Here is a 576,716-nt window from a genome sequence, read left to right as displayed (position 1 = left end):
CTTCTGCTCTCCCTCTTCAATTCTTTGGAGTCATGTCACTAAATTTCAAATGATAAGTTTGCTTTATTACTTTAGCTTTGAGTGGAGGTTAGGGACAAGTTGGTAGCAAGACTTAGACTTCATATTGCAACGCATGAGAGAACAGCCCTGGAGCCAAGGTAAAGCCCTGCTTCCTTCCAACCTTAAAGTTGTTTAACTAGTAAAATTAATTTGCCTCTTTAAATTTTAAAATAAAGACAAGATGTTTTCATTTTTTTTTGATAGCCTGGGCTGGCAAAAGTAAAGGGATATTATTTGTATGCTGATTTGTCTGGTGAAGAGCCAAGCTGCAGATCATTTGGACTGGTGCCACTTTGGGTTGCTTCATTTCTTTCTTTCCCCAAGCTCAACACAGCCAAAATAGTTAACGTGCACCAGTGGCTGGCCATAAATTTAAGCAATGGAAGAATAAGTGAGAAGGTCAAGAAGTGGTAGACAGCAAAAGAACTGTCTTGCCAGAGTTGACATACTAAGCCACAAATTAAATTACATTATTCCTTTGCTGTTGCACCAGTAATTACTATGATTTCTATATATTTATATATATATTTACTATATTCATATATTTATACTATATTTAAATATTTATGTATTTAAATATATACGTTTACTATAATAGCTATAGATTTATGAATCTTGCTTTTAAAATTTAAGAACAGTTTGCATTTATGCCTACTACCATTTTTTCCAGGTCCTTATCAGCAAAAAAAAAAAAAAAAAATGTTCAGACTCGGTAAATTACATGTCCACCAAAGAGTAAACATACAACAGATTAATCCTGTAACACACCATCAATTCTCAGCTTTACAAATCAATAAATTAACTGCAAAACAACATCTACAGCAAAAAAAACGACGCCGTATCTGTAAAGTGCTAATCTACCTTTCTAATAGTCTGTACTAAGGTCTCTTCAGACCTTCAAGGCAGATAATGCCTAGCCACACTCCTAAGTGAGCTTCTCAAGAGGCCAAAGGACTTCAAGGCCAAAAGAAACAATGATGCACTTGAATAAAAACCAGAAATTTAATTTTATGAGAAAGGTTACAAGAGACAGAAAATTCTAACAGTCGCAATTTTGTAGCTCTGTTATTTCAAATTGAGCAAAATCACATGTCAACACAGAGGTGTGGCCTACCTCTCCTCCAATTTGACTAGATTCTCTCTGATGTACAGGCTCCCAGCTTCTGATGAACCTTCCTCATTTCTTTTTTCCTGCTACTTCCAGTGTTCCCCAAAACCTTCTATTCCTGAACAGTTTAAATAATTTTTCATGGGAAGAATATATCTTCTTCTTTCATGACCCAGTCTTATTAAAGGAATATAACATACAAACACACACACATAAAATAAATGCACTCATTATTCATCCCAAAATTTGAACCTCAAAGGAGACATGTAAGGTTTAACAGTTTTAGATAAAATTTTTACCCTTTTCCCATGGATATGTCTACACCATTGACCAGCATACAGCACAAAGAAAGATCTGTATGTTTTGCTATGCAACATTTCCAGGATTTCATGTCCACATTGGTTCTTAACTAGCAGTCAAGTTTGCATCAGTAACCAGTCCTCTGTACGTACTATACAGTACTGTATACTACAGTATACAGGCTAACTGCTCAGTGACTTTACTTCCACATTGCTGTGGGGGAAGATGTAACTGTGAGCAACTCACCAAAGAGCTTAACAGACTCCTTGATAAACTTTATAACTGTGAAGCCTTGGGAGACTGGAATGTAAGACAAAGAGCTAACAGAGTCAAAGGGTAAACAGAAGGTTCTTTTGTATGCACCGTTAATCTTGTCACAATTGAGAAAACTTACATCCTTTGTCATTGTTGTTTGGGAGAAGTTAGGGCCAATTAACTGTTACAGGAACTTACTGTTTATAAGTGGATGGTATATAAAATGTATGTTGAACACAATAAAGATATCTATCCTGATGCTACAAGAAACTCTGAGAGCTCTCTAACTCTACTGAGTGCGGGCACATTGCAAACAGAGTGATCTAGGCAGCTCTTTGTTTTCAGTCCTCATTATGCCAAGAGATAAACCATTCGGAGATCTCCAGCAGTGCTCTTAGTTATATGCCACAGTATAGACAAAAGACAAAATTTTCACTTAAAAAAAAAAAAAAAAAAACAAAAAACCAAAGCACAAAGAAAAAAAAAACCAAAGCACAAATTCTCTGGACACACTATAAGCAAAGAGATAAAACTCATCAGAAAATGAAGGAGAAATGAAGAGAATTGAAGGAGTCTGTCATAAGCTTGCCTGTGTCCCAGATACCTGGTATCAAGATGAAGAAGGTGACAAAGCAGATCATGGTCATATTTTCAGGTAGTACTGAATGCAAGAGTGTAAACAAGCAAATGATTACTTTGCAAATCTAAAGGTAGATAATTTGCTTTTCTTTGCAGTGACAGTTAAAATGGATCAGTCCCATCCCCCGGTCTCGTAGCTTAAAATTACAAAATAAAACTCTCCCTGGTGATTCACTCAGGCATTTGGATAAAGGTCACTCATTCTTTCTCCTTCAGAGGACAATTTGATCTAAGGCACTCAGACCGGTCACCTGAGTTCTTATGACAGTTTCATAGCAGGATCTCATCCTCAGAATTTCTCAAGCAGAATCCGATTTCCTAGGGACTGGAATCTTTTGCTGCATAAAACAGAAGTTCACTCTCTGGAAAGTGGTCAGGCAAGATACATTTATCAAACTGCCTTGTTTTAGAGAATCTTAGTGAAGACTTATAAGAGAAGATTGGTTCAGCACCCCATGAAGAGCAGCAGCTGCTCCCCAATGCAACCTCATAAGGCAGCAAGGGGATTCTGAGCAGCCGCTGATGGAAGTCTATGGTGGACAAAATGAAATATCTCAAATAGTAATTATGACACTTATCTCTCAAGCAGAACTAGGTTCTTTAATGACTACAAGTTGCTAAGATACTAGGTCTGGACATGAACTATAATCCGAAAGACAACATTTGCAAAAACAGATGCCTTGTAAAGCCCTGCTGGGTTGGGTGCAATGTTACAGAGACAGAAGTGGCACAATTAAATCACAGACACTAATCATCTTTTGGAAGCTTTAATACCTAAGCAGTTATTAATTTTGACCTGACACACTATATACCTAATAATGTGTTTGGTACTACATAACATAAATCACATCTGTTTCCTTATGTTTCCTAAGAATTACTTATAATTTACAAAGTAACTGCCCCCATATTTATTAATTTTAATTACAGAACCAACATATTTCCAGCAAAAGATTTCTTCCACAATTATAAAACTAAATATATTGCTGAGTAGAGGAAATGAAGTAGTATTTAATTACAAGCAATTGCTATAAGTAACTGTCAAGTGCTAACCATTGCAACTACAAATCTTATGTAAAATGGAAAAATGTATGTGTTACTGCTAATTTAATTTACTAAACTTATTCCTTTGCTCTCTGCTTAGAAGAGAGGATCAGATAACTATAGCAATTCCTTTACACACCAGAGGCTAGATGAGCACAACACCCCCAGCTTGCAGACCCAGAATTAATAGCACTGTAGCTGAGAATAATAATTCATACAAAGAAGAAATATGTGCAGATGAAATCAATATAGATCTTTGATTAGTTTCACCAATCACTTGAACAATGAAACTCATCTTACAGAAAGTATAAGCTACTATCTGTGATAAAAGTAATTACATGCTATTTCAGCATCAAAAATGGTAACAGCAAAAATAAAATCAGCAGCAGAAGCTTTTGATTGCTTTACCTTGATATTTAATTTCAGGTAGGGTAGCAGACATTTGTGATTCTATAAGGACAACTTCCTGATATTTCCCCTGGATTTTGAGAGAATACCCCTTAAGCTCTGTAAGTTTCCCTCTGGCTCATTACCAGAAATACTAAACACGTAAGAAAGGAAATGAGTAACAACAACATTTCAGTCAATTTCAGAAGTTCAATAGTACATGTGTTCCAAGTCCTGGCAGTCAATCACTCAGTCACATAATGCATAATAATGTTACAGGAAAGCCTGTGTTTGGTTTTTGTGTATCCATTGTATGATGGACAAGAGAAACTAAGTGGAAATGAAGATACAAAGGGGATGCTGATCATATTATCTTAAATATTGTAACACAGAGGATGTCATCTGGAATTTAAGAGAGTGTGAAAAACAGGAACCAGATGGAAAGCGTTGATAGATGTGACGTATTTCTACCTCTATGTCACTGATTCAAAGGCAGACTACTGAAGTGTGACTTCAGAGTGACTACTGAAGGCAGAAGCAATAATTCGTCTTCACTTACACCATCTCAGGAATGCCTATGAAATTGTCTCACATTCTGGATGTCATGACTGGGTCCCTTTTGCAAATATCCTACCTTAATAGGAAGCAAGAACCGTAGGAAACAGAATTCTTTTCTCCAACAGGTGTAGCACTTCCAAGCCATTATCACAGGCAATAATCCTCAGGTATACAAGCAAGTACATCATAATACATGGCATTTTATACAGATTTTTACTCCATGATGTTACTTACATAATGTCTTAAAGACAGTTAAGAAGATTTTTTTCTAGTTATACATCTGTCTTGGGTTTACTTAGCAAGGCTTTGACAGCTGTAGGGCTGCCTGATTGGCCTCCATGAGCAAAGCCCAGAATGGCCCAACATCAGATCAGATCAGCAGGGACACACCACTGCCAGAGATGAGCTATGAGCAGTGTTGGATGTGCTCAGATTTAAGAAAGGAGAGCAAGAGAACAAGAGAAACAGTCCTGCAGCCACCAAGGTCAGTGCTGCAGGAGGGCAGCAGATGCTCCAGGCAAAAAGCAGTTCTTTGCAGCCTAGGAGAGGCCCATGGTGGAGCGGACTGTACCCCTGCAGCACACTGGCACCACACAGAGCAGATCTCCACATGCAAACATAGAGAAGCCCACAGTGCAGCAGTGAATGAGGCCTGAAAGATGCATAGCCCATGGAGAGCTCCAGCAGAAGTAGTCCCAGGCTGGAGGTGCTGCCCATGGGGAGCAGCCTGTAATAGGGCAGCATGGCTGGGGATGTGCCACCCATGGGGACCCATGTGGAGCAGTGTGCTCTTGAAAGATAGGCCCAGCAATATGGAGCCATGCTTGGAGAACTGCAGCTTGTGGAAAGCCCACACAGTCACCCAATGTTACCTGGTCTCCAATGTATGTTATGGCAGACTGATGATTATGATCATCATTGGAAAAAACTGTGCAAGAGCTCTGTTCATTAGCCAAAGCAGGATAAACAGCAGAGAATACCACTGGGTCTTCCTTGATTGTGGCAAAAATAGCAAGTTTATGAAACTTATCATACATCAGAGAATATGACCTCATGCTGTAAACATTCTTGTTGTAGAGACTCTAGAGTCTAATAAAGAATCAGTGCAAACTGAAGGTCATATTCTTCAAAGTATTCATAACTCCTCCCTTTCACTCTAACAAAATTTCCTTTACTTTCAGATGGGGTATCAGATTCAATAAAATGAGCTCATCTTGCAATTGTAGCATACTTGAATTAAGTTTATCCTTGTACTAGGAAGAAAATTATCTGAAAATTTTGCCTATTACAGTTGCTTTCTTAGGAAGGAATGGAGCTGGGCATTGAAAATGTTTCAAAATCATTATGCATTAAATTTGTAAGATCTTAACATTGATCAAGATTGATATGTTACATTAAATAACCAGGAAGATCTGTGTATAAAGTTCTATTGAATTCTAGGCAGATACATACACAAAACTCAACACCTGGAATCTTGTGAAGCTGTGAATGGCAGCCAGTAGAAAATTTTCCTGATATTTTCACAGCTGCCATTCTGAAGAATTTTAAAGCTGATTTACCTTTACACAAGGTAAATTAATTAAAGAGCTCTTTTTACATGATATAGATATATTTCTTCCAATTGATTTTTGGACTGTTACAGACAGGGGTATCAATTTTACATATTCTGATTCCTGACCTCAAACTCACTGCTTCTATTATATTTCTTGTTATGATCAATAGCATAATGAAAACATCATTTTCTTTAATATTCCTCTCTGTGAAAGCTGTAAAGAAAGGAAAGATGTATCTTCTCTTTTTATCAAATATAGTAAACACCTTTCTGAATGAAGTCCACAAAATTTTTCAGAGAAGTTCCTGCTAAAGCTACAAGCTGCCGAAAACAAACAAACAAACAAACAAGTAAACAAACAAACAAACAAATAAAAGGGGGGGAGAGGGAGAGAGGGTATAAGGAAAGCTCTAAGGACTGTTTCCCAACAGATCACATCCAGTAATTTTCTAAACAATTGGAACTTTATTGTCCTGATTTTAGGGTTATGATTTTGCTTTTTGCAAGGTCCTGGTTCCTTCCTCATTATCACAGTCTCTAACAGAACACGGTCACTACAGCCCAGACTGCCTCCAATCTTAGCTTTTTAAATAAACTCCTCTTTGTTACTGAGGACCAGGTCCATTAGTGCTTGTCCTCTGGTCAGTCTGTCTAATATCTTGATCAGGAAGCTATCTTCAGTGAACCTCAAGATTCTGCCAGACTGCTTGTAGCCCACCACGTTGCTTTCATAGTGGACATATCCAAGTGGTTGAAATCCACTATCAAGATGAGAGCCTGCAAGTGCAACACTCCTGCTATTGGAGTAAGAAGGTGTCATCCACAGGCTCCCCCAGTCAGGCAGCCTGTAGCAGACCCCAACAAACTGATGTCCTTTATTGGTCCTGTTCCTGATTTTCACACGTACTCTCAACCTGACTGCTGTTTCTCAGCAATCACTCTACCTACTTCAGCACAAAGGGCAACTCCTGCGTCTTTCTTTCTCTGCCTGAAAACCTTCTAGACCTCAATCATCATTCTCCAGTCATGGGAATCATTGTGCTGTGTTTCTGTGATAGCAATTAGTTCATAGTTTTCTAATTGCACCGTGGTTTCCCGTTTCTGCTAATTTCTTAGGCTGCATTCATTGGTGTAGAGGCATTTCAGATGAGCTATTAACAATATTACCTTCTCAGAAAAGCCCTCTCAAGATTCTTTTGGACAATTCAGAGATTTTCCCTGCTGTTTCCTAAACTGACAGAGTTCCCTGGCCTTTCTCTGTCATGTAGAACTGTATCCCCTTCCCCCACTGAATTTACTTACTGTTCTGGTAATTGCTCCAGCCACCTTCCTTCCCTGAATACTTGTTCCAACTGCTCAGTTGTGTTTCATCTGATGCCTACATGCCCAACCTCTCCAAGGCCCATCTAAAGTCACAGAACCCGAAGCCTTGATCATGACAAAATCCACACAGCCAATCATTCACCTGACCCATTCTCCTCCTTCTTCCTGGGCTCCAGCTTCCAACTAGGAGGATGGAGGAGAGCAATGCTTGTGCTCTGATCTCTTCAGTGTCCTTCCAAGGGATGTAAAGTCTTTCATAGAACTTTTGGTTTCCTTGTTACAGCCTCCTGAGACCCAACTTGAATGAGAGGGAGTGGACAGTTATAATCCTGCTCTGTCAGACACAGTCATCTCTTCTTATTGCTACTAATATGTGCCTCTGGCAGACAGCAAACATATCTGGAGAAATTATCTGCATGACAAATGGGAACCTCAGTGCCTCTTAGCAAGGAGTCTCCAATTACTAAGGTTCTTTGAATTTTTTTCATGGTGCTAGTTCTAATGTGTTTCCTCAGCTGGACCTACTTAATGTGGTTGGTTTTTTTTCCTGTTTTTTTTTTTTTTTTCTTTTTAATTATTATTATTTTTATTTTTTTTATTGTTACTTTCACCTTCTCATTTTCTCAGCCCTAGAGCCTTGTATCTGTTGCTCGCTCCTTAAGGGGACAATGGAGATAGGGGAGAGATAACTTCTTTCTGATCCAAGCAGAGATGAGAGCTCAGTTCCCCTCACCTTGTGTGTTATTATGGCCTATCTCTTCAAAATGAGAAGCTGACACTGTTTCTTCCCTTTACAGAGACTTAGGACAGTGCTGTCAGTTCAGAATGCCACCTATCAATCTCTGTTTCTGGTTTCTGAATACTTCTCTGAATACTGAATACTTCTGAATACTACTGGACACTCTATTCTCCTACTGGACATGACAACATGAAATCCAATGAGTGGGAAAAAAAAAAAAAAAAGAGAGGGAGAGAAAAACCTACAAAGCATTAGGAGGCTATACTTGTAAATAGTCCAAAACAGAAAAAAAAAAAAAAAAAAAAAAAAAAAAAAATCAGAGAAATTCAGGGCACAGGGCACACGTCTGTGTATCACAATGAATCAAGGTCAGTAGTTTGTCTGACCCATGCCCTGACCTACTTACGTGGTAGTACTTCTGTGATATTACACAGAAGTGGCTGTGACTGCTTTAGGCTGCAGTAAAGCCCCACTTTTTGGGAGCTCCTGTTCCCTATAAGAGTAGGGTCACACCAAGGAAAAGAAAGCATAGGGTATCCAGCATAGTACAAGAATCAGCTTAATCAGCTGACTGGATGAAAGAGAAGCCACACTATCAAACCATGTCAATGAGTTATCTGGATACAATAGGTTGATTGCATAACTGGAATAATCACAAATGTATGATGCGATGTGTGTATGATCTGCCTGTTCTGAACTAGACTTTTCACTTTCAGATATACTGTTCAATTTTTGAACGGGCCTGTGTGAACACAAGAATTAGCCTCAATGATATTGTGAGTTCATTCCATCTCAGGATATCATATGAATCTGTGAATTTATAGATCCATGAATCTATGAAAATGAACAGGATTTCTGGTTACCAACAGCATTCAAATAGACACACTGCAATGTGTACTGATACCTGAGTGCATCTGCCAGGCTGCCTGACTGCAAAACATCATGAGGTGAAATCTTCTGTTTCCTTTAAAGAAAGTAGAGTTCCATAGACAGATTTGTATGGTGCAGAACTGGCCAGGAAGAATGTGGCAGGATTATCATATGCTGTGATTTTGAAATCAATAGATGAATAAGCAGTGATTAATTATTTAGGGAAATCACTAGCACATTCTTAATTTCAGGCAAGGTTGAAACTTCAGATAAAACAGGGAATAGGCAAACCCTAAATATCAGAATTGCTGTATGACTTTATGAAACCAGCATAAGCTTCAACTAACAAGCTTCCTTACATATCATTTGATGACGTATTATAACCAACAAGTGAAAAATACAGAACTCAGGAATAAACACCTTAATCTTTTCCATGGGCTTAATGACTCTTTCCAGATTAGCTGCAAGAGAAAATGATATATTTTTATAGGCTATTTAAAAAATATGTAGAAAATAAATTATAATCATTCAAACTCATCAACGGTTTTCATACTGTTAAAAAAAGTGCTTGGCGTACCTCCTGGATGTTCATAATCAATCCTATACAATGCATGGGCTTTTTTCCCTTGTTTTGTGTATCACTAATTCAAATAGGTAAGTTTTTTAGTGGCACAAAACCACAAAATTTTTACTTGAACAGTCAAGAAGGATGACACTACGATCAAAGTTTAATTGGAAAAAAAAAAAACCAATAACTTCTGTTTCTTTGTGTGTTTCTTTTCTTTTCTTTTAAGTTGATATTTGTTGAGCTCATTTTTGCAGAAAATATTTGATACTGTTAAAACTCTTTTCACTTGTGATGTTCCCCTTGATGGAAACCTCCAGTTTTCTTTTTCTCCGAATAGGAAATCTCAGTGCATTCTTTTGCTTTCCTAATCTTGCCTTCTTCCCCAAGTATTCTAATCCTTGGAATACATTTTCCAGCGAATAGTTTACATCAGCAGAAATCAAATTGAACTTCAAATTCTGTATGGATTTTAAAATCTGTATGATTTTTGTAGTTTTGAAAGATAGATTCATTCTATTCTGATAAAAGAACTGGTTTGAGAGATCTTGAAAGGAACAACCATAGTAATTTGTAAAAGTTTTGCTCAGTCTCAAGGAATAAAATGTTAGCTACAGCTCTTATATTTTATAGTCTCAAGATAGCTTTTGCATTTTGTTATTAAATTTCCTCTTACTTATGTTGTAGTAATTATAGCAGTGCCATAATTTACTGTCTTACCATTCTTACAGATTGTAACACAGTGCAAGTAGTTATTATAAAACAACAGCTTTAGAATAGTCTTGAAGTCGTTCTGATTTAGCTTATGCTATAGCGAGCCCTGATTATTTGTCCCTGCATCATCCACTTTTTCCAATCTCGATTACCCATATGTGCTCTGGGCTCGAAAGTGAAGGAATACTGCACTGGAAAATGCACTAGTGCAGTACTTTAACACATTCCTAGATCTCTTAGCATATGCCAATACCACTCTGAGTAACTGCTTATAGAAAGGTGGGCAGACACACATTTTACAGTTACTGGTAAAGACAAGGCTGGCATATTTCACAAAGACTTCATTTTTAGTGAGCTATTCAGTTTCTGTACTCGTTTTATCAAACAGCTTAGCCACCTAACTCTCTACACTCTGGTAGTGAATTACTTTCCAGAAATAATAGGGAATTTCAAGTACCATCATGTTGCTAGTATTATCACTTGAAAATGTGGGTCACCATCACCTCATCAAACCATCCTGGCTTGCTCATTAGTGGCACTCTGTATGGAAAACCACTAAAGATCATTACCACTGTAGTCTAAAGCCAATGTGCCAGCATAATGAAAAACAATTCAGCAGTTCCCTATGCTCTGTTAGTTGTGTTTGTCATAAATGAGTTGTGGAGATTTGGAGTGAATGATCCATATCATATTGAACCGTCCTTTTTATCGCTGACAATTGAAGGTGACTGAAAAACTGGGTCAGTGTCAGACTGTATCTAATTGGAAACCTTTCCTCATTAACGTTCAATGTTGACTTGTATTAGTTGATGAAATTAGGACCACAGTGGAATGGATTTTATTACACAGGATGAGCTGGTTGAGCTCTCTTCCATTTCAGTGTTATTTTAACCCCATCCATGGCTGCTGAGAAAGGAATCCAGAATCAAGGGAGTTGTGAGTGATGCAGAATTAAGAGGAAATTGAGTAAAAATGTTAGTGTTGCTCCAGAAATTGAAACCATGTGCATATTTATGCTGCATTTATTTCAGCAAATCTTTTGAGGAAACACTTCTTTATAGATCATCAGGGGTTATTCTGTGGTTTTGATTCAAAGTAAGAGAGAAAATTTTCCCAGGTAAAAGGGAAATGACAAACTGGAAAGATGACTGCGGGATGTAGAATGTTTTCTGAAAAGCAGTAATATGGAAATAATTTTTCATGTTTTAGATACTCAGTTTTACAATAAGGGAAATGTAACCTCAGCCCATTTTCTTGCTTACCAAGTCTTGCAAAATGCTATTAATTGAAAGAAACAAAGAAAATGTGTTACACTAAAAATGTTAAATGTAATTGCTTAAGTGTACAGAAAATATTCTATAGTCATGATACAGACACAGACAAGATTCAGAGTACTGTAATTTAAACTTTCCACAGATATCTGAAAACTTTATAAAATGCAGTGATATGTTCATTTTCAAAGCAGTTGCAGCTTTATTTATCACACGGCCATCTGATATAAGAACATGATGCCTCTAAACTTTCACATTAAGGTAAATTCTGTCATTATGGAGGAATAGATTTGCAAAGGATGTTTTACATGCAGCTTCTTTCTATTACAAGAATTCTATTAAATGATTTTTTTCCCAAACTCACCGTTTCTCTTAAATATATTTTTTTCTTGATGTTTTGTTATTTGTTTTTCTGTTGTTGTTTTTTGTTCGTTTGTTTGTTTTTTGCCTTCTTGCTTGCTTTGTTGGTGAGATTCTGTTTTTTTGTGGAGTTTTTTTATACCTTATTGAAACATATGGGATAGTTTCATGTCAGGTCTTCATAAAATATCCTGAATTCTGTAAGTCACTGCTAATTATGGACGGAATCTCAAAAGAATCTGGACTTGAGAACTTCAGATCAAACCTAACAAGAGCTCAGGCCTTCATTTCCAGACCACTGGTATGAATGTCTCAGAGATTCTTCCTTCCATCACATTCATGAATCGTCTTTTTTTTCCTCACAAATCTTTTCATAAATCAAAAATATATAAGTGGACCCAAAAATTCCACTTACTTCTGTAGCTCTTCAAGCCAAAATCACTGTGCAAATATCCTCAAGCCTGTGATCTCAGAAATTCTCCTTCTGAGAACAACCAGTTCCTTAGACTTCTTACAACTCTCAAAATTTGTTCAGCCTAAATCAGGCAGGAGTCTCAGTTGTTTTGTTAATGTCTCCTCTTTGTGGAGGAGATATTAACAAATGTGATATACTGTAACTATGCTAATTTATAATAATAAGCACGATGTTGTAATCATAAATGCCATACTATAAAAGGATAGAGAAAACTGAAAGCTAAAAGGTGGGGAAGAAATTAAAAAAATAACAGAGCGGTGTTTGGTGCTGATTTTTGAAAAATATCTCAGTAACAATTTCTCTCAAGTTGTAGTTGAAATGTTTATCTTGGACACATTTTCCTTTGTTTTCATTATAAAATGAATTTAAACAGGTTTTCTGCATCTTTCTGTACACGTGTATATTTGCATTTCATAAATGCATTTTTGGAATATATGGAATTTTAGAATGAAATTGTATTTTTCTAGATATTACTGAAGAAAAAGTAATAAGCATTTTCTGTGAATCTAGGGAAAAAGAAAGTTCAGAAACATGACCATTGTTATGAGGAACCCACACTAGAACACAGAAATTTTTTTATGAATTGGACTGTCATTTTCAGATGTTCCCAGCAACCAGTGGACAGAATCTTTTCTATTTGTCTTCAGTCAGATATATATTCATTTACGTACAATCTCTTGAAAATTTCCTGCTTGTGCATCCTAAGCGTAGATTTGGTACTTACTTCTGCTTGATTTCTAATTGTGCTGCTGTACTTGAAATATTGTTATACTCAGATTTGATTTCTTAACCTTTTCCTCTTACCTTATTAAAAGCTTTGGGTGCTGCCTATAGAGAAATTGCAAGGCTAAACATAAAAAGACAAAGTGAAGAATCATACAATTTTCATCTATTCCAAACTCCAGCCAATCTCTGAAGTATCACAGAATCACTGAATCATATAATCATAGAATGGCTTGAGTTGGAAGGGAACTCAAGGACATTAGGTAGGGCCACCAACCTCCAGATCTGGTACTAGACCAGGCTGCCTAGGGCCCCATCCAACCTGGCTTTGAACACCTCCAGGGATGGGGTATCCACAACCTCTTTGGACAGCCTGGTCCAGCACCCCACATGGTAAAGAACTTGCCCCTGACATCCAACCTAAACCTTCCCTCCCTCAACTTTGCACCACTTCCCCTTGTCCTGCCATTATCTGCCTTTCTAAAGAGTTTACTTCCCTTTTGTTTATAGGCTCTCTTTAGGATCTGGAATGCTGCAACGAGGTCACCCTGTAGCCACCTTTTCTGTAGGCTGAACAAGCCCAGATCCCTCAGCTCCCTCCTTGTCTTCATAGGAGAGTCTGATTGTCTCTGTGGCCCTCCTTTGGACCCTCTACAACAGCTCCATGTCTTTCTTGTGCTCGGGACCCCAGACCTGGATGCACTACTCCGGATGGGTCCTCACAAGGGCATAGAGGGACAACTCCCTCTCCCTGCTGGTCACATGATGAGTAATTTTCAATATCAAGGTAGTGCTTAGAAATGGAAACTTGTTACAAAGAAATTGGCGAATTTCCACAAGATATTTAAAATAGTGACAGTGTCATGTATGTACTGAAATTTACAAGGGAAAAGAGAAGCAAGAGAAAATAAAGTTTAAAATGAAAAAAAAAAAAACCAAAAAAAACAAGGATAGCAAGGATACATGACAGAAAGATTACTCTGCAAAAAAAGTCTGAAGGATCCAGAAACAAAAATAAACAACTAGTATGTGATCAGCAACAAGGATTCCATACTTGGAATTGGAAAATTGACTACAGTACAAAACAGAAACATTGACTTTACTAAGAATGCCAGTGTTTAATTAAGTTACTTGAAGACATTGTTTTGGGAAATGCAGGTGCAGACACATCTGCTTTGGTTCTTTCTGCTTTTCAGACAATTCAAGCCTTCATTTGGATATGAACATATCTTAAGTTTTCACTCACAAACAGGGCCAACTTGCTTGGCTTGCTCATATCCACAATTATTTTTTCCATATTTTACCTCCACTGTATTTACAGATTCTCATTACTGGGAAAACATCAGATGTTGAGAGAGAAATCTAGCAACAACCAAGCATGGTAAGTTATGGCTAAATTCACATGGTTTTTTTCTAATCTGTCTCCTTCCTTCTGTGACCTTCCTTCTGTGGTTTCAAGCAATGGTTAAGAGGAATTACAGATATTTTGTTGTCATCAGACTTGAAATTCATAATGGCCACAGAATAAAATAGCATCATCCATTTAACAAATGACAAAATTTTAATGGGTGCACTCTTAATTATAATAATTTGGATGACAAAAAAATCAGCTGAAACTGATGTGAGAAGGTCATTCAATGAGATTTGAGACTTCAGAGTTCCTTTTCACATTAATATTGATATTTCATGTATTTAATTCCTATTAAGCTGGGAGTCTGTGGCAGATTTTCCCTTTTTTGGTACATAGGCAAAAGAAAAAACATGACTACTTGATGCCACTGTATGTGGAGTATGGGCCAAGCATGTCCTGCTGAAGAAGGGAAGAGGTCATGCAAGACTGGACAATGGGACAAGGCAAGGTCCAGTAGCCGTCATCTGGTCAGTAACAAGAACTGCTCCTAGCCATGCAAGTCAGATAAGGCTATAGATGAACCTCCATCACTCCACTCACCTTATCTATGCCTAACTACATGTGGCCTAGTATTCAAGGGGCTGAGCTATGACCACTTGTTGTCAGGGAAGAGAGAAAATGCCACCTTTGGCGAAAATAGACTATGAAAAGACTATAAAACCATGTGACAATTAACAGTCCCTCATGTTTTGGCAACTGAAAATGAGGTCTTAAGGAACCAATGGAAGTTTCTCTGTTTTTTGGTAAAGCTGTATGTTTTTCATACTCCTACTTAAATTTTAGTTTGTATACCTTGTAACAGCTTACCCTGCCCCTCCTTGCCTATCATGACAAGCCACGTGTAAAAGCTGTATAAAGCCAGAACACTGGAGGACAGGTTTTGGAGCTCTCCTCATTCAGTCTGAAACCCTTCAGTTTGCAAGCCCCCCACCTTTGACTCCGTCTTAGAACAGGCACATTGATGAGAAATGTCACATAACCTTTCCTACCCTAATTTACCCTTACCTAGCCTAATTTATCTCCTCTCTGCCCCTAAATACAGATTAGTCATAGGTTAATACATCGTTTGCTTAGAACACATGTGATTATAGATCATATGTGCAACATCTTGCTCAGAGTACATTTAATAAATTGTTTTGTTGCATCTGGTCAGTCTGTAGTCGTTCTCTTCTCACTGAGTGAAACAATCCAGAGAATGGGGAAGGACAGCCACACTCTAGATTAGGTTGCCCAGCTCCCATTCAAGGCCAGGTGAAGTGATCTCTGGGCAACCTGATCTAGTGCATGGAAACCCCACCCATAGCAGAAGGATTAAAACTAGATCACCTTTGTTCTAACTTGAAATATTCTATGATCCTGTGACTATATGCTTTGGCAGAGATCACATATTGATAGTTTCTAATAGTTTACACTTCAGAGTGCATCGTCTGTGGATCATTAAAGGTCAGAAAAGAAGACATGCACAGGCCAAAGCCCCATCAACGTATGTTTGCAATCAAGCAGATGGAAGACAGAAAGGATATGGAGTAGGAGGAGAAATTGAAATAGTTCCTTCTAATCTCAAAATATCTGCAAGATGGAAAAAACACTTCTCATGCAGCTTTACCAAGCTGTTACATTCATAACTCTCGGTTGAACATATTCCAGTAACGTTCACAGTGAATGTGTATTGAACTGACTTGTTGATATTTTCAGCACAAAGTACACCATTTGTGAGCTTTTATTCATTTCTTGTTGGAGTTATTCTTCCTTTTCAAGAAAAGAAGTTTGCAGCCTCATTTCTTTGAACCTGTTCTCACCCAGGGACAGTTATTATCCTAGCTGCTGTGCCTCTCCTGGGCACATAGGGTCAAAACTTTACAGAATCTGTAAGTGGTAAGGCAGGAATTAGAAAAGTACATATAATAGATATAATACATCTGTGTCACACATGTAGGTGCCACAGATGAAATAGTTACCATGGTGTTTTATCAACCCCTTCCTTGATTCATTAAGTTTTTTGTACCTTATGCACATTCAATAGGCCAGACTTTAGAAAAATTCATACAAATGCAACTATTACAGGGAACATCTTTATGTTAAATTCATTACTTTTTGTGTATAATGTTGATTGAAGTCAAAGAGAATCTGACCAGCTGATTATTATATAAAAAGCAAGATATATAAATAAATATTCTCTTCCTCATAAAAGATAAATTTGTAAGAAAGTAGTCCATTATTATGTGTGTGATCAAACAAAACAAAGTGTACATAGAGCAGACCCTTGACAGCCAAGAACACCAAAGGAAAAGTTGCAATGGATAAGGATGTGAGAACAAAATGTAATGACTGTGATTGAGAATGAGATACTGTTTGCTCAATAACATTAGCCACCATTTAAATACTAAAGAAAGCACTCTCATTTTCAGCTTTAAGGCTAACACTGAGCATTTTGAAAGCAATTTACTATCTAACCTCCTTCTTTATGCAACCTACTTACTTGGAGCATCTTATTGACAAGTCTGATGTAGTTCTATTGTTGTTACAGTAATCCACAGTTAAGAGAAGGATAAAAAATAATATTCTTGCTCCTGGGTTGTAAAATTAATAAAAGAATTGCTGGCATTTATTTATTTATACTGAAATATTTATTGTTCAAAGATTCTCTTTTTCAATGGAATTGTAATGGAGTGTGTCTTTTTGCTATTTTACTCAGAAATATGTATTATCTCCTTATGCAATTGCTTTAATTTTACAGGGAAGAGGACTATATTACCTACTATATGATCCTTCTGTGGCTCATAAAGATTCAGCTGCTGTAAATCAAAGAAATTATGATGTTACTGAAGAGAGAGGGAGCTGCATGTAGCTTTTTTTTTTTTTTTTTTTTTTTTTTTTTTTGACCTCTTCACAAGAATGTCAAGACTAGAACTTAATGAAATAAAAACTGTTTTGAGTGAATCCAAATGGGCCTGCCTCTGGAGCACTGTTCTGGGGGAAACAATTTCAGCTTGCCTCTGAGAAGATTCACACCTAGGTCTCCAGTGTCAGAAGCCAATGCAGACTGTATTCACTAACTGGAGACCTTCTTATCACTTCTTATCTTAAAGCCAACTTCTGTGTCTGGCATTGCTTGAAGTGAAAATGTTTTAGAGACAGAAAGAGATCACTACGATTTTCCAATAAAAAATGTTAACCTACCTAGGATCTTCCTGACCATAACTGAGACGGAGATTAACATTATTATTCACTCAAAACTGATCAAAAGATGCAGTTGATTATTTTCTTACTGTTATTTCTAATTATTGCTGTTTACATTACTACATTCCTATATGTTGTATAAGATCTTTAATTAGAATATTGTCTATCTTATTGTCAACTGAGATACAAATTGAGATTTACTTTTCTGATAACATTTTCCTGACAATTGTGTGCATTTTTTCTACCAACTAGTTCTAACTCAGCTGATAAGAGAACAAATTTACATAAATGATATGATTACTGCTTAACATCAGTTAGAACAAAAATTGTACAATAGTGATTTTCTTAGTCATTCGAAGAACTGAACTACTGAAACAGGACTTAAAAGGAACTTTGTGTAAGGAGAAAAATACCCTTTCACCAAAACAAATGAACAAGATACTTTGTCAGACTTTATGGGTTCTTGGTAACTGTGTGGTAATTGTACTCCTAAATTAATTATCTTAATGTATATACCAATCTTCTTAATATTGAAGAAATGCAATAACCTGCAACTGTGTAAATATTTTTTAGTCTTTAAAGTATCTCCTCACATTTTAACAATTAAATTGAAATTAAAGAATGTTTGTTATTACATTGAGAGTATTTAAGCTTTTAAACACAGTTAAAAGCTTCTGAAAACTCCTGATCTCACTTAAAGTGGGAATTACCTATTCTACAGTACTGTAAATTGTCTGAACTCCTCACCAGAGAAAATAGGCAGAGTACATGTGACAATGGGCTTAGAACCATCTCCACATCCAGCTGCAGCAAAGTGTTCTCAAAGTCAGCCAGCCAGGTGACACTGTTTTCCCTATTGGTATGATCCAGCCCTTCCAGAAAACAGTGCTGTAAACAATATTGCTGTATATGTGCAGAAAATACCTACCAACATGTTTGAAAACCTAAGGGCTGTAAGATAGAGATAACTAGAAAGATGTTTATTTATTTTAACAGGTCTATTTTATTAACAGTTTTTTTAATGTGTTTTTATGAATAGTACAACAATAATGTAAGCAAATTTATCAATTTTTTTTATATCTTTTTTTTAATTGGCAAGCTCACAGTTTGTCCTCATTTGCTTTAGCTATTCAAATGCTCATTTATTACTACTATTTGCAGGAAGTGAGTTGTATAGTTATAAGCACATGTATTTAGAGAACTAAATTGCCATCACATTAGAAATGCTATTAGCCTGTTTCAAAGGACAGAATCAGTATCTTGTGACTTATGTGCTCAATTTCTCTGTATTCTGAATGATCACTTACACAGAGAGCTCTTCATAGTGCATCTGCTGCTCTTAGAATTTGCCAGAAATATTCATCAGATACTTTTGTGTAACAATATATCCAAAAGAGTGGTACAACTAGGAATTCATATAAGCAGATTTTGCCAAGGCTATTGTGAAACCTTGTTCTTATCATTTCTCTACAGAAACAGAACAAACCTAGAATCTGGATGTACTGTCCCTTCCTAGATCCTGCCTGCCTTAATAGTCCTTCTGTTCCTTGTTGCATTTTTTTACCTTTCTGTATTCAGAAAACTAAGGCAGCATAGGCAGAGCCTAACATATGGTATATGGAACTCTGCCAGTGCTTTTCTTTTCTAATTCAAAATATCCTTCCTGCTCTCTAAATTTTTGGTCAGCCTTAACGGTCATTAGCAATCCTTAAGAATCCTTAACAATCAGTACATTAGATGATGAGTCTTCAAGTACAATCAAAAGCTATGTAGAGATTCAACAGCCACATTGTTATTTATACTTACTTTTCTATATCAAGAATTGAAATGAAGGAAATATATTAAAAAAAAAAAAAAAAGCATTTTAAGGTGATTCTTGAATCAGCTGTTATACTGTCGACAACACTCAGGGTGCATAGAACTATAATAGTAGGTTTAAATAGGATGTTTTTTTTTCCTTCTGAGATTGCCAAGCATTACAGGAAATGGGAGATGAAACTACAGCAGTGAGGATGACTATAAAATGATTTCCTGATGTTTCATGGCCTCTGCTCTCACTGGCTGTAAGAAGTGGAATGGATGAAGGATCAGTAGGAAGCCAAACCCGTGTATTCTGTTTGGCTGGAAATTCAACTCTCTTTGAAATTACAGAGCTAAAATCTCATGGGGAAAAAGAAGGAAGCTGTATTAAGGATGAAGTAATGGTGGACCCAGATACTGAAAAGCCCTAGTATCAAACTATTACTTAAGGGAGGAAAAAAAAATGAAGGAAAGAAAAACAGTCTTAGATGTGGATCTAGGGTTTGTGTTTTATCACCACAAAAATAAAAATATTGTAAACATTAAAAAATAAAAATATGTAAGAGTATTCCCTAGGCTAGTCTGTCCTAGACTTCACAAGGTAGGAATCACTGGATCAGATTTAGTGGTGCTGAAAAACTGTAACAAATTCCCGACATGATTCCTCTGCTTGTTAGCTACCTCTGCATTAATCTGTAGCACTTATTTGTGGACAAAACTCACAGTCACAGCCACTCAGAATATTAATATGTAGGATTTCCAAGAACAGGGTGGAATAGGCACAGCATATTCCTGAGAAAGAAGACTAATCAAGGGTAACCCTGGCCTCTTCCCTTTCAGAGTCAAAGGACAATAAAATGAGACCTAAAAATATGCCAAAAAATAAAGCTCTCAGATGGTATTTTGGCTGTGTCACTTTCCCCTGGCTTCTCAATGATGAGAACAAGCTTAAATGCAGCCAGGTCTATTTTTTTCCTAGCCAGAAAATAAAGGTCTCTAAGCTAAAATGTCACAATGCTTCTTATTTTCAATTTTCAGGTTATAGTCAAAAGCTGAGGCTGACATTTTACCTTGAACTCTCTCAGTGTCAAGAAAACAAAGGAAAATCACAATAGTGTGAAGCATTAAGGACAAAGCATCCCTCAGTCCCACTCTGCAGCTCCTAGGCTTTGGTTGCTCTCAACAGGGACTGGGCCGAGTGCCACCAAGAGCGAACCTTTGGAGGATGCACCACCGTGCTTCCGCAGAGCTGTGTGGGTGAAGAACTGTGAGCTCCTGGCCTTTGACCACATGAACAGATGCTTCTCACTGCTGTGTCAGCTTCTTACACTGTCAAATGTTAATTTTCTTCCCATTGGAAATCACTGAAATTCCTCTCAATGTGTCCCCAGGTTATATACTGGACATTTCATTGAATTAATTTAAATGAAATCTCAGAATTGAATACAATCATTTTCTCCATCAGTTTTAGAGCATTATACACGATAAAGATCCTGATAAAGACACTATTTTTTGTCTATGCGGTAAACAATAAATGTATGTTAAGATTTCTTGAAGTTCTGACTTGTACCCATAGAGAACCATACTGGGTCCAATTTTTTTTTTTTTTTTTTTTTTTTGCAATTACATTTCTGTAGGTATTACTAGCCTTTTTCATCCTCAGTAGGTTGAATCTTGCTCAAGTCTTTCACAGTTCTGTCATTTTCTGATAGTGGAAATGAAGGAGAGAGTTAACTCATGCATTCAAGCCTCCAGAAGAAGCACAGTTGTAAGTGCCACATTCATGCTGATAATCCAGGAAGTAAGCACAAGCAATTTAGAAAGGGTCAGAGGCATTATTTCTTAAAGTTAACAGCCTTCACTCTAAGACTGGTATGAGACATTGTGACAACTGTTCTTACTGCTGACTTATGCATCTTTGGGAAAGGATTTTAGAAAGTAAAAAGATTGCAATAATGAATGTTTACATTCTTGTGAATTATTTGCACTTGTGTCACATGTTACTTGTGCCACTGTAATAGACAATAGCTGTTTATTTCACATTCTTTTTTATGAGACTTCTGTCTTTTGTAAACTATTTAAGCTTCTCCTCTTTACCTCATAGGAAAATCCCATGTACTTTTTATTTCCATTATCTTCCTCTCCTCTCCTCTCCTCTCCTCTCCTCTCCTCTCCTCTCCTCTCCTCTCCTCTCCTCTCTTCTTTTTTCTCTTTTCTTTTTTTCCCAAAGTGTATTTACATTACACATCAGGACCATGATGTAAGTCAGATTATGTAATTGTAGAAAAACACCCAACACAGAACTGAATGCTATAAAGTAAAGCCCACCACAACACAGCCTTCTATCATTTCCTTTTGCTATTGTGCTTTGTTATGGGGGGAAAAGATAGAAAGAAGAATTGGAAAAGTGTTTTCAAGGTCACCAATACTTTTCTGATGTAGAATTTCCCCAGGTGAAATTATTTTAATTTACAAATTTGTAGAGATAAAAAAGGCCCTGCTGTGAAAACCACAATATTCACTGTAGCATGTGGTGCTGATGAGCTATGCTAGATGATAAAGCAAATTGAAATCTCACATTTCTAAGACCTTTCATTAGTGGGGGGAAAAATCATGTGAAGAGTTATAATGTAGTTAATGGTATTGCAGGGCTGATCTCACTAATTTTACCATTTTGTTATGTGTCTAGGTTATCATACTAATTAGTTTCATCTGGAATATTAGTCATCATAACAGAGGGGCTTCATGAATCTTTTTACTTGAGTTCTGAAGCTTCCAACTTGATGGCTTCATATTCAGTAAAACTCATCTTACAAAACAGATTAAAAATTGACAATTGGATTTTAAACTAGCCACTTTGCTATAGGCATGCCACCAAAGGAAAAATAGCACAGCAGTACTATTCAGTAGTCCTCAAATCCAAGTAAAAGGAGGTACATCCCAAAGGTAAAAAGAAAATCTAGACTGTACCAAATACCAAATTTCTTTCTTTCTTTCTTTCTTTCTTTCTTTCTTTCTTTCTTTCTTTCTTTCTTTCTTTCTTTCTTTCTTTCTTTCTTTCTTTCTTTCTTTCTTTCTTTCTTTCTTTCTTTCTTTCTTTCTTTCTTTCTTTCTTTCTTTCTTTCTTTCTTTCTTTCCTTTTCTTTCCTTTTCTTTCCTTTTCTTTCCTTTTCTTTCCTTTTCTTTCCTTTTCTTTCCTTTTCTTTCCTTTTCTTTCCTTTTCTTTCCTTTTCCTTTCTTTTCCTTTCTTTTCCTTTCTTTTCCTTTCTTTTTCTTTCTTTCTTTCTATTGAGCTTCATTTTACAGAACACTGTGATAGCTAATATCTCGTAACACATAACCAGACTTAAGTATAGATTCATGTTTTACCAAGTTGTGTCATCAGCAGTGGGTGGCTGTGGTAGTTGAAGGCATAGATTTCTGTTTTTCTTTGATATAAAGGCTAATGAAAGCATGTAACACTTTTATAGAAAAAGAAAAAAAAAATCTAAAATAAGAATGTAAATAGAAACTCTTACTTTTTTTTTTTTTTTTTTCCTTGTAATGAGTTTAATTATGTTCCCAAAAATATTTCAACAGACATTCATGGTAGCAAGTAATTCGAAGAAATCTCACCACTTTAAGAAAATACTATAGATTTTACTCTGAAATTTAGAGAGATTTAATGGTTTAAAATTAATTCAGAAATTTCAAATTTTGGAAACTCTCTTTTTCATAGTCTTCTCATTTTCTCTGTCCAGGGTTTAAAAGCTCAAAAGCAGAAAAGCAACATTATACAATAAACATAATATGAGTTATAATCTTAATATTATGTAGTCTTTACTGGCAGGGAGAAACATTTTTTAAATATGTTATCTACATATACAAGATATGTAGGACTATTTGGTAAATTCTGTTTATAGTGACTCCGTGTATCTAAAAAATACATGTATATTTATGGGGCAATGAAAAAGAAAATGAAAAATGTTTAGTGGTTTCAACAATCTGGAAAATTCCACTTTATTGCTACATCTTTACTGAGGCCATCATAATATATGTTCGAGGACAAAGTATCCCCAGATAATGTAAACCTGAATTAGAGTTGTTACTGCAAATATGTTCTCTTAACTACTTTTCAGAGGCAGAAGATGATGATTTTTCAAATCCCATTTTTAAACTTTCCTTCAGAACACTCACTTTCTTGAAAAGGTTGAAGAAACCCTTAGTTTGTTCATTGCAGTTTTTGTAATCAATGTAATTTTATATAAGAATATTCTCAGGACGAAAAAGAATGCAATGAGGAAGGCTAAGGCCGACTTGAAATTAGATCTGGTGAGAGATGCTAAGGACAACAAGAAAGGCTTATTTGAGTATTTCAGAATATTAACTGCAAAAGGAAGAAGAAAGAAAAAGTGCAGAATGAGGTGAGTTCCTTGTAAACAAAGGACTGAGAAGGAATACTGAATGCCTACTTTGCTTCAGTCTTTACTGCTTAGACTCCCCCTCAGGAATCCCAGACCCTGAAGATAAGAGAGAGTCTGAGGAGTGGCAGACCTTGGTGGAGGAGGATCTGATCATAGATCACATAGGCAAATACGACACATACAAATCTTTGAGTCTCAAGGCAAGTGATGAGGAGGCAGACAGAAGTGATTGCTAAGCCAGTATCTCCATCATCTTTGAAAAGTTGCAGAGAACAGGAGAGTTGCCTGAAGACTGGAAGTAAGCCAATGTCACTACCCCTTGCCTTCCAACACCCTAGCCCATGAGATAGCTCCACGTAGAGAACGGTAGCACTGGTTGTGCAGGTCTGAAGGTTTTAGTAAAACACTCAGTATTTCACCTATCACATAGACATAATTACATTAAAGAAAAAGCTGATTGTTGTGTTCTGTATAACTGTTCTTCCCATCACAGCAGGAAGGCCCTTATTAAAATAAATAAATAAATAAGTAAATAAATAACATCACTGTTTATTTATCAGTGTTTAAATCACTAATGATTTAAGCTTCTTCAGGCTTGGGAGATCATAAGATTAGTATTCTCTTTGGGCTAACATGTTTGGTTGTACTTATGCAACAAAGTAGGAAGTCATTCCTTAAAGCAAGTATTCCAAGATGTGGATTTCCAAAGCTAACAATTTTGTTCTGAATATATTGTAGGCCATGTAAATGGATGGTATTTGTCCACCCATCTGTGCAACTAAAACTGTAGTCTTCATTCTCTAGAACTGGCTTGGAACCAAGTCAGTGAAAACAGGAATAAGGGAGCTGGAAGTAATAACAAATCAACAGCGGTTCTCTGCCTAAATGACTTCTGGGTTTTCAGCTATCTATCAGTCCTTACTTTGGAGGTTTTGCAGTTTCCTGTGAATAAATTGCACTGAAGAAAAATGTATATCTTTGCCCTTTGGAAGTTAAAATCTTTATCTGTTTAGAGCTGTGAATGCTAACTTCAGAACTGCTCTTCAAATAAGTGTTTCAGTACATTAATGTATCTGTTACTGTCAAGGTTTGTGAAACTGGGGACGTGGGAGGTTAATAATCCAAATATTTTTATATAAGGTGGAAAAAATTAAAAGAATTTATGCAAGTTGGACAGTTCGTCTTATTTCTCAACTCTGTGGAAGAATATTCTGTTTGGATGGTTAGTAGGATATGCAGTACTTAAACCCAAGTCAACATAGATATATTTCTATTTTACAAAAGAAGAGAAGGGAACTGAAAAGTTAGTTTGCTTTTTCTTAAGAAGGACTAAACTCAAAAGCTACTCAGTGTCCCTTTCCCTCAGGAGACTGACTTAGCACACTGCTGAACCAGCCCCTAATTGCTTTGTTAGATTATTTAATTAACCCTGAACAAACACTCTTAGGAAATGCAGGAAAGGATATTTAACCAATCTCCCTCAAAGTGAAAACCTTGACTGGTGAAAGCTGAGGAGACAAAAATGGCCCCATATGAAATTACACTGAAAATACTTTGCAGTGTAAGATATAACATAATATTTAATTAGCAAAAATGTTATTTCACCCCTCTATTTCTAGAGCACTTTTCTAAATGTATGTGTAAAATCTGTTTTCCTTGGGACCCACCAGAGTCAGTGGCATTGTTTTTCTGCTTTTTATTACTCCATCTGTTTACTACAAGTTGCTTTCAGCAACAGGTGTAGCTGCTGAAGAAGAGATTATACTACAGATATTAGTAAGATTCAGGTCTTTGTTTGTTTGTTTGTTTGTTTTTTTCCAAGGAACTTCTTAGTATAGCAATAGCTTTTCAAATAGCAGAAATGAATTCAAAAATATCTGAAAACATGATACAGAATGAGGTGGTTCATTTAAGGTGGTCATAACATTTAAGGTGATTCCAGTTATGACACAAAGAAAAGAGGAGTAACGTACAATCGAATTCTATCATGCAAAAGCTTCTTTTCAGACTGTGCTAAACACCAGCTTAATCTGTGAACTTCAGCAAACAGAATATCCTTTAGCACTGTTCAGTTCTGAGTCTTATTGCAAACTCCACAGAAAGGCTGTTTCAAATTCAAGGCTGGGAGAAAAAGAGACAAAAATCCAGGCTAAGAAATGGAGTGGTATAATTTACCACATCTGAGCAGGCTCATATTTCATTAAGGAAAGTGTTTAAGATTTTCAATCCAGTCTTTGATGGTTTTGGCAAAGACCTTGGAAACTGCTTTTTAATTTAGGAATGAATAAGATAAATATGATATCATACTACCAATGAAAGCTACTGTAGGATATTTTATTGGACATGGCTGGTCCAGCTGACGTAGTTACCAAGTACTGGTGTCCATGCAGGAATGAAGCCCTATGTAATCTCAAAGTTTGTACAGCTGCATCTTTTTGGTAGTTAATGACATAAAATGCCTGGTAAATTGTAATATCCAGCATATGAATCTTGTTAGAATGTTTTGATTTAGGTATTAGTAATACTCACAAATGGCTAATGCAATCATGCAGAGCACACTTCGAAACACAAAATCCAAAATAGTTTTACTGCTCCTTTCTTCTGGATTCTCTTTGCCTTCACGTGCAGAAGCCAAAAATGTCAGCATTCCGCATACATGAGATTTGCTCATTGTCACATGATTTTGAGAGATGTGTTTTCATTGTAGTATTTTTTATGTATTTTATAGAAACGTGGATAATATCCTCAATTTGGGATTGTCTAAAAACATTAGGAAATCAAGGGAAAAAACTTGTGTTATTGAGAACTACCCTTCCTCAACTGATTGTACAGGCATAAAAAAAAATTCATGAAGTTTTATTTCCACAGGTTCTGTTTCCAGACAATGGCATTACAAAAAGGCAAGTATATTAGGAAATTCTGAAGTTTTATATCAAGGGCTCCTGACTTCACCATCATTTTCTGTTTCACTGGAAATGTTGATAGTTCAAGTACCTCAGATAACCTAATTTCTTATGAAATTCCTCAGATAAATCTGTTATTCTTAAAACATAACCACTTTTTTACAGTTTCTGTGTTGAAACCACTGTCTTAGCTATCAGCCAAAAATCTGTTAGAATCCGATCTCAGTAACTAGACAGAATCCAGTGAAAGTGATCACAACATTCATTGTGAAATACGTTTATCCTCGCATGAAGATTCTCTTTCTATTGAATTCAGATGCTGTAGATGCCAACAATTACAGAAGCAGTTGAGTTGTGCTTATGTTAATCAGTCGGTGGCCAGGCATTGTGGTGAATGTCGCTCGTTTGTACAATCAAAAACAAGTAGAAAAATAGCAAATATGTTGGTGGAAGTTTCTTGATGACCAGTCATGGTTACAGGCTCAATTAGGCCACCACGAGAAGTCTTTGTGAGGAAATCAATATGGCAGTTCAGCATCGAGACTATTGGTATTTTTGCCAAGGAGTACAAATTAAAGCAGTATTACCTAAGTATATACTAAGTATTACCTTAATTGCTGACGGATCATCTATGGACTTGTAATTTCCAGGAATTTCTAGCTTTCTACTTACTAAGCCTGGAAATGCTGAAAGGTAATGGAAATTTTTTTGAAGTTTGCAATGACAATTGATAACCTGTTTACTCATGAAAAGTTTTTTGACACATTGCAGTTTACAAGAAAAGCTTACATTATAAAGTAAAATGCTGCTGTAGTAATTGACTGTAGTGTAAATACAATTTCCTAATGTGTTCCATGTTTCTGCCAACCTTTTTTTTCTAGCTGGCCTTATACTTTATTGGCTATTAGAACAAAATATGGAGAGTGTCCTTTATTACTTCATGCAGAAAGGTATTTCAAGTTTTACTGTATAAATCTGTGATATCTTAGTGGTTCTTCTCTGCTGCAGCTCAGTCATCTGAATAAGAAATAAGCTTATGCCCATGTAAGAGCTCAACTAGCAATGAATTTCACTTTATTGTGATATTTATGAAAGCTTTTAAAACTGTGGTTAAGCAGAAACCTTCTATGTGGGTTCAGCCACCAGTTCTTGAGGAGATCTTTAAAAGCTGCAGAGTTTTACATTCTTTTCTGACATCTCATCTTCTTCTGTCTTTCTTCTCTTCAGCCATTTTACTGAGTCCTTTGTATCACAATGTCCATGGAAGATATTTTTCATTTATTCATTTGCTTTTTAAGAAAGTGTCTCCATGTTGTGTGTAAGATTAGCAAGATTAGCAGCCAGAAGCAAAAAGCCCCAGGCACAATTTCCATTGCCATTGCAAGCATAGCAATTATTACTGGTGATACAGTAGCTGCGAGGGTTGTTATTTGACCTTATCCAGTTCTAGCCAGACTTGTTAAGGAATAGTTTGTAAACAGTTCCCTTGCTGAGGACTGTTTTTTGGGAGCGACAGGAAACTGTGGACTTTGAGCAGTTTTCCAGTGCTGCCTTCCTCAACCTCAGCTCCTTTTACAGGAAGAAATTAAATTTGAGACAGAGATAGAAGTCCTTAGTACAGTGGAAAAACTGTGTTTGGTTAATAACATGTAAGTGCAGCAGAGGCTTCTGCATTTTCTTAAACTTGATGAGATGTTCTGAACAGGCAGTAAGAGTCAAAAGTGTCTTCCAGGACAAGATATTCCGGGTTATAATTTGCATTTGGAGAGAAAAAGTTCTGGAAATCTAATGTCTGAGAAAAGAAATAAATAAACCTGGATTACATAATGATTTCCTCCTAATAGCTCTCTTATTTGTAACACATACAGACAGTCCTGAAAAATCTCTTTTCCTGATCTCCATCTTTTAGTGTATTTGTCTTCATTACTGGGTTGCATCCTGCTTATTCTTACATGATCTCTCTGTTCCTCACATATTCTGTATACCTGCCTGCAGCAGAGTAGCGCTAGAATGCACGAGTCTAGTCCTCCCAGGAGCCATGTGATTAGAAAAATTTCCAGTGAGCTCTGAGCTTCAAATGAGAATCTCTGTGTTTTGAAGAGTGTATACAGAATCCCAGCATTCTGTATTTTAATTGTCTGAATTTAATGCATTTCTTACATCTTTTCCTGTTTTGATATGAAAATACAGTCATCTGTTGTGTTTTGTGCATAACTTAGCCATGTTTGGTTTATGAATGATGCAGCAGGACTTCTAGTTGAGCTCAATTTAGAAACACCTAATGTGCAAACAGACTTTGCTGTAAAATGTTGATTTAACTTCTGAACTTCTGTCATAACAGTACTTTAGGTGCCACAGAGCTCCTAAGAACTACCCAGAGTGCCAGACAGACTTCAGACTGTCATATCCAGAGGACAGTGTACCCTACGAAATGCATTAATGCAGTTCCCCTTTAAAGGAACAAGTTTCAATTACATTTTCAAGGACTGAGGACTTGTCATTGCATGGCCCTGTGCCTTGTAGAATGAACGTGCTAGTCAGATCAGTTTCTACTCGCTGAGTACCTGCACCACATCTTCCATCACACAATATATATCTTAGATTAATAGAGAAAATGTGGCTTTATTTTGGAAGCCTGCCTCTTGTAAATAGAAGTTCAGCTATCTCAGTTTCACTCTTGCTCTTACATCACCAGCATACAATCAAAAATCTAGAAAATAGCCATATTCTGCTAACATGCATCAAGTATAAATCACAGAACTCACAGGTTGGAAGGGACCTTCAGAGATCATACAGATCAACATCCTACTCCAAGCAAATATGATGAAATCAGCTTTCTCAGATTAGACATCAGCCTGGACTACTGGTCGTCACTTGAGACAAACTATGCGCCACAGTAGCATTTATTCATGGCCTTCTGGATGGTGAGGGAAAAAAATCAAAGAAATTAGAGTTCACACTCTTTTAGCTTTGTTGTATTTGTAATGCTAATAAAGGTAGAATTCATGTGTTTGTAAGTCAAAGATGTGGATATAATTTTGAATGAATACAAATCCAACAGTTTCACAGTGCTTTAGCAAAATATAATACTTTTTCAGGAGTAAACATATAAAGTGATATAACCCTAACCGATAACTACAGAATACAAAATAGTTAAGAATAGCGTGAAAAGTTCTGCAACAACCAGTAATTCCCTTCTTGGAGAAGACAGAAGTTCAAAATGGCAGTGATCAAAACAACTGTAAAATATGGAAACAGCAAGAACAACAGCAAAATATTTTAATTGTGTTAGAGAGGTGGGGTGTCAAGGCTGATAATCCCAGAGGAACAACTTGTTGTCTTTTGAGTGGTGTCTTCTGAGTTCAGTCTTCACCATAAATATAGTTTGTTGAGTCATGACAACTGACATCTCCATATCAAAGGATGTCACTGCAGGGAGTCAGTAATGTCAAAGAAATCTTTTGCAATCTCATGAAAAAAATAGCTGAGCATGCAAAGTAAGTAATTTTCTGGGCTATAAAACAGCATGAAACAAACAGCAAAAGAGTGGCTTCCACTAGCTGATTACTGGGAGCAGACACAGAGACTAAAATTTTGCATACATACTTTTCTCGCCCAAATCCTGTTGGATGAATTGCAGAAAAATGGAAAATGTTTGCTTCTTGCAAAAATATTTTCCCAACAGTGAAAATCCCATGTGTATCAAGCCTGTTTTATTCCCAAGCATTTAAATGCAGTCCAGTTTTTTCCTGTTTTAAGGAGGTAAATAAAATATCTCTAACACTTAAAAATAAATGCATCCAAAGGTTCACCTTTCTTCCATGGAGCTTATTCATTTTCCAGTTGTTACCAACAGATTTCAGATTCTAAGTGATCCTAGGTGAGAAACTCACCTGAAACACATTTTTAATTTTGTGTGTTTTTTAAAACGTTTGGAAAACAGAAACTGAAACCTCGAACAGCGATAAAAAGGAAACAGCAGAAATACAGATCCATAATAATGAGCAGTATAAATATTCATAATGCTAGTGATAGTGCAAGCATTACTGATAGCAGTAAGGAATGAGATATTACATAGCTGAAAAGACAGTTGTTATCTTATATCATGAGGATATTTTAAAGGGATATTTCTCTCTCTCCTTCCTACAAGAACATGCACAGAAAGAGGAACTTCTCATGTTAAGGGCCAAATGAAAGTAGTCAGGGGCCCTGCCTTTCATTTACAACATGTTCCTCTTGCACTAATTAATAGTGACTTCACTTCCTTATCCAGAGGGCAATTACCATTAAGGTGGAATATCACATACTTTAAACAAAATGGTTCAAGCGATTTCAGTTTAATTCCATTAATGATAACTAGCTATACCCTTGGATCCACCCATTTGTAGATGTGCTCTTTTCCAAATGTGGCTCCAAAGTAGCTGCAATTGTTATTCTCTGGTCTCCTTAGTGTGTTTTTCCTTTCATGATTTGCATAATTAGTTCATTTCAAAAAAGGCAGGTGGTAGGGCAGTGCAGGTAAAATCACATTATTTGTTATTTAAACTTTTCAGAAATCTCTTCCTGCAGATACTTGCTGTAGCATTACAGTACACCAGAGTCTAACTGAAGAGCACCATCTGAAGCCACAAGTCTTTTAAAATAATTTATATTCCTTACAGAAATATGGTCAGAAATACACGAAGATGCTACCTCCCATTTAACCATCTTATAAAGAAATGTGTATTCTGGAAGCAAAAAAACGCAATGCATCTGAAGCTGTAACGGCATGAAAATCTTCCGAACCAATAATTATTTATGATTGAATATTTGTGTGACGGATAAATAGATGAAAAATAACTAAAGGAAAAGATCTGCCATCATAGATCAAGTGATCAAGTGCTCCTCTTACTCTTAAGAAAGTCTGCAAAAATACAATTCTGAAGCATATAGTGGATTTCTTCATGTCTGTTGCAAATTATAATACTGTATTGTATTTAAATTCTGAAACAAAAAAATTGATTTATTACTTTAAGACTGTAATGGAGAGACAGCAAAAATAATATTTCTTAAAGTTTCTTCTTATGAAATGGTGGAGGGGGTTAAGTAATTGTAAAAAGTGTTGGAAGCAGCATTTGAAGCAGCTCCCAAAGCTGCATTTTGTCCCTAGGTGTATGTGCTTGCAACAAACACAAAAATAGCAGAGTGAAGATAATGAGAAGCACATATGATAACAGGACTAGAACGTGAGATGGGAGCACAATTACCATTTGCTGGGAACAGAGGTTCTTAGGTTTTAAAGTGTCTAGCATATACATTCTGTAGCAGCTGAGAGGTCATTGTGAATGTCCACAGGGCTTTTTTCACTGTATTGTTCATTTGCAAAATACTTTTATCTAGCAAATTCAATAAAGAAACAGGGGAAACAATTTTCCCTTGAGGTCTGGATTAGTTCTTCCTACAGCTCAAGGATTGTCTTCTATATTTTCTTTGTTTTGGACCTGGAAGAACAGTGCCAATACTGAGAACTTCACTGAAAAAAATATTTATACAGTAGAACAAATTACAAAAAAACCCAAACAGCTCATTTTAAAAAATAGTAGGATTGTATTCAAAAACTCTCTACCCATTTTATCCTCTGTGAATCAAAAAAAAGTAAGAATCCTCTTTCCTGTGGGCTAGGCCCCTGATTTTTCTCCAAGTGCAAGTATTGTTGGGTTCTAATGGAAAAGAGAATCTGGTCATAATGTCTTCATGGCTTTTCAAATTAGACATACTCTGTGAAAGGTAATATAAAGAGGGAGAAATATAAAGAGGGAGTCTTCACTTCAAGACTTCAAGAGAATCAGGTCTGTAGCATTATCACCTCCTCTCCATCACTGATTAACTCACATGCATGTCCCAGATATGTCACTTCTGCTACCAACGTCTGGGGACACTGAAAAGACAGTTACCTTTGTCAGATATGCATCCTAAGAGCATATCCTCAGAGAAAAATACTCTACCTTGCCTAATTAAAGCATGAGTTATAACCCTTAATAACTCAGAAAAATTATCTTAAGCAAGTGGAAGAACATCTCCCTAAAACATTTGTGTATTTGTGGTAGAGGACAGCTGTTCTTCTCTTGAAAGCAGATAAATAAAAGGTTTTTACGCAGTCTGTTTGGTGGTACAAGCCTCATTTTTTTGCTTTTCAGTTCCTAAAGTTCCTGCTGTTCGTGTAATTATTCACATGTGAAGAAAGTATATTTGTGCCCACTCACAAAATATTTCTAAGCAATAATTTCTAAACATTAATAATTCTCATGATACTCTCTCTATTCAAGTAGTACTTATTGTACCTTCAGCTTCCACTTCTAAATACACTTCCAGAGAGATGGATTGGTGGGATTCCAGTTTCATCTTTGCTCCCATCTAATTCCCTTTTCCAACTCCTACACTTTAACAGAAAGTTGGAGGTAGCCCTCAACAGTTGTCTTTAGTTTTGTTCTAGAAGGATTTGTCACACAGGTGGAGTAGACATGAAAATACACACAGAGGAGAGGGAAACAACATTTCAGCACCCTCATGCACAAAGACAAGACAGCATTTCTGTACGTTCTTGCCTCAGCATTTAGTAATTCATGTGCAGCAGAAACCCAAAATATCTAGCAATGTTTAAACATTTGCTAGGAATGCAGAAGCAAGTCAGCAGAAAAATTTCTTGTTTGGGCAGTGTTTCTTGTGTCATGTAATCCAGTTATTTTTATGTTTTTTTAATTATTAGGGTTGGTAAGTAAATGGTATTATTTATTATTTTGACAATTACTTGATTTTCTCTTTACTGCTGTTTCTGTTTTGCTGCTAAAATGGGGGGGGAATCAACTTAACATTAAATAGTCATTTAGTTTGCGCAATAAAGAATGACTAAAAAAAAAGGCATGATCTAATTGACTGGAGTGTAAAACACCAGGATTCAACACTCAGAGCTTATTAGCCTGTTCTTTTAATTAGCATGATGTTTTGTGTTTTTTTTAACAAAAAGTACTATTTTTTTATATAAAATTGCATTCTCCTATTCAGACTTAGCATGGTTTGAACTGCAACAGAAGATGTTCATTTAGAACAAGCAGCTTTGATCACAAATATGCACTTATTCAGTGCCATGTCTTATTGATTAAACAGGATATTTTCCCTCTTGTTAGAATGAAGTTGCAGTTCAAAGGTTTTGCAAAAACATCCACCATAAGAAATTGAAAAAGCAAATGTGTTGTGCACTACAACCTCCTGAGCATTACACGGTATTCTTTCTTTCCAAGCTTCTGTGAGGCTTATTGTTGAAAAAAAAATAGTGTGCAGTATGTGCTGTAGTTGAAATTTAAGAAAAGTTCAAAAAAAGATCTGTTAGAAGACAAATATGCAGCTTGACAAATGTCAATAAATCTGTGGACAGGTCACCATTTGTTTATTTATTTAAACACATCATGATTATTTTCATCCAGAATCTGCAACTCAAAAGTGAAATATTTGTCTTATATCTTCTAACAAAACCAAAAACCTTTGTACTATATTAAATAAAAACAATCACAAAATGCTGTAGAAATGAGTCCCACAGACCTGTTAGATGAAGTAGGGATCTCTCATAGTCTTTGTGTATGAGTTTCAGTAAAGGTGCACATGGATTTTTGCAGAAGGACAAAATACAGTATTTTTCTCCATTTTGATGGAATGTTTGGGTTCTTGGACTTTTTCTTTTTTTCTTTTCTTTTTTTATTTTTTCCTGAAGCTTTTGTGATTTAATAGTTCTCCAAAGCTCTCGGTGAGAATTCCTCCTATGGCAAGTTCCAAAAATGGAATCCAAATGTCTATTGAGCCTCTGATAGAAAACACAGAACAAGAAAATAAAACAAAGGTTTGCACTCAGAACAGTCAAAGAGACTAAAAGCATTTCAAAAACAAATGAATTCTCACAACATCTTAGCAAGCTGAGTAAGAATCAAGGATGATAATAAGATTATTGTCCTCATTTTGCTAGCACGTATACGAAAATAGGAAAGTTGAACAGTCCGCCTTGCTTATGGCACAGATTTAAGAGAAACCAGATCTCCTGACTCCTCTTTCTAACTATTAACGTAAAGCATTGCTAGTTGGTTAGCCAAATTTTGCTAACCTCTAAACATTACAAAATCTCTCCTGAGATATCATATAGCAACTGGAAGGCTAGGGCAGGGTCCAAAATCCATTAAAGTTAATGAGAATTCTTTTACTAGAATAAACACACTGAAGGCTGAAGAATTTCCCAAGCCTTAATCTACCCTAACACTATAAAACTGGACTCGATTTTGCCACTTCCTGCAACGGTGCCAGAAAGTAGTCTAATATTGTCTCTCTTGCAGCATTTTGAAACCACTTTTCTAAGCTTTGGCCAGAGCAAAATAAGAGTTCTCAGAAGCATTCATGTCCTCCAGTCTGGCAAGCCAGGTCCTTTGGCAGTGCTGTGGGTGTGCAGCTGTTGCTCGGAGAGCCTGCAGGCCATAAGAGAACCCTTTTTATGCATTTTTTTTTTTTTTTTTTTTTGAAAAAGAAGAAAAAATGTGTATAGTTGCTTATATGTAGCTTATGTATTCATATATTTTATGCCAGCTTCTCACTTCCAGAACAGACACTGAATAATGCCCTTTAAGAGAGCTAAGAGGGTGTCACAATAAAGGAGAAAAAAAATCAGCTAATTTCAGAATCCAATCAGCTCTGTTCTACACTGTTCACTTTCTAATATCTACCTCTTGTTTGTTTGGGATTTTCTTGTATTCTATCTCTCTCCGTGTAACAGTTACATGAACCCAGCTCAGAGGTAAGAGTGCCACCTATTGAGTCCATGCTAACACTTGTAATCCTCTGCAAGGAAAACAAAAGCTTACACGCAATTTCTTATGACACATCTTCACAGTAAAAAAAAAAAAAAAAAAAAAAAATGACAAGCAGTATCTTCCTGACTGAACCCAAACTTAAGTATTTAGAGAAAAAATATTTATGAGGAAGAAACAGGGTCTCCTTAACAAATATCATCATTAAATTTGAGAAAGGAAAAGGGAAAAGGGAAAAAGAGGAAATGGGAAATGGAAGAGAGAGAAGGAGAAGGAGAAGGAGAAGGAGAAGGAGAAGGAGAAGGAGAAGGAGAAGGAGAAGGAGAAGGGGCAGATGGAGGGGGAGGGGGAGGGGGGGAGTGCAGGGGAATGGAGAAGAATGGAGAGGAGAGGAGAGAAGGGGGGGAGATCAGGGAGGATTGGCAGGGTAGGGGGAAGGGAAAAGGGTAGGGAAAGGGGAAGGGGAAAGGGAGAGGGAAGCGGAAGGGGAAAATCATGATACAGAAAAGGGTCATGTGCTTACATGAAAAACAGTGGCTTCATGAAAGGAGCAGTTTGCTTAGAACATTTTAGTTCTAGTTCAGGGTAAGTTTCTCTCCTGACATGACCCAGAAAGGATTTTTTCCTCTCATCATGTTGGTTAGTCATTATACTAATTAAATACTTTACTAAGCCAGGGTGTGCTAGATGGCACTTTGGAAACACTTCAAACAGTATTGAGTAATATGTGGCTGCCTTATATTCAGCTTTCATTATAGGGTTGTATTACAGAATGAACCAGCTTTTCATTTTTTGGCAGTGAAATTGTGAAGACAGTGCATATTTTTAAAAATTGCTATAATCTCTAAAAAGTGAAGAAAAACAAAAGAACTTATAAGAACACTGATGATTTTTCCACTATGTTACACTTGCCTATGAGTTGCAATTTCCTGGCATCTCAAGCAATGATGACATATGAGAAACATGTATATTTTTAGAAGAGTTGTATTATGCTTGAATTGGGTGTATATACTGAATTTAATCAGAAGAAATACTACCCGTATTATATGCTTCACATAATGGGCATTAGCTAAACAAACGAACCATTTCCTGAAATATGCAGAAAAATAATCAGGCAAGAAAATTATCAGAATTTCCATCAGTGCATGAATACTTATCTCCTCAGACCAGGGAATAAATATATGTACTTCAATATGACTTTCCCTTAAATGCTTCTTTGTCTCCTTTACTTTTCTGAACCATGGTGCAATATTGTTTACTGTTGGTTCAAGGCAAAGTTTATGAAAAAAAAGGAGAAAAAAGCCTCAAGCCCAATCCTGACCATCCTTTAGGATCAGTCTCTCTCTCAGAGCAATAGTGTGCAAGAAATGACTATGGGGGCAATTCTGGTAATGTTATTCTAGTTCCAGTGTGAACATATATTCAGTGAAATAAATAAATGCGGGGTGCGGAGGGGGGCAGAAGAGCTGGGAGAAAACATGCAAGTGATTATTGCACCCAAATGACTGCAGTGATGATTTGATAGCCCCATAGTGAGCAGACAAACATGAACGGCTGTCACAAACTACAACATCTGGAATTTCCTGGCAGAAGGCTGAGTTCTCCTCAGTATGCAAAAATGTGTGAGTGGCAGCTATATTTCTCCAATCCAGAAATGTCTTTTTTCTCAATGTTGCTTAAACTAGTCTGCTAGCATTTCTAGGAGAACAGTGGATTCGGCCAGCAAGCCATGCAGACAAAAATCCCGAAAGCCTAATCAGTAAGCCTTGTCTACATATGCTTATTTTATTCACCCGTCAGGAATGAGACTTCTCTGACTCCCCAGCCAGGAGAACACCTTTTCATGTGCTCTTTTGATGCCAATACAGTAATCTATTCTATGAATTGAAGACCTAACCAGAAAGATTAATTCCCATAGCCTTATTTACTTCTCAGCCAAGGTCTGAGACTCCTATACACAGGCATGAAAATCTGACTTCATGGGAATTCCTGAAATAGCTCAGAGTATGTGCCTGAGGCACAATGACTCTCCAAAGTTCTCACTGGAATGAGGTATCCAAATGCATGAACTCACAGTACATCCAGAAATGGCCAGATCATGCCTTCCTAAGCATTTATATGCTCCCAATATCTATCAGTAGTTTAGGTCTCGATAGGAGTTAAATTTTTCACTCTGCACATAATAGCAAGAGATTATTCCTAATGATCCTCACTTCCTGGACTTCATGCAATTTGTGAACTGGACATTGACATGAACAGAATGGATTGAAAAGAGGTGGGGAATATTTGTTTCACAGAAGCATCAGCTGCCTGTAATACAGCTGAATACTTCCCTTTCCCTTGAATGAGTTTTGATCTTGCATTTTGGCAGTAATCACACAAGGTAAAAATCACTCTGAGTGAGGATATGAGAGGGGAATAAAAGGAAATAAATGTGTCTAACAAAACATGCTGTTTTATTTAAAAGGAAAGTTATTTCGAGGGCTCATGGCCTGGGCCTCACTTAATGTTGCTACACAAGCTGGACGACTGCCAATGTATCAGGTTGCAATAGGCCATTAGAAAGGGCTGAGTATGGATAATCTTCCCTAAGGGTTGAACAGAGTCATACTGCCTTGATTACTTTTTTTAATTTAGATTAAAAATCCCTATAACAGTTACAGACTAATTGGAAAAAGACTTTAAAGGAGCTTTAGGAAATTAGGTAAGAATAGTTTTTATTATTGTAGTGTGCAGCAATTGCTGCAAAACTCTTCTTTCTGAGAGATGAGGAGTCAATCACATGAAACTTACCATAACAGGAAACTAAACCTTGTCCCTCAAGGGTTTTCATCTTTTGAAAGCTTATTTTACTGTGACCATTTTATTTCCAGTCAATAATGGAAACCAAAACAGCTGTTGGAAAGGCTGGTCTCTCAGTACTCTGTGCACTTGCACAGCACTATTAACAGAAATGAGCTTCCCACGTAGGTGACTAGCCACTGGAAGCATAGGCCCCATGTTATGATTTGCTGAACTTCAATAAAAATATTAGTGTCAGTATTTCATTTAAAATAGAGAATGTTTCTGATTCTGTTTGAGCATTTTCCCACAGTGCTATGATAAGAACCCTCGCATTCTCACCTCTTTATCACTCCTGATTAGTAAACCATGAACCATAGAAATTGTAAAGATGATTTGAGCTCTGGAATTCAAAGGTCAAGTACAGTGTTAAAAAGGCTTTAACCATCATTTAATTTCAAGGAAGAAACATAAATATGACAATCCGGTGCAACAGCACCAACATGCTAATGCATAGAAGTTGGGGCATGAGACAAGAAATAAGAAGAAATCTCATCAATGGTTGAAGACTCAAGTATAATCAAAATTCATAGATACAACAAATAAATCAAAAAATGATACAGATTTCAAGCTAGCAGAGGCTTGTGGTGATTTCACACAGATGGGCTACTGAACTTCACCACAACATTTTTTCACTCTGCCTCCTCAAAGGAAGAGGGATGAGAAAAGGCTCAACTACTACCAACTACTGTAATGGGCAGATTAACTTGGTTTGGGGAAAATTAATATAATTGATTGCCAACTAATAGCTTTAGAACTTTAGTGAGAAATAAAAACAAACTAAAAATCCTCTCCCTTCATCCACATCCTTCTTGCCACAGGCTGCAGCTCTCTCAGCACAGCATCATACACAGCACATGGCATCATACTGCAGGACCCACCCTTCAGCACTGCTTCACATAGGTCCTCATGGGCAGAAGCTCCCTCAGACCTCTTGCCCTACTTGAGCTGCTCCTGCAGGGGTATCCATGGGCTGTACATCCTTCAGACCTTCTCCATTGCAGCAGTGTGGATGCACTTGGAGATTTGCTCCATGTGGTGCTCATGGGCCACAGGGGGACAGCCTGTATCTCTGCTCTCAGAGGCATACTCAGAGTCACTTATGGCTCAGCTCTGGCAGCAGTATGTCCCAGTTGGAGCAGCTGGAACTGGCTCTGATCTGACATGGGGCAGTGCTGGGCTCTGCTCATAGAAGTCACCTCTCCATCCTTCACCACTGCTACTAAAACCTTGCTGACTAACCTCTACACTAGTCTCCCACTTACCTCTTTCTAAGTAAATTTTCACCGAAGTTTCAAGATACCAGTGCCTCTGTAATCACTGTCAGTCTCAAGGAATTACAGAATTTGGCTCCTACTTACATTGCTATCATTAATCTTAATGACAGCTTTACAGAGGTAGCCATAGTATCACTGTGATTCATTCAGATAGGCAATCAGATATTTTAGTTGGAGAAAAAGAGCAGTTAGAGATGCTCAGTAGTTTGTATATTCTTGACTTCTTCAAGGCAGTTTTTCAAGTGCTAGGATTATGTTTCAATATATGCTGGGTGTTCATTGGCTCCACTGACATTTCTTTGATCAGATTTTACATATATATCTAAAAATAAATGATACATTCTGAATAGCACTTTTTTAAAAACCTGTACATTTACTCTGTTGACACAGAGTTTCACTCCTAACTGGTGTCTAAAATTCTTCAGAATTTCCTTTCAACCCAGTATACTCCTCCAGTCTTTATTTTTATTGTGTAGTACAGAAAGACAAAATCTAACACCCTTGTATTTCTAAAGAACATCTAAAGCACCCGGAGCCACATTCCAAGAAGAAAGGCTAAGAGCACTACATGGATGTTTTGAGATTTAATCTGAAATAATATATAGGCAGTAGAGAAATTTACAGAATGAATCAAACAGAGCAGGCAAATTCTTTAGGCTTGGTAGAATTTCAGAGCAACTTGGTCCCTGACCCAAGATAGCTATTTACAATTCTTGGCCCTTGCTGGAGGTGAATGTGTCTCAGCAAATGTTGCTCAGAGTGTCCCCTATAGCTAAGCATCTGGCTCCACTGTAGATGCATCTACTAACAAATGAGCAACTGTTCACAAATCTGGAGCATGTATTCAAACAGATTCCAGCAAGTTTTAAGATTAAGCAAGCTTCTCTTAACGTACACTGAATATATCTGGGAGAATGTTGTGTTATGTGACAAGTATTGACTATGTCATTTGACTCAGTTAAGCAATATAGCCCCTTTTTATGTTTTAGGCCACTTTTATATCACAGTCTCTCACACTTTATATAAACAAAAATAAGTTCACCTATTTGAAAAGTAAAATTACATCCAATGTATAGGGTTTGTGGCTCCTCATATGCTAGCTAAATTGTTTTCATTACAAACTAACTTCAAAATCATTGTTACTGAATAGACATAGACAGACAGAAAGAAAACATCCTTTTTAATATTGAGTCTCAATATCAGATATGATTTCTAAATAAACTTTTCACTTCCTGTTTCAGTCATGCAGTTTGATCATATAACAAGAAAAAGACTAAGGCTGGGGAAAAGCATCAGCATGTCTTCAGTTTGTAACATCATTATAATAATGTAGTGGGAGAGGGTGTATAGAGGGATTCGTTTATAAAGTGAAACATTCAGGAATGTTTCCGTTAAGTAAAAATAATTTCTGCCTCTCAGAACTCTTCACAAGCCATAAAACTAATTCTCATTGTTATAACTCTTTGAAACTTTAAAGGATTCTCGGAAAAGATGTAATTTGAATTGAAATAGAACCCTAGGTATTTCTCACCTTTCATAGTAGCAAACAGATTTTAAACACAAAGAGAAGAAAAATGGCTAAAAATGTAAAAATGAGGTGATTATTTTAGAAGTATAAATAATACAGAGCTACAAATTATGGAGCTGCATTCTTGAAAATTCACTCCCACTGACTAGTCTCCTGGAGAAGGAAGGATTAATGCATGAAAAGTACTCCTCAAAAGCCATACCAATGTTCTTCCATGTCGTTCTCCAATAAACATTCCCTCTAAGAGAAGAATTCACACAAGCATCGAAATAGGCAGAATGAAAATCTTCCACTAGCATTTTTTAACTCCACTTTTGTCTATGCACAGATACAAATTATTCCAGCCAGAGGAATACAGAAATTTCAGCAGACTTTCTTATGCTTATTTGGCCACTCTGCTCTTTAGCAGGAATGGTGTCCCAGCTTCTAATAGTCAAAGGCATTTCCTAGAAAATAGCCTCCAAAGTTGATTAACATTTCTGACCAGAGTCTGATTTATTATGCTAACATTTATCTCTCCTTCTGTAGACCATTAACATTAACATGGGCCTTATCTTCTCTTCAGGGGTAAAACTGCTTTCAATATTTTTACCCTCCTAGTTCCCTCATGGAATAGAAGTCTGGTTCCCTGAATAACGGAAACATAAAATCAGACATAAAGACATAAAATCAGATTCTATTAGGATACCCCTAGTCAAGTTGTTGAAGAATAAGAAATGCTTTCCACAAGCAGATCTCTTCATGAAAGTCAAGAATACAGGTATGAAATGTATGCAGATAACCACAAATGTAAACACAGAAAGCAGAAGAAAACACACAGCCATGCAGGAACAAAACCATAGGATATGTTCATGTGTCATAGGATAATCCAGGCTTCCAGGGTCCTTTCCAAGCTCAGCTTGTTGCACACAGGGCCCAGAAGCTCTGCCCTGGGATGCTCCCCATCTTCACCAGACCCAGCCTCTATCTCCACAGGCCTTTGTCTCCCTGGGGCAGGGGTCAACCTCGTTCTCTCTGAATTTCATGATGTCTCTGCAAGCCTCTGCCTGGCCCCTGCCCAGCTCCTCCTGAATGGTAGATCAGCCCTTGAGTATATCTGGTAGTCCAGCTGATGTCATCTGCAAACTCAGTGTCCTCTGTCTTCTCCTCTGGGTCACTGATAGAGATGTTAAATGGGACAAATCCTAGGACAGATGCTGAGGGACCCTGGTTACCAAACTCCAAGCAGGACACAGTGCATTAATTAGCGCCCTCCATCTAAATGGCCCAGCCATCTAAATGTGCGTGTGTATGTGTGTTTGTGTACAGTACCCCCTATCCAGCCAGTGCTAGTTTGAAGATGCTGCTTATGGAAAATTTTTATACTCCCACTAGCATATTTCCTCAGCTTCTAGCAACCAGAAACCAAGCTGTTTCCATACTTGAGTGTAAAACTACTTCGTGGATTGTTATTGTTTGAAAACTTACTTTCTGAATACATTTCTCACTGCAATAAATCCTATAGTGTCATTATGTACCATGTGGGAAAGAAAAAACTCATTTGTTGTAAACATACTGCCAAATAATGTCATTTTCTCCATCTTCATTCTGTTGTGGGAAAGTGTGACTAATCAGTCCCTGTTCAGTTTCCACTCATCATTCTTGGATTTATCTAGTACTTCCAGCCATTTTTCCTCCCGGAGTAAAGATGCCTGGTTTGTTTAATCAATCCTCACGAGAAAACGAATGGAACATTATTGTCATCCTTCTCCCTTTTTAGTTCTATTGTGTCCATTTTGAGATGCTATAATGAGAGTTGCGCTCAGTATTAATGATATAAGCACATCTTGGAATTGGGGCATAATAATGTTTTCTGATTTGCTCTAATTTTCTTTCATTTCTAACAGTTTATTTTCCTTTTTAATTTTCTCTGGGTATTAAGCTGATGCTTTTATAGAAATAGCCACAATGACTCAACAGTCTTCCTTCTGAACAGTAACAGTTCATTTTGAGCCCATCAATGAATATATATACACAATGTGAATATACAGATAGTGTTTTTTTCCCAGATGCAGTACTAAATTTATCTTTCATTTTATTCCCAAGTCACTCTGTATAGTGACATCCTCCTGCAGCATTTTGCAGTCGCTTTCCTTTTACTGCTCTGAGTAACTTTATATCACCAGCAAACATTTTACCTCACTGTCTATCTATTCATTTTCCTACAATTTTGGTGATGGGTGAATATGCATCTCAACACAGACACATCTTGAAGTCACCTAGTGAACACTGCATCACCAGACAGTTATACTTCTTTATTTTTTTCTTCTTTTTTTACTAGCCAATAACAGCAATGCTTCATCCTTGGCCCTATGTCAGCTTAGGATTTCTGAGATTCTTTTTGTGAGAGGTAAACAAGGCTTTTTAAAAACCCAAGCATTAAACAGGCACAAGATCTTGTTGATTCACATTTCCACTTGAACTTATAATGAAGTCTAAACCATGCAAGTCACGACTTCATTCTACAGAAGCCAAATTTGATCTTTTCTTTTATGTCATATGTATTCATATACATTGTTGTCTTTTTATTACAGCTTCTCCTGTTTGTCCAGGAAGCCAAGCATACCTACTGTACCCAGACTTGTTGCAAAACTATTTCTAAAAACCAGTTTACTTAGCCTCTCTGCATGCTTCTGGTCTCACAGTGGTTTTAACTATAAATTGTACACCACAGTTAATAGACCAGAACTTTTTTACTAAATGGGTTTATAACTCTTTGTTCAATATAATCGTGTTGTGGTAATTTACTGCTTTTCAATTCTCTATATAGAGAAACTTCAACATGAACGCTATGCTTCTGAAATTTTCCTTCACAGTGCTTGAAACTTCGCCCAACTTAGTACCACCATATGTTTTGAGTAAGTACTATCTTTTCTACCATCCAATTCCCAGTGAAACTACTGATGAAGTGAACAGACCTGCAACCACAACAGATCCCTGATGTACCTGTTCTGAAAGCATTTTCCAAATTCATGGGAAGATATCACTGAGAATTTTCTAGATTCTAAGAAATCATTAGGAATATTCCTATTATAATTGTAACTATGTGTCTGTATTTACTTGCTCCAGAAACACATCCAGTCACTTTCTTCATTTTTTAATCTCTTAAAATTTGACAATATAAATAAAATCTACTACTATCTACTATCCAGAAGGATATCATACATTTTGTTTGGTCTTCTTTGTTGTGGATCCTAGACTCTTGTTACTGAAGGGGACATCTGGAGGAGCATAGAGCTGTATGTTTGACTGCACTCAAAGGCAGTTGCTGCGTATATACAATTAAGAGAATATTCAGACGCAAATTCAGTGCTCCAAATTTCTGCCTCTCCTGGTTAGCTCTTCTTCCAGTCTCTGTGGTACTCCTGATGCTCAGTAAACGATTACCTTCAAATGCCTGCCTTGACAGCTGAGCTTCATAAACCATCACAGCAAAACTTGAATTGAATCAAGCCACTTGAATAATTTATATGAAAACTACTTTTACAACTTCAACACATTTAGAAAGAAATCCAGTACACATGACCTACTTGTGTAAGAGTCTATTCATGGCAAATTGGGGCAGAGAGGATGCTCCTGAGATGGGGGAGGGAGACAGAGTAAGAAATGGCAGCTCCACTAGACTGATTGTACAATTTATACCAATATACAGTTTTCAACAATAACTACTACAAAGATCCTGTATATATATATATATAGGATACAGCATATATATATATGTATATACATATATATATACATATATATATATATACGCTTATCAGAACACAGCAGCACAAGTTTGTTGAAGTGCAAGCCTTCAGTCTGCCTCCATCCAGATTTTTTTCCTGAAATAGAGTCTATGCTCAGAAATAATCAGTTTAAGAATGTTTTTACTGAATATCTATTAGGTCTGGCCTTTTCTTATGTGGTATTACAAAATATTATACTCAAACAAGCAAACAAGCAACAGCATCAGCAGGGTCCAGTTAAACCACTGTCACCTAAGAGGAGTAAGATGCGCTATTAGTTCACATGTGATTTTTGAGTTTGTGCATTCATTTTATAACACTATAATCATAAATAAAGGAAAGAAAGAAAACAATTAGAGTAAATTATTACTTTTTAATAAAGTTTCCCAGTGAGAATCTAACTCTGATCCAACTGGTGGAGTTTCAGAAACATCATAATGAAAATATAAGTATTTATGCATCTTACAGTGTTTAACATAATAAAAAAAAAAAGAGGGAAGGGCAAAGGAAAGAGGAAGGTAAAGAGGAAGGAGAAAGTGATGTGGAAGGGAAAGAAAAAGGCAATATAAAGGAAGATAGCAGTAAGTGGACTGAACTAGAAGGAAGACACTGAAAGAAATTAACTGGAAAGAAAGAAAATTTCCTATTTTGATAAACAAAAACATTCTGAAAGAAGACAAGATGGGCATATGCACAGGTATGTCTTGCTCTACCCCTCTGTGTCACCTTGAACAATTTTCTGAGTTTCATTACAGAGGTTATTGATATGCAATTGAACAGGACAAACTAGATTTGTTATCCAGTGGGTTATGTTTTCATTAATGTGGCTGAAACATAAATGTGTGTGAGTGAGAGCTGTGCTTCTAAATCATAATTTAAGATGTTAGGAGCTGTGTAAGCATCTAGCTATTTGGTGATAAACTATGTCTAAAGCTGAACCATAATGCATAACTCCAAAACTAGAAGACAACCTACCAGCTTTACTGTTTAAGTCTTTAAAAAACTGTCAAAAGTTTGTCTCATATTACATTTTCTTTTTCTGGATAAAACATTGTTATTAATAACCATGATATACATCTTACATTTCTAATTTAATCATTAATATTATTGTTAAACTATGGACCATTTGGGGTTGGTGGGTTTTTTTGTTGTTGTTGTTCATTTGTTTGTTTTGGTGAAATTCACTGTGACAAAGTCTTTCCAGTTGGAAACAAAAACTCTGCAGTATTTATTGACTAGTCACTACTTTGTCACCTTAGCTCCAACTATGGGAGCAATTGAGCAGTACACAGTCAAGCTGTTCAGTGAATATGGACATGAGCTGGAACTGCTTAGGAGCACATTCCAAGTTAGGCCTGATGATTTACAGACTTTCAGAACTCAAGTGTTCATGGTTGCTAGCATCTGAACAGTAAAAAATCAATGATGATCAAATTCAGGTAGTTTCACTGCATGTCCTCACTCAGTGAATGTGGTTTTCAAAGAAGGAGCTGGATCAGAAATTCTTTACTATCAGTTTGGGCAACATTTTGTTGTTCTCACCTTTTCAAAGGTTAACTAGAAGCATGCAAAAATATCTTGCAATCAAGAGGCAAGGAAAAGATTTTGAAATAGTGGCTTTATTAGTGATATATTTGTAGTCCAGGAAATGTCATAAGATATTCACAGATCCACAATTCACAGATATTTTTCCAAGATTTCACGATTATCAATGAAAATAAACACTACATGTAATAGTGCCACCTGGTGACTGAATCATATTAAAAAAAATAACAGACCTATAACCTATGAACTCTACTATCTATTACTAAACATGTTCCCAGGATTCCTGTAGAGAGCGACAAAAGTGCAAACAAAATTGCAGGCTATTGCAATGTGGTTTGGAGTTAAATATGAGATCCAAGTTCTTAAATACAGAAATACATGTAATAATAACACTGTGAAGTAGGGGATATTTAGCATGATCAAGCTTTATCACCTAAGTAAATAAGAAAGATTTTAAATTGACATTATTAATTAATGGTTGAACTGTAAATTTGGAGTGCAAGTGTTAATATTTTCTCTAGAGTAAATACAGGTTAACTCTTTAGATTATAAAGATTGATTCGGTTGTGTCTGTACTACAAACACCAGTTCCTCTTGTCCACCATCAAAACAACCAGAATTTGCTTGAAAGTCCTCAGTGAAATCATTAACTTCTTTCAACACTCTACTCTCATTTGAGTATTGTATTTTCAGTTAAGGAGCTTGGAAGCAACCATCCACCAAAGTCTTACTAATAATTGTTTCTGATTAACACAAGAGCATCAATAAAGAAAAAGAATTGAACACCTTTTTTAATTAAAATAATCAAGTCAAGAAAAACAGTCCACGTGACACATAGCTTGTGTAAAAATAATTGACTCATTAATCTCAACCATATGAACATGTTCACATTAGTGAGTCAGCTGCTAGAAAGGATGCAATAGTAGTTACATGTTCACAGAGGTGTGAAGTTGAAGTTAGCCTAATTGCACAACAACTTTCCTTAGGATCTGTGTGAAAGCTTCAGAGTAAATAGTTATTCAGTGTCAAAAGCAGAGTAAGTTTCAGTGGGAAACAAATCATATCATATGGATTATGAATTATTAATGTTAAGAAGTGTCTTTCCATCACACTAAAGAAGGCTAGAACTGGGGGCTCCAGCTGTATACAAAAGCACATCCTTAACCTCAGTGCACAGGTATTTGATATAAGCTTTTGTTGGTGGAAAGGTAACTGAATCTTTTAAGCTAAATACCTTCAGAATTGATTTGAATTAATACTAAAGGCTTTGTGCTCATGCGAAACTTATGCTTAGATTATGTGGATATTGAAGAACAATTTCCAGCAAAATGGGTACTGTTGCTGAATTAAAACTGTCAGAAATTTATCACCAGTTAGCTATACATATACTGGTTAAATCTTTGTAGGTCTGCAATGATGGTGTTGCCCTTGCTTGTAACAGGCCATGGGCTTTGCCTTAAGCTGACAGCTTAGGGTTGGTGCCTGCCAATCTCTGAATGCCACTTGGCCTCCCTCAAGATTTGTTTTAGCTTAATGATAACTTTGATTCTCCAGAGACCAGGTAACTATCACCTCTTTTCTTTTATGTTTTGGCTGGCTTTTGAAAATAACTATTTTAAAGAAGTGATCACTATGCAGACATATGAATTTAGTAATTTAGTAAAGTTGTGATTTCAGAAGAAATGCAGCAAAAAGGAGTATGGAAATAATTGTAATAATGAAATGGAAACGGAAGAAGCCTTCAAAGCCCAAGCACAAAGTACTACCAGAGGCACTGGTCTATAGACATCTAGGCAGTTATTCCTGGACTTTAAAATACTGCAGCACTGGGAGCTGAATAGAACCTGTATTAGAGGTAACTAAGAGAACAAAGAGCAAGTATTCAGCAAATACAAAACAAAACACACCTTATGCAGCGCAAAGTGGACAAGCAGGCCAGTGAAGGAAGACAAAAGTGCAGACTATGTTACATTGCATATCAACCTGGCCACCAGGGATGGCCTATGGAAAACAAAGAAACCATGGACGTCAACTTTAGCCTTCTCCAAGAAAATGGCTCAGGATTTTGGTGACATGCCATGTTACAGTGTCTTTGGAGAGAAGCTACCATCAACTTTATGGCCCAGAGAGTACAGGCAAGATTGAACTATGCCCACCAGAAAAAGAGATAGACTGTAGGAAGATTGTGTATATACTATTTTAACTACATGCTGCTTAAACTACAAGCATTAGCATCATGTTAGTATCTTTACAACTGAGCTACTAAAATTCTTGCATTAAACTACTAAGATTTTAATAAGACTAACAATAGACTAGTGTGCTTGCATGTGAGGTGTGCAAATTTTTTCCATAAAAGAATATTGAATGTAAAAAGCTGGCAGGAGTATAAACAATCTGTTTCGCAACTTAGGTACAGATTGGTAGCTCTTTACATTATATATGTTATTTAGGGCATAGGCTGCCAAAAGAGGACTGCATGCCTGTCAAGAGATGGGGCTGCACATAGCACTTATCATTCTGAAGCATGATTCTTTCACTCCAGATATTTCAGACAAGAGCACAAAAAGCTGCAGCCACGCAGTTCCAGGTTGTGACTCACTGTACTTCTATGGGGCATATTTGGTTGTCTATTGTATTACATGAACAGGAGATTTCTACACATGAAACTCAGTTGTTGTGATTGCATTGTCTATTACAATATACTATAATAAAATGCGATGCAAATAAGTGCTTGGAGCTCAGCCAGCTGCTGTAAATCTCATCTAAGCCATGAGGACAGCTCCTAGAAACTATCCAGGCAAAAACAATTGATGGCAGTTGAGGATCTGGGTCAGCATGTGGCAGGACAAGGAAATGTCTGCACTTTGATTATTTTGAGAATAATTGTTGAGATAAGCTGATTACATCTGATCTTCTCAAACATCTGCCTTTTCAGTGTCCATGATTGCCATCTCCTAATTCTCTTTCAATTTTTCAGTACAGAGAGCATGTCAGCTCATTAAAGCCTACATTATTTTCTTAATATATTGCAGGGTTTCTCTCAGAATCAATATAGGCTATCAGGTAGCATGTCTTTCATTAAGGACAGTGAGTCAAAAGGCTAACATTAGCTATACAAGCAAACGTCCTCCAGAGCAATATAAACAGCTACTCTTCTTTTTACTGAAGCACAAACACAATTACGTTGCATTTATGTCTAAATCAATGCAAGGTATCAAGTATTTTTATGCCTCTACACTTAAAAATGAATGCTTGAATTACATAAATATAACAATTTCAGAGCAGTATTAAATGTATTTCTTATTTCTTGCTCAGGTGGAGCCTTTATAAAAATCCTTCAGAGGTGAGTTTTGAGATAGGGCCTTTTTAAATACTCACTGGTATAGAATCCATGCCCCTGAACCAGTGCAGAAACTGCTAGTGTCCAAGCCTGGACAGTTCAGAAAACAATGAAACTAATGCTGGATTACAAAACTGGGTTCTTTTCTTCACTACTCTAAATTAAGAAAAGCAATAATATTAAACTATTTACAGTCATTAGGCAGACTAGTCAATCATCCACAACTTTTATATGGAAATAAATAGAATTAGCTTTTGAGAAAGGCTGAAGGAAAAGCAAGCACAGAAAACTAATTTGTGGGGATGATGGAACAGACACATTTCAAACACAACCTTCAAACACAACAAAAAAGGGAAAAAAAGAAAAAAAGAAAAAAAAAGAAAAAAAAAAGGAAATTCACTTTCAACTTATATTCAGAAGAAAAAAAAGGTTTCCAGCTGAGCTTAGACCAAATAGCAGCACATTTGCTACTGACAGGGAGATCTGTGGAATGAAGACATTTTATCTGATCCAGAGAAAGGCTTGTAAGGGTTTTTCACTGTGTTAGGCAATAACTTAGTGGCACAGATTTTAACCACAACAATTCTGCAAGAGACACTAGAAGTATGTATTGAAGGACATAGTTGGTGTTTGTCTTGAAGGAAGCTGTTAAGCAAAGCAAACAAAAAGAAAATCCACATTGTCATATGATTTGCTAAAAGCATATTTTATGTAGAATGAAGCATTTCTGTAACATACACTTTCTTCAGTTCCTCTCATACAATGCTTAAAGGAAATTCAGAACTGTGGAGTATGTTGCAATAGTGTTTATTTTGTTCTTTTGGGGATTTTAAGGAGAAAACAGTTAAGAGAGTTAGACAGCTGAGAAAGAACTTTGAGATTGACAGGTGCATTAAGCAAACCTATGAGGAGCTTCTGGGAGATGAAGATTTATCTTGAAAGCTAAATAGAAGGTTAAAACAGTTATTCAATATAATGTTTACTATGAAGATTCGGTTGTATCACTGATAAGAGTAAGGAGAACTGAAGTCTACTGCAGAAGGTTCAAAAAGGAGAATATGGGTTATATTTCAATGTATTATGGCAACAGTGACTAGGCAGGTGTTTAAACTTGTTTCTGAGAAGTCCCCCTAGGGCTGAGTTAACACTTACCAACATTTCCAAATGCATAGCTCTTTTTTTTGTTTCTGTGGCTGTTTACAAGTTGCATTGTCCTTTTAAAACTCTTGCTGACTCCTAAAAACTGTGCTGTCCTCTGTAATAGTTATTTCTGAAGTCTGTAGAGATGAAGTAAAAAGGAAGAGGGCAATGCTCCATCTCTCGTAACGTATTAGAAGGCAGAAGCCTTCTAACTTCTCATGCCACTGTAACATGTCATTACAAATAGTAGCACAAAAATTCAATTCTACCATTTTTTTTCTTAACAATTCCAAATTATCAACAGTGATAACAGAAACTGTTAAGACGGCTTCACAACCAAAGAGACTTGGTGAATTACAAATAAACCAGGTATTATTTGTATGTGTATGTAAATAAATCTGATGATGAAGAAATTGCATCCACTAGGAAAAAAACTGGAAATTTCTAAAAATTTGTAAGAAATTAGTTTCCATATAAAATCGCTCAGAAATAAAACGTGAGAGATTCTTTGTGAAACCGTCAGATACTTCATGAAACTGTCAGAAGAGCAGTTTAACAATGAGGGAAAAAAAGGCTTTCCACTATAGACAGCAAACCTCTGCAACCAGAAGCAGAACTGGGCAGAGACAGGCAAAGCAGTCAGTTCAGAAGGATGCCAAACTCACTTATGGGCAACAGATATTGTAACAGAGCAAAGGCAGTAATTAAGGAGATGTCCTGTTGCCATCAGTGCAGGTGATAGGATGAAAGCATCATTGAGAGTAGCCTGACCAGTGCTTTTCCCAAAGCATGCATTTGTGGCCCCAATGAGACTTTGGTTCTTAATATGTATGCTCTGCCATTAGAAAGCCAAAAACTTCCCAGTCAAGAGTACACAGTAGCCAGGCATAAAAGCCCTAAAGCAGTTTACTGAACCTGTGAAAGACTAGATTGTTTCATTTAAAGCCTTTATTAGATGTTTCCAGACTCCTAGGCCTTCAAAAGGCAGAGAGTAGCAGAACTGAATTTTGAATAACAGGGTAATTCAAACAATAGCAGATCAGGGAGAGCAGAAAAATCAGATTGTGTTTTGAATTAGATTTCTAGCCATGAGAGGCACATACTGTAGAACAGCCTTCCAAAGTACTGGCAAAAAAGCTTAGCTACCTTGAAATGATTATTGATGATTTTATGAACAGAGTTCAGTAGCAGTCTTTCCTATAATGTCAGAGGCCTGGACCTGACGGCCCAGAAAGACCTCTGTAGGCTTCTGCTGATTGAAATGTGCTTTTCAGCAGGGAAAGCAACACTTCTGATAGCAACCTTCCAATGAACAAATTATTATCAGCTCTCCTGACAAGAGGAACAAATGTTAAGAATAACCTCTCTCCCACAGCAGAGAAATACTAATTGCAACAGTATAGAAAAAATACATTTTTTTTATTTATTTGTACAGACAAGACTCCATTGTCTTCTCAGTATCAGACAGACTGGAACTGATTCTCTCTTCTGATGCAATAACAGACATCTGTTTGAAATTGATATGAAATGTTGCAAGGTCAAAATAGTTGATTTCCCTGCCTTCCTTCTCACTCTCGCCCTGCTGCTTTGGGGATCCTCTAGCTCTTTTATGAAGGAAACAGAGTACTGTTTTGTAACATTTGTGCAAGGCATTCAACGCTGAATAAGTATTTAGATGCATTGAAGTCACAATAAATAATCAAATGGACATATAAGGCCACAATTTTGATTATTTTTTTTTTCTGGTATGCAGTTATGCAAATTTCTCATTCTATTTGTGATACAGGTCTTGAATTACCATCTGAATAAAACTGCTTTAGTAAAAGCAAACTAACAGTTTAGTCTGAAAGTCAACACTCCCACACTGTTCTGCAACTACTTTAAACCTCTGACTTGCAACAGATCGTAACAAAGGCAAATGAGAGAACCTTGTTCTTGCAAGGGGTTGCCAGCAAAACTTTAGCAAGAGGTCCTTGCTGTCAGCACTGCTGGCAAAGAAAACTTCCTCAGAAAACACTTGTCCTAATGGAATAAATCTTAAAATAAGGGAAGATTACTTTACAGAGTTAGCAATATTGGGGCTACAACATGATACTATGGGCTAATTTGAAAGCAGTATTAATGCATGTAACATGCAGAGCAAATAGAGAAATTATTCATAACATATTTTCTACACCTGGAGCACATACAGCCTTACTAACTGGGCAAACAAAATCCTGACCATTTTGTTCCCATTCTGGGAAAGTGAAAACATACAGGCATTTAGCAAACACATTTTCTATTGTGATTCCCAGTTTTGTGTATTCCCAGTATTGTGACTCCCACCCATGGAGTTAGTTGCGATAATAACTAAGAAAAAAATAAACACTGTCATTAACAAGCACAGTCAGTAGCCAAACAGCCTGATTTTTTCAAGTAAACAGTCATTTCAATGGGGCGGCCAGAATCTGTGGTATGGCTGAACTCTGATAGGAGGGGAAAATTCAAGCTGCCAGGCTGCATCCATGTCACAGATGCTGAAGCTGTGGTGGACAAACTGGAACCTGTTCTTCAGCAGAGGGTTTAGGTATGCCTGCAGGGAGCAGGGACCACCAAGATGCTGCAGAACTTACCTGAGAAACTGCCAAAATGTATGTACAAGCCAAACACATCAAGCTGCTCAGAACATTCTGCTGGTGACAAGCTCCCAGGAACTGTAATCAATAAGATTGCTGTCCTTAAACCTGAAGGCAGAACAGCAGTCTTTATGTCTGCCTCCCTGTGGAGTGCAGCAGGGAGCACCAGTGCAGAGAACCACCAGCATGACATAAAGCAGTGTGCATCTGCTGCTCCCCATGCAGGGGCCAGTCCAGGAGCATCCAGCAAAGTGTAGCATCTTAACTTTGTCATCAGAAGTAAACAGCTCCTGGGTGAAAATACTGGGGATTTTGTAAAACACCTTAAATGAAAACCCTGATTTCAATCTTTCAGACCCACACCCGCTGGCTTGAGGAGATGAATGAAGCCTTAAGACTCACATTTATCATCCCCTAACATATCAAATTCAAGGAATACTTTTTGCTTCCAGTTTTTTATAGTGTACGGAGTAAATTGTACCTAGGAGGTTTGTAAGTCCTTTTAATTCCAGCAACTTCTTAGCTATGGGCAAATGAGGAAACACTAGTGGAGAAAGCTCTTGACATTGGTCTGACAGCAGCTTCTCAAATTACTTGAAAAGCTATAAGTTAAATAACACTGCTTACAATGCCTCACATGCATTTAACTTTATGGGTTAGGATGTGCAAGATTAAACCAAAGGAATTCTTATCTTCATTTACATTTATCATTATAACCTCAAACATAAAAAGCAGTCTTCTTTTAAATTACGTTGCAATGTTTAATCTTAATCTAATGGATGAAACTGAAGTGGAAGATGGGCTCCGTGATCTCATCTTACCTTAATTTAAAAATTTATTGTCAAAGCAGCTTCATTCTAGCTTCATTTTTGCCCATAGCTTCATTTTACAGATTTCACTTTAAATATGCATTTTATTTACTAACACAATCAGTGTTGCAAACATATTTTTTCCACTAAAAGTCAGGGCACTAAAACCTCCAAATTCTGAGGAGGCAGAAAATCTGCTTCAAATTCATGCAGTAAACTGGAAAGCTCTCAGATAATATATATCCAGGCAAGGTCACTTAGTGTCTTCAGGAAAGATAACTAATACAGTTTTCAAATGCTCCTACGGTATCTGAAGGCCTGGGCAGGAGAGCGCACATCAACCTAAAACTGACCAGGACTTCATAACATACCTGTATTTAGTGCTGTTACTGTCTAATCACAGATACCTGAGCATTAATACTGTGAAAACATTCCTGTGGTGACTACATGCCTTATCCTTACTCTAAGATGGATAAGAAGAATGTCTTGAATACCCTCAGTTTGCTAATGTTGAGTAAAGTTTTGCTGGCAACTTCTCCTTCTCAATGCATTTCTCTACTGCATCCATTCCTCTACAGCTGCTGCTCTTTTCTCACTCTCTTGAAGTACTTTAAAGGATGCTTGAAGCCCCAAATCCTTTCTTACTGAGACAGCTATGGTTTGATTATTGTTATTAACTGAAGGATTGCAGCTATTGGACTTTTGAGGTAAGATCTCAAAAGCCCAGAGACATCCTAGCCACAAATCTACTTAGGGTGGGCTGACTTTGCTGGGTTTAAACACTGGGTAAATCACAACGTAGAGGTGATTCCAGCCAATTCCACTGACGCAGGAAATCCAGAGAGAATTTTGTAAGGTTTAACACAGAGCACAGTCCTACCTGCAGCCTAATTTATCTGCTTTTTACTTCTTCCTCTCACTTCGCTCTGTGCCTCAGTACTTGTTAGATGTACTGCAGAACATGGTTCTGTGCCCAAATCCTCTAATCTGATGTCCTCAGAAGCCCCAGCACCACATGAGTCTCTGGCGACCTTGTGTGCAATCGTTTCTGCAAGAGCCACAGCCGTGAGCCTGCTTCTGACGTGCTAAGGAGCAGTGTGACCACCTGAGCCATCAGCAAGGCTGGAGGTGCAGCTGCAGCAGCAGAGCATGTGAAGGGAGCAGCTGCTTATTCAGCAGCAGCTGCAGGAGCAATAGATACGGAAGGAGCCAGTCAAGCTGCAAAAGAAGCTTCTGTTGTTTTAGCAAAAATCTGCAAGCTGATCTTTTCATATTTAGTGACATATATATGTACTGATAAGTAAAGAGAATATAGAGGGCATAGGAAAGAAATCACTTGGAAACCTCAATAGGTATTTCATGTTCTGTATGTGTATGTGGTCTAAAAAGCCCATCTTTTTAAAGAGTACTCCTAAACTTAGCCTGTAGACTATGTTTCCATTTCTGAGCTCAGTACATATAACGATGTTCTGTGAAAATTTTGAGCACAGCACCTTCAGACCCATTCTTGATCTTTCTGAAGTAAAATTAAGAACAATAAATCCAGAAATATAAGCAGGTAGTCTGGAGGGTTAACAACTGTCTCTGTAGGATAGCTTCAGTACTGTTATGTTTCCTAAAGATTAAATAATTTTATTTTCTTTAAATAAAGCAGTTTGGGGTTACAAGAAAATTTGTCATTGCAAATTCTTCTGAAGCTTTGTTTCCAGTTAAGTTTTTCAGGTCTGTTTTTTCAGGAAACAAAGCCAAATACCTTCTTTAGCATGAGATTTCCTATCATTTAACTTACTGATTAGTAATAATAAGAAGATAGCTTATAACACATTTTCAGATATTGATTTCACAGTAATTCTTCTGCCCATTGAGACAGACTAATGCATAAACTTGGCTTAGGGATATTTGTAGACTACACTGTTGCAGGATTAAACTACCAATGAATAATTCAAATTATTAATTTGACCAAAAATGAAGTCAAATCAAAATCCACAAACACATTTTCTTCATTCCCTCAGCAGCCTGTTTATTTTTTTCTCTACTTCTCATGATGACTTTTTTTTTAAAAGCCAAAAGGCTTTCATGTATCGGGCATATTACTGTGTGTTCAAGTTAACCAAAAGCACAACCACACATCAGAAAATCAGGAGAAAATGAAATCTATTGTATACCCAGTGGCAATTTAGAGTATTAGGCTCTCATCCAAATTTATCACTATGGCAGGAGAAAAAGCAGATGACCAAACACATCCAGGATACACCAAGGGTGATACTTTTATGTGTGGAAGGGCAATTTAATTTGTCTTTGGTTTTTATGAATTGCAAGCATAGATATATTTGCACAGAAATACATGATCAATTTAAAGCAATTAATTAAGCATGCAATTCATATGAAAACAATTTATTGTTGGACATTATCTAGGCATCCAAAATGCACATGCAATTTCCGTGCCTTCTAATTTGTGGGCATCATTTATTTTGATTGTGCAATTAGGAAAGTAGATTAATTAATTTTGGTCTTTCTACAAGAAGCGAGGCAAATTCTGCAGCCAAGATGTCAATGCTATCAGAGAAAAAAAAAAAGAAAAAAAAAAAAAAGAAGAATTAAAAAAAGAAGAAGCCAACAGAATGAATTGCACACAACACTGAAAAGAAATGCTCCAGGCAAACAAAGCTACGTACCAAAATAGAGAAAATAAAAATCCTGATTTTAGGGAGCAAAAGCTAAGCTAAAACATGTCACTTAAAATCTCACTATGGGAGAAAAAATATAGTCAATGCCAAATCTTAGAAACATAATGTAACAAATAAAGAAGAAAAGATCATCTAGCTCAGAGCTACCTAATGGACTCACTGGTTCAGAAATGTTTTATGTGGTTCTCATTAGAGCTCATTGGAACATTTTCATTGAAATAAGTATTTCACAGAAGCTGGAACATTTCATAGAGTTATATTGATTTCAAAGCAGTTTCCAGCTAGAGAAAAAAGGAGTAGGAGTCTACCAAGACAAAAACCACAGCCTTTGCTGTCAAAATGTGGACTTCTCAGCACAACAGTACACAGGATAAAACATACAAACTTCTCATCTTAGACCCAGTGCATAAACTGGAACTAACTGCTGGAAGGTCGCCAAAAAGAAAATTATCATCCTTCACCCCATTTGGATCCTGCCCCTTGATTCCTTTCTGTGTCATGAAAAACATCTTCATTCTAGCTCAGCTGAGGAAGCACACACCTGTACCTATGATATTGCTGACAGTCTCTCTAGCTATTATAAAAATATCCTGTAAGAGCTCGATTCCGCCTTCCCCTTTGTCTCCTAATGTCCTTTTGCCAAAGCAGTTTAGTTTCTTTGCTTTTCTGTTAACACTTCTATCCTTTGCATAGTAATCCCACACCATCTCTGGAGGCCGAATAACATCCTGCATTAAACATAAGAATGATAATTTGTGTGTATCAACCCTTGTACATAAGGCTGCCCAAGTTGTGCCTCATTTCACTGTAGTGTATGTTGCAGAAATTATAACATTCTGACATTTTAAGTTGTTTTTATTAATGACATATTTACTAATGTGAACATTCTGTTGCACGTCCCTTTGAGCAGCATACGCAGAGCATATTTACAGTGTTTTTAAATAGGATGGTCTGTTCAGGTACTTGTTTACTCATGTCAAGAAATTGCAGCATTTTCTCATTTAAAATTCTGCTAAATTATCTAAAGAGGACCTAGCTTGCTGTCTTGTGAAAAAAGTGCCCAAGACTACAGTTGTAATAATTGACTTATTTTAAAAAATAGATGTGGAATATATAACCTAGGGCAAGAAGTCCTCTAGTTCAGTCTCTTGCTCCTGTTCATACAGCAGAAGAGGAAAAGAATCAGGTGCCTCTGTTGTCATTCAATAGCAGATCTCTGAAAAAATGGCTCATACTTTTTGACTTTGACCATAGGGAAAGAGAATGTAAACTACTTATTTCATTAGATTCCTGAATAGAGTTCCTCTTGTAAACCTCATTTCTGTATGCTCCGACAGAGTTAAGCTATAGAAGAATCTGTGTTTCTGTGTTTTGTGGTTTTATTGTGTTTGGAACAGATGGGAGGGGGGTGTTTATCTTGGAAAAGAGAAGGCTCCAGGGAGGTCTCATTGTGGCCTTCCAGTACTTAAAGGGAGTATATAAACAGGAGGGGGAACAGCTGTTTACAAGGGTGGATAGTGATAGGACAAGGGGGAATGGTTTTAAATGGAGACAGGAAGGTTTAGGTTAGATATTAGGAGGAAGTTTTTCACTCAAAGGTGCTGACACACTGGAATGGGTTGCCCAGGGAGGTTGTGGATGCCCCATCCCTGGAAGCATTCAAGGCCAGGCTGGATGTGGGTCTGGGCAGCCTGGTCTGGTGGTTGGTGACCCTGCACATAGCAGGGTGGTTGAAACTCAAGGATAATTGTGGTCCTTTTCAACCCAGGCCATTCTATGATTCTATGATGAATAGGACAGGGCTGTCTTTATTGGATACATACAACATGAAAGCTTCCGGAAAAGAAAGTAGATTTCAAAGCAATTTTTCAGCAGAGTTTCAGAGGAGAGTTTTGCATTTTTTCAAATGAATAGGTCAGAGATACATATCTTTAAAAGTAGTTACAACAAAATTCTGTGTATTTAATGTTAAATCGAGTTTACTTATATGAGTATAAAAAATAATTTGAAAATTCACAACTAACCAAACAGCATGTCCTCTTGAGGACTAACAGATATAAAAAGATTTCAGGAGAGGAAGAGATTTCAGTCTGTGAAAAACTTTTCTATTCAATGCCTTGGTGATTCCATACAGATTTATGAAATTTATGAATACCTAAGGAAATAAAGGTGACATAAAACTCCTATTCCTGCCCCATCTGGGCTTCTTCAAACATAAAACCTGAGCTCAAAAGCTGTGCCTCTGCCCAATGTTTGTGTTGAAAATAGACCAGTTAATCCTGTTCTGAATAGACTAATTAGCGATGTAGAAAGGAACTTCTCCAATAAAACAATGGGATTTCCAGATCAGAACTGCCTAAGGTAACATATAGTTCAGATTAAAGAGAAATGGATAACATATCTGTCTACATCTACCCATATGAGTATTGTATTCAGTACACTGTTTCACACATGTACATGCATTTCAAGTCAGAACACAGACCTACTTTCCAGCTCAAATCTGGTTATATTCATGAGGAATATAACTGACATGCAAATAATCCTGTCAATGTGGACACTTCAGAAAGCAAAAAGAACACAAATTCTTTTCGGTATGTTTTGAACAAATCCTTCGTCAGTCTCACTCTATATACTGCCTGATGGCTAAAAACCACATTGCTAGGAAAATTTGATCTTCACAGGAAAATACAATACCTAAACCAGGATATTCCATCTGAAAACCTTAACATTTGACAAGAGATAGGCATTTGAAGAATTGCTTTGCAGCAATCTGTGGATCAGATCTTGACAGGTGTTAAAGAGCACACAGTATTTCATAGAATCACAGAAGTTGAAAAAGCCACAAGGATCATCTAGGCCAACCATTGACCCATCACCATCATGCCACTAAGCCATATCCCAAAGTGCCATATCTACACATTTCTTGAAAATCTCCACAGACAGTGAATCCACCACCACCACCACTTTCCTGTTCCAACACCTTACCACTCTTTATTAGAAGAAAATTTTCCTAACGTCTAGCCTGAATGTCCACTGGAACAACTTAAGGTCATTACTTCTCATCCTGAGAGGTATTTAATATATACCCAGTATTTGTATAAATTAAAGGAGTAACTGATACAGGCAGAAGAGAGTGATTCCAACTGGCATATGCCCATGGTAGTGGTTTTGGGATTCCCTACATTTAATGCCAGGGAATCTTTACTGACTAATAGGAGTAAGATACAGGTCTTATGGCTAGTGTGACACAGCTCAGAATTCACTCATGCCCAACACAACAAGGTGAGTTCAGGGAAAGTAAACTATTACCAAATCAAACTCTGAAGTGCTTTGGAAGAAAGTGAACTCACATTAGCCTTTTAGGTCCAGGGCATATGTTAATCATCTAACTGGGAGCATTTGTGACTCACAGATTTAAACTCTTTTTCTTGAAGTAATTGGTCCTATGAACTGCTTCCATTTCAGCAGAAAACCATAAACTCAGCTACTCAGCTTTCTTCTGTCCTTTTCCTCTTCATTTATCAGTATAAGGAAGGTGTGCCTCTGCAAGACAAGCACAGGAATAACACTCAGTGCTTTTTTCTTCTGTTTCTTTTGCATCCTTCTTCAGGGATTTTTTCTTCTGCATTTTTTTCAGTCCTCCAGGCATTCAGATTAAATACGTACAATCACTACATTTTCAAGTGATGTAAGTTACTTCCAGCTCCACCTACTCTACCTTTGTGCTGCAGTTCGACTTCAGCTGAAGACATCTATTCATGCCATTCTTGTGTATCCTGTTGGTGCTCTACTACAGTTCTTCAGCTCAATTTTTTTTTTAACTGATCCTCTTTTTTTTTTTTTAACTGATGCTAGAAATAGGAAGCACATCATTCTTTTTTAACTTGTGGAACATGAGATTGGCTCCTGGAAGAGCTCTAATATTTTCTGGGACAAGCATTGCCTGGCTTCAATAAACTTGGAGTTTGTCCTCCAACATGCTTACAGGAACTGATATTCAGAGTTTGGGACAGCTGGCAAAATCCAAACTGAAATGGGGCAAGGAGAGGAACACTTGAGAATTTGAATTTCAAAACTGCAATCCAATGTATGTCCTCAAAGGATCAAGCGTTCATATTTCACCTCATGCGTACAGTGAGATAAAAAGATACCTTAGAAGAGTTTATTAAGAAATAAAAAAAAAAAAAAAGACATGCTCATATTTAACAGAGATAAGTCTGTCAACATGGAATGCAAATTTTATTGCAGAGTAAAAATGGCCATTTCTTTCCGCTGAAGAGAGAAAGGAGGAGGAGTGAAGGTGAATATATATAAGAAGCAGAAAATTTAGCATAGCACAACCATGAAAATTAATGCTGGAAGCAAAGAGAGGGACAAAAAGGATCTGAAGAAGTACTGATAAGGCTCAAGAGGAAGAGTTATAATAATGTACACGGAGGAGGAGAAAATGAGAAGAGAACTATAACACAGAAAGAGCTAAGTTGGTAAAACCCACAAATGCTGAATGCCACAGGATCCTGGAACAGATCACTGAGGATTCCCCTGTAGCCTTAGCAAAGCAATGTCAAATGATAATCATTACATTTCACTAAAAGAACATTGACTTTAAAAGACACGGGGAGAAAAGCAACGCATAGGAAATTACTTGGATTCTCAACATGAAAGGAATTCTCTGTACAGGTCTTTGTACATAACATGGAGTAATTTCACTAAAAGAAAAAATAAAAAGAAAGAAAGTGTGAAAGTAGTACTTCTAATTACTCATTTGCTATGGTTCTAAATTTCATGTAGAAAAAGAATGATTACGGTCTTGTTCCTACACCATGCATCATCTGAAATCCAAATAATGTGACAATTCAAGGGTAACAAAAATAAGGTATCTGTTCCAAGACTGCAGTCTAACCAAATAATCAGAAAAAAGTGGGTTCAGGAACTCTAGGAAATGGAGGGTGAGATCTAGTTACTGTACCTGCATGAGATCAACTTGTCTAGCTAAAATAATGTGGTTCTGACCATCAGTGGTAAATAAGAAAGATTAAATACTAAGATTAGTCTCCACATTTCCCAAAACAAAAAAGTTTCCCTAGTCACCCAGCTCTTTCATATGTATTATGTATATTGTATAATATATATAGATATTATAGATATTATATATTATATTATATATATATATTATTATATATAATATATAATATATATTATATACATATATTTTAATATATATAATATATATTAATATTGTATATAATGTATATATTATATATATATTATATATTATATATATTATTATATATAATATATATTATATATTATATACAATATATAATTGTATTATATATTGTATATAATAATATATATATATTATATATAATAATATATATAATATATAATATATATAATATATACAATATATATATATTGTATAGCCTATACAGAGAATTTATACTATGAAATAAATCATAGAATTTGCATTGTTGTTATTTCTTTCTGTGTAGGATGGGAGGAGTTTATATTCTACAGTGTCCACAAGAAGTAAGCCAGTAATAAGCTATACTTATTATTAAGTATAAGGCTGTTTCCTTTAGTTATGCTTATAAAGACTAGCTTCTTGTTTATGAATTAACAGTGCACAGCTGTGATGAAAGCCAAGACCATTCTGCAGCTCTGGAGGTGAGTGGAAGAATTTATAAATCATAGGCAACTGACAGGTGACACTGCTCCTTTTTGTAGGTTGAGAGTGAAAAGAAGAAAGAACCATCTGTAGTACTAGAATTTCAGATGTAGAAAATCTCAAAAAATCCATTTCTCTTGTAACACAGAATTGTCGTCTTCTGAACTGTGAAGACATGGAGTTGAACATCTACCTCATTAAGCTGTAAGGAAGAGCACAAGTTCAGCAAGGCATTTTGCATGTCAAGTATTAGAGAACTAAAAAACAGAAAAAATGAAGATGTTCAACAGGAGCATTTTATGCCTTTTCTACACTTTAAAAGGAAAATAATACATGAATGCAGTGAGACCAGAGATGGAAGACATGAAGAGAGGCTGCTGGCTTCAGAAAATATAGCTTCTTAAACTTTTAAAATAGTTAGGATAGGAACAAAGTCCAGTTTCCTCAGAGAGGCACAGATCCATTCAATTCTTTAAATTCATTTGCACTAGAGGAAAAAAATTGTTATATTACATTTTGACCAACATGGAGTAATGAAAACATTAATAGTATACTCAAAAAAAATTATTTTCCTAAAAGAAAGAATATAGTTCATCTCAGGTCATTTAATATATTTATTTATAATATATTATTATTAGAACTTAGGCATGGAAATTATACCTCATGATCAATAACTAGTTAATGTACATTTCTGTGTTTAAAATTGATACTGCTAGGCACGTATTTCCAGCTCATAATTGATGCTGCCCCCAAACAGCTTTCTATACAGCCTTTCTTGCCAATTTTTCATCACTCTGCTATTCAATTTCTTGCATATATTACCATTTGCATGCACAGAAATAAGTTGAGCTTCTCAGGGAGGCTCCTAAGCATGAACATTTTCAAACTACCTCAAAAAGATGATGGTTTAAAATTTTAACAATATGCTTGAAGAAGTATCATTTATGTCGTTCTGTATTAAATATTTTTCTGCTACATTTTATGTTATGGTAACTTAGAATAATAATGGAAGGCTGTCATGATGGGCTACTGTAACTTAGAATTTAAGAAAGACTTGATGAAATTCTGTAGTTCTTAAAAGGAGCTAATAGTGGGTTCAGTTGTTCCACTGTAGCTTCATTTTAGAGATGGGAATATAAAGCAGAGATAGAATAACTAACTCATCAAAAACCAGCTCAAAAACTGTGTAGTAAAACCAAGAACTTAATCCAGAGATTGTTTATTGCTCTGTCGCAGTGTTTTACTGTCCTTCTCTACACTAACATCTCTGTTTGAACAAACAAGCCTGGAAATCAGCTGGAAAGATTCCTTCTATGTGGACTATATTTTTCTTTATTTCCTCCATCTAGAATCTTAATTACTCAGTTATTGCATTGGGTATTTGCTAAAGAAGGCTGGTAACTTAGACCAATTCCTTTCTAAAAGATATCCAAGGATATCCAAGGAACTTTTTTGTACTCAGCAATATTTGAATTTTCTTTCTCTGCTAATAAGCTATGATGTTCAGGGCTTATATTCATTGAAAGAAGAGGAGAGGAGAGGAGAGGAGAGGAGAGGAGAGGAGAGGAGAGGAGAGGAGAGGAGAGGAGAGGAGAGGAGAGGAGAGGAGAGGAATCTGTAAATCTTTTAAAGATAAATTTAAAAGAATATAACTAATATTTGTTCTTTTTTTTTTGTTTGTTTCAGAGGGGGGTTAATGGTGGGGGGAGAGTCATATCTTTCATACTTTACGTATGCATAAAATTCCCAGCGTTTTGACGGCATCAGCTTCTAAGCAAAGGAGTAAGCCCAAAGGAAGCCATTTTCTTGCTTACTCCCTTGAGAAATCATTACTACTCTCTTCCATAGTAATATTAACTAGAAATTGCAAGAAGGAGACGTTAGTAGAGTGTCTTAACAGTGAAGCAAACAAGAGATACTTGAAGCATAATTCTGTGCTGAATGAGAAGATGAATCTTTGAAAGCACATTCATTGAGTTGAACATTGTGAGTATACATTGTCCTGAAGTACAGGTGATGTAAATGAGTTACAGGAATTCCCTTGGCTTCAGTCCTCATAAGAGAGTTGTTTAAATGTTTTTTGGGGATGCATGAAAATTTCCATTCTGACTTCAGAGGTAATTTACACTGGGAAGTATGGTGCAGAGCTGGGATCATCAAAGAAGGTTGCAAGCCTTTAGTTCTGCAGTTCTGCCTTCTTTTTTTGGAGGGGTAGAAAGGGGGGAAGGGGATTGTTTTATTGTTTTTGCTGTGTTTGTTGTTTTGGGTTATTTGTGTTTTGTTTTGTAATTTACAAGGAACGCAGAAATACTGAGTATATATTGGGGTGATTATGGTACTAGATATTATCATTTGCTGACCACACACACACAATTGGAAGCATTTATTGCTTTTACCTGAGGCCAGACAGCAAAGGGGATTTTGGTGTGGTCTTTGCCTGCATGTTAATGTTGTTATAGCATCAGGTAGCAGTAGTACCATTATATTGAATTTGTAAGGGTCTTTTTTATCTTTTCTTGGTAAGCGAGACATTGATGAGTCTCTTCGTGACATTTTGCTCTGATGTAATTTCTCTGCAGGTAAGAACCTCTACACTTAGTTTGTTTTCTTCCTTCTTTTCTTTGGCTAGTCATTTTGAGCACACTGGCATCCTTGGAGGCAATCACAAACACTTTGAACACTTTGGAAAATGCATAATGTCTGTAAAATGTTCTCAACCACTGCTAATAGTGGACAGGGTGTATACTGCTAAACAAACAAGGTACTCTAAAAAAATTATCTGCAAAACCAGTATTTCTCCTTTCCTTCAATCTTTTTTTGAGTCCATTTATTCTTCTGTAAAACAAGACAATTTGTCAGTACAGCTTGTTAAATAAAAGATTTCATTTTATTCTATAAAACAACCTTTTACCAGGAACTCAGTTTTGCTGATCTTAAAACATACTTGTAACCATCTCCATACAGTTAGCAAGTGAGATAAAGGTGAGAAGGCACCATTCTTCCAGCATATGTCTGGCCCACAGCAGTAACTAACTAGTTTCAGCCCCTGCTTGGTAGCAGTTGTAGTCTTTGAGATTCACCATAAAATATTTCTAGAAGATGGTTTCCAATTTCCTTTTATTTGACTCCGTATATCAAAGGTCACACCTGAGTGATTTTTATAATTAAGATCTCCAAAACTCTGATTCATGTTGATCTTTCAGCCTCAGACCTTTCACGCTCCATAATTTCTTTCCTAAAATATGGCTCCCAGAATTGAACATACAGGTTCCAGTTATGTTCCTACTAATGCCCAGCATTAACCAATTTATAATCTTAAGTCCTCTGAGTCTGTCTTTTTACTCCATCCAAAGATTGCTCAAATAGCTTTGGTGTATTATTTATGATTAACCCTGTTTCCCAAGGTGCTTTTTTTTTTTATCTCACCACAATTCATTTGTTAGGCTGTTCTGTGTTGTTTTTTTAAAGCCTACTGGTATATCTTTTTACCTTCAGCCAAGTGGATGACCTAAATAAGTTCAAATCTATATTTTATGCTGATTTTTCCTCTCTTTTTGCAACCTATATATATATATATATATATATATATATATATATATATATATTTTATTTTTTTTTTTTAAGTAAAAAGAGTTTCTCTTATTTGCTAAGCTATTAGTAAGATTAATTTCCATATTTTATATGTTGGACACTTATAATGGCAATGAAACCAGACAGCAAAAAGTATTGTTGCCAAAATGCAGTTTGGTAAACCTAAAATAATATATATATGATTTAAAGAGGAATGCTTTAAAGGAGTGGATGTTTATATAAGTTGATGTTCACACTTGGACAAAAAGCGGCCAATCATGTGAAAACTGATACTCAGAAGCTATAAGACTAATGAAAACTTAAAGGGACATAGATAGCAGTGAAGTTAGAAGACATTGGCTCCACAGAACTCTTAAACAAAGCACAAGAATGACGTGCTTTTCAGCAAGATCATAAAATGGAACAGCAGAAAATTCCCCCTGGTATATTTTTTTCAATAGGAGCTCAGACAAAGCAATGACTACATTTTTTCCAGGCCACTATTGTACATTTCATACTCTGTCACTAAATGTTAAAAATATTGCTTTGACATGAAATACTTAGTCTCATAATGGTAAATTGGCCTCAAAATGAATCAGACACACACAAATACATTAATTAAAGAGGTTGACGTTGGAAGGAAACTCTGGAAGTAATCTTGTTCAAATCTGCTGATCCAGCAGGAATACCTATAGCCAGTTGCCCACCCCACGTCCAAATAGCTTTTAGGAATTTCCAAGGAGACAGAGACTCCACAATCTCTCTGGTATAGGCAACCTACTCAGGCACTAACACAGTACAGAAGTGCCTCCTGATGTTATGTTCCTAATGCTCTGATCAAAACTCATGTTCCAATTTTTGCCGCTGCCTCTTGTCCTGGATATGGGCAACACTGAAAAGAGCCTTTACACCCTCCTTTCAGTTAAACATTAAAGTAATATAATAATCATTGAATGGCTTGCATTGTAAGGAACACCATTTTCAATTTTTTTCCACGTTCCACTAACCACATTGCTCAGAGCCTCACTGAACCTCGCCCTGAGCACTTCCAGGAATAAGAAACCCATCATTTCCTTAGCCAACCTGTTCCAGTGCCTGGGTATCAATGCAAATCAATGTCTGAGTAAAGAATTTCTTCCTAATTTCTAATCTAAATCTACCTCTGATAATTTAAAGCCCTCATCAATACAGCCCTTCTTAGAGCTGCTAATAAACTACTCACCTCCCAGCCTCTGTGCAGGGGACTGCCCCAGCCCATGTGCAGGGCCTTGTATTTGTCTTTTTTGAACTACGTGACGATTTAACAGGCTCACTTCTCAAGCCTGCCAAAGTCCTTTTAAATGGCATCCTTACCTTCCAGAGTGCTCACTACACAGCATAGCTTGGCGTCATCCACGAACTTGCTGAGAGAGCACTCAGTAAAAATGTCCATGTAAATGACAAAGATTTTAAACTGTGTCAGCTCCAATACTGAAACCCAAGGATCGTCACTGCCACTCATCACCGATCTTCACTGAACCTCTAAAACAACTCTTTGAGTGCAACCATACAGCCAGTTCCTCACACAGGGAATGGTCCATCTGTCAAGTCCATATCTATTCAATTCAGAGACGAGGATGCCGTGCAGGACAGTATCAAACGTTTTGTACAACCCCAGGTCAATGATGTCAGTTGCTTTTCCCATATCCACTAACACTGTAATCCTGTCAAAGATAAGTAACAAAATATTATTCCCCAAAACTTTCCTCCAGGCTGAATAGTCTGGGCTCAGCCTTTCCTTGCCTGAGAGATAAGCCCCTTCATCATCCTCGAGGCGTGTTGCTGGATTCTCTCTGATATGTCTGCGTCTCCTCTACTGGACAGCCCAGAACTCAACACAGTACTCCAGTTGTGGGATGGAGTATTCAAGAGGGTTCAGGAACCATCTTTTCTGAGCACTTAAGCCAGGTGTGCCCCACTTTAGTTATTCCTGCCACCCATTTCTATCGTGATCTTTGGCTCTCTTATATCTCTCACAGGCTCACTGATGCTGATTTAAATTATCTTGACGGCAAACTACACAGCTCACTGCAGTAGATAGATCAAAAGAGCATATGCTGTGTAATCTTTATCTCAAAATGATTTAGAAGAGAAAATATCATCCTTAATTAAAATCATTAACATGGTCTCTTTTGCTTTATCTCACAGCTGTGAGATAAAGACCAGATGAGATGTACATTACGGATACAAAGTTAGGAAAAAAGTTCAAGAGTATTTGGTTAAAGAGTCAACATGAAATCAATCTTCAAAGAATGTACTCTAGGGAGAACTGAGTAGCTATCTTTCAACATTTATTCAAGATCCTTTTTTTTTTTTTTCCTCGTAAAGAGATTAAATTATTTTAATAAATTAAAATATAAATGCATTTTATAATTTCTCAGACTTAGTCTGAAACTGTTTAATTACAGGAAATACAAGTACAGTTTCATCACAATAAGACCAAAATCTTTAATTATAGCACAGCATTTCAGGCCCTTTCAAGATTTAGCTACCTGTCTTAAGACAGATAAAAGGAAGCTAAAGTGCCACTTATGCATGAGATCTTGGTAATGGTAGGGAAAATAACAGCTGAAAGATGCCCAGATTCCCAGTTACCATAGCTTTTGTCATAACAGGAGAAAACAAACATTCGTTTGTTACCTTGACCGAGGAAAATCTTTCCTTGTTTCTACATCTAGCAATTTTTAACATCTCTAGTGCATATGTCAGACCTGCCTCATGAGGCAGAAATTCTTCTGAAATTCTTCTGGAGAAGAATTTTCTCTTTCACAGTCAACAGAGATAAGACAAGTGCAACAGGCCATCTGGGATAGAAGTGACACAGAGAAAACTCTAGTGTCATCACAGGCAGATAATTCAACATAAAGACTCCATACAGCGCTTTACAAAACACTGAAAACACATCTGCACTGGAAAGAAAGAGGCATCAAGGAGAGGCATGACAACATTGCCACCCTGGAAATCACCTATTATATAATAGTAAGATCGCTATTTGAGCATGATAGTACTAAGTGCAGTTTTCAGCTGTAAGAATGATGTAGAAACATTTGAGAAAGAACTGTGAGAGAAGCTGAATAAGCACAAATAAGCTTTGGAATGAAAACTGTTTTTTTGTGCTGTAAGCCATCATTTTATTAGTGAGCGTTTACATGAAAGGAGTAAATGGGTATATAACAACTTCAGTAAAATGTCATGAAAACATGACAGCCAGGCACAAAAATGTACAAAACTGTAGTCTCCCTTGGCAGTGACTATAATCAGATTGAGTCACTCTGAATAACATCAAAGTTTCTTCCAGCCTAGAATTCTGTCTCTAACAATGTCGTTACGAAATGTTTTCAGAAAGACTAGAATAATAAGAATATGTTGTACTTCCCCAGAGTACTTTTCCAGATGCCAGTGGCTCAGAACTACACATCTTCAAATATATAACAGTGCTTTTCACATGCGAGGATGGATAGGCATCATCTTCTACAGTTCCATAACAATATGTCAAATAATTTAAAACCTAGAGGTGTAGAGTATGCTGATGCATAATCAAAGAGAAATCTGTGGTTGGAGTAAGCATAGACATATTTCTGCAGGGTTTGTTTTAGAAAAAAAAAATGGAGTTTTCCTCCTAATTCTAACTTTGAACACCTGAGAGAATAAGTAATTTTTTGTACACATAATTTAAGTTTTAAAGTTTAGATAGAAGTTTCTTCTTGTTTTTTCCCATCAGAACAAATTTAGGGAGAGTATTACGTGCATCATTTTCTAAAACATATTAGCATTCATGTTAACACTTTTTCAGCAGCCCGTTTAGAAAACAATACCTCCTTCTCATAAAATGGAGGGTAATGCTTAATTTGTAATACAGTCCTGTATAGATTTGAGTCAAACCTCATCATACATAATCATATCCTATCATGCATATCCAGTACCCTGCCATAACCTAAGGCAAGATATTATATTTACTATGGTGCAGCATACATTTGGGAAGAGAAAGAAAGAGACGGTGTTTTTGATTGAACAATGTAATTTGTTTATAAAGGAAAGCACAGGCTTGCATGATTCACAAAAGTACAGTTATTAGATGATCAGATAATTTTTCTTTTGCTCTGGACTTTTCTGAAAATTCCCTCAGATCATCCAACTCCAGTCACTTGTAAATTAGGAGAAATACATTACAAAATTTTGAAAGCTTTACCTTGAAGTCCATTATCTTCATGGTATTCGTTATAAATCGAAACAGTCTGGTAGTACATTTGAAGGACAGTCCAGAAAAACAAGTTTTATTGTAAATACAGAAATCTTTTTTTGTCCCCAAATTATTCAAACAGTTATACATTAAATATAAGGTACAGCAGTGTATAAATAAGCTTGTGCCCCTAGTGAGCAAATTCCCAAAGGAACAACACATCCTTCATTTGATTCTGGCATTTTCTTGGAGTCATACCATCACAGAATCACCAAGGCTGGAAAAGAACTCCAAGACCATCTAGACCAACAACCCACCTATACCAGTATTTTCCCTTAATACAACATCTGAACATTTATTGAACATCTCCAGGGATGGTGACTCAACAGCCTCCATTGGCAGCCCATTTCAGTTCCTGACCACTCTCCCACAGAAGAAATATTTTTAATATCCAACCTGAACCTCCCCTGGCACAACTGACCTCAGAGTCTTTGTGCTGGTGTCATAAGAGAGGAATTCAGCCTTTGGGATTTGTGTTTCTTTTCTGAGTAAGAGGCAGAAAATCTTAATAAATCTGAATAAGTGGAAAAAATCTTAAGTAGAATAGTTTAAATGTACTTTCCTGTCCTAAACATAGCATATTAACTTTCAGAGATGTCCAAGTACACAAACTTCCCATTGAAGAAAATTAGCTTGATTTTATGCACAACTTTTTTTTTGCCAGTATAATACAACTGGAATTATTTTGTGCACCACCAGTGAACAGAGAGGGAAGCCATGTCCATATTTTTCAACACTAACTCACTTTAAAAAATATCTTTCGCTTAGGAACCTCAGCTGATAAAAAGCAGATTCTTATTTCCACTTATTCATAACCAGTTATCAGTACACAGAGGGACAACTAATTCTATCTGCACTGTTCAACCTTGTAAGACAGCTACACAGTGCAGTTTTCATTTGCATGTGACCAAGACAAAAGGAGATAACAAGCACACCAGACTTTATTTAATCATGGATTCAAAGAAAAAAAAAAAAAAAAAAAAAAAAAAAACGAAAGAGAATGGCAGTAAAGAGAAACTCAATATTAAAATGACTTCAGAGACTTAATTTGTGCTTCTGGCTAAGAGAAAATATCATCTGACCTATTGTGTACTGCTGTTCACACTGTAACAAACTCCCACTGTAAGCGTTTATCACAGTGAAGGATATTTGGTATTTTAAATTTTACTCACATAATGAATGATCTCTATTGGAAATACTTTTCAAAAATGCTCATCAATATATCTACATAGATATGAAACTGAAATAAAGCAATAATTATTGCAGTCTGAAGCACACTTAAGCACTGATAAGTTCGTAATGCACTTATATGGAACTGTTAAATTAATCAAAAGGTTTATGTTACAACATCTACTGCCCCATTCCACCCCTGTACGCATTTATATATATATATATGCAACAAATAAGGATTATAAGTACAGCTGCATTTCCATCTATAACTGCAAATCATGTATACAGATATTCATTCTGTGAATTTTTCAGATAATTAAGTTACTTCTTCCATAAAATGTTGTGAGTAAAGAGTCCCTTGCTGATGCTTCAGAATTATCACCTGAAATTCTGTATTTTGCTATAAATCTAAGGACTTCTGAATACTGTATTTTGTGAATCTTTCAAACAAATACTTTTCGCAAAGTCTCGCTTTTTAATGAGGTGCAGGTCTTCAGAATAGGAGACTTTAATTTGAATAAGTAACGTTGGAGATAACAGGAAAAAATCATCACAAATTAATTAAAATGTCTTCCTTTGTTTGGAGTGATTAATAATACATAAGGAAACCAAGTTTTACATAATTCATCAATCTGACGTAAACTGGCACTCTCCAGTTCGACCAAGTGGAAACCAAGCTACTCTGTGACATCTGAAAAACAGCTCTGAATTGATGCAGTACATCCTTCTGCCACTAGACTTAAAATCATATTTGTCATATAATAATCAATATAATCATATAAAATCAATTTGTCATATAATAATGAATTTCTGAGGAGGGAAAGGGCAATAAAGTAAAAAAGTGATGTCGAGTTTAAAACTTTACTGTTGTTTTAAATGCAAAACCTAGAAACCTAGAAAATATAAAAGTAATGTGCTAGAAATTTAAAATAGAGAAGGACATAAATAATTTATCCTGTGGCCATATAGCTAAGGAATTATTTCCTAAAGAGCCTTAAATTTCTACATCTATTCTCACAAGCAGTTCTTCAGAAGTCGTACCTTTGTTCATGATTTTCCTCCTTTTTCATATTGCAACAGAGCACAAGGGAAAATCTACCTCCTTATCCTGGTGCATAATAATAATCATTCATTTCTACTGGTGCATAGCAGTGCCCATATCAGCTGAAGACATCCACATTAGTCAGGTATATTGATCACAGCTGAGGTTGCATCTGAGCTGTGAGCAGGGTTGCCAGCACCTCCTGCTACCACCAACATGCTCAGGTGACTGTCCTCAACAGTTGGGTCCCTCTCTGTCCAGGACATCATCTTCTTTGACACCAAACACATTTTCTAATATTCACAGTAACCTGACTTATGCAAGCCAAATTTAAAATTCTGGCAAGATTTAAACTAACTAGCATTACTTTTTGAAACAGATATTTTCAAATAAGCATTAGCAAATGTTTTAATCACAATTCTTTACTTAAAATGTACTTGAAAAACACAGAGCATCGCTTTTGTTTGATTAGCTATCTGAAAACTCACAAATCTCTTCCACTGAGAGTTGTTCTTTATAAGCACTTGTAACAGAGTGCAATTTAGCTATTCTGTTTTGTGATTAATGCAGTACCTGCATTTGAATGCTTTGATTGACATTTTTGGATGAAATAATATTTTTTTTCCTAGTTTCAACCATCCGTGCTTTGAGTAAAGACATGCTAAAGAGAAAAACGTGGCAGTTAGTTCTCTTAATATCTTGAATGTTCAGAACTATTGCAATGGTCTTCCTTTCAAGACAGAGACTTTTTATTATTAATATTTTTCATATTATTATTATTATTCATGCTAAAGCATTACATCAAAAATCAAATGCAGATTCTGCTTCAGTGTGGTCCAAAATCCCATCTTAGAAAAAGAAGCTTGCTTCTATAAGCATTTATTCTTCTCTCTTTATTTAATGATTGAGATCACTGAGTTGTCAGTGATAGATACATGACTGATAATACTTTTTTTATATATTTGCTTAAAACAGTGACATACGCACCAAATTCCTGTAGTCAGTTTTGTCTCACAATATGATTCTCTTGTTTCCTCCCACTCAATAAAATAATGGTTCCATAAACTGGATCACCTTGAAGAAGTCTATTGTTGTCTGTAGGTCTGTGAAATGATTCAAAACATGTGGATCACAGTAATTAAATCACAAACAGATTATTTTTTCAATGTAAAAACCTACCTTTGTTCTTCACAACTATCACAGTCTTTGCACCCACTGAAACTGTACTGAAAACAGAAAATAGTATTCAAGTAGATAAGACAGGTTTTTTTTCTTTTCTGTAAGATAGCAGTGCTTTTTGTTCTATTGCTTTAATTCTAGTACTTCACACAGAGCCTTCAGTTTCAGTATTAAATATTGACGTCTGAAGGCATGTCATCGGCTTTATTGAAGACTTTTTACAATAAATAATCAGTATTTGCTTTAAGCACACTGCATAAACGAGTCTCCTGCCTCAGAAAGCTGAATGAGAAAACAATCTCGCTGCCCCTTAAATAGATAAACATTTCTAATTTTCCTAGTGAAAACAGAAAATGCTGTATTTATCTCAACTTACAGCAGAGGATGGGTTCATTCATGGAATCAAGGCATTCACTTTTTATTTCTAAAACAATTATTAAAATGTCCCCATTTTCTTTCTCATATCTCCCTTCATCCTGGAATAGCTCAAGTCAAGCAATATACATGTTAGCCTCAAAGTCCTCTGAGGCATAAAAGACATTTAAGATAAAAGGTTAAAAATAATTCAAAATTTCCTAACAACTTATCTCTTTAATTTTCGTTGGTTAAGTTCCATACAGACAAAAATTATTCTTTTCTGTAAATCAAAGATAGTAAAGTAGAAATACCCTTTAGGGTGTGACTGTATATATATTTATATTTAGGTCAGGTTGGAAGGGACTGTGAGCAACCTGTTCTAGCTGTAGGTGTCTCTGTTCATTGCAGGGGTACTGGACTAGATGACCTTCAAAGGTCCCTTCCAACTCAAATGATTCCATGATTCTGCACAGATAGCTTCAGAAACTACAGCTGACACCAAAACTGAGCACTTTTCTCCCTTTTCTTTAATTTTACTTTCCACAGACAGACTCAGAATACAAAATATCAAGTTTATTGTACTTCTCAGATTAGAGTGGCAGAAACTCCTTCTAATCCTCCGTCATCCTCAAATTGACTACTGTCTGACATTGTCAGTTCTGAGCAATGAACATACCTACAAACTCAGAAGACTGAAAAACTATTTCATTCTAATCTGAAAAAATGTAACTGGACTGGCACAGACATCAACAGAGTCTTCTCAGAGAAGTGGAAATTATCTAAAGATCTATATTTGATTGAAAAAGAGGAAAAACTTGGAGTATATTTTGCTCTGCTATACATTCCTGAGGCTGTATTTTATGTGACAAGAGTAGTATATGTATTTTATGCTACTGTGCACCAGAGATTCATCTTTGTTAAACAGGCAGCATCTGCATATTCAAAGCAATAATGATGGGTCCAAGCCAGGACTCTGGATCCAAACAGATGGCAGGTAACAAAGGCTAGTTGAGACAAGAGTGTTGATGGCAAAAAACAAAGGCTTTACTGACAGGATTATACATAAAAATTTCTCCAAGCTTATGCTGAGAATGTTTTACAAACTGAGAGATTCTGCCTATCAGCCTCCACTTAAGCTGCCAAATCTTGCCCCAAGGATCTATCCATTGCAGTACATTATTTTCTCAACCCTGAGTTCTTTTAATTTAGAAAAGAACAAAGCACCCAAACATCTCTGAAAATACCACATATCTGGAAAGCATTTTTAAGCACACATCCCCCATCTGTTCCACCAGAAAATAACCATCTACCTTCCCAGGGTTCAGTACAATCATATTCAACAAAGTTTCTAGAAAACTGGTGGTAAGTTTGATCCAGGACTTCTTGGATTTAAACTATGCCCTTTCTGATTAACAAATTGTTGTATACAATTGGTACTCCTCTTTTTTTGAAAAGGTCAAAATATTCATCAGAAAAGAAGCTTTCACATCCTACTTCAACTACTCGGTAATCCAGGAAACAGGAACACTGGTACTAGGAAATGTAGCTTCACGACACCAGGCCCAACCAAAAGAAAGGCTGAAAATGTACTTCCAGAAGATATATGCATATAAAGCATGTGTATACACTGCACATAAAAATATATACGCATACATATGACCGGTTACATAGATGACAGACACATTCAGAGCATTCCAGCACCAATAGCCTCAGTCTTCTAACGTCTTTGACTGAACACAAGGGAGGTCCTCCAGCAAAACTTATGTTTTTATACATATAAGATGGATTTCTCAGCAGTGTGGCTTAGACAGATTGCCAAGTATGTGATTCCAGATCTCAGACTCCCCAGTCATTGGCACCTGGACACATAAGAGATATTTTCCCAAACGTTTTCCTTCCCAAATCACATAAGAGCCTCCATATTCATGTTTTTGGTTATAGAATGATATGGGTTGGAAGGGACATTTAAGATCATCTAGTTCCCCTAATATTGTCAGGGACATCTCTCTTGTTCTAGGCCAGATTGCTCAAAGCACCATTCAGCCTGGGCTGCAAGCACAGATTGCCAGCTGATGTTGAATCCTTCATCAACCAGCAGTCCAAAACACTTTACTCAGGTCTGTTCTCAAGCCATTCTTCACCCTATATCTGTGCTTGGGTTTGTACCGACCCAAATGCAGGACGTTGTACTTGGCCTTGCTGAACTTCATGAGATTGGCTAGGGCCCACCTCTCAAGCCTGTTCAGCTTGTTTTCCTTATATCCAGTCTAAATCTTCCCTCTTTTAGTTTGAAACCATTTCTCCTTGTCCTGTCACAACAGATGCTAAAGAGTCTGTCCCCTTCTTTCTGATCATCCCCCTTTTGACCTACTGCACTAGTTTTAATCTATATGCATAATAATAATATGTGTATTGGTTAAACACACCAAAATAAGACTCTGCATTCCAACCAATTTTGCACTTGAGAGCAAAGAATTACCACATGTAACCAACACCTACCATATTTTCCTCTGTGTTTCCTGAAGTTCTTCATCCACTAAAGGGAGGAATTTAGTAACAGATGCTAATAAGTAGCATTTATAAGAAGTATATTTTTACTTTACTTCCAGAAGCATTAGGTTCTCTGACAATTTCTAATGCAATGTCCCCTTAGGGCATTGAATATCGCAATGACAAATTTTAACTTCGGAAATAAGTATCAGGTGCTTCCCTGTGCCCGAGACAGAGAGTTATCACAACTAAACCTTCTAAGCAGCAGATCCATAGTTGTTATTTTTTTTCCCATCTCTTTTGAAAAAAAAAACTACTATACTGAATGGGATAAAACAAGAATAAGTGAAGAGTTGTTCTACAGAACAGCTTCAGCAGTGACAGATGCATTCATCTCTGTGAGATCATATCCATGATTCAGATTAATTACGGACTAATCAAAGTTTTCCTGGAAGTGACCAATGTTTGAAGAAAGAACATGATGCTCTAGAAAATATATAATTGATAGGTAATCAGAGCTCACCACACATTTGGTGTCTCAGAACTGCAAAATAGTTTTAAGGAAGAAAAGAAGCAGAAAATATGAAACAACTTCCTAGTTTTGTAGAATTAGGCCCGTAGAAAAAAAAACTTTTAAGTCCTTGATATTTATAGCACGATTGCATTTTCAAGAATTTTTTTGCAAATCTGAACTCTTGAAACTAATGTACAAAATTGAAATTTCTACTTAGCAACAAGACGTCCCATTGCCATGGGAGAATTTTAGAGTGAGGTAGTTACAAAAACAGGAAACTCAACTGAAACTCAAAAACTCAAAAAAAAACTCAACTTCAAAAACTCAACTGAAATGTAGTTTTTAATAATAAAATAGTCCAGGCAATAACAGAAAATAAACAGTTGTATCTTTACATTGGGAATTACAAGAGGGGGTTAAATTATCAGTTGTGCTTATTTACACTGATATTCACAAAACATGTTTCATGTGGGTCTTCAAGGGTCTTCACACATTTCAGACATGGAAACAAATTAGGCTGTGGAACAGTCTAGTAATGTTATAATCTGCTTTGTTTAATGAGATGAGAGGAAAGGGAGTAACAATAAGAATATATAAAGAAAAGATGATCTCATCAGTTCTTGCCTGAAAAAAAATCCTAGCTAGGCTGTAGCATACTGACTGTTGACATTAGCTTTCTAGCTCACTAGATAATTAGCCTATAGATGCTTATTGCTGACTTTATATTTGACTTCTAAAAGAGAAGATTCTATAGCATGACAGAAGAAGACAATTCACATATTAATTGGCAGAGGCCACTCCTGCATTTCAGCATGTTGGGGACATATACAGCACTAGAGCAGAGGCAAGCTCTGATCTAAATCTTGATCACTTTCTTAACCTTTCACTGCTGGACAGTCTTTCTGCAAGCTTTGGAAGAGAAAGCAAAGGGGATTCATGGTGGATTTCAGGTCTCAGGGATAAGTTACAAAATGGAATTTTCATAAGATTCTGTCATCTCTGAACTCTACTTAAGATGGACGATGGCCAGTGATGATCCACAAAGTTATTTGAAATTAGCTGATGAGTTAATTCCCCAGTAGTTACTTGCAGAAATCATGCCACAAACTACATCCTAAAAATAGTTCTACAGGGATCTGAAACCTAAAAGAAAAAAAGTATTGTGCCAGCTCTGAGTGGAGAATCCAAATTCCTATTTCATTTTACCTTCATAATTCTGAAGTTCCTTTAAGGAAAGAAATGATATGGGTTTTCCTTAGTTTGGGGTTTGGGTACAAAATAAATCTTAGTGATTAGAGAGTCTGCTTCAATCCAAATACACTGCAACACAGAATCACGTTCTGCATAAACCCAGTGGGACAGACTTAAGAATATGGGAGCTAATTTATGGAGATTGTAACTTCACTGGAGTCACTAAGTGATTTTCATTAGGTAGCAAAACAACTAATGAAACATGCATACATAAATTGCAAAATGAATCAATAAACAAACAAAAATCAGGAGGTTTTTTAGCAGCTACTTCTGTTAGCAAAAATCAAGTGATTACTGTTCTCCTAAAGTATTCATCCTCTCTGAAAATAATATGCACTTCTGTTCAGCTCTAGGTTCTAACGACAACACATATTATTGATGCATTAGCATTTTATGCTTGGAACAAAGTATTTGCTTAGGGAAAAAAACAAAAAAAACAAAAAAAAAACAAAAAAAAAAAACAAAAAACAAAAAACAGAAAGGTTGATAGTAATGATGATGATAAATAAAGCAAAAAGCAGCTTTGTGCTAAATCCATCCCTGGTGTCACCTCAAACAGCTATATTTTGGCAGATTCTCTTACCAAATCTCTTTTCTACCTAAAAAGAAAATAATTTACATTGAGTAGTTTTCAAGATATCTGTGTAGTTTGCTTTGGAAATTGCTTCACCTATTTACTCAAATTTGGAGATTTCTCACTAACAAAACTTGTAACGTAGAACACAAAATTGGCACATGAAAGAAAATTAGTAATGATAAAATCTGTATCATATGCACTGAGTAAATCAAATAATAATCCCCAAATCCACATTCCATATAAGAGTAGAAAACCTGCAGAGAGTGCATAAAAACATGGTATTAAGCAATCATATAAGCATGCTTGAGACTAAGCAGATAGGAAAAAGAAATATTAGCAACATATTCTTTTCCTCTATAAAAATTATGTTTAAAAGGTATGTGGAAAGATCTCAGGAACACTGCAGCACAGATACATGTGCAAGGGCATTAGACATATAATCAACAAAATGTCCACTGCAAAAGTGGCAGTGCTGCTAGTAAGCAAAGTCAAAGCTTTGTACCATGGCACAAAGGTATATATTCTCAGATTACAATTGGCAAGGAGAAAAAATAAATGATTACATTTCTAATCAGAACTAACATATTGATGTAAGGTTCCCAGTCATCTCCCATTCATCTTATGTAAAAAATTAAAGAGAAAAAAGCTTTCACTAGTAGCATCAGCAAGCTGGTGCTGATGGCAGGCTCTGAACTTTCTGAGTGCCGACTGATACCTCAGCAATTTTAGAGCCTGGGCCTCCATGTGTAGCTACAACTTCTGGGTTGCCTATGAGTTTCTCAAGCACAGGTTTCATTTCATCAGTCCCATGAGTTTTAACAGCAGAACACCTTGAGGCAAAGCAAGGGATTTCCCAGCTATCTTCTTATGGGGACTGAGTAGAAAGTGAAGGCAGTTTTCTTTTGCAATAAAAATAAAAAAGAAGTTTGCTGAGCTTTTCCACTTCCCCTTAAGTATTTATCTTCTTGTTTTCCTCCAAGAAGAAACTGCACACACACAAAAATACATCTGTGGATATTGCAGCAAGTGAACTAAGCTGACACAGTTATTCATAAAACCATACCTCGGAATATAACAGCATCAGAAGATAATTTTTAATCATATAGGAGCAGTACTATGTCCCCTAGAAGATAAGAACTTCATAGACTTCAAAGAATTACAAACATCTGACTTCCCACATAGGAGAACCTATAAATGTAATACAGCATTTCCTGCACCAATTTCTGCCTCAGTTGCAATATTTGTTTTACAGATATATCTAAGTCTTGATTTAGAGAACTCTTGAGCAAGCTCAGAATGTCTAACAATAGAGATTCAGTCAAGACTGAATAATCATTGAATATTCATTACTGGATTAGGAAGAGCCAAAATAAAATGTTTACAATCTCAAGCAGTATGTCTCACCATAGCCAAAGTAGGAGATACTACCCAGTACAGTGACATCTGTTATCCAATTGCCATCGCAGGACAGTATACGTGGAAAAGCCTTTAATATTCAATATAGAAAGCCTTTATTTTTGGCAGGGAATAGAGAGTATCAAGATGTTTTGAATATCTGCCTGTTTTTAGAATAAACACAATAGGTCTTGGTCTTCCACTGTATCTTGGATTTTATTCAACAATTTATTTTAAAAAATTATTAGCCATTCCATCATAGCCTCCATTTTAACAGCTCACATATCTTCCATGCTAGCACTTAGCAGTGGGGGAAAAGGCATGCAAATGTTTAATAAAGAGTGTGTGTATTCTAAGCAGGTCTAACGATACTTTTCAATGAAGGTCAATAAATTGTTAGTGTGAGAAAAAATAAAAAATAAAAAAGCAAAAACAAACAAACAAAAAAACCTCATAATTATAGTGAGGCACATAAAATGTCTACATCTATTTTGGTACTCTTTAACCTTTAAACACTAAGGTTCCTTCAAAATAGAACGTAGTTCAAGGTCTAATGAATATTTCCAAAAAGTCAAAACTCTAATAGATTTAAATACGTCATATACCAAATGCTGCTCCACTGCATGTGATATTTTCACATTTGCTTTGGATGTAAGCTAGCGGAGAGGAGGTTCATGGAAAGGATAGTTAAACCAGTGCTTCAGCATCTATAAGGCTGATTGAAAACAGGAAGGACAAATAACTTCTAGGAAGAATTACCTTGTAAAAATCCAAGTTTTTACTGAAGTGCTGCGTGACTCACAGCGCAATATAGCTGAAGTGGCACTACCATTTCATGACCCTACTTTCATATACTTTAATTTTCGTGGAAGGATGTAGAAAATGCAGCTGAAAATTGTATATATCTTTTCAGTCTGCATGCAATTCTTTAAGACTTCTCTATTTTTTGGTAAAGAAACACCTATTAGAAATAGGTGAAATGGAGTAGTACCCTTATTCTTCCTGCAAACTGGGATTGTACTGTAGGGAGTTGGTTATGAGTAATTATCACACTAAAAATCCCTGCCTTTTGCAATTTACTCAGTACAAAGTTCTGTAAGGGGGATTTAAGCATCTATGCAACGACTTGGTCTTTGTTTTCCAGCCAAATACCATCAAGCTTCAGTGTATGCTGAGCAACACAACTGTTGCTGCACCCACAACTGTGGGTGAAGGAATGGTATTAGAGACATTTCATCCATCCGAATTATGTGTATACAGCAAAAGTGAAGCTGATTGCTTCAGGCTGTTTAAGAGGAGATAAGCACAAGTCTCCATTCTCTGCATTTGTTCTAGCAGGGTAACATCACTTGGAATTTCACTTCTTTTCTCATGAATTCATCTATTAGATGAATCTATTATGATAGATTATGATATTCATATCTAGATATGAATATATCTATTATTATCTCATAAATTTCATCTAGTCGATCTTAATAAATGCTTTAAGTGACAAGCCCTGAAGTAAAGGATTCAAACAGAAATTCACTGAAGAAAATAGCATGCAAGATACATGTATGTATAACAGCACATTCATGAGTAGCTCAAAGTAGGTCACCCACCTTTTTGCATGGCAGTCTAAAAAATGCATGTACTCACAAACCTGAGTAAATAAGGACACATTTAAGGTTATTGCTTCTTCCTTTACCCAAACACTTGTAAACACAGCAGTCTACAAACCCTGACCATGCCAAATGCAGTCCCAAATTTCACTGATATCTCTCTCTAGCAATAAAACAAAGATTTATGTATTAAAACCTACAAAAGAGAAAGAAATAAAATCATCCCAGATGACTAAATCACACTGTTTCTGGTGGGTAGCTTAGTAACTGAACTCTTTATCCCCTGAAGGACCACTCAAACCATTTGTTTTCATTTTCTTGACATCCTGTCAGTGTAACATGACTAGATGTGCTGCTCTGCTTGTTATTTTCTGGGATGAAGATGACTGGCTTTACTGAGGAATCTTAAGAGGCTATGAATAATATGTTAGAGGAATAGACTCAGTCGTGTGATCTCTCAGGAAAGAACATTTGCTTATAAGCCCATTAACAAACCACCAAGTGAGTGAAGATTTCAGGAACTAGGCCATTCACATGGAAGGAACTATGACATGCTTTCTTTATAATCCCTGAAAACAGCTTCACTTGATGAAATTGTAGGGTTTTTTTTCTGACTGGTCATTTCAGAAAAGACGCCTTTTTCTTTTACAGAATAGCTGTTCAACTGCATAATTCTTTGTAAATTTTTTTTTTTTTTTTTTTTTTTTTTTTTTTTGCTTTCATTCTCAGTGCATTGCCAAAGAGCTGGCAATCATTGTGATGGTACTAGAGACTTCAGGAGAAAGCAATAATACGTGGGATATTGGCAGTATATTGAGTAAAAACATTATGTCACCCAGACTTTTTGCTTCTAGTACAGTGATGTAAAATTTTTGGCTTAGGGAACAAGTAAACACAAGTTCAGTGATCTCATCCTAGCCTCCAGTGGACATTAATCCACATCACAAAAACAGCAGGCAGTTTTTGAAAGTAGTTATACACTCTGTTCAAGGCAGAATTGAGACTAGTGAGTTCTGAGAACAGTACTGTGCAGGAACTGCTGTTTCTTTCCACACAGGATGAGCATTGTATTTAATGTCAACGCGACTTTCTCCAGGCATTGTTACCAGACAATAATTTTCATTCTCACACCTGCCTGTAGAAGTGATACGAGAATTTTTAAAGGAGGAATATAATGAAACTCATGTGCACCGAGTACCAGGACTGACTGTAACAAGGGCAGAGATGCAGCCTTGTAGCAGAGTAATATCAGAGCTACAGTCTCCCAGAGATACTGTGCACCTGAGAATACTGCTGTGAATAAATCTGTCCTCTGTTTCATCCTTTCTCCCAGAGGATGATAAGCTAGTGGATGCCTAAGAGAGCTCAAGGTCATCCTTATATCTCCAACAATATGTATACTGCAAGGATCAGAAGAAAAGAGGCAGTATAGAGAACACGGTCCATTCCTTGTCCTCCTCTGGTGAAAAAGGACTGGAAGAAAATAACCTTCTCTATTCTGATCATTTCTATAAACAATCCTTTTAAAAAGAGTACTAATAGAGAGAAAATCAAGCAAAACAAAACACAGATATTTGGGGTAATCCATGTATTACTACTTGGCAGTCTCATTACTAACTCAGAATTACTTCTACCTCACAGGAATAATGTTGAAACCCCCACAATCACAGAATCACAGAATATCAGAGATTGAAAGGTCTTGAAAGACCACCAAAATCAATCCCCCTGCTAGAGCAGGAAAACCTAGATTAGAACACACAGGAGCGGTCCTGGCTGGTTTTGAATGTCTCCAGAGAAGGAGACCCCACAGCCTCTGTGGGCAGTCTATTTCAGTGTTCTGTTACCTTCACTGTGAAAAAGCTTTTTTCCCATATCCATGTGGAGCCTTCTATGTTCCAGCTTGTGTGCATTGCCCTTAGACCTATCATTGGATGTCACTGAGAAGAGCCTGGCTCCATCCTCATGACACTCACCCTTTACATATTTATAAACATTAATGAGATCACCCCTCAGTCTCCCACTTCTCCAAACTAAAGAGACCCAGCTCCCTCAGCCTCTCCTTGTAATGGAGGTGCTCCACTCCCTTAATCATCATTGTGGAGAAAGAATGGAATGGAATGGAATGGAATGGAATGGAATGGAATGGAATGGAATGGAATGGAATAGAGTAGAATAGAATAGAATAGAATAGAATAGAATAGAATAGAATAGAATAGAATAGAATAGAATAGAATAGAATAGAATAGAATAGAATAGAATAGAATAGAATAGAATAGAATAGAATAGAATAGAATAGAATAGAATAGAAGTAGTTCTTTTGGAAGGGACATAGAAAGACCACCAAGTTGAACTACCTAAACAGTTCAGGGCTAACCAAAAGCTACAATATATTTATGTGGTCATTGGCCAAATGCTTCTTGAACACTGGCAGGTATGGGGCAAAAAGCAACAATCCAGGAAGCCTGTTCCAGATTTTTTATATTCAAAATGTTAATCTTTTCCATAACTTCCCCAGGCACTGAGGTTAGATAATAGGTTTATAGTTAAATGAGTCTTCTCACACATCTATTTGTAGATAAGTATAACAACACTGGCATGCTTTCAGTTACAAAGGATCTCTCCAGACTCCTAGGATTTTTGGCAAACTGTTGAGAGAGGTCTAGCTGTAACATCCTCTAACTTCTCCAACACCCTAGGGTGAATCTAGTCAGGTGCTATGAGTTATGAAAATTTTGCTGATACTTTAAAAAATTTATTCAGCAGTTTTGCAAAGTTTTAAAGCAAGAAACAGCATTCTGTATCATATTCTTGTATTTTTTTTATCGTGCTGCAAAATAATTCTGGCTTTTGTGATGCTCAGTAATGCCTACCAGAACATCACAAGAAGCATAAAAGCAACACTGAGATAGCAGTTATGCTGATGTATATACATCTCAATCAACAGGAACACCCTAACCATCACATCACTTGTCCTACAACGTATGCCTCACTTTAGATCTAGCATTTTCTTCCAGGTATACACAAATACATTGTACCACACCATTTTTTTTTGATACCATGTTGTACCATAGCACGTCTCCCTCACCACACTCAAAGCTCTTCTGTATGTCCTCTGTGCTTCACACATCAGCTTCTGTAAATATTACTGAAAAATGCTGTATCCACATCCTCCTGGAAATTTACACTTCTTTCTTTTTATGTGACACTGTGAATTTACAAATGCCCACTATCATCCTTTTTTCCTTTTTTCATAACGTTAGCAGTTTTTGCCTTCATATAACATTAACTATCCTTAACTTCCTTTGTTTGTAAGGTACACAAACTATTGGCTGAAGCTTCCAACCTGAGAATGACGTCAGCTAGATCATGTATCTGTCAGATTTTCCAGTTCCTCTTTCTCATCAATATCTTAATGTCTCAGCACAGAGAACATTATTATATATACCCATTTTAAAACCTACCACCTCCATGGTTTTCGTAATTTCTTCTATCACAACTAAATAGGAGCTTGTTTTAACAGATGTTTTTTACTCTATCCATATGTTTTTAATTACCATGTTTTACTTATCCTGTCTATTTCATTTACTTCTTGTCCTTCATTTTATCTGATGCATGGTCTTTTTATCACATAGATTCTTCTAATACTGCCTTTGCAGGCCCTCTTTGAACACAAATATGAAATAAGCAGTGTTTAGTCTGGGTTTACACTGAGAATTCCTTACACAGTTGCTCTAAGAGTACTTCACCTTCTCGTCTTGAATTAAAGCAACAAATACAGATGTTGCACATGATGATATAACCTGGAAGAAATACAGCTGTGACTGGATTACTTCCAACATCAGTTACAAAAGCATATGTGTACCTGTATGAGTAAGAACATCCATAGACATTTTTAAGCCTGAGTTCCCATTAATGTGAGAACAATACTGCCTATAACACTGACCTGTCAGAGGCACTTTCAGAGCCCCTGAGAACAAAGGCTGGCAGAGTTTGCATAGCTGAGGAATGGGGTGGCTCTAAGAGTCCCAGCACTGGTCACACAAATGACCAGCTGCTGACAAAATCTGTGGAAAAACCTACGGAAGCAGCCCATAATGATATCTCGGGTAGAGCTGTCTTAAAAGTGTGCAGACTACAAGAAAAATAACCCATTTTTCTACAGCTATACATAAAAAATATCTCTGCAGAACCACCCTAGCATGCTGTACTGCATGTCCAATTCAGTAAGTGTTGTCTTTTCATCACTCGAGAAAAATATACTTCAGTATTTGGTTTAATATTTTGCTGGTTCTGCTTAGCAGGTCTGTCTATCCACCTTTTTGGACTAGCTATTAAATCTAAATGCTTGAGTTCCTCCATAAGGTCACATAAACCAAGGAAAGTACTACTTTTCCAGAAGAATTGCATACATAGTGTAGCAAATACTTGCTACTGGCAGCACTGAAGCTTAATGCATGTACAATTTATTATACCATGTACAATATATTATAATCTGAAGTTTAATTCAATCACTTAATGCAATTGATGTTATCCATAGGAAAGATGTTTGCAGTTTCTGTACTGGACACCATGAGGTCTGCTGGGAAAGTCTCTAATGCCCACTGTTACTAAAAGAGTGAAAGTGGGAGCAACTCCCAGAAAGGCTCTCAGATGTCATCCTTGAAACTATGAAGACAAACCACAATGCAGCAATTACTAACAAACCAAAAAATACCTGTACAGAATAAATATTTCAGTGAAAGCTGAATTGGCCAGAGAAGAACAATAGGTGAAAGAATAGGTCATATGACTAGTTACTGTACGGCATCTTGTATAGTATTGGTTTTCAAAGATTCCAGAATACATTTTATATCTTCACCAAAAAAACTCCCTTATTGAATCTGCAGGTTGATAGTCAATTAAACAGTGAAAATCAAAGCAGCACAATTAACTCAAGCATTGAAGAGTCTGCCAACATGCTAAAAATAATGAAAAGCAGAGGCTGTCTCCAAACTGAATTTGATTGCTACTGGAATTTCTAAGTACTTTTGTTAAAAAAAAAAAAGTCTATGGGTAGTGGAAAAGCATGGAAGCTTAAGTCAGAATCCACCAAGAAATACAAACAGATATTTCAGTTTAAAAGTCTATTTCCATTACATAGGGAAAAGAACCAGCATGGACTGAAACACAGCAAATCAGATTCTTTTAAGCTTTATATAAGGTAACCCTTCTGCTTTGCCCAGTGCTTGCACAAAGCTGTTAAGTGTTAATGCATATAATCTATCTAGCCAGCTAACTAGTTTAATCCATCACACAGTGTGTGAAAACATAAAAGCAACCCAACTGTGACAAGTTAATAGTAGGGTTAGGCACTAAAACAGTAACAAAAACACACTTTGATTAATGATCTTGAATTGTTCAGTTCTAGTATAGATGGCTTTTGTCTAGGTTTATTTAGTGGCCAATCAATGCAAAATAGATCTTATAATTTAAAGCATTACACCAGACCAGAAGCATTGCCCCACACTGATAATAGATGGAGAAAATACCAGCTTTTCTTAAGGAATAAAAGTAACAATTTATATAACTAGAGCTGCTTCAGAGGAAGAGAGAAATAAAATATACCTTACTCAGGGGTCATTCTAGTTGCAGTGGAAGGAATGTTATAATTTCAGCAAAATAAAAACCGTGCCAAACTATTATTCAAAGGATGAAGCAAAACCTTATTTGACAACTAAAACATATGATTTGTTTTCTGTTCATCCTATCTTAGTTTGTATTTCCATGAGTCTTCACTAGCCACTCTGAAATAGAGTCAGGAAACAAATTTAATGAAATTTCAGAAGAAAATTTGCTTTCTTGGAATCTCTCAAGGTATTCTATACGTTCTCTTTAAGCATCAAATAAGCAGACTCACTTTGGGACACATCTATGTACTAAACACTAGTACTATTCTACTTTTATGCATAAAGCTGCTCCTGTTAAAAACATCACTGGATAAATACACACTCCACAATCACTCCAAACTCCAAATGTGTGAAGCTTGAAACAGAACCTCCCAAACAGAGAAATCCAGGCATTTGTTTAAAACCAAAGAAATGATGCAAGTATCAAGCTGTAGAGCTTAATTACCTCCTCTTGACATTTTTCATTCAAAGTAGGAGTTCTACTATTCTGCAAAATACATGTAATAGAGCATAGGATATTCCTAAGCATGCCTCTTCTAGCGATTGTACTTGTAACAGTGCAAAGAGTCATGAAGACAATGAACTATCTGTAAGACCTTCCATTATTTATCTGTGAGACCTTTCATTTTTGCTGAGAAACAAAGGCTAGAATGACCCAAGTAAAAGGCTTTTATGTACTGTATAAGGTATAAAAAGCACTAGAACAAGTCTGGAGAAATTTCTTTTGCTGCACAGCAAACTGCACAAATTCTACTGCTGCATGACAATCCGGGGCATGACTTGAGCAAAACACTGGAAGATCAGATTAACAATCAAGTCCGTCTGTCATGCTTTTGCACAATACATGATATAGTGAGCTTTCAATTTGAGATGATTAATAATACAAAACCTTTTGACCCATATAGCTGGTCAGCATGAAATTTTGTGAGTAGGTTGCAGTGGAAAGAGAAAATGATAAATGAATCTTGTCACCGAACAGCTATCACAGTTATCTTCGACAACTATGACATCGCATTGCAATTAATACAGAAGGAATCAGAGAACTGGAGATGATTATTTCAATCTGAACCTTGAAGCATTCTACCAGTCAACACACAGGACAAGACGCACTCTCTTTGCAGTAATGCTGTTTGTAGATTTTCAGGTTGTTTAGTATTAAATGTTCATTTTCTCACCATGAATTTCCTTCTTCTTTCTGTCATATAGGCCACTATCCAAACAAAGCTAGACAGGGCACATTTGATTCTCCATTCAAGTTCTAAACTACCTTTAGTACTGCCTTTGGTGCAAGTTGTGTTGAAGTGTACAAACACTTCATAGAAATTCACATTTTATAACCAGTTTATGCTGGCTAACATCAAAACAAGTCTGTAACAAAGGAAAATGCAGTGTTATTGTTCACTTCTAACATTGCAGAATCTAAATCAAATGCACCTTACTGGTACTTCTTCAGTGGCCTGAAACAGGTTTTGCAGGCATAAATTTGAAACCATAATCTGTTTCTTAGACAGTTGTAGATTAATGGATTTTTGTTGTGGTCATTTTGATGATGGCTTTTAGGCTAACTAAGAAATGGGAAAAGTGTATGCACAAAAAGAGTTATATTAAGCTTGGAATACATAGTAAACTTTTAGAAGAATATCTAAAAATCACTTAATTGTAAATTTAGCAACTAGAAACATGGAAAGGCTTTCATGTAAAATGCCAAAATGTCTTGCCTGTAAGCAGCACAATTCTAAAGAGAACCAAACTGACCTGCCTGTTTGTAGTTATCCACTAGAATCTGCTTACTATAGCATTTTATATGCAGCAGCTGATAGCATGGTGTTTTCATCTACTGCTATTAAATGGAAAACATATCCGCCACCTCATCTAACACATGTATTTTCTATGTCTATAAATGAAAAAGAGACTAACTGTGTTAGTAACTGATAGTAAGTTGAAGCCAGTGTTTTCAGAAAAAAGAAGAATGTGATCAGTGAAGCACTAGATTTGCAGAAAAGAAAAGTAATAATTCATTTGTGACTATTTCTGATAGTTGGCAGTTCAAGATTATTGACATACAGTAATGTATTCTGAATGGCCACATTCGAAGATACATACTAAGTCATGCCTGATGCTGAAAAAATAACAGTATCCTATAGCTGCTGCTAATCCTTCAAACACATGTTAGAATTAAAAAATTAAAAAATCAAGTTAAGCTAGCCAGCTGTCAAAAAAAAAAACATTTGCAAAGTCCATTGAGTTGAGTTTACAGATTATACAGAGTGATTTGAAGAATCTGCTGCCTTGAGTAAACTGTAAGTGCTACTGGTAAAGTCCAATTACACACTGACAAAAACTCACATAACACTGCAACCTTGACATGATAAACCAGCTTGCTAACTTGTACCTCCTAGAAGAACACTGTTGAGTATGCTTACAAATTAGGATGAGCTCAATTTTCACAACCAAATGGATTGGACATCCAGAGCCTGGATGCTTCTTTTTCTCTTTTTTGACAGCTGTTTTCTATTTTAGCTGCTACTTGGACTGCCTAGGCCTCATGTGAATGGCATTGTTTCAGTGCCATTCCAAAAGGTACTCAAAGTAAAAACAAGAACTAAGAAGAGGATGCTGTAGGAGGATTTCAATCTATTGGTAGGATATGTCAGCATATTTCTGAGTATGAAATAATTTATGGCAGTTCTGCAGAGAACAACACAATGATTATAGAAAAGGAAATACTATGTTTGTCTTGCTACCACAGTACTCAAGATTTACCTACCAAATAGGAGTGACCACCTAATGAATACAGCAAAGTAAGGGTGAGGCCACCAATCAAACCACTAAGTCTGTTTTGAAGGTAAAATTACTACACTGAGTGCTATAGAATGCAATTTTAATCTGATTGAGGCCAGCTGAGACTTCACTTTCCTTTCTTTTGAACTCAGACAGGGACGGTTTAGATTAGATGTCAGGGAGAAGTTCTTCACAGAGGGAGTGGTGAGGTGTTGGAACAGGCTGCCCAGACAGGTTGTGAATGCCTCATCCCTGGAGGTGTTCAAGGCCAGGTTGAATAGGCCCTGGGCATCCTGGTCTAGTACCAGATCTGGAAGTTGTCAGCCCTGCCTGTGGCAGGGGGATGGAAATTCATGATTCTTGGATTCCCTTCCTACCCAATCCATTCTATGATTCTATGATTAAATCTTTACAGAAATGAATCATAAGGGACATATGTCCAAGGAAATTTCAGTGACGTTAAAAAACACCTACAATATTTTCAGAACATAGTTGTGTCTTTAAAACAGGAATGTAGTTCAGAAAATATTTGTCTTTGTTACTAATTTATGTATAAATTTGTCATTTAAAATGGGAATCGAAAGAGAGAAAGAGCACTAGAAGAAAAAACACTGTTTCTAATTTTCCATCTAAAAAGGGGGAATGCGTAGGAAATATGCTAGGAAGTTTTCTTCCACTGCAAACATTAGCACTAAAGCTTTAAGAGAATGCTTGCCTACAAAAAAAAAAAAAAAAAAAAAAAAAAAAAAAAAAAAAAAAAGTCAGGCTGGGATTTTCTGAGAACATTTTCATTACCAGCTTTTGTCCTTTACTTGTTAGTATAACATCATAGTTTGGTAGAATAATAAACTTTCTTTTCAGAGAAAGGGAAGATTTGCTGTAGAATAAGGATGTGCCTTCTTAATGGAAAGGAACCTGCAATTTCATTTTACTATATTATTCCAAGTAACAAATAATCAGCTTTATTAAATTCATTGTTTTTTGACAAACAACACTTACAACTAAATATTCTTGTGAAATTCACAAATCACTTAAAGACATTAGGCATATGAAAAATTATCAGAGAACATTTCTGAAAGTGTCTGTAAGTCTTTTCTTAAAGAAAGAGAACAAGGATTATTGAAGTGAGAAAACTGGCAATGAAAGCACAGAAGTGCTTTCAAAAAAAATCCTCGTATTCTCGTATTTGATCAAGGAATGGAAAAGGAGAAAGGGAAGGGGAAAGAGAGAAGGCTGAGATTGTCACTGTGCTGTGATGTATAATTTTGCATACTGAATTTGCAACAAACAAAGGCAAAATAAATGACAAATTCCAGTCTGCCAGAAATTAAGAACCCTGCTAAGGAAAACTGGGGAGCAGCAGCAATGTTTGCAAAAATAGAATATTTGTATTATGCTAAAGGAAGAAGATTTCTATATTGTACTTTCCACTGATTGGGACTGCTGGAAAACTTCAATCACTATGTTTCTTGTCCATGGATTCATGGTCAAAGAACACATACCAGCCGTGGACAGGACTGTAATGGACCAAGAGAAGCACAGATTTTCCAGTTATGGAAAAAGCTGTTAACATTCATGTGCCAGTGAGACCTGTGTTGTACTGTCTGTTGTAAGCTTTCATTCACATTGTCCTGAATGATCCTCAGTTATAGGCCTTGGTCAAGGATACAGAAGCAAGTAAAAGCAAAGATTCAAAACAAGCTTGAGATCAAAACAATGGTCTCATTCTTTTCACTGATGGCAAGATAGATTAAAAGCTGAAAACATTGCTTTTGTTCTCTTGTCAAGGAGGAAGAAGATATATTGTTGAGACAGAAGGGGAGAGCAGGCTGATTCTGATTGGTGCCTTGTTTTGGCTCATCTAGCAACATAAGAAGTGTATGCAGAGCCAAGTAGTTCAGTATACACGTCAGTTTTCCCAGGAACAGCTTGGGTTTGGGGGCTGGAATGGACAGAGAGAAATTTCCAAATTCAAAATTGACCAATCTCAGGGCTGTTTACTACACCTAAATTACTATATGCTGCTGTCATACAATATAATAGCTTGCTGAGCAACTCCTGCAGTGTACATGTGCAATTATTTCTAATGAACTCCCTAGCCCCTTAGGTATAAATAATAGTTCTTTTGAATTGATTCTACCTGTTGACTGCATTATATTTGGAAAAAAAGTCATACAAGAAGGCTCAGAGCATGATTGGCATGTTTGCTGCCAGAAAACCTCCCAGAGCATTTTAGGCATGGCCAAACTAATACATCTCTTCTTGACAGTTGCAGAACTTTTATTTCCTTAGCTAGAGTGTAACAGATTGCTTGCAGTTTAAGTCTCGATGTTTGGGTTCAGCTGCAAAATCTGGCTGCCTGCTGGGGTTGTAAAGAGGTCCCATGCAGAGAGGCGAATTCTGGGAACATCTGCCCACATAAACATTATGCAACCAAGGAGTCAAGGAAAGGAACAGCAATCTGTGGGAAGGTGAGAGAAAATACTTATTTTTCCCTCACATATCAGTAGACTTTCTGTGGATACACTAGGCTTCCAAAAATCTATCTGTTCTTGAAATTCTTAGCAATTTAGATGGCAGAACAATTAAAATTAAAAAGTAGGAGCCCATCTCAATACAGATGCTGATTTTCGTTTTGAGAATTCCCCCTATTCATGTATGTTTTCAGGTTCAGTTTTTTAACTTTCCTTTACATAACAGTGTAATTGGAAAAATATAGCTTCACAGGAGACTATATATTCATTTTCATGGCAGATTTACATGAGATTGCCTTTATCTGGGAGATTCTTGATCACCAGTCAAAGCAACAGCTGGTGCACTCTTCTTCAGCTGTATTTGGACATTGGGGAATGTCATGTTATCAAAATGTTTTAAGTGCATCCATCAAAGTTGATATAAACTGGAACCTGCTACATCAGCCAAGCAGACTGCAGGTTTATTGCATGGCTTCACATCACTCTGCAGAAAGCAATTTGTGCACAGGAAGTGAAACACAAATTATGCCAATACTAAACTTGCTTTATTTTCAACTATCTGAGACAATATAAGTCAATTTAATCCCAGAACTACAGCCTTCTCATGATGCTTCTGGGGTTTAAAATGTTTACTGTTCAACTGCCTGTGAATATCTTTCCAAGATGAGCTTTTGAAAAGTTATGAGGGCCTAAACCACTTGTTTTACTGGTATTTCTTTCACACTCATGAACTTAGATAAACAAAGAAAGTGCATGGATTCTGCAAGTGTTAAATGGTGCATTTTACTGAATTTGCCTAAGACTGCTTTTGTCTGTGAATTGCATTGAAACCTACATAAAATTCTTTATGCGGTGTCAGCACAGAAACCATTACCAAAGCAGAGATGCAGTCAAATCATAGCAGTGATCTTTGATACTAAAGCATGTTTTTTTCATTCATCAGCTCTGAATTACACACAGAGTATTCTAGATATTTGCAATATATTAGCAGTTTTAATAATTTTCAATTCCTCTAGCCAATGCTAGATATACGTATTGACACTATATTTTTTTATGGCACATTATTATGTTCTAGAAGAATAAACAACAGACATCTCCTCACGGCCTACAGTGTGTATGTTGTGTGCACACTAAGTATTCTTCTCACTGTGAATTTTCAAAATGCTTTATATCATCCAATTTTGGCACAAAATTAGACCATAAATTGACTAAATGTAGCTCTCTTTGACTGAGTTAGTCTTCTGCAGACAGTTTCTTGTTTTCACGTGTAAACAGCTCAGGTGTGGAGAATTAGATCATATGCACCAGATAGAAAATGATGAACGAATTTAGAGGAATTTGCAATAATGCTCCTGTGCATCTACCAACTTATTCCCAAAGAGGACATAACTGAGCATTTCAGCATCTCAAAACTCATATGCATGTGCTTTTTCATTTAATGACTATGGATTGCTCCAAGTATGCTCTCCTTTATTCTTGGAGACAAGAATGCATACTTGCAAAATGTGTTGAAATGTACAATACTCAGGCCCAAAAAGTAGTCTTAATTTTTATGTTCTCAAGTGTGGCTCATGCACAGGTTTGTAATATTGAAAGAATCACAGTCTGAGGAATAAACAGAGAAGGCTGAATTTCCTGCTGAGTCTTGCGACCTTTTCAAGTACCCCAGAATAGTAATCATTTAGAGCTTGTAAATAGAGATCCCAGATGATGTTTGCTCTGAGTAACTCTATTGCATCCTCCACTACGAAACTCAGTAGGTGTCAAAACCAAAATTCAGTCAAACTCACATGGATACAGCAGAAGTTTGGAATCTCACTCTAGCTAACAGTATGTTACCCTCAGTGAGTCAACTAAAATTGCTTACAGTAAACCTTGGTTTACCTCTATTACAAAATAAGTTTGTGATATGCAGGCATCTAATGCTACTGTTGTTTTTCAAGTTAGAAATAAACATATTAAAATCTGTGATCTCTGTTCAGGTGTTTCTGAAAAGCACATCCTAGTTATATTAAGAGGGAAAAGAATGTACATATTCTTGCACTTACAACACAAAGGTCTCTAATATTATATGTACACTCTTTGGAAGAACTCAGAGTCCCTGTATTTTCAGCCCTCTCACAACTAATTTCATCGATTTTAGGAAGCATATCAGTATCAGAGCTGAATCTCAGCCTGCACCTCAGGCTGACTCAACAACCTTGTTGTGCCTAATTCCAGACTGCTCAGTGAAGGGCATTTACATGTTTCAAGAGTTTTAAATACATGTTTTTAAGTGCTAAATTTGATTTACTTTTTTTAGAGAGAGAAATCTACCTCTCAGAAATCATGTTGCTGATATTTATAGTCCATGCTGAATAAGAATTGCTGAGAGATCCTCCTGGTATCTGTACAAGCTTTCAAATCTAAGCACTTTTCTTGCTTTTGTGATATGTTGAAAATATTCATTCATTACTATTTGACTATTGCCATTAAGAATATTTAATATTTTTGTTAAATGTTGGGTTTTTTTTCTCTAAATGATTGAAGTTACTCCAGCGTACTTAGTAAAAACGTATAAAATTGATGTGTAAAATAATATCAAATTGTACTTGAAAAACATTGGTCTATTCTTTTCCATTCTAAATCTACTATTCCACTAGGTCTGTAGCTACCTAACATAATGCAACAAGAATCTTTTTTATTTTTTAAATTTTTTTTTTAAAAAAGCATTAACAGAATTTCCCTGGGACATTTTGGGGTGGACTTTATTTAGGGATACTGATTCCACTATACATGAATGTGAAATATTCATTCCCTGTCTGAAATATCAACTGTTCATTCTCTCAAAAATAACTCGAAAGAGAAGCACAGTGTTGAACAACAAATAAATGTGTATATGAGCACCAAAACCATACTCACTGAGAGGATTTCTATGGGCACATTTCACAGCTTATCCTGTGCTTTATCTGCCCTTTCTGAGAACAAGGAAGGAGCAGCAATTTGGTTCTCAGCAATATGCTTTGAATTTTTGGTGGGTTTGGTTGCCAGAATTTGGAGTCCATGATTCTTGTGAGTCTCTTCCAGATCAGAATATTCTATGAAATATTATATCAAAGGAACATTCCCACTTCCAAAGGCCATGCTTTGTATACTGAGTTTCTACTTTTGTAGCATTGACAGTTTTTCAGTATCACCTCACCTGTTATAATCAGTCTCATTTTCTCAGTCTTACGCAAAAAAAGTCATAAGAAGCTTAACCCTCCTTCTTGCTGAAGGAACCTCACTCAGACTCCCTTGTGGACCAATACGAATTAAGTCAAAGAGGGCATACCTATGAAAAAACAGTTTGATTCTTTAATGAGACCTACAGCCTTGGATAATTGAGAACTCTTCTCCAAAAAGCCAGGAAGCTCTGCAATATGTGTGCCAAGGCTCTCCAATTCCTTTCTGGTACAGAACTAATGTGTGACTTTGGTGGTGCTTATGACAACACAGTTGCCTAATTATCCCTTTGCCTCATCCAAGGACAATAGCTCTGTCTGATTTACAGTGTCAAGTGGATCTGCTGAAACCAGCTAAATTCATGCCACAGAGCACAGAGATAAAAAAGGCAGCTAAACCTTCATTCCAGATTCACTTCAATGTTATTTATTTTCTTACCCTGGGAGATTGACCTAAAGTAGAAAAACACAAAATGTTCCCATGCTTTTCAGGTAGGATTTCAGCCAAAGGGAAATTCTTTCTGAAACTACTGTGTTTCCTCACCCACTCCCACAACTTTTGACATGCGCTCTGCCATCTTTACCAAATCTAATCCAACAGATGGACTGAAAGCCAAGCCCAGAGGCTGACGCAAGCAGTACCGAACATCTGGGACCTATAATCGGCTGGCTTCTACGTAGTTTGCTCCAAAATTAATGCTGCCTATTATTTTCCATGGAAACTACAACATATACATAGTACAATGACACTACTTGATAGGACAAATTCTCAGCTGCAAAACACTATTTTTTCAACAATCACCACCACTAGCTACACATTTTCACCAGTGATAAACAAGAGCCTTCATGTTGCACTCATAAAAATCTACACCAGCAGAGATGTCCCACTGCTTCACAGTTGCTGTGACTGTGGGTGTGATAGAAATATCCATCCAAGTCTGGCAGTGTGCTCCAGCTTCTTCAAACTAATGTGGGGCCTGGCATTATCTTGCTATAAAAGAAAGTTTGTCTTTTTTTCTGGCCTGTTTCTGGAAGTTTGAGACTTCAGCTTAGGAAGCATTGCAGTATAGAGGTCAGAGTGAACGGTTTGTATGGACTCCAGGAAATGCAGAAGGATCACCTCTTTCCTAGCCCAAAAGACAGTGCATGCCACTTTACCCACTAACAGCTCTGTCTTGAACTTATTTGATGGGGAATTCACATGTTTCCACTCCATAGACTGTCATTTTGACTCCAGCTCACAGTGGTGATATTACATATCATCACCGGTAATAAGGCAGTCAGGGAACTGTCACCTTCAGCCTCATGTTGGTTAAACAGACGCTGAAAAAAATATGGTTTTCTTTCTGTTCCTGTGTGAGCATTCATGAGACCCAACTAGCACAAACTTTGTGATATTCCAAAGTTGCCACCATTGTTTGCAGCACACTGAAGCCAATATTTAACTCTGTACACAGTTCCTTGGTTGTAATTCACCAATTTGTATGGATGAGCAGATCAAGATAGTCTTCATCTCCTGCTGGAACAACTATACATAGTCATCCAGAATGTGATTTGTCTTTAACACTGCTGTTGTCACTACTGAAATGCACCACACACCACCTCGTTGTGCTCACATCCATTGTTAGCTTCAGTAAATGTCAATGAATGTCAATGAGTGCAATTTTTTCTGCATGGAGGAATTCAGTGACATGTCTTTTCTTCATCCACATGTCCACATCAGGTATCATTTTGTCAGACTGCCCCTCTGCTGCCTTCTCTTGCATTGCAACAAAAATGTAATGGAATATTGGTGAGAAGGTTCAATCTCCACTGCCATACCACCAATATCTACCTCAGATGTCATAAGCCAGCATAATAAAACAGGAGTCATTACTTTCAGAGCAGCCCTTGTACCTTTGCACTTCAGGGTAATTTTATTAAAAATCTTCTAGAACCTGATTTGAAAAAGGAAAAAAAGAAAGGGGAAAAAAAAAAAAAAAAAAAAAAAAAAAAAAAAAAAAAAAAAACAACCTTACAAATTCTGACTTCTTAAACTGAGCACTGATATGTGAATGAATATTCACCTCTAAAAATGTAATGGCAGTACAAAATATTGTATTCATGAGGGGAAGGACTTTAGGGCACAGAACACCAGAGGCAACATGAAATGTCAAGGGTGAAGCAAAGTCAGTTATTACTCTGGCTTCAAACTGTTAAAACTGCCAGAGCATACATTTTAAACTCAAGAGCTCCATTAGATTGTAATCTGACTGCTATCTCCCAGTCACCATGGTGCTATTAATGATATTGCTGTTTCTCAAGTAAAACCTAAACTTTTTAGTTTGGGAAGAAGCAAGTAATTATTAAAGTCTTTGCTCGTAATCAGAGTGTTTGTGCTTAATGCAGGCAGTCCTACTTAGAAGGGAAAAAAAGCGTATCCTTTTTCATTCATCAGAATCACTGTCTTTTGTATCACTTTCCTCAATAGCGTACACACTCAGGTCAACCTTCATTAACATTTTTTGTCACAGTCTGAAAACACAGGGATTATTTTTTTCGCAATTGCCAAGTTTAGGTATGGCCAATTGAAAATTATTTCTGAAGACACAAAATGCACCGAGACCAAAATTGCCACAAAAAAGTTCTCTGTAAAGAAATAGGGAGCATCCTACAATTAACTGATGCCATGGACATTTGAGATTCTTATTCCACACAAATGGAGAAAGGGATATGCTATGAGGATACAAAATTGCCAAGGATACAAAAATAATAGTTTCAGGATAGTATTGGGAAACCTTCATGTCCTTCGGTTCATACACAACCCCATCCTGCCATTACTGTACTGTTAGGTAGACTAAATTCCAGATTAACATATTTCCATACCACAAACCACAGCATATTATGGTGAAAAGAACATTATGCTTGTAAAAAATTGAAACTACCAAAGTGAATGAATTGACTGCACTCACTGCTATGACCACTTACCTCCATAGCATTTTTGGCAAAAGTAACCAGAGGTCACAGAAACTCAAGCCAAAAGATTCTGCAATCCAGGCAACCACAAAAACAGATTGGACTACCATTTTGTTACATACTTCCTGTTCAGTTCCTTCAGTACTCAAAAAAGCAGATTGTTTTTTCACAATATAGATTTATCAGAAAAAGATTAACACTGTAGGAGTACGATCATGATATGAGACACATAATCTTATCCTCACTATGAGAGGCTAGGGTAATTAAATGACAGTGGCAGCTATGCAGCATGGCTGTTTGAAGGTGCAATGAATAAGGAGTTTGGGTTGTGTGAGAACTTGAATGAAATGGAACGAATCTGTAATCCACACTGGAATTATAAAGTGACAGTGGCTTAAAAGGAGAAAAATATGTAGATGGCTCCAGCTTTTTTTCTTACTTCTTTCTTGAATAATTGCGTGGCAAGGTTTCTTTATCCTAATCTGTTTACAGAAATATTGAGCATGCATTACGCATCAAAATAAATAATTTCCCCATATCTTTGTACTCCAAAATTTGCAGTTAATTAAACTAATTTGTCAGTTTTTGTACATTGGAAACTCTTCCTGTCATCCTCACCAATCACTACTTATTTAAATTTCATCCTTGGCCAGTTTCATGATAATGTTTATCTGCTCCAGAGGATTGGAAATGAGAGTAATACACTGCCTTACCATTTAATTTCTTTCTTAAAGCTGGAAAAAGCAAAGCATCAACTGGCCAGTTAGATAACACAATTTCCCACGTAGGTTATTTGCTTACGGTAGCTGGGGGCTAATTTAATTCCTGAGCTGCTTATTTACTGGTTCTGAGAGGGATTCCCTACAGTTAAGAATGAAGTGTGCATAAAGTTTCTATAAAAATTGTATAAAATTTTTCTCACATCAGAGCAAGTTATATATATGACAGCAACATATATGTAATATATTCCATCATTTGAATGAAATAATGACTCTCTACTACTTGTATGATTTGTTCTTATAACATTTCCCTTGCAGAATGTTGATCCAAAAAAGAGATGCTTACTACATATTTTTTTTAAATGTGCACATTTTTTTAGTAGAATGCTTGCTCTAGTTCTACTTCTGATTTCTCACCTAACTGCTTCTTTAAAGTCTGGCAAGAAATGAAGACAGGCTAACGTAAGTCTCATAAATAAATTGTTATGTTTGATTTCATATTCACTGTGCTTTCTAAACATTCAGTTAATTCCAACATCACTTTGGGAAGAGTGTGCTTCTGAGTTTTGGACTTAAGGAATGGATCATCTTGTATATGAAAAACAATTTTAAAGCTTCTTCTACTGATACGAGGGTTCCAGATTCTCCCTAACAGTGAAAATCCTAGGCAGACTTTGTTCCTAGATAGAGCAATGATATTTGCATGTAGCCTACACCTGCTTTATCAAGCATGTATACAGTCAAAAGACAGTATCAGACCTGCTGTTATATAAAACCTGCAATTCCATTCAGCAGTATTTAACTGCGCTGTTTCTTTTGCTACCATGTTCCCTTTTGTGCATCAAATATATTTTAAATACAGATGAAAATGATTAAGATGTTCTACCTGCCTCCTGTTTGTGAGTAATCCCACCAGCTTTGCTGCCAACAGCAAACATGCCAGGCATTTCTGTCATTCCCACTTCCTTACTTATATTTTTACTAATACTGTATCAGTCTGGCAAAGCAAAGAAAGAAGACTACGCTTGAGATAACTGGATAGCAAGACAAGTCCCTCAGTGTGTGGCACAAATGCAACAAAATCTCTCCCATTTGTGATTATGTGAAAATAGCAGAATGTGAATGATTTCACATACCTATTGCAGGTAAGGCTCATAGAAGCAGCTGCTGATATGCAGTAGTAATTCTATTGTTTTAAAACTGGAAAAGACGAATTTCCTACACTGTAATGGTAGAAGCAGGTTTTAAACCTCTCTGGAAGTGTCTTTAGGCCCTTCTTTGGAAGCATCTTTAGGCCATTGTTGTCCCTTTGCCTGTCCCTTTACTCTGACACTTTGTGATTTCCCTCATTCTCTATTTTACCCTGTGCATTTGGTCTGGCTGGGACATCGAAAGATCAAAAGTAAACTGCATAGTTGTAACACAAGAAAATTTGAGTTGCTTTCTCTCTGGGCATTCATCTGACCATTTCCATATTAACCTTGTTTTCATCAAAAGGTTCCTTGGTAATGAACAAGAGTAGACATTGTTTTTTATTAGGAGGCCATTTCGCCCTATTATCACAGCACTTTTCCTTGGATCTAAGCAAAACTTACACTGCAATGAAATTGTTCTTTCTGAAATTCATGCACGCACCTTTGCTACCAGCCTTCTTGAACTCTTCTTACTACAGTCCCAGTATGTCCCCCCCATGGAAGGAGGGTGGAAACTAGATGATCTTTGTGGTCCTTTTCAACCCAGGTCATTCTATGATTCTGTGATTCTATGATATACCATTTCACATTTGTATTTTCTATGTGTCTTCTGCTTCGGTGGTTTCACTCTGCAGCTAAACTCCGCTGCATCACTCACTCTCTCTCCTCAAAGGAAGAAGGAGACAAATGCTGACAAAAAATGGCTCCAGCACTGAGATAAGGACAGAGAGATTGAGAGATTGCTCACATATTATTGCCATAGGCAAAACAGTTAGGGAAGCATGGGGAGATTAATATAATTTATTGCCTGTTACTAACTCCATAAAATAGCGAGAAAGTAAAAGCAAACTAAAAACAACTTCCCTCCTGTCTCCATCAATCCATGTGGGCTTCCCACAGGCTGCAGCTCTCCCAGCACAGCTCCATTACAGCTCCGTACCACCAGGCCCACCCTTCAGGCACTGCTCCACGCAGGTCCCCACAGACAGCAGCTCCCCCAGCCCTCCTGCTCCGCTACAGGCCGTTCCCAACAAACTGCAGCCAACCATCTGAAAGTGCTCCATGGGCTGTGCCTCCTCCAGGCCTCATCCACTGCTGCACCACGGGCTCCTCCGTGGCTGCATGTGGAGATCTGTTTCACGTGGTGCCCATGGGCTGCAGGGAGACAGTCTCTCCCTTCTATAAATTGGAGCGAGACAGCCTGTTCCACCATGAGCCACTCTCAGAGGCACACCCAGCTGGTCATGGCTCAGTGTTGGTAGCACTGTGTCTCTTTGGAACAGCTGGAGCTGGCTCTGATCTGACATCAAGGAGAGTCCTTTGGGATTCAGTCCTGTGGTCCAGGAAGGCTGGTCACTCCTCAAGAAAAAAAGTCTTAAAGGTACAGGAGTCCTTATTTGCTTTGTTTGCATGTCAAAGTAAAGCTACCCAACTATTTCAAACCAAAGATATTTTTGCTTTTGCTCTTCTTTTTCTGTTCTTTATCCCCCCCCCCTGGGTAAGGGGAGTGAGCTATGAGCTGTGTGGTGTTTAAATGCTGCCTAGAGTCAAGTCACCAAAAGAATAGAAAGGTTTCAGAGAGCTGTAAAAAGGAGCACATTATCTGCTGGACCATAATTTGCATTACTATTCTGCCAGCGAGATCTGCAGTACTTTGTAGGAAGGTGTTGACTTTTGTCAAACTGCTCATTGAAGTTATTTCTTTGTCACTGACCTGTCTCAACACCACAGTTGACAGAGTTCAGAGATGACAATCAAGAAGAAGTAGATACTGTTTACTTTACAGCTAACTTTAAACAGCGTTTTTCAATGAAGACACCTCTGTCATGACCTTAACACTCAACAACACTGAGTAACCACCACATGTGGTTTCTTTATGAAAAACATGAACATCTTAGCTTCATTGTTCAAATGGCAGAATTCCAGTGCTTGTTTTTGGACAACTTGCAATGGATTCTAAGAAAAATTAGAATATATAACTGAGTGGCAAGACACTGAAATATATCTGACAAGAATTTGGAATGACTTGTTTGGTTGTCATGAAAAGTATGACTAAATCAAACCTTAATATTTGGCTAGTTCTGGAGTGAAAATTTGATTGTCATAAAATAACATTTGTCATAAGTAGACAACTGTAGGAGATATAACCAGTCATGAAATCAATGTGTTTGTTGACGAAGTCATCTTTAGAGATATTACATAGTCTTAGTCCTGAAGAATTTAAAAGATGGATAGGTGTGAGGGAATTTTTTTCTTTTATGTAAATATACATACATTATGCCTCTATATTACACTAAGATTTTCCAGTATGTATTCACCTAGTCCTAAAGAATGCAAACTGTACACAGCTTCATAGCTGTCTGTTTTAAGGATTAAATCCCACTGTACCAAGAAGTCATCTAAATAACAGCACAGGATTTGTTTCTGTCTTTGCAGAGTAAATAGAGAAGGGACTTAAAATAAGTAAATTTGCATTTGCAGTTAACAAAAGTACAATACTTTTTTTTTTTCTTCATAGCATATCACAAGCTCAAAAGCTCTCTATTTTCCTTACTGTTATGCAGAAAACTTATGCATCTGTAATTTGAGTAAACTATCATCTAATTAAACAATTTAGATTGAATATGCTAATGTAAAGGATCATAAAAAAGAATAATTACAAAGGGACTTCAAGAGGATAATTACAAATAGGGAAAGTAGAATCCAAATAAAATTCTTATGTTCTTTAATTACTGAAAACACATCTAAACCAAGGATTGACAATATCTTTATTTAAGCATTGTGCACAATGAATGTCTCTTCAGACCTTTGAAAAATATTAATTTGATCATGTATTTGTTAGATATCATCTAACAAATTTCAAAGCCTATGAGCTCTAGGCAAAAAAAAAAAAAAAAAAAAAAAAAAAAGGAAACACCCTCAGAAAATACCAATAGTGCTTCTTCTCTAAAGATCTGATTGTATGGTGTCAACAGTGTTTCACAAAATCACAGAACTGTAGGGGTTGGAAGGGACCTCCAGAGATCATCGAGTCCAACCCCCCTGCCAAAGCAGGTTCCCTACAGTAGGTCGCACAAGTCAGCATCCAGGCAGGTCTTGAACATCTCCAGAGAAGGAGACTCCACCACCTCCCTGGGCAGCCTGTTCCAGTGCTCCATCACCTCACTGTAAAGAAGTTCCTTTGCACATTTGTGCAGAACTTCCTATGCAGTTTCCAGCCATTTCCCCTTGTCCTGTCTCCATTCACCACTGAAAACAGTCCTGCCTCGCCATTCTGCCCCCACACCTCAGATATTTATAGACCTGGATTAGATCCCCTCTCAGTCTTCTTTTCTCACGGCTAAATAGACCCAGTTCACTCAGCCTTTCTTCATAGGAGAGATGCTCCAGGCCCTTCACCATCTTTGTGACCCTCCGCTGGACTCTTTCCAAGAGATCCCTGTCTTTTTTGTACTGGGGAGCCCAGAACTGGATGCAGTACTCCAGATGAGGCCTTACCAGGGCAGAGTAGAGGGGGAGGATCACCTCCCTCGACCTGCTGGCCACGCTCTTTTTAATGCACCCCAGTAAGCCATTGGCCTTATTGGCCACAAGGGCACACTGCTGGCTCATGGCCAACCTGTCATCAAACAGGACACCCAGATCACTCTTTTTCTCAACTGTAAGTAGCTCACACCTCAGCTGGCCTCATGCTGTTGAAGCTGTCAGAGAGTTCAGCTTCCTTAAAGAGTCTCAACATAGCAATACTGAAAAGATGCAAGGCTGCTTAGAAAGAAGAAACACAATCAAAACCCCTTACTCTTGCAAATAGCTGCATGCACTAATATACGGAGTATTCCTCTAATATCCCTTTATACAACAAGTGGCTTTGGTTAGCTCTCATCCCAAATGTGTGCTTTCCTAGACAAGACATGCAAAGATTCTAGCTTGTTTTTTCACTATACTTTAATGTCTAGAATTTAGGAGGTTCCATAAGTTAGTTGCACATTTTAAAAGGAAAGAGAAATAATATTTATTTTTAATTTTAGGTTGTTTCTATTCATCACTGCAAAGGAGGGGAAAAAAAAAAAAGACATTTCACCTTTCCTTTTTATTTTTTTTCTTTCTATTTTAGATCATCCTGAAGTATAGCTGAACTAGAGGTACATTTCTGAGCAAATTCAGCCTAAAAGAAACACAATGATCCAATGATCTGAGAAAGAAAACCTGAAAAATATCTGTTCAGCACAGCATCAGAATATTCAACCAAATACACACAGACAGCAACACATCCAGGTTAAGGCCTACAGAAGCTGAACAAAATCTAGTCATAGATTAGCTTAGACTGAAAAATTATTTGAAAATTTAAAATTTGGAATTTCAATCACATTTTGTACCCCTGTGTGATTTCATGATAGTAAGAAATAAACTTTTTCTTTTTTTTTTTTTTTTTTTTATAGAAACTAAAGCGAAATGAAAATGTCACTAGGGAAATTTTGAGTATCAGCAGAAGACCTACTTTATTTTAAGATAAATTATCATGATTGAGGACAGTTTTATTTTAAATTTCCTTTTACTGTTTCCTTAAATAGACGTCATGCTTCAACATGTATATTTCAGTATAAAATAAAATATGACAATCTGCAAAACTGCACATAACCTAACTACAGAAAAAGAAGGTAGAAAATTGTTTTCTCAATTATTTCTCAGTTGTCATAACTTGCAGGACCTGAGATAAAAGAGAATCCAGAACTATGACTAAGGAGACAATCTTAATCTTCAGGAAATATACAATTTCATTCAGTAACCTTAAAGTCTCTAGTTACCTTATTTATTTCAGTTCGGTAGATGTAGGATGCAGCATCTTCCCCAACAGAGATTCTTTTCCCCATCAACAAATGTAGGATTACTGAAAATTGAGCCAATCTTTAAGGCAGTTGTGTTATGACACAATCCTGTGCGAGCTGGTGAACAAAAGCTCAGGATGACTCAGATGTGCCTTCATTTGATGGCACCATACTGTTTTCACCTGTCCAATTATCCAGCACTCAAGGGGAAGGCACTGCAGTTCTCTAATTGGTAGAATTTATGGCAACTTTTTCCCTTTGAGGAAAGTTCCCCTCTGAGGCATTAACTGAAGCAGTCTCTTTTAGAAGCAGCAGCAATACAACTCTATATAGCCACGTCTTATCCTAATTTTGCAAGCCATAGATGCAATTTGTGTCCTGAATAGATTAGACAAACCTTTCTAGGAGTTTCAATAGCTTATTAGAAAAAATATTTTTACTAGACAGTAACTCTAGTTATCAACCTGTTCTCTATTCTGGGCACACAGCTTCCTCGTGAATCTGCCTTGCTGTAACTGATGCAGCTGGACCTGAAAAGTTCTGTTTGCACTTTGTGAATTAAGATATTCTACTAAATTTTTCACAGGAAACTTTATAGAAACTGTTTCTGAGATATCAGAAAAAAGGTGAAGTTCGTTCTTGCAAATTCAAGAAGCATTCAGTGCTGAGAGGGGGAAAGCCTAACAGGATTGTAAATTGTTGGAGTGCAATGTCTTCCACCAGGGTTAATCCTGACCATTTATATGTAGGCAAAATATAAGATTAAAGTGCTCTTCAGGAGTTCTTGAGACAAGAGCCTCCTGACCATAGCTGGATGAAGAATCAAGAGTCAAAGGCACAGAAGTTCAGTCAACTGAGAATGTCAAGTTTGTTTGAAACACTGTCCAGCCAAATAAGTTCACTGACACTGAAATGTACAGTAATACTGATTTTATATATAATATAAAATGAATATGCTTGATTTTCAATGCGTAATTGCAGAATGTCTTTTTTTTCTCAGGGAAATACCAATGTATATTGGACCATTTCTGTAGGCTGTGTTTGTCAAAAGCAAATATGAATCAAAGATGTATTTTCATCTTTTTCAAGGTCAACAAATCACAGCCAAATTTTCTTTCTTTCTTTCATAACTCTCTTTCAGGAGTTATGCTTTAGTTATGGTTCAAAATATCTGGCTTGTACTGTATCTACCTGGATCCCAAATGAACCTTAACTTGTTATGAAACCAAATAATTTCACTTCCTGAGAAGGACTTACACTTTGTTGATTCTGTCAACTGTAACCAGGCTGGTCTTTGCAGGAAAAGTCTTTCCAAGTCTGATGTCACTGACAGTGAGCATAAGGTAACACGTTCCCTATGTGTGTCTTTCTCTGCTATTTCATTCAACTGGTTTTTATTCATGTCTTCTGATTGGAATACAAGTAGGGTTCATTCAGTTTCTCTGAAGTTGCTGGCATTCAGCATCAGACACATGCATCTCAACTTTGTATAGTCTGCTCCTCAGAACCTGTCTGCTGGTCAGCAAAGGCCATTAACATCAATAGCAAGACATAAATCACGTAACCCATGAAAACAGCCTTCAAAGCTTTGTTACACTATAAGCAAAAAGTGCAGAGAAGGAGTTAAAGTCAGTAATGTGTGCTGTCTTAAGCTGGAGAACCTCCTGTTATCAAGGTCTCCTGTTATCTGATCGCTGGTGGGGGTGGCTCCTGACTGAGCAGGCGGTATAATAGAGCTGTACCTCCTGTTCCATTGCAGGAATCCACAGCCTGCTTCGACTCGGATCAGCTGTTGTTTAGTAATTTCTTCAGGCCACCTGCTGCCTGTACTAATTTTGTAGAAAACAAAGCACTCAGAGGAGTGGTGGGACGCAAATACTGTACTTCATTCAGAGCAGGATAGGATCTGAAACTAATACAATTATTAGAATGTGTGCGCTACTCTTTTCTAGGCATTAAGTGCAATAAATGCAGTTTACAAACCATCAAGCTGAATTGACTACAAGCAATTAGTAAATATGATCTTCCAGGGAAGATTCCCTAAGAGTCCTTTCCTTCCAAATACCAAATATTCCTTCTGCTTAGTGGAAAATCTGAGTATCTCTCACCTCATGCTATTCTTCTACTTTCTTAGTAATGCGTGGATGGTTGATAATGACACTGGAGGAAATCTTGCTCCTAGATTAGCACTGCAGGAGTGCCTATCTGCAATGCAGATCCCTGCTGCTTTCAGTATATAATATCCACAAATGTCAGTAATCTTAGAAAAGGAAAAAAAAAACCAACAACACCCTTTGCCAATCATGTATCCTTTTTTTTTTTATCTTAACTATCTAATCATGTGAATATAAGCAAACAATTTTTTCATCTCATGCAGTGAGTGGTAAGTACATTGCATAGAGCTACTGTAGTTCACTTGATGACTGGTAATTCATTAAACCATGATAACACCTATACTTCTAAACATTTGCCCATGCCCAGAGTCCAGAGACTCTCCTAGTTTTGCTCTTAGTTCTACAAGTTCTGCCATTTAATTTGAGGCATAGTACTTCATCTCCTTGGCTGTCTTTACCATTACCCGAGTTCCAAGGCTTTAGTGACCATACCTCTTTCAACTGCAAACATACCATGGTAGAACCAGAGCTAAGACTGTAGGCTGTCTTTTAAAAACAGCACAGTGGCCTAAATTCGTTTGGAGCTTTCATTATAAAAACTATAATTTATTTTTTCTCTTTCTCTAGGAAAAGGGACAGAAAGATTAAAGGAAAATGAAGCTGAAATAATCCTAGCAGTAAAATCAATGACTCCTGAACTCCAGCTTTATGTGCTGTCCCTTCAGTAATATGTCATTATTTATTTCAGTTCTAAAGCATGGAAATAAAAGCAATAAATTTGTGCTGACTTTAAACTCTTCTTCTTTTCCTAGCATTGTCTTCTCCATTCATGAAGTCAAGCCAGAAAGAGCACTGGGGTGTTTATATGCTTCCTAGCCGCCAGGAAGGTCACCCACAGTATCACAACTGCATGGCAATACTGGGAGAAACATGCTTTCTGACTGCCTTTCTCCATGATGAAAAGCAACAATTAGTGCATTTCTGAGTGCTGCTGAGTTTCTCCTGCAGTTTCATAAAATATGGCCAGAAGGCACACCATGGCCCTTTTTTTTATATATAACAAAGTGTGCAGAATTAATTACTGTATGAGCTGGAGCATGTCTGTCACAACAACCAACTCTTGCCACAGTTAGGAAATTCACTGCCACCGTTAGTAAGCTGTCTCAATAGCTAATTGTGTTTGCTTAATACTTGTGTCCCAGAATGATAAAGTGGTAAATTTAAAAAGAAATACGAGAGTGTTGCTTACTTGATTAGCATGCTTAGAGCACGCCAGTTTTGAGACCCAGAATGCCAGAAGCTATTTCTTTTAATTTGTGTAAGCTCTGTCTTAAGGAAAGCTGTTCACATAGTGGAAATACCTTTCTAATGTGGGAAAGCACAATGCAGTAATGTTGTCCCAAACAACAGCGTCTGTTACTGGTCAATTTTACATGCAGGACCACATTTACTTCAGGTTTGCACAACCTGGTGCCAAGTGGTAGTTCCAGAAAACTAGCAGACCTTGCTACATTCAGTTTCTGTTTTCATACTATCTCCCACAGGGTTATCCAACATTTCATACTACTATACATGCTCTGTGAGTGAAGGTCTTCAAGGGCAGGAGGCTTCCCTGATTCACGAGGTGTGTTTTTTGTATTGTAAGAGCTAAGTGCATCTAAAGGATTCTTCTTTGAGAAATTTGCTGAGCTTTCATTAACAAATGTGGTTAATCAGTGATTATCTGTTTTTAAGGATGGTGCTTAATCTTTTGTTTCTGCTGAAATTTTTCTGCTGTTCATTGTTTTCATAAATAATATCATCCTACCTGTACATGCTTATTTGCAATTAGGCAACATAAGAAAACTTCTTTCTGATGGTATCAGTTATAATTTTGGAACAAACTGGCAAACAAGTTAAATTTATCCTCCATTACTAAAAGCCATACTTAAAGAACCATTTCCAGTCTGTGAAGACTGTGATGGGCCACATGGGTGACACCGTGTTTGTCAGCTGTCTGGTGAGATGCTTCAGGCCTCTATGGGTGTGAGTGCTGGGCTTGCCCTGTGGCCCTAGTTCCAATTGGCTTCATTGGCCCCAGGGTGCAGCCAAGATAGCAGCACACTGGGGAAGTTAGAGAATCACAGAATGGCCAAGGGGTTGGAAGGAGCCTTAAAGCTCACCCAGTTCCAACCTGCTGCCATGGGGAGGTTTTAAGCTTCCCACTGAATCAGGGCACCCATCCAACCTGGCCTTGAACCACTCCAAGGGAGGAGCATCCACTGCTTCTCTGGGCAACCTGTGCCAAAGCCTCACCTCCCACACAGAAGAATGGTCAGGAAAAGCTGAATAGACAGAAGGAGGGATGGGGGGAGAAATAGTAGAGTGAACAGCAAGAACAAAGAAAAGAGGAAGGAAGTGCTCCTTGGAAGAGCAGGTAATTCCTTGCAGCTTCTGAGCTTTGCCCACACTGGATTATGTTTATTCTGAATGACTGAAGCCCATGCATCTAAATCCTTCCCAGTTACTGAAAGGACAAAGTTAGCTGTCTTTAACCATTTCTAAGCTGATTTTAGTTTTTCACTTTCAACTGTGCAGTTATCTTTGCAGATAGGAGTTGAACATCATCACTGACTATCCTTTTTCTGGTATTTCCTTAGCAGCGTTACCAAAGCCAGCACTCTTCCAGGTGTAGCTTCAAGAGAATGATCCAAGGTTTGTCACAAACAGACATTTGAGCAGAGAAGCAACATGCAGCAGCCTAGCCAGAGGCCACTGGGGTGCACAGGGAAGTGGCTCAGCTCCTCCTAGCAGGATCCAAGGCAGTGGGACACTGGCTGGAAGCAGGTTAATTTACTGCGAGGCAGAGATGTGTCCTACTGAATACTAGGCCCCATTAACTTAATATGCTGTGAAGTTCACACCCTTTGCACTAAAATATAGGAAACACATTATCTGGCCAGTTAATTCACCTAAGGAGCTGCAAGAAGTAGAGACAGGTATTTTCAACACAAAATAAGTTTGGTGTGAATTAACCCTTGATCCCTGCTTACATACTTATTTACATGTACTGGGGAGCTCATTTTGAAATAGTTGGAAAAATATGTTAAGAACCTCTTTTTCCCCCAGACACTGTGTTTTGAAATTCTGTTAAACATAATAATTAGATTGCAAACTGACATCAGCAGAACAATGTAGTGAAAAAGAATTTTTATGTTTTTCCCAGATATTTTTCACCTTTCTTCTTCTTTACAATCAGTTTCTGAGATAATTGTGCCTCCCTTCACTGAAAATGATGACTGTACTTATGTATTGCCCTGTAGAAAGTGAAACTGCATGCCTCAGTGAATTCTATCATCATTTCACCCCCTAATGAGAGAGATTGTTTGCAGGCAGATGAAATTAAATTGTAAGCTCTATTGACTTCAACAACAGGTGCCATTTGTGCAAACCCAAAGGGAACCATTGAATTGTCAAAAAGATTTAACTCTTCCTCGAACGTGTGCATCAGATAACATCTTCTAGGTACCTGTACCACACATAGTTCTTAGCACCCACAGTATATAATCTCTTCTGTAACAACACAGTCAAAATGGCTGAAAAGAGCAGATTTAACTGCAAATGGAGCAACTACACTTTCTAATGGCTGGGTTGTAACAGATCTGCCTAAGCTAAAATGAGGAAGGAAGAGAGAAACTGAGCTGGAAAAAAAACTGCTTCTAGAAAGCTGTAAGGATTCCAGAAACTTTGCAGATTCTATAAAAATTCTCAATGGTTAAAATAAACTCATATCCATACCTGGTAAATTTTAGTAGCGAGAATTTCATTTACAAATGCTTCACACTTCCCCCATGCCCCCAGGCTGTGAAAGGTTGCTAATTGCTTGATCTGCATTTGCAATTAAATCAAGATTATCGCTGATAAGCTGTGCAAAAGAAATCCATGCAGAAGCAAGTCTTCACCGTTTTTTTTTTTTTTTTTTTTTAAAGTACAGCACAGTTGTGATTTTACAGATTAAGTTTAAATTATCTCAACGACTGCTTTTGGTTTTTTCTTTGTTGCTTGCTTTTATTTTTGTGTGTGAAACATTGTCATGCTTAAATCCAAACATAAAGAATGCCCAAATCGCAGTAATGAACAAAGTAAGAGCTGGAACTCTTTGAGTTACTTCCTTAATGCTGTTTCTTTTCCTAACATAAGAATTCTCTTCTTGTCAGATAGAGAGTCAATCACTGCTATCTAGCAAGAGAATCCTCTCTGTTTCTGGATATAATTTGATGTTTCAATGATGTGAAGAACAATTAAATACTTAAGCATTACATAACTTCAAAAGTCTCTTTTGAGATGAAAAATATGCAAATGATAATGTCTAATATGGTTATGGTAAAATTCTTTAATTTTGACTTGAAAGCATAGAGATTTCAAGACAGCATGATATATTTGATCCAATGAAATAATCAAACCAACTTTGTATCATTTTGGTGGCAATTTATCTTCCCTGCCTGAAGCAGAAAGATATTCCTGCTGCAATAATGGATTTATGTAGTTTCTCCCATATCTGTTTCTTTCAGTTTAAGTATTCAAAAATGTGAAGTCCTTTAGTGGGTAATAGCTCTGGGCATGTAACAGATAGGCGACTTCCAGGAGATGAAGGTTAGAACATTCCCTTCTTGAGTATGGTTACAGAGCTACAAGTCAGCACAACCACTTTGCTAACAGGGCATCACACACTTGCCCCTATTATATGGATGGAGAAAGGGAAAGTAAGGCCTAGGGAACTAATGGCCTGCAATCGCACCAGCTACACAACTGGTGACTTCCTAACAAAGGTTTAAAAAGCCAGTCAGCTGGATTTCTGCATCACAGTCCCGGTGCCGGGTTTGCAGCAGGAGCAGTAGCAGCAGTAACCTGTACATGCACGCTGCAGCTCTGTGTGAGCACAGAACGCAGGGCTGAGCCCTGCACATCGTCCCCACCACCTCCAGTCAGAGAAAGTTCTGCAAGCACCTGGAGAGATAATGCCTGTTTCATTCCGCTAAGAAGTAAAATGTGCTAATAACATCTTTGATATTTAATAACGTTGCTTCCATTTTGAACACATCATTGAACAGATATTGAATCCATTCATTCTGGTAATAGACTCAGAGATGTGGCGCTTCCTGTTTTAATAAATAAATAAATAAATGAATAAATGAATAAATGCAAACACCTTTGTGTGTTGGATGGGAAGTGGGAACCATCATAACTCTCGGTATTATATCTGCTAGCATTTCCTGAATTTCTTTTATGTTGGTTGCTTTGAATGTAATGCTTCCTATTTATTTCAGTGGAAACAACAGCAGACAGAAAGAGCACAATTTGATAAAGGAAATTCTCAGCTACTAACACAGTTTTTGTTAGCATAGTCACCACCATTATCTATGCCTTTTTACACAACTATGTACGAATGAAGGTGACCCACTGTTGCTGTCACCACTGCCAAATCACACCATCACAGCCTCACTGTGATCATATCCAGTCTTTGGTTCCTATAAACATTCAGCAAGCCACAATGGATGTCAACAAGTGCCATTTTTTCTGCATGGAGGAATTCAATTACACCTTTGCTTCATCCACACTTTCATCAGACACGATTTTGTCAGCCTGCCCCTCTGTTGCCAACTGTTGTGCAGCAACAGCATGTAGCAGGAAGGTTCAGCTCTCTACTGCCATGCTGACATCCCCCTCTGCTGACATGAGGCACCATAATAAATGAGAGGCATTATTTTTGGAGCAGTCCTCATATATGTGTCTCCATGTCTCTCTGAAAAACCAACTGTCTGCAGCCTTTTCAATTTTGAGATCAATTTGTGTATCACTCTTTGTCAGACTGGCTATTTAAAAATTAATGCTAAACCCTAAACATACCGCTTACGATTTCTAATTTGAGCAGAGTAGTCTTAGTTTATGTATTCTTTTTCAGAAAATTGTAGCACTTTTTTTCTTATCACACTAATTGTATTTTGCAATTATGTTTCTCCAGCTTGTAGCAAAAAGGAGAGACTGAAATTAAATCTAATTCCTTGTAAAAGCAGCATGAATTTCTTCAGGTTTTGCCATGGCTTTTTATAACGTGCAGAGCACTACTGTGACCACTACAACATTGATTTCCAAAAATTTAATTCCTTGTGCTGCTATGCAGAGCAGCTCAATAGCAGCATTTGAGAAAAAACTGGTCACAACACATTCAAAGCTGATCATTACTAGGCTAAACATGCTGAAGATGTATACCAAAATTCAACTCTGGATACTTAGGTGAATTGTTTAGTTGTGCATCTCAATATCTGAAAGAGCATATTTATTCCACACCTGACATAAAAATCTTCCTGTTATAAGTTGTAGACTCGTTTGCAAAAAGATGTGTAGCTAAAAATGACTATCCAAACATGAAAATAATTATAGATACCTGAACCACACTCTGACTTGCAAAACTTGCAAAAAATCTACAATGTTATTGGAAACTTCGGACCCTCTTCATATAGAAATGGCAAAAACAATTGAAAAGAGATCAATCCCATATACTTTTGACTCATATCCAGAATTACCATCTCCAAAACCATAGAGAATCACATCTTAGCTCTGCATATTTCTTTATCCAATGCCAAACATCTACCAATGTTTTCTCAATGTTATCCATCTTACCACATTCCTGTTTCCAAGTCAGGTTGGTGTTTTGTGTTTTGCTTCACTGCCCCAGACTGCTCAGAATTAACAGAGAAACAGGAATGATAGACATTAGAATAGAAATCGTATCATATCTGCTCAACAATCTTTAGAAATGTGCCAGCCACATGGCGGGGGGAAGGGAGGAGTGACATTTTAGATTTGTTTTTGAATTGGTCATAACAGGAAGTCCATGTGATTTCCTATAGAAACATAGCTCTTAATGAAAGAAAAAGAGATTGTTCCAGCTCCTTCTGTGGCTATGACCACTTGCAGTATGTTCCGATATTTATCTGTGAAGTTACTGGTTTCCTTCATTTTATCCTGTCAATATCCAGCTTCTTTCCTGTCTCATTGCCCTTCCCTTTGCTGAACTCTCTGCCCCAGTGGAGGAAACCAGACTCTATCTCATAAAGGAGCTGTAATAAAACAGCAAAATGGGTATTGCCATTGCCATGCTGGTCTTTTGCCAAATTCTGCCCGTGTCTATCCTTTTTTTTTTTTTTTTTTTTTTTTTTTTTTTTTTTTGAGTATGCAATAAGAGTATGCAGTGTATGGTTCAATAATTTCTTCTTTGGTCATAGGGTAAATGTTAAAGAGTAAAACATTTCAGCAGGAAGATAATAAGCTATTAATGAAGATATTTGAAGCAAAGCACTCTCATAAGATGAATAAAAGGAGTTTACTGAGTGATAGAGATGAAAAGATAGGATAGAGGTCAACCATTTAATGCCACCAGGTTGACAATTCTGTGTCCCATAAGTTGTTTATGACTCCAGCTAACTTCACATATTGAGATGAAGGACTGCACGGCTGTGATATGCTATTTCAAATACAGAAAAAGAAAACACTGCAGACAGCTCTCTGCCTCTGTTCTCAAGTCTGTACAATGTGAGCTGTGAGGCAGAATATTCCTTACTTGTTGTACGTGCAGCCATCCTGTCTACTCTCTGCTGCTAATTCTTCCAGTGGATCCCAGGAGTGAGTATTTCTATAGTCTGCTTTTTCTACTCAAGAAACTTCTGCACACAATAGTGTAGGCAATAACCTAACTTAAGTCATTAGCTACGCACCAATGTGGCTCTTTATATATGCAAATCTCTCTCATTAAGTCCTACAAAACTTGCCTGGTGATTTAAGAATTACATACTCACATACTTTTAAGAAGCTTCAGGGCTAAGCAGCAGCTACATATTGCACTTTTGGATCCAGACAGCCAAATTGGCAGATAACTGTCTAAACCCTTTATGATCTCCCTTCCTTTCAGTCTCTCCATTTATCAGTTTCCTAATCTCTACTGTCAAAATGGGGTTTTCTACATGTGTTTTTTGTTGGTTTCTTTTCTTGTGAAAATAGATAGGTTAGAAATAATAAACTGCTCAGATAGTTCATTAGCACATGAATGCCACTGACATGTCAGAAAAAAAATGTTAATTTATTTTGATCACGGCATTTAAATCTCCTATCACACAGGACCAAATATTCACAGAGCTGATGAACCACCTGGTAACAAACAATAGGAATGAATTTCTTATTTCATTTCTCTATAGATGAAGGCAGTTTTGTGCCTCCTGTCACTTGATATCAATGAGCAGGTTTCCAGCACAGCTGAAACAACACTAGATTTGAAAGATGTACAAACACTGATATCATCAAACATATTAGCAGCTATGAAAGCCAAACCAAGCTTTTGCTAACAGCTGCAGTTAGTTTCCCCAGTTCAGTAGAAAGGCTGCAAGTAAAGAACAGCTCACATTAAAGCCTGGATGTGACAGGAGGCAAATGATGAGACAAGATCTCCTTCTAATGCAAACTGCCATCCTTTACGGTAGCTGCCATATGGAATATAACTTGAATTTGAGTTCCAGTCATTTTTTTCTCTGCTTGTACAATGATTACTCTGTGAACTTCTGTAATCTGATGCATTGTTCACATTATTAATCTTTTTCTACACGCCACCAGTGTTGTTGTTCTTTTCTTTTCCTGGTGCCAGCTCCCAACTGAAAAGCAAGGGAGAGGTCCACCTAGGAAGATAAAATTAGTACAAGGACTCAATTCAAGATATTTGTCTCCCCATACACACTTGCCTGGAAAATTAGCCAACATCATTAACTGTTTTGTAACCTGATGCTCTAGCTCTATAAGAGATTACTATGGAATTCTCGCTATTCATAGAATCATAGAATCACAGTATCATAGAATCATAGAATCAATGGCTTGGGTTGAGAAGGACCGCAGTGATCATCTAGTTTTAACCCCCCTGCTATGTGCAGGGTTGCCAACCACCAGACCAGGCTGCCCAGAGTCACATCCAGCCAGGCCTTGAATGCCTCTAGAGATGGGGCATCCACAGCCTCCTTGGGCAACCTGCTCCAGTGCGTCACCACCCTCTGTGAGAAGAACTCCCTCCTAATATCTAACCTAAACCTCCTCTGTCTCAGTTTAAAACTATTCCCCCTTGTCCTATCACTATCCACCCATGTATACAGTCATTAGGAATTAGAGCACAGTGGTAAGAACACATTTTCTGACACCTAGCTCACCATCGGAAGAAAACATTTCTAACATTGGTGAAAATAAAAGATACTGTCTTAGTACACTATCTGTAGTTCAAGGAGTACCATCTCTTTTGGTACACGGAAAATACTGAAATATATTGTAAATGGGATTAATTTCAGGCAATTCAGGTAGCTTTTTAAGTGAATTTCTGTCTGACTCAGAAAGATAAAACTTTTTTTCCTCACTCATTACATAAAAGAGCTAGCACAATAAAAATGAGCTTCATGTCTAAACCAAACCATTTGCACAGCATGCCACCCTCCAATATTTCTAGGTAGCTTCTTTAAAGAACTGTCATACTATTCATGGATTTTCTCTGAGATGGGGTGAATAAGCTAGACTTTCTTTAAATAAGTTACAGGATCCTGTAGTTCCTTTCTTACAGGATTTAACCTACCTAACTCATTATACACAGACACTCTCCTTCACATTACATTGAGCTGAATCATACTGTGGCTCTACATGAACTTTAATGATGTGGTTTTATCAAAGCCACAAAACATTCAGCATTCAGACCTTTTGGAATATCTAGCTTCATGTACATGTACAAAAAAGATAACACCAGACCTTCTTGCCCAAGTCTGTGGTGACAAGCTGCCAGCATAATGAAAATGAATACTTCTGATTTCATGAAACCGCCTTTCTGATAACTGGTCTTCTGCAAAACAGTGAATCTCTTTTCCTGACATGAATGGCAGGCTGTGGCAGACAGGTTAACAGACTCATAGATGTATTGGTAGATGGCAGAGTTAAACATTTCAAGCAGGAATTTTACTTACCACAGATAAGCATTACCATAAAATGGCAAGTGTGCTATTTCTACAAATAAAGAGATGCAACTGATCTGTCTTGGGAAAAAAGGAAAATCCTCTTTAATTTTAGAACAAAGTATACTTCGAGGTTTAATCTTAATGGGAGAGATCCAAAGCCAAAGGAAATCAGTGGAAAGATTTCAAGGCACTTTTGATCAGGCCCATAAATAGAATTGTTCTGTGAATCATTGTATCTACCATAGCAGTTCAATACAGATTGCTTCAGAGGACATTCTGATGTTCCAGAGTGGAGATGCTGGAATTTTGTGGAAAAGCTTAGATACACCTCAAACTCTTGCAGTGTCCCATTCAGAATGCAAGAGGACAAAAATTGTGCTTGGAATTGTCATAGGAATTAATTACCTTGGTTCTCCCTGTTAGTAATAGTGCTTACCTACTCTCTCAAGAGCTATTGGTAAGGGGTTTATTTTTCCTAAGATGTGCTCTGTCTGCTGGACTGAAAGCTCAGATGAAAGCTAGCTGAAGCTGCTAGCTGCACTTACAGACACCTTGGAACTCAGATGTCCATGGGGGAAAATTATTTACCTGGGTTTTCAGAACCTGCCTGATAGGTGCTGAACCAAATGGTAGTTTACCTTTGGAGCTGAGCTGGCAGATCCCAGTTGTAAAGTCCCTCTTCTGCTTTTCGTATCACACACTCTTTCTGTGATTGCATTAGAGAGCAAGAAATCAATCCTAATGTCAGAATGGACTTAGACATGCATATACCTATAGTCAGAATGCCTCATCTTCTCCCTGGAAACTCTTCCTAATCTCTCCAAAGTCTGAGGGTGGACAGCAGAGACAGGAGGCATATCTAGGTGCTGGGACCTACAATTTTTTCTGCTCTCTCAGCTGTGTAACTGTTACTTATTTTAGTGCAGACCTCACCCTCAGCTTTGTGCATACAGAATAGATCTGCCTAAGGAAAGTTCGGCTACGTAGTATTTCTTTTTCATTTGCATGCATATTCTATTTATGTATACGTATAGTAGAAAACAGATGCTTTAAAATCAATTAAAACAGTCAGTTTTTCCATTTTCTTAAGTTTTATTCTTCCTACATCTCAGTATTTTTTGAGAATTCCTTTCACATAAGGTCCCTCAGTTCTGTGCAACATCTCTAAGATCTGGGAAATCAGCAGCAGCATGGAGTTCAACAAGGAAAATACCAGGGGCAGCATCAGGGCATCAGGACACAGACTGGGAGATGAGTGGCCAGAACAGAGTCAGGCTGGGTATTAGGAAGCATTTCTGTACCATGAGAGTGATCAAACACCACAACAGTTTTCCTAGAGCGGTGGTTGTTGTTCTGTGCCTGCCAGTGCTCAAGAGGCATTTGGACAAGACCTGCAGTAATATGCTGTAACTTTTGGCTAGCTCTGAAGCTGACAGGCAGTTGGACAAAATGGTCTTTGCAGGTCCTCTCCAACTGAGCTATTCTAGCTCTAATCAGAAAGCAGCCATGAACCTTTCTTCCTTTTTGGCAGTATTTGCTGCTTAGGTTTGATGGACTCTTGTGTAATATTAGCTGGTTGTTCTACAGATCCTGGCCCCCATGCTGCATTGTGTCAACAGCACTGACATGGGACAAGGAAACGTGTTCTCTTTTGTTTATGTTGCAGTCCAGGCAGGCTGAGGAATCTCAGCTGATTTGCTTCATCTTCCCCATTCACATTTCGTATATCAGACGAAAAAGCAAATGGTCTCTCTAACTGAAGCCAACACACGGCAGTCCTTGATTTGAGCTAGAGAAAAAATCACATGGGAAGAAAAGCACAGTTATATAAAAACAGATATGCATTAAAAAAAAAAAATTATATTCATATATAAGCAGATATTTATATTGGCTCACTATCCAACTCCCAGAACATAGAGTTATTCTTAAAACCAGCTGGCAACCTACTATCATGCAAGCTTATTTTTTGAATAGTTCCTATAATAACTGGTTCCAGAAGCATAGCCAAGAGTGCACAGGATATGGTATTGTTGTATCTTCTGAGAGAGTGAGATGCTGCAGGCAGGGGAAAGCATGTGCAGATGTACCAGGGTTAAAAGGAAATTCATGCTGCTATATGAAAAGGAATATTTTTCTTTGTGTGTTCATTTTACTAGTGCTGACTGTGCATGTGTCTTCTACTCATCTATAGATGAGTTTACAGAATATTAAAGAGCAAATGAGGCTCTTTTATTCTTTTTGTTTCTCTGCCCATAGTGATAAGCATATCTAATGAGGTAAAATGCAGATAATCTACAAACCACATGTGCATCTCCTAAGACTTTTGATGCAGACTTAAACCAAAGTTAAAATGTGGCAAACAGTTCATGGAATTGTGGGTATACCTAAGTTTGACTCATCATATCTGCTAGTATTCTACAAAATCTTGTCCTGTACATCCATTCAAGTATGTTTTCGTACATATGTACACCAGGAAATTCAGCTGTGAAGGAGAAGTGGCTCACAAGCTAATGGCATGTCTCTCAGATGTGAACAGAAACCATAGACGTTACACAATTGGAAAATTTCTGTATTACTTCTCCGAGGCATGTCCAGTGATGCTGTATGTGCAACAAAACAACATTACTTCATTTTCCTTGTCTACTCCTGACAGTCAGTGTATTTTCAGGAATTTCGTATTGCCTTTCTCCAGTCTCCTCATATCCAACTTTCAGACATCCAACTTTCTCAAGATTGAAATTGTAAAACTTTCTAACTGTTCTCATACAGCCCCACATTTAGTGCAACTCTCTGATGAATCAGTAAGGAGGGCTAATGAAGTGCTCTCACTTCGTTCACAACAATGGAATAAAGCTCTCTGGTTGCCAGCAAATCAAAGATCAGAACAGTCTGAGGCAGGACAAGCTGCATAGCTCTGTTATTGGTTTAGAAAAAGGATCTGATAAGTAAGGAAAAAGACACAGAGGGTGCATGATGTGCAGAAATAGAAAGGGGCAAAGAATAGGAGACATAAAGTTAAAAGCATTTTTCCCTTTACATTTTTCTCTAGATAGTTCTATGTATTTCTCAGAGTTTCAGGCAGAGGATGGGGGTATGGTAGGGTGGTGACTTTTCCTTCATTTGATAGCTGTCATTATTAAATCATGAGAAAGTAACAATTGAACAACTTGTAAATCATCTGATATCAAAAATACATTGATATTTCAAACACTCATTGTTATTAAATGGGGTCAGGCTGCTGTCCTTAAATAGGAATGAGGAAAGGAAATGTAACATTTATACATTTAAGCTGGGAAATCCAAATCATCTGAAGACTAAATCAGAAAAATATCTCCATAGATATTATGAGGTCTGCTCTCTGAGCTCATACTTCTATTTCATAACAAATGTTTTGAAGGTTCATTTCTCGAAGTATCAAACAGATCAGCTTGCCACTACTTTTATTTGTAGTGTGAAGACATATCCAGCATTATGCAATTACAAGCACTGGCTTTTCTTTTCCAGCTTGTCTCCAGTAACTGGCTAGTTTCTTCAGTCTTTCATTTCACTAACCTTGCAAATTTGTCCTGCAGTAAGACCGCTTCGATAAGCAGCATTAAAGAGCCTCTGCAGATCTCATCCTCTGGGGTCACTGCATATGTTTTACATGGGGAGAAGAAAAGAGACAGAGAAAAGCAACTGAGAAACTCAGGCTGCAGAAACATCATCAACCACTATTACTATTGTATTCATTTGCTAAACCATTCAAATGAGGTTCTAATTAGACTAGAACAACTAATTTTGTTCATTAGAGCTCAATTAAATTCATCTGAAATTCAAGATAGTAGCATTGTAGCCATACGTCTGTATCAAAGATGAAACACAATCTCTCCTGTTTTCCTGTGACAAAATATTTTTTTCTTCACTGGGAATTAAGATACAGACAGCTTTTTTAGTAGGACAATGTGATTTTACAAAGAAAAGACTGATTATTTTTTATTAGTCTTTTCATAAACAGGTTTACTGACAAAATGGAAGTCTACATGTTTTTGAAGGTATTATCTGGCAGTACATGGAGTACATTATCTTCGCTGATCTCAAAAATCTTTCAGGCTACCTATCCTGTAATCAGATGCTTGCTTTCAGTTAACCTTAGTTCATTCACTTTAAGGTCATCAAAGAGCTTGTCTTTTTTACATTACAAAATTAGGCCTGAAGGAACATCTCCTCCTTCAGGACAAGTCTTGCTATCCTGGATCTATTTCTGACAGATGTTAATGTAGGCTGCTCATACAGACCTTCAGTAATGGAGATTTCACAATATTCTCTGATTACTTGTTGCAGCAGTTTTCTTAACAGAGCTGCTCTACAATCAGCACAAAAAAACAAGGGACTAAAATTATGCTTTCCCGGTAGGTCATTAATTGCCAGCTTGTCTTGGTAACCTATGCTGATTTCACCTAAAATCATATCCTCCCCCATTGAACTCTCCATTTAGGAGTGTACTGTGCATTTTATAAGCCTTCATGTCATTGCTGTTATTAGCACATGAGCTGCCAGCTACACCAAGACTGATGGTCCGTGCAGTCTGGCTTAGGCAGGATTCTTTGTTGGAAAATGGTATTCTGCTGACACTATTCATGATTAACTGCACAGCCTTTTTGTTTGCCAGGAACAAGGCCTTCTTCATGCTAAGTTTGGGAGAAAAATTCCAAAACTGCCAATAAACAAAACAGTTTTTAAAAAAGTAACAACAGTAATTGGGGAATTAACAATTGAGCAGGGTTAGGTAGTTTCCTACCAAATGCAAAAAGAAAATTCCCCCTGAAAGACTTTGGAAACAGGGAGCAATTACTGCCTCAGTGTGAGTGTTGAAGCAAAAGTCAGCTTAAGAATTAAGTTTTTGAAGACTATTTTTTTTCCTAATGATGAAAAGACTTCATTAAGGCTATCTTTCTTTGTACTTAATTGAAGAAAACATCCAATATGATTAATCCCAGTGAGATTAAGAGGATATCTTGTTCACGTCAGTTTGCTATCAGCAATCAGCTCAGAAGAAAGAACAGGGTAATAACAGGGCACTGGAGAGATGGCATCTTCCAATTCACCGCTAATATCAGCCACCAGAACTTAAGCTCATTGCAAGGAGAACAGGTTTAACTTGTATAAATTTTAATGGAATATGTTGTTCTATTTTAATTAAAGATATTGTCAACATTTCATTAGAAGCAACAAATTGTTCATCTATTGTATCTGGAAAAAGAAAACAGAAGAGAGTTTTCATTCAAAACTGCGGATTTAGATGCACACGGATCTATCCGCCTGTCAAAATCAAACTGTTTCTTTTAAGTAGATGATCGAAACAGTGATATTGCTCTCATTTTCTCATTTGTAAATATTTGGATTTTATTTCTGTAACTGAAAAGGTGAGGATCGTATCTGTCAGCTAGTTGAAAATGAGAGAACCAAACAGAATTTTCTTATCCTTTCTTTTCTAGAATGTGCATTTTCAGTCATTTAAGATAAAATTACTTTGCCTTTATGCAATTGAAATGACCCGTTCTGCCCCACAAAAGCAAGATTAGAAGAGACAGGCTTAAGAAGTACATGTATTCCCCTATTCTGCTTAGTTTTTAAGGCAGATAATCAGGATTCATTTTGCTGCAGAGCAGAGAGGTTTCTAGGACTCCATGAGTTCTCGGTAAATCCAGGGAACACTCATTCTGAATACTTGTGTTCCTTTTGCTGATATAGGTATTGTATTCCTCCAAGACTGTACACCTGAGTACAACCTGTGCTGTGCTATTGACTCATCTTCTGCCTTATCTATTTGAAATGCTATTAGAGCTTGAGAGCAAAAGGAAATGTTCTGTTGTGCAGGATTGCATCATAGTACTTTATTTTTTTATAGCATCCTTGGTTCCTGCAGCAGCCAGGCCCTTTCTTATTAAAAACAAACAAAACTAATAAAACTAACAAACAAAATCAACAACAGAAAAAAACCACAGCACTCAGTTGCCTTACCATTTTAGTGCGTAAGAAACAGGTTATAGCTGGAGGACGAGTTACATTACATGAATATAACAACACAAATGTCTTATAGTAATCTACCGCATTTCACATGTGAAGGCAAAGTAAAAATCAGAATTCGTGTTTAAATTACTCCTCTATTTCTGAAAACGTGACCATTCCCAGCTAAGCATAATTACTTATCTCCAAGGAAAATGCTAATTACATAATTGCTATCAAATGGAACACCTTCTTAGCTTTTCATTAGCTCTCTGGGGGAACTGCTAAAAGACATCCAGTTCAAAGACTGCACTACTGATGAGTTACTGTAGTCTGACATTGACCTGAAAATACACACTTAGAAATATATGTAACATTTCAATCTGCTGCTTCAAATATCAGTGAGAGAAATAATTAGGACTTTTTCACTTTGACACTTGTTTCTTACTAAAATTATTTTACTGAATGTAAAGCTTTTAGTTGGCAATGCGGAAATTAATTTGGTAAGACTGATTTCATGAAGTACATTGCAAAGTAGCAGGGAAAAACTTGATTTTTGTGGGGGATATATATTCATAACAAGCTGGAGAAACCCATAAAGAAAAATATTTTTTTTTACATTTAAACATGTTAAAACCAAATATTTGAGCAACATGCTTTTTTTATTATTAACAATGATCAATTAGTTCTAATGCAGCTGAGAATGGCTTTTTCACTATACACCATCACTTTCTCTACTAATTTAGCAAGGGTTCCTGAGATATTTCTACTCTGGGCTGATCTTGAAGCCCACATCTGCTCTACAACTAATTATAAAATATTTAAAGCAACAATTACAAATGCAAAAAATGTATGAACTTGCTGTGCAACAAGACAAGAGAAATTCAAGCTCATGCTGGAAATTGAGTCACTGACAGTACACTAGTATATTCATGTGGAGAGGGAATGGAAGGGAAGGGAAGGGAAGGGAAGGGAAGGGAAGGGAAGGGAAGGGAAGGGAAGGGAAGGGAAGGGAAGGGAAGGGAAGGGAAGGGAAGGGAAGGGAAGGGAAGGGAAGGGAAGGGAAGGGAAGGGAAGGGAAGGGAAGGGAAGGGAAGGGAAGGGAAGGGAAGGGAAGGGAAGGGAAGGGAAGGGAAGGGAAGGGAAGGGAAGGGAAGGGAAGGGAAGGGAAGGGAAGGGAAGGGAAGGGAAGGGAAGGGAAGGGAAGGGAAGGGAAGGGAAGGGAAGGGAAGGGAAGGGAAGGGAAGGGAAGGGAAGGGAAGGGAAGGGAAGGGAAGGGAAGGGAAGGGAAGGGAAGGGAAGGGAAGGGAAGGGAAGGGAAGGGAAGGGAAGGGAAGGGAAGGGAAGGGAAGGGAAGGGAAGGGAAGGGAAGGGAAGGGAAGGGAATAGTAATGCAGTTCAGATGGCAGAAACCTTTAAGGAGCATCTAGTCCTGACTTCCAACTACTGACTACTTCAGGGCTAACCAAAAGCCAAATCATGTTATTGGGGGCATCAGCTCTCCCTCTAGGACACCTATTTTGATCACTCTCACAGTAAAGCAATCTTTCCCAGTTCCCAATGTGACCTTCCTCTAGCAGCTCTGTGCCATTCCCGTTCTGTCATCAATTCCCAGGAACAAACCCAGCACCTCCCTCTGCTTCCCCTCCACCGGGAGCTGCAAGGAACACTGAGGTACTTCTCACCCTCCTCCAGGCTAGGCAGCCAGAGTACCCTTAGCCTCTCTCACAGAGTGTGCTTTCCTGCTCTGTTACCAGCTGTGTTGCCCTCTTCTGGATGCTTTCAATTACCTCAACAATTTTTCTATGTTGTGGAGAACTGAACTGCACACGGTATTCAAGGTGATGCTGCACCAGCACTAAATACAGCAGAACAGTCACCTTTGGACCATCTGGCTGTGCTGTGCTTAAAGCAACCCAGAATACAATTTGCCTTCTTGATGCCAGGACATACTGCTGGCTGAAACGAAGCCTGCTGTCACCAGCAGCCCCAGGTCCATTCCTGCTGAGCTGCTCTCCAGTCACTCATCTTCCAGTCAGTGCTGGGCACTGTTGCACCCTGGTGCAGTATCCAGCATTTTCCTCTGTTGAACTTTACATCATTGCAGATTGCTCAGCAGTCCAGTCTATACAGATTCCTCTTGCAAGGCCTACTGTCCCTCCAGGCAGCCAGCACCTCCCAGTTTAGTAACATTGGCAAATTTGCTAAGGTTGCATTCAACTCCTGCATCCAGAACATTGATGAACGTGATTTACAGGACTGCCCCTAGAACTGAGCCTTAGGGAACACCACTGGTAAACAGCCACCACCCAGATGTAGTTCCATTCAGTACTACCCTTTGAGCTTTGCTGTTCAGCCAGTTCATCAACAAGCATAATGTGAACTTGTTCACTTCACAGCTGGACAGTTTGTCCAGAAGGATGCCATGAGGTATAGAGCTGTACAGAAGATAAGAATGTTTTCATCTTACCACCTAGCCCATCACATGTTAAACTCAACTGGGAAAGGGAGCACCAGACAGAAGGAGAAAGATTCTAGTAAGGAAATTATGCTGGCTGAGGGCTATATGCAAAGCATAAAACAGAAAATCCAGATAAAAAGAAATGTAGCAAAATGCAAAGCAGTATTTCTGCCATAGGGAATACCACATAATTCACTAGAGAAAATGGATTACATGGCCTGACAACAGTAAAGGGATGCCAGAGTGTGTTCTTTTAGCAGAACTAAGCTATAATTGCTGTATTATTATAATTTTCATTGGGCCAAAACTTGCAGTTTTCACACAAGCAGTTGTCGTGTTAGTGCTATGCAGACTTTAGCAAGGGATGTATGCCCCATCTTACACTGAACAAGCTGGTTGTGCTCTATGTAGGAAAAAGCAAATTCTTGTGCTTCCTCATGTAAAGTATCACCAAAAACATCCAACAAACAGCTGAAGTAAAACTTGCAATGAAGTCAAACCTCCTTTTTTTACACCACATCTTCACTGCCGAAGTAGAGATGTGTGTGTTTCAGGCCTTAGTTTTAATTTAATCCTTGTCTGCTTTGTTGGAAGAGTGGTTTAGGCAAAGAGGGAAGGCAGGCCAGAGAAGTAGGTAGGTGACTCTTCCTGTGTCATAACACAGTGCATCTCATGAGGTATACAAGCCCTGTTTTTCTCATCATGTTTCCATGCAGGATTCTCCACTGTCACAGAAGTAACATCTGGTGTGAGACTGATCATTGGGAAATGTAGTAATAGGGTAGTGGTTTTAAACCAAAATAAGGGTGATCTAGGCTAGATACTGAGAAGAAATTCTTCACTATGGGGGCAGGGAGCTCTGGAACCGCCTGCCCATATAGTTGTGGATGCCCCATCCCTGGAGTTGCTCAAGCCCACACTGGATGGGCTCTGGGCAACCTGAGCTGGTGGAAGGCGGCCCTGCCAATGGCTAGGGAGTTGGAACTGGATCTGCTGTAAGGTCCCTTCTAACCCTTGCCATTCTGTCATTCTACAGTCTCCTTTCCACTAGTAGTCTGTCACTAAGATCAGTCACTTTTAATCACTCAGAAATCACTTGTGCTGACATACAAGTAGTGTTATCCTCCAGTGCTTTTGTCAGTGGCTACTGTGTCCTTCCTTTTAAAACACACCATAAAATTAATAATTCTGATGGAAAGTGATTAACCTCTTGGAGCTTCTCAGCTGCCTTCTCTGTCCTTTTAGAACACTACTAATTGACATAAATTTACACAGTGCTGTTCTAGTAGTTAATTTGATGGATACTTTACAATAAAAGTGTTTACATAGTGACATTGTTCTGAGGAAATGCCATTGGACAAAGTACTAAAACTTGAGTGTGATGCACACTGTTTATGTGCTTATGGGTGGAGGTTTCACTCTGTGTGCCCACCTACTGCACTTTTTAGTATCCCCAGCTGTGCAAGAACAGTCAAATACCAGCTGAGTTTTCTAGAAACACAGACTTCGACTATTCTAAAATCTTCTAGTGCTGTATTCAGGCATCAGTCCTCTTTTAAGGACAAAGACCTTGGAGGGTTCAGCAGTAGATTTAAATCACTGTCTTTCCCTAGTGTTTTCAAAGGCTGAGAAAGAACTCTGCACACAGACGTGTCATTCTGTCTGCTGCCTGTTCTGAAAGGGTATGGGAATGTCTGAGTGGCATGCTATAACCAGTTCTTTCTGAAAAGGTTTACTGTTAATTACAGGAACTCTCTCATGTAGCCTCAGCTTCCCTTTACCACGCATAAAGAAGCTATTGAAGAGTTTTATTCATGCAACGATTTATCTGACAACATCTACCAGTTCTTCCATTTTTAAGATTTATTTAACCTGCTCATGTAATGTCACATTCATTAATCTTTCTAAGCAGAGAAAAAGGAGTGTATCTGGCAACTTCCCTAAAATCACACAGGAATGTGGTGTCAAAGTTGTGACAAAGCTCTTGCCACGGTGTTACTAGGCCATACTATCATCTTTTAGCTGCTGGCGACAATGTCACAAAATTCAGCTTAACTTTTAGCTTAAAGCTGTACTTACCACTGTTATCTGTAGCCACGTCATAATTTAGTAGTGCTGAAATACACATTACAGCCAACATCCCCTTCATGGTCTGGGACAGCACTACTCCCCGACTCCTGACCACAAAGGCACTGCATGTGAACAAGTGAAGCAGAACGTTCTCAACCTGCCAGCCAGGTCTTAAGCAGACAGGTAAATAAAAACCCACAGATGGAGCATGGAGACACAAGAGTGACAAGGCGTCCTTCAGATAACAGTAGGGCATGCTTGGAACAGACTACATCTGCTGCTTGGCACTACGCCTAGTCAGTCCATCCAGAGCTACAGAAATTGAACAAATTCAGGGAGGAAGCTCTCTGGGGCAAAACAACAATTTGCCTGGGAAATGGGATCTTGAAATCCCATGTACCACCTATAAGAGGCCCTACTCAGCTGCTTATAAATACTCAATTTCCAGTGTTGTTTCAGGTATCCCCTTAGCTTTCAGAACTGAAATCCTCTCCCACTTAGGAATGCCTATTCTCAGTTACAAAGACATCCTGTCAAATAGCTCTAATCACTACAGAAACTGTAGGAAAGAGCCATTATATGATCCTCTACAGTACATGATACAGCAGGGACAAGAAAGGGGCAGCACTGCATTCCCAAGGAGCATTGAAGTCTACCCATTGCTTGCAGGGACTGAGGTAACAGTTATATCAAAATAAACCTAAGCAGCTCATGTACAGCTAGAGCTTTGTATGTAGCATATGTCCCACTAATAATTTCCATTAAAATCTAATGTCTCCTGGCATTCTCAAGGCAGGTGTTTGGGTTTTGGTTTTTAGTTTTCTTTGGGTTTTGGGTGTTTTTGGTTTTTTTTGTATTTTTTGGGGGAGGGGGGTGGGGGGGTTGTTTTGTTGTTTTTTTTTTTTTGTTGTTTGTTTTGTTTTGTTTTTCTTCTTTGAAGGAAATATATTTTGTGCATAAATGCACCTTACAAATGTTTAACTATGAAGAATCCTACAGTTCTGGTGCTCGTATTTCAACAAAATGGGAAAGCCAAGTATGTTGCTGTCTAGAGCCTGCTGGTTATTTGCAAATTTCTGGTGGGTATTATTTTCCATTCAGGACCATGCTGATATCCTTAAATTAAAATAGAAAAATGGAAATCTGTCATCAAGAGGTAACATATCATTTTTTTCAGTGGATCATGGATTTTACTCCAGACAGTATTGACAAGGATGCCTCATTTTTGCAGAGATATGGGGCACTTGAATTACCAGCTACTTGGACAAACTGCTTAGCCAGAAACTTCCTGTCAGCACGTGGCCACTAATGCAGCCAGACACTTATATTAAACTAACACACATTAGACAAAGTCATCTTTGCATAACAAAGTCATATATAGAACTAGAGACACTGAGATGGCTTCCTTAGAAGACTACTTCCCATCAGACAAAGAATGACAGAAAAACTCTTTTCAGTTCTATGCATGAAGTGAGAGGAAGAAGCTTAATTGTCTTTCCTCTGCCTTCTGGCAAGGAGGGAATTGTCAGGAAAGAGAACTTGGTGTGGGAGCTACAAGAGTGGATTGGCAATAAACAGAATAGTCCCAGCCATTTTGAGAGGATTTACTGCTCAAAATAACAAAGGCATTTAGGACAGAAATCTATTACTGCTGTTTCCTCCTACACATCATGGCCAGTTGGAAAATGAAAAAATAATCCTTTTTTTCCTACATATTTTTATGTAATAAGTAATTCTCCTGTCCTGCCTTCACTCACTTAATAGACTCCAAGGGAAACAACAGGGCCATGCAAGTCACCCTGGGTTGCTCTCTCAGCACTGGACAGAACGAACAGCTTTGTTGATCATCCCACTGCCCAGGCACACAGAGGAGCAGCGAGGCATATGGATTGCAGAGGACTACTTTTAGACACAGAAACTTTTTGAAGATAATTTTGTTCCATTACATTGTTCCTTGAGCCTTTTCTCCTCAATAATGCAGCATGACATTGCCATCAACCGTTAGTACTGTGTCAAGAAATGCCCTTTGGGAATGCAGTGCATCTCCATTCTTACTTGCTTTAACTCCTGTGCATCCCAGAGAGTCACTATGGTGATTCTTCCCCACGGTTGCTCTAGTGACTAGATCTGTAAGAAACAGATAAGGAGGCTTCAAACATGATGTTCCTTCTCTTGGGAAAATTCTGGCATTTGCTGTATACCTCATTTTGCAACCTTACTCTGGCTCAGAAATTGAAATGCATACAAATGCACATTGTTGTGTTGCTTTTTTTTTCTTTTTTTTTTTTTTCTGATGATCAATCTGAAATAAATAAAGACATAAGCGTATTTTAAAACTTGTAACATGTAGCTACCTTTCCCTCTATGCACAGGAGGATCAAGTCCTTGGGAGAATAAAGATGATTGCTCCTTCAGTTGATGCAGTAATTGGCATCAGGAACAGCTATTCCTATAGGCAACCTGCCAGTAATTTGCTGGTACATTTCACAGCCATTTGCTTATACCAGAAGAAATTTGAGCCTCGGGCATCCTGGGTTCTGCAGAGGACTATGACCCAATCTCTTTTTTGGAATCTCATCCCACTCTTTCTTCCCCTTCCAGCTCCATGAATGCTCCCTATCTGCCTCAATTCTTTCTTTATTTTTTCTTTCCTTTTTTTTCCTTTTTTCCTCTGAAGGCAGGTTTATCTGTTTTCTTTCTCCTGCTTTCTTGTTCTACTGCAGTAACACCCAGCAAGGCACCGACAACAACAGAGAGCACATCTCTGCCCTCCACTTAAGTAACTCCAGAGGACAGGAAAAGGCCTTCCCAGTTTGCAGCCCTGGCAAGGTGAGTCCCAGTGTGATGGCAGTGGCACTGTGCATGCAGTGTGCTCTGTCACAGCAGAAGGGCACTGGGGCTGGATATGCATGGTGGTGCAGCAAATGGCTGCTCCAATCTTAAAGCCCCTCCACATGGAGCACTCAAGCGTAACACTCAGTCAAATGGCCCCATTCCAGAGAGAAGGACCAAAGGTTATCTTCCCCAGTATCGTTTTTCCAAATTAACAAACAGCTTTGAGTTCTCTGATGTTTTTCAGCTATTGACAAACGAAAGTTTCAGCTGTAGGCTACCGACACTGCCAAAGTTATTAGCAACTGAACAAAAGCTTACTTACAGAAGAAAGATTTGGCAGATACCAGCCCTCCCTACAAATCTAGATATAGGAAACACATTAAATTGTTGAGAATAATGTTTCAGCAGCATGGCTGTGGAACAGTTTGGTCTGGTAGCAAACTGTGAAACCATAACCAAGCAGGCAGTATATACAACACCTTGGATTAACTCCATTGTAACCTTTATACTCCACCATATCATCACTCATTTTATTTTCACTAGATATATCACAGAAGACTCCTATCTGAGGTATTCAGGATTCAAGATGATCCCTCAGAGATGGTTTCTGAAGTTCAAAGGCATGCAGTAAACTTTTCAGATGGCTCTGGTATTTTTTTAAAAGATGAATATGACTTTTCTGCATATGGGTAGGAAAGATTCATCTCACACACCATACATAAGCCGTCCCTCCTGCTAATATGCTATTGGGCACTGGCATGAAATACTTCCGTTGTTTAAGGGGAAATAAAAATGCTGCTACAATGTTTACACGCTGAAAAGAATTATTTCATGCATCCAAGAAAAATTATCATTTTGCCATCACATGTTATCAAAGTTAACAGTTGGGGTTGTGCCGCTACACAGAGATGCCTAACTCAAGCAGAACAGGTAGCAAATAAAACTATTTGCTATTTAGCCAGATGATCATTTAAGCAGTACTTACCTCATCTGCATTTTTTTCTCTTGCCGTCGGTATGCCGGAGAACATCTCACAAAATAAGAAAGGGTGGAGCTATGTAAATAGGGGCAGCTTTTATCTTGCTGCATTTTAAGTGTCAGGGTATAATACTATATGTTGCAAAAGCCTGCTGTTCACTTACAGCTGCAGAATGTAAACAAGCTTCAAAGCAAAAAGATTTTGCAGGAATTTATCAATTTCTCCTTTTAATTGAAATTTTTTAAGCACTGTAGCACAGCACAATGCATTTTGTAGCTCCTATTAAGCACCAACAAAATAGCTTTTCTATAGTAATACAAGAGCAAATAGGATTCAAGAGAAGTAATCTAATTTTTATCTAATTCCAGTAATGCGATTTTATCAAACCTTAGCTATAGCTGAGGAAATCATAGTGCTAAAATATTCTGCTTCACAAGCCAGCATAAATTCAAGTATTCAAGACTCTTCCTTGGTATTTTTGAGATGAATGAGAATATGGTGAAAAAAATAAAATGCACCCTGGCCTGTCAAGCTAGTACTTTGTGTACTCTGCACTCACACACACATAGCCTTCAGGATTTTTGAATGTGCAAAACAATTTACTTTGTTACTGTGGGACTAAGGTAATAGAAAGAGAGTGGTTTCTCTTGGAGGTATGCAGCTCTCTTCTAGGAAAAGCACCACGATTCAGTCAGCCTGACTTTAAAGGTAACACTGCACTTTTCCTACTGGACCTCCCTGTAAGCCAACTGGTGATGGCCTGATGCTATTTCATCAGGAAAGACATTTCTGGACATAGAAACAGGACAAAAATATCAATGGAATGTTTTATGGGAGTGAGAACTTGGCTACATTGGCAATATAATGACCTATTTCAAATTCATTCAGATAGTGGCAAGCTTCCTGTTCCTGGCAGTTGGCATACCAGCTATTATATGCACATCACTTACCATCATGCCTTCACACATACTAATAAGGTCCACATCAGCACCACTTACATGGGACTGAAAAATACATTAAATTTGAAGAGCTGCAAAGGATAGGAAAGCTTTTTCTTGGCTGGATGCCTAGTAAATATTGTTTAGCAAGTGCTATAAGATCTTGCGACAGGAGGCATGAAACTGCGATAGTAGTAACTATGTTCTTCCCTTCTTTACATGGCACTCTGCATCTGGCACTTACCGAACTACAAAGCCTCCCAACACCTCATGAGATCATTCTCTCAGCTCCATAGATAAGGAGACAAAAACAGGAAAATCAAGGTCAATGTTTCTGCACTTAATAGCAAATACAGTCCCACATTTCATACTTCAGGAAACAAGAAATCCAATTATACAGAGGACCTCAAGAGACAAAGCTCAGTGGCTTAAAAACTAAAACAAAATTTCTTTTATATTCTGTTGATTAAATCTAATATTTCTCCGTACTTAAAGCAAAGGATTATCAGTACAAGGCACCATGGAAAATAAACTGTATTTTTAAAACGTAGGAGTTACACTACTAAAAACTGGGGACATTTACTTATTTTCATATTCAAGAACTTATTTATTTAAAATCAAGAAAAGTACATTTCAGACTTACTTTTTCCAGAGCTGGAAAAGAAGGACAGCTATTTTATACCACCTTATAACATTCGGAAATTATTCCTATTAGCAGATCTCAAGAAACCTGAAGAGAAAAATTCTACATCCATTTTGTACAGACAGGGTATTTATTTATTCAGTTTTGACTAATAGGTCATATTAGATGCAGTCAAAGAACATGCACTTAACATTTAGCCTGTGTAATATCTCACAGCGTCATTTATTTATTTACAAAGTGTGTTTACATGTACTTAACTGAAGAATAATGTAATACTTCTTATCACCTTTATGATGGATGGATCACACTCTCATTCTTATCCTTGAACAGTGTTATGGAACTTAATATCAAAAAGTTATTACTGGTGTTTACATTGTATGTAATAACTTACCAGCCACCAGCTGTATTTATATCATGAGGGCAGCAATCTTGCATTTTGGTACAGTACCCCTGGTAATTTTTCTTTTACAACTCTGGAAAAAGCTCTGGTATTCTGAAATACGCCAGACAGTACTCACTGAAACCCACTACCTCTAAAGAAATATGCCAGTAAGAAATACATTATGATTGTCACAGCTAAGCAATTTCTAAGACTAAAGGGATTCTGACTGATTTCATTGCAAAATAATAAATAGTTAATGTAACACAGAAAAATTAAATTTATAGTGGAGATGCCACACAGTAGATGAGAAGACTTTGCTCTCCACTCAAAATAAAGAAACAAATAAAAATCATGCAAAGGGCAACAGTGAGACAACAACGTTGCAAAGGGCAACAGCACACCTCGGCAAACAAAGCACTGGGTTTGTCATGAAAAACTCATTGGGTTCATATATTGATATATATGGCTTTTTGGTTCTTTATTAGATGCAGAGCCTGAGAAACAGCAGTGCTCATATTGTACTTTGAGAGAGGTGGTTTTTTTTCCCCCGTGGCAGGAAGTCAGAAATCCTGCTGATGGACCAGTTTATAAGAAACAGATGATGTAACTTTGATAAAGCTCTCTTCTGGTTTCACAAACCAAAGTGTTTCAGACAAATAGGCAGGAAATGCATTCAGACATGCTGTTTTCTGCGAAATATGCAAAAAGATCAAGATCCCAAAGAGTGAAGAGAAATAGACAAGGAATTAAAGCATTTATCAAGTTACTGTTTGAATACTAAGTCATGTGTTTGTGTTGTGTTCAGGAAACTACATGTCTACTGCAAATAGTGAAGTTTCTCCTTCCTTTAAGTACCAGAGGTGCTGGAATTGATAATCATGTCAAGAGACAAAATGATGCAAGTAAAAGGAAATCATTTATTTATATATTTGTTTAAAATATTATTACAGTGATAGACCATTATTTTAAAAGGAAGACCATTTGTATTCATTCAAAACTAGCCTGTTAAGCATATATTTTTAAACTCTAATTTTCAATACAGAAAATGAAAGAAAATTATATTTTACAAATAGCTATTTTTATAGATCTTATGAAAAACGTGTTCAAAAATAATTGCAGAAATCTGCCTCTTTAAAAGTACAAAAAATCATTACTGTGCTGAAGATATCTTTCTGAAAAGCCAAAAATATTTAAGTCAACAGTTGAGTCCACATCAAACCCTACTGAGAGCAGTAGTGACATAAAAAGGAAGAGCACTGTACGAATCAAAACTGATTTTGTTTGTCTTAATCCCGTACATATTTGTATTTGCTTAAAAAATGTTTTACAAAAACTGCTATTATTAAACCTAACATCCTTCCCTATTGGCAGAAAAAAAATGAGCTAGTGCAATTGTCTCTGTTTATTAAAGTGTCTCCTCTTCTGACTGTGAATCTTCTATTACTCAAAGAGAATTTTTCCACTAACTTCAAACAAAAATTTTCTTCAGTCTATCGCTGTGTAATCCGTTTTACTCTCACTTGGTTTTCCCTCCTAGTTTCAAAATGAAAAGTATTACAAAATCTTTATTACTTAACTGAAGAAGTAATAACTCAAGTACTTTATCTGACGAGGCTTACGTATAAACTGCCTCACTGTAAAACCAACTGCTTAATTAACTCAAAACCAATCGCAACTAATGCTGCTTGACTTTTTAGTCAGCTATAACCAGTCTAAAACAGTGTGTGTGTGTGTCTTTCTGTCTGTCTTCGTCTCTTCATTACTTCCTTTATTGCCCCTTCTGGCACTTCTTCTGGAACGAGCTTTTTAAGAAGGTGCGGTATCCTGGATCATCCACATACTCATTCTTAAAACGGGAACTCAGTACTCTCTGTCTCTTCTTTTCTCCCAGGATAATATCCGCTCCATAAAACGTGTCTTCAAATCTCATGTCAGACGCTGTAGACTAAAACCAGACATTAAATACACATTAGACTTGGTGCACACTACCACGTTCTGATATATTTTAGTGGAGTTACATGGAAGTACAGGTACATTCCACTAGATCACCATGGCATCATCACTAACTGTATGATGGATTATTCAGATACGACACAGTTTGTAGAAAAATGTATAAATACTAAATGTATAGTTTAAACACACATTTTAAAGTACAATTCTTACTTTACCATGTTTTGCATGTTCATAAATTAAGCTTTTAGATCTTTAGTGTTCCTTAGAATTGTGATTAATACCAGCTAGGTATGGTTTTATCCAGAACTCAGAAAATCACACTCTTTCAGGATGCAAAACAGCAACACAGAAATAACACAACTGTTGGGCAGCTTCACTCCCAGCAGTATCAAGTATTATCCACATCTGTGTTTTATTCAGATATGTTTTAAGTGCAATGTACCTCAAGGACTTCTGTTAACAAACCTGTATGCTAGTTGATTTACTAAGAGCTGAAATCAACAGCTGGTTCTCAGTAAACTTAAAGGATCAACTGTGACAAAGAAGCAGGATGGCAAACAGCCATCCATTTGGGGAAAAACAGTGGCAGAGAGGTTGGAACCAACTTCTATTACTTGAGTCATGGTAAAATTTCCACACTTAGGAAAAACTCTGGTTAGAAGAAATTAGTGTCATATATTTCAAGAAGGGGAAACAATTCAGCATGAGGAGGTGAAGGAAGTGTTAAACATACCTTGAGGAATAAATCCTTTTTTTATAGAATCTGAGGGAACTGTGGAGAATCATGGAAAGGCCTGTGTATAGACTGGATATTGTAGCTGACCAAATTCAGTGTTTTTTAACCTATATCTAATGTCCATATAAATTGAATGGTGACAGATGCAAAAATAAAATACTGAACTATAAAAATATCGTTTTTAAAAGAGCATGAACTCAGTTATGGCCATAATGATATTCTTACTGAAATGCAACAGTTTTTGTTCTACAGGACATGCAATTAATTATGAAAGTTTTATGTAAGTCATCTCCTTAAAAAGAAAAAAAAATAACCAATTGAGTTCTGAATATAATTAAAAAACACTGAAGAACATATTGAATATATCCAGATGGTTTGTTCAACATTTTCCATGACATCTTTCCTAACCCTAGATAATTAGGACACTGAAAGATGTTTGCATTTACCACAAATAACTGGCCAAAAGTTGTCTCAGTCAGGAACATCTGATTATTGCACCTCCAACTGGAAAGAGCTGTCCTAATCTCATTCTATTCCTTCAGTAAATCCTGCCAGTGGGCACTCACTGACAACCTCAGTTTTCTCTGTCTTTCTTCTACCTCTCACTTTCCTGCCCCATTCACACATTACGAAAACCATTGCCCCTGACACAGCCCAAAAATGTGCAGCCTCCACAAAGGGGATAGCTGCTGAGGACTGACTGAAAGGAGGCACTGATGGAAGAAGCAAGCAGGCAAGAAGCAAAAAAAAAGGGAAGTCAAAGTTACTTATCTATACATATGTGTGATGCTGTTAGTTAGGCCATCGAACTAATCCAAGCTGAATATGCCTGAAGAATCCAGTCTACACATTACTCCCCTACCATGCCACATACCCAGCTCTCAAAAATCAAATTAATGTCACATAACAGATATGTAAGCAGGTTTTGTGTATGAGACCGCCACCTTGCAGCAATGAAAACTACACTGTGCACTGTTCTCCCTTTCAAAGCTTCATTTTTCTAATAAGAGAGTTATCCTTTTTTCACACAATACTGAATTATTTCTCTTATTTATGAGAACAACTTAGCATCTTTATGCTTTGTTGTTAGATTAAGTAAGGTAATTCAACTTACTAGGCACAGTTTTGAACAAAGAATGCTAAATGAGAACACGGACTTGAGATGAGCACAATGCATTTCTGAGTAGAATTAGTATTGAATTGAACTGCACAAACATCTAGCATTAGTGACAAAGACAGATCTGTTTCCTCCAATATCTGTATGGCAGAACTTTCCCTTTTCAAACTTCTGCTCCTCAGGAACCTCAGCTGTTTTCTGAATGGCATATAGTTAACCAGCGGATGTTGTCTGGAACCACAAGAAACTGCAAAAATATGAGGCTCTGGTTTTAAACTAAAGAACAGCGAAATGCTCTAAGTCCTGTTAGTGATATTAATGAGTTTTCATGAAACATGGTGTTCTGTTTCTGAGGACGAGTTAATTGCATTTTTATTAAATTAAAAGCATTTAAAATCTCAAAGCTCTGATAATTTGGAAAGTTTTTCAAAAGCTGTGGACATCATAAAAACATTCTGAAAGAACATAACATTTATCTATTTTAAAATTTAAAATATTACTCATGATCTGACAGATATTCTACCACAATGACTCCTTTGGGAGACAAGAATTAGGCAGCATTTGCCTGTATTAGCAATACAACAAATCCTTCTCACTAGCAAACGTGAACTTGTGCTAATTGCTGTGCAAAATCTGTACAAATTAAAATAAAAAGTAAGAATAAAGCCAGGGATAGCATTGTTGGCATTTTGAGCATGTAAATACCATGAAGTTATCAGAAAATACTCACAAAACGGGCTTTCACTCTTTTAGGAAGCTCTTCATCTAGAGTATAGATCTCTTCTCTCTTCATTAATATTTGAGAACCATCCTCAAACTCAACCTAATTGGAAAAAAAAAAAAAAAAAAAAAGATTATTAAAAAAAAAATCATGATTTAACTCTGGGAAGTTTCTGGGAATGTCTGAATAAAAATGCATCTGCAAGCAGAGATTTGAACATAAATAATTTCTATTTTAGTGAAATTAAGATAAAACAGAAAAAAAATGTTATTTCTTAGAATGTTCATTAGAGCAAAAAAAACATCTGAGCAAAGAGACTTCAAAATCAACACTGACACACACACACAATAAAATAAAGTTTATTAGGAATGCAGAGCAGAAACAACACAGACAAAATAATTTTGTAGGACCGATGTATTAAAACGTCTTCATGTCATTTTAATTTGCCTCATTTTAATTCCTTGCTTCTAATAAATAAATAAATAAATTTAATTTTAACATCCTGTGCTTCAAGGTTGAGGAAGACGATGTCAAAAGAAACTAAGTATGAGTGACAACTAGGGAAATAGCAGTTAACAGAATTTTATTGAATCTGATGGAATTTCTTTAAAATGCTCTGTTCAGAAGATGAAAAGCTTTATCATGCTTAGGTTTAGATTTAATCCAACATGAACCCCGTTAGCAGAAAATGAGAAAGGAAATGTAACTAGGTGTGGGGAATGTTAAAATGCTGAGGCTTTGAAGCATTTATGCCTTTTCAGTAGCTGCTGATTTTTTTTTTCATACTTCATCTAACAATTGTGACTTTCAGCTATTATCTAGGACTGCAGTTCTAGTTCCTATAGAAACTGTACTTAAAAGTTTGGCAAGAACTTAAAAGAAGCCCCATTCCGTTTATGATACCACTTGAATGACAACAGACATATTGGAATAATAAGTCCAAATGCAAACATATAAAAACATTACTAAAGTGTTATCGTAGATAAATCTGAAAAATCATGTATTTGAACTTGTAGATGGAGTGGGTTTTGTAGGTCCAAATTAAAACCTTGCCTTGACTGAGAGTGTCAGATTAATTTTAACAACTGAAGAATCCAACAGAGTATATCCACTGTCAAAAGTAAGGGTACAGGTGTATGCACTATTAACTTCTTTAAGAGCAAGATCTCTTTAAAAACAATTTAAAAGGGATGCATAAATCCAGAGCACATTTAAAATCCAAAGAAAACTCCACAGAGCAAGATATGTAAAAAAATCACAGAAGTCATCTTTGCCCCTCTGTTCCTGTTACTAACCCTACAGGCCAAGTCAGCGAGTGGTACTCTAGTGGAACATAAAGTTCCCTTTGGTTTAAACTTGTTTAAACGATGGCCATTTTATTATTTTTCACCATTATCTGTGAGCAGACTTTCTGTTTTTCCTCCTCTTTACTGCACAGTACATTTCATAGTATGTTTTTGCTTCGTATCTGCAGTAATGCTTGTTATGCATCACCAGTGAAAGAATCAGGCAGGAAATAAAATCCCTTGGTTCCATGCAATGAGAAAATTAATGGGCAAAGACTTTTGTTTTAATAGCAGGGTAAAGAGGGAGGAGACTGCTTCATACCACAGAATTTTACAAGTTTGCTGTGTGAAATATGTTCAACTTTGCAACTGGAAAGTTTTCAGCTATAATTCAGCATGAAACTGCACTGGAAATGTATTTGCCATAATGTTAAAGGCAAACATAAGCACTTCTCTAAGACTTCCAGTTGTTTTGTGATTCATGCAAAATACAAAACCATTGTCTCTAATAACTCAAACTTATTCCAGACTGCATATACTACATCATCAATCATCTGTTTTATCCAGCAATTTATTTTATTTGCACTTCTGCAGTTGCACTGGGTCTGTGTACCACTTTACTCTCTCCATGAGATTTTCTTTCATCACGACAACAAGATTAAAGGATCAGTGGAAAATGTAGAAAACAACAGGGTGAATAATTTAATCATCTCAAATGAAAATCTAAAATAAACACTGAAAACAATCATACCTACATTAAAAATGACATCACACAGATAGACATCATTAACAGTTTCATTTGAAATGAACACTTACTCCATTTGCAGGTATAACTCTGCTTGGGGATTGTGTGGGGTAACTGGATGGCAAATGTTAAGCTAGATGACACAAATTCTAGCACATTTTGTCATAGCTCCTGCATGCATAAGCATTGTCAAATTCTGTACAAATGTCTCAAGAACATGAGAACAATTCACAGATTTATCTGTATTTGGATATTTGAACAGATTTGTTGTATCAGATGACAGTTGTTTCAGAGATTCGTTTTCAGTTTCTCCTTTTGTGGTACAATATAACAGAACACGAAAGAGTAAGAGATTCTTTTGGTATGAGAATCTCAAGTGTCCAACAGAGATCAGAAAACAGTGTGCGTATGTGCATGTGTCCTGGAGGCTGTGTTGGAAACCACATAAGATAAATAAGAAGCACTACTCATTTGTCTTGGAGTTAATCTTGCACCTTGCATGTCACAGACTTTCTGTAATCTGTGGTCATGTTTGGCAGTCCTGTCATACAGATTAAAATGCTTGCAAAATTTCAGAAATCCTGTATAGTACAACTTGGACACCCTTTAATCTTTGCTGTTTCCCCAGTTTGTTTAAAAAGTTTGTTTTATTAAAAGCAGTTCACAGTAGTCTCTCATACTTATTATCCACTTCTGGTAGTTCAGGTTGGCAATGAGGTCAGAGAAGCCTGAGGCTATTAAAGGAACTTCAGGGTTTTGGGGCAGTCAGTTGAAGGATTGGAAGTGCTTTATTATCTTCATCAATGACACTGATGGGGTTGGGTGCAGCCTCAGCAAGTCTGTAGATGACATCAAGCTGTGGGGTGCAGTCAACACATTCAACACATCAGAAGGACAGGATGCCTGCCAGAGGGACCTAGACAGGCTAGGGCACTGGGCCTCAGTGAACCTCATGAGGTTCAACAAATCCAAATACAAGATCATGCACCTGTGTTGAGGTAACACCCACTACCTCTCCTATGAAAACAGGTTGAAAGAGCTGGGGCTGCTCAGCTTGGAAAAGAGAAGGCTGCAAGGTGGCCTGATTACAGCCTTTCAGTATCTAAAGGGGAGCTACAGAAAAGAAGGGGACAGACTTTTTAGCACGGTCTGTGGTGACAGAACAAGAGGAAATGGTTTCAAATTTAAAGTGGGTAAATTTAGGTTGGATATAAGGAAAAAATCTTTTACAGCAAGGGTGGTGAGGAGCTGGAACAGGTTGCCCAGAGATGTAATTGATGCCCTTCCTGGGAAACTTTCAAGGCCAGGCTGGATCATGCCCTGGGCAATGTGATCTAGCTGCGCATGTCCCATTCACTGAAGGGGAGCTGGGACCAGATGACCTTTAAAGATCCTTTCTAACTCTAAAAATTCTGTGATTCTATCATAAATGCACAGGAACAGGCTGACTCCAGTGCCAGAAAATGAGCTGGTGGGGAAGAGGTCACACCTCAAGTACTGCGTTCAGTTTTGGCCCCCAAAACTAAAAGCAGATATTGAGGCCCTGGAGTGGGCAATGAAGGGCAACAAAGTTAGTGAGGGGTTTTGACCACAAGCTTTTTGAGTAGTGGGTGAGGGAACTGGGACTGTTTAGTCTGGAGGAGAGGAATCTAAGAGGAGATCTCATCTTTCGGTACAACTACCTAAAGGAGGTTGTGGTGAGGTGGGATTAGTGTCTTCTCCTAGGTAACAACAATTGGACGATAGTGATCTGAAGTTGCACCACGGGACGTTCAGGTTGGATATTCGGAAAAATTTCTTCTCAAATGGTGTGGGTGCACACTGAAAGAGGCTACCCAAGGAAGGGATAGAGGCACGTTCATGAAATGTACAGATGTGGCATTTAGAGACATGGTTTTGTGGCTTGGGCACTGGGCCTCGGTGAAATTCATGAGGAAACTCATGAGGTGATGGATCGATGATTTGATGACCTTACTGGTCTTCTCCAAACTTAATAATCCTATAACTGCTATGCTGAGGAACTGCAAAAACTGCAGACCCTACTAACATCCTTATGCTAGTCTATTTTCTATTATACTACTTTTATCATGTTGTCTCAGAGGTCCTAAATGAGACAAAAATCTCTTTTTTTTTTTTACTATTTTGGTTTTAAACAACCATATTAATCTAATCTCACAGTATTCCTTAGAAGACCAACTGTTTAGAAGATTAAATGATTAGAAGATTACTGTTACTGTAGAACAATCTTTGTATTTCATTAAAAAAAAACAAACACAACTTTTCACTTTCACAAAATAATACATCTTCTAAATATAAGCAAAAGGGTAACATTTAGAGACTAACTCAAGGGATCAGGCATTTGAAGACCTGAGTTTGATTGCAAGTCATTGGCAAACTGAGAAGGTCAATGCAGCATATCATTTAGCCTCCCTGTGCCTTAATTTATCTGCAGATATAATAGCAAATTTACCATTTTTGTACAGTAATGTGAAGCCTTCAGATGAAAAGAGTTACATAAGTGAAAATGATTATATATATATAAAAGAAATGTACCTAGATTCTCATTCTTCAAGAAGTAGTATTATTATTGTGATTGTTTTATTGCAGTTTCTACCATTCACTTCAGTACTCAAAGCTGCTGACTGATTTTTTCTCAAAGGCAAGTACAAAAAAAACCAACGATTATTGTGTCTCTGAAATCAGAAGTCAGCTTTTTAGCCTTAAAAGGCTTTTAAAGCTGCAGTGTTCAGTTTCATTTTGGCTTTGCTAAGGATAAAATGCTCCTTAGATTATGTGTTAATTAATTCAAAAGTACCTTGCACAAATGGAAGTGGAGCTATTTTCACTCTTCTTTTTACTGTTTTTCCTTCCATCCTTTCACAAAATGCCTGGGGCACATTGTGGTCACAAAGTATTAATAGATTTTATCTCATTAATAGTGTAATTACCTGAAATCAAATAAATAAATGACCAATTTGGAGATAGTAAGTAAATGACTTGGAAAAAAATAACTATTTCTCTTAATATTCTACCTGTTCACCTTACAAAATGAAAAATGTTGTCACATGCTGGATGGATGGGGGGAGAGCGGTAGATGTAGTCTATCTTGATTTTAGAAAGGCATTTGATACCGTCTCCCATGACATCCTTATAACAAATCTGAGGAAGTGTGGGATAGACGAGTGGACAGTGAGGTGGGTTGAGAACTGGCTGACTGGCAGAGCACAGAGGGTCGTCGTTGGTGGTACAGAGTCTGGCTGGAGACCTGTAACCAGTGGTGTCCCCCAGGGGTCGGTGCTGGGTCCGGTCTTGTTCAACATCTTCATCAATGACCTTGATGAGGGGACAGTGGCCACCCTCAGCAAGTTTGCTGATGATACGAAGTTGGGAGGATTGGCTGACACGCCTGAAGGCCGTGCTGCCATTCAGCGAGACCTGGACAGGCTGGAGAGCTGGGCAGAAAAAAACCAGATGAGGTTCAACAAAAGCAAGTGTAGAGTCTTGCATCTGGGGAGGAATAATTGCATGCACCAGTACAGGGGGATGAGCTGCTGGAGAGGAGCTCTGCAGAGAGGGACCTGGGTGTCCTGGTGGACGACAGGTTGGCCATGAGCCAGCAGTGTGCCCTTGTGGCCAAGAGGGCCAATGGCATCCTGGGGTACATTAAAAAGAGCGTGGCCAGCAGGTCGAGGGAGGTGATCCTCTCCCTCTACTCTGCCTGGTAAGGCCTCATCTGGAGTACTGCATCCAGTTCTGGGCTCCCCAGTACAAAAAGGACAGGGATCTCTTGGAAAGAGTCCAGCGGAGGGCCACGAAGATGGTGAAGGGCCTGGAGCATCTCTCCTATGAAGAAAGGCTGAGTGAACTGGGTCTATTTAGCCGTGAGAAAAGACGACTGAGAGGGGACCTGATCCAGGTCTATAAATATCTAAGGTGTGGGGGCAGAATGGCGAGGCTGGACTCTTTTCAGTGGTGAATGGAGACAGGACAAGGGGAAACGGCTGGAAACTGCAGCATAGGAAGTTCCACACAAATGTGCGCAAGAACTTCTTTACAGTGAGGTGACGGAGCACTGGAACAGGCTGCCCAGGGAGGTGGTGGAGTCTCCTTCTCTGGAGATGTTCAAGACCTGCCTGGATGCCTACCTGTGCTACCTGGTGTAGGGAACCTGCTTTGGCAGGGGGGTTGGACTCGATGATCTCTGGAGGTCCCTTCCAACCCCTGCAATTCTGTGATTCTGTGATTCTGTGAAGACTACTGATTGAGTTCTATTAAAAAATCATTCTTTTTAATTTCATGGGATCAAGCAAAACATCAGCTCGGAACAAATGCACAGTACTAGTTAATGTTTTAGACAGCATTATGTGCTGGTTTAAAGGCATCAGCAGTTTACAATTTAGTCCATACTCCTGCAGCTCTGAACTTGTGGTCTGCCACTCCAATGCTAGAGCTGAATAAGCAATAAAGACATCTCAAAAATAGGCATCTGGTAATAAATATAGACACTCACCTGATACATGTGAGCTGTGTTTGGTCCCAGATACTTTGCACCATACAGCTTTCCATCAGGCCACTTCACTTGAACAACCTCTCCCTCTGCAGGTGGGCCCAGCTTTAGGCAATCTCTGCTCTATTTACAAAGAAGGATGGATTCTCACGTCAGGGAGTGAGCTAATACACTTTGAATATACTTTGAAATTACCAATAAGCTGCTTCTTACAACTTGATAATTGGAGAAGATTTATTACTATGTGTGTTTCAAGTTTTATAATCCTGCTAATGGGCTAACAGAAGATACTGTTAGCCTTTATGAAAATGAAATACTGACCACAGAAACTCTCTTAACAGCTTGATGCTGCATTGGCAAGGCAACATATGCATAAATCAGATAGCTATCAGCAACTGTGATACATTTCCCCAAATTAATTTCTGTCACACACTGAAAATAAAGATCACTAAAGAGCAATTGAATATGCGCAACAATTTCCTTTCCATATTCAAATAACTCATGTTTTGTTAATTGCAGCACAATTTTCCTAGATGCTAACTTCGCTGACTGAAAAATGCAGTTATAGATCAAACTATAAATGGTGAGAATGTCAATGAGTTCTTTGCATAGCTGATGGAGAAACACTGAAATAGTCTAAATACATATGATGAAGAACAGGTGAGGCTTTCTGTTTGGCTTGTTATTTTTCATGAGTTACAAAACACGTTTTTTTCCTGCGTTTTGGCAAATTTTGTGCCTGATTTGTTGAGAATGTCAGAGCAGCACAGTTTGTACTTGCTATGGCTTCTTTTGCCTCACATGGTTCAGGTCAGACCCGAGTAACTTATGTGCGGAACACACTGTTCATATCAGAAACAGTACGATGGACATGGGAAAGACCATGCCAGCTCTGTGCTCAGTGATTCCTTTGAAACCACGTGTGACAAATATTCACTCCCCCAAAAGCATTTGTACTTTGTAGAGACTACCTCAAAACACTTGTGATGCAGATTAGAGCTAGTTTAGTGGTTTTCTCCTACAGGTGAGAGGAACTACTCAGTTCATGCTATCTGAGCTCACTGCTAAGAGGCAAAACAGGAAGGGAGAAGAAAGAGCCAAGGGGTCAGATGCAAGGACTCAGGGATAAGGTTCTCTGGGATCTGGTGTTATCTCAAGTTGCTGTGGTACTTTCACTGTTTTCAGTCTCACATTTAAATAGAATAATTACCAAAATGTATTGTTGGCTTCACCTGCCTCTTCTAACTGAAGCCAGGGATTATGACAAAGAACTTAAAATGTGGGAGCAAAAATACACTACAGCAATCCTTACTGGAGTGTGATCTTGTTACAATACTGCATTAGCCCAATTCAAGCCTGGTAAATTGTCTTTAATCACATATATCCATGAAATTGATTCATCTCATGAGAAAAACAGAATAATGCTGGGCTTTTGCAGGAACACACATTCTTAAAAAACAGATGACAGCACTGTCTGTCTCTATTGTCTCTCAGGCGCTCTCCAAGGGGACAGCTCTAAGACATGTCATCTGTGTTTGCCCGAGAAGGGCTTTTATGACAGACACAGAATGATACATCCTTTTAGTATCACCAAATATCCAATGGGTCCGCCCACTTATGGGGTTGGAAACGGCATTCCAGTATACTCTTCTCAGTATTTCCACAGGAAAGAGAGAGGAAGTTTTTTTCCTTGGTGATGACTACAAAGATGTTCAGCAACATTATTATACTTATTATACTTTTCCCCTATCAATTCCTAAAGCATAAGAAATAATTTTTAAAAAGTCTTGACAAAGTGTCTTCAAACAAACTTTTAAAAAGCATCATGGAATTTTGTAAATTTCCTTAAAACAAACAATCTATCAAGAATATCAAGCCAAACATTAATTTTCCAAGAAAAAAAGCCTTTCGTGAATTGTCCCTCTGTATCTTGCAGAAGAAAAAAGTCTCACAGCTTCTCTCGGTCAGCTAATGGAATTGCTCATATGGAAAATTAACAGTTCCCATGCAAATAACTAAGAAGAACTGGAATTATGACACAAACTCATCCCTCATATATATAACCAAGTTACCTTACTTTATGGAACAACATTTGGGAAACATTCTAAAAATGCTGATTATTGCTGACAGTTCCTAACTTTTCTTGTATTGCGCAGACTATTTAAAGGTTCTACCTTTTTACTGTAAAAATATTCTCATTATTTTCTTCTGAAGGCATGATGAGACCTATTTTTTAGGCTGTCAAGACTAGCAAAACACAATCTCACTCTGCTCAGTTGTATCATGAAAAGTTGGGCATAAGATATAACAATCCCTGAACATTCTCATAAGCCAGATGTAAGTAACATACACTTTAGACACAGTCTCACAGATATTCAAAGAATTTCATTATAAGCAAAAACTTGTAAAGAATAACAATTCTTAAACTTTTTTTTTAAAAACAGGCTGTATTTTCTGACTTCAGAAACATATGTTTTGATGTTCATGACATACATTGAGCTAAAACTGTAATCAATCCATTAGTAATAAATCTTGGAATGATAAATAATGTTTTTTTATGCCTACCACTGTCACGAAGAATTTTTCCTACATTTTTGTTTCCCTTTTTGTTTTTATCACAGTGACAGAAGAATACTTTGGTTCATAAAATCTGAACAGAATATCTGTAAGCACTAGCTGTAGTTGCACCATCGTGCTGGTGATACTTGATACCAACTGAGTAGAAGAACAAACATGGACCCACACTGAGAAATAAGGAAAAAAGAAGAGAACTGAAACCATAAGCTGAGAAATGTTGTGAGATTCCAATAATCTGAATTGCAGCCAATGACACCTGGAGAAAATATCTTAATTTAAAAATGAATAAGTATACTCAGAGATGGACATAAATCAATTTAGAAATATGTACTTTCTAAATCAAGGTTAGAAAGTACATATGTAAGATGAATTTAAGAACTATTGAGATTTCTCCAAAACTGTCAGAAGCATATATCCTCTGGATAACTACAATTTTATTTTGATAATGGTTTTCTTTACAATTATCGTACAAATTCAGGTATTTAAAAATCAGCAATTATTTTGGAAATTATAAAAATGAAAGCGACTTGGATTTCTCCTATATTTTATTCAAAGCAACCGTACTGAAAACAACTAAATTTATTGAATTCAAAGAAAGCACAAAATTAAATCCTGTGATTCCTGAAGTCAACAAGGCTAAATTTCAGTGCTGCTGAGCAAGTCATCTTCAGCAGGTGTGGCTCATATCTTCAGGCACTGACAGGCTTAGAGAAGCTGGAAAGTAAAATTGATAGTAGAAAGGATACTGAAGTCTTTCATGTAAAGATTGTAGTAGGAAATGATGAAATTATTCTGTGACTACAGATATCAGCCGAAGTTAATTTACTGAGTCTCTGGTCTGACAGAAAGCTAGATAGAGAAAAAAATCTTAGAAAGGAAAATAGAGCATAGCTGACATAGAATATATTAGCACTTAATGGGAGAAAAAAAGTTTGAGGAATGCAGCAGTTGAATGAAAAAGACCTAAAAACTGCAATGCATCATTTAGTAACACTTTCAAAATCTTTCTTTTTTGTTTAAAAATGTGATTTTTTTTTAGGTTTAAAAACCTGAAAAGACACTCTAAAAAATATTTCTGATCTTCAGAATTGCTCCAGAATCCAGCATCAATTTTTCATAAGCTTGTACAACATTCTGCCTTTTCAACTGTCAGCTTAAAGCACGCCTGATCTTTCAAGAGCTTAACTGGAATCAAATCCTTCCAAACTTGATTTAGTCTTAGGTGAATGTGGCATGTGGTTAGTAGAAAAGGGTCAATTAACTCCCTTCACTTAAAACAGTAAGATCACGGCCAAAAAGTAAGCATTGTATTTGAAATCATAGCAATAACATTGGTGATTTTATCTCTAGAACTTATTTGGAAGAAGGGAAAATGCCCACATGGCATCTTTTAGAGGAGGTATAAATCTAGCAATAGTCTAATATCAAAAAATGTTCCTGGAAAACAATCATGACAAAATGCCAATATTTGATCAAATCACAAGACAACTTCATCAGATCACCTGGAGTTTGTTATTTATTTTGATTATGTGATCCTGCTCTGATTCAAGGGAAGATACAGTGATGAAGGTCTCTGATTTGAAGCCCCAGCTGACAAGCTCTATCAGTACATCTTGTTTTAAGAACTGCAGACTACCTCCCACTCATACTTCCGCATAAGCATTCTGTGGAACTTCTATCAGGATGAAGGAAATCAATTTCCATGTTGATCAGATCAGAACACTGTCTGAAGGAGACTACTAAACTCACAGCTGTGCTCCTACAGTGAGCTTAGTAGGGAAGAGCAGAATTAAATATAAAATACATTTCGAATCAGTAAGTGACAACCTCTTCAGCTGATTAATATTACTGGAGACATTTTCTGTGAATGTAGTCCTAAAAATTCATATATACATAACTAGAAAAGGAAGATTAAGATTTTCCATTGTTTACAAAAGTAAGCCCAAACATTTGTAAAGACATTGAAGAAAAAAAAATTGATCTGTTTTATACAGTATAAAGTGGAAATATCATCTGTGAGAAGTTCACTCTCACAGTTTATTTAAGTTTATACATATTCACCACCAACTTGTATGAATAAATATCAATTGTTTTCAGCTTTGCTGTTTCACAAAACCAGGGTTTACATTTATGAACAGGTATAACTTAGTGTTTTTTATTAGTTATGTCCTTTCACATACAGAATAGCCTCTTCCTGCTCTGAACCATTCATTCTTCTGCATCTTGCTAAAGTGTTTCAAAGCCTACCATACACATAACTTTCTTCTGTGCACTTCCCATTAGGCATTTCTACAAAATCCACACAGTGTGGAGCATCAAATTGTAAACAAGCATTAACCATGACAGCAAACATAATCAGGTGGACACCTCTTTATTTCCTAACTGAGTCATTCCCATGACATGAATCTCAGTAACTCCAAATTTATTTTCCTCAACTCTAATAGAATTGCTTATCTGTTTAACTAGCAGGCACAGTGCTGAACTCCGGTATTTTTTAAATCTCCAAGCTTTCGACTGTATTCTAAATAAAATATTTTTGTTTGTTTAAACTGTATTTTAATCACCGCATTTTTCTCTATGTCACTCAGCAAAATTTTCTCCATCTTTTTGACATTTCTGTGCTTTGTTTGTTGATTTGCTTTGTTTTGAAAACAAAGCAGAAAATGCCTCATTGTTTAGTAAAATCCTGGTGGAGTACCAGTGGCAGTATAATTGATACGAACAATGCAGGGCTAAAGTGGGTACACGTGGCTCTTCTTGCAACAGGTTTTTGAGTTATCACATACTTATAATACTGTTCTTGCTGTATGATTCTGTAATGCAGCAAAAGAATAAAATATATGTAAGTTGTATAAATAATTTTGATTACTGATAAAGAAATAGTATGGAATTTAAAAAAATATACACAGAATCTAACTGGCATTATTCTTCCCAGATGCCATCCGTTTGAAGACTATTTGACTGTTAGCTCAAAGCTTGACAATGCAAAATATTTGTATCAATTAGTTTAGATGAATATATTTTTGTACTTTGAAGTAACTCATTATTTCTATACCAGAAGACATCAAAACCCTCCAGGAAGACACTCTTCAGTCAGTCAACTGCAGTCTTACATGAAGGTTGCATGAGAATCAATTCTGTTGTGCTGCTGCCTTCTGTATCAGAAGGCTCTTGAACCCCACTATGCTGCTGTCATGACACTTGTTCTGAAGAAATGGCTGAAGGCAGAAGTAGCAAACTGACTTCAGCCTCTACTGTGCCTGATGATACATATCCTTTACATATTGTTCCATCCCTCATTCATAGGGGTTAAGGTACAATATTCTAATCCTCCTGAAGAGTGAAAGCACATAATCTACCCTGAGGTTTCAAAGATCAAAGAGAAACAGATACTGAAGAGATGAATTATAGCTAAATCAGGCTCTCTAATTGCAATAAACCTGGCCTTCCTATCCTGCTTATCTCACTTTTATTTTACATACCAATACTTAATTTGTGTTTGCAAATCCATATACACAGTTAAAATCAAACTTGAAATAGAAACTGTCCATCTCTTATCACCTCCTTCATTCTTAAATTCACAAGAATGTTTCAGACTTACCAATCTCTCTGTCAACTATTTGTATGGAGAAAGCCAAAATACTATCTCATTTGAGCTTTTACATTAAAAATTACTTGGTTTCTAAAAAATAACTTGAAATTTATAAATAGTCTCCAGAACTTGATAACCATTACTTCTGCACTCTTATTCTGGAGGAACTGAAATTTATTTCATAGCAAAATGGGCATTAATTGTAGGATTTTGGAAACTTCAATGGAAACTGTTACTTCTCACAATACAGACAAAACATGCTCTCTACATTCATTCCAATTGACAGGACTTCAGCTGGATTTCTCATTCCCAGAATCACAACATGAAAAAAGTATGAACAACCTTAGCCTAACCTTAGGGTGACTGCATAGAAATAATGTTGCCACTGACTTCAGTTAGTCCTATCCAAATTCTCCACTTTCAAATTATGAACTGAATTTAATTTACTAACCCTATTCATTGCTACTAGGATACCTGCCATGAGATATAGTGCTCTCTGCACTAATATGTAAAGACTGTTTGAACAGGAAAGAATGCAAAGGAACTAACATGTGGTGAACAAGCTGTCATTAAGAGTTAGCTACTGCTGTACAAACCCTTGAGAGAACAAGGTTTCTGGGGGAGAGCAGGAAAGGTACCTTCCCTGTACCTCTGCTCAGTCCTGACGTCAGAGCTGAAATGCCCCCAAGGCCATTCTGCAAAGGCACTTAATACAAGTTGTCTCCTCTGCTTATCTTATTTCAGCTAACATTAACTTTCAACTTTAGCACTAGTGATTAAGCTCCCACAGACATACTTGCCAGTAATTGTTTTATAAGGAGCACGACCAATGTGATTACAACAGCACCTCTGATTTAGAAAAGCTTGTCATACAGACAAATAACATACTGCAGCTGAAAACAGTGAATATATCTACCAACACTATTAAAGCAGAAGTGAAGACAAAGTACTGTAGAAACTCTCTGAAATCAACTGCTGATGTCAAAAGACTGTCAAACTGTTTTTCTTTGAGAAACTGATAGTATACAGTACTCATGCAAATTTTTAGAAACACAAAATTAGGTTTCCTACGTTCCAAGACAATTTGAATGAAAAGGATAGTGGTAGCTAATTTGCCACAGTCAGAATTTTATCTAAACAGGAACAGTAATTTACACAGTGCATTAGCATTTGAAAGAGCAGGCCTGATTCCCAGGAGTGCAATTCTGGTTTTGAATTGGTATAAATTCAATGAAATCACCAGATTAACAGAATAGTTTCTGTAATTCAACAAATTTAGCATTGGATCACAGACCGCATAATATAAAAATACTTTGAACTCATGCATATTATGTTGTCCTTAAAATGTTGCTGATTCTTCTCTTACAAAGTGAATGTATTTTTTCACTAAAGGGAAAATAGAAGACAAATTGAATCATGCATTGCTTAATACACCAAGAATTTTTTACTTTATACATTTCTGTCGATACCTAGTCTTTCAGCAATAACACAAATTCACAAATAATGCTAACTGAGAGTTGCAGAATTGTCCAAAAGACTGTAATTCTAGCCCCTGATGTAGAACACAGCTTAGGATGTCCACAGTGGTACTTGGCATCACAATAAAGTGAAAAACAAAGGACAGCAAGGAAGTTTTACTGTGGGGTACAAGATGCTCTATGAAGCAAAACTCACCATCTCGTAAGAGCAGCGTGAAGGTGAAATTGGCAAGAGCATTGGAGCATCTGACTCACTGTGCCTGACTGAAGTACATGGTCTCTTTCGTGCAGCCGAGAAACCTTGCAACAGTTACATGAATCCTACCATATCCACAAAATGGTCCAACCCCTTTGCTCAAGCAAGGAAACCAAGAGAAGGGTGCCCAGGATCATGTCCAGGCAATTTTGAAGATCTCTAAGGCGAGACGCTTCATAACCTTTCAGTACAGCCTCTGGCATTGCTCAGTCAACCCCACATAGAAAAAGAAAAATTAAAGTATAGCACTTCCGGATGTTCAGGAGAGACCTCTTACACTTCACTGTGTGACCACTGCCTCTTATCTGGTTACTAGGCACCACTGCATAGTCTGGGTCTCTCTGAACACTTGAGGTGTTTAAAAACATCAACAAAATTAGCCTGAGCCTTCTACTCTCTAGGTTGAATAGTCCCAGATTTCCCAATCTTCCGTAATGGAAAAGATGCTTATCATCCTGGTGACCTTTGGTTGTACTCTCTCCAGTATGTTTATGTCTCTCTTTCCCTGGGGAGCACACAGCTGAAGACAAGTAAGGATCTAAAGGCTTAAACTTCCTAGTAAATCTACTGAACTCAGAGGACGATGAGGATTTTATATTCTGTTCCAGCCATTATTTTCTCCCTCCAGTATAACACACATGGGAAGGTGGAAAATAATCTACTTCTGAAATATACAATGAATAGTGTAAATTGCCAGATATGAAAATCCTACAATTATTGGTTACCTCAGAAAAAAGTTGGGAAGGCAAATAATGCTGCTCCCTCATCCTAAATTTCCACTTTATCTGTGATTCCTATCTGATTCCAGGTATTTTATTGTGCCCCACATGCTCAGCATGGTGGTATCCATCATGGTGCTGGATATGGACAGACACTCATTTTTGCGAACACAATAAACATTTCAATTCATTTCAGTGTCTTAGCTACTTCACTGCAAAGTCAGCCATTTAATCTTAAACCACAAAGTAACAGATTATCTTCCATTTTGTCTCTTCTGCTCAGCTGTGACATTACCATCAATTCATGTAAGTTCTATATTGATAAGGTTCTGTAAAGCATTGTGTTAGAAAATGGAATAGGCATTATACACAGGAAAATGTATAAAGATAATACTTACACTTTGAGGTTTAATTTGCTCTTAATCCATAGTGTATTCAATTCTTACAGTTATCTATTATCTTTCTAATGTAACAGGAAACTAAGAAAAAGCAAAAACCGCAGAAAAAACACTTCTGTTTTCTAATATAAAGTGAAAATATCTCAGTTCAATCAATACAGTTATAGTACTGTACAACAAATTTCACGTTAGAAATAAGCTACTGCATGTTTTAACGCTCTGCAGCCTCAAGAGTTACAAGACGGAATGAAAGCCTCCGGTAGGAAGGTACCTCTTTTCTACTTTTCAAAGAGTTTGATTTCAACTTACTAAGACCAGAAATTCATTACTGTTAGTATTCAGATGAGATACATAATGTCTTGTATGTAGAGCACAGGATAATCTGTATCAGCACTTGCAAATCAAGTGCAGAAGTTCACAATAAAAATTTTAAAAAAAGTGAAAAAAGTGACATCAGTTTTTCAGAACATACATATATATTTTAAACAGATTAAAAAAAAAAAAAATTCAAAAGAGAAACCCAAATTTTCTCCTCAGAGATGGTTCACGTGACTTTGAAACGTTCTTTCTAGAATTTTTCAGATGTGTCTGCCAAAGTTCATATTGTAAAAATTGCCGAGTAGTAAGTTCAGCTACATAGCAGATATGTTTACAATGCTGAAACAAAATATGGCAGCTGAACATGAGTAGTGCAGCATTTAGCTCAATATCATCTCAATTTTTTTAAAGTTGTTAAACCTATCATAATTAATTGCATCTCTTTTCCTACATCATTCACCTAGTTCTGAGAAATTTTTTACTGCATTTATACCAAATCTGATCTATCCTCTTGTTCTCTATCCTTTATGTTTTCAGAAATGCTGGTGCTGGTGATACTGGAGCACATCCGAAGTATCTGAAGATTGCCTGGAATGAGTATCAATTCAAATGTTTTAATTTCCTTAGCCATTGTACAGTTAAATGTCAGTATATTAAAAGTGAACAATATTCTATTATTGTCTATCAGAAATCAAGTGGATCTTTCACAGATGAAAAGAAGGTATGCACTACTATTTAAGGTTTTCATTTGAAGAGGTAGGCAAGAGAGTTAAAAAGAGAAAAGAAACCCAGAAAAGAAACTACCTTAAACCAGTCAGGAGTTCTGTCATTTATAATGCCAGACAAGGTTTATGGGAAAAAAGTTACACAAGTCTGATCTGTAAGATACAGCACCCTTATGAGATCACCAAGCCCTCTATTTTTCTGTCTGCATGGACATCAACACACTGTCAACACACTATTTCCAAATGTCAGCTGTTCAAGCAGTCCATTGTTTCAAAATCAATAGCCATACATGTACTAACATACAGAAACTGAGAAGCTTATTAAGTGTCCGCACTTCATCAGTCCACACTCCTGTGGACATAATTTTGAGCTCTGAATCTCTATGTCTGATCTTCATAAATTTCTTCCCAATTGTTCTTTCTTTCCACAGGCCTCAATTTCTAACAAATTCAGAACTAAAGGAAAAAACCCTTTTTCTCTGAACTATCCCAGCATTTATTGCACCACTGAAAGCCACTTGTCACAGGACAGATAATGTCAGTAGTAAAGAAGTAAGACTTTTCTTGAAGCTGTATGCCAACCACTGACATTCAAAGGCCCCAAAGCACTACCTTTTTTTCCCTACACGTGCAAAAAATCTCTCCAACATTACCACATTTTAAATTGATGTTCCCTTCAGCCTGCCTGTAGAGGAAATAATTTCTGAGGAGCTGCCCAGCTAAATCCCATTGGTTCTGTATCTCAAAGGAGGATGAAGCAAATTTGTTCTGTCTCTCAGCAGCCTTACAATAATACCCTCAGGACAATTTGTATTCTTACCCCTACACCTATGCTGCAATCAGTTCACTTCGTATTGGACAACTTCCAAGATAATAGATGCCTATGTGGCTTCTGATCTCGGGAAGACATATAAGCTAGAAAGGATCATTCAGAATATCAGTAAGTCTGTATTCAGCAAGAAAGAAGGGATAATTGGCAAGCCTATGCTCTCCGTATATGTATACACCAGAGTGTGAGTCATGAGTTACTGAAGTTTTCTTAATTTCGTAGAGGTATAAACTGAGCATTTGTCAGCAGGGACTGAGGTAGAGAATTGCAAAGACTGAGAAAAGGCTTTTCTTAAATTACACTGATATGATTCTGGTAGCTCTGCCTACAAATACTAGTAACTAAAATGAGCTCAAATTAATTACAAAGAAAGGAGAAGATAATAATTTGGGGTTCTGTGAAATTTAGGTGCACACTGTGAAATGTCGTATCCTTCTTGATAATTTCAGTGATGTATTTCAGCTGTCAGAGTTCCAAATAGTCCTATTCCTCCCTTTTCTGATAATAGTGATTTTACAGTATTGACAGACACAAAAAGATAGAGAGTAATCTACACTTTCCTGATGGCAAAGGCTCTCTTGGGTGCAGTACTGAAAGATACTTCAATTAGCATCAGCGCAATTCTGCTGATTAAGGTTAAGGTTGCCACGTATCATTGTGGGTGTATCAGAAAACAGTGTCAGACCCAAAACACACAAATCAAGCTACTTGTTATGCAAAACTTCCTTGTTCCTGCTTTTAACAGGTGCAGTATAGATGCTGTTTTAATCTACATGTCAACAATGTTTTATAAGTAAAGTTATGGCATTCTATCAAGACCCGAGGAAACCATCATAACATGGTCTGAAAAACAAACGCATGGACTCCTGAATATCTATCTCCTAACACCTAATCATACACACTTCTCTTCCACATCCCTCAAGATGCTGTTGCATGATAATAAACATTTACAGCAACATTCCATCAGCTGAAAGAGCATTTAGGATGTGTCGGGCTTTTGGCTGGCAGAGATCATTTTTGTCACAGAGGCTCATATGATGTTCTCCTTTGGATTTTTTATGGAAACAGTGCTGATCACACAGCCACGTAAGAGCTGCTTCCATAGGAGCCAAGCTTCCATAGACTCAAGGAAGTTTCCACTTCTTATGCTCTTCTTCATGCCAGAATGCTGGAGCTGCACAAGAAGTTGGGAGGAGACACAGCCAGGACAGCTAGCCCAAACTGACCAAGTGGATACACCATACCACCCAATGCCAAGCTCTGCAACAAAAGCTGAGCTGCAGAGGGAAGAATGAGGGCATATTGCTTGTGACAGTGTTTGCCTTCACAAGAAATTTACGTGTGATGAGCCGTGCTTCCCTAGAAGTGCCTGAGTATCTATCTGCCTGCCTGTGGGTAGCAGTGAATTAATTTCTTGGCTTGTATAGCTTGTGCACACAGCTTTTGCTTTACTTTGTAAACTATCTCATCCCATGACTTCTCACAGTTCTGCCCTTCCAATTCTCTTCCCAGTCCCCTGTGGGGACAGTGAGTGAGTGGCTGTTCAGTGCTTAGCTGCCTCCCAGAATTAAACCACAACTGGAAGGTATTCAATTTATTGCTTTTAATCAGTAAAGTCCATTTTGGGTTGTAGGCATGACAACCCACAGATCAGCTTACAATCTGTGTGGAGACTCCCTAGATTTATAAACTTGATGGTAAACTAAAACACAGTGTAGATACGTCACCAGACAGGATGAATAAGTACTCTTATTTTTATTCACCTAGTTTGCCTGACAGCCACAAGGTGAAACCATGACAGCAAACAATTCTGTTTAAAATGGCAATTGGAGAACCACAGTAATTAGTTGGGCAAGTGGCTGGAAACAACGTTTGGCATTTCATTAGAGATCTGCTCACCTCTCCTGTAATCAGACATACTCACATAGTCACCATTAGGCAAAGCATGTTCATCTGTAACCTCTTTTTGTTTTTCTCTTCCTTGGAATAAATATAATTTGGCGAAACCTTTCTTTCCCCAGTTACATATGCTGCAAGGCCTCCTTGTTTAGCTGAGATTTCAATTGCATAAAAAACATAGGAATAACTGCATCTTTAGCTCTAATTTCAAGTTACATATATGCACACACGTGTGTGTACAGTTATATTTGCTAGTAAGCGATACTGACAGCTACAATGTATAGAAAAGCAAATAAATAAATAAACAGCTAAATAAATCTGACTGAGAATATTAATTTACAGCAAATTGCCACACTGTACCACTGAAGATATGGCCATCAGGCATGAAAAAGAATTGAGCAGGCCAAAGACCTGAGGTACTTCCTGATGCGGAATTGGTATACTGACATCTGTCCTGTCGAGCTGGAGAATCCCTCCTGTTGCTGAACTAGCAGCTGTGTGACAAGCTAGAGTACATCAGTCCTTCAAGAAGTAGCACATGGCATGCTCATTGTTTCTTGGAAGGAGTTACTCAGGACTGAAGCATATGCACTCCACCCCTTGCATGTTGGCATGGTTAAGGTAACTGCTGCAGCTGCCATCTCACATCCTTTAAGATATCACACACTATTCCTCCACGGCAGTCTTTCTGTCATTTAAAGAAGAAGCTGTCCCTCTGTTTCTGACAGAAAATATGTACCTATAGACGCTTCTTTGCACCCTCTAACAGTTACCAGATAGAGAGAAAGCTGGCTTCTTAGCACACCAAAATGCTGCTAACAGAAATTTTGACAAGGCAGAAATCAAACACAGTACAATATTTCAAGCAATAGCTTGAAATAAAAGGAATCTATATTGCTACACCTATATATCTGACACCTGCAGCTAATAAATCCTGATCTATGTAGTGAATGTCAATGCAAACAGTAAAAAATACATATGAGAACAGAACAAAGTACACCCTGATTTGGAAGTTATTGAATGCTTACATGCAAACAGTTTCAAGAAGCTTTGAGACTGAAATTTCCCTGCTCCCTGTTTTCCTTCTTAAAAATAAATCACTGTGTCTGAACACTGGAATTGTGGTCTATTGTGAGCTGAGCTGAAATTATGTAGAGGATTCAGCATATACTGGGAAAGCAGAAAGCTGCTGCTATCTTTGTGAGCTAGTTGAAAAGTGAAAACAGATTAGAAAAATAAGTTCTTCAATAGGCAGCAACATTGCTTTCACACCAGATTTGATGAATAAGTCCTCCCGGCGGCACTAACACCTGATACGCACATTGCATGGATTAGCAAGTTTTAGTCCAGGCAGAAGAAAAAACATTTTTTTCCTCCCTTCCAGTAACGGCTGCAGGTGTATTATCTAATGAAAACACAACAAGATTTCTCTAAGGAATGTGAAATTCGTTTGGTGTTTCCATCAAACAATTATATGTTGTTCATCCACTATCTAGGAAGCACTGAGGCATATCCAGACCTGATTACATTTATTCTTAGCTCAAGATCAGAATACCCCACTAGGGTGGCAAGCAGTTTCTCATCTCTGCCATACCATGATGCAGACATATACAAAAGAGGGGTTTCTAATAACAATACAGCCACATTTGCTTAATATCTTGATCATCCTAAATCAAAGTTTGATCATTAATGGAGCCTTTCAGAGTGTTTCAAATTAAAGGATAAATTTTCGAAGACATGTAGCGAGGAATTGCTAACTGTTTTCTATTAACAGCAGTGGGAGGTAAACAGCTCCATCCCCATATACTGCTCTGAAATGTACCCTCTCAAAATGCTGTATTTTCAAAAGGCAGACAACTTTTCAGTAACTGTGAAGCTTCTAACAACAACAGTATCATTTCCGCTGATGCTATCTGTCAGCTAATTCTACCTCCAGGAAAACATCAGGCCTGCAAAAAACAGAATAGCTCAAAGACATCTTTGCAGTAAAGGAACACAGAGGAACCCCTGCTAAGGGTTGTATCTCTGGAAAATATATTAATAAAGTATATATTCTTATGCACTGGTGTGTATGCCAGACTCTCCACCTCTGCACAGGGCAAAGTAAAACCAGTTTGGCAACACAAAGCACTTCTGCAAGCCAGTGTACCCTGGAGGCTCTAACTTCCAGAGATTTATCTGGAGATATACCAGAAAATAAGCTCAGCATAGAGAAGTCTCAGACATGCTTGAAGGTTAAAAGAGGATCAGTCATACTGCAGTGCAATCATCATGAAGCACCTGATGAACAGAACAAATGTTATCATCCAATCTACTCATTATAAATGAGGAAGGAAAAGGAGTATTTTCACAATTGTTTGCAAATTCTGTTAAGATCCACTAAGTTCACAATGTAGTCCTTTACAGTTCTGAAAAACATGGCAGCTTATATAAGTGCACTAGGGAAATAAAAATCTCAACTGCTTTTTAGAAATGCAGTAAACTACACATTCTCCTCCCTGATGATTTTTATCATTAATAATGTAATCTCACAAGCTAAACATCAGAAGGTGTAAACAAGTTGTTAGAACTGATTCATGAGAGCTATTCTTCCCATTACAGCAGGATTTTTCTATTCAGCAAGGAATTTTTACAAGTTATCTCTGAGAGACAGATAAGGATACATGGAATTCCCTCTCTCATCTCCTTTATTAAATACATATTTCTCATTTAATTAAAAGGCTTTGTAAGATTACTTCTGATACATTTGGTCAAATGGCAAAGACTAATTAGAACAACCACTATTTGGAAGCCCATTAGAAAAGAATCAATCTCAGCAGCAAAAGTAACAAACACAAACCAAACATTAGAACATTATCTCCTCAAAGTCAAAAGAAGTAGTTCAAGAGGTTCCATCTCGCTAATCTTCAAAAACAAAAGGTGAATAGCAAAACAAACCAACCCCTGTGTAAGAAAGTACTTACCACGATGTCTTCAGGAAAAGTATCCCGACTAAAAGAGCCATCATCAAACATGACTTCATAGAAAAGCTGCGATGTCACTCCAATGACTCTGCAGCTGTAGTATCTTGTATTCCGATGTTTTGCGATGACTGTCTGCCCAACTGTAATGGTCTTCTCACATGCTTTAGTTCTCTTGAAAAAAAAATATAGAAGCAATTTTAAAATACCAGCTTACTCATCAGAATTGTACCAATGTTAAAACTGAATGAAAAATAACACTCAATAAAAAAAACTTCAAATGCAAAATTGCTCCTTACCGTCATGATCATACAAATTTAACAAAGGTTTTCATTTCTCAAGAACAACAAATTATAGTGCTCAAAAATATCTTTACAGTTTATACCTTCTCACCATTTCACAGTAGAGAAAGAATATTAATTAATTAATTGAAGTTCTTGAAGCATGGCAAAGATAGACTGTGGTCTTGCATTGTTTTAGAAGGTTTTTTTAAGTCTTGTACTGTGACATGATTTCTCATAATTACTTTGCTATTTTCTGAATGGGATAAAAGAAAGTGTAATGCATCTTCAGCTCATGTCAGAGCTGTCTACAGGAGTAGAACATTTGCTTGAAGACTTTAGACAGCACTGATCACTCTTCATTTACTCATTTAGTACATCAGTACCAATAATTTTTTCTCATTTTTCACTTTGCATTCAATAGAACTAATTATGTCAATCAGATCTGTGTTAGGGCTGATAAATTATGCAAAAATTCTACAGCAATAACTGTTTTTAATGGTTTTTATAAATAAAAGAATAGAACCTTGTAAATCAGCAAATGCTTAGAAGCTCACATGATGCTGACAGTTGTTAAGCATCTACTTCCAACTGAAGTATACCCAGGAACTTTAAAAAGCAATGTTCTTCACCAGGAAAAAAATATGCAGGTTGCCTCTTATTTATTTCCGTGGAAAATACGACACAAAGAGCACAATAACACTGTTTAGTAGAGCTTCTCATTCTGGTCAAACACAGAAAGAGCTTCTTCCCTGCAATTTTGACTGTTTATTCATTACTTACAAAGCTCCAATTCTTCAACCAAGACAAACTAATTGTGACCTTAGCTGTATATGACCAGTTGAACTTTTCTTACAGTAGAAGATACAAAGGGGACAGATGCAACAGCATACAGAAAACACTTATCATTTTACTAGAAATACTTACATAAGGAGATTGAAAAAATCTTATGACATATGCTACAATAACTACTGATTTACCTAAAACTGCTTTTCAAACCTTCAGTGGCAATGGATTCTTCAGTAAATATAGAAATCTAAAAGGGTCTCTGGAGAATCTGGAAAACTCTTTTTAGCATTAATATCAAAGGGAGAACAAAACACATCAGCAGTTCTTTCTGTTAGACTCCAAACATTAATAGTAGTGTCAATGCATTTGGAGAAAAAAAAATAATAACTGACATCTTCCACTTCTGTGGAGATTGTAGTCACTATCATGCCTCTTTCTTGCACAAGTTTCTATGATCTAAAAATTTTAAATTTCTCTGCTTCTACAAACCAAATAGGAGTATTCTGTGCCATTTCTGGAGACAGCACACTAAATCTTTGTGTGTCAGAATTCTGCCTGACATAAGCATTTGGAGGATTTAGCTGAGCTCCCCTCAGAGAAAAAAATCCAATACTGTTTCTAAAGTTTACTTCAAAATAGTATTTTGATCATATATATAAAGTATTCAACAATTTACCTGGATTTTCCATTTTACATAGCTACTTATGTAGTTAATTCTGTTACTTAGTTTAACTGCAGAGGAGCAGAAGAAGGAATAAACCATTTACTGCTGTTACCACAGGAGTGCTAACATGTCAGTTAGCATTTCTTATCCAACCTTGAAACATAAGTAAACATAAATGTTCATTTACCAAGCAATTCTTGACTCCAGTCTATTCAGTTACTTGAAAAAAATCAGAAATTTCAGAGAGTATTAATTCTATCACTCATATGAAACAACTGAAAGTAGAACTTTAAGATTACACCACAATAATCTGAGGAAAATATTACAAGGTTTAAATGTATTAAACTTTGAAAATGGAATTATTTTGAGAAGATGGACTGGAAAAATATAGTATGTCAAGAGACAATACAGGCTTATATGTGAAAAAATATTCGGAGGAGGAATGTCAAAGCTTATTAGAACAAATAAAAATGAAAAAGAAATGCATCCTAGCTCAAAGAGATAATTTTTTTAGTTTATTGTTTAGTTATCTTGTTAGAATTCTTGATTTATTTTCCAGAAAAAATATTGACAAGCATACTCCAACAACATATTGCATGTCCCAGGAAACATTTCCTGTCAGAAAATCCTAAGAATTTATTGATGTTAAGAATGTTATTTTTTATCAGAAAGGACAGTTGTTATGTAAGTCTATCAGATTAAAGGAACAGCTGTGGTAGTTACCAGATTATTGAGAAAGCTGGTTTAAAAAGCATGATTTTAACAGTACCTAAGCCAAGGATGAACTAAGATAGGAGCAGATATACAGAAAACAATGAGATGCAATGTAAAAAAAGTTAACCTCTCCTTTCTGCAGAACTCAAAAAAGATAAGAGGGAAAATGACTTTCTCCTGAATTTTCTGTTTCAGGACTGAAAAATCTTGTAAAATAAAATGAGTATGTATACAGATGTATATTGAATACTAATGGGTAGCTAGCCAGAAATAGTTAGTTAGTGGATATCCACATATCTAGATACCCTCCCTGACTGCAGTTTGTGGTGGAAGATCCCTGCAATTCTTATTCAAATACAATGAAGATTTATTTAATTAGGAAACATGAACATGAGAAACATAACCCTCCCATCATCATTTTCTGCTCATTCCTCAGAACTGCAATTTGGGCACAGAAATGATGCATGACATTTCAAAAAACATGCCAGTTCATGATTTTTGACTCATTTGTCTTTTCTATGGCATGCCTCTAGACTCCTGAAAATGTTGAAGCTGGCAGCAATTAGCAGACAGTAGCATTGTATTCACATGTATTCAACAGAAAAAGCATCTACAGTTTCCCCTTTACAGTGTCCTTTCATTCACTGTATGCTACAGAGATAAAAACTGTTCAATAATAGCAAATGATAATTTAAAGCAGATCAGAAGCAAGCGTGTAACTGAGGCTTCCTATATACTTCTTCTGATTGCACTTTCAAAATGAAATATCACAGATGGACACATTTCCTTCCAGCAGACTTTCTCAGACCTTCAGTGCTGCTTTTGCTAATCCTGTATGAATTTTTTAGTGTTTTTTTTTCCCAACAGTATTGCCACATATAACGTCTTTTTCTCATTGTCTTGTGCATAATAGAGATTTAATCAAAATAAGTCCATGTGGAGCACCTATTCTCAACTGTAGTTCCAAGTGTTCTGGTATTCTGATGACAAAAGATGTGAAGGATACATTTCATGCCCAGAAATAAACATGGTTTGACCGTGGAAAATTCAAAAAACATGACCTACTGTCTTTTGGCAGCAAATCACAGATCCTACTTTGTAATTTGCATACTTGCACTCTGATTTACAAGAACAAATTAATATAGAGTGCAACAGGAATAATTCAAACCATTCAGCACTAAACAGCTTTTCTGCTAGCAAACCTTTGTATCATTTCTAAAGCTGTACCTTCAACAAATACAAGACATATACTTAGTTTTGAGTTTGCATATATAAAAAATGTATTTTTGAAACTTCATCTCAATATTAAAAAAATCAAAGTCTTAACGTGTGTATTTACTTCATTTGACATCACTATCTGGATATAAGAGTAAGGCTTTTCCTTTTGATTGCCTTTATGATGATTTTTCACCAGAAGACTTGCAAGTATGTTCCATGGCTGACATTAAAAGAGCAGTCTAGGAAAAAAAACCTGTAGATACCTCAAAAGGAAAATGTGAAAAAGAGTTGTGAAAATGTATCAAAGAATGATTTCAACACAATTGTATGAGATTGCAATAACAAATTATCTTGATAAAAATTTCACTTTATCATTGCAATAAGTGCTTGCCTGAGGTGAAAAGATATATTAATATCTGTAACAATAAATTTTTATCTCACATAGTAAGTTTGTGAGTTTCCTGTTGAGCAACTTCCTTGATTTACATTAAATACTGCTATAGATATAAGCCACAATTTTTCCTGCTCCTCTTGGTTGCTGAGTTTTGTGTTGTTTGTTCTTTTTTAAACTTGAAGGAAAACAGCAATCAAAGATATTCCCTGAGCATTTAGGCACATATTCACATCTAGAGGCTTTGTTAGTGGAACATTGGACAACTGTAATTTTGTTTCCTTGAAATGGGGAGAAATAGCATCCTTGCTTTATGTGGAGTGCTTTGAACTACTAAATAGAAGGAGAAATTTATCCTTGCTGAAAAGAAGATGTATTTGACTCCTGCAAAAATTTGCAGAGTGAATCTGCATGTCCTTTGTTCTGTTTGTAAACAAAGAAATAAAAATAGACAAAAATCTGACACTAGAATAAAGATGCATAGTTGTACTTAATAGTGAAGAGCAATATAACGTCTGCACAGAAGACCAGCTAATAGTAAAGAAAGGTATAACATGAAAAACAATGATAATGAAAATCCCAAACCTTAAAGGCATGACTAGGTAATTTAAAAGGTAGAAATTAAAAACCGATCATAAATAAATCCTTGACACTTTTGCCACAGTCTATTGGCAATTCAGCTTACTTAAAACATTAATACTGGGGGCTGCTGGGGTGGGCTCTGTGAGATGAGCCCAGCAGCTGCCCCACAGCAGATCACAGCTGCTGCCTGTGGGAAGCCCACGTAGATGGATTGGTGCAGGAAGGGTGGCACCCCATTAGAGGGATCTCACGTGGAGCTGCAGCAGAGTGTGACCATGGAGGAACAGCAGAGAAAAAATGCTATGGACTGACCACAGCTTCCACTACTAATTCCCTTGCACTGCTCGGGGAAGGGGGTGTAAGGAAGAAGAGTGTGGATGGAGGGAAAATGCTTTTAGTTTGCTTTTAGTTCTCACTGCTTTGCTGTCAGTAATTGGCAGTAACTTAAATTAATCTTCCCCAAGCTAAGCCTGTTTTGCCTGTGTCAGTAACTGGTGAGCAATCTCCCTGCCCTTATCTCAACCCATGAGCTGTTTCGTCCTATTTTCTCTCCTTGCCCTGCTGTGGAAGTGAAGTGAGAGCGGTTTGGTGAGCAACAAGCAGCCAGCCAGGCTCAATCCACTGCATTCATGGCTAACTGAAGATTACCACAGAAAAATTCTCTTTAGCAAAATGTTTGGTCCTCCCAAACTCAGGTCCAAGGAGTTTGAAAAACTGAGGGGCTAGAGCAGTAGCCATAACATATACATGAAGTGGATACAAAAGAAAGCATACTGTAGAAAAACTTATTTGATCAAGTAATGACTTCCCAGCTATTGATGAATATCTCACTACCTGGAGTAATTGTTCAGTGTCTGAAAAGAAATACAATTAAACATTTAGGAAGAACAGCTGTATTTTCATTGGCCATGCTTTGGTCCAGTAATTTTCAACTAGTGAGTAACATTTTCTAAACAAGCCAAGGGCTTTAAGTTACGAGTACAGATAAAGGTTGCAGTTTGCTTGTGTTTTAAACCAAACTCATTTTTATAAAAAATGTATGAAGACATAATAACAATGCAAAGTGTACTGGCTTTATATGCTTACTTTTTTTTTTTTTGGAAAACAAAAATCTTTATAACACATAACATTTCTGGGGAGATTTTAAACAGGGACATACGATTCATTTGCCTTTTTATGAACTATCAGCAGACTGAAACTCAGGACTGGCTCATCACTGTAGTTGGGAGGCATTTCATTATACTTAAAAGGAGATCTTATGTTCCAGTAGTCTTCTTGTTAGGATCAAAGGTTCACTGACAGTCTCTTGAAAGAAAGATATACATTATACATACATAACTGGGTTTATTTCAATTTTAGTGTATAGAGGAGATTAAGTACATATTAAAATAAAGAGTTTGAAACTTGAGAATTTTCAACTTCACCAGTGTATCAAGTTATTTCTTCAATGATATCACAGTAAGTTCTTCTAGTTTGCTAGGAAAGAAAATACACTCTTAAAAGCCCAAGACACATTGCAATATTTCTCTGAAATAAGTAACAATTCATTAAGAATTCATCTTTTAGATAATAAACCTACGAGACTGTGGTAACTAATTCTTCTTGTTTCTCATCTAAAATCAAAAGTGCTTCCTCAGCATCAGCTAGAAATAAAAAGATATGGAAATAATATGAATTTCCATGACATATCACTGCTGCTTTTCCAGATGAAATAATGATTATAACTGGATATTTGCGTGGCATTGCTTGGCTGTGGTACAAAGAACTTACATATACACCACATCACTCAATATCTGAGAGTATTTGAAAGATACTATGATCTGGGTATTTTCAATACATTCCACACTAACAACACAGAGAACTCAGACACTTACGCTGCTGTCAAAACAACATATTCAACAATGAGTCTAATGCAAAAACGTTCTCAGCATATTGAGTATTACTTCTACCAGATAACATAATGAGAAAAAAACCTTCCAGATGAAATACTTTTTTATGCCCGGAAATATATCAGACGAAGCCATTACACATTATGTGGATCCCTTCTTTCATTTTCTCTGAAAACATATTTTAATTCTGCAACATATCATTAAACAAATTCCTTACCACATTTTGGTTGATCTTATGCCTGAAACAAGTGATGTAGACAACATACGGCCAGTCATCAGGCTCCATCAGCACTCCTGCAGCATGGGCACAGGTCACATGGAAGGAGGCTGGACAGCGTCCGTATGAACATTGAATGCAGGCACCAGAGGTTTTCTTAACTCTCTGTCTGCAGAAAATACATTTCTGTAGAAAATAAAGAGAATATTTACCATACTACCACAATTCCACTGGTATCTGCAAGCATCTCTAGGACTGAAGAATTATTTATGCTTCACTGCTTACGTTTTATACCTCATAATGAGCATAGCGAAAGAATAAACTTTTATGAACTGCAAGGTAACTTCATAATATGAGAATTGATATATAGTGCTTTTGTTTCTTTTTATGTAAACTCAATCTGTTTTGGTTCTACAGTAAGAAAACTGATAAATAGCCTTATAGAAGTTTAATTTCAAATTCCATACACTGCTCTGAAATTAACCTACACCTCTTAAGGTAGGTGAACTGAAAAGCCTTTATATAATTTTGCACAAAGTGAGTGCAAGATTCAAAAATAAAGAGAGTATTCCCACAGAAAAGCAGGGCTAGAGAGGACTTTCCAATATCATTTAACTTAGCTCCCTACTTTGAAGTTGGAATAAGTACATGTATCGATAGACTTTGGAAGACTGCTAATCCAAAATGGTCATGCAATGGTTTCTACCATACCCTCAGATAATGTGTTACAATTAGAAATGCTTTATTTATCTCATGCCTTCACATAACTCCACAGCTGAAGGCTGTTCCCATGTCCCTTTTCATTTTTTCCAGTCTGGTTTTTACTGGTTGTATATTTTAATATGCAGGTAATTATGTAGGCCGTAATTCTCCACTTCATTTATAAAAACATTATATCAAAAGCCTTACTAGTGCCAAGACATACCATATTTATTCCTTCTCCCAGAATGGAGGCTACATCAAAATATTGTCATTATTGCTGTGATTCGGATTTCTTACTGGCTCTGCCTCAAGCTTTTTGTTAGTAAGCCACCCATATGAAACAAATGAATGGCTGCATGCAAGGTAAAGTAAATTTCAAAAAACAGCCCACCATGCCAGTATCTTGCCACCAGAAGATACTAGCAAACATGCTAAATCAAATAATTACTTCATAATGTCTGTGGTAACTGTGTTATACTGCATATGCGAATTACCTTCCAACAACTCTCATCGTGGCTAACTAAACAATGTTTACAATTGAAGATCGTAAAATTAGTGCAGCTGTTATAGACTACAGAAAAAAAACCTACTATAATTTGAAAGCATACTGTTAGTGTAGGGATTCCTTCCATGATTTTGTCTGCCTACTCTGGGAACAGGATTAAAAATAATTTTGATTTATTTTCTACTGTATAATTAATAATTTAAAGCATTCCATATTAATCTACACCAAATTCTTCTTTCCAAGTTACTAGATAGAGTCATGGAGTCACAATTTTGTTTTATTGGTTATCAATTTCTATATTCTTAAGAAACCTGCAGAAGTTTTACTGCATGAGTTAGCACTTCTTTATTTCAATGGCTTCTGGCACTCGGTGATTGATATTATGATTTCTGTAAGCTCTAGACCTGTCAAGTTCATCAGTCATGCAACGTTCTAGTTCATGCATCACTCTGAACTTTCAATACTTTCCAATTCTGCCCTTACAGTCAACCCCTGAAAGACAAGAGTCTGAATGGCTTTGCAAAGCAGAAACAAGAGCAGCATCTGACATCTAGTTAAAAGTTTTGTCCGTTGTTCGCTGAATGGTCCTGATTAGCATGCTATAACAGCATTAGGTCTGAAAGACTAGTAAGATGACTTCACCATCCACATAAATGTCCCAGGGCCTAACTGATTATGCTGACAACACATTGAGTGTTTGTATTCATGTGCATGAAGACATTTTCAGATACATAAAGCAACTGTTTCCTGAAGGAGCTTGAGGAAATTTTTGTACGTACAAATTCAGAACTCAGCAAATTGGAATTCCAGAATGAAAACAGAACCGAAATCTATCATACTTTAATATCCAGACACTGAAGTCATAAAAATACATGGCTCATTTTACTTTTTTTACACAAATTCACAAGTCAGCTTAACCAAAATAAGAATGAAAGAGTAAAGAAATGAATAAAATAAACTAATTTTTTCTTAATTTTATCTACAAAAATGGCTACATGTATTGACTAGAAAAAAAGATGCAGATCAAACAAAATACAAAGAACGGGGAAATGATAACAAACCAGCACTGAGAAGGTAAATGAGCAGTAACTTAGGGAAGTACGTTATTGCAGGAAGTGACTCCTTAAATCACTGGCTGCATGAGTAAGGGACCAAATACACAAATGTTATGATGTAGCTGAAAGTTTATTCTGCATATCAGAAAAATTCTGAATGTCTTCTTTCAGTAAGTACAAGAACAATCAAGTTTGCTAAATAGTGAACCATTTCTCATTATTTTTATATGCTCTGTCCACTGTGCAGCAGTGAAAGTAATGATGTGGATGTACATTAGCTTTACATTGTGTCTCCAACCTACACATGAATTTGGAAAAGTACATACATGTGTAAATAAAAGGCACGTGTGCCAGCAATTTCACAGCTTGCATAACTGTATCAGGCAATGTTTCCCCACTCGAAGTTATGAAATAAAGTTTCTTCATCTTCTAGAATGAAAGCCAATTAATCTACAGTATTTGATTAATTAAAAAAAAAATAAACAACAAAATTAATTATAGAAATCTGCTTTGCACAGACTTTTGGAAACTCAGCTGAGCTACATACCAAACTCTATATATTAACAGCCATGTCTGACCATATTGGCATGTCTTTCCCTCTGTAGCTTCTAAATGAGAATGTGTTTCTTACCCTATCACTTGGGGCTTGACTGTATATGAATTCAAACAGACTTTTTCATCTTTTGTTCCCATGCTGACACATTTTTATATTTGTTATAGTCTTTCATGACCAAAGAAAGTGATACAAATGTTTTGTTCCGCTTTGTTTAAGAAAAATATAATCAAGAAAAAAGAAGAGATATCATGCAACCACTGGAAAAGACATCAAAATTCTGAGAGAAGAGAAGGAATCAACAGTTGTAAAGAGGGAAGTTTCACCCTCATTCTCTGCCCTTGTCTGAAGTCTGATGTTTCTAAATTTCGAAGTATTACTTAGAATGGAGCTGATCTTTAATCAATCTTGCAGAAGATAGAATCTTAATACTTTTCTGTCTGAGTTAACCTTATATTTAGATACGTAAGCTTCCTATTTGTGAAAATAAAAAGCTTGACATGTACACATTTGCTAAAATAAACCTGTGTTGAACATATCCAACTGATAGTTCTCCACTAGCCTAAAACTTGTCCCTATTAGATCAAGTAAATTCAACATTCTAGATAACTAAGAAAAATGTAATTTTGAGTTAATGCTTCCTAAATACTACTGAGAAGCAGAAACAGTCAGGAAGTGGCTCAAGAGAATCTTAATCAGAGATCCAGATGCAAAATGAATTGGGAATAAATATTTTTTTTTATATAACTGGAGATTAAGAATATAGGACAGAAAAATGTATTGCAATTTTCTAGATGGTGAAATGACCTCTTTTTGCTCCCAAAGTGAAAAATATTCAGTCATAAATGGATTTCATAATCATGGAACAGCTCTTTAATATTAACAGGCTGCAAATACATAAACAGAATGGATTTTAAAGAACTCATTCTGAGAAAACTGGATGACAGTATTTTGCTGAAGAAAGACTGCTGATAGCTTTCATAATGATTTTTATGCATTCTTACATAAACAATCTGATATTACTTCACTTGAATAGAGTAATATTTACAAAAAAAATCTCTATATATCCAGTCTCTAACAGGATCATGAGTTAAGCACAGTAACACTGCTTTCTGAAGCAAGGATTTATGAAAGTAAGTACAGTCTGATGGTTGTGGCAAAAGGGTGGGACTGGATTTTAGGAAAGAATCTGGAGTACTGATTTCTACGTGAAGTACTTCTATACTTTTGCAAGAAGAATGATTTATGTAAGGAAACTATGATTCTATGATCAGCGAATAAGTTTTCTTCAAAACCATCTTTCAGAATACAAGGTCAGCACTTAGTTTTGGCTAAGAGCATAATGTGTTTCTGTGGAAACACGCTCACTGCTCTTTCCTTTTTATCATTCCTTTTATTCCAGATAAATTAAAACAACGCTGAATACTACAGCTATGAATCTGACAGAGTTTAGAATCAGAATCTGTAAAGAAAAACAGTTTTTCAGATCATTCATCATCTACTCCACTTCTTTGTTCAACACTTTCACAATTATATAACACCAACAAAGTTGGTAGACAAAGAGTCGAGAGACTATTTTGCATCCTTCTGGTATTTCAAACATAAAAACCAGTATGTTATGGGAAAGAATAAAACAATGATTGAAGGAAATGGTTTGTAGTTTCCTACTGCTCAGCATGCCTAAAGTGTGGGATATTCCAAAATATTGATAAACAATATTTAAATATAGGTGAAATTGTTTTACTTATACTTTCCAGAGAGAAGTAAACATGACATCATGTAGCATCAATAAGAATCAATTATTTTCTAATACCTTTGAAATAATGTAGATTTAAGACCACTCTGAATGTCTGAAGTTGCTAGTCATGACTTTGAAATTATGTTGTTTAGTTTTGAATGAAGCAGGAAGAGATCATAAAATTACAGCAAATACACATACTGCTTTAATATAAAGTGTTAAGAACTGGTAAGGGAGTTAATCATAGAATTACAGAATCATTGTTTTGGGTGGGAAGGGACCTCAAGGATCATCAACGTCCAACCCCCCTGGCACAGGGAGGGCTGTCAACCTCCACATCTGGTAGTAGGCCAGGTTGCCCAGGGTCCCATCCAACCTTGAACATCTCCATGGACAGAGCATCCACAGCCTCTCTGTTCCACCACCTCACCACTTTCTCTGTGAAAAATTTCCCCTTGATATCTAATCTAAACATTCCCTCCTTAAGCTTGATTTACCAAAAGCAATGAATAGATACATATACATCTACTGTTTCAATGAAACTGCTGAAATTCCAACAGATCACACTTCATAGGAAACAAAGGACAAACTTACATTGTAGAATTTTTAAAACATTAAACAAATCAGCAAAAACTTAGATCTTCTGAAACACAAATTGTGTGACTGCAATAGAAAAATCCGCACTCCGTAGGTTAAAAGACAATCAAAGAAAACAGAATACTTGATGAACAGGTTCATATTTTACAAAGTACCTGATAAGGTCCATGTAGTCTTCTTAACTAGTAGAAGATAAACTTTTGAGGCAAAAAGGAAGAAATAAAAGACCTTGTTAGAGCTTGAACTGTTGTCCACGTAGCATTACTCACCACAATAGCCATGAGTATGCTATATTTAATATTTAAGGAAGTGATTTATTTGTATTTATTTCCAGGATGCTATTTCACCATTAAGATATCTGCAAAAAGGCAGCTCCTCCTCAGGCTGAACAGACTGTTTCTTCAGCCTTGTATGTCCCGTGCTCTAGCCTGGGCCACCTCAGTGAACTTCCACTGGACTTACTCTAGGATGTTAGTATCTTTCTTGTAAAGTGCAGCCATCGAACAAAAGGAAAGACTGGACCAACCACTGGAGCCTGATGGCCCAGGATGGCATTTAGCCATCTCTGCTGCAAAGGCATCTATTTTCAAAATCTCATCCACCATGATCCACAAGCCTTTTTCTGCAAATGCGATTCCAGTTTTTCCAGTTTCTAGTGACAGACTTTGTCAGGCTTAGAAAGAGACAAAGAATGACTACCCAAAATAAAGAGTTATAGAAGACACGCAGAACTTGCTAACTCAGAAGATTCTTGAACAGACAATGAGTAAATTATTTTAAGAAATTGCATGGCCATTTCAGGCTCCACCTCTTCATGAATTGTCATTTAATGCAAAGTACTGTGCTAAAAAGTGGTATCATTATTTACAGACTGTGCACAAGAGACCACTCTCTCTGCATGGTTTATTTTATAGTGCTTTATGTGAATACATACAAACACACATAGAGAATTCAACATTTTAATAAGAGAGCAGTTAAAATTAGAACACTGTGATGTGGCACTGAAAGGATTATATTCTTTGCAGTATCCTGCAAGCGATTTACTGAAATGAAAAAAAGAAAGTCATTATCAAAATAAAGGTACTACCATCTCTTATATAATGGATTCTCCATCTCCTTAGGATAGCTAGTCTACATGCTGATGTCGATAAACTAAAAAGATACACTCTTTGTTTAGAATAAACCAAAATAAACTAAAAAAGCAATTCTGTAGAATTGAAGACATGTATGTTCAAACGTTCAGAAATGAGAATCTTGTCAAGCTCAAACAGAAACCTCTAATGACAATACAAGTACACATATCAAAGCTTCATCTACCTACTAGCATGACAGTAACATGCTGTCTTGTGTCTTAAAAGATTAGAAAATGGGAATGGACTTCAGTACGTGTCCTCTGGGCAAAAAGGGGTCATGGCCAATTATGTAGGTGAATGCACTTTGCCTCTGGGAAGGAAAATATTACGCTTGTGAAGCTCATTGAATGAGGACACAGCTGCTTGTCAAGTTATTCTCTGTTGAAGAGAAGCTATTGTGGACAAAATATGCTATTAGAGAAGAGGGATAAGTACAGCAGTTTACTGAGGTTATGCCACTGGGTTGGAAGGACCTGGCACCCCTATAGTAACTTGAGCAAGTATGCCATGCTATTTCCATACAAAAACAAAAACAAATAAAAACCCAACAAACAAACAAACAAAAACAGGGGAGAAAGGATTATTCCAGGGTGGAGTAGCTGTGGGCTTTTGAGTTGAGTTGTTTGCTTTTCAATTTTGGGAACAGTTCAAGGCACATAAAATTTAAACATGCATCACGGTCTCAGAGGAAGATGTATTTTTTTTCAGTTCTGAAAACCTTGGGGGACTGCTCAGCTTATGAAGAAAAGATTATTCATTAAGCCTTCAGCCAAAAGCCAGTCTATTTTTCAGCAAAACTGAAGTCAACATTATACCTCACTGGTAAATAGTGTCATCTGTGAACAGCCAGAATGATAAGGCAGTACAGAAAAGTTATGATATTCTTTGAAGACAAACTGAAATGTATTATGTATAAGAAGTTTAAAAAATTCCACAATCTAAAATGAATCAGCTTTTAGTATCTCGGAAACGTAAGTTTTTTCTGTGTTTCCCTTTTTTCTGGCTCTTGCATTAACATCACTTAATAAATATTTAGACTTGTTTGGCCCCACTGCAAACAGGGTGAGCAACATCTTGCATTTTTCAGTCATTACAAAAATTTGTCAAACTATAACTCTCTCTTAAAACTAAACATATTAACTATTCATATAATTGATGGTTAAAACATTCTCAGCAAAAATGCAGAAGCAAAAATTGAAATTGTGTTCTAAACATGTTATTTTTTCCCCATCTCTTGTTTCCTCCCATTGCTTTTCCATAGCAGATATAAAACAAAAGAACAGTATGATGGTTTTAACTTATCAGGTAGACAAATGACCTTCTGCGTCAAAAAATCTCACCAAGTATCATCTTTCTTGCATAAACTCAGAAGTATGTGGATGTCAGCACAGTCCAAGAGTTCCAAGTTTGCCATGGAAACAACATTCTTATTTCAAAATAATACAACTGCTCGATGTGGACTATTGGCATGAAAGCTTCCAATCCATGCTCATTGACAGCTTGTGGAGTGGACAGATGAGGCATGGAAAATGTTTTAAATTAGTTCATTTATCTTGCTGAGACATGGGAAGAGACTGAGATTTTTTCATGCTTATAGGAAAAAAGAAGCAAAGAAATAGAGAAAGTAAAGGAGGAAAAGGAGAGAGTAGAAGGCACACAAAAAAAAAAGTGGAGTGGAAAGAAAGGAAAAAATGGAAATAGAACGAAAACGGGGAGAAGAATAAAGAGGAAAAAAGCAAATAGAGGAAAAATAAGGTGAGGAAAGGAGAAATAAACTGTTAAACTAAATAAATCTAAATTTCACACATACGCATTCTGCGTTCATTAGAAAACATCCTTTTTTCATGGAGGCTCTTAAGAAAGAAAAAGGCTAATGTTAGCTAAATTAACTAACATTTATTTTAAATGTTTTTGTTTTTAGCTTCACAGTTTTCAGAAAGTAAGCCTTTTTTCTTTTTTCTTTTTTTAAATTTACTGCATTAAATGCACACAAATTTAAACTCTTTTGTCCTAAGAACTTTGATTACAGGTATTTTTCATATGTGAAGGATAATTTCCATCAGATGTCTCATAAATTACATTATTGGCATCCAAGATGAACAATACAATAGATCAAATACATAGTTATTGTAGGGTTTCTTCTTTGCTATAGATGTTGCTGCAGCTCAAGACAAAGCAAGGAGATGGATGAAGGACAGATTAATGTCCTGCAAGTCAGAACATTAATTTTGTTCCTGTATTTCTCTCTGGTTCTAATAATAGTTTGACAAACTTATGCAGTGATAGGCATCCTTCACTTTCACAATAATTTGCTGTGAGTTAGATCACTCTGTGGCTCTCTCTAAAAGGACTGTTCAGTACTGAAAAAAAACACCACATGTGGACCTAACATGCCTTACATGTAACATCAAATTTGTAGAAGTTCACACTGGAAGCTTTAACTATGGCATGAACAGAAATTTACACAAGAACGCAGGCTGGAATGGAAAGCTTTCACATTAGAATCATGAGCTAGCATTACAATGGTCTAACTACTACATTATCAGCCCTAACTTGAAGTAAGTGGAAGCTTAGAATCTTGTTTACTTACTGCAATATGAAATATACTATAAAAGCACATGAAAAACTGAAAAAAAATGCAATTCAAACATAATCTGAATAATGATAGAATCATAGAATCACCAAGGTTGGAAAATACCTCTAAGATCATTGAGTTTAACCATTCATCTACCACTAATATTTCCCAACTAGATTATGTCCCTCAGTATAACATCTAAATGTTCCTTGGATATCTCCAGGGCCAGTGACTCAACCACCTCCCTGGGCAGCCCATTCCAGTGCCCGATCACTCTGTCATGAAAGCTTTTCCTAATATCCAACCTGGTTATAATACACATAATCATCCTAATAATGTCTTAGTTACTTGCAACATACCAACACAACACAGATGATACAACACTCAACCCTCACCAAAAAGGCCAAGAAGCGAACCACCTCACATACAACATATACATATGAGCTATGTCATATATAATGCTTCCTATTTTATTATCTTGCTCCATCCAGAGGCGAATGTTGGTGGTTTGGCGTCGTGAGACAGATGGCAGCAGAGGGGCAATCTGAAAAAATGCTATCTGACATGAACGTGTGTAAGGAACAAAAATGTGTCACTGAATTCCTCCATGCAGAAAAAACAGCACCCACTGAAATTCATCACTGTTTACTGAGTGATTCTGGAGATCAAATAATGGATATGAGCACAGTGTGGCAGAGTTGGTGCATTTCAGCACTGGAAACAGCAACAGTGGGTCACCTCTGCTGGTGCAGATTTTTAGGAGCACAAGCATGCAGGCTCTTGCTCATTGCTGGTGAAAATGAACATCTACTGGTGGGGACTGTGTTGAAAAATAGTGTTTTGTAGCTGAGAATTTGCTCTATTATACAGTATTACTGGATTCCTTGTTGTCATTTCCACGGAAATAAATAGGAGGCCTTACTTTTAGAACAAGCTACGTATGCCTCGTACAGCTATTTTCAATATTTAACTCAGATTTTGATAAATAACAAAACGTATACATTTACATTTTACATATTTAATTTATTCAGTATCTTCTTTACCCAGATTTTCGGGCACAATGATTAGGACTACAAAGAGTTGGATTTTCTGGATTTATCTTCGACATTTCTCATTTTGTGCTTTCCCACACTGGGAACCATTTCACATCCTGGTGGACATGTAATTGATTTGCTTAGTGTTACTATTTAGCAACGACTGCTACAAAGGGTCAAGATATACTCTCTCCCACTGCAACACTTAAGACTAGTGAAAATATTTTAAACAAAGAAAAAGCAAGGAAGTCTATTTCTCTTAGATTGTGGTCTTCTATTTATTTTAAGGGAGTTCTTTTCAGATCATTTTCAATATAGAATGTTTGCCATTTGGTTGTAAAGTGTTTTGTTTTTGTTTTTGTTGTTGTTGTTGTTTTTGTTTTCCCAGAAAGTAACATTTCTCACTGTGAAAGCAATTCATTAAATTGCAAAGCCTTGATTATGAGTCTCATTCCTGTATGATAGCTATGCAAGATTCTTTTTTTTTTTTTTTTTTTTTTAATATATGGAACTCATTCACTGGAAGTAAACTGCTAAGTGGCACTTCAAAAATTTTCCTACCAAATGTCATAGCAGAAACAAAAGTACAAAGGTCCAATAGTTACAAGTTACAGGGAAAACTGGCTGCACAGCCAGTCCCAGAGAGAGATAATGAATGCAGTTAAATACAGCTCGTGAACGGTCACTAGTGGTGTGTCTCAGGAGTTAGCACTGGAGCTGGTCCTGGAGCTGGCCCTTTCTTATGTCTTTGTTAATGACTTGTATGAGAGGATCGAGTGCACCATCAGTAAGTCTTTCAATGACACCAAATGTTGATCTGCCCGGGGACAGGAAAGCCCTATAGAGGAATGTGGATAAGCTGGATTGATGGGCTGAGGTCAATCGATCAACAAGACCATGTGCTAGGTCCTGCACTTTGGCCACAACAATGCCATGCAATGCCACAGGCTTGAGGAAGGGTGACTGGAAAGCTATGTGGAAAAAAACATTGTTAGCTGACAATCAGCTGAACATGAGCCACCAAGTGTGCTCAGGCAGTCAAGAAAGCATTCTGGCTTGTAGTGAAAACAGTGTAGCCAAAAAGACGAAATGACTGCCCCTCTCAGCTCTGAGCTCAGAGCTGTTCTCAGCTCTGGTGAGGCCGCACCTTGAGTCCTGTGTACAGTTAATGGCCCCTCAGGACTAGAAGACATCAAGGCCCTGCACACGTTCAGAGAAGGGCAACACAGCTGGTGAAGGGTCTGGAGCACAATTCTTATGAAGTGCAGCTGAGGGAACTAGGATTGTTCAGTCTGGAAAAAAGAAGGTCCAGGGGAGACCTTACCACTCTCCACAGCTGCCGGAAAGGGGGTTGTATCAAGTGGGGGGTTCATGGCCTAACACTGTGCCAGGAGTGATTCAAGTCAGATATCAGGCAAAAATTTATTCTCTGAAAGTGGTAATATAACAGTCTGCCCAGGGAAGTGGTAAAGTCACTGTCCCTAGAAGTATTCAAGAAATGGGTAGCTACGCCATTTAGGGACACGGTTTAGAGAGCATGGCGATGACAGGTCTGTGATTGAACTGGATAATCTTAGCTGTCTCTTCCAACCTTAATAATTCTATGTTTCTATGGTAATAACACTAGCATACAGTTTGACTTTTTATACCAATTTTCAAAACTTGACTTCTGGAAGACATTCTTTCTCCTCACACACTGCATTCAACTCTTGCATTAATGGACCATTAAAAGTGCTTCATTGTTCCTTAATGGCATAATATATTATAGAAGTCTGGTCAAGGAAGGAATTACATCTCTCATACAAAAGGCCATAGCTAATAATTTCAGAAAGAAATAAAACAAAAATTTACTAATATAGCCCTTCCTATTCAGTGAATTTCTGAACATTTCTCTTTCATCAAAAAAGGTATTTTAAAAATTGTCCAGAATTAAATCGTTTCTTAAAAAAAAAAAGTCTAATCTGAACTTTGAACATTGACTTGAACATGTCATTCATACGCCTAAGCATTTGAGAAATTACTAGAATGGAATAATATTTTAAAGCAAAAACTAGCATTTGCTCTAGCTCCTGAATATAATTTTTAATGAACAAGTGATTCCATACCTGATTTCTAAAAAATTCTCAATACTAATGCAGGTAGTGAGGCAGCAAACAAAAGACCCCTTTACCAATACATTCTTCGCTTTCTTTACACAGTAAAGGGCTTCAGTACAAAGAAAGCATTACATAGAACATTTGAATATCTGAAGTATCACAGTACAGTTTAGCTAATAAAGTGATACGGAGGCACTCACATAACCATTTAGAATAGTAAGCCTCTGTGATTTCTGCCTGACAGGGGCACAAATGGTACAAATATTCCCACACAGTTCAGCATCACTGCTACAAAATCTGTTTCCTTCTGAGAGTTCTCCACAGCCTGAGATCAGAAATAATGATATGTATCTGTAGTCCAGAGGGAAAAACAAACAAACAAAAAAAAAACCAATAACAAAAAACAACACTGGAAGCAAACATTTTAAAGGAAGTCCTCTGACTCTGCAAATTAGTCAAGTCTGTAGATTACATAACTGTCATTTCCTCATTCCATACAAATGAGGCGGTAATAAATCTCCAGAAGCATGGCTCACCTTTCATCTATAACCCCATTTCAAACAACCTCTTCAGCTATGAGGAGGCCACATCAGGAAATGACACATGAAAGTCATTCCTGCTCATTGGTTAACTTCTTATAGAACTATCTGTAACAGAACACAAGAAAAAGACGAGCACAGAATCTTTGTAATATTTAGAATTCGAAGTGCATGTTCTCCTGCTTTCACTTACATTCAAATCATCATTTTTGTTTCATTCATTTTACTTTATTATTTCACCTTTCTTAAATTACTATTATTTTTAATTCTGTTTTTAATTTGTGGTTAGCAAGAAGTTTCTAAGCCTTCAGGAAGGTTGTGCAGAGAAACCGTTGTTGGAAGATCACGTTAAGCTTCCCGATACACACATTTGTCATTAAGTACGAGAAAGGCTAAGGCCAAAAACAATTCAGAATGAAAAGGAAAGCTCTGCCCTCCCATAATGTTAAGTTTTTAAAACTGTATGCTTTTACATTCATTCTTTAAAATACTACTAGTAATCCTGTTTTCTTTCTACACAATTTTGCCCTGGAGGTATTGGATCTAAAGCACTGTGTGATCTAGAGCTGAAAATGAATGACAACCAAGTAGTGACAGTTTTAGCTATCAGCAATCAGGCAAACATTTGGTTTGAACAAAATTACTTTACTGAAATTTTTAGTGGAGTGATAAAGGGTGCGTTATGGGATCATGCTAATGCCCTGCACAAAAACAGCTGAGACTTCTGGGACAGTTAATACAGGATGGAAATATCTACTGCTATTGCTGCCACTGCATTTCTACTGCCAGAAGACATGACTGTCTGAAGTATTCCACGAGAATTTTTTGAGAATGGGCTGCATCAGTTTGATTAACTCTTGCACTGAAAATGGACAAAAGAAATGGGTGCTTTCTCATCAGCTCACATCATAATGTCTCATCTACAGGAAGTGAAGCAAATGGCAGCGTTCAATTACACACAGTTGCTGCTAAGAAAGATGAATTTATTTTATATTTGCAATTTAAAAAAAAAAATATTTTAGGCCACCTTTGCTGTACAGATTGTTAATTGCCATTGTTTTTTAATTTATAACTATCCTATAAGCACTTGTTTTAGCTTAACTTATACAAGTAACAATGATTTACAATCAAACACTTCACACAATAGACTGATGAAGTTAACAAAGTGGTTTGCAAATGAGTTCCAGAGACTCATTAGCATGTTTCATTTTGTTTAACATGTTTCTAAAAGGACACATTTAAGGTCACAGTGCTTGATGTGAGCATTTTCAGAGATGTTCCCTGGTTAATTTTTATCTCTAATGTACTGTTTTCATTAGCTGAGGTCATCTAAACCTGAATCTTTTTCATTCTGTCTATGAGCCGATGCCTAATATCTTTTAACCTTAACAGGATCTTTGCTATCATTGAAGATTCCTCTTTTGACCATTACTTTTCCATCAGCTATCAACAGCAATGTAAGGAAAGCTAGTAATCCTTTTCTTCCAACTTAATGATCTCCATAATTTGTCAGATACAAAATCTTCTCAGTTATGAATTACAGAAAAAGAGAAGAACTAAATAAAGCATTTCTAGGAACATTTTAATTAAAATATACATATTATTTTGCAATATCACGTGATCATCGTTCCAAATAAGCAACATAGTCCTATCACTTATTAGTGCAAAATATGCCTTTGTGCAGAAACCTTTTATCTACTGCTTATGTAAAAGTTTGAGCAATTTTTTTGCCCTTAGATGCATTTTTCCTGACTGAATTTCTAATATTCTCTTCAAATATACTTACTGAAACCCCAAAGAGAAGCTAGAAGGCATGATACAATGCATAAAAGCTTAAATTATTGAAGCTGTTTACTCATGGACTAAAGCCAAGGCTACTAAAGTAGTTGTAAATATCCAATCAAATATTATCATTTAAACATGCAAATCCTATGGTAAGCAGAGGCAAACAAGAAATTCTTCTCCCAAGAACGTATAAGAAACAGCCATTATTTAAAAAAGAAGCAGTGGTGTGAAAGGAATGTTTTCTTTGTACTTGTTCAGTACTATTTAATAAAGTCCTTCCTCAATGTTAGGGTAATTTCTATGCATTTCTACGCCACTCCGTTCCTAAGCCTAATAGTCCTCCCATGCTGCGTGGATTTTGCATTATTAATGATCAGTGGACAGTGAATAGAGCTGCAAAAGGTGTAATCAAGAGATTATTGTGGCTCCTATTAGTGAAAAAAAACCCACAAAAAAACAAACCACAGAATGTATTTAAGTGTTCTCACTAATGCCATTTAAATTTAAATAGCTTAGAAATTTTGGGTTTAGAATAAGCACGCTTCATTGCACACTGGCTGGGCATTATATTTGTATGTGGCAGTATTCTGGAGACAAATCATGCTTTTCTGTGATGATATAATTTCTCCATATAAATTTTCACTGATTTCTCAATTCAAGAATCGTGGCTGAAAATATAAACATAACAAGTAGCAAATAAATCCAGTACAACAGTGTATCATTTTAAAAGAAGAAATCAAGAAAGAAGGCTTCCTCACTGGGAAAAGCCAACCACAAAAACAAACAAAAAAAAGACAGACAAACAAACATAAGACAAAAATGCAAATATCAAGTAATAAACACTACTGATTTTAAATACATTTTGGGATGATTATCCTCTCATTTTTTTAAAGCTGCATGAGAGGAAGAAAGTGCACTGAATTACACATCAGTAAGTTTCCACTAAATATAAACAAATACTTCATATTTAGTTTGGCATTCATACACATTTACTGCAGTGGAATTAGAGTAGCCTCTTCCCATTCTACCAGTGTAGTTCCATATGTAATAGTTCCACATTTTTACAAGTCCAAGGCAGAACCCTACTTGCCCATCTTAAACCTAGTGAACCAATATAACTGCTAAAATGTATAAAACTGTTTCATGCCACAGTGAATTTTTATCAAGACTTCTTAGGGTGTGAAAACCAAATTGTTTGACCAGAATATTGAAGGGAAGTGCTACTTTTGCTTTAACCAGACTATTTCAAGTAACTGTACGTAGATTTCATAGTCATTTCTTTTCAAAATACAAAACTACGGTCAAACTTTGAATAATGAAATGTCCCTAAAAATATCAGATTCAAATAGTGATTGAAAGTGAAACAAAGGATTACAATCATCTTCCACATGGTAAACCAGTTGGTTTTTTATATACATAACCTCAGTACATTTTTATTCAAGAGCAACTGATTGATTTTACTGATTGATAGTTTACTCAAAAAATGCAATATCATTGAATTGATATAACTATATTTTCAAAGGATAATCCGTTTCTGAAAAAACATACATGTCAAATCACTCTAAACTTTGCTTTCCCAATGATTTAGCATATGGGTATTGACAGAGAATGTTGCAAGCACCCTTAGTCCATACTTATTGTGTTCTTTCCAATACAAGCAAATGAAGCAGGGAGGCATTACACATCCAGTCTGGCACCACACAAGTGGCTGCAAAGTACACTTGGACATGGGATTTTGTATTTTTGGGTTTATATAAAATCTGTGTCAGTTTAAGGCTCATTTGATTTATGGAAGCTTTAACACATTTTTTTCTTTGTAATCATATTTACTTTTATAAGAAAAAGAAACTGCTTTTGATCTTGCCAAAGATTTAAAAAATCAGACTTTCAGATATCCAAGTAACAAACTTCTGGCACTAACAAATGAGTGAATAGGTAAGATCTGCCATGTTCTATCTTGGCACAACCTATTTGTTGATAAGCCTTTCTGTAGCATGCACTAGTGGAGTAGTAACTTCTGATTCAAGGCAGCCATGCACCTTTTTACATATTCAAGAAAAGACAAAAAGGCAAAATACAGAAGTTACAAGAAAAAATGAAGTTTGTGTTAGGTTGTACTGAATCTATGCAACTACATCATACATGCAGTTGCTGTGAGTTGGGCTTTGGGACATACCTATTGGGGACACTTCATGTACTATTACTGTTTTAAAATAATTGCTCTATCTATATTGTATTTAGGAGTATATCAAGATTGTTAGTTATTGAATAGAAGATTCTGTTGTTCTTTAACCCAGAAATTAAGATAATTCACCTCCACAGTCCATTTAAAAGGGTATTCAATAAGCACAGTGTGTATTTGTGAAAAACATGCTCATTTTTCCAGCTAAAGTAATTAACCACTAAAGCAACTGTGAGTAGTAATCCAGAAAACCTTCAACAATGCTTTTTCAAAGATAAAAAACTTAGCATTCAGTGGTAAACAAAGACTCCACTCACACACCTAACAGATACACATTCACATAGGTATAATGAATTGTGTCAATAGAAGGGTGAGTGTTGGAAAAGAAAGGGCTTTTTATTTATTTATTTTTTATATTTTTTTCCCCAGGTCTGCTCATGTGATCTGTCCTTTAGGAGAAGACATCTAATTGCTCCCAACTGTTGAGCTGGCATAGAATTTAGGTTGGTCAGGCAAAAATGGGGAAGAAAAGAGACACAAGATGAGAACCTAGCTGCTACAATAGAGGGAGATTCAACTGTTTATGGACAAGCTAGCTCTGTTTTAAGATGCTTTCTGCCAATTGAAAGTAATTTCCTAGCTTTTTAACAAAGTTAGGGTTCAATCTGCTGCTTCTGTTCTTGCTGTTTTTACTAGAGTTATTACTGTTATCTTTATTCTTATTGTAACACCCACCCCAGGGAAAGGAGATTTGCTTTCAATAATCCATCTCAATACTGCTGTGGAAAAGTCCACATAAAACTCAAAGCAGAAGTATCTGAGAATGTGGCAGCTGGACCCTACTTATAAATAATGCCAACATCTAAGCCTTAGTATATAGACTACTATAGTTGGTTTATTGGCCTGAAACCAAATGAATTTAACATGCATTCCCTTGTCAGGAATAGATGCTGCTGTTTCTGACTCTGTTTTCAAATTAGATCTAGGACATTCTTATTGCAGTCATCCTTGGTAGAATATAGGTCTTATTTCCCACCTTAAAACAAACTATTCCAGTAGAATTATTTTCCAGCTTTCATACCGACTCCTCTCTCTTTTTCCCCCACAGAAGATGAAAGAGAGTATTTACTTAATGAAGGTACAGTTTGCAAGAGGTACCAACTATTATGCAATATAAGATGCAATACTGACATAACAGATCCCTAATCAAATGCAACTTATTCCTCTGTTTGAATGTGCTTCAGTTCAAGAAGCAGCGTCATTCAAAACTAGTTCTTCAATAGCTTACATCTACATTCTTCACCTGAAATGTGAATTTGAGGAAAGCGGAGTTATACCATCAACTTGGGTTTATTTTTCATGTTTGGATGGCCAGATACGAGCAAAGCCATTCCTAAGTATCTGTACAATAGGTTAAACCAGGAAATTATTCTGCCTTAGCATTATAAGATGTATGAAAAATACACAGACATCCAGTTCTCAGAGAAATCCAGAGATATTACCTCACAAACCTTTCCAAACAATATTTTAATTACAGTCTAAAATCATGTTAATATCCTTAGAGGACATGAAACCCATGTAGCTTAAAAGATGTCAGAAGAATTATTAAATGAGGAAGTTTTTATTCTTAATAATTCTGACTTCATGCTTAAGTATCTAGTTAATGCACTGTAATAGAGCTAAAAAGAGAGCTTTATTTTCAAAAATATAGTGACACTGAATAAAAGCAAAAAATTGCCAGTATTTATAAACTCTTTCAAAAGACTGCTGTTTTTGAAAAAGCAGTTGGAAAAATCAATCCAGCTTTTTGTTTTCTTACAGCAACTATGAAATTCAAGAGCTCCTTAAAATAAAGGACGCATTTTACCACTTACAGATTTGGAAGAAAGCTGAATGGCAACAGTTAGGAATAGGGTAAAAAAGATTCACTGCGTGTATGAATACAATATGAACCACACATACAGAGGTTCATGAACCTCTGAGGAACTAAATACCACTGCTTCAAAGACAAGGATTCCTACAAAGTTTTGATTAGTGCATCTGTACCATCTGTATAAAGGAAATAGGAACCAAGAGTTTGAAAGAAGAAAAGATAGGGTGAATACAAGACATCAACCAATAAACAAACAGAATAGATGGAAAAAAAAAGCAAGAAAATTAAAATGTTCCATAGATAAAACACAGAAGGTATCCAAACTAATGCTTTTGAACATGAATTTGGAAGAAATACTGCAATCAAGTAACTGAGAGATTCAATAGAGATTTGTCTTCAAAACTTTACAGAAAAAGGTCTCATTAACAGATGGCATCTAAGCGTGACTATTATGCAATATATTCAGGAATTGACTAATATCTTGTACTCTCCAAGATCCTGATCCGAATGTCTGCACTGCGGTACACAGGACATTATAACCTGGTTCCGCAAGACTTGTCTGGCTCCAGAGCATGAAGTCTCCTACTCCCCTTGTGTCACTTTGGCTTTAGTCCTTGTTTCCATTGTAATGACAAAAGTAGAAGAAATCCAAAGAACTTTAAATGAAGCTTAATTTGCACTTTAAATCATTTAAAACATTTAAAACATTTCTCCCTCCCTCTCTCCACCACAAGCCTAAACCCTCCCATCACAGAAGACATCCAGACTCTAGACTCTTTGACATCTGGAATTTCTAATCACGGACTATGAAAGGGCTCATCCATCTTTTTAAAATCCTAGAATCATAATCATAGAATCACAGAATGGCCTGGGTTGAGAAGGACCATAATGATCATCTGGTTTCAATCCCCCTGCTATTTGCAGGGTCACCAACCACCAGACCAGGCTGCCCAGAGCCACATCCAGCCTGGCCTTGAATGCCTCCAGGGATGGGGCACCCATAACTTCCCTGGGCAACTCATTCCAGTGTGTCACCACCCTCTGTGTGAAAAACTTCCTCCTAATATCTAACCTAAACCTCCCCTGCCTCAGTTTAAAACCATTCCCCCTTGTCTTATCACAATCCATCCATGTAAACAATTGTTCCCCCTCCTGTTTATAAGCCCCCTTCAAGTACAGGAAGGCCACAGTGAGGTCTCCCAAGAACCTTCTGTTTCCCAAGCTGAACAAGCCCAGTTCCCTCAACCTTTCTTCACAGGAGTGGTGCTTCAGCCCTCTGATCATCTTAGTGGCCCTCCTCTGGACTTGTTCTAAGAGCTCTGCAACTGAGGACCCCAGGCTTGGACACAGTCCTCCAGATGTGGCCTCACAAGAGCTGACTACAGGGGGAAAATCACCTCCGTCTCTCTGCTGGCCACCCCTTTTTTAATGCAGTCCAGGATACAGTTGGCCTTCTGGACTGCAAACACACACTGCTGGCTCATGTCCAGCATCTCTTCTACCAGGACCCCCAACTCAATAGAAGCAACATGAATCTGACAAAGGCCTTCCGGAATTTTGCGAACCTCATATCCACCCAGTTTCTTGGCGTTCTGAGCATCCAGGGTGAACATGTCAGGCGTACTTTCCAAGAGGTCTGCAAACTAAGAATCTAATCTCTTCTGAGGTGAAAGTTTAAGGTTACTCCCAGCAGAAGTGATGTCAAATTGTTAGTTAAAATAAATATTGTTTCAACTGCCTTTTTCAAAATCTTTTGGAAATTTTCAAAGGGTGGAATGTTATGAAGTATAATTTGCATTGCGTTTTGAAGGTGAATACTCTTTTAGTGACATTATTGTTTTCAGTAATACCTCTCTCTCGCGTTTTATTCAAGATATGTTCTTCCTTTGTTGTTTGCTACTTTTGTTCTCCTGCTTCTTTTCCCTCCATTCTATTTGCGAACATTGCAAATGTGAACAAGAGATGTTGGACATGAACAACCATGCAAAAAAGTATTGCTGTACAAATAAAGAAATTCCAAGGACTACATTGTAATGATGACGTTTAAAACACAAGTAAAATGTTGGTTACTGTCAGAAATACACTCCACTATAACCTTAAATTTTTATATATAAAAAAAGAATAAACAGCATATCTTATCCTTAACAAGTCTAAAAGCATATGAAAAAGTGGAAAAAACATATTCTGCAAACCTATCACCAAAGCCTCATGAAAGTCAGAAGTCAGAAACCGCAGCTGTACAGAGGTCAATTATGCCTTTTGTCCTGCTCTGCTAATTGAAACTTCATGACATGACAGTTCTCTTGGGGAATTAAGAACTGTGAAGTACAAAAACTATCTACAGAGATAGTACCCTTTCCTCATCATTCAGTGAGAAAGGCTGTACAGACTGTTAAAGCTGAAAGATTTTTTCATGTTCTATCTGCAGACTGTATATTAAGTCACATGGCAGAAATAAAAAATCTGAGGGATGCTCAAATTTAGGATTTTATGCAAAGAAAGAACACTGCAGAACTGTGGAAAGAACATTATTAAAGTTATTATGCAGACCATCTAAAAATACAATAAAAACACAGAAAAGTGCTTTAGAATCATTAAGTAACAGTTCTTGTAAAACCAAAACAACCATGCCAGTTATCACATCCCACCTCCTGGTTGACTACAAGACATGGTCAACTTTGTATCCATGAGAATTCCAACTGAATTCAGCATTGATTTAGAATCACAGAATTATAGAATCACCAAGGTTGGAAAAGACCTAAAAGATCATCCAGTCCAACCGTTCACCTATTCCCAATAGCTCCCACTAAACCATGTCCCTCAACACAACATCCAGTCTTTCCTTGAACTCCCCCAGGCTCGGTGATTCCACCACCTCCCTGGGCAGTCCATTCCACTGCCTGACCACCCTTTCTGAAAAGTAATACTTCCTAATTTACATATTTATTTATTATATATATATTATAATTTATTTTATATATATATATATATATATATATATATATATATATAATTTATATATTTACATCAGTAAGGAAAGTTTATTTTTCTAGACAAAAGGTATGCAAATCCTAAGAACTGCTGCCCTGAATTCTAGTGAAGGCAACACAGCTATTACTCTACTGATTTATAGATGTTGAGTATTATAAAGTTATTGAAAATTTTTGAGTTGCAGAGACATCACAAAGATGGGCTAGATACTTCACAAATTACTGTAAGTTTGACTTTTCCAGAATCTGGGAAAACTTTACTGTGTAAAACTGAAATACATGCAAACAACAATCTCCATTTACTACTGTAATAACAATGTATACATGTGTGGATAAATAATGAATTGTAATGACACTTTAGCTTTGTCTGCAGTCTGAAAATATAAAAATTATATACTAGCTTTCAAGGGAGTGGAAGAAATTTAAGAAAAAAAGAAAATCAAGTATCTCTCCACAGTCAGAGAAGCAAATAAGGAAGCCAGGAACCTGTGCTTCTGATTTCAAAACATTGACCAAAACAATCAAATTACTGCTGAATTTATGTTTTGTAAACACCCTTTTCATTAAATGCAGATGGTACTTCGTTGCTGCCTTAAATAATTCATTTTTACTGCTGGAGTGATATTGTACTGTGGAGGGCAGACCTTGGCTATCTGTCAAGATTCCCACCCAGCCACTCTCTTACTCCTCCTTAACAGGACAAAGGGAGAAAATATGATAGACAAGCACATAGGTGAAGACTATTTACCAAGCACAAGGAGATCATTTGCCAGTTACTGTTTCGAGAAAAACAGGGTTTTTTTTCTTCCACTTTTAAATAGAGAAGGATGATAAGATATAAGGACAACCATCCTCCCTAGTGACCCTCTCACTCCCATACTCAAACTCCTCATTCCGAACTCTTCCACCTCCTCCCACCTGCAGGCAGCACAGGAGCAATGGGTTGCTGAAGTCAGTCCTCTCTGCTGCTCCTTCCTTACCTCTCATACTTCTCTCCTGATTCACCCCCAGATTACAGCCCTTTACAACTATTCTAGCACAGGTTTCTTCTCCACAAGGTGCAGTCCTTCAGCAGACTGCTCCCGCATGGGTCCTCAATACCCGGCTCTCAAACCCTCCTGCCCAACTGTGGGCAGATCCCCGTGGGATGCAGCTCTAGCCCAAGGCTACTCCTGTGGGAGTTTTCCATAGGCTGTGTCCTCCAGCCAACATCCACTGCTGAACTGTGAGCTCCTCCACAGCTGCACACAGAGAACTGCTCTGATGCAGTTCTGATCCCTACGGTGTAAAGGGACAACTTGCTTCACCATGCACAAAGAATGATGAAGCACCTCTACTTCAGTGCCAGGAGCACCTCCTCCCTCTCCTTCTCTGACCTTGGTGTCTGCGGCATTGCTTCTCACGCTTTTTCTCTGTCCTCTTTCTCCCAGTTGCTTTGCAGCATTCTTTACTCTGTCTTAAGCACATTTTCCACACAGCACCTCACCTTGGCTGCTGGGCCCAGCAGTATCCTGCAGGGCCATGGGACCCAGCTGGCCCACACAGATCCTGCCACAGTCCCTGCACCATGTACAGCCTGGGCTGTCTAAGGGCATAAACAACATTCTAAAATCTGTAAGAGCTTCTCTGACTTAGTGAAGTCACCTTTACTCTAACAAAGCAACACGTTTATGCGATTTTGAATACTACACAGTACTTACAATTGTTTTCTAACATTGTGCTACAGTGTTAGCTGAACTACAGAAGTAGTTTTTTCAATGACATCTTTAAATTGTTTTATTCTGAGTGCTAGATCAAAAAACACATGTTGAAATGAACAAAAGATTGTTTATATATGTCACTTGTAATATTTCCAGTTATTTTTCTTTTTTAATCATTGGTCTAAAAGATCCCATTCATAATATGAATAAAACCAAACTGCTTTAACTGCTTTCTTAGAAAGCCCCTAAACGCACTCTGTTATTAAATGAAATCTTGCTTAACTGAAAGTACAGATTGCACATCTTCTACAGCTACCTTAATTGCAAGCAGGCTGTGCTGTATCCCTCAGTCCCAATTAAGTATGAGTTGACTGCAGTTTCTTCCAGAACTAGCAGTTTCATGCATTCTACAGAAAGCTATTCAAACAAGGAGAATTTTAAATTATTTGCATTTGTTTTTATTACATATGAGGTCTTTCAAGAAAAGATTTAACAAAAAGCAGGGGGAAACTCTTGCCCAATCATATCTAAAAACTAGCACTGCAGCTTTTGAGATGAAATACAACTGCAAATGTGTTATGTGTTGATTTGAGAAACAATAATAATGGCCGACTCATTACATTTCAGAACACTTAGAGGTTCTGGCATTAAATATGGGTCAAAACCCACTAAACACATCAGTGAGTGACATTCATTAAAATAAATCACACAAAATGGCACTTGTATGATAACATGTTGTGACAGTACTACTGCTTTCATAAATAAAGAGTGAAAATTAAACTTTCATAGCAAAATATTTCACTAGGCTAGATTGCAAAGTTTTGACATGGTCAATTCATCACTGCAGAAACCAGACAAAGCTCAGTCTGCTGTAGCTGGGAAGCTCATTATTTCATTAAAATTGAACTATATCTACAACTTCAACATTTCTTTTATTAAAAAAAATGACCAAGAAGTTGAATGGTAATTATCAGCCTTCGACACCACAATGTAGTTTCCCATTTAAATGAAGGAAGAAATGTAAGAAATAGTCATTGCAGATAAAACTGCACTGGATTCAAAACGTACAGAATGTAGACGGATAGATTCCAGGAGCTATTATTTGTTCAGTAATTCAGAGCTAGCTGAAATCATCCAGAAAAACCTAAACAACATTTTTTCAACAGATTTTTACCATAGTAGAATGTTTGGAAGGGACTCTGGATGTCATCTGGTTGAACGCCTCACACAAACTGGGACACCTGGAGCACATCTGAAAGGACCACGTCCAGACAGTTTCTGAAAATCTCCAAGGAGGGCCATTCCTCTACTGCTGTAAGAAATCTATTCCAGTGCTCCATTACCCACACAGTAAAGTACCCCCTGGTATTTAGACAGAACTTGCTCTTTTCCTACTGTCCAGAGAACTGTGCACTACTGAAAAGAGCTCAGCTCTGCCTTCTTTGAACTCTTCTTTTGGATATAATACATATCGACAACACCCCCTGAACTTCACTTCTACAACCTGAACAGTCACAGGTTTCCAACTTCTCCACACAGGAGAGATGCTCCAGTTCCTTCATCATCATCAATCAAACTGAAAACTACAGGAAGGGTCAGTTTTAATCTCTGAACAGCATGGAAAGCAATTTCCCAGGTTTTTAGCCCCGTTTTTCAGTCCGAGAAGTACAAAGTTTAACAGGATCACTTTCACAAACCATATGAGCTCTGTTGTAACACCAATGGCCTTGTGTGCATACTTCATCCCCTTGGAAGATTGCTCATTAAATGTAAATACCTCTTTCTCCATTAAAGTCTAAATTTGCTCCCTCTCTTTCTACTGCCACAGTTTTTGTATTGTTCTTTAGTTCTGCAGTTAGCATACAGATAAAATTTGTCTTTTACTATTTTGTAAACTTTTCCTTTGTACTGTACTTTTTATGCTGAAACACTTCCTCATCTTTAAAAAAATTACAAAGTAAAAGATTTTAAGCTAAAATAAACATATGTGAAGCCAAAAAACAAATAAGCGTTTCAAAAATGACTAAGATTAAAATTTTATTCTTGTTGAAAGGAAATGAGTTTCAAATTATGAGCTAATCCTTAAGGGTTTCAACTTGTGCCAATTTCAGACAAGAAATTTTTGGAAATCTTATTTATTTATTATTTATTATTGCAAGTAAAAAAAAATTGCTTCCCACATTCTCTTAATGGTAATACCTTTAAAATACTACATCACATACCACTAAAATAAAAACAGAAGTACAGAAGAACAGAAACATAAAGAAAAAAATAGAAGCATGGAAAGAATCCTTTCCTGGTAGTAATTTTTTCTAGGTACTGTCTGCTATATTCAATCCAGTCTATAGTCCACTGCAGATCTGAATCTGGTGTTTACTCATCACAAATTGAAGCCTTCTGCAGATGCTAAATCATGAGGCTCTGAGAGATTGAAGAGCCTATAAAAGCAATGCTCAGAGAATCAGCAATAGGCTTTGAGATTCTTATGGACTTCATGTCACTAGTAACATGCCAAAGTTCTAAGTTAGAAGCTTTTGTTTCCTGAAAACTAAACACAGAGGTATAGCTATAACAGAATATTGGCATTAAAAACCTAACAGAGATTATATGAATACTTCCTTTCAGGCATTTTTTTGACAGACATATTCCTAACCCTGCAAATAATTCTACTAACAGATAGTTGCAATCACTTCTGTAGGTACAGCAGCCATGCTTCTTTTGTTTTTCAAGGAACAACTTAGGCTAAACTCTACATCAAGCAAAGAATCTAGAATCCTTCTTCAGTCACTGCACTGAGGTTACTTTTATCATAAAATATTTGATGTGAAAGTTTTATGCACTGTATCAGCTTTAGTCAGTAGCTTTGGAACCTCATTTAATAAACAAGCAATATTAAATTGTTATTAAACACTTTAATGAGACTTTTTATCAAAAACTACACACTACCACTTTGCTTATATAGCCTATTCCTTTTCACTTAGCATTTGTCATTTAGGAGATACTTTAAAAATGTGAATCTGTGTGTTTAGACATAAAGCAATTTAATTTCAAAGTAAGAAACACAGAATTCACGTAACCTTCCAAATGCTGTAGGTGCTGCATTCTAAACCATTCCTAAGCTGTAAACTTGCTATGAAGACTTATATGCTCATTACTAATTAGTTTACAGAAAACACCTACCAAGTGACTGTGATATAGAAAATGATGTGATTTTGAACGTTTCCAAAATAAATACTACTGTTCAAATCTAAAACACAGCATCAGCACCTACTGTAGAAGTGGAATTTGAACAATCATACACTACTTACTGTCATTTTAAAATTACTGATGCAGAACATGCTTCTTCACTGGTGAAGTTAGTCTTAATACACTTTAATTTATGCATTTTTAAGCCTTCTCCAATCTTCTCTTTCTTAAAATTGCACTGTATTAGAATGTTTTGTTCACACACATGACTTTCTTCAATACAGTGAAACGTGAACCTATAAATTATATTTGCCCCATTTAATAATATCATCTTTTTAAACTTTGTCAGGATGCTGGGATTATTCAAAGCACTGATCTCATTTTCCAATTAAATCCCAAATAGGGAAATTAAAAATCTGTAACAGAAGTTATACTTAAGAAATCTAAATGACGTCAAAAAACATTCTGCGAAACAGAAACCACCAACAAATAACTCCACATCTCCATACCTCCATATCTGCATAACTCCAACTCAGAAGAGAATTTCTGAGATTTCTCTTCTTTGGTGCACTATCTTGATCTTTTCTAAGTGAAACATACAAGCTTTTGCTCAAATAAATACAAACAAACAAACAAAAATAATTTTAAAAATACCCCACACATACACAAAGAAAACCAAAAACTTTCTAACTTTCCAACATCTTAAAAGCTTGAAAAGTAAACAAAATCGACTTTCAATTAAAAATAAACATTCTGTTTTGCTTTAAGGCTCTGTGTAACTTTTATATACATATTTGCATGACTTACTGAAATTTTTCAGAACATGAAGCATCCATATAGCTCTAAAGAAAATTGAAGAAGCTTAGTAGGCTCACTATTCTCACTAAAAACATTAATCAAAACCCACTAAGTAAGCTGTTGGTAAGTTCTCAAAGATGTCTAAAACAATTATCAGTATTCTTTCTTTAGACTTGCTGTCTACAGAGTAAATATAAAATTTTAATACTTTACAACTGGGGATCAGCAGAGGAAAATGTCAGTTCAGTTCAGATGCATGGAGCAAAATTCCACAATAAATTTGATAGCACAGAAGACACGAACAGCTTAAAACAAGCTGTTTTCTCACTAAGGATCACCTACACTGTTTTTACCACTTTACATTCCCAGGGCACAGCAGGTACTACTACCAGCATTTCTGCCCTACTTCCAGTGATTTGACATAAACAAGTTACAATGCTTACATGTAAGAAGAAAAAAAAAAAAGTAGAAGGAAAAAAAAGAAACAAGGAAAAAAAAAGACATTAGGAAAAAAAAAAAGAATGAAGAAATAAAAAAAAAAAAAAAAAAAAAAAGGGGGGAAAATGGAGAATGAAAGAGAAAAAAGAAAAAAGTAGAAAAAAATTCTCTGCAAAAAAACCTGCCATATTTTCAGAAAATGCACCTCTTGGTATGAAGATAAGACTACATGAACACTCTGGATAATATTCACATTGTTTCATAAACACTTCAAAGACTTTCTGATGCCATGATGAGGCCTGACAAAAGATCCACACCAAAATAAAATAGCCATACAAGAGATTACTCCAGTATATTACCAAATAACTTCACTGATTTGAAAGAACCTTTGAAAAACCTATCACATAAAAGGTAACATATTTACACTAATTTTAATTCCAGCTCATTAAAATTTTAGAGCAATGCCTACCATTTATGCCATGCTGGTAGTATTGTACAGAACTCAACAACAGCACAGTCACAAAATACAAAGCAAAGAATGTGAGTAGTTTCCTTCATAGATTTTCAATTGACAGCCAAAAACGTACCAGCAATTTTAAGCAAGAAACTCTTCAGGAAACTGTAACTGTGTCTTACAAAGTTCAATTGTGTTAAACAGGTAATCACATATCCTAGGTAAAGGATATGTGATACCAAGAGGAAGAGGAAAAGTGGGTATTGGGGAATTCAGGTGTGATCAGTGCACAGTATGCTTCAAGTGTGAATTTCAATCAGCTGGACAAACAAAGAGCTGAGAAGGAAACAAATTTCCTTCCAAATTTCACTGTCACCTTTTTACAACTTCTCACAGTGACAGCGGAAAGCCCAATTTATTGCACATACGTAGATACTATCTACGAATATGCAAGCAAATTCAGCTCAATTATCAAAATTATACAATATTTTAAGCTTTTAAATGTTGATATGTTGACTTAAAAATTCAAGTTTTTGGCTCAGGCATTTTCTTCTCAGATTTTGCTCCACTGCAAGAATCTAGAAATTAAAATCACATAGTTTGCCACCTACACAAATGGCTTGGAAATTAATAATTTCTTTTCAAAGCTGTAAGTTATGCAAGTTTTCCCCCTTTGCTTAGAAATAACATTTATTTATCTTTCAAAGTTTTCTCTCTTTCAGACAATAACAATTAAAGTCAAAAATATTTAGCCAACAACTGTTTTGCATTACAAATGCAATTGCATTTTAAGATTATGTATTGAGAGACTGCTCAACCCGTGCTTTCTGATCTTTCTGATTAAAAAAAAAAAAGAAGAAGAAAAAAAAAGGAATCAGTCTGCAATACCTATTCTCCTTTAACATGGGTAAGACAAATAAGAATTCACCAAATCTCATTCATGCTAACAATGACTGCTCACAAATCATTTTATCACACTCAACGTTTAACAAGAATCTTGATATTAACTTTGTTCTTTTAAAATTGGTGAAAGGTAGATTCCTAGCATACATTCCTTATTTCTCATTTGCTTACCTCCCCTCATGATTTCTACAATTTTTGTAGCAATCAAACAATTTTTGTAGAATAAAACAATTGTATTTTTTATTCTGTTCATTTTAAAAACCCGTATGAAACTGGGCTGAGTCACACACATATGCTATATATGTGACTTCAATGAATGTTTATCATTTACTAGGCACAGTCTAGAAAGCCATGCAGCTCTGTATTGTCCAAATGTTTAGTCAATAAGTATTCTGTTTATGAGCAAAACAGTCATGTACGCTCTATGCTCTCAAACAGCTCTTTGTGCATTTTTCTCATCAACAAGAAATAGAGGACAAATAACCGAAGAAATTCTATCTTTTACACGTGGAGAATCTCTGAAAACAAGCAAAGAACTAGAAATTGCAAATGTAAATTGTGAAGTATATTTGTAAAATTGACTTTGTGAGAATAGATTATGGTGAATTAAAGCATAATGGAAAATCTGAAGGACACCTCAAATCACTATTCATGTCAGAGAAAAAAAATATTGAAATTAAATGGCAGAAAGAAGTGAAATTAGACACTAATCAACATAAACAAGCTAGAGCAAAATTTTGTATTTTCACAGCAGAAACAAGAAGTCCTTGACAAAAATATTTCCCAGGATCACTCAGACATCAAATCTTTGCACAAAAATAACAGGATGAGTCAAACCTTCCTGTTCCTAGCTTCAGATATTCAAATAAGTACCGAAAAGAAATAAAAAGCATAATATAAATATATATTAAGTGGTTTCTTCCACCTACATGAGTTTGAATAGAGCATGTGTCAAAAGAATTTATTGCAGACAACTTCTAAAAGTAAAAGAGACCTGTGTGATAGCTATCACTAAGGCACTTTTCACTGTGACAACAGTACTCTACAGTTTAAAAACGAAACTGAGTACTATAGGCTTTCACTAGGATAAGTCTAAACTGCATGTTGTGCTATAGCAGCGAAGTGAGTTGGCCAGCAAACAGCTTTCAGTTATAAAAGACCTCTTACAAGGATAAAAATACTTCTTTTTATGATGGTCCAAGAGAAAAGTCTTCCCAGCAAAAGGACATTTGCCATATATGTCAAGCCTTATTCCTCTGTAAAGAGATTTGGAAGTTCTCCAGGATCACAGAAGTGTTGTCTAACTAAAAGAGTCTAGTTCCTCCGTTATTAGGAAACTGATATTTAATATTACAGAGGAAAACCAGTGAGCTACAGAGCAGATGGTTAGCCGAGTATCATGCAGAACCAGGATGCATGAATAAGCCTTCTACTTGTTCCATTCCCTCTGGCCATATTCTGTGGCCAACATGTTGGCTTAATATTAAAAAGTAGACAGCTACAATTCCGTTAAAGCAAGTACATTAATGAGACACCTCGCAGAACACCACAGAATCATGTGTGTTAACCTTTCCCCAAAATAAAAAGGTCTTTAAAGTATACTATTTGTAGTATCTTGTTTATTTGCATCCCTTCTGAATTACAATTGCAGAAGAACGTATCTACTATCATTGATCTGATGTTCAAAAATCAAGTGGATACATAATTTTTCAAATCCAATTCAGGATATTTTCTGCAGCTGCTAATTTTGTTCACACCCTACTTTTATCTGCCCAATTTTACAAATAAGTTAAATTTTATGCAACTTGAAGTTATCAAATTAATTACTCATTTTATAAACTTTGCATGAATTTACGTATGATTTTGCTGTGTCACTTTTGGACATTCCATCCCCTCTGCAATAAAAAAGAAAGACAGTAGCACAAACTGTCCACCAAGAGTAATTCTGTCTACAGAGTGTTTCTCTCTAACATTTAGGCCACAGGAGAAATTGGAAGATGAAGCAGGCTGCAGTGCCATCATTACGATGTTGACACATAGCTTTATGACTCGTATTTGTCAGACTTGGACAGTGTAGTCTCTCAGCTTGCCAAGTGCCCTGCTGTGATAAGGTGCAAGGAATAAGTAAGCTGCTTAAGTTCAAAGCTGACAAGACAGATGTAATGCTTTCTGGTAATGAAAACAACATACAGACATTCCTGAAGACCACACAGTTAAATGAACTAAATGTGCCTAGCAAATGATCTCACACTACTGGGTGTATGGTGGAAAATATGCCATTCCTCTAGGGAGGAAATGTTTTTCCCTAATGTTTGGCAGTTACTTAAGACACGTGGATACAGTTTAGTCTGTGGCTACCTAAAAGAACATACCTTCTTCTATTAAGAACAGCACGCAAAACAGAAAGATAAACAACTGTTAGAAGAGCCACACTGTAAACCAGGGGAGGACAAAACACTGGTTACTAGAACTGCATGCTGATTTTCTTCTTAAAAAAATGTCAAAAACAGAGATCTCTCATTCCTCAAAGAAAGGTACTTTCATTCATGGAAAAAGGTAATCTCAGGCAGCAGTCCAGCAGAGCTTCCTTGCTCTTTGAAATGAAGATTATCCTGAGTTCCTTCAAATTCCTAGAATTTGCTGCTCAGCTCAACCTTCTGCTTTCTTGAACAGGTCCTTTTGATTAATATTTCAACTAGCAGTCAGCTTCCAAAAGTGAAACTAATATCTGCTCATAACCTGAACCACACCTTTTGACATTAATGTTCCAGAAATTAGAGCAATACCTTCTGGCACAAAGATTTGAAAGTGAAAATGGCACAGGGGGGGGGGGGGGAGAAAAAAAAAAAAAAAAAAAAAAAGGCCTCCTTTACTGAAAATGCAAACTTATCCTCTGAAAAGTAAACACTGACTTTATGTTTAGTTTCTAACTATGTGGGCTGTTCCAAAAGTAATTCCTTCTATTCTATTACCTTGGCCCACAGTGTCACAAGTGGATGTCGGTGGCATGGCTGTAGAGGTTCAGTCTTCCCACTTCCTGCACGGTTTCATAGCTGAGAATCTGCTCTATCAAACAGTGTTGTTTTGCTCTTTGTATCCTTTGTAGACTCCGTGGAAATTATCAGGAGGCATTACTTTCAAAACAACTGATGTATTTTCAATGATATCCAAACAATTAACTCAGCATTTACTCATCATTCTATCTTTAAAACAAATGAAGTACATAAACCAGTGGGGTATAAAGGATGCCAAGTATGATGGAGGAATAAATCAGTGATCAATAGATCACTGATACTGATAAGAAGTGTTGGTTTATAGTAAGTATTACAGTAAAATTTATTTAAAACAGCCTACTACTCACTGAATAAAAAGGAAAGTATCTAGAAAATTAAAAAAATATCTTTTAGCATTTCAAAGCCAAATTGGAAATAATGATATCCCAGATTAAAATAGGTGACCCTGGGTGCTGAAATTATACATGGTTCTGCAAGAAAAATTATCTATTAAATTTACACTTTAAAAATATCTTGTTTTGGTCCATATTCAATCACCACAAAAACAAGACATGAAAACACAAAAATTCAAAGACAAAAGTGCCTCTATGCTTTGTTACTGCAGTGACTGTTCAGGTCACAGGTTTTCATGATGCCTAAAAATAATATACAGTGTCATGGTGTTAGTTTTTCTCTGTTTTGTAAAATGTTATTTATATTCTGCATAGTCTAAATACATTCAAACTTTGCTAGTGGCTATATCTATATCAGCAGGCACATGCATCTCTTTTCCTTTTCTGGCTCACACTTTTTCTTTTCCCTACAATATATAAAAGCAACGATGCCTTGTTACACAAAATTTTCATATATAATTGCCAGAAAAAAATCACATTAAAAAATACAATTAAAAAGTTTTAACTCATAAAAATAATACCAAATCTGACACAGACATTAGGTATCATCAGCCATGACAAAAATGGAAGGTAAATTATAGAATAAATATGGCTTATGAAAGTACACTGTGTGCAAAGCCTGCACGAATAACCACAGAAGGAGACCTCAATTCAGTAAGTTCATCTCCTCCTTATTCAGATCTGACCTGCAACTTTATTGGTTCAATTAGAAGATCCTGCAAATGCATTCCAGTAAAAAATTAATCTTTGATATGAAATACAATCACAAGTCCTTTTGCTCTTCTGGACAAAAAGTACTATTGTCCTTAAATACTCAAATCATATTCGAAAGTGGTCTCTGACCTTTAAAGCATGTAAGCACTTCTGAAAGCTTTATTATAAGGTTTAAATAAATTTAAGCCAAAATGGAAGTAAGTTCAGCATTTCTATATATTCTTTTTAATACAAATGTTATGAAAATCTCATCAAATTACTAGAGGTCAGAGAGTTATTCCATGCCTGACAATGTAGAATATTATCTATGAGATGAAATGATTCTTCACCACAGACATTAATATTCAATTCAAAACTCAGTATTTAATTTAGCTCTTCAATCACATCCACCTCTGGACATAATCATACTTAACTCATGATTTACCTTTCTCAAACAGATTACACAACTGTCGTTTTGTGTTTGGACACAACACATGAGGCCCACTATACACAAATACAGGCTGCATCAACAGAGGTGAACTTAAAACATAAGCCTGACTCTATCAGACTTACACAGCTTATTACAGACTATCAATCATCAGAGCTTAAAATTCCAAGACTTTTTACAAGGAAAGTCTATTATACATAAAGTTCTCTGTTCACTAGTAAAAAGAAATTCAGCGGGCTAGTTAACATTTTAAACCCTCTACTGTCCTGCTTAAAGACATGTTCAAATATTATTTGTAGTAAGAGACAATTAACATTTTCCATGTTTTTCTACAGGCTTTATAGTTGGGTAATACAAATACTGATAGTTTGCAGTAGGACCTGCTCATTGTAGCAGATCATTTTGACAGCAAGCATTATGCAGCCAGCAGTGTAGATTCATTAGATTAAAAATCTAAAGAACAAAGCAATTGAAACAAATGGACTAAATAGTATTTTGTACGTGATTGTATGCAAAAATGTCACTATATTTTTAACCAATTACACAGTTTGGTTGCATAATCAACTAATGCATCATTTTCTACTTCAATATTCTTAATTGAAAAATTGTGCTAATGTTATTTCACTGATAGGTTTGGGGTTTTTTTAATATATAAATATTTTGAAATCCATCACAAAATTTCTACTTTCTTGCTGTTTCCTGTGACAGAGTGCAAAGGAATAGTTTTATGTACATTACCAGAAATGCATGGTAGTACCAATATTCTCATTACACATATTTTTTATTTACTCTTTCATAAAATAACTACAACAGATCTACAATCATACTACAGTTTAACAAATGAATTTTTATTACAAATTAGAACATGAGAAATTAGAAGATGAGGAGTCTCTTAAATGCCTTTAATCCTTGAAGTAGGATGACAGGCAGAAGACTATTTGTTCATTCTTTTAAAAGGTCATTCACATTTTCCATTTGAATCCATTCTTCAGTGGCAAACCACAGAGAAACCTCTGTATTTTCAGAATTGATGTACCTTTCAAAACTATAATCTTTGGCTTTCAAGCTCACTATTATTTGCCTTCAGGTGCAAATTTTAAAGTGTATAGGCTTCTAAAAAGAACTTTATGGCTTCAGCCAGATACTGAAAGGCTTGTAGATAAGTCATCATCACAGTGTAAATTTCTTTTCAAAATAATGTTCCTCACTCAGAGTACACTTGTGCTTATACTCGGTTCACTTGTCAAATACAAATTTGAGGTCATCAAAAGCTTCAGGGCAACTTGAGCTATTCCAAAACTCATTTTCTACCTCTATTTTGCTGGAGAAATAGGATTTCAAATGTAAAAATAACAGGAAGCTCTAAAGATAAAGAAACAAAAGCATATCAGGTGCATGCTTCAGTACAGCATTGCAGTGACTGCCTGTAAAAACAAAGTCAATTCAATACCTAAGTATCATAAAATACTGACAATATCAAAAGCAGACAATGCATCCCACTAAACAGTTTATTCTATTCAATGTGTAATTTTAGAATTGATAAATACATAGGTTGAGGAGCAGATGCTAATGATCTTATTTAAATGTTTCTTTTATAGCAGATGAAAATTAAATCATTCTCATTTACAATGTCTACTGTTGATGGTAAGTCATATGTCTGACGAAGGTAAATGAAACCAGGCTCAGTATTCCTGTTGGTTTACATTCCTTGGCCACATAGTAGTAAGCATTTGTATTTAATTCTACTTACAGAATATGCTGTGTTTTAATAAAATAGAATGACACACAAGAGAGCACTTATTCTCTCTCCTTAAGAGCTGCATTTATTTTTGAGAGGTCAGTTTGATTTTTCATCTCCAGAGATTTTTTCCCGCAGACATCGTTTCTGTTTCTAAGTAGAGCTAAGTAATTAACACTCTTTGAAAGCAGAGACTATGTAAATACTTGGGGGGAAAGCTTTTTCATTCCCAAAGTAAAATGGAGTTTTAATGTTAACTTTAACAAGTCCAGGAATCCACAGTCTGTTTTCTATGACTCAAAGCCTTACATATATAAGTAGCCAAAGAAAACACGTTTTCAAAGGCAGGTGTTTAGGCTTCTCTTGGAGATGTAAGAACAAATGGAACAATGCAAAGAAAATTAAAATTTAAAAGAAAAAACCAACAAACATAACTAAATTGGCTGGAAACCCAAATTTATGTGCTTTGGATAAATTATTGAAATGGAAACTAGCACTACAAATTCACTCATTCAAAAATATTCCTTTTCATCTCACACCTATAACAAACTGTCACCAGCTGAAACTTGCCATATACAAATTTTAGTCAAATTTAATGCAGCCCCTTGTCCAAACTACTTCTTATCACCAACTCTGCCTTTCGTGTTACCTGGTTCTATGCTCTCACTGTGATAAAACAGTACTTAAATTGCTCTTCGTGTATTTCTTCCCCTTAAATCTGCTGTTACAATAGGGACACAACTGGAATAGAAACCATTCAAGTAAGATTGTCACATATGTGACAGTGATCAGCAGCAGCCAGAATGCATTTATGACTAACCTGATCTCCTTGCATGACAAGATGACCAGGGTAGTAGGTGAGAAAAGGCTGCAGACGTTATATACATGGATTTTAATAAAGTTTTTGACACTGTTTCCCATAGCATTCTTCTGGAGAAATTGGCTACTCATGGCTTAGATGTGTATAGTTTGCTGGGTGAAGAACTAGCTGGGTGGACTGGCTCTAAGAGCCACTGTGAAGGAAGCTCAAACCAGCTAGCAGCTGACACCAGTGATGTTTCCAGGAGCTCGGTACCAGGGCCAGTTTTGGTTACCATTTTTATCAGTGATCTGGACAGTGTGGATTGAGTACACCCTCAGAAAGCTCACAAATAATACCAAGCTAGATAGAACTGTTGATCTGTTTGAGAACAGGAAAGCACTGCACAAGAATCTGAGTAGGCTGAATCAATGGGCTGAGTCCAGACACATAAGGCCAAGTGCTGGGTCCTGCACCTGAGTCACAACAACACCATAAATGTTACAGGCTGGGGTAAGAGTGGCTGGAAATCTGCTGGAAAGGACCTCGAGATGTTGATTGGCAACCTCTTGAACAGGAGCCAGCAGTGTGTCCAGATGACTAAGAAGGCCAAAGCATTGTGGCCTGCATAAGGAATAGTACGATCAGCAGGACTGGAGAGATGAGCGTCCCTCTGTAATTGGCACAGGTGAGACTACAGCTTGAACACTGTGTTCAGTTTGCGGTCCTTTGCTACAAGAAGGCTACTGAGTTGCTCTAGCTTGTGCAGAGAAGACCTAAAAAGTCCGGAAAAAGTACTAGAAAACAAAAGTTATGAGAAGCAGCAGAGGGAACTTTTGAAGGTCTCTGCAACTACCTGAAAGAATGTAGCAGCAAGGAAGGTGTCTGTTTTCGCAGTTGAGAAGTGACAGGACATGAGGAATTGGTCTCAAATCAGGCCAAAAAGGATTTAGATGGGAGTCTCTTCACAGAGAGAGCAGTCAAGCATCACAACAGACTGCCCTGGGAAGCAGTGGAGCTGCCATAGCTGCAGATATTTAAGACACATGCAGACATGTCACTGAGGGAGACGGGTTAGTGCTGGGGACCTGGTAGGACACACTGACAGCAGAACCTGATGTTCTTGAAGGTCTTTTCCAACCTACATGATTCTTTGATTCAAAGTGTTTGCAGAGCAGTTTCCATACGATGTTTTAAAATTTATGTTGTGGTGAGGTATGTCTTCCAGCCATTTCACCTTAGAACTTGAGTGTAAGACTCTGAATTTTAAATCCAAAATACTTGCTTTCTAGTTAAATAATCACAGATTTTAATTTTACACAGTTAATGTAAACTCAAAGTGCCTGTCAGATATGACCATCCAGACTGAATACCCAGGCTGACTGTCAAAAGACATCAGGACAATCTCGTTTTCCCATTCACAAAGTTTCAAAAACAGAGAAAAGTTACTGCTAGAGGAAAATAAAGAGAAGACAGCAGCCTCGTGGGTTTCTCTCTACACTGAAGGTTAGTGGAAGGCTTTGCTTCCACATTAAACTTAGTTAGATAACACCAATATCATGGAAACACAGCTCAAAACGACAAGGCGTGATACAACCTGTTTTATCTCAGCACACCATTTTTTTTTTCTTAATAAAAAACACAACAACAGAATCTTTCATCAGTATTGATTCAGACTATTTTCACTGAGAAAAGAATCATTTTCAAGGGGTTCAGCATTTCATAAACACTTCAGTGTGTCATGAATTTTTAACAATGACAGAACATGATATGTAACCCACTAAAAAAAACGGGCAAATATAAAAACGTTTTGGCATTCTATAAAATCAAAAATTTGCAAACATTAAATTATTGCATAAAACAACTTTGTAGCTACTACTGTATGCAGTAGCAAACTACTGTATGCAAAATACAAATATGGAATTTACTCTGAAGGAAATATATGATATTTAATAATAGAAAGACTTACAGAAAATGCATTGATTTCAACCCAAAAATGTCTAGTGAATTAAAACTATTTAACAGCAATCACTACACATATCAACTAGGCAGTAAAAATAACCTACCAATATGTTTCCATTTGCACAGATGTTCTTTAATTTATCAAAAAGCAAACACTGACTTTTTATTTCCTTTTATTTTCTTTAGTAGATGCTACATTAAAGAAAATGTCAGCCCAGTCTCTACAGATTTCTGAAAACAATAGATGCTCTGCTTATTGCTTTTCTTTTTATTTCAGAGAAAGTGAGAGAGAGGAAGGAGAGAGAAGGGAAAGTAATGAAGGAATGGAGGAAAGGATACAGAAAGAAGCAGACAGATAAATATTTACAACACTTAAAACAATTAGAACTATTCTCACATTGTAACATCTACATCTTGTTTGGCTGCACCCTAGAATGTACTATATCCTTCTGTATTTGTTTTCTGTTGTTTTCTGTGGATATTAAAAATCAACGAAACATATAAGGCAGCAACTAAACATAATAGGACCAACTGTAACTATTAGCTATCACAGGCCTTAATATGAATAAGATTTTAAAGACAGTCCCCAAAATGTAGTTTTTAAAACATGTATTACTTATAAGCACTCAATATGAGCAAAAGATGTACAAAACAATAGTGCTGAATGGTGAAGAATGATGAAAAAACATATCCGTAACCTAAAAAACTGGACAGAAATGGAAGAGGAATTGGCTGCTGAAGAGTGTTACTGGCAAGACTTGCAATTTTAAAAGGAAAAACTGTCCTGAATCAATTGCTTACAGATTCTGAAAGCTACTATAACACCATGCTTAGGGTTCTCCAAGGCAAAGACCCTGAAGTCAGTGGACATGAGAGCATGAATGTTATTCTGCAGAATCAACAGTTAAGAAGACTAACAGAATGATGACATTTGACTTATTCAGTGTTACTGACAGTAGCAGAGAAACATGAACCCTGTGTTTAAGGAAATAAAATAATTTACAAAAAATATCTAATACAAGGGGCTTTAAAATATTTTGAGAAAATATTAAATAGCCATGCAATTCCACCAAAGATATATTATTAAAAAAAAAAAACAACAAAAAAAACAAAAAACTACAGTGTTACTCATGAAATTCACTGTAACATAGAAACAGACTTAGACTACTGGTGTTTTTCAGAGCAGATTTTTCTCTACTCCTTTAACCAAGGAACAACAATTTATAGATTTATTGACATTAAATCACGATAGGGCCTTTGAGAGATTGTCAAACTGCATACTTCCCTTAAATTAGAACAGGCCTAGCTATTTCATTATAAATTCAATGTCTGAAATGATGTCTTGGAAAAGTAAGGTTTAATGACTCAATCCAAGATTAGAGTTCTTCCTTCCCTCACAGTAAGGCCATCCACTCACTACCTGGGGCAGTAATACATTGATGGCTATTATAAAGCACCCCACCACTGATTTTTCTGTATCCAACTGAGTTCCTTCATCAGAATATTAATTTCAATCAAATACATAAACTCTTGCTTAAAAGGAAGCACTGTATTTCTAAATAATCAGGCACTTGCTTGAGATGGAAAGGGTATGTGTAGCTAAAGATAATATGTAGCATCTCAATGTCATTTTATTCTGAAAGAGGCTTCAAGAATTAAAAAAAAAAAAGACTGCAACCAATTTTCTATCAACTGCAGGAAAAACAAAGTTGCCAGTTACAAATAACTGATTAACATAATTGCCTTGTACTCAGCAGAAATGACCTAGAAATTGTAAATTGCACACTTCACAAATTTTGTGCATTTTGATTCCACACCTTTACATTAAATAACCTGAAGTTAATTCAAGCCTTCTCCAGAATGCATCTATTACTCTTATACAGCTCAAGGAATGGACATCTCATAAAAGGATGAATTTCAGTACCGGGTAAACTACACATTTTTGTGATTTCAACCTCCGGATCAATCACTTCCAAACAGACAATTGTCTGTGACTGTTTATGATCCTCAAAACATATAAAAACTTCGAATTAATTCTCAGTGCTTCTATTGGTTATATTTTCAGATTAGGAAAGATCTGGGACTGTCAATTTAAGAAGACACTGCCTGCTCAAACAAGATCCTGAGATACCTTCTGTCACAAAGAAAAGAGGATTCGCATTCATGTTATTAAAAAAAACTAAAAAATCCAAGATTTTGAAGTTATGAGAAACAAAATTAAAGGCAAGGATGATGAAAGAACACTCACTCCATTCCTCTGTTACACAGAGGATATTAAACTAAACAAATCCTAAAATAGCATTCAGGAATATTATGTAAACTGTGCAAGAAATTAGTTTATGGTCAGATAAATCAAGAAATATTTCTGAAAAAGCACAAAGCAGATGCAAAAATTTGATGACATCATTTCCCTACATCATTCTAGTGGTCCACCAGTCATCTTCTTGCAGAAGATGATATCATAGATGCAAACTCTGTCAAATTTATTAATTTTCTTTGTAACATAGCAAGGAACATTATCCTAAATTGCTCTTGAATATGTCTCCCAGTTTTGTCAACCTTCTAGAATGTTAGCAGTGGATATACTTTTTTTCTTTTTTTTACAACAGCTTTCAGAATTCCTTAGGAAAGAGTTTTGTTTTTTTCAATTCAATATAATGCGTGATCTGTTTTATGCATGCTTCTCAATATCCAGATGGTAGAGATACTGCATGACAACCAGATCATACATCTTTTTACCTCAACAAATTGTTCCTTGAGGCAAAAATACATAATAAAAAGATCTCACAAATATGTACTATGTGATATTCATAGCCTAGGTTTCGCTGTCAGTAGAAATCCAGAAGCTGAACTTTCACGGTTGATACTGGTCAAGTTTTCTGTTGTTCATCTGGGGGAGGACAGATTCAAACTTTTTTAAACAAATACCAGAGATTGTAAATGGTGTTAATGAATTGCCATTATTCGTAAAAACTAATAGGTGGATATCAGTGACGCCTCAGTTACGTACTTCTAACCTTAAACATAGTCTAATTCCTGTAACTGGCAACAATAATTCAGATTTTTGAATGCATTTCAAAATATTGGAATATCTTAATAGCAAAGAATACATAAAGTATATATGAATATAGTACTCACCAATTTTAATCTTTGTAAAGGTATTCTGCTAGTGTCTATCGGTGTACGTTCTGTGACATTACCAAATCTGACTTCTGGAACGGCAATTGCACACATTACATGAGCCCACCTGTGAAAAGTGGCAGGTCAAGAATACTACCAGAAAAACCCGGTACAAATACAAGTGATGTTTCATTACCTGCAATTTGTTGTTTCTATTTTACAAGGCAACCACATCCAGACATTTGACTTCAAGGATTTCAGAAGACTTCTTTGAAACAAGTTAACACAATTTACAACACTAACACTTCATGTAAACATCATTTCAGACTCTAAATTTTTATTTGAAAAAAAAAAAAAAAAAAAAAAAAAGTAAATACTTTTCATATTGTGTTTCTTAAGTGCAATATCTTTGTAGGTGCTCTATCCAGGGGCGCATGCCTCAGCCAGGCTTTTTTATTAATAAGCAATTTTTCACCTACAGTATTTTCACAGAATCATAAAATATATCAAGTTGAGGGACCCACAAGGCACACTGACTCCAACTCCTGGCTTCACTCAGGACCACCCATGTTCCATGCCCACCTGGTGAAGAACCTTTTCCTAACGCTGCCTGATCCTCCTTGACAGCTCCATACCATGCCCTTGGTCCCTGTCACTGTGACCAGAGAACAGAACTCAGCGCTGCCCTTCCGCTCCCTTTAGAGGAGCTGTAGCCTCCTTCTGCTTTGAGCTGAACAAACCCAGGGATCTCAGCCACTCCTTGCATGTCTTGCCCTCATAGACCATTCACCATGTTTGTTTCCCTCCTGAGGAAGCTCTCTAATAGTTTTATGTCCTTCTCGCGTAGTGGTGTCCAGAACTGCACACAGTGCTCAGAGTGAAGAGTGCAGAGCAGAGTAGAGTGAGACAACCCTTTCTCCTCACCAGCTGACAGTGCTGGGTCTGACCCACTCCCAGAGTACAGCTGGCCCTTATGCTGCCAGAGCACACTGCTGACTCATATTCATCTTGCTGTCAACTAGAACCCCCAAGTCTCTTTCCATGGGCTTGCCTTCCAGCCTCTGACCTCTCAGTCTATATCCAAGGTTGCTGTGAGCTGGAAGAATTGAACACTAGCTCTTTCTTAATTTCATATGCTTGGTGATTGTCTAGTCCTGAAATATGTCAAAATTCCTCGGCAAGGGCTTTCTACCCTTGAGGGAGTCAACTCTCAATTTAGCATTGTCCACAAAATTACTTAGTATACATTTGAGACTTGTGTTCAAAAAACAGAAAAACAATGAAGAAAACTGGCCCTCAAAAAGAGCCTCGGGAGCACTATTAATGACTGGCCATCAGCCTCATAATGTGACCTCATACTGCTTTGAGCCCAATAATGCTTCAAGCCCAACCTGCAGGCCAATTGTTCACTCATAACATTTTGTTTTTGTCTAGATGTGTACTCAACATTTTCTCTAGGAGGATACTAATAGAGATAGTACAGAAAGCTTTCCTGAAATCCAAGAAGTTCACATCTACTGGATTCCTTAGATCAACCTGATGGGCAACCTCATCATAACATAAAAAATTAAGACCATTAATTAATAAAGACAAAACCCTCACGAACTCGTGTTGGTTAGGACCAATGACAGCAATGTCACTGTCATCATTAGGGCAATCCCAGACAATAGAACAGACTGGGAGAAGAACTTATTGAGAGCTGCTCTGCTGAGAAAGATTTTGGAGTCCTGGTGTATGAAAACCTGGAAGTAAGCCAGCAGTGTGCATTTGCAACCTGGAAGACCAACTGTATCCTCTGGTGCATCAAAAGAGGAGATGCCAGTAGGGTGAGGGCAGTGACCTTCCCCTTCTGCTCTGCCTTTCTGAGGCCTCATTCAGTGTACTGTGTCCAGGTCTGCTTCACCCAGTAAAGGAAGGATACAGAGCTGTTGGAGTGGATCCAGAGGAGGCTGGAATCATTTAGATGATCGGAGGCTGCAGCATCTCTCTTAAAAAGATAAAGGCTGAGGGAGCTAGGCTCAGGGAGAAGAGACAAGCACAGGGGAGACCTCACTGAGGCCTTCTAACACTTAAAGGCACCTTATGAAAAGGAAAGAGACTGACTTTTTATAAGATCTGATAGAGACAGGGCAAGGGAGGAATGGTTCTTAACTAAAAGGGGAGATTCAGGGTAGATGTTGTAAGGAAAACTTTTACTGAGAAGATGGTGAGGCACTGACACGGGTTACACAGAGAAGCTGTGTATGCAATGAATGCCCCATTTCATGCCAGAGGGGTTGGAAGTAGACGATATTTAAAGCGGCTTTCAATCCAAGCCATTCTGTAACTCTCCAATTGTCTTTCAGGTGTTTTTCAGTAACTCCCAGAATAATCTCCATAATTTTGCCAAGCACTGAAGTGAGACTGACAGGCCTGCAATTATAGAGTTCTCCTTATTCTTCTTCAAAACTGGTATTTTCATAACATTTGCCAGCTTCCAATCTACTGGGACCTCTCCATATTTCCCACACCATTTAAAAATAGCTAGAAGAGCAAAGGTGACATTAGCCAGCTCTCTGGGATCAATTCTTCCAGGCCCAAAAAACTTGTATGTATCCAGCAGAAAATTTTGCACAAATCTGGGTTGGCTGGGAGTTTACTGTTAGAGCAGTCACAATCCTCCACCTCGTAGGACCTGTAGTGCACATCACTGGTATTGAAGACAGAGGCAAAGAGGGCATAAAAGTCTCAATTTTGTCTGTCCCAACTTGTGAATAGCATTAAGTAGCAGAACAATGTTACTTCCAGTGCTTTTTTGTTGTTCACATGCTTTAAAAGGGCATACACACTTTTTTTTTCTTTTAATAACATTTTTCTTTCATTGATGCCTGCCTGCAAAATTGCACTCTTAATAACAGGTGTCTTACCATCTAAGCTTTATGTGGACAGAAATGCTATAAATAAAATGTCTCTTCAATAAACCTTAACACAGCCCTTTATACTCTGACTTCTCTCAACATAATAGGACTTGAAATAATTGCTGTGTTCACCTGAGAAGAAGGAATCTCAGTACACAGAAAACACCTCAGAGTTGGATTTTATACTTGATGGAGAAAACAAAATAGTAATTGGAACACACTTATGAAAACTTTCAGAAGTTAAAAATAGGAGATAACGCTCGAAGATAGAATACTGAGAAAAGTGAAAACTAGACACTGTATAGCAAGTGTAATGTGTTATGGAAACAGGAAAACAAGAAGTTAACTACTTTTACAGAGCACATTACAGAAATCTGCAATAGAAACCCAGAGGGATGAAATGCAAAACTGAAGACTTCAGGAATAATTACAAAGAGGAAGACACCTTCTGCAGATCCCTGTAGTGGTTTTTATTCCTATGGCTAAATCTTGTAACCTATTTCTACAATATTTTAATTGACCTACAACAAAGATTTCTCTGTTTTCAAAGATGCAATCCAATAGCTCCAAATATCAAAAGGACACCATAAATTCTATTTTGATGTAATTTTCTTTTTCTCAAGTTAGAAAAAGCAGGTAGCAAACAACTATATAGGAGAGCTAAGAACAGATCTAAAAGCCAGCTGAGTACTGAGTATTGGCAAGTGTTGGTGAAAATCTTCATTAATATGTCAACAGAATTAATGTTTGTTGAAGTTAAGATCTGATCCATAAATTCCACATGCAACGTTCTCCTCATCCAACTATTTACAACACTAAAAAAAAATACTATGCAACCAGTTGCAAATCGCTAACAAATTCTGGCCTGATAAGTGGAATGATCACACTGCTGAACAATCACGCTGCAGTTCTAAGGGTTAAAGAAAGAGGTTTACAAGATATTGCTACGTTATTAAAAGAATGCAATAGGTTCAATGAAGACTCAAAATACATGAAGAGTGTTCCAATATTGGGATTAAAAATAATAATAAAGTGCACCACTCCCCATTTTATCTGTTTCGTTTACTGTTCCAGTTTCAGATGGGATACAGGAAACTTTCTCCTTAGTAGATGTTATGGTGTTGCATGTTGGATTTAGGATGAGGATAATGTTGATAACTTTGATAGGATCAGCTCCAGAATGGAAGCAGCTGGGAGACTCCTTCCAGCAAGGCAGAACCATGGCAAAAACCACAAAGAGAGAAGCACAGGGAGACATAGGAGCCCCAGCCTTACCTGACCAGGAAGGGAGAAGCACTGATGAGGAACAGCTGTGATACAGCATGGGCAGGGTGAGAAGTGATGGTGCAACCCTCCACACACACAGAGACAGCCCCTAGGGAGTTAGAGTGACCAGGAGCATGGTGACAAGGGCATGGAAATCATTAAGGGCATGGTGTGGCATGGCAGTTTGTGCGGGTAGGACATGTAGAAAACAGAAGATGCGGAACACTTTCTTCTCATCGAGGAACAGCACTCTGTTGCTGCAGTTCACTCAGGCAGGGTTCTGTACCTTGCATGCAGATTCACAACCAGGGAAGTGCTCCTGATTTCTGTGAGTATGGAGGTGGGCACTCACTTGAGGGTTAAAATCAGTGCCCCTGCGAGAAAATCCTCAGAGATACCTGATATATTTACCCAGAAAGAACAGGTGAAAAAGGAGATTTAGGTTAAAGCAGCTCGTTGCACCAAATGCTTTGAACCTTCTCCTGGTGTTAAGGTAAGTACCTGTCCAAGGTGTGCACAGGTGAATGATCTTTTATGACTAGTGGCTGAGTTGCAAGAAGCAGTTAAAAAGCTGCATAGCATTAGAGATGCTGAGAGAGAGAGCTGGTTTAAGGACCATATTCCGGGACTGGATAATACTGAGAAGGAGGCACTTTAGTCCCTGGTGATACACAAAAGCAGGGCTCCCCTTCAGCCCCCACCTTCTAACTTCACTACTAAAAGCTGATACTAAGCTCATGCAAACCCATGACCAAGGTCTGCAAGGAGAAGTCATATCAACAGCTTACAGAGGACACCATAAAAGGAAACACCGAGTGCTTGTAGTCGGTGACTCTCCCTTAAAAGGCATGAAGGGTCCCTTCTGTCAGCGTGACAGGGAGTCTTGATTGGTTTGCTGCCTCTCAGGAGCCAAGATATGGGATACTGGAAACAGTGTGCAATAGATTGTCTAAAGCATAGACTATTATTTTCTGCTCCTTTTTACTGTGGGCACGAATGACACTGGAAGCCGTAATACGGGCAGAAGTAAAGAATAGTATAAAGCCATGGGAGTGCAAGTGAAAAGGACTGGTGCCCAGGTTACCTTCTCAATTTTGCCAGCTGGAGGAAAGAGGGCAGCCAGAAATTGACATGTAATGCCTGCCCAAATTCCAGCTATATGGCTGGTGCTGACACAACGCTCACAGTTTTCATGACGATGGGAATTTCTATGAGGATTACAACACATTATGGATAGATGGGATATGTCTGTGTAGAAAAGGCAGGGCTATCTTCAGCAGTGGGCTGGCAAACTTATTGAGGTGGGCTTTAAAACTGAAGGGCTTGGGGTACGGTGTCCAAAATGGAAATGGTCATGACATTGAACTAACTTGTGAAATAAGCAAGGCCAACCAAAACAGTGACAAATGTTCCTTAGCTGCCTTCCATCGCATAAGCCAGAAGGCCAGTCACCTCAGCGGTATGTATAGTTACAGAAGGTCTTTAGTGTGTAGACCAGTCACAAGCGGTGTACCTCTTGAAGGGATCGTTCTTAAGACAGTACTCTTCAACATCTTCATCAATGACACGGACAATGGCACCGAGTGCCATTGCAAGTTTGCAGATGACACCAAGCTGAATGGTATGGTCAATACATTGGAGGAAAGGGAAGCCATCCAGAGGGACCTGAACTGGCTGTAAAAGTGGGCCCATGATGTTCAGGGCAGGGTGCTGCTCTTGGGTCAGGGCAATCCCAGGTATTTTATACAAACTGGGAGAAGAGCCCCTTAAGAGCAGCCCTGTGGAAAAGGACTCAGGGGTCCTGGTGGAAGAGATGCTGGACATGAGCTATCAGTATGCGCTTGCAGCCTGAAAAGCCAACTATATCCTGGGCTGCATTAAAAAAGGGGTCGCCAGCAGGGAGAAGGATGTGATTGTCCCCTTCTACTCAGCTCTTGTGAGGCCACATCAGGAGTACTACATTCAGTCCTGGGGCCCTCACTACAGGAAGAACATGGAGCTCTTAGAGCGGGACAAGAGGAGTGCCACTAAGATGATCAGAAGGCTGGAGCACCTCTTCTATGAAGAAAGTTTGAGGGAACTGGGTTTAGACTGGAGAAGAGAACACTCCAGGGAGACCTCACTGTGGCCTTCCAGTTCTTGAAGGGAGCTTATAAACAGGAGGGGGAATGACTGTTTACAAGAATGGACAGTGATAGGAAAACGGGGAATGGTCTGGAACTGAAGCAGGAAAGGTTTAGGTTAGATATTAGGAAGAAGTTTTTCACACAGAGGGTGGTGACACACTGGAACAGATTGCCCAGGAAGGTTGTGGATGCCCTATCCCTGGAGGCATTCAAGGCCAGGCTGGATGTGGCTCTGGGCAGCCTGATGTGGTGGTTGGCGACCCTGCACATAGCAGGGGATTGAAACCAGATGATAATTGTGGTCCTTTTTGACCTAAGCCATTCTAAGAGTCTATCATTCTATGATCTTCTTGTATCCCCCCAAGGAAATACAAATCCTGTTCCCTTTTCTTCTTTAAAGTGACTCTATACCAATGGACATAGCATTGCAAATAACAGGAAGAATTAGAGATCTGTGTACAGTCCAAGGACCATGATCTTACTGAGATCATGGAGACATGGTGAGACATTTCGCATGACTGGAACACATTCATGGATGAGTATGTATTTTTTGTAAAGACAGACAAGCAAGATGATGCCATGGAGCTGCACTTTATGTGGGAGAAAACTACATGTACTGACTTCTGCCCAGAGATGAATGATGAGTGAAGGGAGAGCTTACAGGTGACAACTAAAAGGAAGGCCAATATGGGTGACATATTTGTGGGTGTGTTCCTCCTCACTAGAAGGAGGAAATTGATGAAAGTAGTCTCACAATCACAGGCACCAGTTCTCCTGGAGGACTTCAACCACCATGATACTTGATGGGACAGGTTGGATAGCTGGGCTGAAGCCAATGGGATGAGGTTCAACAAGACCAAATGCTGGGTCCTGCACTTTGGTCTCAATAACCCCAGGCAACGCTACAGGCTTGAGGCAGAGTGGCTGGAGGACTGTGTAGAGGAAATGAACCTGGGGGTATTGATTGATGCTCGGCTGAACATGAGCCAGCAGTGTGCCCAGGTGGACAAGAAGGCCAATGGCATCCTGGCTTGCATCAGGAACAGTGTTGCCAGCAGGAACAGAGAAGTGATTGTCCCCCTGTACTCAGCTCTGGTGAGCACCTCAACTACTGTGTCCAGTTTTGGGCCCCCCGCTGCAAGAAAAACATTGAGGCCCTGGAGTGGGTTCAAAGAAGGGCAACAAAGCTGGCAAGGGGTCTGAAGCACAGGCCTTATGAGGTGAGGAGCGGCTGAAGGAGCTGGGAATGTTCAGCCTGGAGAAGAGGAGGCTCAGGGGAGACCTTAATGCTCTCTATAACTTCCTGAAGGGAGGTTGTAGTGAGCTGGGGATCAGCCTCTTCTCTCGTGTAACTGGTGGTAGGACCAGAGGGAATGGCTTCAAGCTGTGCCAGGGAAGATTCAGGCTGGATGTTAGGAAATACTACTTCTCTGAAAGAGTGGTCAGGCAATGGAACGGGCTGTGGAGGAGTCACCGATCCTAGAGGTGCTCAAGGAACACTTGCACATTGTGTTGAGGGACATGGTTTAGTGAGAACTATTGGCGATAGGTGGATGGTTGGACTGGATGATCTTGTAGGTCTTTTCCAACCTTGATGATTCTGTGATTCAGTGATTCAGATTAATTAATTTAAAATATTGTTTCTAGGAGAAGTTCAAAGGTTCTGTATAAATTTACTAATAACAAATTTTCAGTGCTAAAGAATGAACTACACTTCACTGTTTGATAAGATTTTCTCATGCAAGCAATGACAAATGAGATCTCATTTGCTTTCTTTACACAACAACAAGCAGAATAGAATTTGCAACAAGTAAGCGTGTGCAAATACTAAAACAAATACACATTTTAGCATCTAACTATTTCACAAAATGCCAATGATGCATTTCAGGGGGAGTAATTTTAATTCTGCACAGATTCATCTTAAAAGCACACTGTCAAGTAATTAAGATTACAAATGCTCAGTACATGAGAATGTGTTAGGAAAAAATTTTAAACAAAAATGTGCAATCTCAAAGAATTTATTACTTACTTCTTGTCAGTAGTTTGTTTTAATGCACCACCTCTCAAATTGCAGAGACAACATTCCTAAAAATAAAAACAGTGTAGAAACAAGTGAGCTTTATTGACTGGTTACAAAGCAGTCTTACTAAACTGATCTTAAGTACATGTAAATTGCTAATATAGTTCAGTACTGGCATACAACCTGCCACTTAGAAGCAATGCACTTCCTTACAGAAAAAAAAAAAAAAAAAAAAAAAAAAAAGAATATAATAACAAAAAGACTGACAATTCAAAAGAGCTAAAGAAAAATAAGTTTTAAATACTACTCTTGAATAAAGTTACAGAATCCCTTTGAAGGCAACACCAAATGAAAAAGCATTCAGCTAGTACTGCAACATAAAGGCTAGAATTGCCACGAAACCTACTATGGTAAAACACAATAAAATGATACATAATTAGCTTAATAAAAGTTAGGAAGAAAGCACTGTCTCATAAGCCATTGATTCAATTCACATAATGAAAGACATTCTGTGTTTGATACTTTCTTTTGAGAAAGACTTACCCTAACAACAAAGTACTTCCTTGCAAGTAATGAATTTTCTTTGCAATTTAAGCAGATAACATGTCGCCTTACCTACCAATATCACAGAGTAACATATTTTTTCATACAGTGCCATTTTAATGTAGTTAATGTTATTACAGAGGTGTACAGACATGAGGTTCATTGCTTTAAACACAAGAGACCTAGGATTGAACCCCACTTATTCCAGGTTCCAGTTCACCAGAACTCTTAAATCCAAAAATCTAAAGGCTTAGAATAACAATCCTTTCTGGCATGCAAAGGAGCAGAAACAGGTAGTTTCTGCATCAAGAGAGGAGAAATGGCCATAAAGGGGCTACTCCTGCAGAACTGAGTGGCTTTTTCAATATTTACTGTCCGTAATTTTACAGAGACTCAATCAGCAAACAAGTCAATAGGATTATACTAAAAATCCACAGGACTTTTCCATTTGACTGTTGGAGTGTAAGTAAAACTGATCCTTGCAAAACCAACACTTTTACTCAATCGACTGTATCTTTGTGGGGTTCTCACACTTCATCGAATGAAATCTTTTCCTACCAAAACCAGACAGAAGCTAAATGGGGCACAATTACAGCTAATTCTATAGCACTGCAGCCTCTTCCACACTGTTTCTCTTTAGATCCTTTCTTACAAACCAGTGAAAGAAAAGTCTATCTCTTCCTTTGATTCATTTTAAACTCCACGAGGAAATGGGTAATCTTTTCTGCTATTAATGTTGATCTTAATATGCAGAGCATGCCAACCATTGTCATGAGATACTGACCAATGGAATGCTTTAGTTTTAAACATGACAGTGGGATGCAAGATGAGAAAATTAAAATTAAGTTGGCAAGCTCACGAGAAATCAAATGAATGATCCAAGCAGCATACAAAATATTCAAAATGGAACATTCATTCAAGAATGGGTAAATTCCTGCAGCTCTGCAGGAGTAGGAAGCTTACAGTGTAGGGGATGAATAACAACTCCAGACTCTTGAAAAGAATATGACTCTGATTCAACTGAAAAATTTGTGGGGAACTACTTCCTTATCTCCCTTCAAACTGAAAGTTCAGCAGATCACTCACTTGTGGATTCTCTTTTTTTGTTGTGATTGTTGTTGTTTGTCTATAATTAATAAATTGTTTCAATTAATTAATTTAATTAATTTTTTTATATTTGCTATAAAAAAGATTACTCTTGTTCAGTAAAATAAAATAGAGCCTCTATTTTGTGAGATTTTATTTTTTATTCTAGCCTACGTTGAAATTCAGTACTAGAATGAGAATGAATCTTTCCTGCTTCCAATAGATATTTTTAAGGAAAACCTTAATCTGACCATTTGCTGTGTAGTTTCTCAGTGCAACTACAGAAAATATCCAAGGCTATAAAACAATTCTACAAATAGATTACGCTAAAATAATAATAAGGTACTACAAACAAATTTCTGTTTTCCTGTCTCTTAGACACAATATAAAGAATTCTGAATTATGCACTGCAATTCATAATTCTTACTCAGTATAGCACAGAGCTTTCCTACGAGGTTGAAAGGGAAAAAAAAAAAGAGAGAGAGAGAGAGAGAGAGAGAGAGAGAAAGAGAGAGAGAGAAAGTTGCTTTATATATTCCCAGTGGCAGCCTGATGCTTGACCATTTTTTCCTATGCAGGGCCTGTAGGAACTGAAATCCACATATACAAGTCTTCAGTGCATAAGCAGTAATGGTGGCAATAACCACACAGTCATTCTGTGGTAGATACCAACTGTAGGAACTTGAAAATACCATCAGTGTTTATAACAAACATGTGTGGACAGGCCCAGAAGTGAAGGCTTTCAGATTTTATATCCTAGCTTTGCAAAGTATTGTCCTACATCTGTGCAATATGACCATTACTTTATCTCCAGTTTTGGCATACTGCAAACAACGAAAATACAGGGGAAGCAGTTATGAGAAGTACTAATATTTCTGGTAAAGATGTGCCTGCTATGGACAGCCGTGAGATCAGACATACATTACCATTTATAACCCCTGTCCTCATATAGAAAGAACGAGTATTCACTGCATATACAATTCAGGATAAGCAACTGAAAGACTTCAATGTAGAGCCTCACTGTAGCATCACCTTATTCACTATTCCTTTGCAAAACTTTTGAGCAAGTAATTTTACGTCATATGTATTTGCATTAAATAATAATTTCTTATGCACGTTATTTTACACTTATCTAGTTATTTTACACTTATCTAATAATTAAACCTTAGAATTTTTTTAATTGCTCACCTGCTTAAAAATCACCATAACATTCTAGAATTATAAAAGAAAACACTCTTTTCCAATAGCTGTATAAACTAAGCCATTCCCATATAACTCACAGTCTTTATTACACTAATGTTTGCTTCGTCTTTTAGATTTTTAGTGGAAACAATGCATTTTTTCATAACAATCACATTCATAGGTTCTGGACTGCACAGTTTTCCTTGTTTACAATTAAACAGTGAATTTTGCAACCACCATTCCTAATCTAGTCTATTTTCCATTTGTCTGTTTCAGCCACTGCTATAAAACACAGCAAAAGTCAATGTGAATTAACCAAATTCTCTTTGATACATACATCCAAAAGATGGAACATCTTCACTGGAATGATACGCCATTATTCAAGCATAGCTGCATTCTAATTATTATTGCATGGATGAACACAACAACAACAACAAAGAAGTCTGTTCACACTTATTTATATGTTAAAGTGAATGCATTTGGTTGTCTTGGCATGCTTTCTGCGCTCAAAATTCAAAGTCATAATGACTGCAACACTCTCAGGAAAGGCTTTCACACACTCCATATTTGCCTACTTCATCAGCAGTACCATTCTGTGTGAATAGGAAGCAGTTTGATACAGCAAGGAAATAGAATCCAGTCAAGCCATGGGTGAGGGAAAGTAACAGTCAAATAATGGTTATTCCTATGGTCAACTATGAACATTATTCCACTTGATCCTCTTTCTTGTTAAACTGCTCTCTTTATTATTCTGCAACCCTGTAAATTACAATGGTGTCTCCAAGGAACAGTGTTTACTCAGTTCAAGTAAATATATATGTGTGGGTGGATAAAAACTGTGTAAATAAAACATATATTATTCCTAATTAATTATGTCTGACATTTTTCCAAATTCTTAAAAAAAATGTGGTGATATAGTTTCCATAATCAATCTAACAATCTCTTCCAGTCCTTTCACATTCCTGCCAGCAGCTAACCTGAAGCTTCTCTGCTGTCATTTAAGCTTTTTTTGCTTTTTGCTTTATGCATGATAAAAACGAGAAACAGATCGTTCCTTTAATTTTTGCCAGTTCCCACCTGCAGCTTCTTACTAAGTTAAACTATCACTAATTTTTTACTCACTATTTTCATTTGAGGTCACATTTTTCCTCTAAAACGCAAAGAGAGCAAATAATCTACACCGTCAAGCAGAGCAGGATTAGCCGATTTTGTGTTAATTCACTATAGCAGATCCTACATGCATGTCCTCTATGAACAGCAACAACTGCATGCACCACAACCCTCAGAAACACTTCTACAGCAGTGACTGGTATGACTGCTCCATATTCCTGTATCTGTACTCTAGCTTCAGCATCTTGAACTCTTCCCTATTCAGCTGCACCCTGTTTTCAAGAGTATCTCAATAATTGAACAAAACTTTGTTCATTTCTACCTATTCTTATTCTTATGGACCTTAATTAAAAAAAAAATCCACTCTTTCTATTCAGTTAGCACCACCTGCAACAAGTGATAACTATGAGATAATTAACCAGGTTGGTGGATGTTCGGGCCAGGAAGGAAAAGACAAGTGTGGAGAAATGCCAATAAAATTATGAGTGGCTTGGAAGAAGACTTCACTAAGCAGACCAATACGAAAACCAGGTGGTTGCTATCAAAGGACAACAGAAAGCAGCTAATCCTAGATAGACAAAAAAAACCCAAACCATTCTTCACAAAATGTGACTTAAGTTTGCCACATGTGAATGCTAGAAGTTTACACCATTTAAACAAGAAATTCATTAAAAAAATTCATCATTGGCCACCTTCTAGTGAGCAAATAGACAGACACTGCCCTTGGCTAGGGCAGTTTCCTATTTGCGTATTGTTATAGACTGGGAGAGGATTAGGGAATGCTTACCTAAGGTTTACATTCTTCCCAAGGTATTCACTTTTGGCCTTGTTGAAAACACTGGAACAGGCTGCCCAGTGAGGTTGCAGATGTCATCTCCTTGGAAGCACTCAAGGTCAGGCTGGATGGGGCTTTGAGTAGGCTGGTCTAGAGGGAGGTGTCCCTGCCTATAGCAGGGTGTTGGAACTAGATGATCTTAAAGGTCCCTTCCGACCAAACCATTCTGTGATGTTTATAATAAGTACATATTTTGTGTGGTAAACTGAAGCAAGGAAGACATTTATAATGTTTTTAGCACTGCTTCAGTAAACAGGACACTGTTTATCCAATTCATAAAACACTGTTTTTTATCTCAACTATGTTCCTATGCTTCTTTTGACTGTGATTAGTGTCTAACAGCCCTAAATATTTCTAGTGAGAAATTAGAACAATTGTTTTCAGTTTTAAGACTGTTCTGCTGTAAAACTGTTAAAGAAATGCTGACTTATTAGCCATATTTACAAGCTGGTTGGTAGAAAATTGTACCTACTTAAAACTAGTATCTAATCTTGAACTCTGCCACAACCAAGTGACATAGATACAATTTCTATGGTTAAGGACAAGAAACAAATTTTGTGTTCCTCAGAATGTTCTGGTTGGCTTTTTCAAGAGCAGCCTTTGAACAAAAAATGCCCTAAGTGTTTCACCTTCTCTAACTGCCCTGTAATACCCAGCATAACATCTCTGAATAGCACTAATTCAGCTGGCATTGGTGTCTCCTTACTTATCTGACGTCCCTATCTAATTTATTTTGGTATCTACAATTTTGTAATTAAAAAAAGAGTCGGTTTTTCTCTTAACACATTGGCAAATGCTATTTTCAGAAACTGTCCACTTCTGAGTATTTTAATCTTTCCACACTGCCCTAAATAGTGTCATTTCTCGTCACAACATGTACATCTGAAGTCAAAAACATAGAGGGTGTGACATGGAGAATGTTAGGTGGCCTAATAGGAAACACTTTCTGCAACACTTAACTGTTTCCAAGCATCCAAGAAAGATTATAGATATCCTCACCTTTGAAGAGAAGCCTAAAGGACAGAGCTTAGCTGTGTTTTAAATAAACAAACAAATAAATACTAAGAATCAAGGGTACAAGAAACAAAAGTAATTATTTTCCCTCAAAAGAATGAGACTGCAGAAATAACCACCACACTGAAGCTAAGCAATTAGCAAACACACAAACAAAAATGGAATGACAGCATTTCTACTGGTAAAAATACATATAGGATTATTCTTATTACTGTAAGACAGTATTTGGAAACAATGGTAAATAATAAAATTTAAACATCAGTAGATGAAAAGCTGTTTTTTCAAGAAATCAGCACCACTGTGCTGGGATATTCTGCTACTGGCTATTTCTATCCTTCTCCCTGCCCATAAAAATTGTACTGGGCTCCTTTGAACAAGCAAGACATGTTGGAGCTGTTGGAATAGGTTCAGAGGAGGGCCACAAAGACGATCAGGGGGCAGGAGCACCTCTCCCATGAAGACAGATTGAGTCAGTTGGTCTTGTTCAGGTTGGAGAAGGGAAAGAGATCTCTTTACGGCCTTCAAGGACCTAATGGGAACTTGTAAAGATGATACAGAGCAACTTTTAAATGGTCTGGTAATTTCAAGACATAGGGGAATGTTTCCAAATTAAAAGAGAGGAGATACAGATCAGAAGTTAGGAGAATATTCTTTAATAAAAGGCTGGTGAGACACTGGAACAGGTTGCCCTGAGAAGCTGTGGATGCCCCATCCCAGGAAGTATTCAGCTTCAGATTGGACAGGGCTTTCAACAATCTGATCTGGTGTAAAGTCCCTGCCCATGGTAAGGGGCTTGGAACTAGGAGACCTATACATTTTCATTCAACCTAAATCTAAACTATTTTATGAATCTATGAAATACAGAGGTGCTCAAGGCAACCAGGCCTTTTCACATGATTATCAGTGGCAAGCCAGCATAGAAGGGAATTTCAAGAAGCAATTCCTTACTGTATGAATTACAAAGCACTGGAATGAGTTTGCCCACAGAGGTAACGGAGTCTTCCTCCTTAGGCAGACAGACTTAGTGTGTGTTATTCTGCATTAGCACTGGGTTGAACCTGATAATCTGCACAGGCTCCTATAAACCCTAACTATCCTGTGATCTGAAGGTTTAAATGGATTTCGTGTCTGAGATTACAAAGATATTGCCCAGATTTAATACTCTTCATTTTCTACAACAGTACCACAGAAACTCAGTATTTACAAATCTTCTAAAATAAACTGTGTCAAAGACTTTTCTTACAAGCAATGCATGTCCTGGTAACACGCTAATACCAAAACCAGAAATTCAATACTTTCCATCTCTGATTAGAATAATTAGATAAATAAATTAGCAATAGCACCTGTGGTCCTCCAAGTAAGTAATCTTCTTGCAGAGAAGGTTTGGAAAGAAAAAGGCAGCAGACAGATAGATAGGTAAAATTTAGCATCACTTTTCTAAAAAGGAAAATGCAGGAAATCTGTCTTTTTTTTGCTAAAAGCAGTTTTTTACACTCACTCCAGAACTTTCTCTTTATCAACAACATCAAAATGCTTTAAAGCTTGCTAACGAAATCAGTCTGAAAATTAAAACACTTTATGCCAACTCACATGTAATGAGTTATCTTGGCAGTTATCAGGCTGTGAAAACAGGAGTTTATAATAGAATTGCTGACATTGTACCAGTGAGAAGGGCATGACTATAAAAAGACTATTCAAAATCATTATTTTTAGTGGGGTGAAACAGGGTAGTTTCTGGGCTTGAATGAAGAACGCTCTTATGTGCTACTTTTCAAATGCCTTGCAAAAAAAAAAAAAAAAAAAGAAAGAAAAAATCTGTCAGCCAATGTACTCTAACCACAAAACACATACAAATCAAAAGACTGAACATAAGCATTAGAAATATAAAGCACTAGAAAGCTTAATCTGCAGGGAAAAAAAAAAGAAAAATGCACTACACTGTTTAACACACTCAGCAAAGGATGTTTGAAATACATACAGTTCTTGAAATCAGTGCCAACTGACCAGTTTAGATGCTGCATTATTTCTGTAGTACTATAAAAGGTTACAGCAATCTGCGAAAATCTACACTTTTTCCCCAGTTGTGCTATTAACAATGAAGTTACTATGAAGTAAGACAGTGGAGCACACTTCGTCACTTACTCATATCTTTCTCTTTCCTGTCCAAAATCCTTTTGTCCTCTAAATAATAAAAGTACTTACGTTTATGTACTATAGCTACTAGATGACTACATCCTTGCACATTGTACACTACGTTGCATTCTCCATAATGCCAGTCATTATTCATCCTGACTTCACTAGCTTTCTTTAGCTGAAGCATTTAAGATTAATGAGGCGTTTGTTCTCAATCAAGACACTCTGTATGAATACAGTTACACTTTCAGGAGCCATGCAGATAACTTATTTAAAATTATTTAATTTTTTTTGTTGTTCTTCTGAGAAGATTGATTTATGGCTATTTTTGTCCATTAGCATATATGAATTTTGTATCAGCCTTCCACTTGTCAATAATCATTATCAAACAGGACCTACTGTGTATTAGACTATAAAGATACATTATCATGGTTCCAAGAGCATCCCAAAAGATGAAAAAGTTAAGTATTGTAAAGCATGCTATTTCAGCAACTTAGAGAAGCCGCGAAGGCAAGAGAACAGTATGCTTCTGAATCTCAAACGCAGTTTTCCTTGGGGAATTCCATTTATATTATCATCACAGAAAAGTCTGGCTATGAAAAATGAGTCCACTAATGCATTCTGCTATTTCCAAATTTTAATAACATTCCTCATTGGGATTCACATAAAGTGCAATCTCATTCAGTTACTAATACAGCTAGGACTCCTATGCTTTCACCCTTCATCCTTTTACAAAATCGTAAGAGATATACAAAAACCTTGTAGAGTTCAAATTTTCTATAAATTTAATATAACTGACTGAAGTTTAAGGAACTATTATCTACAAAGCAAACAACAAAACTTCACAGTTTAAGCAAAGGAATGAAAAGCAACCATCCCTGATTTGAAATGAATTACAAAGTCTAAGTCAAGATCTGTAAAACTCTTTTCTTTCATAACATCCATTTTATTCTCCAATGCACAAAACTTTGCCTTCTCTCTGTTTCCCAACCAGTTTTCCCTTCAAGATTTAAAGTTTTACCCAGAAGAGAATTCTTCAAACAGGTCTTCCTCAGTTCAGTCTCCCTTTTCTAGGAATAATTGTGCCAAGAAAGTAAATCAAATTTCAGATATTCTGGAAAATACAGGCAACAAATACTTCTGATATTAAAATCTTCTGATTTTGCAACCTTCTCTAAAGCAAGAATTGACTTTTTGTGGGTATGTAATTCCTACAAGTCAGACAGATCTCAGTCTCACATCTTCCACAAGATGTCGTGGTTCTGTTAATGAATGCTTACCCTGAACAAGAATTAAGATCAACACATTTTTTTCATACAAAAACTGTAAGTCTGAGCTGTGTGAGCTGGAATAAAAATAATACTAATTCTATACTCCCCCCAGTTTAAAAGGTCATACCAATAAGTAATTTATTTTAGTTCCATCTCCCTCTCCAGAGATGTCTGTGGTACTACAAAGCAACTTCAAATATAATAAAATATCATACTAGCAGATAGAGAAAAGAGATATACAGATAAAAACCTGATTTAATAAAAACAAAGAAACAAAAAAACCAACAAAAAAAAAAACAAATATAATTCAAAGGCAACATAAAACTTACAGCTGCAGTTGGCATGACCAACATAAATGCCCATTTTTAAAAGAAATGTTATGCCCTGACATGCCCAGCAGTTGTCTTTTTAAAAAAACATTTTAAGAATAGTTAAAGCCACATGTATCTTAAGAATAAAGCTAAGATTAGATGACAGCTTTTAGGACAATCTAAAGTTATTAACCAGAAGAAACAGAAGCTTAATGTTAAAATGACAAATAGGACCCAAATAAGTATCAGTAGGTCTTCATAACACTGACATCAGCAAGGAACTGCTTGCAAACAAAAATACACTAATACACTCAGGTTGTTTATCAAACTGATGATTTTTTCCTCCTTGAGAACTGTAGTCACAGTTACATAGCTTTGCAATTAATGCTACTGCTCAAACAGGCAAAAGAGAACCACAGAAAAAAGTAACCTCAGTGTCTATTTCATTATTCTGACTTGAGGCATAATCAGCGCTTCTTCAGCTACTCCTGACAAATGCCTTTCTATCATACTTTCAAGAGTCTTCAAAGAGTAAATTCTATAAAATCTCTACATTCCAATATTTCACTATATTTAGAAAGGAAATTTTGCAAGGTGTCATGGTATTAACACAAGCTTCTGTTGAAGAAGTTTAAAGCAGCTACAGCTTTATCTTGTCCCTAAACTGAGGGAAAGGCAATTGATAATGTTTGTCTTTGATTTATTCTGATTGTTTTGCATATGACACTACTACTTATTTCCTTCCTGTTTTCTCTCAGCTATATTGAACAAGCCCTCCCTTACGGGCCCTTTCCAGCCCTCCCTTACAGAACTGCTGACAACTATGAGAAATAATTGAAAGAATTTTTTACCTTTTAAAAAAAAAAAAAAAAAGTTTTTAATTACATGTCATTATCTTTCAGCCCATTCAATCTAATGAGGTTTTTTTTTTGGAGCATTTGTGTTCACTGCCACATAGTTGCTCAGCTGGGCTCTCATCAAACATGCAGAGAATAAAGAGATAATTTCATATGCATTTCAAGCTTTACTCCTGGTATAAGCTTAAACATCCTGGTCTGATGCTTCAGATTTATAGGACTGATAACTTTGTGACCAGAGTGTTCACAATTCTGGAAGGCAGCAAGAACTATTGCCTGGCCAGGCATATTATTATTATATGTGCCTATCTTATTTGGGCACAACTGATAGCTTCTCTTTAAGTACAGATCATAGAATATCCCGAGTTGGAAGACAAGGATCACTGAGTCAAATCCCTGACTCTACAAACGATCACCCAAAATTCAAATTATATTACTGAGAGTGTTGCTCAAATGCTTCTTGAACTACAGATGGTTTGAAGCCATATCCACTTCCCCAGGGAGTTTGCTCTGTTTCCAGCCACTGACAAGAATTGTACCAATCTGCTGAATTCAGTCAATACAGTAACATTATTACTACTCTACAAAACAGCAAGATCAAATCTAAAATAGTAATCCTAACCCAAAATAGTAAAATTCAACCTATAAAATGTCCGGGGTCCATGGTACCTGCAGAAAATTCATTAAGAATGCTTCTGTACTGATCTTTTTCATCTCACTGAAATACTGAAAGGAATGAAGAAAGAATATTTTGAATAACACCTGGCAAACAATAGACAGTTGTGGAAAAATCTATGACATACTGCATAAGTTCAACACCTTGGCAGTTTCATATGAAATATATTTCCCCATCTCCCATATAATGACCTTAAATTACTTAAAATAGACCATTCTGGCTTTCCACATATGCTTCATAAGGACATGAAGAGCAATCAGCAAATGGTGCAGAGAAGGTTATTACCCTCTGAGTAACATAAGACAAATGGTGGCCTGAGATACTGAGTGTCGAAAACAGATCCATACTGCTGTATGTTTGGCAGCTGTTCATCTAGGTCATCATTCTTGTGTGGCTTCAGTAACAGAATTTAAAGCATTACCAAAAGTCCGTGAAAGTTAGGATGAATCAAATTTTTAGTTTGTTTCTTTTTCACAGCAGCTATCATGGCAAAAAAAGATATAAGGCACTTCTTCTATAAATACATATCATTTGTTGTTGCCTAGCTGCTTGGAAATAATCGACAGATTCATCATTTGTTTAGTATTTCCCTTTGAATACGAGCTAGGTTGACTGTCAGAATTCCTTAGACCACCAACGCCCTACTTTTATAAAAAGGGTACTAAATTTTCCAGGCACCTCACAGAAGCTTTGTAAATTCTCAGAGATCACCACAAATACTTCTGAGATTGCTTCAGCATCTCAAGAGTTTTGAAAGATGCTTCTATTAAAAAAGAAAAACTGAATTGGCTAGCATTCACATATGAGTAAATAACAGCACCATTTGTATCCCTGATAGTTGGATTTTTCCTATTTAACTTCACTTGCAGATTTCATATCTACTATCTATCATTTCTATATCTTTCAACTAACAATGAACAGTTTGCATTGATATGCAGTAACAAGGATAAATAATAAAAAGAAATACAAGATAGCCAATTATGTAGGACAACTTTTAAGCAAATTTACTATTAGTGAGGGATGCTAGATTAATAGCCCTAGGGAAAAAAAAAAGTCTAACAAGACTGCACACAAAAATAAAGTGTATAGATAAGCAAACATTATTGAAGTTTCTAAATTCATCATGACTGATTTATTTTTTCTGATACTTCAGACATCTGATCTTAGAACAGGAACACATTTTTTCTAGTATATATCTAATCAATCTTCAGCATTTCAGTAAAATTCCCCTGAATTACAACTCATGACAAATTGTAATCCACAGACATTTCTAAACGAAGAGATTTTGCAGGGCACCAGTTCATTTTACTCAGGTCACCAAAACAGAGGTATATAAAAACCAAGTTGTTGGCATTAACAGTTCAGATTTGTAGGTGTATCAATACACATAAAAGCTTGTGTTAATTAAGTTTAACAGCAACTCAGTTAAAAGTAATAGCTGAAGTTTACATTAAATAAATTGTCCTAATGGGCATATATACTACCTGGCAACACTGCTTTCCACTCCTATAACCTTCTTTTCTCCATTTTCTGAAGTGCAATTTCTTGCAAAACGCAAACTTTAAAAGCACTTTGCAAATAAGTTCAATTTGGCTATTTTCTGTATGTTTTTGAAATTCCAGTTATTATTTCAATACCTTGTCTTGACTCTTCAAATAATATGACCAAAAACGCTTCCCATACAAATTAGGTCTTCCTCATTTTCAGAAAGTTGTATGCATTGTAATAGAATAAAACAAAAAATCTTCAGTAAAACATCCATAATTCTTTGCATGGAAGATGTTAATGAGTCCAGATACAATTCTGAAAACACTTTTGACAAAGGAACACTGTCTTTGGTTGAAATTTTTGCCCAGAAGTTGCCCAAAAAAAAATTTTAATTAGCTCACTCTTGAATCTGCCCAAATTTTCCTTTACCCATCATATTCCACCATTTCCCCTCATTGAGTATCAGACAGAAAGCTAGGAAACATGCACAAGGAAGGGTGAAAGCAGAATACAGAGTGACCAGACAGAACTAAAATAACCGATATATTCTCCCCCTCTACTCTGTTCTCATGAGACTCTACCTGGAGTATGGTATTCAACTCTGAGGCCCTCAAAATAAGAAAGGCATGGATTTCTCAGTGTAGGACCTGGACCAGGGGAAAGCCATGAAGATGATCACATGGCTGGAGAACCTCTCCAGTGAAGACAGGCTGACAGAGCTGGGGTTGTTCAGCCTGCAGGAGAGAAGGTCTCAGGGAGACCTCATTGCAGAATTTCAGTACCTGAAGGGGGACTACAGGAGAGATGAAGATGAACACTTTAGCAAGAAGTATGGTGATAGGATCAGGGTAATAGCTTTAAACTAAAAAGAGTAGACTTAGATACATGGAAGAAATTATTTGCTGTGATGGTGAACCACTGGAACAAATCGCAGAAAGCAGCTGTAGATGTTGCATACTCAGTTCCAGGCTGGATGGGGCTTTGGGCATTCTAGTCTAGTAAAAGATCTCCTGCCCCATGGCAATATCGTTAGGCTAGACTAACTTTAAAGGTCACTTGCAACCTAAACCATCCTGTGATTCTATAAAATTAAAACTCAAGTCAGTCATGACATCATTATCTTTGTTGTTACAGTCCACATACTACTGTGTATATCACAGAATTGTAGGGGTTAGGAGGCACCTCTTCTGGAGACCATCCAGCCCAGCCCACTCTATTAAAGCAGGTTCCTTACAATAGGTTACAGAGGAAAGCATCCAGTGGGCTTCAGACTATCTCCAGAGGAGACTCAATAGTCAATCTGGGCAGCCCATTCCAGTTCTCTGTAACCCTCAAGATAAAGAACCTCTTTCTCATATTTGTGTGGAATCTCCTATGTTCCAGTTTTTATATTCTCTTCAGTGCCAAGTCCCAGAACTATCTACATCAAGTATTAACAAATTTTAGATTGTACTTTGTTTTACAGTTTTTCAGTGACTTTTGATAAATAAACACACTATGACAAACACACAAAGAATAAGACGCTCTCCAAATATCTCTGCAAATGTTACCATTTCAATAGCAATTGGCATCAGATTTCAAGCTAATGCTCTAATTGTTTTATTTTTTAATGAAAACATCAAACTCAATCCTATTGATGTCATTCATGAATATGAATATTCTTAGAATTCACTGATTCATCATAGCTCTATCTTCTCTGAAAGGAAATTAACACAAGTTTCTGATTAGCAGTGGGGCTGTCTACCCCTTTTTAACTGACAGTCATATTCCACGTTAATAGTAAACTTTTATTTGCTAGTGTAGACATTTTCTTTTCCCCTTGACCTTCCCCTGACTCTAGCACTACAATCACAAAAGTAGTTCCAAAGATCCTAAAACTCATGATTGTCTGATAAGGAAGCTATAACAAGATTTTCTAGTTACCTATGCAAGATGAAAATTGGATTCTACCTAGTAAGAGTGCCTTGCCTTCTAAAATGAGAATACATTACAGAGACAGAAATTGATCCAATAAATATTTTAATAGCTATGCACTGAGAGAACACAGGACTAAACATTATTAATGGACCATATTCTTGTAATGAGCAGTTCTAAGCCACTCTTTTCATTTTGTTTTCCCCAGCTTAGGTAATACCTGCAGTAAAAGTATCAGTTCTGCTTTTGTTTCCTCTCAGCATTCACAAAAGAAAATTAAAATGTTGATAGTGCAGAAAAAGTTTTTACATTTATTGTTACTTCAACTTCACTAGGACTACCACTGAATTTCTTACAGGTGCATTTCACAGTTGCAAGAAACGATGTTTGAAAAAGTGACACCTTATTTTCCTCTAGTTTGAATCCTCATCTCTTCTTTAACATATATAAAAAGTTTTATCATGTCATTAAAAGATTTAATGCACTTGAAATATGTGTTTTTAACTGAATGAAGAAAAGCTGTGCTGGCATAAAAACTGATTATCACATTTCTTCAAGCTGTTTTAAGGAAAACAAATATCATATGACTTACCAGGGTAGCTAATAAATTGGTAAAACAGAATTTTAAACTGGTTGTCATTTAAGTGGATACATGTTTAGGGGTTTTACTAACTACCAACTGTTTTTCTATTTATTCCCAGCTGTATAAACTACTACATATTGTATTTTTTAGGGTCTAACAATAGGCATTTTGGGTGCTTCAGAAGTGAAACTTCTTTCTGTCTGTACATCACAGTAAACCTTAAATGCTGTAAAAGAATAATTTCATTCTTGATTGTAATTTATTATTATCTTTCCCTTTTCTCTAACTGCCCATACAGACATATTTGAATAAATAATAAAATATTTAGAGGAAATCTCATTTTCTTTCTATTACGCACACTTTAATTGCCAGTTGTTTCCATGAACAAGGTTTTATACACATGCATGTTCTGTTTGCAAGGCCCTTTTCTTGAGTGTGTAAACCTCCAAGTTCATCTCTCGAAACTCAGTAACTTTTTACACTGAAATCTAGTATTCTGTACATTATGTTTCCTCTACAAAAGTGTCTTAAGAAAAACAGCACAGAAACAGGGTTTATTCTATACTTAATCTGTAACGCGTTAGATAACCAAACAAGACATAAAACTTACAGCTGTCCATGCTTCTGTTCTGCATCGAGAACACAACCATTCATTATGGATTTCATGAGAAGGAACACCATAGCAACCTAGAATGAGAGAGCTGATTTGATTAATATATTCTGTATGTCTAATCATGATGTCATACAATTCAACTATGTACAAAGACCCGTAAATCATATACTGTGATCAAGGAAAGTTTTTCCACTGTTAGGATTATTGCTGTTCTATAGTTTGTGTGTATGTGTGTGTGTGTGAATGCAGCCTCCACAGACTTCCAAACTTTTAAAAAAAGAAGAGCCACAGCAGGGTATTTTTTTATTTTCTGTAACTTCAGTAGCAAATCATCAGTTCTCCCTGCAATAACAAGGTACAATCTGAATCAATGTACTGACATTCTACACAATTACACTGCATCTCCATTTAAGGACTTCTTAGATGTAAGCATTCAAGTCCTACTATATGTAGAAGATACTACAGAAAAATCATGCATTAATCAGTCACTTGAAATTAAGGATGTAAGGTGGAGGAAACTGCTGTATTAAATAATTAATAGAGATATAGTTAATAGAGATATCCACAAATCCTCAATGTTAAAAGGATTTCACCTTTACAACCTGTTAAGGAAACGCTAACATCACAGATGGGTTTAAAATATAAGGAGTAAACTTAAAGGCTTATTGTTGAACAAAAAATCAGAAGTCTCTGCTCCCCACAGTTAAATGAAAATTGCAAAGCTAACTCTTCTTTAGTTTCAGAGCAACCATAAACAAATAACAGAACACTTAACATAGGGTAAAAAAAATGCAGCCAGTGATTTCAAGCATTAATTATGGAAAATGTTTTTCAAGTGCTTACTTAGACATAGCAGAAGCTTACTTAACTATTACTTATTGATAAAACAAAATTTGAAATGGCACTGCTACCAACTGAAATAGTAATGTATTTACTTGCATGTACTTGTACACAACACTTCGCACAGGAAATAAGAAGACTTGTTCCATCCTCATCAATTAAGGCATTTGATGGAGAGTTTTCAGTGTTTTCTTCGCTATAAATAAAACACATCTCTGGAATAAGAGGTCTAGACTTCTCATTGTCAATCGCTAGTTTTTCTTCTAAGTTTGCTTCCTTGTAAGTAGAATTTTCTTCATCAAGATTTTCTGGCTGGAAATAAAATAAAATCACATTTAAGTAAAAAGAGGAGAGTCCGTCTTTCTGCTCTTTTTAATTATGGTCAAATGACTTCTCCACACCCTGCTCCTCCATTAATAATGTAACAGTTTATAAGAAAACTAACTACTGCGGGTTATCTATCACAATCATTCTGTAGTTCCTTGACTATTCAAATAATAAAAAAGCACTCAGTCTGAAAATTAGCATTATTGCAACAGCGTTCAATGATACAGTACAATTGACTCCTGCTAAGCCCTTTAGCTGGATCCAGTGCAAAAGGTCTTTTTTCCAGGTCCCAAACAAAGGGATTTCCTGTTCAGTAGCTGCCGAATTAGTACTGTATCAGCGTTTTTAGCTGATGTTTGACACAAATTCCATAAGCCAATATCAAATTGTGTCCTGGATAAGAAGGTTTCTATGGAAATACTGTTCTTGAGAAGGCCCAAGTACAGTGAGATGATGCTTTTTCAGCACTGTAGGAAGGAGCTGTGGAAGCAGTTTTGATGAAAGGCATTTGACAATGGACATATAAGGAAGTAACTAAAAGATATAAACCTGTGTGGATTAATCACCTTCCAAAATGCAACTTTCTGTATGTGTAAGCACACATGCACTAACACCAATCCTAAATAAATCGCAAGCAGAAGGCATACACTGTCTGTAACAAAAGATAAATGCAGGTGGATCAAGCATCATCTCTAGTTTTAACAATATTGAGTTTATTTACTCCCCATACAGCCGAAATCAGTAACTTTAACTTCTTTCTAATGTAATAGCAATTTTCGGGAAATGCTGAAGCTGGGCAGCTATTTCACACTCCTCTCAGAAATGAAACTCTAAGGATCTTGCTTACCTTGTAGTATGGCATGAGAAGAGTGCAAATTGCACAGTAGGGCTCCTTTTTTGCACAACATGCATTGTATTCTTTTTCAGCATTGAAATTAGGTGTTCTTGTCTGCCAAAGGTGGACAAGAGGCCTTGCCCATGTCTCTGTCTCTTGAACTTCCTCTTCAGTAAATGCAGTTTCAGGCAGTTCTTAAAGAAAAAAATCAGAACAAGAGGTAGAGGGCAGAAACTGTAACAAATTAAGTTCTGTTTGAACATCAGGAAACATTTCTTTAATGTGCAGGTGATGGAGCACTGGCACATACTGTCCAGAAAGGCTGTGGAGTCACCCTCCTTTCAGGTCCAATAGACACCTGGGCATGGTTCTGGGCACCCTGCTCTGGATGTCCCTGTTTAAGCAGGGGCTGGACCAGACAGACCCCCTCAAGGTCCCTGTCAATCTCAACTAGTCTGTGATTCTATGAAAGCAAGCAATTGGACATATTCTTTTCCTGAAAGGGAGAGAAACAATACTGAATTTGTCATGTTCACTAATAGCGAGACCAAACAATGCTAAAGAAAGTCTGAGAATGAATACAAATGCAGAGGTCTAAAGAAATTATGCATCAGGACAAGCACACAAAAAAGCACTTTGACTTCACAAGCTGACTACTTTACAGAAAGTATTTCAGTAGCTCTTCAACTAAAAATTGTATTCATATCCATATTTTTACATTAAAAACTGTCTCAACTCTTCCAAATGTTGTGGATGTTGTAGAACATGGGTGACAACCTTTTACTTTGCCTGGGCTGCACTGGGTGAAGAAGAATTGGGATGCCATCTTTGTTGTTGCTGAGTGATGGGTGCACCCCTAGGGCTGGCCGGGCTGCTCTATAGGAAAGAGCTGCTGCCATGATGGCAGGGTGTGAGGCTAATCACTAGCTGTGTGGAGCCATGGGTTGGACATGCCTGTTGCAGAAGTTCATTCATTCACAGTGTGCCTGGGGAAGACCTTAATTTTAAAATTCTAAAGTTGACTTTAAGAAGTTCAAAGCCTCCAGAGAAGATGGAGAATAAAATCAGATTGAACCCTGAAGAGAAAGAAATTATCCAATAGGTGTAATCTGAAAATGTAGTCATTTGTTCTCGAGAAAGATGCAGAAAAAGGAATTCTGAGAAAAGTAGACGTCATTATCCTCATTTCAACTGGTATGGAGCTAATTTTCCTTTCTGGAAAGCTGGCATAGTGCTATGCTTTAGTTTTAGGAGAATAATATTGATAACACTGATTTTTTAGTTACTGCAGAGCAGTGCTTACATACAGTTGAAGACTTTTCAGCTTTTGTGCTGAGGAGGCTGGGGTGCACAATAAGTTGGGGGGACAGAATCAGCAAAGCTAACTCAAACTTGTCGAAGGGGTATATTTAAGGAAAAAAAGTTTATTTCAGAAGAAAATTCCAAAAACAAAAATATGCTGTGAAGTATATTAAGCTGAAGTATCATGTTCTTTCAGCCTATTACTGCCTTCATCCACTTTACAAAAAATCAGTAGCTTTACAGGTCTCCTGGTATGTTAAATTGTCACGAGTTGCTACAAAAGCATTATGAAGTTGATAGCACTTTTATCAGTACTGAATAAAAAATGGATTTAAAATATTGTATACAAGCAGTCCTAACATTTCCAAATATATATACATAATGAAAGTGAATTTTATTCCCTTTTATATTCCCTCTTCTCTCATGAGAACTAACGTAAATTCAATAAAAAATCACCAGTAATGAAGGTAGAAGGACAAAGACAAAATGTCTGCCAAAAAAACTGTCATCAAGTCAATATTCAGCAGCAGTTCTTTACTGCAGATAATATAGCTGTAAAACAATAGCGACAAGAAAACAGCTGAAAATAAGGAGGAGATAACATAAAACACAGGCATCACTCTTCTAGTCTTCTGCATAGCTTTTGTTGCTGTTGTTGTTAAGGGTCTTATTAACCTAAAGAAAAATTTTAAAATTATCAATTATATTATTTCTCTTACTTGCATTTTTCCACAACTGGCTTCAATTTTGCTGACTCTTTTTCCCTAAATTCATTTTTGACAGTATTTCTCCTATGAAGCTAATACTACCATTATTTTAAATGTTTTCACTATGTTTGTGTACTCACAGTGAAAGGATTTCATCAATCTAGGTAAAGAAAGCAAAAAGAACATGAAATTTGTTGAGAAGATTTGTAGCTTATGGCTTCTCTATCTCTTATCTACTTTGAATCTGATATCCTTTGATCCCATAGCTGTGGGAATAATAAACTCCCACCAACCCCAAGCTTGTGCAGGATCTGCCACTCCATCTGGATGCATGTAAGTCTATGGGCCCAATGCAGTACATTCCAGGATACTCCAAGTGCCTCCTGATGTCATGACAGATTTTTCAGTTATTTTTCAACAGTCTCAGGAATCTGGAGAGGCCCCACTCAACTGGATGCTGGCAAACACCGTCTCAGTTTTCAAGGAAGATCCTGTTAAACACAGGTCTGACAGTCTCATGTCAGTGTCAATCAAAATTTTGGAGAAGATTACTGAAAGATTACTCAAAAATACTTGAAATACAGCACATTCACTGATCATAGCCAACAACAGTTCATGAGGCATAAGAGCTGCTTAATGAATTTATTTTACTTCTATAATAAGTTTTACTATTGTCTCTGACACTATCCTGGGCATAATATCCAGCATATAGCCAGACAAAAACATGATGTGTTGGCTGAACAACTGGCTGACAGGTCAAGCTCAAAGGGTTTTAGTAAACGAAGTTACATCAGGCTGGCAACCAATCACTAGAGGAGTTCTCAGGGTTCATCTTAAGGGTCAGTTTTCTTTAAAGCTTTTATAAATTATCTGGACAAAAGATTCAAATGCATTCTAAGAAAGCTTGCAGATGATACTAAATCAAGAGAAGTTGCTGCCTCCCTCAACGGTGGACAGGTATTGCAAAGAGATCTTGAAGAGGGCTGGGCAATTTAACAAGTGCCAGATTCTGAGCCTGAGAACAGAATTCTGGGACAGGGAAACCTTCAGCATATGAACAGACTAGAAGATGAGACTGGCGGATGAGAGGCTGGAGACCAGCCTTGCAGAAAGAAATCTGGGAGTTGCGATCATTGCCAAGACAAGTATGAGTCAGCGATGTGCTGTGGCAGCATAAGAGCCAACTGTGCCATGGGATGCATGAAACCCAGCACTGCCATCTGGCGAAGGGAGCAATTGCCCTGCTCTGCTCTGCACCGGTGCTGTCTCACATCAAGCACTGCATGCAGTTTTGGGCACCACAACATGGGAAGTACATACAACTATCAGATAGCTTCCACAGGAGAGATGCAAACACGGTGAAGGGTCTAGAGGGCAAGGCATGCAAGGATCGGCAGAGGTCCCTGAGTTTGTTCAGCTCAGAGCAGAGGAGCTGAGGGGAAGCCTCATGGCAGGCTGCAGCTCCTCACAGGGAGCAGAGGGGCAGCGCTGAGCTCTGCTCTCTGGGGCAGCAAGTGGGAGCAGCATGGAGCTGCTCTCAGAAACACGGTTTGAACTTCAGGTGGTCCTGTATGGAGCTAGAAGTTGGTTTTGATGATCCTTGTGAATCCCTTCCAACTCAGGATATTCTACGATTCTGTGGCTGAACTACTCTTTGCTGAATGAATCTCCCATGGGCACAGAAGCCTTCACCCTGAACCTCAGCCTACTATGCTTCTTTTTAATCAAAATATGTCTTCTATCAATTCCACAATAATATTTCTTCATCTCTTACACATATTTTTTGCTTATCATTCCCTTTGGTAAGCTGCTGTATTGGTTCACTTCTGATGGAATCTGTATTTTTACCTTAATTACATATGATCTCCACTATTTCTGTTTTGCCCTTGTACGATTTTCACAAATCATTTGCAGACGGGGAGGGACAAGAACGCAACAGACAGGAAGAAATCTGACGGCACTCATCAAACATTTTGTTGCTTTCCAGAACTTTGTATTTTCAAATATGGGAATGCCACAATGAGGTCTCCCCAGAACCTTCTATTCTCCAGGCTAAACGAGACCAGCTCCCTCAATATTTCCTCATAGGAGAGGTGCTCCAGCCCTCTGATCATCTTAGTGGCCCTCTCCTGGACCCGTTCCAAGAACTCCACATCCTTCTTGTGCTGGGGACCCCTGGCCTGGACGCAGAACTCCAGATGGGGCCTTAGAAGAGTTGAGTAGAGGGGCCTCCCCCTGCTGGTCACCCCTTTTTTAATGCAGCCCAGAACACAGTTGGTTCATGTCCAGCTTCTCGTCCACCAGGACACCCAAGTCGTTCTCCACAGGGCTGCTCCCAAGGACATCTTCCCCTACTCTGTATAAATACCTGCACCCTGCACTTGGCCTTGTTAAACCTCATTAGGATTTCACGGGCTCTCTTCTCCAGCCTGCCCTGGATGGCTTTCCTTCCCTCCAATGTATTGACCGCACCGCTCAGCTTGGTGTCATTCACAAATGCTGAGGGTGCACTCGGTGCCATCGTCTTTGTCACTGATGAAGATGTTGAAGAGCACCGGTCCCATGACTGACCCGTGAGGGGCACTGCTTGTGACCAGCTTCCAATTATTGACCTCACAGCTCACCATACCTCGTAGTTCATTGGCACTAAGTCCTGAGTAGGATTGTACACACATGCGCATCAGAATTCCCTGGTTAGAAGTCAGAAGTGTCATTTGTTTTTATACTTACATTCCAAATCAAGAATTAATCAAGACAAAAATGAATATCGCATTCTTTGGTAAAGGACAGTCAACTTGCTCATATCCAATGGGATATATCTTGCTGTCAGAGGAAATAAAATGCAGGGGCTGCTTGCCATGGCAAGAAAATTCAATATACATTTGCAGATCAATTGACAACACTTTTCAAGAGAGTTAAAACATTCATGCATAGCACATAGGCACTTGAAAAATACTCAAAAAAAATCTTAAAAGTCTCTAGTTGATCTATCTATTCCTGTTGCTTGATCTCCATCTCAAAACATAACGCTCTATAAATAGTAATTATTCCCATAGCAACAAATATTTTATCAAAAAATCAAACTGTCATATCAGCTACAAAAACAGATGTCTCTTCAGCAGAATATGTTCTCACACTACCCTATATTTAAGTGTAAATGTTATGCTTCACCTGAAGTGTAAGTGCAACTTACACTTCATTTTCCAAGGCAGTCAGCACCACTGCCACCATATTCTGCAGCAGTGGAGGAGATTGCCATGTAAGAGGCCATGTAAGTTAAGAAGTGGATAGAGGCCATGTAAGTTAAGAGGTGGATAGATTGCAAATGGCTAGAAACAGCCATTACCAGGCTTTGAACTTGTGGGTTAAAATCAGGAACGAGACAAATAAAGAAAACCTTGTGTTTGGAGACTACTACAGGCTTCCTGATCAAGGGGAGCCTGCTGACAAAGAGCTATCACTTCAGTCACAACAGCCCTTGTATTCATAGGTTCTCATCCAGATGGGGAATTTCAACCACCCAGACATCTTAGGAATAAATTCTTTACTTAGAGGGTGGTGAGGTACTAGAACAGGATGCCCTGAGAAACTGTGGATGCCACATCGCTGAAGGCACTCAAGGTCAGGTTGAATGGGGCTTCTGGTAGCCTCATCTAATTGGCAGCCCTTCCCATGACAGTGAGATTAGTCCGTTCCAACCTAAGCCATTCTATGAACTTATATGAGTTCAGAGTTCCTTAACAATGCAACAGAACTGCAATCATCCAATTCACCAGCCTGCACTTAAGTTCTTTCTTTCTCTGAGACTAATTAATCTCATAAGATCCTCTAACGTAAGACACCAAGCTCAGGGGCTGATTACATGGGTATGTATATGTTCAAGAAGGAAAACCATGCAAAGAAATGCAAAATGCACTTTCTCAGGATGTATTAAAATTTCTTAACTATGTAGTAGAAGATTTCCTTACTTGAACTGCAAAACTGAAATTCCTCTGAAAGGCACCACTTGACACCTTTATTATCTGAAATTTTACATGCTGGAGGAACTATACAGGATAAAAACTAAATAACCTAGACTAAAATAAACCTTTTTTACATTAAAAAGACTGCCTTAGGAACACTTAGCAGCACATCAACATTCAATTAAATTTTTTAAAGATTCTGAAAAGATGTTGTATAACAAAGAAAAACTAACACTGGTAGAGGAATCATTGAAAATATCTACCTGTGTGTGACCTCAGAAAGTCATTGCTATTGCAGATCAGTCCCACTCAGGAGACAAAAGAGATAGCTAAGAGCTTACACGCAAGTTTTAATGAAAGGACAGATGAAGGTGATACTGTAATGGGGGGTGTCTGCTACCAAACTAGGTAGAGTAAGTGCTTTAGGCCCTCTAAAGATAGACAGCATGTCCACCGTCTGTTCCTCATGGGGCACTTCAACCGCCTTTATCTTCTGGAGGGACAACACAGCAGAACGTAAGCAATCAAGAAAGTTTCTGGAGCACATGAACAACATCCTTCTCCAGGTCCCAGATGAGCAAATGATGGGCAGTGTTCTGCTGGACCTCATATTAGAATCACAGGTAAGAACAAGACAGGTAGTCAACAACAATGAGGGACTTGCTGGGAATACAAAGGTCTAAGACAGCTCTGGCTGCAGTGACCAGAAAATGGTTCAAGATCCTGAGATCTTGAGGGAGAAGGGTGAAAAGCAAAATCACAAGTTTGGACACTGTGGCAACTTATATGATTTTCTTGGAAGTCCTACAAGATGAGACCCTGTGTGAAAAGTTGGAATGATTTTCTGGCTCAAAGCTTGTTTAGTAGCATTGATCTGAGCATTATCTGCTTGGCAAGCTTTTGGAGTGATCACAGTAGTAGGAGAAATATGTGGTCTGGACAACCAAGAGAAACCATTTTGGTTGTTGCTCCTTTAGGGTGTTCAAGCTGACTTGCTGGGTTCGTCCCAGAGGAGTGGACCACCATGTAGTCAATGCACATACCTAGCAGCCCACTGTGTGACAATGTCATGATCAGCTGCCAATTACCCAAGTGGAGGAGCATGTACTACAGACATTCTGTTGCCCCTGACAAATATAACATTAACAATTAAGTTAAGGAGCACTTTGGCAAAGTGGACAAAGATTTAGTCCACATGTAAGCCCTTACAGATCTACCTGTGAGGAGTGAGGGATCTGAAACATGTCACTAGAAGGTCATTCTTGATAATCCGATAGAGCATGGTGATTCTGAGAAGTGCTTCAAGACTGAATAAAGGTAGATGTCAGTCTTATCTTCAAGAATGGCAAGATGGAGAGCACAGGAAACTACAAGCTGGTCATCATGGGATCACCAAGGGGAAGTCATGTCAGCTCACTAGATTAACCTTTACAATGAAATGAGTGCTGTAGTAGATGATGAGAGAACAGAAGATACTGTCTACGTGGACTGCAGTAAAGTCTTTGACATCATGATCCTTGTAGTGTACATTAACATAAACTCCAATCTCAAACCAGCCACTGCTTTTAAGACTGTAAATAAAACTTCAATATGTATAATGCATGTATAACGCATATGACGATATTCTGTATATCTAAAAAGACATTAAGCAACCAAGTCTCCTTTCTGACTAACAAACACTTGCAGTCTCTCCTGAAATATTCTTTACAGTGGAGGCATATATACATACATATTTTGCATGTATATCAAGGCAGTGTTCTTCTGCTTTACATGATAATACTCTGCGCACTGTGATCCATTCAAAAATAAAATAAAATAAAATAAAATAAAATAACAACAAAATAACAACTAAAATGGAAAAAGTCTCAGAAAAAAAATCTAGGGAGTGACTGCCCACATCTGTTACAAAGGGAGCTGAATTTATCACATGAAGAAAATCAGAGAATCACAGAATTGCAGGGGCTGGAACGGATCTCTAGAGATCAACGAGTTCAGCCCCTGTGCAAAGCAGGCCCCCTGTAGCAGGTTGCGCAGATAGGCATCCAGGTGGGTCTTGAGTATCTCCAGAGAAAGAGAAGTTGGTCCTCGTTTTAAATAAACAGCTGTATCAGTTGGGTGGATCATCTGGTTGTGTAAATGTCTCTTCCAAAGCAGATCAGAAGAGTGTGAAAGTTTTGTTAAACCAGTCAGAGCAGAACACAGGAACTATGTATGTGGCTCAGTCCAACATGCAGCACAAAAATGGAACAAGGAAATTTCAGTTGGAAAGAAATGGAGAATGGATTTTGAAGACAGCAACAGGGTTGAGATGACTTCAACCCACGCATCACTTCCTGGCAGCTGGAGACAATTCAGCATCTTGATAGTGAGTGTACAGAGACCAGAAATTGGAACCATAGCTCTGTTGTGATCCAATTGTATATTTTAATCACTAAATTATGGTTGTACTGCGATTTCAGTAAACTGCTGTAATCCCTGTGCTAATTTTAAATCCTAGGTAACATAAACTATTTTCCAGAACCTGGTCAGAGAGTAACAGACTCAGACACAGACACAGATACAAAAATTGAATTCTGCTGTACTGGTATTGTGCACTGCACACACATATAAAAAGACTGAGTGAGCTTGGCTAGAGTGAGCATATGTTTGGAATTACAGAATTGTTCACGTTGGAAAAAACCTTCAAGATCATCAAGTCCAACCACAACCTAACCATACTACCTGAACTCTTAACAACCCTCCATTAAGTCATGTTCCTGAGCACCACATCCAAACGGTTTTTGAACACATCCAGGGATGGTGACTCAACCACCTCCCAAGGAGCCTATTCCACTGCTTAACAACCATTTCGGTAAAGACGTTCTTCCTGATATCCAACCTAAGCCTCCCCTGGCACAACTTGAGGCCATCTCCTCTTGTCCTGTCACCTGTCACCAGTGAGAAGAAACCAACCCCACTCTCACTGCAATCACCTTTCAGGTATTTGAAGAGAGAAATAAGATCTCCCCTCAGCCTGCTGTTCCCCAGACTAAACAGCTCCAGATCCTTCAATCTCTTCTCATAAGGCACATTCTCCAAGCCCTTCACAAGCATTATTGCTCTTCTTTGGACCTGCTCCAGCACCTCAATGTCCTTTCTGTACTGAGACGCCCAAAACTGAACACAGTATTCGAAGCGGGGCCTCACCAGTGCTGAGTATAGGAGCAGGATTACTTCTTTAGTCCTGCTCACCATACCATTCCTGATACAAGCCAGGATGCCATTGGCCTTCTTGGCCACCTGGGCACACTGCTGGCTCATATTCAGCTGACTGTCCAACAAAACACCAAGGTCCCTTTCCAGTGGCAGTTTTCCAGCCACTCCTCCCCAAGCCCGTAGGGTTGAATGGGGTTGCTGTGACCAAAATACAGGACTCGACACTCGACCATATTGAAACTCATACAGTTTACCTTGGCCCATCGATCCAGTCTATTCAGATATCTCTGTAGTGCCTTTCTCCCCTCAGGCAGATCAATACTCCCTCCCAGCTTGGTGGGAGAGAGTGTTAAAACCCTTTCCTGAATACACTCTGACAGTGTATTTTACTTTGATTCCAAAACCTCACCAATATATTGTTAGACTGATTTTGGTATGCTTTTATAGTAAGCCTGTGGAGTGGTCTTCACACTGTAAGAGTGACACGTCTGCCCATCATCTCTTTTCAATGGGATGTTTAAGTCTGTTGATAGGTGCAATAGTATTTTTAAACATAAAATAATGCCTGTTTATTTAATATTCTACTATACTTCTGTCTGTGACTGCTTCACACATGCTTGTAGAGTTCTACAGTGTATTAATACCAGCCCCTAAGAAGTGGTAACGGGATAATGTAAGGCAGGGTATTCCCATATATTTGAGAACCTTGTCACTGCCATCCCTAGCAGTAGTCAGAGATTCTGATTTTTCATAACTACCATGACATTTTTTACTTCGCCGTAACTGTAATGATTTGTTGTCGTAATGAGTTTAAGCTAACGAGGTAATAGGAAAAGTAGCCTTTTTTCCCAAAGAGAATCAGAAACACTTAATGAGCCAATGAGTGACTTTAAATAGGTACATAACAGCTGTTATAAAATGTACCATATCAAACAATAATTCAGCCACACTAGTACTGACACTAGAAAATACCCAGCAATGCCCAACTTCATAGTAATTCCCACTGCCACATTTGTACCAGAGAAGAATATTAACAAAGGATCAGTTAATCTCTATAATATAATTTAGGATGTACTGGTTTTCATTTATGTAAATATTTATATATACCTGTATCCCTCTGTATCTTTAAGAACAGGGAAACATTTAACAAAATATCTAGACAAAATGAAACCTTAGTCCAGAATGGGTTTTGATACAAAGACAACTCCTTCTCAAACAAAGTACACATAAATAGTTGCCTTCCAAATGAGTAAGTGAATGAAATGAATGTTTTCACAAATGTTATTGGTTTAATAGTTCATGCCAAACTTGTTCCAACACTCAAGACCACTGCTTCGAACGATTTTTGCTTACTAAGTTAAACTCAAATTCTCAGATGGAAAACATTTGGGCCATTTGCAGAATGGATTGTTGGCAGTATTTGCTGATTTAACCCAGCAGATGTGAAAAGCCATAGACGCTAATACAGTACAATTTGCTTTTGCCAGTCTCAACAATGATTTTGCTGCTTGGGGTTATGTTCCACTGATGATTCCTGGCTTTGTAGAGCAACATTCTCTGCTATGAAGAGCATAGCAGCATCTGTTATTTTTCAGGTAGTTGAACATAATCTCAGCCCTGGGAGGCATTATATATAGTTTGAAGTGTCCTGCAGGAACTAATAAAAAAAAAAAAAGTCGGTCAGGGAAATAGACTTGGAACTTCGAACTTCACTGCTCCTGCAGTATATCAGCAAACCCAATTTCAGAAATCTTTTTTTATTTTAGTAATGAAAGTCTAGCTTTCATAGCAAATGAAAATACAAATATTTAAATTTCTTGTCACTGTACTCTAAAATGGATACACATTTTTAGTTAGTCTAATGGCTGAATTATTAATGAAGGCCTCAGTTCTCATAAAAATTATATGTGAGGACAACCATACTGAATCAGAGGCTAAGTCTAATGGCTTCCTGATTTTACAAAGACTGCCGTTCAAAAGGCAGTAACGGGATGCTTTTTTAAAAAAGTAAAGTACCAAAAAAACTGCAATATATCAGTTGTGGCAGATATCAAAATGTTTTGAAAAGGTCACAGAAACTGAGAGTTCAAAAAAAAATTTAAAGGCTAAGATAAATGACATACTTAGGTACTCGGATACTCCAATTTTTCTGAGGCATATTATTAGAGTCCCATAATGAAATCTGCAATTGTTTTGTGATTAAACTATGTATAACAATTGCTACACTTTGCTTGTATTGTGAATGTGTAGTAGTGTCCTGGTTCTGGAGGGAATAGAGTTAATGTTTTTTATGGTGGCTGGTACAGTGCTGTGTTTTGGATTTAGGATAAGAATAAAGTTGCTAACACGCTGATGTTTCAGTAGTTGCAGAGCAGTGCTAACACAGAGCTGAGGAATTTTCAGCTTTCATACTGTCCTCACAGTAAGGAGCTAGGGATGCACAAGAAGTTGGGAGGGGACACAGACAGAACAGCTGGCCCAAACTGGCCAAAAGGTGCATTCCATGCTATATGGCATCATGCCGAGTAATAAAAGTGGGAGATTTGGTCAGGGAAGAGATGTGGTTGCTGGGGGCCTGGCTAGGCATCCGTCTGCAGGCAGTGAGCAATTGCATCGTGCATCATTTTATTTTTTTGCTAGTATTAGTTTTTTTCCTTTTTTCTTTCTCACACATTTACCTTTTTCAATTCTCTTCATCACCTCACTGTGGGGGGAGTGAGCAAACGGCTGTGTGGTGCTTTACTGCCTGCTGGGTTAAACCGCTACATATACAATTGCTACACTCTGTTAAAAGCAATTTGTACTTGCACTGTGATTTAAGTGCACTGCTGTATCACTCTGCTAAATCAAAATCCCATGTAACTTCAACTATTCAAATAAGAAAATTTTGCATTATGACTGAAACACTCCACGTATGGAATATTTCAAAGAACCTGGTCAGCATGTATTAGACATTAGCTAGCTTTTTTTTTGCCGAAGTTGTCATTACACTCCCTTGGAAATATCTTCCAAGGGAGTGTAATGACAACTTCGGCAAAAAAAAGGTTTTCTGACTTGGTATTAGTTGCAAATAAGAACGTAGTCGAGAAAGCCTATATTGTAATTAAGAACAGGCAGCAATAAGAGTGGCTGCAGGCAGGACCACTATCATTTAAAAGAGCAACAGATTACTACAAATACTAGAAAAGGCTAGCAAAGTGTAAGCACTAACTTTGAAAAGGAGGGATAGAAAAACTATAACCAAGAGTTTTTTAGACAGAAAAGCAACTCACTGGTTTTATTGATATTTAGGATGAATTTGAAAAATGTAAATGTTCTAGAAATTTGAAGAAAAGGAATAAGAGCTACGCTTAGCTGGCTGTTGGTGAGTTATTTGTGAATAGAAGTCAGAAGAGAAAAGAGCACATAATACGGTATAACAAGGAAAAAAAAAAACAAACAGAAAAGATGACAGCTCATTAGCAATAAACACAGAAAATCAAAATAATTTCTTAGACTCAAAACCGTAAATAATAGTATATGATGTTCATATGCAAAGGGATGATTTACTACCATCTACTGAAACAGATTCAAAGTAATTGCCACCATTTATACCACGAACACTGGATGATCAGGAGATATCTGGTTTAATATTGATCCTCCTAAGAGCGACAGTTCTGATGACTAGCAAGAAGAAAATATTATGAAAGTATTTCCTCCCATGGCAAAAGACAATCAAAGATAAGCAACAGGCCTGAATCAGTTGCAACCCATGTATTTCTCCCTGAAGACTGGAGACATTCAGCATCATATTGTTCAGTCAACATATTATTTAATAGTAATAAAATTCACACTTGTATTGTGACTGAACTGTACACTGCAAGTGCTGCACTCTCCTAAACATAATTTGCACTTATACTGTGACTTAAGTACATATTATATCACTCTAGTAAATAAAAATCCTATATAGCTTCAACTGATTTCAAATAAGTAAATTTTCTATTCTGTACTACATTCTCCACACATTAAACTTCTAAGAGGACCTAATCAGACTGACTATGCTGAAACACAATCTTTTCTCTACAAAATGGTTAAATTGCTAAAACCTGATTTATATTACTGTGTTCTTGAAACTAAGCAACTGAGAGAAAACTCTGAAGATTCATACTGTAAATAATCAGTTTATATCTATATAATCTGTAAAACACTCTTACATGATTAAACATTTTCATCTAAAAAAACCCAAACAAATAAACAAAAAAAAACCTACAATTTTATTTTGATTCCTTGTTGTTGAAAAAACTAACTTCTTTCATTCAAATAGTGGACTGTGGAAGTACCTGTTAAGTGTAAGGGGTAAAAATCAATCTTACCTCCCTTGTTCCCAAAATAGCTTAATTTCTTGCTGAACATGGAATACAGAATTCAGCTGTAATAGCTAAGGCTCATATTCTCAAAGATATCTACTAATTCTGGCTACCAAAGTTGAAACACATTTTCACTGATAGTAAAATACCAAGTGACTCCACAAATAAACAGACACATCTGAAAAGCAAGCTAGGAAGGTGACTCACTGCTCAAGAAACCATATATAAGTAACTAGTTGGCAGGAAGAACTGTCAACACAAAATATAAATAGCATAGTTTGAGTTCAAATTTCCATTTTCATATCTAAGGTACATTACTGCAATTCCAGTAATTTCGTATGTCTTTACACTGTGCAAGTTTAAAGACAAGCCATTCTATTTGCAATTTAGTTCAAAGATACATGTCATCAAAATCGAAACAGAAGCAAAGGAAAACCTGCTGGAATTTACTGCATAGCCTATCAGCAAAAGAAAAATGTAGCTGGCAGTGTAAAATCAGTAAATGAATAAACTACAAACTGAAGACTGGCTGATATCTTGCTCTTTTAAAAAGCTTAATTCACACCATAAAAGACCTACTACCAACTACTTTCTCCATCCCATTCCGTTATGTAATTTTTTAAATAGTTTTTTAATGAACAAAATTTTTCATTTGTATTCCAGTTCAGTTTGCTTGTGAACACTACTTATAGCCAGAAGCTGTGATCATTGGGTAAAATTAAAGTGGAATTTTTAGAAACTGTACTTCAGATACCACTACTGACCTCTTTCCAGTACCTGAATAGAGCTTATCAACAGGTGGTAGACTGACTTTTTTGCATGGTGTACTAAACAAGGGGAATGGCTTTAGACAAACAAAAAAAGGCCATAGGAGGACATCACAGAGGATGGTGAGGCATTAGCAAAGTCTGCCCAGAGAAGCTGTGGATGCCACATCCCTGGAGGCATTCAAAGCAGGGTTGGTTGGGACCCTAGGCAGCCTGACCTGGTGAATGTAAACTCCCATGGCATGGGATTTGGAAAAGGATGGGCTTGGGGTCCCTTCCAAGCAAGGATTCTACAGCTATGCAATCCAAACACAAGCTTGTTGATGCAGTAGTGATATTCCATACTGCCATGGTTTCATGATTTTTGGTTTTCAGTATTCCACATCATAACATCATGTGGGGCACTGGGAGTTTAACTGTTAATGCTCAAGTTCCAGGTACCTGTCCAGAAGAGAATAAGAACTACATTCCACAGGGGACTCTGCAGTCACAGAGAGGAGACAGAACTCCTGGTGAGGTCACCTGATGTGCTCTTTTTTGTCTGCTCCTCTTTGTCGGCTCTCCTCCCATTTCCCTGCTGCTCAACTGAACTGCACATCTCACCTCAGTGTTATGGTGAGGCCTATCCACCTTTTGGACATTCTCTCTCTCATTATATTTGATTTATTAGCTTCAATCCTGATTATATTGTATTATAGTGTACTATCTTGCATTCTGATACTATATTCAGTAAATTAGTTTGTCTCTCCTCAGATCATTGCTGCTGTTTTAATTATTTTGGGGTCCCCTGTTCCCTTTTTTCCAGAGGTGTGGATTTTGCGAAATCCCTCCGCCCCACTGGTCACAGAACTGGGCCGAACCAGCCCATAAAACATTGACACTCTTGGAGGAGAATGCGGGCAACGGCTGCTTTTTAGCTCTTTAGAACAAATCTCTTTGCTCTCGGAAAACTTCGCTGGGAAAGTTTATCTTTTCCACAGGTGCTCACTGAAAACTTGGCCTTGAAAGTCCAGGCAGACTGCCAATATTGTGGGATATTTGTAAACTTTGAGCACTGCTATCTTGCTTCTGTAAAGAGAAAAAAAAAAAAAGATTCTGCTTTCTCTTTTGCTTTCTCTTTTAAACCTGTTTGCCAGGAGCTGCTAATTTCACAGAACTTGGTATTTTTAAACAGGCTCCCAGTCTCTCCTGTGAATCCTTTATGCAGTTTTTGAATGCTTACCTGATTGCATTGTTAATCTCCCTGAATTTACTGTTCATCAATTCAGTCAGTTTCTGTATTTATCATATTTTGAGGAAGCCTTCCCCAAAACCAGAGGATACTGAGTGGCAGAGAGTGTGGAGAGGCTTGGAAGAGACTTTAGAGAGATGGCACCACAACTGATGTCAGTTGCCTCTGTAAGAGGATGGAAAATGAAACGAATCTCGACTCAGCTAGAACAGAAGAAAGAGGAGGAAAGAGGTCCAGAGGAGTGGCTCCAAAGTCTAGGAGAAGCACCCCTGAGTCCAGGGGAGGGGCCCTCAGTAAGACCACGGTCACCAATGCCTACGAGGGCAAGAAGTCCTGAAAGAGTAAGAGGTGAGCAAGATATCATTACCATTGATTGATCTCTGAAAATTAATGAAATTCAAAGACTAAGAAAAAACTTCTCACGTCACCCAAGTGAGCCTATTGCCACTTGGTTACTTCGATGCTGGGACAATGGGGCCAACATTGTGTGGCTAGACAGTAGACAGGGACTCAGTCATTGACAGAGGCATTAGTACATGCCAGAACCAGGCCTTCACCCTCTGGAAGAGGATGCTGTTAGCTGTAAAAGAAAGATACCCCTTCAAAGACAATCTGATGCCTGAGAAAAAGAAATGGACTGATATAGAAAAAGGCATCCATCATTTAAGAGAATATGCTGTGGTGGAAATGCTACATAGCTCCAATTTCATTCCTGATGAGCCAGACCAAGAGCATGATCCTGAAAGAGTCAGGTATGCACCAAACATGTGGCGTACATTCACAAGACTGCACCAGAGAGGTACGCCAGTACATTTGCAGCAATGTATGGCAGAGGGGAAAGAAGACCCCTTGTAAGTGAACTTAGCAATAAGATTCAAGACTTTGAGTTACATTTAAGCCCTCTGTGAGCTTGTGTTTCAGCCATTGCAAAAAGAGCTGAAAAGCTGAACAGAATGGAGAGCAAACAAGAAGATATAATAGACAAACTGTCTATCGTGCCTAATGCTGACGGATCCATGGTGGTAACAGATACATCCAATGGAGATCAGAATTCCCAAAACAACCTACTGGAGGGGCTGATCAACTTGGTTTCCTCCCAGCCAGTGTCATCCAGCATCTCAGCTATCAAAAGAAGACATCCTCCTGCTCAAGCAAGTGACAACAGCAAGGCTACGTCACATTTTGCCTTGTGGCATTACCTACATGACCATGGAGAATATATGAAGACATGGCATAAGCAACCTACTCCTGCACTTCAAGCACAGGTAAAAGAATTACAAGGCAAATCAACCACCAAGGTGAACTTCTCCAAAAAGGAGATTGCTCCAGTTGCTGCAGACAATGGAGGTAACAAACAGAGGGGCCCTGCCCCCAGCCAGGGGAAGGGAAGGGATAATAGAGTTTATTGGACTGTGTGGATTCGATGGCCTGGCACATCAGAACCACAGAAATATAAGGCCCTGGTGGACACTGGTGCTCAGTGCACCCTAATGCCCTCGAGTCACCAAGGGACAAAATCAATTTATATTCATGGGGTGATTGGTGGTTCCCAAGACCTGACTATGTTGGAGGCTGAAATCAGCCTCACTGGTAAAGACTGGCAAAAGCACCCTAAATTGTAACTGGCCCAAGGGCTCCATGTATACTTGGTATTGATTACCTCAGAAGGAGATATTTTAAGGATCCCAAAGGGTATCAATGGGCCTTTGGAATAGCTGCTGTAGACACAGAAGGTGTTAAGCAGTTGTCTGTTTTTTTGCCTGGCCTATCAGAAGATCCATCTGTTGTGGGGTTGCTACAAGTGAAAAAGCAACAGGTACTGATTGCTATAAAAACAGTGCACAGACAGCAGTACCACACCAACAGGGATTCCTTGCTCCCCATTCATAACTTGATTCATCAGCTAGAGAGCCAGGGAGTGATCAGCAAAACTCACTCGCCTTTTAACAGTGCCATATGGCCAGTGCGTAAAGCCAGTGGAGAATGGAGGCTGATGGTGGACTACCGTGGCCTGAATGAAGTCACACCCCCGCTGAGTGCTGCTGTGCCGGACATGTTAGAACTCCAGTATGAACTGGAGTCAAAAGCAGCCAAATGTTATGCCATCACCGACATTACTAACGCCTTGTTTTCCATTCCTTTGGCCATTCCATGTGGCCAAAGAATGCAGGCCACAGTTTGCTTTTACCTGAAGGGGCATTCAGTATACCTGGAATCGTTTGCCCCAGGGGTGGAAACATAGCCCAACCATTTGCCATGGGCTGATCTAAGCTGCACTGGAACAGGGAGGTGCTCCTGAGCACTTACAGTACATTGATGACATCACTGTGTGGGCAACACAGCAAAGGAAGTTTTTGAGAAAGGAGAGCAAATAATCCAGATCCTTCTCCATGCTGGTTTCACTATTAAGTGAAGCAAAGTGAAAGGACCTGCCCAAGAAATTCAGTTCCTAGGTATAAAGTGACAAGATAGACGTTGTCACATCCCGACAGATGTGGTGGACAAAATCACTGCCATGTCTCCAACCACTAATAAGAAAGAGACACAATCATTTCTGGGCATAGTGGGTTTTTGGAGAATGCATGTTCCAAACTACAGCCTCATTGTAAGCCCCCTTTATCAGGTGACGCGAATGAAGAATGAGTTTACATAGGATTCTGAGCAGCAGCAGGCTTTCGAGCAGATTAAGCAAGAGGTAGCCCGTGCTGTGGCCCTGGGGCCAGTACGGATGGGACAGGATGAAAAAATATCCTCTACAGTGCTGCTGGAGAGAAAGGTCCCACTTGGAGTTCGTGGCAAAGAGCCTCAGGAAAGACCCGAGGCCGACCCCTGGGATTCTGGAGTGGAGCCTACAGGGGGTCAGAGGAGGGCTACACTCCAACTGAGAAGGAGATCTTAGCTGCGTATGAGGAGATTCAGACTGCTTCCAAAGTAGTTGGTACTGAAACACAGCTCCTTCTGGCACCTCGACTGCCAGTGCTGAACTGGATGTTTAAAGGAAAGGTTCCCTCCACCCATCATGCTACTGATGCCACTTCGAGTAAGTGGGTTGCGTTGATTACGCAGCAAGCACGGATGGGGAACCTCAGCCGTCCAGGAATCCTAGAGGTCATCATGGACTGACCTGAAAGTAGAAAGTTTGGAACACCACCAGCAGAAGAGGTATCGCGTGCTAAAGAAGCCCCACCATACAGTGAACTACCAGAGAATGAAAAGAAATATGCCCTGTTCACAGATGGATCGTGTCGTATTGTGGGGAAGCATCGCAGATGGAAAGCTGCTGTGTGGAGCCCCACACGACAAGTTGCAGAGGCCAATGAAGGGAAAGGCGAATCAAGCCAATTTGCAGAGGTAAAGGCTGTCCAACCGGCCTTAGATGTTGCTGAACAGGAGAGGTGGCCAATGCTCTCTTTACACTGACTCATGGATGGTGTGAAATGCCTTATGGGGGTGGTTATAGCAGTGGGAGCAAAATAACTGGCAAAGAAGGGGTAAACCTATTTGGGCTGCTGAACTGTGGAAAGACATTGCTGCCCGAATAAAGAATATGGTTATAAAGGTGCGTCATGTAGATGCTCATGTGACCAAGAGTCGGGCTACTGAAGAACAGCAAAATAACCATCAGGTAGACCAAGCTGCCAAAATTGAGGTGGCTCAAATAGACCTGGACTGGCAGAACAAGAATGAATTATTTCTAGCTCGGTGGGCCCTTGAGACCTCCGGTCATCAAGGAAGAGATGCAACATACAAATGGGCTAGAGACCAAGGGGTGGACTTAACTACGGATGCTATTGCACAGGTTATTTGTGATTGTGACACATGCGCCACAATTAAACAAGCCAAGAGGATGAAACCTCTCTGTGAGGAAGGGCGATGGCAAAAGTATAAATATGGGGAGGCATAAAAAACGGGGATGTTCAGTGTGTGCCACAAGGGAATTTGATGTTGAGGGAGTGCAGTCAGTAATTTCATGTATATGTATAAGTTTGTGTGTGCACGTGTTTAATGTTTGGTAATTATTGTTTGTTTATACATATTAAGCATGATGTAGTGATGTAGAATAAGGGGTGGAATGTCATGGTTTTGTGAGTTTTGGTTTTCGGTATTCCACATCATAACATCATGTGGGGCACTGGGACTTTAACTGTCAGTGCTCAAGTTCCAGGTACCTGTCCAGAAGAGAACAAGAACTACATTCCCCAGGGGACTCTGCAGTCACAGAGAGGAGACAGAACTCCTGGCAAGGTCACCTGATGCACTCTTTTTCGTCTGCTCTTCTTGGTTGGCTCTCCTCCCATCTCCCTGCTGCTTAACTGGACTGCACATCTCACCTCAGTGTTATGGTGAGGCCAATCCACTTTTCAGACATTCTCATTATATTTGCTTTAATAGTTTCAATCCTGATTATATTGTATTATAGTGTGCTATCTTGCATTCCGATACTATATTTAGTAAATTAGTTTGTTTCTCCTCAGATCGTTGCCACATTTTTTAATTATTTTGGGGTCCCCTGTTTCCCTTTTTCCAGGGGCATGGATTTTGCAAAATCCCTTCCACCCTGCTAGTCACAGAACTGGGCCGAACCAGCCCAGTAAACCGTTGACACATACTTCACTATTGTTTCAAGAGCTTACTAAAGATCATACAGTATCCATTTTAAAGAAGGGTAAAAAGGGTGACCCAGAAAATTACAGACCTGTCAGTCTCAACTCTGTGCAGATCCTCCTGGAAGCTATCCTATGGCACATGGAAGGGAGGGAGAATGAGCACAGGTTCATCAAGGGCAAGCCCTGCTTGACCAACTTTTTATGATGGCGTCACTGCATCAGTGGAGAAAGGAAGAGCCACTGACGTCAGCTATCTGGACTTCTGTAAGGCCTTTGACACAGTACACCACAACATCCTTTTCTCCAAATTGGAAAGATGCAGTTTTTTCAGGGGTGGACTGTTCAATCGATGAAGAAATGACTCCAGGATCAAGCACAAAGAGTGGTAGTCAATGGCTCTATCCAAGTGGAGATCAGTGATGAATGGTGTCTCATAGGGGTCATTTCTGGAACTGATACACTTTAATACCTTCATCAGTGACACAGGCAGTGGGGCTGAATGCACCCTCAGAAAGTTTGCAGATGATACCAAGCTGTGGGCTGTGGACCAAATGGACATAAGGACCAAAACAGTATTTTATTTAATTCTTCCTTTTTATGTAATACCTCTTGAGCCACTGTATACAGAGACTGTGATCCGTGAACGATTACCTGTGCGACCTACTGTAGGGAACCTGCTTTGGCAGGGGGGTTGGACTCGATGATCTCTGGAGGTCCCTTCCAACCCCTACAATTCTGTGATTCTGTGAAAACCAACACTGGAGTGTTTATCTTAATATCCTGTCAAAATTAACTAACAAGTGTTATGTCATCAGTCCAAAAGTATTGATATGGTAGGTTCTTCTTTCCCATTTTGCTTCTGCCTTCTGTGAATTTCCCAGGCTGTTAGACAATCTAATACTTTTACTATCTTCTCTAATACTGTGAAAGTTGTCCAATCTGCTTGTCAACATGTGCATCTACGAAAGCAGAAAAATACAGAAAACACTCTCCCGATCTTCAGGTATCTCCTGTGAAATAACAGTAGAGTCCCCACATAGATTACTAAAATGGATATTCCATCAACACTGTACAGAGTACAAATGCTAGATAACAATGCATTCAATCTCTCTCAGGAACCAATTTCTGTGGAATTTTAAAATCCTGTAATATGTTTTTAAAAATAGTATTAATTTCGTACAGTTAAAAAAATATATCCTTCTTAGACAAGAAAAGGCAGCTACTGGCACTAAAATCAAATCAGTTTCAATACTGATGGTTTACAATACACCTCCAGATTTTTACAAAGGCAATCATAGCCCCAGAAGGCTTGATTTTTTTTAATTTGGAAAAAAAAATAGTCCACCATAATGCCTTGGGACTAAGATAATTTATCACTCTCTGTAACAACACCACAGGTATCTAATCCTCCTTAAAAGTAAGTGATATATTTTCTGTGTTTGTCTTACAGAAACAGAAGTTTGACTCCAGAAGATGTGCTTACAGAAGTATTATCCGTCGCCTTAGCAAACTTCATAACCAGTTTGCCTGCTGACTGTATAGCTACCCTTGAGGAAGCTGTTAAAAGACTGAGCTAATACAGCAGAAACAACATTTTCATTCTGGTACACTTGATAAAAAGAAATTATATGTTTCTCTGTATCTAACACTATTCTATCCATGCTTTTAACAGGTGAAGTACATTTTTAAGCTCAGAAAGCTGTTCAATTAGAACTGTAAGGTCTATCTAGAGGACAATGAGTCTTGATGAGCCCAAACACCGCTGTTCAGCAAATGATGGATAAAAGATAGAGGAACTGGTTTGTATTTCCTTCTTCAATCAAAATAATGGTCTTGGCATTCGTGTGTGTCCAATCTGCAGCAGATTGGCTCTGCTTGTCAAAGATGCCAAGGGACAAGAGTGCTCGTGGCTATAATCAGAGTTGCCAATTCTTGCCATTTCTGGAGATCAGCTGCTAGCTTGACAAGAGGACCAAACACACAGCAAAAGCTTTATCTTTGACCTTTCAACATGTTCCTTTCCTAAACAGTTACAAAAAATTTAACCTACTTATGACATCATTGAAATTGCATTATATAACCAGACTTTTTGCATCAGTTCAAGCACATCCGACAGGATGCTGACAGCGAATAAGTAATAAGTGAATGAAGTTTTATTCCATGTCTTAACAGAACAAAAACCACAGCTCTAAAACTAGCCATTTTCACTATCCATTTAAATTCTTGTCCAAGCTACTCTTTCCATTCATACTAGCTTTCTCATTTCATGTTTTATTATCTTAGAATGCAAGAAAAGCTGAATTGCTTTGAAATTCTGAATCATACTTAAAAGAAATCCACAATGAATTATACCTATAGAATATTACAGTTTACAGCAAAGTAAAATTTTAGTCAGTTTGACTCTAAAAACAGTTTCTAATGTTGCATGCCCAAACACTGCTGTTAAGAAATCTCTGGGACCAATCAATCTGCAACAGAAGTCAGTATACTTGCTTCTTCTGCTGAGTCTGCATTTTACTGATTAAGTGAGCAGAAATATAACTGCATTGCATACAGAAAAAGAATATTACCACAGGCTAACATACATACACTGACGCTAAATCCAAGTTTCATTACAAAAAAATGAATATTTGTGATGGGACTCAACTCACGCTGTACTGCTTGCTGCAACTATATTTCCAAACTGGAAGTTTGAGCTGTAATTTTTGGTACTGATTCCACACTCCCCCGTATTTGTCACTGTTCAGTATTTGAGGAAGTAATTCCACAGTAAATAAATGAATAAATAAAGGAAAGCTGAGCATCAGATACACAAAGGAAAACACTTTCAGGGAAAGAAATAAAAAGATTTTAGAAACAGAACAGCAACAGACCAGGAAGAAACAATCAATCCAATCCTTTCTCTGTAGAAGAAACATTCAGGAAACATACACATGAAGTATAAGCAGTGATAACAAGAAAATGCAAAACTCAATGTCAAAGCAGTTGTGAGTGAAAAATAAACTCTGAAATGTCTGCTAGAGGACTCTGTATTAATACAAAATTCAGAAAGTCTCTGCTAAGATTTAAGCATGCTGTTAGATATGATAGCATTCTATCTGCAAAATTATAATTCTGAAATGGCTGACAGTGTCAAAGTATGCAGCCTTCTCCTTATTAACGGTCTCTGATCACCTCTATTTGCAGAAACTTCCTAACAGAAGCCTAGCTTGTGAAAGACTTCAAATATATTAATTTGAATATAAATTATCTGCATTAGAAATGGCTATAAACACACTACCCAACTGAAGTAACGTGATTTGCAAATGAAGTGTAAAGCTCTACTTTCTTTAATTTTCCATGACAGCATCAGCCCATTTCTTCTTCCTTTCCTTCTTTCATTTTTTTACGTTTATGAGATGACTGAATCCAGTAAACTCAACTATAAGCCAATATAAACAATCTATCAATACACATATCCTCCCTGTAGAAGAACAGATGAGATAACAGCTATAGTTCCAAGGGACGACAGTACCATAGCCATTATTGGCATCATTTCCATTCCGAAAGCATCCAAGAAAAGAATTAAACATACACACTGATTAAAATTTCTGGTAATTCCAGAATATGAACAAAGCACTTAAAAAGGGGAACATAATCATTAAAACATTGAAACTGATATCAGTTCCCTGATATCTGACAAGAAACATCCTTATAATCAGAAAAATCTCTTTTCACTGGCATTTAACTAGTAACAGATCTCTACCTCACATGTCAGCATTTGTCAGCAAAGCTAGTGAAGTTTCAGTTTTCCAGCCTCCCTCAGCAGTTCTTCCATCTCTGTCTTGGATGTAAACATTCCATTTACCAAAATCTACTGTCTCTCTTCTGTGTTCTCACAAAGGCATGCTGATAAATTAGATCACAGAGAGAAGCAGACGCAAGAAAATAGTATCAAGCTCTGGTTCCAGCTAGAAAATACCAGTAACTGCTACTGTCCAATATAACTCTTAATTACTTCCTTCAGTCAATAAGCAGATGGATGTTTAATAGCTACTTGAAATGGTTCTTTCCTAACAAAAATATACTCTCATCTACCATGAGCACAATCATTTAGACAGGAAAGACTGGAAGGTACTTAGTGGTTATGACTTCCTGTTTGGAAAACTGCTATTTTCAAATAAAACTAAGATACCAGAAGGCTGAAAAACTACTGAATAGGGCTGCAAAAGAAGAACACAATCCTTGAGATCCGTAAACCAGTGTCATGACATCATCATCTGGCTAGATTGTACCACAGACAATCTAAGCTTAAGAGGGAATTTTACACTATGTTTTAACTATAGCTAATGTTAAATAAGCATCAGCAAGCGAAAGTACTCTAATCTCTAATTAAAAGAGAGCAATTTCACTACAACGTACCACATATTTATATCTTTAATTACTTCACTAGATGAATCTTAATATTAACATCATCTTTTTTTGTGTAAATTATCATAATACTTTCTGAAATACTCTCTGCCTAGCCCTCTAGGTATCCAAACATATCCATATATGATACAGATCATATGCCTAAGCTGTCTCTAATTTTCAGATAGATGCTTAACAGCTAATTGAAGTATTATGTCTGCAAAACTGAGGTTCAGATAAAGAAAGAGAGAGAGATTATGGCTTTTTCAAGCTACTGATAAAGAAGAAACAAATCAAATAGTTTTGGCCTGGAACACGGAAGGAGATGTAGCGATGAGTTACAGTTAAAATTACAGCATCCAGCTCAACAGTTCCTAAATTGATGCTAACTAGAAGTGTGACATTATTTAGTCAAAAGAAGAAGAATCAATTAATAAGCACGCTGTCTTTCTTAGAACTTAAGAAAGTCCACTTGTAGCTTAAAACATTAAAAAAGAGGAAAAAGGAACTAAAACATAAAACTAATGGGATATTTGACCTTGTTTTTGTGAAACTAATACACCAGTTTGCTCCAATGGAAATGACTGCAATTCTTAATGAGGCTGCAAGCTGTTTATGAGAGGCTTTTCAGGAAATTTCCTCTCGTACCTAACCCTTGACAACAACTGTTCATTGAAAAATTCGCAATGACATGAATAAGGTCTGACTATGAAGGGAAGTATATTTTTCTCTGCTAAGGTAAGGATCATGAAAGTCCAGTAAAAATCAGATACTTAAGATGAATATCTGATTGCTACTCTACACATTTCGTTTGAAAATTTTCAGGTTATGTAGTTTTATCAAATGAAACTGGACTCGCAAATGTAAACAGATGATTTTTTGGGAACAGTGTTTAAACCCCAGGCTGTGTGGTGCAGCTGACAAAACAGAGAGACAGGATGCCAGCCAGAGGGACCTAGACAGGCTTGAGCTCTTGGCCCAAGTGAACCTCATGATGTTCAACAAATCCAAATACAAGGTCTTGCCACTGGGCCGAGGCAAACCCCACTACCAATACAGGCCATGCATGAAACAACTGAGCATAGCACTGCCAAAAAGGACCTGGGAGGTACTGGCGGGTAGAAAGCTGGACAGGAGCCAGCAGTGTAGCCCTGCAGCCCACACGGCCAACCAAATTTTGTGCTGCATCAATAGAAGTCAGCAGGGCTAAGGAGGTGATCCTGCTCCTTTACTGTGCGCTGATGAGATCACACCTAGAGATCTGCATCCAGGTGTGGAGTCATCATCACAGGAGAGACATGGACCTGTTGGAGCATGACCAGAGGAGGGTGACAAAGATGGTCCAAGGGATGGAACACCTCTTCTACAAGGACAGGTTGAAAGAGCTGGAGCTGTTTAGCCTGGAGAAGAGAAGGCTCTGAAGTGACCTGAGAGTGGTCCTTCAGTATCTAAAGAGGGGCTATAAGGAAGAAGGGGACACTTCAGGAGGGTCTGTTGTGAGGAAAGGGGAAGTGGCTTCAAATTTAAAGAGGGGGGATTCAGGTTGGATGTAAGGAAAAAGTCTTTTACAGTGAGGGTGGTGAGGCACTGAGCAGGTTGCCCGGAGATCTTGTGGAAGCCCTGTTGCTGGAGACATTCAACTCCAGGCTGGATTGTTTCTTTGAGCAACCTGATCTAGCTGTGGATGTCCCTGTTCACTGCAGAGGAGTTGGACTAGATGATCTTTAAAGCTCCACTCCAACTCTAATGATCTCACCATTCCATGATTCTATTGTCAAATTCCTTCATCAAAATGGAAAGCACTGCTGCATATTCTTCACTGTTCAGGGCCCTGTGTTTATCCAGTGTATCAGAATGCATACAGCTTTTTGGCCATCACCCAAGTCAGCCCTGCACAGCACTGTCCTCCCTGTGCGCTGCTTTCTGACAACATAGTGCCAATAGAGCTGTGATTGCTTCAGTGCTGCTGAGCAACAGGCACATGTCTGGGGCCACTGCTGGGAAGAACTGCCAGCTTTAAATGACAGGGAGAGGGTGGATGACATTTTGGGCCATGCTGGGCCACAAGCAGCCCACAAGCCATGGGTTGGACTTGCTGGTGCTAACTGGAAAGGATTCTGAAGAACAAGTCCAGAAAAAAACTGTAAATCACAGAACTAAAACACCAAGGTAATAAAAACAATGCATCTGTTTTCCACTTTGATTGATATCTTTGATGCATAGTTCAATAAACTTCGCAAGTCACATCTGACAGAATGAAGTAACTTTATTTACTAGCTCTGTCTGGATGTACTTGTGATTACTGGGTAAGGCAGAATTTCTTCCATTTATTTCGGAGAAGGAGATCGTTACTATGGGTAAACACTTTAGTTTTCGTAGCTTGTCCACAAGATTGAGAATCTCTAAAGTTAAAGCACTCAAGTAAGGTTCCGAATAAAGAATATCTGATAAATTCTGAGTATTTTTTTTTTTAACTTTTTGGATCACCACAGTATCTAATCACAGAACACTAAATTTAATGGCTGGAGAATTATTTAGCATTTATTGAGTACAGAATCATGTTCAATATATCAGTGTAGTTTATTGTAATTATTTACACACGTGCTTCTTTTTGTTAATTCCTACTTCATTATACCCTTTGATATGCCTTAAGGTACCAAATAATACATAATTAAGGTACAATATAATACATACTAACATCCATACCAGCAATTTATAGTTAAGAAACAAGCAAGCATATACAGAATTATTAACTAATATTAAGCTTCTTCTTTATGCATTTGAGTTAAACAATGGAAACTAGTCAATATTAAAAATAACAAAATAAAGACTGTAAGTAATTAATGCTGAATCAGAACCTCTGTCTTATACATTCACATGCAGGTTACTTACTCTACTTTTAGTTGCTTTCCAAGTCTTCAAAGTGAACAGAAAACTGATGTAATAAGATTTCTAGAGAACTGTTCACCTGGGGAAATGGCGAGGAGACCTTTTGCTGCTTCTAATTTTCAAAGATTACTTTCAATATATCTAGAAACAGAACTATGTTCTTCCTATGTTCATGCTACCCTAACATCCCTCCATTAAGTCATGTTCCTGAGCACCACATCCAAACGGTTTTTGAACACATCCAGGGATGGTGACTCAACCACCTCCCCAAGGAGCCTATTCCAGTGCTTAACAACCATTTCGGTAAAGACGTTCTTCCTGATATCCAACCTAAACCTTCCCTGGCACAACTTGAGGCCATCTCCTCTTGTCCTGTCACCTGTCACCAGTGAGAAGAAACCAACCCCACTCTCATTGCAATCACCTTTCAGGTATTTGAAAAGAACAATAAGGTCGCCCCTCAGCCTCCTATTCCTCAGACTAAACAGCTCCAGATCCTTCAATCTCTCCTCATAGGGCATATTCTCCAAGCCCTCCACAAGCCTTATTGCTCTTCTCTGGATCTGCTCCAGGTTGCTCACAAACTCAGCTGCTCTGAGAAACAAGGAAGATTTGACTGGTGAACACAGAACTCCTACGTGACTTCTATTAAGAGGATTTGTCAACAATAGATTCAAAGTTTTTAGAAGAACTTGAAGAGTAAAAATAGAATAGTGTATTCAGAGACCACACTGAATGGTTTTCGTGCAATCACCCTACAATGTTAGTATCTCCCATACAGAAAGAAAATTTTGTTGCTTGTGAAAATGACCATATATGGTCTAAGGACAAAAAAGGACTATTAAAAAATTTACTAAGCAGTACACTCACCTTCATCACTAGTTGCTTGCTGTTTAACCAAAGTCATTGGAGATCTAGCTGGGGGTTTATTTAGTGGATGACGCCAGCTCTTAGATACTTTCTTTCCTTCAGCTTCTGATGACTGAAAGGTAAAAGCACAGCTAATTTAGCACAGAATTCTACAATTAATTTTGATCAACCAGTCTTCTATAAATGTGCACAGATATCAATTTCTAAGTAATATAAGGGTACTCAAAGCACCTTTAAAGTCACAATAAAATGTCCACAATGCCGAATAAAACTCAAATTAAGAAAAAGCAACCTTTTTCAAACACAAATTATTTGAAGTTACAATAGCCTTTTCCACACTTATAGAATATAAGTCCTCCTTTGCGCAGGTAATGTTTGAGAGGAAGAACAGCCCAATAACTGCAGAATCAGAAATACAATGCAAACATTAACTGTGGCTCTGAAAATGAGGCAGCAATCCACTCAATTTGTGACAGAGTGCAAAACACGTAAGGAAACTATCATTGTGGGAGTTTAAAATTTAAAAAAAAAAAAAGGATTTGGAGTTGAGACAAAAAAAAATTAAGCATCCTGATTTACATGGAAATTCCTTCCTCCCTTATATGACCCTACAGACTTTCAACTTGAAATTAACCATGCTTCAAGAACTAACAGCAATGTTGCAATCTCTTGAAGTGCATCTTTCCCTACTCCAGATTTGGGTGACAGTGGGAGAAATCACAAAGTAAACCAGTTGCTGGTTTCTCAATAGAGGAAGCACAATCATACTGGCAACATGTTGAGGATAATCTCACACAAGTCCTATGGGCCACACTGTTTTGCTGCTCAACACTAAGAATGTAACCCAGCAGGTTTCATATCTATGCCTTGATTGCTTTGAGAATTAAATATTACATATCAATTGTATAGTCGATTACAAGGAATGTTTACTATGATTAGCAGAGAAAAAATGATGTTAAAGCAGTGGACAGCTTGATGATCTGGAAGAAGTTACCAGCAAATTATAAAGGAAAAGATCTGCTTTTTTAATTGCCCCTATGCAGCATACTTGTAAGTTTTAAGAACTTAGAAGAAAAACACATTAAAGAGTAAGCAATTATACTGGGGAATATTTGAAATCTCTTATGTTATATGTAACATACAAATGGCTGAAAACATAGAAAGAGATAAATATAATCTCCAATACAGGATGCTTATTAAAGCTAACAAAGCCAATAAAAAATCATTAGTGCACACTTCCTGACTGTAAAATGCTTGGAGTGATTTTAATTTTACCTCCCAGTTTCCTATTAACACTGGCAATCTGGCAGTAGATCACCAGCTCCATCGTCGCCAAACAGGGAAACTGCCAAACTAATAAAACTATTGTGACTAGCACTACAGCTTTGTATTTTTCATTATGCTTCCTAAAATAAATGCTCTTCACCCTTCCACAGAAGAACAGCAGTGCATTAGAACAGAAGAGAAGAGTTAAATTCAGCTCAAAGGAGCTTTCGAACACTATCTATTCCAACTGCCTGGCCACTTCAGGACTAACTGAGAGCTAAAGCAAAATTAGAACACTGTCCAAATGCCTCCTGAAACACTGACAGGGATGGGCTACTAATCATCTCTAGGAAGCCTGTTCCAGTATCTGATCATCATCATGGTACAGAAATGCTTCCTAATGTGAAATATGAACCTTCTATGGCAGCTTTGTGCCATTCCTGCCCACCGTAAGCTGTGAAGAGCAGAACCCAGCAGCTCCCACTGCTTCCCCTCCTCGGGGAGCTGTACTGACTCTTGACCTCCTTGACTGGGTAACCCGACTGTACTCAGCCTTTCCTCACTGGGCATTAATTCTAGCCCTTCTACTAGATCCTTTGCCTTCTTCTGGATTCTTAGCATGATAATGAGTAAAAAACAAAACATTTTTTTAAATATAAAGGTGTGATAATAAATACAGTACTCATTTCTAATTGAGGATAACACAAAACTGTGAGGAGTGATTGACTCGACAGGCATACAGATAAACCCCGAAAGTCTAGAGAGTTGAGCTGACAAAAATATTATGAAGTTCAACAAGAAGAAATGCAGTGTCCTGCAAGTGAGAGGGACAGTCTCAAGCACCAGGACATGCTAGGGTTCACCCAGCTGGAAAGGAGCATGGCAGGAAAAAACCTTTTGAGGTCCTCATGGATACCAAGTTGAGCAATGTGCTCTTGCAGCTATGAAAAATAATGGCATTCTTGGCTGTATCAGATCAAGCATCAGTGTAACGTCAAGAGAACTAAATTAACTGAATTAGCTGAAATTAACATTTGATTAAAATCATGTATATTCTTAACTGCCTTACTATAGATATCAGTTCTCATTAGGAACAGTTTTGGTCATGTATTGAATCAGGAATATATTAATATAGTGATGAAAATTTGCTTCACATACATTGGATGTTTCCATGTCATCATCTTCATTCCTTTTTGCAACTGGCAGTTCACCATGACTCAAGCTACTTCCACTTTCTAGGTCACTGACATCATCCTCTGTGGAGACATTCACCTTTTTAGCTGGGCTTTCTGCCTCAGAATTATGTTCCTGGCACTTCAGGTATGGTATGGATGATTTAGACTTATACTGAGTTTTCAAACTCTCTTCTTTCTTACAGCTGGTTGAAATGGGCACACAGACCCCTGAATCTTCAAATGCAACGAGAGAGTCACTGGAATCCTCCTTGTCCTCATCAGCTTTTGGTTCCATTCGTAACGGAACAGGACAGGAAAATGAGTCTGAAAGGATGCTTCCTGTGGATCAAAAATATGGCTTCTTAATAAATCTCACATTATATTACTGCATTTCACTTCAAAACAATCTGAATTATTCAAATAAAGAATACAGTTCCTCATTTAGAAATCATACAAAACAAATAATGTAGTGGAAGAACATACATAAAAGTGGAATATAGGTTTGATCACAGAATAAATTAAATGTAAAATTTTGAGTTTGGAGTGTGAAATATAGCTTTAATCTTCTTATGGGCATTTTGTGTTTGAATTGCAACAGTTTTAAGTGATTCAAAATAATCAATATTCATGTAGCTTGTTTACTCTGACAGCTTGCAAGCACTTTTACTGGCTGAAAAAAAACACAGTATAGAAGGTTGGTATATTGACCTTTATGATCTGCATTTATATGTATTATGCCAGTTTTACAAATGAAAATAAACAAAGACTAATGGTTTATAATTAGGAAAATATATTCCAAATAGATACCAAGAATATTTTTGAAAGCGACAGCACTAGTCTAAAAATGAAAAGCAATTAGCATAAATTTATAGTTCAGCAATTACTGTAATTTCATATTTCAGTGAAATTTCACCCTTCAGTGCAGAAGGGTGAAATTTGTGTGGATTTACTTTGTTGAAATTCTTTATCTGTGGATGCTTCCATGGATTTCCATGTTTTCTGGGATGTTTTCAGACAGAACAGGAGGCTGGAGAGGGGACCCAAAAAATATGTTCTCAAAGAACTCTATGCCACACACCGCAGTGTACTTTTCAGCAGCACTTCCAAGGTAATAAAGAAAAAAGACTCTAAAGCCCCCTTTCGCTTTTTCTTCACATTGGTTATTTCAGTGTGCTCTTCTGATAAAACGACAGAGCAAATTAGAAAACTGATAAAAGTCCATCCAATAACAAAACAGAATCTATGCAAATGAAGACTACTGCCCCGATAGAGCATAATGAATGTACTAGCCAGAGATAACTCAGGGCAAATCCCTTCACCTGGAGCTACCAGTGTCACATCTAAAATGGTCCTTTCCTTTACAAAGGTGAAGGTACCACTTTTCAACAGCACAAGGAAAAACAGATAGTGCTCCACTTTTCTCTGCTTTTCCTTCCCTTATCAATGAGCGCATGAAGGAAGCTAACTAATCACTATAACCGATCACTAGTTTCTTAGTGTTCATGGAACATTTCAAACCTCTGTTAAAGTTGGGGGAAGTTGTAAAGGAACAGCACTACAAAAAGCTTCCATATTGGATTAATCAACGTGGCACCCTCATGGGCTCAATCCTGGTGTTTACCACCTCTAACGAAAGTAACACAACTATTAATAATTGCAACCAGGAAAACAGTCCGTGTATACCAATCTTTTGTATAAATTTGACATCACAGGACTGCCCTCAAAGGTAAGATTTCAAGATTTGCATTTTGGAACAGGAATGTATATACTTGAGCTACAGTGAAATTCAATATTAAGAGAAAGAACAGATTAAACATATCAGTAGATCTCAGTACGAAATCACTGTAGGGAACAAAGCACCTTTGACTTCACAACAGCTTTATAACTTGCATTATCAGACTGTTAAAGGGAAAGTGACAGTAATTTTGTAGTCTGAAAATAGAGAATTTTTTTGCACAAAGACTGCTTTTAACATGCAGTACTCTTGATAAAAATACATGTAATGCATTGCAAGTATATATGTTCAACACTGTCTGCATCAGTGTTATGTCATCCCATGTTTTGCTGTATAATTGCTATTACAGGAGTTATACAGGTGATGCTACTCTCAGTTCTAAACAGTAATTTGATTATTCACTTTTACTGAATCAACCCCCTCTGTGTAACTTTCTAAGTACTTATGTTAGTATTCTACGTAGGATAGTACAATGCTTTAATATCAACTAATCCATGGCATCAGAGAATCTACAACTTACATGTGAAAAATCATCTGTCCTTATCTCACCTGCAACCTTGACATTATCCAATAAATGTTGATCCAGCTGCATTCTGCTACTGCTTTCTTCTTCTCCAGAAGGCACTTCTGTATTTAGCGGACTCACTTTTTCATCTGGTTTTTCATTGACCTTGAAGCCATCAGTAGTTGCTTCAGTCTCTTTGATTTCTGCACCAGTTGCCATAGCAGATTGTCTCTTGTCCCCTGGAGTTTTAAGCTTTTTAGATCGAGATCTGTTGTGCTGGAAGCTGCTATAAGAGATATTGCTGTCAAAGTAGAGTCTGTCTTGGATAAGATGTCTACCAATATATATGTCCCTTTCACCTGCTTAAAGTGGTAAAACCTGACAATTTTTCATCTTTTTGTGTTGAGATAGTGTTTACAATTTATTGATAGATTAACTATTTGATTTAACCTTCTAATCTTTTTCACCATTCTATGACAGAAGTTATTAAACTGTAAAATGATTTTACATGACTATCACTTAACCAGCATCCAAATTAGTTTTTTGATGAACCATTCTTTTGAACCTGAAAGAGATCAACCATTAAGAAAGTAATGAAAGCAAAACTCTCTCAAATGTGCTAAAACCAGGTGTTACTTCCCATACCAACGCCAGCAAAATACTATATCAAGTACCCTTATAAAATCAGGACTGCCCATATATCACAGAAGGTTTTATACACATTTTAATACAAACAAGCATCTGAATGAACAAAAAATTCTGATCACCAAATATTCTGAACGTCTATTATATCTAACAATAAATTTGACAATGATTTTTAAAAACCAAATTTGAAATAAAGTCTTCCATACATGCTTTTGCACTCTCAGAAGCTGGAGAGCAAAGTTGGAACAAAAGAGCTGTGAGCCTCTTTCAGAAACAGTTTTGCAGTTTACGCGCTCAGGATAAATGGGAGATTGAAGTCCAGTTTCAAATTCAACTCTGTGATACCAAAAGAGAAGATCTGTATCTGACTGATCGTATATTAAACTGTAAAACTGATGATGCATTTGCAATAAATGCCCAACTACAGAAAAAAAAACAGGAGATTTTACAATGGTCTTGCATGTGAGACCCTAAACATCTCCAGGAAAAAAAGGAAAAAAAAAAGTTTTGTTAACCTTTTTCCTTTATCTAGTATCCACTAATCCATACCTTTCAACATCCTCTCAAACACCAACAGTAATAATAGTATTTCTATAAAATTGTAATTCCAAGCATCCAAAGTGGATACTTTGACAAACTGTAAAATTTGTCAAAGTATGATACAACCAGTATTATAACTGTTTTTATGCAGTTGTGTTGAAGCAAACTATTTCAGCTTCAGATGTTGAAGTTATGTTATGTACGTGCATTCATGAAAATCCCCATACATGGTATTTCAATTTTCCCTGTGTTGCAACTAACATAATTACCAAAATCAAAATGATTACAAATTTCATTTGACATGTTGTAGTAGAAATGAAGCTGAACAAGTACTTCATTCTCCCTTTGTAAGATGCATTATTAACATGGCTGAACAAAAGCCAATCAAGAATTAAACAACATAGGAATGTGCATGAAATCATATTACGTGTTCCTGTGATAATGCTTTCAATATGATTTTTAAAAAGTCTTTGCTTATAGTTAAAAATGCATCCAAGTGTACAGGCGCAGTTATGCCACAACATAACTGAAGCTTACTACAGAGCAAAAGGGTGCTGAATTAGCTAATGCACAAAATCATTCTATTTGGGTTGGTACCCTTATAAGAAACTGGTGGCTCATCTTCTTTGTTAGCTGTCTTTAATACCTGATTATATCTAACAAACTGCTCTTAGCAACCTGAGAACAAACCCAATGTTACATTCCTCAGCTACGTTTCTCCTCTACAACAGGAGTTGGTTTTCTTCTGTATGAAGAAATGGGTTGATTTTTCTATTATCTTCCTCAGTAATGACATGCACTCATGAAGAAAATGATGAAATTCAAAGTTAAATAGAAATTTGGAAAGGTATTGTCCTTAACCCAGAAAACTTCACCGTAAATAGATATCAATACAACAGCCCACTCTACACTAGAAGCTAAGATGATCTTTATTAGATAATGAAAAAGAAAATCCATAAAAATCATGTTCAGTAAAATCAGGACAGGAAAGCAGTAGTGCAGAAACAAAATGTATCTGCGCTATGTAAACAAAGACATGATGAGCAACAAGAAAACTAAACCAGCTGTAAAACTGCTTTAATAGGTCAGGATTTGAAATGTAGTACCTTTAGTGCCAGCTGAGATTTTTTTCCTCTATTTTTGTTAGTGGTGCAAACATAAATAACTGGGATTTAGACTGTTGTTATGATCTATCGCTGACCTGAGGTAGATACAGAAAGGTTTTGGCTGCTGCACTGAGTCTGCTAAACAAGCAATGATATCTCCTTAGAACCAGATTGTAGTGAGGGCTAAGACTGTTGCTAGAGACATCACATGGCTGCAGGGATTCTGCCACAGCTCCATGCCTTGTTTTTCCAATTTAATCCCTATCTCACCTGTGATGATGACACTTCTCCCTTGTTTTTTGGATGCAGAAGTCACTAGAAACAACAAAATTTTGTAATTTTCTCTGGAATGATATTTATTAAAGAATGATTCTAAATTCCAGACTAGAATGAATTTTGACGTTCTCTATGCTCATTAACTTCAGCCATGCATGTAACAAACTAGAATAGAATGTCAGAGACATACAAAAGAAACAGGGAAATGGACAACATATTGAAAACAACCAAATGAAGAATAAAGAAACAAATACCTGTCGGAAAGTTTCCTTATTTTCTTTCTTCTCTGTAGCCACATCTTTACTTCAGGTGTTGATTCAGGAGTCGGCTTTGTATGATCAATGGTATATAAATCTTTGCCTTGTTTCCACAGCTGGTATCTGTCTGGCTGAAACTTTCTCACAAAAACGTCCATGGAAATTGTGACCATGTCTTTCCTGCAGGTGCACTGCGAAAGAACAGAGGAACTTGAGTGACAAGTTGTATAATATGTCACAGCTTGTAGTTAACAAAATCAAAAACAAAAATCCCACATGTGAAATCCAATTCTTCTAGTGGTAAGAACATTTAAAGTTGTTAACTCAGAAAAAAATGTGATATTCCAGGATATTACAGAGGTACTTCAGCCCAGTTAAGACTTGACTAAGTTCTAAAGCTAAGAACAAAAAGAAGCCATACCCTTACTTCTGTCTCTATTAACTGTGCTTTGTAATTTTAAGAATAATATATTGAATCCAAACGCTGCACAAATCCTCAGCAGCATCATTTCTTATTTTCTTCTTAAAAATAAGTGACATACTAGTCACACACCCAAAAGGTATTAGCAGGCATTTATAGGGTTCCAACTTCTACATCTCTTCTAATGAGAAATTTGTTAGTTAAGAAATGCACAGAAGTACCACACCAACTTTCTGTTTTGTTTGTGTTTTCCAACAAAGAGGAAGGAACAGGCAAGAATGGGGAGCAGACATTTCAAAATTTTATGTTTTAAGGCCTAGAACAGAATGTTATTAACCTGTAATCTAGCCTTCTGTGCAATGTACACCTCAAAATGTCATGCACTACTTCCCTCATCAACTTCACTTTGGTCTCTGATCAATAATCTTCATATTGTTTTCTTTCAAATCCTGCTTATCGGTAGAATATTTTATACCAGTTGAATTCACACTTAACAGTTGTGAAAATGGGATTCTTTGACAGAAATGCTGTAAATGCTAAGAGATGATTTTATATCTGAAGTTATTTTTCCAAAGCTTCAAAATACTATAAGAGGCTGTGATAAATAAATCAATATGCCTGCAGTACATGCATTTTCCAGATTGAAAGCAAATTGGCTAAAAAATAGATTCTTACGTGGAAAAACTTTCAAAGAATTTAATACTATAGATAAATGACTCTGTTAATGGGCAAAACTGAGATAATGTTTTCTTTAAGGTAAACAGTGATATACAAAAAATGCTAAATACATAGCCTGGCTTTCCAGATTGCTACAGTTAATTTAAAAGGAGTGAAAAAAAACATGGAAGGTGTTTACTCTTATAAAAATTGAAACATGCTTGTGATGGACTGCTAGTGTTTACTAGCTTGCTTTCTGTAGAATGATGCAAATTCTTTTGTCTGCTCTTTCTACTTATTTCTAATCTACCCTTCTTTTTCTTGAAAAGCGTAAGTAGTACAATGAAAAGAAAGAATCAAGGTGTATTAACATGTTTGCTTTCCTTTCATTCTAAGAAAAAATATGAAAACCTGAAGGCAAAAGCTAGAATATGGTAATGACTTAGTGGGAAGTTACTGCAAACACAAAATATTTTAAAATGACTTCCCAAATTTCAGTTAGCACAAGTGATTTTTTTTAAATTTAACATCAGATGAGGCCCAGTCTCCAGACAGAATTATCTTCTTGACCAAGTTTCTAAACTTAAGGATACAAATAATCTATTATTTCATTCTTTGAAACGATTATGTCTCAGAAGTGAGAAAAGTGTGTCACAAAATCACAGGGGTTGGAAGGGATCACTGGATATCATCCAGTCCAGCACACTCCTAAGGCAGATTTTCTACTGTGGATTGCACAGAATTCTGTTTTCTTTCTTCAAAAGGTAATCCTGTGCTTTTGTCGTTGGTACACTTGTAGTATGATGTATTCTTTTTTTTTTTTTTCATTAAATGCCTAGCTCCATGAAATATCTCTGAATTTATATTATGTTCGTTATGTACGGATTCATTATGCTCATTAAGTACAACATTCTCTGCTGGAAAGTTTCCTCCCCATTTTGAATTTAGAATGGGGTGAGTTTCTGAATAATGAGGTAAGGTACGCAGTACCCATATTCAATGCTATCATCACAGCCTCATTCCACACAATTCCAAATAGTTCCTACCAAAACACGTTAGAGCTCTGTCCCAATAAAGTCCCTACTACTACTGTGGTAGCAATATGTAGGGACTGTCATGCAGAATAGCCATGTGCAACTTCAGACTAGAGCTATCACAAAGTTAGCTTCAGAATCCTACATCAAAATATGGCAGAAAAAAAAATTAACTCCTCCATCTACATACAGACAGCAGAAATACACTGCAGCCTGACTTTTGCTGAAAAGCCAGTTACCACCACTTCAATAAGCACAGTTTAGAAGAATCTGACATAATAGACTGGATACTGTTGAACTACAATTTAAAGATAATTCTTAAAAACTTCTAATTCTTAAGAAATGAATGGTTAAGTTTCAAATATATACAATCTACTCGAAGAATAACAATGTTATCAGTTTAAAACCACATTTTATTTAACTAACATGTTTAAATTTAAAGTCAGTTAAATCTCACATTCAGCTAAAAAATATGGCTAGATTAAGTAATCTGAATGTCAACATCAATACGCTGCATTTTCACAATGCCACTCTATAATGGAAGACTATATGAAAAGAAGAAGAAGCTGGGGATGAAAGGACTGAGCAAAGCACTGCCAAAAAAGTCCTGGGGTGCCTCTCCTATAAGGACAGACTGAAAGAGATGGATCTGTTCAACCTGGAGAAAGGAAGGCACCAAGGTGACCTAATAGTGGCTTATCAGTATCTAAAGGGGAGCTACAGGAGAGAAGGGGACAGACTCTTCAGCAGGGCCTGCTGTGACAGGACAGTGGGAAACGATTTCAAGCCTAAAAAGGGGAAAGTTAGGTTGGAAGGAAAACATCTTTTGCACTAAGGGTAGGAAGGCACTGGAACAGGTTGCCCACAGAAGCGATTACCGCCACATTCCTGGAGACTTTCAAGGCCAGGCTGGACCAGGCCCTGGGCAACCTGTCATGGTTGTGCATGTCCCTGTTCATTGCAGGAGAGTGGGTCAAATGACCTTTAAAGATCCCTTCCAACCCTAAAGATTTTATGATTCTATGATTGTAAGAAAAGTAAACTCTGAAATTGTGGTTTTAATCAGTTGCATTTGATATTAGTTTTTATTCAAAAGTATCTGATCAGAATTCTCTTTTTCAAATAAAATCTATCTATTCATTTATCAATCTATGTACAGATATTCTGTGAAAGACTTGACATCATTTGAAACTGTTTCTCTCATTCATCATATCCTTGATCAGTCACAATAAACAGTAACAGAAAAGGAACTGAGGTATCTGGAGAGTGGAAGGTGCATATGAAGTTGGTGCATTACAAGATTTTTCATTTCTAAAAATAATATACGTAATATGTACAAGAAACACTATTATCTCTCAATTCACACACAAAATCCCTTCCAAATTCAAGATGCATTGCACTACATGCAGGAGAAACCGTTGTTTAAATAAAAATATAAAGTATCACTGTTTTTTCTGTTAGCTGTAAGACTTCCAGCAGTTTGTTGGAGGGGGGGGGGAGGGGGGGGAGAGAACATTATTTAAACCCAAAGAATTAAAAAAACATCAAGAAAAAATGCATTGTCTGATGGAATCATAATAATACATGAAAAGAATTATGTTTAAGTGAGGCACAGAATTTCTGTCTTTCAGCAGTCTTTGATGAATTTCCACTACGTTTTAACAGCTCTATTGCAAGTGGCTTAAAAAGAAATACCAGATACTAGGAATATAATTGATTTTTTTTTTTCTAGACGTCTTTAAGCTGCTAAAGACGTAAACCTCTGAGTAAAAAGTAATGGAGAAATATCATGCTCAGCACTACTACTGCCTGCCTGAAATACAGAATATATAGAAACATATATACAGAAATATATACAGAAAATACAGAAGACAAGCTTCTAGCTACTGTAGTAGCTAGATAATTGGATAAACATTTGGAATTACCATATTAGACAGTAAAAACGGGCATTTTCTGAAAACTACTTTGACTCACTTTCCCTAAAATAATCGAAGGGAAAAAAAATGGAAAGAATGAAAAAAAAAAATACCAGTGTTTTTGATAGATAAATTGGAAAAGGTTTTTTGAGGTTTTTCTTGGTGGGAACAATGTTCCTTTTTCATTTCTCATTAGACTGACATACAGCTGACAGTTACAGGATTTCCAGCTTCTGAGAAAAAGCGAACGAAAGCTTCTATTTCCAAAGTAAAACTAAACATCACTCTGATTACCAAGCCAAACCTCAAGGGATACAGGCACAGGGCGTACCACTTTATACTATAATATTTACTATATTACATTCACAGATGATAATATTAATCACCTAACGTATTTAAGAGAAGATCTCAAATCAAAGATGTTAGATCCCTAAATCATATAATCAGGAAAATGAAAACAATAAAAAAATACCAGCCACTACTTCTGCAACCTGCCCCAGTGAGCAGACAAACATGACTGTCTCTGGCCACTATCTACCAGTGTTTGTACTATAGGAGTTATCTTCACCACCCAGTAGCCCTCTTGGTGGCAGGTAACAAAAGATGACAGAACGGGCAAGTTTAGAACATTCTGGCCAAGACTGGTACGTAGAAATGAGAGAACATTAGATACTCCACAGCATACCTAATACAGCCCTGCCTACAGATAAAATATTATTCACAAATAAAATATTTATTGATTTATTAATTTATTGAATTATTCAAAAATAATTCACAAATAATGTACATAATCCACAAGACAAAAAATCATGTAAAAGGCAGCTAGCTGATGTTGGGATGTTGCAAACATCCCAATCCATACAACAAAAGGAGTTATTTTCTACGTGCAGAAGAATCCCTCTGAAACATGCTCTTCAATCAAAGAGTAGTAAGATAATCAGAGTAATTAAGAGAACAAAATCCTCTCCCAGTCTTTTGGTATTATAACATCATCAAAGTAACAATTACTTTTATTATTTCATCTATCGTAAAGACACAGCTTGGAGGTAAGCAATTCAGATGACATTTATTAGTAAATGCAGGCCTTTTTAGCAATGAGGGAGAAGAAAAATATATCAGCAACTTCAACCAATTGGTGTAAACAAATGTGATACATATTTGCAAGGAGAAAAAACTACCTAAGCAAGGCATGCTTAGCCACATATTTTTTTTTTCCAAATAAAAGTTATTTATAAATGGAAGCAAAGAATAACTGCTTTGTATTTAAAAAAAAATCAAATTATTCTCATTTGTTGCTCTAATTCAGAAAAACTGAGATGAACATGTCAAGCTTCTAGATCTATGCCTGTTTGACACCAACCCAAGCATCTTTTAAAATAGTATCCTTTACCTAACTACTCTCAGTGACACAATGGTAGGATTCATGTTTTGACCAGCCATATTTTGACCCTATCACATCAACATTAGGACCTAAAAAAAACCTCTTAGATTTTTTTTCGACAATTAAGAACTAGTACACTTCCCTCCTTTATGTAACCATTTTTTAAGAAAAAATTGTTTTATCTTATACACTGTAGGTAAAATTTCACTCTGTACACCTGCGGACAGCAAAAGAAATGAAAATTTCACTTTGTAAAAGGAGAATGAATACCTGTAAAACATAAAACAAAGAAACAAACAGGATAAAGAAAGCATCAGGCTGTTAAGCTTTATATGCTACACAAATCACAGTCAAAAAAAATGCAGTCTGAAAGTCATCTAGTCAAGGCATTTAGAATCACACAATCACTGAAGTTGGAAAGACCTCCACGATCTAGTCCACCTACCAGCAATATTTCCCCATTATACCACGTCCACTAGCACAAGTCTAAACCATGACCCTTAGTACAGGATTTCTCAAATCACACTTTTTCATGTACTTTCCTAACTGTTTCCAGCGATTAAAGCTTTCTTCACAGTACACTGGCAATGATGAATTTATTGGAGATATACATTTTATTTATTTATTTACTTGGATTCTTTTCCCCAGTTTAACTTCAACTGCGCCGTTTAACAGACCATTCTACCGACTGCATTCCACCCTTGTTGCAATACCTTAAACAAATGATGCTCAAAAAAAACGAGAAATGAATTTTGATAAATTTCAATTAATAAGTGCAGTTAGAACTACATCCTATGGACTACCTGTAGAACAAGTGTTTGTCAGGCAGTGTTTGCTTGCAGGACAGAATTTAATAAATCCTAGGAGCAATAACTGTTCTGTGCTACAGAATCAGGCAGTGATGCATTTTCACACTGGCCTTCTGGAAACTTCTAGGCACAAACCTTTGATATTAGTTAACCATCTACACAAACTGCAATAAAGCAAGCCTTCCTCTAACAGTCAAAGAAAATACAAGCAGATCCTTCTCACATCCGGTCATACAAAACACAAATTCAAAACATCACTTTCTATAAAGGCCTTTTTATAAATTCCACAATGTGTTAAGTAAATAACAGAACAAAATACTTCTAATAAAATCATTATTTGTATTCATATATGCATAAGCAAACAGACTGCAATACTTGTAAAATAGTCCAATATTTAAACACTGCATTAAAAAATATTTTTTTACTTGATTCCTATTTCCAATTTACTTTCCACTTACTCATTATGCCACCTACACATCCCTCCACAAAAAAAAAGGGTTTTTTTATATTGCAAAATATAAAAACATAGAACTGATTCCATCAGAGCCAGATGCCACTGTGAAAACACATCTGTTTTCATACAGAGCACCAGCATTCTCTTGAAACCCCGAGAACAGAAACACTGACAGGAAATCACTGAAAGAAGGCCATCTTCTCCTACCTCCCAGACTTTCTTTCTGTTTATGTTATCCACCATTACTGATTATACTTTCCTAGCTCACAAGACCCAGAAATTACTGACTTAAGTACAAGTTCAGTGTACTGAAATAAGCAATGAAATTCAAAATAGAAGCTAAACAGCAGCCTATGATCCAAGGAACTTGATGGAAACATGTAAAGATCCAGATTACGGTATCTCTACATATAGCAAGGGGAGGGAAGAGGTTTATATATGTGTGATAACGTTACAGGCCACCCTGAACTCTAGCTTCTAATTGTCATTTAGAATAACAGACTAATATACAAGATAGCATGCTCACTCTTCATGTGTTGCTACCCATCCCAAAGATGACACAGGAAAAAACAAGACTGTACTGTCATGTTTAGTGTAGTGAAAACAGCATCATTATCAACAATGCCGAACACACATAAGTAGAACAAGAACAGTAAAACTATGCCTCTGAAGCTTGACTGGTTTAAGGTTCCCTGTTTCTACTGTGTGTGCATGTCTGCTTTTTTGTGAAGGGTTTCTTTTTTCGAAGCAATGGGAAGAAAGTTAATTTCCACAGTCACATTACTCTTGAGTATCCCAGTTCTGTAAATCTTCTATTAGTATCTTTCATCACTACTCTGACCCATTCAAAGATTGAATCATTAACTATTAACATTTCTCTCTTCAATCCTTCTCCTCTCTTGCCAGGATTCCATCCTGGATGCCTACAAACAAATAGAAACCCTTTGTCTAGAGCTTTTCTCTGCTGCACATCAACTGCCCCCTATACTTGTCTTACTCTGTGTTGCTTACCTTTGTAGTACATTTGGACTGCCCTTCCTAAGCTCTAGAAGGTAAAGGCTTAACCTAAACTATGTCATAATGCTTGCACTAAAAACAGCAAGAATACTGACCTGTGAAGACATAATTTACTACAAATAAATTGACTTCCATCTCCTGAATACCTGAATTAACATAAATATATTAACACAAATAATATTTTAAGTATAAAAATAGCCTGTGCAATCATATTTATATATTGTGAACAATAAATTGTATTTGTTAGCCAGCTAATGCAGGTATACTATAATGCTATTCCTCATCTTCAGCATATAAATTCCACAGACATGATAGAATCACAGAATGTCTTGGGTTGGGAGGGACCTTAAAGACAATCCAGTTCCAACCTGCTACTGTGGGCACAGCTCCCAACCATCAGGCTGCCCAGGGCTCCATCCAACCTGGCATTCAACACCTTCAGGGATGGGGCATCCACAGTTTCTCTGTGAAATCCATTATAATGGATTTGCTTACAGAAGGTCTACTGCTATCAACTGCAAAAACAGGATTCACAAGCAACACAAGTACAGAAATTCTCAACATCTACATACATCCTTAGCTCTGTAGCTGTAGCAGAATTGAAATATACTGTTACATAATTCAGTGAAATGGTAAATCTTATTAAAAAAATGTTCCTTCTCTACTCTGAACAAAAAAAAATATTTTGCAAATTGATGTTATTGATGCCACTTGGGGAAAAAGTTCAGGTTAGAACATACTGCAGATTTTAAGGGGGGTGGCAGACACGTATATACACCTGATATGGGTGTACAGGCCAATGACTAAGAACCTTTCCCGCTATTCTGGGGGTCTTTTTATTGGCTAAACTAAATTGTTACCTCCATTTAAGGACCATTTACTAACACAGCTATTAAACCTGTATATTATTATTCATGGTACTAGTTATGCCAGTAAGTCAAATTCTGTCAGGGCTTTGAAATGAAATTAAAAAAAAAATTATAATCTTAAGACTTAAAAATAATTTAAGAGTCATAGCAATTTAAATAAATGAGCATAGATTTTTTAACAGCAATTCAAATTTTATGGGTTTCCAAGCTAGTTGCCATTTTTAAGAATTTTGACTGCATCTTTATCGGATCATGCTCACAAGTAGATCATGCTGAAAACTGAATTCTGCTTAGACTTATCTAAAGCCTTAACACTGCTGGACATTTCACAACACTGCTTCTGAAGCACAATACAAAAAATAGGTTATTAATTAACAATATTATAAACTATTTTTAAAGTTGATAAAGCAATTTTTTTAAAATAGTTTTGAATGTAACAAGACACATTTTTCTCAGATTTCAGCTTCTAGCATACAGAATACTGTATTAAGAAATTTTAAGAACAACAAATTAACATTATGAATAGTAAATTACAGTACATAATGGCGTCCGTCTGGGCAAAGAAGAATTCAGCAATGAAATTCTTATGGGACAGAAAAGATGTTGTCAAGTCTTGTGTGAAGAAGAGAAAGCACTGCTACATTCATTAAGTTAAGGTACATAATAAATAGCTGCAATAGCTTGGCTCCTTTTTTCAAGATCACTTGCCTAACATCTGTTACACATAGATATTTTGCAGCATCTGTACATACTGAGTCAAACAATAAGCTCAATAAACCACTGACAGGTTTATATACCAACAACCTCACCAGTTGTTAAGAGGAAAATCCAGAGAATAGGAACTGCAAGAATTAACACCTAACACAATCTTCTTCTAGACTGTGTTATCAATCTATTAAATCATTGTTTAGCCAATAAGATTCTTAAACTAAGTTCATGTTTCCCAAAAAATACTTCATTTGTACTCCTGCTCAGTACAACAGAACAAAATTTAGCAAACCTGTATGCTTTCTAGCAGACAATGAAGATATCAGTTCTATACACAAGCAGGAATTTGAGAACGCTTTGCAAATACTATTGTTTTCTCCTGATAGCAGAAAAGAAGAAACCAGACCACAGAAAGAACTGTTTGTCAAAGTCACATCACAGACAGAACTGATACTAGAATGTCTTTGATTCTCCACTCATTGATCCAAATGGTAAATCTTATTTCTGAATAGAAGAAAATTATTTTCACAGGCGTCTTAAAATATCTCTTTCAGTCCTCTCTAACAAATCCAATTCTGCCGCAGAGAATGAAAGGAAAAACAAAATGTGGAGGGCAGAAAAACATTAATGAAAATCAAAGTAATGATCTGGCCCTACGAATATTGCAAAAAGCAGTAAAGAGCAGAAATTAAACAATTTCCAGCTACCCACTGACATAATTTGCCTTTTAACAAAACACAGTAAGGAAAGAAACAGTAGATATCCAGGGTTCTAGCTCTGTTTAACCCAATTAAGTTTATCAAGCACTGTGATTTTTAAAAACAAAACAATCAGCAACAAACAAACAAACAAAAACCTCCAATCTTCCAAGAAAAACAAAAAGACATAAAAAGCAATCCTGTCAGAAACAATGCAAACAAAAAAGCACTAAGAATAATTTTTTACATATGCAGTGTAGCCTTAAGGAATTGTCCTTCAAGCATCATTGCAAACAGCTATCTTAAAGCCTTCTAAAGGCAGAGGAGCTAAGAGCTGAATTAATCATGCAATAAACGCTGTCCTATGTAACTTGTGAGTTTTATTTATGTAGGTTATTGTTCACATTTCTACATGTCAAGAAAATTTTTTTCCCAAAGAATCCCTACCAGTAATTTAAACCCAATCAAAGATGTTCCTTTTGGCCTACTACTGATCATTTGTTGTCAGAAATACTAGTTGTCCCATTAATGACAAGAAAACTACCTGTCAGTACTTTCAGCTCTTCAGAATGACCATGAGTTAAAACATAGCAGAGTAAGATCTTAGTCGATCAAGTTTGCTGGGAGGATTTTGAATCTATTAAAGAGGAACAGAATTACTACTTAAAGAGGTTATTATTTGCATACAGTTTTTGCATACAACTTTTTTTTTTTTCTTAATCTGGCACACACAAAATTCTATACTTATGGCACTGCTCATATTTCAAATAAAGGCAGACTACAAAGTCTTCCAGCAACAGATGTTTGGTGAATATGTTATCTTCAGTGGTTTTGTTCTGTTTACTGGGCTTCCAGATTTTGAACGCCCTAGCAACAATGAAAATCTTACTAACAATGGCATGTCATAAACAAGGTTGCCTGTTATCTTCGGATTAACACACTTCTCTCACCATTTGAAATTCTTGAAAAAACACTGCCAGAACATAAAGCAATTTGCTTTATGAGACTTATGCATGTTAAACACATACACGTATAAAGTACACATATAATGTCTACATACGTATGTGTATATATACAATGTACTAAAATTTTCATTTCTTTCAAAAACAGTTTGATAGTAGCAAATCCAACATGTCCTAACTTTTGAGGAGTTCATACTCCTTCCACAATTTCCTCTCAAACTGAGCCAGCAACAAAAGAAAGCAACTTAGTACTTTAAAGTTGTCTGAAATTTCCCCTTAGCACAGGAACACTCATAGCTACTACCAAATATAACCTGTTCAGAAACTGTCTTACATCAATAGCTTGGCAGGATTTCACATTGTGTTTTCCCCTTCCCGCTACTTCATTAATTAAAGTAAAAACAAACAAAAAGACTTGTTAAACCTTTACAAGGACAAACAGAATATCCTCCACAAATGGGAGATTTTGTCTCATTGTTAACAATGCCACTGAGGATAACGCTGTTCTGACATGATGAGAACACAAGCTTTGTAACACAGCTTGTCTAGATTTGGGAAAGTATGAGAGGAGGTGGACACAGAATGACAGTAAGGAGGAAATAGTAGAGTCCTTTATGACTTTATCCTTTAATACATAAAAGCTGTGTGGAAATCCCATCAAAACTTTTCATGTTCAGACATCGGCACATTCTCAGCATAAATGCTTGCAGGTCTGTGAACCGAGCAGCTCAAAACATACCACTGGCACCCAGGACACGAAAACCCAGTGCTCACAAGCTAACTGTCATGGTTAGTATCTTGGAACAGTAGGTGAACTATTAAAATTACTCAAAAATACAACTTGCAAAAATGTAAGAGCCAAAAGAGTGGAACAACAGCATTATGTATTTCACTGCCACAAAAAAAAAAAAAAAAAAAAATAGAGTAGAACCAAAGGAAATTTCCTCAGATGAAGTGTGCATTCAGAATAGGGTTAAACCACCCCTAGACATTTCTGAAAGAAATTGAATATGTTTCTGTTGACTAAGGCTCTTGCACACAAAAAAACCCACACTCACTGACGCGAAACAAAGCTCCTTCTAGCAAGTACTGACTTATCAACAAATACATCATTGTCATTAAAGATCCTAGAGAAACATCTGCCAACAGTCATGGAAAATTGAATTCCTTCCTGGAAAATATGAGTTTCCAAAACAAAGTAAACAAAATAAATAAATAAATAAATAAATAATATTTGAAAATCAACAGACTCTGTACAAACACACTGAATTACATTTATACCCCTAATGAAAAAAATGCCAGACCATTCAAAGCAATGGAATTACCTTACTCTCAAGTGAAAAAAAGAACAACTGCATATTGAGGATGTAGGCCTTGTTGGGTTACAGTCTCTAAACGTATGATAACCAAATGAAGGACTTTGACAGAAGGCAATAGCCAACACTTCTCTCACTTCAGATAATTGAGCACAGATCTACGTTTTGCTATCAAGGAAATACAAAAGGAAAAAAAACCAACCTGGTATTGCAGAATAATAATATCACACACACTGGACCTTAAAAACTTTAGAAGCAAAACCTGTATAACTATCTATAGACAGCTGATAAAAGCACAGAAAACTACACTGACACACGGTCTTTCTTCTCCACTCCTTCTCACAGTCACACTCACAATCTTCTATCTTCTGAAATTGGGAAGGTACTACCACCAGCGATCTGCATGATTGCAAAGTATGTACCATTAATGTATTCTCTGCAAGACTGCATGATTATACATGTTTACACTAATTCATAACAACCCTACCACAATTCCTTGGTGTTAGAAGCCTATGAAGATCTATGTTCAATATGGTATTTTCTTCGATTCCAAAACAGTATTTCTTCAATAGAATGTAGCCAAAGGATGAGTCTTGATAGATCAAGTGGGCTCTAACTACACCTCCTAGCCATGCGTTAGCATTTTGAAATGTGAACTCAATAAAGAATATGAGAAAAGTTATCATTCTTCTTTTTGGACAGACGTAGAATATAAAAGGATCATACAAGGTCTATGTGCCTTCTTTCATAATGGCTTTCTAAATAATTTGAACTGTTATCAGCCAATTGTTCCATACATCTTGACAAAAGCTCACAATTACATGACAGTATGATGTTATTGTTAATATATTAATACTACTACCAATGAACACCAATATTTTACCAACAATATTGCAAGGTTATAAGGAGCCACTAAATCATGACCTAAGCATCACATCTATGTATGGCAACTCAACTACTTCCCTGGGCAGCAGGGACTCTATCAGTGAAGAAATATTCCCTAATATTCTTACTGTCTGGGAGACTAGCCCTCAGTTTGCTACCACTTCCTCTGAGGTAACTGTACAGAGCAGTAAGGTCTCCCTCAGCCTCCTTTTCTCTAGGCTAAATAACGCTGTATCCCATAGCCGCTCTCCCTAAGACTTGTTCTCTACATCTTTCAACAGCTTTGTTGCCCTTCCCTGGACCAGCGAATGGAACTTACGTAGTCACAATGTCTAATATAAATTAATGAAGCTCCCATAGGAAAAAAAAAAAAAAAAACCCACAAAAAAAAACCCACAAAAAAAAACAAAACTAGAGCTACTTTCCTGGGCCTGAAATTTAAGATAAATAGTTCATCACCAGTAGCTGCTTGATGATTTCAAGATAATAAGGTAATCAGCTTTACTTCATCACAATCAAACCACTGGGATATTAAATATGAAACATTTTAACTGAAGTTTTTTGGTATGCATAAGAACATAAATACTGTTCTGACACTGAGACTTCCTTAACAACATCTGATTTAATCAAATAAACAGGATTTTATGCAGAGTTCACATTACTGTGGATATTATTTAAAGAACATAAAACATATTCTTTTACTGATTTTACTTCATTCTAAAGCATACATTTATTCCACCTGGAATAAATAAAACTGCTATTGAAACGTAAAGGCTTTAACATCAGACAAATACCTTGCTTACACCTTCATGCAAAACAACAGTATATTACACGCTCTTCCCTCAGAAAAGCCTCTGGTCGAGGTCTGTACTTGGTAGAGAGGGAACTGATAAGACCAAACAAATGGTCCTGTGTGATATCTTGGTGGCTTTTTCATCTGTGCAAAGTCCATTAGTCAGACAGAACCCATTCAAAAGGAAAAAAAATGCTTTATCAACTATGTATTAACTTCCAGCAGTCCAATACATTTCTACAGGATGTTCCATCCACACCTGCAGCTAGCCTCAAATCTATTACAAACAAAGCTGGTGTAGTTCCATAGGCTAGCAGATAGTAGAAAAGAATCCATGATAATTCAAACTCATTCTGCCCAGCTGTATTCCCAGTCACAGAAAAATACATCTCTGTGTTATATACAGTCACACAAGAAAGGTGCCCCCTCCCTTTACCCTCAGCAAGTTTGCTGACGACACCAAGCTGAGTGGTGCGGTTGATACGGTGGAAGGAAGGGATGCCATTCAGAGGGACCTCGACAGGCTGGAGGGCTGGGCTCGGGTGAACCTGATGAGGTTCAACACGGCAAAGTGCAAGGTTTTGCATTTGGGCCGGAAGAACCCCAGGCACCTGTACAGGCTGGGAGGAGTGGTCCTTGAGAGCAGCTCGGCAGAGAAGGACCTGGGGGTCCTGATGGACGAGAGACTGAATATGAGCCAGCAGTGCGCTCTGGCAGCTCGAAAGGCAAATGGGATCCTGGGCTCCATCAGGAGAGGGGTGGCCAGCAGGGACAGGGAGGTGATTGTCCCTCTCTACTTGGCTCTTGTGAGGCCCCATCTGGAGTACTGTGTCCAGGTGTGGAGCCCTCAGTACAAGAAAGACATTGAGATTTTGGAAAGGGTCCAGAGGAGGGCGACTAAGATGATCAGGGGGCTGGAGCACCTCCCCTATGAGGACAGGCTGAGGGAGTTGGGCTTGTTCAGCCTGGAGAAGAGAAGGCTGCGGGGTGACCTCATTGCAGCCTATCAATACCTGAAGGGAACCTACACCCAGGAGGGGAGTAAACTCTTCAAAAGGGCTGACGACAGCAGGACTAGGGGAAATGGTTTTAAGTTGAAGGAGGGAAGATTTAGGTTGGATGTTAGGGGGAAGTTCTTTACTAGGAGAGTGGTTAGGCCCTGGAACGGGCTGCCCAGGGAGGTTGTGGATGCCCCGTCCTTGGACGTGTTTAAGGCCAGGTTGGACGGGGTCCTGGGCAACCTGATCTGAATGTGTATGTTTGGTGGCCCTGCTAGGCAGGGGGGTTGGAACTACATGATCCTTGGGGTCCCTTCCAACCCGGGTGATTCTGTGATTCTGTGATTCTGTGAAAGGCTATATAGACAAATGTGTAAAAGGAAGCAGTATATGAGTATATGCTGTTCTTTTATTTACGCTTGAAAAATTCCTGTTATGATTTATGAACTGTAAAAAAATAAAACATGCATAAATATGTTTGCCATTCATAAATATGTTATTTAGGAGAAAAAAACATAAGCAGCAATAGCTCTCTATTAAAAAGTGCATTTTTAAATTTAATATTTAAAAAGCCTTTATTCGGCTGTGTGACGCAATAAGGTGAAGTCAGGGAAAAAGAAAGTAGCTTTAGAAGTATAGAACAAAAGATGAATATAAATACTCCTAACTGTTCTAGTTGTGCATTAAATATGTTTTTTATACTTATATACTCAATATTGCAAAACTGAAATGCTTACTCTGTCTTTTCACGCTGAATCGAAAAAGGTAAACTTCCTCTCTATGTAAGCAGCTAATTAAACCATTCCCAACAAAGATAACTTAAAAGAATAACAATTTGTTGAGCAGCATCATTAGTTTTTAATGGATACTTTCTTTGTTTGCTGCACATATAAAAAGCCACCAAATATTTAAAGGAAATCAAAGTTTACATTCTACAGTTGGCCTAAGGATCCTAACTCAACAAACACTGTTGAGATCAAGTTTGATGTAGTGTCCAAAATTCTGGACATTTTCATTCCATTTTGAAGATGTGAAGATGGAAGTGAAAGTCTCAGTTCTGATTCACAAGAGCATTCCCTCTAAGTTCAAGTGTGGCATTCAAACATGAATACACTTCACACTGCCCTCAAAGAATCACCACTCGCATTTGATTCAGGGAAAAACTATCATTATGTCCTCACATCAACATGATTATTCCCAAAAGTAAAGACTAATGTCAAATTACATGTCTTGATTATTTAGCAGCAGGACCTGACAGAGAAGAAATTAATCTATGCAGAGAGCGAAAGAGAATATGTAAATATCTTCAGATAAGATGGAAATGACCACAGAATTTTTATTTCTGCCTTACTCCCTGCTAAACATATGTAAGTGCTTTAAGGCCAAATTCTAGGAGATAGCACTTACAAGTTTTGTGTTCAGCACGGGTCTCTGAATACTTAATAGGGTTATTTTTTATTTATATTGCATGTGATAAGAGCAAATTAGATCATTAAATTTTAACATTCCATGAAGAAATGATAATGGCTTTCTGATGATGTTGGAATAGTCTGTATAAAACTTTTGCGTTTACTTTTCCAGTGTGATCAGCATCTTGTTTTATTGCGCAGATGTCACTCTACCAAATTATTATTGGATTGTTCCATCTTTAAATAGATAATTCTACGCCATATGTTTGTGCAGGAATAAAGATTCTTGCTTTGGAACATACCATATTGCTCTTTCTCACTAAAATACAGTTAAAGAATTAATGTTTAACAGACACATGCTGCGTGTCTATTCAACCTGCCTCAGGGGAGGACGTGACACAGAAAGGGTAAAGTTGCTTGATGTTGTTTTCAACTGTAACCATCTCTAGTCAAAAAGAACTAGTAATTTAATCTCAAGATTTGTACGCTAAAAAAATCACAACAGTTAAGATGAAGGAACAGAGAGTTATATTCTTTGATAAGTTGCCTTTAAGCTTATCTTCTGAGAAAACAGTTTCTTCAGCTTCTGCTCACTTCAATGGAAGCTGAAGATACAACGTGGAATTAGGTATTTTATGAACACAGGTAGATTAAGGGGGAAGAAAAACTGCATTGAAGAGAAACCCAGATGGAAAACAACTTAGGAAAAAAAAAAGTTACGAGTTTCAAAGAAGGGTCAACAAAATTGCTTTTTAATCCATCTTTCTAAAATTCATCTTTAGCAGATCATATTTTTCATTTTGCAAAAAACAGCACTGAGATGTGCACCTTAAAAACTTTTTTCTTTTTCTTTTCACATACTTGTGAAATACTATCCCTTCTATCCTGTTTGCTCTGAAAAGGAAACATGAACATTTCAAGCTTCAGAGCTATTTCACACAAATAAATACTGAAGAAAATGCAATGGAAGTATAGTATGATACATCCTGTTGTTTTTGGAAAATTCTTCGGAGGATGAATTGTAGTAAACTGAGCTGTTAAAAAGCCCTATCAAAGTCTGCGTGAAATAAATCACCTAACAAAAAGCCAACAATTATGACAGCAATTTCCACAACCAAATCTCTTTTGCCAGGTACCTAGCAAGTGAGGCAAGAATTTCAAGGATTATTTCTTTTTATATTCATTTCTTTCAGACTCACTATAGGGAAAAAATGGAAAAAGGAAAAAGGAAAGAAAGACCTTTAACATCGTCGTTCACAACATTGTTGTTACTAAGTTAGAGGGATATGGGGTTGATGGATGGACTGTTAGATGTTTAAAAAATATAACAACAAATGGTATAATGAAGAGCTTAATTCCAAGTGGAAATCAGTAATAAGTAGTGTCCCTCAAGTCTCCATGCTGGGACTACTCATCATTAGAGGCACTTAAAGTCAGGCAGGATGAGGCTTTGAGCAACCTGACCCAGAAAAAGATGTCCAGATGTCACTCAACACCCTGTATAGAATGGCAAGTTTGACTAGATGACCTTTAAAGGTCCCTTCCAACCCAAGCCATTCTAAGATTACATGACTATAATTCTTATTGCATAAAAATCAAGATTATGTTTTATGTTTTTCCCTTTCTTGCACTAGATTCTGGAAAAAAATAAGCCCAAACCATTCCCATCAGATGCTTTTGCAGTTCCAATTAGGAACAATTCAATTACATCTACATTACATGTATTCTTTCACATTTGGCCTACCAAGTTGGCAACTCTAATATTAGGAACGGAACTTTTTTCTTACAAGAGCTCAATCTGGAAATTTACTTCCACAATGCATAAAAATTTCTTTGCACTGTCAGCCTAAACACATTCATGGATCATTTATATGAGTAGTTCATATTTGTAATGGAGTGAACGCTTTCGCATTTGCGAGTACAGTATCTCTAAATTCAAACGGTTTGCAATGAGACCAAATGATTTAATTACCCACTTGGGTAATGTTCAATGCCATGTGCTTATCTAACAGATATAAAAACTATACCTGCAGAGGACAGGTTTTTTGTAGAGCTATTAAATAAGCAAATGAAATTGAAGTACTTGACACTTATCAAATATTTGACCTAAGTCTACCACTATGCCATAGCACTACCACATTTCTGCAACAATGTCACTTAGGACTAAGATTGTTTGCTTCACAGAAAATATAAAAACTCCTATGGTTTGGAAGCAGTAATACAATTAAAAGATAACAACTGAGTAAAAAGCTGCTCTTTCTTTATACATCTCTTAAGAAAAAGGCACAGTTCCAGGATTTTAACACAGTGATGATTATTTTTCACCAAACACAATATAATTAACATTTTAAAATAACAATGATATCAAATTATACCAAAAATTTACTAGTGAGGCAGTTCCACTACCAACCACTCCACACTGTCTTTGGACCACATTTAATTGTCCGCATGAATATAGCTGTGCTCAAGGCTTCCCACACTTCCAGGTGATGATCTAGGTATTCAAATAGCATTTCTAGGTTTCTTGGAAATGTTTTGAGTAAAATGAGGAACAGGAAAAGTAGACTTGCAGCACTTAACAGTCAAAATAATTTTTCTGCTTCAGGATTCCACAACACATTCTGAATGTTTATGATCCTCTCAGCCTGTTAGCTACGATTAAAATGCTTAAATCTGTAACATGTCTCAAACTACCCACAATAATTAGAAAGTCTGTTTTTGATGCAGAATCTGCAACCAGTAATTAAAATGGCCACTTCACTGTTTTGTTGATTTTTTTTTTTATTTTTTTATTTTTTTTTGAAACGAGGAAGTATTTAAAATGTAAGGAATAAGATAAATCTGAACGAAAAACAATGCTTATACAGTGAAACACAGTCCACAGGTATCTATTTTTGACCAGTTTCCCCAGTTGGCCCAGATCATGCAGAGTTCCAGTTTTTTCTGTTAGTAATGTCAAGCATTTCCCAGAGAATAATGCTTTTTTAACCACTTTCAGTTGTTTGAATTAATCTCTCCAAGCCATGGCAAGCAAATATATCATTATGACCTGAGCTTCAAATAAATGTTTTCACAATTAAAAATATGTGGGTTGATTCTTACCCTGACTGCTGGGAGATTTAGTTATTTAATCATAACAACTGTCTCATGGTACCTTCTTTAACAGACTTGCTATTGAATTACACTACTTGTTTATGCAGCACATTTCCAGCAGTCATACTGCAATATTTCCATTGCTGCAAGACCACGTTTCATACACTGGAACTGATCTGCTTTGCATCTTTCACAGAACCAACTTCAAACAGAAAATAAATCCACAACAGTTATCTTCTCTGCTCCAGTTAAAAGCTCAGAGCAGCACATTATATATATATGTATACACCAGTAGCATTTTGCAGCTGACATACATTATGAAAGTTACTAGTTTCAGGTGACTGGAAGACATTAACATTTATTTTTTCAGGCTTTGAATTTGTTTATTCTTTTAATACTTTACGACATGGTTGTGAAGAACAACACTTAGCTTCTGCAGCTGCAATATATAATAGTAAAACCACCACAGCTGAATTAACTAACACAAAGTGTTGAAATCAATTTTGAAATCAAAATTTGGTGGGAAAAAAAAAATAAAAATGCAAGGAATAAAGTTAACACGTATTTAAATACATTAAACTGTCAACCAGATCAAGAATAGTTTCTAGACAGGTTGTTCCAAAAGTAATGCCTCAAATATTTCCATGGAAACTACAACAGAAACAAAGGGCACAGTAACAATATGGGATAGAGCACATTCTTAGCTACAAAGCTCTGTTTTTTTCAACACAGTCATAACCAGTATCTACGCATTTTCACCAGTGATGAGCAAGAGCCTACACACCATGCTCACAAAAATCCACACCAGTGGAGGTGACCCACCATCGCTGTCGCCACTGCTGAAATGCAGCACTACTGCCTCACTGTGTTCACATCCACTGTTTAGCCTCAGCAAGCACACATGAATGTCAGTGGGTGCCATATTTTCCTCATGGAGGAATTCAGTGACACACCTTCGCTCCCTATGCACGTCCATGTCAGACGCCATTCTGTCGGACCGCCCCTCTGCTGCCCTCTGTCACACAGCAACAAAATGTAATGGGATACTGGTGGGAAGGTTCTCTACTGCCATGCCACCAACACCCATCTCTGACGTTGTGGGCCAGAAAAATAAAATAGGAGGCATTGCTTTCAGAGCAGCCTTCATGTATTTCAAGAGCACCCTTTGGTAGTTTATAGCAATTAATTACTAACTGGGGAAAAAAAAATGATAATGCACTCTAATGTACTAATTAGGTTTCTAAAGGACTAACTAACAAAACCTGTATTTTAATGAAAGATTGCTTTCATAGGAAATAAATGGCAGAATTAAGGTAACCTGCACAAAAATATACAACACTGCCTAGAATCGCTGTAGATCTGGTAAATATATTAGAGAAAAAAAATGACACTACAACTTGCACTGAAATAGAACAGAAAATAATAGGAAAACTCCAATGTAGTATTATATTTGAAAGTCACATACAATTTGGCTTTTTTTATTTTACTTTTGTTTTTAACAGTTTTCAGAAAGGATTGCAAAAAAAAAAAAAAAACCAAAACATTGCTGTTGTTCTAGGTCAGATTCTCATTGCAAAGATTTTATTTTACTTTGGTTTCCACACTCCAACTCCGATTAAAATATTCAAAGAGTCTGGTGTAATTCTGATTTGCTCAGAACCAGCAACTGAACCTGCTCTTAATAACTGCCACCTCCAAGGGCAGCCTGCTTGGCAGAAGTATGCCTAAAAACTAGTTTAACTCAAACATCAATAATGTTATCAGGAATCCAGAAACAGGAAGAGGATGTGTGATTTACCTACAAAAAGCATGAAGAAAAGATCCTCATACCTGATGCTCAGACTTATTTAAAATCCAAAATTTCTGGGTAATATTTTTGTTTCAAGAAATCACCCAGGGGAACCAAAACACACACAAGTGACAAATTAGCTCCCTCAGATTCGCTTCATTTTGACTAAAGAACATGTCATTTATGCAGTGAAAGCAAATATTACTGCTAAGAGAATACTGTTGATTTCAGGTTGCTTTTTTTTTAATCACTACTGATGGTATTTGTAGATCTGTCATCTGTAATAAGGTAAAACAAACTGGCTCTACTAAACACACAATAGAAGTTGGTCACCTGATCAAATCAGAAAGAATGTAATTTTTCAGTATCAGTTACTGTATGAAAATGATATCTCTTGCAGGTAGACTATAAAATGTACACAGAGGTAGAGTTACTAACGTGCAGTGTTTACCTGATTGGCCACACATCACAAATCTTCCATTCCTCTCATCTACTTTTATAAGGGCATGGCAACACTTGAAAGACTGCTGGAGCCCAATGGTGAACACATAGGTCGGGAAACTCCAAAAGGGTACAGGGCATGATCTACTATCCCGTTTTTAATCCAGCTGCATCCTCAAAAAGCAACAATTCCTCTACTCTGAAAAACTGACTTTTTAGTACTTTCTGAACTTTTACCCAAACACCTGTAGTACAGAAAAACGGGTCTCATTACTATCTCAAATATATACAATCAAGTTCCATCATGGGAACTCCATCACTGAGACTGTAATTGAACCACCACTTTCCTTGTCATTACTGGAAAGCATCTATTAGCTGATCTGATTGCACAGATCAGTGGAAAATATTATGTAGGAAAAAAACTCACAGGAGAGATGCCTCTACAAACATAATACACTAGTCAAATAAACATTCTGGTACCCCAAGTAGCAAGCATTTAGAATTTCTACTGACAATAACACAATATCATCATTATTCTGTTTTTACTTATAGTCGTTATTAAAAGAAATTATTTTTTCATAACTGCCATGTATGTATTTCTCACAATGAGGAAAACACCACAGTACACACACAGAGTGCAAAAGAGTAGATTCAGAGCACTGTGATAACAGGTAAATGAACAAAGGAGTTCAGGAAAGCTAGCACGTATTTGAGGACAATTTGCATGGATGATTCCATCCTGATATTCAGGAAAATCAGAATGTTTAATGTAGCTTAAGCTTGTCTTGTCTAAACTCAAGACTGACCACATGGGATTTGGAGGCAACAAAAGGGAAACTTTCGGCAAACAGGGAGGTGTTAAAGTCAAAGCTAGAGCTGATACTTACATACATGTAAGAACAGCATCTAAAACCATTCTAGCATAGAATCATAGAATTACTCAGGCTGGAGAAGACCTTTAAGATCAAGTCCAACCACAACAAAGAAAAGTGTGAGCAAAAGAACCTGTGCAGTAAAGAAAGTGTGAGCAAGTAAAGCTGAATGGGAAGGGTGATTTAGTGACCAGGGACACAAATAAGACTGATGCATCTTCTTCACTGTAGTTTTTACAAGGTCCCTCTATCTTCCATGCTTATGGACACAGTTTGAGGAGAACTACTAGCAGTCAATAAGAACCATGGAGTGATCACCAAAACTCAAGCTGTACAGCTCCATACAGTCCTAACAGGGTGCAGACAAACACCTACCCAGTATCATTAATTGCTGTCTATCGTATTTGAAAGGTTGTGAAGATGATAGGGGGAAGAATTGGAAGCTGGTAAAAAAGAATTGGTAAAACGCAAACACTATACACAAATTTGAAGGCTAATAGGAAACTGAAGACTAAGTGCCCTACTTAGGTCTCAGGAAAAATAAACAAACAAGCAAACAAAACAAAACAACAAAAAAAGTCACCTTGGAATGCATTTCTGGATACCAACATTAATCACATCTGATCAATCTGATCATCTGTGATAAAAATGACCAGATTTTGGTTGTTGATAGAACTCATTTACCTCAACTTTAGCAAGGCTTTCCCACAAAACTCTTGCCTCAGTTAGGTCTTCAGTCTGGGTTGTGGATAACTCATAGGATGGATAGTCTAGAAAAGTTGCGGTTAGTGGGTAGCATTCTATCCAGAGACTGGTAACAAGTGAAGTACTACTGAAAGGGTCTATACTGGAATCTCACTGACATTTCTGTCAACAAGCCAGAATACATGAGGAGTACACTGTCAAGTTTGCAGATGACACTGAACTGGTGGATCAGCCAGCACGCAGAAAGTCAGGACTGATTTTCAGAAAGATCTGGACAAGTAGAAAGAATGGGCTTGACAGAAACCAAATGAAATTTCATTCGTTCTCATAAATGCAGAATCGTATCCCTGGGACAGCATACATTAGACCACATCTAGATTCTGCAACTATACTGAGTTCAGCATAAAGTCAGGGACAAGAGCACAAGGGCTCTCACTGAGATGGACTTATTCAGCCTGAAGAATGGCTGCGTCAGTTTCAGAGGAGGACAACAGATTTCTACTAGTTGTGATGTTGCCCAGAAAATAGCCTGTGTCAGATCACAGGACAGTGAGAGGCAGAGGGAATAAAATTAAACACAGGAGGTTCAGACTGGAAATAAGGAAAAGACTTCTTCCCTATTGAGGCAGCCTAAACTGGAGTCAGGGACCTGCATTAATTTTACAATCCTATGAAACATCAAAATAAAAACAATAAAACTGAAAGCTATAGAAGTACATAGAGGGTAACTCTCACAAGATTTAAAAGTCAATGAGTTTTCCTCATCAGTGATTATGGGTGGTGAATTTTGAGACTCCTTGGTTATGATTTGCATTCAATTTAAAAACTCACTAGCTAGCAAGAGGGCAAATGAAAGAGATTGGCTTATTCAGAGGTAAAATCCAAAAATGTGTTGACAAATCCACACTTAGAACAGCGTATTCCTCTAAGAGGGGAAGAAGGAAATACCTTTTCCTTAACGATGATGACAGAAGTATGCAATAACCAAAAACCATCAAATTCAGTAAGCCTAGCCAAGAAAACTTCTCTTTGCCACTGAGCAGCAGGACTAAGGATTTCTCCTAAGCTAATTTTAGACCTACCAATGTAGAATATAAGGAAATTTCAACTGTCTAAATGTACTAGTGAACCTGCATCTCAGTGAAGTTACAGATAACTGTAAAGCAAAGAAGTATGACATTAGCAAATTTTTTCAATATGGAATGATATGGAATATTTATTACCATCATGTCATCATTTTTTATACCAACATTACTGCAAACATAATTTATTCATATTTTAATGACTATGTAGTCTGATAGTTGGTTTTTAAATTAAATCTTTAGTCACAAACAGACTGCCTGCTGTTTGTTCTGACAAGATTAAGCTTTTATACCAACTATGGTTGGGTGGGGATAACTCCCCACAGTATCCCATACAACACTGTGCTCTGCATCTGTAGCAAAAACAGCAGTGATAACAGTAGTGAGTGGTTGTAAACCAGTGTTTGGGCTCTTGCTGAGCAAGAAGTGCTGGCATATCATCCAGGCTGGCTTCTCAACCTCCTCAAACCTTCTCAAAGACCAGTAGGCTGAAGTGGGCAAGAGAAGGGAAAAGACAGCTGCAACAAAAAGAATACTATGTGCTGCATAATGTGCTCAGCAAAAAAAAGCTGTCCAGTAGAAGGAGAAGGGGGAGCTCTCATTATGAAAGTGTTTGTATTCCCAGGTAACCACTACATTTGTTGAGGTCCAGCAAGTGAACATCATTTGCAGATGGGAAGCAGAGAATAATTAACTTTTTCTCTTTTTGTTTCCCCATAGCCTTAGCTCTTTTATCTCATTAAACTGCTCCAACCTCAAACCTGTAATTTCTTTTCTTTTTTTTTTTCCCTCATCTCATTTTATCCCCAGCCCTGTCAGGCTGAGGAGGGGGAGTAAGAGAGCAGCTGTATAGTACTGATCGGTATAAAATCACAGTCACCGCCGCCGTTTTCTGTTTCCTCCACTTTCTTTTTCATGATTATTCACAGCAACATAAGGAGAAGAAAAATAAATAAAACAGGGTTTGGGGAGAGGGGCAGAACAGTGAAAGGTGGAGCCTGTGAAGAGCTACCATGAATATCACCTACTCTTAGCCAAAAGATCCCTCAAAGGGTGGAACAATTCAGTGACTCATTAAGAGCTAACTTCTGATGGCTCTGCAGCCCTAACATTACAAAAATCTGAATAAGCTGAGGGAGCTGGTGACTGGCCCTCTGGCATGCTGTACTTCTGACCTATGTAGAACATGCTGGAACAGCTCAGGAATGCATTCGCTTCTGCATTTACTATCCAGACAGGAACTATGCTGGAAAGAAACCATTTATGGTAAGATAATGCAACTATGGACAAAGAGCAGTAATATCACGAAATTCAGAGACACAGTATGGAACTACTGCACACCCCCTCTGCGCTGTGCTCGGGCCCAGGAAAGCCCAGCTAACAGTAGAGAGCTTGCACAGACTTGTAGGTAATTTGGAATCCTCTCTGGCAGGCAGGCTAGCCTGAGTAAATTTATTCCAGCACAGAAGGACTTCCATCAGCACAACACTGATGCAGTACCATTTTAACCACAGGTATCAATGCATGCTGAGAACAACAGGGAAGGATTGAATGTATTCTGCAGTCTTGCGATAAGGACACAGGGCCCAAAGAGCCATTTATTGCAATCAGTTGAATCAGAAGTTTGCTTAAAGTGCTACGGGAAAAACTAAGAACAAAAGCTGGGAGCTATGTGTGTAAAAAGAAAGGCAGACGTTTCCTCCATCTATAATCCTTGTGTGTAGCACTTTATTTTAGTCTCCAGCTTCACAAAATTTGTTGAATGTTTTTTTTTGGAAAGTAAACAGCTACAATAAATCGTACTTCTCACACTCAACAACTCTCCAAACAGCACTGGGTCTCAATCTGAGCATCTCTTACGTCTGGACAGATATCTTACATGAAAATCCTAGACTCCTTGACTTGACACATTTTCCTGTGGTACAGTGGCCTCCCTAGCAGCAATTTTATGCACAGAATTCGTGTGATTGTTTTTTTTCTTGTTTTGCTTTGTTTTAAAAGCAAAGAGATTTTGAAAACCAAACCTAACTGATTAAGAACATAGAATGTATACAAAAGGAAAAATAGAAAACTAGTTACTGTTCATTCCCCAACCAATAAGTCTGAAAACAGCTCACTTGGAAATAATTTATAAAAAAAAGGCAGTGCTCAACTCTGCATTTTAATAACAAAACTGCTTTTATATAAAAGATTTTAATATAAAACAGAAGCTTTCATGTCACCACACAGGAAAGCAAGGTACCACTGCAGCTTATTTTAACGTGCCTGTGTTAGGCTTCACGTATAAGGGCACATTAAAATTTATAATGAGGAGAAGACGTACCCTAGGATTTAAAACCAGTCAGAAACCAGCAAACACATCCATGGATAGCAGAAAAATTGTTCTCCAGTTACAGAAATACACCATTACTTAAGTAAGTACACATTTTAGCACAGGCTATAATTAACTTTCATTTTGTGAGTCAGACATGCTATAAGCCAATGTTGGTCGATTTTAATGCACGTTACACCTGCAACCTCACTACAGAGCAGATCTGAGCATAAAGCTACAATCTTTTCTTTTTTTCCCCACAAAATATCTGGTACCTTAATATCAAGCTACTGCACCTAGAGAATTGCGGTTACATTGCACTGATCCCTGTGGAAGGAAAGACATATCTTGAATCCCCTATATAATAAGACCCAAAGCCAGAAGTGGCATTTTCAATGTAAATGTGACTGAGGCATTTTAAAAAAAAAAGACACATTCCAAAATGAAATATAGAGGAGAGATTAGCAAAGCCACTATGATTCAAATAACAGTGAATTCTCCAAGGGTTCAAGCTTATCTGAGTTTCAGCAGCAGCATAATACAGGAAAAGTCCAAATCACAGATGCAGGGATTATGAAGCACTACAGCAACTGGATATACACCAGTAAATCACAACCATAAAAATACAATTTCTTTGCAATTCCTAGATGAAGAACCTTTGTTTTGAGATTAGAAGTAGAACAAAAGCAGTGACTGAATGTTGTCGAAACAGTATAAATGTCAGCATCATGCGTGGGGGCCCAGGTGCTGGCAGAGGACAGCAGGACTTCCATGAGGTGAGGCCGGGGCTGCCCCAAGCTGGACACAGCCAGGCAGGTGCCTCAGGAAAAGCAGAGAGGAGACCACAGCAGAGCACGTAGATGTTTCCCAAAGGAGATGAGGCCTGTGGGGAGAGCTCAGCAGCAGCAGCAGATGGGAAAGAGTAGAGGAGAGGCAGAGAAATTCTCCCTATGTAACCATCGTGGACCCCTATCCATGTGTGTGTCACACATAGGACGGACGGATGGGGAGTCAGAAGAGGCAAGTGAAGCTGAACCTGGGAGAGTAGAGATGGAGGTGCTGTTTGATTCTGAGTCTGTTCTTTTCCACAAAAGGAGTCGGTAAGCCCTCTCCCAGTCTTTCTCTCAACACATAAGAGTGTCTCAGCTTATTTTCTCCTTCTGCCTCTCTGGCGAGGGGGAGTGAGAGTTCAGCTTGCTGAACGTTTCGCCCTTACCTGAGGGCTAACTCACTACCATGTCTAAGGCTGGGAACAAGGAAATGAGGATAAGAGTAGACTGAGACTAAGTATTAGGAGGTCATTCTTTACTCAGAAGGTGCTTCAGCACTGGCACAGCTGCCCAGAGAAGCTGTGGCGCCCCATCCTTGGAGGTGCTCACAGCCAGGTTGGATGGGCTGTGGGCAGCCTGAGCCAGCGGGGGGCAGCCCTGCCCGTGGCACGGAGTTGGAACTGGATGGGCTTTAAGGTGCCTTCCAACCCAAGCCACTCTGCGAATCTGTGATGAGGGCACTGTGCTTTCTCCCCTCATATCTAACACTGTGAAAAAGTATTTTATACATGAAAAAAAAAACATTTCCAGTTGTGGTAGATGCTGCATTACAATTCGTAGCGAGGCCCAAATCTTTTAACTGAAAAGAAAAAAAAAAATAAATAAACTTCGCCAGATTGCAAATTATATCCTGCAAAAGGCAAAGTGGCTTTTTGGATGGCTTTTCAAAAACACACCATTCAAGTGTGCACATCAAGCACATTATTATATACACTTAATGCAGATGAAACATGCCACACAGAAATTATTAGTAATGTTGGTTACATTGGTAAGAGCAGTAGTAAAGTCTGTACAGAGCTGCCTCAAGACAGAAGGGTTTATCCTGAGTAAATATCAGTCTTAATCCATGAATAAACTGTTCTACAATGCAGCCAAATTAATATTGCTAGTCATCTGCATTATCCCTCTTTTAAACACTGTTATTGTTCCATTATTGAATGTTTTGGCCTTATTTTATTTTTTTCTCTCTTTTGACTAGTGAGATTTTTTTCCTTTAAGTCTATATAAATCTATATCTCAAACAGATTTACCCCTTTTTATACTTAAGAATCAAACTGAGCAGGTTCTGGCTGTAGTTTTCCACAACTAAAATCATTTCCAATCTTTCAATTTATCGAAATTCTACAAGCTCTCCTTTCCCAAGTGGCTGCTTTTTATTAGGTAAAGAACAATGGTTGTAAAGCCTCTTGCCTTAAAGAATGTTTGTGGTTTGTTTTTTTTTTTTAAAAAAAAAAAACTACTATCATAATTTTTTCGTATTTTCTAAAAACATAATAGAATACTTGTTCAACTCAGCTTATGCCTTTTTTTGAGAGGCAATGCCTCAGTTGACTCCTCAACTATCTTCTTAACCAATTAAGCACTGTTGACAGCTTTGAAGAATCCGCATCCAATCCTCCTGGCAACCATGGCATACCCTACAGAAGGATTATCAGTGTGCTCTATCGTCTATGCAGAAAACTCCTGTGCTATTTTTACAAAAATATTTTATCACAGAATTCTCCTACTCTCATTACTACCAGATGTACCCACCAGAAGATGCAATGATGTAAGCAATGACAAAGGCAAATCTCTATCATGTAAACTCTGCTTACAGCAGATTTAGAAAGCAAAAAGGCAAAGATGCAAAGAGCTTTCAGCACCTTGTGTATACTGCAGCTTTTACCAGTCCTGCCAGCTGTACAGCTGAACCAGCAGCAACAATGTCTGGAAATTTTACAGTAAATGTGCTAGCACGCTCAAGACTCCAAAGGGAAAATACAGAATGAATTTTTGAAAAAATAACAAGGGGAAAAAAAATCCAAGTAGGATGGATGTACAAAGAAAAGCAGTAACAGTTGTGTGGTCCTAATATATCAGTTTGGAAACTCCTGAATTCACTATACAGGGTAACATGCTTCTATACTGTGTGCCAGGCAGCTTTCACACGTGTGCATTCAAGGCTTTATAAATAAAAAACAAGTGCCAAAGTCATTATCCTCCCTCTCCTAAAATGCCTGAACCAAAGAGTATCAGGCTCATGCAATTACTGTTCATGCTAATCATCACTGCTGTGAGATGAATTAGGAATGAAACATACCCATTTGTTATTAACAACAATAATTTGACTAATAATTTTTGCCTGACAACAATTTCTCTAATAAAATGGACACATTTTGACAGCCCTCTAACTCTTCACAACTGTACCTTGCAATAGGTCTCCTGAACAACAATGGGAAAAGATATCATTTTATACTCTGTAATTCATAAATTGAATGTTTCACTCATTTTAGTCTGGGCAAGCAAGTACCATCAGTCTAAACAGATTTTTGTACATTTGGCCATGAGAAACAGAAACAGATGGGAATCCACTTCCTATCTAGTATGTAGAAAAGAACATATGTAGGTTTCTTAAAACACAGCTAAGAAAGTTTTTAATCAACGTTGACATTTGCTGAACACCAGATTCTTTTTCAAGTATCAAGGTTAGAAAATAAGCTATAGCTCATTATATTCGCATACCAATTTGTTCAGTCTTTCTACAACAAAAGTCAAGCTTGTTTCAAGACTGTTGAATAGCTGAAAGGCAGTTCAAGACTGAATATTGAAGAAAGAACATAAATACACAGCCAGTAGCCAAAGCATACCTAGAAGCACTGTTAAAAATTAGAACAATATAGCACTAAAGTGTTATTAATATAATATCAGGAACAAAAGCTTTAGTAAGTATGCCAAAAGTAACATGTCAGAGAAAAACAAAAGGGTTCATATTAATGCACAAGGTGTGAAAGGTAGCCTGAATACAAAGATATTAGATGAAAACCATCACTTACAAAGCACCTTTGAACACACAGATATTCTATCTGCAACATCTATGTTAAAAAAAAACAGTTGGTTCAATTTCATAATATCAGAATAGAACAGTTAAAAACGTATGTATGCCATGCCATTTCAAAACACAGAATCATGAAAGTCATGAAATAACAATGTTATGACTGACTACCAATTCTCATGTTATGCATACTGACCTTGGACTAGTTTTGAAATCACTGTCAAACTTGTCAACATAATCAACAGTTTTTAGCCTACAATTCATATCCCACTTGAATTCACATCTGAGGTACTTGCTAGACAAACTGCCATCCACAAATGCCTAGTTCTCTACACTGAGACTGAGAGAACCAATCGTAACTAGATCAGTTGCACATAGCAAGGCTGTTGATAGCTAAAACCAGTCCAGCTATAACTGTATAATATTAATATATAGCGTTAACCAGTTGAAAGAGTGAGTCCTAAAACAATAAAAACAGCACACAAATTGCAATTTGAATCAAAAAACAGTATTTTTTGCAAAAATCAAGTTCTAGGGATCTCTTCAAAATCATTCAGCAATACATTTATTTTTTTAAAACTACTAAAATACCTAAGTGGATTTTTAATAAATACAGAAATCTGTTTCCAGTCAGAGGACAAAAATAAAAGTTTAGAACAATCGGTAGATTTAATAAGTATTACAAATAGTCCTACTGGTATTGAAAGCAATTCACTGCATTAATCCATTAATGAGAACAAAGATTAATCCTGTCTAAATTATTTTAATTACAATATTTTCAGAACAAAGAATTCATTTATATTGCCTGTGCTCCGTACTGCTTAATAAGTAAAAACTAAAAAAAAAAACAAAGTGAAGGTCATCAAACTAAGCTGACAAATTCCAATTTTCTTTCAATGAAAATGAAGCTTTAAATGCATTTCATAATTTTTATGCATTCTGTCCTCAAAATTGGTGCGTTAAGAGAGATGAGTAAATCCACAGCTTGAACCACTTAACAAAGGAGAGTTGCTAAGTCTTATATTAAGTGACAAAGAATTTAAATATGAAAATTAATCCTATTTACTAAAAGAACTGAGTGCTGTTCTCTACTAGTATGAAAAATGGTCCATATTCAACCTTTTCAAAACTGTATTCCTTCATTTCCCTGGTACACTGGCTTACATCATGCCTGATTTTGATCCAGTCCATCTAATTGTTCAACAACTCACAGAAGGCTATCTTTTATACCTTCATAAGGGAACAGACATGGTTAGAGTTGAGATATTCTGTTGTAAATTCAGGAGTTTAGCTCATTTATTGTATGCTACCACTGCTACTTCCACACCTTTGTAATTGACTTATCTGGCCATATTTTGTTAAAGAACTTTCAGATAATTATTTGATTTGATTGAGATAAAAAAACAGATTTGCATATTTTTAACGTATATTGTCAAGCTTTTCTGCTGAAAAGGAGAAACTCTGCATACAATCACTGGAAGACCATGTGCTGTTTTAGTACTCAGAGGAAAACACGAAATTAATTCTAGCAAAAATAAATTTGAAATTCTTAAGAGAAAGCACAGAACGTAATAGACGACGTCAAATCCTTTATAAAGAAAAGGATTCTAGCTGTCTCAGAAGGACCTCGGATTGCATTGGAAAGTTTCATAAACCTGCCAACACCTTACTCCACCAAGTTTCCCAAACTTTCTGAATTTTCCGTAACTTTCCAGAAATACACAAATGTTATTATTTACACACATCTTAGAAAACTGTGTTGACGCTCTGGTGTGTCCTGTCTCATTCCATCCTCTTTTTGACCCTTCCACCTCCTCACAACCCAATGTTACTAAAGCAATCCTTCCGGGAAAGAACACAATTGGTACACGTAGCTAAAATCTCTACTCCCACCAATTTCAGGCATTTCTTATATGCATGTACTCTCATCAAAAAACTGTACATATGTTTGCAGGCTTTAATTTCAACACACCTTACTGATTTCATAGCTCATAATCTTGTGAAAATGGTTATGATTCTGAAGGACGAATAAATCCTATACAATTTACTCTCAGACGGATGTTACAAAGAATAAGTTTAGTTGCTACGTGCATGTGCTTGACAAAAAGAGAGGCTTACATTAATAAAAGCTGTAAACATGTCTCCGATAGGGAACTTCAAATTTGGTTTATTCTGCATGTAGGAATGTTTAATCAGTTTGGTAGTGGGTACTGTGCACATTGGCTGCTAAACGTTGTAGAATGGATCTTCCACAATGGATGTCATGAGGCAGTCTTCCAGTAAGAAAACATTTTTCTAAAAGGTAACGTAAATCATCTTTCATGAAATTAAAGCATGCCCTCTTGTATGGTTTTGTGTGAACACAGAGAACAAAGGAATACTACTGCCCTTTAAATGTTTCGAAAGGCTTGTGATATAATTCCTCGGTATTCTCTTTTCAGAGTAATTAAACCAAATCATTTCATTAAACATGTAATTCTCACTGACACTCCCTCTTTTCAGTATTAACAGTTACTGATGTGTTCTGGCCAAATTTGACAGAGCTCTCTGAAGTAAGGCTTCATCAGCTTCAGGTGAAATAACCAATTCCCATGTTTTCCACTATAGCACTTTTGTTAATGTAAAATGTCAGTAATTCAGTAGAAAGGTGAAAATTTTCATCTCTCAGAAACAATATCAATAATATGGGTAACTGGAACAGAACTTCCACTAAGCCCTGAATTCTCTTTAACAAATGCAGTACCTTTAGAACCAGCTGTGTAAACTCACATAAAAATACCTATTTTAGAAAATGTCAACCTTTGAATTGCACACTGTTACAATAAAGTTGCTTTGTAGTAGAAACATCATTTTGAGCATATGCTTAAATTAGCGGACAGGTTTACACAGAAAACTATTTCCCTCCCTGTACTGAAACAAGGTAACCACCACCACCACAAATGGTCCTTGTGAGCATTTCTTTGAGAAGATCACAAAAATTCCATTTGCAAAGTCATTCGCTATCAGAAGCAGAGAGCACAAAAGAACATGTATTTTCTGTAAGCTTTCCTCTTTGCATCATTCCACACTTTCAAAAAGCTCCATTATCTGTCACCAATATTTATTGTATCCTCTAAAGTTAAATCAATCTTCAAGATTAACTTCAGCAATATGACAACCTGAGTTCAATAGAAAATATCCCATGAAGAACAAGACTACAACTAACGCTTGCAATATGAAGCATTCAGAAAAGTTGTGTCTGGTTCTGTAATAAGCCAGTTCTTGTAATAAGCAATAACAAATGTGAGTTTAAGAAAGTTCCATGGGTGGGGGGAGTGGGGGGGAAAAAGGGTCTTGTTTTACAGTGCTGACATCATGACATCACTGCTGTAATATTTATACTGCAAAACTGCAAAAGATGGAATCACACTTACTACTCAGAAAAAAAGAAAAAAGAAACATTAAGATGAATCTGTGTGAGTTTAATTTTTATAAAGGAAAACCAGGATCAATGACATCAATTAGATTTCCGTACATGGTCATTGTCATCTTTCTGTATATTAATGTGATAACCAAATGTATAAGAAAGAGGCAAAAACATTAATGAAAAGCTTTAAACTCTGATGCTCTGAATATATAAACATACAGAGAAGAAGCTTTCCCCCACATATTATGCTGACGTCTCGAAGGAAAGAATCCACAGCAATGTTTCCTACAATGAAATTGACACAAATGAACAACTTCTAACAGTTTTATTATGATAGAGATTCTGTACTGTGAGCCACTCTGTCCTTCAAGAAATTCTACATGGAGTTGGGAAGTCCAAGAAGGACACCAAATTCATCTGGAATGCAGAAAAGTCTTCCCCCAGCCCCTAAATTCAAGAGAGCAGTATGGTGAAGTTCTGGCAGAATAAGGACAAGAAATCCACATATTTACTGTGCAAGGTTATCCTTCAGCTTCCTCATAGCCAAGGTAGGAGATTCCTTCCTAGAGCACTTCCACATAACGTAACTGTCTCTTGTATGTTTCTAACAGCTTAGAGCTCAGAGGAAGAATCATCCTCCTGGTAGGACACATCTTTGGAAGTCTAAGTATGGATGCATGTTTTAATTTCCTCTTTTAGCCTTTCAAATGCCATAAGAATATCAAATATCTCTAATATAAAAAAGATCAAGGGGATAGCTTTCAGTACTCCTACTTCGGGAAGGACGTCGCACTGTGACTATGGTCTTGTCTCTATAAAGGCAGCAAGCTGATGTCTCCATGAAGTAGAGGTAATCCTGAGGAAATCTCAGTTCCTTTCTTTTCAGGCCCATTCTGTTCTGAAGCAGTCTTTATATTTAAACGGCTCAGCTTCTGAGAGCAAAGCGAACAATAACTGCAGACATGTAAACAAAAACATACAATATGGAATCCAAGGTCTGCTGTGCAAACCTGAAAGCAGGTTTCTACTCGTTCTCTACTTTTTGTGATTCATCTGTGGAAAACACTTAAATATTTTACACCACATTTCTTTGGAACCGTAGAACTGTAGAAAGCGTAAACCATATGAAGGTCACCTTGATGTGAGTGGGATTAAAACTGCAAAATAGTGGAGCCATAATTCAAATAGATTAAAAAACATCAAGTCTTTCACCTGTTTTTTAGAAAAGTAAATAAAAACATTAATCAAAATGCAAAAGCATATTCTAAATTCTCATGTTCTTTCCTTAGCTGTAGGAAATGCATATATAAACTTCTTAAAATTCACTATTTAAAAACATATTTAAAGTCTGCCTGAACTAAGCATCTGACCTAGAAATGATTTTCAGAAGTAAACCCCAGCTGAGATACTGTGTTTACAGTCATGATTACAACTGTCTCATTTTCTAAAAGCAAACATAGCCATAGAGTATAAAATTTGTCTCCAGTGGTTATAAGTCCAAACACCAACTGAAGAAATCCTCTCTTATCCGCCAGTTCTCATATCTTATAATGAGCACTATCACACAGAGAGTAATTAACAGCTGATCTTATATGGGAGAACAACACTGAGATTTACTCATGGCACAGGTGTAAGGCATCCACAATGAAAAAGAGCAAGAGAAATGCTAGAAAAAAAAATAATTACTTATGGCCTTTATCTCAGATTACAGCAGGTTTTGGGTGCTAATACCGCTAACATACTAGGTCAATTTTAAATCTTGGGATCTGTTTACACTGTATAAATGCATTTATATTTTCACATACCAAAAATTCATATTTATTGTAACACAATATACTATTTTTATTGACTATATTCACGTCATATTCATAATACCTTTGATTCGGATATTTCAATTAATAGATGCATAAAAACAAACTTCCAGTGATGAAACAAAATGTGAAAAAAAGCACAATGCAGAAAAAAACATATCTGGAAAACAGCAACAACAACAAACGTTAAACTCATAAACTCAAAAACTTCTCAGCATACAAAATCTCTTCGCTAAAGTTTGGTCTTTATCTTGTTTTCAGAGAATGCCCACATCACAGAAGTTTATATGCAGTTGACTCTTAGAACAGAAGTAACGTTAAAAAATTAATACCCAAAAGAAAGTACCATGTATATAAGGATGTTAAAAGTTGCAGTTTAATCATAAGCAGAAAAATCACACAACTGGAGCACTTTAAGGCATTATGGTGAAAAGTTAATGCCACTTTTCAGTATCAGTATGTACGTCTTACCGTATTTCCCTGCAATCCACTACAGAAGAACAACATTGCCATATTTAATTTCACACAGCCCATCCATCCAGTTATTTCTTCAACCTTACTTCATTATACAACCAAAAAAGCACTGTCTCCCCAGCTGCTCTTAGGCATAAAAAGGTTTTCAGCTTTTGTTCTCATTAGGTTTTTATTGAAAAAATGTTAATTGTGAATACCTAAGAATCACCACTGTTACCACATGCACCATATGCCTGGTCTGCTAACTAAACATGATACAAGAGCAGGTTTTGTACTGATCCTTCCTGAGATTCTCCAAATCAGATATGACATATTATTTAACCATGAATATAATTCATCTCCTCATAATCCCTTGTAGCAAGGAGAAAACAATGCTCAGAACTGCTGCCTTTTATGTGAAAATGAATGAATGCCTCTTAATGAAGACATCAGTTCTTTGTAACAATTCACTACAAAAGATTACAAACGTTTTCACATCAGTCTAGTTTTAAAACACTATGCGCTCTGTAAAATAGTTTCTCACATGCATTTGCTCATGCTCGTATGTGCCTTGGTTTAAAATTCTCAAAAAACTAATTAGAATACTAAATTAATCATTTACTATTTATTTATGTGTTTGAGTATATCTACACAGAATTTAAAATATTTGATTCCTAATTATTCAACTTCTACATATGTGACTTTTTATCACAGGACAAAGGACTCGTATTCCTATTTTGAACTACATAGTTTTAATTCACCATCTGCTCATTCTCAATCCCAATACACTATGTTAATGTAATATGGTTGCTTTATAACTTCAACTGAAAATATCGGATACATCTGTAAGACTTTTTAAATAAACTCAGCTATTTTCACAAAACCCCTTATTGTACAGTTACAATATTTAATATTTTCTTCTTAATTGTAGAAGAGATTACTTAATTCATATGTTTATTTTTAAACATCGAATATTTTGAAGGGTTTTTAGATTATGCCATCTTTTTTTAACGAGCACTGAAGTTACACAGTAATTCCATCAATGTCATCTTAAATCAGAGATTTGTAAGGGAAAATGTACCTGCTACATATAAAGATACTACAGCGCCTATCCCCTGAAAGTTCAATCTTGCCACAGCATCAGAAAGCAAGGACATCTATTTTCCGAAATAAATCTAAGAATTTCAGTAAATATTTAGCATTTTACAAACCACAGCAGTAAATACGCCTTTTACAGGTAAAACATTCACTACTCAAAATTAAACCTTGATTCTAATGCTACCCTAAAGATATGAAAATTCCCTCTAAAATTTCTTTCACTAACAAACATGATGTTTCTGATATCAGCATACAGACATCACAGGCATGCCCTGGATTTTTAACACAGTACTGATAATAATGGCAGAGTCAGTGACATGACTTAGACCTTGTTAAACACTGTCAAACAGTACTGTTAGTAAAGTTGTGTAATATGAAAAAGGAATAAATAAACAAATGCTTCAGACATTAAAAAAACGCAATTATATGCATTAATGCATGCAACCAAGCAGAGCTGTTTCCCCATGAAGTATCTTCACTAAGTCTTAATAAGATCAGTCTCTTTTATGCGCACAGAAACTTGACAAAGTAAAGGAAATCCCTCATTCTTACATTGCAAGTATACCAACAGAAACATACAATTATTTTGGGTGGGAAATGACATTTTAAATCAGCAAATCTAACATTCTCCTAACGCTACAATTTCACAAACCACAGAACGGCCAGGGTTGGAAGGGACCTCAAGGATCATGAATCTCCAACCCCCCTGCCACATGCAGGGCCTCCAACCTCCCCATTTAATACTAGACTAGGATGCCCAAGGCCCCACCCAATCTGGCCTTCATTGCTAAACTGTGTCCCTGAGCATCACATCCACATTTCTTCTGAACACCTCCTGGGGTGGTGCTTGGGCAGCCACTTCCAATGCATAATCATCCTCTTTGTAAAGAAATTATACCTTAGTCACTCCACACACACCCTGTGTCTACTCCCTTCACCAGCTTTCCTGTTCTTGTCTGCACACACTTGAGCAACTCAACTTCTTTCTCGCAGTGCATGCCCAAAACTGAACACAGTACTCAAGCTGTGGCTTCACCAATGCCAAGTACAGAGGGACAGTCTCATTCCTAGTCCTGCTGGCTACACTACTTCCCATGCAGGCCAGGATGCCATCCACCTTCTTCGCCACCTGATCACGCTGCTGGCTCATGTTCAGCTGGTTGCTGACCAGCACAGCACCCCTCTTCTGCTGGACAATTTTCCAGCCAGTAATCCCCAAGCATGGGGTTGTTATGACCCAAGCAGTGAGCCCAGCACTTAGGCTTGTTGAATGCCATATAACTGGCTGTTGCCCATTGATCCAGCCTATCCAGATCCTTCTGCACAGCCTTCCTACCCTCAAGCACATCAACACTCCCACTCAGCGTAATGTCATCTGGGAACTTATTGTGGTTGCACCCAATCTCCTCATCCAGGTAGTTGATAAAAATGTTAAATGAGACTGGCTGCAACATTGAGCCTTAGGGAACACTGATTGTAACCATCTGCAAACCACTTTTAACTTCATTCACAAGAACCCTTGGGGCCTGGCCATCCAAACAGGTTTTTGCCCAATGACCAGTACATCTGTCCAAACTGTGAGCTGCCAGTATCTACAGGAGGATGCTGTGGGAAACACTGTGCTAAAATGCAAGCAAACAACATGCACAGCCATTCTTTGTCTATGTAAGCAGGTGATCTTAACATAGAAGTAGACCAGGTTATTCAGGCAGGACCTGTCTTTCATAAACCCATGCTGACTGAGTTTGATCAGCCAGCTGTCCTGCACACACCATATGATGACATTCAGTCCATGACCTTCCCTGGCACCGAGGCCAATAATTATCCAGATCCTCCTTCCAGCCCTTATTTTAGATAGATGTCACATTTGCTAAGCTCCAGTCAACTGTGATCTTCCTGGCTGGCCAGATCTGCTGGTACATTATGGAAAGTGGCCTGGTGAGCACTTCTGCCAACTCCTTCAGTACCACTGGGTGGATCCCACCCAGCCCTCCAGATTCATGTGTGTGTTGAAGCAGTCTAGTAAATTGCTAATTATTCCCCCCTGGATTATAAGGGCTTCATTCTGCTCCCTGTCTCTGTCTTCCTGCTGAGTGGACTGGATACTCTGAGAACTGGTCTCAGTAATAAAGACCAAGGAAAGGACGGCATTAATTACCTCAACCTATTCCCCATCTCTTGTCGCTGTTTCCCTCTTCGTCCAACAAAGATCGGAGATTCTCCTTAGTCTTTCTCTTCTTTTTTTTTATGTACTTATAACAACATTAGTTTATTACTTATACATATGAAGTTTATGTACTTATAACAGTATTTTTATTTTCTTTCGATGTGGTGGCCAACTTAAGCTATAGCTGGCCAAAGCCCTAACTTCTTCCCTGCATAACCTCACAACATTTCTATAGTTGACCTGAGAAGCAGTCAGTGGTTCTATTAAATATGCTCTTTGTTTAAAAATATATCTTGTGTTTCCTCGACTTTCTACAACATACATATGCCTAACATTATAAACCGTTACATACCAATTCCTAGGTCTCAGCATTTATTTATTCAATTTTTACCTGCATATTTTGCATTCAATAATCCTCTATTTTCTATATCACATTGAGCTAAGTAAAGGCAATACAACACTGCAGAACAAAGGACACAATTGTATAAAGGCACCAGACAAAAGGGCTTATAAGGCTTTAACAGAACAACGTATTTGTAGCAAGTCATAACAAATAGAGCAACTGAAATTTCAAGGAAGAATCCTCATGAAGCAGGAACTAGATTGATGTTGAGTGCTGACCGTGTCCAAACACCATAGTTAATAAACAGAACAGAAGCAACAAGGGTACCAATGTACTTAATCTGGTCCTGAGCATAACGTCTGCTGAAATCACAGAGATCAACACGAAGAAACCCAAGTCTGTGATAAAAATTGAAAAGTCAGTGTTCCCTTGGCTGTAATTCAAGACAGACTGCTTGGGCACCTCAGTAAAAATAAGTACATCAACAAGAGTGAATGAATGTAACAAAATGAGTGAGTGAAATCTACTAAGAAATGCATGCGAATAAAAGCAATTCTGTTTACTTCTTTTTTTTTTTTCAGACACACTTTGCCTTCCTATACAGTCCTGCACTGAGCTTTTCTACCATTAGAAAGTGCATAGAAAATAATTTAATAGCTACTTTGATTATAGCATAGCCATCATCAGTGTAAAAAGAATCTGAACACATGCCAAGAACAGGCCATTCAACATTTTGCATATGCAGTTGAGTTCTGAGCTTTCAATTTTGCTGGAATCCATTTTGAATAATGTGTCAGCATAGTTTGATTCATCTCTAAGTGATATTAAAACTCAGATTTATCAAAGAATATCACAAGAAAGCTAAAGAAAAGCGGCAATGTTATTCTAAGATTGAAGCACCCCTGAAAGTGTTCTGTAGACAAAGCAAAAATCAGATAAAGAATTTGAGTTTCAAATTTAGTCTTTCATTTCTCAAACTACTAGAGGCAAGAAAGTATCTCAAAACGTGTAATTAGCCACAGCAAGTTGTTCACTGGGGATAGCTCCAAACTTACTCCTGCACAGTACACAGCTCTCAAAATCACTGTAACTGGTTCCAAAGGGAGTAGTATCCTAACATTATTTGAAAAAGTCCCAGCACAGTCCTGATGGAAAGGATTCTTAAAGGAAAGAATGTCTTACAATAGTTTAGGATCCAACATAATAGTGGGGAGTTCCACAGTGGAACACAAAACAGCTGATCATGGCCCAACACTGTAAGACCTGTTTGAAATGCAAAAAGATCAGGTAAAATGGTAAAGATACATCATGCCAGTGTAACCCAATGAAAGGATCTAAGCAGGAATTAACATTATTTTTACAAAGATCAGAGAGGTAACATCACTGGCAAGAGATGTGAAGTTTCCTTACATCTTCTGACAGGTTTGAAGCAGGGACACATTTATTTATATAATCCTCATATTTTTAGTACAATTCTATAAAATTCAGTTCTACAAAATTTCTGTTGCTATACTGTATATGGTGAAACTGTTGGCAGCAGTACACGTTACATAAGACTACTCCTCAAGATTCACATAAACTACAAAGATGTATACTTTCAGATACAAAACAATAGCATGGCCAAGGAAAACAAAGCTACTTGAACAGAATACGGGGCTGGAGGGGAATGAAGAGTGCAGCAGGTAGAGAAGCATGCAGTTCCATTAGGAAGTTTAAAAAGCCAGAAGGGAGTCCATATCAGCTGAAAAAAAGATTGGAAAAAGGCGGGAAGAAGGTGGAGAGGTCTGCACTTAAAGAAGAAACAATAAGAAGAAAAGACCTTTGAAAATCAGAAATCAGAAATTAGAATGGGGAGAGAGACATAAACTAAGAAGGAAAGGTTTAGTTTAGATATTAGGAGGAAGTTTTTCACACAGAGGGTGGTGACGCACTGGAACAGGTTGCCCAAGGAGGCTGTGGATGCCCCATCCCTGGAGGCATTCAAGGCCAGGCTGGATGTGGCTCTGGGCAGCCTGGTCTGCTGGTTGGTGACCCTGCCCATGGCAAGGGGTAGAAACTAGATGATCACTGTGGTCCTTCTCAACCCATGCCATTCTATGATTCCATGATGCTATAATTCTATGATTTCACGATTCCATGACTCTATGTAGGTGATGAAAGAGATTTGCATGGATGAGGCAGAATGGATCAGGCAACCTATTTACTGCCTGATCTAACCGTTGGCAATTCTGCCTGCAGCAAGGTACTTGGAACTAAATGATTTTGAGGTCCATTTCAACCCATGCCATTCCATGACTCTGTGAGTCTGACTCTACATCAGTACCCAGTGTCAGAGTGGTCTACCTCCATTGAACACTTCAGATGTCAAAGAACACTGACAACTTACATCCCAATTTTGCCAAAAAGCAACTTAGTCCACATTCTGGGTTTAGGTTGCATCCTTTCTGTTACTAACCAATATTCAGAGTATAACTTGCAACAGCTACCAAATTTGAGATTTTTATCTCAAATATATAAGGTCTGTACTGATGATTTAGAAGTCCAAGCCCCACTGCAAATCATGCATGAGAAAACTACTAATTCTCAATTTATTTTTTTTTTAAAGCACATTGAAAAATTAGGAGAATGAAAGTCACAAATTAAAGGAATTTTCACTAGGAAACACTAGGATCAAAACTCCAGGCATGCTTTTAACCCATTTCTCTACATCTGTGTATTACTGTACTATTTTTCATCAGAGAAGCACACCTATTTCTAATGCACAGCACAGGTATAATTTAGGACAGAGTAAATTTTGTAATTGCTAACATTTTACATCTCTGCAGACACCTGAAGTTGTAAAGAGAATGAAGAACTCCCTGTGGCAACAGAAAGTCTAACTTCACAAGGAAAAATAACACCTACCAGATGAAATGGATTCTTTCATTTATTCAGTCAGAGAGTTCCTGTGTAATAATAGGCTAACCAGAAAATCCAAATTTTCATGAGTGGCAGCCAATGAAATGTTACTTGCTGCTTAAAAGAAAGCTGCAAAAGTGATGAGCTGTTACATCTGCAGTTTAAATCAACTAAACTGATGCTGAAAGCCCTGGAAGAAAAAGGTAAAACTTAAAACATTACTGGCGCCTCATTTTGGATACTTTAGATGAACAAACAGTTTCAGTCTTTGTATCTTTTGAGCTTAAGTTTCTAAGCTGTAAAATGCAGATAATGATATCACCTAATTCACAGACCAGTGTTATATTAATGTTCATGAATCTTACTGATGCAACAATGACAAGTACTACAAAAACAGGATTTTTGACTTTTTTTCTTTTCTTTTCTTCTTGGTTCCAGGTTTAAATAATGTGTGACTGCACATTATATGCTCTGAAAAAGGAATATAAAGTGAATGAACATAGCTAATGGAGCAAACTCCAGTGGAACAAAATACATTTGCTTGTAAAACTCAAGATCACATTATTACATACCACCATAACACAGACATTAAAGAAAACGACCCCTTAGTTTTGACAGATCGATTCGTCAGTGCTCTGTTTTGTAACATTGCTACTCCTTTTTGAAATAGTTTCTACATTGGTGTAAGAAAGATGTGATGATCTACTGAACTGTTAACTGTTCAGTTTTAGTCTGCTCTGGACAAAGAAATACACAGCATCTTTTGAAGTCATGAAGACAAGTCAAAATACACAACACACGACTACCTGAAAATTTTAGGCTGCCATTTTAGTAGCATGCCTCTCAAGCACTGTGTGGTCAATTTCTCTTGTTTTTACCATCAAAAGAGATGCTTCATGAAAAGGCCTCATTACAGCAACAAATGCAGTAAGAATGCAAATTCTTACTGGCTTAAAAGGAGCTACTGCATTTTACACTCATGTGTAGTGAACTACCCTGACACACACAAGTGCTATTTTACCTAGCTGATAGACAGCAAGGCATCCTAATTTGATTGTATAGTAAAATAGGTTTGCTCCATTTCTAACTTCAATTTCTTAAACAGGTGTGTGTATATGCAATTATATATGGGTGGTGAACATCAAACTCACCATCAGCACACCCTCCACAATAAATGAATAAAACATTGGAATGGAATATCAAGACTTAGCAGAGTCTACGCTAAAGATGGCACATCTACTACCAGAAAATCTCTAGGACTGTAATATCACTGTGCACTGAAGCTGCTTAGTGATGTGCAAGGAGAGTCTGTTTATGCCCACAAACAATATTTATCAGCAAACAGAGAAAGCTAATGGAAGAATTAAAACAAAAACAATAAGCACAAATACACAAGACAATTCACTTGGCTGCGTATCTCTGGCAAGACAGTAAACAGATGACACTGTATCTGTTTCTGCTTCCTGGAGAATCAGCAGTAAGGTAAGCACTGCTGTATACCCGAGTAATCCTGGATAGAAAAAGTGAGCTCTCTCTAAAGATCTCAGAGGTTTGGAGAGTCCAGTCTACTCAAAGTCAACTTCAGCCATTATTTTAGCTTTTAACAGATAAAAGGTGCTCTGTCACTGCATTAAAAAATTATGCCGAGCCTTCTCTTGCAAGCAGATTACCTAGAAGAAGGTTAAAAATTTACAGTTTAAAAACGTGCCAACTACTGTTGATTGTGTAATGCAGACGCCACAGAAAGCCCCCTCAAAATCTTTTTTGCTTTGTTGTTGTTGCTGTTGTTTTCTCCTTCGTTTGTTTTTTAACAGCCAACCTTAAAGGTTAAACTTACAGAATTTACCAGCCCCATTTAGGTGACTGAATTAAAACGTTTGTACTCAAATAGTCTAAACTGCTCCCTTAAGTTTCTGCTGTCTCTGCAGTATACTCAGGATGATAATTCAGGCGCATCCATTAAAATCAGGGAACTAAGAAAGATCAACAAATTAATGCATTTTCAGTCTCCATTTAATTTTAAAGGAGAGATTTAATATCTTTGTTTCCAAATAAAACTTTCCTCGTGTTTAAATCCTTTTTTAGCAAATAGAATGTATTAACATTCAAGAACAAAGTGATTTCAATATGAATGTAAAATCCAGAGTAAATATTTTCCTAAAGATTGGTTCTAAATCACAAACCTACGCAGACAGGTACGTAATGGAATCCCTCAAATTATATAGGAGACTAATTCACAAAAGCCCTCCACTGGCATTGGCCAAAAGACGACCTCATCACCCCATCAATAAATACCTTCTACCATAATACGAAAGACTGCGTCTTCTGTGCACAGCAAAACCCAGTAACTATTTGAAAGACAACTGCGGATTACCATATCAGAGCTTTGTGAGAAGTAAACACTGGCTTCCCTACGGCACCTCAGAAGGACACACAGATAATGTTAAAAATAGCACCAAGAAATTTTTAAGATCACAGCCAGAATGATTCCCCAGGATGAAAGATTTTTCATGCCCTCATGCACCTTCTTCTGGAGAACTCTGATGATAATGACAAGACTTCTTTAAAAATGCATCGTGAATTTACTTCCGGTACATTTTATAGAAATTACTGCCCAAAAAAAAAAAAAAAGCTGCAAGTCCCATATTCAGTACTATGAGCAAATTACAGCAGCAGGAAGCAAAGCATTGTAGACAATCAAAAACATCAAAAGAACCTTGATTTTAAGCTTTCTTTCCCTGTATGCGATACATCATATTTACACTTAAATTTAAATATTTAATGCAGATGTATTCTGCCTGGCTGTCTGCTTTTTGTGATTGTGCATATCTCTAAAGCAAAATGACAAAAAGAAAGAATACATGAGTAATTAGATACTGCTACTTTTTCATACCTGAACGTTGTTACACACAACGCTAAAAGACCGATTATACTCCTGCTTACACATGAAAGTAAAAAGAACTGTTCATATTTTTCCTAGAACCTGACAAGTCAAAAACACGATATGAATTTCAATATAATTACATTAAAAGTGAAATCTGAAGCACTTTTAATACTAAATGCCCTCTAAAATATTGGTGAGTCACTTCACAGCTATCCTTCCCAAATGTAACAGCAATGTGCAACAAAACTGAATCCAACGTACCTGCTATTCCAACTGAACCCATGTCAGACTGCACCAAATCCTTTTGGCCACGTACAGTTGAAACTTTTAATTTTCCTTCACAATAATTTATTCACATTTAGTAAACATTATTATTATAGATCTAGCAAGGCTAATGTTGTCCTTTTCAGATACTTATTCTCTTAAGATGCTTTTCAAATTCATTTTGTTATCATCACTTTGACACCTCTCACTGGCTGCATATGTTGAATAAATACATCTTACCAAGTGCAAAATACCAGCACATCACATCCCAGTGATGTGTAAGACATATAACATAGAAAAGGCACCATTACTTTCCACAACGTTTTTTTTCCTGTAGAAACTCTATAAATGTTTGCCTTTTAGTACATTCTCACAAAGCCTCAGCTGGTTCCTGTGCCATAATCCCTTCCAGTGTATTTTTACATATTCTTGTACCATAATCCTTCAAACAAGCATTTTTATTTCCAGTTGCACAACTAGACATTGTGCCTTCCATACTTGAAGGAAGCATATAAACAGGAGGGGCAATGGCCCTATTTACATGTTTGGATAGTGATAAGACAAGGGGGAATGGTCTCAAACTGAAGCAGGGCAGGTTTAGGTTAGATATTAGGAGGAAGTTCTGCACACAGAGCGTGGTGACGCACTGGAACAGGTTGCCCAAGGAGGTTGTGGATGTCCCATCCCTGGAGGCATTCAAGGCCCAGCTGGATGTGGCTCTGGGCAGCCTGGTCTGCTGGTTGGTGACCTGCACATAGCAGGGGAGTTGAAAACTAAGTGACCTTTAAGATCCTTTTCAACCCAGGCCATTCCGTCACCTTTGCAAGTCTTCTTCAAAAGCCATTTACTTTCAAAAATGCCAATCAATAAATCAGTAATCCTGTCCTCTCCCTTCCACCACCAAGCAGTTCACTGTCGAGGATTGACAGCTCTCTCAACCTCAAAGCAAATTCAAAATCAAAGCAAATTCAGGCACACATTTGCAGGCCCTAAGTTTACAAGCTGTTTTAGACACAGGGACCACCTTTTCTCCATTTGAACGTTTTCTACTAATAAACCTGCAATAAACAAAGCTAACATATACCATCAGTATACAGCACTTGGGAACAAAATGCTGAGACCTCAAAATTAACCAGGGTTCATTCAGTGTTTTCAGTGGTTACACACAGAATACCTGCACCAACATAAATATATCCACATTGCAATTTACACAACGGCTGCTCCGAATGTAATGCATCCTGTTTTATGATGTTGGCCCACAGCATCAGAGGAGATGGTGGTGGTACGGCAGTAGAAGCTGAACCCTCCCATCAGTATCCAACTGCATGTTGTTACTGTGTGACAGATGGCAGCAGAGAGGCAGTCTGACAGAATGGTGTCTGACATGGCAGTGCAGAGGGAGCAAAGCTGTGTCACTGAATTCCTCCATGAGATAAAAATGGCACCTACTGACATTCACCAATGGTGGCTGAACCTTTATGGAGACCAAACAGTGCATGTGAGCACAGTGAGGTGGTGGATGGTGCGTGTCAGCAGTGGCAACAGCGAGAGCGGGCCATCTCCACTGGCATGTATGCTCTTTTTCATCACTGGAGAAAATGCATAGCTAATGGTGCTGACTGTGCTGAAAAACAGTGTCTTGTGGCTGAAAACATGCATTGGCAAGCAATATTATTGTGCTCTTTGTACCTGTTGTAGTTTCCATGGAAATAAATAGAAGGCATTACTTTCAGAGCACCCTACATAAAAATATTATTTAACATAAAAACATATACAATATATCCCCAAAATATCTGGATATTTTCATTGTCAAAAGAATATTACTCCAAAAAAAAGCAGACAAAAAAGAACAAACATGACAAGCCAGAAATAAGTCAAGCTGTTATAATGAACAGCTCATTATCCTCTGGTTTCTTTCTAAAGTACCTTCCCATTTATAAATAGCCAATTTACATCTCCATTTCACATCAATTCCAACAAGACTTTGTTTCAAAACAAGCAAAAAATAAACAAATTTGAGACACATTTTTTAATCCAACTATCACAAAGCAGGATTCATTTTTGTTTTGAAATTATCTATTTTGTAACATTTACTTATTGCCTATTCATAACTTTTTTCACACCTGTTACTACAACAATTACCAGCTGGCACAACTCAGCAAGTACCAATTTTCAATCAATTAAATGCACTGACTAGAATACCAATTTCCAAAGACACTCCCATTTAGGATTCTATTATACTTATTACAGTTATCAAAGCAAAATTAACAGTAATCTCTTATTTTGTTGCATATTGCAGTTCTGAAATTACATCAAGTTTATAGAAAATGTGCCATATACTGTATATGGCTTTAAAATTTAAAAAAGAAAAAAAAAACCTTTTTCATTTACTACCTTCTTTTCAGGAAGTCTACTTCCTCGTTAATCTCAAGAACTGATTTTTATTCTTACACCATACTCGTAGAATCGGTATTTCAGAAATGTTCCTCTTTTCATCTTTATACTCATTATTTCATTTTCCAATGTGGAAAACTGGAGTGTATTTTATGCATACAATTATTACAGTTTTGCTGCATACATTTCCTGTGGTAATGCCGTTACTTATGTTAAACTCAACAATATGGAATTCAAGTTGTTAAATGAAGAATAAAATAACCAAGGCTATTACTTTCCTCCTATAGGACACACAGTCTTACCTGTTTTGTAGAACACCACACTTTTTCACAACAAGAAAAGTTGTTGATGCTGTTATTTCAAAACATACTTGTAGATGAAGGGTAAATGACAAACACTACTCTTCTTTAAGTCAGAGTTACACTGCATACCCAAAATAGATTTTTAGATGGTGATCAACATTTTTATTTTGAGATTAGAAAAAAAATGTTTAAAACTGCTCAACATTCAGTTCTACTTTAGATATAGCATAATTTGGACAGTCTTGCACTCTCTTGAAATCTCAATTTCCTGCTTACACCATCTTAACTCCAGCAAGGTTGTCAAATGATGTACGTAGTTTCCACCTAGTGAGCTCCTATTTCAATCATCATTTACCATTTTATTCTGAATTAAAGAAACAATTTAAAGTACATAAAAGTAATCTGAGGCTGAGTTTGACTGATGTATTACGAGCTTCCTAATTAAAATTAAAAACATTGGATAGAAGGATATTTCCTTTTGATTCATCATTTAAAAAAAAAAAAAAATCACTGCAATGACTTTTTGCCCTACCATTAATGGTTAACAGCCATATTTAAATTCCCCTGCTGCAAGAATGCTTCAAAATAACATTGAATTAAATATAAAGAAAATAAATATAAAATCAAGGAATGTGTAGTTGTTGGAAAAAGTCTAAACAATTTTATTCTGTTACTAAATTTGCCACTAGGCCTCACCTCTTCCTTGTATTACAAGACTACCCATTTTCTTGCAATGTCTGCTTGGTCTGTAAGAGCAATGATTTGATTCAAAAATGCCAAAGAAACAAGCAGGGCTGAGATTACTTCCATGAAGACAGCAAAACTGAAGAAAAAAAGAAAAGACATCTGACTATAGCCTCAGAGAATATGCACCAAATAACATTTCCTTAACATGCCCTAACAGATTAAGGCACAGAAGAGAATTTGAATTGGAAATTAATTCTTTATCTGCTGTCATGAAACACGGACATTATTAAAACAAGAAAATATTTCAAACGTAGTACAGTCTAATCCTTTTTAAGCTCTAGTCCAAAATAACACCAAACTAATGGTCAAACACTTAAATTACATGAAGGTAAAAGTTTAAACAAAACATACTTTAAATAACATCACGAGTGTCTCCAAAAACATGGAGAAAATGTAAGTTGTTATTCAGTTTTATCCAACCATTGCCATCATTTATACTTTCAGTAGCAGAAAAGAAGTATTTCAAAGAAGTGTGAAATAAAATGAACAATTTCAGAAGAATACAGAAGAGAATCCACCTATAGAATGTGTTAAAAAATCCAAACTAAGTTTTTATGAAAGAAATTCCATCTGAAAACTGCAGACCACTGATATTTGGGTAGCAGGCACAAATCCTGGTATGAACACAGACACGATCTCACAAAATACAAGTACTGCCTTCACAGCTTTGGGAATACACATGCAAAATCAATTTAAATGACTCTGCACAGGAGTTCACACTTGTCCTCATCTAGGTCATAAGATATCATTTTATTAGGCATTCTGGATTATACATCCTCATTATTATCTCAGCATCTTGGTATTGCAGCCTGGCATGAAACTGATAATGGACTGATATATTCCCCTCATTAAGTACCACAATGCCCCTTCATGGTGATCTGTGAATTGCAGATGTACAGCTCTGAGTCATACCTGTCAAGTGACAAACACTCATACACCAAATTAGTGTCTACAGATCAAACCTGAGACCGGTAAGAGGACAGCAGAAAGTAACAAATAACAAATATCTAGAAGAAGACACATGATAGATAGATAGATAGATAGATAGATAGATAGATAGATAGATAGATAGATAGATAGATAGATAGAACAAATATCTATCTACATACCTATCCGTCAGGTAGAAAGCATGACTTTTTTTTGTCAGAGGGTCCCCTACCCCAGGGTGCCAGGGGAGAAAGTACATATAAGACTCAGACAAACTGCCTTCTCACTGGAATCTGTAAGGAAATGAGTCCTCCCTCACCCTGGTTTGCACAGGCTTCTTCTCCCAAACTTTCGTTTTCTCCTTAGCTTTGTACAGACTTCTACTCTTGCTAAAGCTTCCTTTAAGTACAGATTTTCAGTAAAACCATTAGATCAGTGAAATTTTCTACAGATGTTATACAGTATATTTCACCTTACACATATTTTTAGAACTGTATGAAATAAGCACTTTCTTGAAAATGGATTGCTTTAAATGCAGGGAAATGCAAAGCAAAAACAAGAGTAAGCAAGCCTGTCTACTGCATGAAACGGAAACATCAGTTTTCTTTAAGATTATTTTCCTCCCTCAGCTTCACTCAAGGGAGGAAGGGGATTATCAGTAGGTAAAAGAAGTAGCCAGAGCTATTCAAGGTGTTCACCCAACCTAAGAAAACACGTATCTCAAAGCATAGATTTTATATCCAAGAAGGTAACAGCAGTGTAGAGTGAAACTTGAATCTTCTCGTATCATATGTCCATAGGCACAGCTGAACAAGCGTTAGGTTCAAACTGCAACCAACTGGAAAGTCCAAGTTGGTAGTTCAGATGTTGACACCTACCTATGTAATATTCATAGTGTTTTCTGTTTTGCATAATCATAGAATTCAACACTTCTGAGATCAGATAGCAGTTTGAAGGGCTCCTTTCAAAAAAAAAAAAAAAATTCTCAAGAAAGTCAACCAAAAAAAAATGGGGGGGGGGGGGGAAGGAATAAAATTGTAAAAAAATACAAGAGGAAGAAGGAGATAGAATACCTACTATTTTCTTTTCTACTCACAGTTCCATGCACGGATATATTCAATTTGGGAAATTAATGGTTTTATCAAAATAATCTATACCATGCATCATACGCACATTTTCCATATATTTAATAAGATCAGGAGAATACCAACTATTCAACAGTGACAAACTCAAGTCCTAGAAATCATTACAGTGAATCTGTTTTAAATTGCAGTTGTCAGAAAAGAAAAAAAAAAGTGTTTGCTGTACACATCGTTTCACATAATGAAAATGCAGAAATGCAATTATATAGGTTATATAAACATTGAAATGGAGTTTAAGACACAAAGGTTAAAAAAAAAAGCTTTTCAAAATCAGAATGATCTTACACACAACTGCCTAACATAAAACCCTATGGAAACACCAGATCAAAATACATTTCTGACAAGAAGCTTGTCACACATCATTACCTTGGTTTGAAAATAAGTTCAAACAGTCAATCTAAGTGAGATGCTAGAGATACATCTGTTTATGACTGGCTTACCAACTTCCTTTGCAAATCATGCTCTCAAACTCTAAAATCTATAAGCAGTGTTTGATGAATGCTTATTTAGTGTGCTCCCACCTAAGTACATTTCCCCTAAATTCATTAGTCACTTATTCCTGTGTTACATAAGCACTGTGAATATTTTACATTTTAATGGAAATCTGCTTAATAAAATTGGAGCAATGTCTGAGCTTGCCCCACGTCTTCAAAGTAAAGCTCTTTTGTCATTCATTCAATACCACATACGTAATGCATAAGCATGAACTGTGACATACACATCTGTAATAACCAAAGACATTGTAGTTTAACAACTAATGATGTTTTTACAGCCCCAAATGATTAGGAAAAAAACATCCTCCTGCTTTGTCCTAGGACACAGCACAATGCCAAATCATTGAGGACATGGCAGGATGATCAAAAATCTTCTAGTTATTACACTTTCAGAAGATACCATCGCTCTGTCAAGGCACAGTAGATGATCATATGCACGAGCCTGGATGTAGCTCTGAGAATGAGAATGGCTTAGCTCTGCAAGCCATCCTATTAGGCTAGCTGCTTCTTCTTTCCCACTTAACCCTGGTATAATGGATAATAAAATCACCAACCGGAATGAGACATTCGTAAAACTCCTTGAATTCATTCCAATTAACTGGTTTTAAAAAACATGAAACAGCACAGAGGAAATGAAAAATCTATGATCCTAGACAGGTGATTTTTAAACTGTTTACCTAACATACACATTGCTAGCCAGATCTGCATAAGCAAACTGTGTTCATTTTAACCAAATAACAATTTGGTACTTAATTAACCATTTGTGTTCATGAGTGCTATATTTATACATGCAAATTTTGAGCTTTTTTCTAAAGAAAGTTTTATAGCCAGTATAATTATTACTTGGCATTTATGTTTCCCAGCCTAGGACTTCAGCACCTACTAAAGTTGATTTGAAATTGTTCCCATTTTGCAACAAACAGGCTTATGGAGTACAAGATTATGTAATTTAATCAAACCATATAATTAGGGGAAGTTTGGGAACACAGAATACATGAGCACAAAGACCTGTGCAAAAAATTAAATATAAAAGCTGTATCACATATTAATACACACATTCTTTAAGATCTATTCTGCTATTCTCATCCGCATGCAATACTAAAAGCAGTTTAATTGGTATTTGTATTTTTAAATACAACGGTTTATAAACTGGCAAATTAATCCTCAAAACTATTTTAGGGAATAGAGGAAATCCAGCATAATCCAATGACTTGCAACAAAAGTAAAGAGATGGATGCAACTGCCTAAGGTCATTCAGCAAGCCAAGGGCAGAGCTGGAGCTAGAACTCAGAATCTTTTAATCCTAGCTTCATGTTTTAACAGTGGTAAACGCTGCCTGTCCCAGTCTGTTAGCAGAAATTGCATGTACGCTCTGACAGTAGACTCTTTGAATGTGTGATGCCCAAAGGAGAGGATGAAAAACAAGAAACCATATGTCTGAAGTCTTTCTGAATGTGCCTCAAGAGCAACAGAAATAAGAAAGCTTTTTTTTAAAAAACCTGCTGCACATGAATAACCATGTTAAGATTCCTAGTATGTTTTGAAAGAACTAAATGAAAGTTTAAATGGTAATACAGAAATCAAAGAACTGCAGTAACAAATAAGTATCAACAAGATGTACACTAAAGGTAATGGCACCCACACTTCTTGAGGACTGTAAAGGCTCCTCTTATCACCCCCGCCATAAGACACTACTTTCCTTGTAACAACATGAAGAAAGAATGAGTTTTATTGGAGACCTGAATCCATTTTTTCTCAGCACTGCACACCTTATTAATCTCATCTTATAACATGGGTATGCAGTGTGTATAGTAATATCAGTTCTTAGTAACAGATTGAATTCCAGAGTACCACCAGAAAACATGAAAAGAAATGACAGAAAGCCTCAAACATTTTGTAGAAGTCTGCCCAAGGAAAAAAAAAAAGATCACAAAAAGATGCTTTGCCTGACATCAATGTACCCTTCCAGTAAAAAAGGAAAAGAAAAAAAAAGTACATCTCCATAAGGTCTGGATATTATCTGCTCGCTTTTGAACTTAGAGAATACCTCCCATGCAGTACAACTACTGGAAAGTTCTACAGCCTTTTAAAAGTGTATAAGGAATACTAATACCACAGTTCATTGCTTTTTCCTCATGAGTTCACATATTTTCCCCAGAATTTACAAGCAGGTGCTCTTTTAGTTAAAACTAGAAATAAAAAGATCAACAAATTAGATCTTTCCAAGGAAACGTATGGTTATATTGCCCTCTGCTGATGAATAGCTAAAAATGGACATAGAACAAGAACAAAAAAGCTTTTCTATTTTCCATCAAATTTCTGCTCCAAGAACTGGAAAATAAACTAGTTTAAGACAAATTTATCTGCATGGTCTCACTTTGAATCACTTCCTATATGAAAATATTTATCCAATCAAGCTGCATTTTCATTAACATTTGAATTACTCTTCAAACGGACACAAAATATTTAGCAGTAACAAAAACAATTTACACTGATAGTAAAAGGCAGCTCACAACATGCAGTATGTAGGAAAGGTTGGGAAAAAACAGCATATCTGGCCTATAGAGGTTATCTGATGATAAAAATAGCTTATAAATCAAACTGCTTGCTCTCATACAGCCTCCAGGTTTCATGCTGGTTAAACTTTGGATTTACATTTACAACTATTCTGATCATTAGAAACAAAATTCTTGCTGTCTTCTTTAATTTACTTTTTTCCCCATTACTATAGCTTACTGCTAGCAGTGCTGATGCATTACTAATACATACTGGAGCCAGAGATAACCATGTGAGCCAGTTAATGAAACACCTTGTATGGGAAGAGTTTACATAAAGTGTTGCTCATTTTATCCTTGCCTTTATCTAGACTAGTTAATTATCTTCAATACAATTAGTTCAAATGAACAGCAGCCGTGAAGACACAGCTGAATGTACTTTGAAAGACTTCAGTAGATTAAATTACAGCATAAATTTCTTTCTATCCTTTAATTTCTTGGTCCTGCATACGCTGAAGTACAATTGCTTTATCTTAACTGCAGTTTTATGACGTGTTAATTAGATCACACTAGGTAATTTCATCTCATGCCACATCTTTAAACTCTAATCTATATAGGCCTCTGATTTCCTTATATTTAAAATATGATTAGCAACACACAAAAAAATATCACCTTGGAAACAAGGCAGTATGTTGTCCCAGCACACAAATAATGATCTTACATTTTCTCTAGGTTATTCTCATTATGCCTTTAAAAAAAAAAATAAAGAAGATTTTAAGGCTTGAGATAAAATAGGCAAATTGAAGGAAAACATGCCTATGATGCTCAGCAAGTTTAAGGTGATGGAAAAGAGAACACTAAGAGACACTTATGATTGTCTTAGATTTTTATCTTGGTGGGATTAAATCAGAACCAGCAATTGGTGTAAGAGAAGAAGGGTATTGTTATACTTAAAGATGCGTATGTTCTTTTTATTTCCATTATACGCTGCTGATCAGTATTTACCACTCTATTAATCCACTGCTTCCTGCAGGTTTCTGAGGAGGGGAAGCAGAAGGAGGTGCCAGGCTCTGCTCCTGGGAACCAATGGCAGAAGGAGAACAGCAGAGCTTCCAAGGGAGGATCAAGCTGAGCATTAGGAAAAAATTAGTCACTATGAAGGCGGTCAAACACTGGAATAGGGCTCCTAATGAGATGGCTGATGCTGCAGGTTGATGTCCATAAGTGTTCCAGAGGCATTCAGACAATGCCAGTCAGGCATTCCAACTCAACAATCTTTGAAGATTCCTTCCAACTGTTCAACTCTACTGTATCCCTTCAAAGACTCTCCAGAGAGTTATTTCAATTTCTACAATATATACTCTTGGCTACAAATTGAACCCAAATTTCCTTCATATCCACCTATAACATTCATATCCACTATTGGCCAGTATAACCAAGAAAGAAGATGATCATGTATTTCCCTCCATCATGCCCATTCACCACATGCTTTTCTTTTCTGAACAGAAACTGAGAGTCTAGAATTTGATCCTGCAAATGTCTTCTAAAACCATACATATTACACAGTACACATTACAATGACCATAATTAAAAATACAGTATCTTTAGAACAGCCAGGGTTAATATTTAGCTCAGCAGAATAACCACATAATTGTTTTCCACAACTTGTGTTCCTCTCAGTTCCTCTATTTTCTTCATATAATTAATCTTGATTTACCTCTGAAACCCACTGTTTGTAGGCTCCAAATTTTAAGACATAACTCAAGGGATTTCACATATACTACTAAGAAAAGAAATAAAGTATTTTCTATTGAGGGTCATAAGCATTGTCACAGCTACAAAGCATTTAGTTAATGAAGCAATAAGCAGCTATCCCAATACGTGTGTATTGATAGCAACACTGGCAATCTCTAAGCTTACCAGTACTGAGCTTCAGTGACAAGACCAGAATTGACATGCTCATTTTTGAGTTATCAAAGCAGAAAGATCTCAACAGCAACACATAAATCCCCACTTGGGGTACATCCTTAGATGGGAGGTCTTAAGATATTCCCATGAAGACAGAACAATTGCACTTGATAGAAAAATGATGGGTGATTTCTGGCCAATCTGAACTAACTGCTGGAAATAAAATGAAGTTTTAACAAAATCATTAAAAGTAGGCTCAATGAACTTGGGATAACAGCAGCCAAAGGGAAAGGTTGTCATTGTGGTTTCAGAAACAGACACCTCAAGAATAAACATTCTCTTAAATTGAAATAATGATCAAATAATTAACATATTACAAAAGATGCTGGAATGGAAATAGGAATAAGTGGAAAGAGTCTTTACGATAAAGATCTTTGAGGAAAAAACAGAAGGCACCCAAAATGACATGATAAACTCATAATCAGATACAATAAAATGAAGCAATTGCTTACCAAACTTCTCCAACTTTTGAATTTACACTAATGTTATTGTGCTAATTTTACCCATTCCTTATTCAAAATATCTCATTTGTCTTCATTATTGCAAGCCATCCAACTTCATGACTTCCCTCTTCCTTCTTAATGAAACAACCTGATACAACAAAAATGTTAACTAGATCTGTCCTGAAATAGACTTCTCCTGTCCTTATTTTCCCAATGAGAGAAATCAGAATTAAGAATGTTCAAAAAGTCATTAAACTTTTCTTGTATCTAGACCCATTCAAATTTTTAAAAATAAAATAAAAAACAAAGTAAATATGAAGTCTGTCAGAAAAATTCTTGAACGTATGAACGTATTGAACGTGCAAAGAGTAGAATCTGCAGAAAGCTTTAAGAGCCCAAAAATAGACAGGTGGACTACCAAAATTCTTATTTTAGAATTTAAAAAAGAATAAGGGTTATGTTTAGAATTTGCCTCATAGAGACTTACTGACCGTTGTATAGTATAATGGTCTAATAAAAAGTTGTATGCAGGTTAGTTATACTGCAATGATGTAGTGCTGCCGAGCACTCACTGAAGGAATTAAAAAATGCAAGTCTATTTCACAACTGCAGTGACCAGCATATGCAAGTAAAACAGCAGGCAACACTACATGTTGGGTAGGAGTGGCTGGAAGACTGTGTAGAGGAAACTGACCTGAGGATATTGGTCAACATCCATCTGAATATGAGCAAGCAGTGTGCCTAGGTGGCCAAGAAGGCCAATGGCATCCTGGCTTGTATCAGAAACAGCGCTGCCAGCAGAAATGATTGTCCCTTTGTAATCAACACTGGTGAGGCCACACCTGGAGTACTGTGTTCAATTTTGGGCCCCACTATAAGAAAGACATGGAGGCCCTGGAGGGCAACAAAGGAGAAGCAGCTGAGGGAACTGGGATTATGTCACAGTTGGGCCTTTTCCCATGACAAGGGGGCAGAGGGAGCCACAGACTTACCAGGGAGTGGGGGGAGGGAAGGAAAAAAATGGCAGGGAGATGAGCCTACACGAGGAAAACAGCAGCAACAAACTAAGGAAAAACTCAGCTTACTAAATATAGTGGTGGAATGTGAGATAATACAATATAATACAATATGATTGGAACTGAAACTAATAAATAAAATAAAATATGAAAGAGTTCCCAAAACTGAAATCCTTATTCTAATGCTGCAGCTGAAACGGCCAGGGAGCAAACAGAAGCAGTTGGACGACTCCAGTCAGCTTTATCCTTCTCTTCAAATGCAAAACAGAAAACAAAAAATTGAAATCGTCTGGGAATGGCAGTTCATTCTTCTCTTCTGAGACTAAGAGATCAGAACGAGGGACAAACCATGGAACCACGGCATTAACTCTTTAACTCCCAGTTCACTGCACATTGTTACAACGTGGAATACTGATGAGAACCATGACATTTTAGGAACTTTAGTCTGGAGGAGACCTAGGAGTGACCTTACCGCTCGCTACAACTAGCTGAAAGGAGGTGTGGTGAGGTGGGAGTCAGCCTCTTCTCCCGTGTAACCAGCAATATTTTAAGAGCGAATGGCCTCAAGTTGTGCTGGGGGAGATGTTAAAAAATACTACTTGTTCATCCAATGGAATGGGCTGAGCAGGGAGGTGGTGAACTCACCCTGGAGGTATTCAAGAAGCATTTAGATGTTGTACTGAGGGACACGATTTAGTGAGGAAATATTGGTGATAGGTCAACAGCTAAACTGGATGATCTTATAGGTCTTTTCCAACCTTGGTAATCTTAGGATTCTGTGATTCTGGGCAATAAAGAAAGCAAAAATCAAAGATGATGGTAAATGGAAGAAATAGAGAGTAAATATTGGAGTGAAAGCCATTTTTTCCATCAACAGACACGGAGGAACCATTCAAATTGTGACAAAGTTTCCAAAAAAATTAGTTTAAAATAAAGAAAACCATTTATACCAGTGAGAAGATGACACAGTAACCATATTCACAAATTAAATCAGGGCAGCAAGTATTAACAGAAGTAACTCTTAGATTACATGTTTTTATCACACAAGTCATTGTATGAAAGTCCTAAGTGGCTGTCACATTACAAAAAAAAATTATGCTGAAAAGTAAACATGACTTTAAGTAAGACATCTACTGATTCACATAACATTCCATTGGAGGTAAATGAAGTGCTCTACAGCCAATCTACATATCTCAGTAGGCACAATACAGCTGTAGTACATTGCAACTTATTCATCATGATGCTGACTGATACTCCTGCAACATCTTCAGGAATTCAGCAGAGACAAAATTACATGTCATCCATAAGAAATTAAGAATAATAGTGTTTCCTGGTACAGGAAGCTCTGCACAACTATCAGTTAAACTGCATTTCATAAAAGTATATTTCTTCACAATTAAAATGATATTTATTTGTGCCTATTCTAACTGTAAATGATACATACATGTCTAGCAAAAACAAAAAAAAATTTGCTTCTTGTTTTTGCCTATGGTAAATCATAAGATAGCAGCTGTTCCTAAAAGCCAACAGCAAAATCCTGAGCAGTACAACCACAAAAAAATAGAGGAAATATAAAATTAAAAAAAAAAAAAAGCAGAAGGGGAAGGGGGAGGGGGGAGTGGAGAGGGAGGGGAGGGGGGAAAGGGGGAGGACAATGGGAAGGGGCTAGTGTCTCTGTGAATTCATTTTTTCTTCATCTCTCTGTATTTGACATTTCAAGAAACTCTATGAGCGCTTCATGATAGGCAGGACCTCAAGAAACAACCATTCTGTGTATCCCCTGATCATACAACTTTCCTTCTAAGAAGCTACTTTTCAGAGTCTTTCACCATCTGTCCAGAAGTTAGCACCAGTGATTATTTCAGATGAGGCCAAAAAAGGAAGCAAATGACATGAAGAGATTTGTGTTTATCTTTCAGATCACTATAAAGTTATCAACAGACTAAGATAACGAATATGGCATGAATCTTGTTTGCCTAACTCAGAGCATTCCATTTCAAGATTTACTGAAGTAAACACAGGCCTTTTCCAGACATCTGCTCACCTGCTGTATTCATCAATACAGTTTTGATAATTGATGCATAAAAAGCCAAAAGTAAATTTTCTAAAGGACCAAATTACAACAGTGGAAAAAAATATATATATTAAAGAAATAAAAAACAACTTTATTGGCTGGCAGTCTGCATTCTCATTTAAAGTTAGTTCTGAGAAAACAATATTAATCCTAACCTGCTTCCAAGGTTCATATAATATCAATAACCTTTTTGTATCCTCAGAGGAGTCACAGTGAGTGACACTCATAAATCAACACAGTCAATTCTGATCATCTGTTCAGTTTTGCTACTATACTGTGTTTTCAAGTAATTGAAACTGCAGGCAAAATACAACTCAGACAGTAGTGCAAAATATGGTACTGGCTACAACAGGCCAATCTTTCTGAATGAATTCAGGTAAACTAACAGTTAATCCAAGCTGGAAACAAGGTATTTGAGGCTGCCACTTAGGAAGGTTTCTGTCTGACATGAATATTTGCAAAGACCTATGTGAACTCAACTAGTTCAATATATTCAGCTTTCCAATCCACTGTTAACTTACAAGGCATTTGCCAAGCAATTAGCTCTACAGCTTTCTGCTCAGCTTCTCTGCCCTTCAACAGCTTTAGTAACCTTCACTTTCCATGACTTCTTCACATGCAGAGATGCAGAAATAAATCACATGCTTATCACTGCACACTTACAAAAAAAGGCTTATATTGGCTCACAACAATCTCAAAATTCTCTTTTCTAACTGCTAGTAGTACTAATAAAAAACAAACAAACAAAAAAATCAAGTAATAACGATGTGCTTTAACACAGTGTTCATGTTCTGAATTGATACCAAACAGCAATGCTTTCATTTTGGACTTTTTTCAATATATGCACTACTGTGACCCTGTAGCTACCTTGCCAGAAAATTATTAAGAGGTCAAACAAGTTTGGAAGTGAATTTCAATGCCAAACAGACACCAGATTAAAGAAAACAATCATTTTCTTCAGCCATCTTATGGATAACTCTGGAAGGTAAAACAAGATTACTGAATTTTAATTAAAAATAAAAATCCAAATGAATAGCAGCAGCATAATCAATACAAATTGCATTATTTAATTAAGCAAAATTTAACTGAAGGCTTACACATAAAATTCATTTTCTCTGGATTTAAAGAATTCAAATTTAATTTTTTTTTCAATTTTATAGGTAGTACAGCAGCCAATAAAATTGTACATTACTCTAAATTAGCTGCTATGTTTTAGACACATTACCCTTCTGAAACAAAATACTGATACTGATGCACACTGGAGTTTAGCAACAGAGCCCAAGAAAGCAAGCCAGTTCAGTCTCCAGGCTAATCTGTAGTATTACTGCCCAGTTGATTAAGGAGACCCATGTTACACAAAGTTAATGCCTCTCCTCCTGCAAGACAAGCACTTTGTCATACCATAGTATACTACAGAAGCACTATCTCAGAGAAAATAAGAATCTGCCTGCAAAAACAGGCAGACAGGGATCTGACAGGGATCTCTTGGAAAGAGTCCAGCGGAGGGCCACGAAGATGGTGAAGGGCCTGGAGCATCTCTCCTATGAAGAAAGGCTGAGTGAACTGGGTCTGTTCAGCCTTGAGAAGAGGAGACTGAGAGGGGACCTGATCCAGGTCTATAAATATCTAAGGTGTGGGGGCAGAATGGCGAGGCCGGACTGTTTTCAGTGGTGAGTGGAGACAGGACAAGGGGAAACGGCTGGAAACTGCAGCATAGGAAGTTCTGCACAAATGTGCAAAGGAACTTCTTTACAGTGAGGTGACGGAGCACTGGAACAGGCTGCCCAGGGAGGTGGTGGAGTCTCCTTCTCTGGAGATGTTCAAGACCTGCCTGGATGCTGACCTGTGCGACCTGCTGTAGGGAACCTGCTTTGGCAGGGGGTTGGACTCGATGATCTCTGGAGGTCCCTTCCAACCCCTACAATTCTGTGATTCTGTGATTCTGTGAAAAATACAAGTAGCATATATGGCAAATGTTGCAAAGCAACACAGAACACCAGTGGTGATACAGAATCCCCACTGATGAAGACTAAAATACTGTCCAAAATGAAGTAAAAAACTACTGCTGGATGTTTAGAGATGCTGAATTATGCTGTTGGTCAATAGGATCTATAAGAGCACAGCACCTTCCACAAGTCAGAAAAACATTTGTTGGGTTGTCATTCTTGTATTATATAGCTAGCACTTAATTCATCCAGATAAAAGAATGCAAGAGCAGCTTTTTTTCTGTTATTTCCACACAAAGACAATAAAATCAAGAGCACAGTATTATTTCAGAAGCTTTCTTAATCCACAAAAGCCCTCTCACTAAATTCTGATTGCAGTCCAATTAAATTAACTTCATAGCTTTGAATATCACATTCAATAACCACAACAAGTACAACACAAGGGTCAGCTTCTTTTAACAAGTCTGCCAGACTAGGTGTGCAGGAACAGGCAACTAATAAATAACACAGCCAGCAACACAAAAGTAAAGATCAAACTTCAGAAGTTACCTTTCTGATGTACTGCACACAAGTTTCTGCAACAGCCACAAAAAGGACCATGAAAGATTTTACTTTTTTCCAGGCAAAAGAACCTATAATGACTGACAAATTCAAAACCATAATAATAAAAAAAAAAACCAACGACTTGAGGCTGCCAAGACAATTTTGAAATAGCTCACTCACTCTGCAGGTGCTCAGAAGCATTTGTAAGCAGATAGATTACCATTTTTCCCATGATTAAGCATTTGTTATGAACACAATCTGCATGAACTTTCATTATGCAGACGGAAAAACTAATGAAAATTTAAGAGGAGACTGAAAATACCATCTCAACATCCTATGGAACATCATGCTAAGATAGCAAACAAAGAAAATCATACAAGTCTTACAACTCTCCATTAACAGATAGAAAATGGTACCCTTTATTATTTTTTTTTTTTTTAAAGGATTGAAATGCATGCTTAAGCTGTTTATGATACATTGATGAGACTGAGAAATAAACATTGAAGCCACTTGCTTTAAAAAATAAGCATACGCCAGGCTCTATGAAAGCCTAAGATTTGTCACCCCCCTCTAACACACGTCATACTGCTACATTTCACAGGCAAAAAATCTCTAGTACATAGTGGTAGAGATTAGAAAACACTTGCTGGATTCCTCTAATCAGTGATCTGTTCATTGGAAGGTGATAAACGTTTTTAACAGCTTTCCACGTTTTCATTCTTACAGTCCTTGTTGAAGGAGAGAAATAGGCAATGCACTGGCAAAGGAGGCCACGTGCCTGCTCTGCTAAAACTGCAAATGTGTTCTGGATGCTCTGGATTTAGAGATCATAAACAGGAACATTGTAAAACTGCTGACAAAACACTATAAAGGCCTCTCCTTTCAATAGATTCAGCTATGAGGAGCTGCTGGTGACTGAGTACTGTACATATATTTGTATGAATTACGACTGTTACATTAACACAAGGCATTCAATGTTTAATCAACAAATAACAGAAAGTTGCCTGATAACAATTATGATTAAGTCGATGTTTAATGATTTTAAAAGAAAGAATTCAATCAGAATGCTTTGAAGCAATTTATAACTTTCAAATAATGACACGTAAGCCACATGTGATTTCTAATAGCTATTGAAAAGAGCATGCACTCTGGAAAGAAAAGCCCTGTAAGATTACCAATGCTCAGATTCCCTAAATTCTAGCTCCAAATATCAGACTGGCAGGACTGTGTAGGGTACAATCAGAAACTGGATTGTCCAGAATTACCTTTGCCCAAAACTTCTACAGTATCAAAACCAGTTTGTACAAGTAATTGTAAGAGAATACTCCTTCATCTCCCCAGAACTGATGATAATGTAGAAACAGCATTTTCCAATTTGAGAAGGCAGAACGCAAAGAGTAACAACTACAGAGAAATTCAACACAAATCTTGAATAGACATTTAAAGAAGATTAAATAGACTGAATTTGACAATTACAATTTTTGCTCCAGATCTGTTCAAATCAAACAGGGCTAGGGTATATGAAACAGATAGTAACTTCTTGAAGGCAAACAAACTGGAGATTAAAAAACAAGAGCTGGGGCTGTTCAGTTTGGAGAAGAGAAGGCTACAAGGTGACCTGATAGCAGCCTTCCAGTATCTGAAGGGGAGCTACGGGGAAGAAGGGGACAGACTCTTCAGCAGGGACTGTAGTGACACAACAAGGGGAAATGGCTTCAAGCTCAAAGACGGTAGATTTAGGTTACATGTAAGAAAAAAAATATTGTACAGTGAGGGTGGCGAAGCACTGGAACAGGTTGCCCAGAGATGTAGTAAATGCTCCATGCCTGCAGATTTCCAAGGTCATGCTGGATCAGGCTCTGAGCAACCTGATCTAGCTGTGGTGACCCTGTTCGTTGCAGGGGAATTGGACCAGATGGCCTTAAGAAGTCCCTCCCAGCTCTAAGGATTCTATGATTCTATAAATAAAAAATAATTTGATTTACTTCCGATCTCAGATGCCTACAAATTGCACAGATTCTGAGTCCCCGCATGCTTTACAGCTACAGAGACAGCAGCATCTTTATTTTCAGCTGAAAACCCGCAGTACTTTCCAAGCAGTCACAGAGTAGACAGCAGCAGAGAGGCTACCTCAGCCTACTCAGGCAAACAAGTACAGAACCTCACAAACCCATCCAACAGCCAACTTCCTCATGGAGCACTACTGATTGATCACTTCAGCCTGCATCATAAAACCAATCTGACTTCAGATCCTGCAGTCAAACTTGGAAACACTTCACTTAATGTGGTTAACTTCATTCAGATTGATAAGTATTAGGGTTGTGAAGCAAGTAATTATAATTAGCAAAAAAATAATAATAACAAAAATAGTCAACTCTTGCTTTATTAAGACACCAGCAATTAAATTATATTTAACTATGCTGTATACAGATCTTTACCAACAACACAAGAATCTTGGTCACTAAATCTCCTTGGTTCTTTATTATCGGAAAATTTGATTTTAAATGCTAACAACAGTGGCAGAGAAGATGTAAAAAATGTTCCTCTCCAATCCTGAACCAAAAGCAGTGCATTTAGATTTTAAAGCAATAATCTTGCAGAAATGTCACTGTATTTCTCAATAGTACACTTAAACAAATAGTCCAATAGCTGGCTACCATACTGAGACAGTCTAAAACTTAAAGATCTTTTTCTTTTACTACAATTTTTCATGCAAAAAATTTCCAGTTCTGCATCAGTTAAACCACTTCCCTTCTAACGTCCTTTCTTCTTTAGCTCCAAGTATTAAACAAAACATGATACAGGAAGATAAATTACACTGTTTGGATGCAGGAATAAAATATTTATTCTCTATAGCCAACAATCAAATAGTAAAAGTGAATCTGTATTGCAAGTACAGAAATTCTGTCTATAGCTCTCTCTTGATCCATCAAAACACTCTCATTAAAACATCAACAGGACCCTATTTTCAGGATCTCCTGAATGAACTGAATGATGTTCATCAGTTCATTTTTATTTCACTGTTTCTTCCCTATCTATGCCACAGGTCTTCAGACATATTATCCACAAATACTTGGCCTCTGTTTTGGGCAGAGAAATGACTGAAAATGTCTGACAATAGGTTGAAGAGAGCTACAAGTTTATAGATTAACTCCCATCAAGTAGCTTAATAGTGTTTTCCCTATTTTATGTAGAGTGTTTATCTCAAAAGCTGAAATAATGCCAAGACAAAACAGAGTAAAAATAAAAAAACCTTTTTTCAGGACATTACTTGAACATGCCAACTTTCAGCTAAACAATGTTCCACCAAAATTATCTCAGCCTGCAAATTCCTGTACCTCATCAAGTGAAAAAACATACTGTCTTCTTACACATGGAAAGCTCTACTGTGTGAAGCCTCTTCTTAACCCTCTTCTTAGTGTCTCTTTGAAACTGTATTCCACACAGAGTACCGCATTTCAACACACCATTTTACTCTTCATTATTGCTTATTCTCATTTTGATGTAGCAAACGTTAAAAAAAAAAACTATTTTTAGAGTCACTCATTGTTTTTATTATTTATATGATTCAGTTATTTATATAACGAAGTCTGACATTCGTCATAAGGATGGTACTAGTTCTATAACTGAGTTTTTAATGCGTGCTGGGTTTACCTGGCTAAGTCTTGGTAGCTGTGAGGCTGCAGGAGGGACTTTGCGAGCCCATGTCAGATCAGAGCCAGCTCCAGCTGCTCCAAGAGGGACACAGCGCCGCCCAAGCTGAGCCATGAGTGACCCTGGGTGTTCCTCTGGGAGTGGCTCATGGTGGAACAGGCTGTCTCCCTGCAGCCTATTGGTGTCACATGGAACAGATCTCCATATGCAGCCACGGAGGAGCCCGTGGCGCAGCAGTGGATGAGGCCTGAAGGAGGCACAGCCCATGGAGCACTTTCAGATGGTTGGCTGCAGTTTGTTGGGAACGGCCTGTAGCGGAGCAGGAGGGCTGGGGGAGCTGCTGTCTGTGGGGACCTGCGTGGAGCAGCGCCTGAAGGGTGGGCCTGGTGGTACGGAGCTGTAATGGAGCTGTGCTGGGAGAGCTGCAGCCTGTGGGAAGCCCACACGGGATCAGTGCAGGAAGGAGAGCATTCCATGGAAGAAGAGGGAGGAGAGAGTAACCCCGAAGGAGCGGTGGAGAGGAAACAGTCTACCACAGCCCCCATTCCCTGTTCCCCTGCTCTTCTCAAAGGGAGGAGGTGGGAGGGGGTGGATGAAGTTTGTAATTTTTATTTAGTGCTCACTGCTCAAAGACTCTCTACATTGTATTATTCTTTCAAGTCAGTTTTGCCTGTGACATTTATTAATGAGTGATCTCCCCATCCTTATCTTAACCTACAAGCTCTTCTTCCCTTTATTTTCCTCCCCTGTTCTGTTGAGGGGGTGTGAGAGATCAGGATGGTGGAGCTTAGTAGGCACCTACACATGTTAAACCACCACATAATGACATAAGTGTTTCAACAATTTCTCCACCTACAACTACCTTGTTCTGAAATCACAAATACAATAAGTAGATGTACGATGTTCAAACTTAAAAGTCATGTATCTTCCTTTCTCTCACACTCTTGAATATTTTCTGCTAATGGGTATACTTTACCTCAGTGAAGCAAATGGGACTCTCTTTTCACTACCCAGCATGAAGCTTGTAAAAATACAATAGCTCCAAGAGCTAACCTTTATTCTTTTGTCCATTTTGCCCGACTAAGAAAACTCTTTCTTTTACAGCAAGCAAGCATATTATTTTTTAACCTTTCTGTATTATCTTTCTGCAACCATATTCAGAGTGTGCTGAAGATGAAGCACAAATAGAACTAAGTCTTGCTTGCTTAATTAAGCTTGCAAAGGCAGTGCTCTTCCAACTTCTAAATTAACAAAATTTCTTCAGCACATCCCTTTGACACAACACAAAGCTACATCAGATACCTCACTTATCCAAAAAAACAGTAGCGTCATAATGAAAATGATTTCTATTTCCTAAGCTTTCCAATTCCAAGGATCAAATACACATTTATTCATATATAATTATTTGTTAAGACTTTTGACAAAAAAGTGTAAAGTGTAGACTCTCCAAAGTCCCAATGTCTGCTTTGATAGCTATCCAGTAATATTTATAGAACTTCAGAAACATCACTATGACATGAGTTTTTTTCATGACATTTAATTTCAATGTCAGTATTAAAGCCTCCTTAAAAAATTGCTTTACTCAAATTTTTCACTCATTCATACCACTACCGCACACAGAAGCCATCACATTGTTTGATTTACACTAAAGCACTAAAATTATTTCTATCTTCAAACTTATTTACCAAGAATTTACCTCAGTGCATTTCAAAAACATTTAAGAGACCAAGTAAGTGCCACCTATTTGGTTTCTTTTCTAAAATCTTACCTAAGCTTCAATTCCAAGATAAATTCCTACAATGTGATTAACATATCAACAGCTGACACATCACAACACATCAACACCCTGCCACCAGTAACACAAAAAAGGAGAAAAATAAATTAGATTTTATGGGACTTCTTGGTGGTATCCTCTTGAGTAATTTTTTTTTAGCCCTTCTCTGGATTTATTCCAATACATCACAGATTTCTCCCAACTGTGCTCATCATAATGCACCAACACATTGAGATTTATCTATTATTATCATACACTGATTTATCTTAATATTTTGGGAGAAAAAAAAAAAAAAAACCACTAGAAAACCACATTTATTATTCTGTACTAAGATATCCAGAAGAAGTAACTGAACAAATTCATTTGGAATAGCCTGGCAAATCCAGACATGGGCACAACACCACCAAGTACTTGATCGAGATGTTATTTCTAATTCCAACATTTACTAAATAGTTCTAAACCGAGCAGTCCCCTGACTGCTCTGTAGAAGCACAAATATATTTGCAATGGGAACTTCAGGCAAAGAATTCTCCCTCAAAATCCAAGCTATATGAGATGCTGCATTGCAAAGGTAAGATCAAATAATTTTGTTGTTAAGATCTAAATGTATTAGTAATTGATCTGATGAGGTTAATGATGAATACATGGAACCACGTTGCATTCAGTGAACAAACTTCAGATTATTAACTGAAGTTGTCTGACTACAGTATTGGTTATAAACTAAAAACAGAATGAAATAATAATATTTTTTGTTGGTGTTAATATTGTAATAAAGTTGAAAGGGGACTATATATTCTGTGATGAAGATGACACACTCAAGGTGATTAATTCTACCTTTCCACCCATCAAGTTGAAAGCTGTTAATGCTTCAAGGCAGATAACAAACCTTAGAAACTGAATGTGACCAAATGAGCACTGAGGTCTTCATTCAACATTTGTTGAATGAAATACAAAATATATAAAAAGACTATTTCAAGATACATTTTAATAGCTTCCTTTTTGTAAAGCATGCAGTTATGTTTTGTCGTTAGTTTAACCTAAAATCAAACCAGTACAAGTTAAGATCTTAGGATCCTTTGGTAGACTTTTAAATCTTAAGATCTGCTTACATGCAGCTGGTTCAAAAAGAAACATTCTAGTAGGAAATATACCGGAGTTATTAAACGTCCAAATAAGACATTCAGCTCTCATCTCACATATCTGCAAAGATACATAAGATCATCTGCACTAGAAGTAACATACACATTATTTGCCCTGATATAGTTATCTCAGGATATGGGTATATCATTTATTCTTCATTCAAAGTAGAGGGTTTTGAATTATGTGCTTATAAAAATACGATTCCTTTCCAACTGTGGCAATGAAGAAAACACGTATGTATCAAATCTGCAACACCACCACTACTCAACCTTTCTTCTTCATTTTATCATGATTTTCCAAATGCTCTCAGGGAGAGACAACTGCAAGCACGTGCTCATCTCCATGGTATGCTTGGCATGACCCTGTTCATACAGTATCCAATTTCATCTGTGATACACTCTGCCTAAAATCTCAAAACCATTCATTGTCATTAGCATCACAGGTAATTCGTATTGCATCCCCGTTTGCTCGGAACTGCTACTATTAAGTTCCAGAGTACAGTGAAACTAATATCAACTGTGGGAGGATTCACCTCTCATCTGCTGCTTCAACAGAAAACAAATAGCTTAGCTGAGTGAAAGTAATATTTATACAAAGTTTTTGTCTCTATGTACAGATACAAGTAAAAAAAATCTACATAGATTTGAGTTGCCAGACTCTGTCTGGAAGGACAAAGGTAGGATGCATGACATATGGTAGGAGAATTAAGTTATTCTTTAGCACAACCTCTGCTTAGGGAAAAGGTACAAATAAGAGAGTATACTGACAGGGTGTAAACAGGAGAATATATTCTTCTGTGAAAAAATCTGTAATGAAAGTGGTATCTCTTTGCAGGCTGACATTAAGCTATGGACAGAAAGTACCCACTGACAATAATTTTTCTCAGTAAATGAAGGAAATTATAATCGGCTTTCTGGTGAAAAGTATTGGAGACAAACTGTATTGATTTACCTAGAGATTCATGTAAATTATATTCCGAAATGGAAGTTTATTGCAAATTAATGACTTTTTTCCGGGGGGGGGGGGGGGGGAAGAAAAAAGAAAGATCACTTTGTTTGTTGGTGAGAATGGCTACTAAGCAAAAACTTTTAAACAACTTGGAGCAAGGGAAATCCACTAAGTATGCTCATGTTGTACACTTATTACTTTGATAAAATGAACTTTTACAAGATAATGTAAACAAATCAAAGAAAAACTAGATTCCATCATTTCTACCCACTCAGTTGCCTGTATATATTCCACCATTTACAATCATGCCTTAAGGAATCCCCCTCTCCTTATTTTTATTCAAAACTACATTTCAAAAGCCTGGTGTTTTCCATAATAATATTTTGTGGTAGCACTGGTTTGATACTCATTGAGCAAAATAGCTCAGCTTGAATAAGAGTTCTGTATTAGAAACATACATACATCGCCTTAGTCACACATGTGGTAGCATCACACAAAAAGTTAGGTGGGGAAAAAAATCAGGAAAAATGTACAATGAAGTTCAGTACTGAGACACTTCTTAGAGAATAGCACAGTGTGAAAATAACACACAGTCGTATTAAGATTCAAAATATGAATTTGCCATTATTTGCACAAAGTGCAATTATATCCACAAAGTGGGAAGACGCAGAAAACAATAATACATAATTCTCTTTTATATATGCAGGTAAAAATATCATTATTATTTCAGACAGAAAATACGAGTTGGTGGCACCTGCAACTTCAAACACACCACAATTCTAAGTAATTCAGATTGTTCAAATGAAGATCACAGTGTTCTGGTGTGCATCTGCATCACGTGGATAAATACAAGTGGATATTGAAGGGAGCATCAGAATAGGTTTAAAAACAGCCAAAAAAAAAAAAAAAAAAGTAATTTCTCTAATTTATCTGTATCTGTAAATTTAAAATTACAGATTGCTAAGAGAATCATGTCATAAAAGTCTTTTAAAACTTCTTGAAGTAACATTCTATTTCTAAAGCAATTACAATTCTGAATTCAACATCTTTAAGTATTACAAAGACTGGAAGTTTTGTACACAAGTTACCACCTACTGAGAAACGGATCATCTCTATCACAGCAGTAGATCTGAGGCCAGAAGAAGCAAATTCTGGAGGGAGATTTTTTATAGGTGCTGTTCTCAGGAAACGGCAATTTTGTGATATGAGAACCAAACAGAGGATGCAGACAATGGCAGCAGTAAGATGATCAAAAACAAAAGATAAAAAACAAATTTAAACGTTGTTTTTTTTAAATAAAAGAACACTCCATGATAACCATACAGCTGAAAGTACACTGATGACCCTATGACTATGAACATCCAACTGTGGAATGCACAGCAAGTGGCACATAAACATCATGACCAGACATGGAAACCATTTCTCATCCCCAAATCCTTGTAGTATTTTAATAGCATCCAAGTCAACAATATAAAGAGGGTAATTATGGTTTCTACTAAGTAAAAACTTTTAACCTGTACAACTTGAATGATGCTGCTATCATTGCAAACTGATGTATCAACATGTGTTTAAAAAAAATGTTACTTTGACAGCTGAACATAATTCAAACTAGCAAAATGAACTGACGCAATAATCATTCATGAGCTGCTCACGGGTAGCTATTGCTGACACTCAGTATTAAAATGTGAATATGGAATTAGCAATTTTTTTTTTTCACCCAGACTTTCAAATCATTCAACTTCATTTCAAAAAAAAGAAGGGGGGAACTTAGCATAATTTTCACTTCCATTTTTTAAATAGACAACTGTAACATTTTATTGAACAAAAGCAACAAAATAACCTCCTTTAACAAAGTATTATCTCAATAAATTCCGAGAGGTGGAAAACTGCTATTGTGTACTCATTAAGTATAATTTCTTCTCTCATATGATTACTGAAGTCATACATACATATTGTCTTCCACTGCATGTTTCATAATAAATATATTGATTGAATAGAATAAACTGGACATGGCCATTCTCAAGACCACAGCTCTCTTTATCACAAACAAATCAGGATAGAAAATAACTTTTTTTTTCCCTTTGAAACAGTCATAACTGCTTAAGGCTGTTACAGCACAAAACCAAAATATCTTCACAAATGTCTCCAAACAGTCAAGCTGAAAATCTAAGCCAAAGTTTCATTTAACAGCCTGTCAGTTTTTTGATGTGAAGTTAATGAATGCAGTGGCAAACAAATCCATCAAACCTAACATCAAAACAACTGCACTTCATCCCACCAAAGGGAAAAATACACCCTGCAGGCCAGCGCTTTGATCTAACCTATCCACAGAAAAGGTGTTGCTAAGCAGCTCCCTCCAAAGAATATGGATGAGTAATTACCAACTTAATTTTACAAAAGAGAGCAATTATTTGTAAGTAGCCATAGTTTCAACAGATAAGGTCGGTAGACTTCTCTCTTCAGGTTCTGCACATCAGCTAGAGAATGAAAAGCTTTCCAACACAGAACTCTTCAACATTTAGAAACTTATCACGTTCTGAAATGAGCTACAATACAAAGGAATCATTATAATGATGAGTAAAATCACCTAGTGTGACTTCTATTCCTGATAGAAGGCAGTAGAATTTACATACATTTACACTGAAGGAGAGTTCTCAAGTGGTGCCAGAACACACACACAGCAAGCAGTGAGAGTAGCATTTGGAAATGTCAGTGTTTTCCCTTTTGAGAAAGCTTCTAACTGTATGGATAGCTATTGATGCGGGCAAGGGATAACAGAGACTTACGAGACGTTGAGACAAGAGGATTTGGAAAAGCAACAGATAAGGAAACATTTGGATTTAAACAGCAACAAAAGAAAGAGGGAAGGAAATAGTCTAAAATAATCACTAGCAAGTAAAAAAGAACTAGAAATCCCTCATCACATCATTTGGGCACTTTGTACACAGAATCTCCACCGCAACTCAGCCCTGTTTTTGTGAACTTCCTTCAACCATCGTGATTAGATGGAATCACGCAGTTCAGACACTGTGCACAAGGTCAGATAAAGTGTTATGTGAAAGGATCACTGTAAATAGGAAGTACTTGTCCACACTGACGCCTTTCAATCAACACTCACAAACAGCAGCAAGGTAAAAGAGAAATGCCAAGGGAAAAAAAATGGATTTCATTGATTTCATTTTCACGTAAATACAGCACTCAAGGTGCAGCCTCACCAAGGCTGAACACAGAGGGACAATCACTTCCCTGCTCCTGCTAGCAGCACTATTTCATCCAAGTCAGGATGCCACTGGCCATGCTGGCTACCTGGGCACACCGCTTGCTCATGTTCAGCCAAGCAGCAATGAACAAAACAATGCACATTCCCAGGTCCATTTCCTCCATACAGTCTTCCAGCCCCAAGCTTATAGCATTCCCTGGGACTGTTGTGGCCAAAGTGCAGGATCCAACACTTGGCCTTGGTGAACTTCATCCCACTGGTCTCAGCATAGCAATCCAGACTGTCCAGATCGCTCTATAGGGCCTTCCTATCCCCAGGCAGACTAATACTCACTCCCAACTTGGAGTCATCTGCTAACTTACTGAGGGTGTGCTCAGTGCCCTCATACAGGTCATCAGTAAAGGTACTGAACAAGACAGGCCCCAGTAGCAACCCCTAAAGAATACCACTCATGACCGGCCAATAGGATTTAACTCCATCACCACATTCTGAGCCCAGTCCTACAGCCAGTTCTTCAGACAGCAGAGTGCATCTGTACAAGTCAGAGCCTAACACTTCCCTAGGAGAATACTGCGGGAGACAGCGTCAAAGACTTTGCTGAAGTCTATGTAGACTATGTCAACAGCCTTTCCCTCATCCACCAGGCGGGTCATCAGGAGATCAGGTTGGTCAAAGCAGATCCTGCTTGAGCAGGACCTTCATGAACCTATGCTAGCTGGATCTCATCTTCTGGTTGTCCCCCAAATGCTGTGCAATCTCACTCAAGATTATCTGTTCCACAACCTTCCCTAGCACCAATGAAATCAGGCTGAAAGGCCTGTAGTTCCCTGGATCTTCCTTACAACCCTTCTTCTAGATAGAAAGGCATCACATTGGCAAGCCTTCAATCCTCAGGTACCTCTGCAGTCGACCAGGAGCATGGATGGTAGAAGGCAACTTGGCTGTTACCTCTGCCAGCTCCCTCAGCACCTTCACTTGGATTCCATCTGACCCCATGGACTTGTGGCAGTTCAGCTGGCATAATGGGTCTCTAACTGCTTCCACCTCCATCAAAGGGGGTTTATTCTGTTCCCCATCCCAGACTTCCAGGACAGGCAGTAGAGTACCCCAAGGGTAACTGGTCTGACTTTTAAAGACAGACATAAAGAAGGCACTGAAAATTTCAGCCTTTCCTCATCCTCAGTGGTCACATTCCTTGCCACATCCAGTAAAGGATGGAGATTCTTCTTATACCTCCTCTTACTGTTAATATATCTGTAAAAAAAAGTCTTTGTTCTCTCTTACTACAGTGGCCAGTGTTCAAGCTAGACTTTACCCCTTCTCATTTTCTCCCTACATATCCTAACAGCTTCTCTGTACTCTCCCTAAGTTGCCTGGTTCTTCTTCTACAGGAGACAGACTCTCTTTTTCTCCCGTTAGGCTTGTTTATCAGCTGCATCAGGAAGTTATCTTCCACACACTCTAAAAACCTTCAAGACAGCTTCTTCTGCACTATATTATATTTCCAGTGTACATTAGGAAAGTTGATGTCTCCTATGAGAACAACGGCTGGTGATCATGCTACCTCTACCAAATGTCCACAGAATGCCTAGTCTGTCTCATCATTCTAGATAAGTGGCCTGTAACTGACTCCATCCAGCAAGTAAGCCTTGCTAGCCCTCCCCCTCATCCCTACCCATAGATAGCTTATCCTTCCCATCCTCAAGCTGGGAACATCAAAATGCTCCCTAATATAGCCACACCTCCTTCCATGCCACCACCTCTCCTTCCTTACCCATTCCCTCTGAAGAGCTTATAGCATCCTTTGCAGCACTCCAGTAGTGTTAGTGTTCTGGGAGCAATCTCAGGATGTTTCCCAGGAGACGAGTCTGGAGGCTTGCCAATGTGACTACAGGAAGGGTTCTAAGGAGGACCCGGGAACTACAGGCCTGTTAGCCTGACCTTGGTGCCAGGGAAGGCTATGGAGCAGATGATCTTGAGGGAGATCCCGTGGCATGTGCAGGACAACCGGAGGCTCAGGTCTAGCCAGCATAGGTTCGTGAAAGGCAGGTCCTGCATGACCAACCTGATCTCCTTCTATGATCTAGTGACCCTGTAGTACTCCATCTGATAGATGAGGGAAAGGCTGTTGATGTGGTCTACCTAGAAATTCAGCAAAGCCTTTGACACTGTCTCCCACAGTACTCCTCTGCAGAAGCTGGCAACCCGTGGCTTGGACAGGTACACTCTTGGCTGGATAAGAAACCAGCTGGAAGGCCAGGCCCAGAGAGTGGTAGTGAATGGAGTTAAATCCAGTTGGCAACCAGTCACGAGTGGTGTTCCCCAGGGTCGGTGCTGTGGCCTGTCCTGTTCAGTATCGTTGTTGATGATCTGGATGAGGCATTGAGTGCACCCTCAATAAGTTTGCGGATGACACCAAGTTGGCTGGAAGTGTCCATCTGCCTGGGGGTAGCGAGACCATACAGAGGGATCTGGACAGGCTGGAGAGCTGGGATGAGATTCAACAAGATCAAATGCTGGGTCCTGCACTTTGGTCTCAATAACCCCAGGCAACGCTACAGGCTTGAGGCAGAGCGGCTGGAAGACTGTGTAGAGGAAATGAACCTGGGGGTATTGATTGATGCTCGGCTGAACATGAGCCAGCAGTGTGCCCAGGTGGACAAGAAGGTCAATGGCATCCTGGCTTGCATCAGGAACAGTGTTGCCAGCAGGAACAGAGAAGTGATTGTCCCCCTGTACTCAGCTCTGGTGAGCACCTCAACTACTGTGTCCAGTTTTGGGCCCCCCTCTGCAAGAAAGACATTGAGGCCCTGGAGTGGGTTCAAAGAAGGGCAACAAAGCTGGCAAGGGGTCTGAAGCACAGGCCTTATGAGGTGAGGAGCGGCTGAAGGAGCTGGGAATGTTCAGCCTGGAGAAGAAGAGGCTCAGGGGAGACATTAATGCTCTCCATAACTTCCTGAAGGGAGGTTGTAGTGAGCTGGGGATCAGCCTCTTCTCTCGTGTAACTGGTGGTAGGACCAGAGGGAATGGCTTCAAGCTGTGCCAGGAGAGATTCAGGTTAGACGTTAGTAAGTACTACTTCTCTGAAAGAGTGGTCAGGCACTGGAATGGGCTGCTCAGGGAGGTGGTGGAGTCACCAACCCTGGAGGTGTTCAAGGAATGTTCAGATGTTGTGTTGAGGGACGTGGTTTAGTGGGAACTATTGGTAATAGGTGGATGATTGGACTGGATGATCTTGTAGGTCTTTTCCAACTTTGGTGATTCTGTGATTCAGTGATTCTGTGAAGTCATACTTTGCCTGCAGCAAACTCCTCCTGCTGTTGGCACACTGCATGCATTGGTGCACTTCAGCTGAGCCTTCTGGCTCACCCCCAATCCCTGCACTTTTCCATCACACTCATCTCTAGTGAGCCCCAATTTAACTTCCTTCCAATTTAACAGCTCCTGAGCTAAGGTTCTTTCCCCCCTTTGGGACAGGTGAGACCAGCTAAAGCCATTTCTCCAATTCCATTCTTTGTTCTATATATATATATGTATACACACACACACACACACACATTTTAAGTTTATATCAGTCACGTATTCTATGGCCTTTGTTCTTCCTACTCATCATCCTTTGTCTCTCACTCCAAGTGCACTTGACTCATAAAACACAGCCCAAAGCAGCAGCAGTCATAGAAGATAGCACACTGGGAGCAAGCTGGTAATACTTTCCATATGTTGCCCAAGTGAAAGTCTGACACCAACCCTGTAAAACAAGGTGGAGGTACTTTCCTGCTTCCAGGGCCCAGCCACCACAGGTAGGCAGGCTACACACACTAAAACCAAGATCACAAGTTCAGCATTTTTAATGACAGAAAATCATTTGGGGAATCTGCATCTGTAGTTTGTGCTTAACTGATGTTTACAGTACTTACAGCCTAAATGATCTCTGATTTAATTAACATTTGCAATCGATTTCACAGAATATTTATCATTCCATTTTGTGCAGGAAAGCAATATCGTCGCACAGACTAAATATTTACTGCAACTTTAATGGAAATCTTTGCTTGATTTCTTTTTTTTTTCCCCAAATTAATGTAGAATGAATATTGACTGTATTTCAGGAGTTTTTCTAAGACAGAAATTCAGCTGTAAGCAATTAGAAGCTATTCTGTAAAAATGAATGTGTTCCTGTAGGAAGACAAATAATCAGTCATCAACATGCAATATTCTCTGAGGACACTAGAGTAACTAACTGACCTAGATATTGCTGTATTTTGCTGACACAGGCAATTTCTGAAGTACCAAACCAAGCGACTAAGAGACCCAAACCATATTTTTCAAGTGCAATTCCTGTACATATAACATAAACAAAGAATAGATGAGTTAAACACAGCATCAGCACTCAGAAGAATGACAAATGAGAATGTAAAGACGCTTTTTTGTTTTTTATCACATTATCGGAGCACTTACAAAAATAAAAGTACCCTTTGGGCACACAGACCAGTATTTAGTATTTTCAGAAAATTTTCTGAAGTTGTTATAAAAGGAATCATAGCTACACTTAAATATTTCTAGAAAGGCCATAATAAAGAAACATAATATCTGATTTGCAATAGCTCTGTAAGTTAGTTATGCTTTCAAAGTGTCATGAAATTACACTTCAAGAATAGATAGCTACATAAAATGCTTTCTCTTTGATCAGCTTGTTTACCCTATTTGTACAGCATAAGCAAATATAGACATGTATTACAAAGAATTTCACTATTTGTCACTTCTTACTTACAAAATTCCAGTTAAAAAAAAAAAAATGTAGAACTCTATTTGTACTTCCTAGCATTTTCTTTTTCATTTAAAAAAGATAAAAAAGAAGCTTTGTCAAGTATTTTTTGTAATAAGTAATAAAAATGAGTAACTTTTACACTGCTATCATTTGCCAAAGAATCTAGACTCACATTTGACCGTGGAATCTAAGATTTCTCTACAGAAGCTGAAATTGATTCAGCTGCTCATTTAGAACTTTGAAATATATTTAAATCCAACTTAAATTCAACTGAGCTTGTATTTCTTGTATATGCACACACAAACAGTACTGCTCCTATGCCTGGTCCGGTGGTTGGTGACCCTGCACATAGCACGGGGTTGAAAGTAGGTGATCATTATGGTCCTTTTCAACCCAGGCCATCCTTTGATTCTACGATTCTATGATTCTACATGTAGTGACCACAGAGGACAATGTCCTAAGATCAAAGTCATATCAATGTGCTATACTTTTCATTAATTAAAACTGTACTTAAAGTATATATGCCAAGGCCATCCAGCTAAAAATTCAGAATTTCAGAAACAATCTAGAAATTATATAAAGCAATATAATTTCTTTGCTTTAACCAATTATCTTCTTGTTCTGTTCAATCTGATCATGACTTAACTTTAGGATATAACACAAAAAATGAGAGTCCATACTGGAGGCATAAAACAATGTATTGGACAACAGTATTGGAGCTGCTGCACACAGAAAGGTAGACTGTGCTTTTTAAAATGTAATAAAAATAAAACTTGTACACTACAAGGCATGTAGTTGAAGGTATCACTACCTTTCCTGCATCCAAAGATAAAATTTACCACTCTTGAGACTCAACTGAGTCAATTTTAGAGCTGTAGCACACTCATCCTTTTAAAACAGACAACAGTTTTACCTGCCACAATTAACTAAGTTCTGTGTCCATGCCCATATTCTTCTCAACTTTGTTTTACTGAAGTACTGTACTGAAATTCTGAACTACCTTTGGCGGTGCACTCCTTGCCCTCTCACCCAGCCTGGTTGTTATGTCCAAGAGCAAGTGCATACTACGAGGTGCAAAAGATCTTGTCTTTGTGACCAGTAACAGTCAAGGCCTCATGGAGACAGTCAGTAACCCACTACATTGTCTCAGACTGAGTGCTTTGAGAACTGATGACAGGCACCTAGCTCAACAGATCCAATTCTAAGTTGTATGACTATGAGTCAATCATCTTACTCCATAAATACAAAGCAGCCTAAGAATCCCTTTTGAGAGTTCTTCTTGCAAGCAGCTGGCTGCACACCAGAATCTCCCTGAGAAGAAACACCTCTCAAGGTTACTTAATGCCTGTGCAGAGATTTACCGAGGATATGGTGATGCACTCCTGACAGATTCTCAGTAAACTATATAGTGTTTTTGAACTACACAAGCTTTGCTAAGATTTGATGTTAGATTCACTATGCACACCGCCACCACCCCCCTCTGTGTAGCAAAGAGTCAAGGATATCTAGCCACTTCAAAACTTGTTAAGTGGCTGTCACAACTGTTCAAATTAACACATTGTATCTATTTCACATCAATAAATATCTTTTTGTCTTCCTCTTAAGAATGAAGTGTGCAGTGCTTTAGCCCCCATCCATGACACTAACAAAAATTTAAATCTTTTTTAAATTACTTACTAGTCACAGGGACCGGGACAAGCTTGAAAAGTGGGCCCATGTGAACCTAAAGACATTCAACAAGGCCAAGTGCAAGGTGCACAATCTGACATTTTCAAAGACCTACTTGGAGGCAACCCATTCTCACCAAAATCTGTGAATGAAATTTGCCAACCCAAGCGATGGGTTAGAAAGCCAACACTGCCTTACTGTAGCACAGCAGATTGCTCCTCCTAGCACACATACCCAAGATCTAAAGCACACAGATTGTGTACATTTTAAAATGTGAATATTCCACAAAGTGCCTCCCTATTCCTAGAATTGCAACACATACTGTAAGTTAACACTTCTCATGCACTGTGTTAACATAGGATTTTTGCAAAGAGGTCTTTGGTGGTTGCAAGGTTCCACTGGGAGGTGTTGTCTGGGTAAAAGGTCATGTATTATGTAGGCCAGGTCCCATATTTGGTCAAGAACTTCACAAAAAGGCATGGCTGCTGACTAAGCTTCTGATCAGTGTGTCGACTTTGTTATGGTGCCTATACTATCAATCCCATGGTCTCTGACTGTATCCTGCTCAACCAAAGGATAGTCTTCTGTTCCTCAGACTCACTCTCTTCCTCCAGGGTGCAGGGTTCCTAAGGGGCAATCTTTGTAGTGAAGACAGAATCAAAGAAGCCATTCAGTATCTCTGCCTTCTCAGCATCTCCTGTTACCAGGGCACCCACCTCATCAGTAGTACACTCACATTTTCCCCAGCTTTCCTTTTACTGTTAACACACTTAAAAAAACCTTCCTTGTTGTCCTTGACCTCCTTTGCCACACTGAATTCCAAGTGGGTTTAAGCCTTCCTCATTGCACGCCTGCACGCCCTGACAGCTTTTCTACATTCCTCCCAGGTGGCCAGGGTTTTTTTTCCACATTTCATAAATTTTCTTCAATGCATTGCAGGAACTGTGCAGGCCTGGCTGTCTTGCTAGTGGAACAAATATCAGAACGGTGTCCTGCAAGAACTAGTGACAGGATCACAAAGCTACTTCCAGGTGTCCACAGAAGGCCTTATCAACTTCCTCCTCCTGATCAGGTAGCCTGTAGTATACTTCCACAACAGTGTCACCTATATTAAGCTGCTCCTTAAGTATCACCCACAAGTTCTTCCTTTGATCATCATTCACCCCTTAATGTAAAGCTCAATATGCTATAATTACTCTCTAACACAAAGAGCAGCTCCATCACCTCACTTTACCAACTGATCTCTCCTAAATGGGACATACCCATTCATGACAGCATTCCAGTCATGCAGGCTTTCCCATCATGTCTCCATGATCACAGTGAGATCATGGCCCTGTGACTGCACACATCTCTGGTTCTTCCTCTTTATTTCCTATGTTGCATGCATTAGAATACAAGCACGCTAGGGAAAAAGAAGAATTCTAGAGGAATACAAGAAGATTTCATGTAGGCATACTAATTCTTGTGGTGTCTGGCCTTCTGGCTTTTTTCATTACAGGTAGCTAAGGAAAATCTGTTATTTTTACTGCTGCCTTTCATCATTCCCTAATTAATTGCAATGGCACAAGCACTGCCTTTATAGACCCCAATGACTCATATATCTTCAATACACTTAACTTCCACTTGAAAATTTCCATAAAAAGAAATTGTTTTTAAAGAACATTACACGGATTTAGCTGAGAACAAAATCAGTACTGAAAGGAATACATGCTGCTGGGAAGTAAAAAAAAAAAAAAAAAGAAGAAAGAAGAGTAACTACAAATAGAAGTGGCAGGGTTAGATACTACCTGAAAGTTCCCCACTTCTCATTGACTTCAATAGATTATTACCAAACAGATGCAACAGAAATCCCTTTAACAACAGTTCTCTGCAGTGACTTACCAACTTCGCTGCTTTTCCATAATCAATCCATCTGATGGTTGCAAAGTTTGTTGACTCTGCACAGTTGAAGCCATGGTTAAATCCTGCATGGTATCCATATGGGAAAGTGATCATAAATTCCCCTGCCTCTTGTGTAACCTGTTGCATTAAAAAAAGAAAGTGAAACGTTTTACAAAAACAGTTCTGCTCTTGAACCAATTAAAATTACACTGTTCCTTTACCGTTATTTACATAGAAAAAAATTTCTCCTTCCACACAGCTGTCATTTCATAAAATCATAGAATTACAGAATCACAAGGTTGGAAAAGACCTATAAAGATCATTTAGTCCAACCGTCCTCCCACCACCACTGCTACCACAAGCACTAAACCAGATATCTCAGCTCCTCAACCAGACGCCTCTTGAACACTGCCAGGGATGGCGACTCCAACATCTCCCCTGCAGGCCATTCCAGTGCCTGACCATTCTCTGAGAGAAAAAGTTTTTCCTCTAACCTAAACCTCTTCTGGTACAACTTGGTACTTCAATAACTTTAATACATGTAGAAATGCAATGCTTGAGACAATGTTATTTACTTTAACTGGAATACCTCCTCAGTATAGCTTCATGTATCCCTTCACAAAATCAGAAATTACTTTCAAAGAAGTAAATCTTGGAGGTGTTTTCTGATAATATGTGGAAGAACAGGGAGCTAGAAAAGACAGAGGAAAGAACGTACCAATCTTCCTGAGAGGGATCAGAGATACAATGGACTGAAAATATCCATAGTTATCATCCCTAAGTACTAGAATGCAATGAAGAAATTATTCTGTTCACCACCCTCAAGATCATTCCCTAAAATCACACCAGAAGTATTCTGCTGTTCCTGGAAAAAGACCTTATCCCCAGCCTTCTCTCATACTCACCTGAGGGACTGATTAGGCTTTTAAGCTATAGTGATGATCCAGCATAAAATAGAAGAAACTAAGTTAGTGAGCCTTGACACAGAAAATATGTTTTATACCAGTGGAATATACTAGAAGGAAAACAGCGAAAACACATCACATTATGTTCACCTGAGGCAGTATCTTCAGATCACTTTGTATAGGAAAGAAAACTACCAATTCCACTGCACCAGGCCCTAATTATTACATTTATTAACACATAACAGGATTCTTGAGCTGGATATACCATGCAGAACATCTGAACTTTAAATCGTTATTTTAAATGCACAAGCATTACTTCAAAATTAAATGTAATGTGCTTCTGTCCTTATCCTCTTTCTCTATAGGCACAGTTTAAGAGAGAATAATTCTGGTACTACTTATGACCATAACTCCACATACTTAAGTACAGGTGGCCTCAGAGAAGATCCTCAAAGAGGAATAGCTTAACTACACTTAAGATTTGGTACTGCATTAGAAAATAAGCAAGGGTAGTTCTGAGTCATTATTCTGTTATTTCCAAGTACAGCAAAGAGCATTCAAAATAAATGCTTGCTGAGGCTACTGATTCAACAAGAAATTACAGGTAGAAGAAAAAGAAGAAGAAAAAAAAGCTAAAAATACTGTGATAGTAACTGTATTTTGCACAGTCTCAAAGAAACCAAATTCCTATCAGTTACCAACACCAGACATAAAATTCTTCTAGAAGAAAATAAAAAAACAGAATAATTAAAATAAAAAAAAAAAAAGTGGGGTAAGATAAGCAAAAGATTGGTCAGGATATTCTCTTTCACGGTGAAAAACAACCTCTTATCTTCCCACACTTGGATGGACTGGTGCTCTCCTCCAGAGCCGAAGAAAAATAGTCAGCACTTATTTGTCACTCACTAATATCTGTCCAGGAGATTAAAGCCTCAGTAAAGACCACCAAAGACTGTATCAAGGACAAACTAGTCAGAGACTAGAAATGGTACAAGGTCTCCTCAACCATCTGACAAGAGTTAATCTGTAAGCTAGAAGATTCAGAAGTAAAGGGTCAAATGAGCTTTACGTGAAAACAGCAACAGAAGACAGCACCACTAAAAAGCAATCTAAGTTCAGCAGATAATCTGAGTAATGATGAATGTCTGCTCAAAAAATTGTATTCACTGATTACAGGGAAATAAGGAGACTTCCTAGAGATGAAATAGATTTATTTTCATTGTATGACAATGCTTTGCAAAGAAATATCGTATGATTTTAAGTAGCAAAAATTGAGAGACTTGAAACAATTCAATAAATCAAAATCACATTTTGAGACACTTTTCTAATAAGAATCTGTTTTTACAAGCCCCTTTCTTCTCTTTCAAAATTTTCATCTACTAGTTGTTAAAATTCCTTTCTTTGCTTTTTACGTGTGGTGCAAGAATAAGCACAAAGGTTTAACACTTCACCAATTGATAAATTGCTGATAGTCTTATGCAGAGAGGGAGGAAAAAAAAAAATATGCTGAGCTGAAATACAAAGCATTGAAAAATTGTATTTTACATTTTTCATTTGCATTTTGCAAAGTTAATATTTTGGGGGGTTCATACGCAGCATATACATGCAAACACAGATACAGATGCATATATTATAAATGCTACTATAGTACTTCAACAATCACTGTGGGAATGTTTAAGAAGGATTATTCTCAATGCCAGCAATTCCAAAATTTATCTCAATACACCCTCCCACTGCTGACAGTTTAGCAGGTGTTCTATTGCAACAAGCACCAGTTCAGCTGCCACCTGGTAGGCGTAGGCTGTCTTATCAGCGTTCAGCACATTTCCAGTTCTATCACTTTGAGCCATGAGAGATCACAGCCTGGTTTTCTCTATTCACTTTCTCACTGAATCCCATTAATTACAATTACACTTGGGTACAGACTGCTTCTTCCTAACACTATTTGACAGAACCAAACTTAAAATATTTAACTATTTCTAGCACTTTCATTTAAAAGAACTGAAGAACAGATTCAATCAATGCAGTGAATTAAGAACATCAGATCCCTTACTCACCCCAAATGTGTGGTACTGAAAACAAACCAGCATTCACCAAGATGCTACCTTAAGCACTAACCACTGAAAATTATACTGCTCAGAGTAATGTTCAGTAAATCCAACATCATAAATCGAGCTATAAAACCTTCCTGTTTGGAAGGATACATCCGACACTTCTGATAAAGCATAAGATTATGAAGGGAATCAGTACTTACCTGTATATTACAAAGCTGAACTCAGCAGCTACAATGACAATATATCATTCAGAAAACAAACTTTTTATGCAATTTATTCAATAAGCTTGCTTTCCAAGGCAGGCTGTATCATTCTAAAAGCCCACATTTCTCCAGTTTTATACATATGTTAATTTAAGCATAAAAAGAGATATAATCTTTCAAAAGGCATGAACAAATGAATGGCTTCATACCATACAAAAATCTACCTTACTCTTTGCTTCTGTGCCTTAAGAATAATGCTGCATTTCCCAGATGCTTTTTTAATCAACCTTTAACCTTCTTAAATTTGTATCTATTCAGTTTTACCACAAGCATATAACTCCTAGTACCAGTTCCTGTTAATTTAGCAGTAACTATTGTAGTTGCAGACAATGGTGTAGATATTTGAGAATATTTCATATTGTTGGCAAATCTCTCTCAAGACATAATCGAGAAATAACCTTTAATTGTATTTACTTCTTGAACAAGGGATTGATTTCAGATGGTATTAAAGGCTAAAAAGTGCATAATAAATTATATCACCCTACCAGTTCTGAGCTTATTTCATATTCATTCACTTGAAATACTGCATGCTGTATTTCTTATCGTTCTACATAATGTATAGAAAAGCATAATTCAAGCAATTCCATGGGCTACATTTAATACTGTTAGATAAACATCAACAAAAAGAGATGGGAAGTATTGCATAATCTAGGAAGGGGAATGTGGGAAGCTAACTACATATACAAAGGCCTATATGGTATCAATATACAAATCCACCCTGAAATAAAAACTTCAACAATAAACAAGGAGCGTGGTGAGGACAGTTTAAAGGACTTTTCTGCAGCAAGACAAGAATTGTAACCATTAGTTGATCAAAGGGCTTTTAAGATATTAGAACAGAAACAGATGTTCAGGCAGGAGACTGTGAATCAGAGTGTACGCTTCTGAGCCAGCTTGCAAAATCTTTTCATTTAGAAATTCAGAATTTACAAATTGTTCAGGATACAGAATACATATACTAAGGTGAAAGCAATGTGGTGAAACACTTTTACTAGCTGGCACCTGCAGGAAGCTCAAAATTCAACAGAAAATGTTGAATGAAAAAACAGAAAAGAAAATTTTGAGGGTGACAACAAACAGAATACTCCAGACATGTTTGAAAGCAATCAAGTTTTAAATTTATCCACCAAGAAAAACCCCAAAATTTATTCTTTCCACTTCCTACTAACAAAGTTCCAGTACGCTACTACCCAGCACTACAAAATAATCATTCTTTGTTTTTGTCATGTTTCAGCTTTTTGTGTATTTTAAATTAAATAACAATTCTTTCAGTTTCATTCCACTCCGTAAATAACCTGAAGCTTTTTTTATTTTACGACCTGTACAGATGTACTAAATCGCATCAGAAAAACGATACAGAAACATTTAAAAAATAAAGCATTTGTTCTAAAATATTAGGTATACAGCTAGCAGTACTGCAACGAGATAAGAAGGGTTTCAGTCACTAGACAAGAATATACCAGGCTCGCATGAAAACTGCACAAAATAAAAAATAATGGTGATCCATTAAAAGCACAGACACTGTCAGGTACAGACTTTGACAACTGCAAGCAGTCATAGTGTCTCTACTACAAAATTGCAACCTAACTCATGTAAGAGTTCTAACATTGCAGGCATTTGTTTTCCCTGTTTTAGGGAGTCAGGGCCTAAAACACACGTTTTTATCTCAGTGTTATTTCTACTATAAAGAATCTGTACAATAAACACAGTGTAACTCGACACATGAATGCAGTTTAAAAATAAACACCAGTGTACCTTGTCAAAAGGAATTCCGTACTTTTTCAGTATTGAGGGAGAAATCAGAGTCATCTTGTGGCGAAGAAATGCATTACATCCATGAGAGCTGCTTGGGAAGAATCCTGGTGAGGGAAGATAAGCAAAATTGGGTATCTTTTAATTAAAACAAGAAGAAAATTTTTGTACTTTTTTTTTTTTTTTACAATAAATTATATATCTTCCTGTCATTGTCAGCCACTGAGAGATTTGTATAAGACTCAAATGCATCTCCTACATTTTTCAGCTATTTTTCATCTTTTGTTTGCTTTTTAAAGATCTAAATGATTCTTAAAAACTGCACCTGTAGATTTGGCCATCCTGTTATTCCATATTCCAATTACACTTTATTCTATATTTTCCCACTTCACTGTTCACTCTGCCACCCCTGCACACATGAAAATCAACCACACTACATAAAGTCAGGATTCCACACAACCAGATTTACGAGCACTTGAAGATCATACAGAGCAAAGAAACAAAACCTTCTCCTTACAAAAAACCCGAAAGCGTGGCATCATTTTTAACTATTTCTCAAAGTTCAGAGAGGTTTTTTTGGTGTTTTGACAGCAGCTTTTCCATTTTGTTTTGATTCTTGCTTTTTTGTATCTGATTTTGAATTCTTTGAACAAAAATTGGTGTGAAGCTACTCAGGTTTCAACTTTCGTGATTATTTATGAACTAATCCACTAAATCCACTTAGTTCATTAAGATAAAATCCAGCTGGTGAGTACATGGAGATGAATGAATGAAGGGAAAAGCAAAAAAAAAAAAAAATCCAAGATCACGCTTCAGCACCACTAAATATCAGTATCTCAGAAAACATCAGTTTCACTTACCCTCAACCCAAACATACCACAGCAAGAAAACACTGTTACAATAAGGAAAATGGGGAAAATTGAGAAGGACAAGGAGGGCAAGTTTTCAAAACACTCCATTAATCCTTCCAGACTACATTATGGAAAGAACAACAGAGTCTGAAAAAAGAAAAGGGCATAGTAGTTAACAACAAAACGCCCATGAAAAGTTCAGGTTGAAAAATGAAGGAGTACAGTGAGAACCATTTAACCAGCTGCTGTCTCTGCTCTCAGCCCCCATTCTACTTAAGTACAGATGCATGCCCCGCTCCGAAGTAAGGGTGACTCCTGCTGAGGAAGTGAGGAATGCTTCTGGCTGTATCATAATGTAATGTTACTCAAGTTTCGCAGAGTTATAGCACTAATAAACCAACAGAACTGGAATGGCTAAGGGAAACAGTTCTTAATCAGCAAAGATCAGAAGCTCCTTCTTATTTTTGCAGTTATCAAAAAGATAGTATCTATCTTGACAGTCTTCCTGGAGTTTGTACCAGATCGCTACCAAGAATCACCAAGAGAGACAGTGTAAATAACAAACTCACATTTAGCAGTCCTGGAAAATGTACTATTTTACTGTATCAGTCACAAAGCATTTGAAAATAAGCCATTTTTTTGTGAAGTTAAACTTCATTAATTTATTTTGCTTTCTTCTGGAGAGCGTATTTTGCAATGTTGCCAAGACTTATTAGCACCAACAGCTCACTCCATTGTAGGTCACTTATTTTCAAGTGATTTCAGTGACTTCAGAAAGCCTCATGGGCTACTATTGGAAAATAAAATACTCTCTGAAGTAATTATTTCAAAAATTTTTGCTTAACTTTGATAAAGTGGAATTAAGGCACAAAGGAGCTCACTATCACAAATCCACGGGAGAAAACTTAGCAAACAAGCAGAAAGAAGTGATGGTTCCATATCTTAGCCTCTAATGAGTTCTCACTGTTAAGTGCATGAAGTTTCACTACTCCAAAACACACACAGGGTGAAATTCTACTTTTCTAACTAAATAAATACTAATTTGTCTGATTCTGCTGAAAACCAACAAACAAAAAAGTATACTGAGAAGGAAAAGAAATATATATTTAAAAAAGCCGCTTCAGGACAGCAATTTTATTTCTGTGTACAAGAAAAATGTGTCTAACATATATAGCACTATCTTTCTACAGGGGAGACCTGTCCTGAGAAATATGGACATATATTAAAATGAAGCAAATGGTATTAAAAGTATACATTATATTTTACCAATTTGCATCACATCTAGAGAGTGGAGAAAAAATGACAGCAGCCAATTATGACACCAACCATTATGACAAAGTCTCCTTAATGACAGCAACAAAAGTAATATAGAAAAAAAAAAACAAAACCTTTTTGATTAATTTATGCACAAAATAGTTGATACTGTAAAAATAAAAACAATCTCTGAGAGAGATCCAGGTGGATAGATTTGCTAGGATTATCCAAGGTGTAAATATTTGTCCATAGGAAATACGTTAACCAAGAACACTGTTCAAATATTCCCCAAAATGAATTTGTTGTGTTTTACTGAAAAGGCCTTGTACAGTAGAAGGACTGACATTGCTTTACTGCGTTTGCACAGGCAGTCCTTCCAATAAAAAGTTCACTTAGGCAACAAAGGTGTAACATACACATATGTTGGCAGAAGTATTAAGGACTCTTAGGATGTCCTGAGATCAAATTCTATTAAAGTGTGTCAGACTTACTTGCAATTACCATGCATGTTTTTTTACTTTACTGGAATTACAAATTATGCTAGCTTAAGTTTCAAGCAGCAATTTTTGGAGGGTTCAGTTTCATCACATAAGTATGCATGACTTCATTAAAATAAAAGATAAAAAAGGAAACTACTCGACTAATAGTTGGCTCCGGTGAATACACTTCAAATACTTTGGAACAATTAATATCTATAGCAATTATAATAACCGCAACTTGCAATTGATAGCCTATGGCTCCAAGAAACCTCAGACCTGAGCAGCATTAGGAAATAATAGACAAAAACAGACTGAAAGAAAACGATCAAAGGTGACACTTGAGACTGAGAAAATAACTGTTACAAAAAGCAACAAAGAAATTCCATTTCCAAAAGCAAGGAGAGCTTGACTGAGTTGATTCTGCGTGAGCTAACAGAATTTGTACCAAATTTTGGTACAGCAGTAAACTTAATTAGCTCAACAAATAATGTCAGAAAGCAAATGGTGAGCAAGTAAATATCCAAAACTTGAGTTGTACCACTACAGCTCTAAAAGATGAGAAAGAGTTGTGACAACTCCAACCACAAGGTGAGCATGCTGAATTCTAAGCAAGCTGCAAATAACACTCAACAGCAGACTACAACCTGCTGAGCATCCATTAAGAGAAAATTACAGACAACATCTGTAATTACAGTGCTCTCTAAATGAAATCAAAGGTGCTGTTGACACTTTCCGTGCTGCTATAAAATATTTTTCCAGATTCTTTCAAAGTCTACACTTGGACACACATATTTTTCATCCTCATTCACAGCATTTTCTCAGAAATGTTCCTTTTCAATGAAAGAGAGGAAAGGAAGGTGTATGTCCTTGTAAAAGGTTTCATCAGAAGGTCTTTTCTTCTGCTCTGGCTAAAGATAAGGTCACACAAACTCTTCCCTCAGCAAAGAACCCCACAGGACTAACAAATATAAAAAGACCTGTTAACGTGCTGTAAAGAGGACACCACATAGGAAGCATGGCGAGACCTTTAGAAATACATTAAATGCACAGATTCTCTTACAGCACACTGACATTTAAATAATAGGAACACCATATAGTTCTCTCTCTCTCTTCATTAACCTATTGTTTTAACACCACCACAAGCATTATTTAAGACAATCTTGCAACACAGCAGAACCAATTCCAAATACCAATCTCACATTATAATTAACAAGTCACAGGTTTAGAAATCAATCCTGAATATGCAGTGAATTTCCACATCCAAAAGAAAAAAAAAAACCTGCAATCTATCTAGAACGTACCAAAATTCTGTAGTAGATTCATGCTTTGTTAACTACATGAAAGTAAGTACCCATGAGCTCTAAATCAATTCTAATAAAAGCAGGTATTTTGTGATAATTTGCATGCAACCTCATTTTCACAGATGATCTCTTGAGAAGTGGCAGACCTCTTCCATGCTTCTAATTATTTCACATACACAAAGCGACAATTCAAAACAGCAGCATCTCAGGGTCCCGAGAGCTGGCTTACGTGGTTGCTGGGCTCTATTATATTTGAAAAGTTGTGGCTGTCAAGCAAAATCCCCAGGGACTAGAAAAAGGGAAATAGCACTTTCATTTACAGGAAAGGGAAGAAAGACCTGGGGAACTAAAGGCCAGTGAGCCTCACCTCTGAACCTGGAAAGATCATGGAACAGATCCTTCTGGAAGACATGTTAAGGCACATGAGGGACAAAACGGTAACCCCATAACCCCACACAGGTTGCATGGCTTCAGGAAGGTTGTGCCTGACCAGCCCAGTGACCTTCTATGACAGAGGAATGCCATCCATGGACAAAGGGATGGCAACTGATGTCATTTACCTGGACTTCTGCAAGGCCTTTGACATGGTCCCCCACCACATCCTTATCTCTAAGTTGGAAAGATATGAAGGATGAACTACCTAGTGGATAAGGAATTGATTGGAAGGTTGTAGTTAGAGGGTTATAGTCAATGGCTCTATCTGTGTTCATGTAGAGGCGGCTAATAAGAGTTGCGCCCCAAGAGTCCATATTGGGTCCAGTACTCTTTAATATATTTATCAATGACAGATGATGGGATTGAGTGCACCAACAGAAGGTTTGCTGATGACACCAAGCTGAGCTGTGTCAAGGTGACCCCAAATATGTATACAAACTGGGAGAAGAACTCCTTGAGAGTACCCCTTTGGAGAAGGGCTTAGGGGTCCTGATTGATGAAAAACTTAACATGAGCCAGTAGTGTGTAAATGCAGCTTGGAAAGCCAATGGTGTCTTGGGTTTCCTCAGAAGAGGAGTAGCCAGCAGGGCAAGGGAGGCGGTTTTGCCCCTCCATTCTGTCTTTGTGAGGCCCCTGCTGGAGTTCTCATCCAGGTTCAGGGTCTCCAACACCAGAAAGATGTGTAGATTTTGGAGAGGGTCCACAGGTGGGCCACAGAAAAGATCGCAGGGCTAGAGCACCTCTCCTACAAAGACAAGCTGAAAGAACTAGCCTTCTTCGCCTATGAAAAGAGAAGCCACAGGGAGACCTAATTGTCTCCTTTCAGTATTTAAAGGGAGTTTAAATCAGGGGAGAAATCAACTCTTTATAGACGTAGATAGTGTCAAGACAAGGGGTAAGATTTTAAACTAAAGAAGGGGAGATTTAGATTAGATGTCAGGGGGAAGCTTTTTATTGAGAAAGTGGTGAGTTGCTGGCACAGGCTGCCCAGAGAGTTTGTGGACGCCATGTACCCGAAGATGTTTAAAGCCAGGTTGGGTGGAGCCCTGGCCAATCTAATCCAGTATTCGATCCATTGGCTGGCAACTCTGCCTGTGGCAGCGGGATTGGAATTTAATGATTCTTGAGCTCCCTTTCTACCCAAGTCATTCTGTGATTCTATGATAAAAATGTGATTCAACAAATGGTGGACAAGTGTTTGGGTATGAAGACATAAGCAAAGGGAGAGATAAGTAAATGTAAGGTCCTACTCAAGCTTTTCATCAGCTTTCTATAGTTAACACAACAAACAATAGCAAAAAGTATGTGAAAATAGTCTTCCAACTGCAAAGAGTCACAAACATGCTCTCAGACAACTCCACATCAAGAGTTAACATGACCAAAATTACTTTTACTAACCAACTTCTTTTCTTTTTTTTTCTTTTTTTTTTGAGTTATTTTCTTTTTTTTTTTTTTTTTTTTGAGTCTTAACACTATATCAGTGAAGGCTATTCTACCTTAGTAGACAGTAATACCACTTCGCAATTTCTGGTTTTATGGTCCATATTCCAGATGTAAGTCAAAACTTTCTCATTTCCAGGGGAAATTAGAAGTCGGTACTAAGCAGATCGCAAGCTGCCCCTGAGGAAACAAGATTCCCACACACAACACTGCTGCAATGAGAGACATTAAGGAGTATATAAAGAGGTTTGGCGGTAAAGACAACTTTAAAATAAGGTTGGCTCAATAAGTTATTGAGGGCAGTGATCGTTGATACCTGGAACCTGGTTTCAATTTGTTTTTTTCAACTCTAAGAGTATAGCTCATATCAGAAGATAATATTGCTGTATCACAGTTATCACTCATAAAAACTGAACGGATTAGGTTCCATTCTGCAGTAGATTATCATAATCAAAATAATGGGAACAATTACCTCCCTAGTAGGAATATGTGCATACTGATTTCAATCAAAGTGTTAGGCTATGATCATACATGGACAAATTACGATCTTCTTATTCTCAAATTAGCAACTTTTAATCATATGAGTAACTCCATTGGCTCTACAAGATAATATTATGTACTATCTTGTTAACTTATGTGATCAGTTTGGTCAAAAATAAAGTCACTATTTAACAAACACACATAAAAATTGGATACACTTTCAAATCAAATTCTAAACAGAGAATGAATGAGGCTATACTTATTCTTCTACACTTCTACACTCAAATTGTACATCAAAGGTGCTATGTTCTCATTTTCTTTATTAATATAAACTGCAAAACAAGAACTTTCAGAAAATATCATCCTAAATTGCAAGTACCTTTAATGTAATTTTATGTAATCAAAATTCATCCCAATTAATGCTATTAAGGAAGAAAGATCAAAATAAGGTAGTTTTTTAATGTATATAAATCACGGATGTTCATTTGAAGGACTTCAGAACACACAAAATACTCGTAATTTACTACTTACAAGAATTCCTCTTGGAACACTGGCAAACACAAAAGGAGGACAAAGTTTTCTAGTATATTTTCTATATTTACTTTCGTGGGTATAAATAAAAACAATGTAACTTATTAAAGTAAGTTTGTAGTGATCTGACTTAATTTTATTTATCTTTATGTACTGCACACTTCTTTTAAGTAAGTGGGAGAACATTCTCACAAAGAAGAATTTGTATGACATATAAACCAGAGAGTACAAAAGCCACAAATGAAGTGCTGTGAAATATGAGTGTTATTATATCCAGATGAATATGTTACGGACTTGCATTTATCATTTCTTAGATATGACTTTCCTAACTTGACTCACATAACTATCAATTAGAAAAAAGTTAAATTTCTCAACTGCTGCAGCTTTCATACTTGAGAACCTTACAAGTTATGCAAGCTCTATGTCAATTTTCATTCAAAAAACTATTTTGACTTATTTTCTTATGTAAAAGGTAATGACTTCTCCATGAAACAGACTAATTAATGCCATATACCATACAAAGCTTTTTATAGTATCGCTATATACTTAGGTCAAATTTTACTTTAATTTCTTCTTGAACATAATTAAATACCAGATAAATGCCACTTGCTCTCTAAAATAATTTCCGCAATTAAGTCAACTATTAAAAGAACTTGAAATCCTTGAAAATGTCATCTGTGATTCTCTTTATTTTCCAACTCATTTTATGAAATGAGAAATCCCTAAGAATACCATAATATTACAGATCAACGTAACACATACAAAAATTGCAGTAACAGCTCACTTGAGATTCTTATTACATTTATGTCTACAAAAAACTGAAAAAAACTTACATAAATGAGTAAGCAGCTGAAGGGTAAAATCAAACTGTTGCCTTGATTAGATTCAAGTCTAATGTATTTCAAATAAAATATTTGTAGGTGCCACAGTCAATCAAGACTTCAATGGAAAGCAAAGATGAAAGCATTCATGCACAAAAGGCATGTGTGATAATTGTGACATGTAGACAAGTTAATGGAAAATATTCTAGCCTTCCTTTAATTTTAATGTATCAACTGTTGCCTTGACTTAGACAACCTGCCACAATTAATGTAACGTTTTATTATTTTTATTACTATAGGAGCATTCGATTAACTTAGTAAGAATTAGTCAGTCATCAGCCTTCTTGCATAAACTACTTTTCTTCACGTTACACACTTGTAAAAGTACAACTGAAATTTTTTAATACACACGTAATTAAGCACTAAGTCTCAATTATGCTATCTTCTATGAACTTTTCTTATTAACTGAATTGTTGCCATGTAGATTACTCTGTATATTCACCTTTTCAATATACCCTACTGTAAAATTCAGACTGTATTGCAGCAGGCAGCAGCTGCAAAGTAGAAGACCACAGAAGACTTAGTCTTCTTAAACAGGGAAATAATCAGAAATAGAAGAATACAAACAAAAACAAGTGAAAAATATGTCAAGGTGAGTATAAAGTTCAACATCTTAAGAACTGTATCTTCCACACTACTACTTGGACCAAAGATATCACAAAAGCAGCCTACTAGATGAAAAACAACGTAGAAGATATTAGAGTCAAACACTGAAAGCAGGAAATGTTGGAGGTATCTGTCTGTAAAACTAACACACCTACTTTCTGTAACAATAAAAACCTATGTATGAGCATGTAGCTCTCCTACAGAAATCTACCTTCATTCCCTGAATATAACAGAAAAAAAAACTATCCAAAATGTGACTTTCATTGTTCAACATCTGATTCTATTTTCAATTTGATACTCATTGTTCAAAACCCAGTTCTGAAATAAAAATAATAAAGTTTCGATCACACTTATTCTGATTCAGCAAGGAATGCAGATTTGTATTCACTACACATCCTTGTAGCATGTACTGTCATACGCTTATCAGCAGTAGTTGCCAACTTCCATGCAGGTGTGCACTGAAAATGCTGATTTGACATGCTCGGGCAGCTTCATTAAACAAAGCTATTATGAAGCATGGGTAGGTTACTGCTCCCATCTGTGGAAAAATGTGTAAGCCAGTATTACTCAGGCCTGAGCTCTGCCTGTCCTACAATACTTTCACTGGTTCTTGTCCTAAGAACTGTTGAGTGATACTGCTGTACTGAGAAGAAAGTCTCATTTAGCTTATTGCCAATTCTGACTGAGACACTACTCCCTACACCACGTGTCCTACCAGCTTCCAACATACCATGTTTCTGGAGATTTCCACAACTTCCCCATGTTTCTACGTCCCACTCCTCCTACACAGTAAGCCACCGTTAGCAGCAGTAAGAGCCTTGAGAAATCTCAGGACCTCATCTGCTAACACAATATTTTCTTATAGAAATTTACACTAAGCAACATCATAAGTTACCATGAAAATGTGAACTTATTTTTTTAAAGGTGTAGCAAAGCACATCTCTCAAAAAGTTACCTAGTTCCTGAATTTGTACAGGTTACCCCCATATCTGAGTAAACTACAGTATGTCAAAGAAAAAACTGAGTTTTTTTAGTCTGCTCCAAACAATGGTACCCATCACTCGCACTTACTTCTTAAAAAGGAATGAACAAATGTTGCTGAAATTGCCCATTCGCTTTCCTTGCCCTCAAAAAAAAGTGTTGAGCACACACTAGTTTACAGAATGCATAAACCTGAAGAGTTAGCAATAAACTGCTGCACAGCTATAAGCAGTCAATGTGAAATCCTATAGTATGATTGAAAGCAGCTCAACCGTATCAAGTAAAAATTCTATCAACCCAAATACCATCTTCCCAGTAAACATCAAAAGTGGACGTACAGAAGATTTTAAATACATCAAATCTTTGCTTCTCCTGAGTAATCAAGGTGTGGATCAAAGATTTGCTGGCTGAAGAACTGGCTGGAAGGCCAGGCCCAGAGAGTGGTGGTGAATGGAGTCAAATCCAACTGGCGACCAGTCAGGAGTGGTGTTCCCCAGGGGTTGCTACTGGGGCCTGTCCTCTTCAATATCTTTATTGATCACCTGGATGAGGGCATTCGGTGCACCCTCAGTAAGTCTGCAGATGACACCAAGTTGGCTGTTGATCTGCCTGGCGGGTAGTGAGGCCATACAGTGGGATCTGGACAGGCTGGGTCACCAGACTGACGCTAGTGGGACAAAGGCCACGTGCTGGGTCCTGCACTTTGGCCACAAGAACCCCAGGGAATGCTACAGGCTTGGGGCAGAGTGGTTGCAGGTATTGGTCAATGAGCAAGCAGTGTGCCACGGTGGCCAAGGTGGCCAATGGCAGAAATAGTGCTGCCAGCACAAGAAAGGAAGTAATTGTCCCTCTGTACCCAGCCTTGGTGAGGCTGCACGTTGAGTACTGTGTTCAGTTTTCAGCCCCTCACTAAGAGAAAGACATTGAGGTCCTGGATCATGTCCAGAGAAGGGCAATGAAGCTAGTGAGGGGTCTGGAGCACAAGTCTTATGAGGAGAGGCTGAGGGAACTGGGATTCGCCTGGTCTACCACATGCATCAAAATACTTATCAGTGAAAATCAGAACCTTCAACATAGACACAAGAATAATTTTATACTTTGCAGGTGATAAACTAAAGATGTGGAAATCAGAAATACATGACAACTCTCTCAGCAGAAACTCTCTCAGTTTTCATGTGGGAAATTTCAGAATAATGATAGCAATTATCCAGGTTGAAATCTGCCTTTTTAATCTGTGCTTTTAAGGCTGCAAGCTCTTGTCTTTACCCTCACATCTCAGTGATACACATGATATTATTGTTCTCAGTAACTAGTTTAATTACTGCTCATAAAAACTGCCATGCATATATATGTGCATAAAATAGATATGAAAAGAAAATGAACAAGTGTTTTCAGAAGACTGTCCAGATACACAATATCTAATTATCAGCTTTCAGTGGTATTCACAGAGTCACAGAATCACAGAACGGGCAGGAATGAAAACGACCTCGAAGATCATCTAGTTTCAACTTATTGCCGTGGGCAGTCACCAATCACTAGACCAGGTTGCCCAGAGCCTCCTCCAGCCTGGCCTCAAATGCCCCTAGGGGCATCCACAACCCCTCTGGCATTCCTTATATAGTATCATCAATAGCAGGCTATAAAACATAGGCTGCAGGTCAAGAAACACGCCTAATTATTCCTGTGTTCATATGTACTACTCAATCTAGAAATAAGAGGAGTTCTGTAGTTGTTATTTAAAATAAAACAAATAACTGTGCAAGAAACATTTTTCTATAAATTATCCTTCTTTATTCTTTAGACCCCATGCCCACAGTATTCTCTGCTTCTTCTCAAAAGATGTTCCTCACACCTTCGGAGAGCACAAGTCACTACATGCTTTGGGGAATTAGTGTACATTATTATGCTGCTCGTTGGCCAGTAGGCTGCTATAAATAAGATTTACAGCTAGTGTATTTTGTGAGCCACCCCTTCTCAGAGGTACTAAGTTTCCCTTCTCTATCCTGACATTCCACTCCACTTCTGTGGAACTTCTGAAAACACAGTTCTCTTAAACATTTCTTTCTTTGAACCAAATTTAACTACAATTGACTATAAATTCAAAAGTTTCCGATGGCAAGAAACTATGGTAAGGAAAAGCAAGGGCATGGAAAGAGGCAAAGATATTTGCAATGAAAATCTAATGAACAAGAAGGACAAAATGTTGTGGTGTTATTTTCATAAACACCATCAACCTAAAAATGCCACTACAAAATAAAGTAGTAAGAAAAAGGCTTGCTTTGCTCCCTTAAAATTCCTTAGAGTATTAAAAGGCGTTCCTGGCTTGCAAACATAAAAGTCACACGATATTAAGAACTAATAAAGCACAGTAGTTCAGTAGAGGACGTTTTTCAATTTGCTGGAGACTTGTCCTTCAAATGTCTCACATACAGAAACACTGAAAATATTACCTTGAGCCAGTCGTTCAAGCCGTTTCCCATGCTCTGGAGGAATTGCATACCTAAAATTCACGTGAAGAAAAGGATTGCATGTTTAAAGAAATAATTACTTTACAAAACAGTATTTTGCAGATAATTAAGTACCTTAAGGACAGAAAATAAGAAGATTAATGAGTGAAAAAAATTAAATAGAAAAAATACACAGGTTGCTCCAAAAATAATGCCTCCCATTTATTTCCATGGAAATGGCAACAGATAGAAGGAGTATACTAACACTATTTCATAGAGCACATTCTCAGCTACAAAAGACTGTTCTTCAGCAGTTAGCTATCAACCATTAGCTCTGCATTCTCTAGTGATGAACAAGAGCCTGCATGCCAGGCTCACACAATACTGCACTAGTGGAGATGACCCACTGTTGCTGCCACCACTGCTGAAACGCACCACCTCACTGTGCTCACATCCACTGGCTGGTCTCCAGAAACGTTCAGCAAGTGTCAGTGAATGTCAATTGGTGCCACTTTTCCCACATGGAAGAATTCAGTGACACACCTTTGCTCCATCTGCACTTCCATGTCAGACACCATTCTGTCAGTGTGCTCTGTTGCTGCCATCTGTCACATGGCAACAAAATGCAATGGAATATTGGTGGGAAAGTTCAACCTCTACTGCAAAATTACTAACATACTCATCATGGGCTAGCATCACAAAACAGGATGCGTTACTTTTGGAACAACTTTCATATATTATTTTCTGAGGGAAAAGTACAGTTAAAGGTATTTTGAGAAACAATTTTAACTTCCTGTTAGTTTAAAAATTATAATACACAGTTCAAAAATGCATTACCATTTAAAATCATGCATACTGACATTCATAACTCCAATGAAAAAAGAGCCACTTTTGTTTTCCAAGTGAAATAAAAACACACATAACAAAACGAATACAATTCCCACAGGTTTAACTTCTTTGCTTTTTAATGTATTTCACAAAAAAGTTCAATAGAAAAATATGAGTACTAAATGCCTCCTGAATTTTTTTCTTACTGTCAGTGCTGTGGAATGAGAAGCTACTTGCCTTTGCAACAAATTCCAATTCTTAAGAAACACATTTTCTAAAAATTCAGAAATTGTGCAGATCTTGGAAACATTCTGTTCCTACAATAAAATATTTTTACACGATTCCACAAGCAATTTGCAACAACTTTGCAAAGTGAGTGATACCTGAGCAAACACACAACCTTGTTCATCACAGATTCACTGCACTTTATACACGTCACCAGTATGTCTATGCATTAGACTCCACTTCTGACTTCAACAACTTCAGTGTGTGATTTAATCGGCTTTCGGTATTTTAACAACATTTAATTATTTGTTTTTTTTTTTTTAAATACAGTTCAGAAAGGGGAAAAAATGCATACTTAGAATAGTTCAAACCCACATTTTCAAAGTCATCATGCAGATTTTTCTCTTGTACGATATTATGAACACAAATTTATTTCATATTTCCTGTCAACTCATTAAGAAAAAACAAATGAGCCATTCACAGCCCCTCACTCGGCACAACATTACTCTATCTCCAGCCTTCATTTGCACCTATTGCACACACAAATTTTTAACTCTTACAACTGAAACTGCTGCACAGAAGCACGACTATTCCAACACAACAGCCTGAGCTCCTAACAGAACAAGTTTAACAAAGCCCATGCCTGACAGCTCACTCCAAATGCTACTAAACAAAGAAACTTTTGGCTTGACTCTGCTGAGTGCAGTTTTCTTCAGAATTCTATCTTTCCAAAATTGTTTCTCCCCACTTGTACTTTTGAACTATGCCTGTTCTCCACCACACATTAAATGTGCATCTGCGAACACATAATAATCTAAAACATTTTTAACTTTCACACCTCAGCTATACAGCTATGTATAGCATTTCCTATTGCACTCTATGCCATTAAACACTGAACTCCAAAGTAAAACCAAAAGAGACAGTATTTTCGTCTAAGAAGACAAACTGGAGACTTTGCTTTTCTTGTCTCTAATTGGACTGTGATTACTTTGAAAACCTGTTCTGTAAGTGCATCAGGCTGTATTTCTGCAATAATACACAGCCATATACCTCTATCTATACCTGCATATATGTTAAGTACTTAGTAGTACAAAAAGAAAAAACTTGAAAGCTGAGGTCATATTAAAAATGGTACCTTTTAAGCGATTAGGAAGATAAATGGGGATAAGTGATTTAACTGTGCTCCACCTATTTATTTAGAGAATATAAATTTATCAATCAATAGTTCATTAAACCTAAGTTGGTGCTTTTCACCACTGTCCTCTTCTGGTGAATGCAGCAGCATCTAACCTTTGATCCTTCATTTCTTCCCCCTGATGCTATTGCCTTTGGTTAAGGGATCGGGAAAAGGAGGCTGCCTTTGCAGTATCATTAGAAGACCAAACTCACTCTCCAGACACAATGGAGTAATACCTCTCCTTGGTTCCAAACACAATATATTAGAAAACTGTGCCTTTTTAAATGCACGTGCCTGTCTTGGAAGCCAGACGAAGTATGGTGATGTGAATTTAACTGGATGCTTGGTCTACCATGTCAAACATTAAATAAAAAAACACTCTAATTCCTTCTCAGATCATCAATTCAGTGCAAAAAAGAGGGGGAAAAAAAAAAAAAAAGAAAGAAAGAAAAAAATATTCTCTCTCAGGCTCCTTAGGTTACATAAGATCTTGGGCAGATTTTTGGATCGTGTAACACAAAACACTTCATCACTTTAAATATACAGGTAAGACCCACTGTTTCGAGCTGAACTGAAACAGATTATACTGCATCCCACTGAACAAACACAAAGAATTTAGTAATGGCATTTCAGTTTTATCCAGCAACACTGAATATTCAGGGCCAGGAAAAAGTACCAAATTTCTTTTTAAATAACAGTTGGCATCGTTGGTTTTTTTTTTTTTTCTAAATAAATCTCAGCATCATGGAGTAACATTCACTGCTTACCCACAAACTACTGATAAAGAAGGCTCACTGTCCCATCTATATTCTTCAGAGGAGACAGTAACAAACTACAGTCTGGCCCCTGTGATCACTCAGTCCCATAGCTTAGAAAATAAGTTCACTGACAAACATAGTTGACTATGATGTGAAAAACCAATCTTCTGCAAACTTAGCTAAAAACAGCAATGCCTGCTTAAATTTAATAACTCTGTTGGTTACTATTTTTTTTACATTCTGAGATGCAAAATGTAAATAACCTCCAAAGCACTGTTTTCTTCACATTTACTTCTCGATGAGAGTGAATTTTCCGTAGGAAAACAGTTTCTCCTTGTATGGCAAAGTATATGGCAAGGAAAAAACGAAATATGCATTTTACTCAAGCTCAGTTTTATTAGGAACATTTGGATGTTGCAGGTCTCTATAACAAGACACCAAAGAAAATTTCCATTTCCTTTAATCTTTCTTTAAGTCAGAAATGGAAACTTTAGCATAGCTCATTTCAACAAACTAACCAAAAGCATGTGGACCTCAGATGAAATTGCTTAACTCAAAGGAAAACGTAGACGAAAATTACAGTCTTCAGAAGAAAAAATAACTAATACACATCTGAGAAAACACAAAGCCAACTAATATCATCTCTCCACAGCAATATTACTTTCTAAATTTCCATTTGAGAGACTGTGGCAAAAATGTCAAGCAGCAAAAAAAAAAAGTCTACTACATTAAAAGTGCTTATGGAAAATAGGACTCAAATTATTTATGTGAACAGACAAGAGATCTTTTTAAATAACTTTAAGGCACACTTACATCATTTATCAATAATTTTGTGATTTTTGGATTAATTTCATGTTCTTTCCTCACTTTCGGTTATGGTATAAACATCTGACTGTCCTGATAATAAGCATAAATCACAGTAAAATTAGGTTTCTGTACTCGTATTAAAATGAGACAGAGGAAATGACAGAAAAAGCCTAAACAAATTTTGATAATAAATATCATTATACTAATGTAATTTCAGGGAAAAAAAATATAGGAAACAGCATTACTACAGCATTTGAATTTTAAAGATTTTTTACTCAATCTCTTGATAGAAGCCAATCTTCCAAACTCCGGAAGGCCATTTAAAAGTTCAGTTATGGTAAAATCACTGCACACAACTTGCATCATTTCTAATATTGCTGCTGTGGTAGTGTGTGACATTAATACATGAATATTCATTAAATGATTCCTTCATATCAGTCTGATGCCTTGTAAAAGCATTCTAACACCTCCAAAGTACATACAACAGTCTGCAACAGCCTCAGAACAATCTCTTGTTCACAGGGGTAAATACATACTCATGTGTGGGTTTTTTTCCCTTTCCTCCACAGTAAAGTATTCAACAACAACAACAGCAACAACAACAACTCACAGAAAGTCTTAATTCTGTTCCCTAGCCTCAGGATTTTTCCTTTTACCTCATGACCAGTTAGCGGAGATTAAAGAAACCTTCTGTTTGCAAACATTAGAAATGCAAGATTTCTCATCTTCTATACAATGAAATCTTTCCTCCTCCATTTTCCTTATTTGCACCCACATCACTAGTAACATGGGACAGGGAAGAATATACTCCCACAACTTAACTATTAAGGTATAGTTTGGTGAGATACAGAGTTGACAGACTACCTGAAGAGAATAGAATTTTCACTTCTTTGTTAAATTCTTGGTTGCAGCCAAAATGCACATTTATACAGAAGGACTATCTCAACGTCTTTAAATAAGTACCCTGCTCTTTAGTGATGACTTAGGAATACAACTTTAAAAAAATATGCATCCAAATCCCAGTCGCTACAGTTCTTATATGATTAAACCACAAGATTTTAAATCTTCCCCTCTTTTGCCTATTGTCTAGACTGAGCAGTTCTTCATTCATCACGTCTATCACAATGTATTCCTCCATGAAGCACCTATTTTCACCCATCCGAATTCTGCAGAGCCAGAACCGTGATTTCAGGGTTGTGATAAAATTAAAAAATCTGGACCACACTATAAACTTAATCAATTGAAATTCCCAGGAATAATTTTAAAAAGATATAATTTCATTTTTAAAAGTCAGGAGAGTTTGCACATTAAAAGCTACTAAACTTTCTTACAAAGACAGCATTGAAATGAAACAAATCCAGCCCAAAGCTACCAAGTCTTTCAACAGTAATGCAACAAAGATTTTTAAGAGTAGTATCACAGAATCAAAAAAGGTTGGAAAAGACCTCTAAGATTACCTACCACCAGTACTGCCCACAAAGCCACATCCCTAAGTGCTACATCTACCCTTGCCTTAAACACCTCCAGGGACAATGACTCCATTGCCTTCCTGGGCACCCCGCTGCAATGTCTAACCACTTTTTTCTGAGAAGACATTCTTCCTAATATCCCTGAACAATCAGGGAAGAAACGATTACCCGATTTCTATTCCATTGTCTGAAATGTTCTCCCACGTTCTACGGAGAAAAACTTCCAAGAAGCCACAAGCCATAACACAGAGCAATCTGAATTTCCATAACTCCGGTTGTAAAACCTCTAAACAATGTTAATAAAATTAAACAAATGCAGTTATATGCAATTAAAATGTCTTCACATTAAGAATGTTGGTAATGTTCTACTGTGTTCATTTTAACATTAACTAAATTCGAACAGTAACTTAGCATCACAGTTTCTCTTTGTTAAGTTAGAAAACTGTCCTATTTTTAACGTAGCAGTATGAGAATACTGATTTAGAAAAATGAGGTGTAAAGCTACTTTAATATAACTGTGCTTCCTGAAACAAAATTCAACATACGATTTTTAAAAACATACTGCATAATGTAGCTAAAAACAAATCACCAATCCTATTTTCTGTCTGTATCAGAATTAAGCTTTGTTTCACCTCAATTCAGTGCAAAGACATGATAGATATTTACATATCCATCTATACTGTCTTTAATTAGGTAGAAAAGTATGACAGTGCATCATCAATTTTCACACAAATAGTGTTTAATATGAAAAAAACAGTCATCAGAAGTCAAAATTCTTAATAATGCAGTCTTAAGCTGTATTTCTTTGGAGATTCAAAAACTTTTCAGTCTGACATATACCAACTATTTAAACTTCAAATGTTCTGCATCCACCAGCATTCATTCTGTCTCTACAAAAAGCTTCTAGCTCCAAGTTTGCTTCACCAACGAAATCCTAGCTTAAGGAAGAATTCAAGATACAAATTAAAATCTAAGTCCTCACTCTGGGAATGTGTATTGGAAAGAAGAAAAAGGACAATTTGTCCTCACTGGCTGCAAAGAATGTCAAAAATCACTAATATCTGTTATATGTTCTACAAATTGCATAGCTCTCACTGTGTGACAGCCTAGGATACCCTGCTAGAATGAGTCACATGCTTTCAATCTACAGAAAGTGAATTTTACTTCCACAGCAAGGAAAGCAGTGGAGCTAAGTGATAGTATAGACACAAATACAAAGATCTCTGAAATATACTTTGCTTTTCTTTTTCCAAGGACTCCTTAATATCATTTCCAAGATGAAAAATGCAGCCTCTAATAGCTTCTGAGAATGACTATGAGATGACAAGTCCCTAGTTTCCAGGAAGAGAAAATGAGACCTCTACTTGTCATAAAAAAATGTATAGGGTTAGGCTGACAAAGAGATTTCCAATGAGTCAGTAGTGCAAGGATCAGCACAAAATTCTATAAACTGTCAGTCGTACACTGACTTCCACTCTTGATTGCCTTGCATTCGTTTTGTCCAGGACAAAAAGAAAAAACCCACAACACTAAATAAAATTTGATTTGCCCACAGTACAGACACGGTAAAGCAGATCGTGAAGTTGAATCAAAACAGATGCACCTCAAATCATTTACAGTTACAAATTTAATAACCTCAATGTTTTAAAAAATTAAAATAAATGCAAAGCTATGTGTGTCTGTAAAATCATTAAGCCATAAATTTCCACAGAAAAATTTACTAAAGAATATTAAAAAAAACGACAGTTACACCACAACATCACTAGAAATGATATAAGTTTAAAATTTAGTTCTGCTTTCTGAAGGTTTACGGTCATCTTTCCATCATGCCTCAGGAAGTAATTAATTTTTTGCCACATTAGTAACATTGTTCTAAACATCAGAGTCTAAGCAGTTACATTTTCTAGTTCAGAATCACTACTGTGGTAATGCTTTCAAATTCACAGTTCTACTGAAGCTACAAAGGTGGAATCTGCAGTAGTCTGATCCTTCCATCGGGAAAGGCTGACACTGAAAGGTCATCTGGTGCCTAGGACCATGCCCAGGAGGCTTCTGAAAATCTCCAAGGAGGAGATTCCACAACTCCTCTGGACAACACGTGTCAGTGCTCACTTGTTCGTACAGTCAAGGACTTCCTGATGTTCCAATGGAGCCTCCTCTGTGTCAGTTTGCGCCAACTGCTTCTTCTCCTCTCACTAGGCACCAATATAAAAAGCCTGGCTCCATCCTCTTAGCACCTTTCTTTCTGATATTTATACACAAGAGCTGCTCTGAAAGTAATGCCTCCTATTTTAATATCTTGCCCCCCAACACCAGAGGTGCATGTTGGTTGTATGACAGTAGAGGCTGAACCTTCCCACCAGCATCCTATTATATTTTCTTGCTATGCCGCAGAAGGCAGCAGAGGGGAAGTCTGACAAAATGGTGTCTGACGTGAAACGGGTATGAATCACAAAATTACACAGTCACAAAATGACACATTAAAGGCATTAAGGTTGGAGGCAGCCTGTGCTGCAGTGGCCATGCCCTGGTCAAGTTCATTATCTTGAGGGATGTGGGCCTGGCAAAGAGTGGCATCAGGACCCTGAACTTTGAAAGAGCAAACTTCAAGCTGTTCAATGGACAGCAGATGTTGTTTTTCTTTCTCTCAAATCTTTCCTCAGAACATCCTTCTCTTCTCCCCTCATACTGTTCTATTTCAAGGCTTCTGAATTGTATTAATTCATTTCTTCCTCTCAAATTATTGCCTATCCTTAGGACTTCTCTGCAGGTAAAAAGTAACGTATAAAGCAAGCATATGAATTTGGAGTCCTCAGGACAGGAGAGGACTTTAAAAACAAAGATGTTGAGGAGAGCTGGCTGCTCTTCAAGGATGCCTTCCTAAAAGCACAAGAGCCCTCCGTCCCTCTGAATAAGAAAGTGGGCAGAGGAGGTAGGAAACCAGCAAGGCTCGGCAAGGACCTGCTGGGCAAACTGAGGGCAAAGCAAAACCAAGGCACAGGCAGAAATGAACTTGGCAAGGGACATGAAGAACAATAGGAAGACATCCTACAGATGCATTGGCCAGAAGAGACAGGCCAAAGCGAGTGTACCTCCTTTGGTAAATGTCAAAGGAGAACTGGCTTCAACGGACGAAGAGAAGGCTGAGGGACTGAATGAGTGCTTTGCCTTGGTCTTTATTGGCGGCCAGGATTCCAGTATTTCTCATTATTATATTCTCAGTCCTTGAGCCCTGCATCCCTAAACCTCTAGGTGGGGACCGGGGCGGTAAATCTCCCCCCACTGCAAGGGCTGAGCAAGTCCAAGATTGCCTCATGAGACTGAATGCGTACAAGTCTATGGGGCCGGACGGCTTGCATCCCAGGGTTCTGAAGGAGCTGGCTGAGGTGGTTGCCAAGCTGCTCTCCATCGTATTTGAAAAGTCGTGGCTGTCAGGTGAGGTCCCGGATGACTGGAGGAAGGGTCACATCACTGCCATTTACAATAATTTGAGTTGGAAGGGACCTTTAAAAGTCATCTAGTCCAAGTCCTCTTCAATGAACAGGGACATCCATAGCTTGCTCAGAGCTCCATCTAGCCTGACCCTGAATGTCTCCAGTGACAGGACATCATACCACCTCTCTAGGCAATTTGTTCTACTGTTTCACTACTCCTATCACCAAAAAAAAAAAAAAAAAAAAAAAAAAAAAAACCTTATCAAAAAAGAATTCGTTATCAAGTCTAAACCTCCCCTCTTTTAGCCTGAAACAATCTCCCCTGGTCCTGTCACAACAGACCCTGCTAAAGAGTCTGTCCCCTTGTTTCTTACAGTCCCTTTTAGATACTGAAAGGTCACTATCAGGTCACCTCAGAGTCCTCTCTTCTCCAGACTGAACAGACCCAGCTCTCTCAGCCCATCCTCGCAGGAGAGGTGTTTCATCCCTTGGATCATTTTGGTGTCCCTCTTTTGGACATGCCCTATCAGGTCTCTCCTGTGCTGAGGACACCATATGTGGATGCAGTACTCCAGGTGAGGTCTCACCAGCACAGAGGGGCAGAATCACCTCCCTTGATCTTCTGATCATGCTCCTTCTGATGCAGCCCAGGATACAGTTGTCCTTCTGGGCTGCGAGGGCACACTGCTGGCTCATGTCCAGCTGCCCATTCACTAGTACTCCCAAGTCCTTTTTGGAAGGGCTATGCTTAATCCTTTTATGTCTCAGCTTGTATGGATAGTGGGGGCTGCCATGACCAGGTACAAGACTCTTCATTTGGATTTGTTGGATCTAATGAAGCTCTCTTGGGTCCATCACTCAAGTCTGTCTTGGTCTTTCTGGATGGGATCACCTCCCTCAGGCATATCAACCACACCCCCAAACTTGGTGTCATCTCAAAACCTGTTGAGAGTGCACCCAATCCCACCATCAATGTCACTGATGAAAATATTAAGGGGCACTGGTTCTAGCACCAACCCCTGAGAGGCACCACCCTTCACTGATTTCCATCTGGACACTGACCACTGCTCTCCGGGTGCAAACTTGTAAGCAGTTCCTCATCCACTGAGCAGTCCATTCATCAAATCCATCTTTCCAATTTAGAAAGAAGGATGTTATGGGGGACTGTGTAGAAGGCCTTACTGAAGTCCCAGAAGTGGCTCATCCCTTGACCTCTGACACAGTTATGCCACCACAGAAGGCCATAAGTTGGTCAGCAGGAATTGTTCTTGGTGGTGCTATGCTGACGATATCATCTCCCTCTCTTCCATGCGCCTTAACTTCCAGAATGATCTGCTCTGTGTTCTCCGACACAGAAATAAAGCTAACAGTTGGGAGCTCCTGGGCCATCCTTTCCACTCTTCTTAAATATGGGAATGATAGTGCTTTTTTTACCAGTTACCAGGGACTACTTCTGACTGCTATGACTTTTCCAACATAATTAAGAGAGGGTTGGCGTCTGCATCAGCCAATTCCCTCAGGATTCTGTGATGCATCTCATCAGGACCCAGTGACTTAGGGATGATCAGGTCCCTCGGGTGGTTACAAACCTGATGTTCACTTACACTGGGAGGGACACTGCTCCTCCAGTTCCCACCTTCCAAACCTGCTCGAAGTGGGAGGTGCATTTCAACAGTAGTGACAATGGGTCACCTCCACTGGTGCAGATTTTTACAAGTGTGGCATACAGGTTCCTATTCATTGCTGGTGAAAAAGCACATCTAATGCTGGTGACAATGTTTAAAACTAGTCTTTTGTAGCTAGAATTTGTTCTACTAAGTAGTGCTCTTGTGCTCTTTGCTGTAGTTTCTATTGAAATAAACAGGAGGCATTACTTTTAAAGCAACCTATGTACATTAATGAGATCCACCCCTGAGCCTTTTCTTCTCCAAGCTGAACAATCCCAGCTCTAACAGCCTCTCCTCATCCTCAGAAGTAGATAGAAACTTGAAATACCTGCACTCTCATGGAGAACACCATAGCCTCCAAATACGTGAGCAGTTTCAAGACCAAGAAACAGTGCTGACAAGCTTGACAGATTATAGCTACAGTCAGAATTCTGATTACAGCTACCTCTGTGTTTCCTGACAGTCTTATTTCTGCTCCTTTTTTAATAATTTTAAAGTAAATGTGGCTGATCCTCTCCTTACTTGGTCATAACCACCTTCCCATCTATCAGGGAAGGTTTTGCAGATTACTCCCACTTCATGTTAAAATATCTGCACATCATTGCAATTTTATCTGTTACTTTTCTGAGACATACAACACAAATAGGAAACATGCCAGTTCTGTAAATGGTATGCATGACTTACAAAAGTTAACAGCACTCTTCTACCCATGCTGAACTTTGTTTCACCTGGCCCAATTTTCACCAGTCTTTGTCACTTGCTGAGCACAATGAAAACCCTATTTATGATCCTCCAGAAGACACCATCGAAACCAGGTTAAAAGAGATTCTATCTGTAGTACTAGTGCTAGTCTGACCATGCCATCCGTTCTACACCACTTTTTGACTACAATTTTCTCTGTATTAATAGCATCAGAACACCATCCGTTTCATTCCTCAATATTTTAACCCCATCACTATCTCTTTGCTGCAGATATTCAAATTCTGAAAGCTTTCATGTGAAATCATGTTTTAATGCGTCTCATAGCCCATAACATGGAATAACACTTCCTCAAATTTCCAAGGCAGATATAACACATACTGGTACACATTCTACATTAGCAAATCTGTAAAAATAGAGTAAACAACTACAGTAGTCAAGAGGCAACATCAAAGTAGCCCATGAAAGAACCTGAGGCAATCTTGAGATCAGTGTTCTCACCATCCTGGCTCCACTGAGCTCCTCAAATCAGAATTTCTAAACCTAACCCACGTGCTTTGAGCATCACCACAGATTCTCTTACAGTAGTGATACTTAATCTAATTTAGCTAAGGTCTCTCCTTAAGAAACCAGTCCTTTTCTTGACATTATCACTAAAAATCTTTCATTCCTGTTGCACATGTTCATCTTTGTTTTACGAGCAATAATCCTTGCAAGGTATTCTGCAATGTATGAGCTGCACAACTAAGCAATTTTCTCTTTTTTTAAATAATGTATTGTCTCTTGTCATTTCTAGGCCAGGAAGTAAACAGCAAACGGAATGTCACAGAAAACATCACAGATTAATACATATAATCTGTCTGAATTTACACCACGGGTTTATACTCTTTTCCTTTTAAAAAATAAGTACAAACTGTAATTCTTTACGTGGGAAAGAATTAAAATCTCCACCCACCATCAGACTCAAAAGAGGAACAAAATGAGCTGCTACTTTCTAAAAAAAAAAAAAACAAAAACCTAAACATGCCGTCCACTTATCCTCATTTTCTCTTAAGAAAAGAGTACTCCAATTATTTTAATGTTTGAAACTTCCACAGTGCCATGAAAATAACTGACTGCTTAATAATCATTTTTGCACGTGTGTAATTAATATTTTTCAAGAATGCTTACATCTCAACCTTTAGAAAGGCAAAAAAAATTCTATTCACACCACATTTTTTTGTATCAGTCAGGTAAATAGCACCACAAGTAAGCACTGCTTTCAGATACTTCATACAGCAAGAAATAATTTCCAAAATGCAAATAACTTATGCAGATTTTTGTCATTTATAAATTTATAATGCAAATTGAAGCATTATCTATATTTTATGCATGGATATAACACACATACCAACAGGCTAACATTTTACTACCAACTAACAACTGCATTAGGTGAAGCATTAATGTCAAAGAGCATTTCTATATTTGAATATGTCAAACTCCTCAAATTTTACATTAAAAACATCTTCAATCAAGGCCTATAAGCCTGAAATAATAATTACAACAGAAGATAATGAATATACTTAACAACAAATGGAAGAGTGAAGAAACTTCCAGAGTGAATCCACAGCTCTGAGATACCATTACGAAACATGCAAACAACAAGCTGGAATAACAAATTAGGTAAATCATGCCAGTGGTTATTCTTGGTAATAAGACTGTTCTCATAAAAAAACAGTGATGTTAAATGAGGTAGTGTCTTCAAGATTTCCTTCCCCTCAGAAACAAACAAACAAAAAAAGACACAAAGGAAGAGGTGCAGGAAAAATTCTGCCTGGCAGCAAGCAATCACAGCAGATGCTGTTTTTCTTTCTCTCAAACCTTTCCTCAGAACATCCTTCTCTTCTCCCCTCATACTGTTGTATTTCAAGGCTTCTGAATTGTATTAATTCATTTCTTCCTCTCAAATTATTGCCTATCCTTAGGACTTCTCTGCAGGTAAAAAGTAATGTATAAAGCAAGCATATAAATTACACAAATATATACATATGTAGACAGAAAAATAACCATAATTCTGACTTCGCTAATGGTTACCTGACATACTTCCTGTGTTTCAAATAAAGCAGTCAATGAAGGAATCAGTACACACCACATAATATGTACTTGTTTGCCTGTCTCTTGATGAAGTGCACAGAGAATAAGAAGAAATGGAAGATTATCTATGCCTAACTATTGGACAAAGCTCCAAATTCCATAAAGACAATCACAGCTGTCAGATTCAACAGCTGCCTGCAAAAGCTCACCTGGGATTTCAGGCGGAAGCTACTCTCAGAAGAAAACACGCTATAATGCTTTTTAATACAATATTTTTCACCAAGGTTTCATTTGTTTTCCTTAAAAAAGCACAATTCAGTTCACTCAGCTTTAATTTTAAAAGCAAACATTAGCTGCAATTCCTTTATTTGTCTGAAAGAATATGCTCAAATCATGTTAACACAAGAACATTTGAATACGATAACAGCATTAGTATAAATTATTGCAGCATTCCTCCAGCAAGGATATAACAATAAATAAATAAGCCTCTAAGTGATAAAAATTGTCAGTGAACTTTAGTGCAACATTCTGAAACAATATGGGCCAATTTGGTTCAGGAAAAGAAATTAGTGTCCACTGCTATTTCTTCTACAGGTATTTTGGGGAGAGAAAAAAAAAATCTTACAATCAGCAGGAAATCATTTCTCTATTGTGCTTTAAGACATACCCGTAAGACCACAGTCTGTATATTCACTTTCTTATCCCTCTTTCAAACAAAAGGCTCTTCAATTAAATGAAGTGAAAAGGACAGTAGAAACTTCCTATTTGGGAAATGTGTCAATGCTGAACCTCCTTTGCTACCGGGCCTCAATAACCGAATAACTGAATAATAAAATTCTGATACAAAATGAAAACAAACAAACAAACAAAAAAACGCAATTAAAAGCATCTTAAATACAAAAACCTGTAAGCAGTCCCAAAAGACAAATCAGACCCAAACAACTTGAACCAAAGAAATTGATTTCTTAGAGGCCTCACAAGAGCTTTCTCAAATATCCTTGGATTTGTCAACTCTAAACTTCTCAAATTGAATCATTACAACCTATTTCTTTTGAACTCACATAAGCTCTTCTTATTAGCCTTGTTCTTTAAAACAGAAGAGTACATTACTGCAGTGTTCTTTATATCACAGACCTCCCATTTCATTGCTTTTCTTAGCTGAGAATGCTGTCTTGGCCTTTGAGTAAAGTTAATCACTGTGAAGCAATTGCACCCCAACTGCTTGTTTTAGTCAGCTGAAACACACAGATAAATAAGCTTCTAGAAAAATTAAAACTTGCCATGACTTCGGCTCCCCAAAATGGAGATAATTAATGCTGTAGAGATCCATATCTTCAGTGTGCCATGCAAATGTTGTTTTCCACATGCCAAAATACAGGTATGGGGTATTCACACCCTCAATAGAAATTCCACAGTCTTCTCCTACAACATCCAATATTGTATTAAGATGAGCAATATTCCATTCCTCAATACCCTGAAAAAGATACATAAGAGGCGTATTATTAAATTAATAAAATAATGGAACTTTATATAATAGTGTTTCACAAAAGATACATGCCTCATCTAGCCTTTCAAAAGACTGCAGACAAGCAAAAATTAATAAATACTCCATCAGACTCTTAAAGTTACCCCAAAAACTTGTTTTGTCCTTAGCAGAATTCAGATCAGGTGTTAAGCCTGACATGTTTACAGCAGAGAACACAGATAGATAGATATGTATGAGCTTAACATTTAATATTTCAAACTTAACACATATTGATATACTGTACACAACAGAAATAACAGCTGCAGACAAAAATCTATGAGTGTCTATGAGCTATGTGTCACTAGGCATATCTTTCCTTTTTACTTACAAAATAATATTAAAAAATTAAAATGCTTTTAAATTATTTTCCTATGTGAGTTTACCACTTTTCTGAAAAAGCCATAAAGAAATGAAACAATCACTTCAGAGATATTTCTTTCTATAACCATAACGAGCTGCATGACACAGCATTAGAGAAGAAATCCACTAATTTCATGGGATTTCAGACATTTTCCTCCCATTGTTGCCTAAAGTTCGGGTGTTAAAAGCCACACATGTAGTTTTCGTTGTATTTCACGTTCACAAAACATGATTCCAATTTCAGGTAATACAGTGTGTAGAAGTCAGTGTGACAAAGATCAAAGCTACAAAATTGAAGAGAAAGAGATCAAACTTCACTGTAACAGCAATCGTTAGCTCCTCGAAGGAAGGCTTCCGAATTGACTTCTTGAGACTCCGCATGTGACTGCCTGCAATGATGACCTCACTTAAAAAGAAAGGCCACCCTTATGTCACCTGGGAGTCTTAGAAAGGAGTTATTTTTACAGAATGAGTTCATTCCGGATAACAAATTGATTTATTTATAATGAAAGCTTCTGCTCTCATGCACTTATGTGACATAGAGGCGCTTGAAATAAAAACATGTAAAAATATATTTATGATAAGAACTATCAAAGAGAATTAAATGCAAATACGTATTCAAGTCCTAGATGTAGGTAAAATTTCTACCTTTCAAATCTAAAAATCAGTCGCAAGACAATAGAGCTGTCAGGTACAAAGTTTATTTGCAGAAACAATTTTAACTAATTATTCTTCAAGTTAATTTACTTTTTTGATTGGAAAAAAACTCACAAAATTAACTGTTGTTCACAGATTCTGTACAGTCAGTTTGGAGAAACAAACTAATATGGCAAAATAAAAGCAATGACTTAACCACGGAGGTACACTGGAACATCATAAACACACCAGATAAAAAAAAGCAACTGTTGATCTAGGTAGTATCCTCCTTCTGACAGAGGGCAAAAACAAACAAGAATCAGAATACCCTGCCAGCCTCCAGCAATTTGCAGATTAAAGGTTTCACCAGAGAGGTGCTATTCATCTGCTCAACAGGACCCAGTGGGCTTTCTACCACTTAAAATTTATCTATCCAGTCACCATCTTTAATATACAAATAAATTTTTCCACTCATAACATCTAGACATCTTACTCTCCTTTCACTAAGAACTAGTAAGAACTAAGTGATAGCTAATAGACAAAATTAAGAATAAACTGTCTTTTTATTTCACATATTTTCATCCTCAGTTAAGTCACAACCAAACACCAAGCAAACAGTTAGTGCTTGGTCCCTGAAAGGAAAGCAAATCCTCCTATGGAGAAAAAGGTTGCTTAACACACCTAACACAAAACACAAGATCCAAAACCCCTATAATAAAGATGCATAACCTATTTTCATTTCCTAATAGCCATTCTGGACAAACTACAGAAACTACAGGTTTTGAGGAAAAGTTCTCTGAAACTGGTTTAAATTCCAAGATCACTGTGGTTCATTTTAATTATTTCTACATTCCTTAACTATTTTACGCTTAGGTTAATGCAAGTTATTACTACAAATTATTATCAAATCTATTACTTTACCTCATAGATGTAGCTTTTTCTCGTATTCCAAAACACTACACAAAATGATTACATGAATTCCACTTAAAATATTGACTCGGTTCTTTTGCCATAGTTATGAGGCTGTTTTTAGACATCAGAATTGCAATGCAGAACAAAAAGAGCATAGGACCTGTAGTTCAGCAAGTCAACATATAATCATACTTCAAAAAGTTAAAGTATACCCTAGAAGGGTATATTATATTTAATAACCATTATTAGATGAATGCCATTCAAATTCTTTGACCCAGAAGTGAAGCTTCTTACACACGAAAGAAAAAAAAAAAAAAGAACATTTAGGCATACTCTACTCAATGTAAGGAAAGGATCGAATATTTATTCTGTACTATATCTCAATAGTGTTTTATAATAACTGTAAGTAAAGTGTAAAGAACGTATTTCTAGCATCCACACATTCAATGGCAGATTTTTGAATACATGCAATCTGTATTCTTCTGAACCACTGTGCTGCTTCTATACAGTACCATGTTCTGTGGTACAGTTATACCATACAATTCAACACTGGGGGGGGGGGGGAAGGGAGAGAAGTTAAAAAACAGTGTGTTTTTCTCTGTTTGCTACAACAAAGACATACAGATGTGAAACAACTTCTTTGTCTTTGCCATAGCACATTAGACATGATGCATTTCTTCAGAGAAACAGTACAAGTTATAGGCAGCAGGTTATGTAAAAAACTAATACTCCAATCTTTGCTAACTTTTTAGATGATTCAGACTATCTGTAAATTACAGTCATGAGTTTTTATGGTTCTTTTAATAGCATTTGAACCAACTTGTAAGGCAGTATGTAGATAAAAGGGAATGCCTCACAAGCAGCTCTCATAAATACCTAAACACAGCTCAAAAGGAGCTGACCCATTCTGTTCTCAAGGACAAAAAAAAGAAGTGGCTTCCAGTACCCTGGTAAAAAACCTGAAATTAGGGAGTTTTTTTTTCATAATGAGGATCTCTATGCAGAAAAGAATAGGGCTTCAAACAAAATCATTTTCTATTCATTTTCCATTTTTAAAGTAATTGGGATAGTGACACCGCACCGTTCTTTCCTCTTTCTTGATACACATCAGTCTGAGATATTCTATCAGTGTGATTTCTGTACATATATACGCTAATAAACAAAACCATTTTTCAGTGTTTAATTGCTCCCTTGATTATCACATGGATTCCCTTCAATATTAATACGGCAAACAATACATTTCTTGTACAACTAGGATTAAAATGTCTCTATGACTGACTGTAAAAGCTCACATAATAGGAGTTTAAAAAAAAAACAAACTGATTTAGAGAGTGAAGGAGAGTAGGAGAACCATGCAGAAAAATCTGTGCTTGGTCACCCACTCCTCAGTCCACGCACTCACCCACTCACAGTCATGAATATACTAAAAAGCCTGCCATGTTTTTACTGCTTCTTGAAGGTGCATAAGAATGAAATAGGAAAACGCTATGATTAGAATTTTTGCACAATAAACACGTATTCAATCTATTTTTTCTCCTCTCAGTAACTTTTCAGAGGTGACTCTTACTTTTGCCGCACATTTTTTAAGGGTGGAAAAAATAAGAGAAGTTAGTAGATTCCCTGTGGAAATAGATACTAAAACCAAATATGTAAGTGAATGAACACTCATATTGATCTCAACTGTGAGATCATACACAGAAAGGACATTTCAAGTTACCACATGCTAAAACACACAGAAATTGCTACATTTAAAAAATACTGATTTGCAATGAGGCTTCTTGACGTCAATGCAGAGTGCACATACATAATCCTACTGAGAGATAAGAGTTCAGCTTATCTGACCACATGATAGAAACATTTAGGCAAAATCAGGTTTGTGGCTTTCAGGCAGACTGAGGAAGAAAATCAGGCACATTTCATTCAGCCACATTCATTCTCAGTCTCTACCATTTCTTGTAAACACCCTTTTTTTTTTCAAAATAACATAAACTGTGACCACTGAGAACTCATCTACACCCGTTACCATCCATTACCAGGAGTTAATTCTAAATTGCATTCCTGTGTTTTTGTACATAATTCTTATACACTGTTCTCCTGTATTCTTATTGTCACAGTAACAGTCAATGTTCCTGTAGTTCTTGCCTTCTTATTAAGCTACCCAGTAGCTTCCACTACTATAAAGAATGCCATATAAGACGCACGAAGTAGTCAGTTCACAAAAGAATCTGTAAGACTGTCTTGACATGCATGGAGAATCCAGTCCCTGTAGGCAACTTCAGTGGCACGCATGTAAACAAGTGCTTGCTTCCTGACATTCAGATGGAAGCTCCTGCATGTCAGTTTGCACCTGCTACTTCCAGAACTGGTATCACTGAACAGAGTCTAGCCCCATCTTCTTTGCACTCCCCCTTCAGCTATTTATATATACAAATGAGCTATCTCCTTTCCAGAATGAACAGTTTCAGCTCTCTCAGCATATGTTCCAGTCCCTTCATCTGTGGTCCTTTTTGGACTCTTGTACACTTGTACTCTTTTCTCTTTCTGTGGAGTCTAGACTGGACATAGTACTCATCATCATAAAATCATAGAATCATAGAATCACCAAGGTTGGAAGAGACATACAACTCATCCAGTACAACTGTCCACCTATCACCAGTAGTTCTTCCTAAAAGGTGAGTTGCTTCACCTACTGAGAGCAGAGAGGAAGGACTGCCTCCCTTCAGAAACCTGCAGCCGTCGCTCCTCCTTAACAGTATGCTGAGGACACCATTCGCCTTTTCTGTGACAAGGGTATGTTGTTGGTTCACATTCAACCAGATTCACAGGAGCTCCCCATGGCCTTCTCTGACACACTGCTTTCCAGTTGCTTAGCCTCCAAGACGTATTCGATATGCCTGAGGTAGTTATTTCCCAGGCCTTATTGCCCAGATCATTCACTGGATCTAGTACTGACTCTCAGGTACAACCATCCCTTAGCATAACAACCACTAGCTATTGGCCCCCAACAAGGCCCACTGATCTCACCAAAACTGGTCAATCAGCCAATTTTGAAATGCTTACTCCTTCATCATCCTCACTTCAGCTTTCATGAGGATCTTATGGCAGAGAGTGTTGAAAGCCCTACTGAAGTCAAGTTATACTATATCCAGTGCTTTCCCTTCATTTACCAAGTCAGCCACTTTGTCAAATGTCAAGAAAGTTAACAAGCTGGTGAAGCATGACTTCCCCCTGGTGAATCTATGCTGAATTCTTGTGATGGACAACCTTCCTATTCTTCCTGTGCCTCAGAACGGCTTTCAGAATTGCTAGTTGTTCCATCAGCTTCTCAGGGATGAAGGTGAGGCTAAGTGACATGTAGTTCTCCCTGTCCTCATTCCTGCCCTTCCTGAAGGTAAGATCTTCCCTCCAATCATCATGCATCTCTCCCAGACACCATGATCATTCACATATAATTGAATGGCCTCAGTGTGACATCAGGTAGCTCTTAGCATTTACTTGTTCTTCCCATATGAACTCAAGGATGCATATATGTCTGGTTTGCTTAAGTTTTATCAACCTGATTCTTTTTCACCAAGAGTAACTCCACCTCACAGTAGACTTCAGTCCTATAGTTGGTAACTCTGGATTTTTGAAAGTATAAGACTAAGGCAAAGTAGGCATGTGGCCTCTTCCATGCCTGTCCTGTACTACCAGAGTCCATGCCACAGCCAGCAGCAGACCTGTATTTCTCATTTACCTTTTGTCACATATACTTCAGAAATCTTTCTTGATGCCTTTGACACTTCTCACCATATTCAGTTCTAAGTAGGCTCTGGATTTCTCATTTCCATACTTGAACAGTGTCTGTTCCTTATAGCTTATCTGTTCTTGCACCCACCTTCTATATACTTTCAGTTTATCTTTGAATTTTTCAGATCTTTGCCCATCCACAAATGTCCCCTTGCATTTTTGCCTGACTTTCTGCTACCTGGGACTATCTTGGAGAGGGTGAATATCAGCCACCTTTCTTGGTCCCTCTTTTCTTCCAGGGGCTTATCCCATGAGTCTCTTCCTCTTTCAAGAGATCAAAGTCTGGCTTACTGAAAGTCAGGACTGTGGTCCTGCTTTCTGTCTTGCTGTCTCTTAAGAACTCTACAACCTCACTGTCAGTGCAGCCCAAGGCTGTCTCAGACTTTCTCACTTGTAACAGGCCTTTCCTTTTGAGATTAAGTTACCAAAAGACCACCTTTTCTCACCAGCTGCTCTTCCCCTTTGGTCAGGAAGTTGCCACCAATGCTCTCCAAGAACCTTCTAGATTGCTATACCCTGCCGTTCCCATGTCTGAGGTAAAGTTACAACTCACATTCCATCCCTAACTCATTTCATTGTCAAAACCAAATTCTTAAGCTAATGTTAAAGTGCTGCTTTAAAATCCACTTAGTTCCTCTTAAGGATGCAAGTGGAAACCAGATGCTAAAGCTAATGTTACATTAGAGATGTACCTGCAACTCAAATCAACTGTTAACCTGCAAACTCAACTGAATCAATCTCCCTATACTACTAAACAAATGTGCTCCCCACAGCTTAAGTGTGGGAGAAGGAAGGATTATCGCATCTGGAAGAATAAAACTAAGGGAAGGAAAAGGAAAGCAAAGTTCTGCCTTCAAGACAGCCAGCTGAAACAGTGGTGAGAAAGAGGTAAGCCAAAATTTATGCATGCTTTTTCCATACCTTCACTTTTCTCTATGAAAAGCATTTACTGCATAGCACTTAATTCAGATATGTTTTATGAGCTGTTGTAAGTCACTTTTGTTTGGAACATCTTTTGAAATTAGGGACTTTTTTCTACCTAGCTGCTAGATTATCCAAATAGGAGTTTCACAGATTTTCTCCTAACTGCCCATGAAAGTATGATATCAAATAAATAAAAATTTTCTAAAGAAAAGACCCCGAGAAAACATAAAAAAAAAAAGTTTATTTGAGCTCCCATTATCTCACATAAGAAAACAATTAAATTTGTAGCCTCCACAATTACTAGTGTGATTTATTCAACTGAGTGTAGTGTTGAAATAGGTCTAACTAGTTTCCCAGGATAGAAACTATATAGAAAAAAGTAGGTGAATCACACTCTCCAATTTACTCACAGTTACAATTGACAGATAAGTTAATACAGATATGATATCAGAAACAAAAGAACTCTTCTCCTTCCTCTTCCTGATAGGAACAGCAGGTTTCTGCAACCGTTCTGCAGGCTCAAGTTGGCATTACATTCAGGCTAACTTACAAGCAAGAGAGATTTACTAAAATACCATTAAAAAATAATAATAACCGCTTCAAAATTAAACTTCCAAAGCAGTCATAACTGGTGTCCATATTCAGTTCAAGAATCAATTTAACAAGTGAAGCTAGAAAGACTGGTGCTTTATTGTAGATTTTGCAAGTTCTGTCAGGATTACTAATTTTCACTCAAGTTCAGGTGAAGTTATAGGAACAGAGAGACAAAACCCTGAGCATCTATCCAATTAAGCTTATAAACTTAACAGAAATAATGTTCTTCATAATCTATTTGTTAGTGCAACTATTTCCTTGAGCCACTCTTATTGTCTTTTTCTGAAAAACAGTATAAAAGCAATTAGAGTGCCTTCAGCATAGAATAGTAGTTGAATGTTTGCTTGAAATATCTTAATTTATTTTCTATAAAGCTGTATACAGCATACAAAATATTTATTTTTTTCACATTATTTCCTTACAAAGATCTAATGTCTATTCAACACCAACAGAACACTGTAAAACTGTAAATACATTATGAACAAGATCGAATCTAGAAAAATCTATATATCACAAGAGTAAACTCTGAATCATCGACAGCAGTTGTCAGATTTCAAAACATGTATTTATAACTGTTCAATTTTTTTCTTTTACATAACAGATTTTTTAGCTTTGCCCCTTCTTCCAAATCCTTCAAAACCTTTCATTCTCTAATTTAAGAACAGTAAACTACAAAATCTATGATCTAAGCAGCTATTAAGATGCTGCATTCCACAAATCTTATTTCTTAAATTATTTAAACAGCAAAACTCAAAACTTGGTTGAGCTTCAGGCACTGATTTGTCATAAAAATAATCATCATGCAGACAAGAAAATAAAAGTGGCAAACTTTTAAAATAAAGAGTAATTACTTGCAGTACAGAAATACTTCTCAATAATTTTGACAGCTCAACCATACATAAACATCACATTTTCACCAAATTCCTGTTATTTACTATTAGAAATCCAGCTGGACATGCATCATTCTGTATCAATACCACGCAGTTTAGTATAAAATGCATAATGTAAAAACCGAGCACTTGTTTCTGTTTCAGGCTCTCACGTCAAATTAATTCTGCCCTCCTCTTTCTCCTGAATACTGCACCTAACTATATTCATCCCTTTCCCCCCAAAAATGGCAGTAGCAAAACAAACTGTATACATAAGATAAACAATCTCTAATTCGAAACCAAAGGGAAAAAAAAACATTCTTAGCACTAACAATTTTAAGACACGAAAAGTATAAGTTGCCCAAGCACACCATCTAGTGGCTGAAAATTAACTTTGGCAAAAATATTCTAGAGGTAAACTTTTGATCTGGCATCTGCAATTTTCTCATCAACAGTTTTCATACCAGAGATTACTCCCTGTTTTTGTTGACACTCCACTGAACTGTACACTCTGAAATGGCTGCTGTGTTAATTGTTCAGCCTGTTTATTCCTTCTTCCACAACTTTGCCTCTCACTAACATTTCTCTTTATTTTAAAATACTTATTTAATCACAACCATAACATGTATATTTGTAAAACACTGGTATGCTGAGAATGAGAGGTCATCTGTCAACAACAAAAAAGATATGGGAGAGAAGAGGGGGCAAAAGGAGAGTGAAAAGGGGGATGAAAGGGCAGACAAGAGGGGACACAGGGAAGAAAAGGAGAAAAAAGAAATCTTAAAGAGGAGCAAGCTTTTATGTACTGGGACACACGCACACAAAAAAAAACAAAAAACAAAACAAAACAAAACACTGTTTTCCTGTGCCCTATTTTTGTTTATACAGAAATAAAACAACTCGAGACCACCTGCACTTGAAGTGGCTCTTCACTGAAACAGCCCAGATCAGAATCTTAAATTACTTTTCTAATCGCTTTTATGTAACTGGACACAAAACAGAATTTGGACTTGCTGCTTTTTCTAAACTAAAGACCAGTAGACATTTGTATCTGCCTTTAAAAGTTCATATAAGCTAGTACAAAACTTGAACAGCCTAAAACTATCCTGGCTGACTATATGTATCATTAGACAGTATTCCAGCAATTTGTCTTCTGTGAAGAAGTATGAAATACTAGGAGCATCTCAGACTATCTGCCACAGGGAAATTCTACTTTTTTTCTTTTTTTTTTCTTAATGTTTGTAGAAGGGAGTTACATAGAACATGAAATAACTCAGGAGCCTGTAACTCTGTACAAGACAGGCTCTTTTGGATAAAACTCTGCTTTATGATTTTGAAAAAAATCCTCAAACTTCTTAGTGCCAGCACTTCTTCAATCAATCTCATTCCTTCAATACTATCAAAATCTGTATTTAGAGATTTTATTTATATAAAATATATTTATACATTTATAAATATATTGATTTTTACATATCCAATGTTTATATAACCAATTTGATATACTGTAATTTTACAGAACACAATATGTGTCCAGTCCTTTTTAATTCATGGAGATCTTCATGAGTAACCATTAAAATGCACTTCCTCTTTATTTTAATTCAGAGGCATAGTGCAATCACAAGCATATTTCACAGAAACTGTAGACATTCCCAACACACACAAAGTACTGTGATCCATTATCCTCCATGAAAGTGAGAAATAAATGTACTTCTTATTTTACTTAAAATATCACTAAATTTCCACATAGGTACACAAATACTGAATATATACTGAAATGTTAAGAATTAAACAGTAAAGCATTTCAAAGCCCTGGAAAGTTCCAGCTGAAGAAAGAAGTCCTATGATAAGAAAAAGTATCAATATCCTACAGAAATGTTCTTGCTGATGTACAATTAATTTCAACCCTGCTTAGAGTCTTTTAAGAGAGTAACACAAAGATTTCAGAAAGACAGGTTTTTCAGACACAAAACAAGAATGTATGCTCTAAGTATAATACCCTTTCAGAGGGGGCTGGAAGAGATAAGCTTCATAAAAAGCTACGCATACTTTATCATAAATGCTCCCATTGATATCTGCTCCATAAATTGGTGCCACAAAAGTCAAGTTCTTCCAGTATTTACGCTCCAGATCTTCATAATCTATGTATCTTGGGGTGCAGTATCTGCAGAAGAAGAGGTAAGGCAAATTTCAGCTAGTCTTTCAACAACCACCTTCAAAATGGACTATGCTTCTGATCCTGCAAAGAGAATCCTAAAAGATCACTCTATTTCAAATACACTGGAATACACAGGGAAAAATTATTACTTGTCCTGCCTGAATTCCTGATTTCATAGCTCAGAATGTAACCTCATGCATGACAGCTAGACTGGTTGAAGTTACACACCCATACAACATTTTTCTTTAATCTTCAGGAGATAAACAGAACCCGTCCTGACTGCTTTCATACTAATGTCCTTCTTTTTATTTCTGTTCTCTGTAACAAACACACACGGAAGAGCCACTTCTCTGACAACTGACATTTATTATTTCTCTGCTTCAGTACTATCTCTGCAAACACAGAGGCAGAGCCTACACAAGTCTATCTCACAATAATTCAAATGAACTAATTCTGCCAAGCAACAGTACTGCTTGGCAAAAACAGCGCTTTGCTTCCTTGCTCCTCCCCTAGGAAAAGACTTCAAGAGGAGACAGAGCGTTTCAAACAGTGATAGCAAAACTTCTCTCAAGCAATGAAAATAAAATACATAAGAGATCTTTCCTTTTTCCCCTGTAGGATACTATACCTTTATATATCCAAGAAGGTTACCCTTTGAAAATCTTCTGAAAATACAGCATTAGCATACTATCATAAAAAACACTCAATAATAGCCTTTCCTGTGGGATCCTTTTGTCAGGACTCTGTTCTCCCACATTTTGGTCTTTAGGAAAGAAAACATGTACTCCTTCTACTGCAGCTCTGAGAAACAGTTCATCATTAGCACTGTCAGATTACTACAGCTGAACCACTGGATAGAAACCCTGAATATATATGAACAAAGTACACCACGTGATAAAACAGAACAAAGATAAGCAGTTAACAATATACATCTTAAACAATTAATTTTTAGCAACAGAGTTTTTATTTCCACCGTTTTTCACTATATGGCTCCAGAAAACGACCTGTGTTTCTGTTTGACACTGAGTAATAAGGATACATAAATTCAGTTACTATAACAAGTATCTCCACTATGGAATGCAGGTATGCCCATATTTCCCTGTAGACAGGGTGGAGAAGCACGCTGTTTAAATGGTGAATTGAGAACACCTAAACAAATAAAAGATGCAATGCATTAGACAGCATTAAAACAGACCATTGTTTTAAATGGAGCTGTGACTTTCATTCAGATGTTCCTGGTCCTTTCCTCTTTTCCAAAGGAAAGGGATATCACCACAGTATCTAAGGAAAGGGAAGCTTTCTTCATAAAGGAATAAAAGTCTTTTTTTATAAGATTATAAGAGGTCCCAGTTCTTTAATAGCTTAAGAAAAATAAAGAATATTAGCAGTGTCACAGGAAGTGACATTTTCTCAAGAGCAGTTACAAATATTCAGAGAGAGACTCAATAATTCATTAAAAATTCTCCCAAATGTTCTTGACTTCAACTATGAAGTTGTAAACTGCTTTCAATAAAAAAGGTATAAAAACTGAAATCAGAAATGCTTCCCAAATACATTCCAGGTATTAAGCATTCTTGAATCTATTTTAAAAAATTGTTTCTCATTCTACCATGAATTAATCAAATACACATTTCAACCATACATGAATAGATATCATAGGAATTGACGTAACTTTCTATTTACTCTCTCCCCTAACAGCTCTGAACAAATACATATAAACAACCACAAAAACAGACTTCCATTCCTACTTATCAGGAAAAGAAACTTCTGTGTGATAAAACCACTTTTTTCACAAAAAGTACAAAAGTAGATGTACAGATATTTTTAAATTCAAAAAAAGAGATCAGTTTTCCACTTCTACACATGCATGGATACTATAGAACATTTTCTAAGAAGCCTCTTCAAGAGCTCTTAATAGTTTTTTTGATCTTGGTAACAGCTCCCCTCTAAATTTTAACTTCTTAAATTAGTTAACAAGATAAACTTTTCTTCAAACTAAGCCATTATTATTTTGCTTTCTCTAACTCATTATTTTCAAATATCTTCTCTCTCAACGATTTTTTATGTCACAATCCAAAAATCATTTTCCACCAGTTTTTGAGAAGTACTGAAGTAGAATATATTGTTTTACACTGGCAAAAGGAATGGGGAAGTATTCCTTCTACCATTTCCCTCTCTCCTCACTCACCAAGCTGAAGCTTTTATAGTATAGCGCCCAGCCCTTTTCAGCACCTCTTTTTTGCTTCCTTAATAGCTGTTTTGCCATACCCAGAACATGGAGTTTCTCTAAGTACAACTGTGTTCTAGATCCCTTTCTTTACTTCCAACATATGCAACAGCCACTTTCAACAACAGAAGAAAGATTCATATTGTGGTATGCTTCTACAACTAAAGAGAGAAAAACTTCCGTGAGGTACATTAAAAAAATAGTAATAATAATCACCATCATCCTATTACCACACTTAAAAGAAATCACAATATAGTAACAAATAAACACTAGCCATTTTAAGCAAGGACTACATATACATACTTGTCACTGTTGGCCAGCTGCTTGAATTCCTTCACTGTCATTGGCTTTTTCTGAATGTTATATTGTGTGAAGAGCCCTGACTGGCCAGTGACCATCTGCTGAATTGGAGCAGGAATCACCAGGTCTTCAATATCATCATAATGTTTTCTTGGCTTCCATTCCTTTGGTGGGATAACCTGAAAATTTGGGTGAAAAATACAGAATATCAACAGCTGCCACACCAATTCCAAATATTATGGAAAATCCAAAGAATCAAATATGCCCACATGGTGAATTTACTGCTTACCAGCTGCTACACTTAACTACATGATCATATTAGTGCACCTAGATGGTACAGAAACTTAAAATGGCCATAACATCATCTTCTGTTGCTCAGTTCACAAGCACTAACTCACTAACCCACAGCAATTCAGACCATGCAACTGTGCAAACATACACGTGTAACACAAATGGACAGAAATCCTTTACAATCAGAAAACAATACAGTGCACAAGCACTGCTCACCACGATACAGAATTGTTATCCTCAATGTAAGTAAAAAGCAAACTTCCAGCTGCTCTACGGAATTGCGTGGTGGGATCTCCTGGGAAACTGTCTTTAAGGGCACGGGTACAGAACAGAGTTGGTAGCTCTTTAAGCACACCCTTCTGCAAGGGCAACGGCTCTCCATCCCCCAGGTGAAGTCGAGCAGAGGAGGCAGGCAACCACCATGGCTGAGCAAGGACTTGCAGCTTAAAATGAGGGAAAAGAGGGAAAGTATAGGAAGTGGAAGCAGGGTTGTGTAGCCTGGGAGTAATACAGGGCTGTTGTCTGTGTGTGTAGAGATAGGATCAGGAAAGCCAAGACACAGATGGAGCTGAATTTGGCAAGAAACATGAAAGATAACAAGAAAGGGGTTCTATGTGTACATAGGCAGGAGGAGACAGGCCAAGGAAAGTGATCCCCTTTTGATAAAAGGTAATGAAGAGCTGGCTTCCTCAGACATAGAAAAAGTTGAGGTGCTCAATAAATGCTTTGCCTCAGTCTTCACTGGTGGTCAGTCTTCATGTGTCTGCCAAAACCCTGAACATCTAGGTGAGGGTGTGGGGAGTGGATTCCATCCCAATGTAACAGAGGAACAAGTCCATAGACCTCCTCATGCAATTGAATGTATTTAAGATATCATCAAGCCAGATGATATCCATCCTGGGGTTCTGAGAGAAATGGCTGATGTGGTTGCCAAGCTGCTCTTCATCATATTTGAAAAATCACAGCTGTCTGGTGAAATCCTGGCTGACTGGAAAAAGGGAAACATTACTCCCATTTTTAAGGGAGAAAGGAAGACACAGAGAGCCTCACCTCTGTGCCTGGAAGATCATGGAGCAGATCCTCCTAGAAAGGCTTTGTTAAATCACATATAAGACAAAAAGGTGATCTGAGACAGCCAGCACGGCTTCACCAAGGGCAGATTTTGTCTAAATAATCTAGTGGCCTTCTATGATGGAGTGATGGCATCAGTGGACCGGGGAGGGGTGACGGGTGTCACCTACCTGGACTTCCGCAAGGCCTTTGACATTGTTCCTCACCACATCCTTCTCTCTGAATTGTAGAGGTGTGGATTTGAAGGGTGGACTGTTCAGTGGATTAAGATCTGATTGCTAGCCACAGTCAAAGGTTCACTAGTTTGCTGATGACACCAAGCTGAGTGGTGCAGTCGATACACTCAAGGGAAGGGAAGCCATCCAGAGGGACCTGGACAGGCTGAAGAAGTGGGCCCATGAAAACCTAATGAGGTTCAACAAGGCTAAGTACAAGGTGTAGCACTTGTATAGGGAAAAACCAGGTGTTTATACAAACTGGTAGAAAAACTCCTTAAGAGCACCCTCGTGGAGAAGGACTTGGGGATCCTGGTAGATGAGATGTTGGACATGAGCCACCAGTGTGTGCCTGCAGCCCAGAAAGCCAACTGTGCTCTGGGCTGCATTAAAAAAGGGGTGGCCAGCAGGGGGAGGGAGGTGATTGTCCTCCACAAGAGCTACTCAGCTTTTGTGAGGCCACATCTGGAGTACTGCATCCAGGCCTGGGGCCCCCAGCACAGGAAGGACGTGGAGCTCCTGGAGTAGGAGGAGGGCCAGAGGAGGGCCACTAAGATGATCAGAGGGCTGGAGCACCTCTCCTATGAGGAAAGATTGAGGGAACTGGGCTTGTTTAGCTTGGAAAATAGAAGGCTCCAGGGAGACCTCGTTGTGGCCTTCCAGAACTTGAAGGGAGCTTATAAACAGGAGGGGGAACAGCTATTTAGGAGGGTGGACAGTGATAGAACAAGGGGAATGGTTTTAAACTGAGACAGGAGAGGTTTAAGTTAGATATTAGGAGGAAGTTCTTCACACAGAGGGTGGTGACGCACTGGAACAGGTTGCCCAAGGAGTTTGTGGATGCCCCATCCCTGGAAGCATTCAAGGCCAGGCTGGATGTGGCTCTGGGCAGCCTGGTCTGCTGGTTGGCGACCCTGCACATAGCAGGGGGTTGAAACAACATGATCATTGTGGTCCTTTTCAACCCAAGCCATTCTGTATGATTCTATGATTCCTACAATTGACAGTCCTTTTTCCAAATGTTGTTTGCTGAATAGAGTATGAATAAATCTCTTTTTTTCTGATATATTTATGAAATTACAGCTAGTTCAGAGAACTGTTGTCTGCTTAACTTACACAAAACTTCAGTGTACAGTTCCATTAGAATAGCAGTTTGGACTCATTAAGACATACTGATTTTGTATTAACACAATTTAAAGCTCATAATTAAATATTAAAGCTCTGTGTGGATTAGCCAATTGTAAAGCTAACATTTATTTCAGCCATCACCATTGTCCAAAATCTATTCCTCAGTAGGTATGAAACTGTTATCACTAAAGCCATTTCAAATTTCCAAGAATCCTGTAGTGACAGAAGTGTTCTTTAACAGACTGCATAATTTTGAATATTCCTTTTACTACTTATCTGAAAACAGAAAATCCTCTAGATTTGAAATTGCTAATTTTAAAACAAAGTTGGAGACAGGTTTTGGGCAGTCTATTTTATCCTACTGCTTTCCTTCTAGCTTCTCCTTTTTTTTTAATTTTACTTGACAAAATATCTGGATGCTGTATTTGTGGATTTGCTCCCCTCATTATAACTCATTTCTCTGCGAATCTCAGATTTTCATAGGCATTGGCTTGCAAATTTTTAATGAAACACAGAGCAAGCAGGATGGCTTTTGTAGAAGTATCTCTACTATTTATGAATTACGGAACTTGAATAATTAATTCATATCTTAAAGGTAGCTTTTACTCTGCGATAGCTAGATCATTCCTCTAATGAAGCACTTCAGAATTTCATACAACACTGCCCATTAGAGACTGTTATAACATCACTCAGTAAAAAATAAAGAGTTTAAAAAAAATAAGAGGAAAACACTACTTAGATCGTAAGATCGTTTGCTACCTTACTAAAACAACTGTAAGCATGCAAACTGTAATGCTCAAGTACTCAAAATCCAACCATCTAAGAGATCTGGACAACACCATTCATGGTAGTAAGTACATACTAACCTGAATATACCAAGCTAAAGAAAAAATATCAGATAGTAATATACTTCTATATCTAAAATTTTGACTTCAAACCAACTTTTCCTTTATTCAGTTCTCACATGGATAGAATCCCCTCTGTCTTTTTTCCTCTCAACTACCACGTGATTTCATTTATGTAGGGACTCCAGAGCTTGTTTCAGTTTTTTTAGCTTTCAGAGAAAAAATAATTGTATCATCTTGTGATTTCTACACAGTTCTCTCATGCAAATCTTAAGTTTTGTTCACATCAGCATTATACCGAATGTTGGTTTGGAGCAGGGAAGTCATGCATTCAGAATATATGCATAAAAATCAAATATGTGCACAGAGGTTTCCATTTTCATGATTATTAAGCATGAACTCGTACATCTGGCTCAATCAGATGAATACTGAAAAGCAAAATTTGCATTATCTTCTTTAATTCAAGGTCAGTGTGTTTTAAGTGATTAAAACACTTTTGTGAACGTTGAGTCAAAATATCCACTTTCAACTATCTGAAATATGTTTATGATTGTCATTACTCATTAAAAAAGTGAATTGTGTGAGCACTGATATTCTTTCTACACATCATTTAAATGAAAACAAAGTCTCCACCCCAAATAATTTACTTTTTCTAGCAAAGGTCAGAGCAAGGAATAACGATATTAAAACACCATATCTAAAATGACATATAGTCAGAGGCCGTATCACAGTTGGAAATAATGACTAGGTCAAGTTTTTTACTTACTGACCCTGGGATCTACTCTCCCAGAGAGGCCTCTTAACATTCCCTTTAAAAATGAACAACCTTTCTGAAGTCAGGCAAATCATGTTTATGTTATGAAAGCAACTTAGATTAAAATCATCAATCGTTTGATGTTCAAATTAAAAAAAAAAAAAAAAACTAAGGCAGAGTTTTCTCATTTATCCGTATTTACAGCAAATAGCCGAAGTATATTTACATTGACTGATGTTACTTAGGGGATATGTATTCAGTTTTAGATAACAAATGTCACAGTTATAAACTACCATTCATTTTCCCCTATGAACATGCATATTATAGAACTGAGGTTATTTCAGAATGCTATCAAAGCATACAGTTTGTATTAAATCCTCTTTTGCGTACTAGTAATCTCCTGTCCCACATCTGATTCTGAACAGCAGTGGCTACTATTTCTATGTAGCTAGTTTTATTCAAAATCTGAAAAAGTTATTTTCCTTCTGCTTGTCAATGTATACCTTCAGTACAATGTTCCAAAATTTACTGTCCCACTTGTCAATTTGTTTGCAAACTCATTTAAGTGCTTTGCTCCACATAAGTGCAGTTTGAGGCTCCAGAACAATTCTTAGTCAAGAAAGAGCAATTAATCTATCAGTGTACTTTATTTTTCTCTTATTCTGTGGCTTTCCTTTTTAAGAAAAGGACTCTCTGTGACAATAGAACTAAAATGCATTATTCCATGCTTTCAACAGCCTGATTGAAATTTGTTAGCCGATTTGCTTCAGGGTGTACAGTATATCATCTGTCTAGGAATGGCTTTAATACTGTCTTTCTTGTGCCTCTACTGTTTACTTTACGTATAATAGGAAAGTAGGAACTTAATAGGAACTTTACAGAATTATAGAATGGTTTGGATTGGAAGGGGCCTTAAAGATTATCCAGCCCCACAGTTCAACCAGAGAACCCAACCAGTGCCAGTATCAGTTGTCCCTATAAGCAAAACAAATAAATGTTCACAGAAATCAGTTTAGCAAAGAGAGAAGGTTCTAAGTTTGGAGAAGAAGTAGGGCCTTCACAAAGGCAAAAGGAGGAAGAGACAGAAACTACCCAACTCCTAATTTTGATTGAGCTTCAAGGTATGCAAGAAGACTACAGCCATCAGCCAGGGAGCACACTGTCACCTGGCTGCTCCAGTGGTGGGATGGTGCTTTCAGCAGCCTGGATTCAGTGGGTAGTAAAGCTAAGCAGCTGGGATCTCTTTCTCGGAAAAGAGGCAATGACAAAGAGTTGGAAAGAGGACACACTCTTTCATCCTATGGTGGCAACTCTTGTCAGCCATGAGGGAAAGATAACCCAAGGAAGACCTGGTATTTAACCCACGCAAATGGAACACCATGGAGAAAAGTATCCAGTACTTAAGGGAAGCTATGGTAGAAATTGTAGGTGCAATTAACCTGGATGATAATACTCACTTCCAAGATCCAGATGACATCAAGTATACATGACTTATGTGGCAGGGCACTGCATGGAATGAATCATCATCGTATGCCAGCACCCTGGCAAGAGTGAGGTGGGAAGATGACAAAAAACCAACTGTGGATGACAACATGAAGATAGTCTCTCTTCTTCCCTACAGGCCTGTGTCTAAGCTCTGTGTCTCAGCCATTGTTCCTCCACCTGTACAAACCAGTACTTCTTTCATTAGAAGTAAGCAATACTTTGCCTGAGAGAGAGAATATAGTGGGTACACACCACACACCATCCTGTGGTTTCACCTACACGATCACTGAGAGGATATGAGTAAGTGGGATGAAAATCTTACCTCAGTTCTACAGGCATGTGTACGTGAGACACGTGAGAAAACAACTGCAAAAGGGTCGTTCTGTCCCAGTTTCCAGCAGGCAGTTCTCCAAACAGAGAAGATGTTCTGACCTTACCTCTGAGGTTGACAAAGACAATGAATACAATAATCAGAACTAGAAAGACCGTGCCTCCAGCCAGGTAGAGGAAAGGAACAATTGGGTTTACTGGGCTATGTGGATTTGGTGAACTGGCATGTCAGAACCACAGAAAAATCAGGCATTAGTGGTCTCTGGTGTGCAACGCACTTCAATGCCATCCAGTTATTAAAAGGTAAAACGCATGTGAATTTCTGGATTGACAGGTAGATCTGAAGAGTTACCTGTATTGGATGCCAAAGAGGGCCTAACAAGAAATAAGTGGCAAAAGCACCCCACTGTGACTGATCAAGAGGCTCTGTGCATCCTTGGTATAGATGAGGAGGGATGTCAAGGACCCAAAGGGGTATAAGTGGGCTTTCAGTATAGCTGCCATGGAGATGGAGAACATTAAGTAGTTGTCTATCTTGCCTAGTCTCACAGATGACCCTTCTGTAGCGGGGTTATTAAGAGTAGAACAGCTGGTGCCAACCACTACTACAGTGGTGCACTGGCAGCAATTCAGCACCAACCAGGACTCTCTAATTCCCATTCCCTGACTGATTCATGAACTGGAGAACCACACAGTAACCAGCAAGACTCGTTCACTCTTCAGCAGTCTCATATGGCCTGTGCAAAAGCCCAATGGAGAGTGGAGGTGAGACTACCGTGGCTGAATGAAGTCACACTACCGCTAAGTGCTGCAATGTCAGCCATTCTAGAACTCCAATGAAGAAGTGCAGCTAAGGGTGGCAAAGTGGTATTCCACAACTGACATAGCTAAATCATTTCTTCAGTCCCTTTGGCAGCAGAGTGCAGGCCACTCCAGGAGTGGAATCACAGTCTTACTATTTGTCACGGGCTGATCCAGGCTGCACTGAAACAGTGGGAATCTCCTGAACACCCACAATATACTGAAGACATCATCATGTGAAGCAACACAACACAGTAAGTTTTCTGAGAAAGGGAAGAAAATAACTCATTCTTCTAAAACACGGTTTTGCCATAATGCAAAGTAAACCTGGAAAAGGCTCCTCAGGGAAATGGTCACTGCATTGAGTTGCCTACATTCAGTAAGTACACAGCCAATGCTCACAAACACATTGTCTCATTTTTGAGTGGTTACTGTGGTTTAACTTGACAGATAGCTAAGCACCACACATGAATGTAAAAAGCAGGTGCTCTACACAGCAGTCAGGGAAAATGACCCTACTCTGAGCCTTTGTCAGAAAGCACAAGGGAGACTCAAGTTTGCCCTCTAGGGTTTCGGTGCTGGGGACACAGAGAATCCACGGCCCACTACACTCCAACTGAAAAAGAGATATTGGCAGCATATGAAGGGGTCCGAACAGCTTTGGTAGTAGTCTATGTTGAAGAACAGCTCCCCCTTGCAATCCAACTGCCTGTGCTGGGCTGGGCATTCAAAGGGAGGGAATAAGAGACTATTTCTGACAGATGTACAAGTCCAGGCAAGTCTTGGACAAGCCCACGACAGTCTGTACCTTTGTCTCAAAGCCTGCTGTTGGACAACTTCAACAGATGGACAAATACAAGAACTCTTTTGTCTGAAGACTTGCAGGCCAGGTGCAGTGAGAGATAAACAGCTGCCAGAGATAATCACCCGCTAAATGGTCTATGAGCAGCCTTTTGTGGACACATACCAAGGGAGAGAACTACCCGGAGAACCTGCATGCCCACAGGTGCTCAATGTGACTCTTACCTAAGTGCCAAGAATGCAGTGGTGGCAGAACAAAAAAAAGGCACCAACAGTCAAGGAGGGGTGTGCTCGATATAGGATGCCCCATGGCATGATACTTTCCTGGTGCCTGATTCTCCTGGACCTGCTACCTGACACCTGCCTGTTTCTACTGGACGAGCTGTCAGTTGGCTACCGCTTACCTCCTTGCTGCCTTAGGCCGGCCATTCTGCCGTCACCTCCTTCGCCCCTACTACTGCATCAGCCTTGGACCATCAGAATCGCGCTCAACAGATTCCACTGGGTCCTTAGTGGTGACTATCCCTGCATTATATAATTCTTGCTTTTTTCTTACTATCCCTATTGCCTGCTTTCCCTTCCCCATCACCCTAATTTGTATTAATCGCCAGCCTTTCCCTTCCCTACCACTTTAATTGATAAAACTGGTTGGACGACATTTGACTTCCCCTGTGTCTCAATCTCATGCTGAACGTACCAAAGAATTTCCCCTCTCACTCTGATGACAGAGGGTCCTATCCACACATCATGCAACTGACGCTATGTGGAGCAAAGGGGATGCACAGATCACACAGTGGGCTCGAATAGGAAATCCCAGTCATACAGAAATATTAAAGTGATTATGGACTGGCCCAAAGACCAACATGCTAGAATATCAACAGAAGAGCAGCTGACATGTGCTGAAGAAGCTCTACTACGTAAGAAACCAACCAAAAATGAGAAGAAACATACTGATCACTGATCCTTTTCTCTTAGTAAATAATTTTATCTCAGCTTCTACTTTTTTTTATTATTGTCTTCCTCCATCCCACAACTGCATGGTGCTGAACCACCTGCTGGTTTAAAGCACAATATATGCTCTAACACATCCATGATCTTCTTAAATAAAGGGCTGTGACTGTGTGCTTACCCCAACCTCCTCTTTCAGCCTGGCTGCTAAACACTCGGCCTTGCTCAGTGAAACTTGAGTGACTACAGTTTTGGGGTGGATTATGCAGAATAATCATTGGAGATGACTTATTGACATGTCCTCCCTAATCAGAGTACAGTGTTGAGGAAGCCACCAGGGTGGAATATGCTGTGATGCTGCTGTGAATATGCAAGCAGTCTATTTCATGATAGCTCTCTAAGCAACCCAACATGTACCCCTAAATGTCAGTAACAGGAGAGCTCAGTATGTTGACTCTAAGAGATATACCACAGAAACCAGAATGGAGTGCAAACAAAGCAGCCAGGCTCTGTCATAACATTGCAAGAATGGGAACATGGTGGTACCACGGAACAGATAAACTTCATAGTTGCCACTGTGAGCCAGAAGCTTTTCATTTTCCCATTGTAACAATCACACAAAGATATGTATGATGAAAGCACTCAGGAAAGTAGTATAAAAATGGCTTAAGAGAGGAGAAACTTGGGGGAAGATATCATCCATTGCGGACTAGTCAGGAGGACATGGCTGACTTCTCGGACTTCTTATCTATTGGGTAAGATTCACACAATCAGTTTTACCAAGTGCTTTTCCAGGAAACTTAGAAATCTCTACAGAATTGTTTGATAATTTAACTTGCTTGCAGTAAGGCGTTTTATTTCCATTCTTGGTATTCCCGTGTGCTCTGTAAAGCATGTTTATCACTATCAGCACAAAAGAATCTGTAATCTGTTGCTTCAGTAAAGCACTATACATTAAGCTATACATAAGACTTCTCACTGAGCGTGACCAAATGCCTTCAGGGTGGCTTTTTTTTTGCTCATTTGAACATGACTAAGTAAAGGTGCTTCACACTACAGGCGAATCCAAGAGCATAGGATCACAGAATTGCAAGACCTAGAAGGGACCTCTGGACATAGCACTCGAAGTGAGGTCTCACCAGGGCCTAGCAGAGGGGGAGAATCACCTTCTTTGACCTGCTGGCCACACTGTTTTTAATGGACAGCAGAATGTCATTGGCCTTCTTGGCCACCATGGCACACTGCTGGGTTATGGACAACCTGCTGTCCACCAGGACAACCCAGTCCCTCTCTACAGAGCTCCACTCCAGCAGGTCATCTCCCAACCCATACTGGTGCATGCAGTTTTTTCTCCCTAGGTGCAAGTCCTCATCTGGTTCCACTCTGCCCAGCTCTCCAGCCTGTCCAGGTCCCGCTGAATGGCAGCACAGCCTTCCGGTGCATCAGCCATTCCTCCCAGCTTCGTTGTCATCATATGATCATGAGAGTTCTCACTGCATATGACCAAACTCCCTAGGGGTGGCTGCATGAGCCCATGCAGATGTAACCAGACTTATGTCAAACTGTGTAACTACCCTTTAAGACCCCTTTAAGGGGTTCCAGAGCTGAATGCAGCTCTGCAGGTGGGTCTCAGAGCACAGTGGACAATGGTTTCCCTCACCCAGTTGGTCACAATTCTTTTGACGCAGCCCAAGCTACACTGCACTTTTTGGGCTGCAGACACATACTGCCTATTTACGTTGAGATCTTTCTCCACATGTACCCCAAGTAATTCCCCACAGGGCTGTTTTTCATCCACTCGGCACCCAGCCTATATTTGTGCTTTGGATTGCCCTGACTTCACAGAGATCACAGAATCGTAGGGGCTAGAAAGGACATAGAGATAGACATAGAGATTTTGGAAAGGGTCCAGAGGAGGGCAACTAAGATGATCAGGGGGCTGGAGCACCTCCCCTATGAGGACAGGCTGAGGGAGTTGGGCTTGTTCAGCCTGGAGAAGAGAAGGCTGCGGGGTGACCTCATTGCAGCCTATCAATACCTGAAGGGAACCTACACCCAGGAGGGGAGTAAACTCTTCAAAAGGGCTGACAATAGCAGGACTAGGGGAAATGGATCCAAGTTGAAGGAGGGAAGATTTAGGTTGGATGTTAGGGGGAAGTTCTTTACTAGGAGAGTGGTTAGGCCCTGGAACGGGCTGCCCAGGGAGGTTGTGGATGCCCCGTCCTTGGACGTGTTTAAGGCCAGGTTGGACGGGGTCCTGGGCAACCTGATCTGAATGTGTATGTTTGGTGGCCCTGCTAGGCAGGGGGGTTGGAACTACATGATCCTTGAGGTCCCTTCCAACCCAGGTGATTCTGTGATTCTGTGACATCTAGAGATCATCTAGTCCAAGGCCCCTGCCAAAGCAGGCTCCCTAGACCAGGTTGCACTTGACCTGTTTGTATTTCTGGAGATCTGCGTGGGCCCTCCTCTCAAGTCCAGAGGACAGTTCTTTTCTCCATTTTTACTGTACCACATAGCTTAGTGCCATTCATAAATGTTTCCTGAAAGCTAAATGTTTAACTGAAAGCTTTTATATTTTTCCTGTTAATCTTATGGCTTCTGCTGTCCTCGTGGTATTAAAATATTTCCAACAAATAAATATAATCTTACTTCCCTCAGTTGTATTTTGTCTTCTGCCCTTGCAAAAAACAGCAAAAATGCTTTATAGCCCAGCTACCCTATCCATAGGGACCCCACAGAATGACATTCTACTTTGTTTGAATACCTGGCTTAACTTTATTAAACAAATAACTGCGCTTTATCCTGTATTAGTGTGGACACACAATCTCATCATTTCATTGTCTGCTCATTTCCTCAGCCTTATACACTACTTTTCTTTTTTCCTCTTTCAATCTCCAAGTCTGTAAACTTTGACATAGTTCCTCTGAGTACACTTATGTCAGACCCTGAAAAGCATATACATTTTATTTTTCCCCTCACAGTATGTACAAGCCTCACAGTCATCATATTCCTATTTATATATTCACACTCCTGAACAGACAAGACATCTTTTACCTCCTATCTCCACATACAAATCTGAAGTGTTAGTTAAGAAGTACTACTCTGCTTTATGTTCTCTGTTTAGAGGTTAAATGGCAGTTCCTGCATGTATGTGCATAGAGAGCTGTTCTTGAAGTCTTTCTTTCTCTTCATCCTTGAGTATATACATCCCCTGGTTCTGGACTTGATACAGTTCCTCTGAGTTTATTTTAAAAGTACCATCAAAAGGAGAAAAAAAAAATTATTCCTATTACTTAAAATTCAATTTCCACAACTCAGAAAACGTGCCTTTACTACAGTGCAAATTACTGACTTCGAAAGATTTTGAAAATACATAGTTCCTTAGTTTGCTGAAATTTATATACGTATATATATGCATAATATTATGTAGTTTTTAAAGAATAAACATTGGAATGTATTAATTTTTAAGATAGCTAAATAATACCCAAGTAGAAACAGCTAAAATTGCTTTGACTATTATTCTAACAGCAAGCAGATGAAAGGGAAGACAGACCTGCATATAGTGGTTACAAAGGCCCTTCCTAAGTCACAGTATGACAAGAAGTGATGGCTTCAAGTTGCACCAGGGGAGTTTTCAGCTTCAGTGTTTGGAAAAAATTATTCTCACAGTGAGTGGTGAAGGATTACAACAGGCTACTCAGGGAGGTGGTAGCATCACCATCCCTAAAGATACACAAGGAAACAGCAGATGTCACACTGAGCAACTAGGGCCTATAGCAGTTACACACATAGGCTGATGGTTGGACTAGATGATCTTAGTGATCCCTACCAATCTCAGTGAATCTAATATAATTCAATCAATATTCAAATCAATATAATTAATCGTTCTGTAAAAGTTCCCTTATTCTCTCTTTTATCATATGCATTAGTCTAGATGTTCTGTACATCCAGATCAGCATATGTCCAGTACATAAATACATACATATAGAGAAAAATATTTCTAGTGCTCCTGAGTATCATAGATGTACATGGAGAAAGTTTCTGCAAACAGTTTGGAATTCTGATGATAAAACAATCCTAGGAACCCGGATCCATTCCTTTCTTTCCAAGAGTATTTTCTCCTCATAGGACAACACTGTATTGGCCAAGAACAGAGATGCGCACTTTTTCAGTCACATAAACACAAGGGTATTAACTTTAAACTGAACCCAATTACACTGTATAAAATATCATAAATCTATGACTACATAATCAAATTCTACTCTTGCATGCTTCACTTTAGTGATTTCAGTAGAAACAGCATGAAATTCCAAGAGCTATGAAAGTAGTATCAACCTCTTAAAACCAAACGTTGGAATTGCAATTCAAACTAACTTAATTTCCAGCTTCTTTTAATTGCACATTAGTACAATTTGAGAGAATGGTAATCTGTAGCCAAATATTTCCATGCCTCCTATCTGAGATGTAATAACCATTTCATTCAAAGGTGACATTGAAACAGCATAGTTTAGATAAAGCAACAAAATAACTAGCTATACTTTGACAATGGCAACGATACAAAGATCCACCCTCAAGGAAATCCTGTCAGAGAAGAAAAAGTTTCCATTTGAATTCAGCTAAAGAAAGTGTTCCTTGAAAATTTAAGAATACAGGTTAAACAACATTTGCTAGATGTGTATGCTAGAATTAACCATCTATTTTTCCTCCTAACCCTGAAAAATGTAACATCTCTGAAGAAACTCATTTGAATTACTAAAATGTACTCTCCAGTCATTTTAACTCAGGTACAGGATTCTAATCTACAGTCTTTGCAGCACAATACCAGAGTAGATATGAAAAGAATAAGTAAGACAACAACCTCCTGTGTTACAGTAGGTCAGATACATTAGAAGCCTGCAACCACTCTACAACCAACATCTGTATTACAACTTTTTAGAATACTGATACATTTGCTGTATAAAAAGTCATTTCATACATGTCTAATCAAAACAGATTAGTATAGCTTTGGTCCATTTCAGCATTCAGTTGGGATGTTTCAGCCTTAGAAAGTTCACAAGAAAGTTACAAATCTACAAAACCACACATTAAACACTGTCTCTCTTTTTAAATTCTACTGATATTTATGTTACCTGGTTGCAAACAGAGGTTAACTGTGGATAGTAGGAAAGGAACCAGAACTGAGCTAAGGAGGTAAATCAGAGCGATTACAAAAGTTGTATTCATGCAGTAATCTGAGGAATACATACAATCTTGCCATTATTTCATTGAGAGAAATTCAATACTTCACTTTCTAGTGGCTGAAATTTTGCAACCAAGAATGCCACAACATAGAAGCTTCCTCCTCTAGACATCCTGACGTTGATATACAAAAATTATTAGCCTACCAGAATTAAATTTGAGTCCCCTGGTTAACATTAAGTATAACAGCAGCCAAAGAGGAGCATTTATCATCTGCATCAAGCTGATGACCAGGACACTCAGCTGTTTCAATCTTCCACAGGTGCGAAAAGAACAAGTACACAGGAAAAAAAGATACAGAAAATAAATTGTCCTAATTAAGATCTCAAAAATATGCTTGGATGCTTGTATACCCATTTGAAGCTCTGCAGTATCATGTCTGATGATATAGCTTATAAGAAGTGCCAAAGAGGACCATTTAACTCCATTTTCCTTTAAAATGAAATGAATGGGGTGCATTTTCTTTTTCAAGTGAAGCTGATTTTTAAATACTCCAGCACAAAAAGATTAGTTACATTCTAGAAAAAACAACACATGATAAAATGTCAGTCAGAACTATGCCCACTTTTAAGCAAAACTAGGTATTTGTTAATTTTTTTTTTCCCAAACATAAAATACAGTAATATTGGCATCTGCTATAATTTCCTTATATACCCAGAGATAGCAAGGAACACAGTCTGTGCATACTTCTTGATTATACAACATACCAAAGGACCCTAGCTACATTCAACAACTACATATGAATAAAGAAAGCATAGTAGCTGGTCAGACAGTTTATTTTTCTTTGGGTATGAGAACCCACTAACAAGAGAAATAAAAATAGTTACATAAATAGTATAGAAAAAAAGTATTTTTAATGTCAAAGATAGTAACAGAGATATACTGTCTTGCCCACATATACATTAATATATAGGTAGATCTGTTGAGACAGATCTTGCTGGTAAGTTCACTGTTAACGATGAGGTCTGTAATAGTTCGTTCCCACACAAACAAACATTTCATAATGTGGCTGACTATAAGAAACAGGAAAAAAAAAGCCTGACTTCAGTTTATCTTATTTCTATTTCTGTTTGTAGAGAAGAGTTTGAAAATGTTCTATCTATACCCTGACCTGGGAAGTCATGAAGGAAAAAGTTTTCAAAAGTTTGAGATGTTCAGCAAAGTTTGTTTCTCTTCTCTCAATTTTAAGTATCTCAATTTCACTCTAATAGCTTAAAATCCCAGTGATGAGGAGAGCCGCTCCCAATAGCGACTTAAAATAACTAAGGTAGGATTTCTAGACTTACATGGTGTGCTGTTCATTTCAAAAATGACAAAGCAGACAAGGCACAAATGTGACGCAACACTAAATTACATCAGATCTAATCTCTGACAATAACTCTCCATTAGGGGAGGAATAACTACTGTAAGATTCTGGATATACCACTGCATGAAGATATACTTATTGCTTTCTTTGTCTCAGACTTTATTACTAGGACCAATTATTCACTAGCTACCCAGACCATTGAGCTGGAAGACAGATGGGAACAGAATGAAACTCTTAAAATCCAGGGAGAAACAGTTAGTTACCTACTACTCCACTTGAACACACACAAACCCATGCATGACTGGGATCCACCCAAGGGTACTAATGGAGCTGGCAGAAGTGCTCACCAGACTACTTTCCTTATTTAGTGCTGGCCAAACAGGGAAGTCCCAGTTGACTTGGGCTTAGTGAACATGATGACTTTTTACCATGAAGGAATATCCAGGGATTATTGGCCTGTCAGATTTATTTCTGTACCAGGGAAAGTCATGGAATGTCATCACATGGCACATACTGGACAACTGGCTGATCAAACTCAGTCAGCACAGATTAATGGAAGACAAGTCCTGCTTGACTAACCTGGTCTACCTCTGCGGTAAGATCACCTGCTTACGTAGACAAAGAAAGAAGGCTGTGCACGTTGTCTACTTGGGCTTTTGCATATCATTTGCTAGTGTCTCCCACAGCATCCTCCTGGAGAAACCAGCAACTCACTGCTTGGACAGATCTGCTATGTGCTGGGCAAAAGACTTTCTGGATGGCCAGGCCCCAAAGGTTCTTGTGAATGAAGTTAAAAGTGGTTTGCAGATGGTTACAATCAGTGTTCCCTATGGCTCAGTAAGGCAGCCAGTCTCATTTAACATTTTTATCAACTGCCTGGATGAGGAGATTGGGTGCAACCACAGTAAGCTCCCAGATGACATTACGCTGAGTGGGAGTGTTGATGTGCTTGAGGGTAGGAAGGCTGTGCAGAAGGATCTGGATAGGCTGGATCAATGGGCAACAGCCAGTTATACGGCATTCAACAAGCCTAAGTGCTGGGCTCACTGCTTGGGTCATAACAACCCCATGCACCTGTATGGGCTTGGGGAAAAGTAGTTGGCAGGAAAGGACCTAGGGGTGCAGGTCAACAGCCAGCTATACATGAGCCCATAAAGCCAAGAAGGTGAACAGCATCCTGGCCTGCATGAGAAATAGCATAGGCAGCAGGATTTGGAAAGAGACTGTCCCTCTATACTCAAGCACTGGTGATGCTGCACATGAAGTACCATCTTCAATTTTGGGTCCCTTGCTGCAAGAAGGATGCTCCAGGACATGCAGAAGGAAAAGAAAAAAAAATCCATTAAAGGACTGGAAATTTATGTGGAGTGACTGAGAGAACTGAAAAAGGCCTGGAAAAAAAGGAGAGACATCATCATTCTCTACAGCTACCTGAAAGGAGGTAGCAGCAAAAAAGACAGCCTCTATATTCAGCTGGCAAAACATAAGGAAATGGCTTCAAGTTACAGAAGGGAAGGTTTAGACTGGATATCAGGAAGAATTTGTTCTCAGGAGTGGTTAGGCATTGGAACAAACCGCTCAGGGAAGTGGAGTCACCATCTCCAAAGGTATTCAATAAACATGCAGGTGTTTCATCTATCGACACAGTTCAGTGATAGGCAGGTAGAGAGGTGAATGGTTGAACTCTGTGATCTCTAAGAGACTGTTCTACAGTTTTATTCCACATCTAAGTCTCATTATAAAAAAAAAGAATTAACACTAGAAAGTAAGCAAATATGGATTTAATCTCAGTAGTGCCTCACTAACCTTAAAGCATATAGCTACTGGCTGAAGTGGGATTATCTGCAAGCCTAAGGGACTGCATTTGCCAGATGAGGATTTTCTAGTTTACTGTAACACCTCTCCTTTTATATACTCCAAACACAAAGGATGCTCCAAGAGTAATGCCTCCTATTTTATGATATTGGCTTATGATATTAGAAACAAATACTGGTGGTAAGGCAGTTTTCTATTACATACTATTGCTGTGCAACAGACAGCAGCAGAAGGGCAGTCTGATAAAATGGTGCCTGTCACTGAAGTGCATATAAAGCAAAGGTGGGTTACTGAATTTCTCCTTCTGGAAAAAAAACACACTTGGTAACATTCATCAATGCTTGCTGAATGCTTCTGGAGACCAAAGAGTGGATGTCAGTATAGCCATATGCTAGATGGTGCATAGCTGTCACACCCTGAAGTGCACCTCAAATTGGTGGATTACAACCAGGAAACTACATATGGAGATGAATATTGACATCAACGTGTTGGAAACAGTTGTGGCAATATTGGAATATCACAAAGTTTGCATTAGGTGAGCACCATGAGTGCTCATATGGGACCACAAAGAACATCATACGCAAGTTTATCAGGACAGTGGTGGCAGTTTCCTGGATCACATCACTAATGGTGATGAGACATCGTATCACCACAATAAGGTGCAGTCAAAATGGCAGTCCACAGAGTGGCAGTGCGTGAACTTCTCATCAAAGATTAAGACCTAGAAGGTAAGGTGATGCTTATTGTCTTTTGGGATAGGAAAGGGACAATCCTTCTCAATTTTATGTGACCCAGATAAACAATAAACTCTGCTACAACATGACACTGACTAAGCTGAACTTCCAAAGTCAGGACAAAGAAGACGACAACCTTTTTCTTGTCGCACCGTAAAACCAGGCCCCATTCCAGACTAAAGACCATGAAGCATGCTGCCAACCTTGGCTGGACTGTCCTACCACAGTCCAGATTTCACACATTCTGACTTCCAACAATTGGACCAATAAAAAATGGAAAAAAAAAAAAAAAAACAAGCACAGCATGCAGGCTCTTGTTCATGACTGGCAAAATGAATAGCTAATAATGGCAACTATGCTGAAAAATACTGTTTTGTAGCTGAGAATGTACTGTATCAAATAATGCCATTGTGTTCTTCCGTACTGTTATAGTTACCATGAAAATAAACTGGAGGCATCATTTTTGAAGCAAAATATGTATATTATGTTCTTCCCTATATATACATCCTGTGTTACCAAAACTAGTTTAAATCTGCCTTATGAAAAGATCCTCTTTTTCTGTTGTAAACATGCTAAAAATTGAAGGTTGGAAAGAGAAAAGTATCTTCATTCATTTGCATAGCACAAAGACTACAACCAGAAAAACAGACCAGCATCAAATTCATTGAAATTCGCATGAAAAAAATATTATCAGCAATAAGACCAATATCACTATCAGTGAAATAAAAGTGTAGGAAAACACGTATTAGGAACAATTTTCCTCCTATATTAAAGATGGTTTACCTTTGCAACTCCAGCCCTATGAGCACCTTGCGATTCCATGTATGCTAAGTATTTGTTGAACTCTCTGAATTCATCCATTGACGGCCTAAAAGTCATGATTTTGCAACTCGGATTTGGAGGACTATCAGACATGACCGTCGCCATTGTGGTTCGTTTTCAATCCAGCTGAAAAATAAAATAACATATGCTGAAGAGAATAACCTTCTGTCAAACAGCATCTGAAATTCAACACATGTTTTGATCAGGAAAAAAGTTTTCAAAATGCCACAGTATTATAAAAGGCACAAACGAAATACTTACTTTCTCTCCCCACTCCTTTAAGACCACTCAACCCTTACCCCAAAGACATGTCTACCATAAGCAACAGTTCTATAAAAACCCAGTACAAAAATCCATACAATCCTCTCGCTGTGTTTTTCTGTTGCTGTTTTTTGGGTTTTTTTTTTTGTTGTTTTGTTTTGTTTTACAACACACTTTCTCAACTTTACCTTTAACACCATACTAGCAACTTTCAGTGTTGATGCATTCACAGCTTGCTCCATTTCTGTGTGGATATTTACATTACACAGGTATAACCTAAACTAACAAAGCTATGCATATTACCATTCCCACTTAGTTCATGAGGAAACTGATTACTGACTTTCTAATCACACTGCAAATGCAGGTAAAGAGTGCCTGGATTTTCTAACTCATGTCAACACTTCAATGGAATTGTATCAGTCTGCATTGCCAAGATGCAATAATATGACCATTTACAAATTTATTCCTTAATCTTACAACAAAAAAAAAAAAAATCCTCATTTCAGAACAAAAGTAAATCAGCTCTGACTATCTTTTTCAGTGATTTGCTGTGTCATCCCTCACTTGAGGAAAGGGAAGATTTGGCACTGAGGGACAAGGTTTGAGGGATATGGTGGTGATGTGCTTGACTAGATGATCTTAGTGGTCTTTTCCAACCCTTAACAATTTTATGACTTTATCCATCTGCAAAACACAATACACCCATGGTTTTGTTACCAAACCATGTCACCTTACACTGCTTGTATGTTAGCATATTAGCCAGTAATTTCATTAGCTTCGTATCTCTCTTAGCTTGGCTATGAATCACTTACAGGAAAACTGTGATTCCCTTTATGTCTCTGCATGTTTCACTCTCCTATAGCATTCAAAGATTCAGCCTGCTTCTTGTGCCCTTAAATTATGTTTTCGCATTCCTACTTCTCACAGAAAATCACTCTCTATTTTTAACAATTAGATTTCTTTTTTCCCACACTCCTCTCTTTTCTACCCTCCTTCCTACATTATTTCCATCCCTGATTGAAACAAAATTAATTAGATTTCTGCAAGTCTCCAACAATCAAAAAAATCAGTACCATTTTAATTCAGGATTATTTTTGTATTTAAATTATGATTATGAGGTCCATATAGGCAAGCACATCCCAACATATAAAACTGAGATATCTTCGTGGTGGTAAACGCATGCCATGCATCCTTCACTTAGTCCCATCCATTAAAGAAGCACACATAAATCTGTTATGATGATCAGTTCCAAGTCAGTGAGATTAGGTTATATCTGAAGTTAAAGCTTTCTTTGCTTATATGCATTGTGCCATGCAGAAAGCTTATTATTCATATTGCTTCTCTGACACTAAAATGACACTGGAAAGATAATGAAGCAGGGTAATTGATCTCTCTTTAATCAGTTCTTAGCCCTTCAATTTCATACATGCATATGAGTGCAGCATGTACAAACACATCACCTCTAAAAAAAACTATTTACTGGCAAAAAAAAAAATTAAGTCTGTCATTATTTTACGCCTTTAAACTACTTCACTAACTCTTATACAATACAACCTGCAATCATCAGCTACTTTTTCCAGAGGAACCTAAGCAGGTTTGAGCAGTGGGCCCAAGACAATCTCATGAAGTTCAACAAACCCAAATGCAAGGTACTGCACCTGGGTGGAGGCAAACCCCACTACCAATACAAGCTGAGGGATGAAAGGATTGAGCACAGCCCTGCTAAAATAGACTTGGGGGTACAGTGGATGGGCACCTGGACATGAGCCAGCAGTGCGGCCTCACAGCTCAGAAAGCCAACTGTAATCTGGGCTGCATCAAAACAAGTGTGGCCAGCAGGGCAAGAGAGGCGATCCTGCCCCTCTATGCTGGTGAGACTTCACCTGGAATACTGCATCCAAATGTGGAGTACTCAGAACAGAGAGACGTGGACCTGTTGGAGTGTGTCCAGAGGAGAGCAACAAAGATGATCTACAGAACAGATCTACAGAGGATGATCTACCTCTCCTACAAGGACAGGCTGACAGAGCTGGGGCTGTTCAGTCTGGCCACTGTCTTCCAGTTTCTAAAGGGGAGCCACAGGAAAGAAAGGGACAGACTCTTTCATAGGATCTGTGGCAACAGAACAAGAAAAAATGGCTTCAAGCTTAAAGAGGGTAGATTTAGGTTGGATATAAGGAAAAAGTCTTTAACAGTGAAAGCAGTGAGGCCCTGGAACAGGATGCCTAGAGATGTGATTGATGGCCAGTTCCTGGAGGCTCTCAAAAGAAACACTGGATCAGGCCCTAGGCAATCTGATCTAGCTGCAGGGAGTTGGTCTAGATGACTTTTAAAAGTCCCTTCCAACTCAAAGGACTCTACGATTTTAGCTTAGAACAGAGATCAGTATACTTTTCTCAGCTCTTCACTGTACTCTAATACTGTTATTTCAGTTTTGAGGAGCTTCTTGGGAAGACAGAGAAAGAACAGTTGATTCATTCTTTAGTTCTGTTTCCAGTAGGAGGGAATTGCTTTTAAAACTGAGTAACTTCAGCAGCCACTTACGAATTTCTGTTTTCTAATTACTAATATTCTTTACTTCAGCAGAAAGAACAGAACTTTTTAGAAGTTTATGTTATTCACTCAACTGCACTGTACCAAGTCAAGCATTTCTGAACCTAAGGACTCCTAAACCTAGTCAAGCATTAACTACAACAAAGTCTTTTGCAAAAGGCAGTTGTTGGTATTGTTAACCAATAAACGAGCTGACTCTCTACTTCAACAGCTCTTACACTCATTTCCATGAGGTTTTTGCAGAGAATAGTAAGGTAGGAAAAACACCAGATAAACCATGGTGCTTTACTGCCCTTCACAGGGACACAGACAGATGCAGGCTGACAGAAACCATGCTCATCAAGCTTAATAATGGAACATGCAGAGTTCCACATTCAGTGAGGGTCCCCGGTTGAAGTGGCAGAAGAGACTTTTTGAAGTCCTGCTGGACACCAAGTCAACATGAATGGCAGAATCAATAAAGTTGTAAAAGAGCTTAGCCATCAATCCATCATTGCTACACCACTAAACCATGTCACCTAATGAGATATCTACCTTTTCTTGAATACCTCCAGGAACAATGACTTCACACCTTCCCAGGCAGCCTGTTCCAATGCATTACTGATCTTTCCAAGCAGAAACGTTTCCTAATAACCAATTTGAACTTCCCTTAGTGCAACTTAAAGCCACTACTTCTATTTAGTCCTACCACTGTTACCAGGGAAAACCAGATGGACTCCCATCTCACCACAATCTCCTTTCAGACAGTTGTAATGAGAGAATAATGTCTCCCCTGAGCCTCCTCCAAACTAAACAATCCCACTTTCGTCAGCTGTTACTCGTAAGGCTTGTGCTGCAGACCACTCACCAGCTTCACTGCCCTCCTTTTGGACATGCTCCTCCAGAGCCTTGATGTCTTCCTTGCAGTGAGCGGCCAAAAACTGAACACAGTACTCCAGACACAGCCTCATCAGCATCAAGTACAGAGGGACAGTCACCTCCCTGGTCCTGCTGGCTAAACTATTTCCAACACAAGCCAGGAAATCACTGACCTTCTTGGTCATCTAGGCACACTGCTGGTTTATGTTCAGATGGCTGCCAACTAACACCTCAGGATCCTCCTCCTTCACACAGTTTTCCAGCCACTCTGCACAAGCCTGTAGTAATACATGGGAGTTTTGGCAATTGAAGTGCAAGACTCAATATGTGGTCTTTTTACCAGCAAGAACCAGCAGTGTGCCCCTGTTAATATGGAAGGTGAATGATATCCTGGGCTGTGTTAGACCTAAGTACTGCAGGCACACTGAAAGTAGTACTTTCCTTCTACTCAGCATTGGTGAAGTCACACCTAAATACTGTGCCCATAGCTGGACCACCAGTGGACATAAACATATGGGAAAGAGTCTTGCCAAGGGCCACCAAGATGAAGAGACAGAAGCAGCTCTCCTGTGGGGGAAGGCTTAGAGAGCTGGAACTGTTCCACTTGGAAAAGAAAAGGTTCAGGGAGTGCAAGGGGTCTTTATGAGCATATTCACTCAACAGGAAGGAGTGATGAAGACTGACATTTTTCAGCAGCGTACAGTGACTGGACTAACAGCAACAGCACAAATTAAAAAACAGGAAAATCCATGTGAACAAAAGAAAACACTTTTTTCCCCCCCGTGAGAGCAAACACTGGAAGAGGTTGTTCAGTGAGATTGTGAAGCCTCCATCTTCAGAGACAGAGGCCAACTGAACAGACTGATGATCAACATCCTCTAGCCAACCTTCCTTGAGCAGCTGGGTGGACTAGACTTTCTCAAGAGGTCACTTTCAACTTCAGAAGGCATGATTCCATAATCCAATTCCTGTAAAGATGGCAGAGCCAGATTCGCAGCATCCAATGGCAGCGTAAGTGGCAATAGGCGCAAATCAATTATAAAATATTTAAAATGAAGGCCTTCATATTCAGTTATATTCTAACACACTATGTAATTCTTTCAAGGACTTTGTGGAATACAAGTGCCCTAGATACTTTCTCTCACACACAAAATTCAGCTACATCCTGTCAAATTGTTAAAATAATAAAATAGCATGACATAAAATTCAGAATAAAAAAGGCCTTCAGAGCTGTTATTGGTGGTGGTTTTTTGTTCCTTTTGGGGTTGTTGTTTGTGGTTGGTTTTTTTTTTTGCAAGCAAGTACATGTCTAAAGAATCATTATAACATGAAGTCCATACTGCAGTTCTATTATTACAACCTTAACTATTCCACTTAAAGTGTATGCAGAATTAGCTATTCTGTGATACTACTCAGAGTTGTACAGTCTAAGAAATAAAGCTCTTCTATGAAGAGAATAAGGAATAAAAATGTGAGACATTGGTGCACATATGAAGTTAGAGAAACAAGGATCATTACATCCACTTTAGCTGCCAAGTATAAAAAAGAAAGTAGTAACATTTATGCATGGATTTTTACAGCTATTTTAAAACCATAATATCAACACTGTAATTAGACATTTTCTGTCCCCACTGCAAGACAGAATTGCATGTTGATAAGATTGTTCGTAACTGTCTAGAAGAGCAGATGATAATACAAACAAAGAAGACATATTCCATGCAAATTACTATTTTGCATAACTGAAATGAATATGCTTTATGGCTAATCACAAGGTAACTTTAGTCAAACAAGCTCAAGATAACTATGTGTCTGATCCAATAATATGCAGTCTGTCCATAAACTTTGAATTTACTGGGACTAAGGTGTTTGCCTACACTTCAAAATATCTGATAAAAGAGAACAATTTACATAAAACGTAGTTATGTAACTTGTCCAGCTAAAGCACCAATAATTGGGTTAAACGGTCAGATCTTTTATTTTTAAAAAGTTCCTAGCCAAAGTCACAAACTACATCCTTCAAATGATCAACTAATAGACAGCTAATGCTACAACGCCTGCCTAACATTGCAGGAAGTGGAAATATAAGGTCAGCAAAGGTCAAGCACCTATAGTTATGTCAGTATATGGCCTCAGGAACATAATTCAAGAAGTCGAAACACAACACAACTAAGAGCAAAATGAAATCTATTCAATGCTACAGATGCAGGTTGGACAGAGAATGGCTTCAGAGCAGCCCTGAGGAAAAGAATTTGGGAGTGCCAGTTGATGAAATAATCAACATGAGCCAACAAAGTGCTCTTGCAGCCCAGAACTGTATCCTGGGCTGCATCAAGAGAAGTGTGACCAGCAGGTTGAGGGAGGTGATTCTGCCCCTCTACTCCACTCTTGTGAAACCCCACCCTGTGTCCAGTCCTGGAGCTGCCAACACAAGACAGACATAGAGCTGCTGGAGCAGGTCCAGAGGAGGGCCACAAAGATGACCAGAGGGCTGAAGCACGTCTCCTATGAAAACAGGCTGAGAGAGATGGGGTTCTTCAGCCTAGAAAAAAAAAGGTTCCAAGGAAACCTTGTCATGGCCTTCCAGTACCGAAGGGGGCCTATAAGAAAGCTGGGGACTTTTCATAAGGGCAAGTAGTGACAGGACAAGAGGAAATGCCTTTAAACTAGAAGAGGATAGATTTGGACTAGATACCAGAAAGAAATTCTTTACTGTGTGGGTGGTGAGAAACTGTAAAAGGTTCCCCAGCAAGGTTGTGGGTGTCCCCTCCCTGGAAACTTTCAAGGTCAGGCTGGATGGGGCTTTGGGCAACCTGGTCTAGAGGGAGGTGTGCCTGCCTACAGCAGGGGGGTTGGAACTAGATGATCTTAAAGGTCCCTTCCAATTCAAACCATTCTATAATTCCACCAGTATTTACATAATCCAAAGCATATTTTTCAGCAGTTACAATGACAGTGAGAAATGCTTTTTAAATGAATGTTGACTTAAACTACACAGCTTGTATGAAAATAAATGCGACATTTTGCCACGTTTTGTTTGTACGCTAACAACTAGGAGAAAGAGGAGATGAAAGACTGTCACAAACTTCTTAGGGGCCTACCAAAGCAAAATAGAAAGAGAAAAAAAATAGAGAGAAAAGCAAAAAAAAAAAAAAAAAAAAAAACATTCTGCACTTTTCAGCATCATGGGAGACGCTTGACTACCTACACCTACAGCACAGAACTTTACCATACTACATGCTTGAACACACACAAAATACTTATACAGAATAGAATGCAGCATCTATAAGATCGTTTTTGTTACATTCTAAAACATGAAGTGACCCCCGTATACCTCCACAGCCAACAGATTCTCAACTACTCAAGTTAGTATCAGGCAGCTACCATTTATAGCTTTCCCAAAGCAATCAGTGAACATGATTTTCGTCCACACCTTACAAAAACATAATGCAATGCGTGAGGAACTGGCTCCAAAGGGTTACAGTAAATTATGTTACATCAGTCACAAAAGGTTTCATTTTAGGGCCAGTTCTCTTTAGTGTTTCCATAAATGGCCTGAATAAAGGACTAGAAGGTGTTCTGAGCTCGTTTGCTGATACTAAACTGGGAGGAGCTTCTGAGTCCATCATGAGTGGAGGGGCCTTACAGAGAGATCAAGACAAATCAGAGACGCATCAGCCACGAAGTTTAACAATAGCAAATGCCAGACTCTGAACCTGCAAAGGGACAATCCTGACTGTACTTACAGATGGAGGATGAGACACTGGGGAGCAGCTCCAGTGAAAGAGATTAGGGGGTCTTGGTTGACAGCAAGTTGAACTTGAGTCAGCAATGTAGCCAGTCAGCCAAAAAGGTCAACCCTATCCTGAGGTATATCAAGAACTGCGCTGCAGCCAGTCGAGGGGAGTGACTGCTCTACACTGCACTGCTGCAGCCTCACCTTGAGCGCTGTGCACACTTTCAAGCACCACAGTACAGGAAGGATACAGAATTAGAGAGCGTTCAAAGTAGAGCTACAAAAATGAAGAGAGGTCTAGAGAGATCAGCCAAAGTACCCTGGTATGCACAGTCCAAAGAGGAGACTGAGGGGAGATTCCACTGGCATCCACAGCTTTCTCACAAAGGGGAGCAGAAGAGCATGCAATGACCTATGCTCTCTGGTGACAGTGCCTGGACTTCAGGGAATGGCTTCGAGATACAAAAGAGGAGGTTAAGGTCGGATATCAGGAAAAGGCTCTTCACTGAGAGGCACTGGAACTGGCTCCCCAGGGAAGTGGTCATTGCACCAAGCTGCTGAAGTTCAATAGGTATATGCATAACACTCTCAGACACAGTTGAATTTTTGAAAGGTTTCATTTTTGAAAGACACCCCAACTACCTGCGCTGGACGTTCAAAGGAAGGGTCCACGCATCATGCAACTAATGCTACTTGGACTAAGCAGGTCACGCTGATCACAGAGTGGCTCAAATAGGGAAGCCCAGTCATCCAGGAATCTTGTAAGTGATTATGGACTGACCCTAAGACAGAGATTTTTGGAATATCAACTGAAGAAGAGTAGACATGTACTGAAGAGGCTCTCTATACAGGAAACTGCATAAAAAGAGAATAAATATGCCCTGATCACTGATGGGTATTGCTGCATTGTGGGAAAGCATTGGAAATGAAAGGCTTCTGTATGGAGTCCTACATAGCAAGCTGCAGAAGCCTAGAATTCCAATAGACTTGACTGTGGGCACTACAGCACAGTTAATCCATGAGTGTGGAATATGCACTGCAATTAAACAAGCCAAGGAATATAAAGTCTCTTTGGTACAGTGGCTGAAATAAAAATATGGGAAGGCCTGGTAAATTGACTATATTACACTCCCACAAACCTGCCACGGCAAGCACTATGTGCTTAGGCTCTCAAGGCCCACGCTAGGCATTGTAAGGACTGCTGTAGTTTAATCCAGCAGATAGCTAAGCACCACACACTAATTCCCCCCCTCCCCCTGCTGGATGGAGAAAAGAATCAGAAAAAAAAATAGTTTTTATTTCAATACATAAGTTCTATTTACAAAGACAGAAAAAGGAAGAGGAAAAAGGGATAATGGTTATGACAACAATACACATGTATACAAAACAAGCTATGTACAAGCAATGCTCATCACCCACCAAATGATGCCTAGGAAGCCCCCAAGCAGAGGCTGCCCAGAACACTGTTCTCCTAAAGCCAAAATATACTATCATACCAAACGCTATCAAGGAAAAAAAACCAGCACTGTCCCAGCTGAACTTCAGACAGTTGGTTTTGTGTGGAGATACAAGTTAGAATCAACAATCCTTGTGGGTTCCTTTTAACTCAGCTTAGTCTATGATTCTATACTACATTACTAAATAACATGGAAGATTTCCCTGTTGAAACACACATGCTTCATGAAAAATTCCCTGATTCCTTCACAAGAACACAGAATATTTTGTTTCCAGAAATGGGAGAAAGCTTCCAAGTTTCATTTATTCAATATGTAATAGAGAAACTCAAACTAACAATTGCATTTAACTAAATTACAAGCAAATTCACACTGCTAGAAAATTCACTACTGAAGTAAAATGAAACCCACTGGAAAAAAAAAAAAAAAAAAAAGCACATTAATCTGTAGTAGTAAAAGCAGTAAAAGCATGTGAAAACCTGCTTTAACCTGAAGCCTTACTGTATAAAACCAGTCTTCAGTATTACAATACTCTCAAGCCTTATGACTAAGGCATCAGATCTCTGAACTCCACATGCTTCTTTTTTGTTCTAGTACTCAATGAACTAACCAGTATTTTGAGTTCCACCCCTCACCAGCAGGGAATCAGATTTTTCTGGCTTTAATTACACTAGACTTGACACATCATTCTTCCAAATATATTTGCAGACAGTATCTCTTGACTGCCAAGCAGTGCTAACACTAGCTGCTACATCTGGGGATGGAAAAACCACATCTATCACTACAGGTTAGGAGGTGACCTGCTGGAAAGGAACTCTGGTAAGAAGAATCTGGGCATCCTGGTGGACAACAGGTTGACCACGAGCCAGCAGCATGATCCTGTGACCAAGACAACCATCAGTATTCTAAGGTGCATTAAAAAGAGCATACCCAGCAAATTAAGGGAGGTGATCCCCCCCCCTTCTATGCTGCCCTGGTGAGGCCACATCTGGAGCACTGTGTCCAATTCTGGGTTCCCCAGTGCAAGAAAGACAGGAAACTTAGAGTTTAGCAAAGGCCACAAAGATGACTGGGGAGATAAACCCAGCCTCTTATGAAGGAAGACTGAGAAACCTGGGACTGCTCAGACTGCAGAAGGCTGAAGAAGTGTTTTATCAAAGCTTATAAATATCTATTTAGGCAGGAGTCAAGTGGATGGGGCCAGGCCCCTTTCAGTGGTGCCCAGTGACTGAATAAGGGGCAAAAGACAGAAACTGCAACACAGTAAGTTCTACCTAAACATGAGAAAGAACTCTCTCATTTTAAATATGACAGAGCGTTAGAACAGACTGTCCACAGACGTGGCAGAGTCTCCTCTGGATATACTAAAAACCCACTGGACATTTTCCTATGTCTCTAGGGAACCTGCTCTAGCAGAAGGGTTGGACTAGATGGCGTTCAGATGTCCTTTCCAATCCTATGATTATGTGACTTTTCTTATTTTTATTTCCCACCTGCAAAAATGTCATGCATGCTAACAATGGAACTGTAATTCATTTCAGGAAGAATCAATTCATCCTGAGAAGAAAGAAATTCATACACTAAGTAGAATACATACTTGTGCAGAAGAGTACATGTATTTTAAAAAATAACACTTCTTGATAGAACTTAGAGAAAACAATCATTTCTTTTTATTAACCTTCTAGTTCCAGAGACCACTCTGAGAAAAAAAAAAAAAAAGTTTCTACAAGCTCTGCAAGAGTTGGAAAGAAGACAAAAAGTGAAAAAATCAGTTTCAATCTATACTAATAGTCCCAACCACAGCTCATAAGTAAAAACTCAGTAAATTCAGCCAGTAATTTATTTTTATCATAGATTTTTTTTTTTTAAGTTCACTTCTGCATTTTCATGCCTTTTTTTTTTTTTTTTTAAGAAGTTTATAGCCTTCATTTCTAAGTAAATTCCATTTGACTCTCCAACTGTTTCATAAATCAAATTCAAAGGTGCTTGGTATGGAACAATGCACAAACCATGACCAGCTACAAGAATGACTTTAAGTTAATCAGAAACAAAAAAGTTTGCTTGTGCCACTATTATTGAGCATGCAGTCAATTCTGAAATCAATCTGGCTTTGCATAGTTGTCTGAATTGTTCCTGTAGTAGCTGTACATGCAAATTGTGCAACTAGTACGTGTACACAGCTTGGAAAAAGAGAAATTCGATTCTTTTTATCAGGAACTCTAAAACAGTAATTTATGCTACTTGACTTCATTAACAGTTGAACCAAACGTTTCAAATTTATAAAATGAGATACTTATAAATTAAGCCTCATGAGAAAGCATATATCCATCAGATATGCATATATCTGATGCATATATTCAGCATTCATCAGGAAAAATAAGTTATGTTTGAAATATAGGAGTACTAAATTACTATGGAAGCTTATGGACTATGGAAGCTTAAAAAACTTGGAATCTTGGCAGGTGAACTTATTATAAAGCTCTCATTATCATCTCAACTTGACTCTAGGTGGCTTGATAAACTTCATTTCAAGCTTGTGTTTCTATGTCCTGGTACTACCTCTAAAGCAATTATTTCCAAAACAGAAAAATGATCTATTTTGAAGCCAGAAGTACTAAACCAGAAAACAACTTGAATTCATTCTATAGCTATTCATTGCCCATGCTATGCTTGCAGTACACAAAGCTATCTTAAAACAATTGATTTGGGACACAGAACAAGAAAAATAAATTGTATGAAAACAAAATATGGAATCTGTAGTCCACGTTAGGTGGCTGTAACAGCCTCTAGGAACAGCAATAGCCAGTTCAACCTATCCAGTTCTCACAGCTACTAACAGCAGATCTCTCTGGGAAGAAAAAAAAAAAAGTAGAGAAGTAATGTACAATTACACTTTCCCAGAGCACCATCTCAGTCTTCAGCAATGCACAGCTCAAGAAGTCTTGAGGCAGAGAATATTTCTGTATTTTACGGAGTTGCTGGACTTCTGTCTGTGACTTTCAAACTATGTGGGCCCTTAATATAAAAAAAATACCTACTGACAAAGTACTCCACAAACAACAAAACGTACAGAAGGTGTTTCATCTGCAGTATGCTTTCTATATTTCACTTTCTACAGCTGAAATCTCACACACATATTGGAAGCAGTTTTCTATTTTCTCAAGTTTACCTTCACAGCATACATGACTTAAAGACCTCCAGCATAGCCTCCTTCAGCCATCTCTTTTCTAGGCTAAAGACTCCCTGCAGAAAATCCATTCCATGCTTCTGACTGACCATCCTTACACTCTATTTCTGGAATCAGCAGATTACTTTTAGTTAGGGAAAGGAACACAAAAACCACAAGCAACAGTCAAGATATGAGTAAACCACAAATTAACACAATGGAGTATCAACGTTCTTGACTCTGGTGTAGTCCTCAAAGAAGCCTTCACAGATCTCCTTGCAAAAGTCAGCCACGTACACAAACACAGTTGATTTCAAAGAGTTCTGAAAACCACAATTTTTTTTTTTTAATATGCTAGATTAACAATGGTTAGATTAAAGCTGCCACCACATAACAAAAGTCTTTACTAGATGAAGAACCAAGACAGGACAAAGGAAAAAAAAAAAAAGAAGCAAATATTTACAAGCTGAGAAACAGAGGAGTTTTACACCTGTGCTGCTTATGGCACACCTGAAACTACAGACCTTGTCAGAGGTGCAGAACTAATGCATATGACCTTCCAAGTCAGCATCTTTCCTCTCATTAAAGAAAATGAAGTCATGCAGTTCCCTTACCCTTATATCCCATTCTAATACCAGAGACTCAACACCAAGTATCCTGGACAAAGTCATACATGCATTTCTCCTGTTATTACTGAAGTGTACACACTGAAGTGAAATATATGACCACAAGCACATTTGTGGTATAGCCATACCACGCTTCTACTTCAACAGCACCATGACACTTCAACACTCACAGCAGCAGAGAAAGGATTTCCTCTGCTCACACAACCAGAAGCCTCCTCACTTCAAAGCAATTACAGGCCACCAAATGTCATACTTTTGCGTACCAGGAGCAGACCATCTGAAATGGACTGACATATTACTACGAGGGAACCATGCAACTCTAATGCACAGTGATAAGAGCAAGAAGAAAGCATCAACACTGTGCCTGTGCTGGTCTTACATCTGTAGCATAAGGTATCACTTTGTCATACAAGCAGTGCAAGGCAGAATTTGTTAAGTCGCCTACTTAACGTTTGTACAAGGCTCTGCAGAGGTTTGTATCTGAATAAATCCAGAAGAGATTTCCACAGGGACACTGAAAGAACACTGTGAGCTTCCAGGTATCACCAGCTTAAACACAAGGCATACTTACAACACTAAGCAAAAAGCCTGTCAGGACAATCATTTTCCTCTAAGTACTTTCACTCATTTTACTCATTTTATTTTCACTTATTTCTCATCATTTACTGAGATCACATACTTCAAACAGCTAAATCTGAAATCAAACTCAAGCATCAAGAAAATCCCTAATGTTTAAGGATCAAGTTATTCAACTTATTTCTGTTCCTTCATTCAGAGCTGTTTGCAGACTTCCACACTTCCTCCCAACATTTTAGTTTTCAAATCAAAATTACCCTTTCCCCCCCCCCCAAAAAAAAAAAAATTACAATAATTAACAACTTATTCAGCTCCTAAAGCCATTCAAATTACAGAAACTGTGACTGGACATAAATCACATGTCAACAAAAAAAAAGAAAAAAAAAGAAAAAAAAACAGAACAATGAAACAAAACCTGATCCAGAAGAATAATACACAGCATAAAGGTAGAAGGAGTGGCAACATTGGTCCACCTGAAGTAAGGCTATCTGCTAACAACTAAAACTCTTATTTTAACCAGACAAAGCCCAGCAGGAAATCCAAGGTCAACAGAGCTTAACCAAAACAACTACAGTCCAGCAATACTATATTTTGTAGGCAGAAATATCACAAGGGAACTGAGGAACTGGAATGCATTTTGTTTGCGAAACTCCTCTACAACATCTGCAATAATCAAAGTAGTTTCCCATCAGGCCTGAGAGCAGAACTGATCAACAGACTGAAGAACTTCTTGCAATATTCACTAGAAGATGTATATTGAACTCCTTTAACACCTTGAGTTAACCTACAGTTAGCCTGTATTTTCTTAAATATGCTGTACCACCGAGAACAGAATCAAGAAAAACTAAACACAGTTTCTTGCTTGAGTCAAGAGTATAAGCTACTCCCAGGGGAAAAGTTAGTAACTTACACATCACAATTTTAAACAAGGGAAATGAAGTTAGAGTAAAATTTAAGTTCACAACTTAATGAATTATGACACAGGATACTATTTGAGAAAATTGAAGTATGTTCTAATGCTTTATATACCCGAACTACAGCAAGATTTTACAGCACAGTCAGCGTTTCTTCAGAAACTTCTTGCAAGAACCGCCATTGTCATTTGATTACAGAACTAATATTGTCCCTGTATAAGATACTGAATTCCTTCAACATGTCCTATTAATCTCTAAATCTAAGGAAAACCAAGATCTGAACATGTGTCTCATCTGTTTGGAGATATGAAGAGTTAAGTCATCAAGCAACTATAGACATATTTTACTGGACATGTATCAAAAACCTTAAAACTTACACTAAGATGTTATCTTCAAAACTCCACGTATATTAAAAATGTATCTGAAAATACATTTGCTTTTTGCATGGGGGACAGAGGAGATTAGGACCTCCATAAAGCAAAACCAAAGAACAAAACCAAATACCCCATTCAGCTTCATACTGAAGAAATATTCCCCTGCAAAAGACAACTACAGGAAAAAAAAAAAAAGTGAGTTGACCACAGAACCAAGAAATGGTACAATCAGGAGCTGAGAAAGGACCACAGAAGTCCTTAATCTCCTCAATCAACTTTTTTTTTTTTTTTAGTTACATATGAAGTCACCAATTTTTCTGCTGCACAATTACTGTGCCTGTTCATAATAGCCTAGTGAGATTACAATAACTAGCATTTTACAGCACAATGTTCTGAACTGAATGCATTACTGTGATAACTGCACACTCACATTTGCTGCAGAATTGTTTACATTGTTTAAAAATCAGGATGCTAGACAGAAAATAGCATCAGCAAAAGTTAAGGACTAGTAATTAAAGAGCCTGATTTTCTTCCCTTTTTTGTCACATTTGCCATAAAAACCTCAGATACCAGATCAAGAATGGATTTTTTTGTTTGCTCAAGTTTTTCTTTTTAAGCAGAAAACTAACCAAAGGTTTTTATCTCACATACAGCAGCTCTCATTCTGACCTAACTGCTGTTTTATCCCATCCACTTACTTGAATATTGTTTCCTGCCTCAGGCCAAGGAAAAGCAGCTGCTCTTACACCCATCTGTACCTGTACTGAGGCAAAAGCCAACCACCAGCTGCCCAAGCCCACTGGCACCGCTCCACTCGTTTCAAGGATCAGAAAGCAAACCATGCCTGCTTTCCACACTCCTGCATGGAGAAGGGCCTTGTGCGAGGCATGCACTGCAGTGCCAGGCAGACCCAGAGCAAGGCCTGAGCTGCTCCGCATCACCACCTTCACAGCGCAGGGTGACAGAAATACTCTGCATCACGCTGCAGCTGAGTTTATTTTTTGTGAAAAGTGCTTAAGCTTAAGAACTGCTACTTTAGTAACTCCCAGGTAACTTCTGTTCCCGCTGTCGCTCACGTCTCAAAAAGAGCACAAGCAGATACAACCTACAGCTCAGCAACGCCCGAACAGACGCTGCTTTCTTCGAGTCACCTCTTTTCCGCTTACTCTCACACAAGAAAGCGTGACGATGCTTTCTGCAGGAGGACGCGCTCGGCCCAGCGCAGCACCTCGGTGCCCGTCCCGCCCCGTCCGGCAGCAGCCGCTGGCGGCGGACCGGCAGCGGAGCAGGTGCGGGGTGCGTGCCGACACCGACCGCTCGCCCCGACGCCGCTTCCAGCCACGTTACGTCAGGCACATCCTACCTGCGCCGAGAAATGAATGAACCGCAGCGTCGGGACAAGCCCCGCGGGCACCCCGTGCCGCGTGCTGGCCGCCGGCGGACAGCAGGGGGCCGCCAGCCCGCCGCCAGCGCCCCGAGCTCCGGCCGACCTACGGAGCTCGGAGCCGGAGCGGGACCGCGGCTCCCGCTGCCCGGCACTTGCCCGGGGCTCCCCCCGGCCGCGCGCAGCGCGGCTCCCAGCCCAGCCCTCCCCGCCGCCAACTCCAGCCCCGGAGCCCTCCCGCCCCCGGAGCCACCGCCCGGCCCGGAGCCGCCCCACACCTGTGCGAGAGAAAAGGATCGGGCGGCTGCAGCGAAGAGAGGCAGCCGACTGCGCTGCGCGCCGGATATGCGTTCTCGTCCCTGCTGCCCAGACTGAAGGAACACTCCCGAGCTTCCACCCCTCGTTCTCCCCGGGACGACTTCTTCCGTGCGCTGATGACAGCTGCGCGCTGCGCATGCGCGTAGCCCTCGCACGCCCGAGGTAGGGAGGACCGGCAGAGGAGAGGAGCTCGGAGGCCCAGCGGGAGGAACACGTGACGGGGACGAGCGCTCACGTCACGTGCCCAGCGGCAGCCGATGCCGGCACCGCCCCCGGGCGGAGCAGCTGCGCGCGGGGAAGATGCGCTGCGCGCGGCGGGTCACGTGGCGCCGGCTGGCAGGCGGCCGGGGGGTAGGTGTGCTGTGGGGCGGCTGCTGCCCCGCGCCGGGCGACGCGCGGGTCTTGCAATGCGGCGCGGGCCGGGTTTGGCGGTATGCAGTCTTCGGTCAGCTCTAGTCGGCTTCTGTGTGCCAGTCCTGTAGCGTTATGTCCCGTCTTGCCTTGTCCCAGTCTTTAACGTGACTTTTATCCCCGTATGGCAGAGGCTGAGCCCTACTATGCTGTCATGTATTTAGTTTTTATCAGTTATCGCTGTTTATTTTCCAGCTTAGCTTTCAGGTATTTATGTTAAAGTAGCAAAAAGTGACCAGAAGATAACTAAAGGAGAAGTCCCTTCAGGCGTTGGGATTTGGGATTGTTCAGCTTGGAGAAGAGGTCTTCCAGTAGAGGGTCCTAGGAGAGGGACCGACTTTGTACAGAGGTAGTGATAGCACCAGGGAGGGTGGATTTAAACCGAAAGAGGGGAGGTTTTGGTTAGATGTTAGGGAGAAATTCTTCACTCAGAGGACCATGAGGTACTGTGCACATCCCATCCCTGGAAGCACTCAGGGCCAGGCTGGATGAGTTCCTTCATAGTTTGATCTAGTGGTTGGCAGCACTGCTCACAGCAGTGGGATCGGAACTGGATGAGCTTTGAGGTCCGTTGCAACCCAAGCCATTCTGTGATGTGCTTCTTCAAATGTGCCCGTTATCGTGAGAGAACTCTTCTTTTAGACCCAGATTTAGGCACTGACAGAACCTGAAAAAGTAGCAGAACCTGAAAACGTTTCTCGAAAATGAGTGTATCTAATGCTATAACTTTGCTGTGCTAAGAGAATTTCATGCTGATTTGGTATCTGGTCTCAATACTATACCTCACAGACTGCAGTCCTATGTATGCAGTGTCTCCAGCTGCAGCTGTATTTAAAGATTCTCTATGGCACCACTGCTTCCACTAATGTCTGAAATAAGCCATCCTCATCTGCCTTAGGAAAGGAGTTTTATTTTGTATATTAGAAATGGGAGAAATAGAGCAAGTTTTGCCTTTTTTCTTAACCTTTTGCAGGAAGGGGGAAGAAAATGTTTGTGTAGTGGTTTCTCAAAGATAAAACAGCCCAACTGAATAGAGATTTTCTCGGTTCTTTCACTGACTCTGTGTTGATTTAAGATTGTTTTCAAGTAGGCTCTCTTTGGCTGAGACTGAATACAATGACTGTTGAAGCACTGGGTGAGCAGCACCTCTCTTCTCCCAGTCTTATGTCTGGCTAGAAGTGTGTCCTGTAGTGCTGATGAAGCATGTACCTCTGAATGCCACTGGTTCAACTTGTAAGGATGGGCTGAGGAAGCATCAGGGCAGTTTGATTCTATTAACCCTCATCAGAGTGCTGCAGTGTGGATGATTGTGCCTTGACATCATTTTTCAAAGACCACCTCACAGCACTTCTGTCTTGCTAAGTGGAAGTACAAAGACTGTTCTTCTTCAAAATGGAAGCTACACATGGTCATTTGATCAGTATTTCACTTTTGCTGTGATGCAGTGCTTTCAGGACTCACTGATTGCCTTTCCTTTAATGGGTTTATCTCGGAGTACCTGTGGGATCAAGTGCACCCTCAACAGGTTTGCAGATGAGATTAACTTGAGTGGTGTAGTTGATATGACAGAATGAAGGGATGCCATCTAGAGGGACCCAGAGTAACTTGAAAGGTGGGCCCATGTGAACCTAGTGGTGTTCAACAAGGCCAAGTGCTAGGTGATGTGCTTGCATCAGGGAAATTTCAGAAATGTGTAGAGACTGGGAGAGGAAATCCTTGAGACCAGCCAGGCCAAGAAGAACTTGGTGGTCCTGGTAGATGATAAGCTGGACATGAAGCAGCAACGTGCACTTGCAGCCAGCAATGCCAACTGTATCCTGGGCTCTATCAAAAGATGGGTGGCCAACAGGGCAAGGAAGGTGATTGGCCCCACTCTGCTCTACCCTCATAAGGATCACTGCATCCAGGCCTGGGGCCCCTAACACAGAAAAGATGTGGAGATGTTGGAACAGTTCTAGAGGAGGGCTGCTAAGATGGTCAGAGGGTTGGAGCATCTCTCCTATAAAGACAGGCTAATGGAGCTGGGCTTCTTCAGCTTGAGAAGACTCCTGGGAGATCTCTGAGGTGAGGGTGGTGAGGTACTGGCACAGCTGCCCAGAGAAGCTATGGATGACTCCTCCCTGTAGGCATTGAAGTCCAGATTTGATGGGTTTCTGAACAACATGATCTAGTGCCTGATTTAGTAGTTGACAATCATGCCTGGAGCAGGGGATTGGAACTAGATGATCCAAAGGATCCTTAACAGTTCCTTCCAGCCTAAGCCATTCTGTCGTTTGTTGACGTTCTACTGGCATAAGTTGTTTGTTTTCCTAACTGAGATCTCAGCAAGTTTTTATGCACTTTCCTTTTGCCTTTCATGTCTGGGACTATACATATGGGTTAGTGTTGGTTAGTAACACTAGTTACAAGACAGCATCTTTCATCTGGGAAGTAAAGGTTGGGGGCAGCTTGGGTTGTAGTGATAATGAGATGGTGGAGTTCAAGATCCTGAGTGGAAGAAGCAAAGCAAAAAGTAGGATTGCTGTCCTGGACTTTAGGAGAGCCAACTTCGATCTCTTCCGGGACCTACTTGGAGCTATCTATGGGCTAGGGTGTTAGAAGGTGAGGGGACCTCCGAGAGCTGGTCAGCATTTAAACAGCTCTTCTTCCAAGCTCAGGATCGGTGCATCCCTGTGAGCAAGAAATCGGGAAAAGGTGGCAGGAGACCTGTGTGGATGAGCAAGGAGCTCGTGTGCAAGCTCGAAGGAAAGAAGAAGGCCCATGAAATGTGGAAAAAGGGTCTGACCACTTGGGAAGAATATAGGAATGTAGTCAGGGCCTGCAGGATGCAATGAGGAAGGCTAAAGCCCACCTGGAATTGAGTCTGGCTAAAGGATAATAAAAAAGGCTTTTTTAAGTATGTTAACAGCAAAAGGAAAACTAGAGAGGGCCCCTTACTAAGTGAAGGGGGTGTTCTGGTAACGGGGGATGCTGAGAAGGCAGAGATACTGAATGCCTTCTTTACTTCTGTCTTCAGTGAAAAGGCTCTCCCTCAGGTTTCCCACACCCTGGAGGTTAGTGAGAGGGTCTGGGGAGTGGGAGACTTCCCTTTAGTCAGGGAAGAGGTGGTCCATGAGCGCCTAGGCAGTACTAAGGCCCATGAGTCCATGGGACCTGATGGGGTGCATCCACGTGTGCTGAGGGAGCTGGCAGAGGTCATTGCTGAACCTCTCTCCATCATCCTTGAGAGGTCTTGGATAAGGGGGGAGGTCCCCAAAGACTGGAGGATAGCCAATGTCACTCTGGTCTTCAAAAGGGGCAAGAAGGAAGACCCGGGTAATTATAGGCCTGTCAGCCTCACCTCTGTCCCTGGAAAGGTGATGGAACAGCTTGTGCTGGATGCCATCTCCAGACAACTGGAAGAAAAGGAGGTTATCAGGAGTAGTCAGCATGGGTTCACCAAGGGGAGGTCATGCTCAACCAACCTGGTGGCCTTCTATGATGTTGTCACATGCTGGGTGGATGGGGGAAGAGCGGTAGATGTAGTCTACCTTGATTTCAGCAAGGCATTTGATACCGTCCCCCACGACATCCTTATAACAAATCTGAGGAAGTGTGGGATAGACGAGTGGACAGTGAGGTGGGTTGAGAACTGGCTGACTGGCAGAGCGCAGAGGGTCGTTGTTGGTGGTACAGAGTCTGGCTGGAGACCTGTAACCAGTGGTATCCCCCAGGGGTCGGTGCTGGGTCCGGTCTTGTTCAACATCTTCATCAATGACCTTGATGAGGGGATAGTGGCCACCCTCAGCAAGTTTGCTGATGATATGAAGTTGGGAGGATTGGCTGACACGCCTGAAGGCTGTGCTGCCATTCAGCAAGACCTGGAGAGGCTGGAGAATCATAGAATCATAGAATCATAGAATCACTAAGGTTGGAAAAGACCTAAAAGATCACCCAGTCCAACCATTCACCTATTCCCAATAGCTCCTACTAAACCATGTCCCTCAACACAACATCCAGTCTTTCCTTGAACACCCCCAGGGTCGGTGACTCCACCACCTCCCTGGGCAGTCCATTCCAGTGCCTGACCACCCTTTCTGAAAAGTAATACTTCCTCATGTCCAGCCTGAATCTCCCCTGGCGTAGCTTGAAACCATTCCCCCTGGTCCTATCACTAATGACACGAGAGAAGAGGCTGACCCCCAGCTCACTACAACCTCCCTTCAGGAAGTTATAGAGAGCAATGAGGTCTCCCCTGAGCCTCCTCTTCTCCAGGCTGAACATTCCCAGCTCCTTCAGCCTCTCCTCATATGGCCTGTGTTCCAGACCCCTCACCAGCTTTGTTGCCCTTCTTTGAACACGTTCCGGGGCCTCAATATCTTTCTTGCAGTGAGGGCCCAAAACTGGACACAGTACTCGAGGTGCGGCCTCACGAGTGCTGAATATAGGGGAACAATCACCTCTCTGCTCCTGCTTGCAGCACTGTTTCTGATGCAAGCCAGGATGCCATTGGCCTTCTTGGCCACCTGGGCACACCGTCGGCTCATGTTCAGCCGAGCATCAATCAATACCCTCAGGTCCATTTCCTCTACGCAGTCCTCCAGCCACACCACCCCAAGCCTGTAGCGTCGCCTGGGGTTGTTGTGGCTGAAGTGCAGGACCTGGCATTTGGCCTTGTTGAAACTCATCCCATTGGCTCCAGCCCAGCTCTCCAGCCTGTCCAGATCCCTCTGTAGGGCCTCGCTACCCCCAGGCAGATCCACACTTCCAGCCAATTTGGTGTCATCTGCGAATTTACTGAGGGTGCACTCGATGCCCTCATCCAGGTTATCAATAAAGATATTGAAGAGGACAGGCCCCAGCACCGACCCCTGCGGAACACCACTCACGACCGGTCGCCAGCTGGATTTGACTCCATTCACCACCACTCTCTGTGCCCGGCCCTCCAGCCAGCTCCTTACCCAGCCAAGAGTGTACCCATCCAAGCCTCTGGCTGCCAGCTTCTGCAGGAGAATGCTGTGGGAGACAGTGTCAAAGGCTTTGCTGAAGTCTAGAGAGCTAGAGAGCTGGGCAGTAAGAAACCAGATGAGGTTCAACAAAAGCAAGTGTAGAGTCTTGCACCTAGGGAGGAATAATTGCATGCACCAGTACAGGCTGGGGGATGAGCTGCTGGAGAGGAGCTCTGCAGAGAGGGACCTGGGTGTCCTGGTGGACGACAGGTTGGCCATAAGCCAGCAGTGTGCCCTTGTGGCCAAAAAGGCCAATGGCATCCTGGGGTACATTAAAAAGAGCGTGGCCAGCAGGTCGAGGGAGGTGATCCTCCCCCTCTACTCTGCCCTGGTAAGGCCTCATTTGGAGTACTGCGTCCAGTTCTGGGCTCCCCAGTACAAAAAAGACAGGGATCTCTTGGAAAGAGTCCAGCGGAGGGCCACGAAGATGGTGAAGGGCCTGGAGCATCTCTCCTATGAAGAAAGGCTGAGTGAACTGGGTCTGTTCAGCCTTGAGAAAAGACGACTGAGAGGGGATCTAATTCAGGTTTATAAATATCTGAGGTGTGGGGGCCATAGTGGTGAGGCCAGTCTCTTTTCATGGAGACAGGACAAGGGGAAATGGACACAAGCTGCAGCATAGGAAGTTCCACACGAATGTGCGAAGGAACTTCTTTACAGTGAGGGTGACGGAGCACTGAAACAGGCTGCTCAGGGAGGTTGTAAAGTCTCCTCTGGAGATATTCAAGTCTTGCCTGGATGCCTACCTGTGCGACCTGCTGTAGAGAGCCTGCTTTGGCAGGGGGATTGGTCTCAATGATCTCTAGAGGTCCCTTCCAACCCCTGCAATTCTGTGATTCTGTGATTCTGTGACACTGTGTAGCATTTAATACAAACTAGTTCAGAACGTATATTATTGTTCTTGAATGCGAGTAACTGCTACATTGTGTAGCAATACAAGGAAATCCTTTCAAAATTGTAAGCAGTGTGTTTGCTTAGCGTGTCCTTAGCATAGCTATCTAAAGATGTGCTCAACTTTTGAGGAAGAAACCGTTCGCAGGTACAATTCCACTGCAATACTGCCCGAAATTCACGAGATGGCAGCAAATACCAGGAATTAACGTTATCCTCCCTCAAGACAGAGGCAATGAGAAATATTTTGTTCCTGTTACTTCTGTCCAGGCTATGCAGGTTGTTGCCGTTACTGTTACACCATCCTGAGCTAAGAATCAAAACATGAATGCTCACTGTTAGGATGTAATGCTTACTGAAATTTTCACCAGTGTGCAATTCAGTGGTATTTGAATGTACATTGGGTAGGCTACAGAGGGAGCATAAAGGATATTTTTAACAAAGTAAGTGTTGACAATTTTATATCTTTGTCGTCATGTCTTCCTCCTGAAATTGTTAATAGCATTATGTGAGCTTGTATCTCCTAGCAATGTGGAAACTTATTCACGTATGATACATACATTTAATTCAATATTGATTTTTCTTATTCTTGACATTTTATATTAAACAGAGGAGAAAACTTATTGTGTATAATGTTGATCACCTTCATGAAAAAGCTTACCTATCCAGAGAGTGTTCCTTTCAGCCAATAGCTCTTTTTCCTCACTTACACACACACACACACACACACACACACAAAGATATTAGGATAAAGTAGAAAGACTGTATGTAAAAGGTGCCTGTAAGACTGACTTGCCCAAGAACAGCAGTGGAGCAGTGCCTTTAAGGTCTCCTCTAGTGTGGAGTATCAGCAGCCCAAATTCTGGTCTCCCAGCCAGAGCAGATCAGCTGTCAGACTAGTGTTGTAGATACACCTTTAAGTCTCGATTCCTGGCAGTAAGCAAGCAGGCTGCCAATGTGCACCTCTTCCCCCTTTTTCTCACTCTCCCTTTCTGGCCCCAGGGTGTGGGCACACATAATATCGGGGCGATAAGGGAACTGGCATTACTAGGACTAAGCTGCTGGGTCACCCTGAAGGTGCGAGGAGCACCCCCTGTCGTGGTAGCTGAGCCCTTCAGCGTTATGATCAATGCACTGGTGCTGGAGTGCCAGAAGATGGCGATACCCACGCTAGAAAGGAAGATCTGACAGCACAGGGAGTACTGCCCATAAGGGGATACTTAGACAAGAACCTCTGCTGACAGCTAAACCTGCGGTCCTTCATGACCAGAGATATCTACACTGCTTTCTTCTTCTTCCACGGACTGAAAAGTCCATGCAAGTGAGAATTCTAAAAATGCTGTGCAACTATAAGCTACACTTATACACGATAATTTAGATAGATAATGAACTATGCTGATTGTAGCTTGTTTGTTGCTTTAAAGCAGGAATAAATCACTAATTTGACAACAACAATCATTAATCTGCCTAGGGATCCCTAAAACAACTTGCCTGTCCTCCATAGCGTCAAGTGCCAGCCAGTCAACCTTTATTAGTACCCAAAAGTACACGTTGAATAAGGCTACGTTATTTGATGATACTAGATTTTTCTTTTACTTGTTAATGATTTTGCTGTCAGTTTTATGATAATTTTGTGCTAGCCTCCAGCACTATTGGACAGATGGCTGAGAATCTTGGTTGTACCGTAATGTGATAGAGATAAAGGATCAAAAATATTAGGTCATCTTGTCTCCCCACTGGACCAGTGAAGTTGTATTCCTTTGAGTACAGCGTTGTCTGATACACTTTTAATAGCTTTAGTTCAAAATTTTTATCTACTTTCTGCGCATTGTCTATCAACTCCCACACAATTTCACTCATTTTTAAGAGTTTTATATGCATAAAAGGAAGTGCCCAGGATAATGACAAAGCGAAGGTGAATATTTGGACAACAGTGAAAAAAGATTGTTGGTTTTATTTTGTTTTGTTTTTCTTTTCACTGTAAATAAATAAAAGCAATATATATCTATATGCGTGTACTTACCCCAAATGGGATGCAAAAACTTTTTCTCATTAAATATCTTAAGGCAACTTGTACCCACTATGTGCTTGTTGATATCAATATCCACTGGAATACAGGAAAAGAAGGGGGATTTTTTATTACTTGTAAATTGGACATAAACTCATTTTTGCTGTAATTGGCTCATCCCACTTAGATAACAATTAATAAATTAGAGAGGAACCAGAGTGTTTTTACTGGGAAAGTGCCAGAAGTGACTTTCTAGGCTGATGACAAACAGAAGAGAATAACGCTCTCCATGTTTTAGAAGAGAAAGTTCTAGAGTTTATTTTGATCTACTGTGAGATTGCCTGCACGTTCTTTGTTGCATGTAGAATCTGTGTTTTATTTCAGAATGCAATAGGTGGCAGTCTTTATCTTCTGTTTTCTTGTTGATAAGCATCTAACACGTCTTCCACATCTGCTTATAATGAAACAACGGAAAGGCTGTAAAGCTTATCTCTGCCAGTAATCCAACTGGATATCAAAACTGACAAACATGATCCTGCAAGCAAGTGGTATTTAACCATTGCTGTCATTTTTTGCACTTGTCTGATTTGAAGGGCTGAACTAAGGAAAATGTATTTGCTTTGTTTATAAGGCAGAAATGTATTATTTTCTTTCTAGTTTGACCAGTGAATGTGACGAGGAGCATTGTTGTTTGTGTGTTTGTTATTTTCACTATTGCCAGGAAAAGCATTTCTCTGCACAGGAAGAGTAGGGTTAAGAGGAAGCATTAGACCCTAACTAGGCAAGTATTTACAGTAGGTTACCAAGAAATAGCGAAAAAGCAAATTTGGGCTGTCTGCTGAGAGTGATTTGAAACCATGAAAATAAATTGATTTGGATGAAATACTGTTGCTGTTGTGTTGAGGCTTTTGTTTGTTTGTTCACTTTTGTTTTCTTTTTTCCAAAAGCAGTTCAGAAACTCTTCCAACCAAAAGAAGACAGCAGTTGGACTACGCCAGGGTTCTGCCACAAGTTGACCTAGACATCAGTCTGAAGTCAGTCTGTCTGAAGGCAAGTCTAGTACTTCTTTGATAGGAAGCAGAAATTGAGAAGGCTTAGTAAAGAGGTAGGGGGAGAGAGTGGAAGCATTCTCCTCATCTACATTTGTTATTCTGGATTGTTTTATTTTGGTTTTAATAACCCTTTATGCAGTAATACAAGAAGAAACTTTATTTTTGGTTAATTGCGTGGAACAATTTTAATGGAAAAAAAAAAATTAACCAAGTGTATACAACTGAGAATGTTCCCTCAAAACTCTATTTTCTGTAATTGGCTCTAGCTTTAATATTCTTGATTCGTACTGACCGAAAGTTGCAATATTTATAATTCTTAAATTCTTAAATATAGTATCTTACAAACTACAGTGATTGTAGAAAAGAATGTAAACTTGAAAATTCTAGTTAGAATTAACATAAAACTGATAAATCTTACTACAGTTGAGATTTTTAAAGGCCAATCATTATGAGAGTTAATGAGAATTGAAACCTGAAACAAATTTTGACTTGATTTTAACACAATATTCCTTATTTATTTATTTTCAATTATAAAGTCTTTACAGAAATCTTTGCCAGGATCATATGTGTATGAAATGAAATTTAAAGCACATATTGCTGTCACAGCTGTGAGAAGCAACATGAATTCAGAGCCTTTAGTATCTGACAATATATCAACCAAGAAATTCTTAAAGATAAATATATTTCTGACCCCACAGATGATTTTATGCAGCCTTTAGTGTGCTTAAATGCAGCCATCCATCCCATTAATAGTGCTGTATTAATACATACAAGATCACAGTACCTGAGGAAGACCAATAAATATTCTTTCTGTCTTGACTTAACATAAATGATTTATTTATATTGGTGCTTCTATCTGTAAATCAGTTAAGCATTTAGTGTAGTGGACTCAAACGAAGATTATATTACTGATGTTTCTGGGATGCAAATAGGAAAAAAAGTCAATATGTTTCAAGAGGAATGGTGAGAATTTTTTCCCCTCTGCACTGCCTTCTTTTCAGTGCAGTTGTGCAATACGTATAGTAATCTGCTGGATGTCAATATGACACATGCCATGAAGAGCAAGATTCTTTCCTGTCCTGCTTTTAAAGGCATTAAGGAACTTTCAGATATGTGACTAGGGTAATGACAACATTTTAAGAGACAATAGTTCAAGGATCTTTGATTTGAATGACATCAGTGACAGCTCCTATCCAGAGGTCATCCAAGGAAAGATAAGAAAGGGTCAGAAGTTCCAAAAAAAAACAAAAGTCTTTCATCAGCCTGATTTTCTTTCATTTCTGCCTTTTCACTCAGCTGTGCAAAGTCTGACAGAATTCCTGTTCAGCTCTGAATTCCCATAAATAAAAATCCTGGCACAGTGTTAGATTACTATTTGGATTACTCTCAGAGAAGAGGTTTAGAGAATAGGGAGTTTTAAGCATAGTTCATTGATGGAAATGAAATCTGTTCACCTAACTTCCATTCTCCTAAGATATCCAAAACTTTAAAATGCATGAGCTGTGTTACGGGTTCAAGACAAATCCATTTCACTGGGACTTGCACAGCTGGCATAGCTTCTAATTTTTTTAACCAGATGAAAATCTGAGGACATCATAAAATTAATTATAGGACCAGAACCTGAAATTGGAACTTCTTTTCAAAATGAGCAAGTCAGCTGGCTTAAGTGGGTTTTTGGAAACTCTCATTACTAAATTAGTGTTACTGTGCTCATACCGTTTATTTGATTTTTTTTTATCTCATTTGATCTCAGAACCTATTGCTACTAGTAATATTCTTTTCCAGCTGAGCCACAGCTAACATGCCTTTTATTCTTTCTCCTTTGCGTCACTTTTATCACCTCAGTGTGCTCTTCCATGTGTTGCAAAGTACAGATGGTGAAATGTGTTGGGTCATCCAATGTTGTCTTTTAATTCTTTTGTGAGCTGTGGTGCCAGCTAATCTGCATTTTTCAATTTCTGATGAGTCCTATGCAATCAGCTTCTTTTGATTTAATCATTATGCTTGAAATAAAGAATGGCTCTTAACAGCTAAAAGTCAAAGGCACTGAGCCAAATTGTTCTTCCACAGACTTTCTTGTGATTCATGGGCTTTGCTGATGCTAAGAGGAATAGGAAAAAGGAAGAATTTACCCAGTTTTACACAGTGATGAACTCTTTACAAATATTAGAAATAAAGCTACAACAGCTACAGTATGTATAGAAGAGTAAATGTTCCAAACGCACATTCAAATGTAACTTATGTGATATTTTACTGTAAAGAAAAAAGGGAAAGAAAGCAGCAAATGACAAAGAAGCAAACTGTGTTAACAAAGGTGGTATTTGTAAGCAATGGCATATGGTGTTGCAGTAAAGATCTTGAAGTAATGTTTTGTATTAAGACAAGGAATGTGAAGCATAGGAGTGTGCGTGTTGCTTAACTCTAACACTGGAGAAGTAAGCCATTTGAAATAAAACAATGAGGTTACTAAAACACATATTCAATTCCTGATGATAGGCTGCATCCAAATGCCATTTCAAAATACCTGGTTTTATAATGAGAGCTGGTACTCTATGCATTTCAAAGGCATAGCCAAACAGAAGTGGGGCATTTTGATGGTGTACACTGCCACCTTTTATCTTCTGCCCCTAAATGTGTCAAGCTGTGGGTGGAATTTTTGTTGAATACAGGAAATTTTTGCTATGATGGCTTAGGTCAAGTCAACATTTTGATCCTACTGACGTGGAGGAAGCCTCTCTCTCTTTCTCTCATGCCATTAATCAAGCAATTTACAATCTCTATATATAATTTTCTCATAAATCTGAACACGGTAGATTTCAGTGCACATAAGGGGGTATAAAGAAATATCACAAAACCACCAGGCACCTGGGGTGAACAGAAGAGAAACTGAAATCCCTCGTCTTGAATGGTAACCAGTTCAAGCTGTTGCTGGTCATGTGCTTCTGTTTGTCTGTTGATTTATCCACTGATTTTTATCTGTAGTCTTGAAGTTGTCTGTAGCCTGTACAGTTTTTCTTTTGCTTGTCTTTTACAGTCTCTTTTTAAAATCTTCAAAATAAATTAAAAAGGTAGCATTTTTCTCAATCATTTCTGCCAGAATAACACAGGGCATACTGTTAAGAAATCTGGTTAATTGAGATTCACACCCTACACTGGATAAAAGTAAGCTGAGCCTGATCACAGTTGTCAGCTGCTGTTCTCTACTTTCCATTTTAAAAGACAATGTGGGAATTCCTACATTCTTTAAAAAATATATTGTTAACAGTATCCAGCTGTGTAGGTGGACGTACCTTTTTTTACTTCCCTTTTTGGTGTTCTTGCAGTGAGAGATGTCACAAGTATACTTCACATGTATGCAGAAATTAAATGAGCTGCTTTGATACGTATATGCAATTTCATTTAGTCTTCCTCTGCTATTTGTCCCTAATGTCCTACAGTCCAGGTATCAGTCTCCCTGTTCCATTCTAAACATTACTATGTAGCAGCACATACTGCTGTATTTGAGTTTATATACTTTGCTGCTGCATCCACAGAGATTAACTTCTTCATCTGAGCTGGGAAGGCGAAGGCGATGGCAAGCTTATAAATACATGGGATGCTGACAAGACATTGATATTATTGAGTAAACTTTGTAAGATCTGTTAAGAAGTTATTGAATGTTCCAGGATCTTGCTCCATGATTTTTATAAGGGACTTCCTTCCTCTATTCCACAATGCAAGTTAAGTGCAACAGCTGTGGCCACCACTGCAGCTGGTGACAACCAGGTCTACGTGCTGTAGCTGTTGGATGACAGTAACTGGCAGTGTAAGAGCAAATGGTAAAAAAAATAAGTGGTTTACAGTGAAAGCAGTGAAGCAGTTTATTCCAGTGTGTTGGCACGAAGTTGACTTTTTCTTTCTTTTGTGGAAGGAAGAATGCTGCAAAAGAATTTCCTGAATGACTCATACTTCTTTTTATATATCCTATAAGTAAGGGTTAGGAAGTTAATTTACAGATAGTTTTACAAATAATTAAATTAAATGAAACTGACCTTCACCAAAAAAAAAAAAAAAAAAAAAAAAAAAAAAGATTATTTTTCCTTCTCTAAATGAAACAGCTGAGAGATGCTTTAAACTTTTTTAGATTATGACTACAAATGTGCTGTTTAGTGAATGGAAATCCTAAAATGCAGTGTGAATTGATCTAACAGTGTGTTGCTGTAGCACACACTCTCTTTGTCTCTGCCAGACTTCTTTGTTGACTGATCCAGAACATTAACCAAGCAGAATACTAATCCAGAAAAAGAAAGATGTATCCTGCAAAATCACCATGAAGAAATGGTTCATGATCCAGAAAGGAAGTGGAAACTCACAACTGAGGAGAAGAGATGGGAAAACATAAGGAAGAGTGACATGACTGCAGTGAGATATAGCTCTGCTAAAAATAAGACTATTCAGATCTTATCAACTTGCAGTTTTTGTAATGCTGCGTTATGAATCAATACAATATTACTGTAGGGCAGAGCACTGAAGCTAGTTTTGCCAAATAATAGAACATCTGTATAATCTGATACTATGAGAAGACGAAGATGAAGATGCAGTCTAACAAGTCCTGCTAGCTGTTGTGTGTTACAGGAGGTTTTTTTTAAGTCAAAGATTGTAGTTAATTCAACAAAGAGCCAAGTATATTAAAGTTATGCCAACATTTCTGAAGAGAAAATCGTGTCTTAGTCAGTGCTGTTATTTTGATCCACAGAATTAGAGTACAAAAATGAGAGTTAGGATAAAGTAAGTAGCTTCTGCAGAAAGATGTCCAAAAATATACTGAAAGTAAATAAAGAGTGCTTAGTGCATAGTTGTGCTTAGTCAGGTCTCAGACTGTGTTTCTATTTGTGGAAGAAGGAAAGATGACAAATCTGATAAAAGAAATAATAGAGCAAGGAGAAAGCTGCTTTGGAAGAAAATTTTGAGGAGAACAAATTATAACTGAGAATCCAAAAGGAGCAATAAAGTGAGGAACATGCAAACTAAAAATATTAATACAAATTGTAGACGCTAGGATCTCTGGAATGCAGTGCTACACTCGTTTTCCTTGCTTAGGCATGGAAGGCAAGCTTTTGGAATGCCCTGCTGCTGTGTAGTGTGGCTACTGGCTCGAAACCTGAATGGCTCAGAGGATGGAGCACCAATCTGCTATTTCTGCACAGAAGGACTAATTGTAGTATGAGGTTGCCATGACAGCAAGTAACTTTCTTCCTTGTTTGGCTGAGCTTATGCCAGATGAAAGAAGGATTCAAGATTTTATTCAGTATCCTTCCTGTTATCCTGAGTAGAAATGCACAAAAATTAAATCTTCTTCCCATTATCTGTTTTAACTCAGTGCAACTTTCAAGACTTTTTCTCTTTACACATTTGTCATCTGAAGCTCGTTGGATTTCAAAGTACAATCTCATATATATCTGTAGATATATTACGTATATATATATTAATGATAAATGTACAAAATATGTACCTTTTTCCAAAATTTATTATCAAAATGCCACATACAGTGCTGACGGTCAAGATCAGACACTTAAGAAAAAAATGGAATAGGTCTGATCCTGCTAATTTAGCAAGCTGAGCCTTCTACTTTCAATCTTGCTACTGAGATATGAGAAACTAGACACACTTCTGTTTCATTGGGCTCAAGCACCAACCCCTGGATGGATTAACTGATCTAGAGGGTTCAAGAGAGGTAGGAAAACATAACCATATCCATTATAGAAGAATAGAAATTTACAAAGTGTGGGAAACGAGTTGCCCGTGACAACTTTTCCATGATGGAAAAGGAGATAATCAGTTTCTTCTTTTCTATTTGTGAAAAGAAAAAGTGTTGGTAGCTTAGCGAGAAAAATATTTTAGTCTACATAAAGCCAAAAACAGTGGCAGAATAGTGGTATTGTATCTTAATGATTATTAAGATAGAATATGATTTCTGGATAAAAGCTTTGGAAGATAAGATTATAATTATTTCAATTTCAGATTTTCATGGAAAAGAGTTTTAAAAAGAAAAATGTTTTGTTAATGAAAAGAAATGCCAACTCTGAATCTATCTGAGTAAAAACTGGAGTCACTCAAGGGTCTTAAATAAACTAAAAGTACAAAATACTGGCCTCATTTCAGAACAATTGAGTTAAGTTTTTCAGTGTTGTGGTTTCTAAAAGCAGCTATGGAACAAACATTTCTCCCACTGGTTATCATTATTTTTAAAGCTGGCATGGTATCCATTACTGCTCTGTAAAATATTTGTATTTCTCTCTGAATCAATGCAAAATGACTCTTATTTAACATTCTGTTCTTTCTCATACCCAAGCAAACACAGATAATATTTACTTATCAGATGAGCTGGCAGATCCCCTCCAATCAAAGGCCCTCGCACACTCCATCCCAAAGGCATTTCTGTGGCCCATTAGCTCCCTGAAGCCCTCTAAAGCTTGTGAATGGAATACTCAGATTTGTCAAAAGGCAAAGATCATGAAGGCATTAGGATTCATACCAGCATTATCTTCCTAAATCCACTATCAAAATGAATTTCACGGAGCAGAGGAGTGTATAAGTAAATCTGAGACTGGATTGTTGGGTGGGAAAAGGAGTTTAGATTTTATATTAACTTATCATATATTGCTGTCAATTTGATGTTAAGTTCTCTGCTAAAAACTATAATTTGACTGATTGTGAAGACTTGTTCATGAGAGCTTGAACAAGAAATACTAGTTTGCTGGGGAATAACTAACTTCTGAATTCATTGGGAAGCAAGTTAATTTATGTAAATGGTTTAAAGCACACAGAAAGAATCATAAATAGAATCATGAATATTTTGTGTGTTTATCAAGCATGTATGTGCATGAGCTGTGAATGGGATTAAAACCTCAGACAAGTAAAACTATTTTTGTAGGGAATAAAACCCTTCAAGCTGTTTTTTAATTAAACAGACTGTTGTCAGTTTTCAGTTTATCAGTGAAAGATATCAAACACTTAATTGCTGTATTCATAGTTATTACTTTTAAAATGTTTTCATAGGACAACCACTCTTGTTCTGAAAGTAATTATACTGCTTTAAAGTCATAAGTCTGTAATTATGTGAGGTCTCCTGATCCACTGACTGTTACATTTCTACAACTATTTTCTACTTCACAATTAGTGAAATGTTCAGTAAAAAAAGGTTAAATTAAAAAAAAAAAAAAAACTTAGAAAAACACAACAAATGTTAATGGAAGATAACCAATTTCAGGTGTTGCTATCTGCCTCTTTGTAGTCATAGAATCACATAATCCCCAAGGTTAGAAAAGACCTACAAGATCATCCAGTCCAATCATCCACCTTCCACCAATATTTCCCCACTAAGCCATGTCCCTCAGTACAACATCTAAACATTTCTTAAACATCTCCAGGGAGAGTGAGTCCACCACCTCCCTGGGCAGCCCATTCTGCTGCCTGACCACTTTTCCAGAGAAGGAATTTTTCCTAACGTCCAACCTGAATCTTGCAACTTGAGGCCATTCCCTTTAGTCCTATTGCTGTTCACATGGGAGAAGAGACCAACTCCCACCTCGCCACAACTTCTATTCAGATAGCTGTAGAGAGCTATAAGGCCTCCCCCGAGTCCCTTCTTCATGCTAAACAATCCCAGTTCTCTCAGTGTCTACATATAAGACCTCTGTTCCACACTCCTCAGCAGCTTTGTTGCCCTTCTCTGGACATGCTCCAGAGCTTTGATGTCTTTCTTGTACTGAGGTACCAAAAACTGAACACAGTACTCAAGGTGTGACCTCACCAGAGCTGAGAACAGAGCTAATCACCTCCCTGCACCAGCTGGCTATATTATTTCTTAAACAAGCCAGGGTGCCATTGGCCGTCTTGGCTGTCCGGGCACACTGCTGGCTCATATCCAGTCAAGAGCTGACCAACACCTCCAGGTCCGTTTCTTTTGCATGGTCTCCCAGCTACTCTGCCCCAAGCCCATAGCGTTGCATGGAGTTGTTGTGGCCAAAGTGCAGGACCTGGCACTTGGCCTTGCTGAACTTCATCCCACTGGTCTCAGCCCAGCAATCCAGCCTGTCCAGATTGCTCTGTAGGGCCTTCCCACCCCCAAGCAGATCAACTTTCCCCTCTAGCTTGGTCTCATCTGCAAACTTACTGAGGGTGCACTCAATCCCCTTGTCCAGGTCATTAATAAAGACACTGAATAGAATAGGCCCTTATACTGACCCCTGGGGAGCACCGCACATGACAAGTTGCCAGTTGGATTTAACTCCATTCACCACCACTCTCTGAGTCCAGGTATCTAGCCAGTTCTTCATCCAGCAAAGTGTTCATGTCCAAGGCTGCCAGGTTTTCTAAGAGAACGCTGTGGCTGACAGTGTCAAAGGCTTTGCTGAAGACTAGGAAGACTACATCAACAGCCTTTCCCTCAGCCATCAGGGCAAGACACTCAGTTATAGAAGGAGATCAGGTTGGTCAAGCAGGACCTACCTTTCATGAACCTAATGGGCTACCTGATCATAATTCTTTATGTTTTTTCATGTTTTACTGAAGGAGTTAACAAAGGAGGTGTGACCAGGGAAGCAGAATCTAGTCCTTACATTTCATTACCAACCTTGTGTTTTATTGTTTTAAGAGTTCCTGAGAGCCAAGTCCCATTAACAGATGTATGTTGCTTACCTTGATTAAAAATTGCTTAGGCAAGAGGGCACAGGCTGCATTAGTCAGTGCTCCTTGCCCAGCATTTTTCCCACAAATGAGCATAAGCTGTGTCTTTAGAAAGGCATATTTCTATCTTTTAAGTTTATTCTAAATTGATATTGATCAATACAGGTTTAGTGTTGAAGCAGTGAGAAGGATCCCTGGTTTTAATTCAGATTACGTGGCAGAAATTACTGTGGTGGCACATTGTTTTTAAAAGCAGTTGTCACTCAGATGAGGAAGTGCAGTTGCACTTTGCTTGTTTCTGGTTTATGTTAACCTTAATCCAGTAAAAAGTAAAGGTGAGTTGGTATTATTATTTAATCCAGCTTTTTCAAAAGGTTGCCAAAGACAGAGTTGCATAATGTCATTTTGCAATTGGTATACGTAAGTACAGACAAGATACATTTTAAATATTTGCATTTAGCAAATTTTATTAGCACTGAAGATGAAGGTGATCTCTAGTATTCTCTTCACTACAGCAACAAATTAATAGACTGCTCTTAAGTAACTCAGTATCCACTGGAAAACCAAGATGCATGTTTCAGATTAACCTGTGGATAACAGGCAGTGTATTCTGTATGAGTAGGTATAATATGAAAATATATAACTTCAGAGGTGCTATAATACTGTGGAAATTCCAACTCCTTCTTGTTTCTGTTCACTGATTAATGAATATTTTGCCAGGTATTTATTCAAGAGAATGGCTATAACGACAAAATATTATGAGATAGTGGATCCTTGCTGTGTCATCATTGTTTTTAAATACACTGAAGGAACTGTTAGTAGCATCTGAGATTTCTCAGTTTCCTTCATCATGGTATATTTCTATGCTATTTTACCTTTTGGCTGGGACATAACTGTTACATTTTATACCAAAAAAGATCTGAAAATCATTAAATGAAAATGTATGCTTGCTTTTGCCTTTTGAATCTGATCACTAGATACATGCAGCAGGACACTGTTTTAGAATATTTAGAGTCATTAATGTCTCCCTAGAGCACTTGCCTTATTTAGAAAATAGGGAAATAGGTAGTTACTTGCTTTTTTTAAAGCAAAACAAAACAAAACAAAACTTTTCTTTCAGAGCTACACTTATTTTTATTCCTAACTCAATTCTTCCCTCTTATTCTCCTCTGCTGATCAGTCCTGTCTCATCACTATTTGCTTTTTTTCCTTTCACACAAACCTTATTTTCTCTGATCAGCATTTCTATCGACTGTGAGCTGGAAAGCAGCATTTTTCAATTTCTAGCTGCAGTCTACTTTTGTAGATGCTCCCCAAATCTGTTATTCCTTTTTCACTTGAGATGGGATTTCAACTCAATATACTGTATGAAATAACAATTTTCTGAAGAAGAAGTGGCCCATTATGGTGTTAAAGAGTCTTGTTAAGAGGCAGGGTTTGTGTTAATGCATCACTGCACAGAGCCAATTAATTTCGCACGGCTCTTTGGCCAGAGCTGCAGAGTCGTGACCGTACAAATCATGTGCCATCAGTGTCGAGTTCAGGGAGTGTAAGTGAATGTTAAGTCATGCTGAGATCATGCCACCCTGAGGTAGTGCATGCTTGCTGTAGCTGTAGGATTTACAAAAGTTATGGCTGAGCTCTATAAGAAGTCCCCAGTGAGGGTATATGAACCAGTTAGTTTAGAAGCTTTTATCTTAGACACATTCAGTCATTTTATTTTTTCATTTTTTTAATACAATCAAGGAAAGGATATATCTAATACCAGAACCAGACCATTGCAACGTTTTCAAGTTTTTCCAAGTTATATGTTAACTAAGACGTTATGTAACATTAAAGTATTTATTCAGTTTTGATTTCAGAGTCAGATTTTTCAATACTGATCAAGATTTGTTCCTGGTTTGTGTTGATCTCACATAGCATAGTTCACAAGGCGTTTGTAAAATATCAAATAAATTGCAAATATATTTAAAGAAGATAGGTGAATCAACACTAGCAGCTGCTATCACAAAAAGAATTTGTTTCACTCCTCTGTCCTTAGACAGTCTTGCAGTCTCCCTTCTGCTAGCAGTGATATTCATCCTCAGTGATTTATCAGACAGATAGCTAAGCTCTTATGTACTATATCTGCATATCTATATTTACGTTTATCTCTCTCTCTATATATATATATATCATATGTATCAAATATACATGCAGATATAGTCAGACAACGATCAAACAAAATGCCATAATCAGTTGTAGGCCACCTAGAACCCTATAGAAATGTTGTTTTGATGGCATTGCTTACTTCATTTGCAGAACATTTTTAAGCAATCTCTAGAAGTGCGTTGATAAAAATCATTAAGTTGTTACATCTCTGGAAGCAACAGCCTTTTTTAGTAGATGAAAACTCAGAAACTCTTCTACAAACTCAAAAGGAGATGCCAGATTTCTTTTTCCCAAATATTTTACTTTAAGCTATAAAGAAGAAAGAAGCATGTCCTTAACACAAAGTTTCTGTGGTTTACAAAGAGTGCTTCTTAAACCTTTACTTCAAACAGAGCAGAGTAATATCGTTGTGTGACTGATTCAGTATTGCAAATAGACTTTATTCAAACTCTGGAAAAATAAGAACTCAGAAAAATAAGGACGTGTGATCAATTCTGTAAAGAAGGAAGGAAATTTAGTCAGTGACTTTCAAACAGTTGTTTGCTTTCATTAATACCTGTTTAACTGAAAATCTGGATAGATTTCTGAATCAGTTTTTTTGTTGTGTTTTGTTTTGGGAGGGAGGGGGTTGTTGTTGTTATTGTTTCTGTTTGCTTTGCTTTATTTGTTGTTTTGCTGTTGTTTGGGGATTTTTTTTTTTTAACTTTTTCTGAACCTGTCATCTCAGCTGTTTGTATTGGTTTACTTTCTGAAGTAAAACAAACAAAGGTTATAATTCCATTTCTAATACAAAAATACTAAAACAAAACCCCACTTGTATGCAAAACTGAGTCCTCTGAAAAATAACCTTTTAGACTTCCTGAATTTTCAAACTCTACACAGTCTGTACTTAATAAATTTAACAGCTAGATAAGAACAAAAGAGGAAACATGTTTACTTCCCAAAGAATATCTCAGAACCTTGCTGTTGTGATACTGCTGTTAAGGTAAGCAGTATACGGTTCTCTGTGCTAAGAAGAACTTCTTTATTGCCTAATAAAACTAGATAGGGCAACAGAAGTTCTTGCAATGCAATGTGCATTTCATAGGTATTCATAATAGATAACAACTACAGATATAAATTATTTGAATAGGCAATGCTGTAATCATAGCAATATGTAGTATTTAAAAGCCATGGACACAAATAACTTGATAAAGAGTGTAATGTAACAAGTATTAAGTAACCAAATCAGTATTCAAGATTACCTTTGAGCTCACCTTTGAACCAAGTTAAAAAAGAGCAAGGGACAAAAAGGAAGATTTAGAAAATCACCCAGTCAGCAGTGAATAATTCCTCCTGGCCTTCCCCTCTGGTGGGTTTACAGAGGATGTTGGTAGGACTTCTGTAATGATTCATAGCAGATTTTTAAAAGCAGAACTTCAGTACCAAATACATGCTAGACACAGGAGCTATGATAATTAGGAAAACAAAACAAAATAAGACAAGAAGACCCACAGTCAATTGTAATCCTATAAACTTGGGAAAAAGTATGTGCTTGCCTGGAGACACAGTGGCAGCTGTGCTGCCCCACATGTGTCACAGAGATGTGAGGCAGCTCAGCTTGTCAGTGCGAGGGAGCATAGTGGCAAATGGAGAACAGACCCCACAATGTTTGGAGCCAGTGCAGTTCTCTCCATGTGGGAAGCATGGGTGACTCTGTACATACATGACCTTAGACACAAAAGGAGGTGGAGTAGGAAAACGGCTTGACTCTTTTAAGGGTGCTAGCACTTTTTTTCTTCTTTTTTTCTCTTCCCCAGGACACTGGAAATCAGTCAGGAGTTTAAAAAATATTCTAAAAGCTTGTGGACAAAGTAAATCTTCAGAAGGGCCCTACCTAACTGCTGTTATGGCTGCTTCAGTTGTCAGAGAAAGTCAGGGCCCCACGTGCACCAGGAGGCTTTGCAGGCCCTGGCGTGAGGGGCTGGAGCAGCTCAATTTCACCTCACCACAAGCTCTCAGCTGTCCTGTATGAACACTTGCCTCCAAACCAGCCTGGCCCACTGCCTGGTGGATATGCTGATCTTCTGCAAGTGCTGCCAGGGATCTAAGTTGTGACCTGGCTCCACATCTGTGTGCTGAATGGACTTTAAGTGCAAGCTGAAACCTTGTGTCTAGTCCTGTCTCCTGTTCTGTTGCCTTCTGCTCTGGCCTCCAGCTTGTGCATGGTCCCTGAACCTGGCTTGTCCCTTACATGGGACTGCTGGGGAATCCTCTTACAGGCACCTGGCTCCTCATCCTGCCTATGCCTTGGACCTGGCTGCCATGTGCACCTGCATCTCAGACAGTTGGCCTTGCTGCTCCCCAGCAGAGAAACTGTGCTGAGGACATCCACTATCTTACAGGAAGCATAAAATTCTTGTCTTCCTCACTCATTTCCCCACATCAGAAAGGAGGCTGGGAGGGCTTAACTGAGAGATTAATAATCAAGGATGCTCGAGAATTCCACAGAACTTTTCTTCTGAAGTCTCGGGGATTTTTTAACATTTTTCTCCTCTTTCTTTCCTTCCTTTTCTCATAGCCGTGTACTTCCTAATCAGAACCCTTTGTGTCATTATCCTTTGTCAAAACAGTCATATCAGTAATTTATTTGATAAGAAAAAAATTGTATTTGATTATTTAAACAAAAATATGAAAGTTTATGCTCTCACTTGTGCCTATATATATATCTATCTATCTGAGAAATATGTACAAAACCTTAGTAGGTACACTTGCTGCATTCATTCTGAAGAGAAGAAATGCATATGAGCACACAATTCTCTGTGCCAATAGTTCACTTTTATTACTTTGAGATATGGGATATAGTTTTAGATTTATGATCTGGAATTGCAGAATATTCATCGACCGATCTGTGGACTTAGCAAGCGTGGTACAGAGCAGATTTGTTATAGATTACATATATCCAACACCACAGCTGAAACAGAAGCTGCACCCTGTAGCTGCTGGAGGTATGGGCGTGTGAGTGATAAAACAGCCTTGAGAGGAAGCACAGTGAGCTTTTATTGTAGTTCCAGTTGACCAAATAACCGAAAACAAAGGCAATTTTAAAATACATGAATTGTCAGCCCTAAGTACTGTACAGGGGTATTTCTGAGTTTGGAACAAGTAAAGGACTGTATTGCCTGAGGGCTGACAGTTAAAAAAGATAGTTTTAAAAGCTTAAAGATTTATTATCATAAGACATAAGGCTGCACAACGAACATTTTACTGAGGATGCTTCACTGCTGTTCATAAAGAAACAACATAGTACAGTACTATTTGGCATGATAATGTCATGGGTTCTTCATTAGGAGGAGGTTCTTTGAAGGAGGCCCTAAGCAAAACCATAATGGTTCCTGGGAAATTCACCAAGCCAACCTTGTTACTAACATATACCTTATTTTATGATCCAGCTGTGGTCATTGAAAGTGTAACAGTGCTTAAAGACTGCAAAAATGCGTACTACTTTCTTTGGCAGTAGTGGCTAAATCAAGCTCTTGAGGACTACTTAAGAATTCAAAAATATCTCATTGATTCTATCCACTCTTACCACTGCACTGCCTATTCTATTGCATATTCTGCTGCTAGGTTATCTGAACAACGTGCTGTTATATTTAAGGATGTGACAGCTACTGCCTAGGTACAAATTCCACACAATACACAGTGCTCTTAACTTTTACTGGTATAGAAGTAGGAAAAAAGCAGAGGTGGTAATTCAGTCGTCACACCATAAGTTCTGTGCACGTAGATGTAATGTTGAAAAGTAATTTTCTCCCCACTGATTTCAAGTGGGAATTGCTTATGAGAGAAATATGATGTTCTGCTTCTTGAAGTGAAGAAATAAGCTTAGGAAAAAACAACAACAACAACAAAGTATTAGTGGCTTGATGTATTAGGTAAAGGTCTATACTATTATATAAAATATATATATACTATTATATATAATTATATACTAATATATAAAAACAGCTAGAATCCTTTTTACTTTAAGCAAATAATCATGCTAGAGTTTAAGTATTTCATGAGGATAAAGAATCTCAGTAAGGACATCTCAAAAGGTAGTGATCACCACAGTACATCTGTGTATTGTAACTTTTGCTTTCTAAGGACTAAGTTATTTTGTTTCTTGTTATTTGTCTGCCTACAAGCATATGTATAAAACATGCACACAAATGTTTTTGCTATCTGTTTCTCCTTTCAATAGTTTAGTATTGGAGGAAAAGGGAGAGAAGAAGAAAAATAAAACAACCAACCAAACAAACAAATGAAATTTCCAAGCCGTAACTTGTACAAATTCAGTGCAAATAGAATTAGAAATAGCTGTGCTGAAACTGATGTCCTGCACCTCTTGTGTTTCTGCTGGTAAAGTGGTTTCATGATTAGTGTTAATGAGGATGTCCTCTATCTGGATTGACTTTCCTGATAAGACTGGCAATTGAGAGGCTATTTGGTAGGATTCCTGATATGCCAGAGACCTTTGAAAGCCCTGGTCATGGCTGATAATTTTATTTTAAAAAGCCAGCAGAAGTGATCATTTCATCAGAAAAAAAAAATAATAATTCTTTCTGTTGAGCAATTTCTATGGAAAAAAATCTTACATCAGGGCAGAGGTCAGCATATGTCAGAGTCAGTCTGCACTGATACGTACATGTTTTGTATTGTTTTACTTGTTGCAATGTCCTTACTATTTTAATAGTTTTTTGTGGCTTTAAGGAATAGTAGGCTGTGAAATATAAAGTGACTGATCTTGAATAACGACCCATTACGTTGACAAAAGTGCTTAAAAATTAATGCCTCCTATTTTATTATTCTGGCTCATGGTGTCAGAGGTGGTGGCTGGTGGTACAGCAGTAGAGGTTCAACATTCCCACCAGTATTCCCGTACATTTTGTTGCTGTGTGACAGATGGCAGCAGAAGGGAAGTCTGAAGACAGGATGTCTGACATGGATGTGTATATGAAGCAGAAGTGTGATTTAGCTCCTCTACAGAGAAAAAAATGCACCACTGACATTCATCAACACTTGCTGAACATTTCTGGAAACCAAGCAGTGGATGTGAGCACAGTGAGGTGGTGATGGTGTGTTTCAGTAGTGGTAACAGCAACAGTGGGTTGCTGCCACTGGTGCAAGAATGGCATGAGCTCTTTTGTTCATCACTGGTGAAAATGCATATTTAATAATGTTGACTACATCGAAAAACAGTATTTTGTATCTGAGAATGTGTTCTATCAAACCGTGTCATTGTGTTCTTTGTATCTGCTGTAATTTGCATGGAAATAAATAAAAGACGTTGCTTTTGGAGCATCCTATGTATTTCACTAGAAGTTTACAGTGTTTGGTTGGCAGCTCAACAAATTTGAGAAATAAACTTCAGATTTCTTTATCTATCTATCTATCTATCTATCTATCTACCTTTCTATAGAGAATTCTCACAGTGCTGACTGACTGATGAAATACTTGGAACAAGTACCTATAACCTTTTTTTTCTTACTTTGTATTCCTCTTTAGGCATCTGCAATCATACAATGTCAGAAATAGACTTCAGAGATGCAGAAGGTTTATGAAGAGGAATAGTATATTCTAGGCTCTTTGACCACTACATTTTGGGTTGTTCTAAGCTGCTTCTTATTGATTGTATAGCAATTCACCAGGGGACTATTCTCATATAAGTTTAGTTATGTTGCTGCTACCAATTACACACTTTTTCCAGCAGAATCATATCAAAGGTCAAGCTTTGGGTGTCCAAGCTCTGTCTAATTACTTGAATGTGCTCACTAGGTGAATACATAAGCATCTCTGATCTTTTTCAATTTAATAGCCTTAGTAGGAAACACTGCAATCCTATCTTCTAGGAAGTTTCCTTCCTTCTCATGTGTGTGCAAAAACAGCTACTTCTATTGCTTCAAGTTTCTGAAATTTATTTTTATATACAATTATAGGCAACTGTTTCAGTAATATCCCTCCCTATTCCACCACCACTGTCTTCCTGCAATGCTGTGATGATCAATGTGTTTAGTGTTCCTGAACAACCCATCTTTATCACATTTCTTTATCTCACACTTGTAAGATACGTTCAACCTCTGGAAGGCCTAATATGCTATCCTTTCACTCCAGACTTCAGCACAAGGTAATATGCTGTGCAATTCCCATTTGAACAGTCATTCTACAAACTACTGATTCAAAACTTTACTCTGTTGCAGGTCTCAGTCAGTATTAAATTCTCAGTCTCTCTGATACCTACTTGTAAACAACTAATAGACATCTGAAGAAAAAAAAATGAGCTGAATCAGAATGCTTACTCTATCTTTTATTCTTTTCTCTCACACTTCCTTTCTTGATTCCTGTGGATAGGCATCCTCAGGCCCATCTCATGCTTTACTGGCAATATACTTTGAAGTGATATACTTGTTTGAAGCTACAGGATCGGATACTTTTTTTTTTTTTTTTTTTTTTTATCTTGACACCAGAGCTCCATTTTCTATTACGTCTCTAATTCAGGATTGCTATCTTGATTGTTAATGCCATCATACAATTTTCAGGAGGCAGCTAGAGGTTGGCCAATTATACAAGATTGGCCAGGCTTCTGTCTCTGCCACAGTGACTGCGCATAGCCTGAGCTGAAATGAGTTTCTGAAGGAGAAAGCTTAGTATCAACCAACCACTCTGACTGTGGTGCTTTCCAGATGAAGTGTCTATGTCTTGAGACTGCAGCCTTTTTCACCTCCACACTTCTCCAGTCTCACCCCTCCCAGGCATCATTTTCAAGTCGAACTAAAATTGGATTTATTTCTGCAAGAATCAGCAATGTGAGTATGCATGGTTTGAGATTACTTGTAGGCTTCTATATTCTCTCAAGACTGCACTTTCTAGAGCAGTATGTGGTCCCAGTTGAGCAAACAATCCTATGAGAGCTACTAATTCACATGAGCTGTCTGTAATGGCTTATTTGTAAGAAATACTTTATAGAAGAAATGATTAGTTATCTCATACTCAGAAGGCAAGCAGCAAAAGCCATCATGCAATCAGGATGAAGTCAATGTATCTATTGGGAATGTACTTTATCTGTTATTGTTATTCTGTTTAAAAGTTGGCCTCTCCTGAAAAGCCACTTTGTTCTGTTACTTGTGAATAAAGATAGACTTTTGTAACTATGTGGATCCTATCTGCAAAGAGGCAAAACTGAACAGAGGAAATCACAGAATCACAGAATTGTAGGGGTTGGAAGGGACCTCCAGAGATCATCGAGTCCAACCCCCTGCCAAAGCAGGTTCCCTACAGCAGGTCGCACAGGTCAGCATCCAGGCAGGTCTTGAACATCTCCAGAGAAGGAGACTCCACCACCTCCCTGGGCAGCCTGTTCCAGTGCTCCGTCACCCTCACTGTGAAGAAGTTCCTTTGCACATTTGTGCAGAACTTCCTATGCTGCAGTTTCCAGCCGTTTCCCCTTGTCCTGTCTCCACTCACCACTGAAAACAGTCCGGCCTCGCCATTCTGCCCCCCACACCTTAGATATTTATAGACCTGGAATCATGACTCCAATCCCTGACAAATCATGACTCCATACCTCACTCTCTGACCCAGTGTCACCCCAAGCTGAAGCAGGTGGAGGCAGATGTGCAGTATGCCTTATGCAGGCGTTATGGCCTTACGCAGGGCACAGCGCCAGATGGTGATCCCTTCCTGCCCTCCTCTCTGTCCCCTCCACCTTTCTTACAGCTTCACACCAAACCAGAGAGGTGAGTTCCTGAGGATTTTTGAGCTAGCTTGTGGCTAGGGATTTCTCAACTGCTGCTCCTTCCTGGGACTCTCTGTTGTACATAACAAAGAGCCATCACTGTGCCACAAAAACTGCCTCAGAATGAGGTTTAAAAGGTGAGATCCACAGTACAGAAATAATACACGTTATTTACAAAATGTTATCCAAATAATTCTGTTTGCATCATTACTTTAAAGTCAGCTGATTCCACATTTCTGCTTATTAATGTTGGGTCTATTCAATTCAACCCACGGCAACAAAGAAAATACTATCCAGTAGTGATTTAATTATCTAGAAGAGTGATTGCTTTGATTAGAGAGATCTCAGACACCTATAATGAAAATTACATCTGTAAAAATATCAAGCGCCTTCAAATTCTGTCTTCTGAAAGCTCTGCTGGAAAACAGCTCTTGAAGACCGTCTGTGCCTTGAAAGGAGAACAAGATGATCAGAGTGTGAGAAAAAATGAGAAACACAGACCTGTTGAGGTGCGTCCAGTTGAGGGCCACAGAAATGATCCAGGGGATCAAACACCTCCCTTAGGAAAACAGGCTGGAAGAGCTGTGGCTGTTCAGCCTAGAGAAGGCTCCAGGAGACCGGATAACTTTAAGTATCTTAAAGGGGGCTATAAGAAAGAAGGGGTCAGATTCTTTAGTAGGGTCTGCTGTGACAGGACAAGTTTTTCAAACTAAAGGAAAGATTTAGATTGCACTTAAGAAAGAAATCTTTTACAATACATGGGTGAGGCACTGGAACAGGCTTCCCAGAGAGGTGGTGGATACCTCATCCTTGGAGACATTAAGGGTCAGGCTGGTCACGGCTCTAAGCAAACTGATCTAGCTGTAGGTGCTCCTGAGTCAAGGGCATAAAGTTGCCAGAATGCCTTTGCCTGTCTCAGTGGCCACCAGCATCTCTGCCCAAGCCACCTGCAGATGTTCACTCTAGGGAATTGCAAAGATTTGGGTACCACAGTGCTGAGCAATGTTAAGGGGTTGGACACGTCAGACGAAGACACAGCTATGCATGTATACATACGTACACAGCAACACAGTGCCATCTTAGACTGCTGGGTCCACTGGGAGAATTTAACAGTGCTGCAGAAGTAAGAGAAGATGAAGGCTGCGGCGGCCCTTTGCAGCCCAGCAGAATGACTAAATGACCATCAGCGGTGCGGCCAGGCCCGGGGCGGCCTTGTCCCCCTTCAGAGATGCGCACAAAGCGCCGGGCGGGAGAATTTTTCCTTATCTGCCCCGACAGCCTCCGGGCCGGAGAGCGACGCAACGCCCGACCACCTCCGCATCCCTCGCGGGGCCGGAGCGGGGTCAGGGCCGGGCGGGTCGGCCCGGCCAGGGGCGTGAAGATCAGGTGGCGGCGAGGAGGGGCGAGCGCGGCACCGCCTCTCCTCCCCATTGGCGCTGGCGGCGGGGGCCGCGCCGCACCGCCCTCCCCGGCCACAAAGCGCGGTGCCCGACGGTGGCGGGGCGGTGTGAGCGGGGCCATGCAGCGCTGCGGGCGCTGGTGGGGGCGGCTAGCGGCCCGCGGGGCGCCGCGGCACCCGAGGCCGGCGGCGGCGGTAGCGGCGGTAGTGGCGGGAGGCCCTCCGCGGCAGCAGCGACGGTGGGGCAGCGGCGAGGCGGCGCGGTGCATCGAGCAGCTGCTACCGCGGCACGATGACTTCTGCCGGCGGCACATCGGCCCGCGGGAGCGGGAGAAGCGGGAGATGCTGCGCGCCGTCGGGGTGCAGGTGGGTGCCTGCGGCAGGGGCGCCGCGCAGCTGCGGCGGTGCGGGGCGGCTAACAATGCTGTGCGGCCGCCTCTTTGCAGAGCGTCGAGGAGCTGATGGATAAAACCATCCCGGCCAGCATCCGGCTGCGGAGACCGCTAAGGATGGACGACCACGTCGGTAAGTGGCCCCGCTGCCGCCCGGGCGGCCTCCGCGCTCGGCGGCTGCGCCCCCTCCCGCATAGCCCACCCTCCTTCTCCCCGGCTCAGGAGGGAGGAAAACTCGTACGAGTCCGCTCCCGGCGATGCGATGCTACTGCTTTGTCCCAGGAGCCCCATACGGAGGGAAAGGCGTGGCCAAAAACCATGCCTTCCAAGTGCTGCTTCGGGTGGGCTGCCATCTGTCTGCAAGACTTCTTTGTGTGTCCTTCCCCCCTCCCCGAGTAGAGTAGCGTGTTGTAACGGCGTGCTAAATCCTGGTCGCCGTGTAACGGCCGCGCCCGAGAGCAGAGGCAGTGATTGGGGGGACGGGAGAGCTGCGGCAGCGCGGAGCTCCGCGCCGGCTGTTGCGGCACAGAACGTTTCAGCGAGCTGCTGTTCAGAACTGGCGTTACTTGGTGAATCCTCAAATACCGACGCCTTGAAGTTATCGATCACTGCGTGAAATCTCTGTCTGCAGTCTTAACATACGAACATCGTCCTGCGAGCCCAGGAAGCGAAGGAAACACTTAAAAACACACTGAACTCAACACTTCCACCAAAATTTACGGAGTGCAGTGTCCGCTCAGGTACCAGGGGTGTTTCCATCAGTGTCAGCATCACATCTGTACCTGGATCCTCTGCCCAAGATCTTAGGCACAGGGTCCTCACTGCCTGATCACTGCGGGCCTCCAGGGCTCTGTGTGAGTCCCAGGTGGCATCACCACTACTTCCAGTAATAGGATTGTGGGGGAAGCTGGGGCCTGTGGGGATGCGGCCTAGTGTTGGTGGGGGAATGGGTCCTGCTGGTGAAACACACTGTGAGTGCCTGGTACGTCGTGTGGGAACAGCGAGAGAGGTGGAATTCAGTCACTTCCTTTCATCTGTGTGAATGCTGCAATTACTGCTCAGCATGTTTTGCTATGGTTAATATATGTGGGTCAGGATTTTCCCGGACTGATGAGTTATCATTATTTAACCCCTAGTGCGAGGAGCTTTTTAAATTTTATTTTTTAAGTAAAAAGGATTGGGGGTAAATGTAGGTTGTCAGTAATAATCACATCTCAAATAACTGCCTCTCCAATTTCTGGATTTAATTTGAGGTTGCGAACGTGCAGAACTGTGATACAGCACAGTTTGGCACTACAGTAATTGTGTGCTAACGAAATACAAGTCAACGATGCTGGCTTAAACCAAAATCCTTTTGCAGTTTTATGTATGTGAATGCACACTGGTCTGTTTGAAGCAGTTCCCTCCCACATCACCATGAATTAGAGATGTCCTGTTACATATAGGCTCTCACTGTGCAGTGGGACCTGTGAGCCAATGGTGTGTTTTCCTCCATTTGTTACGCTGTTCAAATTCCCTTACAGCAAAATCTGACAGAACGTGGCTATGATACCATCTTGCACTATGTGCAGTGAGTTCTCAAGAGAGATGAAGCGCTGAAAACCTCTGTCTGTGCACTGCTGCTTGTCTTTGTTCTCCCCTCAGCGTGGAGGCTGGCTGCCTTTGTAACTTACTGTGTAGCTTTCCCCTCTGTTGGCAGTGGGAAACTCTACAGATTGTAAAAGAATAGTTGGAGGCCTCTACTTACAGTGCAACTTCTCATTCAATATTTTGGACCCAGAGCTCTCTATTCTGAGTAAAGCTTACCTCCCTGTTAATGCATCATTAGAGAGAACACTGCTTTCTTATCACTAGTGTAGGATTCCTTATGTCAGTATGGTATATGATTTCCCTATCCACTGCCTTGTATTAAAAGGAGATGGCAAAACTAGGAAAGTGACATGAGAACTTTTGTCCTTTGGAATCACAGAATTGCCAACGTAGGGGAAGCCCTCCGTCCAGTCCAACCATCCACCTACCACTGATATTACCCTACTAAACCATGCTTTAAACATGTTCTTCTCATTTGGGTGAAAATTCTGCTCCCGCCATCCCCAGATATCATTCACGTAAGGGAGAACAGGGCAAGACAATTCAGAATGTGTTGTTCAGTGACAGTTTATCAAGTTCCTGATATATCGATTCCTAACAGTTTAAATACATACATCATTTCTTTTTCTGTACAAAAAAGCAAACAATAAAACCATAATGATTGCCCAGATCAGCCTGCAGCTGGGCAAATCAGCTGCGTTCAGCCTGTTCCTTCATACAGGGAAATGCAGCTGAGCTTACCCTGAAGTCTTGCTGAAGTTGTTACTTAAGGCTAAAATTAGATCTGTAGCCCAGGAAAACCATTAATATACCACCAGTGTGATGGATGAGTGTCATACGTCTCTGTAATTGTTTTAATTTTCTGAAGATTTTATAGCTTTAGGCTTAGCAGGTGTAAACATGAAGTAACATAGCTACGATCCTAATGAACACTGCTATAGAATTTTGTGTGACCCAAGGGTTACATAGGAGAGCAACTTTTGTTGCCACACTTGCTATACACTTCTATAAATGATAGCTTCCTTTGGATGGTAGGACTCAGCACCTGGAGCAGGCTCTTGTGCTGTCCTGCAGTGTTAATGCATGTCTGAAAGTGCTTTGGAACTTTTCCACTTCAATATATTGTGGTTTTGTTAAGAAAATTAATTTTTAATGCAAGAGAGCTCATGGCCTTTTTTCTTGTAGCAACTGCTGTGAGGATCTTGCTTCCTTGATATCAGAAGGCTTAAAAAAAAAAAAAAAAAAAAAAAGTTTGAGGCCTGGCATAGTGGCAAAATGATGAAATACTCTCCTCCCTTTTACACTGTAGATTTTAAGTTGTGTATCTCAGTCTACTCCTCTCCCTTTCCCAACCTTGTTGGGTACCATATTTTTTTGCAGATACCAAATGAAAAGCAACACTGCTACACTAACCACTGAAACATTAGCAGGAATAATAGTATTGTCATTTTATGACCAAATAGCTCATTCCCACGTAATATTTTTGTGATGCATTTTGCCTTTTCCATCTGTGGATGTCATAGTAGCAGCCCTGAAGTATTCTCACTGAACTCCTAGTGGGAACTTCATTGAGTTTTCCCTTCAGTTATTTGATAAGAGTAATGCAGGATCAATGAACTTTCTTCTGGTATACTATCTCTGATCATGTTATCTGATGTAATGATGAGGGGAATAAAGATCAACTGTAATAACTTACCTGGGAATTTCATTTTCTGCTGAATAAGGGTCCTAAAGGATTTGTAGACTATTGCCAATGAAGTGAATTCCAGATAAAGATGTTTCAATCATGTTGTTTTAGAAAACTGGAAAATATCTCTGTGCAATGACCAGTTTCCCACTGTTAGCAGTAGTCAATTCTTTTTATTTCCACATTTTGGATACTTCTTTATCTCTCTCATTGCTCAGGAGAGCTTAAAGAAATTGGAAACCTGACACTGAGGTAGGTGTTTTTAATGTATGTGTTTTGAATCTTTATGAAATACTAGTCTTGTTCACATGTATTAGCTTTAAATAAACACAAGAATACAGTGTTTTGCTATGCGTGCCCCAAAGTCTGCATACTATACAGCAGAAAGAATCTGTAATTCTCTGGATTTACTCATGTTCTGGCTGACCAAACTGAGACCTCAGCCATTTGGTTTTAAATATGAGAAGGGATGTTTAGGTATACATAGAACTACTCATCACTGTTCTGCCTTACTGCTATTGTTAGTCATTTACACAGAGCAGTCAGTGCAATGGCAGCCCCATTTCACAGGTCACCTTATGAGGACATGCTGTTAAAAGTTAGGCTAGGTGCAGTGGGGAATGCCATAGCTGCTGCTGATGGGCAACAAAACTCCTGTCCTGCTGGATCTGGTGAGGCCTCGAGGAACTCTGCAGTCCCACCCTGCCCAGAGAAGGCCCTGCTGGGCTCAGGCCAGGCTTCACCCTGCCATAGTGTGAGGACCCTGATTGAAAGTAATTATTTGACTCTCTCCAGGGATAACTTGTACAACTATACCTAAAATCAGTGTTGGGGTCTGCCTGTGCATCTCCTCCAGGTGAATGCCGTTCTGCCTTTCACTTGGAAGTTTAATTGCTGCTTGAGCTGCTTACAGTCTCACTAAGGCTCTTTCCCTTGTTCCTTGGATTAGTATGGAAATGTTAGTGTTATTTCAGGGAGCAAAAGTTCAGTGTGTGCATGTGATAGTTGTTAGCTGTGTTTGCTGAGGAGTAACTCTTAACTTTCTAGATTACCTGTTCAATGAGGCAAAGGGAGTGCTATCAGCATACAGTACAGTACTTGTGGTATGTGCTCACTATGGAATTCATGCTCTTGATGCATTGTGGTATGACACCAGGCTAGTGGGCGAGTTAAATGATAGCCTGCCTCTGCCTTTGGCTCAATTTGGAGTCAAATAAACAAAGACATTGGAATTTCCAAAAAATTGCTGAAGTTAGAATTTTGTAAGAATACAATGCTCTCCTTCAAATCAAACACAAGAACATCTTTCTTTTTGGCTTGCAAATGATAGAGGAAAGTATCTGTAGTGCTAAAGCTTTCACTAAGAGAAAAGGGAAAAAGGTGGTAAAGTAGTAAAAAGAAAAAAAAAAGTCTGGAATAAGCAGTGTAGCAGGAGTATGGAGGAATGGAACTTCACTGCTATTCAGAAACTTTGCTTTGGACTAATCGAAGGAAAAAATTAATTAATTTTTTACATATTAAATGAACTGTCAGCTCTAGAAGTAAAAGGGGAAGCACAAGTTTTGAAGTCAGAGATGAAGTGATTGTGTCTTATGTCTGCAGAAGATATAAATTCATGAACTTGATGTTTCCTATGGAAAATAATTTGCCAGCAGATTCTAGAGTATCAAATATTTGATCTCTTCTGATGGAGTAACCCTCAGTGAGAAACAAATTTTGAAATATCCAAGGCTCAAGTTTTTCTGTGTTGGTGATTTATAGCCTCATATTCCAAAGTCTGACTTTCAGATTGTAATGCAGAACAGACAGAATAACTCAGTGCAACTACGGTACTGCTGCTGCACAGCAGTTTCCAGGGTCAGAATTGGGGAAAAGTAACAAAAAAAAATCTTTCCAAGCACCTCATCTAAGAGGCTTGGTGTCCAGTTTCACCAGGTTTGTTAGGTTGGGCATGGTTATCCCTCCTCATATTGTTACAAAGCTTACTGACCACTTTCTGCATCCTCGAGTATTAAGGTTAAGGTAGTTGGTGAGTCTTTCCTTTCGGTTGGTGTTGGTTAGAGTTATTTGCTAGAGGGTTTGACAGTACATGATTTTTGTATGGGCATGTGATCAGTGAGAAGCATGTTGAAGCAAAAGCAAAACTGGACTGCAGCTGGGAGAGACAGGACGTGCATTCACCTTTCATCTGGACACTTCAAAGTGTTCTATTGTAATTGCTAAGCTAGATTGGCAGATTCTAATTCAAGCTAATCTTGAATGGAATTTCTTAAGCTAGAAATGTCTGTTTACTTTTTTTTTTTTTTTTTTAATTAAATAAACCTCTGAAGGAAACTTAATATTGAATGAATAAAACTTTTCCATTTTATCAACTGTTTAGGGAAAGTGCCCAACGTCTGTAGAGGGGGAAAAAATAAGTTCTCTGATGAATGGTTCCTTCTGAGACGTACTGTAACACATATGCAAAAAACCTGGAATGCACATTGCCTTACAGCAAAAAGAACTCCACAAGACATGTTTCTCTCATTATCAGTTTCACAGTGGTGAAACTGCATTTTCTGGAGAGAGTAACTGCCTAAAATGGAGTATTTATGACTGAGCTGTCAAATCTGATTAATGTGATGGGACAATAGAGGAAAAGTAATATAAATATTTACGTTCAGACGTATCCGTATCAGCTGTTTCTTAAAATTAATGGGGACAAATGCTCGTATTTTGTAGAATTTAAGCTTTCCCATAGTGCTTTAACATTTTGGCCTCACTCTGTTATTGTTCCTGTGTCAGTCACTACTGGTAAGTTTCTATATGAGGGAATATTTTATACAAGGCATTTTAGTTAAAATCTGTTAGTGTTGTGTGTAACTGAAGTTTTCTGATGTTGCTTTTTCTCAACTAGGTGAAAATGAAATCCTTGAAACGTTATACAATATAGCAAGCAAGAACAAGATATGGAGGTCCTATATAGGCATGGGTTATTACAACTGCTCAGTGCCACAGCCCATTGCACGGAACCTTTTGGAGAATGCAGGATGGTAATGTACAGCATTTTCATGCTAAATACATGTCTATAAAATTTGAACGTGTTTGAAATTCACCTTATAACTACTGCAGACAGATATGGCCCAAATCTATTTTTATGATTATGGCTCTTGTGTTTTAGGTACTAGTGTAGGGTGTAGAAAATGTCTTGCTGTTACTGAAGCTAGAGAGAGGAAAGAAAATTTTTTTACTTTAGAAGATACATTTTCTGTAAAATATTTCATAAAATCATAGAATATTATTGACCTAGAAGTCATGACTTCTATATACAGTTATCAAACCAAGAATGTTTTAGTTTGCTTTAAGGAAGTGTAAAAACTTACTTCTTGAACTTAATTAGTTCTTTCACAGCTTCTGCTTAAAACTAAAGCAGCAGCCTCCTCCACTGTATTTTTGAATGGAGGAAGTTAAACAACATGCAGTAGTTGGATTATTATATTCTTATGAGGTAGAAGGCAGCCTTGGAAATCTCAGAGGCTTTTCATCTTAAAATTCTATCCCCGTGAATCTGGTGAATCTGTATCCACAAAGTATGTTCTTGTCTGAACAAATAGTTGATTCCACTGATGCCTGAATGTAGGTAGACAGTGGTAGTTGATAATTAGTTTTTGAAAAGGCAGAGGGCATTCTGATCTTATCATTCAATGAACGTTTAGCTTTTCGAGACAAGCCTGACTTATGGACTCGAATTGGACTCCTTTGGTTTTGGCTTTTCTCAAATGTAAAGAAGAAATCTTTTAATGCATTAATTTGTATTTCATAAACAGTATTAGTCTAAATAAAAGTGGGATCTTTAAGGGTTGCTTATATTTAGAGGTTGTAAAAAAGCGCTGCTTCTTAGACACTGTATCTTTTGAGTTTCCATAAATGGATCTCTGTATCTGCAGACTTCCAAGACTTTGAAGTATTTGCTTTGAGTGCTTCATTTGTGTCTCAGATTTTTTGTATTGACTACAGGGTTGCACTTTTTGTATCTAAGGAATCTACGCAGTGTATATAAGCCAAATTTTATTTAGTCTCATCCCTGGTCTCTTTTTCAAAACATGTAAACTAAATATTTTGGTAGAGTGTAACAAGTAACCACTTATTAAAGACAGTAGAAAGTGGACCAAAAGGAACTGTATATTTTGAAATCCTAACAACTTACGTAGTAGAATTAAAATGACTGGTAGATTGTATCCAGAAATCTGTTCTTGCAGTGCCCAGTAAAATCATATAGCTAAAATCCTAACAGCTAATCCTACAGAAGAATAAAAAGAATTATGTTTGCTGGGAGGACAGAAAGAGGGAAAGTGTGAGGGAAGTAATTCTCCCTCACATGCAGACTTTTTACAAAAGCTGCTTTAAGAAACCACGGCTCTCCTTATGTCCTCTGAGTGTTTAACTATCAGTGTTAAAGCAGTGTGCATTATGGAGCGGGGGAAATTCTGCAAGTGCAGGTTTGTTGTTTCTTCCCAGTTCTGGCTCTCTCACATGACTGCTTGGCGGTCATTAGAGGAAAGCTTGCAAGATGAGTTTGAAAAAGAATGCTTGTAGGAGACTGAGCGCAGAAATGGAGGACTTTCAGTTTTTTGAAGCAGCTGAACTTGCTAGAAGGAGGCAGGAAACGCAAAGATAGATTTCAGGAGAAAATTATTTTTGAGCAACGCATTTTCAGCTGAAAATGAACCTACTCAGTAGTGGATCTGCTTTCTTTGAATTTGCCAGAAACATGTTCCCAAATCTCAGGTTCTGCTAAGAAAATAACACTGCTGGAGTTTCAGAAGTTTCTGACAGGACAACTGTGTATAGTATCTTTTGCAATATAAGCTTAGTTTTAAATAAAACTGTCTGACAGTACCATGCACTAATTCACTGCCTAACAGCATTAGAAAAGATTGGACATCCTTACCTTTTAAGCCTGAATCCCATTTGAAAAAGATCCATATTCATGAAAGAAGCTACTTGAAAACCTTTTGGATAGATATTTTTTATACAGTATTATATCCAACAAACACTTTGATTCAAAGAAAATAAGCAGAAAACCCTCTGTAGTGAAACAGAGCTTTACTGGAATGCAGCAATTAAAATTCCTGTCTTCTGGTGAGGCATTTGATTTAGTCACAGAGTGTACCCCTTATTTTTGATACTTGGTTCGCTTTTGGTCTTGATGCTAGCTGCTAACAATTCCTTGTTCCTGGCACTCTGTAACTAGCAGTTCTATACTAATAGTGGATGGATGCCTTAGATGTATTTTCCATACACTACTGAGTTGTTAAGAACAAAAACATTAGCCTGCTTTTTTTTTAAAACCAGAAGCAGGTCAGTATGTATACTTGCTTTATCTTTAGAAAAGACAGTGCAGACAGAAGGTTTTTTTGGGGGGCATATTACCTGTTATGTGACATCCAGCACAAGCCCCTCAACTACATAAATACCCCACCTGCCTACTGGCTTGAATGAATAGTGTTTATTCTGCTGTGTCTCATTTTCACATGAGTTTTTTTACACCAAATGTGCTGAACTCTTGCCTAAATAGCACTCAACTTTGTCGTTAATGTGAACATAAATGAATGACTAAAGATATGAAGGATATTTGGCTTCATAATCAGCTTGTAGGGTGATTAGGCTTTTTTGTTAACATATGAGTTTCTTATTAAGGTATATATCAAAACAACATAGTATTTACATTACTACAACAGATACAAAGAGCACAATGACACTATTTGATAGTATTTTGTAGCTGAGAATTTGGTCTATTTTTCAACACAGTCACCACCATTAGCTATACACCCTCACCAGCGATTAACAAAAGTTGTGTGCTGGGCCTGTACCAGTGGAGGTGACCCACTGTCACCACAGCTGAAACACCACTCACCACTTCCCTGTGCTCACGTTGACTGTTTGGTCTCTAAAAACATTAACCAAACATCAGTGAATGTCAGTGGCTGCCACTTTTTCTGTGTGGAGGAATTCAATTCTGTGCCTTTGCTTCTTATGCACTTGCATGTCAGATGCCATTTTGTCATACTGTCCCTCTGCTGCCATCTGTTGCATGGCAACAAAAGAATAGAATCATAGAGGGGCTTAGGTTGGCAGGATCTTGAAGATCACTTGTCTGGATGACCTGCCATGGGCAGGGCTATCACCCACTAGCTCAGGCTGCCCCAGGCCCCATCCAGTCTGGTTTAGAGCACCTCCAAGGGTCAGACATCCACAGCTTCTCTGGGCAACTTGTTCCTGTACCTCATCGCTCTCTGAGCAAAGAATTTTTTTCTCAAATCTAGCATATATTTCCCCTATTTTAGTTTGAAGCTGTTCTGCTTGTCCTGTCACTATCAGACTGTGTAAAATGTCAGTCCCCATCTGCTTGTAAGCTCCCTGTAAGAACTGGAAGACCATAATGTGATCTCTTATGCAGCCTTCTCCAAACTAAACAAACCCAGCTTCTTCAGCTTTTTATGAAAGAGATGCTCCAGATCTCTGATTATCATCATGACCTTCTTCTGGACCCAAACCTGCAGCTTTCTTGTACTGGGAACCCCAACCCTGGACATAGTACTTCAGATGGGGACAATAATCCCCTTGACCTGTTGGCCACCCCCTCTTTTGATGAAGCCCAGGATAAAGTTGGCCTTCCAGACTGCAAACGTACACTGCTGCCTTTTTTTTCCACCAGGACTCCCAGTGTAACTGAACGTTGGTGGGAAAATTCAACATCTATGGTCCTGCCATGAACATACACCTCTGATGCTGTGGTCTGATGTAATAAAGTAGGAGGCATTACTTCTAGAGCAGCCCTAGTATATTTGCCTATCTATCAGGCCTTGAAAATCTGTGAGACATTTCGTAACATCTTGCAGTGGAGCATGGTGCAGAGATTTCCAAAGTACTTCACCTTTTTTTTTATCCATAGGCATAAAGTATGTAAAAGTGAAGTAATCATACCAAGGATATCAGCAGTCTTAACATCACCTCTGTAACATAGTAGGCAGTAGCACTTAGCTCTCATGCACTGCATTGTAAAATTTACTGTATATGATACAAACTTTAAGCAGTTATCTTCCACTTGCAGACTAGGTACAGAAAGCTGCACAAGCAACTCACAGACCATGCCAAATTGGCAGGAAATTCAGTGTCTGTGCTTTGACTGGAAACTGGCATGTCTCCATGCCTATCACAGGACCATCCTGCTTTCTCAAATCCACAAGTAAGATACTGCTTATGTAGGTTGGTTTGAAATTATGCAAGAGGTCTGTCTTTACTTTACACTCGTGTTAGTTTACTGTCAGATCTCAAAAAGAAAACTCTGTGACTGGAAATACAAATAAATGCCAGCTCTGGCAATACATGAGATTCATGTTGTGGATGTCTAAAACTGCAAGAACAGATGTTATAGTGGAAGCATGATGTTGTTTATGAGTACAATAACTTTCCAGATATTTAATAAAACTATAGAAGAAATTACTGTAGGAGGTATATGGTGAAATGTTTTGACTGTATGTCAGGAAATAACTTAGACATACCTTCACATTTTATTGACTGTGCACTTGCAAGTACTGATCAAGAACTACTTCTCTGAGTGTTTTTTGATAATGGAGTCTATGCACATTCTGCCATTTCATTGGTATTTCCCAAAGGAGATATTTTAAGGCAAAGTAGAAGCAAGAGCTAACTTTAGAATAAAGAAGCTGTAATTGTTATTTTTGCAGTTAATGTATTGGTTTTCCTGTTAAATCTAAAACAACCCCAGCTCCTATGTACAAAAACTGCTCCTTTGTAAAGCAGGATTTTTGATCAGCAGCCTAGCTGTGGGCTGAAAGCATGTTTCCTGGATACAGCTTGCTTTGAAGCCAGTCTGACAATGCCAGCCTTGCAGGGACACAGTACTTAAATGTCTTTCTAAACCTTCCTCAGTGTTGAAGTTTGTATTTATGTAAATGTTTCTGAGTGCAGGATGAGGCAAAGAGTGAAAAAAATACCCATGTTTGAAATAGCTACAAAAGCAACAGCCATTTAACATCAAACTCCTGACTGGTCTGACACAGGCTGTAGAAAGACTTTGTTAGCTTCCTGTGGAACGTTTCCTGTGCCATGTCCCATCTGCCATTGTGAACTTGTGAATCCAGGTCTGCAGAAACACTTTTGGTCCTAAATGATATCAACTGGAGATGGTATTTTCCTCCAATTTTCTTGAAGAAAAAAAAAGGGCAGTTTGCAGTTTGTATTCCTTGTCATTACAGTAATTTAATTGAATGTTGATGCTAGTGGACTTCCGCATGCAAAGTAGCCACTAACCTAAGCAGAAGAGAGGTGCTGGTTGGTTTGTTTTTTTGGCTTTTTTTAAATGTTGCTTTGATTGAGGGATAGTTTAGTGTACTTCTTAGATTTGATCTCTGCAAATGTTTACTTCAAAAATGAGTTTTGCTTTTAAGGATTTGACTTGTAAATGACCTTAGGAGCATCATTTAACGTGAAGTAAAGATTGTCATAAATATTCAGGCAGGAGTTGCGTTGCAGACTAAAACCAGCTATTTTATTTGAAGAAGTAGTGGAGAAGTATCGTTATTTTGTGAAAGTATTCAGATGCTTGAACAGTGCCAATCAACCTTTAAAGAGAAGATTATGTGTTTAAATAAATGCTTCAGTTCTACTGAAGATTTCTTCACTAGTGAAGCTGTTAAGCATGAGCAATGGTTGTTTGCTCTAGTACTGGAATTAAAGATTTCACTGTTGAACTTTGTGTCCTTACTGAAATTGGTAATTTTTATTTCAACCATTTTTAGCATTCAAAAGGATAGCATTTATCTGGTGTGTTATCCTTTCTCTGCTGGAGCAGTAGGATTGAGAACTATCAAATTCGCATCTGCTTAGTTTAAGAATAGATTAAAAAAAAAATAAAACAACAAAGAATGGTGAAACTTCATTTAAAAACTGTGTGATTATAACCTGTGAGTAGAAATACTTTTAAAACTGCCTACTTGCAGTTCCATTATACTAATTGTCCATTCTCAAGAAGTGGTGTGTTGCTAAGCCTGAACCTGACAAGTGCCAATTGCCTTTCCTCCTGTGAGTGCAGAGTACTTGGCAAGCATGAGATATCAGAAACAGCATGTTGACAGATAGCGACAATACGCTTGTTCAGACACAGAAATGTGACTCAGTTCTCTCACACTCTGATCCTACTACACCTCTCTCTTCTCCAGTAAGCGATCCTATGACAACTTTAGAAGTTATTTCTCTTTTCAAAATGGAGGAAGATAATTCATCTGTAAAAAGCCAAGTCAGAATGAAGTGAGAAGATACCCTCAGGTTTTCAGGAGAATAATAAATTATAACAACCTAAAAATAAATGTTTTCTAATTGGTGGATCATACTCAACAACATCATTTTGGGTTGTTTTTTTTTTGTTGTTGTTGTCGTTGTTTTTTAATGGTATAAACCTGTTAGGTATTCTGTAACCAGACTCTGAGTTCTTTCCTTACAGGGTTACCCAGTATACTCCTTACCAACCTGAGGTCTCCCAGGGCAGACTGGAGAGCCTGCTAAATTACCAGACTATGGTGTGTGATATCACAGGAATGGATGTGGCTAATGCATCTTTGCTGGATGAGGGGACAGCTGCTGCAGAAGCTATGCAATTATGTCACAGGTACTATGTTTAAATTTATGGTTAAATTACAGCAGGAAGGAATTTGGTGTTTGAAAGACATCTCGCTGTGTAGGCATGAGTAGTTTGAAGTTGAATGCGGCCTTTTCACTGTGAGCAGATTGCTGAATAGCTAAGGCTCATGCTAGTAAGCCTCACCAGCAGTTGCCAGTGTTAATGTGTTTGAGAAGTTTCAAGCCTTCAGAAATGTAAGGACCCAAAAACTAGAGTGAAAGGCTGGAACGAGGAACACTTATCCTTGGTGGAAGAGGATTGAATCAGGGAGTATTTATGAAAATTGAGCATATGTGAGTCCTCAGAGGCTTATAGAACCAGGTTTCCTCTCCAGAGGGGTCTAAAGACAGCATGCTCCAGTCTTCGGTCGACTCACCAGGGACTCATGGACCATCTGACTATCCATCATCTGAGTCCTCATACTGGCACTCAGACTCCCATGTGCACACATATGCAACGCAAATACCGAGTGCCTCGCCCAAAGAAAGAAATTAAACCAGAAGAAAGGAAGACTACACCATTCAAAAGTGTGACTTATCCAAATCAGCCAGCAGCTGGCCCCTTTTATCCTCTTATCTCTCAATTTTTTCGTACTCAAAATCACTTTGATCTATGTTTTCCTTTGATTTTTCATACTAATATCCCATAGTAAGCCCTGAAATGCCTTTCTGCTGCATCCCATAATGTATCCCACACTTCTGGGATAGCACTGAGGTTGCCAGGCAAGGTATCCCTTCCTCTGATTCTTTATCTTGGTTCCCACCTCCCTCAGTGCTTGCAGAGGTGACTTCTAGTGGACTGGTGTCTCCTCAGATGGATCTGGAAGTAGCAAGAACAAGGTGTGACCTGTGGTCTTCATCTGCCCTTGCCTTGCAGTGCTCCCTTATGGGGCTGCAGGGGAGCTTAACCTAACAGTCTTTGGCATCAGATTCTCATGTCCGTATCCAAACATACTTTTAAAGAACTGTACTGTAAGGGTATTTGAAAGGAATCTGTAAATCAAATGAAGTTTGAGGGGCATTACAGAAGGTCACTGGAGTCTATTATCAAGGAGGAGACTATACTGTCGCTCAGAATGTCAGCCTGACATGCAGTCATGCCATTTTACTGGAGAAAACCAGGCAAATATACAAGGTTCTGTTTTATTATTTCAGTAGCACCTGTTTAGTTATCCAGGGAAATGCAGATAATCTGCATTGGAGAATGCAATTGTACTTTTTTATGAGAGAGTTGTGAATGAAGGCATTCTTGATGCTTTGTCAGTTGGCTCCTGGTCCTGTTTCATAGCCTGCTTTAATTTTTATTACATTTGAATCTCACTGGAGTGTCTGCAATGAACTTTGCTATTCTAAATTGCCTAGAACTTTCATATACTTAACGAACTTATGAACATCAGAATTTGCAACTTCCTTTTTACTTTATGAAAACTAACATTTAGAAAACAGGTTAATTCCATAGAAAAAAATGTATTCTTAATATAGGTCTCTTTTTTTACTCCTTTTTTTAACAGGCACAACAAAAGAAGGAAGTTCTATATAGATGCCCGATGCCACCCACAAACTATAGCAGTGGTCCAAACTAGAGCAAAGTAATGTTCTTCTCCATCTTCCACTGTATCTTTTAACTTAAATTGAATCATTTTTCATCTACATGATATGCTTGACATGCTTGAACTGTAAGACTGTGCTTTCTCAGCAAAATAGAAGCAGAAATCTGTTAACATTTGGTGTTACTTCTAATTTTCTATTCACATCTAACTGGTGAAGTAAACCAAGATGTTTAAAAAGAGACTGAACATATGATAACAAGAAAATATTTATTTTTTTCCTTAAATTTCTTTGTGCAGATACATGTGTTTGCTTTTTAATTCAGTTTGTTCATCTCTTTTTAGCTGGGAAATAACTAAGCTGAGATAGTAAAACTTTTAGTAAAAATTAATTCCATTCTGAATTTGAAGTCGCTATCTTTGAAAAATATTACTTCTTTCTGGAAGTTAAACTTGCAGCAAAACCTTGGTATTAAGTAGGCTATGAATAGTCTGCTCTTCTCCTCTGCATATTTCTGATGATGATATCATCAGATGCATTTATTGTTTCTGAACTTTCTGAATGTTGTTGGTGCTGAGCAGGATCAATTATATGTATGTTAAAGAAAAGATTCCTTAGTCCGTAGAAATATCTTGTGAAGTATCACTTCAAGGCAGGAAATAATTTGAATGTGTTGTATTGTACACGTTCTTGTTTTCCAGTTATACAGGTGTTATTACTGAGCTCAAATTACCCCATGAGATGGATTTCAGCGGAAAGGATGTCAGTGGAGTATTATTTCAGTATCCAGACACCGAGGGAAAGGTGGAAGACTTTTCTGAACTCGTTGAAAGAGCGCATCAGAATGGGGTAAAGTAAATGTTACTTGTCTCATCAGATTTCACTCTGACGCATAAAGCAGCCGTGGTGTCTGTGCAAAGTGTTATGTGAGATACTGTGTAAAGGTTACCATTTGCACATCAGCGCTGTGCAAGTGAAAAGAAACCGTTTGAAGGTGTTAGAACCTAGCTCCCATGCAAGCAGCATTCCTTCAGAAGAGAGGCTGACTGCTTTGTTCACTTCCCCCCTCAGACTCTTGCCTGCTGCGCTACTGACCTTCTGGCTCTCTGTATTCTGAAGCCTCCTGGGGAGTTTGGAGTAGATGTTGTCTTGGGCAGCTCCCAGAGATTTGGCGTGCCACTCTGCTATGGGGGACCCCATGCAGCATTCTTTGCAGTCAAGGAAAACCTAGTGAGAATGATGCCCGGCAGGATGGTGGGCGTTACGAGGTAAAGGCTCCCCTCACCTTTCATCTCTTCAGGGAAAACCCAAATGAAATAGACTTTACAAATAACATCTGACCTTATCATTGTACCAAACGTCTTTATTTCTTGAAAACCAGGAGACTAAAGATTAGCTTTGGTTTTTAGGAAGCAAACTTAAAGCATTGCATGGAATGATGTCGTGCTGTGCCCTGCCTACAGTGCTTGCTGCCATGTGGGATGAAGAAATAACCTACACTGCAGAGATAATTAATTATGATGGAGTGAGACTGTGCAAGCTGATTTGTTCTGCCTGTTTGTACTGTAATATCCCTTTCTCTTACACTAAGTCATCAAAAAATTGGGAAGTAGAAAGTACAGTGACTTGAGGAAAGTAGTCTGGCTATTTATAACCCTACATATGTACATATATACATATGTCCCTGTGCATTGCAGGGGAGCTGGGCTGGATGACTTTTAAAGATCTCTTCCAACTCTAAGGTTTTTATGATTCCCCACATATGCAGATTTCTATATATGCGTAGAGTTCATTCTTCAGTGTCAGTGAAAGTGTTTGTAAAAGGATGCAGGGCTGGTTCTTAGTTCTCCAATCTCAACATGCTGGGAAGGGACCCTTTACAGGATGGACTGACCATAGTCCTCGTAGTTACTCCATATGGCTGTGTTGTGCAGGTTATTTCTATGTACGAACCCTGCATGCTATTGCTGGACATAAGAAAAGATGCTTTATGATCAGTGTTCACAACAAGTCCTGGGCTACATTCATTAAAACATTTAAAGCAGGGACACTCTGTGATACCTTAAGGAGGGTACCAGATTTTGGTAGAACCCTTTCTATGCACTGTTCCTGGCTGGGCAGACTTGCCAGACATGATGTAAGAACAAATCAAGAGACCTTAGACCCTGTCTGATGTTCCTTCTGTGCTTATAGGACAGTCAAGGTTAGTATGCATAGAGCTAGGTCTCTTAGCTTGCTGTCATTTTGAAGTAACAAAAACAGTACTTTCCTGTGTGTCTTAGAGATGCAAATGGAAAGGAAGTTTACCGACTGGCTTTACAAACCCGAGAGCAGCACATCAGGAGGGATAAAGCTACCAGCAACATCTGCACAGCACAGGTGACCCATCTTCTCTGCTTCCATAATATAACTGTAATGTTGAAGTCATAACACCATAGTACTGTGGTTTGGCTTTCCTTCTGAGACTTTTTATTGAAAAAGGAAGAATGTTGAAATATACTCCCTTGTGTTTATGTTTCAAGTCCTTTGGAAAAATGGGACTATGCTTGAAGAGAGGGTAATAGTATGTATTTCTTTTTAAAACAACTTGAGCTCAGAATGAGCCCATGTATCCCTCTGCTTTGCTGAGTAGTGCTGTGTTTATTACAAATGAGACAGATTTTCTTAATAAATTCTGATCATCCGAAACTTGCAAAATTCAAAGCAAAAATTCTGTTCTGAAATTCAGAGGCTACTTAGACATAAATACAGATTGACAATTTGAATATGGGATTTGATGCAAAAATGCCCCAAAACTCTCTTTAAGTAAAATATTATGATTAAATTTGCAATTACTGTGAATAGTTATCTTTAGCATCTGCTAGACAAGTTTATAAACTTTTCTGTTCCTACTGATATATTGTTCACACTCTTACTGTTGTGCTTTATTTTATAGAATAATTGTTATTGTTAAAAGAGCTGATTACTTAGCATTCATGGGATATTCCATATATCCATATAAAAATTTCTAGCAATACTATACATCAAGTTTCTTACAAGTCTAGTTTTACTTACGATTCTTCAGCCTTCTTTGTTGCAGTAATTGAATTTTGATTCATGTTAACTGACAGTTAAATTTCAAAGGGCATTGAGTTCATGGTACCTACAGTTTCATAAATACACTTTGTGTCTCCCACCTTTTATTTTATGGGCAATTACAATAAAAGTGTAACATCAGCTGGGGACATGTGACTCTCCTGGTACTAAAGAAACATCCCACCAAAATAATGTGAAGTAATATTTGTAAATAATAACATGCTAAACTGTATTTGGATCCTAGGCTCTCCTGGCTAATATGGCAGCCATGTATGGTGTCTACCATGGGTCTGATGGATTAAAGGATATTGCAAGACGGGTACACAATGCTACATTAATCCTGGCTGAAGGTGAATATTTAATGATTGCAGAAGCCCTTCTTCAGTCCTTACACCTTCTTAAATAAGAGACTCTTGTGGTTTGCTTGTTTGCTTTGCCAGCTGGTGTCTTTTAGCTCTCTCAGATAAAGGAGTATGTTTATAGAAAATTCATGGCTAATGTTTTTCTTTTCTTTTGTTAATGAAATCCAAGAATTAGATACATATGCAAAATGAGCTTGCAGGTGTTCTATTTCCTTGGGAAACTGGTAGAAATCATCATAGCAAGTCTCCAGCTGATAATGCTGTTTTCCATCTGCAAGACCTGTGCTTTGCTTTTTGGACCATTCTGGTTTACACCCAGAAACATGCTAATAACATATCAAAAATAGATAATAAATGAGATTAAAGAAAGGGGAACATTTCAGTTCAGTTACATGGAGTGTCATACTCTGTACAAACAGTGAAATCCCAAAGCTTAATAGCTGTCTGAAAGAACAGCATTTGCAGTAGTAAATAATGACAGCAGCTGGACTGTGGTGTGGAATTTCTTTTAACTGATGTGACTGTCATTGCTGTCAGGAGGAGCTGTGCAAAGCTGGAATGCTGTGAGCTGGAGAGGGACAGAAGCAATTATCCATGCACTGTTTGCCAGCTCGGCTAGAAGACTGCTTGCTGCTTTTGAAAAGCATTAAGCCTTTAAACTTTGTAATAGCAAATTCCATGACAGCTAACACCTATTTATGTAGGAAAATTTTGCTTTCCAATCTTGCAATTTTGTCCTTATTTAATTTGTATACTTATTCTTCTGAAGTTTATGTATTTACAAATCTGTTGGATTTGTCAAAAGATCTTCTGTCAGATCAGTCTGCATTACTAACTAGACCTGAATCTGACACAGATGCATTTCATGCACAATGGTATTTTGCTATTAAAGCTGGTGATTTCACTGCTCTGTACACAAGGGGAACGTCTCATTTTAGTGCATAGCAGCATTTACTTGCAAATCTGATGCAGTGTTGCTGTGTAAGCAAGCACTAGAGCAGATGATAGCATTAACTTAACGTATTTTATAGGTCTCAGGCGAGCTGGTCATAAACTGCATCATGATGTGTTCTTTGATACCTTGACGGTCACATGTGGATGCTCGGTCAAAGAGGTTTTGGACAGGGCAGCTCTTAGGAAGATCAATTTTCGGATTTACAGTGATGGCAGAGTAAGCAACTTTAAACCTTTCAAAAATTTTATAGCATGACTTTTTCCGCTCATAATGTGTTGAAAAGAAGGAAATTAATAATTGATAGAAATTGAATAGAAAAAGTTTCTTGTAATTTGGCCAGATATAACAGTCAATTATAAAGACAGTACAAAGAATGTGCCGAATTTCCAGAAAGATGTACTGTGTTTTCATTTTATGCTTAATAGGTTTTCTAATTATTTCATTTTAAATATTCCATTAAGGGCTCTATAGAGAGAATCTAAACTGTGGAATTCATGACCTGCAAATTTCAGGTCCTTTGGCTCTAAAGACAGATGATAATATAGCCCACATTATGGTAGCCACTAAGGACTGTGAAAAATCTTGTTCTCTAAAATGAGATTGGAGTGGCAGTGGTCTAGCAAAATAGGAGATTTTCCAGTTTACTTAGAAGTGTTAGAATTGAAGTCACAAATTATCCAGCTTGTGATCTGTTCAGTGTGGATGGCTTAGAAAGGGAAAGGTGGGAATCAGAAAATTATACATTAATAAAATTTGTGCATCTGTTACATAAAACAATGTGACATTTGCATACTGTTGCATGCAAAGATTTTTGTCTTTTTCTTTTGTCATGTGCATCTGGAATGTCTTTTTCTTGGCAAAAACAAATAGAGTATGCCCCCAGAAATGACAGCTTTGATTAATGAGTGTTGCTTTTGTCCGTAGCTTGGAGTATCACTTGATGAAACTGTAAATGAGAAAGACCTCGATGACATATTATGGATTTTTGGTTGCGAGTCTTCAGCCGTAAGTGGACAACAGAACATGCATTAAATTAATCTGAATATTTCAGAAATGCAGTGAAAAACAAAACTGTGTTTTCATGTAGTGGTTATCTTTATGGCATCTGTTTGTTAAATACTGACAATTTCAGATCCTGCCTTACAGTGAGAGACAGAATAAATCAACAGCGATGTATTCAGCTGGTTATGAAGCTTAGTTCTTTTGGTCAGTCTAGACACACTATATTAACCCATTACTTGCTTTGTGGAGTTGAGGGCATGGAGGTCAGTTATCTTTGTTCCACAGGATATTTTTTTTTTTTGCATATCATTGGTAATTGGCAGCAGTACTTCCAAGATGATGGGACTACTGAGACTTCTGTGCCAGTTTTACTATACTGTTGATAAGCTAGATAAAAGCATGTACATATGCTAATAGTGTTTTTACCTGGAGAACTGACTATGGCTTGTGGTATGCTGCTGATTCAAGCTATTTCTTCTAGAAAGTGAAGATGAAAAGAGAAATGTATTTGAAAGTCTCTGACTTTGTGTTTGTTTGTGTCAAAGGAACTAGTTGCTGAAGGAATGGGTGAAGAAACCAAGGGGATCCTTAGCACCCCATTTAAGAGAACTTCCAAATTCTTGACACATCAGGTTTTCAACAGGTTTGTGAAATTGCTGTAAATCTGAGTTTTAAAATGGAAACTGATAATATTGTCTTTCAAAAGTTGTACTGGGAAGTCCATTGAGTATAGTTTTGTATCTGTAGTCACAGTCACTTGTTACTAATTGAAATAATCAATTTAGTAGCATTTTTAGACAACTTCTAAATTTTAATTGAGCAAAGCATGGTCACAGGTAGAATATATGTTTTCATCAGTTTGCTACATTGTACCAGTATTATTTGAGACCTAATATTGGCAGACTTTCTTGAAATTGCAAAGTCAATGTTCAGTGATAGCATTTCTCAGCTACCGATAACAGCTGCTTTTCATCCACATTATTCCTAGGTAGCATAAATTAATGATTTGAAATAAGTATCTAATAAAAACTAAAAATTAAAGGGGTGGGTGGGCTGCACTTACACCTGCGTAGTCTTACTTTTTTATTATTAATTTTTAAGAATTATTATTATTATTATTTTTCAGTGGTGTTTCCTTTTCGGAATATAGATCAGCCTGGTGGTAGGGCTTCTCTTGCTTGCCTTAACACCATGTTTTGTGTCCTCCAGCTATCACTCTGAGACAAATATTGTGCGGTACATGAAGAAGTTAGAAAACAAAGATATTTCTCTCGTTCACAGCATGATTCCTTTGGTGGGTATTTGCCAACAAGAGAAAAAAAAGTTACCTACATACGTAGATCATCCTGAAAGTAATGCCTCCTATTTATTTCCATGGAAATTACAACAAATACAAAGAGCACAGTAACACTGCTTGGTAGAGTAAATTTGCAGCTACAAAATACTAGTTTTTAGTGTAGGCATCACCGCTAGCTATTCACTTATACCAGTGATGAACAAGAGCCTGCATGCTGTGGTTGTAAAGATCTGCACAAGTGGAGGTAACCCACTGTTGCTGTTGCCACTGCTGAAACTCAGTGCCCACCACCACTGTTGGTCTCCAGATGCGTTCAGCAAGTGTCAATGAATGTCAGTGGGTGTAATCTTTTCAACCTGAGGAAGTCACTGACACACCTTCACTTCATCTGCACTTCCACGTCAGTCATCATTCTGTCAGAGTGTCTCTCTGCTGCCATCTGTTACACAGCACCAAAATGTAACAGGGTGTTGGTGGGAAAGTTCAACCTTGACTGCCATACACCATCTGCCTCTGACGCTGTGAGCCAACATAATAAATAGGAAGCATTACTCTCAGAGCAGATCTCTTAATATATACTGACAAATGGTTTTCCATTTTTAGGGGTCCTGTACAATGAAGCTCAATAGTTCAGCTGAACTTGCGGTAAGTTGCAATAATAGTGTCTTACCTGCAACCCACATTATGCAGCCAGTGTCAATGAAGACACATGAGAAGTACAGGGTGGCATTGCTCTAGGTCTCCATAAGGAAGAAGGGGAAGGGGGGGAAGTTTCAGAATAAGCTAATGGGGTTGACTCTGTCTTTTACTTTGAAAAAGCTTCAAGAAGTTTGTAAGGAGTGCAGCAAAAGCAAGAAAGTGGCTTTGAAGGTTTCATGTGGGAAAAAAAAATAGACATGTATTTGTAATATATGTAATAAATATTAGGTGTTACATTCATGTTCCCTAATGCTGTTGCTGTACCTAACTTCTAGCTGTTTCACAAATCTTACAGTAAAACACAGTTCTTGCCTTTAGACAATTTGCTGCTCCTTAGGGGAACAGTCCTTGTCCTCAGGTGAGGAGTTGGACTCTCCATCTATCTGCATTTCTTTACAGCTGGTATCAGCTTAGCCAGCATTGGGTAGTGAATACCCTCTGATTTTTTCCTCTCTCTCCTTGTTGCTACTTGCTTGCTAGATTTCTCCCCCTCCTCTCAGTCATTTCTGTACCTTGTCCCTATTTTTTTTTTGTCTTTTATATTAAAATTGAAATTAACAGAAGTTTATGAAGCAGATTGTTAGGCATTGTTCCTTGAATCATCTCTTTTTGCCCTGTGATCTCACAGCTGTACATAAGCACAAGTAACTGAAAAGAAGCAAGTGAGGATTTTAAACATCTCCTGAATGTTAAAAAATGTTTTTGAGAATCATCCTTCACAGAGGTTGGGAACTTATGTTGACATGCAAGAAATACTTGGTCTTTATTTGAGCAAGAGCAGCTTATTTTCTTTAGAGAAATTAACAACAAAACAGAGTTGTCTTCAGAATTTTTTTTTTTACAACACTTGAGGATTTTGTTTGTTTGTTTGTTTAAGCCGATTTCATGGAAAGAATTTGCCAGCATCCACCCTTTTGTGCCTTTGGAGCAAGCTCAGGGGTATCAGCAGCTTTTCAGAGATTTAGAGAAGGACCTGTGTGAGATTACTGGCTATGACAAAATCTCCTTCCAACCAAACAGGTAGGAGGTTCTTTTTTTTTAACATTTGCTCCTTCACAAGGACTCCAAAAACTTATTCCTGAAGAAAATGTGAAAGACAAAACTGGCAGAAAGCTTCTGCAGAGTGGTAATCCGTTCTGATTCATGTTCTTTCTTAACAGCCTTTGTTTTTCTCTTGCAGTGGAGCCCAAGGAGAGTATGCAGGTTTGGCTGCAATCAAAGCTTATTTAAATGCAAAAGGAGAACGCCATAGAAGTGTAAGTGTCAACGCTTGTCTGGGGAGGAACTGGGGGTGGGAAGTGGAGACGGGAGAGTTGGTTTGGAAGCTAGGGCTCACCCAAAACTAGGTTCAGTGTCCTTGTCTCTGACAAGCCTTTTGTTATTCACTGCTTTCCTCACAGATCGTGTGTACTGTATTAAAAGTATTAATTCACTGAATAAGCAGTGGGAGTGAGGAAAAGTTTTATCAAATGGTCTGGATCCATTTTGAGTCCGTCTGGGATGGGGTTAGCTTTGTTCACAGCAGGCCGTATGGTGCTGTGCTCTGCATATGTAGCTGGTAAAGCACTAATAGTTACACCGTTATTTTGTCTACTGCATGCAGAGTGTCAAGGCTCCTCTTTCCCATTCTGCCCTGCACCCCATCCTCAAGTGAGTAGGCTGGGTGGGCAAGAAGCTGGGAGGTGACACAGCCAGAACAGCTGACTGAACTAACCATAGTGGTATTCCGCACCATGTAATGTCATACTCCACAGTCAAATCTCAGGAAAAGAAGGATGAAAGGGGCAAGTTCATGGTTATGGAATTTATTTTCCCAAACAACCATTAAACATGCTGAGGCCCTGCTTTCCAGGAGGTGACTAAATATGTGCCTGCTGATGGGAAGTAGTGAAGGAATTCCTCTTCTTGGTTTGGCTGTGGACACAGCTTTTGTTTTCCCTATTTAAATTATCATTATCTCAGTCCATGAATCTTCTCACCTTACCTCTATTTTCTCCTTGTCCCACGGGAGAGGGGAATGAGTGAGCAGCTGTGTGGGTGTTTGACTGTTGGCCAGGCCAACCCACCACTGTCCTTTTTGGTGTCCAACGTGGAGCTAAGGTAATTACAGTTTTGATCTGAGCATGCCAATCTGTTTATTGGAAGGCTCCCTATGCTGGTCACAGAGCTTGTTGCTTTACTGTGTATCTGAGCTCAGGGCTTTTAAATGGCTGCTTCCAGACCTTGCAGTTTGCTATGCTGCTTATCACTTCATTTTGCTGTGACTGGGAACATTCTGATAAAAGCAATGGCCATGTGTCTGGGCTGACATATGTCCCTGGAATGATGCTGTTCCTGTTCTGTGTGAGCTACCCTGTGGAGACGAGGATTACACCTCGCTTTTCTCCTCAGCTGTTGATCTGTCCAGCTTTCTTGCATGAGCTCTTGAGTTTTTTGTACATCCTTACATCAGATGTTTGATTTTATTATTTAACATCTTTGGCTTGTTACTGTGTGTGTGGAACCTGTTTTGGTGCTGGCATAAGAGTGAAGAACTTGTTGAGGTGACAGAAAAATGTGCCCCAAGAAGGTTGAACTCTGTGAGACAGGGGATGGGAGGATTTGGGCTTTTACCTGGTGCTGCTGATACCTCTGATATCTTGGTACTGTATACCCAAATGGGCTTGTGGTCCCATTCCCAGCAGCTCATACTGTTTTGTGCCTATCCAGCCTCCATGTAGCCAGAGCAACATGGTAGGCAAGGCACGGGGTCTGACAGCACCACATTTGAGACAAGGCCCATTAACAGGAATCACCTGTATCAAGGCTCATCCAGTTCTTGACTATTTAAACTGCTTCAAATAAATTTCTATACAATATGTGAAGATAGCCTTTCTTCTCAAGCTCCACAAAGTTCTGGATGAGTAATGGAAAAGAGTTTTCAATTATAATCTTCAGGTGGTAAGGCTAGACTCAGAAGTCTTAATTTTTATTCTCTTCAGTACTGTCTACCTGAAACTTTGACCTCAAGGAATCACTTCAAGCTATACCATTGAAGCCTGATAAAAGAGAGTTCTTGTAAACCTGAGTGGTGATATAGCTAACCCCAAAGATGAACCAGTTCTTGCTAGGAACCATGTTTACTAGTTTTAGTTCTAACTCTAGAGATTAACTGTGCAGGTACTGCAGCTGCCTGCAGAATTTATTCGACCTTCCTTTGTGGCGATGCTTTTGTTTAACTGTAACTGACTGCTGGTTCTGTTTTCTCTGTTTCACATTGGAAGGCTACTATGTATGCGATGCAAAGAAAGCCTTATATAGCCATTTTAAATCTAAAGCAGTAGTGAAAAGGGAAAGATTGAGTGGCAGGGCTCATTGCTGGTAGGCAGCCTGATCTCTGTTCTAGACACATGAAGAGGCAACAGAAGAAGGTCTGAAGTGTTTAAGGTTAAAGTCACTGCTATGGGACTTCACTACTACTACAGTGTTTAATACATGACACTGTAGCATCACTACTTTCTATGAATTAGCGTCTGTCCTTGTAAATTTCAAGTTCAGATCTGTTTCATTTCACACCCATTTCTTTCCGTGTATTGACCATATTATAGAAAGTAGAGGTGTTCTCACTAGCTTCTTCTGCAAAACATACATCATGTTGTGCTAAGAGATTAGTTGGGCTTTTTTTGTTGTTTGTTTGTTTTCTATTGTTTTGCTTTCTTATTTGTTTTGCAATTTAGGAAAGTAAACTGAAGCAGCTGATCAAGCTTCTTGCAGTCAGCCTCATTTGGATCTGGTGCCCTCTTCTGGAAAAAAGACCTACAACCTTACATTCAATTACAGCTCACAGCATCTGTTTGCTTTGTAGTCTAATCAATAACTTCTGAATCCAGCAGCTGCAGATACAATCCACCAGGACTGGGTGGCACTTAACATTACCATTTAAAATTACCATGGAAGTGTCACAGTGGATGTGTCACCAGTAGAGCCATGATCTCTGTATTTCTTTCAGCACAGCTGCACAGTGAAACACTGTTATTTCAATGCAAAAAGAGCAAATATCCATCTGCTGAGACTGAGTGCTTAGTAGCTTGAAATAGCTTTTGAAGTAATCAGCATTTGCTTAGCATCTCCATGGAGCATGAGGTAGAGGTCACAGTGCATTTTTCCGTGAAATCATCCAAACAAACAAACAAGAAACCCAACCAACAGCCTTGATGTTAGTTATTTAATGCAGCTCATATTGAGTAACTTAATGAGCTTTGTTAAATTAATCTTCTCAAGAGAATCGTAATAGACAAAATAGACAAATATTTTAATATAACCACTTAATAGAAGCAAAGAGCTTAAAAAGAAAGGAAGGAGGGAAGAAGGAAGGGAAGAAGGAAGGAAGGAAAAAGGTGTATTTATTGACTTTAGAATGGATGGAGTTCCTGATAAGTGTCTGGGAACTCCAGATCTCTATTTTCCTAATTGTCACTGATAAGAGCTAATATTTATATAAGTAAAAGCCCTTCCTTTTTTTTTTTCTCTCTCTTTCTCTCTCTCTTTTTTTTAACTGAGCTGTATAGAGGCTGTAAGTAACTGCCTGAAACTTGTTAGTTATAATAAAAGAAATGGCAATAGAATAGAGAAGGAAATGCTTAAGTCATTTGGGATTTAGTGGAAGGTCAGAATCAGGTAGTTTTTCCTGCCAGGTCACTATACTCAGCACCAGACTGGAAAATAAAGACAATAAATGAATAATTGCAATAAAAAGTCTCTGAAATGATGTTCTGGAAACACATTTTCCACAGTTTCCTAAATATGATTTATCGAGCAAAGGAAACTTTGTTTTCCTAATGGGTATTTTGATGCTTCTGCCTGGTTTCTCCAAAGAAAACTAAGTTTCAGTGTTTGATGCAAGTAGCAGTTTACTGGTAAACATTTCCTTTGTCTCCCTTACAAGAACTGTGATAATGAGTTTGTGCTGAGTATGAACCATAGTATTCAAAGACTTGTATGACTGGCTGTACTATAGACCTGCTTCTTTTTCCTTCCAAGGTTTGCCTTATTCCTAGATCTGCTCATGGTACAAATCCAGCAAGTGCACAAATGGCAGGAATGAAGATTCAGCCAATTGAAGTGGATAAAAATGGGAGCATTGATATCTCCCATTTAAAAGCGATGGTGAGTATTTAATCAGCTTTAATGTTCAAGGCGGGAGCACTCCTTCTCCTCAACAGGTAATAGTTTTGACAGACAAATTGGATACTCATCTGAGAGAAAATAGGGCAGAAAATAGTGAATATGTACTTGAAAGGAATGAGTATTTCTTTCGTTTTTTCTCATTCAGATTCAAGCCATGTGACTTACGAGATTTCCTTTAATTTGAGGATCTTTTGTGCAGGAGTGGCTGAGTGAGTCTCAGCAGGCTCTTTTACAGCAAAACGTTCCCATCTGCGTTTAGTATTTGAAATGAAAGGAGTGTGTTTGTGAGGCTGAGACCTTTCAGACTGCACTGTAACATTCACTTGGTTAAATTCAAGAGCATCTCTGCTGGAGAGGGTGTTGCTAGGCAACTTTTTTCACCTTTTTGAGTAGATTTGCTGCAGGTGAATCCTGGGAATCCAAGGAATTAGCGGGACACATTTCTAAAAATACATATTTGAGCAGCTTTTTATGGTAGTAATAGATCTATGCTGCTGAAAACAAAGCTATAACCTGTGCATGACGTTACCTTGAAGAGCAAGTGTTTCACCTGGTTTGTTTAAAGGTCTCAAAAGTGTCTGCTTTTTGACTTCTCATACCACGCTTCTGCAATTTAAAATTCTGACCTATCAAGAAAACACTCCTGCTTAGGTGTTGGTGAGTATGAGAGCCGGTACTTTTTGCTTACTGTAAGAGACTTAGGCTGATAGACATTAGCTGAGTAGAGGTCTTGTCTTGAAGGAGCTTTATGAGCCTCAGTGACCTTTTCCTCTGCCTGCCTCTCTGCCTCCAGGTGGACAAGCACAAAGACAACTTGGCAGCCATCATGATCACGTACCCTTCTACCAATGGTGTATTTGAAGAGGAGATCGCAGATGTGTGTGATCTGATTCACAAACATGGAGGCCAGGTTTACCTGGATGGAGCAAATATGAATGCCCAGGTATATGATCTCCTAGGCAGATATAATGCAATGGAACCTGTAGTTTCTCTGGGAAAAAAGTATCCTGGCAGTATTCAGTTCAGGCTGTAACTTCATTACAAGATGATGCAGGGCTCAGGGGAGGTGGTGAGGATTCCTTGAATAATAATAGGAGTTAGTTGCTGGTATACCTTTTGTTTATGTAAGTTTGCTTTGAAATACCAGATGATCACTGTGGTCCTTTTCAACACAGGCCATTCTATGATTCAATGAAAATGACTTAGCCTGCCTAATTTTTGTCAGAGGCATTCTTTAAACATGAATGAGAATTCCTAAAGCAAAAAACTCACAGCGTTTGCATCGATACTTGTTTGTGATGCATCATGTTAAAGGAAAATGGGAAAATGTGTAACATCTCTTACAGTGTAATTTTCTTGAGGGCAATGGCAGGTCTTTCAATGGCAGGAGATCAGTTCACATATAAGTATTCACTTCACAGGTGGGTCTGTGTCGTCCTGGAGATTACGGCTCTGATGTCTCTCACTTAAACCTTCACAAAACCTTTTGCATTCCCCATGGAGGAGGAGGACCTGGAATGGGACCAATTGGAGTGTAAGTATATTAAATTAAGTTTTTTTAAGGAATTTATTTTAAAGAAAATAAATCCAGATAGCAAACAAACAAAATCCCTTAATGAATCCTGATTGACAGTTCTTTTAAGTATAGAGCTATTCGTGTGAGAAGTATATTGCTGTTTGTAAACTTTAGTCCTTCTCCTGGGTAATCATGTCATAGAATCGTGCTGATTTGTTGAGTGATGAGACTCATTGGTATTTGCAAGCCCTGACTGCATGTTGGCACTTAGTATGAATGGCAAATCCTGCTCAGCAGTCTGGTTTTTGAATGGATACAGAACTGATCTGTGGGCTTTGAGGACTGATATTGTGTACAGTCCACTGAAATGGTGGATGAAAATCTTGGTTCTATCCTACAGACCAATTTTATTGTTAAAAAAAAAAAAATCTTGTTCCTTTAAAATACTATTTTTATTTGGATAGCTGCACGAGTATCTTCTGATGGTCTATAAAATGAGTGTCATCCTACACTGGCAACAGTTAAGCCACTACATTTTCTGCCGAAGAAGACATTGACCGGATCTCCTAGTGGACTGTGTTTGGAAGGAATGTGAAGAGAATCTAATGCTGAAAATGTTCAGGAATGGTAACACAGCAGCACATATTTAAGTTCTAAAGTCAGTCTTTCTGTTTTAGGAAGAAACATTTGGCTCCCTACTTGCCTACCCATCCTGTCATCAAAATTCAGACGGATGAGGATGCTTGTCCTTTGGGTACTGTCAGTGCTGCACCTTGGGGTTCCAGTGCCATATTGCCCATTTCCTGGGTGTATATCAAGGTGTGTAGACTTTTTTTAAGGCATATCAGCTGAAGGGCTGTTTCTCTTTCAGCAGACCTGAGTACCACTATCACTAAAATCACATAGACAGTTTAAGTGCAGTGCACAGACTGCAGTGCACCCATGGCATAGCCAGAGATTTTTAAAATCCTTTGAATCTCCTTATTTTCAGGTAGAAATGCCTATTGCCATCTGTTACAATTATTAATATGGCAGGATGACAGTGGTGTTGTACCTCTACAGCCTGCATTCTTCTGACTCTTGTCAGTAATAATTCTAAGACAAGTGGACTTGTGGACAATTCTGCACAATCAGGCAAAATCTGCTGTCAGCCTTGTCCCTCTGCTGTCTCTGACATTAAATTTTTGTTTAAAAGCTGGTTGGAAACTACTTATTTTCCCAGTTGTCCCATCTACAGAGAGAACTGCAAGGGCTGCTTTGGCATTCTCCCTGTCAGCCTAACTCAAAGTCAAACACTAATTCCAGCCCTTCCCTCTGAGAATTAAGTATGCAATTGTATTCAATTGGCTCTAATCTTTGTTAATGCAGTTTCATCTGTGATATGATGCCAAAGCAGTGTCTGTTCAGGCAGCAGAGTCTGCTTTTCAGGCAGCTCTGTGGGTGCCTTTTGCATGAAGATGCAGGCAGTGGCAGGGGCACAGGCAGAAATAGAAGCCACTTGATGAAATTCACCAGTTCTGCTCTCTTCATTTCAAAGCTGCTCCATCTCTGGAGTTGAGTTACTCACCTGTTTACTTTCCACATGTGGTCTTAGGCACACAGCATTCTAGCAAGCCATGTCTTCCATGTGCTTTCCTGTGAGTCCAGTGTGGAAACCTGCAGTAGCAGTGTGCTGCTGTAAATGAGCCACATGTGTTCCCACTCTGTCATTTTGCTGGGATAAGAACATGCTCATCTTGCTTGAAGAAACAGACATAAAAACATTCTCATGTTATTCCTCTTTCAGACAATGGGAGCAAAAGGTCTTAAACATGCTTCTGAGATCGCTATATTAAATGCAAACTACATGGCAAAGAGGCTAGAGAAGCACTACAAAATCCTTTTCAGAGGAGTAAGAGGCAAGTAGTGGCAATTTGATTTCCTCTACAAAGCTCTTTTCAAAATGTTTTGTGTAAAAGCTGGCTTGCAGTATAGCTCTTACCTAATGCTATGTGGCAGCTGAATCTCAGCCTTCTCCTGTTCCATACACAAGGAGAGGAATAGCCTGCTACAGCTTCTGTGGAGGTACTGCAATGGAACAGAGGTAGCTGGAGGCAGAACTAAAAATGCTTTTTTTTTGTAGTTAGATGAAATGATGGCAGGAGATGGAGTAAATGTTGGAAAATCCAACTGTTCTCCTTGAAGTCTAATAGTAAATTAATGACGCATTAGAAAAAAAAGAAGCAACAATGTCAGGCCTCCAAGCCTGTCCTAATCTCTCTATATCCCACATAACAATGTAAGAACTTTTCATCATAAACTTTCCCTTACATACAATCCTCTGAGAAAAAATGAAAAATTTCTATCCTCACTTTGTTTCCTTGTTCTGTTTTATAAGGAGGATGAGAATCTCTTTGACAATGGGAAATACTTCAGCTACATTCCAGCTCCCTAATGCAACTCTCCTGTCCTGTAAAAGTAGGGAGTAAGAAAGGACACAATTACCTGTCTGTTACACTAGACCATCATAACTATAATAAAATGCTATTTTGCTTGTTAAAGCCAAATGGCACCGGAGAAAACTTGAGTACAGTATGTATGCAGTTCAAAACACATTTATTGAACTTAAGAGTACAAACTGATTAAACCTGCAGGTTGCATTTGAGGAGAATATATAATTTCCTCACGGAAGTAAATAAAATTTTCAAATTTTGAAGGATTCACTAAAGAAATGGAACACAGTTCTTCGGAATTATGACTTTGGATAACTTTGGTCTTTAGCCTATTTGTAACAACAGATTTGAGCTTTTCTCTGATGTAACATGAAATCAGTTTTCTTATATGTGGCTAATTTGAAAAAGACTGTGATCCAAATGATGTTGGGCTACAGACAAATCCATTTATTTTCCCAGAGCTTACAAATCATACGGAGCTACTTGGACTACCCTCTCCTATACATCTTGGAAAATTAGGCCTCTTAAGCTCATGTGGGTCTTGGAGGACCAGTGTTCACATGCTGGGTTGTGTAGCTCTTACCTGGGACTTTCTCTGGGTAGAGATTTTGACAAAGCAGATATTTTTTTCTTTGTCTCTTTATCGTATTCTACACAAAACCAATGAGGATAGACTGCTCAATGGATTGTGCTATTCTCCCAAAAGTAAACCACATTGCTCTTCTTACAGGTTACGTAGCCCATGAATTTATTTTGGATACAAGACCTTTCAAAAAAACAGCAAATGTTGAAGCTGTGGATCTTGCTAAGCGACTTCAGGATTATGGTTAGTCAAATGTCTTTTAAACAGCAGCCTAAATGAGAAATTCACAAATCTATTCTAAAAGGTTCCCAAAACGTCTCATTCTTACTGATGATGAATCTGCCTTGATCATCTCATCATTTTTCAACATGCTCATTAAGCTCATTAAAGAGCTTTTGCATCCATGAAGTTGTTATAACTACTGAAGAACCTGCTGCTATTCCCCGCCTTTGTAAACTGCCCTCCCAATTTGCAATTACATGACTGAGTGGTTGGGCACTCCAAGGTTGTTTTTGGTATGCTTGCTCTGAAGAATGTGATCTGCAGCCTAAAGGCTGTGTTTAGCAGCACTGCAGGAAAGAAATGATAACAAGCAACCCATTTTTTAATTCATCTCCTACTGCACAAATCTGTATTAATGTTGCATTGGCATATGATAAGAGGATGTAGGGACCAAATACTGAAGTGAGCAGCAGGGAATGGCAATAAACCTGAATAACGGGGCTGTTCAGCCTGGAGAAGAGAAAGCTTTGAGGTGAACTAAAAGCAGCCTTTCAGTATGTAAAGCTTCAGGAAAGAAGGGGACAGACTCTTTAGGAGGGTCTGTGGTGACAGAACAAGGGGAAATGGTTTCAAGCATAAAGAGGGTAGATTTAGCTTGGATATAAGGAAAGAGTCTTTTACAGTGAGTGTGAGGCACTGGAACAAGTTTCCCAGAGATGTGTTTGCTGCCCTATCCCTGGAGACTTTGAAGGCCAGACTGGATCAGGTCCTGGGCAATCTAGCTGTGGACATCCCTGTTCATTGTAGGGGAGTAGGACAACATAACCTTTAACAATCCTTCCAACTCTAATGAACCTATGATTCTATAGGCCAGGCTGTCTCTCCTCTTTGCCTGGAACAATTATGGAATATTTCTTCCTGAAAGCCCTATTAAGACACATGGAAAATAAAGATGAGATTCACCAAGGGCAAGTCATGCCTGACAAACTTGGTGGCCTTTTATAATGGGGTTACACCATCAGTGGATAAAGGAAGAGCTACTGATACCATCTACCTGGACTTGTGCAAAGCGTTTGACACTGTCCCATGCACCATCCTAGTTGCCAGTTGGAGAAAGATGGATTTGCTGGATGGACCACTTGCTGGATAAGGATTTAGCTGGATGGTTGCACTCCGAATGTGGTGGTCAATGACTCAGTGTCCAAGTGGAGACCAGAGATGAGTGGCATTCCTCGGGGATCAGTGCTGGGAGCATCTTTGTAGTGGACGTGGACAGTGGGATCGAGTTTTCAGCAAGTTTGCAGGCACTACTAAGCTGAGTGGTGCAGTTGACATGCCAGAGGAAAGGGATGCTATCCAGAGGGACCTGGACAGGCATGAGAGGTGGGCCCATGCCAACTTCATGAAGTTGAAGTTCGGAGGCTGGTGCACCTCCCCTACAAGACAGGCTGAGAGAGCTGGGGCTTTTCAGCCTGGAGAAGAGAAGGCTCCAAAGAGACCTTGTAGTGGCCTTCCAGTACCTGAGACTGAGGAGGGACTTTTTGTAAGGGCATGTAGGGACAGGATAAGAGGAAATGGTTTCAAACTGGAAGAAGGTAGATTTAGACTAGATATCAGCGAGAAACTGTTTACCGTGAGAGCGATGACTTACTGGAACAGGCACAGAGAGGCTGTGGATACCCCTCCCTGGAAGCACTGAAGGCCAGGCTGGATGGGGCTCTGGGCACCCTGGTTTAGTGGGAGGTGTGCCTGCCTACAGCAGGGGAGTTGGAACTAGATGATCTTAAAGGTCCCTTCCAACACAAAACATTCTGTGATACTACTGAAAAATAGTATGTGTTGAGTTAAAAACTAACAGCAGAAAGCACAGTTTTTAAGATCATTTCATTATCAGTGGATAACTTTAAACCCTTTCGTAAGTAACGTAATAAAATTGTCTTTTAAATACTTTAAAATCTGTCTGTACACTACCAATCCATGCGCTCACTCCTGTAAAGATTAAAGGGCTGAATTTTGAATCCATTGCTAGCTGTGCATGTGTTGGCTTATGACCCGTTGTCAGTGACTGATTCTGTTTTCAGGTTTTCATGCTCCAACCATGTCCTGGCCAGTGGCAGGGACTCTCATGATTGAACCAACAGAGTCTGAAGACAAGGCAGAGCTGGACAGGTTTTGTGATGCAATGATCAGTATTCGGCAGGAAATTGCTGAAATAGAGGAGGGCAGGATGGACCCCCAGGTTAACCCTCTGAAGGTAAGAAGACACGTAGAGCAAGTTGCCAGCTCCAGCTTAACTCTTGAGACTTACTTAAGCCCGTTTCCCAGTCTTTCAGTACTCCAGAAAATAGCTGTGTGGCAGTGAAGTAGCAGGGGTTACAGACTGAAATTCTTTAGAAACCTTGAAAGTTCTCAAAACCTGGAATTCTGACTTTTTAAAGTAGAAGCTCAAACTTTGCAGACACAGTAGAGAAAGTTACTGAAGGAAGCATATGATCTCTACTTTTGGGGACCATCTTAAATTAGTGAAGGAGTACTGCTTACTGATTTATTTGATTTAAGAAAGGAAGTGAAATGACCTTAAAGCTAACAGTTAAATGAAGACCAGATGAATTACTTAAGCTACTATGGCACAATACTGCTACAGGCTCAAGTTCTGGTTAACTGTTGTGAGGCTGCACTGAATCTTTAAATACTGAGGGAATGTGGTGAAAAGCTGGAAGCACGTTCACATCTTGGGTGATGTTGGACAAAATGGAATGCATCTAGATACTGGCTGGCTTCCTGTTTTAGATCCACTCCTTTTTTTTTTTCTTCTCTTTTTTTTTCCCCCGAGATACATTGTGTCTCAAGGAGATACCAGACAGCAGCCTGTATTATTTTTTCTGTAATGATGTGAATCTTAAGGAAGATTCTCACAGATACGTTCAATTGAATCCAGTAATTTCATGTCATACACGCCTTTGTGCTTGCAGATGTCACCACATACTCTGAACTGTGTCACTTCTTCAAAGTGGGATCGCCCTTATTCCCGAGAAGTGGCAGCATTCCCACTGGTGAGTAAACGATGGAATGTTAGTGATGTGGTAATGCATGAATTTGCTTTCTGCTCTGTGGTTTTCTGATCTATTGCAGAAGAACTAGTCTGGTAGGAATAAACACTTCAAAGTACTTTTTGCCATTACACAGTTTGCTTGTGTGAGCTCTACAGCAGTTCTGTAAGTTTTCTTTTTCAAGACAAGGAGAAAGATCTTTAAAAAAACCTCTAGACATGAAGGAAATGTGAATTTGGATTTGTAATGTCAGCACTTGCATATTGGTTACTCTTGGTGGAAGCGAGTTACAGCTCCAGTCCCTTCAATTCAGACATACTGCACCACAGCCTCTGAAAACAGAGACCACATTTAATGTTCAGCGCTCTGCTATGAGGAGCTTAGAGAAGGGTTTGATGAGATGGAAAGGCAGCATGGGGCAGGCAGCACCAATGCGAGTCAGCTACAGAGGACAGACTGGGATGCAGTGTATCTGATTTCTTGGAAGCACTGTGTAAAACTGCTTTTTCCGCAATATTGTCAGTAACTTTTCTCACCTGAAACTGAACTGCATCTACTTTACATCTGCCTTATTGCCATGTACTGTTTCGAAGAAGAACAATTTAACTGCACTTAGGAAGTTTACCACCTTATTATATTTGTTTTACTTTTTTTTAAATATAAATTATTACTGAATTGAACAGCGCAGATCTTGATAGTCTCTCTCACTTCTCTTTGGTTTCCGCCCATTAGCCAGTAATTCAAGGGATCACAGTTTGTTTATTTCATGACTGCTTCTTTGCAAGCTCGGGTCAGAGGACAGAGATGCACTTTTTCAAGAATCTAAATTTTCCTTTAACTAACTGCCATTTTTGTTATACATTCTTGTTGACTTTATGGGATTGAAAATGCACCGGAGGCTTGATTTCACACTCCAACTTTGGTTGTTGTTGAAACTTCAGGCGTCTGTTACATTTACGCAGCTGCTTAGCGCAACAATTAAAATGTCTTTATTTCTGCATACAGCCTTTTGTGAAGCCTGAAAGCAAGTTTTGGCCCACGATTGCTCGCATTGATGACATATATGGAGACCAACATCTGGTTTGTACCTGCCCACCAATGGAAGCCTACGAATCTCCCTTCTCTGAGCAGAAGAGAGCTTCTTCATAACACTGCTTCCAGCTCGAGTTTCTGAGTCCATCAGGATGGCCTTTTCCTCCCAGACCTGATAGGGGATTTATATACTGTGTATATTTTGGATAATCACCACATTCGTTAATTGAATCACCACTCAGTCAAAATGTAAATACAATCAGTATAGTAGGTATGAACAAAACGTGTTTGTTCCACAGCAGTTGATGTTGAAGTTGCCTCGATTCAGCATTTTCTCTGCTTTGTGCTAAAGCTTTAACAGTTAACTCCCAGTTTGTGATGTGGTATTCAAAATACGGTTACAGAAATTAGAGGAGGTGCAGATGTGTAAAGCTATAGTAATAAACATTAACTGTAGGACTAATTGTTTATATTCTGTAAAAACAGATGAAGTAGATTGTTTAATTCATGTACTACCGGTAGCGTTGCTAATGTTAATATTTTGTGCTGTTTTTTATCTACCAATGTTAGTATTCTAATAAAGTTGGTCAGAATTTAAGTATCATAACCTTTTGAATTTTAACTCTTAAGCTGTTTTTTTTTGTACGGAACTGAGGCTTCTGAGACTGAAGTTCTAATTTGTCAGAACTGCCACAGCAGTAACAGATTCTACATGAAGCAAAATGCTGGCAGAGATTGAGATAAATCTGTCATTTTCAGTGATTAGGTTTACTGAGTGGTAACAAACTTGCCTTCTGTCTGTATCACATCAATTCTTCCTTGTAGTTCCATCTACTCCTCTCTTCTTATTCCCGAGAAAGCATGAGACAACTTCTCTAGTATACTGTGAAGTGCTTAGTTTGACTTAAATCTTGTCTAACAAAGTATTCTCCTTACATCATTTCTCAAGTATCTTGTTCTGGATTTTGGTTTCAATGTACTTAGCTTGCTTTGTTTTGTAAGTCTACACCCTGTGTAAACATTATCTGAAACCTGAACTCTAGCAATCCAAGACTACTGATGGTGCACTCAGGCCAGTTTCCTGTGGGTATGAATGATGCCATATTCAATTAAGTAGCATGGACTCAAATGTTAAAGGTCATCTTCTAATCTGTTCCAAGTCGTATTTTATAAAACCTAGCTCTCTAGGTTTTATAGACAGACAGTGCACTTGACACCAAAGAAATGCATCTTGGCTTGTATCAGGAATTGCAGGACTAGGGAAGTAACCTTGCACCTGTACTCAGCACTGGTGAGGTCTCACCTCGAGTACTGCGTTCAGTTTTGGGCACCTCACTATAGAAAGATACTGAGGTGCTGGAGCAGGTCCAAGGAAGGACAACAAGGCTTGTGAAGGGCTTGGAGAATGTGCCTTATGAGAAGAGACTGAAGGAACTGGGTCTGTTTAGTCTGGGGAAAAGGAGGCTGAGGGGAGACCTTATTGTTCTCTTTCAATATCTGAAAGGTGCTTACAGCGAGTGGGACTGGTCTCTTCTCAGTGGTGACATGTGACAGGACATGGGAAAATGGCCTCAAGTTGCACCAAGGTAAGTTTAGGTTGGGTATCAGGAAAAACTTCTTTACAGAAAGGGTTGTTAAGCACTGGAATAGGCTTTCCAGGGAGGTGGTTGGACGTGTTTATAGACCATTTGGATGTGGTGCTCAGGGACATGATTTAGCAGAGGGATGTTAGTTAGGGTAGTATGGCTAGGTTGTGGTTGGACTCAGTGATCTTGAAGGTCTTTTCCAACCTGAGCGATTCTATGACTTGGAGTAATGTAGGAGCTGGTCTGTGCACATTGAGTTGTGTTTGACACAAGTGGGTTCCCAAGCCTTGACAGCCTCATATGGCCATGTGAAGCAGGATTTGGTAACACTCAAGAGAGCACTACATTTTACAACCAGGAACTACACAACCTCTTCATGAAGGTGTACACGCAGTCATGACCAGGGGCTCTCTCTGAAGGGACACAAACAGCAGCACCTCAAGTACTGCACTTCTTCTGTTTTGGCTTTGCAACGTTTACATTACTTTCCATAGGACTTTCATGTGGAATTAGTTAACCAGAAAAACAGAACAAAAGATGACAGGAATGGCTTCCATTAAAGGAAGGTTGGGCCAGCTTTATCTGCACATAGGTCCCCAAACGTCTACATATGGAGAGAAAATTAGAATTTTCTAACGTAAAGCCTATTTCTGAAAAGGCAATTATTCTTCAGGCTACTGCTGTAGCACTGGGGAAGGGGGAAGAGATAAAAAGATATGAAACACCAAAACACTGCCATAAGCACCACTTGCAGTGTGAGGAAGGGACAGGCATTCGGACCTACCAAGCTAACTGTACAAAGCCTTCCCAAATTACTTTTACTGTTTGGTAAAGAGGCACTTTCATGGTGCCTGATGATGTCTGCTAACTGTGTCTGATAAAGACATTAAAAATCTTTTTTTTACACATTTGTATCAAGTAATGAAATCTCCACTGTTGTCTTTAAACTGACAAATCTGTAGCTGATGGTAAATCAGCAGCAAACTCAATAACAAAAGTAATTAATAGAAGTCAGAAATAACCACATTTCCTAGAAGATGACATTTACTAATTGTTCTGCATTAAAAATAAGTTTTTATAAGATAAGACTTGCAAACATAAATCTGAACTACTCACTTAAAAGTAACCATTCACATAATAAATACTAAAAATGCTACCAACATTCATGTTAGACTGGGGCACAAATTAAAAATCAAGTGTTCCTATGCACAGTCGTAAGAGCTTTCTCTCTCCAAATGGTGCATAGCTACTACACATAATCCTCAATTGGTAAAAGCTACTGAACAGAAAAAAAGCATCTTTGCTTACTGCAAAAATGCATACCATCCTTACAGAGGTTGAACTACATCTGTTTCCCCATAAAATGCTGAGCTACCACTTTGTAAAACACAGAATTCAACAGGATGTAAGACTGTTTATAGCTTTTATGAAGCATATGCTTAATACTAATTCACCTACTGCACAAAGAATCTTCATTCTAATAAGCACAGAAAAAGCCAAACTGCCCAACAACACCTGATTTTTGTTACATTATGAGATACTACCAACACTCGGTATGCTAATGGCCTCCCTAGGAGAAATGGGGGTAGGGTAAGGGTAAGTTCATCGGAATGACGTGAGTAGGCCACTAAACTGACTTTTGGCCATGAAAAAGCCAAATATCACCAACATCTGAGTGAGTGGTTATGAATGACCAGAGGGCAGCACCCAACTGCACCAGGCTGCGGGCAGAGCGGCCTTACTGCTCTCTGGCACATGGAGTGCAATCCAGCACCAGCTTTCCTTCAGACAGATGCTCAGCAGAGACCAGAGCAGCTTTATGACAGCTGCTGCTGTACAGGAGTGTAGATGTTGGGTTGTTCTTTTCTTAACATTCTTTTTTTTTTTTTTTAAAATAACTAATAAATGACAGGAATATAAAGCTTAGAAAAAAAGCCACCCACCTAAAGAAAGTATGTAGCAATCTGGAAAAAAAAATCTGCTATAAAAATATAATTTACATAAGAGGATAATAGTGAAAACAAAATTAGCAATTTTTCTGAATCATAAAATATTTAATAAGGTATATTTGGGGGAGATATATTGTATATAAAATTTCAGATCACAATATGAAGCGATTTGAACCCTCTCCAAGCTAGCACTGCCTTCAATGCTGTGTAGATGTATTGCCACTGATACAAGACTTACTAAAAGCATACAGTTTAACTAATACAGAAGTGGCAGTTCTTTATATGAAATATTTTTTACACAACTAGAGTGTCTTGAATACCCTCCTTAAGTGCAAAAAACACAGATCACTTTACACTAATGTAGCAACAATGCATTCATATTGTTCTCATTAGTCATTAGTAGTCAACTTGCATAAGATACAAGAAAAGCACAATGAAGCTCACAAAAATAGACTAAAAATCAGCCTGTTCTTGCAAAAAAATACAGCATAATGGAAGAAAAAGACAAAAAAGGATTATGCACACCACATAATTTGCTGTTCTTTACTCCAGCTGGCTTAAGTGCTGTTTCTGTTTTTTGCTGTTTTTGTGGGGTTTTGTTTTGGTTTTGGTTGTTTTTTTTTTTCCTCTTTCTTTTTTTTTCTTTTTTTTTTTTTTTTTTGTAAATCAAACTACACGGACCAGGCACAACTATTATTCAGGAGGCAGTGTGTAGCTAAAAATTCGCTAACTTTTTGTCATCCCCATAATTTATTTTCCTCTGTCCTGAGGTAGTTACAAAAAAAAAAAAACAACAAATCATAAATCAAGCATCAGCTAGGCCAGTGGGAGCTGAAGCTTTTCATCTTTTTCTTTAAAAACTATTCATTAACTGGCCCAAACTACCCTTTGATGTTAAAAGACAGCCGAGAATTAAGAGATCTCACTACACCAAAAAGATGGCTATGAGGGGAAGAGGGTGAGCTGCTTCAAAATGTGACAACATATTGAGTCCCATCAAGCTGGCTGGTCCACTGTTGAATTTCCCACGTTTATTCTCCTTAACTGTCTATAAAGTCACTGGGAGGAGTTCAGAAGGATGTGAGCACATCATCGTCCTTTACTGTAACCAGGGAAGAACTGGTCCAACAGGGTCTGCAGGATCTTGTTAGGAACCATGGTGTAGCTCTTCCCCAGGTCGTAGCGGCAGGCAGGGCAGGTGAAGACCTCAGCTCTGAAGGAGCGCTGCAAACAGCTCTAGGACAGACAAAAGAGGAGTGAATTGTGGGAATCCTCTTTTACACTAACAGCTTCCTCAGCCAAAACTAAGGAGTTACCATAAACTAAAGACACGACTTTTTCGTACTTCCAGAAAAAAGAGGAAGTAATTACTAAGCCCCTTGGGGCACAACTTTGCCTATGTGAATAAAGTGATCTAAGAAAAGAACTTCGAAGCACAGAGCCTGGGAAGGATGAAAACACAACCCTGCTGATATTCCCATTAATGTCTTCCTGTGAATCAGAGCCACAACTGCAGCTGTTTTCTAGCATCCCTGTTAGACAGCAACTGTACTCCAGACATTCCCATCAAGCTGAAAGTGAATGTATATACAGGTTGTAGTGCTTAAGACACAGCCTTCATCCACCTCATCTGACAAAACTCAGTTACTCCTTAAAGACATATTCGGAGTGATAGAGTAGTTTCTAATTAACCCAAATAATTTTCTGGTATTTACTCTGCATCCTTTCAACAACTCTTGGTTAAAATGTTACTCACTTTTACAATCTGTCTTTAATTCTTTACCTACAAAAAGTTCCTTTACTGTTATTCCATCAACATCTGACTCCTGGGCTAAAACAGCTCCTAACATACCTCCTCTGATCACAGTGGAATGACAGCAATGCAAAGCCCAACTCATCGCATCCAGGTTTATACTAAGCTCACTTCCACTCTTTATTACATAAAATTAAAATTACACAGCAATCACTGAAAGCAAACATGCAGCAAGTAACTGCCCAGAATTCTAGGCAGTAATTATCATCTTTCTAAAATACATTTTGGCTCCACTGTCTGGAGTTTCAGAGCCAGGGCGACAGCCCAGAGCACAGCCAAGCTTCTTCTTACTTTACAGACGTTGTGGAGGCACTCTGTTGTCACTGGCTGGTAAACCAGCTCCTGGCAGCAGACACACATAAAGGATTGTTCCAGTTTCTTCAGAAAATTCTAATGTAGGGCAAAGGAATAAAAAAGACAAACTATTAAAAGGCATGCAAAAACAACAACAACAAAACCACGAACAAAAGTATTTTTACTTTAATTATATATGTTATATATAAAGCTATATTGCCCAGCTTTGGTAATTACTATATACACTTAAAATGTTTATGAATTTTTGTGTGAAATTCAACTCTTAGATCTAAGCCAAGGAAATGATAAAATTCATTTGCCTCTGAAAATGTGTGAAATCTGTGGATTAATTCACAGGATTCTTGTGTAACCCCGCTGTTGTTCCCTTCCCAAACTCACTTACCAGTAAGTAAAAAGATTACAGGATTACTGTAAGTTGCTAAGCTTAATTTATAAAATGATTAGACTTAACTTCATTCTGCAAAGAGACTGCTTTCACTGCAGCTCTTCTAGAGTAATCTTCAAGACTCAGTCAACATTGAATTACCTTCCAGAGACAATCAGCATCAAGTATATATTGATAAGATACATAAAGGGAATTTTCATGCCCTCTGTTATCTGCATTTTGCTCACATTTACCACACCTCTACATACACCATCTTCCTTCTTCTCGTCAGAATAAAATTCTAGCTACATCTCTATTCAAATTTAATTAAACAGTTGATGGTTTCCACCAAAAAGCTGTCATAGCAGCTACCCAATGTTTGCAGTGATTCCTATTGCCTTCAGTGGCAATCAAATGGAGATCTTACTAAAACAATGGGTATGAATTTGTAGAAAAATGACTTTTCAGTAACTCAACTGCTCTTAAATTGCCATTTTCTCCTTTTAAAACCATGCATCTCTAATGCTTACCAACAATTTTCAACTGAAATTCTTTTCAATCATTACAAACATTTAATAGAAAAGAGACAAAAGGTTCTAACTTTATAATAAGAGGAAAAAAGCACTTCTAATGCTTTTTAGAAAAGAAGATCTCTACTATGGAGGTGCCAAGCTATCAACAGCAAACCCTACAAGGATTTGGTACTAGACTGCTATAATACTTCAAATCAAAGCTTTGCAAATAAAAACAATGCTAGAAGCAATCTGTATTCAGCAACCGTTCAACAAGCAAATTATGTCTTAAGAGAGACCAAAGATTTCTCCTAGCACTTTTCTAAAGAAAAGTAAAAAATAAAAATCTAAGCATGCAGCAAACATACTGGTCCCTCCTTCAGAGAAGCAAGTACTTCATCCCACAGTTTCTGGTTCATACAATCTTCTCTAATCAGCCACTGCTGTTCTTGGGTCAGCTGAAAAGCTTCTCCTTTCCCTCCATCTCCCATTCTCATGGCTTTAGGTGTATTTGTAGGTTCCTCAATACCTGCTCAAGATGATGACCATCAAACACAGTAATATCTTCGTGTTAGTCTAAATTAATACAGGGGAAGGCAAAACTGATTCTAAAAGCACTTCTAATGCTTTTCTAAAAGGGAATAAATGAACTACACCTGCAAAATGTGTCAATCAAATGCCTACTCAAAGTCACTTCAGCTCAGCACTGCTTTGAGCTGTAAAGTTCATTTTCCTACTGAGCTTAAAGGAAAAAAGCCTTACAAGTACTAAATAAACTCTTAGGATCCCTAGGCTGCTACTTTATTACAGAATATGCACTACAATTTACATTAGTATTCCAAATAACTTCATGCTTCTGCGAAGCTTCCATGCTATTGGCTCAATAAACACAACATGACAGACTCCACTGCTGAAAGCTAAAAAAATAAGAAGAAATACCATCATCAATTGTTCTTTTCTGGTTTCCATTACTCTGGCTGGTTGGCTCCTGTTTCACAGTTTGCTTTTTAACCTTATCTTTCTTCTCCTTACTAGCCATCGCTTCCAAATAACCTTCTGGATACTAAAATAAAAAGCACAGATTTAAAACAAAACTCACTGGCAAACAGAAATTCCCAAATATGAACAAGACTAATTTCTAAAAGACTCTAAAACCATATGACAACATATTGAAATAATTTAAAAGTAATTTTTAAAATCCTACATGATGGAAAAAAGTTTTAAAGTAGTGTCTGTTTTCCAGAAAACGTAGCCAAGTTAAAAGATCTAATCTAGACTGAACTGTATTAAAAGGAAACTGACATCTAAATCTATGCCCTTCTAATGGTGTACGTTAAACAGTGTAGCCAGCAGACTGAAGTAGTTTATCCTCCCCCTCTGTTCTGCTCTGGCAAGGCCAGGACAGAATTGTGTCCAGTCCCACGCTCTTTAGCTCAGGCAGTCAGGGTACTTCTAGAGAAAGTCCAGTTGAGGGCCACAGAGATGTTGAGGGGACTGGAGCTCCCTGGTGAGGAAAGGCTGAGCAACCTGGGACTTCAGCCTGGAGAAGAGAAGGTCGAGGGAGGTATTTTAACCATGCTTATGAATATCTGAAGGGCACGAGTCAAGTGGATGGAGCCAGGCTCTTTTCACTGGTGACCAGCAACAGCACAAGGAGTATCAGGGATAAACTGGAAAACAGGAAGTTCCATACAAACATGAGGAAAAACTTATTTGAGGGTGACAAAGCACTGGAACAAGCTCCCCAGAGAGGCAGTGGAGTCTCCCTCTTTGGAGATATTCAAAACCTGCCCAGAAGATCTCCTGTGCAACCTACACGACAGAACCTACTTCAGCATGGAGGTTGGACTCAATGACCTTCAGAGGCCAGCCCCTATGATTCTATGAACTACACAAAGTTTTCTCCAAAGGCAAAGTTGAATATGATGATACATAATATGTATGATAAACCATTGCCTTGATAAGAAAAGAAAGTTTAGTGATTTTTTCCACCTTTCACGGTGGAAAAGGCTTGAGTCCTTATGGGTTAGTTAATTTTTACATCTGAAATACAATAGCCATATGAGCTCCTCAGCTACACATAGAGAAAAACATACAAATGCACTTATCTTTTGATTTCTCAGATAGACTCAACTGTAAGAACAATTACTTGAAAAAATTCTGTCCAGGAAAATTATCACTGGATTCAAACTCTTAATTTATATACATACATATATGTATATACGTACACACACACATATATATGCACAGTATTTCACGGCTATGACAGAAAACTTCCTCCTGCTTTGTTTGTTTAAATGGATTTTCCCAGTCTTTAGATAACTTTTTTGTGCGTTTTGTAGGTATCTGATTTTGTCACTGTGAAGTACAAGAAAAAAATAGGGATTTAACATAACTGATTTCTATTCTGGAATTTGTTTACTTGAATTGAGGAAAAGAAACCAAAACAGTTCCTGAGCGATCCTGACTCGAACCTGTACACTCAGACCCAGCTTCTTTGTCCTCTCCATTCCTTCAGAAGTCCAAGGTGCAGGCTCAACATCATCTCTCCTCAGAAGATAGCGCCAAACTAAAAATCCACATTTTCCAATTTCTGGCCAATATTTCACCACCTACAGAAAAATACAGAATTTCTGCTATTACTTTACCACAAGCCAAAAGTGTGTGCATGTACTCCCACTTGCATTATTCAATAAAAAAAATCAGAAAACTAAGTCAAACGTTACTATAAAGCAGCTCTTCTACTACCTGCAAAAGTTTTTTGATTTTGATAAACACAGTGGTATCTATTTCAGATGCTGAGAAGATTCTGGACATACAAAAAGCTACAGCACAATTGGAAGGAGTGAGGACGCTATCTGACTTCCATTGGCAAATATCATTTGGTAAGCATGTACAGCTTACGTATTCAAGTTCATATAAATTATTATGGATTACATTCTATTAGCACTACTCTGACTAATTTCACTACTTTACAGAGTGAACTATGGCTAAAATGCTGTCTTGGAGTTAAAAGAATTCTTTAAGTAATGACAAAGAATTTACAATGTAAGACATACAAGACTTTCTAAAATAGCTCTAGAAAAATGTTATGTTGTACCTTGTAGAAACCAAAATACCTTGTAAATGCCATCATATCTGTTGCCTTCCTCTGGGGCATATTTGCTGATCCGTCGTCCCTTTGAACTACGTACCACTCTCACTGGCTTACCAGCTCTCCAGTTCTTAGACTCTGCCCCATTTTTATCATCCAGTGGAGCATCACAGTTAAGAGCCAGTGCCCTAAAAATAGATATATCAAATTGCTTCATAAAAAATATTTCTGGGAAATAGTGTAATTATATCTATTTCTGATATTTATTTTGCTTTATCAAGCAGCACAGAACTTTTAAGTATAACCTTCAACAAGTGCAGAACTGATGGATGCAGTAAGTTACATGTACAATTAAAAAAAAGGAACACAAAATATCTTGCTGCCAACGGCCAAGATGAAAATACAGATTATATATGTAAATGCAATAAAAAAATCCTCCTTTCATATTTAATATCCTTCATTTTTAAAAATAACTCTTTCCTGGATAGTATTGAGAAAAGTAAGAGACATTACAAAGAAAGGAAAACGTTATCATTATTCCCCAGTAACAACAGATTTTTAGACCTTTTAAGCACAAACATGAAAATAATGAATATAACGATAAATGCCATATAGTAAAAAGCACCAAAACTTTCCAATAATCGTGCAACTGAAGTTCCTCACACAGCATATAAACAGCTTAGAGCAGGAGTTAAATAACAGCAGCTAACTCAAGGACAAGCATTTTATCCTTCATCATTTTATGCATCATCTGTATTTCTGGGCTTGTTCAGCCTGGAAAAGAAAAGGCTCAGGGAAGACTTCAGTCTAATACACTTAGATAATAGACTTTTACACAGTCTACCAGTGATAAGACAAGGAGGAACAGCGTTTAACTACAGGGGGGAAATTTAGGCTAGATGTCAGGAGGAAATTCTTTACTCAGAGGTCAGCGAGGCTCTGGCACAGGCTGCCCAGAGAGGTTGTTGATGCCCAAACCCTGAAGGCGTTCAAGGCCAGATGGAGTCCTGGGCAGCCTGAGGTGGTTTGGGGCAGCCCTGCCCATGGCTGGAGGGTGGAGCCTGATGATCTTTAAGGTCCCTTCCAGCTTTAACCATTCTGTGATTCTATATGAAGGCCCTCTTCTAGAAACCTGTAGCAGTACAGTGAATATCTACCAGAACAAACTGCTGCAGTATCTTTGCTGCCACAATCTAATTAAACCACGTATCTCAGAACAGAAGAAACAATAAGCTGCACTGGTATAAATCCAAAATCCACACTGTAAACAACAGCAAGACAGAGGTACACAGTAGATTCTAAAAATATTTCTTTTATATAAAAACAAAGCTTTAAAAAAAAAAAAAAATATATCTGGACAAACAAAAAACAAACCTGATCTTACAGCATGGAATCACAACAATCCTGTGCACCAAAGTGCCTGAGAACTTTCATGGAAATCAGTAATGGAGAGCAGCACCTTGATATACTCCATATGAATAGCATGAAAAATAATGCTACAAAGCCTCAAAGCTTTGTCTCTGTATGTTTTATTTGCAGAAAGCAGAGAAATGCTGATGCTAAGAAGCCAAGCTTTTAATTCTATTTCTGAAAGGAATTTTGCTCTGTTAATTGAAAATGCTCGCAAACTCATTGCTCAAACCTCCCATCTTCCTTCCTTCCTTGCTGTGGTTCACATCACCTTCTCTCTCTTTCCCTTCCTTTCTCAGTATCCAATCTGGCTTTTCCCCTCTCTCTCTCTCTCTCTCTCTCTCTCTCTCTCTCTCTCTCACCTCTAAATGCCACCAAAAAGCCAGAAATAATTCCTCTCTACTCTGCTTGAGAGCAGTACATCACATCAAAAAGGAAGCCTAGCAAACAAATGTCTCAGTCAGTTCGAGCACCCCAAAGTTAAGTGGTCAGCTACTTAACAGACATGCACCTATATTCATGTAGCCCATTTAAAGGGCACAAAAACACTATAAGAGGATGTCTAACTAATCTCTTTGGATACAAATGCTCTTTTTAAAGCACTGTTTTTTATAATGCAGCACCTTAACTCCTTATTTTTTTCCGCAATACTACAACGGAAGTACAGACTACCTAACTAGAAAAGATTTTTTTTCCAAGGGAAAATGAGCATTCTCTCTTCATACTGAATTTTCATAAATCGGTCTGATAGAAACACCTGGAGTAACCTCGAAGTTCTACCCAAGAATTTTGACAATCTTCTCTAATTTAAAACAAGGCCCCTGAAGAAAACGCTGGGACAATTTCAACCAGAGACATGGCTAATGGCTGACAACAACACAACAGCCTGCTTCGTTCAGATGCAAACGTTTCTTGAAACCAACAGAACATAATGCCTAATAAAACACCTCTTAACAGCAAGAGGCACCACTGTTTTCACAGAGTAGCACGTACAATAGAAAACAAAATACATTTCACAGAAAGTCTGCTCTAATTGAAGAACTACAGCAAAGGTTTTGCAATACTTCCTAATTTTACTTGCAAAACTTACCTATTCATGTGTGTTAATGTCTGATCAAATGAATGCTCTCCAATTCTTTTATTGCCAGAAAGATCTCTACCTCCACTCCCAGTGTAAGTGAATTCATCTCCTCGATCCTGTGCAAGAAGGTTGGTTTTAACACTCCAAATTGAAGCAAATAAATAAATTAAAAATTTTTTTTTAAAAAGTGACTTCATTTGCTCATTACTCTTACAGACAAAAAATATACTCCAGGATATGGAAGCACATGTTTTCTATTTCACCATCACTGTCCTACAATACTTGCAAAAATCTTCACTAGAAAAAATTGCCTGCCTTGAAAAAATTGACATTTACAGTAATTTTCAAAATTACTTTGAAAAATAAAACATTTATTTAATGACCCATTCTCCCAAGTGGTGAAGCACTAAGTAGAGCCTTTTTTTAGTTTACAAGAATATAGTGCTTGCAAAATACATCATAAATAGCTTGGAAAGATCACTTCAGTTTGTGCAAGGGACTGAGCTCTAATAAGACAGAGCCATGTGTACTTAAATTCAAATTAGATGCTTTAGTATATGAATAGTTTCAGCTATTCTGAACTAGTAAGAGGTTAAAATGATTCAGATTCACATTTTAAGCTGAGGCAGTTATGTAGTAGAATCCCTATAGGGAATTTTCTTTAAATTCAAGATAAATTGATCAACCTCTCTTCTGCCATCTTCTGCCACATACAAAAAGAATGATCAAAATCAAGTTATTCACTTCCTTCGAAACAGAAAGTCAGTCCACCCTGAGAAAATTCAAGAATTTCTAGAAAGATAAATTACTTAAAATGATATTTCATGGAGACACAAATTTTGTGCAAAGCATGAATCAATAGTATAAAGTAAATACTTCGTAGGAAAGTAATGTTTCCATGAATTTTTACAGTAACTTTTTGAACAACTCAGTCAATTTCTTAACAGTATTAAAATCCTGACATTATGAATCCATTGCTAGACTGTTACAGATATTTCATGGCTGACAACAGCAGAACAAAGGAAAATTGGGAATAGAAATGTTGGTTGTACAGTGCCATAAATTAATTATAGAAATTATCTAATCTGTGTAGGGAAAACCCAAAAGATAAACTCTAGTTTACCCTCTCCTAAAACAGCCTGCTTATCTCCAAAATGAATCTGCAAAAACAAACAAAAAACAAGCAAACAAAACACAACTAGAATTGTGTTGTACAAGGAAAATGCATGAAACAACTTCAAAAGAATGAAAGACTAAAAAGATAAGAGGCATTTATTAAGCAAGGACATTAAATAAATTGCATTTAAAAAGATATCACAGAATTGAGTTGTTTGGTCTTTTGTCAATGATTGCTAAATAAATAATGGCAAAAGAAATGTGCACATTACACAAAGACGATTGTGCTGATAATAACAAGAACAGAGACTGATTTGTTTAATGAATATGTCCATTCTAAGAACTGAATAAGTTATTTTTGCAACGTTGAGGAAACCAAATTGACACATTGGCCAAGGTTTGCTTCTACATACAGAATTTGAATGTTATTTTCATTCTTATTTTTTATTTCTTACATTGAAATAAATGATTATCATCATAATAATATTATAAATGATTATCATCGTAAGAATTAACTTCATATTAGTTTTCATGCAAAATGAAGTCCTGCGGGAAACTTGTGGCTTGATAAAATGGAAAAACTAAGACTGGGAGAGTTTTATGAAGGGAATAGACTGATGATACTAATATAACTAACATTTCCTTGAAAATATATGGATAGAGCAAGAAAGAATCTCAGCAAATTAGTCGTTCATGATCAGAACTCATGTGACACAATGTAAAACTAGATTAATAAAAATGGAAATTAACATTGCCAATATTTAGTTAAACATCCTTTTTTAAAAAAAAAGAAATGTGCTGTCTGTAGTTCTCTTCTCATAGAATTCTTTGGAAAAAAGGTCTCTGTCCTTTACCTAAGGTATTCTTACAGAAAACACTAATTTCAAAATTATTTTTCAATGTTTTTAAATATTCTTCAGTGTTTTAGAAGCAATCAAATGAACTTTGGAAAAACATGGATAGGAGCAGAACTAACAAAGGTTCTACACCCAATCAGAAAAGAAACAGACAAATAGATACATAAGATTACTACGACAGACATAGCTCTAATAGTCAAAATTGACTGAAAGGTTCTCTGCAACAAACTAAGGCTTATCAGAATGTGAAAATAATTCTGGATATAATGCAGGTACATATAGGACAATGAAATTCAGAAAATGATACCAGAAATGTATTTTTTAGCATTAACACCTTGTATGGAGTGGTAACTAGCAATATGGAATAACAGAAGAGGTGGACAGAAGACTGCCACAGAATACGAGCTGTTGTGCAAATTTGAAATGCCAGTAATAAGTGAGTGGTGAAGCTATTGTCCAACAGAATATGTCAAGAACACCTTTAGTATCAGAGGTAGCAAGAGTGGGTTAATAATAATTAAGAGTAAGAAGAAATATATTTGGTGTCTATTGTATAACGAGATACTTAAATTATCTCAGGTTACATCTGAGTTACAAGGGTACCAAACTAGTTCGGCCCTGAAACCTCGAAAACAAGGCAGCATTTGAAAACAGCAGGTTTCATGGTATCAGACATGAGGTTTTCAGCTCTTTATTCAATCCAGTTGACAGATAGACTCTCAGTGTAAAGGCTGTGATGAACTTATTATGTTGGATTCTCAGTGGTGTAAAATAGAGACAAAATCTGCAAGGAACTGTTTCCTTGGTAACATAGCAAGGAAAGATAATACAAAAAAAAATTGTTTAGGACTCAATTTCTCTCTTTCAGGAGAGCTCACACTGAATTCAAGAGATCCAGGTAAGGCTTACAACAAATAAATAATAAAGCTCTATACCACTCATATTTCTAGATTCTGTTAGTCATGATGGTCTTTACATACAACAATTAATTTAAAGCCTCAAGAAGAGAATTAAGACGGCACATTAGCATACTGTGTAAATAGTACATAAAAAAGGTTGTAACTCTACAATAAAACAATTTTTCAAAGTGCATCTATTTCTCAGTCTTGTGAAAATTTACACACAAGTTAACTATGTCATATTGTTGCAATTCATATAAGAGCTGCCACTCTTTTGTTCATTACATACAATAAAGCAGCTAGAAGTAAGCAGATTTTATCAAAATTTTCATTTAAAATTTTCAAAGGAGGAAAGAAGGTACTTATAGTCTTATTTTTCTCTGGATATTCATGTAGGAGTTTCACTTCAACCTTTTCGCAAGAGATAGGTGAAATGGAAGTAAACTGAAAATTAAAATTTGGGATATGAAAGAAAAACCTGAGGAGAAATGCACCTGGGAATAAAAATTATTTCCCTTGCACCTTTGTTCAGAAAACTGCTTAAAAAAAAAACAACCCTGACATTCATATAAACTTTTAGGTATTACTTGTAATATTTCTCCCCAGCTATTCTTTTTGAAAAACAAGTATGTCACCAAGGCTAAGCCTAAATGTCCACAAAATCCATATTAACATAATACCACTTTGTTGAACTGGAAAAGGCATGCAAAAGACCCAAATCAGTTTATTAAACAGTACTAACTGAATAATTATAGCTGCAGATATAAGAGAACATCAGTATCAACACCAAAACAAACAAACACACACAACTCGAAGTAAATAAGTATCTTCAGCATACCAACAATGCAGCTACAGCTACTGAGCATATTCTTAGGATTCACCAGGTAAGGTCCTAGAGCTTGGGTTGGGGTTGACTCAAAAGAAATATTTAAATACCCCAACACGAAGTATCTCCTCCAATGACTGGCTCAACAAAAAGACACCTTCAGAGACAACATCTTGCAGCAGCATCAGAAGGTAGGTGCTGTTGCCAAAAATACATTACACTCTGATGCTATTTAAGCTGCTTATTTCTTTCTCCAGAGCCTTTCTCTTGGCGACTACCAGTTACACATGCTGTCAAAACAACAGGTTGCTTACTGCTTTATTCTTCCCCTGATGCATGATTCAAAATCCCACCTGTGGAAGAGATCTGCAGGAAGGGATGTAGCTTTATAAACATCATTTGATTGCAGAGAATGGCAATCTATTCTTAAAGAAGTGTTTGTCAATGTAACGAGAAGAAAATTGGACACGGTTACTGTTTTGTTTAGCAACACAATTGTTTTTGTTGCTCTATTTAGATGGTAACACCAAAGTAGAAAAATTTTCAGCAACTTTAGGGATGGTAATAACAGTTACTGAGACTTTCCCAAGAAGTTCTGAAAGCATCTACCAGTAGGAGTCAAGAGCCCTCAAAACTTCATTGAATCTTTCATTGAAACTTTTCATTCTTGCTTCATTAAAATAAACACATTATGTAAACAAATCAAAAGAATGAGGCATCTTACTTAAAACCAATAAAAAATGTAATACGTCTACATAAAATGTAGAACTTGCACTTAATTAAAATTTTTGAATAATACCAAATTCAGACCCTGAAAGCATACTGAAATTTAACTACCCTATGTGACGTAAAATTTGGCTTGATTTTTTTGCTTAAGCATACACATAAGCATTCCCCCATAAATATGTGTATTTCTCCTCAAAACACTGAGAACTTCTGATTTGTTACCAGAGATTATTCTTCTCACAGTCATGTTTGTACAAGCAGGAAGGCTCATAATCCTCTATCTTTGCAAACATTAGTGTATTATTAGACAGCAAAATCAATTCCTTAATAAACAACATACCACTTCATCTTCAAATCCTCCAGCTAATACAAGTGAATAGGCTCCATCATTACTGCGTCCATGAATTCCACCCACGTGTGGTCTGTGAACACCTGCTTCGCTCACCTGGTAACAGAAAAAAGCAGTTTCTAACATTTTTATCCAACTAATCAGTCATCTACAGTCATTTTAACAACGATCTTTCAGCTTAAAAAATTGTATAGGTGTAAACAGTTAATGTAAAACTGCCATTAAAGGTGATAATTTCATTTGTTTTTAGTGAAGAAAAGCCAAAAGTAAGGTCAACTAAAAAACGGAAGGACAACATACAGCAGTAGTGATACTGGAAGCTGAAAATACATACTTTCTTCTCTGGGAAAATCTTCCATTACTCTTTCCGTAAGCAGTATTTAAGATTGGACTTACTATTACAGTCCATTTGCAGAGTCATTTAGAAAAATTCAGTGAAAATGGAGATCTGCCAGTTTGGTAACATTACGTATCTGTTTATTATGGAAAGTCACAGTGACCTATGTAAAGATCACTGCGTCAGGTACCTCTGAAGTAATATGCTACCTAGTAATTTGTGACCAACTCAGAGGAATACTATCACACAGCCTAATGAAAGAGAAGAAGTCACTGCTATAAAGTATAGCTCATATCCAACCAGGATTAATCTCAGGTTATGAATATGCAACTAACCTGCAACCAGACCACCTGAGAGCAGCTGTTGTAACATAAACCTTCTACATCAGTAAAGCCTGCTGGGATACACTTCCCACAGAAATTCATGTACTAACCATATCTTTGCTACTTTCAAATTATCATTTTAAAAACTCTTTGTGAATTAAGAAGGGGACAGCATGTTAAATTACATGTTTTCTCAGTATATTATGCAAATTTACAATTAATAGAAGTAAGACACACAGCAGAAAAGCAATTACGATCCTCCTTCATATCTGCCCATACTCCTTCAAATCTAGGTTTCATCTGCTTCTGATTCCATCCCTCTCAATCCTATAACCTTTTATCCATTCAATATACTTAAGCAACTTCTTTAAGAGTTTACATTCTTTTGGTGCAGTCTTGCACATTTATCATACTACAACAGATCAGATAAAATGTCCAGATGGCAAAAAATACTGTTTCTAACAACTGATAAGAGAAGGCAGCTGTGCACAGTATGAAAAATATGCACGGATACAATTATACTTCCTTGTACAATTTCTCAGCATCTAGCTGTCTGTGGCTCTGGCTTCCTAAACTACTTAAAAATTCTCGAATCATAGTACCTAAGAGAGAAGAGAACTGCTTGTTCCATGAACTTCAACTAGCTTGTTTCATTTGAGTCAGGCACCTGATCTTTTTTGCTCTGATGACCCCTCTTCTCTATTACAGAAGTATGTATGTATATTGTTCCATAATTATGTCTTTCATACTGTACAAACTTCATTTCACAAACTTCATCCTCCACTGCATCATTTTAGCTAACCTCACACATGAAAAGTCTTTCAGCTGATTTTAAATCATTCAATTCCATAATAGTTCTGACTGCTGCTGATGATAGTATCTGCTGTTTTCCTAGTCCTTCCTTTCATCATATTTTAACTCTTGATTTACTTTTTTTTTTTTTAATCATCACTACTGAGCATTAAGATGGCATATTTTCAAAACTAGCTATTAGAAGATTTTTCTCCTAAATAATAATGATGACAGTAGCTGGAAGCCCAACACAATTCATATGAAGTTAAAACTGTTCCCCATCCCATGCTTACTACGCACGACAACTTAGAACTCCCATCTAACTTTATCAGTTATTTGATAATTTTTCCAGAATATTTATGTGCTTGCTGATTAAAAAGGCCTCACTATCGCGATCCTCCTTCCTGCTGTATCAAACATCCTTTCATTTGTTCCTCCCTCCCTTCTTTCATTTCCGGGATTTATTAAATTAAATCTGGGTTTCTGTTAGATGATTCACCCCAAAGATAAATTCTGGTAAGTAATTCATGGCAAAGATGCTCTTCAGATGCTCTCTCCAGAGGCAATACTTTTTTTTTTCCCTCTAGGGAAAACAGAGTTTGTGTCATGAAAAACTAAGAAAATAAAAAAAATAAAGAAACTACAGACTCTAAATTCTCATGGATCTGCTGAGACAAACCTATTTCTCATAAAAAATACTGGTCATGAGAAATATACAAGTGCAATTTAAATGCCTATGTAGAAAACATTTAAATCCTTTATTTTTTAGAGTAAGTAGAATGGTTTGTACAAAAATTAAATGATTATGTAAAAGTGATAATTGCTTTCTGCTCTCTGTGACAACCACATAGATACACAAAATCATCTTACTTTGCTCAAGTTTCTGGCAAAAGCAGTTATCTAATTCTGTTCCTTTTTCCAACTAGCACTAGAATCTGAACATGATCAACTTTTGTGTCATCAGTGGAACTTCTAACAGAAATACGAACTCAAAGCTTTAATTACTGCTCAAGCAGTGAAAAAACTTGGTTTTGAGATTTTCAGTTTGCATAGTGGACTTCAGAAGCTTCTTGTTATCTGATTTTAGAAACCTCCCTTATTTATGAAACCATGCTTAATCTAGAAACTAGTAAAAATATAACTCCTTTAATTCCTTTCACAAACAAAACAACAACAAAAAAAATACAACAAACAAACAAAAACTGAAAACACAGAGGTCAACAAAATATCCCAAAGAATGAAAATGGCATAATGGCATTTACTTCTTAATCAATTACTTGTCTGTTAAAATCACTGGGATAATGAGCAGAATAATTTTACAGTACAAGACTAATTAATAACAATCTTTGTATTAATGGTAGCATTCACATTAAGGTGAGAAAGAATCAATTAGATTAGTTTTCAATTTCATCATTCTGGTTTCTATGAAGAAAAGAAACTAAAAACTGTTGCCATGAAAATACGCGCTGCAAACCTTATCAGCCTTAAAACTTGCACAATCTCCCAAATCCTGAATTCTTCAGACAGCATGAAGACACCTCAACTGGAGAAACACTCTGTTAAGTGTTTTCTTCTAACAATTTAATAATAAAACATTTCTCTTCTTCTCATAAGAAAGCAGGTGATGAAAGATTTAAAAAACAAATCAGGAGAAGCTTGTCATGTTCCTCCTTATATACAGAAAAAAACCCACCTCACTATTCTTCCAGACAATATGGAAAACACTCAGTTACCATCTACAACACATGCAAGAGACAAAGAATTAACTGATTTTGAAAATGAAGAACTATCCATTTCCTGACCAAATCAGCGAAAAATCAAAAATAAATTAAAAACTGGAGATAGCAGATAAGACCACAGTAAAGTCTGTAGTTACTGTAGGACATCTCAAAACCACAAAAACTAGCAATGGCAAAAAAAAAGTTGATTCTTCCACCCCTTCTTCATATAAAGAACACATATATACATGTATGTATTTATATTTATTTGTATGTATACAAATGAAGTGCCTATCACCATACTGATAAACATTCAGTCTCTCTGTGTATTGCCACAGTAGTTCTATAACCAGCATGTGAAATGGACTGGGAAAATTAACTGCCCTTTCAGCACAGGTGACATTATTTTTCAGTCAAATTTTTTACCCATCTAGTTTACCATAAACCCTAATAAATACTTGCAACAGAAAACAAGTACACAAGAAGTAGCAAATTCTGATTGATCACATCATTATCTAGCAGTATGGACTTATGTTGGTTTAAGATGTTCATCCACTTAAATGAAGAGTTGAACATTAGTTACGTCTGAACAACAACAACAAAAAAACACAAATCAGAGTCTATTTACAGTTATATAATCTACTATTTTTGAAATCCACAGCCTAAATCTCCAAATGGGATGACAGTTCACTAATGTCCTACTTTGAGTTTTAACAGGTAAAATTTATCTATCCTAATTAAAACAGGATTCAGATATTTTAAAAGACTACTTGTTAGCTGTATTGTAAAATCAGTACACTTCTACTACACTACAACTGTCATCACTTCCAGTATTGTAATATATTTGCTTTACTTTGTCCTGGTTATCAATTTAAACTTCTGTTAAGGTCAAACTCACATATTATTATTCTTAATTCAGCTACAGATAACACTGAAACAACATACCTGAACTCTGAACTTCCAAGTTGTCCCAACAGGAACACCAGGTATGGGCCCATAATGATTTGAAGGAACAATAGTGCATTCCTTAGTGCGACCAACACAGGCCATGCCCTAAAAATACATCCAACAGAATGAATTAGGACTATAGTATTGAAGCTTAGTTGCAAAATGAGAGGCAGATGTCAGGAAATCTAATCAATAAAGACATACATTAAAATGCATTAAGAATTGTTAAAAGGAATGTTTTAAGTAATGTGTTCTTACAGTTTTTGGGGGGGGATTGGGAGTTGTTGTTCTTTTTGCTTTTACCTCTAGTCAACTCAATAATTCTTCCACCTCTTCAGCTGTCAATAGACAGTGGGCAGGATTCAACATTGTCTTATCGTCTGTGCAATCCAGTACTGAATTTTGTGTAGTGCATATACAATTACAGATGTAGCACATACATGAACAATTAGAGTAATAGCTATTTCTAAAATACACTCTACCTTGCCCCAGTCTCTCTGGCTTTCAGTACTGGCAGATGGCATCTTTGCTTTCTTTTTACTCTGTTTGAGCTTTTCTCCAGCCTTTACAACTTCATTAGAATCATTTTTGCAGGAAGGACAATACCTAAAAAAACGGTTTTATTAAATTCTCAATTACTTCATAATAATGCCAATACATTTCCTGTAGCCAAAATAGTGTCAATCGGTTTATCTTGACTGAATATTTCAAGCTAGCAAATATATACCACTCTCAAGCAGCTAAAGCCTGCAGAAAAAAGAGAACCCAACATGAACAAACACTGTCAAATTTAAAATAGGGCATTTCAGTATTTCTGAAGGTAGAGTGTTAAAGGCAATAATTTCTCTATTCTTTCTCACATGATGTGTGAGATGTCCCATGTTTCCTGTATTCTCTCTTCATTCTGTCCCTTCTTGTTCAGGCCATGTAAAGAAGATAGGCGCAATTAGACTGTGCTGCTGACCAGTGGTTATGGTTTGTTTGTATGTCCTACCCACTCTACCCTTATTTTCTGCTTCTACTGCCATACATTTCATTATAGACAGCTAAATGTGAAACAAAGCCAAGAAACTCTGAAACATGTAGACAGACACACACACGGATACACAAACGCACACACGCTCAATCCTACCCCACAATGCCTAAGGCACTTGAAATATAGCACTGGAACTTATTCCAACTAACACAAAGCCAACCTGGCAGGAAAGAAGGAGATAGCAGTATGTAGTGACTTCAGCAGAGAGAGAAAAGCAGTGCTCTGGTTCTGTTACTGTTTCTAATAACCTTTTCATCCCACTCCAAGAATGCCAATGCAAAGACGACTGTCCATGTTTCCAGCTGCTATAAGTTAAGTTTGGCACATATGCCTTAGAGAAGAAACCTGACTTTAAAAGCATTGATAACCTAGTTTAGATGACTACCGCTACGACTGTCATTACAGCTGCTATTACTACTGCTACCATTGTTTTGAATTTATTAATGAACTTCTGCATTTGATTAGGAGCAGGAGAATTAATGATCAACATCCACAGGAACAGCCTTCACTATTAAAAGTGTTGAACCATTTAGATATTGAAACTACACTGATAAAAAGAAAGAAAAATAATACAAGATGCTGAATTTCTATTGTAAATGTCATTCTATCGCTAAAGCCCTGAATGATATTACAGTTGTTTGAAAAAAAGCATGCAGTGCCACCTTCAAAGAAGGGACATCTCCCCTGCGGAGACAGGCTGAGAGAGCTGGGGCTTGTTCTGCCTGGAAAAGAGAAGGCTCTGTGGAAACCTGATAATCGCAGTTCAGTATCTAAAGGGGAGCTGTAAGAAAGAAGGGAAAGACTCTTTAGCAGAGTCTGTTGTGACAGGACAAAGGGAAATTGTTTCAAACTAAAAGACAGAAGATTTAAACTGGACATAAGCAGAATTTTTTTAACTAATTTACTAGATCAGGGTTGTGAAGCAAGGTACCCAAAGAGGTGGTGGATGCCCTGCTTACGGAGACACTCAAAGTTAGGCTATTTGGGTCTCAGAGCAACCTGATCTACCTGTAGGTGTCACTGTTCACTGCAGGGAGATAGACTAGATGACCATCACGAGTCCCTTCCAATTCAAACAACTCTGTGTCATTAATATAAGTTCACAAGGTTAACAATGACACTCTCTGCTTCATGACAAGGTAACCATACTACCTTCACACTTTTTAAATTGAGGTTTGTATGGAATATTAAATAGTGTGGCATCAGTGCTAAATTGATAGCCTCCTCTCTGAAGAAGAGCCCTATAATCTTCAGAGAATGAAACAGGCAGTTTGCCTTCTAAAGCAAACTAGACTAAGCACGAACTTAAGAATGACAAGCCATCACCCTTTGCTAGTGTGACAGAATACTAGACAATCTTTAAAGTCCCTTCCAACCCAAGCCATTCTATGATTCCAAGAAGTTGTGAGGACACAGACATCCTCTTTGATAGGAGACACTGTTTTGCCAAGAGTAACTGCACAGCTTCTACTGAACCAATCATTAAGACTGCAGAGGCCTGGTATCACTAAGTATCTCAAAATTAACAATAAAAGAGACAACATCTTCATAACAGCACCACTCCCATCCAATGATTTAATTCCCAGATGTGGTGATTTAGTTACTTAAATAAATCTTAAGGTTCATATTGTTACAAAACAAAAAAAAAACATAGAGTAACTCCTAAGAACATCTCCTAAGAAGCTCCTGAAAAGAATGGATGCCAGTGAATGTCAGAGCAGTAATAACTAATCATAACAATCATTTGGCACTCAGCTGGCCAAGAGAATCTTAGCACTCTAGAAAGAGACACCAGTGGCTGGTGATATTTCAGGACTAGTAAACCAATTAGTAAACGCACTGTTCATTTGAAGATGCAGGAGAAACTGGTGAGAATAAATTGCTCTCAGAGTAAAACGAATGATTTGGGGGTTTCGTGGGAGGGGGGGGTCATGTATATTTGAAGCATATATATATATATATATATTTTTTTTTTAATCAGAAACTTTATAATGACTAAATATTGCTGTAGTATTGGATAAGAGCAGAAGAATGCATGGACCAAACATTATGAATGAAATCAAATAGGAACTTCTCGGCTAGTATGCCCAAAAGTTGAGCACTATTAGATAAGAATAGTGTTCAAGGACTGCAGTAAATAAATAACAAAAAGAAACCACCTGTGTTGAGAACAGTCTCCAGTACATGATATCAATTCATTAATGCTGGCAATTAGTAGGAAGTAAGGATACGTCATGTACAGAAGAGCAATCTGCCCTGATCTTGGAAATACTTAGGATTAATATGCTGCATAATAAACACTGCTGCATAAGCATACTGTCATTGAGAAGAAGTGGAAAGAACACAGGCAACACTGAAATAAATGCTGTTTTATGTTCCAACAACCCATACCTATTTCCAGCAGGCATTGAAAATATTTTTAGATACTGTTTCAAGCTAGCAATTCTTCCAAGAAACAGTGAATACAATTCTTCTCAATGAAGCAATTCCATAGGAAAAAGATACGATAATATCTGTGAGGCCAAATGTACACACTGACACACACCTATCAGTTTTAGTGCTCTCGATTGCTTAATCGCACATCAGCATCAACACTGAAGTAGCTCCTTAAGAATGCAGCACCATAGAAAACAGGCACAGCATTAGACACCAGTACACAAACCTACTTTGAACGTGGCATCCACTACAGTATAATAAACTGAGATTTATTTCCAGAGAACGTTGAAACTTCCACACCACTTAATGGAATTTTTAGGTGAAGTGTACGGTTCCTCAAAGATTAATCACAAGGCCCAAAAACATTCCATACAATGTAATCTGTTGACACCTTGGGCATTTAATGATGTCTACATAATGGAAAACTTTATTAGAATGAATTTCTATTTAATAGTCATTTATAAAGGATTAGCACCTCATTTAAACCACAGACAGGTTAAAAATATGAACAGTGTAAAATGCAGATAGCTAGTAAAGACAAAAAATGGCACAGCCCAAGATAACTTAATGGGCTGCTTCTGGCTCTGTGCAGACTAACTTCAAAATACAAATATCTTGATTTAACAACGTGAGTTAGCTTAGTTTTCCTGCTGACTGAGCCAGGGAGAGTAGAAATGGAGAATGACAGACTGGTGGAATTCCTACAGTGGAAGAAAGGAATGGGGTAGAGGCAATCAGAAGACAGACAAACATCACAGCACAGGGATAGTAACACTATCAGAGGATGAAGGGAAAGAGGAAGTTGAGGAAACTGAGTTGTTCAAGAATTTTGAACAACATTAAAAGGGAACAACCACTGCAGATAAATACAGGTCAGGCAATATAATAATGATTAAAACGAATAAAATTAACGTATCAGTTTTTTAAACCCAGTAATGACAATTAAAGCTTACTACTAATCCTTTATGAATGATTTTTTAAAAAATATCTTGACAGAAAACATAACGTATCTATATTAAGTAAACAGATGAAAAACAGAATTATAAATATTTTTCAGTTCTGTCCCTCATGAGGTGCAAATAACAAAGAGGTACCTTGTGCATAATGGTAATATAGATAAGTAAATCATCCTTGTATATTTACCAGTCCTCATCTTCTGGTATCTTGCTTAAGGGAGGGTTCAGGCAGTATATGTGATAAGCCATATTACATTCATCACACAGGAGTTGCATGTGAGCATCCTGTTTTCCACCACACAAGTAACACGAACAAAACCGGCATTCCTTATCTGGATCAGCCCTACAGTGCTTGCACTCAGGGCCACTTTTTCCTGTCAAAAACAAAGAAAAAGTCAAATGCCATGTATCCTAGATAATAGTATTACTGTAGCAATAGGAAACAATTCTTTCTGCACTCCAAAACCACCCTCTTCAAAATGGATTCTTTCCACACTGATACTTATATTTGACTATCCAGGCTAAAGGGATGTGCTCTTCGTATAAACAAGCAGCACTGACAATGCCCAAAGAACTTCTCTTTTTTTCTCTCCCCGCTAGCCCATCGTGACTCAGCACCCCCAAGATGCCACCTGCAGAGTCTCCCTTCAGATAAAACCTTGCACAACCTTTAGTTGGAGGATTCTTAAATACAGCCATGAAGAATCCGCAACTAGGTAATTGGTACCAACCAAATAAAGAAAAAAACTACAATCTAGAACAGCTGTTTCCCCCTTAAAACTAAGTTTAGAATTGCACAGAAGAACTGACTAAGAATCGTCTAAATTCATAAGCACCCCAAAAATCATCAGTTGTTCACAATAACAGTTTAGTTTACACACAAAGAAGCACTAACTTTCTGTTTCAGCTTGCTTGGAAATTTGGACTCAAGAGATCACATAAAAAATCCCAAACATCAGCACTGATTTTCCAAAAGATGGAAAAAATGCTTTTATAGAATAGAAAAGCATTTAGTAGCTTAAAACAGATGTGAAAGAGTACAGAGAGGAAACACTAAATACATACAGGAGAATTTACAAGATTAAAAAAAAAATAATAAAAATTGAAACAAATGGAAAGTCCAGAGAAATGCAAGAAGACTCCAGAAGAGAACATGATCACTGCTGAAGCAAATCTTCATTAAAAGAAAAATAAATAAATAAAATCATAGGATCATAGAATATCCTGAGTTGGAAGGGAACCTCAAGGATAATCAAGTCCTTACATGCCCATGTACATGTTCTTTGTGAAAATCATGTAGAAATGCCATGGAAGTGAATTTGAGCTTAAACTAGCCCAGTACAATGATTGAGTACATTCAAACTGGCCTGGAAATATTTGCTTATCTGAAAGAAGGAAGTGCTTTTGAATCAGGAGTTAAGAAAGACTAGAAACCTATTTGGGAGTTCAAAGTTTGCAGTAGGAATCTAGACAACTGAAATAATTCAGAGATCTTTTTCTGAAAGTTTACAATATACAAAATTATAAAGGGCTACTACCTAACTTTCTCCACCCATTTTGTGAAGTCTACAACTTGAATTTCTGGCCCTTAGGCCCTAATACAACATTCTGTAATTTTATCCTCTTAAACAGATCTGAAGCTTTAAAGTAGCTGTAGACTGTCAGAAATACTGTATAGTAGGAAGAACAGACTTTTCTTTCCAAAAAACATTTTAACTACTGATAATGGCCTTCAGTTTGCAAGAGTACTTTAACATGTACTCTCTTACTGTAATCTAACTGGAAAAATCTCAATGCAAACTCAGAAAAGGGAATAGGGAAGACTAAGCTAGCAAATATTCTTTTGTATACAATTCCGGAAAAAAATTAACCATGAATTACAGTAGTTCAGAAACTGAAATAGCTGGAATACTAACACTTAAGATGAATTTTCTCAGGCAAACTATCTGAGAAACTTCTGAATTGTTCGATAACGTCTAGTCAAAATGGCAACTTGCCAAGAAGAGCAGCATGATCAGGACAGGCAAAATTATCCACATCATAATCTTTGTCAAAAATAGCCCAAGTCATTAGTCATACAAAAACTGCCACTTTCGTTCTCTGGAACAAGCCTCAGAGAATACGGCCATGATGGCACAAGCAAATACATTCGGAATAAATCTGACAAGGAGGTCTAAGAATATTACACAAATAGAGAGGGTACAAGTGAAAAATCATAAAAATTGTCTTTCTCATAGAAGATTTATCTATAATCCGTAGCAAAACAGGATTTCTTTCATTAGAAAGGACTTGTGCCTTTCAGACACACTTTATAGGAAACTAGAATTTTCGAACTCTAGAGTTCTTTGACTCATGCAGGGCAACACTGCTCAAGCACAAGCTTTCATCTTCTCTTAGCTTTATTTCTTATTTTTCTTCACCACGAGCTATTGTTTAAGTTGATGCATATAGAAGCTGGAAAGCTTATTAATTCACTGTAGGTTAGCTTGCTTGTATAACATAAACCATCGATACTTCTTTTAAGAGCTGATTCCTGAATAGAAAGAAAAATGGTTAATTTACCAGAAGAGTTCAGGATACTTTTACATTTTTTCTAAACATACAGAGAGCAAAAAGAATAACTGAAGGTTCATGGAAATACCATTCGCTTCTTGGAAAAATCTGACCTCACAACATAATAGACATTACAGAAAATGTGGTCAACATGAATAAGATATCAGCATAAAAATTCTGTGGACAGAACAAGCTCTAGACTGAAAGTCTTATCAGAAAGGGGGACTGGAATGCTAGACGTTGTTTTATATCAGCAGTCCTTCTGTGTGCTCTTGAGCAATGCTTTTCTCAAGTGGAAGGAGTACAGCTACCCGCAATTTTTAAGACAAAAAACAGAAAAGTTGAAAAACTTAAAAGAATGTCTGAAAATGAAAAATTACCAGCTACAAATAGAACACCTAGTGAGATACCATGGAAACATGATGAGCAAATCTGTAAGGCTACCAGCACTAGCTCTCTGACTGAGCTCTCCTTACAGAAACACTGCCTCATCTGATAAATAGCAGACAAAAAAACCCGTTTTTATCTGTATCTTTGTATCGTGGGTTGCCTAGGCTTACGAAATTTACTCGGTCAAAGATTAGCAACAATCTTAAAATAGATTAATAAATAAGCAAGTAGAGGTTGATGTATTTATTCAGTTCAATGATACCTGAAGTTTTTTGACATTCATCAGTATACCTATGAAATTCATTTTCATTACCTGACTTTAATTTCTTACATTTCTGCCTTTATTTCATCAATGAAATACACTGAATATCCTTGGTCATATCGAGACAGGCCTGTTTGTCCCCAGCACATAGTGCCCTTGGGTTGCACGTATTATTTTGCAGTCTCTTGTTTTACAGAAAGAGTTATCCCATGTTTATTTCACTCATTAATCCTAATGGAAATAATGTATCTTGATGTCCAGCTTTTAATCTCATTTTACATAGAAATACTTGATATTTAATAACAAGAACGTAACTACTTAATTTTCTAACAGCTTTTAGCTATAATGTTTTTCCTGTACTGCAGAATTTAGGCTCTCATTCAATTATTACAAAACAACTGCTTTCTATTTAAATGCAAAAGCTAAACTTACACTGACACACCGTACTCATTTGTCCTAATTGACACACACAAAGTCTAAGTAACATATAACCACAGACAAACAATTTTCCTGCACTGTTTATCCAGCTGACTAGTTATTCTAACTTATGGAAAGACACAAACAGGGGCTTAATATAGGCAAAAATACAGTCAGTGCATTTTCTGATTGTATTCACAACAATCTAATGGAGCATTTAAGGCCAGTTAATTTCACCTGCTGTTGTAACAAGATTATACCATTTTTCATAGCATACATATAAAGTAGTTGTGCATGCAGATATATGCATACATATTCAAAATGTTTAAATACAAACTAGGACTAGAGAAATACAGTTGAGAGGCAAAGACTGTACTACGTATGGCTTATAGCTCAACAGATGTGCACTGTGCAAAAGTGAGCAATGACAAGACAGCTTGCTACAAAAAACAGAATCACATGAACAGAAATGAATAGGGCAACGATGTAAGTGAAAATAAGGAGCCTGAATTTGAAGCAATAAAAACGAAAGTCAGCACAAGAAATAGAGAATACAAAATGAATAAATACCCACTCAGGACTCAAATGGTCCTACTTTGCCAATTTTGTGTAATCAGCAACATAGAAATTATTCATTTCCTTAACACATAAATACATTTCAAAATTAATTAATTAAATAGAATATGTGTGGGAAGAACAAAAAAAAATTATGCCTTTTAAAAAGTTTCATAAATAATTATACTTGCAAACTAAGTAAATATGTTAACGTAAAGCAGTATGTGTAAAATTTCTCATGATACAATTTATAAAAACACACATTTTTAGATGTTGCAAAATCCCTTTGATTTTACTAATAAGATAAACATGATTTTTTTTTTTTTGTGAGCCATTTCAGGAAAGTAAATCACAAGTAATAAGAAAAGAGTTGTGAAAAATTCATTTACAGAAATTGGTATTTGTATTTTCAGGGTATCACTTCAAATGGAACGTGCTTTCTAAAAAAATTGTTTCTTCAGATGACTGCAAATTAGCAGTAAGCAGATTAGTTCTTGTGCATTCAAAGCTACCCACAAAAGCTCTGAAAAACACCTGGAGTCTGTATTTAAAATATTATGTAACTACCTCATTTTTTAATTCAGAAACATCTACTAGTAAAGGTGGAGATCAGTCTCTCAGTCTCATTCACTATTGTGAATAGTGAAACTACAATGTATTTTTAAACTTTGGACAAAATGCCACGGTGTGTTTTATATATGCTACCAACTTCTTCCTTTGGTTGTGGGGAGGATGAGGAAATAAGGCAGTTATTTTCAGAAGGTTTTGCTGGGCCAAATAACCATTCAAATACTAAATATCTGATTCTTTTCACTAACAGCTGTACTAACAGCTTTGACATACAGTCCTTTATTTATTCATTTATTTATCTACAATTCTTATGTAATGACAGGGTTAAAGAGTAGAATCACAGACTAGTTCTGTCTTTGGCATTTATTGATTTATTAGAAGATTGAATGGTGTATCAATTGTCATAGAAGTTCTGGTAATCTGAACAACTGTTTAGTAACTTGACTATCATTATGAACTCATTCTACACAGCTTGTCTGGAACGCTCCCACTTCCCTGCTCATGACTCATAGAACAAAGATTTTAAAAGACACCTTACAGTAAATACAATTTTAGAACAGAAATCTAAAAAGAATTACATTACTGCTTTCCTGCACATGGAAATATTTACTACTACTTTTGCATTCCAGTTCTTATTTTTAAAGAAGCATCATTCAAGTACTCAATTTTTAGTCCTGTTCAAATAATGAAAAAAAAAGAAAAGAAACACGTACTTTTGAAATCTCCATCACCAAATGTCAATGGGTAAGCTCCTGGCTTTTCGATCTTGTACATTTCCTCTATAAAAAGGATTTTACAATCATTTATCGTGTCTTCTGGGCCTCTGAAAAATAAGAAGTACATTCAATTTATTATCGCAGATCTGGATTCAGTAATTTATGAATCCTAAGCAATGCAAAAAAATCTCACTGGTGTATTTTTTTTCAATGCTGATTCAATTCACACCAAAAATTCTATGTAATACTAACTTCTACCAAAGCCAAAACACACACTCGTTGCACTCACATGAACAAAAGACTAGCTCACTCTCCTCATATTACCTGGCTGCCACGTCAAGAATATAACTGAATACAACCTTATTGACAGCCATTCATAACACTGCAGTTCCATCTCTACAACCACAAGCTGTTTTGTCGGCTGAATGCAGCAGACGAGTAAAAATCATATCCTCTTGAATAAAGTATAATAAACATTTTAATGAAAATATATTGTTAGAAATAAACCAAGACCATGTCTCACAATACACAATAACAGATGCTAGTTGGAACCCGTAGAGTAAGAGAAGCAATAAAAAAGATAACTGTAAACTAATAGAAAGCTTCAAAAGGCTTCTAAAAATTTTTGGAAAACTAAAATCTAGTCCTGCAAACGATATTTATCTACCAACAGTAATCATTGATGACAAATTCAGTGCAGTCTCCACAACAGGCAAATAATTTATGACTCCAAAGAGTAAAGGTGTTCACTTGCTCACAGTGAATTTAATGAAATTCTAATTCAATTATAGATGCAGCAGGAAAGAAAAGGTTATACAACTCCTACGCTTTACAAATGTTTCCTTTTCCTCCCCCCTGATGACACTGTGCATTCTTCAGTGTACTAAATAATTTAGAGCTGATTGCTAATTTTCACTATAATCCAGACTGTAAGAATTTATTACAGAGCACATCCTAACTGCACTGAATCATGTGTCATTATCAGTTTCATAAAACAGAAAGGAATTTGCTTGCTGGACAGCTTCATTTCTTGCAGAGAGCGATACTCAGTTATTAAAACAAGATCTGAAGGAGATTCAGGTTTTGCTGAACTTCTCTTCACAAAGTAGTCTAGCTTATACTGCTATACTCCTACTCTTTGTTCCAGCAAATCTCTTCAAAATCTGAAAATACAAAAGCAACAAAAGGAATACAGACCACAGATGTCCTGACTTGAATTACAAAAGTTACAAAGTTTAACGTTTTTCCACAACTGTTATGTTTGTAGTTAAAGTATCCATTGAGAATGCTACAACAAAAGGAATGTATTTTTTTCTTCTCTGCCATAGAGACATTAGATGCCTGGACATAATATAAAAGCAGTAGCACACAGCCTATTTCCAAATTAGACAGGCGTTAAGATTATACAGATTTTTAGAAGGCTTTGTTATGAATTAAAAACAAAACAAAACAAAACACACAAACTATTGCACTGTTCACAGTTCATTATTTGAAATAGGTTATGCAAGATTCTGCTAACCAAAACTAAAGTGCACTGTGTCATTACCCAGAAATAATGAAAACAAATAATTAAAGATAATGATTAAATATTGCCACACTGGTGACAATTCTCCAAGCATAGACAACCAGTTTTGTTTCTTTCAAATAATTAGACTACACAAGTCCCTGAGAATATGTCTGAAGGTTGTACAGATTTTCTAAGCCTTATTTGTAGAGTATTTGTAGGAAATATTCACAGAGACAATTTATAAGTTCTTCTGAAGACAGCCAGGTGGTGCATTCATACCAAAAGCTCTTAGCTAGAAAACTACATCAGACTACAGACAGGTAAGGAAACGATATTATGGACCGCAGTAAATGAGGTTAACCACAATAACAGAACATCTCCAAGACTTCCAGATGGGTAGTCTGGTGTATGGAAGCAGCTAGACTGTGACCAGATTCACAGCTCTAAATGTGTGGGGGAACACGTTTACTACTGCTAAAAGCAATGTGGGAAAGAAATTTACGTACATATCTACCCACAAAAAACATGCATCTAATTAAAGTAAATCCATCTAAATCTTACTACTGTTTCTGTCTGTCTATTACTGATGCATAAGAGTGGTTTTTACTATTAAAGCAGACTCAAAGCCTTCATGCCCTCCTAAGTTTGAAGCAGACAAATGAAACAGCCAATGGAAATGTAAATTAAGATGCTCTATTAAAAAAGTTTCTATTTGTCTGTTAATAGTTTGTGGTAACTTGAATTTAGGACTTGACTTGCCCAAATATTTTGCTTGAGGGTGTGCCTCTGCTTCTTCAGTAAGACCAGAGTTCTCAGAAAAGAGGCCATCTCTGGGAAAAAGAATGGCTTTGCTCTCTCCCTCATCTCATTGTCTGCTCCCACCACTTCCCTTGTGCTGACACCAGTTCTTGGACTCTGCCACATGCTGACTTAACTGAGGCAGAAGAAAACTAAGCCTGACAAAAACCCACAAGCAACGAAACCCTTTGTGGTGGCCTTAAGCTCTGCAGTGGTTTAGATCTCCAAGGAACTAGAGTTTAAGAGGACTTTGATGGTGTCTTGATTCATTATAATTGCTTTTTACATGTACCAACATTTTGGCATCTGCATTTATTTTGACCCTTTCAACTCCTTTCAATGCTTGGAGGGTAGCAATTCCCATTGTAAATCATATACATACACAATAAATACTAGCAAATTTCAGAGTTTGGGGATATTTCAACAGAACATACAAATGCTACATCAATGCAAAGACATCAGTCTGATAGAGAATGGTTTGTTCTTGTGATTAAGAAAATAAGATATTTAAGATAATTTTCTTTTGCACACTAGGTGGCATTGCTTAAAGCAGTTCAATCCACTGTAGGAAATATCCCTAAGATTTATCTGTATTTCTATACAGTGTAGTAAACACAGGAAAGCTAACTCCCTGCACCTCAATCTGGACAAGACTGTATGGTCCAACCACACACACTAAAAGGCAGGACTCTAGCTTCTGTTGGAACCTGAAGGCATTGCAAAGCATGCCACATTCTGTGGCATTTCATTCGATTAATATAATCATTCGATTATAGCACTTAAATTCCTTCAGCTGTCACCACACCTGCAGATCTGCTTGAGCAAAATCTCCAGCTTTGGTTTAAAACAAACTATTTATCTAGAAAATCATCCTTGTAGCAGATAAGAGTACTTTTGAGAATGACTACCCCTTTAAAAAGGCTGTGGGGATCAGTACAACACTTCAGGGAAAGGGAGAATGGAAACTCTTCTCCAGTAGCGTGCAAAATCCCTTTGGATTATCTAGGACACAACCACAAGTTCACGGTCATAAAAAATTATGCATTTAGATACAAAGAGGAAAAACTGTACACAATCTTGGTCAGAAAACACAAACAAATACAGATGGAGCTTCTCAGAGCATCACAGTTTTCCTGCTTATTTTTTGTGCCCTGGGGAGCATTCTCTTAACAACCCTATACTTTTTATTAGTCCTAGTTTCTTTAAAACAAACAAACCAGCACACCACTACAAAAATAAAATAAAATAAAACTTAAAAATCCACGAAAAAACATACATATATGCACAAACAACAACAACAACAAAAACAAACCAAAAAAACCCCAGCAGCTCTCCCGCTTCTTTTCAATGCTATTAACCTAGCTAATTATGTTAGGGCATTCCTTATCTATACCACTGCTTGCTTTGTTTATTTGCTTAGCTATCCAGCTTGAATCCTCTAATTCCTAATTCTAATATAACACTAAGTAGTGAATGTGTTTTAAAAGTTAAGCACACAATTATGTCTTTTTTTATTCTAAATAATATGAAATGTTATGTTTAACAAACCATGAGTATGGATTCAAATATCTGTATTCTTAGAATGAAAAATGAGCATACCTTAAAATTTAAGCATATCTGCGTGGTAAAGTGAAAGTAATATAAAAGTAAAATTGAATAATACGTTGGATATTAGTCAGTACGCAAGTACAGATGTATCTACTGAAAACTTGAAGCATAAGGTATTAAATAAGTTACAGTTTTGTTAAGAAATGTTACTCTGATGCTCAATGTAAATCAAAACATCGCTGCTACAAATATGACTCATACAGAGACAGTCTTAAATTATAGTACACTTCACAAAAAAATCAACATATTTTCAGAGCATATTTTTCCTATTTTTAGATGTTGTTCATCTTTACTATTTGTTTGCCTTTAGTATTCTATCACTATTATAAGCAGATAGTAGAAAAGAAATAAAATATTAATTTCCCGTCTCCACACTGTCTTATTGTTTACAACTGTTTTACTTTAGTTTACCATCTTTCTTGCAGCATTTCCTGTAGAAATTTTAAAAGTTGCTTAAAAAAAAATAAATCATCATAAGTACTTTGCTGCATACAGTTTTTAGAAAAGAAAAAAGGTGGAAGAACACCATAAATTTGTGGTAGTAATCTATGGAAGCTCATGCTATTGGCATCTGTATCTGCGGGGAACAAGCCAAACTTGAGTTCTGCAGAATATTTACCAGGAGTAAAATCAATTAAAATATGAAAACTACTTTTAACTCCACAGATTAATACACCATTTTCTTCAAAAATGTCAGTAAGAGATGTATAAATTAGTCGAATGATGTGAGCATACCAAAAGGTACAATAATAAGAAGTCTGTTAAATGCAAAGAAAAGAGATTAATCATCAACATCGTTACTGAAAGTCATGTCTATACTATGTTAATTTCAAAGTGTTGAAGCTCATCATACTGTTTTCTGTAATTAACATAATACAGAACCGTATTTAACTTCTACCTCTAGAAAGGCACTTGCAAAACAGTGCAAAAAATGTTTAAGCTACCACGTGGTTTGGCAGCAGCACGCCATATATCCACGATTAAAAAAAAAACTCGGATGTTAACAGACTGAACAAATCTTAGAGGGCAAAAAATCTCTTCAGAAAACACCTAGACTAAGGTGTTAAGACTAAGTTTCCACTAAAGTGTATCTAGTATTTGAACTAGACAAAACATGGTATTTTCTGCTTTGAATAAGGTAAATATCAAGCAAAAACTATCAAAAGTTTTAGACAAAGCTAGCATGTTGCAGAACTAGAGAGGAAGTTCAGATATCACTGTGACAAATGATAGCTTTCAGGTTCAGCCTTACCAAAGCTGAAAAGCTCAGTTCAGCTCGTTGCTCTTAAGTCTTATTCCACTGCCAAAAAACACGCACAAGAACTTCAGTGATGCATAACTTATCTTTAAAATATCTAGTAAAACTGTGATTACATTATTTTGTAAAGCATACATAAGAAACATTCTGGTGCAAGAAAGGTTTTAAGTTCTTCACCTTACCACAGTAAAAATGGGGTGTAAAAAATCTTACACGCTGAGCATAGTAAATGAGATTGCATTTGTACTTCATGTAAGTACACTAAATCCTTTAAAGAAATTAAATGCCAAACCAGAGCCAAACAAACCCTGCAATACAGCAGAATTGGTAACATAAGATTTCCTTTTTGACAAATCAGCCATAGTGGAAAAAAAAAAATCTTCAACTGAACATTCTCATTTCTTTCCCCCTCCATACTTCTTTTTGTTTACACTTTCCAGTTGCAAAGCACAATAGACATATAATATCATAGTTGACTAGAAGCTTGTTATGTGGGCATTATCCTGGATATTTCAAAGGTCAACTCTCAAGAAAGCAAGTGCTGCTAGAAGACAGTTACCACACTGTGAATACTCAATCAGTTCTTATAGCTTTAGAGATTTATTTAGAATTGCTGCATCTCTCTCTGGAATTTTCTGGCTTTAAAACTTTACCATATTGAAAGTAAAAAAAAAAAAAAAAAATAAAAAATAAAATAAAAAAAAATCAACATGCACTAGAAGTCAAAATACAAACTTGAATAAAAATAGTAAAAAAATGAGCTCCTAAGCAGAGCACATGAACAGTGTTTAACAGTCATTATTTTAAAAGCATTATGAGTACATTAAAATCATTAGGCTAAAGGACCGTGTCTGTGCCATTAAAATAAACAGTCTCTATGGAAATATACTCTTGACAATGGAAAACATCTTACGATATTCACTTTAATGTATTTAAACATTGCAAATATTGCAGCACTGGAACAGGCTGCCCAGGGAGGTTGTGGATTCTCCTTCTCTGGAGACACCCAAGACCCACCTGGATACCTACTTGCGCAGCCTGCTGTAGGGGGCATGCTTTGCAGGGGGGCTGGACTCGATGATCCCTAGAGGTCCCTTCCAACCCTTACAATTCTGTGATTAGAATGTAAAAATTACTACTGCTTGCTTTACATTAAAACATAACTATAACTGGCTAGACCGCAAACACAATGTTTGCATAATTAAATAAAGGCTAAAACATACCCACATAATTACAGTGCTCACCAGACATGAATAAAGATTTGCTTTTAAACAGGCTTCTTTAAGATGACTTACTAGTATCTTTCCACATAAAGACTGCATATTGCAGTGATGATTTTACCAAATTTTGCAAAGATGAACAAAATTACAAAGAAATTATTTTATTTTGCACTAACTACAAATATCAGACAGTATTATCAATATTATTCCAGAGCATTCCACCCTCGTTTGGCTTACCTTGAAAATATAAGTGCACAGCTACAAAACAGAGTAGTAGCAGCTATGCTCTTTTGTTCAGCTTTATTTGTATTATATGAGCCACTATTATGGCTCATACATACATACAAACAATTTTTCAGGATTAGTAGAAGACCTTACTGTTAGAAATGTTATGACCTAATAGGTACAAATAAAGTAAAATAAAGTAAAGCAAAGCAAAACAGAACACTCATTACCCCACCTACCTCCCTACTACTAAACTTTCATATTCACATTGTGAATGCATACATAAGCCAGCCAAGAAATTACGTTTTTAACATCAGAAGTAAGCATGATGCTTCTTACATTTATAAAATAATACATTATAGGTCATTACACAAAAGAGAAGCTTTGTTTGCAGGGACTATCCTTCTTCATTAGTTTGGGATCTGTAAAGTAGATGATTATTAGGAAAACATGATACATAAAGTTCATATCTGAAAGCATGAAAGCACGAGCCTTAAAGGACAGCAAATCACATTTGCAAGTCCTAATAATCCATTTATCAGAGTAGCTTAAGAGCACGATTGCCCTAAGCCATGAAACTACCGAGAAGACAGAGGAATAGGCAGTGAAGGAGGAAGGACAGGTCCCACCCTACGCGCCGGGACCTGCACAAGGCGCACGTGCACTGCGCACCTGTAGAAAGGCCCCCGGCTAGGAAAATGGGAGGGGAAAGAACCTGATGTGGGTTACAACACTCCACTCTTGTTACCAGTTAGATGGTCATCCACAGATTGCATTGCTATGTGAAAACATGCAGCTGTCAGAAATCTATAAAGTACCAAGAAAAAAAAGAAGAGCTGGTTGAAGATACACAGGGATGGAAACCCAAAGGCTTCATGTTCGAAAAACAAAGATAAAGCAGTCGTGCTTAATCACAGGACATGACCTAAGCTCAGCCCAGTTCTCCATTTGCCCATGGGCTGAATCACAAGACACAGAACAACACAAAGATAGCTCACAATATCATTTCAGGGTATCTGGACCAATCAACAAGTTCTTTTACATCAAAAAGAGGCAGTCAAAATTAAAGTTGACCGTTACTAGAAGACATTACAAAGATTTTGCTTTCTTTCATTCCTGATAGCAGGCACAAAACAGAGACTTCTAAGGAATTTAGATGCAGTCATAACAGAAGATCAATTTTGTACACAGTTAGACTAAGAATCTCAGTTCAGAAAGACAAGAAGCACTTCCATTAATACTAAAAACATCCATCGGGATATAGGCCTATCAGAAAGCAATTAACAAAGAAATAATCTTGAAAATACATGAACAATAACAAAAATACTAGAACTAAATAAATAAATAAGTAAAGTACTTGAAAAGAGAAACAAAGAGAGAAAAAGAAACAGGAAGGAAGGGAGGGAGGAAGGAAAAAAGAGTGAAAGAGATGGTGGAGAATTCAAGGGACCCACTTTAAAACATTAAGAAAAAAAAAAACAAATACTGATCTAAAGGCAAATGAGAACTGCTTGTGGACTAGGCCAAAAACACATTCCCAGCCTTCAAAAAATCAATGACTAATGATTCTTGTGTTTTAAATATACATGACAGCATTAGTTTAAGGAAAAAAAAAAAAAAAAAGACATCCAGGGATCTTTCCTCTCAAAACAGGACAAATTTCTTATCCCCAAGAACTCCTGAAAATTAGAAAGTATGCAGACTGACAGAAATTCATAATTAATTGGGCATTTAGAGGGTCCTTCATTATAGATGGTCCTCATACTTCCCACTGCTCAACTTTCTTTACACAAATTAAATCAGGTAATTGTGCCATGATGGCAAATTCCATTACACACAACATTAAATCCACCATTTAAGTATCTAATAGCTATTGCACAATGGAAGTATAGTGCTTTTAGTTCTTCTGCGTATTATTTGGATTTGGTGATCACAGCATTATTACTCATTTTTAGGCAAGCATGTAACTTCTGGGTAAAACTGTTAAATTCCTTCAACAAACAAGTGAGGAAGCTGTGAAGGAGGTAAGCAAGCAAACAATATGGTACGATCAGCAGGAACACAGCAATTAACAAATCAAGGCTGAAGTGCAATCACTTCAAGGGTAGATATTGAAAGAAGGAAATGCCAGCAGACTAGTCTTAGGGAGAGAGCTCTTTTGCCCTTCCTGGGGAATCAGCACACTTGGGTGCTTCCTTGAAAATGACTATGCTAATGCACACAGCACGGGGAACAAACAGGGAAAATTATAAAAGTCTTGTAATTATCACAGTTACAATCTCACTGGGAAGATGGAAGCAAGGTGGAATAACTCCTGTGAGAGGAGTACTGTGATGAACAGATACACACTCCTCAGGAAGGGCAGGCTAGAAAGGGAGGGAGGGAAGCTGAACTTTATGCGATAACAGATCAGTAGGCAGTTGAGAGTTATGGGTCATGATTAGCAGACAGAACAACATTGCAATGCTGCAGTGAATATCTGCTATGTATGCTTGAAGTGGGAGTAAACATTTGAGGCTTTCTTCAGGCAAACAGAAGTACCACATCCACGGGGTCTGAACTTAAAGCACCCTGATAGTGGTAGAACACACACAATCTAAGAAATATCTGGAGTGTACTGACAACTTTGATGTAGGTGATCGAAGAGATGTGTCTAGGCCTGATAATAAACAGAAGAACTGGTCAACAGATACAAAAGTCAAGGCCAGCTTTGGCTACAGTGATGATAATTTGACAAAAGATCCTTAAAGCGGAGTAACAAAATTCAGCAATACTGGATTTTGGAGAGCATGCTATGATCTCTTCAGATATGTGCTTGGAAAAATCCTACAAGATACAGCTCTTTATATTCAAGGATCATATCCTCCAATCTCAAGAAATGTTCATCACTATATACAGGAAATTAAAGGCATCAGGAGGCCTGCAATGATGATCAAAGAGCTAAAGCCACACACAAAAAGAAAGAAGATAAGAAATGAAAGAAGGATAGCTAATGTAGGGAAGCAGAGAGTTGCTGTCCAATTGCATAGGGCTGGAGCTGGGAAAATCTACTTCATGCTGAATCTCACAAGGAATACGAAGGGCAACAAGGAAAGATTCTACCAGTATAAAAATGGCAAACACTACAGAAAAAGCGTGCTCTGTGCTAAAGGTGTGTGTGTGTGTGTGTGTGTGTGCGTGTGTAGTTCATGGTGGTGGGGGGAAAAAAAAAAAAAAAAAAAAAAAAGTGCCTCTCAGTGCCTTCTTTACCTCAGTGTTTATTAGGTAGAACTGTCTTCAGTAATCCCTAGTGCTTGGGATCAGAAGAAACACCTAGAACAAAGATGACCTCCTATCAGTGAAGGTTATGGAGCACTTAAACTGGACATAGAATAGCCTATGGAATCTAATAGGTTGCACACACAAACTCTGAGAGAGCTGCTTTTTGTCTGTGCAGCATCACTTTTTGGTCATCTTTGAGAGGTCATGACAACCAGGACATGCTCCTGCAAACCAGAAGAGAGTAAGTGTCACTCATCTTCAGGAAGGAAGATCTGCTGACAGACTGGTGAACCTCGCTTGCATCCCCAGGAAGTTAGAGGAGCAAATAACCCTGGAAATCATTTTCAGATTTAAGGACAAGAAGGTGACTGAGAATTGTCAGCACTTATTTTCAAAGGGAAAATCATGTTTATCTAGCATGGTGGTCTTCTACAATGCAGCGACATGCCTGGACGATGATAGGTGATAGGTATATGCATATATTCCAGTACAATCCCTTCCTCTATTATTTTTCATACTGTTTTTCCTGATATGGTGGGCACTTTTTTTTTTTGCACTGACATTTATTCTTCCACTTTCTTCTGTTACTTTCCTCAGTGAGAAGACAGTTAAATTGCAAAATGCTCCTAAAATCACCTCCTAAGAAGTCAAAAGACTCAGTGGTTCCAAGTCCACATGTTTATTAGAAAAAGGAGAACATTACAGTTACTGAAGATGCTTTTATTTTATGGTAATGAAACAAAAAAATATTCTAACTTTTAACACTTCCTACTTAAGAGTATGATTTGGGAGGGTTTTGTTTGTTTGTTTTTAAATTAATGTTTTAGTCAGTTTACCTCGCTCGTGATTTTAGTCCATCATCTCTACTCTACCAAACATGTATTATTGGGCTCCCCAAACCATCTACCAAGAACCACAAGTTCTTTTCAGCAAAGTTGCTTCCTAGCCAGTTCAGTTTTAACCTGCACAGCAGCAAGAAGCTCTGCCTTTGCAGGTCCAGCAGGACACTGCATTTATCCTTGCTGAATTTTGTAAGGCTCTTCCTCATGCCTATTCAAGTTTCTCAGACTTGCAGTACAATCTTCAACTGCATCCAGCAGACTCCAACAATTTGGTGTCTCCTTCAATGCAAGTGAGAGTGCATAGTCTTGCCTTTACCAAGCCACTATTAAAGATATTGTACGGTATGTACATCTTCAGTTCTTCACTTAACACTTAGCAGGTTGTGTACAACTCATTAACCGCTGTTCTCTGAGACTGATCTTTTTAAGAACCATCTGGTTGTCCATCCACCCTGATAGTGTCACCCTAATTTGGGCAAAATATTGTGGAACACAGACTTGCTAATGCTGAAGTAGATTACATGTGTTGCTTTCCACCTAGATATGGAACTTACTCATTTAGTCACAAAGGCAGTGAGGCTCACAAGGCATGATTTGCATGTCGGAAAAAAAAGTCTATCTTGGCCACTTAAAATGTCAAGCGTTTCCAACTAGACCATCCCATAGTTTTTCCTAGACTTAAGTGAGGTTGGTTGGCTTGTAACTCCATTTAGGCATTCTTTGAAGGTGGTTGTTTGTCCTCTTCCCACTGAAAAGGGCTCTACCTGATTTCCAGCAAGACTTTCCAAAGATACTAGAAAGCAATGTCACTAAAGCACCAGACAGCTCCTTTGGCATTGCCAAATTCAACCAATCTGGTTCCAAGGATTTGCACTGGTCACGTTCTAGCAAGCGATGCTTGATTTAGTCCTCGTCCATTGCTGGTAGTTATCTTCTTGAATGATTTTACTAGGCAGAGTTATCAGAAACATCTTGTTGGTGAAGACTGAGACAATGAAGGCAGTGTCTGCTGTTTTGTATATACATATATACATATATATACATATATAATACAAATATATAAAAACCATATATAAATATATATATAAACATATATAATATAAATATTATATATATGTGTGTATATATATATATGTGTGTGTGTATGTATATATATGTTTTATATATTATCACTGTCATACTGAATCATATATCCTATTTACAAACACATCCATACTTCCTTACTCAGCCTTCTACTGTTAAGGCAGTGGTAAAAGTTCTTTGTGCTGCCACTGATATCCCATACAAGTATTAACTCCAGATAAGCTTGTGTTCATTTAGCATCTTTATATGTTCAAAATCCCCAGTTATGTCAGTTTTCAGAAAGAAATTGATGTTTTCTCTATTGAAGGAGGGAGCCTGTACTCTGGTACTCCTTCCTCACTTCCACCAAGATCTTGATACATTTAATGATCGGTGTAGCCAAGGTTACCATTAATCATCTTATCTCCAGACAGCTTGTTAATAAACAGCAGACCCAGCTGTGTATCATCAGTTGACCTATCCACTATCTGTAAGATGTAGTTCTCTGACATTATCCAGAAATTCTCTTGACTGCTTACATTCCAATGTGTTGTCCTACAAGCAGGTGTCCAGGAATTTTAAATCTCTCATCTGAAGTGGTACCTTGTCATTCAGACAAGTTAAATGAGGCTTTGTGCACTTTCTCAGACTGATCAGGTCAATTACTACAATACTGTCATCCTTTTTGACCTGTAATCCCGACTAACAGGTTCTCAGCCACTGTTATCCCACTGAACATCCCCTGATCCCCTGTATATACAATATTTGCATACATGCATTTGAGATGAATCAACTCTTTAGCAATATCAACATCACTCTTATCTCCATACCAGTGCCCTCTATTTTCCACGTACATACCAGTACCCTTTTAAGATGGGATCATAAACCCTCTTCATTGCCTCAAACATTACTCACCAGGTTTATCAGCCTGTTGGTGTAGATGCACTCATTGCACTTGAGGATCAAATGCTTTCAGCTAAAGATTCAAATATGAGATTCTGATATGGGTCCCATGGTATCAAAAGTCAAATTTCTGGTTAGTTGCACAACTAGTGTTGGAAGATTTTGATTCACAGGATAGGCCTACTCCTTTCATTTAACAAGATCTGTCCTTCAAACATTTTTTCCCTTTACCAAGAGTACTGAGAAGTTTCTACTGTGCTAACTCATAAAGGTCTCTTCTTTAGAAGACAACAGTTGCACTGCAGTCATAAGTAGGAGGGGAAAGAGTGAGACATTTATTCACTCTTTCACAGTTTTGTCATTTAAAGAAATAGGCCATTTTTATGTCTGCAAGAAACCTGCAAGTTCTTCTTACCAAGTATCTTATTACCAGGATACCTGTTGATACCTATAAAAGCTATTCTGAAAAAACAGCTATAAATAAATCTTGTCAATATTCCACACATAAACAAAACAATGTATTCCAACCAACATTAATCAGAGATATTAAATTAAACAAATAAAACAGCAAATTATTTTGGGTAGAGAAACATATCACAAAATGATAAACTATACAGAATGAAAATGCAGGTCTAAAGAAATACTTGATATCAACAACTACTCTACTGGAAATCAATCAGATACGACAACAACTGTGACATGTTGATTATCATAATACATAATAAGGATAGAAAAATAACAGTAATGCACTTCGTGAATGTTAAAAAAAGAGGTGCAACTGCCAATAACCTTTTATTATTATTATTTCTGGACACAAAATTTCTTGATATCAGCCAGGAGAGTATGCAAAGCTTGTTTCACTGTTAGTTCACTGTTCTGTAATAATATGTTTAAGTTCTGTACGCCCGTGAAGCCAGAAAAACAAGTACTATGACTTCAAAACCAGAAATTAAATATAAATGGGAAAAAATGTTTGAAAGCAGAACAAGGTGTTGGAACAGTGCAGTCTGCATAAGTAGCATAAAATTTTCAAGAACTGTGGTACATACTGCAAATTGAAGTCAAATCAGTTTTGAAGTACCACACACGGAACATTCTGACCTGCAAGTGCACACTCAAGGAAGACTCATGGACCCAGGCTTACTTTTGGTACACACAGAACCACAGTTTCCCACATATTTCTATCTAAGATGCATTCAGTCCAATTTGGAAAGGTCTCAAGCATCCTATAATTACAAATTCTAGTTGCAATGCAGATACAGTACAAATGAAAACTACTCCGTGGTTAAATCTTTGGTAATCCTTTTTTCAGTCTCACTTCTCTTTAATAATGTTCTCTAATACTCATCTGTTTCCCAAAACATGAACTAATGATGACAAACTGTACAGGACATTTCCTTTAGGTTACGAACGAGACATAACTAAAAGTAATTCCCAAGAAACATGCATATCAACAAATACAGTAAAAAGCAAGAATTCATAGTACGTTCTTACCATCCCCAAAGCAATAACACAAACAACACACGTTCTTGTTATTTCCTGCCACTGAGCCAATAGCTTCACGAAATCTTTGTCATCAGCAATCAACATTAATGTATTAAATCTTAAACAATTCTGTACAAAACAGGTTATTTTACACAGAGCCCCTTTAATATAACACCAGAAAGGAAGGGGAAGAAGTCGTGGCTGTGGAATATGCCTGAAGCATCTGTAAGATCACTGCCTCTTTTTACTATCAACTAAGGTTGTTCTTAAGTAGCGCACAAAGAATTAGCCACTAGCATATCATCAACTCATGACTAATATATATTCATAAAGTATTTGTAACAGATCAGACCTTTATTTAAAATAATCACTAATGTTAAGTACCAATGGCAATGTTATATTAACAATATCAAAAACAGACCAACTTTTATTTTGCAAACCAACACACGCAAAATGTAAACTGAGTAAAGTTTATCAGTATAAACACTAGCACATTTACCTTGTACGTTTACTTTTAAATGAGAGGACCTACTGTTAATTGAGAGGAATTATTTATGTAACGCAGGTGGATAAGGAATTACTCCTTGATGAATTACAAAAAAGATTCAGATTGCAAATACTTTCTGCAAACTGCATTTAATTAGTTTCATATACAATCCATCAAAATTTAAATACATTCTTAATCAGGAAGAAGATTCACAAGATTAAGATTCTATTTAGAAAACAGACTTAAGTTCATCATTTACAAATAAAGTATTTGTCAACTCTGAGTCTTTTTCTTGGTTTGAGGGGATAGTGAAATGTCAGTACTATGGGGAATCCCACAGTACTTCATCTATAATGATCACCTTTCAAATTTGAAGATAACTGTCATCTTAGTTAAGATTCTTAAAAGGCTACTCTGTCAAGGTCCAATCAACATGAGCAAATTTCTTTTCCTTCAGTATCAGTTTAAACTGATACTTGTTTTAGCCAATATAAAGTATGTTTTGATCATCCTATTTTACTACGTGGGAAAAGCTTTGGAAGAACCCCTGCAGACAACAGTTTTAAATAACTCTCAGTATACATCTACACTTCAGGTAAATTCATACAGTTCTGACGTAGAGAACAAAGTTCATTTCTGCAATTCACTGTATGTCATACAACTATTAAATGCATTATAATGGAAACCTTCATCTTTCAAGTCTGGACTGAAGTTTTTAATCTCTTCTCTTTTGCCAAGCTAATGACTAATATCTATTCAATTTCTTGCTTTATATTTGTATTTTTTTTCCCCATTTTAGTCTCCAAAGCATGTCCTCATGCTAACTTCACTTAACACAAGAAGATTGTAATAAACTGATTCCATGAAACTCCCATTGCTCTAAAATTAGATAACACTCACCAAGACAATTTTAATGTACTTCTATGATAAACCAAGTCAACATCCTTTTAATTTCCCAGTACTACTTATGACTGCATTTAAAATGAAATACTGAATTGCACCTAATCACAGGTCTGTGTCTTCATTCCAACTAAATGTGTCCTACAGATAGAATAATTCTCCTTTTTCATAACGAAGAATATTTATATATCAGTCTATTTCAGTTAAATAATATACTCCCAGACTAATGACACTACTCACTGAGTATTATGTGGCACACATCACCATTAAACCAATCATTGCTTAAGTGAAAAAAGACATATCACTTCAGATTGAGTTTAATTTTAAGAGTAGTTTCAACCTTAGCACGTAAGCATCCCCTAAAATACACATATCCCTCTTCTGGAAGAATGGGGTAGCAGACTGGATCCAACTGTCTTCAGTTCTTTTATGCCAAAAAGGAGAATGTTAGAGGTGCAAGAAAAACTAGTGGGAGAGGAAGATTATACTGAATTCTTCAAGGAGACAATAAAGACTGGCTGTCTCTTCACCCCTAAGAAGGCAATCAAACAGCTTACTTAAAGTTGCATCAGACAAATTCCTGTAGAAAACACTGTTCCCAAAGAACCATACACAAATTTTTAGAAATCAAATAGAAAAACCCAAACCAAAGCAAAAATATTCTGGTAAGTTGAGCCACTCGAGAATTAGTGCAACTTGCAAATCCACAGTTCCATATTTTACCTGTCATAAGCAATAGTATCTGCATCATGATTTTTTTATTCATCAAAATACTAACCAGCCAGTTCAGTGACCTACTCAGATTGTCATAGATAATTAACTTCTAATGATACCTACAAGCTCTCAAACTTCTCAGAAATTTCTGAAAACTGACGTTTCAGCTTCGAATGAAATGATATAAATTACTATAGATTTATAATTAACTAAATATAAACATATAAATACAAATAAAAACATATTTAGATCAGGTGAAATCTTGTATTACATAAAACCCTGTAATTACCTTCAGCAATTGCATGAAATGCAGAAATTACAACTTACAGTTTGCACAATTACAAACTGTGCACTGCAATTCCATGACTCAGACAGCTGTGGGATTGAAGTGTCACATTAATTTTAATCTGGTGATGACTAGTAGACAGAAAGATAATTTATATGGTATGTAAAGATCTTATGAGTTGATCAATCTTACCCCAGCAGAATTTTAGCATGAACCTCTTTGTTAGTCCTTGAGATTTCTCTCAAAGAGGTAATTTCTGCATCAAACCAAAATCCTCTTTCTTCTGGAGTCTCAACATTGTAGTTAACCATCACCACGTCACCCACTTTCAATTCACTCCACTTCAGAATTGTTCTTGCTCGGGGTCGAAGATTATTGATGTCCATTTCTACTATGCCACTCTCTGGGTACCTTCAAAAGTGAAACCAAGAACAGTAGCGATTACTCTTTCTGTACTAATAACTTACAAGCCACAGATAACACTTCAGGAAAGCATGATTTTTAAAAATGTCTTATGGACATATAAAAAACTTGACATAAAAATCTAATCTAATATCCTTTTCAAAATGCAAGATTAATATAAATACAATCCACTACTTGATTAATTTTAGAGACTGTTCTTCCCATCTCAGATTATTTAAAAAAAAAAAACAAACAAAAAACAACACCATAAATGGATGATTGTTTTCATTTAGAACACAATCAGTTCCAAGTTTTAGCATAGACATAACCCAGATTTGGTCTCAGTGTGGTCCGTATTGTAAGTAAATCAGAGTAACAAGGCACTAAAGATTAATTATTTTCAGCATGGAACATTTTTAATTTAACTCTGCCTTCATGCACTCATTACATTTCCACTACAGCATCATATTTAGGACAGATCTTTTAAGAAGTCTAACCCTACCAACACAGCTTATCAAATTCACGTGATGGATCTAGCTCAAGTACACATCCTATGAACATGTTTAAAAAATAGTTATCTACAAAATCTATTAGAGAATAAAATACAGTAAAGCTAAAATCTCTAGAACAGAAAACATTTATCTCTTAATTATAAAAGGAAAAATCTAGTAAAGTAAGTGGGAGATTATTTTTTTTTTGACAACTTATTTTGAAAAGATGCAGTGAGGAACCCAGTGCTTTAAGCAAAGAAAGTAAAGACAAATGGTTCACTAAATCACAACTAAGAAATTTTGATCGATTTGTTATTTTTCAGTTAAGATTTCTTTTTTAAGGCAGATTTTTAGACAATATTATCTGCAAGTTATTAGATTTTACAACTGATGCCACAGTAGCACAAGACGACATAAGCAATCAGCACAAAAACAAAATCAAACAATTATGAATAACATCTGAATGAATAACATCTGAATAACATCTGAAGAGCTCCAATTTCATCCCAAACTGAAACTCATTTAGTAAAGTTAAAGGTGATATGAGCAATACAGCTAAAAGAAAAAAAGAATACTCAAGAAAAAAACCACAAACTTTCTAAGATCTAAGATGTTAACTTTTCAGTCTAACAATATAGCCTTCACAATTGTGTGGTAATTCTTCAACATTAGCAGTACTGGTAGGATTTTCACATATGCTATAAATACAGCACAATAACGACTTTAAGAAAACACTGCTAGCAGAAAATAGATGGCCTGCTACAAAAAAAAGTGCTAGACTAAAATGGTGAAGTTGTTTAGTGATACTGCACATAAGCTAAAAAAAAAAAAAAAAAAAAAAAAAAAAAATGCCCTCCTTGGGCAACCTGTTCCAGTGCATCACCACCCTGTGTGAGAAAAGCTTCCTCCTAATATCTAACCTAGACCTCCTGTCTTAGTTTAAAACCATTTCTCCTTGTCCCATCACTATCCACCCTCATAAACAGTCAATCGCCATCCTGTTTATACACTCCTTTTAAATACTGGAAGGCCACAGTGAGGCCAATTGTGTACATTTATTTTCGTTTGTTCAACATTTTCTTCTAAATTTAACACACCAGTCTGCTACTACAACACTTTCAGATCCTAATTATCAAAACCTGCATAATGGAAATTATATCACGCAGAGACAGGTGATTGAGATAGTCACCATCCGAGTAACAGCCTCATATGACCTAACTTTTCAAATTTGCAACACTCTGGCTTCAGTTTGAGGGTACTGCAAAGCCATTGTTGGTATGCACTTTTGTGCTGCAGCTGTCCGTTAGAAGAACTATTCTACAGCTGCACAATGCTCATATTGCAGTACTGTACTATCCTCCGAAAAAAAAGCAAGAAACTCACCTACAGCAATACACACAGCAACGATGAGGTGATGTCTGTTTTACTGAAGTACCTACGTAATGGCAAGGCATTATAGTAGAACAGGCAACTGAAATCTACGGACAGCTAAGCTTGAGCTACTGGTTCACTCAAATCATAACAAACCCTTCCTAAAGTTTGAAGATAACTGTAAATAAATGAAAAGATGATGCAGTTGAACTGAGAAATAAAAACAGGTCTTAAACATTAGAAAAATAATTATAAATTAGACAATGCTTAGGTACACAAAAATAAGCAAGAAGTACCCATGAGATTATAAAAATAACGTTAAAAGATTCCAATGTCACTACTGAAAAAATAATCAAAGAAATGTAATTCACAACAACATGCATTCATAGGAATTTTGACTTAAAAAAAAAATCTATTCTCTTCTAAAATTAAGATTTTTTGGTGTCTGTTCTTCCAGAAAGGTCTTTGAACAAATAACTGTAATTTAATCATCAAAAATTATTTTGTGCCAAACTCTGCTTTGTGTCATCTTTGTACCCAAGAAAACTCAGAACAAAAAGCTTCCTACTGTTTGAGAGCTTCAAAGATTTCCATTGTTAATTACTCCAACTCTGCTCTTGGAAGTATATAGATAAAGAACCCACATAAAGAAGATTGCTAATCCATCATTAATAAAATAAGATACAGAAGATACAATCTATAGTCCCCATTTACAGACAGAAACCTACTGCTTTCCAAAGCAAGTAAAAGGTAGAATCTTCACTGGGGGAATTTTTTTACTCATTTTTTACTCACTAGCTGGACAGAAACTTAAGCTCGCAAATCTTCCTTTTGAAGGACAGTTTATGAACAGGTAAGATTTTTCCTTGTCAGATTTCATACTCTTCTCCATCAGGTACCATACATAGAAAGTTTTGCTGCTGTGCCTCTGCACACCAAAAGGCTCTGACAAAGCAGCCTTTGGTAAATCCTAACAGATATTTGACATTTGTCCATAATTCATACCCCAAACTAAACAGATGAAACAGCATTTTGAGTTTAGCTCAAAATCACACATGCAAATACGTTAAGCACAGCAACATTACTCCTCATTATACTGAGTAATAAGCAATGAGTACTTCCACAATAATTTTGGAACCTCAATGTAACAAATGCCACAGTTTACTTCGGTAGGAAAAAAAAAATCACACCCAACGTTAGAAAGTGCCATTCACTCCATGCTCTCCATGCTAACTTTCTAGAAGTTGAGAAGTCTTATTTGCATAAGACACATTATGCAAAAGATGAAGTTTTAACTTATGCAAGAATAATATGTAACTACGTATGTCTACTTTCTGGTATTGTAGGTGTATGGAGATAAACCAAAAGACAATTAATATTTATTCAAGCCTTTAACAAACCTCAAGAAAGAAATGAAGAACTCATTCCAAGAACTGCAATCAACAAGTGATAGACAGGAATGCTTAGAAAAATTATTTTCTCACTTACTGCATTACCTATAAAATCCTGCGATGTGATTCTCAAATAAAAACAGAAGCAGTTTCACAGCTATGTTCTAATTAGACTACTTTAAGTTTGCTGAAGTTTTAATGATCATTTGACACAATTCAACCTTTAAACATTATAGACATTTCTTGTCTTTCCATTTTTTCACTACACTCAGCACCTAATATTTGAAAAAGCAAACACAGTAGCAGTAAGTATTATCCAAACACTGATGTTACACTGAGTACTGCTCACTGGAAGTCTTGTATTCACTACCAAGGCACATTCCCTCATAACTTTCCCTTTAATTTAGTTTTCCTGGTAATATTTCTAACTAGATAGTACTATCAGCATAACAAGGCTTACCTCTGATTTACTTCATTACCAGTGAAGTAAAAATTCAGGTATTTCTCGGTATCCACTCATTCCTAAGGCATTCAAATACTGAGAAACATGAGTTTCACATCAGAACATAAACAAGACTTTTCAATTCACTGAGAACTTTCAATGTATCCTTCAAGCCTCTCCCCAAGTGTTGCTAGAACAACTGAAACTGGAAACATAAAATAACTGAAACAAAACGAAAAAGAAGTGCTTCTCTACCTTACTCTGCCATTCTGCGCAGCCACCAGCCAAACTCATTTGAGAGGATGAACAGTACTGAGGATTAGTCTTTTAAATACATCAGGAGGCAAGAACATTTTACAGCCATACAATCAATACATTCTACAACACTGAACTATCAGGCATTGCACACCTGGAAAATGAGGTAAGAGGAAGAAGTAGCCACCTCTTCTGAAAAGAATAACTCTCAATGCTTGAAGAGTGTCTTTTTGTCTCCAAAATTCAATTTATCAACAAGTTGCAGTATGGTAACTGTCATCTATTAAATCCCAGACTATTACATTTCAAGGTGAAGTGTGCAAATAAATATTTTGAAAATAAAGCTATTAAGTCTCAACTTCAAACCATTTGTTAAGAAAGCAATAGCAAGTTTAGACTATTATTTCGCTGTCTCTTCAGCTAAGAAGGCACTCTAAAGGAGAAAGTGTTGTAGTTTTTATGTCCCTGAAAAGGTTGTTCTTAAAACAAGAAATGATGTGGCTCTTTACCTTGTAACTTTCTCAAAATGTTCTGTGTTCTCCAACAGCCTGAAGTTACAACTTTGATAATTCAAGATTAAGCTACCCATAACAAAGTTTACAAGAATCTCAATCTGTCTGGGACATTTCTTTGAAGGCATACAGAATTACTAAAATTCCTGACTTTTAATTACACCACAATGAAATTTTTTCTTAATATACCTATGCATACATACACACTCTTGAAGAGAATGTAGAATTGTGTATAAATGTGTTATTTTTTTAACAGGTTAACAATAGCCTGGACTATCCATAAACAAAGAAACTTGCCTGAAATATGCAAGACACAGTTAGTATGGATAACGCGTGCAGCAAGACAGAGCGTTCTGAAGTGCCAGCCTTTCACAAACTTTCAGATGCAATGTGTTGTGGATTTTTTGCCCTTTTTTTTTTTTTTTTTTTTTTTTTTTTTTTTTTGCCTTTTTTAAAATTGTCCCCTCTCCTTCTAAAAAGGATCAGTAAAACCTTTAAACTTCTACGGGAACTGTTACTCCTCATACAGCACTCTGTGACAACTTCTCTTGCTGCCTGCAATCCCGATTAGTCTTAAATAAACAGGGCACATAGAAGAATCAAATAAATTAGTAATCTAGTGGACAATACCTGAAATGCCTTTTTTTCCTACACTTACAGAATGTTCAAAGATTTTACAACAAGAAAATATTTATTCATTTTATCCCTTCATTATTTTATTTAGGCAGGTTGAGACCGAGGGAACTAGTAAGCATTTTAAAGAAATTATTTCCAGCAAGATTACCCCATCTTCCTCCTTCTTAACTACCCTTTCATTATGCATCATTTCCCTGTCCAAACTGAAATTTGTTGCCCAAGTGTGTATTTTTACATCCACTTCAGCCAGCATGACATACCTACGCTCCTAACATAACTCAAACACTTCAAAAGCAAACAATCTTAGAGACAATCTCACAAATGCTTCTCAGACAGAAGCAAAACAAAAATTAAATCTTGAATACTGACTTGCTGGGTCAAGGCATTTTAGTACTATTAAACAAGCCTTCCCATTCAAAATGGAAGCTACCACTGACAGACTGACACAACTGTATTAGCCCTATTTCCATTTAGAAACACAGGAGCCCAGCTCAGCCCCAGATGACTGAGATTAGTCCCTTACAATTACAGGCTACCACACACACACTCGTATTTTCTTGGACACTATTTATGATCTACAAATCTAAAATTATTACTGTATTTTTCACAGTTCAATTCATTTTTATGACATTTTACACAGTTTGTAGAAAACTAAATGACTAATGAGAGTTAAGTTCTGAGCGACGCTTACTTACAGGTACGGTAATAGCACATTCCTGTGTGCCTTTACCATCAAGCAGGCTGTAATCAACTCAGGAGTAATCAGACTTCAAAGAATACTGCAACTTTAACCCTGCCTTAGCAGTCTTGCAGCAGATTTTCAAATTACCATCTTCCAACCGTGACAATTGGAAATTGCTGTACCCTTTGATTTTCCAGCTAGTGGCATAAATATCTACAGGTCCTAAAATAAATCTTGCAAAATTACAATAAAAAAAAAAAAAAAAGCAAGCACAAGCAAGCTGTGGCTCTCTGTAGAGAGTCTCTGATGGTTATCATTATCTAACAGCATTCTACAGCATTAATGATGAAGATCCCTCACAGATTGCAGCATTCTCTTCAGACCAAAAAATATTAAGTGCAACAAGATAAGTCTGAGAAACCCACTGAAAAACGGTGCACAGAAAGAGCAGCAAATACTAATGTAATTAGTAGATCTATCTTCAAAATCCATCAGACAACCAAGGCTGTAAACAAAACAACTTCTGTTTGAAGAACATAGTTGTATAACATCTGTTAACCAATAAAATCATCACCCGTCACCAATAACCAGGTCTATTTTAACAAGACCAAAACATTAACTGATGATATAAAAACCAGTTTTCACACATCTGTAGCTGGAAGTACTCTAAGTTCTGCCTGCATAGAACAAGGAACTTAAAGCTTACAGGAATCATTACCAGTTGTAACTGCTATCTGACCACCTAAACTACCTTAACAAAATTGGGCACGTTAACTCACTGATAATCCTGCTTCACAGTGCTTATCTGACAGGCTCTTTACAACACCAAAGACAAGACATACATGAAAATTCCACCAGGTCATAAACATCCAACACACATCCCAGACAGACAAGAAACAGACCTGACGTGCAGTGAAAGAACTGTCTCCTTGACATTAAGCTATAAGCTTCACTGCACAATAAAGTACAAAATGAAGACATTAACAAGAAATTGCAAGCTTTTACTTTATACCAATACAAGACATCTTTGCTGTACAAACTACTGAACGCCCTGCTCCTCATATAGTAATTCTTAAGCAGGTAAACAAACTCTGGTAACTACCTACAGTCCCGCCAATTTTAAGATCCAAATATACACAGGATTTATTCCAAGTCCTTTCAAAGAGAAGAAAGCTGAGTCATGTTAAAGACAGGTTTACAGTCTCTTTGCATTAGAAAACAGTTGCCGGAGGCAGAAGAAATGGATGATAGTAATGTATGAAAACAGACAGCACACCTTAACCTTAATACCAAGAATAGCCATTATACACTTCAACCCATGCAAAGGTGAAACAGAAATACACTGAATAAAGTGGCAGAAAGGGAGAATGACAACAGTGGCACAAACAGGAACACCTGTTTGAAATACTGCCTCCAGGCAAAAGGCTGTGTTAAACTCACTACAGAAGGACTTAACAGGTAAAAGCACTATTTCAACAGATGGATACCAAAGTTGATACCAGAGGCCAAATGAAGCAAACAACTGATAAAACTCTACTTTAATGAAAATAGTGCTCTTAAACAAGAACCACTAGTGTTTTAAAACCTTTCAAAATAAAGAAGGGATATCCCTTCTTTATCCACATCACTAGCAGTCACAGATGGCAGTAAATCTTGTTTAGCCATTAGGAAATTACCCTTATGAAAGCCATTCTAAGCCCTTATTCACAAAGGTTAATTTTTCTTCATTGCAATCCTCCCTAGCTAAGCTTTGCCACTGCCCTCTTGTATTCACTTTAACTGTGCCACTTACACAGGAAACAGAACGAACAAAGGAATAAATGAAAACCCTGACAATCAAGAGGAAATGCATTTCTGAAACTATTCAGTCCAAGAATTAGAAGTAGTTTTAGCAAGTGTAGAATTGCAAGGGCTTGGGCAAGACTAATATATAAAACAAGCAGCACCACTTCTAAAACCACTTAAGAAAGGGACAAATCCTGCTTCAGACTCTAAGAAGAGTCATTTCAAGGAGTGACCCAAAAGTTAATTTAATAATAATTAGTTGGATTCTTCACTTGATAGCCTATCAAATATTTTCAGCTAAGAAAACAAAGCCAGAATTTACCTGAAATCTGTTGATACTAGACTTTTTCAAGGATCAAATGTGGAATACACTGGCATCCAATAAAGACTGGACTATGATGCACAACCACAGAATAAAGTACAATCAGTAGCTGGGGCAAAATTAACCTTTACTGAAATTCATAAATACAATTTCTATAAACATTTTGGCTAAAAGAAATTTTACTTAGTTCTTTGCTCTGACAGATTGTCTCATCCACATGAAAAGTTTGAAAGCAGAAGCGTGCTTTGGTGTAAATTACTAAGGTGATGTGTGATGTAGCTTAATAACACAATTTCCCTGAGAGGTGGTAGTACAAGAGAATGACTGAGGTGAAGCACCACTTTTGAATAAAATTCCCAGCAACAGACTTCTCAGACAGATGTATCAAACAATGCACAAATCTGTCCCAAATCTGTGAACACAGTGTGAATATTAACGAGTCCGCTAAAAAAGAAGGAAGCAGCAGTTTCAGTCCTTCATTTAAGCTAAGATATGTAGGATCTGTGTGTTTCAGAGATAGCAAGGCAGCTCAGGTCTGCACTTGAGGACTTCACTTACAGGGACAGAAAGCTATTCCTGAAATGGAGTTGCATGGTACTCTGTACTCTTATGTAAGCACTGCTATCAGCACTAGGGGTTCAAATGGGAAAAAAAGAGGGAAAGGATGTTTGAGCACCTTTTTCTTAGCAGAATAAGTCTACCACAAAACAAAAAAAACAAAGAACAGGCATAATAAAGTGTATTTGCTATTTATCAGCAAGCCTCAGAGAGAGAGAAGTGGAATAGATCAATTTAATATACTACACGTGCTGCGTCCTCCAGCTATAACCTTTTTGGTGAGATTTTCTTCCAAACAAGCAGAGGGAAAACACATAAGCATCAGTGACAACTTAGGAAGCTGTGGATGTGTGTCCACCTCTGACATCTCTCCAGTGTATTCAAGTAATTCTGATAACCTTACACACACCAGGCTTATGATTTACATTCCACTAGCTGTTTTCTTTCTGTTTCAGAAAACTGCAAGTATTTTCATCTCTTGGAAGACTACACTTATTATAGACAAGGCAGAGCTGAAACTGCCCTACCTAAGAGAATCGTATCCTTCAAGAGCTGGAGGATAGCTCCCTCAAGACATAACACAGTAAGAAAAGACAAGACCATAATAAATAAGCGAGGTAGCAGAACACACAGGTTTAACTTAAAAAAATCCACTGGAACATCCAGGGACAAGTAACTGTGCAGAAGGGAACAGAATATGAACTTCAAAGAAGTGAGAAGTTAAATTAGACTTGACAAACTCTGGAGTAGAGAGGAATTGCTTTGGAAAGTACATCATGCTTTCCTTATTTATCCATAGGAAGCATACTGGCAGCATGCCACATATGTGGTCTACAAAGAGGTAAACACTAATGTATGCAAATCAAGTGCTACAAAAAACACATAACCATTAACACTGAAAAGTGAAACATTTGCACTAAAGGTCAGCAATACTCCTCTAAAATAAAGTAACTGATAGAACTTCAAAGACTTCCTTTCCAAAAGGCCTTCCCACAGTTTGTTTCTGAAAGTTCAAGCATTCAATACCTTACACTGCATTAGTGATTAAAGGCTATGACCTACTGAATGCAAAACTATGTTTCTATGTTTTATCTAATTTTGCTGGCAAGGAACACACAGCTGCTATCCATCATCTTACAGTAAGAAGAGTAAGAAGTACTTACTAGAGTATACATGGTTAGTTCTATTTTTTAGTATGGGTATGCCAAATAAAATCAAACATGTGCAACATTTTCTACTTCAGTACTCTCACTCATGGAAGAAACTAAACCATTCACAAGAGCAGCATAATTCCTCTTACAGTTACAACTATTTCTAAAAATTTTTTGTGCATGGCTCAACTGTATATAGCTAAACTGTTAGAAAAAAATAAGTAATCTTTAAGACTTTGAAATCAAACCACAATGCACATATGATTACAATAGAAAGTATTTTGATTATATTTCATGATTTAATTCTGTGTACTTCAGTATCTGATAAAATATTAGAAAATTAGAAAGTTTAAAATAAAAACTTGAATACTTTAACTTACACAGTTACAGAGAGTTTTATCTCTGAATTTAAGAGTTTTAAAAGTCTATGAAGTTGTAACTGCTGCTAAGAAGAACAACAAAGTGTACTCTATTCAACATGGAAATATTTTTATTTTTCCTTGCAAAAGCAGATTCAGTTACATATTAAAATAACTAAAGTTAAAATAGCTACTCTAAAAACATCTTTTGGAGATCTAGTTAATACCAAATATACTTTGCTTTTCTTTACATCCAGCTCAGACTGCACAAACTGCAGTGGTTCTACAATTCTCAACAATTCTACTCATTCAGATGTTTAACTTGATGTTTCAGCAAATGTTACCTAAGGGGTAAAATAAATAAATAAAAAATAAATAAGTAATTAAGGCCAATTTCTCCAGAATGAAATGATGCAAAACTTGGTTGAAAGAAATCCCTTTAAACTTAGTAAGCAATATGAAGGCTTACTCCAATCCAAACATTGCAGGTGCAGTGTTTTTACTGGGAAAAACAGAAGAAAAAAAATCACAAGAAAAAAACAGCTCTCCCTCAGTGCAATTCTGAATGAAATTTCATGCACTCATGTCATCAAGTTCTCTTGATGTTAATAGTTTTGTGCATAACTATTTCATGTATAATAAAGTTCATCAAGATTGCATACCCAAATTTGCTCACGATACTCCAATGAGAGGAACTGAATAAGCACAGAGAATAGATAAATGATATTTTGTTTGGAAAAAAAAAAAAAAAAGAACAGTGAAAATTCATTTAAATAATTTCTTCTTCTCACATACAAAGGATGGATTTTAAAGTTTTATAAAGACAAATTAGGACTTGATTATTTAGGCATGAATATAACAGAACTCCCAATATACTCACTATATCCAACCAAAAAGTGTGATTAGTGAATATTTTAATATTCTTTCTTGATACTGAACTTGCTTTCTTTGATTACAAGTTTCTTCAAGAAATTCTTGGTTTATTTATACAAACCAAATAACAGTATGTGATGTCCTCAAAATATTATCAGGAGCACTTACTCATCATACTTGATATGATAAATAGCTTCTTCAGTGTCCATACAGTCTGAATAAGATGTAGATGGTGTACTGTCCAAATTATTTGCATTCTCTCTAGAATGATCTTGACTTAAGCTTCCATTAGTCCTTTTGTAAGTATTACTGCTCTTTCCTTGAGCTTTACCATTCTTATGTCCCTTTGTTGCTCGGGTAACGTTTTCTATATGAGCTTCAAACCAGGCTCCAATGCTGACATCACGTGCATCCACCAACTCATTTATCTGAAAAGAAAATTCAATAATGAATTTATGCTTCTCTTGTACAATCTCAATTAAGAATAAATAAGGCAACTTACCATAAAACTGCTTAACCCTATTAACCTTAATCTGTACAACATTCAACAACATTAACTCATTTAGCTTGAGCAAGTGCATAGTGGCAGGACAAGGAGAAATGTCTTTAATTTGGAAGAGAATAGATACAGACTAGATATTAGGAAGAAATTCCTTAGTATGAGGGTGGTAAGACATTGAACAGGCTGCCCTGTGAGGCTGTGAATGACCTCTCCCTGAAAGCATTCAAGGCCAGGCTGGATGGGGCTTTCAGCAACCTCAACTAGTGGGAGGTGTGCCTGCCTGCAGCAGGGGGGTTGGAACTAGATGATCTTAGAGGTCCCTTCCAACTGATACCTTTCTATGATTCTACAGAACTCTATAACCTTGCCAATTGTTATGTGTTAATTCTTCACTCTGAAAACTTCATGCGAACTACTTCAAAATTTGCACCAAAATATGAAGATTGATAATGAGATAAATAATAATTGCTGCTGCAGTTTAAGTGTAGGCATAAAACTCAGAAAGAGTAAGTTTGCATTGTACTTTTCAATAGGATGGTTCTGGTTCAAACTGATACTACAAAATAACTCACAGGAACATAGAACAAAATATTGAATACAATCAACAAGCACGCTTTTAATTACTAAAGGAAAATACTGCATGCAAATAGAAATTATACATTTCTGGAAGGAAAATCCTAAAAGACTCCATTTTATATCTCTACATGAAAACCTTCAAATTAAAAGGCTCTGAAAGGACAAAGTAAACGCAGCAAACAAATCTGGCTCTTAGGGCTAATATGAGAGGTACAATACAACAGAACAACTACATAAATATCTGCGAGTTCTAAAGGATGTCACAGAACAGTGGAAAAAATAAACCAAGCAGAATCAATAGATGTGCCATGACAAAATGAAATGAAAAAAAATCATTCTGATTTTCACCAATCACTAAGTTTTAAGGTACCTCAGGAGATCTATAGTCCAAATTCCTGCTCAAAACAAGATTAAAATTGAACACATAAATTTGTCCAGCACTTTATCTGCTTGCTATGTCTCTCAAACTTCTAGGGATAGATATTCCATACCCTAAGGCAATATTTCAGCTCTTAATAATCCTTATAGTTAAATGGAATCATAGAATCTTTGGAGTTGGAAGAGATCTCCGAAGTAAAAAATTTATCCTTCTATTCAACCTAAATCTACCCTCTTTCAGTTTGAAACCATTTCCTTTTGTCTTTATTATCTCTTTTCAAAGCCCATCTTCTGTCTTTCATTCTCCTGTTTCGTACCTCAGTAAGAAGACTTTTGCATATTTTTGGAAGGTCCTTTCTCTCTCAAAGCCATCTCTTTCACAGGTTAGGTAAGACCACTGTGGTATTCTCTTTAAGATGGAAATGCTACTACATTGGACACCTCTGTGACCCCAGCTGAGCTTGCCAAGTTTATCAATACTTTTCTCATACTGAAGCATCCCACATTTGATGCAGATGGTGGTACAGCAAGGGGCAAGTTGAATTACACTTCCTCCAACTAGCTGGCTGCGCTCCTCCTGACAGAGCCAGTTCTTGTAGACGCACTGCTGACATCCAGCACTGCCATGGTGCACTGAAAACTGTTTAGCCAATATTACTACAGCTCCAGATGCCACTACAGCAAAGCCACTCCCAAACTGGCTGTCACTGCTCCAGCCTGCTCCATGGGAAAAGGTCAGCTCAATTCAAGTGCAAGACTTGAACTTCTTGAGGTTCAAAAGAAGCCCATTGCTCCTGTTTACACAGACCCTTCTGCATGGCAGACTTGACTTCACACCAGCTACACTACCCAATACATTGGTGTCATAGTCAAAGAATGAGCATTTCCTTTCCATCCTGGCCACCGGTAAAGACATTGAACAGAACAGCTCCTAGATTAGCCATCAAACAGAACAAGAAACAACTAACAATCCAGTTCTCAAGCCAGGTATCACTGACAATTCTCAGTCTTCATGAAAAGGAAGAGAAGATGAGAATTGTTTCACACACCACCAATTCTAAACTGTAATTTAGATAATATACAGTGACCACACAGAGGAACTGTTTAAATCATTATTTTAACCATTCAACAATAATTAGAACTTTTGGTTTTTTTTTGCAAATTAACTTCTACTTTTTTTTTTTTTTTAAAGTGACAGATTCTATACTGGCTACATCTTTTCCTTGGTAGTTGAAACCACAAAGGAGGGCACAAAGACTCATGCTGTTCCGAACACTGAGTAAGTAACACGCATATTGAGCCTAGCTGTAGACAGATAACCAGGAATGCACAAGACTTTGTTCAGTTATAAAAAAAAAAAGATTATTTCTTCCTATAACTAGATAACTCCTTATTGTCTGACAAACAATGCAAAATAATAAAATTAACCCATGTATATAGCCATCTGATGTCCCTTAGGTTATGGTCTTTTTTGTTGACTTTTATTAAACAAATCTTGTACCTCTGAATTACATTACTTGTCAGAATTCTAGAGTTTTCTGATTCTACAATCAGAAATCTTCTAGGCGTACCTACTTGTCATCTACAGAATACCTAACATCAAAATGATTGTACCCTTCCACCAATTATTTTCTTGCTAGATATACTAAAATTATAAAGCTGGCTCAAAAAGTTACAGTTTCACTGATAACTAAGGAGAAAGTGCTAGGTCTCCAGTATTACAGATGGCAAAATTTCCAGGCAACTTGATAGATCAGGTCTCCTTGACTATGTTTGTCAATACTACCATTCCATTTCGTTTTCCATTTTAATTCCAGGAAAAAACGGAGGAAAAAAAAGAAAAAAACACTTCAGAGAAACTAAATACCACTTAGCATTCCTCAAGATACTCTTTAATATTCCTTTTCTTTGATAAGCTTACTCTCTATGACCTTCCATTCCTCCAGTCTTCTCCCTATTCTATTACGTATAATCCCTAAGCATAAAGGGTAAAACATCACAATTGAAGAATTAGGTTTATTTTCGTTGTAATGGATGTAGACTAAAAAGAAAGCAAGGATGAACACAATCTTGTGTCCTAACATTTTAAGATGTCAATTTCACATCTCCCCCATTTTTTCCAACAATGAGCTATAAAACTAATTGCACAGAGTGCTGCTGGAATATATCGTAATTTAGCACTTAACATCTGAAATGTGGTGTAACAGTTTAAATCAATCTAACAGTTTCCCATCTGGATGACGGGTTTGAATATGAACATTCCTTCAAATGAGACAAAGACATAGAAGTACGGCATTTGCAGCCTTCTCTTCTCTTGCTGAATAATGTCCATTACAAAAAGAATAACAAGTACTTCTGAGGAAAGTACAATATTACCATTACCTGTACATATACATCCTTCTAAATACTCAGCTACCTAGTAAATCTGGAAATTGCCCATTTTCTGTTTAAATTAAGTTTCTGGTATCCTAAATGCAATCCTACATAACAATATGGAAAAATTTTGAAAGGTACAAGAACTATCAATAAAAAAGACATGATTACTAAACAAAGTAATAAAATCACATCCATTGTATCACATATGAAGTTCTAGTTTATCTCATACTGACATATATTACTATTAAAACTTGTATTTGATCAGATTGAAAATAAATAAATAGGGAAAAAGTCACACTTTTTCCACAGATTCCCTCCCCATGGATTTTTCTCCTCGGTTTACAGAAAGCACTACTGCTTCCCAGGTACCTTAAGCTTACTAGAGGACACAAATCACTTACTGAAAAACAGGTTTAGGAGAAAATATCATGTTACAGTTTAGGAACACACACAAAGGCTACAACAGCCTGGTACAGGAATACATGACTATAAATCACAGAATTGTAGGGGTTGGAAGGGACCTCCAGAGATCATCGAGTCCAACCCCCTGCCAAAGCAGGTTCCCTACAGCAGGTAGCACAGGTCGGCATCCAGGCAGGTCTTAACATCTCCAGAGAAGGAGACTCCACCACCTCCCTGGGCAGCCTGTTAAATGAAGTCATTTTAAAAAACCTAACTATAATACTACCCTCAAATAACTCCTGAAAATCAGATTACCTAATCAATATGACTGAACTTTGAAAACACAACACTCTCAATTAGACATGAAATAGTTAAAAATTTAAGTCAGTTCTTTAAATCAATTTAACACTAATAAAATATATCCATCAGTGAAGCTTCGTGAATCTGCACAGATACCTATAGAAGTTCAGTCTAATTTACTTTCATCCAAGCGGGAAATTATTTCAGATCATGAAAGATAGTAATAAAGACACACACCTATATATATAAACATGTATATATTTACATGTATACATATCTATATACGATTAAAAAAAAAACTTGAACAGTAAAACTAAACCTGAAAGTAAAAGATAAGTTTTCAGTTTTTAAAGCCTTACATACCTTGTACAATCCTATGCCAGGATCAATGAGAAACGAGCGAGATGATGTAGATGGCTGACTAGGCGATCCACTACTTGGTTTTTTTACTTTGTTCTTACAGTTAGAAATAGCACAGGGATTGACTTCTCCATCTTGATCAGTCACAGAAGCAGCAGCAGGAGCTTCAGATTCAGAACGTATCAAAAGCTGAACAATGTCATTGAGTCCAACATTGTAATCAAATAACGTGTGCCCATCTTCTAGCTGTCAAAAGAAAACAAGGTGGAATTTTACAACTATAGAAGTAAGTAACTGGTTTACAAATCTTTCTTTCATAGACAATAATTACACCATTAGACCATAAATTTGTGTCAAAGTTATTTAAGGGAGAAGCCAACTACTTCAGTTAAATAAAAGCCTGTGTCTTGAATAAATGCTGAGAGTGTAAAATTAGAAATAGACATTTTTACAGACTTTGGATCTTTTTTTTTTATAGAAGAAAAAAAAGCAGGAAGGATGAAGAAGCAGAAAAGACAGAACTAGGAAGGAATTCTCAATCCTCTCACTGGCAGTCTTCTATTACATTAAAATGATCTCAGGACAGACAAAAGAAGAGTGAAAGTTTATTCCTTTATCCTCTCTGCCTCTTCAAGGCAAAAACAAACACCCATATGAAAGGATGAAGTACAGTTAGAGACAAAGGCTGTACTCAAGATATGAGTCAGTTTTCCTTCCACAATGGTAAGACCTGTGTGAAAAAATAGAAATATATAATCAATTACTCTCTTTACTCCTGTTAACTACCACACCCACAGTGCACTGTAACACTGCAGTTACCTACAGTTGATGAAGCGTGCACTCCCCTAAAGCCCAGTGCACTGAAGTCACAAATGAGACTCCAGATGTTTCATTCATTGTTTGGTTACACAGTAGCCTAAAGCAAGCAGAACTAAATACAAAATAAGGCTACTGATTATTCTCTGTTGTACTCTCAATAGAACAACTGCTCCACATTTGACAACTACCAGAACTACCCAACTTCAAGTTTCCAAACCAGTTAGACAAAAAGCATACTGAAGATCTTGATGATATGCTCCATCAGTTTCAATTATCAAACAAATTGAAATCTCAAGTACTCTTCTACAGGTGACTGCCAACACTGACTCAGGTACCCAGAGCCCTAGAATTTCATACCAACTAGCAAGCTACTTACACAAATTCAACTAACCTTTCTCCTCCCACCATCTTGCAGAACCCCACACTTCTGACAAGTCTTGAACACAGAGGATACAAGAGTTCTTGCAGCTCTATGACAATCCATATTTGTAAGTTTCTCATACTACCAGAGGTCTGTGTTATTACTGTTAAGGTCATTGAAGTTTACAAAAAAAATGGGGATTCTTGCATTCAAAATATATATAAACCCAAAACAAATACAGATAACTATCTTGTAATAATATATTTGATGGGAAAAATGATACATATCTCAATGAATTTCTGGAGCTGCTTCTTCACATTATTCTTGGCTCATCTTGAAGACTCAATCCTCCTGCAAACAATTCGTTTTTGAAATGTCTTATAAAATTTCACCCTACATTTTAAAGTAAAAAGAAAATTCAGCAGTAGTTCCAGAAACTAGGCTACTACTGGAATAACAAATTAGATATTACTGGAGACAACATAACTTCTGCTTCATCTCGTCTATTCCAGCTAGACTGGACAATCTCTAGATTGTTAGATAATACAATCTCTGTTAGCATAATTTCCAGAATCCCATGGAATAAGGGAAGCTTCTGGCAACCAGTGTAGTGATGGGTAAAGTACTTTGCTTCCGGTACGCTGGAAATATATAGGCAATGTACAAGTGGGAACAAATAAACACCATTATCAATCCCTTTTTAAAACATAGCATGTATATGCTGACAGAAAATAAACAGTGCCACAAAATATCTGAAGTCTAAAGCCAAGTCGGTGAAGAGCTAAATCTGAACAGCTTGAATGTTCTACCATGATTAAGTAGTGTTAACAGTAGTCGAATGGTTTACGGGCTGGCTTGGCCCAGTTCCTTGACTAGTGGGGCACAGGGATCTGCAGATCCGCGTCTCTGGAAAGGGGAAACAGGGGATCCAGAATGATTAAAAACAGCGGCAATGATCTGAAGAGAAACAAACCAATTTACTAAATATGGAATCAGAATGCAAGATAAGACACTACAATACAATATAATACAGCATAGTTAGAATTGGAACTAATAAATCAAATATAATGAGAGAGAGTGTTTGAAAGGTGGAAAGGCTTCACCATAACACTGAGGTGAGACAAGCAGTCAAATAGCAGGGAGGAGAGCCGAAGGAAAAAAGGGCATCAGCTGACCCTGCCAGGGGTTATATCTCCTCTCTGACCATAAAGCGTTTTGGGGGATTTAGTTCTCCTCTTCCAGACAGGTGCCCGGAACTGTAGCACTAACTCTTTAACTCCCAGTGCACTACATGATGTTATGATGTGGAATACTGATAATCAAAAATCATAAAACCATGACAAGCACAAAATTCAATGTCTAGTTATAACAACCTGATCTAGCTGCCAATATCCCAGTTTGTTGCTGGGAAGTTGGGACAGATGACCTTTAATGGTCCCTTCCAACTCAAATGATTCAATGATTCTATGAATTGCGATTTATTTACCAATTATGACTCAGATTAATTTGTATATTCTGTCCACAAACTAGTTACGTCCATTAGCATGAGAAAGAGTTAAAGAAAGGGGAATGCTTGAATTATAAGTAGTCTGTCTAGGAATATGTACTATGTTCTGAGAGTCACGCAGATCTATGCTATGTCATGAATAGCCCATGTCATGAAGAAGAAGCCTTTTCCAACAACTCACACGCTACTTATCATACAACGACTACTCACATTCGTTAAAAAGAATTAAAGTAAGACCTGGTTAACATAAATTAAATGGTCAGACTAACCCAGTGATTTCCAAGTCATTTATAATAAATTAGCATTCTGCTTGCAGTTTGTTTGGTTTTTTTCTTCATTTTTTTTTACTTAGTTTTCTTTCCAGGAGTAGTTTATGATTATAGACTGATCTATGACTAGTGATGTCATGTTTAAATCTGAAAGCAAAGTAACAAAGATAAGATTACAGACTTCAAACGAGGCAGGATATGGAGTTTGGCATATTCAGGGAAAGAACATCTGTTTGTACCATGAGCAAAAACATATTCCTGGAATATTAGCAAAAGGTACAGATTTAGACCAAGTCAATGACTTGTAATATTGCCTTATTCTGTGGACAAGGGTGTTCTGTTTTAATGAAACAAAGCCTAATAAAAATCAAGCTCACGCAATTTGACTTACATTAATCTAACTAATGTGTGTATCTACAAGTCTACCTATACCCAGCATTATTGCATCACTGAGAATTGAAAGCTTAAGAGTAACAAAGTTGGAAAACAATCAGCATTTAAAGAGCTCCATGCAACAACCAGAACAATAAAAAACTGCAAGACAATGCTTCTTGAATTACTCTTGACACTATTCTGATGTTAACATAACAAAAATCTTTGCTAATAAGGTCATATCCTCAGACCTCTGCAGCAAGAGAACAATAACGTATCAAATCACTCTCCAGCCTATCCGTCCAGCCAGATCAAAAATTTTAAAACCATCCCAGAATACAATTTTTCTTAGCAAAAATAACCATCAGGAAAAAAAAAAAAAAAGCCCCTCCCCCCCAAAAAAGACCCCTCACTCCTCCTATTCACTGCAAACAACGCCCTATGTTATCAGAATTCATGGAAGCATTACGGAATTGAATCCTCCCAGAAATATGAATAATAACCCTCAGAAAAATTAAGTATCCAACATATGAAAGTAGAAAAATGTCTTCAAAAATATTATGGTTACTTGTTGGAATGGGTGCTGAACCAGTAATTCCACAGTCACCTTTGCAATATGCTCAGTTCTAAGAATACTTTTTGCATGAGTATATAAACTCATCCCACTGCGCTACATAAAGGTACTAACAGGAATCCCTGAAAATACATTTGCCTGGACAGCATGTTAAATGACAAGAAAGAAATATTTGTTTTTTTTTCCAACCACTGAGTGTTTAAGGACACTCCTGTTCTCAAGTTCATAAACACAAATGACAAGCAAAAGTAATCAGGCAAATACTAGACTGTCAAGCTATATCTCAATTTCTTAATGGGTTGTTAAAGCCTGCATGAAAGCAAAAACAACAAAACAGGCAATTTCAGTCTTTTTTTTTTTTTTGCCAGCTCTTCTTACACAACAGCCATTAGAAGTATTACTTAGTGGCAGATGCCACTTTCAGTTTTCATTCTCTTTGTGACTGGCATGCTTCAGAAGCATTTAAGGTCTCATTAAATTATTTAGAACAATATTGAAAGTGTCACCAAATAGCAGTTAGATTTATGGTATCTAGTAGCCCTCTTAAGATATTACAAATATCCTTAAGTACAGAAACAGATTATATCCTTCAGATCTATTTTCCTAGTGTTAGAGACACTATCAATTTAAAATACTCTTCTGTAGAAGGTTGTTATAAATACTTAAAAGTAAGCCAACACTGTGCTTATGCTACTACACAAGAGTGGCTGTTGCAATGCAATACTGGAACTGATACCTACCACCCATGTTAGAACCATGTCCTGTAACATCAGGCCGTAAATGACTTAAAAAGCATGCAGAAACTGCAGTTAAACTGGAAATGATCATGCAAAGTGCAGTATGTCATACTGCTTCAAAAAGACGTCCAATAAGGAACTCATATCATTAACATTCATATCAATAAATACCATTAATTTGTCTATAAGTACCAGCAGAATCACAGCTTATTTTGTGTTATACAACACACAGAGAAATCTTAAGAAAGCACGTAAACGTTCTGGAACACTGTTTTTTATCCGAAAGTGTGATCTAAGTAGCTAAAGCTCCTAGGTCGACTTAATCCAGTCACTCCACTTGGAAAACAAGACCTTTCATCATTCATAAAGGTGTGCTTTTGAGCATCTTCTGATGTTGTATTTTCCAAGAATTAGATCTAGCAATAAACTTGAAAGGAATATGGAATGCAATAGAGCTCTTTAATTAAAGCAGTAAATCGAAAAGTTAGGTGACATCAACCTTTTACACAGGTGTTACACACTCCCTACAAATTTCTTTAAGAAGAAAAGCAGAAGAGTAAACAGTTTAACTTCAGATTAATTAATAGACACTAATAGACATAGAAGCCAAGTTTGTTTGAGTAAATTAGAAGAATCTAAAACTTCCTCCAAGGTGCTCATTAAAGGCAATTAAAGTGGACAATCAGAAACTGGTATTTTCAGCCTGAAAATTGCTGTGTGTACTTTGCTCTTCTTGTATACAAGGTTGCTGAAATTGTGAATTCCACTTAGTGCTTTTACAGAGTGCTTGAAACACATCACCAGTCTGTTTCTAACAACAAAAAGCCCAGCTGAAAAAAAATACAATTTGGAACACTGAGTTCTGAACTAATGGGACCATCTCAGGTCAAGAAAATTTCAGTAATCTTTAGTACAGCACAAGGACTTAGCTTGTAAACCTCTGCCATCTGGATTTGCTTGTACTTCCAAAGCCAAAAAATAACCTGAACAATACTTTTAATCCAGGTGGTAAATTATATCCTACACCTGGATTATCTTGTATCTGAAGAAAATGATTTAAGATTCTGGGATATTTAAGTTCATGAAGTAACCATATTAAGGATTAAGACACTGTGAAGGTTATTAAAATGACTGTGTAGTGGCACTGTTTCTCCAAAAAAGAAAAAAAAAGCTGTCTTAATTGCAATGGACATAAAAGCTAAACAAAAAAGGAATTTATGGTAATTCTATTTGATTGGCTATGCTTTATATTAACTGGAATGTTTAATGCATACTGCTTTTAACTTTTTTCAACTCCAGAGGATCCAGTTCTTCATCAAAAACTCAAGTTTCAATAGTCACTGCCTGAATTTTCAAAGATTCTACCAAAACTCAGACACTAATAACTATTAGTCTCATACAAAAATTAACTGTATTACAGGTTTACTTTCCAAAAAACATTGGTCCTTCTTGGAAAGAAATACCAATGGAACTCCAAGTTGTCTTCATCAGGCTTTATGTCCACCACTCTCTAACAAGCTCCTTAGCAAAAGCATAACCCATTCTGAGGTGGAGAATTTACTAGTCAATAAAAAGAAAAAAAATCATTGCTCTGCCATGTTTATAGTCTGTCAACATTCTTAAAACAGAATACAAGTAGGTGAAATACTTGGACGTGGAGGTTGCCTGACAGGTTACAGATCCATACTCCTCCAGTATACAAGATGGGCAGGTTACATTTTTTTTTTTAAATGATAACTAAACAAAATATTTTTGTTTTAAGAATACAGACCAAACCAGGCTCAGTTCTGTCACTCTTGTTGCCAAGAGAATCACACTTCAAAGCAGTCTACAGGAAGAGGGCCGTTATTCCATGCACAAGTATAAATAAAATCACACCAGTACATTTACATGAATTAGTTTTTATCAGAGCATGCTCCTTTTTGACTGCTTGTGTGTTTTAATGGAACAGCTAATGGTCCGTTTCTTACCAAAGAAAAAGGCAGACATAATACTAGATGATATAAAAAGTCTTACTTATAGTCACTCATAACCTAGACATATACCATAGTTCTATATGGATTCCAATAGTATTCAGGAGAAAGTACACTCCAAGTCCTCTGACAGAGGACAATACAGTGAAATTCCAAATATTTAATAAAGTCCTTGTTTGAATCAAAATGTCAGTTATCACCACGCAAAGAGTGTAAATACTGTTTGTTCAACTCCATACACAAGAGGAAGTCTCAAATGCTAGAGAAGAGACACAACCTAGGCAGACTCCTGATGATTATATTGTCTGTAACTGCACCTCAATCTCAGTAAACGTACCATGATGAATGTACATTTGTCACCTGGGAACTCAATCAATGTGACTAACTTCTCTTTTCCTACTAAAATAAGCACTGAAGCCTATAGCTTAAGGCCTTAGCCTCCAATTAAAGGTTTTTATTACCATTGTTAGTAAGAAATTGTATGTAGAGTGTACCAGTGGTACCACTACATTTTACCTTATGGTTTGGACTATCATAAAAAAAAAATCCAGAGTACAAGATTACTGTCAACATGAACACAGTTGAAAGCTGCCAAAAGAGACTTGTCATAGAACCCCAGAATGTCCTGGTTTGAAAAGGACCGCAATGATCATGGTGTTTCAACCCCCCTGCTATGTGCAAGGTCACCAACCAGCAGACCAGGCTGCCCAGAGCCACATCCAGCCTGGCCTTGAATGCCTCCAGGGATGGGGCATCCACAAACTCCTTGGGCAACCTGCTCCAGTGTGTCACCACCTCTCCCTGAGTGAAAAACTTCCTCCTAATATCTAACCTAAACCTCCCCTACCTCAGTTTAAAACCATTCCCCTTGCCCTATCGCTATCTACCCTTGTAAACAGCCATTGCCCCTCCTGTTTATATGCTCTCTTCAAGTATTGGAAGGCCACAATGAGGTCTCCCCAGCACCTTCTCTAAACTAAACAAGTCCAGTTCCCTCAACCTTTCTTCATAGGAGAGGTGCTCCAGCCCTCTGATCATCTTAAACTTCTCGACTTCATCAAAAAAACCAAAGTGAAGGCAGCCACTCAGCCTCAACACACAATTCTTCAAGATTCACATCCAAAACTCTTACAATTTTTTTAAAGCAATAACTCCAGGTGTTGAGAATTTCTTCCTTTATCACTAGGCGAATGTGTGAGAAAAATACGTATCATAGCCTGAACAGGCAACTAGCCTGTAAGAGCTACTTAACTTTGGAACACAGGTAAACTGCTTTCAGTTTCTGAATTAGCTAGAAGAAATTTGGGAGAAACTGCTCTGTAGCTGTAACTCAGTAACCCTTGGTTTCTGCGAATGACCTTGCTTTCTTGAATGCAATTGCTTCTTGCAGTTACATATATGGCAGAAGGACTAAGGAGTTGCTTGGATATCCTAACGGCCATCCACCACCAGTATGTGCTGGGGGAGGCCCCAGAGTTGACAGACATTCTACCAGCTGGTCACCACTGGTAGCAACGACTTGGGGAAAGCTCAACTGCCAAGCCACCCCTGGTAACCAAGTATTTCTTTATTAAACTGATGAATATTAACTTGCCTTTGCATGTTTTCTTCAAGATCAGTAAACCTTCTGCAGAAGCACCAGCACTTCTTCATTAGAGCGGGATTAAAAAAACGTGTTAATTTATATAAAATTCTTTTCTTAGATGCAAGTCTCAATTCCATTACAGGAACAACTGTTCACTAATTTGTAGCTGGAAGATGAACTTAGAGCAGTAAGTTTTCTTCTTCAGTTCCCAGGAGTCTTCTAAGTAGGAAAACAAAATTTCATGGTATCTTCTGTCTGATACTGAGGATTACTTGACACTTGTAATAGAAATGAATGCCAAAAACATAAAGTTGTACTGAAATTCTAAGAAGCATGGAAAGACTCATCCATTTCTGTTATTATCAGACTACAGTTATCAAGTACCTCCTCTATGATGGTACGGACTTCTATAGCACAAGCAACAGAAGTTCAGCAACAGTGTTGCCAGGGAGTGCAGATGGTAATTTGCAGCTTTTAAGGACACTTGTAATGAAGAGTTAGTTGTTACCTGAACCTCCTGTAACCAATAACAAATCTAAGCAAACCTAACAAATATAAATCCTGATATAGCCTACCTTGACTCCAGCAAAGCCTCTGACACTGTCTGCCACAGTATTCTCCTAGAAAAAGAAAACCTGCCAGTCTAGAAAAGCCTGACAGGTCACTCTTTGCTGGGTGAAGAACTGGCTGGACTGTTGGACCCAGAGAGTGATGGTGAATGAAGTTAAATCCAGCTGGTGACTGGTCACCAGTGGTGCCCCAGGTGTCGGTACTGTGGCCGGTTCTGTTCAATATCTTCACTGATGACCTGGACGAGGGCACTGACTGCACCCTCAGAAAGTCTGCAGATGGCACCAAGCTACCAGGAAGAGCTGATCTGCCTGGGAGCAGGAAGGCCCTACAGAGAGATCTGGACAGACTGAATCACGGAGCTGAGGGCATCAGGGCAGTTATTTGCATGGAATTTATCAAGTGATTACAAATGTGCATCCAACGCATCTCCAGTTTTAGAGAAGAGAATTCTTATAAACAATACCAACATTTGACACTGGCAGGCAATCACATTAAGTGCTTTATGTATTTAATGGTGTTGAGGAAGGGAAGAAATTTGTTGCTTTTTGTGGGGGCTTCAGTCACAACCATTCAGTTTGCAAGAGCATCCACCTTAAGAAAAAAGTGCAAGTGCTAAACCAACACAGCCAGGTTCCATACACATACATGCCACAGAACAGAGCCCTCAAGCTAGCTGCTATTTCATACAAAAGCTGTTACATTTTACCAATTTCCTAATACAGAAGTCACTTAGTATAAAGTATTCTGCTTTTATTCTTTTTATTCTGTTTCAGCATTTCCCTCAGTCTGTTTAGGTGTCCAGAATAACAAAGCTAATGGTAGAAGGGACTGCGGAGTTGCCGTAGTAACTTTAAAAATGTAACAAGAAGTCAATTTCAGTAAACAATTTTGCAACCAAGGAAAACTGCTAATAGGACTGCCAAGTAAATTTTAAGTATAATCCATGAATGTTTCAGGAATTTCTCGAATGCAGTCTGACCACATTCGCCCTGAAGACTCCAGACTGTGCTCTTAAATCAAGCTACAGAGTTACTTACTACCTTGTTTTGTTGAAGAAGGACAATCACTCCCCTTCTAAGGCTTCTCCAAATTTATTTCTCCAAGATGTAAAGCTAACTGCTCAAATTGAAGACTTCTCACACCCGTACTCTGCCTGAAGCAGATTGGTTTTGGACAGCTTCAGTTGGAAATGTTTGCAATTTTCCAAACAAAGCTGGGAAGAAATTGTATTAAGTAACTCGATTGTTTTATGAATAGGATTGGCGCTCCCATTCTTTGGGGCAAAACTCAAATAAAGCTTTTCTGTCCTTCTGGAAATCCATCCAAGCTGTTAGTAATTAAGAAGCCTTCAAACATACAGTTTATAAACCTGAAACTTAAAAGTCTCATGAAACTCTGTCCAATTGCCTGTTCAATTAAAGACATATCCCACTGCTAAATTAATAACTATGTGTTTGTCTAAGGTTCAAGAATCAAGGCTGCTTTAACACAAGAAGGCTCACATGCAAACCTACAGTGCTTCTACTCCTGCTACTCCTCAATCTTTTCAATTTAATTTACAAAAACAAAATCCTAAGCACTTCAGAATCATAGCAGTGACCCAAAAAATTATACGTGAGTCAACTTCAACAGGTAGGAAGCAAGATGCATGCTGCTACACCTTTTTTGTGTATACGAGCAGAGATGCATTTCCTTTAATGAACCTGATTTGCTCACTTACTTGAATTCCAGTCTGATATCAAGGCACTGAATAGCTTTAACATTCCCACTTCCACCTGCTCATTTCACCAAATAGGTTTGGAACAACTTCTTTACCAAAAAGAGCAAGAGCCTAAAAAGCAATTTTTATCATTGCTTATATTGAGCTTACATAGCACAGTTTTGTTATTACAGGGACCGCAGGGATAGTCTCTGCAAGAAGTCACCAGAAACTGCTCCTATGTTTGATTGAGCCAGTTCCAGATAGCTGCAAAAGAGAATCACCATTGGTCAATATTAGTTTTGCCTCTATGATAACGTATTTAAGAAATACCAAAAAATTAAAAATTAAAAAAAAAAGAAAAGAAAAAAGGAACTGTAAGAGAGGACTGAGAAAACACAAGAAAAACAGCCCTGCAGACACCATGATCTAGGAAGAAATAAGAGGGTCAATGGAGAGGAATGTTATACAGAAATTGTCGCCATACAGCCCCTGGGCACCAAACAGAGCAGGTCTCTGTGCAGCCACGGGGAAGCCCACAGTGCAGTAATGCATGTAGCTTGAAGGATACTGCAGCCCATGAAGCAGGCCCTAGGCCTAAGCTTCAGCCCAATTGGGAGCAATCCCCTCCTGAAGGATAGACTCATCCATGTTGGAGCAGCTCCTGAAGTCCTGAAGAATACAGATTCTGTGGGAAAGCACCATACTGTAACAATTCATGAAGGACTGGATCCAACACAGGGTCAGTCCCACCACAGGAGCTGAGGAAGAGTAGAGGAGAGAGGAAGCAGAAGAATCAAGGCTGAAGTCAAGCTTGGGAAGAAAGGGGAGAAGGAGTATTTATAGTTTGTCCTTTTTTCCTTTCTTACTACTCTTAACAACTGACAATAAATCAGTCTTAATCAAGCCAAGTCTGTTGCCTGTGATGGTAACTCATGAGAGACCTCCCCCATCCTCAAACCAAAAATTTACTCATTTTCATCATATTTCCCTTCTCCTCCTTTTGCTGGAGAGAGGGAATGAGAGGCTGGCACCTGGCAACCACTTGTAGTTAACTCAGCACATTGATGCACGTACAAACCAGGAAGAAAAACACTGAGGTTCCAACATTCTTGCTTCTCTGCTCTGGTAAACACTAGAAAAGAGTCACACGAGATGATTGTCTCTGAAAGGACAACAGGCATCCACAAGTTTCCACAGAAATCAAATTGTAACAGGGTGGGAGGGAGTAATGAAAAAAGCAAAGACAAAATAATTTGTTATATTCCACAAAGAATGCATAATGCCATAGTACAACAGCATTTGTGCTTACTGCCATACAGAACCCAAGTTTGTACCCATACTCTTGTGGTCATTTGCACAACTTTCAGTTTTCTGGTGAATTTTCAAACTCAAACTTCATCATATCTTTTCCTGCTCAGTTTTTCCAGCATTACTCCTCAAATCCAGAAATCACACCGATGATTACTGTTTGGGCACATAGAAAGTCTGCCCTGTTAGGTCACGATGCCAAGAATTCATCTACTCTAGCATCTCTTTCATTTTTCATAACGAAAACTGTATTTTCAATATTCTCACTAGAAAGCGCTACACAAGTTTTCTAATTAGGACAGACAGACAGCATACTGCCAACAGTTAAACTGCTTTGTCTCAACTTTCCGACAGAGAAGCTCCATACGCTGCGTTGTAACTTAGGAAGTTTATTAGGTTGCTGCAGCACAGCAAATAGTTATGCATAAACTCTCCTACGCAATTTTACCTTAATCTACAGAAAAATTCCACTTCTTTAGCTGACAGTTTAGCTCTACAAAATAGATTCTCAGAGTCAGAGAAGTCTCTGCAGATCAAGTAAAGTATGAGAATAATACTGTTCCTGTTCACTCTTCAGTGCCACATGTGCACAGTAGGTCCTCTTGGCAGGAAGAGCTGAAAACAAATCTGTTCAATCATGCAGTGCTTTTCAGGATTATGCAAGGAAAAAGTAGTAACATTGAGTATCACATTAATCACAACGCTAAGTGTTCACCATTGGTCCCAGGGTATTTTAACCCTTAAGAGCAACAGATGAAGAACTGCTGATAGTTCCCACTTCAGTGTTAGAAGACCAGATCCCAGCAAACTACAGTACACAAGGAAAACTGTATAAATTGAATATGGACACTGCTAGTCCAAGAGATGCAAAATAAAAGCCAAAGCTTAAAACGGTAGTTGAAGCTGAGTTCATACCTACTGCAAGTTAAGACCACGGAGGTGTTGAAATTTAGCCCATAAACTGTGACCCACTTAGGTTTTTGTATCCATACAACCTCATACACCTCCCACTTTTAAAGAAAGGCAGTTATTTAACCAGTCGGCCTGCACCCAGTACTTTGGAGGTCCAAGCACCTCTACAAGGTCCCAAAGAGACTACATTAAGTACTGCCCAGCAGCTGGATCACAGTTCTACTAGCAGACCACCAAGATTAAACCATATCAAATGCTAAACACTTGAAATAGGAAAAGAGAGTGTAAACTAGATGTTTTTTTTCCAACAGATGCACTAATTTTCTTTTTTTTTGGTGTTGTTTACTTCAATTGAATGTTTTCTGTTTACTTCAGATTTAACTGAAATATCCCCTTTATCCTGATTTTATCATGTTATTGAGAGAGTCGCAGCTGTTTACACTTTCCTTTGCTCCTATCTCTCTCTACGCTCAGTTTTACTTGTGCAAGAGCAACACTTTTGACCTTTTTTCTACTTACTAACGCAATGGGATCAGAAAAAGCAATTCATAACCAGTAAGAAAACTTCAGACTTTATTGTAAGAAAATGGACATCCACAGTCACGGAATTAGTAAAGCTACAAAAAAAAAAAAAAAAAAAAAGCAAAGAAATCCCTTCTCCTTTAACTCTTTACTAAACATCATCCCAAATGAGGCCTGGGCTGAATGAAGTAAACACTGGACTAACAAATGTTACTAACATGTACAAATGCAGGTGTAATATTTCACTGTTCTGCCATTCAGTAAAGACATCTGCCCATGTAAGCACCGAAGCTAGTTACTCCAGCCACTGGCAGATGATGCAAAAGGGCACAGTTCACTACTGGCTCTCTTCCCTGCTTCTCAGGGAAGCTCTGTGTTCCACAGCAAATCCTGTGCGGGGGGATACACTGGGGCAGCAGAAGGTAAGCAAGTTACACAACATCAGGGTCGACGTTCCTTATTTGGCCCCTTTTGAGAAGCAGGAGACTGTCCACGATGTTCCTGATACGCACTGTCTTCAAGTACTCAGTCCCATCAACGGGCACACGCAGGGTCTGCCCAGAGCTTTAGAAGCCAGGCTTCACACCGACCCGCTGCAGCTCACCTCCTGGTCATCTCTAAGAGAAAAAAAATCCCTACGCCTTACTTTATTTTTTCCTGGTGGTACAAATACACCCCTCGTCAGTCGTATGGCACAAGCCTCAGCGCCGAGCTGGAGCTAACAGTGCGGCAGCGCTCTGCGGGAGAAGCCGCACCTCGAAGCCACGCTCCGGGAACACGCCGCACACCCCCCCGCGAGATGATGGCTGCGCCTCTCAGCAACCGAGCGCCGCGTACACCTCCTAGTTTATGTAATGCAGCACACAAGGTTACACCCTTCGGAAGGAACACACAGCCCGAGGCGACGTATTCCACTACAGCACATCTGGAGAGGCGGCGGCAGCGCGCTCCGGACCGGCGGCGCCCCGGTTCGGTCCGGCGGGGGCCCGCGCAAACCAACGGCCCGGCCCGGCCGGTCACGTGGCCGCCCCCCGCAGGGAAACGGGAGCGGCGCCCCGGGAACCGCTAAGCGCCGCGGTTCCCAGCCGGCGCGTCGGACGGGACCTCCGGGCTCGCGGTAACGGCCTCGGCAGTAACGCGGGAAGCCCCGGGCGCCCTCGGCCACCCGTCACTGTCACGGAGGTGCGGCGGAGGCAGGGGCGGAGGAGGAGCCTCCGCCGCTCAGGTGGGAAAACACAAACACAAAGGGCCCCGCCGGCACCTGCCGCCCCCGGGAGCGGAGCGTCCCGGCAGGCGGCCGCCCGTCTCCCCACCCCGGGCCCGGCGGGACGGGAGTCGACGACTGCCGACGGGCGGGCGGGGCGGGAAGCACACAAAGAGCCGGCCGGGCCGGGAGCGGGGGGCGCGTGGAGCAGTCCCTGCCCGCCGCCTGAGAGAGGCGGTCCCGCTCACCTGCTTGCCCCGGTAGAAGAGGCGCTGGCGGTCGGGGCTGACGCGGAAGGTCTCCTGGATCTTCTCCCGCAGGCACTCGATCTTGGTCAGCCGGCTCAGGTCGTCGATGGTCTGCGTCTCGGTGCCGTCGATGGTGCGCACCTGGATCCACATGGCTCGTCCGGCCGCTGCGCGGGGAGGCAGGACGCGGCCGCTCCGCCGCTCTCGGGGTGCGCGGCCGTGGCGTGTGAGGCAGGAGGGGAGGGGGCCGGGCGCGTCCCCGCTCTTTGTTCGGATCGGCGGGGCAGGGTTTTTAAATCGCGCGGAACGGGCGCGAGGTTCCCCGCCCGCCGGGCCGCCGGCCCCGCTCGGAGGGGACACGGGGAGGACGGGACAAGCCGAGACGAGCGGCTCCGCTCTGCGATGGGCCGCGCCGCGCCGCCCCGAGTCAGCGCGGGGCGAGGCGCGGCCGGGCGGGAAGCGCCGCGCCGGGGCTAACGGGCGCCGCCGAGAGCCATCTCCCAACCCCGGGGAGTGTTTACCAGGCGCCGCCGCTCTCACATGGAGGTCACGGCGCCAACGCCGCTCTCGCGAGAGCCGCCGGCCGCGGTCGTAAAGAGACAACAACACCGGGGCGGGGGGGGAGTGCGAGGGAAACGGGCAGCGCCACGCCCCCTCCCGCTGCGCCCGGGCCGCCGGCCCTCGCGCCGCATTCGGCGCCACGCGCGGCCCCGCCCCGCCCCGTGCGCCACGCCCTCTGCGCGGGCCCCGCCCGCCGGCTGGCGCGAGGCGGCGGGGGGAAGGGTTGGCGCGCTGCGGGGAAGCGACCGTTACGTTTCCATGGCGGTCGCGCGGGACGGCTAGCTGCTCCGTCCTCCGCCCGCCGCGGGGTTCGCCGTCTGCGAATCCGGCCCGGGGTTGGCGGCGCTCGAGGGGAGAACCGTGTTTAGGCGAGGAGTAAAACAGGGGGACGGTAGCACGCGAGCCGCGGCGTTTCTGAGAATGTAAAATCTCGACTTGGCCCCATGCACGGTCCCTCCAAAACGCAAATTAGGCCGACCGAACCCGTTACGTGACACACAGGCAGACGTGTGTGGGCCGGGGCAAGGAGCAGCAGTCCTCATTTTTACCGCGAATCCGGTACCGGTTCACTTGCCATCAAAAAACTTGGTGATTCTACAACTTGACGTCAGAAAAATGGAGATCTGCCATCCTGCCGTGGTTTAACCCCAGCAGGCAGCGGCACCTTGCAGAAAACCCGTGGGCTGAGATTAAGAGAGATTAACAGTTAAAGCAAAATCTGCGCCACAGGCAAAGCAAAATCAGAAATTAATTCAGCACCTCCCATCGGCCCGCAGATGGGTGCTCGCTGCTTCCGTGACCGCAGCTCACATTAGCATCACTTGGGAAGACAAACGCCATCACTGTGAACGCCTTGTGCCTTTCCTCTCTTATGTCACCCTCATACCTTCCATTGCTGAGCACGGCCACGTGGCACGTAACGCCCTACAGCTGGCCTAGGCCGGCTCTCGCGTCTGTGCCCCCTTCTGGTGTCTGGGCACCCCCAGCTCCGCAATGGAGACACAGTGCGAAACAGAAGGTCGTGACTCTGCAAGCGCTGCTGTAAAACAGAGCTATGTTATCTGTGCTGTTTTGGTCAGAGAGCTCAAACACAGGAGCTCTTGTGAGGAAAATTAACTATTGCAGCCAAAAGCTGTACGTATATATACCAGCAAAATGATTCGATGGAAATGTGTCTAATAGAGAGCTCAGGAGAAACTAGGAGATGGGTGAACGATTGCATCTGGGAGTAATTCAGAGCATTTTTATTGTCTGAGTGGTAACGGGATTAAAATACAGAATTATTAAATACAGACAGGTCTAGAGGACCCCTGTGCATTTTTGTGGCTTCTTTGTGGTAGGTGTTGAAAATGTCACTGACGTAGTACTGAGTCAGAGGGAGGAACAGATCATAACCAGTGTTTATTAGGAAGCCTTTCACTAATTAGACTTCTTATTTATAGCACATAACTG

The 576,716-nt window shown here is 37.9% G+C and overlaps 3 protein-coding genes across 6 annotated transcripts; 1 reads left to right on the top strand and 2 right to left on the bottom strand.

Moving 5' to 3' along the window:
• Positions 1-133,996: 133,996 nt before the first annotated feature.
• Positions 133,997-431,074, bottom strand: KDM4C (lysine demethylase 4C). Of its 4 annotated transcripts, none has more exons than XM_048930999.1 (22): positions 430,803-431,074; positions 414,587-414,751; positions 396,042-396,217; positions 393,403-393,517; positions 383,028-383,221; positions 368,614-368,663; positions 356,928-357,031; positions 351,951-352,088; positions 270,602-270,795; positions 267,825-268,066; positions 265,638-265,879; positions 263,100-263,211; positions 234,847-235,028; positions 233,768-233,984; positions 232,830-232,906; positions 217,226-217,281; positions 208,926-209,034; positions 167,906-168,091; positions 161,164-161,334; positions 145,413-145,532; positions 138,881-138,973; positions 133,997-136,289 (listed from the first exon to the last, which is right to left on the bottom strand). In XM_048930999.1, exons 2-22 carry the CDS (start codon positions 414,728-414,730, stop codon positions 136,113-136,115), a joined length of 3,099 nt encoding a protein of 1,032 aa, XP_048786956.1. In that variant the 5' UTR covers positions 414,731-414,751; positions 430,803-431,074; the 3' UTR covers positions 133,997-136,112. The 4 variants fall into 4 exon arrangements, with proteins under 4 accessions (XP_048786956.1, XP_048786954.1, XP_048786955.1 ...); XM_048930997.1 differs by having other exon boundaries at positions 265,524-265,879; positions 430,803-431,073; XM_048930998.1 differs by having other exon boundaries at positions 265,524-265,879; positions 267,825-268,063; positions 430,803-431,073.
• A 29,202-nt stretch (positions 431,075-460,276) lies between these two features.
• Positions 460,277-500,808, top strand: GLDC (glycine decarboxylase). The gene is made up of 25 exons (XM_048930576.1): positions 460,277-460,528; positions 460,609-460,687; positions 466,728-466,863; positions 473,337-473,501; positions 475,024-475,101; positions 475,762-475,909; positions 476,132-476,328; positions 477,343-477,439; positions 478,380-478,485; positions 479,529-479,668; positions 480,377-480,457; positions 481,000-481,097; positions 481,664-481,748; positions 482,355-482,396; positions 483,328-483,470; positions 483,631-483,706; positions 487,470-487,595; positions 488,410-488,559; positions 489,038-489,150; positions 489,810-489,951; positions 490,919-491,030; positions 492,295-492,390; positions 494,451-494,623; positions 495,342-495,422; positions 496,425-500,808. The coding sequence occupies exons 1-25, from the start codon at positions 460,283-460,285 to the stop codon at positions 496,566-496,568; spliced, it is 3,054 nt and encodes a 1,017-aa protein (XP_048786533.1). The 5' UTR covers positions 460,277-460,282; the 3' UTR covers positions 496,569-500,808.
• UHRF2 (ubiquitin like with PHD and ring finger domains 2) lies at positions 500,015-575,180 on the bottom strand. The gene is made up of 16 exons (XM_048930577.1): positions 574,704-575,180; positions 560,041-560,283; positions 555,312-555,571; positions 544,106-544,324; positions 527,355-527,464; positions 522,082-522,268; positions 517,949-518,072; positions 517,464-517,571; positions 513,340-513,444; positions 508,585-508,691; positions 506,110-506,272; positions 505,465-505,602; positions 503,930-504,053; positions 503,359-503,519; positions 502,091-502,189; positions 500,015-501,222 (listed from the first exon to the last, which is right to left on the bottom strand). Exons 1-16 carry the CDS (start codon positions 574,854-574,856, stop codon positions 501,076-501,078), a joined length of 2,448 nt encoding a protein of 815 aa, XP_048786534.1. The 5' UTR covers positions 574,857-575,180; the 3' UTR covers positions 500,015-501,075.
• Positions 575,181-576,716: the final 1,536 nt, after the last annotated feature.

The sequence above is a fragment of the Lagopus muta genome, chromosome Z, assembly GCF_023343835.1.
Source record: "Lagopus muta isolate bLagMut1 chromosome Z, bLagMut1 primary, whole genome shotgun sequence".
In the NCBI taxonomy this organism is placed as follows: Eukaryota; Metazoa; Chordata; class Aves; order Galliformes; family Phasianidae; genus Lagopus; species Lagopus muta.
Note: the sequence above shows the minus strand (reverse complement) of the source record. Positions and strands in the feature narration are given on the sequence as shown.

What these genes read in the sequence shown, in the direction of transcription:
- UHRF2 (XM_048930577.1), bottom strand. Translation starts at nt 574,856, where the DNA reads ATGTGGATCCAGGTGCGCACCATCGACGGCACCGAGACGCAGACCATC. An exon ending in TCTTCTACCGGGGCAAGCAG is followed by an intron (nt 560,284 to 574,703) that starts GTGAGCGGGACC and finishes TTCTTTTGACAG; the next exon opens with CTAGAAGATGGGCACACGTT. An exon ending in CTGGCATAGGATTGTACAAG is followed by an intron (nt 555,572 to 560,040) that starts GTATGTAAGGCT and finishes TTTTCTTTTCAG; the next exon opens with ATAAATGAGTTGGTGGATGC.
- GLDC (XM_048930576.1), top strand. Translation starts at nt 460,283, where the DNA reads ATGCAGCGCTGCGGGCGCTGGTGGGGGCGGCTAGCGGCCCGCGGGGCG. An exon ending in ATAGTTCAGCTGAACTTGCG is followed by an intron (nt 482,397 to 483,327) that starts GTAAGTTGCAAT and finishes TGTTTGTTTAAG; the next exon opens with CCGATTTCATGGAAAGAATT. An exon ending in AAGTGGCAGCATTCCCACTG is followed by an intron (nt 495,423 to 496,424) that starts GTGAGTAAACGA and finishes TTCTGCATACAG; the next exon opens with CCTTTTGTGAAGCCTGAAAG.
- KDM4C (XM_048930997.1), bottom strand. Translation starts at nt 414,730, where the DNA reads ATGGCGACGGTCATGTCTGATAGTCCTCCAAATCCGAGTTGCAAAATC. An exon ending in CTTTACAAAGATTAAAATTG is followed by an intron (nt 168,092 to 208,925) that starts GTGAGTACTATA and finishes TATTTTCTACAG; the next exon opens with AAATGTATTTTCTGCAGACA. An exon ending in AAAGAGTGAAAGCCCGTTTT is followed by an intron (nt 136,290 to 138,880) that starts GTGAGTATTTTC and finishes GTCTGGTTTTAG; the next exon opens with TCTACAGCGTCTGACATGAG.